Source organism: Uloborus diversus, chromosome 5 (assembly GCF_026930045.1).
Source record: "Uloborus diversus isolate 005 chromosome 5, Udiv.v.3.1, whole genome shotgun sequence".
NCBI lineage: Eukaryota > Metazoa > Arthropoda > Arachnida > Araneae > Uloboridae > Uloborus > Uloborus diversus.
This window is the reverse complement of record NC_072735.1, coordinates 60,728,490-61,305,205: the sequence shown is the minus strand read 5'-3', so window position 1 is coordinate 61,305,205 and position 576,716 is coordinate 60,728,490. Positions and strand designations below refer to the sequence as shown.

Here is a 576,716-nt window from a genome sequence, read left to right as displayed (position 1 = left end):
AAAAATTCTGAAAAAAATGCAGCAGAACTTCATTTTGATGATAACTCCTTTGCTGTATTTTCTTCAGAATTAGTGCTTTATTTACGTTGGGTTTTTACTTTATTCGTATGCATTCTGTTTTTAAATTGCAATATAGACATTATAACTTTTTAAATAAACGCTTTTTCTGACAATAGGGGAATGCGATATTAAATGGAACATGCGGTTGATTGGGGTACTACTATTTACTATAAATGGACTTTCAAATAGGTAATTCGTAAATGGTACAGCTATAGGCGACAGCCCAAGTAAAGCGTTATAAGAAATGCGAGACAAAAATCGAATGCTTTTCTGGGCATAGCTTCATGATAATGTATACTTTCCGCCATTATTTTTGAAACTAATGTCTTCCCATTACATTACCAAATGTTGGTAGGCAATTTTTTTTCCCTCTTAAATGTAATTTCTTGTTTTATCTACTTTGTTGAGTTACGCGTAATTGAGAAAGAAAGGGTGTTTCCAGTTTATTGGTTTGAGTTTGACAAAGTAAAAATGAACAAAAAAAAAAAAAAAAAACAGCAGGGTAATGGCACTAGTAACAGACATGCTTAAGACATCGCTCTCAGGTTAACTCAATTTTCTGAACCTTTAAATGTACTCAGGAACATTGAAAATAGCACCCAAAAAAGAAGAAAGGTGCAATCGCGATATTTTGCATATAAGAAGAGTGACGTCTGATATGCAAATGATTCAAGTTTGGTGTCAATGCGCATGACCGTTTACGCAATCGGAAAAAAGTGCTATATAAACCAATTTATACAGCACTCGACGATTCATAAATGTTACGATTACGTCTCGATTGTTGGAGAGCCTTAATGAGTGAAGGATGCCAGGTCGGTAAGTTACGAAGCGTTTCTTACAGTTAAGCGAGTTTGAGAGAGGTTTGATTATCGGCATGAAAATTGCCACGTGCAAAAAACCGGGTCTGGAGCGATCAGGAAGTCGACGAGGAGAGATAATAATCGAAGGATTGTGCGGCAAGCACTCGTGGATCCCGCAGTGACTCGTTCCACCATACAAGTAGACGTAGAGGTAGCAATTGTTCGTCGAACCATTTCTAAACGTCTTACGGCACTGAATCTGCAGTCCAAGAGCCTTTTTTACGTACTCTTTTTTCCACCAAAGCATAGGCAACTCCGTCTACAATGCTACGGAGCCAGAGCGATGTAGGGATATCACTGACTGGCAAAAGGTGGTGTTCAGTGATGGATCCCGGTTCGTTTTGGGGTCTGATGATAACCGCGAATGGATGTGGAGGTGCCCTGGAGAAAGGTGCCATTCAACCAACTCTATCGCACTACACACTGTCGAACAGCGAACATAATGGTTTGGAGGGTCATAGCCTATGATAGCCGATCCACACCAGCTGTGGTACGTAGAACCTTAACGGGCCAGCGTTATTTTAATGACATTCTGCAGCCACATGTAGGACCGTTCCTAAATGGTCTCCCAGGGGCAATTTTCCAGCATAATAATGCTCGCCCGCATACAACTCGAGTTGCTCAAGACTTCTTACGTCCTTTTGAGACTCTTCCATGGCCAGCTGCTCCCCCGACTTGTTCCGTGTAGAGCATGTATGGGGTTAGCTGAAACGCCAGACGACCCCGTGCATTTTTCTGTGCAAGATTTAGAAGTGACAGTTCAAAACTTGTGGGTCCATCTGCCTCAGGACAACATCAACCGTTTAATTAGATCAATGCCCGTTCGGAAGAGGAGAATTCTCAATTCACAGTATGAAATTCCAATTTTACCGAATGATGAAATTCGAGCATGCACACATATACATACATTACATCTACTGCGAAGGAACATTCGGCATCATTGAAAACTATTTAAAAAAATAATGATATTTAACCCGGGAGAACTCGTGGTACTTTTCGTCACACGAAAGCTCGCGGGGAGCTCCGTAGGCCTGGAGTGGTTATTTCGGTAATTTGAGTTTGCAAAATAGAAAAAAATTGTGTTTTCAACACTGAATTATAAATAGATAAACAGCCTCTAAAATAAGTTTTAAAAAGTAAGGTTTAAGAAAGTTTTATGATACATGAATCTTAATCTTCTTCTAAGCATGACTGTTGATAGCTATACTGTTCTGTGTCAACTTCTTCTTCATCATCTTCATTAAGGGAGTCTTCATCAGTTGAAACCTCAACTAACAAGGTCTGCAACCTCTTCATTTCATCTTTGTAGCTTAAATAGCGATGCATTTCACAACCTCTTCCTTTACATTCACAATCTGAAATGAAAAGCGTGAGCGCTCGCTCCGGGCCTCTGAGGCCCGAATCGGAATTTTCTGGTGAAAAGGAGAAATGTACATTCCTGAAAAGCATGTGGTCAATATGTAGGTCATCTTGAACGCAGCTACTGTGGACCTCATTCATTTCCGTTGAAGGGTGATTTTTGGCAGCGTAGTTTTTTAATGACCGGGCTTGAGAGACCCGATGCGAGTTCTCCCGGGATGGGTTGCAATCCTGTCTCCTAATTTGTCGAGTTAATTAGTCCTTGCCCCCCCCCCAAAAAAAAAATTAATTTGGGGTGTGGGAGGTAATGGTGAGCTCCGGGGACTTCCCATCGAGGCGACCCTGCGGAGGGGGGGGGGGCGCAATTTCTTAAGTTCGGCAGGGGCGCCAGACCCCGTAGTTACGCTACTGGTGGTGATGGCTTAAGAAATTTTCATTCGAAATTTAAATTACTTATATTGGAAATGAAAATGTAGGGACCATGGAATTTCTAAGAATATTCCTGATTTACCTGCTGCTGGCCCAGTAAGAATAGTACTCTAAATCATATTAATCCAAATTGATTGGAGATCCAGTTCCATTGCATACTTAAAGTTTCGCAAAGAAATTATTGGAATACCGCTTTTAATTTTAATATAGTTAATATGCGCTCTTATAACTGTTCTTAAGATACATAGATTTTACAGTAGGGCGGGCCGAAATCAGCCGATTTTTTTTTTTCGAAATCCATTTTTGGATAGCGTGTAAAAGTTGCGTAGTGACCTAGTTAACACTCACAAAAAATTTCTTGGGTATTGAAAAATATATAACCGGCCCTATTTGACACTGAAAAAACGAAAAAAAAAGGAGAAAAATAATTTTTTGTCAAAAACATATTTTTCAAAATAAATTCCAAATATTTTGCTGAACTGCAACGAAAATGTTATATACTGAGCCAGTTCGAACTTATAAAATGTGTTATTGATTTTATAAGGATTTAACCGCACCTTTCTGACATCAAAAATTGTAGAAAAACGAAAAAATATTGGATTTGTTTAAAAGCCAATATGAAAATTATTTTTCAAAATTCATTCATAGACAGATTAATTAAATAGCACTATTTATAGAGAGAATAAAATTTTGAAAAAAAAAAAATCTCCAAATTTGATTTATAATCCTTCATGCATAGTTATCAAATCCCTTGTTATCAAATGTTGTTATCAAATATCCTTGTTATTAAGTTCTTTCCTAGCTTGAAGTTCGACATGAATATATCCATCTCGTGAAATTTTCACCTCAAACTTTTATTGCAGCTTCAGTTATTAGTTTCACACGACGTTACACAGCATGCATGTGACAAGAAAAATTCTTGTACGCTCTGTTACAACACAATTTTCCCAATGAACTAAATCAACAGCTTCTAAATTGAGTTCAAGACGGTAAAAAAACCGTACACCATCCGAGTTCTTCGTCTTCTTATTTCTAGAGTTGAGAGTGCGCCTAATTGGCAATTCCCGAATGTATTTTCTAGTGTCAAACAGCAGTGTCAACAGTAGCTGTTCCAGATGAGCGAAATATGCATTATTTCAGAAAACTTTGAAGATTATGCGCTGAACGTTGTCTGTGGAAACTGCCTTGCAAGAAAAACTTTAAAAAACTGTTGCTCACCATTCTGGCAGTTTGGTTTAATTTTTATTTCTAACCCCATTGGAACATAAACTAGCATTACATACTTTACAAGCAGTGTAAAATTTTCTGATGGACTTGTAGTGCCAATACACAAGCGTAAAAACGGTTTGCAGTTGTCAGCTATCATGCATGACTGAGTTTTCCTGGGCTGTCACCACACTGTCAGCCACGTTAGAAGATCAACTACGTACATCTTTTACGGTAAGACGGATTCGATACAAATACTGTTGTTCAGTACTTAAATTTTTTATATCTTCCATATCCAAAACCAGGAGATTGCAGTCAATTTTATCACATTTGACCACTGGAAATTTTCACAATCTCTAAGAAGTTGTCTGGTAGCTTTAGTATAGGAATGTGGTCCCTTTGTGCAACTGTTCATTTCCAGAATAAGATGCCTCAGTGGAAACTCATTAGTATGCAGCAGACATAATGTTACAAATCCTGTAAATAGTAATTATTGTAGTAACGTAACCTGTAAATAGTTTCCCGTAATGAATATACAACCCCTTTTCATTCGGCTAAAGTATACGACCCCTATTTTCTTTTCTTTTCATTGATAAAATTTGATAACGGTCTACGCATTTCGAGAAGCAGTAAGAATGTTGTAGAAACTTCTTCGATGTTTATGAAAGCGTCCTGCGTGATAAAAAGTGGAGTTTCGATTGAGAATTTGTTCTGAGAGTGTATTAGCTCTGTTTATTGCGAGGCATTTCACTGTGTTGTTTTCGTATTTGGAAGTAAATACGTGTGTAAACGTTGAGTTTACGGTGTTGCGTGATAATTGCTTAATTGCTGATGAATAATTTAGCAGTTGTTAACGATTTCTCGTGTACATAGTGTAAATAAATCTCCTGTGTTTTTATCAAGAACTGTGTCTTCATTTCAAGAAAGTGGAAGTCGCGACGGATCCGTTACAATTGGCGCCCAACGTGGGGCTTCTTCTGGACTTTCTTGGAGTAAGTGTGACTTTGGATATTTTTTCATAAAGACTGTTTGAATTTATAGACTTTGTTTTTATGGTGATTACTCGCGCAATGGATGACCAATTAAAACAACTTCTGGAAGCAATTAATGCTGCGAAAAGTGACTTGGCTGAAAGTTTGGCGGCTAATCAAGAACAATTAAAAAATGATATGGCGGCTAATCATGAACAATTAAAAAGTGATTTGACTGCAAGTTTTACTGCAAATCAAGAACAATTAAAAAATGATATTGCGGCTAATCAAGAACAATTTAAAAGTGATTTAATGGTACTGAAAAATGATTTAGCTTCTAACCAAGAGGAAATTAAAAACGACCTTACTTCGGTAAAGACTGTGATGGAAAATAAATTTAAGGAGATAGAGCATCGAGTTGATGCTTTTGATGAAAAATTTGAAACAGTAGAAAACCGTATCGCAACAGTTGAAAATCATGTGGATGAGAAAATTAAAAACATGGAAAGGAGATTGGCGATCGCGGAAAGCAGCTCTGTACAGTTTGGCGCTCCCACATCGGTTGCTCGACCGTCCATTAAACTTGCCACATTTGATGGGAAAACTTCGTGGCAGGTTTACAAAACTCAATTCATGATAGTGGCGGAAGCGAACGGATGGGACTCTGCTACCAAGGCCTGCCATCTTGCAGCATCCCTGAGAGGTGACGCAGCGGACATTCTTCAGACCCTTCCGGACAGCCAGCGCCTGGATTTCGCCGCCCTCACAGCTGCGTTGGAGCTTCGCTTCGGTGAGAAGTGCCAGAAAGATTTCAGCCGACTCCAGTTGAAGTCCCGTTTCCAGAAAACCGGGGAAACCCTGCAAGAGCTAGCGGCGGACATCGAGAGACTGTCTCATCTTGCTTTTTGCGACTGTCCTGCGGATGTTCGAGACAACCTGGCACTCAACTATTACATCGACGGGGTTCGAGATCCGGAAATCCAGAAAGCTCTACGGATGGCGGATGTCAAAGACCTGAATTCTGCTGTTGTGTATGCGATGAAGTTGGAGGCCGCCCAGCAAGCAACCCGCAAGGATCGCCATTCAATCCGCGGCGTGAAAACTGATGAGCCTGATTCGATTTCGTCACGCTTTGCTGAACTGGAAAAGCAAATAAAAGAAATTGCAGGAACCCTCAAAAGGATTTCGGCTCCCAAGGACCAAAATGGACAATCACTTAAGTGCTGGAAATGCGGCGGCGAGGGTCACTTCCGAAAAAACTGTGAAGCTCGCCAAGAAACCAGAGGGAAGAGCACCTCTCCCTCTCAGGTCCAGGAAAACTAAGCCATGGCAATCTCGCTGGGCGGAGGTCGCCAAATTGGAATGAGCCCCATCTTAAAGTTTTCCAAATTTCATCGACGAGTGGCGGCAGTAATGGACTGTTTGTTTACGCATATGTAAACGGGTTTCCCTGCGAACTGATTATTGACACTGTAACCAATGTTACAATCATTAGAACAGATGTGGCTCGTCAATTTGGACTCAACATTCTATGGACGCCGCCCTGCGTTACCCTCCAAACTGTGACAGGTGACAAGATCGAGATTGAAGGTAAAGTAAACTTAGAAATTGTATTTGGAAATGCCACTTACCATCATACGGCATTAGTTGCTGCTATCACAGACCCCTTCATTCTCGGATTGGACTTTTTAACGAAGTATGACTTCAACCTCGACTTCAAGACTAATGAGCTGCACTCGATAAGAGAAGACATAGCCGTTTTCCCCGCAGAAAGTGATGTAAAATCCGCTCATCAAATAATAGCCCAAACAGATTTATCGATTCCCTCAAGGTCAGAATCATTAATACCTGGCTCCATTGAAGAAAGCAATAGTTTTTGATTTGGACTCATTGAATACCCCAACCTAAACAATAACCTAAAAGGAGTGCTGGTAGCATCTACGCTTGTGGACCTTTCTATGGATGTATTTCCTGTGAGAGTCGCCAACGTGAGTGAAAGGCCAAGGAATATCCGAAAAGGTGAAGTGTTGGCAACTTGTACTCCAGTAAACTGCATCATTAGAAGAATCAATTCCCCTGCGACTGTGTCTCCTGAGTCCTTGACATCGAAGTTAATTGGGAGTGCGCCGTTATCGAATAATCAAAGAACTGCTGCGGAACAATTGGTGGACGACTTCAAGCATCTGTTTTCCTCTACATCGGAGGATGTTGGCCGTACGAATTTAACGCAGCATAGGATTTACACTGGAGAACACCCCCCTATTAAACAGCATCCAAGACGACTACCGTTCGCCAAGAAGGAAGAGGTTGAGACCCTCCTGAAAGAGATGAAGGAGAATGATGTAATCGAACCGTCATCCAGTCCTTGAGCCTCTCCCATCGTCTTGGTCCGAAAGAAAGATGGCTCCACCAAATTTTGTGTCGATTACCGACGACTGAATGAAATCACCAAGAAAGACAGTTACCCTCTTCCACGGATAGACGACACCTTAAACACTCTTTCCGGACACAAGTGGTTTTCGACCCTGGACTTGAAGAGCGGCTACTGGCAGGTTGAGATACACCCTGATGACCGAGAGAAGACAGCGTTTACAACTGGACAAGGCTTATGGCAGTTTAAAGTGATGCCCTTCGGCCTCTGCAATGCACCAGCTACGTTCGAGCGTCTTATGGAGACAGTGTTAAGAGGACTTTCCTACGAATCCTGTCTAGTCTACTTAGACGATATCATCATCGTGGGACGCAGTTTCGAAGAACATCTGGCAAATCTTAGGAAGGTGCTGCGAAAGCTTAAGGAAGCCAATCTGAAGTTAAGCCCGTCCAAATGTAATTTGTTCCGCTGGGAAGTGAACTACCTTGGTCACATCATCTCTTCTGAAGGTGTAAAAACCGATCCAGAAAAGGTATCTGCGGTCAAGAGTTGGAGTCGTCCCGAAAACATCCATCAGCTGCGAAGTTTCCTGGGGCGCTGCACGTACTACAGGAAGTTTGTAAAGGGTTTTTCCAACATTGCACGACCTTTGCATAAGCTGACGGAGAGCAAGCAAAAGTTTGAATGGTCCAAAGAATGCGAAGATGCTTTTCTACGACTGAAGGAGGCTTTAACATCAACGCCTATCCTCGCCTATCCTCAGCCTGAAAAAATCCTTCATCCTGGACACTGATTCGAGCAACGAGGGCATCGGAGCTGTTTTATCCCAAGAAATTGACGGAAATGAACATGTCATCGCTTACTGGAGCAAATGCTTATCAAAGTCGAGGAAAAAAGGAGGGAAATTACTGCGTCACCAGAAAGGAGTTACTGGCCCTAATGAAAGCTATAGAACACTTCCATCATTACCTCTACGGCCGAAAAATTCTGCTTCGGACAGATCATGCCTCATTAACTTGGCTTTTGAACTTCAAAAATCCGGAAGGCCAGATAGCCAGATGGATACAGCGGCTCCAGGAACATGACATGGAGATCAAGCATCGAAAAGGGTTATCTCACGGTAATGCTGACGCTTTATCAAGGAGACCCTGTCCTGAGAACTTCCACTATTGCCCCCGAATCGAGAAACAGTATTTAACGACTAGCCCTACCGCCTATCAGGTGACAGTGACTCCAATATCATCAGAACCTGATCCATGGAGTGACGACCAAGTTCGAAAAGATCAACTTGAAGACCCCGACATAAAACCAATTTTGGAGTTCATGGAAAGTGACAGTCGGCGACCTAGCTGGCAGGACGTTTCCATCTTCAGTCCTGCAACAAAAAGATACTGGGCTTTATGGAACTCGCTCCATTTACGGAACGGCGTGCTACGCCGAAAATGGGAATCTGACGACGGCAAAACATCTAGGTGGCAGTTACTTCTTCCCCGATCAAGGATTTCAGATGTTCTGAAAGAAATACATAGTAGTGCGACTGGAGGACATTTTGGTGTCTTGAAAACCCTCAATAAAGTTCGGGAGCGCTTCTTCTGGAGCAAGGCGAAGGATGACGTGGAGAAGTGGTGCCATTCCTGTGACGCCTGTGCTGCTCGTAAAAGACCGAAGAAGAGAAGCAGAGGGAAGCTACATCTGTACAACGTTGGAGCTCCTTTCGAATGAATTGGGATCGACATCCTGGGTCATCTACCAAGAACTGCTGATGGGAACAAATACATTCTTGTTCCCATCGACTATTTCACCAAATGGCCCGAAGCGTATCCCATTCCAGATCAGGAAGCTACCACCGTAGCAGAGACTCTAATTCAACATTGGATCTCGAGATATGGAACACCTTTGCAGATTCATTCCGATCAAGGGAGGAATTTCATCTCTGCTGTGTTTAAGGGCCTATGTCAAATTTTCGGAATTGAGAAAACTAGGACAACACCACTACACCCACAATCGGACGGCGTGGTGGAGAGATTTAACCGCACAATCCTGAATAATCTCTCGCTTATGGTATCCAGAAATCAACAGGATTGGGACAAGAAGCTACCTTTGTTCCTGCTGGCCTACCGCAGTGCTGTCCACGAGACTACCGGATATGCCCCATCTTAGATGCTGTTCGGACAAGAGCTTCGGCTACCTTGTGATCTCGTCTTCGGTCGTCCTCCGGATGCGCCTGCATCGCCTGACGAATACATCCAGGATCTCCAGGCCCGGTTGGAAGACGTTCATAACTTCGCACGAGAGCGAATCAACATCGCGGCGGAGAAGATGAAGACCCGATACGACACAAGGTCTACTGGACATGAATTCAACGAAGGCGACATGGTTTGGTTATGGAATCCCATCCGACGGAAAGGTCTGTCACCCAAATTGCAGTCGCATTGGGATGGACTTTACAAAGTCCTTAACCGACTAAATGACGTCGTAGTGAGGATCCAAAAATCACCTAATGCAAAACCTAGGGTTGTACATTATGATCGGTTAGCCCCATACTATGGCCATAGTTCATGAGTATTACGTAAACAACCATGGTTGATAACATAAAAGTTGTAGATAATTTTTGCTTTTAATGTTTAGTAATATTTCCTGTTATTATTGGGTTTTCTGTATCTGTTAGTTATTAATTAATGTGTATATTTGTAAACTTGTGATACAAGTTTGGCACCCTTTCTGGGGATTGTACTGCCCGGGACGTGCAGTCCTTAGGAAGGGGGCAATGTTACAAATCCTGTAAATAGTAATTATTGTAGTAACGTAACCTGTAAATAGTTTCCCGTAATGAATATACAACCCCTTTTCATTCGGTTAAAGTATACGACCCCCTATTTTATTTTCTTTTCATTGATAAAATTTGATAACGGTCTACGCATTTCGAGAAGCAGTAAGAATGTTGTAGAAACTTCTTCGATGTTTATGAAAGCGTCCTGCGTGATAAAAAGTGGAGTTTCGATTGAGAATTTGTTCTGAGAGTGTATTAGCTCTGTTTATTGCGAGGCATTTCACTGTGTTGTTTTCGTATTTGGAAGTAAATACGTGTGTAAACGTTGAGTTTACGGTGTTGCGTGATAATTGCTTAATTGCTGATGAATAATTTAGCAGTTGTTAACGATTTCTCGTGTACATAGTGTAAATAAATCTCCTGTGTTTTTATCAAGAACTGTGTCTTCATTTCAAGAAAGTGGAAGTCGCGTCGGATCCGTTACAATATGTTCCTCTGTAAAGGTCTTTTGACACATGTCTCAAGTAAAAGAATTACTCCACCTTTCCATTCCGTATTAACATTTCTTCCGTCGCATCCAATAACCGATAATTAGAGCAAGAACATACTATACTTTTCTGCAAAGCCTATAATACCTTGCGAAATTTCTTTTGCACTTTCACCAGCTGTTAGCGATATATGACCGATGTATTTGCTACCTGGTATTTGCTACCAGGAAAATTTCTTTTCCCTTAAGATGGACACTGGACACAATAGACCATTTAATTGCTTACTCCCAGCTGTGGTGTAGAATTGCAGTATTTCCTGTCGGTCTCTATTAAGGAGGTGGCGAAGAGGGGTCGTAAAGTTGAAAAAGAAATGGCTTGAGAAGAAGAAGAATATTTGCGTTCATTTTGGTCAGTTAAAAGGACCTCAGAGGATTTACATTGTTTAATACTTAAGGGCTCTATTTGTCAAACATATCTAAGATAGTAGTAAACTAATGTTAGGAATAATAGTAACAGTTGAGCGTCGTTTACAAACCAGAAGAAACAATTGGAGCCTCAGATTAAAAAATTAGCATTTTGTATCACTATTTTTATTTGAGTGTGCGCATTTTTAAAAATTGGCGAACAAATGTCGCATAAAATTGATCGAATTTTCAATATATATTCTAAGTACCGCATCACGTAACATTTCAATATTATTGTTGTTAGTTTTTTTTTTTTTTCACTTTCTTCGTGTTTCAGTTTTAAGGAGGGCAGCTAAATATTCTGTATATAAGTCTTTAGGGATCACAACTGATTCATTAACTGATACTTCCACTGTTTGCTGGAACTAGTTTCAAATTTATTTATTTATTGGAACCCCTCCCCCCCCCTTTTTTTTGAGAAAAAAAAACATTTTTGCCTTTTTTTCCAATTTTTCAAGGCCAAATAGGGCCGGCTAAAAATTAAACAAATTTTGCGAAATTTTTTGAGGGTGATAACAGACCCATATAGCAACTTTTCCACACCATCCAAAAACAGACCTTTAAAAAACGTTCTTTCGGCCCACCCTTTGTACAGAGTCCCTAAAAAGAGGCGACTTTAAACAGGCTTGAAGTATATCTGCACGCGTTCATCAAAGAAACCACAGCAATAGTTTGAAAAGAGTCACCGGCAAATTCGAAGATGACACGTCTCACAATTTTGTCTTAATATTTTAGTTCTTTTAGAGTTTTATCCAAAACTTCTATATTCAAACAGTAACTCATCGAACATCCGTCCTACATTATGGGGCAGATCTTTTGATGACACTTTCCAAATGTGGCCCATTTTTTTTCTTATTAAACGTACGCATTATTTCTGATGGGAGACATTCAAAGTTGTTTAAATCTGGACTGTTAAACCAGATTTAACCACCACTAAGTAAAATTGTTACAGTTCAGTAAAAAAAAAGCGCACACACGTCCTCAGTCTGTCTCTAGATTTTGGTTAAATTTATTAAACTTTTTTTAGTTCCACTGGGTATGCCGATAAACATTAATTTGCGTTCTGGTATCATAGGCGAGTCGCTAATCGATTACTAATTTGGTTGCGTGGTTGGAAACTTACTCATTCAGTAGGTTGCAATCAAGTATCAATCTTGTCCGAAATATATAAACATACAAAAACTGCTATCTCTCTCTCTCTTTATAATGTTAGTATGGATGTCACTGTGCAAGTCTGTGGCTTTCATACAAAGAAGAAATAGTGGTTCCGAACATCACCCGGAATGTATAAACATACAAAATAAACCCTCTCTCTTTATAATATTAGTATAGATAAAAAACCTCAAAGGGTAGCCCGAAATGCATGCAAAATTACAACTTTTAGAAACACGGATTAATATCGTCTATCTGCACTATTTGAAATCAAAAAGTAATTTGCTCAAGTTTATATTCTTTATCATTCAATTCAACGGAAATGTTAAACTCCTTATTCATTGCAGTTGCAGGGCAATCAGCGCTTGTGTTTACGTATATAAGAACAGATCAGTACGAAGCATAAACTGGTAGCGAAGACAAACAATTGATTTAAAGAGTTAGTATTAATACATACATGCATAATTTATAGCCTATGTCACTCAGTAAAAATGCAAATTTCCTATAGTGAAAGAATTTTTCAAATAGCTGCAATGGTTCCGGAGATTACATCGAACATATAAACATACAAAAACCCGCTCTTTGACTTTATAATATAAATATATATTGAGGCTAGAACTCCAAGAAATGCTCACAAAATTTTAAAACATTAGAACTATTTAAACTTTTATTAACAACTTCTTAAACTGTTTAATCCAATTCAGTTCAGAATGGAAGCGGAGGCCAAAATACGTAATGTATTCAGCTCGTCCTGTTTCGGATTTATTGACTTTATTTTCGGTCCAATTTTGCAAAGCTTGGATATTTTGTTAAGAAGTATTTTGTGCCACAACACTGTAACCTGTGTAACCCTGTTCAAACAATTTGTTTGCTTGCTTACAGAGAATTCAGGTGTAACCTTGCGCTAAATTAGCGATACGTTACGTCATAGTAACATTACTACGGTGTAACCATCCCAAAGCGATGTGTTACTTTGCACTTTTGATTTGAATTAGTCAGGAAGTTATTGAAGCTAGTGATTGGTGGCCCCATCATAAATAAATTTACTCTTATTTATAAAATAATTGCGGAAGAATGTCAAAGTCTTTGAAAAAGTACATTTTTCATGATTTTTACTAAAATTAATAATAAAAGATTATTAGAAATAATTTTGAATTATCTTATATTATTATCCAAAAAGGCTATTGTAAATTAAAACATTTGTCCTATTAATTTTTGGAAATCACAAAAAGTTCTCCGTTACACATTGACTTCATTAACCAAGAACATTCTGGAAGAGATTACTAATTCTTAAGACATTTCAAATAGTAATTTACTTTTTGTTAATTACGTTTATATGATATTTAAAGCTAATGTATTCTTAAAAGACTTACTTAATTGTTAAAATGAGCATAAACTGAGCTTTAGGTAAAATATTATATTACTTGGAAACGTAGAAAATGCTAATTTTGTTCATCTCCAACTTGATATTCTCCCGTCATTTAAATAAAATTAGCTTCGTAATTTCTATTTCCTTGCAGCATTATTTTCTCATCTCTGGAAATTGCTTCACATTAGCAAATGTCCTTACACATCTCTTATTTAACCATTATAAAATAAAAGAATACTGTTATTTTAATGAATTTTCAAAATATTTTTGCGTTTATTAAATTATCAAAGAAGCTTTGAATGTTATATAAAAGTAGACTTCAGAAAGTTTTTTTTTCATACCAAAAAAGGAGGTTATTTTAGAGAGGTGAAAGGATGAGTTTGGATCCAAACATATAAAATCGGTGCCAAATCTTATAAATGCAGAAGTTTTATATTCCAACGAAAGGACATCGGTTTCTGAACGTGTGAATGCAGAAATTAAATTCCAAATAAATGCTACCGGTATAAAACTTTATAAATACAGAAATTAAGTTTTGTATTCCAATTAAATGACATCGGAGTCAAATCTCATCAATGTAGAAATTAAGTTTCATCTTCTAAATAAATTACATCGGTACCAAATCTTATAAAGGCAGAAATTAAGTTATATCTTCTAAAAAACTACATCGATGTTAAATCTTATAAATGCAAAAATTAAGTTTTAAGTTCCAAATAAATGACATCGGTACCAAATCTTATAAATTTTGAAATTAAGTTTTATCTTCCAAATAAATAACATCCTTATCAAAACTTATAAATGCAGAAATTAGCATTTTTTTCGGCACATGTAATCATTTACTTTTTTTATAGTGATTTAAGACATTTACTGTGAAATAAAATAATACCGGATTAGATAAAGTCATTCAAGGTAACTTTGTGCCACAATTTCTACATTTTAAGCTGCACCGCTCATATTTAAAAAAAAATCTTGTGTTTTTATTACAAACTGGAAGAAAAACTAAATTGATTCCAATTGAGAATTGTATCCTAAGCCTTGAGCCTAAATTTCTACATTTTAAGATGAACTACTAATATTTTAATAGTAGTGTTGTATTTTTTGATTTAAAATGGAAGAAAATTTCCTAAATTAATGTAGGGTAGACCGGGGCACGTTTACGCAGTGCCCTTTTTTCAAAACGAATTATAACTGGAGAGTCAACAGTCATAACAGATTGATGCTGCTCCCTAGCAAATATTATCCCAAGTTTTTGAGCATCAGCCGAGTTTCGGTCTAGCATGCAGAAAGAATAATCTGTTTTCTACCGAGTCAAATAAATTTTAAGTTGAACGTTTTGAAGTTTAGTGTGAATAAAAAATACTTAGTGAAGAAAGAACAAATATATAAAAATTAGAAGAATTTTATGCTTTTTTGAGTTGTATTTGTATGAAGAGAAATGTTATTAAATTATTTTATGCGTTAAAAATAAATCGAAACTTGGCGACGGGGCAAGTTTACGCGTTGTTGTCTGAGCACCATTACACACGTTATTATTGTGTGTATCGTAACTACATGTGCTATTTTCTGATATTAGCAGATTCAGTCCACAACTCAAAAAAATTCATAAAAACATCTTTTATTGTACTTAAAATTTAAATGCAACTATAAATAAAACTTTTGCAAATAATACTAACGAAATTACAGTTCATTATATTACCGTAAAAGGGTCCAGCTATGCTATTGCTTTGAAATCCTGAAATTTTAAGTTTTTTGAAATAATAAGAATGGTATGCATCCGGGGGTTTGACGTTTAAGCTTTGATGTAACTTTAATTTTAACTGTAGGTGGCGCTGATACATATATTGCTTGTCTGTTTAATTTGTTTTCTTGTTATTTGAAAATTCTGAGTTCTAATTCTTAGTTCAGTTAGTCTTGTTTTGAACTTTATCTCTTGAATTTTGAAACCTTGAATTACCGTAAAACGGTACAACTTTGTGCCAAGGAGGCAACAATGAGCCGCAGTCGCCATGGCGATGATTTTGCTCTCTAGTGACCTGTTTTTCGAACTTACGAGTTCCAAAAAGTATCATCAGGTAGTGTAACCATTGAGGTAGCTAAAAACGCTTTATCAGAGTTCGCCATTATTTTTGCATAACTTAGATAACTTAGTCGTTCTTAGTGCGTGATTCGACTCACTCGCGGAAGAGCCAAAAGCCTCCTTTGGGCAGACCACTTATACTGTTTTCCAAGATCTGGTAAGTTGAGATTTGCTTTACTAATTTGTCAGTTATGAATTAAGCCGCTTGTTGAGTTAAAATGTTTCATAGTTTCCAGAAGCTCTAAATATTTATCGAAAATGGGAATGTTGGGGTACAACAATGTGCCACCTATTTTTCACGCTTTAGTGGCTTTGAGCCTCATTTTATTCTCTGTAGGGATGTTTTCGTCATATTTTGTGTTATTTATTCTAAATAATGGCAAGAAAAGACAGAAGAAAGCTTGGGGGTCACACTATCGCCCGTACTCATAGGAGGTTTCGAAGAAGGCGCTGACTGAAATCCGGACCAAATACAAACTGAGGTAATTTTTAAAAGTTACTTATTTTGATGAGATTTGGAATAAGAAATATGATTTCATATTTCAGCTTTCAATTTTTTTAAACCTCGTTTAAAATCGACAAGTAATGATTAAATCTTAAAAAATTTAAAAAAAAATAAATAAATAAAAATAAAGGTAAATGTAATGGATTAAAAAAATTCTTTTGTACAGTTTCAAGCAGAGGACAAGTTGTAGTCTGAGGCAACAATGGGCCAGGTCAAGTTTTCAATGTGTTTTCTAGGTTAAAATGAGGTAGCCCATAGTTGTACCCTGTAGGGGTACAACTGTGGGCCCACGGGGAAAAAAATTCCCTTCCTCTTCTTTCCAACTTTGATTTTTTCCAAACATTTCATTCGAAAGACGAGATGTATAGCTACCATTGCTCAAGTCCTCAAATTTCTAAATCAATGGTATACACGGAGTTTTCATTGAAAACATCGAAAAGTGGCCCATAGTTGGATCCTTTTACAGTACCTACTCTTTGTAGTCACTGAAATTGGTAAAATACGCAAAATAAAAATAAATAAATAAATAACAAAATAAATTAAAAATAAATAAATAAATAAACAAATAAAAATAAATAAATAAATAACATGAAGCCATAAAATACGTTTCTTTTCCCAAGTTTTAACTTTTCATTATATCTTTTTCAAATGTCAGATTTCTAAAACAAAATTTTTAATCGCGTAACGTCACAAGTGAAGACAGCAATCTTGAATCGGAGCGTGTGGTTGTAAGTTGCGGCAAAATATTGCCCTTTGGTGATTTTTCAGTGCAAGCAATTATTAGCGGATTAAAAAAATATTCATTTCGCGAAGTTTGGCAATGTCCTGAAACTAAGAAAAAAGAAGTAACTAACCCATGTTTTCGAACATGCTGTTTCAGAAAAAAATATGTTTGAAAAATTATAAACAACAATATTGCATGGAAATGGCGAAGCAAAGAATTACATTATAACACAGCGAAACATCGAAAATTACCTTACTACACTTGGCTACATTTTTTTTTTCTCAAAGTGGCTGGCTACTTAATGAACATGCATCAGTTAAAGCCATTAAACTTAAAGCGAGTTTTAGTAAAGAATGTGGTTAAAGAGAAAGAAAAAAAAATCTCTCAGAAAACGCCTTGCAACTCAAAGTTCTAAGAATCTAAGCACATGTAAATTGAAACGTATTCTTACCGGGAAATTAGTACTGTTCCTCCTCAAAATTAAAATCACCGCATACAACGTTGACCGATGAAGATTATCTGTTTCGATGAAGGTTTCGCTGTTTCGGAATAAGAAAGGAAATAACTCTGCTTTTATGGGGTGGTCCCCCTAAGGAACACTGACCATATTTGGCTCACCTATCTCATTTTCATAAAATTAATGCAACATAAAAGCAGGAAATAAATTTTCTAAGTGTTTAAAAATTTCCCGTTGGTACTTGACATTACAAGATTTTCATCATTTAAACTACTGGCTAGAGTATGAGGAGAGAGCAATTGCTTCCGAACGATAAATAACGAAAATAACTTCCGAACGATAACTTCAGAATGACTGAAGGACGCAATTGTCTGTTCACAATATTGCCTTTTTTGTGTAATAAAGAGTCGATAACTTAATTCATTACCCTGATAGGCGAGTGAAAATTTTGGTTTACTTTGACTTTTTGTTTTAAAGCCAAATAAACAGAAAAAGTTTAAAGCTGCACAAAGTAAACTGACTTATAGTTTGAATAGCCACATGCGCGTACTCGTTATGGTAGATCGCTCTTACACGGTGAAAAAAAAAAAAAGGTTCGACAATCCAAATCAATCCATGTGGGGAAAAAATGTTCTTAGGCACAGAAGGAAAAATTAATTTAAAAAAATATGTTATTAAGATTTATACTATTACAAAGGGGTGGAATTTCAAAAAATGAAATAAAATAAAATAAAATAAAATAAAATAAATAAATGAATAAATAAATAATAAAAATTGTTTAATTTTGATTTGATATTTTAAAATTCATAGCAATTATTTTTCTGCATCTAAAATGCTCCAAAGGAAGAAGCAGTGTCATAAAGTACTAATAGTGATAGTAGTAAATATGGTTAAAAAAATAGTTTTATCTAGAATCTAAAATTGCTATAAAATAACTAAACGAAAAATGCAAAAACGAATTAAAACACTATATAAAAGTGACTTGCCGCGAGATCTACGAAAGGAACATTGAAGTCAAACATTTGTTTCCACGTGTAGTCCTACAATTAATTGATTTAAAAAATTTTCTTCGGGTACAAACGATGAAATACGACTAATCTAATATTTCCAGAAAATCTTTGATTTCGTTGATAGATCGTTGCAACAATTGAAATGATGACAAGCGCACAATTTTACAAGTATTTAGATGTTATCGCAAAATTACAGAAACGTCTGCTTAAATTTTCTCTCAATACGATAAACTCGCGAAAACTATTGGCAGTTCGAACAAACCTTCGAGCCGGCAGATGACTGAGCGAATTTGATGATGTGAAACGTCCTGAGAGACTTGGAATTTTAATTGAGTTTTAGCTAGATCAAAATTCCCAGGTTTCTATGTATTAAGAACAGAACTGATAAATTTTAAATTAATAACGCACTTTCTCTGAAATGTTGGAAATGTCAAATTGAATAAGAATTCGATAAACGGGAAACTTGGCGGTTTTTTGAGTGTTACCAAATATTTTGGTGTCATAGTCCCACATTTAATGTGTTTCGGTCTTCCCGATACTGCCAGCATCATGGATGCAAGTTTGGTGATGGGTTCATGACGGAAAATATTTTCAGCCCCCCCCCCCCTATGCGTACTTAAAGATAAAATTATGTGTATAAATGTTGTAGAGTTTAGCAATGCCAATTTAGAAATCTATGTTTGATTTGAATTTCAAGTTTTTAAATTTCTTTCTTTAGGTGTTTTGTTAAGTAATTTTAAAAAGTGGCTATAACGGGGGGTCTGGTGGTTCTCCCCCAGAACTTTTTTAAAATTTAAGTCCAAAAAACGCAATGGCAGACCATTTTGGTAAAGTTCAGGGAATGAGGGGTTCAGGGACTCTTACATCAATTATTTCAAATTGATAGTCTTAAAATCCCAATATTGGGCGATCTTCAAAAATATTAGAGAAAGGGGGGGGGCGCTTTGGGCTCTCCCCGAAATTAAAGCTTTAAAAAACGAAAATGTACTCTATCTTTCATAACGTTTATACGCTTTTTTAATGCATTATCGAAAGGATGAAGTTCGGGAACCCTGCTTCAGCAATATTTCGAAATTGAAGTTCCAAAAACCCCAATTTTAGACGATGTTATATAATGTTAGGGTTAAAAACGTTCGCAGTTCCCCACCATTAGTTTTTTGCCGATCGTAAACATTTTGTTGCAGCAATAAAATCACTTTTGACATAAGATTCTCACTTTTACAACATAAATCAGTTCTGATCGGAAAGTCTACCCAAGATAGCGCCAACAAACCAGAAAAGAAGGAAAGATGAGGGAAGGGTATGGGGTGACAAATGATAATGAACTAGGACCATTCCTCTATACACATAGGCGCCCATATGCAAAATGTTAAGGGGGGGGGGGCTCAGATATTTTTCCCATGGTTTAGCAGGATATGTTCCCCATGTAAACCGATTTCAGTACAGATTAGTGTTATTAAAATTAACTTATTCAGTATAGGCTGGAGAAAAAATGTTTTTTTTTTCATTTTTGTAAAGAAAAAAGGTACTAAAAGCAGGGAAGATCTAATTTTAAAGGAGGAGGGGTTTAGCCCCCACTTTCCTCCCCTATATGGGGCCCTTGACCACACAGACTTCATTTGGAAAATAATTCTTTTATAAGATAGCAGGTGGTGAACTTAGCAATAAAAAAACCGCTTCCGAGTGAAGTAGATATATTTTTTAAGAAAGGTACACTTTCCGATATTCATAAATTAAAAAAAAGAAATAGGGTAACTGAATCCTTACCCCAGGCATGGCCCCCGAATAACATCCTTCTTAAGGCACTCAAATATAGCCTAAAGTGGCATTTTAAATATTTCAGCATGAAAAAAATTTCAGAAGAGAATTCCCGAACCCCTTGCGCTGAGATGTCCTAATGTCCTAATGTCCACAAATGTCCTAAATTTGAATTTTTAAGGCTTCAGTTTTTAAGTTTTTTCCTTGGAATAGTACCCCCCTTACCTATAAACATAACTTATGACCACCTAAACATTTTTCAATACTTTAATTTCGGAAACTTTTTGAAGGAAACTTCTTACACTCTTCCCCCTTCAATCATCCAAAGATAGCCCAAAACAGAGCTCTTAAAATTTCAGAAACGGAAATATTTCGGGCAGGGCGGCAGAATACTCCCCCACACCCCCTGTCATTGTGTTTACTAAATGCAGTGTAAGTTTGTGTTTCAGATTTATTTTTCTATTGAAAGGGCAACTCCCCTCCCCACATCGCCAAAGACAACCCAAAGTTTTAAGACTTCAATTTTGAAAATGTTCTCCTTAACTCTTAACTCACTCAAAAATAGCCAAAATAGCATTTTAATACTTCAGCATGGAGAAATTTTCGTGGGAGAAAGCCCCCCCCCCCCCCGAACTCTTTCAAAATAATTGACTTAAATGAACAAAATGGACAACGCAAATTTAACAGAAACGGCTAAAATCTGAAAAAAAAAAAAAAATCTATATACAGTAACCTTCCAAATATCCACGGAGTATTGTGGCACGGTAATGACGGATAAGCGAAAACCGCGGGTAATCCGAATAATAATTAAAAAACGATATTTAGTGCATAAAATAGGTGAGAAATATTAATAACATTCCCGAATACATTAAAACTAGAACTAAAAACATTCCTGCAAAGTATCTACTAACATTGAATATCTTTTCTAATAATAAAACTCAAAGTCTCTCTATCAGGATGTATGGATTTCTAGATATCTGGATCTCTGTGACGCGCATAGCGCCTAGATCATTCGGCCGATTTTCATGAAATTTGGCACAAAGTTAGTTTGTAGCATGGGGGTGTGCACCTCGAAGCGATTTTTTGAAAATTCGATTTTGTTCTTTTTCTATTCCAATTAAAAAAAAACATTTTCCGGAGCAAAATTATCATAAGATGGACGAGTAAATTACGAAATTATCCTGATGTGGAATGGGAAAGCGAATGAACACAGGCAATTGGCGAGAAATTCATCATCCATTATTTGTAAATATACAGGCGTACCAAATGACCTTTTAATTTTCTACTACGGGCAAAGCCGTGCGGGTACCACTAGTAAAAAATATGGGTAAAATCTAAAAACAAACAATGACGCAATCATAAGTTAACAAAACAAAACGGAAAAAAAAAATGTGAAAAGACCCACGGATAATCCGAGCGCCGATATTTGGAAGTTTCCTGTATTTCCTTAATAGCAAGCAGGTTTGATTATTTAACTTCCTATAGCAATATCATATTAAAACATCTTTTATTTCTAGTTAATAAACATCGCTAAATAAAGTTAATTATATCGTACAAAACAAATAATTCCCAAACGTAGTTAGAGATAAATGTAAGTTTCAGTGAATAAGTTTTTTTACCCGCTAACAGAAGAAAGTATCCATAATAATAATCTCTCTGAAAAGTAGACACGTGAAACATCTTTGTTAAGCAATGAAGAAATAAATGTACTTGTGTTCTCGCACGCAAATAATAGAGTCACGAACAGTTTCTTTCAATCAGAAAATTCAAAAATATAAGAAATGAAAAAAAAAGACATCACGCAGAGTAATCGTTGAAGTTGTTGAAAGAAAAATATCACCCAATTTCTCAATTTAAAAAGGCTGATGTTTTCTTTTTTTTCGATTTGTATGAAATTATGACTCCAAAAATTTTCAGCTGCATGCCATATAATCTTAACATTTAATTATACAAAATTTTACCTAAATTGTGCTTTGAATATCTTGGTAATAATTTGAAGTAAATTGTGCTAAATATCTTTGTTGTATACGTTGGGATGAAATAATTTGCATTCAAAATAATAGCAGAGAAAATTGTTCTCTAAGACTATGGTTTGACATAAGTATACTGTTTGTGACGTAGAATAGATTAGTATAACTAGTTTGAAATATATGAAGGATTATTAAGAACAATTATTTATAAGCTTTTTCAACAGTAAATTATAATATGAAGAAAACAGTTTAAACGAACCGTTTTATTTAAATCAGATAGCATATTCATGGTTTTAGGACCCTATTTCCGAAAAAATAGGTTGCATTCCGTTTCGGATTGACGTTATAATTTCTCCCTCTTACCATCACCGTTTGCGGAATGTCTATTCATTTATGGTTAGAGGAAGGGGTTAATGCTCCAATCCAAAGCAGATCGATTCGGGTCTAAGGGACCTCATATGAAAAGCATATGAAAACATCAACTGCAACTCTTCTGTCTCAACTCTGCAAGCAGTAGGCCCCCTTTTTTTGGATTTCCATATAGCACGCTATTAGTTTTTCAATAGTTACTGAAATATAAAAACTATTAGTTAAATTTAAGGTTTCTCTACTAGTTAATGACATTAATATTTTTTGATAACACAGGAACGGGGGGGGGGATGGTGACTACACGATGGAATGATACTAATCTTTTAGTTGCCACTGTATATTAGTCGCTGCTTGTCTAGTGGCAACCGCTGATCTTGATATTTAATATAGAATTCGATTTAAGGAAAAATACCTCCATTTGAATTTATGAAGACAGGTTCGATGTTCTTTGTTCATTGAGACAGATGGTACACCACATATTTCCATAAAACTGTCGTAACCAGAAAATGCAATAGTAATGAAGAAACACTTTATTTAGGCCTAAGTTAGTCCAGTTTAAGCAGAGAGCTGATGCACTTCCTAATATGACTAATAGTTGAATTTACTGATGTTAACTTTATTGACATTAAAATTTTTACAAGATACAGTTATAGTTTCATTCGACCAAAATGTGTGATGTTACACTTCTTGATGTTACCCACTCCTTCCCCTGCCGCCAATTGTCACATGTTCTTTACCTCAAAGCATAGCGTGACGTCATTTGTAAACAGAAGAAATTTAGTTCAAAAAAAAAAAAAATAAATAAATAAATAAAATAAATAAATAAAACAGAAAGTTTCATAAAAAGGAGGTCATACAACACAATCTGAATTCTAAAGTTTGATACGAATTTTATTTCTTCGTTAGAAAAGTTAAAGTCTTATTTCATGCTGTTGTATGATTTCAATTATCTCAGCAAAGCAAATGAACTCATTTACAGAAGCGTGAAAATTATTAGAATAATTTTTATTTTTTCAGTTTTTCTTGAATTTTTTTGTATATACTTGCAATAATTCATGAAGGATGCTTTGTTTTGTTAGTCCAATCATTTTTTTCACCTCTTTAGAGTAGTTTTGGGGACATTACTTTGTTAAATGTTACGTTCATTGGATGGACATTTCATCTAAAATAATGAAATTGCATAAAGAATGTGTTTGATTAGCAATCGAATTTTTAAATAAAATTGAAAAACTGTCAGCTTGCTGTGCTAGTATTTTATATTCTTTCCTTGGGTGCATCTGTATTATTTTATTCTCAAAGCATTTTTTTCGTTGCTGTAAGTAATTAGTTTATAATCGGCAGATTTTTTTTTCTTTCGTAAAAAAACTATTGTATGATCATGAGTGAAGCAAGTGATAATTTTCCTAGAAAACTAGCTAAAATAAAGTGTCTCATCTAAGAAAATCACTATACTTAACGAGAAATTGATAAAAAAACTAAAAATTTTGCAAGTATCGTGCGTTGAATAAAAAATGCTTTTAATTTCAAATGTAAATAAATAAATTTCAGAGTAGGGATACGCAGAAGGAGAGCAAATTTACTGCAAAAAAAAAAAAAAAAAAAAAAAAAAAAAAAAAAAAACAGAAAAGAAATTAATTCATATTGCCAAAACTAACAGAAAAACAATTGAACATGAACTAAAAATCTCTCTATAAGCCTATGGAGTAAATGTACGTGATTCTTGTATTTGAAGAAAGCTCATCTCAGTTGAACTCGGTCCTCGTTATTCACAAAAAGAGGGCTAAAATTCAATTTGCTATTGCAAAAAGACTTGTTTAAGCAAAAATTGAGCATAAACTATTTATAAGTAATTTTAACAAGGTGATAAATATTAAATTTCTTTTAATTATTTAGTTAAATTCAAGTTGTTCAGTCTTTTTTCTAAAATTAAATTTATTGCATACTGACTAAAAATACGGAGCTGTTTATAAATACAGCTAAAACTTTCTTTATGAGAGTATTTCCCAACAAATTACATGCACTAAGGTGCTTTTTAGCATCTAGGTATAGTTTTCTGATAAACCAATGCTTAAAATATCAAAAGAAAGCACTCAGTATGTCTGAAGAAGCACTAGTAAAGTATTTTTCCGAGTCGCATTGCACAAACGGTTAAACACCCCACCAAAATGGATTGGAGCGTAATTTCTGCTCAGGGTACTGGGTGTTTAAGCATTGTAGAAGGCATGAAGTCTCAATATCAGCATGAAAAAGTGCTTGAACAAAGGTTTCCAAACGAAGACTTCATATTCATGCATGATGGAGTTCTGTGTCTCGAAGCTTTATCTGTAACCAAAATTTTGAATGAGAAAAAAATGCAATATATAAGCACTTCCATTGCATGGAAACAGTCCAGATGTGAGTCCAGTAGAGAATATTTGAACTATTGTAGAGAAAAAGTTAAAGAAATAGAACTTTAGAAACAAGAATTGTTTCACAAAAGGACTCATTCAAATTTGACACCATGACGAAGAAATACAAATTAATTGCCAAAAACATAAAAAATAATGACAAGACGGATCGAATCTTTAATAAAAAGTAAGCCTCAATATTAAATCTATCATCATTTTAAAAATAAAGTATCATTTCTTTGATATAACAAGATTTAACTATAAATTTCACAATTATTCTAATAATTTTCACACCTCTGCATGTAGATATTGAGCGTCATACAAATCAATGATTACTGATTATATGAAGGAATATGCGAGCAAAACCACAAAAGAACTTTCAGATGCAAGTATGCCATCAAGAGAAATGTTAATTTCCCAGGAGGTAAATGAAATGAATGCGAGTTCTTCGTAATAAGGCTCAAATTTATTCCGGAATAAAAGAATGATGTCTCAATTTTTTTAGAACTTGAAGGTATTTATTCTTGAATACAAAAGTTTTCCCATAAGTTAATTTTCCCAAAATAGCTCACTGTTCAAACTGAGCTAATGTAATTTCGTTTTTAGTATTTATAATGCTCTAGTCACATAAAACTTAGTAAAAATTAGTTGTATTAAGAAAATTAAAGTTAAAATTTAACAAACGTGTCAACATTTTTTTTTTAGTTACAATCTTGGAATTTTATATCTCAGAGTACAAATTTAAGGAATGAATACAATGGATAAAATTTCAAATAAAATATCGCTCTTCATGATGAGCGATATATCGGTTTGTCTTTAAAGGTGTTGCAGAAATATCAATGCTTAAGAGCATATCATGGCATTTCTGCGACCGATAGCACTCCCTTCAACCCAACTTTTTACATGGTAGTATGCATATTTAGCACGAAAGATTCACCATGAGGTTTAAGTATTAAGAACATTCCATGATATTTCAGGGAGCCGTAGTAGGGGAATGTGGGGCAAAGTGAAATAGCGGGGCAAAGTTTCCTTTTTTGTTTTTAGCGCTACCTATCCAGTAATATTTTAACTATGTAGTAACACATGTAGTATTGCGGTCAGGAAAAAATTACATCCGAAAATCAAAGAATATGATAATACAAGCAATTTTTAAAACTTGATGCTCACATTGGTAATACTTTGTTGTAAGTCAAAAATTGTTTTTGTTATTATTAAAAGATAAAGTTCTTGTTATTAGCTTTTTAAATAATAATTGAAACCTACTAATATTCAGTGTAGTATATATTTGTTTAATATTAAGCTTATTTGTGTTATTAATACTTTGTACAGTCAGTCAAGTGCATGCGGGGCAAAATGGATTTGGCAAAGTGAAATAGTTCATTTAATTTACTTATTCAAACTTTTAGCAAACCACTTACGTGTTCATTTATTATATTATTTCACTTACATTACTTAATTTAACAATTCCCTTATTTATTCATTTGTGTACTATTTTATTAACTCCATTTATTAACTTGTTTATGCATTGGTTTCTTCGTTCGTGTTTAGTTTTCTTTCATTTATTCACTCAATTTTTTATTTACTCATTTATTTGATTAAATATACCTTTGATAATCGAACAGAAAACATTTCATTAGAAAAATACTGCATTTTTCACATTGCCCCATAAAAAAAACAATTGAAAAATTTTCTTTCAACTTTTTTGCAGGTAAAAATTTACTGCCAAAAATAAAAAAAGATATGTTTCAAAGCAAGTTTTATTATAAAATAAATTTTTATTTCTTTATGCACCGTAATTTTCAGAACAAATTTCCAATTTGTTTATTTTGAAAAAGTAAGTTATCTTATCTATTTCACTTTGCCCTACATTCCCCTACTTTCGTGACTCCTGCTTTTTACATTTCGATATACATGCTTAGCCCGAAAGATTTAGTATAAGTCTTAGGTATTAAAGTCATGCCATGACACTTTCGTGGCCCATAGCATTCCCGTCAACCCTACCTTTTATAAAGTGATATGCTTGCTGGTGATGCATGGTATAGCATAAAAGATCTTCATAAGTTTTTTACCTGTAGTTTTGTCAAAAATTGTAGTCTCGTAGTTTTTACTTGATATTTACAGGAAAAAAAATACAGTGCAGCCTCAGAAATCGAAAAAAAAAGAAGCTAAATTCCAATTCTGGAAAGTTTGAATTCATCGGTCAGCCTACTGAAACGCGTGGTATTGAAAATCTTAGCTTTAAGTTGATATAATAAAGCAGTTTTGCCCCTGATAAAGCATGAGTGCTATATACGTCATCCTACACCATAGGTGCATCATCACGCGTTCAGTTCGTTACGTCAATAAAAGAGTACTGTACTATTTCAGTTCTTAGTAACTGGAGGTCAGAAGAGCATTTCAGAGTCACATAAAAATATAAAGTATCCGCGTACGCAACTCAAAAGTATCTGCAAGCTAATAATTGTCTCTCAAGTAAAAATGGGGAGGGACGGGTATATACTATCCATTTATAACTTTTACAAATTAATTAAATAATATCAGTTTAAAACAAATTAGAAGTAAGTATTTGAACGATTATCGCGAGATGCGCGTACCCGCAGCGAATACATCCTCCGAACACTCTGGTGTATGTACTATCTGGTAATAATTTTTGCAATCTAAATAAATAATCAATTTAAAACGAATTAGAAATGACTAGCTGCTTTGCCCGGCTTTGCCCGGTCTAACTTGAAAATAAAAATTGTGTCAAGTGACGTATATTCAACAATCAGGCGTAAAAAATAATTTTAAAAAACATCATGATTTCCCTCAAAAACAAAGACGACAGATATTAAAATACTTTTAAGAAATTAAATCCAAAAAGATGGATTTAAAATGCGTAACCATGGAAACACAAAAGAAAATAAATTTAAGGAATTAAAATGCGAAAGAAAATGGTTCACAATTTGAATAATCGAGCTTTCTTAAACTTGATTCAAAAAGGCTTGTAACTTTTTTTCCTTTCGAGATAAAAGCTTATTTTTTCTACCATAGGTCGAGTTAGTTCTGGAGTAAAAAAGGTCGCTGTTTCCAATGGCGACAAAAAGAAAGCTGTGGGAAAATTTCTTCATTTTTTATTGGTTTATTTAATGAAGAAAGTAGTGCCTAAATTTCAGCTAAGCCTAAAAATATTCGACCTAAAAACGCAAATAACTCCCGCCGTAATAAAGTTAGAGCATTGAAACAAATTGCGTAGAACGCGGAAAATTCTACCCTTTCTAACGATACGTAATATTACTATTTGCGAGTAATTTTCACCCCCATATTTGAGAATTTATGTGAAAATTGGGCCTAAATTGGAATAAAAAAAGAACTATTCATCGAATTGTTTTCGAACTGATCTGCAAAACTTCTCAGGACTTAAAGGAACAAACTGAAAATTTCAGCAAAATCGGCCTTGTAGTTCTCGAGTTTTGCGAGTTCAAACACACAGACGTTTTTGGAGACTTCATTTTATACTATGTAGAGAAAAGGATTTAGTTTCACGATTATCGGTACTCCGCGTAAAAGTACGCGGACGTAACTCCGCGGCTTCCGCGCACGTCGGCGGATGTATCCACGCACGGATTGCGCGGGTGCGTCTACATTATCTAGTTCTGCTGTATTCATATATTAGCCAAAAGTAACTGTCCTTTAAAAATTAACTTAGCTTTTGAATCGCTTTTATTGAATTTTTTGTTTTGTTTTTCTTTTTTTTTCACATTATTTTCAGCTGTTATTCCTAAAGCTGTTCGTATTAACCGGAATTTTGGATCTCTGGCGTTCGAATTTCTAAGGGTCCACTGCAGTAGTAATGCAGACAACTTAATACTTACTCAGCGGTGTAGTCTTATAAGTAAAATTGTGCGGATTTTTTCTTTTTTTCTTTTTTGACCTTGTTGCCATTCATGTATCTAAGCCCGATCGGCGATGCTACTCGGTTTTAGGTTGAGAGGTACGTTTCCGTTTAAACAGTACCATTAAGGTGGGACTCCATTTTTAGTTCAGACAGCACAAGATAGGTGGAAGCACAATCTATAATCTTTCGATAGCTTAGAACCCAACCAGAAGCCGAACAATTCCTGGTTCAACACCCTCAGAGGTATTGATTCACTTGGTAGACTTGTTGACTCTGACATGTTTAATGTGTCCCGGTCTTCATCAGCGAACACGGATGCTCGTCAACCGGCTAGTATCGAACCCGGAACCATCCAGTTACGAGCTCGACGCCGTACCGACCAGTCCATCACAGATCATATGTTTTAACTTAGAGGAAATTATTGTAATACTTATAGGAAAATAGCCTAGCTTTGTCATTTGCTGGACTAATCTAATCTGTCGCGGCAGTTGTTCATCTACTCACCCTAACACATGAAATACACCGCCAACTCAGTCAATTCCAGCCGAGGACTGCAGTTTCGTCCCTATTTCCACTCATCAGCCCGGCATAGGAAGTGAATGAGCTGGAAGTGGGAAACCCCTTAAGGGGGCCAAGAGTGGCAAACAAACTGGTAGCTAATATAGAATCAGCAAAGACCAGACGAGTGACCGAAGCAATGGTTCAGTTCAACTCAAAGATTGAAGGCAAACCATGGTAAGTTCAGTAAGTTACCGCCCTATAGCCAGGGCTAAGGCAGAAATGCATGAAATACACAGCCAGCTTAATCAATTGCAGCCGAGAACTGCAGTTTCGTGCTTATTAGCTGCTCTGCTTGGCTTCGAGTTGAACTGAACCATTGCTTCGTTCACTCGTCTGGTTTGTGCTGATTCTATATTAGCTACCAGTTTCTTTGGCACTCTTGGCTCCCGTTAGTGGTTTTCTACCTCCAGCTCATTCACTTCCTACGTCGGGCTGATGAGTGCTAATAAGCACGAAATTGCAGTCCTCGGCTAGAATTGACTGAGATGGCGGTGTATTCCATGTATTTCTGCCTTAGCCCTGGCTATAGGGCGGTAACTTACTGAACTCACCCTAACACAGTTCAGGAAGACTATGGTTGTTGCATTTTTTTAAATATAAAATGATATAATAAAAACTATTTCTGCTTAAGAACATTTTTATCTTCATTGTTTTTCTATATTTTTACCATCAGTGTTTGTGTTTAACCCGGGAGGACGCGCGGAAGTCATTTTAAGACCCAAAGCCTTCTGCAAATAGTAATTACCAAAAAAACTAGCCACCAGTTCATTACTCGCTTATCAGTAGCTGAGCTTTGTTCCCCCATGTATATTTTGGTTGCAGTTTGGACAGATTTCAGGGATTTGTGCTCCACTAAAATACGTTTAGTCAGTTACTGTGGTCATAAAATGACCCCGCGCGTCCTGCCGTTTGTTTCGCAGACCAACTATTTTAAATGGCCAATGTGGTTATTTTGTTTATATCTCTTAATAATGAAGTTTTTTCATGTAAATAGTAATGCCAATACCATACGAGAAATAATTAGTTAGTTTTCTAAAACCTTTTTGCTGAAATTAATTCAAATAATTTTTTTATTAATGAAGCATATGGAACTAAAGATTTTTTAGAACAGAAATACTTATATCATGAAAATTTCAGCGAACATGATACAAAGTTGAACAAGGATGGAAATTCTTTAAATAAAGTGAATTACTTTGATTTTTTAATTGCAGAATAGTATGTAAATTGGAGTAATTGAGACGAAATTGCCTTGAATGTAGCGATTTTTTTTCCTTAGTTTTAATAAAAAATGTAATACTTTTAGCATTAATTCTACAAGTTTCTGCATCAAAAACACCAGTAATTGCATTATAGTTTTTATAAAGTTTGCAAAACTCACATAAAGCGTGACCATCCGCTATGTGTCTGAACTTGTTTTGAAAAACAAATGTAGATGTGCTTTCATTGTAAGTGCTATGTAAAGCTCATTTAATAAATCACACTTATATCTGAAATTCAATTTTAATGTCAAAAATTATAAAACGTTAGGGTTTTGACAGTAAACAAGTCGAAAAATGATGTTTTTATCAGCCAAGGACTGGGTTTTGATCTGGGGTCATTCAATGACCCCCGCGCGTTTTAATATTCGCCCAGGAAGCGCGCCGGGTTGAAGCAATGTGATGTATTTTTTTTTCAAAATGTATTGTTTCTACTAACAGATTTAATTCAGCTCTCAAGAAACTGTTTTCGTTAATTTTATTCCTTCTTGCTGTTTATTTTTTTTTTTCATATGCCGAAATAACTAGTACAGATAATAGGGTACCCTCTCCTCTGCTTTGGAGCAAGAGATGGTATAAGTAGCCTAGGTTTTCTATTGCTATACAGCATGATTTAGAAGGAAAAAAAACGATAAAAGCCTACCTAGGATCTGAACTAGAAACGCGTTTTACTCGAAACTTTATAAAGTCCACTTACATCCCTTTGCTTGTCACTGCCTCATTTAGTTACGCATTTGAGAGGAAAGATCAAATGTGTCTGATCTATCTTTTTTGAAACATTCTAATGTAGGGTCTGTCGGGGTAATTTGGGCATAAAAATGGCCTACTTTGAACTTTACAGCCCCGTAATAAATTTATGTATAGATATTTTTTCTTTTTCTTGTTTCAGATTAACATTATGACTTTCGACTTTCCAGAATAGTTTTCTACAAATTACATGATAATAGACCTATTTGCATATAAATGGAAAACATAAGTTTCACTATACCCAAATTACCCCGTGGATGGGTAAATTTGGGTATAGTGATGGTTAAAGAGCAAAGCATGGTTTTAATAACAATCTTACTCAATGTTTTCAAACTTAGATTGAATGTAGGTACAATAGAAATAATGGGATAGTATGAATACTAATTTTTTAAAAGTATTAAGTTGGATTTTAGGCTGAAAATAGCACAATATGACAAACCGTTAATGTACGGGAAGTAGTTTTTTGTTACAAAACATTTAAGCAAATTTAAACAACCTTCCAATTTATTTTTAGCATATATTACCTTGGGCAGTGAGGATGTACATACATGATTATGTTTGAAGCCCGATAAAATTATTATTTGTCCTTTTGATTGGTAAAATGTAATGTATATCCAAATTACCCCATTTTTTAAAAATTATTAGTTACATGAAAACGAATTATGTTAAATGTTTTAATTCAATGCCAAATTAAAGTAAACATATGTAATGTCTACATATCAAACTTCAAAAGCGAGAGTTTTAGAGTGGCAGGTTAATTAGAAGCACTAGTTGGAAGTAGTTGGTTTGCATTGCAGTGACATCACCAAAGAGTTTAATTTATATTTTATCAATTTCAAAAAGAGTGTTGGCAAATTTTTTTCAGCATATATTCATAGGTAAGGATGATGTTAATAACTGAATTTTTGTAGGTGTATCAAATGAACAGTTTTCATTTTATTCAATATAATGTAACTTATACTCAAATTACCCCGACAGACCCTACTTTGTTACACTCATGGGAGAATTTTTAAAAAAGAGCCTGAATATAATCATTAAAAAACATTTAACGTTATTGAAACCTGCAATCAATATAATGTAACTTATACCCAAATTACCCCGACAGACTCTACTTTGTTAAACTCATGGGAGAATTTTTAAAAAAGAGCCTGAATATAATCATTAAAAAACATTGAACTTTATTGAAACCTGCAATCAATATAATGTAACTTATACCCAAATTACCCCGACAGACCCTACTTTGTTGCACTCATGGGAGAATTTTTAAAAAAGAGCCTGAATATAATCATTAAAAAAATGAACGTTATTGAAACCTGCAATCTTAAAAAAGTAACATTACAGTTTCAGTATTTAATTAATTGATTATCATTTATTTTATTTTTTTTCAATAATATTTTTCTACTATACCCCATTTAAGCTTTGCAGTACTATTATGATAACCAAGTATATTTAATACTGCTACAAATTTAATTAAAGAATGTTGCATCCTCTGGAATGCTTTTTGCTTTCTTTTCCTAAAGAAAAATAATGTGACACTTAGTTTTTGACACGTCTTTAAATATTTTAAATGTTTAATGTAATACATTTCGCAAAATATAGAAGAAATATTTCAATGTTTTGAAAAAAAAATCAGTTATTGTAAATAATTATTCTTTTTAATAAATACCGCTCTTAATTTTTTCACTGAATTAAAAAATGTGTTACTTATTTGAGAAAATCTGTAAGTACCTTTAAACGATTCTCTTTAAAAAAAATCGACATTAAAATGCTATTAGAAGTTTGCAACTATGCAGATGTTTGAAGGTCAAAAACAGAAAAAAAAATTGAAATAGATTATTTCGAACACAAATAAGTTTTGCTTTTTCTTCTTTACACCGTCAGAAAAATGAAGAAATAATTTTTTGAAAAAGAACTTATTAGTTTGATTTCTTTTCTAAACACAACTTAAAAGAAAAATTATTCCGAAAGGAAAAACATGCTTGAATAAACTTCAAAAGGTAGAATTTTTGAATTTTGATCATCTGCTTCAATACGTACCAAACAAAGAGAAATAGGAAATAGAAAGTTTTTCTTTAGAATGAAGAAAATAACAGAAATAAAAATATGCTACCATAAAATAAAATAAATATTACAATTCCCTTTGTTACTTGTTTTAAAACAGACTGAGAAATTAAAAAAAAAACCTTTACAATACATTGGCAACTTTTACTGTTTCAAAGAGCTTTTTTAACCCCCGACATGCAAAGGAAGGGAGTTATAAGACTCATCTGTGTATCTATCTGTGGCACTCTAGCACCTAAACGGATGAACCGATTTTGAAAGAAAAAAAAATTTCGAAAGGAGATTGGAGAAAGAGTGATTTTTAGCTAGGTTGCATCTTTGGATGACATTAATTAACGAAGATATTAATTAAACACCTCTAAAAGTTTTTTGCGATATTTACAGAGAAAACATGGTTAAAAAATTTTAAATTTCATTTTAAATTTCATAAAAAATAAAGAGATTTTTTTTCCCGCGTCAGATAGAATGTGTTTGGAACTTCCATGTTTCATAGAATTCGAATTATAACGTTTTTTAAAGCAGATTGTAAGAACGGCTAAGCCTTTTTTCACGCGTTTGATTACCGAATTCATTGTTGGCCGACAAGGAAATTAAAAACAATGATTTAAATTTTTATCTCTTGCCAGTTTATATTTAATAGCAAATAAAATACTTGACATTGATTTTTAACAATAATATAAGGCTTTTAAAAGGATTTTCAATTTTCTCTCTTGATTCTACAGTTGCGACTCAGTCGAGGGTTTTTAACATTTATAATTTTACTGTTGCTTTGTTAAAGTGACAAATAAATAGCAATATTTTGCTAAAATGTAACTAAGTATTTTTTGCAGGAGAAATACACACACACACACACACACACACACACACACACACACACATATATATATATATATATATATATATATATATATATATATATATATATATCCTTATATATTATTTCTGTAGCCTGTTTTTGGTTTCTACGCCAGATTTTCCTCAATTCTTAATCGATTTCTTTGATTTACGCCTAATTTTAAAGCTTATGGTGCTGGCTACTGACGAAAAATAGACCCACGGTCTAAAAATTGTTTTTTTTCAGCCGAAAAATCTGTTTTAAAGAACCAGAATGAGGTTTTCGGTTAAACTTATAACTTTAACTAGCGCTGTGACCGACAGAGATGAATAGCTTGATCGGCAGAGCATTCTCTTCGTAACCAGGAGAATGCGTGTTCGGGCCCACGTCCGGACAATCTGCAACAAAAAATTAGAGAAATATCGCGCATTACATGAGCACTTGATTAAGTGAATAACAACTATGAAGGAGTAGAATAAATTAGAAGGAAACGCTCCTTGCTGATATGAAAACTTGAAGTGACTTTGAACTAAAATACTTCGGAATTGTACGTTTTTTTCTTTTTTCTTTTTAAGCTTTGGCTCTGGTAAGAAAATTAAAGCATAATGTAAGCGAAAATATAAGTAACAGGTTTAAAATTTCAGACTACAATAGAATTGTTTTTTGTTCAGAAAAAAATAATAAATCGTATATTGAAATATATATATTCCTCTAGAGAGTTTTTGACTCTTTGTACAAATAAAAAAATTACTACCTCAATTTGAAGGGTAAAATATATATTTTTTCTTCTTTTTGCAAAAAAACAAATAGCTTATCACATTTTTACTACTTTCGAAAAGCTACGTTTAAAAAAGAGCATAGTTCAATTTATTTTGTATTTTAACCGTGCTGTTAAATGATGAACACGTGCTGCCATCTAAGTTATAACGGTTCAAGCAGCCTGCGGTAACGAATTGTAAAAATTTTCAAAAATAAAAACATTTCTCTTCAATATCTTATCTTATATATTATTACCTTCTCATTTTAAAACTCATCAGGCTGGTTAATGACGAAAAATAGACTTACGGTCGAAAAATCAAGTTTCCGAAAACGCACCTTGCTGTTTGAAAACCTTGATGCAGCCTGTAGTTCTTATGCATTTTTTTTTTTTTTTTTGCAAAGTTCTAATGTAGTTTTCCAATTTTTTACGTCGCTTTCGGCAAAAAAAAAAAAAAAAAAAGCCTGTGTGTGTGTGTGTTCTTATTTTAATAAAGCTTAAAAGCACTGGAATTGGTTGTTTGGTTAAACTGATAAGTTTTTTTTCGGTAGAGCGTTCGGCTATAAACTATCTGAACTTCGGGCAAGCTTGGACTGATCGACATAATATCAAGTGTATATTAGTATTAAGCATTACATGTACTCATAACATACACACGTAATAAAATAAATGCAGTGGGAATGCTACTTGGTGTTTCTACTCCTTTATGCAAGCTACAGTTATCATTCAGATAAGTTGACTGTTAATCGAAGAGTGTTCTTCCTTTTTTTTAAGCTCTGACCACATCCAGATCACTCAGCATAATATAATCATAGAAAAGTATTAGATTTACGTATAGGAAATCCTTTTTGTGCAGAAAAATATTTTCATTGTATGCTGAAATGTAGATGTTTCTAATAGCAGTGTTCAACCTTTTGTACAAATGAAAAAATACTACGCCAAATTAAAACTACGAGTTTCACCCAGTAAACCTTTAATTTTTTATTCGCGCAAATACGATATAAAGCATTAAAATTATTATCAACTTCATTAGCAAGAAATCATTTTCTACTCCTCTGCTTTCTGCTGAAAAAAAAAATACATTTTGTCTACGTTCGAAAAATTACACTTAAAAAACGGACTCAGTTCAACTGGTTTTGGTTTCGAATTTTAAGTGTTCGATTAAAAGAGAAACATGTGCGGGCATTTAAGCCCTAACGGTTAAAGCAATCTTCTATGTGAAATAGTTCAATATTCAAAGATAAAAACACTTATTTTCAATCTAAATTATTACTTCTCTAGAGTGCTTATTTCAATCGCTACGTGAGATCTTCGTCGTTCTTTAATCAAATTCCATGCTTTACGAATAATTTTAAATCGTATCATGCTGGTTAATGACAAAATATAGAAGCATGATCTTATTATTATTATTATTTTTTTTTGGCAAAAAGCTTTTTTGCTGTATTTTACCATGCATTCCTTTCAAGAAATAGTTTTCGAAAAGGAAGGCGCAATTGCTAGGTTTGTTGGGGTGTCGGGCTGTTAATTAGAATGGCACCAATTCGAATCCGTGCCAATAAATATCTCTTTACTGTTTCTTTTTTTTCCTGTCAGATGCTCACATGGGCAAGACTGTATTTGCCACAACGTTTTTTTTCACATGCACAAATATTACTTTTTCACGAGTCACTACTCAGCCACTTTTAATGATATTTATGTTTGCATTGAAAATACGTACGGACAAAAGGTGAGCGATGATCAAATTATCACAGCGTTGTATTTAACGAGGTTTTGTTACTGATGTCTTTAAATTACATGCCTTCTCTTCTGCGCTTACTTTTTTTCGGTTCTTCTTCATAATGTTCTTCCTTTGAAATTTTTAAAAAGCGAAATGCCTTATGAAACTATTCGAAGCATAGTGCGGAGTTCCGCACGGGTCGACTAGTATATATATATATATATATACTTTAACATTCGTTATTTGAAGTTGTTTGTTACCTTGCATGAGAGTTAAAATCGTTTTATGTATAGATTGGAAGAAATATCTAGGAAAGTAATTTATTTTTCGGCAAAATTTTATTAGCATATGCAATGACGTTTAAACTTAATAAGAACGGAAATTTTTTTCTGAAGTCGAGCACATACATCCCAGTTTTTCTCGAACAAGGAAATAAAAACATTTATCAAAGCTATCGAGAATGCTCCAAACTGTTGCTTTAGACTTATATATAAATAAAATAATAATATTTTTCTGAAGAAGAAAATAAAATGTCATACACACTGACTTTTCAATTTGTAAAAACTTAAATAAACCATTGCAAATACAATGTCTCAAAGCTTTGTAACTTTGTATTGGTTGAACATCCTCCCGCCTACATACTTACGAGGGATTTTCAAAAAGTAAGGTAGCAAGTCCATAGAACATTTAAGTATATCAGGAATTATAAATCGTAAGGAGACAGATTAGTTTATGTAGATTATGTCGATTAGTTTTCTACATTGTCACTATACTCACCAAGGAATTTGTTCCAGCGGTAAACCAAACCATCGAAACCAGAATGGAAGACATTATTGTCAAGAATGTAAAACCACATCAAAACGGTTGAATGAACAGCATCATCGGTTCTGAAATACTAACATCTGTTTCTTTAAAGGTCTAAAGAGATAGAAATCACTGGATGCGAGGTCGAGATTGTAAGGTGAAGTGGTCCAATACTTCCCTACGTAAAAACCTTTTCAAACTTCTTGTTTCAATGGCGGTCCATGCTTTCATCAAAGCAACCATTTTCGAACTGACAATTTGCCCTGCCAATGAACACACAGCTAAGCACCGGTACCGTTTGAAAGCTCTGATCTTCAGCGTGATTTTTATTCATACATAGAATCTGCATACCCGTCAGAGCTTTTGTTACCTTACTTTTTGAAACACTTACGTATAATCTGTAATTATTTTCTTTAACTTTTGCTACAGATTGAATGTGAATTTAGACAATTAGGGAAAATTTAAGCAATGCATAAATTGTTTTTAAATAATAATAATAATAAAAAAAGCCTTAGATTTTTCACTTACACATGTTATGCTTTTAACGGGAATGATTAATTACCTTGAAGTATTTAAATCAAAGTGCAATCTATAATAATAATATAAAGCTGTAGAGTTTGTTTGTTTGAATGCGCAAATCTCAAGAACTACTGGTTCGAATTGAAAAGTTATTTTTGTGCTGAATAGTCCATTTATTAAGGAAGGCTATAGGCTATATAACATCATGCTGTGGCTAATAGGAAAGGAGCAGCAATAAAAAATGTTATAAAAACGAGAAAGTTTATATTATAATATGAAATGCTTGGAACGCAGTGGCTCGACCTGAAAGTGCGGGTTTCTCGATCCAGTGGGGGTTGGTTCGGGTCAGCCATGAGGCAGATCTCGAGGGTACTTTTCAGAGAAAATTCTAAACGATACTAAAAATGATTTTTAGAAAAAAATATGTGTACGTATCGCTGTCTCTTTTTTCTTATTAATTAACTAATAATATAAACCTGAAACGTTTATTTGAACGCGCTAATATCATGAACTACTGGTTTGAATTAAAAATTTCTTTTTGTGCTGAATAGACCATTCATTGAGGAACGCTATAGGCTATATAACATTAAGCTGTCACTAATAAGAGTGCTGCAGCAATAAAAAATGTTAATGAAAACGGGAAAATTTATATCTATACTAGTTTTATACAGCTGAAGAGTTTGTCTGTTTGAACGCGCAAATCTCGAGAACGACTGATACAAATTGAAAAATTCGTTTTGTGTTGATTAGTCCATTTATTGAGGAAGGCTATAGACTATTTTTTGTGCCGAAATATTTGTTATTGCAAATTAAACGTTTAATTAGTTGTTTAGTTCTATGAATTTCTAATAGATGGTGGGGAAAGTTAACTCTTCGAAAGGGTACTGGCCGACAGTGTCTATAACTGCGAAGAACTGTGCCCATGCCACGCTATTATGATCAGCGAACATATTTTTGAATGAGTTTTTTTTCGATGTTAGGTACATAATTTGTTTTTGTAGGATTTTTCTATTGGGTTTTGCTTTCCTTATTTCTTCAACGTTTGTTTTTGTTCTTATAGTTGAAGATAGTTACTTATCTAAGTAAATAATTTGATTTGTTGTATTATTCAATTGTGATTGTTCTTTATAACGTTTTTATTATAGCATAGCTTTTTGGAGAAACACTTTAAATTGCAGGGGAAAACACCCTTGCAGGAGTTTTAACTTGTAGACGTTATGTTTGTGAAAATTGCAGGGTTACGGTAGCGTAGTTTCTTGACGCGTTAAGCGATGAACATTTGAAGGATTGTTTTGAGTTTTAAAGCTGCTGTTTATCTTTTATGCATTTTGGCGAATAGTTTAAATTCCAGAGAGACTTTAATAGGCCTTTTGAAATGGTGCGTACGCATTTTAGTTGAGGAAAAATAATCGTTTCACTTCAGAAGGGGGCGGGGGGCGTGGATTTTTTTTTTTTTTTTTTTTTTTTGTTCAACAGACTTCCTTTAACTTCTTTGCACGGGCATCGCGGTGCGGGTACTGCTAGTTTATTATAATTATATTAGCTTCCAATAAAATTGATGCAACGACTAGACATTTAAAATTCCGCCGAAATTAATCTGCATCTAGCGTTTTATACAGAAAAAGTAGCGTTTTGTAACAAAACCAGTTCAATCCCCAAGTATTTATTAAAAAAAATAATTTAATACTTTTTGGTCGATAATATTACGATAAAAAGGATTACGATTTGGAACGAACCCATTTTAATTACATTGAAAAAACTGCCAAGAAATGGTTTTATTTCAAAAACAGCTTAATTTATGATTCTTCTGAACGGACACAAAAAACGGACGCATAAAACCTGTAAAACTATTATTGTGAAATGCTTCAGGAAGTCACATTTTGAAATTTTACGGGCTATTATATAGGATAAAATTCATATACCAAACGAATTTAAGTGGAAAAAGAACGAAAAATATAAAAAAGGGGAGATTCATTTCAAACTTAGCTCAATCCAAATTAGTTTTATAGAAGAAGTACTACTAATTCAAAAAAGAAAACAAAAATAAATTCGTTCACCGAAGGTCAATCAAATGATAATTAATTCCCTCGGAAAAGTTAGGTGGGCGAAGCGTAAAATATGTACAGTAAAACCTCGATTTAACGATTGCCAAAGAACTGGGAAAAGTTATCGTAAATCAAGGACATCGTTAAATCGAGTAGCATAAACATTCAATGCAATCAAATTTGGACCACTGAAATATAAATCTAACTTGAGGAAATCGCTGAATCGGGCATCGTTTAATACAAGTTAAACATGTACTTTTTTACCTTCCGGGTAAAATATAAAACAAAAAAACAAAAAAAGAATTTAACCGATTTTGGTACTGAATGCCTGATTTAAAACATTCATATGGTAACAGTATTTCAAAACAAAACAGGAATTGAATGTGTAATGTATTATCTTCATTTCCATACTGGCTGCGTTGGCAAGTGGTAAAGTTAACCGTAATCGCAAAGACGAATGCTGGTATTTACCATACAATTCGATCTTCGATCAGGTAATTGCGCGGGTCGAAGCCTTCTTAGACTAACACGACGACTTTCTTATGCAATTCAGGTGCCAGACGGAGATTCAATATTCTGGTGAATACTGGAACTAGTAAACTCCATCGAGATAAATATGAACGTAAATTAGACATGATATTAGCTACATGAAAGATAATGTTTGCAAATGTTGCGGAGTCGGAGAGAGAATGCTGGCTCCAATTCCGGATATTTTCAAGTCTTCGACTCCGACTCTGACTTCTATACCCCAAAATCAGTCCGACCACAACTTTGACTTAACGACCACCGGCAGAATTGAGGAAATTGACAGACTTCGACTCTCGGAATTCCAAACTATCGACACCCGACTCCGACTCCTTTTATCAAAAGCAGTCGAATCCCGCTTCCACGACTACGTTGCCCTAGTTTAGCTACACTAGTGAATTACGGAGCATAATAGCAATTTTTAAAACAAAGTAGCAAATGCTTTCCAAATAAATTCTTGCTCAACGGGCCTTCAAGCATTCTACATACTAACTAACATACTAACATGACATGAATATTTCAAATCATGTTCGTTAATTGAGTTATTTCGCATTGTAAAACAGAAAGATCCAATCAAAATGTATTTCAAATAAAGCTAGCAACATCTGTAGAGAATGTGGATAGTTTTGAGTGTCAAAGAATAATTTCTCCATTTCTACGAATAATATGCATCACAAGCACTGTATTTACGCTCGATGCAAAATTTTCGTTCATTCCAACAGCTATTGTCGGCGAATGAAACAATACATAATTAAGTACAAGGCATTAATTGCGCTACTATTCAATTGTTTCTTAGTTTACGAGGATGAACGTATCAATATTCCAAAATATTCATCCACTGTCTCATGCGGTTTTCCTAATTAGTTGTAGCCTTAAATAAGCAAATATGCGAGTAAAATTGCAAAGTTAACCGCGAAGTACAGAGTGATTATCAAGAGAGATATTAATTTCCCTAGAGATAAACGAATATAAACTGAATTCTTTGCAATGAACTCGAGTTTATGTATAGAGAATAAGATATTACCTTGCATTTCTAACTTTGCAATAAATTTTGGTGATAAGCGCAAATCATTTATGAACATTTTGCCTAACATGATCTTGTAATGTAAGGAATTTAAAAGGAATTACAGATTACAAAGCTTCAATTTAAATTTTAGGAAAATATATCTACTGCAATGCTTCCTTTGTACGTAATTTGAAATTTCAAGGAATATATTCATCATGTAAAGGAATGTAACTTTACGCAGCAGTAACTATCTTTTTGAACCACTTTTGTGGAAATTAAGTTTACTGGTACAAAACCTGAAATTTTCATGCATGAAGCACTTAGGGATAACACTATTTTATCCGGTGATAATATTTATAGGCTTGTGTTTCTCAATCTAGCAATTTAGCACTTTATTATTAGTAGCTCGGTTTGCTTGCAAATTCGACGTTCAACGGAAAATACCTTCGGGATGTCCACATGATTTTGTTTTTATCATAAAATAGTATTTTAATGAAAATAATATGCATCATTGGAGTAACTCTTAACAACGAAGCATGTTCAATGAAGTATTTTCTCTTTTATTAGCAGATGTGAAAATAATCGAAGGAAGTAATATTCTACAAGGGCTGTATCTAATTTTAGAAAATGATGTGCAAAAACTTGTGATTTAATGTGCGTGCCTAAGAGTGTTTGAAAAGTAGAGCAATTCAACTTGCTTTTTGTAAAACTAACTAGAATTCTTTTTTTCCGCCTTTTTCAAATAAGTTTTCTTCTTTCGACTCTTTTGTATATTTATATAGTATTTAAAGTAAAACGCTTTTCAAAAAGCAGTTGCTCAAACTACGTTCATCAATGCACTCGATTAACAAAATTATTGCATTAAGACAAACTATATAAATAAATTTGAATCTAAAGAAACGTAAATATTTTATATATATATATATATATATATATATATATATATATATATATATATATAATCTGACCTTTTCTAGCGATGTAAATGTAGTTTCATGTAATGAAAAAGGTTTCTTAATGGACAAGTAAAATCAGTCAAGTAAATGGGAAGCGAATAGTGGTGATAAAAAAAAAGCTAGGAATGTTACCGCAAATCGAAAGCTTTTCCGGCCAATAGCTATGCGGTTGAGAATTTTCTCTACCCTTACAACTCAGCTTCGAGGAGTTTATTTTTCCTATTTTTCCTTGCTCATTTTTGTAGATCCCTTCCTCCTTTTTTGTCTATCTTTTTTGAATTCCATCAGTCTTTCTCTATGTTAGATGAACTGACCACAATTTATGAAACTTTTGTAATAACTTTTAAACCGTACTACATTTTTATTTGAGCAACACTGGAGTTTCCTCACCAGAAACGGTTCTCCTACCACAGTGTGATGGCACACAATGTATGTGTACATTTAGATGTTTGCATGGAAGTGAGATATTAAACATAAAAACAAAATGCTTTTCTCTTTTTAGCCGAGATTGTTTTACTATTGAAACTTACAAGGGAAATTATAAATAACAATAAAGAACAAACTTATGTACCTTGCATCTGAAGTGCTAGAACACAACTCAAAATCTCCTCTGTTCCCACGAAAGGAATTTACAATTTTAAAACAAATTTTTATATGCTGTATTCAATTTAATTTATTTATCTGAATTTAAATAGCATTTTGGATTGTTGTATCCTTGCGTGGGTATTACTGTTGAAACGTGTTCAAATTTGTGCCACATGTTTGGAAATATCTAATAGTTTAATTCCTGTTAATATTTGTATTATTTCGAGTAATATATAAACCAGAGTATATACAAACTCAATAAAACTCACCTAATTTTGAATTTATTATCATTTTTACTTTTTAAGTTATGTCCGCTGATAAAGTGGAGGTGCGATGAGTGCATTTAATAAAAAAGTCGATAGAAGTCGAATGTTTTGAATCATTTTTTCCCTTCATAAAAGTATATGTTCCAGTATATGCTCTGTGATCTACATTTTGGTTTATTGGAATATACTGTTCATAAAACTTTGCTTTCCACTAATGGTATCCGCAGGCCATGTGCATAAAGTGAAAAATATTTTGTACTGAGCAAAAGAAATGCACATGAAATATTTATCATTTTGAAGCAAAAGTTTGTTTTGAAATTCAATACAACATGATTAATGTTGTGAGATCAAAGGAATAATTTAACATTTTTAAGATTCTTGTTTTCTCTATGATTCGGGGAACTGTACTGAGAGATAAATTTCAATGTTTACGAATGATTTTAGTTCAAAAAATCTTCTTAAAACGCTCTTTTTTTGAAAAATCTGAAAGCAAAACAAGAGTTATGTAACTAAGACACCCTGAAAGATCTGAAATTATCAAATACTTTAAATCGGGAACTTTTGAAAGTACATACTGATTACGTACACTTTTAGGTACTTTTTTGTACAGCTTCTCTTAGCTAAGACAAATATTATTAATTTCTAAACAAATGTTTACAAGATATTTAAACTCTTGCATTAAATTCTATTAGTTGTAAAGGTAAAACATGTCTTCCAAGTGATAAGTTTTCCTTTTAATATCTAAATTTTAATTGAGAAACAAAATTTAAAAAACCTGCATGTTGTAATTTGAATAAAACACCGGATAATTAAAAATTACCTCAGCTTTAAAAATAGTTATCCAACGTATTTGTTATCATGTACCATTCTTAGATGTTTAATCTTTAAAATGCAAATATAATAGAACGTAATGCTGCATAGTATAAAATCCTGAAGTCATTTTAAAAACAATTATAACAACACTAACACGTGGTTTTAAAATATAAGCATAAATAAACTAAGTTACAGAAATTTATACTACACTTAACAGTTTTTATGTCATACTTTTGTCACTCTTGGTGTTTATTGAATGGTGCGAATGCATTAAACTTATAAAAAAGCAATGCTATTACGCAGTTACAACAAGCTGACAAATTACCGAACTAATTGACAAATAAACAAAAATTCAATGGGTTAGTTTGTTTTATAGTTAAGACAAACCATTTGAATAATATACAAATACAACAAATGTGACGACCAGCAACAGGCTCTTAGCCCAGTTAGACTGGTCCTAGTCAATTTATTAGTCCCCAATGAAGATCAATGGTCCTCTTAAAGCTATCCACCTCCTTGCTCATTACCACCTCTTCCGGTAAGCTGTTCCAAGTGTCCACATCCCTATTGAAGTAGTAGTTTTTCCTTATTTTCAGGTTAGCCAGAGAATATTTGACCGCTCAATATAATACTGCATGCAATATTTATTTGTTGAGTTCAACTCAAAATATATTTGACATGTAAGGCATTTCTTTGGCAAAAAAGGTAGATCAAAAATGGTTTTATTCATTTTCTGTTCCCCAAGAAACATTGAAGCTGTTTCACGGGCACAAGTTTACGCTCTTTTTCAGAATTATGCTGTCCAGGAACATATACGAAGATCTAAAATGCCTCTTTATTTCGAAAGTATAAAATATTTGACTTAAAGAAAAGAAGTACTAAAACCGTGTTGTTTCTAAAAATTATACATTAAATAAATTTGAGTGAATGTTTTTTGAAAACTTTAGTAAATAATGTTCATAATTTTGTTTTTAATTTTTATGTTTTTGATCAATTCAATACTCCTTAAACAACGTTTTAAAAACTACTGAAGTTTATTTATAAGCGAAAAAGAATTATTTGTTTGAATTGAGCTTTGCTGCTCTGACAAGAGCAAATCTAAAAAAGCTTGATAAAAAACCTAATAAATAAACAAACGAGCATTTATTTGCTTTTAATGAAAACGCAAACAACATATATTAACTCATTTTCACCTTTAAAAATCCTTTAAAGGGTGACTGGGAAAGCAAAATTGCAAATTTAAAATTTAGAAAAAAAAAAAAAAAAAAACCCTAAAAATATCTTACTATGATTTTTTTTTATTTAAGAACGTGAAGCAAAAAAAAAAAAAAAAAAAAAACCTAAACAGCTTTGTAGTTGTTGAAACTGAGCGTAAAAATTGCAGTTAATGGCTCTCTTTTCAACAAGAAACAAGAAACAAAAATGAAATAGCTGTGTTTCGAAACAAAATAATAATACTAATATCAATAGTAAAGAACTATTCCGGAAACTAGCATTTAATCTCAATACTCTTATATTAATATGTACATTACTTAAATTTAAGAATAATTCTTTTTTTTGTCACCTTTTCTAACATAACATTATTTTGAAAATGTTTGCATACATTCTTTTAAGATTATTTAGATACAGTGTACTATTTAATGATCAGTAATTCATTACGTACATCATTATTATCCGTATATTTATAAAGTCATATTTTGTTCATTATTTAGGAGAAGCTGCTGTACCCACGGACAAAATTTACTTTTCAGTTTTTTCTGGCCTCTGTGAATGGATAATCGATCATTAAAATTATCTGACAGAATCTACAACTTTTTATCTAATTTGGCAATTTTTGTCAGGTGAAAATTTCAAAGCTTTTAGCTACAAAATCTTCTTTTTTTTAATAATCTTTTTTGTCCGTAGGTACAACACCCCGTTTACCCCACGGACAGGGGTTTTTGTACCCAAGGAGAGATAAAAAAAATAATAAATAAATATGTCTGAGGAATTTTACTACACTCAATACATTTTCATAAAACATTTTATATTGAAATATTTCAAACATCCATTGGAAATAACATTAAACAAAAAATTCAACAGAAATACAATTTTAAAAATTAACGTGGACTTGAATACTTAACGTTTTTCCTATTTTTTAAAATTATCCTTAATTTTTAACATCAGTGAACTCATATTTTTTTTGTACTCTTAAGAGCGCCTCGTATGTTTTTTTTTTTTTTATAAAAAATAACTAAATACATGAATAATAAGGCTCTCTTTCTACCTTTATAATGACTTCAATTTTTATCAAAATCGAAACCTTTAATAAAATTAACCCGTCGCAAAAAAGTCAGTTTAGTTTAACCCAACAAAAACCCAGAAAAGTCAACTTCAAATGAAAACAGCTGGGATTGACGATCTGTATATCCTACAAAAGGTGGGGGTAACTTCAACACTATATCTTCAAGCCCTATTTCAATATTAATCATCATTTTTGAGAGTGAATTTCGGACGTTGATGACAAGGCACTATTTTGAGGTTCTTCACATTGTAAGAAGATTCAGGTGACCCAAAGACACTAAAAACTGCCGTCCGTGGGTACACACGGTTATGTGTCCTTGTGTACAACTGCAAGCCAGTCTTATTGACAAGACCACAGTTTCACGATATTAAAAATAAGTAACACCTTGAAGCTATAGGGCAACATGATACAACTACAATGAATTATACAATCTACGGCGTAAAAAAAAGAAAAAACAAAGAAGTTGCACACGTTGTTTTTTTACTTAAATCCTATTAAAAGCGGAAAATTGTGTTAGAATCTAGCTGTTCGTTTGATGGCATTGAAACCTCCTGAGATATTGGACAAGACTGAGACACTAGTGTTGAATTCCCCTCCGATTTCTCTCAGTAACATCCGGAATTTCCCGACTAACGTCCGTACAACAGTCTGTGGGTACAGTAGCTTCCTCTATAATATAATATTTTTTATAAGAAGAAAATTCTTTGCCAAATTATAGATTAGAGAAATGATTCTCCAATTTCCCGATATCAAAATTTTCCGTTCCGTATATCTCAAGGTTGCAGTCAGCTGCTTTAAGAAAAGAAGGTATAAGGTTTGATTGTTGCGCTCTTTCTAAAGGATAGCTTTTGTTGAACCTTGGAGCCGATATCAACGCCACACGGAGCTATAACGTGACAAGCACACGATTTTTCATCGTTGTGACGTCCAGTGCAAGAGCACTAGAAAAGGTCTGACGTCACACAACGAGGCGAAAACGCCAAAGAGCATGCAAAAAAGTTTTTTTTCCCTTTATTCAACCAGTCGAGGGTTAATACATTTGCATAGGCATTCAGAACTGGAATTTTAGAGCTCTTCGTAAAGTACTAAACTTAAGGGAGCCTTTCGACGGTGAAGAAACATGAGTGCGGGGAAAAAAATGCTTTCAAGCAATTTTTCATTTTTTTTCTTATTAAAGGCGGATATATTTAATTTCTCTCGTGTCCAAAATAGGACTAAAAAAAAAAGGAATAATCGAATATTTAAACTGAAAATCGGTTTTGAGCAGCCTCGAAAACTAAGGAATTCAAAGCTATTATTTTCAAAACACTACACGAAAAAATGTAATTTTATGTACTCTTTGAAATAAATATTAATTAGACATCAATGGTCTGTATAAAGACCCTGAAAAGCAATTAGCTGCGTAAACCTGCGAAATTTGGACCTTGAACTTGTGTAAAAAAAAACAAACGAGAGGGGTATAAAAAGCATTTTCAAGCGCTTTTTGGCATTTTCGACCTCCCCCCTCCCCCGTGCATCAGATCGGTCTGTGACGGTAAGAGGGTATGTGACTTTCTTTTAATGATCTAGGATTAATATTCAACGAACAGCCTTAAATGTTTTAACTTGGTTATCTCTTATGTTATTAGCAAACTAAGGGAAATTTAACATTTCTGAAATGTCAAATTTTCCTTAGTGCTCGGGAAAATAAAATAAAAATATAGGTGAATTCGTTTCCGACAAACTAAAATTTTCAAAAGCTAAACTTTTGCAGGAATTTCAAACTCTCTTTCTAGGATTTTTTCTTAATATTTAATGTTTAACGGAATGAACTCTAATCAATTATAATATTCTATAGGTTATACCATTATACATAAAGCAAAAATAAAAAAAAACTATATGTGCAGTGTGAAATGAATGCAACATTATGAAACATAATGGTAAAAAAGTTTGCAACTTAAATTTAAAACAATATAAGGAAAGTTAAAAATATTTAAATATTGTTTCTCTTTTTTTTTTTAACGGAGACAAAATTAAGAAGGAAAACATATTTTAAAGGAATTCATTCAAACGTTTTCAGCTTAAGAAATTCTTAAGCAAAAGTGCAATCAAGAGTATTCACCGTTTGCAAGTATTTAAAATTAAATAATAATTTAAAAAAAAATCAAGAAATATAAAATCTGAAAAAAAAAGACAAAGAAAAATAAAAGAGTTAAATTTAACACATTTGAATAAAAGTACCTTGCATCGTTTAATATATTCATTAGTCTCAAGGGCCTATCGCTAAGTTAATGCTACTTAATATCAAACTGATAGCAAACACACATAACTTTTACTAACAATTACTTCCATTATATTGCTTTTATAGCTAACTTAATAATACAATGCAACATATAGCGATTTCAATTTAATCAAACATTTCATTCCGTTAATGTCTTTTAATTTGTACTATGGCACTACGAGTATCTAGTCACATTAGCACTCGCATAACCACTTTTGTGGTAAACATCAGAGACGCAAATGAGAGTTGTTGCAAAAGGAGGCGATATGTGTGTATCATAATAAGGGAGTGCTGCACAAGATCAATGGTTTTCTGAAATTGATTGCATGGTAAAGTGGTAGAGATTTCGGGTGCAGTGATTAGTTCTGCTGGGGAAGATTCAAATATGATACATGAATATTGAGAATGAGAGCTGGTACCGGTTTTTCTCTCTCTCTCTATCCCTCTCTCTGTTAATTGGATATAATTTTTTTTAACAATAAAACTGCAAAGCGAAAAGTATTGCTACAAGAGCTTTAAAAATAGTTATTTTAGTTGAACTAAGTACATAATTCACGAATTTGTGTTTCACAAATGTAGGTTCAATTAGGATAAAAGGAAGACGAATTTTAATGTTTTAACTTCAGATCCGTCCATTGCTATTGGGTGAGATGAAAAATAAAAGTTTGTGCATTGTATTTAAGAATACCCTCTCTGGGAGTAATTGGGTACGAAAATTTTGAATTTATGACACTTTTCTAGCGAAAGAAATCGTTTCCTCTTACACCAGCGTGTTTTATTCTACCCAAGTGACTAAGGGGGTCAATGGTAACACTCCATTCCCATGAGACTGATATATGGATGCCTCAGTTGCCAAATCGATAAACTACACTTCCTAAAAAAAACCTCATTTCTGCTTCAATAGTACTTAATCAATGATTAGAATGTGAATTTCTAATAAACTTTTGGTTCAGTACTTTTCTGATCCCGCGATGGCAGAAAATGTAACACGAGCGCCCATTCACTCCTATGGATAATGCTATCTTCTTCATCACTTTTCCTGACTTTTCGTTTTATGGAGTTAATCGATTTAGCAAGTGAAGCATCCATATGTAGATATTGAACACCACTCAAACCTCTTTTTCTGCTGGGATTTTTTTTGTGATTTTTTTCTGCGTTATATGAAAATTTCAGTCAGATTGGGACTCAGTTGACGAAATTATTTGTAAAGTAAGTGGCCGGGGGGGGGGAGGTAGTATCTTCAAGTGACGACAGGGGTACCCAGATGGGTGGTCACTTTGATCTCCTAAAAATTTTCCTATTTGGGAAATTTTGCTTGACTATTCAGCAAAATTATTTGGTTAATTGCCCTTTTTAATGCAGTCCCTTTCCACCGCATAAAAAAAAGTGTTGAAGTGTTGCGGAAACAATTGTTTAAAAAGCTACTAGTGATATTTCGAACAATTTTTTATGCGATTTTTTTATGCCGTCCTTATCAACCGTATAGAAACAGGTTTGGGTGTATACACAATCGGGTTTAAAGCTTAAGAGGTTCCTTACCAACGACACTCAACATGTTATACGATGAACCCTTCAATTGTACTCTGAAATCATTTTAAAAGAAAAAACAGGCACAAAATTAAATGATGCGCTGATTTGTTTTTCAAGTACACGCAAAAGTATTCGTAAGCAGTTAAATCTGACCAAATGGAAGCATAAAAATCTTAACTGTTTTCATTTGCCTCACATTACAGACTGTTATTGAAAAGTTTTCGGGAGCACGTGCAATGATGTCATTAAAATCTATTTTTTATGTGTTTCATTTGCAAAATAAATAACAGACCGCATGGGGAAAATGTCTATACCTAAATTCACATCAAATACTACAAGGAAGATGAAATACCCGACAGAAATGTTTAGTAACTTTCAACATGATATCGTAAAATTAGTTGTAATCACTTTGGAGTTACAGATGTGTTGGAGGGGAAAAAATTTTAGAACACCAAACGTAAAAAAATAAATAAATAAATAAATAAAAATAAAAATCACTGTGTTATCTTCAAAAAATGATAGTACCTACACGGTTGTGTGAACATACACGGAACTCTCAGAACTTCTATATCTTACTCAGTCTTCACTAACGTGTAGTAATAGAGCTTGTTTCCAGTAACCCCATGTGTGCTTTTACCTGAACTGACCATAATTAGAAAACATAATTAAACAAAGTATGAAAATCATGGAGTTTCGAAACAAACTTATAGACACGTGAGTCACAAGGAGCCTCTCTTTCAATGCCAAAGAGGTGAACTTATGGCCGGAAAGACATTTGACAAACGCTCGTTTCTTTTGTATTGAAAATGTGGTTCCTTGTAACTTCGAAAAAATGTATCTGCAATGTTTCTCAAAATAAGGCATTTCATACATTGGCTAATTCTTTTTTATGTTTCAGTACAAGGGTGTTTATCTTTGTATTTTTTTTACACATGGTTATGAGTTTGTGGTTATAAATGAATAGATAAATAAAATTAAAATTATAAAAAAATGATTTTTAGATGCGCAGAACTGAAAAAAAAAGAGAAAATTTAGTTTCACCAAATGCAATATAAAATGCCAGCTTGACCTCCGCTCAAAATCTCTTAAATAATGTTATGTATAAATTAATTGCTTTAGATCAAAACTTGACTAAAAAGGAAACTATTAATTGTTAATTATTTGCTAAAATAAGTACATGCAACGTTCCTTTCATGCGATAAAGTAAACTATAGTGTGCTTGCCTTTTATATTTCTATAAATAATAGGCATGTACTTTTTATCGGAAATTTTTCACCATTTTACTCCAGAAATTTTGAGTTCCCTTTTCTTTCACTTCAAAACTCAAATTTAAGAAATTCCAAAAACTGCAATGCTTTATTTATTTTATTTATTGTTTTTTTCATGTCCGACTATATTATGCTTTGAATATAATAATTCCTGATAGGGGAGAAGAAAAAAAAAAACAAAAACAAATAATAAAAAAATATAATAAAATCTAATTTACAGTCTCCCGTTTTTGATTCCTTTCATACATAGAAATTTGCAAATAAGGATTTTGTGAAAACTGAGGACGTGATGGGAAACGTTAAAGATTTTTCATGGAAGCAACACTAAAGAAAACGTGAGAGCTAGTTAGCAGAAACTGAAATTTATGACACAACCTGAATTTTGCAGTTTGGAGCTATCGGTTTTAACAATTCATCAAGTTAATAAAATGTTTTCTGCTCAACTTGAAATCGTTAGGTTGAAAAAAAAAAGCATCGAATCAAAAATATTATTGTTTTATGCAATTAGGGTAGCCATTGCAAATGTAATTAACTTTTTTTACAGTGCCATTGGTGTAAAATGTATAGTTAACCAGTAATATAACACCAATTTCAATCATAATTCTTAATTTCTGTTTTCTAAAAAACAGTTAACTCTGATTATAACATTCTGTTGGATCCAGAATTTCGTCGTTTAAAGTTATCTGTTTTAACATTTCAAAAGGTTACTGAACATTTTTCTGCTCAACTCGAACTCATTAGGTAGTGTTCGCTTAGGATAATACGCTAAGCATCAAAAGAGTTATATTTTTATGCATTTAATATCATATAAAAATGCAATTAATATTTTTGCAACGTCACTAGTGTAAAATGCACAAGTAACTAGTAGAGGAAAAGGTGTAAAAATGGGCACAGGTGTAACTATATGCACCCATCCCTAGCGTCTGTGGGGGCTACTGAAGACTGTAGATGGTGCCATTTACTAATACAAGAGAGCAATAGAAGAAATTCTTTCAAGTATTGTAAATGTAGCGTGAGTTATTGTGCAAAATGGTAATTTTCTGGACTACAAACTTTTAAGAGGCATATGAAATCTCTTTTTTTTTTCATGTTCTTTTGTTTTTTAAATAAAATCATTGATATTAATCAATGTTTTACTTTCTTTTATTTAGGATACTTGTTATAGTTATTAATAAAAGAAAACAACATCTATAATTTTCGAATTGAAAGTAACAAATCAAATACAAAAGAGGGTGCCTATGTTTACATCTTTTCCTCTAACATAACACCAGCTTTAATTATAATTCTTATTTTCTGTTTTGTAAGGAGTGATTAAAACTGAATGTAACATCCTATAGAACCTGCTGTGGAAAATACCAGCGTTATGTTTATTAATTTAAAACTGTCATTTGCTGATTTGTTCAAAGCATTGCGTTAACAAAGTGCAGCAGCTGTACATTAATGAATTAGGAAATCAACCTTTCCTTTTAAAAACATTTGTATTCTGAGTGATGATGATTTATTTAGAAAGCAAAGACATTAAATATTTCTTGTCAAGTTTCTTAAAAAAATATATTATTCTTCACTCACTGAAAGATATCATCTGAAGGTTATTTCCCACAAGCATAATAAATAAAATGCAGCACAATTGCTCTCGAAACATATAATGATCGCATCCTTCTATTATTTAGCTGATAAATATGACTTTATCCCAATCTGTTATAACACTCGTACTATCCAAAAATTCCGATTTTAACGCTGAGAAACAAGCTTCTAGCTTTATCAGGTCACGTTCCCTCTGAGCTGTAAAAATAAATGGAATCAGTTTTCGCGTTCTATTTTTATACTTTATTTTTCGATGTTGATGCGTCTTTGTTTTCATAAGAATGGCACAGCAATCAGAATTCTGGATATTGCATTACAGTAATGATTTCCTGCAACAAATGCGCGTTTGCTTTATGTCTGAAGTAAATAATTTTCTTAGCATTGATGTTTATTTTGTTTATGTGAAGATCAAAGACTAATACACACGCAGTGGCTTGCAATCAGATCTTTAATGAATCCATTCATACAAAACGAAAGACTCTATGATTTCTGCTAGATAAGTAAGTGCGTACAATTTTTCCTGATATTTAAATCAATTCACATTGGTAGAATTTCTTAGCTAAACTCTGACTCAAAGATTTTTTTTTTTTTTTTTTGAATTTGTCTTTCTTGACAAACCATTTAACACTTAATGACATTTTAAAAGGTTTATGCTTAGAATTTGAATTAAAAGGCAAATCAATAAACGATTAACGTTTTAAGTTAACACAGAGAATGGGATATATAGGCTGGCTAATCTAAGTGGATAGGCAAACTGGGCTCGTAATCGAAGGGCTCCGGGTTCTGTCAAACACGCATCGCGTGTATGTGGAGAAAATATTCATGGGGGTGCGAAAAATCTGTGGTTAGTTGTTAACTGTTAGTATGGATGCAGTTTCTGGAGATCTTCAGAGCTACGCTCAAATTGTCGAGGTGGTGATGCCATTTATTTAGGTTAAGATGAACTCCTCCTCTTCGAATAACTCATCTTCTTGTCCAAGTGACCTAATGACAACAACAACTAACACTAATACTACGAGACGTTAGAACTTCATTTATGTGTGCATCTATGAAACTATATTTTTTCTCACATTTCTTCGAATGTAAAAAAGACTCGTTGAGAAGCATATTGAACGTCACTGTAGAACTTTTTGTGTAACCTTAGTCCATAAAATTGGTGGCAGCTGAGTTACCTCCACTACTTTGGCGTAACTTAACTGATATAACTGGTGTAAAGTTACACATCGCTTGTGAAAATTTAGACCATGGTTATGTAACTATAGCGTAACGTCTTACTCATTTTTGTGTTATTTTACACATAACTTTCTGTATGCTTAAAGAGAAAGTGATAAAAAGGTTATACATTACCAAGAATTAAGCATTCATCTGACTTTCTTGAACGGTTTATCAAATTCATGCTTTTTAAAAACCAATATCCACCAATTATTTTAAAATGCAATATTTATTTTTTAGTACACAAACAAGACATGTTTATTGCACTAATGACCTGGGTCAGATCCGAACCCAGAGCGCGAATCTGACAGACTCGCACAGCAAGAGATTTTACCGCTCGGCTACCAAGGTCGGTTAAGTTCTGCTCATAAGAATTTACTTGCTCAGCGCAGATTCTGGTCTTTACGCGTGCGATTTGAATTCTTCTGAAACCAGGGTGCAAGGTTCCTTTAATAATCTGAGTTTTTAAAACAATGATGCTACGCACTTCAGAATTCGTGTAATGTTACGACCATTAATACTGGTGACTTTACACATTTTTTTACAGTGTGTGCTAATAGTTTACCAGTCTTGGAAGAAGTTACAGAAACGTTCCTTGTCACTATTCACTGATGAATCGAAATAAAATGCTCCGTTTCTCGGGGAAAGACCTCTAAAGAAAATTCACAAAATTGTGAGGAAAGATACTTGTAAATTTAAATGATTTAAATACCCTCTTGTTACTTAAAATAAAAACGAGATGGAAAGAAATATTAATATTGTAAATACTGATAGCAGAAACTGATGATAAATTTAAGCGTGTAACCATAGTGCTATATGGGTGCCTTCTGACACATAGATGTATACTACTTTGTGTGGTACATCCCAGTATTTTTCTATTTATATTTTGACGACATTAACTTGTGGAAAAATGTGTCGCCACATTTAGAGAAAGATTGCAAACAAGAGTTTATTCGCTAGAAAAACTGAAGATAGAAAGAGTGCTAACACCGTCAACTTCCAGATCGCTTTTGTAGTACCCAAGATACTCAACGAAAAACTACAGGTTTTTTTTTATCAGTACGTGGACATGATGTCTAGATGATATCTCGTTTGGTAAAATTTTACTGTATAGTTGATTTTCTTGATGTCGTAATTGTGTTTTTTTTTAAATTTTATTTAGTTCTTCATTTTTTTAAAAATAATTTTTCAAAAAATTGATTTGACGTTAAAGTTTTCATTGGTTTATAAATGTACCTAAAAGTATGTAACGCAAAAAACATAAACTAATATTTGAGTTAAAGTTCATTTTTTTAAAAAATCGCTATATGACAAACAGGCTGTAAACAAAGTTAATTTTTATCAAGAGATCAAGATGTGGAAAAGCTTTACAAATTTGTTGTTGATATTTGAAATAGAAAAATAAGGTCACTTGTAGAAAGCAGATTTTATCTGTTCAAATGTTTACCCCTCTAATTAACTTTGAAAATGCGAATTAGAACTTCTGAAAAAATAAAGAAGGGACCCAAACATAATTTTACACACTAAAATCCCTCAAGAAACTCAAAACTTTGAAATTATCTAATGAATTAAATTGGGAAAGTCATTTCTTGGCATTCAAAGTAACAAGTGGTCATGACATTATTTTCTAACTTCAAGTTAAAAACTAATCCTCATGTACTAATAATCACATGGTATGCCTCAACATAATTACAATTTTAAAAAGTTAGTTCAATCCCACTAGTTATCTGTGCACAAATTCAATGTTTAAGTAATAGTAAATAGTTATTTGTGTTAGTCTTCCATGCTGGTTTTCTTCGATATTATATAAAAAGTTTCTTAGCTTTACATAATTCAACCAGGGAAAACAAACAGAAATATTTATGCGGGTCCCAGAATGCATTATGTCCACAAAAGACTCGAAGCAAGTAAGAAATCGAGAAACTTTGGGTGAGCTCCCTTGCTTCACTAAGTCTTCCGTCGTAGTAATTTGGAAGGAAAATATTTAGCTTAAGAGGTTTTGTGATCCCTTTTCAAGTTTGGAAAACAATTCCACACATCTGGGTAGTTGGAAGAGATGAAAAAGTAAGAAAGAAAGCTTAGCAATGCATTTTGAAAATTGATTTCAGTGCTGTAGCGCATCTCAAAAGGGAAATTGGATCTGAAGAAAAAAGCCTATCTCGGAAACCAGTTGAAAATTGAGTTTTGAAATGCTTTGGTTTTCTGCGGTTTTAAGTAGCGAAATATCATGCATAGTGTTGCAATTTAAAATCTTTCTTGGTGTATAATGTATAAATAAGTTTGGCAGTATTAACAGGGAATTTACGTGCGAAACATTTTTGATATTTTAAAATTGTTTCAAACACGGTACACAAAACTACAGATATTAATAAAACTAATAATTCTGTAAGAATTGTTTCTTCATAGTATCATAGTAATCTTTACTAAAAAATTAATTCAGTTATTATTTGTATCCGGAAAACTTTCAAGCAAAATAGAAAATTATCATTTTAACTTTTAATTTATGTAATTCAATGTTCTTTTATAGAATATAATTTTTAAAGGTATTTAATTGGATAGTCGAAATACCTCTAATTTCTGGGCATACATTGTTTGTATGCAATACTTGTATTTTCAAAGCTTCTGTCTGTCTATTGCTAAATAAAAGCTCTTACAATATTTTAAAGTAAAAAAATTGATAGGGTTGGTTGCGGTAAGTGGGACTCCTTTTGAAAATAGTTCGTTTTTGAAACTTCATACAAAATTATTTAAACGAAAACAATTAAACTTACTGTCTTATTTTATATTGGACATTATTAATAAATAAAAGTTCATCATTATTTTCTAGAAAAATGCTTTAAATATTCTTAACGATTACATTTTTTAAAAAACCGGATTAGTGCCCCACTTAACCCATAGTAAGAGGTAAGTGGGTCACCCCCCTTTATTTAAATTTAAATGAAGCATATCTGAAAAAGGGGTAAGGGGGTCTTACATGATAAAGTATGTAAATTTTTAGAGCGAATTGTTATTATTATTACTTTTTTTTTTTTTGTAAATACATCCATTTATGAGATACTTACTGTCTTTTAAATATGTATCACGGAAAATTTTAAAACGAAAAACAAAAAAGTTTCATTTGTGAAATTTTTTAAAAGCCTATAGGTACATATTTATTTTTTTTACATATAAAGGTGTGTTTTATAAACGTAATACAGTTGATTCAGTTTAATTTGAAAAAATTAGCCAAAATTGTACGTTGAAAACGAAATTGAAATCACTAAATGACTGCGTCCATGTAAAGTTGGCTAAAGAAAAACCATTTTCGCTTCATCCTCAGTAATTATTCCAACATCATCTGTACTATGCCAATAAAAAGTCTCACTATTTCTACTCGTTCTTGTAAATTCAACAGCATTTTTCAATTTGTATCATCAAATTCTAACATTAGACCTACTTAAATCTTAATGATTTTCTTTCATGTATGTTTTACAAATACATAATCACTACCTTTCACATTTTTTTGTAGCTGAACTATCAATTCCTAAAGTCATCATAGTTGTCTTGTATTTCACTAATACAAATATTTAATCAGAGTTGCTTTTGATTTCAAAACCATCATTGTTATAGGGGGGACACTTGCTTTTTGTAGCAAAAATTTGGGGATAAATGGGTCTCTTCCTCTAAAACAATTATTAATAATATTTTACACAAAAATTCTTGTTGCTGTATGAACTTTAAGTTAAACTATACGTAAAAAATTAATGTTCATAAAAAAATGATAAAATCTAAACTGGAAACACTTCTTTGAAAAATGTTGCTTGAACTCGCAAAAAAAATGTTTTCCAGATTTTTTTTTCACTAATAACTATGATGCATAGGAAAAAATTCCACAAACCCAAATATGTGCAAAACCAATCACTGTGATGAAATTTAACATGATCAGTGCAAAAAGGTCTTGAGACCCCCATTAGGGGGAGAGGGGTTGAAGTTTCAAGAAAGTGATTTTTTCAAAAATATATTCCCAAAATTTCAAGTCGTTTCGTGCAAAATTCTCAAAGTTATCAAGTATTCAGTCTCCGCTTCTTCAAACTGTAGCTCTGACAGCTGCTAAAGAATGAAGCTGTTTTGACAGCTGCGGACGCTTAGAATGTCAGTGCTGATTGCTTGGGGTTTGTTAAACATAATATAAATAAATAATGAAAAAAAGAAAAGGCTGAGGAAATTGACGCTGCTACAAAGACTGCCTTCCATGGAGTTGACATTGATGCCGTTTAGTTCTAAAAAATTAAACGCGTTTTTCTCAAAACCACCTTTTCAAAGTCAGTGTTCACTCCCATTTTAAGACCAATTGGCAGATCCATTTCAAATTTTGAACACATATTCTGCATATAAAAATCTTCTCCTTACGTTGAGTTTGAGGTTTTTTTTAATTTTTTTAAATGCATTTTTTACTAACAAAGTAGCGGAATTTTTCGTGAAAAATAGCACTCTTAGCTTCAAATGGCGGCCAGAAATTTTAAAGTCAAACCAAAAAAGATTTGATAACGTAGGGGTGGAGGATTAATTATATTTTGATTAAATTCAAATAAAATTTGATTTCAGATAAATGTCAGCTGAGATACAATGGACACAGCAAATCATCTTTCTCCAAAGGTGCTGTGGGAGAAGGTCTGTCACCGGCTTGTCTGTGGATGTTTTTTTAACAAAAATTTATATAATATTCTTAAAACCATAATAATGCACAAAAGGTTTTAATAAATTTGAAATATGAAAGTAAAAAAATGAATTTTTGATGCTGAAAACCCTCTCCCCCCCCTCCTTAAGAAATACATACACATGCGATCGGGTTGAAAAAAACCACTCAACATTCATTCAGGGATGAGTAAAATAGAAATTTAGGCCGAAATTTGAGGATTTTTTTTTTTTTGAATACAATATTTCCTTTACCATATAAAATGAAGTAAAAATCAAAACTCTCAAACTGGCCTGATAATTCGAAACGTTTTGAATTTGTAAGTTTTGAAAATTGGTTTTAAAAGAGATCTTTTTTAGCATTTCTGAGATCAAGTAAAGCTCAAATCAAAGCCGTTTGGAGATTGTTTACAAAATTTTCTGTTCTTGAGCAAAATGAATATTATTAGTGTGTTTAATGAAGTGAATAATTTTATTTTTTCAAAATAAAAAGCTATGAGTTCATCAAAACTCAAATAGCAGCTTTAAGGGTCAAAATTTTAAGAGGGAAATCTTTTTGATTTCAAAACTCGAATTACATTTTTTATCGAAACAGAATTACAATACACTTCAACAAAATTCATTTAAGCTCGTTAAAATGTTTTATGGATGTTCTTGTTTTTCTATAACGAAAGATACTACACATAAATAAAAGTCAAAATATAACTATAATCTACCCATGACAAATAGTTTTGAAATTTCAAGGTGGCAGTTTGGTGATTTTCAAAATACTTTCAGATATGTTTAATGTTTTTACTCTGGATTGCAGTGCAGTAGCCCTTTTGTAGCAACGTGCTAACTTAAGATTGAAGATGAACTGAACATACACTCCCCCCATGATTGAACAATTTATTTCTGAGATGCCATATTAAATGGCAAACTCAAGAGAAGTTGTTAAATAAAATATTCTAAAATAAAGATAGAAAGGATAGAAAGTAACTACGCAAAGTTCTGCTCATTGAAAAGAACGCATCTAAAAGATTGGACACACTATCACAAACACGCAAACACACACACACACGCACAAAATGCGTCACAAGTTGGTATTTTTGAATACTTCAGGGAGGGAAATCTTTACATGTTTTTTAAAAATATTGATAGCATTCCTCTCGAAAAATTAAGGATTGCTGCAACAATGGACGCTTTGCTATGAATAATAGAGGATTTTGTCTTTAAAAACATCAAAAAATGGTAATTTCAGCAGCAGTTGTGAATTTCTATGTGTCGTTATTGTCTGTATGGTAGGACGATCCTTCCATTCTTTATAAAAAATGCTTTCACTTATTCAAACGTTTGCGTCCGAAGTTGTTGGAGCCTGCAAGAATGGGTTTGCCAGTTCTCCCCTATTCATCTTGACAAAGTTTTCTCTTTTAATGCGTTGTTAAAAATAATTCACTGCATTTCAGGTAAGAACCGAGAGTTTAAGTGTTAACATATTTCAACACAAATGACACGCTACTTCATTTTAACCATCTATGCTTTTACAATAGCGATAAATAAATTGAAATATATCATTAATTAATTATAAAATGAAATTATCCTTAATATCGGAAGCTATAGGAGCTCGAAAATAAAAGCAATTACATTGAATCAATTAAAAAACAGAATTGACAGTTCTGACCCAAGCAAAAGGTGTCTTAACCGGACTACACCTATTTATCTGTGCCAGTTTACATAAAACTAGTAGAAAAATAAAAACAATTGTAACCCAAAACACGTGTCTGAAGTAATTTGCAATTTTTGTGCTTTAAAACGTTGATAATTCGTTCATTTAATCACCAAACTTGTTATAACAAGCAAAAGGTATTTAAAAGTAACTAAATTAATGTATACCAATACAAACCGTAATCTGACAATATCAATAAAATGAAAAAAAAAAACAAAATCAATTTTATTCTAACAAAATGAAAATGCATAAAAATGAAGATACGTATAAAAGTTTTTAAACTGCGGAGCTGTTTAAAATGAGCTGTTTAAATTTAACTGAGAGCTTATCTTACCTTTCACTATATTATTTGCTTTCAAACAATAAGCACAGTTCCATGCACACACAGTGCACGGTGTATCAGATCAAGCGCACACACATTCCTATGCACTTGAGCACGGATATTATTAAAGAATTTTCTAGTCATTTGTTTAAGGAAAAATTTTGTGAAACGACTTCTAAAAAGTTTGCCATAAAAAAATTAAGACTCAATCACTTTAAATGCACTTTACACCTTAAGAATATCATTCAACATTCCTTCGTTTTTCATTGAGTGCTGCAGTTTCCGTTGTTTCCTTTTTCTTTTATACGTGACTTCTTCCTGCGCAAAGTTTTTCATATTTGTTTCGAAGCTTGCGAAGAGTATCATTAGAAGTTTTTTTTCTTTTTCAATTGCTTACTGCAAACGCATTAAGCTTTAGGAATTGTTTTATTTCGTTAAGCACTTTTTAAACTTCATGTTCTTGGAAGTTTAAAAAAAAACGTATTTCATCCATGTTTTATGATTTTGCAGGTAAGCTAAAAGAAACGTTCCTGATAGAATTCGGCTGAAAAATTTCTTTCCTCTTAATGAAAGAGGAGCAAAAAAATGTTCTTAGAAAGAGTAAGTCACGCTTTGCCAACAAACATGTCTCTGCTGGTAATACTTTTGTCATTAATGATGTTGATGCTTAATTTTTGTTGTCTAAAAATTTTCTTTCGCTGAATAATTGGTTTCTATTCGTGATGCACTCAACGAAATGAGAACGATTTTCTCCTTTTCTTTTGACCTTAATAAAACCAGATGAAATTATAAAACTTCTTGAGGGTTCTAGGATTAGTGTATATATATAATATATATATATATATATATATATATATATATATATATATATATATATATATATATATATAGGGGCGGACTGGCTGACTTTGGCCCACCTCTGTAAATCAAAAATGTTAAATTAAACAGTACCGAATCTCGATTCTTTTGAGTCGAGCAAAGACATTATACTACAACTATAGTTCGATACAACTATTTTGATGTTCTAAAAAAAGAAAACCGCAATTTTGCTATTTTCGGTAACGGTTAGAGAAGTGGGAAAAAGAAGGGGTTCCCCACGATTTTGTTTTCTTAACTTTTTTTTTTTTTCAAAATTGAAGTCTATTTTAGTCCATCTAATTTTACAATAGAATGTCGGGGGCTTTTCTCAAAAATTCTCCGAAATGGGAATTTTAAAAATGCAATTTTAGGCTACCCATGGTAAAATTAATCGAACAGGAAAGCATCGGAAGCTCTCAAAAAAAAAAAAAAAAAAAAGTTTCGAATTTGAACTATTAAAAAACGCAAAACTATCTTTGGTCACGTTTGAGATAGTAGGTGCTCAGTGATCTCATTTCGAAGCATTTAAAAACTGAAGTATACTCGACCCAATTTTAAACTATACATTTCGTTACTACAGGGAATAAAGCGACTACCCTTCGGAATTTTTCGATACTGAAATTTTAAAAACATAATAGAAACATTGAAAGGAAAGGGGGAAGTTTTCCCGAGTATTTCCCCCAAGATTTTTTAGGAGGGCGCTGTGCCCTTCCGCTTTTAAGCTAACCTTTGACCCAACACTTAAAACAACCCTCCTTGCTCCTTAAAAGTTTAAACAAAACTTCACAAAAGCGAATTTTTTTTTTTAAAGGTCACGATTCACACAAGCCAGTCCTTGAAACGTCACACCCTCGTTTCAATCACACAAGAATCTTATTAGAATATATCTGAATGTGTTTTGCATTACATTTAAAACTAAACATCAAAAAACTTTTCAAATTTTAAAAAAGATTACTCTCGGAAACACTTGAACTTTGTATGTATCAAAAAGTAAAAGAAGCATCTTTTTTATTTGACAAAACTTCTCTTAAAACTTACTCTTTTATGTGAAAGAGCACTGCCCCTTTTTTGGTCTGAGGCTCTGAGGGAAACACCAGTTCCCTCTGGGCATTTTTTCCTGAAACTGAAATCAATTTTAGACAATAGTGCAGATAAAAGATCTACGGAGCACTCCCACGGAAATTTCTATAAGTGAAATTTCAAGCTTATCTTTAGTGACTTTAAGGGAATGGCGAAGGTTCAAAGACTTTGGCAATTTTTCGGTATTTAAATATGAAAAACACAAATGAGGGCCTTGATGCAAAAACCAGGTACTCATTCATTTTTTGTAAGACCAACAAATATTCATCACTGTCCGATAGGAAGGCTAATATCTTTCCCACATAATTGACTACAGAGCAGAGGTCTAATCTTACATTTGTGTCTCGATGTTGCACCAGTCGGAACATCTATATTCTCCACACGTAAAAATGAATTTTAAAAAAGGAAAAAGTTTGGGCGTAAACTGTTTCTTGCATCAAAGTCCTCTCAATTGTAGACTGAAGACTATCGCTGGTGACTTTAGGACTACAAAGAGACCTCATACCTGAAATAACTTAGGAGCCCAGTTAAGTCTAAATCTGGCCCTGATTACAACTAATGTTGCTCAAAAAAAAAAAAAAAAAAAAAAAAAAAAAAAAAAAAAAAAAAAAAAAAAACCTTGCCTCCCGAACTCAGTCCTAATTCCGCCAATGTTCAGGAGCTCTCCCTTCTAAGTAGAAATTTTGTCCTGTTTCAGATTCAGTTTATCGTAGTCAGTAGCGGATTTCATAGGGGGGATGCAGGGGGTCCGGGCACCCCCAAAAGAAAAAAAAATAATTTAACTAATCATTTGTTTTTAAAATTGATTTCTCTCTATAACATGAAGAAATGTTTTAGTTATTTAAAAAGAACACAATAGACACAAATCTTATTTGAATAAATGCATTTTTGTTTGCTAAAGAAGTAATACTACAGTCAGGGACCACATCGGCAATTTAAATAACTTCGAACTAAAAGGAACGTAATACGACGCGATTCATCTATAAATTTTCTTTTAATGGAATCAGTAATTGAATTTTTAAAAAACAAATTGTGTGAAGATGTACCTAGAAAAGTCGTTTTAATCAAGGAAGCTATTTGCTATAGACTTGCGAGATAAAAGATTTTTTTTCAGCTTATAAAAATTGCAAAATAAAATAAATCATACATGATAATTTCTTGGCAAAACCATGATATTAATTAAAACGGCATGTAGTGTTTAAATTTTTTAAGACAAATCAGCAACTCTTTGAAATTCTCAAAGAAGTAGCTTCTGAATTCTACAATAAAACCTATTTATAAAGTTATAATTTTCTTATTTACATAATATTTTAAAATATCAATTCATTTAAAAAACTCAAATGATGTATGGGTTTGTTTAATAACCTTGTCCATGTGTCATAATCATGATGAAAATGTTCCTAATTAAAACCACTCATTTTACAGCATCTCGGTGAAATTATGTAGCGTTTAGTGTTTAATTGGCTTGAAATGTTAAAGATAATTTACTTCCACATTCAAAACAGAAAAGTGCATAATGTTTATGTACTAAAAAGTACTTTAAATGGTCTTAAAAGATTCTGAAGAAAAAAAAAATATGAAAATAAAGTCATGAAAACATCACTATGAGAAATTGAATGGGGGGGGGGGTGAGCTTTTCGATTTCTTTAGACCCCTTAAAAAAAGTATTTGTGCATCCATCCCTTAGGGGTGTGCAAAGGGGGCGGGGGAGAAAGGAAACCTGTTAGCCCGGGCCCGAGTCTGAAGGGGGTCCAGTATTTTTTAAACTAGGCGTGAAATACATGGGTCAACAATACGGAGCGGGCTGGGAAAAGTCATTTGTGAGGGGCCCCAAAATTTCTGTGCACACTCCTGATCGTAGTCCAGACTTGCTCTCCCGCACGCGATTCTGAGATGATAATACTCGTACAGCGAAAATTTACTATAGAACAATGAAATATCTTGTCAACTGGCAGCATTTAAATGAATATGTCACAATCAGTAAATACCAGCTGCGTGCACAGACATTTTGGGGCCCGTCACAAATGACATTTACGGGACCCCCCCTCCATCTTGTTCACCCCTACGTCTCTACATTTATGTCACTTCTCATTTAGAAAATCTCAAGCCCCCTTCAGGCTCGGAACCGGGCCAACAGGCGTCCCTCCCCCTCCCCTTGTGCATGCCTCTGCTCATTGTATCAACACCCCAAAGCATGACCCACGCATTGGAAGGGCCGGGCTGCTTTGTTTAATGGTGCAGGCCCATTTAATTTTTGTTAATAGATGTACAAATATAAGTTTTTAACGCTTTTCTTTCATCCCGAACCCTTTTTCATGCCATGTCGGACCCTATTTTCTCTGGCCTCCTTTCGTTTCCTTAATGTGGGAGTCTCCAAAGCTCTAAAAACTTGAGAGAAAGTTGATAAGAGGAAAGCTTCTTCTGAACTTCTTCTATTTACTTCGGTCCCTGCTTAGGATGAAAAAAAAATCTGTTTCCAAACACTATTTTCACATAGAGTAAACAAATTATATGCTTTTTTTTATATTATAACATTTTAAAGAATGCTAGGTGTGAATTTAGTTGTATTAAATTCATTAAAAAAATTGTTGGAAGTGGCCCACTCGGCGGTTGGCCCAGTCGGGGATCCCCGACTAGCTGACCTGGCCCATCCGCCCCTGGATATATATATATATATATATATATATATATATATATATATGAATAAACAATCTAAATTAAATTGAAGATGCAAAACGAAAGAACATAAAAATGAGAAAAGGTGAACCAGGGACCGACACTTTCTGAAGGGGAGGACCGGTCCCTCAGTTTACAAGGCCCTTTCTGTTTAGCAAGAGGGAAGGTCCCAGTAACTTGCTACCCTCCCCGAGAGCCTTGGAGGAAAATTGAACGAGAAAACATACCTGGAAAATAATGAACGAAAGCGTATTCAGATGAACCATCAAAAGGAAGAAACAATCAGAAAGTAGACCTTGAAAAAGAAATGATCTGCACGTACCAGGCAAACATGCAGTTAAGACACAGCAGCAGCAGAACCTGGAACTGTAAAACATAGAGTTGAAAAAACCTGGAGTTGAAAAAAAGAAACGGAGTTGAAAAAAAATGATAATAAAATTAATACAAATAAAACGTAGATCGAAAATTACATCAGAAATTTTCAGGATAGATTCCAACAGACCTTCATAGCTTAGGTGGCTTTACTGCAATAACGGCCTGCAATTATTGCAGTAAGGCCATCGACTGTTGCCTTACTGCAGATGCAGGTTTCCAATAAAAGGTATGTCCCCATTGTTTTTCTCGGATCAGTAACAAATCGAAGAAAATAGGCATGTTTTTTGATCATCATTCATCATAAATAGCTGAGAATAAATTGTATACATTTAAAAAATTTGTTAGCTTGCTATTTATAGTTAATATACATGCTTTCGAGAAAGCATTACATATATTCACGAAGATATAGGAATTTCTTTCAAAACTGCGAATTTTATTTGAAGGTTTTTGACTCATCACACGCAGTGGCGTAGCTACAGTGTTTGCCACCCGGGGCGGTTCCTCAATTTGCCGCCCTATCGTTAAGAAATAGCTAATACACAAAACCGTCAAACGTGTTCAAATTAAAACTAGAAATTAAATTACAGAAAAAATAAGATCTTATTATTCTCTATGTAATTTAAAAGAAAAAAGGGGGAGGGGAATAAGGCCCACACTTGGAGAAAATTGCTAAATTTAAGTCAAAAACCGCAATTTTAGTAAAGTTATTGAAAAGAGCGCGTTGGTTTGCTCCCGATTTTTTTTTTAAATTAGTCTTTTTTATTGTTTTTTTGTTGACGTTAAGGGATCGGTGGGCAACGAAAGGAAATTTTACGAAATTTTAAAATACAGCTAAGGCTACTTAGAAGAAGTCAAGGAAATCGGGAATGATCGGATACTCAATACGAAAATAAGCTCTGAAATATGTAATTTCAGAGCTTATCTTTGGTAACGCAATAGCTTGCGTATTCGAACGCAGTTGTAGGCGTTATGGGAGAGAGGGGTGTTGAGGTTTCTTACATTTTTAAATTGAAATCAATTTTAAGGGCATCTTTGGTGGTTTGGTTGAAAGGGGAAGGTTTGGGTTCTTTCTTTGGAAATTTTTCGGCACCGAAGTCTCAAAAACGCAATTCTAGGCTATCTTCGGTGACGTTGAGAGGATCCTTAATAGCTCAAAAAATGTTGTGAAACCAAGCGGTTCTCTCCTGAAAAATTTCCGTAATTGACGTCCGACTTTGGGCTTTGTTTTATAATGTTAGGAAGAAGAGGGGACAGAGAGAGCTTTCTCTCTAAAAATCATTCTTAAAGCTGAAGTTCATTTTAGACTATCTATCAGAAGGAAGGGTTTGCTAGCTCTACTACTCACGCAAATTTCTAAGAAAGAAAATTTTGGGCTATCTTTGGGGACGTAGGGAAAAGGGGTGAAGAGTTCTTCCCTCGGAAAGTTTTCAAAATTGAAGTTTTAAAAACGCAGTTTTAATATTTGGAGACGTTAGGGGAGAGAGGGAGGGCAACTAAGATATCTGTCTCGGAAAAATTCCAAAATTAAAGTCCTGAAAACGTATTTTAGGTCTGCCCAGAAATTTTCCAACATTGAGGTCCAAAAACGTATTTCTAAACTACCTTTGGTGATATCAGGAAAAAGGATAAGATATTAAAGTGGGGGTGAGAGAATTTCCCAACCGGAATTATTTGAAACTGAATACTTTAAAACGCATTTTAGACTATGTTTGAATAAGTTGAGGATCCAACCCATATGTTGAAAAATGAAATTCGCTTACCTTCCCTAAGGATCAGATTAACATGTGATCTAAAATTGTCGGATAGATTATCTACTCTCAAAAGCGAGAAAATGGTAATTCCTCATACTTCGTTTGAAGAAGAGAACTCTTGTAAATAGTGGGAAATCAAAGCAAACTCTGAAGCATATAAAGTGTGATGAGCAATAAATTGTTTCGTGCAACATTTTACACCTCCTCCTCTTTTTCTTACTCTTATGACCATTTTCCTGAGGTAAAAAAAGGGAAATTTTTGCTTCACGAGCAGTATTTCAAGAAACACTAAACTTAAAATCCTGTATTAGCTTTTTCTTATAACAAAAATTGGAAAAGTTCATTGCTTTCGTCTTCCTGAAATTAACCTCTAAAGTCTAAATAACAGATTTTTTAAAAAATACCATACACTTTTCATAATGCATTCAAAAAGACAAAATAACTTTTCTGGGTCAGAATGGAAAATTTTAGTACTCCTGTAGTTTTCAATTATTTCAGGTCCAATAAAATGACACCGCAAACGAAGAAAAGAGCGGCTCAAATCATGTAGAGAATTTCTTATTATTATCGAGCTTTCAGTCATAAATTTGAGTGTTGAAACACGCATATTTTTCTGGGAAAGTTTGGTTTGAAAGGACTTGAGCCGCACTTTTCTTCGTTTGTAGTGTCTCTTTCTTGGAGTAATTGAAAACTACTGGAATACTTAAATTGTCTATTATGTCCCAGAAAAGTTATTTTGTCCTTTCTAGTGCTTTAAGAAGATATTTTCTTAGCAGTAACAGATTAAAAAAATAATTTCCTTATTTGTAAAATACATTTAATTTTTCCACATCAAAAGGGCAAACTTGCCGCCCCCTAGAAAAGTGCCGTCCGGGGCGGACCGCCCCCTCCGCCCCCCCCCCCTTAGCTACGCCACTGATAACACGTGAAGTTTTCCATCAAAGCTTTCCAAACTTTTAGAAAACTTGACAACATACAAGAGAAATATAATACTAAAACTTGAAATAAAAATGTTGAAAATTTGATAAATTGTGGACATTTGAAGCAATTTGGTTTTCACTGCGCATGCGCGATAGACATAAGATTATAAATTTCATAATCTAAAACCCAACTAGATTCCTCAATTCAAAGTAAAATTCTAATTCAATGTCTTAAAAATTCAGAAAGTTATCAGTGATTTAATGAGCCGAACTCTAATAATACTTTGATGAGCGGTAAACAGTGAGGGAGCGTTCTCAAGTTTACAGCATTTGTATACAATCATTCAGAGTGGTTCCTGATAAAAACAGATTATTTGCGAGCGACCCCTCAAGACACGTCGCCTATCCAAGAATAGTGTAAATTCGACTCATTAGATCGCTGATAACTTTTTGAATTTTTAAGATATTGAACTGGAATTTTATTATGAGTTGAAGAATCTAGCTGGATTTCAGATTGTAAAAGTTGTAAGTTGCTATCTTTCCCGCAAGCGCTGTGAGAAATTAATTGCTTTAAATTTCCATATTTTATCAGATTTTCAGAATTTTAACTTCAGATTTTATATGTATGCTCTTTTTGTATGCTGTCATATTTTCTGAAAGTCTGGTAAGCTTTGATAAAAACCTTTGCGTGTGTTCAGCCAACAAGTTTCAAGAAAAAAAATCGCAGTTTTGAAAGAAATGGCCATATTATCATGATTTTTTGTGATACTTTCTCGAAAGTATGTAAAATAATTGTATATAATAAGCTAACTTATTTCTGAAATTTAAAGCTTATTCTCAGCTATTTACGACGAAGGATGATCAAAAAACCTTTTCTTTTTCCTCAATTTGTTACTGATAACCAGAAACGCAAGGATGATACAACTTTTATTGGAAATTGACATGGAGAGCATACCTTTTATGTGACAAAAGTTACAAAGTAATTAGGCTCTTATTTCTTGAGAAATCCTTAGAAACGTGAATTTGATAGTGACCCAATACTTTTGGTCATAATAGAACAGTAGAAACAGTAATATACCTTACTGTTGCTTGGAGGTGATGATACTTTGTTTTTGCCTCTTATATCTGACATGACTAAGAATCATGAGTGGCGTCATGACTAAGAATCTTGATTGGGAGTTGTGAAATTTATAGTACTCGAATTAGGATTATTTGCGTTAAAATATTTAAAGCAATGATATTGGATATAGGGCTCCAGTACTGGAGGAAAGGGCATTTTCTGCGGCATTCCGTCTCTTCCTCACGACTTCATCAGCCAGAGTCTTCCGGATGAAATATGTTGAAAGTGACTTAAGTTTTTCAAGCTGATTTTCCAGATCCCTGGGGATCAAAGCAACAAAATGATTTCATGAGATACTTGTGATGAAGTCAACGCAGCGATTTTTTTGGATGCCGGATATGGAAACAACATGACTAGTGACAAAGGGGAAGGGAGGTCAAATTGTTCAAGAAAAGTGTGTCATTACTTATGGACTGCCCGTAAACGCAAAACAATATTGCATTCCCGAATATTCTTCTCTTCTAATTTGTTTTTTTTTCTTTTGCTTCTTAGCTACTAAATAATAGATAAAGGATACCCACCATAAGTCAAACTGAGATTATTACCAAGTAATATAAAACGTATTCAATAAAAATCTGAAAATAAAATCAGAATTGGAAAAAAAAAAAAACAATCACTAAGAATTATACCAATTCTTGCGTATGGAAACGAAACAAATATTAAAAGTATGATAATTATCTATGACAATAAAAATAGCTGGAATGTAGTGCAGATATTAGATAGGCCAACTTTAATTTAAAATTTGCATAAAAGTGAATCTTAAACCGTTAAAGAACGTTTTGTTTAAAGAAGTACGATGATTTGATTTGAAAATTCAAAATCAAAAACTACATTAGATATTTAGCTTTTTCCGTCTTACAAGTTAAAGGTAAACAATCTGTCAGTGCAAACAGTAATTTAAGCAATATTGTTGTTTTCTCAAGACACGACTTCTCAACTTGCGAAAAAGAAAAAAACAATGAAGTAGTTTCTCAGCTTTCTTGATTACCTTTATTGTTTTAACATGTTTGTTTAGGTAGTCTTCCAGGAGTGTTACTTGGAAAGTGCATATTTATTATTTTGTTCTTGGTATTATAAGACTGAAGGAAAATACGTATTTTGTTTTCATATCCAATATTTAGTTATGTTTTCGAACAACTACCTAATAAATATTTAAATAATGTAAATTATTATAGGTGTATAAACATATCTTTAAAAAAAGCGATTTTAGTGAGGATTGTTGATGTAAAGATCGCCTAATTCAGCGTTTATCAGCCTTTTATGACCCTCGGACCGACAGACGCTTTTGACAAACACGCGCGGAACGGTAATATTTTTCTTCCTTTCTTTCTTTCTTTTCTTTTTTTCGTTTTTCTTTTTTTTTTTTTTTGAAAGAGAAAATTAAAAACTTCTATTTTCGGATCGTTAAAAACATGAGACTTTTTCCACTGGCCGGAGAATTTTTTCTCCTTTTTTCTTTAAAAAAAAAAGAAAAGACGACTCTAGGACCATCAAATACTTGTGAAAAGAAATTTTCCACCGTCTGAAGTTTTTTCTCCTTTTTTATACCCTATAATTATAATAATAAGTGAATTAATTGACTAAGGAGTTAAAACTTTTCTTGGTGTTTAAGAACTGTTACGAAAACTATTTAAATGTTAATAACAAGGTAAGAAATTATTGTAATAAATATACAGAAGTAATAAACATTGCTTTGAAGCCATAGAAAAGTACAAACATTAATCACAAAGTTCACATAAAAGATGTCATACAGGCTATCAATTTTTTTTTGTGATCTATGTTTATGAATAAGTTTGTTTTTTTTTTTAATTGAAAGAGCAAAAATCCCCTAGGAACGGTTAAATTTTCATCCGGGCCAATAAACGATCAAAAAAGTCTGAAAATCTTTGTGACTCAAATATGGTGCACTAAACAGAATTATTTTACAAGAAGAGCTTATACTACATAATTATGTCTAAATATCCATTTGTAAAAAAATAATGTTCCAAGTACTGGCCTAAATGCAATTTTTGAAATAAAATACGTTACGTAAAATTAAAGAAGTGTTTTTCAAATCCACTCACTGTCTTTGATGTTCCATAAAACGATCAAAATTCTCTGCAACAGAAAATAGCAAAAATTTATGAGAAAACCCTTTTCTAAGATGCCAGAAAAATATCTCTTGAGAAATACATCTTGTCAACTTAGGTCTATATGGTATATAAATGTTCCAACTGCAAAAGGAAAGAAACCCTTATCACATACGTGACAGAATAAATAAATGGGTCTAATGCCTCAGGGAGTATTTAGAGCCGTAAAAAGTAATGTTAAAGAAAATATTTAGGAGCACGCGGACACACATTTCCATGGTTTAATTTTTATAGCCCAACACATTAAAGTTTTTGAGATAGCAGTTTCTGCTGCGCCATTTTTCTTTAGCAACAATGTTCTCCTAATGCGATAACAGAAGACAAAGTACTGTTGCGCTTTTTCGAAAGTAGAAGAATTGTTTTAAGACGTGATTTTCAAAGAACATTCTTTTGTGAGATTAATTAGGAAAACATTTTACTTTGTTTTACAAAAGTGCTTTAATCTGTTTTTCGTTTCGATCGTGATTTAGAGAATTGTAAATTCTTTCAAAAACAAAGTGTTTTTTTTTTCTAAAATAAAGATTTAAATTACACTTAATCTCATTTCAGACACTGGAACTAATTCAGGTGAAATATGACGCTCACTATGTCTTTACAAATTTTAGAATAAAAGTTCTTTTCTTTTCAAAATTATTTTCAGCTCCTTTCCGCTTTCAGTAAGAGTATTATCTTAATTTAATGTCTTCATTTTTTTCTGTATTCCGCACGTATTTATAAACATGAAAAGTGAAACTTTAGTGTTGTTTTTTCAAATGGAATAAGAAAATATTGTTGAAATCATTCACAAAAACAAAGTTCGATGCATCATTGCATAATTCATTATTCTGTCTCCCACGCACTGCCTTTTATGTAGAATATATATTCCCTTTTTAGCTGAATCGTGTTTTTCACAAAACTATGTTTAAGAGTCTGAAACAAAAACAATTTATCCAACAATTTTAATTAAGTAACTTTGACGAAGTCTGGAATCTTTAACTTAATCACTAAAACGTCAAAATTAATTTGACTTTTGCTAAAAAAATAATTTGAATGCAAAAAAAGCTTGAATTTTGAAATCTGCTATTCAAATTATGTTTTTTTTTTTTTTTTCAATCACGGATTGCCGTAGGGGACCACTCGGTGGGTTTCTTGTTTCTACTAATGGTTTTTGTCTTAACCATGATTTGAACTCAAGACGTCAAACTTAAATGAATGTCTTAGGCTGGGTTCTGGAAACTGTATGTTGTGTGCTGGATACTGTTTTCACTTAAAAAGGATTGTGTAAAGTAGAGAAGGTTGTTTATAAATCATTAGATTCTGAGGCAATGACGTTTGCATTATAGACATAGAAAAATAAATAAAATCAAAGGACGGACGTCATTTAATGGTCAAGCAAGAAACAATCCTGATTGCTCAATAAACAAATAAATAAAAATAATGAGAGAGAGAGAGAGAGAGAGAGAGAGAAACTAAAAAAATGAGTTTTTGTTATTATACTAGTGAAAATAGCCTTTTAGTTACATCAGCAGTACATTTGTTTCCAAGTACGTGAGATTAAAAATGTATGATAGCAAGATGTGACAAAATCAATCGTTTTTGCAAATTGATTCGAATAGTTGAGAGGGTGCTCGGTAGTGTTTGAGGTCGCTTCGAGCAACAAGCTTTATATGCTCACATGGCCATTTGCCTTTAGATCAGTCAATTATCTGTTAAAACTTCTAGTTTACTTTAAACGTAAGTTATCAACTTCCAATCTGATCATCAACGCACTGAGAAATAGGATCCCAAAATTACACCTTCCGTATCATTAGATAAAGAATTAGTAATTTTTCACCAGCGCTGTGGGTAAGCCATGCAACTAATGAGCCAATCACATAAACAATAAACAGTATTACTCTAGTTACACGCTAAAGGTATGGGGTCAATCCATTTGAAATCTCCCAAAAAGAATAAAATTTGTTGATCGACATTTTTGATCTTCCTAATTTTTTACCAGTTATTTTCCACTGCTAAGTGAGTTCACAAGTGTTGAAAAAAATTTTTTTTTAGGTTCATACTTTTTTTACGCGCCATTTTAAGTTTTCCTAGTAGCTGTTTTTGAACCAAAAACAAGTTTTACATAAACGCTTCTAACTCGGTTAATTTTACAGCTATCAATACAAATTAAAATCCTACATCCTCAGAATGAATCTCTAGATATGACTTGCTTGCAAAATATTATTTGAATGGTGAGAAATATGAAGAAAAAAATTCACAACTACAAACTGAAAATTAGCATAAAATACGAGTTTTAGTGCTGCAAAATTAGTGAAAGGAGGAGAGTCTAAGCTCTATTTTTTTCTTGTGTAGATATAATATAGCACTACTTGTTGTAGAAATTTTAAGCTTGAGAATTTCGTCCTTTATTTTATACAATTTTTGAAAAATGGCAAAAAAGTGCATTTTGACAAAGTTGAAAGTCAAATATTTCAAAAAAGACTGAGTAAAATTTTATGAAATTGATACAGGTAACACATTTTCATGACATGAAAATATGATAGCAATTTGATGACTGAGACGCTACTGTATCACAGTTATAGTACATTAAAGTTGGCCAAATATTGCATCTTTGCGAAGTTTAAAGTGAAATATTTCAAAAGGGATTGAGTGAAAAATAATGAATATAATACATGTTGCATTTTTTGGGATATGAACCTGTGATAACAATTTTGTAACTGAGATTCAACTGGTATCAGAGTTACAGTGCAGCAAAGTTGGTAAAATATTGCATTTCACATACACTAAGTTAAACATTAATTCATAAAAACTCTCCACTTTCCAAACTTTTAACAGCAACAACAGTTCCTCTGATTTGACAAATTAAATTCATTCAATAGAAATATGCACCAAAAATAAAGATATGAACAAATGGAATAAGATGGACAAGCAGTGTAAACATTATATCGTCGCCTCAGAGCAAAAGTAGGATATCTTAGTGTTACTTCTGGGATTAGTTGTCTCAATGTTGTTCTGAGGCGACGATATATTATAATACAATGGGAAGCATTATATTAAAAAATATCATGCTGTTTATATTTCTGCGGTTCAATAAATTTAATTCAGGCAACAGAAATTTGTGTTAAATAAAAAATAATTATAATAATTGTTCAGTCTCGAATATATGAGAGATTATTGTGCGAATTATATAGGGTGACTTACACAAATAGTTTATTATCGTCTGCACTATATTTTAATTTATAACCTGCGACAAGAACTTATCTATATTTACTACAGTAATGAAATTTTTGTATTATTGAGTTTAACCATTTTGTTTTTTTGGGGTTGTGAGTTGATTTAAGTTTTCTGTATTTCAAATTAAAATTGGTATTAGTAGCTGCTAGTTCCTTTTTGAGTATACAAATGACAGTGTTGTGTATAAAGTTTTATATTCAGTATTTTTCTCAACTTTTTATTTCAAAACGTAATTTCATATTTTTATTGAAAAATGTCACCCAATCAATATAAGTAAAATTATAAGTAAGATAACTTCTTAATGATTAAGAATGCTTTCGTGATAGAAAGCACAAAATAAAAGAAAACCTGAGCACCAAAGTTTCAACATTTTTAATACTTTGAGAAAATTATAAATTTAACATATTGACTGACAAAAATGAAAACGTACTATATTTTTGTAACACACTGAGATCCAGTGATAGTAATTTAAAATGTGCATTAATACAATTAATGCCACTGAAGGTTATGTAAGTACAATGCAATATTTGGCCAACTTTAATGCACTATAACTGTAGTACAGTAGAGTCTCTGTCATCAAATTGCTATCATATTTTCAAGTCATGAAAAGGTGTTACCTGTATCGATTTCATAAAATTTTACTCAGTCCTTTTTGAAATAGTATTTGACTTTCAACTTTGTCAAAATGCAATTTTTCGCCGTTTTTCAAAAATTGTATAAAATAATTACAAAGTTCTCAAGCTTAAATTTTCTACAACAGATAGTCTTATATTATATCTACACGGGTAAAAAAAAAGAGCTTAGACTCTCCTCCTTTTTACTAATTTTGCAGTACTAAAACTCGTATTTTATGCTAATTTTCAGTTTGTAGTGTGAAGTTTTTTCTCCACATTTCTTATCATTTAGATAATATTTTTGCAAGAAAATCATATCTAGGGAATCATTCTGAGGATGTAGGATTTTAATTTGTCTTGATAGCTGTAAAATTAACCGAGTTAGAAGCATTTACGTAAAACTTGTTTTTGGTCCTGAAACGGCTACCAGGCAAGCTTAAAATGGCGCGTAAAAAAAGTATGAGCCTAAAAAATTTCTTTAAACACTTTTGAACTCACTTAGTAGTGGAAATTAACTGGTAAAAAATTAGGAAAATCAAAAATGTCGAGCAACATGGCCTAGGTGATTTCTATTGGACTGACCTTTTGGTGGACCATTGCCAGTGGGCGGATGGGTCCGGCGGAATAAAGTCCCATTAACGCGTATGCATGTTTGATAGCGCGTTTGATAAATAAATGAAATACATGAATAAATAAATAAATAAATAAATAAATAAATAAATAAATAAATAAATAAATAAAAATAAAAAAACTATTTGACTAACTAAGTTGAAAAAATAACGTTTTGTTTCCTTCAGTACAGGGAAGGCATATAGAGGCTGTTCATTTAATATAGCCATCCGATATTATTTTTTCTTTAATTCCAAAATAAAACGAAATTTCATCGAAAGTTCCTAAATATATATACGAGAAAAAAAAGTGCACATTTAACAATATGTACGATGAAAATCCCAATATTTTTTAAAAGCTATGAAATTTGTTCAAACCCTCTAAGTTCATTAAAACGACAGGGCAAGTTAGATCAATTTGTGAAGGATTTAATCATTTATATGCTTAAATAAGTACTTTTTTCGAATCACTAATAACAACTGAAGAACTTATTCAACAGTTTTCAATTTTGTAAAATTCAAAACAGCTAACTTAAAAAATTTCGACCAAAAAGTTAACCAATAACTTGTGGACTTAGAAGCAAAAACATTCAATTCTGAACCAAAGCTTCAAGCTCCCATTGTTGATTTATTTTAGTAAGTTATTAAAAACCTGAAGCTAAGCTGAAAACCAGGCAACTTGATACCAAATTACTTGAGGTAATGGTCTGCCGGGAGGAAATTAAACATCAATCATATTTAATAAATAAAACAATGTATTAGGTAAATGCATTCATCTTAGCAAGCATTAAAAAGTCTTAAGCTCAAAAAAGGTTGATAATCATCGTGTAGTGAGATGCAAAAAGTTTTACTATACTGAAACAGAGTTAAGTCCGATTGCTACTAGAATAGATTTCAATTGGAAAGGAGTTAATATTCGATATGTCCAAGCTATATACTCATTCGTTCACTTTAAAAACGATTCAGAAACGTTCCTGGAAAATAATGGGCAGCTGATGTGCCCAATTTCTGCCAGTAACATATCTTGCAAAGTCCAGGAACGTTTTCCGCTAAAATTCAGTAACCTTCCTGATAGCATGCTGGAATATTTCTGAAAAATTCAGAAATCCTCCCGTTAGTAGCCAGTCGTGTGTCTGGAAAATTAGGCTAAACTTGAGAAGGTATAATATAACGGCTTGGCATCTTCCCGATTTATCAAGGAAGTTCCAAGAGCAATACTGCAAACACGGCCAAAGCTAAGCCAGAATTGCAAAATAAGTAACGGTAATTTTACTCACCTGCAATTCTTGCAAAACTACGTAGTCCATACTTATTTGCTCCCTTTGAGAACTAATTTAGCATGGACGAACCGTAATGTACCTGAAGACTACTCACTTTATAAATACGCTCAGTTAGTATTTAAACTGGGAGCGAAAACTATTTTTCACAACAGTGAAATGTCTGCAAACGTGCAACTTGTAGCAATTCAGGAAACTTTTTGACAATGATACTTGATTTTTCCAGGAAGTTGATAAAAAACCATTAAATTCCCGAAACGTAACACGTAAATACCCAGTAACGTTTCGGAATTTTTTCAGTGTTCGTTGACTCAATCTCATACTGGATAGCGAGAGGAACTCCACCGAAATTCACTTGGATGCTGGTCATTATTCCGGGTATGTCGTCAGTAGGAACACCTCATATCGCAAAACATGTAGCAACTAGACATCATCCACGGTTTGGTTGATATGTAGACTCTCATCTCAATTATTTCCTACCCGATGTATTAGACGACTAGGTAAAAACACCACAATACATTTCTAAACTTCGGTATGCCAGCTTCATATATAGCAGCTATATACAAAACTTCCAAAATTTCCGGGAAGATCAAGTGGCCCGTTGCATGCCAGTTGCCAGTAAACTAGCGGCCACAACACGCTACCTTAGCGTGGCAAAACAACGAAAAGACTGACAAGCGACAAGAGAGAATGAAAGTCACGCACAGTGTTTCGATTAGTACAAGCTACGTGGACAAGAGTCATGTTCAAAATTCTAAACATTGGTGTTGGGATAATGCAAATAATAAACCAAAACATGATACTTAGTTATTTGTTTGTGTATGAATCCCTTCCGTCACTTGAGTAATAAGGTTCAAAGGTACGTATCCGTTTGTAATTGAATAAATCAGTTGAGTTCCGGACATCATTTCATCGCACAAAAATAAAGTGTTCCTTATTTCAAATAATTTTACTGTTCCAGATGGATATTTCTTATACTAGTAAGTGCTTTTTTCCATAATTTAATTAATCTGATAATTAAACAACATTCTCTTAAAAATTTAAAAGTGAACGACGGATTTTTTGCTGTTTCAAAACTTTCAGCTGATGCCAATGACTTGTACCCATTTGTACCCGGGCTAAATTTTCTGTATATAGTATCTATAGCTTTCCTATTAATAATAAGACGTATTATAGTCAGCACACTCGAGTACAACCTATTTTTTATTTACCTAAAGCCTTGGGTGCTTCAATAACTCTTCAAAAAAAATCCCTACTCGTAGAGAAAAAGTATGTGGTGTACTAGAGTGTGCTGATTATAATACGCCTTATTAATAATAAGAAAAGTGCAGCTATTATATACAGAAAATTTGGCCCGGATACAAACGGGTAACATCATTACCATCACTTGAAAGGTTTCTCAAACGAGCAAAAACAGCTTCGTTTACCTTGAAAAAAAAATTAATATTGTTTAATTATCAGATAGAGTAATTAAATTAGAGAAAAACAAAGCACTTACCGGTATAAATAATATCAATCTTGAAAAATTAAATTATGTGAATTTAGGAAAACTTTAATTTTAGGTGATGAAATGATGAATTCTGAACTTGACATTTGCCCAGCTAGCATGTATTAATCACTAGACGCTAAATCCCGGTTATCACAAATTTGACATTTCAACTGCGCTTGCGCGGACTTTGCTTTTTGGGCTTTCTGTTTTAAAATTTCGTGTTGCTTGTTTATATTTAAGCTGAGCTAGAGTCTCAACTAATTAATGAAGGCAATTAGAATATTTTCACAGCGATTTCGTGACATATTATATGAAACTACGGATATGGATAACTGATAATCTTTATAATGTAAAGAGAAAATGACACTTCAATATTTATTGGTTTGGAAATATTTATTTAACATAAACGTAAAACACGTTGTGTATTTCAAAAATGATTGGAATATGAGTACAGATATCCGGTTTTTGCGGATGTTTTACTTTAGGCGTAAACAGCTTAGTGTTGTAGGGGAAACCCGGCTAAAGTGAATACCCCGGGCAAAGCGAATTTAGCCTATAACTTCCAAATAATTAGTTGGCCGGCTGCCGCGTTGTCATAGCAACAGTCGCCTGTTGCCGCTCCGAGTGTGGCAAATACGTAGGGACAAGTTCACCTAATACAACGCCAGTGAGCGAACAAAGTATGTTTTGGAGAAAAATAATATTAGTTAACAGAGGTTAGTGTTTCATTTATAACTTTAATACTATTTGCGATATGTTCTTTGTTATGAGTAGGATTTGATGTACGATTATGTAGCTTTCAACTATCCGTAGACGACTAGTTTAGATGCTCTGGTTTGTTAGCAATTTTTAGTAACCTCAAAAATGTACCTGAAGGCAAAGCGGATTGGGCAAAGTGAATACCATATTCACTTTGCCCGGTCATAACAAGTCACTTCATCCGAGCTTGGAAGTTCCTTAATATTAAGATCCCAAGATAATACTACCATTGAAGACCGTCCTTATACTTCCATGGGATCTGAAACAACAGAATAAATCCAAGGTAATGATGTTCCCGCCGCTTCACCCAAACCTGGATGTTCTACGAACTGCTACAGTCATTCAGTTTTACTACCTATTCCTCAGCCTGTTAAACCAATAACAACACGTAAACAAAAACTACATATATCTACACTTCAGACAAGAATAAAGTAAAAGACAGTCAGAGACAAAAATTTAAAAAATCCAAAAAAACTGTCATGAAGTAACTAGATGAAGTTTTGACTAAAGCTTCTCAGAAGACTATTTAAAAGACCAAGTACCAAAAAGAATAATCAAAAATCTCTGCTACAAAACACAGGACTGCATAAGAGAATGATAAGAATAAGGAAGTATAGAAATTTGATGATGTAAGGTGCATTTTCTGCGATAAAATGTTCATTGTAGAAGATGATCAGCCAATGGAAAACAGGATACAATGTGTTTGTACTCAGAGGTGTCATAAAGAGTGTTCGGAATTCGAATATGGTAATGATTTTGTTTGTGATAACTGCAATGATTAGTATTGTAGAAGAAAAATGTTTTTTTCTTTTTTCTTTTTTATATGTTCCTAAATTTTAGATATTGACTTTTTTTAAAAATTTCTTTGCTTGTTACAATAATTACTGCAACAATTAGTATTGTAGAAAAATGCTTTTTAATATGAGCCTTTAACTTTCAATGCTTATTTTATTCTTAAGTTTAGTTTCTTTGTTTGTAATAACAACAATAATCAGCACTGCAGCAAAAATTTTTTTTAAAATATGTTCCTTTTATTTTCGGCGTTTATTTTATTTTTAAATTTTATTTCTTTGTTTGCAATAACTACAATAACTACCATTGTAGCAAAAAATGGTTTTCTGATATGCTGCTTTAATTTTCGATGGTTATTTTGTTTTTAATGTTTATTTTTATGACAAATAATGTTGCTGTTCGCTTTGCCCTAGTAACGAATCCACTTTACCCGGGGTGTTGGGCAAAGTGGATATTTATGCCATCGTTGAAAACTGGCCTTATATCTAATAGTATAAGAAATATTAAGGACAACTGTTATTGCATTACGTAAGTTCATTAAATGAAGACTGATTATAAACATTTGTTTCAATTTTTAAAATTATAACTAAACGACAATAATCAAGAAAAGCTTAAGGTATTCACGTTGCCCGGGTTCCCCTACATTTTATTTAGGTTGAGGGTTCGGCTTTGTATTAGAAGTGATGCTGCAATTCAAGTACGCTCTTTTGAGGGCAAAAATTTGGCCCTGAAAAGGGCCTTTGTTTGATAGAAAAATCAGACACCGAATCCATTAATATTTAAGACGCAAAACTCAATCTGTACCATAGAGTACATAAATTACATAGAGAGGCCCCGTTATACTAAGAAATTGAAGCCGAAAGTTGCACCGCTGTATCCCAAGATCCTTAGCTTCTTGCTAAATATCTTGAGATACATTTTGATTCAAAACATTCTATTACTGAATCTAAATTGGTAGTCAATTAAAACTTAGATATTGTTGCAAGTTTATGAAGCACGCTTTTGAAAGCGCATTACAACATAATTAAAAATGTAAATCAATCCACCAGCTACTTTATTTTGTTGCTTTCATAACCCGCCCATAATTGCACCGCTGTATCCCATAGTCCCCCCATAATTCCGGCTTCAATTTCCTCTCCCTTTTACCATAGACAGTGCCTCTCTATGTATATTTCTTTACTCTATAATCTGCACCAAGGCCTAAAAACTAAATCAGAGAAAGCTTTGTGACTTCAAATTTTCATCTGTTGCCATCGCATATTTATTAACAAATTTAAAATGTCTGTAATTAATTTTAGCAAGATTTTTGAAATCAACGAAGTCCGTTCGTAAGCGCAGTTGAAATGGCAAATTTGTGATAACCGGGATTTAACGTCGAGTGTTTTAATCGAAACACTGTTCCACGAGCGGAAATTGCTCGGCATATTTATTGCCAGATCGTTACTGTCGCAACAGACGTTTCGTAACAACGTGTTCGGTAAAATCGCAACAACGTGTGTTGCGACGGCATCGGCCAGATCCGATCGGGCACGTGGTAATGTGACGAAAGCATAATTTGCATTGACTAAAAACAACTCAAAACTAGGAAAACACAGCAACGTTGTTTTTACCTCTCAGTCAGTAGATTTTCATCTCAACTGCTATCTTATGTCACAAACGGCGTGATCGATCGGGAACATTCCGAAGATTGCCGATTCAAGGCATCCAATCACAACACTTGCAAAATACAATTTGCAAAAACTTCCGATTCGGATTTAACAGATTTAAAAATGAAAACTTGTGGAATAGATTTGTTCGTGCAAGGTTTTTTTCCCCGGAATGACAAAAGGTAAGTTACGATTTATATTTTAATTATGATTAAATCCTAAAAGAATTAATAAATAAAGTGGTAGAATTATGGTAACCGGGTCGTGTTGGCAAATTTTTTCAGAAACAACTAAATTTGGCGCCTACGATTCAATGTAAACAAAGTACTTCAATGTTAATAAAGGAAATCCACCAATAAGAATAGACCCAAAGAAAATGAGGTGAGCTTTGGATGACTCGAACTATTACCGTGGTAACGAAGCGTCTGTTAACTTTTTGAACAATCACATTGCTTATTGTTCCCATTTGACTGTTTTGAATTCCTATGATTTTATTTTTCCCTCGCCACCCTCTGCAGCACCACCATCGACCGACCTCACGATGCTGCTCCTCTAGCGAAAACCGTCTACATATCCTACATACACAAGCATACATACACACATACACCTACACACACACCTACACACACACACCTACACACGCATGCACCTACACACACTTACACACACATACACACCCACACCTACACAAACACACACACACTCATGGCTGCACACAGACACAAACACACACGCCTGCATACACACATTCGAGATTGCGAAAAACATAATTTGAATTCCAGATGTCAAAATTCAAATTAACTTTTAATTTTTTTTCTTTCTCTGATCGTTACCGTAAAAAGAGAAAAAAATATTAAAATTCTTTTCCCTCTTTTAAATGATGATAATGTAGCAAAATATACAAAGAAATGTATTATTAAACCTAATTTAAGAAATCAAAGAGCATAGCTAGCTTCTTTTAAATAGAGAAAACAATTAAATACTCGACAAAAAGTGGGAAGTGAATATTAGGAACAGATAATTGACGGTTTTCAAAAAACATTTAATGCAAAAAACTAGCTTAAGCTTTTATGGCTAGCGTGCACATGTTATTTGAACAAAATACACAACTTGCAATTAGCGAAATAATCAAAAAAGAAACAAAATATTGGGTAACATTAAAATTTTATCAAAATTTCAAAATATATGGTAAATAAATTGAAAATACTACAAAATAACGTTAAAGTTGTTAACATGTATCATAACATTCAAAACAAAAGATTCAACGACTCCATTAACATTTAAATTACTCTACCAAACCCCATTAAAACAAATTCTAAGGAACATTAAATTGCAACATAAATTTCCAACAAAGTTTAACAACATTAAAAGTTGTTTCGTAAACAACATTGACAATTTTGAAATATAATTCGTCAAGTAAAGAGAAAACGCCATTAAGTACAGTTAAAGTGTAACAGTAAAACGTCAAATAATTTTTTGGATAAATTACGCCTCATCAAAAGATGCAGTCAGAGAACGTTATTATAACTGCAAATTTTAATTCAATCTTACTGAATTACTTATTACGACACTTAAACAAATTTAAATTAAAGATGGAACAATTAAACATGAAGAAAAGTACTTATGGCGCGCAAAATCTAAAAAAAAGTATCCGAAAGAAATGCAGGACTACTTTTTAAAAGAACAACTTAAAATATTTAAGAGGGAAAAACATTCCACGATTTAACATTTTATAAAATATTTCGACGACCTAAAAATGGAAAAGATATAGTTTACGTTGCACATTTTCAGAAATTTAAACATATAATTCTATGGAATTAAAAAATATATATATTTATGTGACAAATCAATTACAATTTTGTGAACCGCCGATTGGACAAACGAATAGCGAATCAGCTTTGTTGTAGGGTTGCCAAAATTGCTCCATTGCCAGCTAAGGTTACCGTAATTCTACCAATAAAGGCTTTAGCCTAGTGGTTCCTAACCTTTTTTTCACGTCGCGACCCCTTTTTCACTAACTAAAAAACCGCGACTCCGTAAGTGTTCCCTATATATATATATATATATATATATATATATATATATATATATATATATATATATATATATATATATATATATATATATATATATATATATATATATATATATATAATATACGAGGGTCATCCGGAAAGTAGCACTCGTTTCCGCCGCATAAATCGCTGACGACGCGAGTAGCCGCCGGTCAAGGTCACCACTTCAGTGACTTGTCTGCCTTCTCTGTTGCAAGTTCTGTGACGCTAGCATTGCCTGTGCTGTTTCTGTGGCCGTTCATAATGTTTAAAAAAAAATTGAGAACGCCGCCAGTTGTGAAGTAAGGGCTGTGATAAAATTTCTCAACGCAAGAAACGTTCGGCTTTGTCGATTGTCTGATGGCGTCATTCTCCATGACAATGCCAGGCCTCATACAGCCGGTATAACACAACAACTTCTGCAGCAATTCAATTGGGATATATTCGACCATCCACCGTATAGCCCGGACTTGACCTCTTCAGATTTTCATTTCTTCACAAAACTTAGAGTTTTGGCGGGAAAAAGATTTGTCAGCGATGAAGAACTTAAAGAAGGCGTGACTACGTGTTTCAATCGGCTGGCGGCGGACGAATATGACGCTGGAATACAAAAACTCGTCACACGTTATGACAAATGCTTAAATTTGCTTGGAGATTATGTGGAGAAGTAGTTTAAGGTATGCTCTTTTCAATAAAAATGTTCACAATTGTTAATATTTACTTTTGTGTCTTTATTTCACATACGGGTACTACTTTCCGGATGGCCCTCGTATATATTGCGGGATTGTAAGGAGCCAATCCCCTGGGATCCCGCAGGATTTACTTCATTCTTCTAAAAATTTACTTTTCAAGTCAAATAGAAAAAGTTCTGCTGTTTAGGAAAGACTGCTTTCATTACTTGAATCAGTATTTTTGAATTTCGTACGCCAATTGCAGAGCATTAAAGTCAGAACCTAATTAGCAATTACCGTTTGGTAAGCAGGAGTTTGCCGCTCAAATAGGATGGGAAAGCATTTTTGCTATAAAAATAATGCGCTTGATAAAACACGTGCTGTGGCTCCACTGCAGTTGATTTTACTCAAATTAAATCATTATAAACATTTAGAAAAAAAATCCCGTTAGTTTCAAGACCTTCTGAACTATATTTTTCTTTTCTTATGCTTAATTTCCCCCCAAGAACTACAACTTTTGGACAAAAACGATGTCCATTGATTATGTTTTTTGCTGTGACCAATTTAATTTGTATTGATAATACCCTTTTGCCTTTATTACTTTTGGTAATTGCATCAGTGCATTTGATTCATTACAGCAAGGAATGAATACTGCTTGATTTCACCGTTTCACGATGTCGCAGTCGCAGTAAAAGTTTTTGGACAACTTCGCTAATTTTTCCTCTCTCTTTAAAGTTACATTCGAAAACATGATCAGCTTAACCTACTGCACTGCCGTGCCGAATATCGTGCTGAATATATGTAAGGTGTTTCACTTCTTTATTCTTTGGAGCGTTTGGAGTGCACTTTTTGTAACTTAAAGGTTTTGAGTACATTTCATAAGCTTACAGAAGTGCTCCAAAGTTGCATTCAGGCTACTCCAGCGGGTTTTGGAATCTGTATTGCACTTTCTCTACTTTTTCCAAAACGTAATTTATTGGATTTTAAATTTTAGTGATGGTTTTTGAAAATGCTTATAACTTTTAAGCGTTTTCTCAATTACTCAACGTATGAAAACTGAAACCTCGAAGGAGAATACCATTTTCAATTCATTCTCAGGAAAATGTACTCGATTTTTGTTGTGTTGATAAATGGTAAATCCACCGTTGATAATATGAGACAAAGTTTTTTGTGATCTTCTTGAAGATATACGAGGAAGGTGAAACAAACTTCAGATGTTGCTTGTGAAAATATTAGTTTATGAGCGGCAAATGCTGGAAAACACTTGCATGGAAAAAATTTGCGGGATTGGAAATCCCGTAGGATTGAGATCAAAATTCCGCGGGATCGATCCCGCTAAATATCCTGCGTAATCCTTCTGGATCGGGATTTCGGGATTGGAAACCCTAGTTTGCACATCAATACGGAAAAATTATGAAATCAGGATTCTAATTGAATTTATTGAAAAATGCATGCTGTTTTGTACGGAAGGGAAACACGATTTTTTCTGCATTTTTAACTATAATATTCATTATAACTTTTAAAAATATATCGTACTAAAATTTAATTAATACTGTTCCTGTTTTTAAAACTAAACTAAAATTTGAATGACGTATTACTTTTGCTTTTAAGATGAACACTTATTAATCAAATACGAATTTTAATCAAAAGGCAATCGGTACGCCTGAATAACTAATTTTTCAGAAATGGTTTCTACCTCAAAATACTTCCTGCTTTAGGTAGATTTCAAAAGCACATAAACTAAGAAATTAGTATTTTCTTCGTCTCTTACATTTAAATTATCAAATTCCTCAACGAAATTAATCTACTCTGCTTTCCCGTCTCTTTCATACTAAACTGCGGCGGGATCTGTGAATGACTAAAAGGCATTTGAGGCTTGCAAAAGATAATTTTAACTTCTCTGTCTACTAAATTATTTAGTTTACATTTGCCGTGGTTGGAAATTGTGTGCATGAGTGCAATTTATTTTAGTAACATCAAACTGCATTTGTGTGTGTGAACTGAAATATCTAGAATTTATAACTTTTTACAAGCTAACACATTATAAGATAAAAGGTTATGAATTTTCATTCAGACTTAAACGAGCCTACTTTGTCCGTTTTTCTAATCTGCGTTAATTTTCTCCCTGAACTGGATTAGGTAGCAAATCAATGTATGCATAATTTTTACTTAATAAGGAACAGTTTTCCAAAAGCTAAGTACATCTTTTATGTGAAACGAAAGCTATTAGTTGAAGTATATCTGATATGAAATTTATTCTTTCTTCTTTCAAACTACTGGAATGTGTACTAAAATATTATTTAATTACAACTAAGTTCACTAAATTCCAAGTTTATACTTTAGCAAGGTAAGAATGTATGAGCTCCATGCGTGAAAATAGTAAAAACTCGCACGCAGAACGTTCTCCACGATCAATAGCTATCCACGATAGTTTTTTTTTTTTAATTTATATTTTTTTAAATATAACTGAGGAAAAACTGATAGCTATCAAAAGTCAAAATTATTCAAAAACTATGCAGGATTTTGTTTGACGAAACTTCTAGAACGTTCTCCACTTTTCAGTAATCAACAACAGAAGCAAAATTACAAATATCTGCTCACATTTAAAGTAAAAAGAGCTGCTCATTAGCTGCAAAGTGTTATATACAAAGCAAAAATACCTTTAAAAGCTATCACAAGATAATTGCGCAAAAATGATTCTAAATCTCAAGAAATGTGTCGCAAACTGTATCTTTAATAATGCTGTAAGATTGCGGGCTGTTGTGCCTTGGTCTGAGTGTTGTTAACCTAACGTTACGACCGCATCTGCGGCGGTCATCTTCAGTGTTAACGTGGTCGCAGCTTCCAGGGAAGCAACTTCCTAGCTCCTGATGTAGATATTGAACTGTTGTCAATATTAATGTGAGAAAAGCTAGCTCTCCCTTTGTTTTTTTCACATCTAAAAGTGTTCAGAACGTAACGTTATGCGAATAACATTAAGAACCGAGTAGAAATAGGAGGTTCGGATATACACCATTTTTGATTTTGCTCAAATTTTTATGCTGGATTTTTTTAAAAATTTCAGATGACACGAATTTTTTCTTTTCCTCCAAAAAAGTTTTTGGGAACCAGTAAAAAGTCGTAAAGTGGAAACCAACGTTGAGATGTTTCCAAATCAGTTTTTTTAAATTCATTTATTTTTGCGCATTGAGCAAAAATCATTCAATCATCATCAGCAAAAAATCATTCTTGTGTTGACAATTCTACATTTAATGCTTAAATTGAAATATTTCGTAAGTTCTGTATCCGACCTTCAGTACAGCTGTTTAGGGGTGGTCAAACTTTGTCGAAAAAAATGAAAGAGCGTCATGTTTGAGGTCCTCTGGTTCCCTGTATTGAGGTTCAACCATGGCTTTTGTAAGTAATTAGTGTAATAATATATATAAATTATTCAATACCCTCATTAGTTGAATGACCCACCTTTTGCGCTGCTAAAAAACGGTAGTTTTTGTACCGAAAAATGCTAAAAAGTGCGGTTTTCATAGACTTTATCTCAGTGCCCTGAGAGTCAGTGTAGAACAGGAATCTTGCATTTAAAATTAGAGTATGTGTAGTTTCACAAACAATAGATATAACTATGGGCAAATTCTTTTCAAGAGCACAATAGGTATTACAAAGCAGTGAAATGAACTATTTAGTTTTCAATTCAACTAACATATCCGGGTTTAAACTTTCCTCCGGGGAGTTTCAGATACTATTTAAAAAACTAGTATGATCAAAAACTTACCATAAAAGAGTTATAGACTTGCAAATATACTGATTATGCTTACTCGCATACTTTATAATGTGATAACTGGAAGCAAAGTGAAAAAAAAAAAACATCAAAATATGGTAAAAAGTGTACTTTTAGGGGTTTGTATCTCAGTGCACTGAGGGTCAGTATAGAACTTGATACCTGGATTTCAAACCAGAGTGTATGTGTTTTCCCAAACAAGTGACAGAATTAGGGAGAATGGTTTTGTAGGCTCATATAGTATGCAAAACACCTTTAAAATAGTGTTACAAATAACTGACGTTTTTATCGCAATAATATTCGTTTTTTTTTTCACTTTTCTTCCAGTTATCGTATTATAAAATATGCGAGTAAGCATAATCTGTTTATTTGCAAGTCTATAATTCTTTCAAAGCAAGTTTTTGATCATACTAGTTTTTTAAATAGTATCTGGAAATCCCTGGAGGAAAGTTTAAACCCAAATATGTTGATTGAATTAAAACTTGAATAGTTCATTTTAATGTTTTGAAATACGTATTCTGTTTTTGAAAAGAACTTGCCCATAGTTCTGTCACTTGTTTGTGAAAATACACATACTCTTGTTTGAAATGCAGGCATGCAGTTCTATACTGACCCTCAGTGTACTGAGATATATGCTCCTAAAAAGTACATTTTTAATCATATTTTGATGACAAAACTGCTATTTTTCGCAGATTTAACATTAACCATGTATATAATGAGCTTATTTAATAATTTATGTATATTACTACTCAAATTCCTCGCAATAATTATGGTTGAACCTCAGTGCATGGAACCAGGAGGCCTCAAACATAACACATTTTCACTTTGGTCGGCACAGTTTGGCCATCCCTTCCAGAATCCACTGAAGGTAACCATAAAATTTACGATATATTTCACTTGAGGCATTAAATATCATGTTGTAAGCACCAAGATTACTTTTGCTGATGCTCAATGCGGAGATAATTGATCATTAAAAAATGTCGATTTGAGAAAAACCCTAAGTCGGGACCAACTTTCGGAGTTTTTGTGGGTCACGAAATTTTTTTTTTGGAAGAACAGAAATATGTATCTTCTCAAATCATTCGAAGAAACCACTGAATAATTTTTAACGAAATCAAAAATGACATGTGTCTGACCTGCCTGATTCTAAAAAAAAATGGCTCTTAACGTTTTCCAAGAAAAAACGTTTATACATACACTGGAAAAAAAATCCGTAAAATTTACGATTTTTTACCGGCAGCTGGGTTGGTTGTGCAAAACCATAAAAATTGCGGAGAATACCCGTCAACATAACGGTTTTTTACCATACAAGGACAAATTTACGGTTTTAAACCGTTCATAGCTGAAGCGTAGAACGGAGAAAAGCCGTTTTGTCAACGAAACGGGTTTAAACCGTGAAATCGACGAGAAAAACCAGTTGAAATTACGGGTATTTTTTACAGTGTATAGATATGTTTCGGAATTACTTTTATTTCATAAATAGAGGAAAAAGTTATAAGCAAATTATACGTTCTGTAATCAAAAATTGCTCTTTGTAAAATTAAAAAAAAAAAAAATTTTGCGTAGAATTGAAATCTAAATACCCTTTCCAGTTTTTCGTCAACAGCTAGGGACGCTCGTAACACACACTTTTTTGTTTAACAGAAAATCTGCAATTGTTTTTATAGGAATTGGCGTTAAAATCAAATAGCGTTAAAATCAAATAGATTCACATATATCCCCGAGGTTGGGGCAAAATGCGTATCGAAATATGTTCAATTTCATTCAGAAGTTTTTACACAACTGCGGCCCCGAAAAATCGGTAATAGACATACATAGACAGGCACACAGATGGCTATATTTTTCAAAAATGGTCAAAATGGAATCAGCACACATCTAAACGTGCAAGTTAATTGAAATTCGAATATTTACGCGAGTCCAATACTTTCTTTTGCACCTGATGTATAGAAAAAAATAGAAGTTGGATTCGTGAAAATTTTTGAATTTGGATTTCGACGAATTTGCACGTTTTGAGATGTGCTAAACCCGTTTTGACATTTTTCGGAGACCTTCTGTCTATTCGTTTCTGTGTGTTTTTTTCTGTCGGTCTGTATGTGTGTGACCGACTTTTGTGGCCGCTTTAGAGCAAAAAAAAAAAACTGCATGAAATCGCACGAAATGTGTTAAACCTTCATGAGAATTGCTGCATTTTAACGTTTAACTCGTTTATGCGTGACTGCTATATCTCAAGAAGTAACAGGCAGAACGGAACAAAAATTTGTCCGCAGGTTAGAAGGGTAGAAATGGCGATGGAGTAACCGAACGATTTTGTCGTTACTTGTGACGGCTATATCTCAAAAAGGAGGGGAGAGTTGGACATAGTGGGACAAAGCTATTTTTTCAATTTTTTAATCACAATCGGTAAATAATGCTTCTTGGAGTGATTCTGAAATGGGTGGATTCTGGGATTATGAAGTTGTTGCTTGTGTTTGCAGTCAAATGATCGTCGATTTTCCAATTTCAGGCAAGCAATGTTTTTTTTTTTTTTTTGAACCCTCGCAAGCAGAGTTACTGTTTTTTTTTTGGAAGGAGGAGGGGGGATGGGTAGTGCCAGAACTTTCCCTGCCGCAGTTTCCCAGTTTATATTTCTTCTCTTCTATTTAACTCATATAAAAGACTCCCGTTTCGACGATTACAGAACATTCATTTTGTAGCTCATAAGAGAATTTTTATTCAAGTTTCCTACTTCGAAAAAGAAAAAAAGCCTTTGAACGCATACTGTAACGATCCCTATTTTATAGTTTAACCAAAATAAAGAAAGTAAACTTGAATCTTTGATTCATTTCACCTCAACAAATTATTATTTATTATGGTGCACCTTACCATGTCAGGTCATCAGAATGGTCAATAACCAGAAATCAAGTGGGGCAAAATATATCCTTTTTGTAAAGGTTATTTGCCCCACCCTTTTGTATTCAAACAGCAAGCCGCATTATCTTAATTTAAGAGAAAAAATATTTACTCCTCAAGTTTTATGAGCATCTGTATAAGCTTGTTTCTTCAACAGCAGAATAATGTTTTGTGGAAAAAACAACACATATCTAGAAGAGGTTTACTATCGTTTTCATTTACTGTGCCACAGACTGAGCAGAAATTGAAATCTACTAAATGGTATGAATTTTACAAACTAAACATTTAGTATATATATATATATATATATATATATATATATATATATATATATATATATATATATATATATATATATATATATATACTAGCTGACCCAGCCACGCGTTGCTGTGGCAAAGAAGTTGGATTAAAATAAACTTTTACACATTATTTTGATAGAATCAAATAAATATTTTTAATAGAGCTTAAAATAGTATAGCCGATTTTAAAACATATGAGATCGATAATGGGCGTGATTCAATGTAAAATCGATTCCTAAATGTTCCTGGAAAACTATGGGCAGCTGATGTGGCCAATTTCTGCCAGTAACATGTCATGCCAAAACCCGGAAAGTTTTCCGATAAAAGTTAATAACATTCCTGAAATCATCTCGGAAGAATCTTGAAAAATTCGAAGATCTTCCCGTTTGAAGTTAGTCGTGTTTCTGGAACTTTAGTGTGAACTTAGGAAGGGATACAAAAAAAAAAAGCTTAGCACCTTTCTGATTTATTAAGGAACTTCTATAAGCAGTAATGCAAACATAGCCAAAGCTTAGCCAGAACTGCAAGCAAGTATCGAAAATTTTTACTCAGTAACGTTTCGGATTTTTTTTTTTTTTTTTTACAGTGCAGGCTGAAGAAAGTACTTATTGAATTCAGTAAGTACTAACTAAATTTTCTATGGAAAAAGCACTATACTTACGCTTAGTAAATTTTGTAAGTATGACTTCCGCAAAAAAAAAAAAAAATAACTTGAAAGTGATAGTAAATATCGAAACTGATTGTAAAATAACCGAATGTAGAAACTAAGCGTAAACCACCATACACTTTTAGATTCTACACTACATTTTATTCACCTCAGCTTTCTCTATAGTTTGTAATCAATAACTTCTTTACAAAATACACTAACTAAATTAAAAACATATAAAAATTAAATTTTTTCAATGAAGTAGATAACATTGACTTCGAACTATTGTTTCTATTATTTGAAAACTGAAAACTGTCTAAGCACTAAGTTGTGCACAATGTTCTTGCTTAACCAGTCTTTTGCTAATACGAAAAGTATGATAACTTTCCACTGTGAGTAGGTGATATATGGTTGCCCATAAGAGAAATATTTATGTTTCAAGTCCAAACCGAAAGAAGACATTGTTTGTTCTTGAAATCTATTTATGGTCTTTGCAAAAGCTAAACGAATAAAATTGAAGTCTTTCAAATGTGTTTGAAAATTATGACACTACTAATGGATAACGTGGCAACACAAACATTTCTCCTTTAAACTTTCCCGACAAAATTGTTGACTTTTGATGAAGAATCGTGTACCGTTGCGTAATTTAGGTGGGTTTAAATCGCGAAAAAGAATAAATTGTTGAGCCAATTTTCAATCGAAAATCGTGTAGTCGCATTCCTGGTGTATCTAGGGAATTTAAAAATTCAGTTGGAATGTTTACTGCTTTGTTTTCATAGACAACTGTATAGGCTTGTTCAACATCAATTGGGAGCTTTTTTTCCAGCCGTCAGTAATGGCTCATCATTCGCAATAATTGACAGCGTCATTGCTCTGTTGTTATACGTTGCAAATCAGTGTTAACTAAGTCGGTGGCCCAACTATCAAGTGACGGCATATCATAATAACTAAGTGGCAAATTAGAAATTGAAACGCAAAAACCTTCAGTTAAAACTAAAGCTTCATATTCATCGCTGGTGTAAAATCTGGATTTGGACATTTGTGTTTGTTAAACTTTATGAAATACGTCTTCAAACGTGAAAGTTATATAGTTTCTCCTTAAAAAATAATGATTGTGTTGGATAGTATGTCGTCAAAATTGTTTTAAACAGTTGACGAATACTGTTTCTCCTTATGTCAAACATGCATTAGAAAGTGTCAACTCCCAACGACTTTGTGCGACCAATAAATACAATTTGCAGCATGCATCAGGATATTTATTTGACAGTCGACAATTGACGATCCACAAATATTCCTGTCTGTTCGGGAATGTTTACCGAAAACAAAATTGCTACAAAACCAGCGCGATTACAGAGGCAATTATGATTTAAAAAAAATTAAATTTATCTGGGAATAGACTCTCAATTAGTTCACTTTTCGTTTCAACGGCAGACGAAATCGGCAGACTGTCTGGCTATTTGTTGTACTGTATATTTTGATACAGTTCAATTTCACCGTTTCCAATACTCAGCAATTGCTTAGAAAATACTTGTGCGAATAGATAATTTTGCGTTTATACTCGCATGTTCATGGCAAATCGCATTATCTTGACATTACGCTATAGAAACGATTGTTTTAAACATGCGTTGATTTCATCGGAATAACTGGTAATGTCTGCCGGAAGTCCCCAGACAGTATTCAGATGATTTCGCCTAAAAGTTTATCGTTGCCGTTCAAATATTGTTCAATCCTAGGGTGTGCTTCGAATGAATGCTTTTACTCATGAGCCATAGTACACTTATCCCAAATTATAATTTCACTCTCTTGCAACACTACAGCCATACCACGTTTTTTTTTTCTTTAATGTTACACATTGCGTTTTGTTTTTCATGAATATCTAATAGGCAACTTTAAAGCTGAATGTGCTGTTCGTCTACCATCTAAAAAAGTAGCAGCAATGCCTGACGATGCAATTGTCACTGCAATTTTCTGTTGCGAACGTATCTTAGCAAGAACTATTGATATTAAAATCTCTCGGGGAACAAAATAAAGAAAATAATTGTTTTCCGTTTAATTTCATTAACCTTCCTGAAATTAACCTGGAATATTTTTGAAGAATTCAGTAGTCTTCTTGGTTAAAGGCAGTTATGATTCTGTCACCTTCAGAGAAGCCTAACGCAGGTTTAATGTAATAGCCAGGAACCTTCCTGCTTTTCTAAGAAAGCTCTCAAAGCATTAATACGCGCATTGCCAACGCGACGACAAACTCTCAATCAATTAGCTCGAATTCAACTCCCCTGCAACTCTTGCAAAGCTTCGTGATCCAGATATCTCTTCGCATTCATTGGATGTTGAGTCAATCTGGGCAAACCGTAATCGCTCCGAAACCGATACACCTATTAAATACGTTTAGTTAATCTTGATACTTGTGGAGAAAAATACTTTTCACAACGGTGTGAAATCTGCAATTTGTAGCAATTCAAGGAAACGTTTTGAAAAATATAGTTGATTTTCTCAGGAAGTAAATATTAACCTGTAATATCCCGAAACGTTATATGGAATTCTAAGCAGCATTTCTAAATTTTTTTATCATGGTGTTTTTAGTAGTAAGTCATACGATGTTAGAGTTATATCGATTAATTAACTTACACCGCCATCTATTAAGAATTTTTAGAACTAAACAATTAATTCACACTATTATGGCATAATTAATATGAAATTTGCAATTAAAAAATTATAAAAACCATCCTATCTTTTAAGTTGGACCAAATGACACATAGATATGAAATTTTAGAAAAATCGGTTGAGTAGTTTCGGAGTTTACCCCGAACAAACATCGTGACACGAGATTTTTATATATATATATATATATATATATATATATATATATATATATCAAGTCTAGTTTTCGTAATTACTACTGAAATTTAATATTTCATATTTGTAAAAGGAAATAGCCGGAGTCACTTTTTTGTCTTATTCCAACACGTTATAAGCATTCGCTACTTACTGTTACTTAAAACTACTTACTTAACAAAATAGTTACTAGGTGATACGAAAAGAACATCTTCCCTTAAAAGAGATTTTTTTTTTTAAGGAAGAAAAATAATCTAATTCTTGTAATTCAGAAAAAAATAAGAGAATCTAATTTCAAATAATTATTTTCTTGTTGGTGGGGGAAGAGGACGAAATTCATGTATCTTCTCATCTTTTTCTACTTGTTATTTTTTTAGCATTCAAACATATTTCTTTATGCAAAAGACATCCTAGGAAATACGTAATCACCATCTTCCACTGGAAGAAATTATTTTATTCAAAAAGGGAAAAAAAACTAATTATTGCTATAGAGGAAAATAAACAAAATTACCAAGTAAAAAAAGCTTTAATGCCAAGCGGCAAAACACTTGAACAGCGAAAGAGAAATTACGCAAGATTTGAACTTTCCTTCAGCGGCAGAAATTGCTTATAAAAAACAAGAAAAATCCTTGCCAAGTTTTTTTCATCCCTCACTTTTTTGCAAAACATTTTCCCAGAACTCTTAATTCTTATTCAAAATACTAGTTCGTATCTTTTTTTTCTGTCATCCCCATCCTCAGTCCCTTCCCTCTTTCCCCACTATCTACCACCAGTCATAAAATTTTAATGCTGCGAAAACGGTTCTGGTGAAGGTTTTTATACCGCGTTATAAAACAAGCCGCCCGTGGCCGCAAGCCCTCCTGGGATAAATGCCCTGCGACACAAGCGCCCCCGCAAGCCTTTCCCAATTCTCCGGTACACTTTTCCCATCATATCCAGTCTGTATTCAGGAGCGAACGGACGTTTGTGGGTGGTTATCCAGAAACGAGGCGAGTTATATCGCGAAAAGCGTTGTAAAACCCACGTGGAATATTTTCAGCTCAATGTGTTTATGATGTCTGCCGACTTCAGGGCTTCGGTTTTTGTGTGAACAAATATCAGTCTTGCTAAAGAATATTTACTAAATATTTACTTTGTGGAAATTTGACACATCATGCCATGAAGGAAAAAAAATAATCATGTGGTTTTAGATTCAACTTTGATTAAAATACCACAGTTTTTTCGTCACTGTGATTATTTTCCTTTGGAATGCACTAATTGTGACGAATATTTATAAAGAAAACGTTTAACCATAAATGTTTGGAAAACATCTCATGATTACACTTGTTTTATAAAAAGGAGATTATCCCAAATACAACAACAGTTTGATAGATTAAAATTATTTTGTTTATACAATTGATTAGTTAAAATATTTTGACAGAAAAATTATAAAGCAGTTTTATGCAAGCATTTACTAACATACCTTGTGGATTTCATTATGCTGCATTTCATTGATTGAACCTTTTTACAATGCTGATGTACAGTACAAAAATCAATGCAATGTTATAGAAAACATCTCTTACTAAAAATAACAATGCAAATGTTAAAATACTGTTAGACCGTATATAGCCCTTACGCTTCGAGGACATGATGATTGGTGTAGTTTTTAGCCTGTTTTTATTCAACTTTAATTCTAACAGTTGTACTAAATGATACTTTTCTTCTGTTTAATGATAGATAAAAGCACCTACTGGACTTTTTCAGAACGTCATCACTGATGTGGGAAAACATTAAATGGAGAGTGAATATCTGATGTGTTTGCATCAAGAATTTTGTATCAAGAAGTACACTTAAAATACACAGCGTTTTGCATCCTATTATCATAAATGTACTGCTGATCATGACGATGTACCAATACTTACCGAGTAGGTTGCATGTTTATGCAATAACATCACTCCTTATTGGATTTTTTGTGGGTAAGTACCAATCTTTCATTTCTTTGTTGACATAATTCTAGGCACTTTACCCAACTCAGAGATTAATTTTGGTGGCATTTGCTTGTTGCTACGTATGTAATTTGATCTACCATCGCCAAACTGGGATATAATATTTATATAATAATTATAAATTAGAGTAAATATAAATTCTTGAAATAGTTATATTTTGCTATGATAGCGTACCCTTTACCAGAACCGTCGTGTAAAAGCTTCCGTTACAAAGCCACAATTACAGCGGATATTTTTGTATCCTTGTTTGATTAATTTTGCATCACTACAATATGCAATACAAACGGCTTTATATGAAGAAAAACCTTCTTCATAATGTAAATATTACTTTGGTAAAGTGTTTGAAGCAATGGCTAAATTTCATACGAAAATACTGGGAAACTATCAAAAGTTAAGCTTTTTAAGTAAACATTATGAAATGAGATTGCTTCGCGCTTTAACAAACAAAAAAAGTGATGGAAACTTTTAGTATCCAAATATGAATACCAGTCAGTGAAAAATAATATATGTTACTAATCGCCTCAGTTGAGTCATTAAAACTTTTTTAAAATAGAAAATTCGCGTAAAACGAACTAAATAATGCTTAACAAATTGTTTTCCCTTTTTTTGTCATATGGGTGGAGTTGGGAGGAATGGAATGACGGAGCAGCATGCATTTATAAAGAAATAAAAAGTGAAGTTTTTATCTAGCTTGCTCGAAAGATGCAACAGTTTAGAATCAATCAATAGTCTAAAACTGCTACATCTACTGGACGACTTACAAAAGAAGTTTTTCACACATTTCTTTCGGCATAAATGCAACTATCTTAATTTTCCTGCACACCCATTCCCCCCCCCCCCCCCAACTATCTCTGAGTATTAACTAATAGCAAGTAGACGATACAATTTTGAACTTGTATATTATTTCGTTACAGATATGGAAAAATTTGATTATTAATGCTTAATACTTGATAATACTTCATTATGCAATCTTGATATATTTATCATAATTCATACTTTTTTACTTTGCAAACAATATCTGTCTTTTTACGAAGACATGTGAACGAGACATGAAAGGGTGAAGCTATTTATGTTTTAGAAAGGTAATGTTATAAACTCGTAGCACATTAGGTAACGTTATACACTCGTGCATTGGGTTGTTTGATTTCGCATCCTTCCTGCTATTGTTACTTTAGCTCATTACAGGGCAACCAAAAAAAAAAGGAAAAGGAGACAATGGAGAAAAAAATGGTATATCGACTTTGATTCTAGCGTGAAGTTTAATGAATGGTTTCACCGAAAATTTAATAGCTTTGTTACGATTCCAGACGAAATACAGCGAAGAGGATTACTAAAATAATTTTGTACGTTGTGTTTACCATAAAGCATTTGATCCGTGTTTTTTTCCGCGAGCATATTTTAAAGTAGTTTTGCGAAGCTTAAATTGCTAAAAGGTAATGGAATTCCGTTAGAAAACATACTTTATGTGTCAACGAATTTTGGGCATATTTATAAAATTTATGTGTACAAAACTAAAAAATATTTAATAAATAAAATTTTTATTAATTTTATAAAATATTTATCACTGGATAATCAATCAGCTTTCTGGATTTTATCAGTTGTTCATGTCAATTATTTGCTGAAATTAAGTGTTATATTTTCAACAAACAGAAGAAACACTTAGTGCTTTAAAGGTAAAAGAATCCGTTGTCACGTATCTTTAAAATAATATATATATATGTTTAAAGTTTCATAAATACAACATTACATTACGATTTCTACAATTTTCTGTTCTTTTATTTCTCGAGAATATTGATTGTAAACAATTTCTTTAGGCCAGCTGCTTTATTAAATTGCTAGCAGCTTTGTTTGAATGAGTTTTTATTTTGTGTTTCTGAAATATGTTAGTAAAACTTTAAAACATCGTTAGAAACGAAGAGTTTGCGCATTATTCAAAATGATGCTAGCATAGCGAAACGCATTATGCTATCTTCAACTGTTGTTAATGCGTACATATATCAAATAATAATAATAATAATAATAATAATAATAATAATAACAATAATTTTAAGTTGTAATGTACGGGCACTTTGGTTATTGTATATTTTTATATTGTAGACATTTTTAAAACCTTGATTTTTTGATTTTTTTTTTAAATTAACGCATAACTATGCTGAGTCTCACGCCGTTGTTAGAATTAAGAAATAAAACGCTCATCTTCGTGCACACGAAACAAATCATAAGTTTTAAGTTAAAAAAAAAAAACAATATTCAGTGCACGTGTCTTGAGGGTGCAAAAGATTTCTTTGCTGCCGCTGAGCGTTGGATGCTTAAAACTTTTCTTCTCTGAAAAAAGAATTTCACCAGGTGTGTCATTAAATTTCAAAACTTTTCCTTTTCTTTACTTTTATTTTTTTATTTATATTATATGCATATAACCGTACAGAATGTATAAAACAATTTATATGATTGCAGACGTTTAACTTTCAGTTTAGTCAATGGAGAACCCTTGCACTGCTTGAGCATGTAGAAATTAATCCACGGCGATTAAAAAATGTCTTGGGTACGTACAATGTGTTTACTTTAAGGTATTATAAAAATGAGGAAACCATTTTCAAGAGACATAGCATAACCGAGTTATGGAATGCTAAAGAACCTTTTTTTTGGCACCAATAAAAAGGCACAGTGCACGAGACAATTTCTCTTTAGTTTTATGTCAATGAAGAAAGACTTTTATCTTATGCAATACGTGTAAGCAAAAGAATATGCAACAACGTTAAATCGCAGTTTTCAAGGGAAATTTCTTTTTTAAATACAGAAAAGTGTGATTTTGGATGCAAAGTCCTTCTACAAAAGTCAATGCATTGTAGGATTGAAAATTTGTACGGTTTTGTTTATATTTCTTTGTTTTTTCTCGTAAGCAGTTTCTAATGAACATTCTTTTTAAATTTATTTAAATGTGCATTATGAATTTCTTTAGAAGGATATTTGTAACTATTATTTAGTAGAAGGTATTATACTGCAAAAAGACAACTACTTATGTAAATATTACGATACAATAATATATGTCAATAACCAGTAACAGTTATGTCAATTATTACTAATAATGAAAAGAAATTTTAGGACTAGCTACAGTATTCAATGTCTGAAAAATAATTCTATGAACTTTTATTAGTAACTCGTTCAGATTAACCAAAAAACCAGCTCAGCAGATGTAATTTCAAAATGCGATATAGACGTTTCCTAAATTAGGGGAAATAAGAGGATCATTGCAGAACTAGTTTTCGGCCTTCACAATTCAAAGTGCAAATTGTGATATTTTAAAGGATTTATTAGTCGACTGCAAGATCTGCTGAGCTGTCGAAAATACCTACTCCTTGTGATAGGTTGGATTATTGCATTGCTTTTGTAAAAATGCCTCATAAGTACTCAATTTCATATTCGCTAAATTATAATGATATCCTTCAATGTGTTGTTAATAAAGTAACGCCGTTCAACATATAATATCTAACAAAATGAGAGCTAAACTAAACAGGTGGTTCCGTTTAACCCTGCAAGACCTTTATTTAATCGTTAATCCTAGATGTATACTTCCAATTGCAAAAATGTTCAAAATCAGATGCAGAGTTAAGATATTGAAAGTTTGAAGCAAAAATAAAAATGAGTCAAAAAACACAAAATTTAACTTTTTATACAGTCTCTAGATCTCCTTACCAATATTTAGAAAAATAATCTTCATTAAAAAACATTACTGACACAAAAAAAGTTGACATTTGTGCGACCAAAACTCAATTAGATATTACAGTTCAAAGTTTTAAGGGACCATACAAAAGATGAGATTGGAACTTATCGCCCTTTCAGAAGAATGACAGGTCGTCAAGGTAATGTATCATATTTTTCATTGCTAGTTAAAATAAAATGCAAATGTGTGATACGTAAAATCACATTACAAAACCTCGAACAATTTAAAAACCACACTCTATGCACAAATATCGTTTTAAACACTTGTTAACAGTTATATTTTCCCCTAAAAGGTGTTACTGACGGTGAGTAAAAACTGGTCTAAGTCACAAAACGCTGCGTTTCATATCTCGGTGAATAGTGATCGTACTAATTTCAAGTTTTTTGTGTTGGAATTTTTTTTTCCGATTTAGATTATTTCTCTAAATAAAGTTAGAAAACCTGGGGCCAGTATAAAAAGTTAAATTTTGTAATTTTTGACTCTTTTTTATTTTTGCTTCAAACTTTCAGTATCTTAACTTTTCATCTGATTTGGAACATTTTTGTGATTGGAAATATACATTTGGGACTAACGGTTGCGAAAATAAAGGTCTTGCAGGTTAATTCGGAACACCCTGTATAATAGCCAATGATCGAGTAACGCTCCTGAAATCATCAACAATGAAACTCGCGCCACGGCATGATAATTTGATAATGTGTTTTGGTATTGTTTAAAATGCAGAGAAAAGGCTTTATTGTAACAAGACTGAACTGGATCCGGTAACTAAACTGTTTTATAGGTAAGACTGTCATTTCAGAGGAATTAATTGTGAGTATGACATTGTGTTTCTTACAGACGTGCATTTTCAAACTCCTCAAACTCTAAAATAAAAGAATTCAAGGTATAACAAAGTAGCACCTAAAAATACACAACACGGAATAGAGGAGGGTGGCCCAAAGCGGGTAGGTTTTCGAAGAACGCACGAAAATTGTAGTTTTTGGATTTTTATCGCAACAGTTTCGGTTTAATTTCTTAGCAGGGTTCTTGAACTTCAAAATAAAAAGTAATTTTTGTATTATTTCAAACCCAATATTTATTTATTATCAAACTTCACAAACATTTGAAAAACTTGCTTTGCCCTACCAGTGAATCAAAAGCAAGCAAGCTTCATTAATTGTGATTTGGTACATTTGCCAATTAAATATGAAGTTGTAAATAATTAAAATAATTAACTAGCTAACTGCCATTATAAAAAACATATAAAAAAAACTGTACTTATCCAATTTTAAATCAGCACATTTGTTAATAAATCATAAAGAAATAACTGATTAAATTAATAGACAAATTAATTGCCATCCTCAAACATATTTTTTAAATTATACTTATCCTATCGAAATAGAAAATCCGAGTCAGCACAGGAGTCAAGAAATTAAAAATAAATATATGATTAAACCCAATACCCGCTTTACCCAAAGGTACGTTTCTTATTTCAATAATTATAACCTTAAACTTAAAAAAGAAACAAACGAAATGAGTATCGTAGTTTGTAGGTGGATGGTGTCAGAATAACATAATATTATTGTCAATCAAAAAAAAAAAAGCTGGTCTTCGGCAAATCACAAGCTACAAAAACTTAATTTTTTAAAAGAAATGTACATTTTTTTAAATTTTAAGCCTGGTTGCGCCATGCCACTTCACTGCTGCTTCACTGTGACTGATTAAAACTCGGGGAAGATCATGTAAACACGACATACGTATGCATCACCGCTTACACACCATGGGGGAGGGGGCGTACGAAGGCCTACCCACTTTGGGCCACCCTCACATGCAGTGAACTATTAGCTGCCTATAGCTCAGTTGCCTCCCCATAACGGTCGCATAGGCTCGTCCAGAAAACTGCTTACAAGTATGCAGGTGGCGAATATCCATCTCTTAATTTGAATTACAACGAGGACAATTGCCACTGTACCACTTTTAGCCTTACTCCGTCTACTCCCCGTCGACGACATAGAATGCCTGGCAAAGCTGTAGATCATCACCGTTACCCAGAGTGCACCACGTTGAGGTAGGTCTACAATGCTTAATGTAGATGTTTGAGAATTTATACATTTATACTGTAATTATATCAGATTTAGATTGCAATTACTTTTTGCAAAAGTATTAAAACGATTCATAAAATAAATAATAAAAAAACATGCATTTAACTTATTAAAAAATAGACTAAAATTTAAATTAAAATAATAAATATTTTTTAGCAGCATCTGTGTGACTCGAGAACTGAAAATATCCGAAAAGATGCATTCTAGTATCAGGGATACTTAATTAATTCAGAAGTAAGATGAGAATAAATGATTTTTCTTAAGTTAAATGTTTCGTCAAAAGCAGAAATACGAATAAACAATTCATTATCTTTATTAACTTATTAAAATCACTCTTTAGTTTCATTAGGCGCTGAAGTAGTTGATTTTCGAATTGTTTTCCTCATATTAAATAAGCAATATATCTTTCCGTTCTTTCATTTTTTTTTTTTGTTAGAGATAATTTATTTCCCTGAAATATCTGAAATGTTTGCATTGGTAATGAAGCCATAGTGACAAAAGATGCAATCAATTCACAAAGTTGTTCGTAATTTCCTTTGAAGACGCATCAATTCACAAAATTAGCAATGTGTGAGTTCTTTAATTATTTTTCGATTCCCCGATACCACTCTGGCTTATTTGCAAGAAGAGAAAATTCTTTGTTTTTTGATAGAAATATTCAAGCATTACATTTCGGTAAACATATATTTATTCATTCAGCAAGAATGCTTTGTGCATTATTTACACTTCAAGCGTCTTTTTCTGCCTTTGTTTTTGAAGAAATGTCTGTTTTATAATTAATTCTAATGAACAAAGCGGGCTGAACCTTTGTATTGAGCATTAAGAAGCAATAAGGCAATAATTACAATCTTTTGCAAATGCAAATGCAAATGCAAAAAAAAAAAGTATTGAGCTGTCGCGTAAAAAAGCGCTTTGAAAACACTTTAAAATTGATTACGTAAATCCAAGAAAGCTTCCAATACCTGTATTATTTGAAGAGTTAAAGACTAATAAAATAATAGTTAAAAAAAACTAAAAAAACACTCTTTCGAAGCAAAATGAACTAAAAAGTGAAAAATAATATTTGGATAATAGTAGTTGACCAATCACTTAATTTTAATGTAATACAAAAAGCATGGGGTGCTGTCTACTAACATTTTTGCTTGGACAACAACTGGTGGAAATTCAAGACAACTGATAAAAAGCCCCCCCACGCTTTTTTGTATTACATTAAAATTAAGTGATTGGTCAACTACTATCATCCAAATATTATTTTTCACTTTTTAGTTCATTTTGCTACGAAAGGGTGTTTTTTTAGTTTTTTAAACTATTATTTTATTTTTCTGTTTTTTAGTCTTATGTTGGAGAATTATCAGGCGACGAAATTATTCCTAAAACGAGTGCGAGGTAATATCTTAAAGTTAAAACAAGGGTACCCCGATGGGAAGCTACTGATACATCGATGTAGTTTGCGGAAATCATATTTATAATACTTTGAAAATTTGAGATGCATTTGAATAAAAGTTTTGTTCAACAATGGTCTGATCAGTAATGAATTTCCTAATTGAAGGCTCACGTAAATTTTGGCATGAAATTAGTTAAAAACAATTATATTTCATGTTCTAATTACCTTGGAACATTGGAACAAATTTTGTCTGATGTTGGTAAATATTACGTCTAATTTTCTTCCAAAGATATGTACGGCGTAGTAAATAGTTTGATATCTTAGTATTTGAAATATTGTGTGTACTTAATCATAAAAGTAAATAAATAAATGAATAGTTTAATGAATAAGTAAAGACTTATCGTAATACAAATATTAAAAAAAAAAGTGATGCATTCAATGAAATCTTCAGAAATTTTTACGTATATATTTTAACTCTTCACATTTTTCATATTTTTCATTTTCGAAGAAAAAACACACCGAATTAGTAAAGCTCATAAAAGATTAAAACAAATAAGTTGTGTGTTTTAAACACAGAGAGAACCCTCTTTAAAATCAGTTCATAAAGTTTATAAAAAGAAAAAAAAAGCAAAGTTTTTTTTGGATTTTAATTTCTCATTTAAATTAAAATTTGCATCATAGCATTTGCATATGTTATTCGAAAACGTTTCATAAACAATCCTATATAATTACCACACACACATACACACATAAATACATAACTTTATATATACTCGAATTTTTTTTAATCTTGAAGTTTTTATTCGGTCCCTAAATAATTTAGTGTTTTCAATACATGCTCTATATCTTGAATGTACTCCCTTTAAGCCACATTTTTTCTGAAATTTTTTATTTTAAACATACAAATGCAGCCAAAAGGGGGGGGGGGGCGGGATCTTTCAAGATATTGCTTTGATTTTTAGTTTGTATGAGGGGGATGATTTCAAGCAATACAAGATCGCTTGAAATGTAGCCGACCGAGCTAGTTTTTGCTGTGTGCACCGTCATCTAATTTTCAAAAATAAAGAATTCTTAATTTAATTGAAAAAAATTAAACATTGTCACAAATTTACTTGAATGTATGTATAATGTTTTGCAATAATTAAGCTTTACGTATTCGTTAGTTTAAAATATACATAAGCATCTGCTAAAACGATGAAGCTGTCACCACAGAAACATAAATCGGTTCTTTGCTCTAAAAGTTTGGCCAAGAAATGGAACTGGTACTGCCAGTACTGGAGAATATTTTCATGACTTTTTGCTTGACGTTGGCCTAGTAAACGTACCATGTTCACATGCGCCCTGTTCTTACATGTGCCCCCTTTCCCCTAAGCAGTCAAAAATAATTTCTTTTTCAACAAAATTTATTTTCTAAAGTCATTTTTATGTAATTGTAATAATTAAGTTTATCCAAACTAAAAGTATCACTAAGATAAATAAATACCTTTGTCCTGAACAGTAAAGTAAGACAAAACAACGTTAGAAGAAGCACAAATTTGCAAATTACAGCAGACACGTGTTTCGGCGTTACAGGGAACGCCTTTTCACACAATATTCCTGGGAAAAAAATAAATAAAAGTTATTCTTACTGGAAATCTAACTTCCGATAACTTAAACTAATGTTTTGATACGAATTCGGTACATTTCCCTTTGCATTGCCTTCGGGAGTGAGCATTAAAAAAAAAGGAAGAAAAATGGAATTCGCGTAACTTGAATGAAAAAAATTCCACGGCACAAAAGTTGTAACGTTAGCCATATATATCAACATCATTTTCCCTTTTATAAAAAAGAGAAACCTGGTAGTGTACAAATGACTCGATTAATTTCATCTAAGTATTGATTTTTACCGTAATAAATCATATATTTTCTGAACTTTATTTCGTTTGGGTGGAATGAAATGCACAAATAAAGATAAATGCATTTGAGTTTAAAAGAATGATTTTTAAAATCGTAGAAAGCTTTAAATGATTGGATTGACGCCTCGAGTCGAGCGAATTGGCTTAGATATTTATGAGACTTTGAATTAACCGCCATTTGGTAAAACGTATTTCGTTTTTTTGAAAAAAATCAGTTTATATATTTGCAGAGACATAATATTTTAAATAATTTAACTGTTCCATATAACCAGTCTGAAATGAGAGGATTCCCTGATTTCAAAAATTATAGCTATTCAGATTTTAATCCGTTTCATTAAATAAAGGTATCGTTAGAATGGGGAAAATCTTGAGATTCACGGAGTTGCCGATAAATAGCGCTAACTCTCTTTCTTCGCCCGCCATTTCAGTGTTTGTGAAAATGGCGACTGCATGAGAAAAATCTAATTGTGTTTCACACTTCGCGAAGTGCGAGTCCGTAACAACTGTTCAGCGTGATTTTCGTCGAGAATACCCCGGTGTTGAACCTCCTGCCCCTAAGAGCGTTAAAAGATGGTATAAACAATACAAAAACACGGGTTGTTTGTGTAAATGCAAACATGCTTGCAAATGCTTGAGCCGAAGTTGACTATCGTGTAGACATATGCCGTGCGTCCAAAAGTGGCTCCTTTTAGCACCTATAATTATGTATGTAAAAAAACTATTATCCATGTTATATAAAATTAACATGAAATGTATTTAAAATAATATTCATAACATACAAATTTCAAATTGGGTTATTTTTTTAGAAACACCCTGTATTATCTTTACATGCAAAAGGAAGCCTGTATGAAATGGAGTACATTAAATGAAACACTGTACATCAAACTCTTCGTAATACGTTACTACAAATGTTATTTGCAGCTACAAATATAATGATTTCAAATTATCAAGAAAACACAACATTTATCTATTTCAAGGCTACAATGGAGCCCCTCTTTCATTGGGAAAAAATCTCAGCACCCAACCACAAAGTTGAGAGAGAACTCAACTCGTGTCAGTTTTTTCTGGTTGTGTGCTGAGTTTTTTGCACTCATGAAGAGGCTCTATTGTAGCCGTAAAATAGCTATTTACTGTATTTTCTTGAGAATTTGCGCTTTATTTCCGTTTTTTTTTTTTTTTTTGATTTAATCATATTGTAGGTGTTTAGATTATTTTTCATTTACAATGTTGATGTTTCATCAATCTTTTTTTCTGGCAGAAATTGAAAATGTGACATATATTAGAACACGTTTAGATTAAGATGATAATTGTGTTCTGATCATCGTGTAGGAATAGAACTACAGCTCACACTAGAATGATTGTTTTCCTGTACGCATGAAAGCGGTTTTGATCACTTAATTTTTGTGATAAAATAGGTCTAACTTTCCGTCAATTACATACATTATGTTAAAAACGTAATTTAAATTGAAGGTGATTTGGTGAGAAAGACACCAAATACAGCACTGCCTAATAACCTACTAATTAACTTACAACTCGTTGCTGAACACAAAACTGTAGCTCGGAATGATGTCGAAACGTCATTTTTCAAGGTATCATCGTTATCATTTATACGTGGTTCTTATTTATTAGTATTTAGTATCTTATTTCAATCATAAAATTTTATGAAAAAACGAATTATTAAATTTTTTACGCTGCTTAAATATCCATGTACATTTAGCATTGCTTTAACAGTGTAGTTTTTTTACAGAAAAAACCGGGGCCAAATAAATTTTGAACAAAATGTAAGTAGCAAAAAAAAAAAAAAAAAGTTATTGCAGTAAAAAAAAAAAAATCAAATAATAATAATAATAATTAATATTTTTTATTTTCTTTTTTAAGCAATGGCAGAAGAAACAAAAAAAAATCAAGAATAATAGCTACATTCATTAACGAACGATAAAATTTAAAAATAAAAGTCAAATAACTTTTTGAACTTTTGAAACCCCAGGAGCATACATAAGAAATTCAAACATAATTTTCAATATTTTTAATTAAGGAAGAGAAATAATTTCGTGCATTATGCTTTCAAGAAAAATCCCCTTTTTAGGTTCCAATCAGTGAAAGATAAAACCAGGTAAAGTGGAATGAAATCGCGGAGAAAATTGAGAATAAAAGAGAGCTTCGTAGACGTAACTATTACTAGTTCTGATACTACACTTTCCTTAAATGCTAAAATTCCTTCCTAAAATACTCTGTTTCTGGGGTCTTTTAGTGTTTCCATAGGGAAATCATAGAAAGAAAATGTGGTAGATACAATGGGAAAAGGAACAGAGTACTTCAGATAAAGTTTCTGGAATTTCGGTATTCTCCTTATTTCTCTACTTTCCTATTCTTTCGATTTTATACTCCAATGCTCGGTTGAAAATTTATCTCACTTTCATCTTAATGGAACACCGAAAGGTTGAGCCTTTTCTTTTGAGTACCCTCCATAGTCGTCCCTGGGGTTTAAAATACAGTTGAAACTGCATCCTCTGAGACTGTGATACAAATAAGATTTAAAGTATCGTGATGCGTAATTTTATTGTTTACTTTTAATTTTATTCGTGATATATATTTTTCTAGTTAAACTATCCTACCAGTAAACTTAAAATTTGGGTTGTTTCCCGTTTTCCAAAAATATTTTTTTTCTGAAAGAGCATAATCGAAAAAATGGTATGTGCTGCGTTTTTTCTAAATTTGAAATTATTTTCCCTCTTAAAAAATAATCTTAAACAACGTTCAGTTGTTGTTTTCGTTTTCGCTGCTAACGTCACAAGTGAACTTGCTAAACTTCTCCAAATGTATATTTTACTTAACTAACAATACCAGTTCCGCAAATAATTGCTCGCAGAGAAAAATAACCAAAGCACAATATTTTGCCAAAATAGACAACCACGTACTTCGATTCAAGATGGATGTCTTCACTTGTGACGTCGCACGATGAAACAGTTACTAGCTTTAAAAATCTGAAGTCTTGAAAAATAAGTTAAAAACTAAAGTATTGGGAAAATAAATGTATTTTATGGCTTCATTTTTTTTGCTCATGCTATCAATTTCACTCACTAAGAATAGTAACTTTGACTGAAGGAAACCACCTCATCTGCCTATTTTGGAAAAATAGTACTTTTATGTGACACTGATTTGCTGGAAATGCTTTTCTAAAATTGATATCTTGTTGCCGCTTTCTCATATGTTTTTTTAAAATGATTTACAATAACAAACCTTTAAAATAAGAATGACATAAGTTGGGTAGCTTGGGGTAAAACAGGGTTCTAAGTTGAAAAAAATGAGCCGATGTGTGCATCACATGACTTCCTTTTACTCCATGTTAATGTCATTTTCCCATTATTGGCAATTTTAATGTGATTCAATAGTTTACTCTCTAAATATCACGACCAGTGGCCAAATTGAAACCAGATTTAAAAAATAAATAAATAAATAAATAAAATCGCCAAATTTGTCGCCAAGTTGGCAACAAAACTTGATGACCAAAAGACTGGCGATATATTGCCAAGTGTCCGCCAAATTATACCACCACTTGAGTATCCATCGAAATTAACAATGATTTCTACTCAAAAATTGGCAAAAGACCCCTTTAGAAACACCCGAATGCAACCAAAAGGGGGGGGGGGTGCACAACTAGAGCCCACTAAGAGTCTACGTACCAAATTTCGTCTTTCTAGGACATACCGTTCTTGAGTTATGCGACATACATCCGCACATACGCACATACATACATACGTACATAATGACGTCGGGGAATGTCAAAATGGATATTTCGGGTGTTCATATGTTCTTAGGCACTTATCCACGTGTGGTCGGGTTGAAAAAAAAACTCAACATTAATTCGGGGGTGAGCAAAATGGAAATTAAGGCCGAATTTTGAGTGAAAATTGTTTCGAGAATACAATACTTCCTTTTTTTTTGTAAAAGGAAGTAAAAAGGTTTGAAAACACACAGGATATAATTAGGAAAGCGGATATAATTAGGAAATATTTCTTGGAATACATTATAATTTTGCATTAATAAGATGTGGAAAATACTATCGGAAAAGGAAGATGATTTGTATTTCTGATAAAATTTTGAAAATTACGGTATTCTCAATTTTGCTCTACTTTCCTTTTCTTGTGTTTTTATACACCTAATGCTCGGATGAAAATGTATCTTACTTTCATCTTTTCACCTGTATGACTAACTTTGAAAACACAATTTTATGCAATACATGTTTACTCGTGATTCTTTGCTAGAACTGAAATTATGTTCCCATTTCTCAAATCATTTATTAAGTTCCAATTCCTGATTGAGAACTAAGTAAGATTGGTAGGAGCATGAACTTCCAATAGAATAACCATGAATTAATTGGTACCAAATCTGAACTGTTGCTATTTTAAATGCAGAATCCTATTTAAATCTTTCTGTTTATTTTGAGAAAGAAAGGAAATTTCTCGTACAATGAGCATCTTTACCAGTATTCCTTTGGCACAAAGCTGTTTTTAAATATTTAAATAACATTTTTTGAGCTAAATCTAGTTTGCGTATTGAAAATACTTCTTTTTATTCAATATATTTGTGTAATATGTAGTATAGTTATAATTGTAAGATTTAAACACACACAAAAACATAAGGTAAATAGCTTGAATTTTATTTAGGCATCACGTATGTTGCTATAGCTGTAGTTTAAACTTGTTTCATTACGTGTTTCACATCAATCTTTTCCTCAGCGTAAAATGCAACTGTACTTTCAGTAAAATTTTTGGCATACTTTAGGACTGATGCATTTTGCTTATTGAAATTCTTCCCAACCTCCTTCTTTCTGCTATTTAAATGACATGCTATCATTTAAACTGGAAAACATACAAGAAAAAAAAAAAAAACGCCATTCATCATTTACTATTACTTTTTGCGTAGACGTTTACTTTATTGGTTGAAAGCTTTAGAGAAAACGCTAAAGTTTTATAAAAAATAAAAAAAATGTCAAAAAATAAAAACTTGACATTTTGGCATAGCTAAAGTGGAGCAATTTGTTTTCATAACTCTCCTGATGTTGCGTTTCCTCTTAAATTTGAGCATGTATTTTTTAGACATAAAAACGTTCTATTACTTTAACTTTTATATATTGGAAAGCGTTATTTTTGACTAACAACATTTTACAGCAAATGATAAAAATTTGTGACGGATGAGCGAAATATTAGTTTTATGCATTATTGGAGGAAATTATAAATTTTCGAAGATGGCTAAAAATATCTATTCATGGATAATTTGATCTAGAATATATGTTATTTTTATTGTGCAAGTAAGCATGCTATGTAGAAAAAGGCATTGATATAGAAAAATGGTATTTTTAACTACATTTTTGGAAGAAAATAAGCAGAAAGTAATTAATAGCAGCACTTTGTTAATTACTTTGTTTTGGTGAAATCTGCGGATGATGTAATTCAATAAAAACAACATAATTATAAATGAACAAATTTGAAAAAAAAAAAAAAGAAAAAGAGACGTTTCACCTAGTGGGTAAATGTATGTCAGTACCCGGTATTCTCATGGCTTCCCTCTCCCTTCCTTTGATCTACTCGATCAATAGAGTAATAGTTATAATAATAATATTTACTAATAATAAAGCTGAAAGTCTCTCTGTCTGTCAGGATCTCTGTGACGCGCATAGCGCATAGACCTTTCGGCCGATTTTCATGAAATTTGGTACAAAGGTAGTTTGTAGCATGGAGGTGTGCACCTCGAAATTTTTTTAAAAAAAATAAAATCTTTTTCTATTGAATTAAATTACGAAATTATCATAACGTGGAACCGTAATGAGTACAAGCAAAGCGAGAAAATTCACCTTACATTATTTGTAAATATACAGGTGAGCCAAATGACCTTTTCATTTTTCTAATACGGGCAAAGCCGTGCGGGTAATAATAATAAAAGAAAAAATAAAAATAATAATAATAATAATAATAATAATAATAATAATAATAATAATAATAATAATAATAATAATAATAATATAATTATGCATATAACTTATAAGCCAAATATCAGTTATCTTCAAAAAACAATTATAACAACCCGCAAATATTTTGATCCATTATTTATCATGATGAATATTACTGATAATTTGTGCATAACTACTAGTACTGTGTTACATGACAAGTAAAGATTGCAACACATTTCTCGCAAACTAATATATTCTGACATTACCATGTAACTCCCCGTTTTCAATATGCTAGGTGTATTGTCAAATGTTGTTAGAACAGTTTAGTACAAAGCAGCAGTTGCATTAGACTGTTATTTATAGTAATTTAATTTACAAAGGGAACACATATAAATAAGCCTACAATATGAATCGCATCAAAAAACATTTCAAAACATGCGTAAAAATATAATATAAACAGCATTTGTTAAATTGTAATGTTGTTTCTATGTTATAAATTTTGGTCTTCGAGTCTTTGAACATAAGGTTACTGAAAATTCGTTGGAAAAAACTTTACTAAAGCGTAGGGTATATATTTAGCTGTGTTTCTTCCTCCGAGGTCTAACATAGTAAAAAGAAGAACAAAATGCACCATGAGTTCAGTTTTACTTTTTTAGAATTCTTCAACACTTTGGAATTCCACCACGTACCTTACATTACCGAGAAAAAAAATCTTGAATGGCGAATGAAAGCCTCGTTGATACAATAAAGGGATAGCGAAAAGACGCTTGCAAAATAACCTTAAAAGTTTTATACGTTTTTAAGCGAAGTCTTTGGAGCAGGCCGAAATGTTTTCCTTTTTTTGCACGCTTTCTGTTTTACTCTGGGGTTTAGAAAGCTCACATTAAGTTTTTCTTTCTTTCTTTCTTTTCTTGTCGTCATCCAACGCAAGTAATCTAGTTTGATTTGCATATAAACCTGCCGTCATTATACAATAAATAAATAAATAAAAAATATAAATAAATAAATCAAAAAAATATATGAATAAATAAATTAAAAATTAATAAATAAAACTAGTAAATAAAAATGAATAAATAAGTAAATGAGGAAATTCAAATCTTTATCTTGCGCGCGACCTTTTTAAACCTCTTAGAGATTTTACAAGACAAACCAGATAATAGTTGCATTAAAATAAGTATTGTAAAAGTAAATGAATTTAAACTTATTTTTTCCGGTATATAACGCTTTTAAAATACTTGAACGTTACAACAACAAATTTAGTGAATGAAACAATTTTTTCTTGTTTACAAAGAATGAAGGGAGGATTATTTTTCTGATTTTAAAACTGTCATTCGATCATTTACACATTGGAATTCAATCATTTGGCACATAAATATATCAATATTAATTCTTACCGTACTTCAACTATCCTAATGTGTAAGAGATTTTTTGAATATTTTCAAAATGTGTAAATGACCTCAAAAAATCATTTACAGGAAGTACACGAATGGTCGCTTTTGCCAGGCATGAGAAAAACGGTATAAATACGGGAAATAATGCAATATATTTGAAGAAAATGTTAATTTTATAGAAAAAAGTTAAGAAAATATTAAACAGCTGTTGTTATTAATAATATGAAACTCTTTTAAAAGGACAAATAAGAAAAAAATACGGACACAAGTTTTGGAATTTTTCAATGCTGAAATGTGTCAATGAATGGGCATAGTGTAAAGTCATTCGACAAATGAAAAGAAGCAGAACTGTAGAAAGTTTCAATAGCAAATTAGTGTACAAACAAAACAACCAAAGTACTAATAAAACAAGAAATGACTAATTAATTTGAAAACCTAAAACACGTGCGTCTGTTATGTCTTGAAACTTTAGCCTCTTGAATTTTAACCAAAAAGGTATTTATTTATTTCTTAACCATCCCCATACCTTTTTCTCTTTTTTAACAAGATTTTTTTCTTTTTTAACGAGTTAGTAGTGATGCCGAAACCAGCGTGTGTGGTATAAAACATTTAATTTAATTATTTTTTCCTCAGTTTATTTCTAAAGTTCTGCGCTCGATAAAACTTATTTTTAACTTCCTAGTTCACTATAGCAATGTATCCTCATTGCAACAATACCAATAACTTCCAATGTATTTTCCCTCACACTAACTAGATTTTTCTTTCTTTCTTTTTTTTTGTTGATTCTTATAGGGGATAGGTATTAAAATAATTAGCAAGGATTGAAAAGTCTTTTAGCGTTGAATATTGAAAATTTGACTCAATATTTACAAGCTTGGAAGTACCCAAGTCTATTCTGTAGTGCAGAATTTGCCCCTTAGTAACAAGGGGCCACAATGTTAGTTTGGATTGGTCATAACGATACATATTTATATAACAATACTGGGATAGACGAGTATTAAAAATCAAGCTTTCTGGGCATTTAACATTCCTCTTTGTACCCCCCGATTCTATTTTATCTTTGAAAACTATATACTTAAATAAGTGCAATATTTAGTTTCATTATTTATATTTATTATCTTATATAATTAAAAACTGAGCTTATGTATGTAACTGTATGCAACCATGTATGTATGTCCAAGTAACTTCCCCCGTACGACTGTGAACTGACCATCCTACCAGATATCGACGGATTCGTAATCTTCCCGTCTTTATATTTGGTTATTTAACATAATCCTCCGATAAACATTAGTAGTGATATGAATTAAAAACTATTAATTATGACACTTAGATTTCGACATAAAATCCCTATTTTTCGAAGGCTTTCCTCCATACAAATTATTATTCAGTGCATCATCTCAACTTTCCGTAACAATGCTTTTATTAAAATTTGTATCGTGAAGAAAATCTTTAAATGAAAGATATGTTACCATTTTTTTCCTTGAATATGAAGGAATGAAATTTGCCTTTTGTTTTATAGGCTTCTCCTGCATCTGGGAATTTAAAATGTTTACTTTTTGGTTATTTTTCCGCACTCTGCCGCAAAATTTTACTGTTTTTTTTTTGTTGTTCAAACCTGTCACTTGACATAAGTTTTATTTTCGAGGTAGACCGTGCAAAGCCGAGCGACGCAGCTAGTATTTAGATAACGCATGAGTACGAGACGTCGATCAAAACGCTTAAAGGCAATAAACGTGTAAAAAGTACAAGAGCGAATAAAAATATTCATTCCAAGTTGAAAAATATACTTGTTGTATAATTTTGGAGCCGTGTCTTAACCATTCAAATGCCACTTTCAACAGTTGTTACTAGCAGGACTGCGGAGTCGGAGTCGGGAGGAAGAATTAAAATTCCAAGAATCAGAGTCAAAGTAGGAGTCGATCATTTTCCCTTAAAGTCTGCAACACTGCCAGTGCTTGAGAAGCAGGAGTCGAACTGCATTTGGGGTAAAGAAGTCGGAGTCGAAGAAGTCGAAGAGTAAAATACCCGGAGTCAGAGTCGGGAGGAAGATTTAAAATTCCAAGAATTAAAGCCGAAATCGGAGTCGATAATATTCCCTTAAAGTCTGCAACACTGCTAGTGCTTGCGAAGCCGGAGTCGAACTGCTTTTTGGGTAAAGGAGCCGGAGTCGTAGACTAAAATTCCCAAAGTCAGAGTCCGTCCTTTTTCCTTCTGACTCCACATGCTTGGTTGCTAGGTACTGAAGAAGAACGCGATTGACCTTGAAAGCAAGATGCCTATTTAGGTATTTTATTCACTCGCATTTAACGCTAAATACCCAGTTTTTATTTCAATAATATGTTGAACTTTACTATGACTTTCACTAGTAAAAGCATAAACGGCACTAATTTCAAACGATAAAAAACGCACTTTGAAGGTGCAAGTGTAGGGGAGAATGTTGTATCTTAGAACGTTTGTACTTTGGGACACAGCAAATTTCTAAGAATCTATTTTTAGCAGGCATGTTTTTGTAATCTCTAATAGTAACCTTCACCACTAAATAGTGCCATAGTAAAAATCAGCATCGAATGAGTAAAATTGACGTTTTTGTGAAGGAAAGGAAATTTCATGACTCCAAAAAAATATATCTTCTTCATTTTTAATTCATTTTATGTCTTTCTATTTGTAAAACTAATCAACTGAATTTTATTTTGCTTTAAAAAAGAAGTACTTTAAATATTTTGGTTATAAGAAAATCATGATATAGTGCATCTAGATTGACCATCATTTTGGTTTTTCTTAAACCACGTGGTGGTTGTACTCGGGAGTATCTTCAGACACGAACCAAGGTACAACATATGCATGGTTCTTAATAACTAAGATACGTTTAGGAGCATTAAACATTGTTCTAATCTTATGTAGTCTTTTAAACATATAATTATTGATTTTTAATCATAATTCATCATTCTTAATTCATTATTCATTGTTCATGATTTAATTAATTACCCTGAAAAAAAAACTTTTTTTTGTTTTTTCAAATACATGTCTGTATCCTTAATCATAAAGATTTTCCCATAGTACAACAGGAAGTGTGCTATGGTACAATAGGGTGTTGCAGCTTGGGACAGCTTGGAACTCTTACTTTAAATGGTTGTTAATAATTTATTTTCAAACTGTATGAATAAAAAAAAAATAAATTGCACATATTGGGGCATTTTAATGTTGCTTTTAGATTTTAAATTTAATTCAAATAACTGACGTTAGAAATCAGTGTCCTAAGGTACAATACTCTCCGCTACACCTATGCTGTTAGAGGTAACTACTTTGTAACAGTTTGGCATAAATGGTCCTTTTATTGTGATATCATCAAGCAAATGCAGCACGTCCTATAAATGCTTTGATTTCCGCCTTGAAACACCTCGTTTCCTGATCTTTTAGAGAATCCATTGGGAAATCAAAGAATGAAGAAATAGCACAAATAAGAAATACAATATAAAAAAAGAAAAAACTACGCAGTACCTCAAATAAAGTTTCAAGACTTTTTTTTCTTTATTTTCGCCATTTTGCCTGAGTTCACTCTTCGATTCTTTCGCTGAAAATTTATCTCGCTGTGATCTTAATGGAACACGGAAAGATTCAACACTTTTATCTCGCTGAATTTTTTTTATCGAATTTTAACGTTCTCTTGGGTTTTTAGAGTGTAACTCAAAGTGCAGTTGCAGATCCAATTTTACAGTTATTTTGTGACGCGCTAACAAATAAATGTTTTAACATAATTGTAGAGTTTTTTTAATGGTGCGTTTATTTATTAAATAAAAGTAGTCGATGGTAATATTGTTCTAAGATTTAAGGGAATGTGATGCTATAAATATATTTTGTGACTCATTTTTCAAAAAACAGAATTCCGAATTGAATAACTGAGTAAAAAATGGAGATATTCAAAATATGTTTCTTATCCCCCAAAAATGAGTAAATAAATTAATAAAATTAAATGAACAATAACAATTAAAGTAAAATTATATAGTACAGTAAAAAATGAGACGTTGACCACCCTTGTAAGTTGAGCACCTGTCTAAGTTGACCCCTTTTTTCAGGCACGAAATTAACCCTTATCATTTAAATCAACCTCTGTAAAATGACCACCTGTTTAAGTTTACCACTAAAGTAGTGCACAGCAAGTGTTCAACTTACACAGGTTTCATAGCATCAAAGTACAAAACATTATAATGTAAATCTTTGAATATGCTTATGCATTCCAAAGTACGACCAAAGTTCGGATATCCTATTAAAGATTCTCGTCTTCTGTCTTTTAACTAAGGGATATACATGGTTTTTGTTGCTCTGCATTGACGAAAAGAGAAAGTATTTCTGTAAAAAGTTCCATTTAGTAACCACGAAAAGAAAAACTTCATAGTCACGTGACCGATCTTTGCTTATCCTTCGGCGCGAAAATGCCTCAGTAATCATTGCTCATTATGTTTTACTTTTTATTGTGTTGATTTGAACTGATGAAAAACAAAGGAAGAAAGAAAAAGAAAACTCTGTCTCAAAGCCAATGGATAGCTTTCTTCATTATTTTTATTAATTTAGTACTTTAATCTATGTAAATAAAACAAAGAATATATGTGTATGTATGTATGTATGTTTGAGAATCAATCTGCATAGATCATTACATAGTTTTATATATTTGAAAAAAATTTAAATGCAACATATTTAAAACAAATGCAATTTATTTAAAGGATGCAGAGATTTTAAGGGCATAAAATGAGTCATTTAAAAAAAAAAAACCCTTAAAACATCAGCGTTGTTTCGGTTGTATTTCAGAAAGTCACTGCTAATTTTCCCCTTACGTACATTATGAATGCTTCAAGTTCTTGCAGTAATATGTTCCGAGAATTATTTTTGATTTTATGCTGCCCTTTAGCATCAATAAATGTATTTGCATTTATTATTTTCTGAAAAGGATCACATGATAGCTGCCAACACTTCTAGGTTTAGCCCTTCAGTTTGGGATTAAAAAAAATGTTTTTTGAGATTTTTTTTTGATTACACTGCTCAATGATTTAGGAAAAGTCAAGGAAGCATTAAACTATTATGAAAATACAGCGGAGAAGTTTGCCAAAAACGTTTGCCCCTCCCGTACTTCTAGTGTTAAAAAGATAAGGCAGGGTAATGGTATGCAAAACTCATATCGAAATGTTCTAAAGACCTTGTTAATCCTCCTTTACAGATAATTTGATAATATCTTTTGCTAATGTTTGACATGCAGGAAAGTGCTTTATTTTGACAAGGCTGAACTAGATCCGATAACTTTAGCAATCTTATAACTTAACACACGCTGAGAAAATACCCTTATTTAATGCTTAGTAGTGTTTCTCATATTTGCGAGAAAAGAAAATGTACACTTCTAAACATTATCATAAGTAAAATATTATACGAATATCTTTTGGACAAATCTAAAGCTGAGAAAAACCTGTCTCTAGAAATGCATTTTGACTGAGAAAAAAATGTAAAGCACATCTCCGTCGAATTGCAGAAGAGGTTATCATAAAATGTCACTTATGACATGCTCTTATCAAAAATAAGCCAATGAAGAAGAAAAAAAAAAACACGATAAAAGTGGAGAACGTTGAAGTGATAAACGAAATAAAATTTGAAAGTGTCAAGAAACATTATGCTTCCTTTTCCGAGAGCATTATTTATTTTAGGAAAATGTCTAAAACTATAAATACGTAAACCTGTCTCATTTGGTAGTCAATCCGGAGCCTGATCTTTACACATAAATATTTGTCGAATCGAACCATTATGAAAATTTTGAGCATTATTCAATCTCACACGTATATAAAAACATACAAAAGTTAACATTTACATATCGATAATATTTCTCTTCCTACATTCTGTTGCATTCTTTTAAAGGCCCCCTTAGTTTGAATATCAGAAAAATACAAATCTGACACGCTTGACTGTCTATCAGCATAAAGTTTAGTGAATAAGCAAGGGAGTAAATCGTAAGATGAATTTAAATTGAAGATATAGTTCAAATGCTCAAATGTACATAGTAGAGAAATGTGGGGCAAAGTGAAACAGCGGGCAAAGTAAAATGTTAAAAGATAATATACTTTGCATTTATTGTCACCTACCAAGTAATATTTTAAGTATGTAGTCTATTCCAGTCAAGAAAAAGTTATCTCTGAAAATCAAAGAATGAGACAATACAAGCAATTTTCCAAAAATAATTCTCATAGTGTGATATTTTGTTGTCAGTCAAAAATTGTTTTTGCTAAATGACAAAGTAAAAGGGAACGTAAGCACTAGAATTACGAGTACCGAGCTTCATGGCTTGAAGCTAAAAGGCTAACATGAAATCGAACAAAAATACTTTTTGTCGCGTCAGTTACATGTTATAAGTTAAACTTAATTGCTTATAAAATCGTCTCTTTATTTCTTACTTAAAAAACTTTTACCAAAACCTACTATGAAAGTCATTTTAAGAAAGTTAGCTTTTATTAATTACTAATGGTACCCGCACAGCTTTGCCCGTAGTTGAAAATTAAAAGGTCATTCGGTTCGCCTGTATATTTACAAATAATGGATGACGATTTTCTCGCCAATTGGTTATGTTCTTTCGCTCTCCCATTCCACGTCATGATAATTTCGTAATTTACTCGTCCATCTTACGATAATTTTGCTCCGGAAAATGTTCTTAAAATTGAAATACTAAAAGGAAAAAATCAAACTTTCGAAAAATCGCTTAGAGGTGCACACCCTCATGCTGCACCAGACATTCAGTATCTAGACATCCATACATCCTGACAGAGAGACTTTTAGCTTTATTATTAGTAAAGATTTTAAGAGTGGAAAATCGCCCGGCAAGGTATGACGGGTAAAAATTGTTTCTATATTTGGATGAAGCTATTGCCTGTTTGGTGATATTTTGATGATTAAAATTATAACCCTAACTCCAGTGGATTAATCCTAAACTCCAGCAGATGGCATTCAATATTGACCACTTTTGATTTCTTCAATCTCCTTGAACTCAGTCTTACCAGTAAAACACTTAAGTTATCGGATCCAGTTCAGCCTTGTCAAAATAAAGCACTTCCCTGCGTGTCAAACATTAGCAAAAGATATTATCAAATTATCATGCTGTGGCACAAAATACATTGCTGATGACGTCAGGAGCGTTACTCGATCATTCGTTGATGAACATTTTAAATATTAATTAAGACCTGTTAACATTCGGTGACGTATTTATTTGTTGAAATCTAAACCTATTTGTATTTTAAATGCTTTGTACAGTTAGTCAATAGAATGCGCGACAAAGGGGATGTTGGAAAGGGAAATAGCTCATTTCGTTTACTTATTCAATCCTTTCTCAAATCACTTGCGTATTCATTTATTCCTTTTTTAATTCACGTTCTTTCATTGGATAACTCCATTATTTATTCAATTATTTACTTATTTTCACAATCATTCGTTTTTCTTACACATTAACTTATTTATTTATTCGTTTATTGTTTCATTTTCTTTTTACTTATTCATTCATTTTTTTTGGTTTATCTTTCATTTTATCAACAATATTTTTAACAATCAAATAGAAAATATGTCAAAAAAAAAAAAAAAAAAGAAATTGAAAGGAAATGCAGTAGTTCAGTTCCTGTAATCTCCCACCCAAATTTAAGTGTAACTGCTGCTACAGGCACCCAATATTAGTACCTGCGTTCCAAAAGTATAATTTTAAAAGTTAAGAGCAAACAAACTTGGTGCATAACAGGGACTATCCAACGTTGTTTAGCACAAATAAACAGATTTCAGAATACACGTGTTTCGGGGTTTCAAGGAACCCCTTTTTCAGTTCAAAAGTGTGAGCTTCTAGATGTAAAGACACCCAGTAAAAGCTGACTAGTTATAACTTTTACTGGGCTTTACATCTAGAAGCTCACCCCTTTGAATTAAAAAAGGGGTTCCTTGAAACGCCGAAACACGTGTATTCTGAAATCTGTTTATGTGTGTGTTGTGCTAAACAACGTTGGATATTTCCTGTTATTCCTCGAAACAAAGGTATTTATTTATTGCTTGAACTTGGTGCAGTTTAAATGGGATTCTTTCCGTCACTCAAAAGTACCATTTTAGTTACTGAAGTTGATAGAATGAGCAAAAAAGAAAGAAAGAAAGAAAAAAAAACATGGAGCGAGAAATATATTTTATTTTTAAAACTTTAAAACTTTTAATTTTTAATTATTTTTTTTAAATGTCTGATTTTTCAAACAACGCGTTGTCTTTATGACGTCACAAGTGATGTACTTTGGTGTAAGGTCCCTATATATACGAGTCGACGCATCAGCTTAAGATTAGCCATTTTGGATCGGAGCGCGTATTTGAGTGATTGTCTTTTCTGGCGAGTTATCGCGTTTGGTGATTGTTCACTGTGAGCAATTATTAGCGGCATGTGAATTGCTTATTAAATAAAATATTGTTTTCGGCAAATTTGGCGAAATCCAAAACTTTGCTGTGGTAAACCCTAGCAGTGCAACAATGGAAAATCCGATCCAAAATGTCTAAACTTAAGCTGTTGCATCGGCCTATCTATATAGCGGCTCTACTTTGGTGCGTTCTCCCCTGGCAACGTTCGCTATCAACCACATCGTTGCCACTACATATGAGTAAAGCAGCGAATTAAAAATTGCGCTCTGCGCTAATGGCATCAGTGAATGGCATTTCATCATTTGTGATGTCACATACAGAAGGGTAAAAATGAAGTTGAATCTGTGCACCAAATAGAATGTTTTTTAAGAAGTATTAAACATTGTCAAATTATTTTAAAAATCTTTTTAAGCATGTTCCTTCAGATAAAAAAAAATAATTTTAAAATTTTGGAAACGACCCCATTGTTCGTAAGAATGGTTTAACTTATCTTAAAATTTGGGAGGCAAAGCATGTTAGCGCGCTACAATTGTTTCTGCAAAAAAGGCACTGGTAGTAGTAATGATATTTTTACAAAAAAAAAAAAAAAAAAAATGAATAAACTTTTCACTCCAAACTTCCATCACTCCAAACTTCGAAAAAATTTTTGTATATTTTGTATCAATAATTATCTTGTCTCCGGTTATAAACATCATTTTTTCGCGAAAATGATTCATTATTTCTGTTTATCTTATTATTAATATGAACAATGATAGTGAAAATTAGTGGGTAAATGCAAACGAAGAATGAGGATAGATAACAAGAATAAACAGAAATTTATTCCAGTTGCACAGATATATCTACAGAGTTGTATTTTGTTGACAAAAAACTTACGCATTCAGTATAATCATCAATTTCATTAACTAATACTGTAACTTATAGTTAATTTATTTTCTTTTAAACCAACTATTTAAACATAGTTAGTTATCTTAAAAATTCTTTGCTCATCGGTAGTAACCCATCTCAATTACTTTCTGAGCTATTTCAATAATACTCAACGCGTAATTAGCATTCAGAAGAGGTAAAATTGTTTTTTTACCTTTAAAAGCAAAAATAAATTAGACATCGCTTGCTAAGGAATTGCGCTGTTTCAACTATAGAAATGTAATTACCCGAAATGAAAGCATTGTAAAAAACAATACTTTTAGAGACGCCGCTCTTGTTGTTTCGAAGGCAAATCAATTAGTTTTAATCCCATTCTTTTCAAACTTATCAAACTTGCATAAACATTTACGCGTGTACTTAACAAATTTAACTATTTAATAAATTGATCTGTTAATTACTTGGAGAGAAAAAAAAAAGAAGTAATTTCTTTCCCCTCAATCAGCTGATAATGTTCAAAAAAATCCGAAAAATTTATTGCAAATTTACCAAACAATGCAATTGAAAACTCGAATGATGTACATTGAGAATGATACATCTTTATGTAATCATACCTGACGTTTAATATTTTGCACTTTACTTAACAAAGTTTTTAAGTTCATTTTAAAGACTTAAAAGAAATATGATTGATTATTAATTTTGAAATATATATTTTAGTAGGAATATAAGAGAACATTTGCCACTCATTTGCTTTTTAAATTAAGTTTAAAACTCTTCTTCTATTCGAGTGGTATGTAAATGTTTTTCCAATTTCCAAAATTTTGGGCAGTTATCCAAATTTGCATTACTTGTTCATACTTTCAGAATGTTGTAGAATAGCAGACCCCCCCCCCCCCCTAACGCTGTTGAAATAAACAAGATATCCATTGCACATGATTCCAATACGTTCATGTTTGACGTAAGGATACCATGCTCTGTATCTTGGATGATGCTCAATTGTGTTCAATTGTTTAAATTTCAAAGAAAAACAGATTAAAAAAAAACACATCCGAGCCAAGAACAAGAAGACCCGAATATATTTTGCTATGAAGCACAAACGTGGATAACTAAATATTTACTGATTGCAACAATGAGTCCAGTTGAATTTTTTGGAAGGGATGGCCGACGCTATATTCCTAGCGCAGAAGGCACTAGAACGTATCCGCGTTACCGACAAGCCTACTGTAAATCATGTTATTAGACTAGTAAACTGGCTAAGACGTTTATAATCATGGTATCGTCGTCTATATTGTGCACACTGAAGATTTATTGAAATATTTCACCAGCTTCGTTATTCTCGCTAATAGATATGCTATGTGAATGGTGATTTCTGCACGATAATGATCTCGAGCGAATTTTCAAAATAATAGCAAATTTCTTTACGTAAAAAAAGAATGAAATTCCTGGATTTGCTGAGAGGGGCACGTAACCTCCGTCCATTTGAACACCTTGGATAACACCCGCAAGAAAAGTTAAGAATGGAATTATTATCCAAAGATAGAGTTCTTTCAAAATCTTCAATTGGACGAAACAAAAAAATCCTTAATTCCATCTTAAAGACCCTAATGAGTTCAATGCCCAAATGAGTCACAATGGTTAAATAATGTTGCGAGTTTTTACATGTGTATGTATTTGCTTTTATTACTATGATGCTGCATTTTGTTGAACTTTAAAATAATTATAAAACAATAAAATACTTCCCAAAATTTTTTAGGAAACAGTTATGGCAAAAAAACACATCGTCTGAAGTTTTGTGAGCTAGTTTATATGTCGTAGTTTGTCCTTTGAGGGACACCTATGAATAAGGGACACCTATATTTATGGAACACTTTTTCTGGTCCCAGTCGGTTTTAATAACAGTCACAGAGAAAAACTGCAGTACTTGACCAATAAATGCATAAGAAATAAATGCATAGAATTTGAATTTATTGGAAAAAAAGGTTATTTTTTTCTTTTTCTAAAACTGATGAAAGTTTGTCTTGACCTGACCATGCTAAGTCGCAACCATCTGTTTTAAAGTTCTTGTTGAAATTTACATTTATGCTTTTCTCTCTCATTAATTTTTTCATGTAGTACCCAATGGAAAACTTTTCATAGAATATTTGAAATGTGGTTACACTGTTATTTATATTGTAATATGTTCTAAAATGACAAGAAACAAATCTGTGAAACAAATTTCTTTCAAAGTTATTTCTATAAATTTTAAAAAAATTTGATTCTTTTGAATTTTAATTTTTTGGATAATATTTTTTTTTTTCGAATTGAATGACCGAATTTTTTAACATATATAAAACATTTTCAATATTGTACTTTTAATGTTAATATTTATTAAGATATTATATTAAGAAAACGACATGCATCAATTTTTGTACCTCCAAACGAGGGACACTTCTATTTAAGTGACAAAAAGTAAAGCTCCCTTAGTATCTCTTATTGAGAGGTTCTACTGTATTTTAAATGTGGATCCAGGATAATCAAATGTATTCTACACCGTTTTTGCGTGCTCCTGTCCGCTTACATGTATAACCACAAGCAGCTTATGATTACACATTCTGCATCAACATTAAAACTCATTTACGCTCACCTGTTACTCCCCAAGATCCATTAATAGTAATAAATGTAATTCCAAAGATTATGTGATGTCCATTATGTAATTTCCGTGTGTTACAGAATAAATGCAGTGCATGTTTAATAATAGGAATCTCCAAGTCATAATCTTTATTTAAATGGTAGGAAAGTTATATCCATCTTGGCAAATAGAATGGCGATATTGAAATAAGTGGGTGAATTAGATATTTGCTGTCGTAATAATCTGAAAATATATTATTTGCCGAATATGTACCTAGAGGATGTTGCAAAATTGTAAAATCGTGTATTTAATTCCAAATTGCATCAAATCTGAATTGTTAACCGTTTGTAAGAATTCGGTAAAGCAGCTTACATTTCGTCTTTTATTTTAGGTATTAAAAAAAATCCAAATTGGAATGAATTTAATCCTATTCGCTAATCTTACAAATAAGAATAGCGTGATATGAGAAATAATTTGTTCTTTCAGTATGTCAAATCGTTATAAGTCGTTTGTCCAGGATGTAGCAAGCTTACATTTTCGAATAACAATGGATTTTGATTATTACGGTTACAAAACATTGTGCTTCAACTTTATTTCAATTAGTTCTTGTGCATAAGTAAAACAATATTTCAAAACAAAAAGGAAGCTTTCGAAAGTGACGGTATTTGTCTCTGAAAGGTAAACGAACAAAACTGTCTCCTAAGCATTTTAGGCGAATGTTTCTACATGTATGCTATTGAAACTTCAATAATGTTGTTTAAAATGGGAAAAAAAAGTAACAGAATTAATTTGAAAATTTTGTAACACAGCAAACAGTTTTCTTCTTACTTTGAATTCAGGAAATTGAAGCGCTCGGGGCAAGAATGTGATAAGCCACATGATGTGAATTTTCAGTAAGCCAATTTTCAACTTAAAAAAAAAAAAAATATTTGTATAATTTTTCAAGTCATTATACATTCTACAGATAGTTTTCAAAATAATGGAAACACCTGTGAATAAAAGTGATTTTTGAATGTGCTTCGTGAGTAATAAAGAATAAAACTAGATTTCTGATTTTTTATATATAAATGGCAATGTACATATTCTGGCAGTATATGGTGGCTTAATTGCAGTTCTGGAAGCTTTGGATTTTTTTCAAGCGCGTAAAATGTCGGACATCTCAAATTTTAAAAGAGGCCAAATTGTTGAAGCGCTTCTAGCTGAAGCAAGTGTAACTGAAACATCTCAACTTTTTGGTGTTTTTTAGAGGTACAGTATTTAAAGTCACGGCAGCATACACACAGCGTTGTAAGACAAGCTCGGCAAAGTAAAACAGTGGACGGAAAGAAAAGCTCAGTGAAAGAGACCGACGAGTATTGAGCGGATTGTAATGTCTAAAAAGAGAACAGTAGAAGCAAAAGTGACAACAGAACTCAATCACCATCTGGATTCACCAGTGTGCGTGATTATAGTCAAAAGGCACTTTTATTAACAGAACATTTACGGCAGAGTAGCGATTCCCAACATAGTTGTCAAAATGTTTCCATTATTTTGATAACTACCTGTATATTCTGCAATACTAAACTAAGATATGTTTTTTTTCCAAATGTTATAATCCATTATCATGTTTTTTTTTTTCAGTTTTAGTTGTGAGAATAAAAAACATTTGATCGAAAGGTCACTCCTTGGGGCTTGTCTTAGTTCTGCCCCGAGCCCTTCAATTTTTTTTATTCATTAAAGAAGTATATTTGAAATAATTTAAGCTGAAATATATCGAAAAAGAAGGAACGTGAAGGAAAGAGGTTTATGTTAGAATATAATGTTCACACGGGAAAAAAAGGGGTTCTTTCGTTTGGGGGAACTAACAGTTTTTATCTTTCTTAATCATTTATTTTATGAGTGTAGATATCATTTTATTAAACTTTATTACAACTTAAGTTTAGAGAAACATAACATTTTGCAATTTTTAAAGCTAATATTTTTCAAAAATAAGGTGACACCTTGTAACAAAACATAATTTCGTATTCGCAAGAAGGTAAAAATGAGCTTTTCTGAGGGAAAAAAAATTAGAAATTGGTTGTTATTTTGTTTTAGTAATTAATACTTAACGGAAGGAATATTGGTTTCAATGAGGAGAATAATGCTCAATGTGAAAGAAAATGGTAAAAGAGGGTATATTAATTTTCTCATTAGTTAAAGCATTTGCAAATGGATAAATACAATATATTGGATTTTTATTGCACAGAGGATAGTTTCTGCTCACTTAATGTTAAGAAAATATAGATTTTGCTTTCAACGATGATGTAACGGTGAGATAAGAATTTTAGGAGCACAGATTTCTCATACAGTTCTTTCTATTATCTGTAGCAATAAATCGTTCAGAATAAAGCGGATCGTTTTAAGTTCAACTTTAAAAAATATTTTATAAGTCTAAAATGAATAAAAGGAAATGAATAATAGGAAAAAATAAATCAAGTGATAGTACGAACTATTGATGTCAAAATAAATTATTTAATTAAAAAGAAAATCTTCATGAATACTAATAAATTATTTTCAAATAAAAAAAGAACCGACTTCAAAAAGCAAAGAGGAACTAAAAAGTAAAAAAAAATAAAGGGTCATACTTACATACGATTTCTTACCCAAACGTACAAATCAAATTTATTTTACAATTCCTGTACAAAAATCGATTAAACTAAACATCCAATTATAAAATAAACACTGATTTTAATTACTACGCGATAAATTATTTTAACACCTAACTTATTATATGCGATCTCTTAATTTTTAATAACCTTTTGAAGTCGGGGTCTCCTATAATTACTACCTAAGGTAACTGACAACCCACCGAATCCTGAATTAAACAATAATTTATTTAAACACGGAATAAGTCTTTAAATCTAAATCTACTCAGATACTCACTGACTTGATGACCATGGGATCACCTGGGAAGTATATACCTTTCCGAACGAGAAAAAAAATTCCAAATTTGTATATGAGTGTTTGAGTTTACAGGGGGCCACACATAAAAAGATTCTGACGAATTGAGAATGTTTTTTTGAAGTCAGTTTAAAAAGGAAAAAATCTTAATGCGCATAACATTTTATATGAGTGGCACTAAAAACTTATATTTGTTCCTCTCAAGGATTTATTTGTGCACTAATTTAGTTGGAACCATTTAAATGTCAATGGTTTTCCTAACTATTTTATATTTTACAATAATACGTGTCACATAACTCGTGAAAAAAGTCACATTTCTCTTTACTTGGCCCCGTTATAGATCAACAACACACTAGAAACAGAGTATCTACTGTAATGTTGTATTATATGAAGACAAAATACTACTAGAGCTATGATACTAAATGAATTTCCTGTTTGCTTCAGAGGAGTCTTTATTCAAAATTTGCGATATGAGTGATTTTTATTCATGCAGGGAAATATTTAGGGGAGGAGGTAGTCCCCCAAAGCAAGAGCCCCCTAAAAAGGAAAACTATCCCTCAAAACACCCCCCCCCGTACTTAAGGGGGAACACCCCTGATTAATATTAATGTTTTACGGTACTTTCTTTAACACTGAATAAAGATAGTACTTTTATTTTATGGAGCTTTCTTTAACAATGGGTTTTATTTTTAATTGCTTGACATTGAAATTAAATGAAGTTTTTGTTTTTTGCCCATAACTTTTTTCTAAAGAACAAATATGGTGAAGCAAAGGTTTGGGACCCAAGTTAGATCACTCCTATACATTAAACAGAAAAAAAAACCCCCATAAAAATCGTTTCTTTAAGTGAGACGCTATGAATTTACAAGCAACAAAGCGCGAGTATGAAACTTGAAGGTTCCCTCGATTTCTCCAGAATTCTTTATACCCGGACTTGAAGACCATTAGTCGACCGGGAGAAGTATAACTTTTCAAACAGAAAAAGAATTTTCCTAATCGGTCCATACGTCTTCTAGTAATCAGGGAACATAGTGCATAAAAAATTCCAACGAAGTCTGTTAATTAGTATTGCCATAACTGTAAATTAAACTGACGGCGTCATGAAATATTAAATCTAGAATACATGTCAAACTTCAGAAATCGGACAGCAGTTACGATGTGTTTAATAAGGAAGATAAATTCAATCGTCAGAGGGAGGGATTTTTGTCTTTAATTTCCCTTGAATTGAACACAAAGTATATTTCAAAACTGAAATACTAAAAAAAAAAAAACTTTAATGACCAAAGGAAGTTATTTATTAGCAAAAAGAATTTTATACTTAATAAATTAATTCAACTATTTTCGTAGCAAAATACATTTAATTTACTGATTTGCTACATGAGTAATAAATGCATTAGAAAGACAATAATTCAAATAACCAGGCGGCGCCGTGAAAATCAAGCATCCCGGTGCGTAAGAATTAAATATTATTCAAGACAAGATTACTCCGTCGAAAAAGTGCATTGTTCAGGTCAAAACCGCGTGACTTCCTGTGACGTATCGCGCAGCTGACGAAGGCTGGTCTACGTAGCCAACACGTATGAAATTTAAAGTTTCTTAGATTTCTTCGGGACCCATCATCAGATCCAGGCAAAATTAACATTGGATCATCTGGAATGCATACCCTTCCAAACAAAAACAAAAAAAAAAAAAGAATTTTTCAAATCGGTCCAGTATTTTTTCAGTAATAGGAAAACATACATAAAAAGCCGCAAAACGAGATCATAACCTCCTCTTTTGAAGTCTCATCAGATCCAGACAAAATTAACATGGGACCATCTGAAAAGCATACATTTCCAAACAAAAAAAAAAGATTTTTTGAAATCGGTTCAATACTCTTGCAGTAATACGAAAACATACATAAAAAGCAAGACGAAATCATAACCTCCTTATTTGAAGTCGTTAAAAAGGAATCTTGCCTATCAGTTAACGCTTAAATGTTAGTAATTTTATCTTCAATTATCCGTTTTTAATTTTTATAGAAGAACTAAAATTTAATGTAATATGATTAACGTATTAGTTTTAAGAAAATATTTAAGTTATTCGCATCATTATAAAGTACTACGCCATTAATAATTATCATTTAAGACATCCCCACTTCTGCTTATTCCCACTGTGACTATGATATTATTTCACTACAGAAAAACTTTCGTATTTCATTGTAAGAAACACGCAATTTATTTTTATTAAAACTTTTCCTCTTCTTGAATTCCATTCATTTAACTATATGTAGCTTATGGGTCATTCTCCAGAAAACGTAACTTTTGAACACAAATATTTTTCAACTTCGAAACCTTTTGTTTTACTTTTTTTTCATTCTTACATGAAAGTGTTACCTACTAGAAGTAAATATAAACAATGGCTCATCTAAGCTCCAATTATTTTACTCATAAATAAAAAAATATAAAAAATGCTTTGTTCACGGAAATAAAAAAAAGAAAAAACTTTTAATATTTAAAAATTGAGACCAATCTAATATCAAAGTAGTAATTTTGTTAATTGCGCAAACAATTAGCTATTTTAATGATTTGTAGGAACATAATATTACGCTCTCTTAATTAAAGTACGGCTTATTTTGTAGTTTTAAATGTATGTTAAGAAATTGTATTTAGTAAATTTGAGGATATACTGGTAATTTATAATTTTGGTAGAATGTCTATTATTGATGTAGTTTCCTTCCATCATTTATTTTCACCTCAGAAATAATGACATTGATAAGGTCTGTCACGGAGGTGAGGAATTTTCCATTAGTATAGACCTAATAGATACATTTTTCAGGGAAAAAATATTTTTCTTCGTTGCTACAATCTGCACATGTTTGGCATATGAAAATATGTTCACTTCTTTTTTTTACATTAATTTACATCCCTGAAATTCAAGTTCACGTAGGTGAGAAGTCAGAATAACCACACTAAGTTTTTAAAGCAAAACCTATCTTCTTGTTTTTCGAAAAAAATCTCACAACTTCAACTATGGTTGAAAATAAACAAGGGGGCTCCCTTTTATCATGTAAAGTAAAATTTGATGTCATCACTGCCTCGTGTTAATGAAGAAGGGTATTTTGTGTTTAGGTAATGGAGGTGAGAATTTATTGTGTGACTCCTTGTACTACTAAAACGAACTAAAACACAATATTAAAAAAATAAATATACTTAAACAATTGGTATTCGAGACACTTGTGAAAGAAATGATAAATAAATAAGTAAATAAGTATATACTTATAATTAAACAAGACATGACGCAACATAAACAGTCACACAAAGTGTGTGACATGCAACGGAGGTGAGAATCTACATGTTGTGAGCGAAAAATATATAAAAAAAAAATTAAACATTTTTTGGTAGGTTTAAACAGATATATTTTTGATGAAATGAAAAATCATTGTTAAACGGATTGTTCCTTAACGTTTTTACTGTGAAAGGCGTGTGACAGAAAAGTTACACTTTTTGAAGAATGAGCCTTATTTGTTGACAAAATGCTTATTAGACCCAATTTTAGAATTTTTCTATTTATAGAATACTTGTTAACAAAGCAAAAACTATTAATAGTATAAACCATACTAAAAGAAAGATTGCTATCTTACGTCTTTGATATATTTTATCCTACGCATACTAATAAAAAGGCAAACAACAATAACGTTAGACCCAATTTTAGAATTTTTATATTTGTAGAATACTCATTTACAAAGCAAAAACTAATTATAATATAAACCATACTCAAAGAAAGAGTGCTTTCTTACGTTTTCGATATATTTCTTTCTACGCATACTAATAAAAGGGCAAGCAACAATAACTTGAAATACTTTACACAAAGTGTAGTGTCCCTTAGTATCCTTTTAAGAACAATCCTATTAGCTACAATAAAAAGGAAAACCCTCCTTTTACAAAATTAGATTATGGTATAGAATGTATTTTTTTAAATTTAATTATCTGAATGTGTTAATTACTGATTCAGTGATTACGAAAAATAATTATTTGAATGAAAACATAGAAAAGGGAACTTAATGAATAAATATATTTTATATCTTCGTTCTCTCATCGTTATTTAACTTAATAATTGGCAACGATGTCAAATCTTTTATTACATAATAAAGCTATGTGATGCAAAAGCATTATCGAGTACACAACACATTTAGAAAGCTTTACGCTGTAGGCACACGTTTTGAAATATATTACAATTATTTGATGCATAGTTGGAAGCAAAAAAAAAAAAAAAAAAAATCGATGCGTATATACATATATATTTTTTTAATTTATGTAACTTTTTTCATGTTTCTCTATCTCTTTTGACCATGCAGTAACAATGCACAAAAAAGTCTCAGATGAAGGGCTTACCTTTTTCTTCAGCCCTTTTTAATTTATTTTATAACAAAGACGGAATTATACAAAATATTAAATAACTGTTACGTAAACGTCATTTTCGAAATAAGAGACATTAAAAATAAAAGCTAAAAATAGTATTGAAAATACAGTTTTTGACAAATATTGTATTTGTTAATAAAGTGCTCTATATAATTTACCTATCAACAGCGGAGCCAGATATTAAAATTTGCGTTGTAAGAAAAATTACTTTTTCAAAACACATTTTTTATCGACATGGACAACTAATTTCATGTAAAAATACTGATATTTCTCCATGTTAATTATTACAATTTGAACAAAAATAATATTAATCCTTATCATAATTGCAACGTATTATTTCTTTATGTATTATTTAAACATACCAAAGCTTACGCAAATACAAAAAATAATAAATTTATTATACTGTAAAATAAAATTTATTATTAAATTATTTCCCATTCTAATGACATAGAATTGGTATTCTCATTTAACATTTACATTTTCGCGCTGAAAAATCAAATACTTTTATTTGGACGCTAATCTAAAACATCTACATGCTGTTTTGTAGAAACTTGATTTTGTTAAACTGTTTGTTGTTCGTAAAAATAAATTATGGGTTAATAACCAGCGGTTAAAATTGATATAAATACTTGAAAATGCCATTGCACAATCATAGTTTCTGTGGATACTTATGCTCATAATGCTTTAAATATTTATTATGTTGTTTTCAAATGTTTTTAGTTGAAAAGTGAGTAAGTTTATGATTATAATAAAGAGTGGTAGCAATTTAAACATATGTATCTGAGGTTAAAAAAAATCTAGAAAGCTTCACAAATTCTTTGAACATTCAAGGACAAAAATTCTCCCTTCCTCAAGAATCACTCATAAGGAAATTTTATTATTTTTATAATTTCCTTGCGGTTGTAATAATAACAAAAAAATATTATAATTATAATAAAAAAACCCTTGAGATAAATCACTAATCTATGAAAAGTAGTCGTAAATTAACATAAAACACGTTGCATTGTATTAAGCACTATACTGTATACATTCCAACAAATTTCACAAAACTAAATGAAAATTTAAAAATAAATGAAAATTAATTAACAATTGAACTAAAATGCACAATTGAAAAAGCAAAAGTTACACCTAAATCGGTATTAATTCTGATTTGTGAGTCCCAAGACAACTGAAGTAACAAAAGGTTATTAATAACAAATAAATTAATTATAGATCACTTATATTTTATTCTTGATTATAGTTATTTAGTATTTAAGAATAAGTTTACCTATATTACTTACTTCAATCCCAATGTTATATGATTCACTGTTTTTCCTACTCTGTAGCTTAAGAACATTAAGAGTCAAAAATATTCAAAAGCTCTAAAAACCAATTCTTAGTTACCTACTACTAAATAAATTACGTTTAAATTAAAAAAAACGCCTTCAAAAAACACCAAGGAACTAAAAAACAAAAAAAATTACCGATTACACTTACATACTATTTCTTACCCAAAACTAGAAATGAAATTTATTTATTCCAGTACAAAAACCAACTAAACTAAACACCCAATCATAAAATAAACACTGATTTTATTTACTATACGATGAATTATTTTAAATACCAAACTAAATATATACGATCTCTTAATTTTTAATAACCTTTTGAAGTCGGGGCCTCTCATAAACTACTACCTAACGTAACTGACAACCCACCGAATCCTGAATTCCTATTGGTTCCTTATCCGTTTATAATTTTCTCATTGATGTTTGGCTAATCCGCTAGTTTTGCCTTTTAAGCTGTATGCTTATCTGCTCTGGGTTTTTGTCGGATGTCTTTTCATACATAAGCTCATTACTTTTTGCACTGAAAAGGGCGTTACCTGTAAGGCCGAAACACGTGTCTGCAGTAATCTGCGAATTTGTGCTTTTCTGACGTTATTTTTTCTTACTTTAAGTTATTTTAGTTAAAAATAATATTAAGGTAATTGATTCAGCTATTAAATTAGCAAAATATATTTAATTTACTGCTTTGCTACGTAGTAAAACATCGGTAACACCTATAAGTAAAAATTGACAGGCGGCGAAAATTAATCACCCATATGCGGCGAGAATTCTCGTTCAAAACGAAGGCAAAACCTTGCTGTGAAAATACACAGGTAGCGGGAAAATCACGTGACCTGTGACGTTTTCCGCTCACTGACGTAAGCTGGATTACGTATCCGCAACGTGTGAAATTCAAAGATTCTTGGATTTCTCCGGGGACCCTTATCAGATCTAATCCAAATTACCATGAGATCATCTGGGAAGATGATCCCATGTCCCTGCCCCCTATCCCTTCCGAACAAAAAAATATTTTTTCAAATCGGTACAGTAGTCTTGAATACCCGAAAACATACATAAAAAATCGCATGAAGAAATCATAACCTTCTTTTTTGAAGACGATTAAAAAGTGTTTTGATTTTAATGTATAAAACCACATAAAAAGATAATGATTAGACGGGCATTGAAATTATTCTTACGATTTATGAAATCAGAATGTACTATATATGAAAAACATAAAGCTTGACTGCATCATTTGACTGGGCATTTATACGCATTTATACCAATGTTGTTGTTTCCTATATAAAGAAGAAATGGATAACAAGATGAGATGGCTTGTTTTTGTTCTTCCATCATAGTTTTGTTCCTTTAGTGCAAACAGAAAATCTAAATACAGTGGACAATTTTAATTCGAGTCACAATTGAGAACTTAAAAAACATTTTTGAGACAACGATTCTTGATGATTACTTAAGTATATTTTCTCTTCTACAGCTAACGCAAGGATACCCAAGACCATTTAAGGTAGGTGAATACCCTAATTTTCAAAAAAAAGAAAAAGGTGTTGAGATTTTGAGTAATTTAGAGAACCATAGTGTTATTCTTTCTAAATCCTCATTTTTTTTAAACCGATGAATTATTGAGAAAACTAGAAGAAATTTATTCAAATGCACTGCTTTTAACTGAAATTTACTTTTCCTTTCTTGTTTTTCCCATAACCACGTTTTCAAAGTTTCTATTTACTCTAACAGTTGTAGCAAAAAAAGTGTTAACTCGAAAGATTTCAAACTTTGCAAAATTGCTAATTGGTTACATCACTGTGACATAAATTATGAAAAATTAATGGACAAGCAATATGTGGTTTTGAAAAAATTAGCAATTAAACTTGGGGCAAAAAGCAAGTTTGCGGCAGAATTTTTCAAACAAACCCTTCTAAACTGTTTCTAGTTGATTATTTCCTTCCAAAATAGACGGTCATATCACTCTCTGGTATCTAACGAAGAGATAGAAGGATTTTAAAATTATGAAAATGTGAAGGCACTGGAAGAATACACTGCTAAAAATATAGCTTTTTATTTAAAAAAAAACATACAAATTTTTTTTTTATGTATTATTTATGTCATATTTAATAATCGTACAAAGTTTTGCAAAGGGGTAATGAATATTGAAGTAAAAAATATTTAGGGCGTTCGCCTACCTTAAAGCAGGCAACACTTATGCAAATGTGCATCCCGGAATGCATTTGCACTCTTAATTGTCGCATGTACATACACTTTAAATCTTGGGTTATACTGGGGGGATGCCATACGGTGCTAAAAAGTGCAGAACCTTTTGCTATACTTTTAGCAAAGTTGTAGTTTTTTTGAATTAAATTATAAAAATTATTATTTTAATTTGCATCTAAATAACATTTTGAAAACGAAGCTGATAAAATTTCGCCTTTAAATACTGTTTTATGCAAAACAATAATATAAAATAATAGGAAAGTAAATGTTTCTTTGACTGTGTTTATCCGAGGCTAAATACACTTTTCAAAAGTAATTTATACCTAGCTATTTTTTCAAATAATTTGTTTTCGTGTGTGCATACACTTTACACCTTGGGTTATAGTACGGTGCTAAAAGTTGTAGCTCTTGAATGAAATTACAACTATTATTATTTTATTTTGCATATAAAAAACCTTTTGAATACAAAGCTGATAAAAGTAAGTCGTCAAATACAATTTTACACAAAACGATAATAAAGTAAAGAAAATAAATGCTTCCTTGACTTATCAATTGTGTTTATCCGAGCCAAATACACTCTTTAAATGTAATTTATGCTTAGCTATTTTTTTAAAATCCTTTCTTCTAGGTATAAATATTCACGTAAAAGTAAAACTCTACTTTATCTGATATTCCATCTCACGGAATTTAATTAACTTCAGAATTTATTCACGATTTTATCTTCTGAATGTCATTAACGTATTCTGGAGTAACGTGTATCATTAAGATGAGAAAGGAAGAAGAAAAAACTCCTGTTTCGTTGGGTTATCGCTCCATGACTTCATCATCATCGGTGTCAAAAGCATCATTATGTTGAACCTTCCGAATGACTGTTGCAAACGTGCTATCTTTTCTCCATTGTAAACGAATTAATTAAAAAACAAGTCATTAAATAAATTATGTACTTAGAAGCCATCCGCAAAGCAACTTCTCTTCTAGTACTATCATATATCTTCATAAGTGTAACTTTTTCTAACTTTCTCACCTTTAGTTGGTAACTAAAATTTAGGGACCATCACCATTTCAAATTATTGAGATTTTTTTATGGAGCAAAAGTTTTATTTTATATAGGCTTGAAATATTGATTTTTGTTAACGCTGCGTTTCCTGAAGAGTTTTCCTTAATTATAATAAACTCTTAAGGAGCACTAATCTTATATAATTAAAAACTGAGCGTATGTAGTATATAAGTATGTAAATATGCATGTATGTCCAAGTTACTTCTCTCGAAAGACAATGAACAGATCATCGAACCAGGTATTGATGGATTCGTAATCTTTCAGTCTTTATGTTTGGCTGTTGAACATAATCATCCGATAATAATAGCGTAGATATGAATTAAAAACTATTATTCATGACACTTAGATTTCGATATGAAATCCCTATTTTTCGAAGACTTTCCTCCATTCAATTTATTATTCGGTGCTTCATTGAAGCAATGCTTTTATTGAAATTTGTAGCATGAAGAAAATCATTGAGAAGAAAGAGCGGTTGCCCTTTTTTCTCTAATATGAACAAATAAAATTCTAACTTTTGTTTTGAAGACTTTTCCAGTACTTGGGGTATTTAAAATGTTTCCTTTTTGAATTTTTTATTTTTTTTGCAATCTGCGGCAAAATTGTGCTGATTTTTTTTTTCGTTCAAGCCTGATTGTTAAACACGCGTCACTTGATATAACTTTTATTTTCGAGGTAGACCGTGCAAAGCCGGGTGACGTAGATAGTACATTTTTAATGGATGAAAAAATATGTCAGTCCCGCAAAACGAGTTAACTAAAAAGCAAATCATTACTTAGTCGTTTTTATGAGTCATCTATGGAACAACGTTTTTTAGTACAATCATATGTGTTCGTAAAGGTAACTATTTCTAACTTTGTCATATTTAGTAGGTAGCGAAAATTTCAAGGATCATCACCATTTCAAACTTATGAGATTTTTAATGGATCAAAAATTTTATTTTATATAGGCTTTAAATTAAAAAAAAAATGTATTTAGCACAGTAAATCCTGAAGAACTTTTCTTAATTACTAAAAGCTTTAATGAAGCACTAATATGTTTTTAAAAAATAAATAAACAGCTCAGGCCAGCGAAACGAGTTGATTAAAACTCAAATCATTCTTTAGTCGTTTTAATCTACTTAGGTGTTATTTGCAAAACAACGTCTTTTGTCTCTAATTTATCATCAAAAGCTAAACTATCTCTCATTTTATCATGTTTAACAAGTAACCAAAGCATTAAGGACTATTATTATTCGATCATTATGATATTTTTTAAAGATCATTTATTTTTTAAGTTATCTTTTCTAAGAGTAAGAGAAAAAACTTAATTTTTTCTTGGAGAGTTATTTTTGCCCGCCAAAAGCTATGAAATACTATTGATGTACTTTAGAAATAAGTTTACGCTCAGGGCTTGTAGAATTAGTTAATTAAAATAGATAACAATTCCTTATATGACAGCATATATAACAATTCCTTATATAACAATTCCTGTATTTAGTTGTTATTTTTAAAACAAATTCTGCCAGTACTGTAATTTGTCCTCAGAAGAATAATTATATCCATTTTTGTCATGTTTAGTAGGTAAACAAAGCTCTAAGTGCCATTTCCATGAAAAAAAATAATGGGCCATTCTCCAGAAAACGTAATTTTTGAATGCGAATATTTTTCAATTTCGAAACTTTTTTCTTTCATTCTTACATGAAAGTATTACCTACTAGAAATAACCATAAACAATGGCCCAGCTAAGTTCCAATTATTTTACTCACAAATTTAAAAAAAATAATGCCTTGTTCACGGGGAAAAAAAACTTTTAATATTTAAAAATTGAGACCAATTTAATATCAAAGTAGTAATTTTGTTATTTGTAGCTATTTTGATCAATTAGCTATTTTGATGATTAGTGGGAACACAATATTAAGCTCTCTTGTTTAAAGTACGGCTTAATTAATACTTTCAAATGCATTTTGAAAATAGTATTTAGTGAATTTGAGGATATACGAGCAATTTATAATTTTGGTAGAACGCATATTATTGATGTATTTCCCCTCCATCATTTATTTTCACCTTAGAAATAATGACATTGATAAGGTCAGTCACGGAGGTGAGGAATTTTTCATTAATATAGGCCTAATAGATACATTTTTCCGGGAAATAATGTGACTTTTTAGAGACAAAATGTTTTTCTGTATTATTTTTGTTTATTTTAAGTAATATAATAAGTTATCAGTTTTTCTTGGAGAACGATTCTTAAGTACTAAAAGCTTTGAAATATTATTAATAATCTACAAAAAAAAACATGTTTTCCTTTAAGTGCCGCTTTATTTCATTTAGTAACTTGACCAATTTCTTTTTCTAAAGTACCGTAAGATGTACAATTTAACCGTGTTGTTGTGAAAAAGAGATTCAGTACATACTGAAGATGCTTTTAAATCTATTATAATTTGTAGATAGTGGTTTTTGTACTATTTGAATGTAAGAATATATTTTTTTTTAGCATTTGCTGCAACTACATTTTGTTTAGTTTAATGCGCCTGAGATTGCTTACTTTTTGTTCCTCTCTGAAGAAGAATAATTTACTACTTGAGCTTAAATGAATCTTTCCAGTTATTAATGTTATATCTCGCCGTTAAATCTTGCCAAACACTTTATAATCTGATTTTCAAATACACAAGCGAACATTTTTTAACATTTTAATTACATATGTTCTTCTTATTATTTATTTTTTCAAAACTTTTTTATAATTATCCTTTGTAGTCTTCTAACACGCAAACTTTTTTGAAGTAAACTGGTTCAAAATCAATTTCGTCGCCTGAATATACTACTTTGCACTCGTTTTATAGATAACTTCATCAATAATGTCCCAATTTGATCAAAGTGTTCATATACCACAAAAAAAAAAAGACATACAAAAAAAAAAAAAGATTGGCACAAAAACAGATTTGAAAGTAACAACAAAATAATGTACAGTTTCCAAAAACTCCAAATTGCGTATATCAGCATTACGATTTTTCTCTAAACTAAGTCTAAGCATTCTCGAAACTAAGTCTAGGCATTCACAAAACGAGAAGAGAAATACGTTGCGTTTAAAATTAGAATCGCATTAAAAACGTCAAGAAGTAGTTTTTCAATTTCTATATCGAAAAGCATCGCTGGAAACCATTACATTTGATTAACATCATCTTAAATGACTTCAAAACATCATTAGGGGTTCAGCCTTCAAGTAATTTATGAAGAAATATGTTACGTAGCTTGGCTTAATGGTCGTGAAAAGTAAGAAATTTCATTGGAATCAACATTTCAGAACAAAACCACTCTTACGTCACTTAAGGTTTTTCGCAATAATGAAAAGCTCCTGCCAAGAATTGATTAAGAAATGCTTCATTTTCTCAAGATTTTTACGGCACAATTGAAATATAATGGATGTAGTAATTTAATGGGGCTCTTTTTCTAAATTTGCTACGAATAATTTAATGTTATTTCAGAGGTATATTATAATGCTCGCCGTATAGATCAGACGCATTAGTGTTAATGATTTTGTATTTTACAAACAAAAATAAATAGCATTAAAGTAGTAATTACTTAGGGTAGCTTTTTATTTCCCAGTCCGTCTATTTAATCTTTTTAATTTTATAAATATGATTTAAATGCTAATTTTTTAAATTCAGGTATATTTTAATAATGATAAGTTATTTGTTTAATGATTCGGTCTTTCAAAACAAGTTTACTTAAACGACATCAGCTATAATACTTTTTTTAACCTTTATGCTTTTAAGTCCCGCTAATGTTCAAATTACTTAGAAATTCTAGCTTGAAAATTCCTTGTGTAGGGTAGTTGCGTTACACTACGTCTATGGATTGATTGTGGCGGTGGAATTTAAAATTAGCTAACTACTTTAAATGAAGCTTATTATATAACCAACCGCTTCTCTCTCTCTTTTTTTTAAGTCACTTTTACAGCAGTTTCAATTTTAAGTGCACTTTCTTTAAAAAGTAAAACTGCTTTTTGACTCATTATCTGACAGACCAGTTGACATCAGTTAACACGTTTATACCAGTTGAGGATCAGACAAAGAAAAAATATCTAACAGTAGATAACAATACAGGGATCATGTTTCATAAAATTGTATACTCATTTCAACCTTCATTTAAAGGAGAGTATTTAATAAACTTAACGATAACTTAAAGTTACGTTACCTTTACAAGGCAGGACAAAACTAATTTTAGTTAAAAAATTTATTGTTTTAGTCTTATAAACATTTGAAGTGACTACCCTAAATAAATAAGTCAGATAAAAAAGAAAAATAAATAAAATTTAAAAAAAAAAGAAAGAGCAATTAAAATATTTCTAAGCCAACAAGGAAGTGTTCCTGTGCTGTGTCTGTATGTGTGCTTACGCGCTTCTTATAGGGCAATACTAGACATAAATTCTTACCAACCTTACACTTAACTAGTCTTAGTATTAAAAATTACGAAAAACAAAACAAAAAATAAAAAAAAGGAGAAAATCCTCGAGCAAATCGTATTACCTTAATTTAAATGTAAATTAGATTGAATGTTCTATTTCTGAGCCAGTGTTTTAAGAACAAATTCTGCAGGCGTCTTCTTATGGGAGTTCTTTGATGTAAAACATTCTTCTGCAAACATTTCTTTTTTTCACGTAGCAGTAAAAACATTGCTATTGTTGCTTTTCCCACTAGAATATTGTTCTAGGTTTTTTTCCCCTTCTTTTTAAAGGCGCAATTACTTTTAGTTTCCTTTAAATAATCGTTGGGCAAAACAGTTGAGAAGTTTGTATTGTAATTAATTTTATAATCTTCACTGTCATTTTTAATTACGTTCCTTTTCAGTTTATTGCTTTCATATTCTTAATCCAAATCCAGTGTTTTTGGTTATCTTACTTCAAAAACATAAAAACGTTATAAATGCTTACAAAATTCCTACATTGGATTAAATAAGCTATGCAATATATGCATAGTTAAAACATGGTATTCTCTATAAAACTACCAGAGAAAAAAAGTAAATTTGTAATTGAAAATATATATATATATATATATATATATATATATATATATATATATATATATATATATATATATATATATATATATATATATATATATATATATATATATATATATATATATATATATATATATATATATATATATATATATATATATATATATTAGGGTGGTCCTTATTTATATGGGAATTTTTTTTTTCGGAATTCAACAAGTGACGCCCCCTAGTTTTGTGACACTATAATAAAAAGTAATCGGTGCAAAATTTGAACTCGATCGGTCAATAATAACACGTGCCCCTAGGACGTTGAACTTTAACACTTTTGATAATTTTCTCACAAATCTTCGAGTTTTTACTTCAGACCCCGTACATCGTTTCTCCTATGTTTGCAAAATATTTTTACAGCGAGGTAGCACTAAAATTAATCTTTTTAATTACTTCATATCGTCTAAAGATTTTACATTGAATAAGAATGAAATATTGCTTTAGAAACTTTACCTTAATCGTACGCTTTTCTCAATGTATCTCAATCGTGTGCATTTTTTTCCGATAGTCTTGGAGTGTCTGTAAAATACTAAATTGCTTTTGTGACTCATATTTGGTAAATTGATTGTGAAATTCTTCGATTAATTGTGCTCCTCTTTCAGTTGTATCATTCACAACTTTCAGCATTTTAACGATATCTCTTCCCTTTAAATAGCTTCCTTCATTTTGCCATGAATCAGGATCAAATAGGAAAACATCTTTTGGTGTTTATAACTTATCAAACAGTTTTATTGACTTGTAATTGATTCTATAAAGAGGAAGATCTTTACTAAGAAAGTATTCCAAATCATCTACTGTTATTTGAAATTTTTTATACAGTCATCAGACACGTCTTCCTATTCAGCAAGCATTTTTTTGAAGTAGTCTTTTCCTATCTTCAAAGTTAATTCCTTCATCCAATACGGACAAAGCTACTAGTTCATCCCCTAAGTACCATAAGTGATTTATGAATTTTTCAATCACTGCTTCTGCTGCATGTTTGTCATCATTTTGTACGCTGCAGGTTTTTTTAGACACTAGACTTTATATTAATTTAAAAGGCCTAGAATAGGTTGCTGCGAAAAACTATAAATTCATACAACATTTAACTGTAAAACACCATTTACGGGCAATCTCTTCATGAAGTGTCAATTTAAATTGCTTCCTAAATATATAAATTTTCAAACAAGAAATTCCTTTTGCCACCCCTCTGGGTCAGGGATAAGCTCCAGGTTGCCGAAAACATATCCCTGTAGGAGAGAGGACTTCACCAAGAAATATTATTACACGTTATGAGAATTCTCTGTAATATATCTTAATTCCGCTTTCTATGAACAATAATATGTCATCAAATTCTTCTTTTAGAATTTAAGTGGTATGTGTAATTTTTGAATTTTGAAGCGCTTAAATAATGGAATATCGAGTCTAGAACTAAGAAAGGCAAGAACTTCTTTAAAGACACTCTGCAGTACGATTTCAAGTGCATGATGATAGCAATACAAATGCAATATATCACCGTTCAGCTTTTGCTCTAAAAAATTACATGCACAATTTATACGGCCGGTATTGTAAGCCGCTGTATAAAACACTACAGCTTGAACAGTTAGCAATAAAGAGCAATCATCTAAGATATCATATACAACTGAAGAAATATCTCAAAAATTCTGAGTAGCTGTTCAACATTGGGACCTGAAGCTATCATGGTAAGCCTATCGGCATTTTTTTTCCCCCAGTTACTTCTGGATGTAGTTTTGTATCCCAGTGAATAACTAAAAAATATAAATTTAAATTCATGAAATCTGATTTTACCTCTAGAAGACTTTTTCTTGCTCTCTTAAGGAATGCACGATTGATCATAAAGTCATTTGGATTTAAATTTACTGCATCTACATAGGCTGGTAATACATTAACAGCATCTTTGTCCCTAATATGGCACTTGTCCTAACATTGATGAAATGCTAGCAGATATCAATAGTTGTCAAGCTTTTTTGCGCTGTGATAGACCAGATATAGAAAAAAGTTTCACAGGTTAGGATCGATACCCATTTCGGTTTCTAAATCTTGTAAATTGCAAGAAGAATTTGATGATAATAAAGGACTATGTACTGAAAAAGAAGACAATTTAAAGTATAGATTTTTACATTATTCCAATCTGGAATTCTTTTAAATTTATATTTTAGACATGGAAAATATAGTATATTTTTATGGTAGAGAAATCGAGGATTTTTCAAAATTTATATTTTAAGAATGCATAAACATTTAACTATATTTATAACTAAAGAACAGCGAATTAAATTATATTTGCCATTACTTATATTTATAGCATTGAAACATAGCGATCCTATTTGCCACACCTATTACATACATAGAAAAATTTCTAAATCAACACCCCCAAAGCTTGGAGGAGGCAAATTGTTGTTGTCAAAAATCACTCATTAATGGCCTAGGCCATTCATTAATGGCCTTTAGAATCCCTTGTGTCCATCTTGATGGCAAGAAATGTTCCCCTGCCGCTTGGACTGAAACTAGCGCGAATAGCGGTATGCCTGTCCCAAGGCCGTTGGTGCACATGTACCAGCTGTAATATGTAAAATTTTACAGAATGAAAGTGAGATAATGGTTTGTCTGGAAGTAGCAACATATATTGAGGTTCAAAATTACTTTAAATATGAAACGTAAGAATATTTTTACATAAAATGAGAAAATCCGCAATTTTTTCTTCGAAACTCAAAAAAGGGGGCCCTAGGGGCACGGGTTAATATTCATGGATTGACTTAAAATTTTGCATGGATCATTTATTTGTATAATGGAACAAATTGAGGGGGCGTCGCGTAAAATACTTAAAAATAAGGACCACCCTAATATATATATTTATTTCAGCTGAGCGAATGCGGTCTTTTAATATTCTGAAGTCAACAAAAAGTTATTGGTTAGTTTTCAATCCTATTAACAAGTGATGACAGTTTCTTTTTAAAGTATGTGTAGTATTGAGCGGCGATGGGGAGGTCCTGGGTTCGACCCCGTTTGGGCATTGTGCTTTCTTTTTCCTGTCCTTGTTACTTCCTTTTACAAAAAAAGGAAGTATTGTATTCGCAAAAAAAATTTCACTCAAAAATCAGCCTTAATTTAAATTTTACTCACCTCCGAATGAATGTTGAGTTTTATTTTCAACCCGACCACACTTGGATATATGCCTAAGAACTTATAGACAAACGAAATATCCATTTTGACGATCCCCGAGTCAATTACAACGAGTTTTTTCGTGACGTTCGTATGTATGTATGTATGTATGTGCGTATGTGCGTATTTTTGTATGTGTGTATTTGGGTATGTGCGTATGATCTCGCATAACTCAAAAACGGTATGTCCTGGAAAGTTGAAATTTGATACGTAGACTCGTAGTGGGGTCTAGTTGTGCACCTCTCTTTTTGGTTGCATTCGGATGTTCCAAAATAGATCTTTTACACCGTTTTTTTGGATAAAATCATTGTTAATTTTAATGGTTAATTCAAGTGGTATTGTAATTCGGCAAACACTTGGTAATATATCGCCAAGCTTTTTGATGCCAACTTTTGTCGCCAACTTGGCGACGAATTTGGCGTGTTTTTTTCTTTAAATCTGGTTTCAATTTGGTTACTATTGGCGATATTTAGAGAGTAAACTATTGAATGACATTATGATTGCCAATATTGGGAGAAGTAACGTGCATAAAACTTTTTTTTTTTTTTTTGTTTCGACAAACAAACAGGAACGAAAATATTTAAAGTGTTTCTTCACTTACTCTGAGGCATTATTATCATTAAATTGAAGTAATCGGAAATCATGTGATGCACACATAAACTCGCCTTTTTTTTGTGAATTTGTTTTTGTGCTGTGAATGGTAGTCAACCCTATAAAACCGATCCTTGTGGCATGTGTGTACTATGGAAGTCTTACTTCTCCCCAAATTATGGTACAGTTGGAAAAATGAAGCAGCGCACCCGAAATTGCCGGCCTAGCTGGTACAAGACTATAAGAGAGAAGCAATTGAAAAATCATTTGTCAATTGAGGTACCAACTAACGAAAATATTGAACTTGATAGTCAAACTTCAGCATAGAGAAAAAGTAGCCCCCTCCCCAACATGCTCAATATGTTTTAAGTGCGATGAAAGACCTCAATCTGTCTTCAATTCTTGTCTAATTCTGGTAAACAAAAAACGATGTTTTTTTGTGTAATGAGCCTTACCCGAGAAGCAGTTTCACAATAAAAGACAATAAGGCAGTTCTAAGTAATTTCAGCCCCTTCTTTGGCATTTTTCAGGAAAAAGCTTATATATGAAATAAGTATGATAGAAGTTTCATGGTTTTTTTCCCGCGAACCCATTTTTTAGAACTCGATAAAAACAAGCGAACATCACGATTTCTTTGCGATCCTTACATGTGAGCTCGGAACAGCTTCAGTATAATCCTCGAACAGGCAATTTCGGCTTGGTGACGTTTCTTGACGACAAAAAAAGAAAAAAAAAATTAACTTGAATTCTGAAATTTTGAATTCAAATTATGTTTTTCGCAATCACGAGTTGCTACAGGACCCTGCTCATTGGGGGGCTATTGTTTCTAGAAACGGCTCCTGTCCCCCCAAGCCTGCCCCTCCTCCTGGGTGGTTACGTATGTATAGTTCTGTGTGTGTAGGCGTGCGTGCATTTGTAGACTTGTGTGTGTGCGTAGACCTGTGTGTATGCACGTAGGCGTGAGTGTATGCGTGTAAAGACTTAGGTATGAGCGTGTGTGTGTATGAGCGTGCTTGTGTGTAGGACATGGACGCAACCGACGAGGAGAAACTGAATCCAGGAGGCAGTGCTCGGAGCCGCCCCTGCAGAGGACAGTGGGCGGTGCTGCTGCAGGCGCTCCTGGTCCATGCTGAAAAAGGCACGGACATCAAAAACGGTCAAATAAGAACAATAAGCAATCGTGATTGCTCAAAAAAAAAAAAAAATCAATAAATAAATGCAGAATTGCAACACAAACGTAAAGGACAATCAAAACGCAAGACAACAAACACAATTGGCGAGTTATCACTGAAAAAAATAGCAAAAAAGGAACGAGGTCAATCCGGGGATTATGATAAAGTTATACCAAAGATACCGTGAGTTTGACTGTATATAAATAGTAACATTGTTGAACCGTATCGTTAACCATCAGTTGGATAAATATATATTTGGAGCTGAGTTTAAAAAGTCTTAATATCACTGATGAATAGTTCCTAATTCCATCCGTACTTTTCAGCACTCTTGTTGCAGTGTAGCGTAACGTGAGAAACATTTAATTTCTTTTAATATGGGCGCGGGGAAACCTAATGATTAGGAATCCGAATTGAATGCGAAATCCTTTTTTTTTTTTTTTTTTGTGGCAAACTCAAACTCAGCAGAAATGTTCTTTTGACGCGATTGAACTCGGTGATGTTGATTCAGCTCTGAAGAACACCATTTCCATTCCCTGGTGGAATTCGATTAATGTTGTTGAGAAATGTAACATTTGCTTCCAGAGTTTTGTTTGAAGTTCTTTTGATTCATTGAGAAAGATAAAAATGTTTTAAATACTTGCTTTTGAACTTCTTTGAACATTGTGAAAGAAGTATAATGATTAGTTTTTACTAAAAAATAGATAAATATAAGTCAAATTATTTATTTTCAATAAAATAATTATTACAAAGGGACAGTCTATTACTTAATGTAATTTATATTTTAAAATTTTGAGCAATTTCTTTGCATAACACTAAGTAACGACTTTTCTCCTAGAAAATCGTCAGCTAGACTAAGTGGTGCGCACCACCCCTTGCAGCCTTCTTGATTAAGTGGAGAACTTCTCCATTCTTGAATTTACTGGATCCAATGCGATACAGACTTTTATTTTGACTCTAAACTTGTTTCACATTTTGTTGATTTCAGCACTATTTTCAACTGATGTTCTCTTTCTGCCTGTTTCAAAGACTAGTAAGCCTACTAGTGATTAAATTACTTATAAATTACCTTTCCTGTTTTTACACCATTCCGAGTAAATTTATTACACAACTCTCTTTTACAAATGATACAAGGTAAAGGGAACCGAAATTCCAAAATCTTGGGTCCCAATCGAAGAATATACATCTAATAGAAAAAAAAGTGTTGTTTTATAGTTGTTAAAACGTCTTTCGGTTTCATAGACCCACAAGACTTAAAACTTTAGTTGAACAATAGTTTTCAAAAATTCTTTAAAGCTAGAGAGTTGTCCGTCAAGGTATGACGGGTGAAAATTGCTTCTACATTTGAACGAAGCTATTGCCTGTTTGGTGATATTTTGATAGTTGAAATGTTAACGTTCATTTGTTGACCCCTTCTTCGTTTCTTCATTCTACTCAAAAAGACTGTCTTACCAGTAAAATAGTTAAGTTACTGTACCCAGTTCAGCCTTGGCAAAATAAAGCATTTTCCTGCATGTCAAACATTACCAAAAAACATCAAATTATCATGGCGCGGCGAAAGTTTCATTGTTGATGACGTCAGCAGAGTTACTCGATCAGTGAATTCGCTATTATATATATGAGGTTAAGCAAGAAGAAGAAATATACGAAAGCACTAACATATCAGAAAGCACAGAGTAAATTATCCGAATTGTGCGTAGGTTATTCATCTATTTGCATATAACGTGTAACGTATTGTAGGAAACCGACAACATAATTAGCATAAAACTGCTGCATTTGCAATTTAGCCGAGTTTCAATTAATTAAGCAAGCGAATATTTCCTTTCTAAACCATATTTCCTCACACAAAACACTAAAAGCTTTCTCTGAAGGCAGTACTAATTCATCATTAATCTTGTTAAAGCGAGACATTTTAAATTGCACTGACAGCCGTCTTTCTGTATAATTACATTAGCAAAGGCGTCAGCAGCCATTCGTCTTTCTGATAATGGAGCTATGTTTAAAAAAACGTAATACTTGTTCTACGCTTAAAAAAAGTACAATACGTTAATTAAGGGAACAATTACAAGCTTCTTTCGTATTTATTCACTGCATTGAAATTTGTTGTGTTTAACTTCATTGATAAAATTTGAAACACATATGGAAGAAGTAATGCATCATTATATTTTAAAGAAATGCTAGTAGTAGCTTTTGATCGTTTGTCCGTCCATTCTTAAAGACTTTTACATTAATTTAGTTGATTCTGGACGCTACTTACAGTTCTATTACCAAACATTAAAACTAACGTCAAATTCGGTAATTTTGAGTTATTTTTTATTTTATTAATAAAATAAAAAAAATACACATGAAGAAGTTAATGCGCCATTGTTTTAAAAGAAATGCCAGTAAAAGATTTTAAAAGACAAGTGGTTCGGTGGCAGTGCTTTGCGCTTCCACGCTACAGGCCGGGATCAGTTCCCGGGTTGGGCATGGTGGACTCAGCTGTTCTTCCCTTCAGTGGGTCGATAAAATGAGCACAAAGCGTACTTAGGAACCGAACACTGGGAGTTCCGCGTCAGGCTGATCACCTTTTTTTTTTAACAGCATATTTTGATCGTCTATCCTTCCATTCTTAATGACATTTACATAAGTCAATTTAATTATGGACGGTACTTAGAATTCTATTATTAAACACCAATCGAACTCAATGTTCAGCCATGTTTTAGTGTTTTTTAATTGACTTTCTGACCAAGTCAACGGTTTTTTTCTTGACGAAAGACATATTTCTCCACACGATGTAAAAAATTATGTAACGTTATTACTGTTGATTGGTGTAACGTTATACACTTTCTGGAATAAGTTGTGCCGATTTCGAGAAAGCTCTAAATATGAGAGGAAACTTTCACGATGGCTTGCGCAAAATTCCGTCTAGCGTTAAATTTACTTTAAAAACTGAGGTAGAAATCAATGCGCTTGCGTAAAGATCGGCATCGATGCAGAGCTTTTTAAACTCTTATAAACGAAACCAACAAAGGCATTTGCATTCAAGCGGTGAAAAGCTCTTGTTACCAGCAAGATCGACGTTAAGTGATCGACGCAGCGCATTTCAAATTGCCAGCCTTGCTGGCACAAGACAACAACAACAAGGCTCTCATCCCGATGAGTTAAATACACATTTTAGTTGATTCAACTCTTCGGGACATTGCCAAGCGTTCGCTCTACACACAAGTAAGTTTGTTGAGTCATCTCGGTTCAGTTTTAACAGCGTTGCGGGATAGTTTTAGAAGAAAAATTGAATCTACGAAGTTTCCACGTGTGAAGCCAATGGAATACTCCAGTCAACGAGTTAAAAAGCAAATGTTTTGAAAAGTTGATTCAACTAAACGCCTCGTGTTTATAAACTCCTGATAGAAGGCTAAAAGTAATTTAGTGATTTTAGAAGTTTCTTTACCTAAACATGTGATTGCGTTGCAGTTTTAGTTTGTTGCAAGCAAAAGCGACCCAAACTTTTAATTTTTAGGAGGTCAGAAATTCTTAATATGCTGAATGGAAATTTCATTTCGCTGAATGATCATAATTTTGCCAAAAAGAACTTTAAGTTTTGCCTAATGATGATAATTTTGCTGAATCATCAGACACAATGCGTTGAATAAGGTCATTTTTGGGAATTCATATTGGCCTCTTGTGACCTTCCATCGGGGCGCACCTGGCTGTAATCCTTTTCATCTGCCATAACATTGTGTGCGTGAAAACTTAGGACCAGTTTTTTACTTAAGTGCAGAAACTGCAAGGAGGTATAAAATTGCAGAAGCAGAAAGCAACCTAGCAAAGCATTGTCAAGAAGAAGTATATAACTGTTAAGTCAACTTTGATTGCATGGATAACTTGTATAATTATTTTATGTAATGTACTCATTGTACATCACACTGAATGAATTTTTGATTTTTCTAATGGTTGTATTATCAGCATGAGTATGACACATTTGCGTTCACATATTTGACTTTCAATTAATTGCAATTGATTTTTGGCCACTCGAAGTAATATTAATTTTAAATTATGCATGATCCCAGTGTTCTCCCAACATGAAACTTGGCACAAATAAAGAAAATAAAAATATATTTTTTTTAGGTTTTTAAAATTATAACTTTTGGAAATACTCTATGTCAAAGATCAATTCAAATGACCTTCAAAATTAAAAATTGTATTTTTGTATCATGTAATACATCATTTTAAAGCTCTTAATGTAAACTTTCAAAATATATAAAGTTCAAGTCTCTAACTTTATTTGTTCCACAGTTATGGTCAGTCAAGTATGAGCCGGTGGAGCAAAACATTAAAATTTCGACCCCTTATATTTAAAAAACTACAATAGCTAGAGGGTAAAAATTTGGGTTTTTTACACCGCTTAGTAAATGGGTATGAACCTTCAAAATATTGTTATAATCTGTGAACACTCACTTTTTAGGTGTGTGAGTGTACATGGAATGACCCAACTCTGGTATAATCCAATTCGTTTCACTAAAGCTTTACATTTTTTCTTTTGAAGATTTTTGTGTTTTTGCATAGATTAATAATTTAAGTGATTTATTGAACAATTTTAGAATCTAAAATTACCTATTGTAAAAATGTTTTTTTTTTTTTTTTTTTTTTTTTCCATTTTGCACGTGTCAACAAATACGTCATCAATCGCTGCTTGAAGAGTGGAAAACTTTAATTTCAAGTTTTATATTACCACCATCATCCGAACGACTTAGAGGGAAAATTATGCGGCTAAAAATTCATCTTCAGGATGGTGGAAGTTTTCGCTGCTCAGCGAAATTCCTGAGCACTGAAAGATTGGAAAGAGTGGTCCACCCATTAACTTGCAAATCACCGAGTTTCTCGCTGAATTGACGTCGTTTGGCCTTTTCCACGTCATCAGAGTCACGTGATGTCGTTTAGAGTAATCGTGTGGCAAGCTTCGTAGCGGTGGGCCATCAAGTAAGTGAGAAGCCACTCGACACTTTCACGTGAATGAGTCTTCTTTTGATACAGAAATCCGGGGTTTTATAGGGAAGGGCTGTGGAGGGATCAAACTATTTCAGAGAAATGAGTCTAGGCTATTGAAATGTTTCAGAAGGAATTTCTGTTTAGATTTTACTTAGCAGTGCCTTGTGTAAGTTCATTTTCAAAAAGAGGATTTTACAGCTATCTGTGAAATATAATGTAACTGTAGAAAGCAAAACCAAAAAATAAAAAAATAAAAGTGAAAATATTTCCTAATATTGTTTGTGTGGTTTCGCGACTAAAATAATGATGAAATTACTATTGAAACCATTTTCAAAGTATTTTTAGTATGAAAGAAATGGTGCGATATAATAAGTGATGAAATGGTGCTACGTATATAAATATTTTCAAGAAAATATTTTTTCAAAATTTACGAAACCATTTTTTTTTTTGGAAATTTTTCCTTTGGAGTTTTATTACCTGTTTGACATTTTATTTCACTCGACACTTTCTCATAAATGAGTCTTCTTTTGATACCGAAATCCAAGGTTTTATACAGGACAACAGTGGAAAGATGAAACTATTTCAGAGAAATGAGTCTATGCTATTGAAATGTTTTAGGAGGAATTTCTGTATAGAAGTTACTTAGCAGTACCTTGTGTAAGTTCATTTTCAAAAAGAGGATTTAAGAGCTATGTGTAAAATGTATCGCTAACTGCAGAAAATAAAACTAGAAAATGAAAAAAAGTGAAAATGTTCCCAATACTTTTTTTTTTGATTTCGTTAATAAAATAATGATAAAATTACAATTAAAAGCTTTTTTCAATGTATCTTTAGTGTAAAATAAATAATGCTACAATTATTAACTGAATATTTTCTTGAAAATATTTAGTTTTATAATACTACAAAAAATTTACATTTTCAGTTGAAATTTCATTTCATTTGGGACACATTATTTCACTCGACACTTTCCTGTAAATGAATTTTCTTTTGGTACAAAAGTCTAAGCTTTTATACAGGAGAGATGTGGGGAGATAAAACTATTTCAGAGAAATGAGTCTGGGCTTTGGAAATGTTTCGGAAGAATTTCTATTTAGAATTTAGTGTAAGTACATTTTGAAAAAGAGGATCTCAGAACTATCTGTGAAATGTATCACTATTACATAAAGCATAATAAAAAAAATGTACTGAAATTTTTATTCGTTTTAGTGAATAAACTAATGGATAAAAACATTATAGACTTTCAAAGAGTAAGTTAAAACCACCAGTAGTTGACACTTTAAAGATTTATTTTTTCTGTTTGTCATACCTTGGAGAAAACTTAATCCAGCGGAAACTTTTAATAAGTGATATCTTCACCAATTAGTCCCTATTATAATGCAATAAGAAATATACTAATAAAATGAATGTGAAAATTTTGTTTTTAAATGAAAAAAAACTTGAGGTCAGTAGTTGACACTTTAGTTTCAGTAGTTGGTCAACTTGCAACTGTACTCCAATATTTGATATTTAGATTAATAAGTTACGCATTTTTCATACGTATATACCTTTATTTAAATTAGTTTTTAAACTTCATATAATGTTTTTTAATAATTAACATAAATTGGTCAAATTTCAGAAAACTAAAGGCAGTTTCATTCATAAATATTTTATGAATGCACAATGTATTTTATTTTTATTATTTTTTATTTTATATTATCTTTTATTCTTTTTCTTTCTTTCTTTTTTTTTTTTTTTTTTTTTTGAACTATCGGCACAAAACTTCTCTTTATGCAGCTGACACTCAGGTTTTCTGAAAAGTTGACCAAGTGTAAATTTAAAAAGTGAAACTTCAAGTTCGAGAGCAACCTAAGTTTGGAGTAAGGCAGCATGTTTTTCAGAATTTATGAGGGAAGAAGAAAACACGGAAGCCATGAAACTCAAAATTAAATTAGAAATATTTTACATACTTCGTCCTCAAGACGGAGTAAAAAAAAAGAGAGTGATTTTTTAAAGTATGAGATAACTGATGAAGAATAATTAAACGATTTATTCAAAAAATGTATTAAATAGAAACTTTAGGCTAATTTGGAAATATTTTCTGTTAGATCTTCTCGGGGGTAAATAAGCTCTCTGCTCTTTTAGCAAATCTGTCATCTCTTTAGTCTCCAGATTATAGAATATGTTAATAATCAGTGTGTGAAGAAAATAATTGAACTCCTATTTTTTATAGATTTATTTATTAGTTTTCAGTAAGTTAACCTCCCTATACCCCCCCCCCCGGGGATAAGGCAGAAATACAAAGAATTACACCATCAGCTCAGTCATTTCAGCCGAGGAGTGCGGTTTCTCGGCTGGAATGACGCAGCTGGCGGTGTATTTCTTTGTATTTATTCGTTGTTTTGTAAATTTCAAAAATTGCTATTTCTTTCCAATCCTAGTGTGATAATGCCACACTAGCCATTTCGGATTTTGAGCTAAAAATTTGCATTAATTTTACGAAACCTTAACACAAAACACTGCTTTACCTTAACACAAAACCAAAACACTGCAAAACCTTAACACAAAACCAAAACACTTAGCAGGTATGGCTAAAAAATCAAATGTATCATTTCTGTTCTGCTTATTTTTCCTGCGTAACAAGCTTTTTCCATTAAAAAAGGTTTTTGAAGCAAGTTCCAGGACATCTGGTATTTATAAGGAATTACAATTTTTCCGCAATTTTTTCTTCTTCTTATGAGCTGTTTAAAGTTGAACATAAATTATTCGCATTAAAAAGTGAAACGCGAGAAAAAGATGGACTGGCTATCATCTAAAAATATTTTGATCATATTAAATTTGTATGTTTTCAAATAGTTTCTTTTCGAATTATTTTACATTGTTTTTAACTCACATGTGATTACGTGATGAGATTTATATTTTTATACTTCTGCCAGAAAGATCTAATCTAATTACATTGTATATACTGCCAATTTATATACATCTCAACAATAAGTTTTTTTTTTTTTATTTTAGTGAGTAAATGGATCAGTGAAGTTTGTTCTAAAAACATCAAATATTTGACAGTTAAGACCAAGTAGCATCAAACATCCTTGAAGAATCATCGTATGAATACAAATCCGTAGTGATAGATGAACAATAATGACATTTAATTATGAAACGCAGTTCGATAAGGTGCCATTAATCATTTGAAGATTCATTTCACCGTTTCAGCAGCATTATTGTATCATTTAAAATGACTAAAATAAAGATTTTTCTAAATTGCTAGAATTTTTGCTAAGCTCTTACATTTTTACTCTTAATGAAATTTCAAATAGCTTTAGGGAAGAAAATACGCAATTAGACGAATTAGCAAATAATGTTATGTTATTTTAATATGTTATAAAAAAAAATAGATTAGTCAATTGAAGCAATACAGGCCGATAGAGCTTTTTTGATAATTATTACTTTTTGTTTTATAAAAGTAATAACTACTTACATGTATACTACTACTATGTGCTTTAAAAACAATAGTATGAATTGAAAGAGTGCGACATGGGGGTGAATTAGGGTTAAAGCCCCAATTGAATAAAAACTCTAAACAAAACTCAGCGATGCAACAGCCCATGAGTGCTGAGGCCTACTGTGCCCATCTCTGTTTACAAGACCGAGAGCTCTGCGGTGCGAGAGCTGATGTTCTGGTGAGGTAATCAGCTAAACGTGGAACCCCCAGCATTTAGTTCCCAAGACCGCCATGTACTCATTTTATAGAGTCACTAGAGGGATGAAACGCTGAGTCGACCGTACCCAACCAAGGAATCAAACCTGGGTTGGCGGTATGGAAGCATTACTATCGAGCTACTTTGGTTCTCAACTTGACAAAACCTCCATGCATAAAATGCCGATTCTACTAAGGCAGTATTTGTGCATTTTAGGACAGTTGTTATATTTCTCTCGCAGAAAAATTTCAGCTTGTTACAACCGTATCAATTACCCGGGAGAAATTCCTTGCTGCGTTAATGATGAGATGAATTACAGTTGATGTTTTAAAGTAACTTTTATTCCTTTTATTTATGTTTGAACTCCGAAAGTAATTACTGGCTTTTGTGTACACATAACAAAGTGAAATTAAATGCTCAAAAAATATTTATTCAAAATCCATTGGATGGCCGAAAGTCTGAAACAGATACGTTTTATATAAGAAAACAAATGAATTTTACGAAGTATCAATCAAACAGGGTCAGTTCCATATGCCCTAACTAGACATGTGCATAGAGATAATGAAAATGTTTTTACTTTCCAAATATTGTATCTGTCCATAGTTTTGCCATTTAAGAGTCTGATTTATCTACTTTTTTATCGAAAAAAAAAAGAAAATATTCTAAAACTGCGGAAGCGTGCTTCTAGATTTACAGAAAGTATTTCTTTTACAACAAATTCTACGATAAAATAAAATTTAAAAAAAAACGGTAATAAAAGATTGTTCGTCCCGAAAAATCGCTGAAATAATGGTTGCGTTTCCTGAACTTAACGACGCTTCCGAAAATACCGGAAGGCATTACCGGATTTAGGTGAAGAATAATCGGAAAGGTTTTAGGAAAGAGCAGAGGGTGGAATCGTTTGATATCGAGCCTCATACAGGTTTCTCTTAAGGGGGGGGGGGGAGGGGCTGGAAATTGATCTTTGCCGGAAATATTTTGCAATGATCCCATTGGGAATTCATTCGTTAAAAGTCAACCTCTTTTTTTAGCTTCATGGGAAAAAATGAAACTAAACGAAAGAAATACACTTTTTTTTTGTTCTATTAATAGGAGACATTAGAGCAGACGATATTAATCAATATAATTTATAGCATTGCTTATCGTATAAGCCTGTAGAGCTTATACCTCTATTTTATTTGACATCTACGTTGTTAGCTTTAAAACTTTTTTCCCCCCTTTGAAATATTAAGCTTAGTGTTCTTAGTAGTTAAATAACTTTATTTTAATGTAAACAATTTTGCTAATGTACGTGAAAAGTACTTCAACTTCCAGGAATGGAAATAAAATATTTCAAAAACCATTCACACAAACATTATTGTTCCACTGCTTTGTAGGCTCAATAAATTTGTAACAATAGTAAAAATGAGTAGTATACTAACGTAAATAAGCTCGCTACCATTCTACTTACTAGCATATCTACATCCGAATTCATTTATTATATATATGTATCGCATTTTAAATCTCAGATATTAGTTTCGGTGTTACTCACACTCCTGAAAACATTTCTTTATGAGAACAGTAGTTTAAACTCACAGTGAAAGTTGTTTTCACTAAGCATTTTCTGCATAAATATTTTATTTTATTTGCATTAGATAATATATATATATATATATATATATATATATATATATATATATATATATATATATATATATATATATATATATATATATATATATATATATATTGTATTTTTTAACGAATATTGTACTTTTGTATTATTTATTAGCATTTTTAGTGTAGAAATATATTCCTGCAGCATGCAAAGTTGTTTTCGACAGCACCTTCACTTATACAATAACATTGCAATATTTTAGAAAATTCTTCTAAAATATTTAACATACAGCAATTATTCGTAGAACTAAGTTTGGCCCATTAAATCGTAGTTAACATGACATTCAATGGTACAAATACCTAATCTAACGGGTTGTAATTACTTTGCGAGTAGGCTTTAAAACATTCTAAAAGTCTGATAAAAAACACAATCGTCGTAATTCTACACTTGCATTTCACTCACACCTTAATGTTTTGAAAGTAATCAAATGGCGATTATATATGACACATATCCAGTGAAAATCCCCTAAAACATGGAATATAAATATATTTTCTAAGAGAATATGCAAAAATGTAATGTCAATTTTTCTTTCCTGGGCAACTTTTTTTAGAAGTAAGTTCCACGTTACTTGTTAGAATCTTTCTCTTGTCTTAGAATAAAAAGGTCCATGCGAAACTAACATTAATTTGAATACATTCGAAGTACTTGATAAATTGATAAATGTTTGCATGAAATCGTTTTGATCAGTATACGTTACATTAAAAAAATAATTTTCGTTGTGAATAATTGGAAGAGTTGAAGCATATTTCTGCTACCATAAGCCGTTTATTGATTTTTTTTTTTTTGAAAATGAAATTAAGCTACAAATATTTACACTTTGCTAAAATAAATAATGTTAAATTAAAAAAAAAACTCTTTTGCAATCTTTCTTTTGTAATTTTCGTCTTTGTTGTTCTTAATATGTATGTTTAGGAAATACGGATATCATTTATAATATGTTCGTCGGATGTAAATATTGCTATTTTCCTGTTGGCCCAATGTTATTACAGTGAAACCTGTGTATAACGATACTGTCTATAACGATAACCTGTCTATAATAATATTTTTTTTTTGGCCCCAGCAAAATGTCAGCATGAATAATCAAACTGTCAAAAGCGATAACTTGTCTAATACGATATTTTTTTTAGGTCCCAACGGTATCGTTATAGACAGTTTTTACTGTATTAGATGCAATTTATTCTAAAAATAATTCTTCAGTGTGTGTAAATAGTCGAACTCACTTTAAACGAGAGCAAAATAACCACGATATTTGTTCGTTATAAACGAGTGCTTGTAAAAAACGGGTTCGTAAAAAATATCCTTTAATTTCTTACATATGTGCTTTCCTTGTTTCCAATTTCTCCACAGTGCCAAAGGTGTTGGCTAATTCCTTTGAACTGCCTTATTTTCTCTTTTTTGTGGTAATAATGTTTTTTGAGGGTTATTTATTGTCCAAAACATCGTCATTTTTATCCCTGACTTCGAAAAAATGTTTCTGCATTTCAAAAGACATCGAATCGGCAGTGCAGTTTTAAATTCTTCACAAATTTTGCTATAATCGTCGCTTTCGTTGATTTTTTTCGTTTGAATTAGCTTGAATATGAGCTACCGTATAGAGTCAACTCTCGGTAACTTGAAGTCCCAAGGGACGGGCTAAGACGTTTGTGTTATTTAGTTCGAGTTTTGGGAAGTTTCAGCAACAGTCTCACGAGTTTGGAACCCAATAAAAACTTCAACATAAAGAAGTATTCGAGTCATGAGCTTCGAGTTATCGAGATCCGACTATAATCGGAAATAAAAGTCTCGGAAGTGATATAGTATTGTTGTCCACAAATATGCGATTTTTCAATGCTTCTCTGACATCATTAAAAAAAAAAAATGCTGTTTTCATTTTTTTATGGATTTAAGACTAATAAACTTGATTGAAAGTCAATAGAAAATTTATGAATCACGAAATATTGCTCACTTTATGCGATCGTTGTTTGTTAAATTCAAGTTTTGCTCCTATAGACTTAGCATTGTACTAGACACATACAATAAATACCTATATATCCGGCTTTTCTTATTAAAACCAAGTACTCGTTTAATCAGGACTCGTTATAATCGAGAGTTCAACTATACTATTAACTAAACGAAAATCTTGTTTTTTAATTGTTTGAAAGTGCACGCATCCTTAAAATATATCACTTGAACAATCATTATATTAGAGAGTTTTTCTGTTGGATTTATTATTGATATAGTTTAGCAATACTCTATGCATAAAAAACTGTATTTACTTTACCCAAGTTTTCAGTTCAAAATGAGAAGAAAAAACCCGTTCTTTCAATCATAATAAAGACCTAAAATGGCTCTTTTAGAAACAAAAATATATTTCAAAATCTTTCTGATCCAGGAGCTTATTTATAGCTTAATTCAAACTTCCAAAATCATTCATCAATTCCATGTTAGCACCCGGACGAATACGAACCACAATGAGTAATGATTAAATGTGAATGGAATCAAGGTTCCGTACACTTTAATCTCGGTTATCAAAAATTCCAAAGATTAATGATTTCCTTCTGAGATCATGCACCGGAAAATTGGATATTTTTTCTTACTTGAATGACACAGGCAATTACTGGAGAATATTAAATTTTATTTAGAAGTATAGGGTCTTGCTCTCTGGATTAAATTGAATATTCACTTCTGCGGTTTCAGTTCTTTCTGAAAGTACTTAATTTTCTGAGTTCAAGCTATTACGCAAACATAAATTTTTAAATTGTATTTATACTGTTCTATAAAATTAAAAGAAGAAAAAGTAAAACTGTGTTGTATATTGCCCAATCCGAGTAAGGTATTTTTTCCAAGTTTAGCGTAGCCCAAGTGGGAAATGTTTAGCATCATATTTGTTTTTTGTTCCGAGAATTTTAAACGTTTGCTTTTAATTTCAATATAATTATGAATATGAAACAATTATGTATCATACTTTAAAGTATTACGTTTCTAAAAACATGTTACGGTTGAGTACGTTCGTAGCACCAGAAAATAAATATTTTGTAGGTACAAGAAATGTTTTAGAAAATTGATTTCTTATACTATGACGCTTAAGAGTTCCTTCCTGTCAAATATCTAAAAAAGAAATGAAAGCATAACTTTAAAATTTCTGGAATGAAGTTCAAATGTCACACCAGGGAAAATGAATTGAGCAATCAATATATAATCTATGCAAGGACAAAACTGCTGTCAAATTTAAGACAAAACTGCAGTCTCTGGATGTGATAACTGGGCTGTCAGTGTGTTGCATGCCTATATGGATTGTGTCACTTTGAGGTATTTACGTAAATCTCAGATTGAACGAGAATCTTTGTTTTCAAGTACAGGGTCTTTTAATTAACCTACAACTTCAAAATGAAATAACTTCGCTAATACTCACTACATGGCGCTACTGATTAATGTAGTGGCAGATGGTATTAAAGGAAACTGTTTCACGTTGGTTTTATGCCATTATGAAAATCTCCCCCAAAGTGCGATATTTAACCAAAGACCGTATATTCATTGTTAAAATTGGTCATTGGTATCTATGTGGAGAAGAGTGTTTGACATCATTACAGTGTGTTTGGAATAGAGATGAAAACAGACGGAAAAAAAACGGAAAATTTCCGAAAAAAAAACGAAAAAAAATGTTTTTTTTCCGAAGGAGTAAATTTCCACTTTGGAAAAATTGAAAAAAAAAAAAAAATTTCAACTTTTCAGGGTTTAAATTGAATTTTCAGCAAAAAGTGATTAGAAATTTCTCACGCTTAAATTCTGAAGCAATTCCCCCCCCCCCGTTTTATGTTAAAATACTGTCTAACATTAATGCAAGTTGTTGTATGGCAATGTAATTTGCATATAGATCATAAAAGGTTTAATAATACTTTTTGCAAAAAAGCTTAAATCAAAAACTTTAATGAAGAATTAATTTTCATTCTTCATAAAACAAACAAGTATAACTTTAATTACAAAACTATATTTCTGCTGACTGTGCGAACCAAATGTACAGGGTGCAGCAAAAGAAAAAAAAAAAAAAAACGGGCTAGCAATTTTCCAAGAAACTCTATTAAAAACAAATAAATTAACAAAACACAAAAAATAATATGAGAAGTCCTTTAGCAATCAATAAATTTAATTGGTTTCAAACTAGCAGCCTTTTGCAGTAATACATAGTTGCAACTGCTTATTGAAATTTTCATTCAAGGGCAGCAAGTCCTATTCCCTATAAAGCAATTGGTTTAGAGAGTTCAATTATATGTGTGTTTCGGGTAGACCTTTGACTCCAAAATAGGCCATACAGTGTAATAAATGGGATTGAGGTCAAGCGAGTGGAGCGTCCACTCTAAAGATGATATCATGTCAAAAACAATGCGCCTTGCAACACTCGTGTCTTTTTGGTCATATGAATCGGTCTGGAGTTAAAGGAAAATGTCCAGTCTACAATGCTGAAGTGCTCTTAGGCCCACAGAAGTACAATAACCTCTAAAATGTCCCTCTGGTTCACTTTTTGATTCATTTTACGGCCCTCATCCAGAAAAAACTACAGATTTTTGTCGCTTGTGCTGATTCCATCTCAGACCAAGCCTGACTTCGGATTTTGGCGATATCTAACCCTTTCTAAGGTGCTTGGACTGTCTACAGACCAAATCCTATGGTTCTGGGGGACGTGAGCCGGTTGAACGGTAAATCGGTGTAAAGTATCCCTTCCAGCGTGGACTTGCGGCCCGTCTAGAACGTCTCTGGCGTGTTTGGAGTCATACGAATGCCTGAACTTTTTGGAACTCGTAAATCTTCTGTTTGAGCTGCCTTTTCCCTTAGTCCCACTTATCGGTCACAAATTTAAATCTTACAAACGACTTCTCTCGTGGAAACCCAAGGATTTCATTGAACTCACTTTTGGATGACCTGACGATTAACTGAAATGTTCACTGTTCGTTTTTGTACACATTCCCAACTATCATTTCTAAGTCACTTGAAACGGCATGCCGTTTCAAATATTGTTTGTCGAGGGACAGCAAGCAAACGAACTGTCGTTCTACTTGGTTAAACAACTTAAAATAGCAGGTATTTTGCTTAAAATTGTAAGAAAACCGAAAAACAATACATAAACTAGGTAATATATTGTAAATTATTTTCTAATAAAGTGAGAAACAAAAATTTATTGGCACTCATTGAAATGAAATTACCTTTCTTCCATTCGATGGTACAATTTTTGTCCGAAATTTTTTTTGCCGCACTCTGTACACTGCCGTGCTAAGCAAAAAAGGGGAATTTGCAGTTGGGCTCAAGCTGAGATACTGTATTTTAAAATGTGGCTCCTCCATATATTTGATTTTTAAAATTTTTAATTTGTCTTTTTTTCTAAAGAATATTTCAAAACAATAGTTCTTGATCAAATGACCATAAAACATTTTGTTTATTAAGTACAAAATGAAACAGAGAACAACTTGGTTATAATAACTCAAATTTGTTTATAAGTGCTGGTATGACTTTTACTACTGTGCTTAGCACGGCCGTATGAATAAATTGAAACTGTAGTTTAAGTTTTGGTTCAGCTTAAGAAACACCAATCTAGTTTTGCTTTGGTCTGAGACTGGATTGGAAAAAAATCAAAACTCAATAGCTTTCATTTTCAGACAATAAAGTTACATTGAATTATTTTTCTTTCAAAAAAAAAAATCATGTTTGAAAGTCGAAAATTTCAATTAATACTTAAAGTTTCAAAGGCAATCTAAAATAGAAAATGTAATTGTTACGATTAGACACACATTACCCAATATTATTGGTTGAATGACGACTTGACTTATTTCTGGTGTTTGATCATGAAAGCTCTCAGTTATAGAACAAAAAGTTTTTTTTTTCTAATTAATCTTACCTTTATGTGTATTTCTGTCAAGCAGATGTGTGAACAACATATATTTCTTAATGCCTAACCCTTTATATGTTCCAAGAAATACTAAGCTATTAAGAAACCCTAATTTTATTCATAAAAAATCAAGATTTCCAATTTTTCCCGAAAAAAACCGGTAAAAAACCGGTTTTTTTCCACCATTTCAAAATTTCCGGAAATTTTACATCTCTAGTTTGGAACCAGGGTTAGTCCTTACCAATACCTAAACAACCATCCTAAGACGTTGCATTGGCCCCAGTATTCACCGGATATGATATCGGGCGACTTTTAAATTTGGCGTCTCATAAAAAACTTAGTGTAAAAGAAGAAGGCGAAAGACTTCAATGGCTTCAAAAAGTCCATAACTGACTGACTTGCAAGTGTTAAAAAGGAAACACTTGAACGAGTTACTAATGACTTCGTGACTATATTGCCCCACTGTATCGCCTTTAAAGGTCTTCATTTTGAAAGCGTTCTGATTTCATGTCCTTTTCGATGTTCATTTCAATAAAAAAAGTTTTCAAGTGCTATCTCCTACGATTCTTGTGTTATTTCAGTTTAAAGTTGTAGGTTAATTAAAACTGTAATTTAGTATGTAACAAAGAAAACACCCATCGTGCTGCTCGAGGTTTCAAGTTTTGTATTTACAACCATTTATTCAAGTAGACCTCTAGAAATATCACATACTGGCGACAATAGTGGAACGCCTCAAAAACGTGAAACAAAAAACGTATTACTTATATGAATTTTAAATTTTATGCTCCATTTTTTCTTAGAACTAGCAAAGTTAGTGTACATAGCTGATGCCTAATGGCGTATAAATGGTATGTTACATCATTAAACTATGAAATTGGGGATAGATTAGTTTAGACCCTAGAAGAGAGGTACTCTTTGGAGGTTTTTTTTTTATAATAATTTTGCTTTACGTATTTTTATCCTGTTATTTTTGTCTTCGGGTTGAAGTGGGATTTTAATATATATATATATTTTAATTCAATGAGATTTTTAGCAAAACTCTTTTTTTTTTATGGAAAGGTGATTGTGATTTTACTTTTTTTTTCTATCCTAACCTGTATTTTAATCAGAGGCTCGTTAAAACTTTTCGAAACAAATAATATTGCGAAGCAATCCTCAGGAGTTCACGAGAGACAACAAGCAGGGGAAGAAATTCCTAGCATTGTCAACAAATGGCTCATTCGGAAGATATAGCATAACTTCTATAAAAACCCTGGTACAGGGAGAGGTATAATAATATTTATGAAATTTTGCCATCCATGGAAGAAAGTTATGCAACAAAATACGATGTATATTCATTGAAAATTGATGTGCACGTTGGAAAGTGTAGTAAATAAAAATTATCTAATTTCTAAGGCGTTAGAAAGTATCTAAAAGTTTACGAAAACAAACTAAAGATTCATTTTGAAAGTGTACACAATTAACATAAACTGAGCACCTGAATATACGCTCCCATTTCATTTTCAAAAAAAAAAAAAAAAAAATCATTATTTAACGGACTCATCATAGAAAATCATGTAGTGTCACATCATCTTTTCTTTTTTCATTTCGTTAACGCCGAAACGTTTTTTTAAAGGATTTTACAACAAGGATAAGGAATAATTTTATACACGAAGCCATAAAAGAAAAGAGAAATCGTGAAATACTTTAAATGCATGGTATTTTTTAAAGTTATTCCTTAAATATGACTCTTTCTGTTCCAGCGGTCTAAGACAGGAGTTTTTCAAATAAATCAGTTTCTTTCACATGTGTATAAATTTGCGATATAACGCAAACATTGTTCGTAATTTCTCATGGGAAGCAAAACTTTTAGTTCGAAAAAAATCTCGTCGAAAAGAAGCGCATTACATTTGCTGTTGGTTTCGAGTTTACGTCTTTATACAATTTTAACGAACTATAGAAACGTTAACTTCTTTTATCCCTGAAAAGTATACTTTTAATGAAAACACAAAACGCAAAAAATAAATAAAAAAATAACATATATATATATATATATATAAATCCACAAGGGAAATTTAATTCCACTCCGGTGTGAAGAATTTTTTCCCTCCGAATTTCGCTTGCGTACTATTGGAGTATATCGATATAAGTTTACAAATCAATAAAAAATAAATAAATGATGTAGCACTCATTTTCTTTTGTCATTTTAAACTAACATCTCAAACACTATAAATGCCGTCATAACACTTCAAATGTCTGTAAACGCGAGGTAGGATTACCATTGTATTAGGTCTTGATTTTGCTAAAGCAATATACATTGAACTTCGTGGGAAAATGAATACGTAGTACGAAAAAAATAATTAGTTTATAACGTTTTATAACGTCATTTTTCAGAACTAAAATAAAAAAATCATATCTTTATTGATATACGTTGAGCAACACATCGCGCAGAAGCAACCAACCCTTTAAATCAGATATACTATATTGATCTAATTTCTTTAAACATTTTATACTCAAGTAAATAAGACAATGGCTTTGTATTTTTCAAAATTAAAAATGCAATTCAGAAATACGATCGCAACAGTATCTAATTGAGATTTCTTAATTTATTTACTTTCTAAATCAAAGAATCTTCACTTTTTTTCTGGAAATTTCACGCAAATACAAAACGTTAGATTAAATAATATCGATCCGTTCCTAATTTTCTTTGTCTATTACTTGTACCTTACAAATTAAATTACAAACTAACAAAGCATTATTATCTTGTCAAAATTGGAAAACGGAATTCGATGAAGCACATTATCTGAGGTTAAAAGGGAAAAAAATAAATTCAAACACCTTCTTTCAAAATGTTTCTCAAACTCTCGAGCTTTTCAAATTAATTTCAAAGGAAAACTGAATAAATATTCGGGTGCTGGAAAATAAAATAATGAAACGGTTTTGAAGCGATAATCAAGAAGAGAAAATCTTTTATGTTGTAAAAAGCCCTGTTTGCATCACAATGCAGCTTTCAATTTCTTTAATTGTACGTATTTACAAACTTCGAAAATCTTTTAAATGTTAACTGTTTTTGTTTTTATAAGGGGAATATATTTGAAAAAATGTGTTTGAAATAGAATTTCAGCTATTTTGTTGCAACATAGAGAAAATGTCTCTCCAGATTCTTTCTTTTCTTATACTTTTATTATGTTTAAATTATCTTTTTAAAACTTGTGACATCTCAACTCGCTTGCTGACTGTAAAAAGAAATTCCGCTTAGGGTGTATTTATGCTCTACTCTAGATGTTTGACATGAGACGATGTCAGTTGTATGTTTACTCATATGTTTGCGTACATAATGTACACAATCTCTATTTGCTTTACTCTGTGTATGTATTATGTATGAACTAGTTTTGTGGGGAAAAATATCTTTATCTCTACTTATAATAAAGCTTAAAGTTTGTCTGGATCTCTGTCGGGATATCAGTCTGGATCTATGTCGCAATATCTGTCCGGATCTCAGTCTAGATCTTTGTGACGAGCATAGCGCCTAAACCGGTCGGCCGATTTCCATGAAATTTGGTACAAAGTTAGTTTGTAGCACAAGGGATGTGCACCTCAAAGCGATTTTCCAAAAATTGGAATTTGTTTGTTTTCTATACCAATTTTAGGAACATTTTACCGAGCAAATTATCATAACATGGACGAGCAAACTACCATAACGTTGAAGAGAAAAATTACCATTACGTGAACGAGCAAACTGCCATAACAGGGGCAAGCAGATTATTATGGCAAATTGACGAGAAAGTCATCATCCATTATTTGTAAATATACAGGCGAACCAAATGACCTTTTAATTTTCTACTACGGGCAAAGCCATGCGAGCACCAGTAGTATATAAAAAAATATTTTAATAGTACTAAAACAAACCTACTGAGCTAAGTTGTTTAGTGACAATCTTACGTCCTGTCTTAAGAATAAATCGAGTTGTTAGTTAACATTTTGCATTGCCTGTTCTCATTTTCTCACATTGCCTTCAAAATGTCTTTGTGAAATAAAGTCAGATAGAATTCAGATTTATGTAACAAATACGCGTATTATCTTGAACTTTAGAAAATGATCTTCATTCGAACGTTTCTATTTGCGCAATGGTTAAGATTATAAAAGAGCTTATTTTGTATTTCAAGATTCTAAGGGCATACTTTAAGCAGCAATTAAGTTTACAGAGCACTGCATGAAATCTGAATTTCGTTAGATGTTTAAACTAATGCAATTTCAAAGGAGTTTCGAAGTAGTTGCAGTTTGTATTTGGATTAAATATTTACTCAAATGATTCCCTGATTAGCAGAAGATACATGAGTATATACTAAAACGAGCGTTTTGAATTGAAATTCAATAAATTTTTAGATATCAAAATGGATCTTTTTTCATTGAATTAAATTTCCAAATCATTAATTTAAAAACGTCCAGTGCCAATCCCCATTCTCTACTTTTCTTCTTTAAAATTATAAGGAAAATTACAAAACGAGTAACCATTGATTTTTATAGCATTATCTTCTATTCAGTGATACAAATCCAGTACGTTTTGCTCACAAAAATATATTTTACCATAAAAATGTTTGGATAAGATTTGACTCACGTTTGCTGTTTCAGATGTGCTCATTATTCTTTTAAATGTTACTTTAATAAGCTTCAGTTATTTTCCCAATATATCTGAAAATGATTGATTTAATCCTTGCAAATATGTTTTTGTTTTTTTATTGCGATGTTAAATGCGTTTTGCTTTTGGTTCACCACCAGTTTCGCCAACATTTAAAATTTCTTCCTCCCTTAAATCTTTCAAATGTTATGATTGAAACTGAAAACAGGTTGGACGGAATTTCGTGTCGGAGAAACTGGGGTTGCACCTTGTTTTTAAATTAATCTATTCAATGTTCACTCTTGAAATTTAATATAATTTTTTTAAATTGTATATACAGTTGATTTAAAAATGCAAACATTTGTTTTCTAATGCTATTTTTGTAGCACCATATAATACTAGTTATTCCGTGTTCGGATACTTACTGAAATCTAAAAAATCTGATGTGGACACCAAATTTCTTCCTTTGACGTCTATTAAATAGTAGATGCTTTTAACAACTCAAAAGAAGGTTGTATTCATGTACAAGCGTTAGAAGCAATGCTTTTTAAATGATGCGTTTTAGGCGTTTTTCTACACATATAAAATTTTCATGAATATAGAGAATTGAGTAATTTCCCATGATACTTCGCTTGGGTCATTTTTAATATTGGAGAACATTTTTCATTTTGTTCATTCCCTTCATGTTGGTCAACGTTGTGTAGAGACCAGTTGTTAGACGATATCATACGTTGTTGAGCCGTTTCAATGGATTTTTAAACGAAACGGTATTAAAAGTTCCATTAAAATCAGAAAAAAAGTCCCCGAGTGACTAAAGTAGCTCATTAAAATGTAAAATAAACATACAAGTAACAAAAAATACATTTAATAAGTTAAAAATTTCGATTCAAATAATCTGATAGAAAATTTAAAAAAAAAAAAAATTAACTGTTAAAGTAACTGAATATATACTTGTAGTCTCATCAAAATTTTTAATCAGTAAAAGAGAAGCAAACCTGGCAATGACACAGACGCTATTATTCTATTTTTGGTTGCGTACGAAAAGACAAACTGTTCCCAAGTCAAGTGACGCACCTGAAACGGAAAAATACTAAAAGTTGTAATTTCGAATAAAAATAAAGGTTATGATTTTATTAACGTTTGCGATCTAAATCTAAAGTTGCATAAAAACTGTATGAAACGTTTATAAAGAACAAAAGTGCACTATAGTAGTGCCTTAGAGTGAGCAAAATACACTTTAACTAATTTTTCCCGTAGTTTGTTACAATCAGATGCAAACAAAGTCTTTTACAGAGATACATTTTCTATATGTCGACAGTTTCAACATGCTTTTAATGTATTATGCACTAAATATCGCCACTAGCTCACAATTGAAACCAGATCCGAAAAAAAAATGTTGTCGCCATTTTGACGATATATCTCCAAGTTGGTGACAAAAACTTGCCGACCATAACCTTGGCAATATATCGCCAAGTGGTCACCAAGTTATAGCATCACGTTGTAAGTTTGCATTACATTTAACATTTAGTTATCCCAAAAACATGTGAAAAATCCGTTTTAGAACATTCGAATTCAACCAAAAGGTAAGGTGCACAGCAAGACCCTACCCAAAGTCTACTTAAGCAATTTCAAACGTCTATTCCCTACCGCTTTTAATTTATACGATATACCTACATACGCTCATGCATACATACGTACGTACAGATGGAGCGAGAAAACTAATCGTAACTAACTCTGGGATCGTCAAAATGTATGTTTCAGGCAGCTATACATTCGTAGATACATATGCACGTGCGGTCGGGCTGAGAAAAACCCCTCAACATTCATTCGAGGGTGAGCAAAATTAAAATTAAGATTAATAATTGAGTGGTTTCCCCCCCCCCCCGATTACAGTAATTCCTTTACTGTGAAAAAAGAAGTAATTATTTATTTACATTTTATTTTGAACTTTTTAACCGATACAATCCTAATCCTAGAATCCTGAATTTTATCATTCGCGTAAGTATAACTATTTTGTTCTTAATCATGTGTGTCGGTGTTTTTACCAAAAAGAAACTTCAATCCTTGTATAGTCATGTAGAAATTACGAAATAGCTTTACACTTAACAAATTTATGCTAAAAATTAGTAAATAAAACCTGTGACACATTATGTAAGAATATGAAATTTTACATAACAAATTAATATCTTTTCTTTCCGTTCAATTCTGTCAGGTGAATATGTCTGTAAATAAAATGTGTGTAAAATACTTTTGATAACGTTTATTTTTTCCTGCATTCACTATACTATCGTGCTAAGCACAAAACTCGTCTCTGTAGCTGAGCCCAAAATGTAAAACTTTTTCTCAAAGTATTCCCTCTATATCTATGATTTAGTTTTAACTTTTAAGATTAAAAAAGAAAAGAAAAAAAGGCAGTTGCAAACAAACATCTAGTAACAATACTCAATCTATATAAATAAAACAGATAATATATACATACATACACACACACACACACACATATATATATATATATATATATATATATATATATATATATATATATATATATATATATGTGTGTGTGTGTGTGTGTGTGTATGTTCCTTATACAAATCCACAGTTTACGTTGGATCTCAACCAAATTTCGCAGGGATGTACTTGGGCACCCGAGAAGGAACGTAGGAGGCCAAAAAAGAACCGAACCGATCGAATTTTAATTTTAAAGACCGAAAATGGCATTAACTGACTCTTTCTGCTCGAAATAATTATCCGATTTCTTTGATTCAGGTCCCATTCGAAAGCTAGCGGAAAACACCCATAGAGCTCTTTCATTTCCTTCGAATTTCAAAAAAAAAAAAGTCTGTAAAATCACCGGAAAAATTAAAAATCACTGATAAGCCTAATGGAACAGAAATTTCAAATCGGCAAACTATCGTTTGCGATAGCTCATTTTAAATTCGCAAGAATAAAGTTTCAGAAGGTTGCCACTTTGTTTCCTCGACTGCAACGAAATAAAATTTTGTTTTTGTTTTGAGGTAAAAAATTTTCCTTTTGATTATTATTTGGGAATTTATCTTCTTTCTTTCTTTCTTTTTTTTTTTTTGTACCGCCAGCAGAAGATAATCAGGAAAGTTGCGTTTCATTTGTTCGGGAATTTTTGATTTGACGTTTTCTTTTTTTAAGAATAATTGTTTGGACGGGAAATTTTACAGTTTTTCCCCCCTCTTATTGAAGCCTGATTGTTGAATATGCGTCACTTATCATAACTTTTATTTTCGAGGTAGACCGTGCAAATCCGGGAAATGCAGCTCGTTTTGATATAATGCACAGGTGCGACTTTTTTGTTTGGCATTGCAGTATAACTGTTACAGCAGTTTTATTAAAAATGCATAATGTAATGTGCGTAATGTAAATTGCATAATGCAATCTAGAGGCTTTTATTTTATTATTATATGACATCAAGCAAAAATAACAATTCAGAACATTCATAGAATACGAAACAGGTGATTTTGTCCATCCATTCTTTACGTACTCGGAGAAAAATTCGTAATGAGAGTTGGCTGGAAGAAAAGCAAAAAAAGAAAGCGTCCTCTAATCGTCTCTCATTGGTCGATTCCATCCACGTCGATTGATAAAGTTCGAGATGGAGGTCGTGCAGGTGAAGAAAGAGACGTCTTGTAACTAGGTATCTTCCTTTTGTGTGCCAAACGAACCATGCAACTGGAATACGGATTTATTGCTGCTCGTCTAAAAGATTTCGAACAAAGAAAAAAATTTAATTTCAGTGAAATAAGCTTCTTTTTTAATAGAAAAAGTTACTCAAATATCAAGTCTAAAATGTTGGTATTTTCTAAAATATGTGACGAATTTTTATGAATGCGTTTTGTGCTTAAGAACGAAATCTAGCAACGGACAGCGTTTAACCGTTTTGTTTTTGTCGTAGGCATCTTTAAAATAAAGTACAGTCGAGTCCCGACTTACGCGAGGGATACGTTCCAAGACCCCTCGCGTAAGTCGAAATTTCGCGTTGTGAAAAAAGGTATACGTAAAAACTTTTATAAACATATCCAATAATTTAACACACTTTAAACACCACCTGAAACTGTTTTAAACGATTCCTTAACTATACATTACCATTTATTACATCAAGAACGGAATTTTTATTTCAACTTTAAAAAAAAAACATTTTTATTTGACATAAAATACTGTTACGATGCAAAATCAGTGATCAATGGGAAAGAAGGACATAAAATAAACTAGTGCAGCACGCAGTATTCTAATAAAATAATGCACTATATTGTACTGTACAATTGATCCAGTAATGATATTTGTAACTTTAAAAAAATGAAGATGATGATGATTTAGGCTGCGTGATCAAACCGTGTTTTGAATAGAAATTTTAAATTGTTACATCGCTTTTTCTTTTACAACGTTTCCATCTATGGCAACACCTCTGTTCCAGGTTTACCCTAAGTACAATATGAGGGCAGCTTCAATTTTCATCATTTTTGCGATTTGCTTAGACAGTACTCGGTGATTTTTTACGGATTTCCTTTTCTTGACTTTTAATTGCGCGTATGGAAGAGTCACTCATACCCTGTCGTGTTACCTTACTTTAGATAAAACAGCTGTGTTATGGATGTCATTACATTTCATCAACTTTCGCATTTAGAATGAAAAAGAAATATGGAAAATGAGGATTAGTTATTTGTATTCACTAACAAAACAATGTTTAGCCTAGTTAGTGATACTAAAGGAAGGAAGGTTCATTTGCGAAAAAATATTTTATGTAGCCAATAACAAAGTCGATACTTACGCACCATGATTCCATTCCGAAAATTTTCGTGTTGCTGGCGATTAATTTGCGTTAGGTCAAAAATTCTTTACTGGGGAAAAAATCGCGTTATAGCCATTCCGCGTAAGTCGAATCGCAATGTAGCGGGAGTCGACTGTAAATGGTTTTTGTAAGAGGAAATAATTTGTCGTTTAGCTTTTGTAGAAGAGTTATTTTACGATATTTCAATACTAATTGCATTTTAAACCCAAATTGCATGGTCTCATATGTTTTTATTCGTGTTGTACATTTTGAAGTTCACCAAATTGAGTTCTTAAGCTTTTGAGAACACTTAGACTCGTATTCACATTGAGTCGACTTTTGTTTTGCATCTCAACAAAACAACTGGCAAAACTAAATTTACTTTTTCTGAAAAGCGTTTTAAGTATTCAATAACTTTTAATGCAGTGAAAGTTTATTCCCTCTTCCAAAAAATGACTGTAGAAAGACATTGCATCAGGTATCTTAGCAAAAAATGGAGCGGTTTTGTGAACGAAAATATAAAATGCCACTTGCATTATCAGAAATTTTATCTTCAGTGGGTTTTTAATGTTTTTTTTCAACTGAAAATTGAATTCAATTGTAATCGCTATAAGTTAAATGAATACTTATACATTGACCTTATTATTAACCTTATAGATTTCATAGGTCACTTCTAGATCACTTAAATGAGTCGTTGTTTCGAAAGCGTCATTTCAGTTGCAATTCCGTCAACACTAAAAGTTCTTTCTACAAATAACGCTTTAACTATTAATTTACTGAAAAATTATTATTTTTCGCAGAATAAAGACTTGGGAAGAACATATGGCGAATAAATGTGAGAAAGCTTAAAGTGTAAAATAAAAGAAATATTAAGAATGATATTTTATGATAAAAGTTTAACATTAGCCTATTGAGCAGTAAGTTACCGCCCTTACCACGGCTAAAGCGGAACTACATGCAATAGCACCGACAGCCCAGTTGTCACATCCAGAGACTGCAGTTTCGACCTTGTTATGGACTCTTCCGTATGAAGTAGTGAAAAACCGAGTTGGCGGCAGATGTCATCCTATGAAGCTGAGAATGCTAACAAAATTGCAATTTTATCTCATATGCCGTAATACCAACAACCCAGTTATCACATCCCGAGATTGTAGCTTCGTTAGTAAAAGGGTTCACAATACCAGGGCTGTCGGTATATTGTAAAATACAATAGTCTAGTTTGTGAAAAATATTGAGTGCAACGGTTTGGTTCAATACTTAAAAAAAGGTTTGATAAAGATTAATTAGTCATAGTCATAGTTCTATCTAATTAGTCATAAAAGGATTAACTACATTTTTTTTCTTTGGAACGTAAACGCAGTGTTTTAATGTACTATCAGGGGATTTTGTGTAACTATAAATAAATATCAACAGGATTGGTGTTAATAATCCGTGTGATAATGTTTTAAGTGCAGGGTATCCTGAAATAGACTGACTGATTTCAAAAATTTATAACAGGAAAACGATTAATGATAAAAAACAAATTCTTGCAAAACTAATTCTTGTGGGCCGTAATCTCCCCCCTCCCCCACAGCTCAAAATTTTTCCATAGATGGCGCTGTAGACAGTAAGCCTTTAAATCAAAAAACTTCGCAACTGGAGGGAAAATCAGTGATTGAAATTCACTGATTTTCCCTCCAGTTGCGACATGTAGTTGCATCTGGCGGCAAATATTTTGAAAATATTGTTGAGTAGTTTCGATTGCTAAAGACATTTTTCGTAAAATCATGATGCAATCTTCTATCTTCCTTTAATAAGCGGCCTTGAAATCTGCAGCGGCATGTATTGCAAAATTCTTGAAATTAAATTTTGAGCTCTAAGGGACAAAACATTCGACACAGCTCATGAATCAAGAATTATATTTTTTATCATTAAACGTTTTACTGTTATAATTTTTTAAAGACAGTCCATCTATTTCAGGACACCCTGTATGTATTACAAGTGACAGTGGTCTTGTACTAACAGCGATATTGTACCATGTGTCATTAAATTAATTAATTTATAAACTATTTAAATAGAAGTACCATATATGTTTAAAGCGTGTCAAAATGAGTTTAACGTTCAATATGTGTACCTTACGGCAATGCTTTGTTCTCAAATTTGAATTTAACTGCAGGATTTGTCACTTTGAAACTTTTCTACTGCTTCAGCGAAAACTGAATTTCCTCATGTCAGTGTTATGAATTTCGCCTAGTGGACACAACACGGACCTCGCGATTTTCATATTGCGAAAATGTTTGAGAATTCCGCAGCTTCATTCTCTAAGAGAAAAGTTGAAGCTAACCTTTTTGTAAATGTTTGTCTATTTTAAAGAAGAGTTTTTATGTTTATGCCTAAGTTATCAGAAGTAAGAAAAAGTGTCTTTTAAGTATTGAAATATATGCGTAAGCTTTACTATGACTATGATCAAACTCCATTCAGCTAGGATTTCACCGCAATTGACAGAATTTAAGTCATATGTATTTGTACACTCTGAAGTGATACAGTGACTTTGAAATCCAACTGTCAACAATAGTGTTGCAGCCATTATCAATGATAATGAAAAAGAATTTTCTTGCACGCTATAGAAAAAGTCATTTGCAAAGATTGTAAAAAAATATTGAACATTATATGTATGAAAAAAAAAACAAACATACAAACGCACATCATTTAAAAAATAGTTGATATGTATAGCCTGACAAGTAAAACTATCAAAGCATTATTTTAAACTAATAGCAAACATATTAAACACATTAACTTCCATTTCAATATCTTTTGAAATTAATAAATCTTATACATATTATTTTTTAAAGATAATTAAGTTTAGTAAAAATATTCTTAAACAGAAGGTCATTTCCATGAGTTTTATTCGGCACAAAAACCTAATAAATTTGATTTTACCACTGCAATAAATCATTCTAAAAAGTACGTTCTGATATAGAAAAACTGAAGAGTTCGCTAGAAAAAATCAACTTAAGAGGCTATAAAGCTAGTAGAAATAACAGTAAAACTCAAAACATCGTAATTGTCAGTTTTGTAAAAAAATAAAAATTTATTCGGGCTAAAGCTGTTCAAGACTTGTAATTTTGTTGTGATACTAACGCACCATAAATTATGCTGCACTAATTAGGATTTCAGTAAAGATTGCTGAAATTTGAAATTTCAATAATTTGTTTATTCGAATTATTGCATTCTTGTTAATTCGAACAAGAATTTAATGAGTAAGCAAGCATGAATCAAACGACTACAGTATGTATTATACCAAATGGGACGATTTAGAAGTGACCAATGTGGATGCAGCTCACAGAAGAACATAATTACTCAGAAAACAAAAGAACACAAAGTACACGGATAAAACGTCAACCAGAGATAATCCAGAGCAAGAAAATGAGAAGCAATTAGACGCTAAAAAATAAATAAAAGAACAAGTGACAGGAGGTACTTACAGTAAAATTGTTTCCAAATTTAAAAATAAAGATAAACAATAGAACTAAAGTAAGAAATAACCAGAAAAGGAGAATTTTTCAAATTTTAGCAACTTTTTCATTAACAAAATATAATTGAAAAAGCATGCCAAAACTAATCTTTTAGTCATTTTGAATACAGTTGGAAGAATGTTATGAGTCGCAATACCTAAGTATTAGAGTGGTTAGAAAAACATCTTTTTTTTCAGAATCGCGTTACCTCTCAAAAGTTGTAGTTTTGTATCCTCAACTGAGGAAAATTAAAAAAAAAAAAAAAAAATCCAAGCACATAAAATAATTCGCACATAAGGCTGAAAGTTGGAAAAAATACGCTAAAAATTGAGTTTTTCAAACAATAAAAAAATAGTTTTTTTTAAAGATTTTTTTAGACAACAATCATAAATTGTCAGTATAAAGCGTAGTTTGAGCCTAAAAAAAATATTTTATAGCTTTTACATATGATCTTTCGATTGCGTATACGCCTTAAATTCCGCGAAAATCCTAATGAAATTTGAAGCATAATTTAAGACGCATGCGCTACCTGAAGATCTGAAAATGTCAACTTAGAATTTTTAAAAATTGTTCCCAATTGAAGATACCAAGCTACAGTTTTTTAAGTGGTTATTGAGTATCGTAAAACCATACAACTTTAGACCACTTTATGTGCATTTTTCTTCATATTTTCATTATTCTTTGGCAAAAAAAGTTCGATAATTAAAACATACACTACCATAAAATTCAGCTGTAGAGTGACGCTTCGAAGAAAATTCTAAATTACACACAAAAAGGAGGGGGAATTTTTTTCGTATAGTGCTATAAAGTTTGAACATGGTGGTGACAACTTTAGAATACCTCATATTTTCCTCGATATGCACTGCTAAACCACTCCGATCTAAAGTTACAATGCATAGATCGTTTTGTTCAATTTTTCCAATTTTGTAAAAATTTGGAAAAAAAATGTACTTACTTTTTCCGATTTATAAATTTTTTATACTTTTTAAGTCAATTTCAGGTATTCTTAAATAAAATCAATTGTGAAAAAAACAATATTTTGTTCAGATATATAAATATGAACGTTAGATAGTATGAACAGCAAAGTAGGTACCTACTCCTGGATTTTTTTTTTACAAGGGTATTTTTTTTAAATAATTTTTTTACAGGGGTTGATACAAATTTTGTCCCAACTGGGTAGGCTTCTTCGTTGTCGCAATAATTAATTATTTATTTATTTTTTGTACTAAATGACATCGGGGGAATGGGGCCAAAACACAAAGTTTCCCTTTTATTCCTTCTTTGTTGAATTTTGGATGCACCTGATTTCATGAATCATCTTTTTCATCAGTTTTGGCAAATACTTGAGGTAAGGACGGCCGCCTATTTTCTTTCTTTTCCCTGGATTCATTTTTAAAACCCAAAAAATAAATAAATAAATAAATAAATAAAAACCCTAAAACTAAAAAAACTGCTCAAGAAAATACAAAATTCTTCACAAGATATTGACAAATGATAGTAAAAATAGGTGATCTAAAGTTGCAACACGAATTCCCGTATTTTGTTTACATCAAAACTACAAGTAAAAAAAGCAACATCAGGATTCCCCGATATGGCTACATCATCTTAGATGCCTGAGTAATTAAGTAACATATTTATCTTGAGAGAATTCAATCAGCAAATATAGCTTTTGAAGGAGACTTAGAGAGCTTAAACAAAAATTTCAGAAAACGTCCCAACACAAATGAATGTTGACACGAGAATGATAACACTGCTTGGGAATGTACAACATGAGCTTCGCTGCCCGTCTTATCTAGTGGTCAGAGGAGTCTGACTGCGATGAAGTGGTCCCGGGTTCGAATCCCGGCTCGGGCGATATACTTTTTCTCTCTTGTGTTTGTCCTTCCTTAGCGCGAATGTGTTGTTGTGCTGTGAATGGTTGCCTACCCTATATACGGGTCCCTATGGCATGTGTACTATGGAACTCGTACTCAACACCAAATTACGGTACAGGTACAGTTGTAAACGTAAAGCAGCGTACCCCAAATTGCCAGCCTAGCTGGCACTAGACGACAAAAACAATATTAACTGCGTTGGACAACACTTGCGAACCTACTGACATTTTTTAAAGACTTTAGCTGTGCTCCAACGACCACTACATGGCACATACTACCACATTCCTTCAATGGTCTAAAGTTGCAACACTGGTCTAAAGTTGTACGGTTTTACGGTAAATAAAAAATCTATTTTTTCAAACCACCCTAATAAGTATTAATGCAAGTTTAATTTATTAAGATTTTAGCAGAAGCAACCAACTCTGTACCTCAGAGCCAGACTAACATAAGTCAAAAATTGGAATTTTCCGTTCCTTAGTGCGTTGTATGTAGAATCCTATTCCGCATCAAGCCGTGTGAACGTTATTATTTAAAAAAAAAGCGTCTCATCCTTTACGTTTGCCAAACAAACGTTTTCTCTCTTTCGTGTAAAGTAGCAGTTGTTTGAATTAAGTTAGTCTGGATCTGAGGTACAAAACTTATGCTTCCTCAAAAAAGAAAAAAAAAATTATATATATTGTGATGTGTATAACTCAAAATTTCTTTTACAGTTTACCAAAAAACGTCAAAAATTTCATTAAATGTAAATATCTTAAGTAATTTTATATGTTCTGAATTTTTTGCCTAGCCAAAGTATGGAAATACCAGAAACGGTTCAAAAAGAAATCTTGAACAAACATACTGCTAATAAATGGAAATAACTTTCCGCTAGTTTCTATTCATTCTTAAAAAACAATTATTGCTAAGTTAAAAAAAAAAAGGCAACAATAAAGATTTCATTTTCATTTTAAAGTAGTATGGTTACACAAAACCACCGAAGCACATGATTAAATTTATTTTACTTCTTTACATTTTGCTTCAAAATCAACCCCCATGAAATTCCAGAATTGTCTTCGTATGAAGATTACTTTGTTTGATTTCTTAAGAAAAAAATCGCACGGTGTTTAATTTCTAATTTAGTTCTTTTTTGAAACAGAATCTTCATCTTGTTCGAAAAAGCTAAGTTTAATTCTAGAACAAAAGAAGCTCTATGATAGAGATTAAATTGGATGAAAAGACTCGTGGTTGCTGAATCAGAAAGTTATACTCAGCAGTTGATGCATGCTGCGAGGGGGTTTAATTTCTAGTTCATTTCTTTCAAAGTAAAATCTTCATCTTGTTTTAAAAAGCGCTAAATTAATCGGAATAAATGAGCAAAATAGCATATCGCTGTGCTTCTGTATTTGATTATTTGACTAATTATAATGGCAAGTAAAATATCAAGGGAAATTAAAAAATATATTTCATGCATGTTTTTCGAAAATAACTTAGTAGTTAAACCACCAGCGTGCATTTAAAATTTCACGCAACAAAGCAGAAAAAGTATTACTGAACTATTTCTGCTTTATACGTTTGATGATTTGATGTATTGTTTCTAATGTTTTGCAATGTGAAAACGTGTTCTTTAATATTGTACTGATTTTTTGAAATTGTATACTGAGTTGTAATCAAATTTGTGGACTGTTTTGGAAATATGTCAAATTTATTTGCTAATAGAAAATGTTACATTTCACGAAATGACGACTCTTTTGCACATAATTATAGAGATAATTCATTACATATTCGAATCGATAAAGACTCAAATACACAGTGTATTCTAAAAACTGATACCCTCTTCGAATGACTTTAACCCTAGCAATTATTGCGATAGAGAAAACCTGAAAATATAATATAAATAATAATAATCTTATCCAATGTAGAAACGAGTCCTGTTACGACCAATTTCAAATTGTTGACCATTGTGATCCAGGCACAGCTGATAACACCGACGAATTAAATCCAAAACGTTTGCAATTGTTTTCGTTTTGTATTTAGGCACATTTCTTATCAATGGCTCATCTCAACGCATTTCCTGTAGCTAGCGTCTATGACTTGACACTGCAGAAAAATACCATCGGGATTAAGTCCAGGGACAGTAAAAGTGAGGAGTTTATGTAAATTGAACATCCTGTGCTAATTTTGATTGGTACCTCTAACACTTTTTTTGAATCTCTAGTCATAATCGTCTTCATTAAGAGAGTTCATGAATCTGGAACTAAAAAAAACTTTTACATTTAGCAAGCTTCAAAATGCGATCGACGTCTACTGTTTTACTAGTCGCTTGCCGCACAGGTTTTTTTTAGGAGATTAAACTATAATTTCAGTCAGTTTTCGTCATGTTGTGATCGTAGTCATCCGAAATCGTTCTGATTGGCATATTTAACAATTAATTCTACCTTAAACTTTTTTAGTAAACGAATAATTGTGAGTTCCATTTTAGTAAAACTCTTTTCTAGACTACGTTTATTTTTTTCCTTTTGCTCTCAGCTATCTAGTGGTATTTAAGAGTGATTTTTCGGTTTAGCCACATTTTAGTCGTTATTATGACACACTTAAAAAAGAAAAAACAAGTAGGACAGATATTTATATTCAAAAAACCTAATTATTTTTTTGGACACTGTATTTAAAATACAAGGAAAGGTGAGCACAATATAGTGACTCGTTTCAAAGGTAAACAGGATGAAGGCTATTTGCATTCGATCGGTTCCCGGAACAAATTTTAATAACCGTTTGTTAAATACCTTCATTTTTAAGCTTTTTATGAAATAAACCTTCGGAAACTTAATATTATGCTGCTTAGTTACCGTCTTACTGGAAAAATGTATCGCTGCCAACATTATTTGGTATAAGGTATATATATATATATATATATTTGTATGCATATACCAATAAAATGTATGTTTCAAGTAAATTCATCTTATATTAAATTTCACATAGATATAAGAAATGAAATGGCTCAGGTTTTATGTCGTCTGATCTGACTCTTTTTGCCTCACATAATATGATCCAGTTGTACTTCCTTAGAAAGAAAAGAAAAAAAATATTTCCAATATCCAATTTTGAAAATTTCAGTAGTTTTCTAAATCTCCCCGCATGGAATAGAACTTTATAGGAAATATAGCAGTTAGAGCATACATCAGGATTAGGTGTCCGAGGAAATTTGACGTTCGCCACTGAATTTGGAGCCCTTTAAATTTATGGAGCGTTTCTGCACTAGAAAACCATATCATGTATGGGTCGTTACTCTAAAATGGAGTGTACGGTTGCCTCGAACCTCTGATCTTAGAAAAATGATGCAGTTTTAGAGTGAAATCCTTAGCTATAGTATCAAATGTATAAGCATGGTTCATTGAGTAAACTGTAATGTTAGTACTTTTTCATTTTGGATAGACAATATCATGCGAAACTGCTTCGGAAATGTGAGATTTTTATTCTTAAGGATAGGAAGCCAATAATCATTAACTGACGAGGAGTAAGATTTTTAGATTGAAGAATCGAGGGTCGCATTCATTTTACATGAATATAAAATAGTTAATTCTTAAAGTTTATGTTACTAAATGCATGTATCCGTTAGCATTACGGTGAAAATAATATGGTTTTTTTATGTTATTATTCTGGAGAAAAAAATGTAGTCAGATTTTCTTGAGAGGCATTTTTTAAAACCTCTCAATTCAATTATTTTTATTGCGTTTTGTACGTATATAGTTAAACAATAATATGTGCGCACTAATATTATTGTTAACCAAGTCATCAAACATTTGCACTCTGAATGCATTTACAGAGATATATTACAAAACAAAATGCATTTATACACGCGAAAATTACAATTTAGGGTAAGGTTTATCTACATGAATCATCGTAAACACATTTAATTTAAATCTTTTTGAGCAATCTTCAGGATAGCTTATTGTTGAAACTTAACCCTAAAGGTTTGTTTCTCAATTTGATTCTTGTCTCTTTATGATTGTTGCTTAGCAAGTCATATGATTTAATGACTGCTTTGTAATTTGTAGGTAGCCCAAGAGGGGTGCAGAAGAGGGGTTTTTGAACTGTTGAATGAATTTGTCCTAAGATAAGATAGATGTTGTATGTATAAATTAATTTATATGCATTTAAAAGAAGTAATACAAGTGCTTTAATTTTTACTTCGTCTGCGGTCATATAAATGGTTTTTCTCTCTTTTAATTATTATAGTTTTTCAGTTGCATGTTGTTTTTTTTCAATATCACACTTACATGCATTTCTTTTTGCTTAAATAACTTTTCTTGTGATCGTGTTATGTATTATGGTCGAACCTAAAAAATATAACGATTTTTGCGAGTTCTTCTACACATTATTTGTTACAAGTAAAAAATTCGAAAATATGCAAAATTGAAACTTTTAAATTCTTTAGATCTCTTACAGCATACATAATGAAATAGTAAAAAGAAATAACGTATCAAAAATCAAAAGCGATTTCTCAGAACCGAGCAAAAATAAGTAATTGGTGAATTTCAGTGGTAACGGAAGGGCAGTTTTACAAAAAAAAAAATCGATGCATTTCTGCCCATGAGCATATCAAAATACATATTTTTTTCAAAAACTGATGCTTAGACTTTTATACGCATCGTAGTAAGTTGCTAAAAATGCCAAAGCCGATAATTTTTTTGTTTGTAACTTTTTTTAAAAATCAAATTTAAAAAACGGCAACGGAAGGACATTTTTGAGACATGATTTTAACGCTATCATGTTCTTTCCTAAAGTTCAGCTAAACTATAAAAGGGAAAATTCTATAAAAATTTGAGTTCATACAGGAGTGTTCAGTCATTACAATTCCACCACTAGTTTGAAAAAAATAATTATTTTAAGCATAAAAAATATGTATTTGTTAAGGGTAACGGAAGGACAATAAGTCCAAAACAATTAAACTTGGAAAATTTCATCTTACAAACATTTATTCAGCTAATACAGCAGTCTAAAACAGTAATATCTAATGTCTGAGTCATCTGTTACAATTCTGAATTCTTTAAATACTCAATAATTTTATTATAATCCATTGAACAGTTATCTTCTTTCTTAGCAAGCACAAGGATCATTCCCACATTATTATGCATTCTCAAACACATTATTTTTATTCCTTCAGCTTCTATATGAAATACCTGTCCAAAATTGCTCTTTGTTAATTTATTTACCTTCGATCCAACTAACAAAACGTGTCCAAACGTTAATGAAACCTTTGGCATATTCTTATGATTTGGTGTTTTGATTCAGCAGTATCTTTAATTTTAACATTATTTATAACTGAGACTCTGTTGACTTTGAAGTGAAATCTCGTTCGATTTGCAAAGTACTTACTATTTTCAATAAAATAGCTTGTTAGAGGATTCAAATAGTGCATAATTTGTGTGTGAGGATAAGAATGGATCTTTTTGTATCCTTTTTTCTCCATCTTTTTGAAAGTTGAGCTTTGAATTTGCTGATCTCTTCGCAGTACGTTTAACGGTTAAACCAATGCTCTGAACAGTCCTTTCTTGTTACTTGTGGCAACAAATCTGAAAGCAATTTCATTATTGTATTCTCCCAATATAAATATCAAGTTTGTGAGCAACTGTTTTTGCTTAAATTGGCTTGTCATATAACAAACATGTCATACAAAATTGATTTTCACATTCTCAGGAACTTTTAAGTGTAGTTTTCATGATTTTTAGCATATACAATAGAAAAAATAAAATCATAAAGCATTTTTTTTAAATTTTAAATAAAAAATTTTTTTTAAATAAATACATTCATTATTTTTGTACAAATATTGCTTATATATGTTTTAAATGAGACTACTAACTTTAAACAATTGTTTGTTTTATACTAGCATTCTAAAATTTTACCCCGTATTAGCTTATACTTAAATGTCCTTCCGTTACCGTATTTTTTGTCTTTCGTTAACATTAAAAGTCATATAAATTAAAAATCCACTAAAATTATAACTATGCCGCCTTGACGATGAGCATGATGCTGCTTTGCATAAAAAAACACTAGTTTCTATACCCAGTAGGTTCTTGGTGAACTGAATGAGATGTAGTATTTTGGTAACGGAACGGCATCAAACTGTCACCATAGTAAAGGACCTATTTCATGATTGAAAAAAAAGAAATTTGAAATTACTTACCAAAAAGTTTAACTAGACATTTAAAAGATAAAAATTAACCTAAATAATATGTGCTGATAACAAGTTTATTGAAATTACAGTAAGTAACAAAAAAGAGATTTTTTCTATGTAAAAAAACAAAGAGAAAACTTGATTTTGCCCTTGATTTTCTGGAAGTCATCAAACTATTTGGGAAAAACAGGTTAAGATTCAAGAAGTTCATTTATTGCTGAAGAGAATAGTATATGGCAAGTGACAGAATATTAAGTTTTAAAAATCAAGTGTCATGTCGCATTTTCCTGGAATTCACCAATTGCGAAAAGTTTGGTTTGTCAGAAAGAAATTCCACTTGTTTTACATTATTATTTTGATAACGAGTTATTCCATCTCGTCTCAGAATATAGCTAATTAATTGCTCATTTTTTCCAATCCAACTAATAGAATACAGATCTCCACTGCCTACGGAGTAATGAATTATATAATTGGTAAGCGCAACTTTAAAAAGTACTGAAATTAACTTTTTTTTTTCTTTGGCAACTAGACAATAAAAAGGTTTTAATTTCTGAAAGTAGAATCATACGTTTATATACGTAAAGCAAAAGAGGGCACATGTGAGCACATGACGTGTGTGAACATGTTATGCTTTACTAGAATAGTCAAGCAAAAAATCTTTAAAAATTCTCAAGTAATATGTGACAGTACCAATCCTACTTCCTGGCCAAACTTTTAGAGCAATGAACTAGTTTATGTTTCAGTGGTGACAAATTCTTTGTTTTAGTAGGTGTTGTATACAATTTTATTGCTGTCTTCTTCACATGAAAACATATTTTAAACTAAATAATAATCTAAACTTAATTATTGACTATCATTATTAGGACGTTCAAGTAAATTTATCTCCGTGTGAATTTTTTAAATTAAATTAAGAATTATTTATTTTTTGATTAGTTCTAAGTCAAACGACGGGGCACTTCTGAACACAACATGTAGCGGCACATGTAAAGAGTTCCCATATCATCTAGGTAATATGGATATTAGTATAAGGTTATTATAAGGATTAAAAAAGATGTAAAGATTTAAAACTATTATTTTGCTTCAAGCAGTTTGTAAATTTATTGTTGATTGATCATTACATTATAAAAAAATTGTTTATTCATTTATTTTATTATTTTTTACTTTCAAATGCTTTTGTTGCTAAATAGTTAGCTAAAAATTATGCAATAATTTATAAGGAAAAAAAAGATGAAATATTGTCTTTTAAATAAAAACTAAAGTTCAAAATAATTTTGAAATTGATCATCATATTATGTAGGAAGTTTTAATGCACTATATAATAGCAAGAATAAGCTTTACATAATAAAATATTCTTTGTATCGTTTAGTCATATGAGTTTTTTTCTTGTCGATGTACTGATCAGAACATGCTATGAAACTTTAAAATTTGACAGTAGACATAGTCATATAGTTCGAAAAAAATACTTTATAACTGACAGATACTGTGCAATTGAAATTGACACATATTATGTTAGAAAAACCTTCATTGTAATTGGTATCTACGTATATGTTTCATATTAAATAGATTTTCATTGAAATATGATTCTTGTCCTTCATTTTTTTTAATTCGTGTTCTTTTGTGCCTCAGGCTTGTTCACATGTGCCCCCCTATAGGGGCATGTGTGAGCAATTGAAGACAGTTAAAAAAAATTCATAAAGTAAAGAAATATTTATTTTAAAAAGCTAAAAAAAAATCCAGAGCTCAAAGAAAAGGCTACTGAATCATAAAAACAATTTTACTCTGAGAAATAGTTTTTTTTTTTTTTTTTTTTTTTTTTTTTTTTACTGCGGCCGTACCAAGTAACTGTTCGCTACGCATATTCTTCCTTAGATGCTAAAAAATATTCCTTTATTTTTGTTTCTTTTATACGTCATCACGATGCTCATTATAAACCGTATATAACTCGAAAACAATGAAAGAGTAGCAGCTTTCATATTTAAAATAGGTTAGTTATTGGGTTTTCAGACTTGCTTGTAGCTCATATTTACAAAAATGTAGCTCAGAAATTGCAACATTTTATAAGTCTTTTAAGATTAAGCACATTTATGGCCAAAGTAAGTATCATAAAACATTAATAGCTGACATCAAATGCATTAAAGAGAATACTTGGCCACAGAAGACCTTCTGAAAGCGGATGGGAGTAATATATTTGCAATCACTCTCGGAGGTAATATAAAAAGGAGAAATATATATTGCTTGTTGGCTAACCCGATCTGTTGACAGTCGAAGGAAAAATAGACAGATAGATATGGTAAGAAATGGAACAAATGCGTATAATATTGCGAATTTTAGTTTTTCTCTCGATGGATTTCAAATGCAATTTAAGTTTCTGATTTTTTTTTCTTTTAATATGTTTCTTCTGTTGCCATCGGAAAAAGGAATTTTAGCAATATTTCTCCACAGTGCGTTTTCTTTTAAAGCTAAAATTTTGTTGTTGTAAGGTCAAATATATTCTATTGAGATTTTATATCTTCAAAAGCCATTTTTGTTGTTGGTTTTCAAAAAACCTTGAGCATGAATGTAATCATATTGTTTTTTTTTTTTTTTTGACGTTCTTTAGAGTCATTTTTTAAAAAAGCTGGACACTTTTGATAGTTGATGTCTTCAAGTTTTGTAAAACTTTCAGGATGTGTTAATGGTACTATGATAAGAAAAGAGATTTTTTTTAACTGATTTGTTTGTCCTTGAGTAGGAGTCAAAGTTTAATTTCATGAAAAAAAAGAGCTAAATATACAAATGTTTTGCTTCAAAAGCAATGAGTGAACCAAGCCAAGTCTTTTAAATAGGGATACTACTTGATACTAGGTACATTCTAGTATAAATATTTTGTTGACTCACTCATGGCTTTGAGAAAAAAGGTTAATTAAAAATGCAATTTTTTAAAAATTGTTTGCCTTGTTTGGGCCCGGAAATCTACAGATGCGTCCAAAAGTTGTTGCCCCGTCGCGATCAAAGTTATTAACCTTTAAACTTGGCCATTTAAGAAAAAAAATCATCGACTTTGAGACCGTTTAACTACTAAAGCCAAGGGAAACGAAAGCTATTTTATATTTTTCTTAGTAATATACTGTGGTGAGTAGTTAATCATATACTTATTTCCGAGGGTTACTCACGGCTTGAGCAGATATCCGGGACCAAACAAGGCAAAAAAAAAAGTTTTAACAAATTGCATTTTCTATTGACTTTTGTTCTAAGAGCCTGGGAGGTGCTACTTTGCAGCATGATTTAGAAAAAAAAAAATGAAAGTTTACCTAGGATCTGAACTTTAAACGTGTTTATACAAAGTTTTTAGCTGTCCCCTCCCATACCTTTGCTACTCTAATGCTTCAAGAATATTTTCTTTTATTTTTAACGTCAGTTACTAACACATGAATAAAAAAAAGAGTAAAAAAAAAGATAAAATGGTTTGCGAAGTCAGCAAGCCATAATAATTTTCTTTAATTTTAGGAAAAACTCATTTCAGCTCAATATGTTCATCTCTGTCGAAAAACATTAACAACAAACAGAAATAAACAAGAAACAAGAATTTGATCGAAAAACGTATTCATATTAATATTTCAATTCAGTTTTTCAAAACAAAAATTTTAAGAATTTTACCACATCTTTCGTAAGTTGTTTCGTTCATTTTTCCTATTTCATATTCATATTTATACCTTCAAGGGAATGAGCAGAAAATCATGAACACCATAGCAACGCTCCTTTCTTTGATGATATCCCTTTTGTTCATGCTTGAATTATTTCAAGCATAATTGCCAGGAAGAATAAAATTTAAATTCTCATTCCGTAGCGAAATTCTAATCCTAGTTCCAGCAAAGAGGGTCTTATCACTTCCCCCTTCGCAGCGTCGTCATGACAACTGCGGATTTTAATCTCCGGCCGAAACCAAGGCTCATTAAACACTTTCATTTTCTCTAGTAATCAAACAATTTTCGTTGAACTGTATCCTATTTGAAAGATTTGGGTTGATGAGAGGAGCTAAGAGAATGCCAAATATACATTTTGCAGATTAGATGAATTTATGAGAAGATTATTGCGACAATAATCTCCAAGTTGGAACATGGATGAAATTCTCCGGGAGAGAATGCAATTAAATCAGTGCAACGTTTTTAACATAAAAAGAAAACTCATAAATACACTTTTTTTTTGGCAATTGAAAAATAAGAAGAATTTATTGGTTTAAAATGTTTTTTTCTGATAAGTTAAAAAAAGAGAAACTTTAAATAGATGCATAAAAAACAATGAACATTTCATGGAGTTAGTGACTCGGGTTCATTATAAACCTGAGAGAGATAAAAATTCTTTTTTATGTCTATTTCTTTGCATTTACATTAATTTTTAATTTCTTCTGCTTGATGTTATTTTCTTTTTTACTTAGTCTAACAAGATTTCCATTCAGATATATTTCAGCTGTTATTTGTAGCAATATACAATTGTTTCAACGACGAACAGCTAGCAAACGCTCTAAATAATATTTTACAGCTCAGTGAGCGAAAAATAAATTGCTTTTTATCAATTTTGTTTGTTTTGAGATAATTGTTTCTCTTAAAATGCGTTAGAAGGTAGCATGCCCACTTTCAGACCATTGTATGGTTTCCAATCATTATTTAAACTAAACTGATTTAAATCAAACAATCCAGATTTAAACGTTTGCATTATAACACAAATAATCATTTATTTATTCTCAAATGCTTTCGGGTGTTCGTAACAATAACTAAATATTAGTAGAAGATAAATGGAAACGTTTGAAATCAAAATTTCACATACTGGTTTCTAAGCAAAAAAGTTGTCCTGCATCAGTTAATGAAAACTAGCTGCGTTGCCTGGCTTTGCACGGTTCACCTTAAAAATAAAAAAAAAATATGTCAAGTGACGCGAGTTCAACACTCAGGCTTGAACCAAAAGAAAAAATCAGTAACATTTTGCGGCAGATTGCGGAGAAATAACCAAAAAGTAAACATTTTAAATCCCCCGATTATAGGAAAAGCCTTTAAAACAAAACAAGAATTTTACTTGTTCATATTCGAGAAAAAAATGGCAACAAATCTAAAACATTACAATGACGAACATTTATTGTGCTTAGAAATCCAGAAGGTGTTGAAAAGTGTTCAAAAGACAAACCGGTCATTTTGGGCTAAATATGTGAAACTGAATAAATGTAAAACCGCCCCCACGCGCTTCGACGTAAGATGTCAATATGGTATATGGCTACCATGGAGCGATGCAAGCTTCCACATGTCATGTGATGTTTTACACAACATTATCCAGCAGCTGTTGGGGTAATTTATCCCATTTTTCTGTCACTCACGGATAAGGATGTGCTTGCTTATTGGAGGCCGTTGTCGACCAGCAAGACTGCTCCCCAAAGCATCCCAAACATTTCCAATATGATTCAGATCTATAGAACGTGCTGGCTATCCGATGGGTTGAATATTTTGCGTGAACTAGACACTCCTGGATGGGGATTGTTAACGACATGTTACGTTGTCATTCATGACAACGAATTTATCGCCCACAGCACCACAGAACACGTGGACATGAGGCAGTAGAACAACATTAATGTATCACTAGCCGTCATAGTCTTCTTTGGAAGCACACAAGTGACGTACGGGCAGTGATCAGAATCTTTCCCATACCATGATGCAACTCGTAGGATACCAGTCCTTTTCTCTTATGTTTGGCGGCTTGTATGCTGTACCATTCTCATGCAGGTTAGTTGTCATCCAGAATTAGACGACAGTCTGAATTTGCATTCATCTGAGAATAGCACACAAGCCCAGTCGACTTCTCTCCAAATGCGATGCTGAAGACATCATTAAAAACGAGCAAAAGACTGACTTGTTGACAATAGGATGTACAAAACAAGCTGACGGGCGTATAGACTTACTGCATTAACACATCTGGCTACAGTTTTTCGGGATATTTGCCCGCTATTAGCAGCAGGAAACTGCTTTGCTACCTTAGTAGCTGTGTTGCGCTGGTTCCTTTTCGTACTAGCACTAAGTACCAATTTTCTGCTGACCATGTATTGAACACTCGACCTCCCTAGTGACATTCGTTACACATTCCATTTGTTTGAAATAATTTCCAAACTCTAGAAACAACCCTGTGGCTGACGTCGAACTTCTTGGCAACATCTAAATATTTCTGCACTTCTTCGATGTTGCCAACCACGCGGCCGCCCATAAAATCATCTAAGAGATGTCGGGAAGACATACTGAAAAATGTAAGTTCGTCAGTTGGTTCTTTCCCGTCAAACTTAACTTTTGAACAACAATGGTCATCACGCGCCCAATCCTTTATATCGCTTATCAGCGCTATCACGTGACCAGCAGACCAGCAACGTCCTGAGTCTACAATTTGCATACTCACAACACATCTCACTGTATCCCGAACTTATATTACTTTCCATATTTCCTTTCCTTCCATTTTGTGGTTGCTAACGCTGCTATTGCCATCCGTCCTCAGCAATTATCCACATGTGTAATTTGATGGGAGGAAAGCGTTCGAAAAATAAGGATTTTGTGTCGAAATCTAAGTGTTATAATTAATAGATTTTAATTGAAGTCTCCGCTAATTATTATCGGAAGATTATGTTAAATAGCTAAACATAAAGACGGGAAGATTAAGAATCCATCGATACCTGGTTTGATGGTCAGTTCACTGTCGTTCAGGAGAAGAAACTTGGACATAGATACATACATGATTACATATATACATAGGTACATACATAATACATACGCTCAATTTTTAATTATATAAGATAATATATGTGTCAAAAAACGCTCTAAACATGAGAATTGCTATCACGAATTTATTTTTCTTTGGAATTAGAAATCATATTTCAACCCCCATTCTTCCGTATCGGAGAGCAATTTCGTGTGAGATACAGAGTAAGTTAACATCCAGAAAATCTGTTATGAGTCTGTCAATACTTTGCTTGTTTGTCTGGGTGCTTCTCTTAGTTACCCGAAACCTTTCTTAGTTGTCTAGTAGGAAAGAAATCTGAACTATTCCCCCTTTGTTTGCTAAGACAAGAAGAGAGGAACAGAAGAAGTTTTCCCGGGAAATAATCTACAGCAGATTTATGCCAGAAAGTATTTTCTTGGGTTGCACAATTAAACTCATGTTTAAAAGTAAGTTTACAAACTTAAAATCTGTGAAAACTGAAAACTATTCACTGTTGTTACGAAATGTGGCATAGATGTATATTGCCACGGAAGAAGAAATATGAAAACATAACAACATAGAAAAGATTTTTATTGGGAATTGAATTTCTAAAACGCAAGTGTAGGCTATCTTTGACGACAGTAATTAAAGGAATGGAATTTGAATCTTCCTCCTGGAAATTTTTTTGATTTTAAATTTCGAAACGGCTATTTCAGATTATCTTTAGCGATGATAGGAGGACAAGTTTGGAGCCTTCTCCCAGGTATTTTTCGAACTGCAAGTATTAATGACGCGATTGTGAACATTTCATGTAATGTCTGAAAAAGAAATAGGTTCAGTGACTTTCCTCCGGTAATTTTCGAAGCTAAAATTCCCAAACGTGTCAGTTTAGATGACCTTCAATCATGTAAAGGGGAGTGGGTACGAAACATTTCCTCCGAATTTCTACGAAATTAAATCCGTTTTTAAACGGAATTTTAGAATAACACTTTTAACGGAAAAGGAAAGGATTAGGTTGGGGGGACCTGCTTGGATAAATCTCTACACTTTAGTTGTATCAGACAAAAATAATGTGACGCACCACCCCTCCCCAACCATGTGTAAATAAGATACATAGTAGAAAAAAATCAAACGCCCCTCCTTGAGCAGTTTCTGACCCATGACTCTTGGACGCAGCCCATGACTCTTGGAGGGTATTACGAGGCGGTTACGCTATGCAATGGTTTACGTTTAGTAACAAAAATTGGTACACTTGTACAAAAAGGTCACCTAACGGACATACTAAAAGTCCCTGGTGGTAGAGGGGTTTTGAGGGGAGCTCGAGTCGCTATCTACGAATTCCTTTTTTTTCTCTTTATCTTGGATTCCGTTTATCAGCTTTCGTATTATATCCCACAATATTTTTTCTTGAGAGCAAAATCATCATGTGCTTAATTAAAGAGCACAAAATTACCTTTAAAAATGTGCTTTTGTTTTTGTTATAATTAAAATGGGTGCAGAGACAATGTGTTTCCAAATTCGTGAGATTTTAAAAACTATTAACTTTTTCCTTGTTTTTATTTTCGGGATTCTGCGAATGACATATTAATTACAGGTTTTTAAATAAATGGACTCTGTTATATCATTTACGTCAACTACGACCCAAAAAGAACTCTACGCATGTAAGAAATAAGCGTGTAACCTTGTGCGGTAAGGATAAATGATCAAAAAGTCAAACATGCAAAAAGGGCATCTTCTTCTTTAGATTGTTGAGGCGGTGTTATTTTGTGATAAACCGCTAAGGTTAGTTTTTATTTAATCCCGACAGTTTTTGTAAGCAATGCTACAGTTTACACTTAATTTTCTGCACCACATCTTGTGCTACATCCTTTCGTTATGAACGAAATATCCGGAGAGGTTGGAGTAAGGAGCAGAACGACTTGAAGTGGATTTCCACGAAGTGCCGGCTTTTTTCATCCCAAAGATCAGCTGGTAGTGGTCTTCCCAAACACTTTTATTTTACGTGTCGGTATACTCATAACGTATGAAATTTTGTAACATCGTCGCCTGGAGGCAAGGATACAAAAATGTGGTTTTTCCGTCCTTGCTTCCGACTGGAAAGATATAAACCTGTGTTCATCCAAGGAAATTGCATTTAAAACATCCCCATGTACGGCAAAGAAAAATGTTTGGCCTTACTTGTCAGATAGCGGAGGCAATTCCGCTACCTTATCTGGAGTAGAAAGGGGGCGAGAGAACGCTTCCGGAATGTAGATCAACGATTTATTTTTCTGCAACGATTTTATGATTTTGTTTTGCCTTTGTTATATGTAGTTGATGCCATGTGGAAAACGGAGAAAGCATGGAAAAAATGATTTGATCCTTGATCTTTGAAGTGTTTTGCAATTCTTGTGTGCAAAACATGGTTTCCACTTTACCTTTCCCTGGTCTTCACGAAAGGAATATTATCATCACTTGGAGTCAAAGCTATTAATAGCATAACAAGATCCACATCTTCACCTACGACAACTTCGCAAAATAATAATGCTCTCCAGATATTTCGATCATTACGAAAAGATGTAGCACACAATGTGGCAGCAGAAAATGTAAACTGTAGCATTGCTTGCATAAACTGCCGGGATTAAATAAAAACTAACTTTAACGGTTTATCACCAAATAACACCGCATTAATTGCTCTCAATAAAAAAGATTGTGAGATATAAGACGAAAGCTGAGAAAACGGAATCCGAGATAATTCGAGAAAAAAAAAAGGAATTCCAAGATAGCGGCACAAGCTCCCCTCAAAACCCCTCTACCACCAGGGACTTTTAGTATATCCGTTAGGAGACCTTTTTGTACAAGTGTACCAATTTTTGTAACTAAACATTTATTTTTTACCCTCATTTTGGGTCTTCGTTTGCTGGACTGTGGTGGAAGGGAAAAAAAAAGAATAAAAAGAACACCTGCACATATTTTTGTCTTTCTGCATTACTCGCCTCCTTCCTCCCCCACCTGCTCTCTAATTTCAAGAAATAAAATCCTCCAAATAACCTGCACTACTTCAGACCGAAAAGAGGAAAGAATCACATCAAACAAATCCTCGAAGGGCTACAAAAAGAGAAAAAAACGAAAAATGGTCAGTTTTCCGAAAATTCACTAATTTTGAAATTAAATTTCTCGTCAACTGTTATAGATAAAATAAAAGTAAAGAACGAGTTTTGAAGATAATTTTACGTTTTTTAATTCATCATGTACCGATTTTGTTGGAAAGTAGATAGTTTTTGCGATGTAGAACAAGAACTGAAAACACGCACTTGAATTTCAAGATGGTCGTGCGAGCTCCTTCCCTACCACCGGGGACTTGAAGTACCCTCACCTGCTATCTAGTCTCAATAAATCAAATCACCATAATGACCTTCACTACTTCAGACTGAAAAGAGAAAGGAATCACATCAAATCAATCACTGAGAAGGCTCCAAAAATAGAAAAAAGCGAAAAAACGCAAACTTTGAAATTTAATATCTCGGAAACTATTATAGCTACAATAAAAAATAAAGTATGTTTTTTAAAGATAATTTTACGGTTTGTAATTCATCAAACAACACTTTTGCTCGAAAGTAAATAGTTTTTGAGATATTAGAGGAAAACTGAAAAAACACACCTAATATAAAACCCTAGGTGGCGTTGCGAGCTCTCCCCCTACCACCGGGGACTTTTAGTGTATTCATCAGGAGCTCTTCCTGTACATGTGTGACAATGTTCAAAACTACATTTTTTTTTTTTTTCAAACCGTTCCCCCATTGACTAGATTAATAGTTCTTCTGACAAATCATTACTGTTGCTATCGAAAATAAAATTTCTAGCTAGTATTATGTGTACACATAAAACAAAATCTTGTGAAAAAACTGCTCAAAATGTCCTTTTCCGTCACATGAAATGGTTCAGCTACGGATATCATAGATAAATATCTAATCATTGTTGGGGTTTCAGACCAAGTCAGTCCTAACAAGCATTCGAACTGAAACATTAGAATCGATATCGTACTTATCTCTTTTGAATCATAAATTAGTCTCATTAGGACTACTATTTGTTAGGAATGCATCTTTGACTTTGAAATCTTGCTGGTAAATGGTAGGTCATTTGAACGAGCGATACTAATGTATGATTAATCAGATGAAAATAACATACTTTCGGTCAGTTTCGCCTATTCTACGCTGATCGTTTTCGTAATCTCTTCCCATTACGAAAATGCTGATTCCTTAGCAGCTGATCTGAAAGATTTTGTAATGCACAAATGAGGTCTGAGCTACATGCAAAAATTTAATGGCTTTGCATTTTGCTCAAATATAACGCGGGCTATTTGGCTCAAAATGCACATATTTTTAAAACCTAATACAGCTCTCGAAATCATAAGCGCATATCAATTTACTTCTTTTAAGATAACATAGATTGTGCAGCAGATAAAAATTGAACCAAAATTTCCTATCAACAAAATAAATAAAAAAAAAAGAAAAAAACACAAGTAAAAATGAAAAAAAAGAACCATCGAAGGAACAAGTGTAACTGCAGTTTCAGAATGTGATAACCGGGCTTTCTAGTATATTGCATGTATTTCTGCTTTAACCCTGGCTTAGGGGCGGTAACTTACTGCTAAAATTGTTATTAATGTTCTACTTCTTCGTCTGCATCTCATTATTATTATTATTATTATTATTAGTATTATTATTATTATTATGATTATTATTATTATTGTTATTGTTATTATTATTATTGTTATTATTATTATTTATTATTATTATTATTATTGGTAGTAGTAGTAGCTTGTAGTAGTAGTATCATTATTATCGTTGTAATTATAATTATTATCATCATTATTATTGCTATTATTATTACTAATATAATTGTTTTATTATTATAGCTTTTATTACTTTTTTTTTGTTATTTACGTCACTAACAGTTACATTCATTATTCTTCACATTCAAAAGTTATTGTCACATGTACGTAATCTTTTAATTTCTAAAAGTCTAAAAATTATATTCAAAGCACTCCAAGTAATTTACGAAAAAAAAAGATCTTAAAAAGATTTTTTAAAAGAAAATAAATATCAAGAATACATTACTTCAACCCGTAATTTCTTTATATCATGTATCACTATAACACTCGTGGGATAAATTAATAGAAATAAAAGTGATTATAATCATGATGAAAAGTGCTTTTATGCCCTAATTCGTGCTTTTTACAAAATGGAAGTTTTTAAAAAAGAAACAAATATTCTTTTCTTAAAAAAAGTAAATAAATAAAAAAAATAAATAAAAAAATCATTTGAATTCAGAAAAAAGTTCAGTTTCCTGCAATTGGAAGTGCGCAACCTCAAGAATACTTCAAAATTTTAACTGAAATGAGCGACATTTTTATGCATCAATGTCATTTATTACCGCATTATTTTTCATTGGAGCAATTTATTAAATCTGAGTGCCATTTGTACTTTTTGCCTGAACTGAAAACAGAACCGTTGCAGAAATAATTTTCTATAATTATAATCTATAAATACCTTCTTCCTTTTTGATATAATTATCCATTCTCTTATCCATGCGTGGATGGAAATTAACTTCAACCGCTATTTAAAAGACAAAAATGGAAGCGAACTGATTGAACAACGTGAGATAAATGTCGTGTAATTAAATATTAAGCGAATGACAAATGGCGCTGTGTTTCTTCCAACTAGTTCTTGATGAAAACCGGGTGTTGTGTTTAAAAATTCATGCTTCGTGCTTCCCGTGCATGTTAATTTAAGGTTTTATTAAGCTGTTTTTTTAAACCTTTGTTATACTAATGCAGTTTCTAACATTCGCATTCGTGGAAAAGCACGTAATCATAGTTCGGTAGTCTATCTTTTAGTTTTAACATGAGAAATGACAAGTTCAAATGACGTGACATCTTCTTTAAAATGAAGGGCAGATTTGTCCTTTTTAGAAGCAAAGCGACATTACTCTTCAGATAAAGGGGATGTTCATTATGTAAAGTATCGTGTATGAAAAGCTCATCATTTGAATAAAGAATGGGATACTTCGAAAATTGTAATGCATTACAAATTTCTGATGTTTGAATGAAAAAGGAAAACTTAAGATGGAAAAACAATCACGGGAATAATACTACAGCTTTGTAACTACAATTCACTTTTACGCTTCGGGGAGAACTAAAGAAATATTATGTCTCTTTAACGGTTTTTTAGTTACTGAAAACATGATTTTAATGTTTTTTAAACCATCATTTCGAAATTTTAATTTATTGGAATGTTTGTGTCTTAAAAGTTTTCAGCAAAAGTGAAATAATCCATTTAGAAAAATTTGTAGTTACTTAGCTGTACACAGCCTACGAAATTTAGCGTCATTAGAAATGTATTATAATACGAAAAGTTTTAAACAGTACAAGCTAGCACTAATGACTGTGAGAATTGCACACGTATATTTTGAGTATTTTTGTCAATTCTTTAGAACATGCATCTGTTTGTATGTATTCCATTCCAATACTTCATTCGTAAATCGTAGTTTTATATGTTAGTATATTTTCTCCCCCCGCCCCAATTTAGGAGATTTTAGTGAACATGTTGTTTTAAGCAGCGTAGAAAAAAAGCATTTAACGAAATTTTCTTGAACAGGTTTCCAATTTTTTTCAGCAGTAACAGAAGCAAATTGAAAAACCTTTTAGCAAAATGTTTTAAATAGTTGTCAAATTTGCGTCAAACACACATATTTGAAGATTGTCTTTTAATCTTCTCAGATGAAGAATTAAAATACCAGTGTATGTTACAGCACCAATGTTTTAAACACCATAACATATACTATTGAGCTATTAATTTACATTATAAGTTTTGTTTCATAAACATGTTGCCACTTTCATAGTACCTTGCAGTTTTAGTTCAGACAATTTTGTGCATTATAGCTAAAGATTTTTAAAGCAGAAGCATAGCGTATAATTTTTAGTACAGTGAAACCTGTGTAAGACGACCACTTGCGGTGCTGTACTTTAGGGGTCAACTTATACAGGTGGTCAACTTATAGAGGTTGAATTATATGATATCATCTCATTCTGTGCTTGAAAATGACGGTCAACTTAGACAGGTGATCAACTTACAATGGTGGTTAACTTTACAGGTTTTACTGTACATATTTAATAAGAGAATAATTAAAAAAAGTTTTTTTTTTTTTTTTTTTGAAATTTGACAAGTAATTTAAATATAATAAATATATTGTTTTTTTTGTGTGTGTTTACTAAAGTGAAGTAATGAAGATTATGTTTCGGACTTCCACATTTCCAATTACCCAAAAAAATTACTTGAAAGCATCTCCAATCTGCTCTTAGCAAGACTTTGTGAAACAACTCGCTTGTCTTGTTTTAAAGTTTCTCTTAATTAGACACTTTTTGTGATCATAAAATCCCTCAATGCAGTCATCATGTCTACTTTTAGCTGCTGAATGTGCTGAATTCTTGCTCGTAAATTGCTTTTACGAGCTCCCTGTTAATGAAAAGTGCACCCGAGTGCTAAATGCAGTATACTCATTGGCAACATTGGCGTCATAAAAAGGATTTTAGTGACATCATTTCCTGTCGTATGATGTTTATCTGAGACTTTGCTTCAGTACATTTAATAATCTTAAGCTTGTGTTGAATACGTAAATCTGTGTTTTATACTGGAAAAAATACTTTGTAATTAGTTGTTATTTAATTCTTAACGAATTAGAGACTAATAAGGTCTGCAGTTGTAATAAAAACCCATTATGGCACGAACATATCACATCCTTAATTTTGTAAGAGTCAACAGACATTTAAAAAAAAGTTCGTTTCAGTGAAAAAATCAAACTTTTAACTTGCTTAATTTACTTTTTGATTGCAACAATATTTTTTCGAGAAGTAAAGGACTAAGTTTTCTGTCATAACTGATTTTTTTCATTGAAAAGGGACTTTTTTAAAAGAATAATTTTTTATAGAAGTATTTGAATAATATTTTTTTCAAATTAGGATGGAAAAAAAGAAAGTTTTTGACGCAGCAAGCTTCACCCGAAAAACCAAATATATTCTTAGTTCAAATCAGTTTTGAAAAATAATGTGATAGTGGAATTTAAGAACAGAAACTATATCAAATATTGTTGGAAAAACTGAGATTGAAATTTTGAAAACTAACGTGAAAAATAGCTCATTTTTAAAGTCTAAGCACCTAATACGAGAGGATGAAAAATTCATGACTTCCCTTTTTACGGCTGCGTCTTCCCTACACGAGAAATCGAGTGAGACGACAACACCAGCACAGCCCCCCAAAGACATTTTATTTAGCATAAATGGTCAATAACTTTGGAATAAAGTCTAACATTAACTTCAACACTGATTTCAGTAATAAAACTCATGGTTTTATAAATCTATTATAATTCGAAAACTTGAATTCAGAAGAATTGAATTCAAAAATGTTGAATTCAAAACGATCAAAATGTAGTACAGTAAACTCCCGATTATCGGCGGTCGGATTAACCGCTGCTCGGATTATCCGCGGCTCTTTTCACATTCCCCCCCAAAATTATGATCGTGTGATTGTTCGCTTTTAGATTTTACATTTTTTTATAATCAATGTCAATGGATGCAATGTAGCAATGTTTTCAGTTATAATTTAAATGCATGCGCGAGTGTTATTAATATATGTACTAATAATATTGAGAATACTTATTATTCGGATTATCCGCGGTTTCGCTTATCCGCGGTTACCGTGCCACCCTATTCCGCGGATAATCGGGAGTTTACTGTATTTTAAATGACCGACTTAAGCATACGTAAATTCGCCAAAGACTAATAATAGAGAATTAACACTAAAATTGTTATGTAAATATCAACACATCAGGAAACATACACACACAGAAGAAAACGAAATATATTCTTACCTCATATCAGTTTTATCGAATGATGTGGAAATAGAATAGATCAAGAGTTGAAAGCTAGATCAAATATTGTTGAAATAACCGAGATACAAATTTAAAAATTGATGTGAAAAATAGTTAATTTCAAAATCCAATTACTTAATACGATGGAGCGAAAACACCATTAAAAGTCCAGGCAACGCTTATTGTGCAGAAATGGTCAATAACTTTGGTAGAAAGCTTAACATTATATTCAATTCACTGATTTCTGTTAAAGAAATCATGGCTTTAGAAATATATTAACATTCGAAATCTTGAACTCATAAGAAATGAGGTCTGGAATATTGAATTTAGAGCGATGAAAGCATTTTAAAAATATAGTGTTAGTCATAACCAACTTAAGCAGACATAAGTTCGCCAAAGAGGAATGAGCAGAATTAATGCTAAAATTTTGATGTAAATATATTAAAGGTTTATTGTTTCTGCACACACATATCTTCTTATACTATTAAAAACTGAGAGTACCCTTCTATGCATGCATCTATCTATCTACATCACTCTAACTTCTTCCGATCGGAGAGTTGACGATTGAACCAGGTATCGCTAGGTTCGTAATTTTGCCAAAAGCATGTTTAAGAAGGTTTTGTTTTTCTATGACTTTAATCAGCGGAGATATTAATTAATACTCAAGTTATCAAGGACGTTTCTGCCGCCGTGCTTTAAAAAGATATATTTGTAATAAAAGTTGTTTAATATATTTCAAATCATCTTGTAATTAAAAATTCTTGTGTGATTTAAACAAAGACGCTTGTTCAGAAATATTCACATCAAAAGCTGCTTTGTTATGATTAAAAAAAATAGCACATAACATTGTATTTACTGGGAATAATATTTCCATATGCCGAAAACAAATTCAATTCTTTGTTTTAAAAATGGAAAAGGTAAATATACAACTAGGAATTATGTCAAGAATGTTTTTTGAACGTGATAAAATATCATAAATTATTTTCTCTAACATTTTCATTTGCGTTTAAATTTTCCCTAAGATCATTTATATATCCAGTTACACTGACATTTGTATCTTATATATTGCTAGTGTCAAGATTGGGAGCACTCGTGCTCAAATAGCACCAGAAAAGAGACAACATCAAGGGGTCTGTCAACAATCATCTCTTTCTCTCTCCCTTTATTTGCTAAAAGTGACAAAGAATCTCCTGGATTTTTTAAGAAAAAAAAGCGCACATAAAACAAAAGGATTGTGATCAGCGTAAACGAGAAAGTAAAATACGTCGTCTCCAGAGAGTGAAATGTTAACTTTTCAGCAAGTCGATTTTTTTTTTTAATACTGGAAAAGTAAAAAAATCTCATTTAAGCGTAAAGACAAAGTAAAATTAAGAAGTTTGAGAGGTTTAAGCCCATTATAGCTAGCAATGGAAAAAGTTGTGCTGCTCAAAAAAATATATAATTGGTGCTTCAATCTTACTTTATTATTTGTAAGTTTCCTAATGACTTAAAATCATTCCGAAAAGCGTATAAATGAATAGTTTTCTAATAAAAGTTGCAGGCAACTCTTCTTAATCAGCGCAAAAATTGAACTATGAAAAATTAGATTTGTTTTTCTTTTTGCGCTGTTTAAGTTTATTTTTATCTCAAAAATTGGACTTTACAGATAGCTGCCTAGAATTGTAGGGTAGACCGCGGCACGATTAAGCATTGGGTATGTTTACGCAGAGATCTTTTTCAAAAAAAAAAGAGTTATAACTGGAGAACCAACAGTCATAGCAGATTGATGCTGCTCCGTAGCAAATATTCTCACAGTTTTTTGAGCATCAGTCGAGCTTCGGTTTAGCATGCGGATAGGAAAATCTGTTTTCTACCAAGCCGAGTAATTTTTGTGTTGAACGTTTTGAAACTTATTATGAATGAATAATACTTTGCTAAAAATAAGTAAACGCCCACAAAATAGCAGAATTTCACCTTTTTCTGAGAATTGTATTTGTATAGACAGAAAAGTTTTTAAACTTTTTTGCACGGTAAAAATAAATTCAAACTTCCCGATGGGGGCACGTTTACGCATTTTCATCGGGGCACATTTACGCACGTTCTTACTGTGTCTTACTGCTCTGTCTTACTTCTAAACGAGCCTCCGACGCTTTTTTCGCTCTGTACTGTTTAAAACCTATAGTATTTTCAGGTTATTTAATTTTAAAAATACTTATTCACTTTGAATTAAGTAAAATATTCGTATAGCTTGCAATCATAGAGTGATGTCTTCATAATTGTTTAGCTTCAACTTTATACACTATTCTATATCTGACACATTTTCGTTAATTTAAAGATGGTAAGACATTACGTTCAAACAGAACCACGTTGGATGTCAAAATAATGAAAAGGCTTATGAATAATCCAAGTAGTTTTCCAGTAAGCCTTTCACATCATCACATATGGACATCATCACCCCAACTGAGACCATTTGAAAAAGTAGGACCAAAGCTTAGGAACCAGAAAATGAAAAAAAGAGGATGCTCACAATCTTAACTGATACTCCGATTCGAGAAGCCCTCAGACAAGAGCAGGTAGAAGATACAAAGGACAAAAACAAAATGGGCAGAACAAAACAGAAAGGAGAACTAATGAACGACTTTGTTTACGAAGTAGAGAATTGCGCTTGCATCTATTGTTTGAAAGCACAAAACCAATCAGAAAAAGGACAAGACGGGGTTCAACATCTTAGATGTCGAAGCGCAGTCCCATGACAAGTATGCGAAAGGAATACATTTTTTAAAGTTAAACCTAACAGTGATGAAGAAGATAACTAAATATTTCATGTTTTTAATTAGCAATAAGTCCTATGATTTTAGTTTAGCCTATAAAATGATCTCTTATTAATTATTTGTGATTTTCTTACTTTTAAATTGTTTTAAGATAAATAAAATATTTAAATTTTGTTAAATATTTATTTCACTTACTATTTGGTATCATTTTCTATATGCGTGAGCGTGCCTCACTCGATGCAAATTTACGCATCCGACTTGGACTCAAAAAACTTTTTTTACGGTTTAAAACACAAGCTCAGTAGCAACTGAAGGTACTAATTTTGACTTCATTAACTGTTTCATAAAAATACGATGTCTAAAATTTCCTAGGTTCAAACATAAAAATTAGAAAACTCAATGAAAAAAATCCTTGTAAATGTGCCCCGGTCTACCCTACTGTTTAAAGGAACCAAAAATTAAATCTTTCTTATTTGTACGGGTTTTTTTCTTCAAGATTAATTTGAAACGTTATGGCTGTAACAGTTTTTTGATGTGCACATGGTTTTTGCAAACATGCATGTTTCTCACCATCTATAGTTCAAATGTGTGAGTGGACGTCTATTAGTAATTCCTTAAACCTCTCACTCTTTGGTTAAATATATAATAAAAGTCAAATGCGTACAATTTTTGAAGTATAACTTTGATATTTTTTTGCCTTTCTTAGTAATAGTGTATTTTCAGTGATTTTTCGAGGAATTTATTTTTCTAGTACACCTAAATAATTAAACAACGTATTTGTTTTGCAAGAATCGTTTTTAAATATTTTCCTCAATATCCATTAGATGTGTCCAGGGAAAAAAATGCGCATGTAAAGCATATTTAAATTATTAGTTAGATATTTAAAAATACACATTTTACTTAATATGTTAGTTTAACTATGCTTTGAGCAATGAGCAATACGATCAATGCTATAACTTAAATTTATTTAACGAAAATTAGATAACACTCTCAATGTGCTTTGTAAAGAATGATAGACTTCTAAGGCTTTTGTCACACGCAATCATTTTCATATATATAATTGCGAATGATCGCGTAACGCTCTTGACGTCATCAACAATGAAACTCGCTCCACGGCATGATAATTTGACAGAATTTATTGGTAATCTTTAAAATGCAGGAAAATTCTTTTTTTTTGACGAGGCTGAACTGGATCCGGTATCTTAACTGTTTTACTGGTAAGACTCATTTTAGGAGAATGAAGAAACAAAAAAGTATTCAACAATGAACACTATCTACTGACTTTAGCGTTAATCAGCTGGAGTTGGGGTTAAAATTTCAACTATCCAAATTCACCAAACAGGCAATTGCTTCATTCAAATGTAGAGGCAATTTTCATCCGCCATACCTTGCCGGGCGATTATCTAGCTATAAAATAATTAACACAATTTAACTTTGTTAAAATAACTTTCATGGTAGGTTTTGGTAAAACTTTCTTAACGAAGAAATAAAGAGACGATTTTACAAGCAATTAGCTTTAACTCATAAACTGTAACTGACGTGACAAAAAGTATTTTTGTTCGATTTCATGTTATCTCTTTAGCTTCAGGCAATGAAGCTTGAAGCTCGTAATCCTACTGTTTACGTTCTCCTTTAGTATTTCTTAATGAAATGAGTATTTGGCTGCCAAACATTTTATCGCCAGTGGCATTATTATACTCGTGAAGATGTCAAAGTGAAAATCGCTATTGAGCTCGTATTTCCATTTCAATCCTGTAAGCCTATTTTTAAGCATTTTCGAACTTTCTATGAAGTAGCTCGAATTTTCTTTGCTTTTAGTTTTAAAAAATTTCGATGCAATATTCATTGATTTATTTGTCATATTAAATTTGTATGTTTTGATACCTTAAAACCGAATAATCAAATCAGAAAATATTTCATTTTAGTGAAACCTATACTATTGATTTAAGGCTGAATCATTATTATTGCCATTATTATCAACTTTTTAATAACATTCGTTCGTTAACATTATTGCCGATTGCAACTACTACGATCTGCGATTTTTTTGTGTTTCATACCTATTTTCACTTCTCGTCTGTCGTTTCTAAGTTCTTCATCGTAAACAGTATTCTTAGAACCATTGGATGTGCTTGAGTGTGGTTGTGTTCAAATGCTAACTGTATGGCAGCGGGTAACATGAATACTTGATTTTATGATATTGTTTAACAGAGGGACGAGCGCCTTTTAAAAACTGAGTGCGTTTTTATAAAACAGTTTATAAGTCAACATTAAAGAGCTGGATTATCTTTTGTCTTGCAGAACACTCAGTTAACACTCAGTTCAGTATACAAGTACCGCCACTGTAGTCAAGAATTTATATCGAAGATTACTTTTCGAAGAATGCAGGCTTAATGAGTATGAACCTATGACCTTTATTTCAGCAACGAGAGGCAATAATTGAGAAGAGATCTAATGGAGGGAGTGAAGACTTTCATTCGTGAAGCAAATACTCCAAGTCACGTGATTGGATTTAAAGCAAAGCATTGGAAGAAATCAGGTGTCTTTCGCCAGTTTCACGCAACACGTGTTAATTATTCGTCGTTGTTGAGTCATGTGACTTGGTGTCTTTTCCCCAGCTTTTGCAAGTCCATGAATGAACTTGCTAACTCCATTTACTAATTCCTGCTCTAAGATGGCAATACAAGATAAACTCAACTTACGATGATTTATGTATCTTTTCTGCTCCTTAATATAACTTTTCTTAAATTTTTTAATTTTATTTTTATTTTTTTTACTGCCGTGCTAAAAGGGAACAAGGCTGTGTAAAATAACACAGCTCAATTACGCACGAATAGGGGTTCGGGGTCTTCAGATGGACGGAAACTGAACTTTTTTATGCCATAACAGAATTTCGAAAGAGAACAATTAAAAACATTTTGCAATAGGTTACATAGGATGAGGGTAAAAGGTAAATTAGTCGTATACAGATTGACCACAGATTGTAAGATAATTTGCTTGTTACTCAGTGAAATTTTATTTTCCTTTCCTAATACAAGACAATGTTCTAAATGAACAACTATGTTTGTGGTATACGTTTAATTACATTACCGCAGTTAATTTCCATCTAAATATTATCCTTTGTAAAGTTTAAGTCAATTACATTACCATACTGAGAGGTTCAACTCTTCGTTAACTTTCTGTTAAGAATATTTTATATTTTCAGGTTCTTTGCTGCCATACTAATCTTCTCTGACTACAAGTAACTTTATTTTACTCAGTGTCTCCGCTGTCAACGTTTGTGACTGTCATACTCAAACAAGAAGTTGAGAAGAGACAACACCCGATGGTGTGTCAACATTCTTCTTGTGTCCGTCTGTTTGCTCTGAACAATAAACGTCCCTCTGCACTTTTTCTAGAAGAACAAATCTAAAGAAAATACTTTTGGAAATCTTATTTTTTTTCCTTCACTCATCAAGGAGTGCTGAACTGAAGTGAAAGGATCAGAAAGAAAACTCCTCAAAATTGTTAAATCAAGTTTTTTTAAACTTACTTTTTAAGGTTTTTTTAATTCTAACACATATATCTTCGATCCACTGTAACTTTTGAAAAAGTTTTATGACAAGCAGAAATAAGGAAATAGACAATACTCTAGCGTGCTATAATATTTTAATTAAATACTAAATTAATAGTGTGTAAACATTTTCGCATGAAAGCTCAAAAAAGCTCTTGGAATGTTATGTGTTGTCAAACGTGCTTACAAAATAATTTGTGGAAAAGTAAGTAATCCGCTTATATTAAAAAAAGTAATATTTTTGTGACAAGAAATGTGATCTGAATCGTGCATAAAACATGTTTCCTGCTGCAATTGTGATTAACGGCTCGACATTAGTTGGAGAGATAGTCCTAATGATAATTTATTTTGTTTTGCTACTGTTTAACGCATAGTTGAAAAGATAGGTTCATCAGTATGTGACTCAAAGTTTAATTTTTTTTTTCGAAACACTTCTCACATAAAGCACCCTAGTTTCTGGCTTAATTTTATTGTTAATTTTTCAACACTATGTCTGTAATCACTTTATAAATTTATGAGTACAACCTTTTCCTTAAAAAAAAATCAGCTGCGAAAATCATCGAGAAAGTTAAAATTTACCTATTTCTAAAGTAAAAAATAAAGTTTTACGTTTTAACCAGAAACATTACCGTACTTTTTTGCAGCAATAAGAACCAAGCAAGCGCGTAGTGGTTCTCGGTCTAGTCTCTGGTGGATAAACTAGAAGTAATTTGTAAATTTTACAGAGACATAAATGCAGGTGTCAAATTTTTCCCTACTCTTTCAATATTCTATTTTTTTCAAAGCTTTTACATTCTGTGAATAAAATTAATTAAACTAGAAATAATATAATCATAATATCTAATTGGACGTTTTATTTATGATAATCATAGAAATGTTTACATTAAGTTAAAATTAATGAAATATTTTTAAATGCATTATAAAATCATTTTTTCTGCTATTTGAGACAGTTAATATATTAATTACCGAATTGTATGGTGCGTTATAGCATAAATAGCAATATGTGGCTGAATGCCTAAGTATACGTATTTCCGTTCTTCGCACATTTTGATTTATCTCTTTGTCGTGATCAAATCAATAGCATCTCCCAATGCAGCTGTCTCTGAGAGTGATGTAGGAAATTCTAAAACTGGGAAACACGAAGATGGATAGATATGCAAAGCAGTAAGTGGCTAGTATGCATGTATGCTTTTCGTTCCTTGTTTTAAACGTGCTAGAATTTTCATCTGTTTGTAGAGCTAAATTCCGTGAAAAAAAAATTACTTCTTAGAACTGTAGCTCTTAGCTTATTTGAAGAGCAAATGATGATTTTTTTGTTTATCATTCTTCAGAGCAAAAATAATAATACTAAATCTAAATCAAGAAGTTAAATGAAACATATGAGATTTACATTATCAAGAATAATTATAACTTTCTCTTCAAAACTGAGATTTGCATGTTTCTGTACCTGTGAAATAAAGGGCATTATGTCCTTTTTCTTATTGATTTTGTGCTTTGAATAGAGATTTTTAATTTTAACGCGATTTTTTTTTATTGGAATTAATCGGTGCTTTATACATATTACTCTATTGTCTCTATTGAGAGGTATTAAGTGCAAATATTTTAGGAAACAAATATATTTTATCTGCCTATAAATAACAATCCGGTAATACCAATCATGAAATAAGAGAAACTTGAACGTTAGCTCCTGGTAAAAATTCATTTTTGTGAATTACTGATGCTTGTCTCCCAAGAACAGGTTTTTAGTTAAAAAAGTTGCTTCGAAAGTATTCATTTAGTTATCTTTACAATGTTTTTATATAGTATTTTGATTCGAAATGGAACAACCAGTTTATACTTTATCAATACAAACTGAATGTTAATCCGGTACATAGACACAAATAACTGGCCGTCATCAGAGAGATGTAGTTGTTATTTTTTTAGGTTACAATAAAAATCTGAATACATTTAAAATGAGATCAAACTTTTCTAATTATTTTTAATAAAATAGCTTTATCATTGTTAAAACAAAAAAACAAAATTTAGATGAAAATAATTCCCGTAGAAATACACATATATATATATCATATCTATCTATCTACATCTATCATCTATATATATATATATATATATATATATATATATATATATATATATATATATATATATATATATATATATATATATATATATATATATATATATATATATATATATATATATATATATATATATATATATATTGAAATAATGTTTGAAAATTTTGAGAATTTTCAGCATTTCTCAAAACGTTTGTACACGAGTTAGAAATAAGCTAAAAACATCCTATCTTCGAAAGAAGTAACATTTCTATAACAACTTTAGAAACGTGACAAATCATGAAATTTCGATGTCACCAATTTCGAACATTTTTACTTTTTCGATCATTTTCCGCATCTATGCCTCCAGATGTTTCTGATCTGTTATGGCTCCGCATCAAAAAGCGTCATTGATGTCAACATACGAGGCCGTGAGGTTCAAACGGAGCGTTAAGGATAAGCAGCATATCCAGTGGTCTGTCAACAATCCCTCCTATCTATTTTTGTTTCTTCGTAAGTGAGGAGACATATCTATGTTTACTTTCTCTTTTCAAACAAGTGCTGTAATAAGGTTCATTACAAGTTTCGTGTTGTCTTTATTTGAGAAGAAACCTGAAATTTTAAACAATAAATCGTTTTTTTAAATCTTTTACAATTGTGACATAAAAGTTGTACCATTCATACAAAATGAATGAAATTGCTGATTCAAAGTAAATCTTTATAATATAAATTAAAATTTTAGCCTGAGATTTTATGTTTTTTAAAAATAATATTATTCGTGCACAAAACACTAAGTAAATGTTTTCAAACGATTTGTTTCACGCACTAACAATGAAAATTTACATGAGTTTGATTCTTTCAAATAATTCTGAATTCTTCCTTGCAATATTATAAATAAAGCAACCTGGAATAATAATTTTTTAAAAACTTTTTATTACAAGTATCAATATAATTAGACATTCCAAAACTTGTTATGATTTTTATTACTTTACTGGGAAATTTATTTTTAGTAGTGTCCGTTACATTGAGTGTGTAAATTTACTTATTGATTATTATATAAGAAACGTGTTATATGTTTCTATCAGAAATCTTTAAAGAAGGTGCTATCGATTAATTTTAAGGCAAGTTAAAAATGTCATTGTAAAAAGGATTGTTTTTCACAGGTTGCATCAGATATAAATTGAGGCAATTTTCCTTTTTCTCTTCGAATCATATTTTCTCAATTTTTCTTTTTCTTTTTTAAAAAATAATATTGCAGCACATGCCCGTAATTTTTCAAGATCACTGTAAATTTTAGAGACTGTTTTCAAATGAAAGTTTTTTGTAGCAATACAATTACTTCAATTCTAACTTTCTTTAAATGTTATGCATGTTAAGACTTTTAACTTCTAAGAGAAGTAGGCTGTTAATTTTTTTGAATAAATCTACAGTGTGATTTCCTTTCGTAGTTTTTATAAACATTTGTTTTACAAAAAAACTCGATGGATTCTCTTATCGGAATATATATATATATATATATATATATATATATATATATATATATATATATATATATATATATATACATATATATATATATATATTAATTTATCCCTAACAAGCAATTTTAATCTTAAATAATTATTTTCATTGCACACAAAATATTGGCCTACAAATAAAAATTGAACTGCACATTAACAGAAAATAGTCATAAAATGGTTAGTCTTAATAAGAAATTAGTATATTTTTGCTTCTAGAACGTTCGTAAATGCTCTATGCACGAAAATTTTGTCTTACATGCAGTCAAGCAAACGTACGTAGAGATGTAACGAGAAAATTGTATCAAAAACATTGAATTAATGGTCAAAATGGTTACTTACTCATGCATGCGTACGTACGGACGTCACGATGAAATTATTCAATATTTATTTATCAGAAAATAAAATGAACATTTTGACTGAAATTCGAGTATATCAGTTTATTTTCGATTTTTGTCAATTCTTAATTGTTTCAAAATATTTTTCTTTCTATTATTTATAACTGAAACTAATCAAATTGTAAAATCAGTTTCTCTTATATAAGTTGCAACCATTAACTCTACGAAATCCTTTTTTAAGAATCCAAATCACCCATGAAATTATTACAATGTTTAATAATGAAGACATGAACTTATAATTAGGATTTGTTCAAGTGTAACAGAAACAACTTTTTTATTTCGATATTTATAATTTTCCCGTGTAATGAATGATGTTTTCTTATCTTATCCTCATTTTAAAAGAAAAAACCTCAATTAGCGACAATGCGATATTTTTCAAGTGACGTACTTTCGATTTTAAAAGTTGCTATCGCTTTCAACTAAAGCCAATTAAAATATAGTGTATCTTTGTAGAAATATGAGTTGTAACATATTTTACATAAATTATGTTTGGCTTTTGATCATAAAGTCACGATCGAAATCAAAGCAATATTGTTCTGCAAAAATGAATAAATACCATACATACATACATAATTGTTTACTTTATTAATCTCTGGTTTAGCTGTTAGACAATGACTCGCGTTAAATAAAGTTCACAAGTCAAAAAAAAAATTACTATTTGAAACAAAAAAAAGATAAGAAGTTAGGAACTAGTTTGGGATGTATTTCCTGTTCAAATATCATATGTTCTGGATGCATTTTATGCAACATAAGCATAGAATACAGGAGTTTTCGGGGGAGGTTACAAGGTGTAACCATGAAAACTGAAGAATATTCATTTTCCACCATTCGTTAATCGTAGAACGAAAGTTTACTGAAAATTGCAGTCAGATTACATGCCAGCTGTTGATTCATTAATGATAATTTCGTAGAGTTTATTCTACGATCAAATTGCCTTTTAAACAAAATGTTTAATAGTTTCTGAAAAATATATTAGAAAAATATGCTACATATACTTGATGTGGGTTATACATTAGTTTCATTAATTTTATTACATCTATCATCCTTTTTAAAGGAAATTTTAAACTAAAATGTCTTTGGACAGAAATTGGACAATAAAGTTAAATTAAATTATTACAAATTATATTCTGAAGTTTTGTAATTGATAATAAAAAACATCCGTTTTAATATTAAAGTTAAAGATTTACTTTCTGTCAGAAAAATAAGCGCCGTAAGTGAATCCTTGAATGTAAATACGGAGATTAAGATATTGAGCGAAAAAAAAGTCTGTATTTGAAAGTTAATTCATTAAAATATTCCTGCCCAAAAACGCGTTGAAATTATGAGAAAAATATTTTTTTTCTTTTTGAACACATTCATTTAAACCCAATATTCAAGCCACTTCTAAATACAGCGTATACCTGCTGCAACAAACTTCAAATAGAATAAAATTTTGTTCGTTGTAATGGAATTCAATCAATGTATTGGAAATTAAGTCGGGACTTAACATTTGCTTCTTTAAAAAGGATATTTAGTTGTATTGTTATTCGTTGTAAAATGGTTTCATTGTGTATGAATATACTGTATAAGGTTTCCTGATTTTAGTTATGAAAATCGTTATTTCTCCATTGGAAAACAGTTTGGCTGATACGTAATGTTCACACATTATGACTACTACAAGAATCTTAATAGCAAAGTTATTTTTATTACGCAAATATAACACCAGCGTAAAAAAATAAATTGAAGAATAAATGTAAAATTATGCTATTAAGACAGGTAATGAGCAAGAAAATAGTTTTTTTCTTTTAGTTTCAATCTTGTTTACTTGGGTACTCAAGAAAGAAAAAAATATAAGACGCTGCGCTATCACGATAATTACTTCGTTTGGGAACACAGGTCAGGACTAATGATCTCCCAATTTCTTCGATAACCTATTGTGAACGCTTAAACTTTCTTTTCCAATTTTTTTCTGGAAAAAGGAGATACAGTTGTACGAAGGCCATCAAAAATCACTTTATGTTTGAGATAAGTTTTTTTTTTTCTTTCGTCCTTCACATACTTCATTTTTTAAGTTTCGGAAAAAGTTCATATTTTAGTCTTCTTGATATTCTGAGCAGCTTAAAAATAAGTTCATGGGTTAAAAAATAAATTGCGTATTTATTGCTTACAAACAATTAGCTGCGTTTGGCTAATGGTTTTTTACGAATCAAAGTAAATCTGGTGTAATGTTTTATTATTGTGGATCAGAGATTTCTCATTAATGTTTCGTTCTACTTCATACAGCTATCTGTTGTTTTTATCTGGAGGGTAATGATATGAATACAAAGCAATACTATTTGAACGCGGATTGTTGTCGTGCACACTTGTTTCAAAATAAACTGTCTTATGATTTTAAAAGATTTCTACATTATCTGTTTTCAATTATTCAAATCTACTTTTATACATGTAACTTGATCGTTTGCGCAAGTACAGGGTTTTGTTAGATCCCTCAAAATGCTTACACATACTCATTTATTAAAAACTGTTAAAATCAAAATGGAATAAAAACAACTAAATATATTTTTTAAAAAAATGGTTTGATCCGATAATACGCCGCAAGCACAGAAAGACTACAGTTGCTTCTTTATTTGTAAAGGGTGTCAAAAAAAGTCTAACATTCAGGTGGTTTGCTTTATTTTAAAGATAACTTTATGCCATCAATGTTTGAGTATGATTTCGGTAATGTGGCCACCGCAGCTGGAGCGTAAGAGACGTAACCTGGAAGTCTTGTTTTTACACAATTTTCGCAGTAGATCAGGCTGATTGTCGGCATAATTAATGTTATAAAATTACCTTTTAAATAATGCAGATGACGTGTGGTTATGTTAGATTGTTTTTTTCCCCCCTATTTTACTATTTCTGCCTCTAAAAACATAAATAAACACTCTTTATTTTATATATCTTCTTTTCTTACAGTGCACTCTCTCACTGCACATGACTTCCGTATGTTCCTATATTTGCATTTTTCTGTGTATATCTATAATAAGCACACACACATACACTAAAGTATTTGATTTTTTTATTTCACTATGAGGGTTTTTTTTGCTTATCTTTGTCTTTTAGGTTAAAGATTTTTTTTCCAAGATGGTACTTAAAGTACTATAGAATATCACTTTTTTCTTAGTATTCGACGTAACCCCTGTTTTACCAATAGTTCTGGTGTTGTTGTCTCCGATTTGTGTTAATTTATAAGCTGTATCTATAATTAAAGAAAATGATTACCAAAAAAAAAAGATACTGGTAGCTACAAAACAACAAAAGGAGCTAATCATTCAAAGTTTCCTATGATTAAAACCACCTATCCCGACTATTTCATACTAACCTCTGCTAGTTTCTAAAACTAGGTTCTTAATGAATGTAAAATAAGGAGCAATGTTTTGCAATTAACAGTTCATTTTAATCAATAATAGTATGTACTCAACATGGTTTTGGGATTTACTAAGTTAATTAAAAAAGCTAGTCCAGTTATTTTTGTAAAAGTATTTGGTATTCCATTTCACCCTCCCATCATACAATATATGATAAATAAATATAAATGAGCATTAAAATAGTGTTCAATTCAAGATTTGTAAGCCTATAACAGAAAAATATAATAAATTCAATTACATTAAAAACCTTTATGCTTACAAAATGATTTCGCTTAATGTACGCCACTTTTTTTTTTTTTTTTTTTGCTAGAGCACTTTAGAAATTGATTCCTATGTGCATATATTAAAAAATATAACAAGATATATTAATAGGTTTTTAAAATATCTAGGTATCTTTTTTTATTTTTTTTATTTTTAGTGTAAAACAATCAAAAAATCAGCTGCTATTCTTCATCAAATTTGAAGCGTTTGCTATTTGCAACGTAAAAATGCTCAAGTAATTATTTTAAATTTGTTTCCCTACTCGAATTTTACCCAGCAGTTGATATATTTTTAAATAAATTCGTTAGTAAAGTAAGAAAAACAACGTTAAAAAAGCACAAATTTGCCAATTACTTTGTGCTTTTTTTAACATAGTTTTTCTTACTTATCTTAATTTTTTAGGTATTTATTGATCTTAAACTGGTTAGTGTTAGATATATATAATTATATTTTAACTTTTAATTACTTACTTTTAACAGCGATGCAACAGCGTTATTTTATTGTGAAGTATTGTTGTTCTCTCGAGTGAGTATTTGATAATAAACCCAGTCTGCGTTACCGGAACTTCACTTGATATCAACTACTAGCATGCTCGTTGCAAGGCAGCACTAAAATTGGGCAATAATAAATTTTCTTATTTTGCCCAAGTAACATTGGGGGATAGTGTAATAGTGTTTACACTTTCATAACTTATATTTTCAATCCTAGAGATTACCTTTAGTAAGTCTAATTCAATTGCACGATTGAATACATCATTCGTAACTTTTTAAATAAAATTGTACTTTATATGATTAAAATATTTACCCATGTATTTGGTAAGAAAATAACAGCAGTAGTTATAATTTAAATGAAAATTCATAAAGACGTAGAAACTTAGAAAATAAGGAAAATAAAGTTCGAAAGAAAATTTTATCAAGTCAAGAAAATATAAATGCTTTTGAAATAAGAAAAAAAGCGGCATTGTTCATAGTATGGTTTCAAGTAAGTATAGCTCAAAAAGCAGTTTAATCTCTGACAGAAAAAAAAAATCAGAGAAAATATGATAAAAGTGCTCTTTTAGGTTAGGTTAAACGTTAACCATAAAAGTGGTTTTTATGGTTAAGGGTCAAATCATGGGACGTGCGAACTTTTAACATTGGTAAATGTAATTAAAAAGTATTTGTTTGTTTTTTTTAGAATTACGTTGACATGACTCGATGCGGCATAGGATTCTATATGCAATGCACTACTAAACGTAAAAACTTATTTTTTGGACTTTTGTCAGTTTGGTTTTGAAATTCCAAAATCTTCTGATTATTTTATTTAATACTCTTGCTTATGTATATTAGACTAGCGGTACCCGCACGGCTTTGCCCGTAGTAGAAAAATTAAAAGATCCTTTGATTCGCCTGTATTTACAAACAATGGATGATGAATTTCTCACCAATTTGCTATGTTCATTTGCTCGCCCATGTTACGGTTTCACGTTATGACTATTCGGTAATTTATTCGTCCACGTTATGATAATGTGCTCGGTAAAATGTTCTTAAAATTGAAATAGAAAAAGAACTGAATCGAGTTTTTGAAAAATCGCTTCGAGGTGCAATCTCTCTGGCTACAAACTAATTTTGTACTAAATTTCATGAAAATCATTCGAATGGTTTAGGCACTAAGCGCGTCACAGAAATCCCGACAGAGATTTAGATACCCAGACACAATTTGAACTTTATTATTAGTAAAGATAAAGATTATAAATACTTAAAGGCAAATATAATAAAGAAGCTCTTTTTCTGCTGCTTAGTGTCAGACGTTGAAAACCTTTTTAACGTTGGAAACGCAGTGCATTGTAATCACAATACCCCAACACCTAATATTTTTTTCTATGTTCTGCTTCGAAAGCAATGTTTTTATTGTCAATACCAAAATGCACCTCCAACTCTGGCGAATGAGTTAAAGCAGAAACACTAGTTATTTAGCAGCGAGACATATCTTATTAGTTAGACAGATTTTCAAAAAAAAAGAAAAACATTTTTGAGCGTCATCGAGAAAGAAAACATGCAAAGAACTGTATTTATTGTCATCGAAACACTTCTCGCAGTTCTTTTTCCCTGCAGTGAGTTAATGTCTTCCCAAAACGATAATAGCAAAGGCTCGAAATTGCTTCCAACAACCAAATTTTGGTGCACTATTAAAGATAAGACTCGCTAATGAGATTTAAATTATGCGGAGCTTTCCCCTATCTTTCAGACCAGGTAGAACGCTGATGAGATGTTTAAAATTTCGGTATTAAAAATGAGGTTTTCTCTGAAGTTCTCATATTTTGACGATTTATGACATAAAAGTTTGAATGCATCTTTTTAAAGAAACATTATATCTATCTGTGGAGTTGATGGAAATATATATTATATAATAGCTGTTAGATAATGCATTCAATCACACTGGTTAACGAATTGTACTCAATTTTTCTTTTTTTTTTTTTTTTTTTTTTTTTTTGAGGGAAATGTTTAATGTCCCACTTAAATTTACAAAATATTTTTTCATTTAAAATGTGTATTATTGGTAATATGGAAGGATTAACTGCTAACTGACAAAACATGCGCTATTTTATTTACAATATTTGATTTCTACGTACAAATGAGGTTTAATATGACCAACATCAAAATTTTCCAGGTACTGCATACAATGCACAATATTTTCGACAAATCCGGGGGGGGGGGATTTATTTAATCTACCTATAATGTTATTCGAGTTTCCAAAGTTGAGGTATCGGGACATGTCGTAGTTGATACACCACAATCCCCTGAAGAAATCCCCATGGCCAAACCTCACAAGGAGAAAGTTTGGACGACCACGGTGGCCATACCGTAGGAAATGTATGACTAGTAAAACTGCTATCAAAGAAATGTTGCCGCTATACACTCAGTACCTAAAGCCTAACGTGGGGAGGTGCACATCCTACATGAATATTATCCAAGAAAGAAATCCGTGCTGCTGCGCCGAAATGTCTTCGTGACAACTTTTGGTATTATTTTTCTCTTGTTACAAATTGAAATCCCGTGTTGATTTTATTGAACCTCATTTGTAAGCAACAAGCATTTGAAGAAAAAACTTGATGTGTGCTGCATTTTTCGACAGTAAATTCTTCCGTATTTGCAAGTAATACACTTTTGCAGTGTCAAAACTTTTAGTTTTTTTTTCTTTGTAGAAATCAAAATCCCATGGTCTGCTATGCATGTCCATGAAATTTGGGAAAGTTTCGTCCAATACTTCACTTGGTAGAGGGCTTCGAACACCACACGTAATTTTGTAACCACCCTGCATAATATATATCGTTTAAAATTACAAATGTGATGTTTTACAAAATTCTAATAATGATAACTTGGCACTTTTTTTTTTTTTTTGCCTACAACTTCTGAGAATATGACACAGACATGCGGCAAATATTGCACCACATATTGCGAGCGCGCACATATAGCTTTTAGTTTTCCAATGAAATATTTCCCCATTAAAAAAAAGTAACTAAATTTAATTAAAACGCTTAGAAATACATACAGAGTCATATATTTTACCCTTAATCATTGAAAAGTGGTACCATTTTATGAAATATTTTGAATGTATTTTTTAACAAGTATACTTTTAAATGCATATTTTTATTAGTTTTTAATTTAGTGCGAGGAGTTCTGAAGAGAAAAAAAAACATTTAAAGCACATATTTTTTTTGTTTCGTTTCAATAAGTCATGTTACCTGTTTATTTCTCCATTGATTTTTTGACACGGAAGAAAAAGAAAATATAACTTACTTTTTCTGTCTCTCTCTTTTTTTTTTTCGTTTTTCAATTTCTGCTCCTTTAATTCGAGGTTAATTAATTCCTACATGTTAAAATTTTATTTTTTTTATATTTTAACAGAAAAAAATAAATTAATAAAAATCAAAAACATGGTAATGATAATGCTGTTTATTATTCTGCAAAAAAAAAAAAAAAAAAAAAAAAAAAAAGATGATAACTCATTTTTTAAAGAACTATTTTCATTAGTAATGTTTTTTTTTTTATCTTTTAAATTTTTTGCACAGCGTTTGTAGTGGGTCTTCTGTAATATAATAGCATTTATCAGCTTTTTTTTTTTGCTATGCAAAATTACTCAAAAAAAAAGTTACACGTGATAGTTATGAAAGTTTGTTAATTTTCTTGAGAAATATAGTTTAATCATGAAAACGTATTTCTTCATAGTGGTAAATGGGAAGATAATATATAGCTTTAAAAAAACAGTCAATAGATAAAAATTGTTATAACTAAAATAAATGTAACACGTAATTAATACTATAACAACAATAAGAAATTCTTCCGGTACTCAAAGGACCCGTTTTCCTGTGTGCCAACCTTTATTTCCTAACAACAGCTGTATTTCTTTCAGTCTCTCTCTCTCTCTCTTTTTTACATCAAATTAATTTTTTTAAATGGCAAATCAAATCTTAAATACAAAGTGATTATATATGTATTTACTGAAACTAATAAACATAAATTTTGAAAAATTCCAATTATCAAATTATTTAATATGGATATTTTAAGCTCTTACGCTGTTTATCAAATATGTAACCAAGCAATGTAAGAAATAATAATTAAAATTAATTTCAACAAAAACATTTTTCAAAACAAAATCTTCATTTTAAATAATCGGAAATAAAGTAAAATAATGACATAAAGTAATAACATTTTGATAGAATAGTTTACAAACAAATCTATCTTACCAAGCAGTATTTATTTTTTTATCTGATGATCTGTTTTATTTTCTCACTACTAAACAAAAGGAACAACTTTTTGTTTGGAGCGGAGAGAGAGATTAAAAAGTTGTGCCCACCCATCAGCGACAAGAAAAGTGTAACAAAAGGTAGAGTAGGTCTAGCAATACCAAAACTGAAAAAAAAAATCCAAATTTTTTTAAATTTAAATTGTAATCGATTTTTAAAGCGAAAAGGAATAATTATGATTCAAATTTTTAAGAAAATAAACATTACAGAGTGAAGTTTTATCTATTAAATTTATTTATTTTTGCTCTTTTAATTCACTTTATTTTTAAAGTTAATTAATCTTTTTCAGAAGATCTCTTTGATTCAGCGCGTCTTTGTTATCTGCAGTTTCCTTTAGTATTAAGGTGACAGTTTTTGGCTTTTCCACCTTAGATCTTACCGTTCCTTTTCGATTTGTAAATTCTGAAAACTAATCATGGCACTTCTCATTACTCGTTGTAGTGATCAAATGTTCAGATTTTACAATTATACATGCTTTAGAAAAAAACCATTGCGTCCCTCTAAGAAATTGAATTGAACCTTCCTCGTTAATACTAATTTTAATTTGAAATAGCTTGCAAATCTCTCGCAAAGTATTTATTTGCAAAAGTAAACACTTCGGAAAAATATCATTTCAAAAAAAAAAAAAAGGTTTTGCATTTCTTTCTTTTTACTACATTCTTATAAATCATCTGAAAATACAACTAAATTTGCACTCTTTCTCTATTCAAATAAATATTTCTTTTTCAACAGGAATAAAAAAAAACTTATTGCTATAAACAAACCTAGAAAAAAGTACGCTCAAAAACAAATAGAAATATTGAAGAAAGAAACTGAAGGCTTTAAACTGCTTGGCGTTTAACACTATTTTCCCTGGGGCCTCATTAGAACGTTTATTAGAGATATTACGCTGCAAACTTTCCTTCTTATTCAACGGCTACTCTGCGATCTAAATTATGTTGCGGGGTGGATAGTCAACATTCTAACGCAGCCTTCCCCATTTTGCGCGTTTGTGTAAATAGAGAGAGAATAAACTCATAAGAATGTTTGTTTTTCCGGCTAATTTACTGCTCATAAAAATTACGTAAGCAGTTATGGTAAGGGGAAAAAAGACATTGCGAACAGTTCTGTAAGGTTCCAAGATTTGAGTTTCAGTTCTTTTTAAGGTTTCAGAAGAAACGAAACTCAAATACTTTGTTTTAATTGCCTTCAAAGTGAAAGTTAATATGTGTTGAGTGTGCTTATTCATCACATATTGCAGTTACTCATGAAATAAAAAAATAAAAACATCAAAGTTTGTTTTGGATGTAATCGGATTTTTAATGACCAATAACGTATTTCACTCGTTTTCAAAGAAATGTCCGCTGGAATTTGAATTCTTTTCACTACCTTGTACTTGTTTAGAAAAGTGAAGCATTTTTTAAATATTATTATTACTTGGAACGAGCACTTAAAAATAATACGTAGAAATGTTTTGCTGTTTAACAAAGGAGAAACATATAGCGTGTTTATTAATGAAAACGACACAATTACATTATTTCCTTTAGGTAAATAGTAATATGATATTTTACGTCCATCTTCACTTTTCTGCTCAGTAAAAGGTTTTATAACAGACGGAATGCATTTCTGAAAAATATTTTGCTTTCTCTTTCTAAACCAATATTTTTTTCCTCAAGTTAGGAATAAAGTGGTCCATCATTAAGTCTGGGTTTAATTTTCAAGTAGTTCAGTAATTTACTATGTATCTAATTATCTTTTATTGCTGTACTGTGGTTAACTTCAGAATGTATGTCAAGTAGAACATATTGTCAAGCATTTGTCGTGGCCACGGCTATGTTGCATTTCCCAATCCTTTCAATAAAAATTTTGCATTGTCTCAAAATTAATAAAATATTTTTTTAAGCAGGAACGAGTTGGATTTTGATTTTCAATACATTCGCGTCTTGTAGTTTGTAGACAATATTTTGAACGTGAAGAAATGTCAAGCAAAATTTTTATGACATCAAGTCGTAATATATAGGAGGCCAATTCACAAACACATTCTTCGTCTTCATTTAACAGGAAAATGTTGTCTAAACTACTAGTTTCTATATCTATACGATTTTGCACTATTGAAAACACCTTTTTTTATCGGGTTTCATCGTCTAGGTAACAAATATTGTCAACTTAAACTCTAATAAAATGTTAAGAAATTTAAAACCTCATTTGAGTTTTAATGCGTTCGTCATAAAATTTGAACTTAAAATGCATACCTACAGTATAAGTATATACATGGTATTAATATTACCTTACTGTTATGCTGATAATAACAACAATATTAGTTTTTTTTTTTAATCATATCATTAATGTTTTTACTTTATGCATATGTACCTCAAATTACACAAAATCCAATAATCCCACGAATCTGACTTGATGTTACAGGTTGACGATAATAGCTGATATAGTAAGTTTCAATGCCGCTGATTGCACCATCAATCTGACTTTTATGCTATTTTTTAATTTTTTAACAATCCTCATAAATGCTTAAGTTTATTTCTGCAAACCCATTGTACAGGTAGTTATCAAAATAATGGAAACACTCTGTGACAACTATGTTGGGAATCGCTACTCTGCCATAATGTTCTGTTAGTAAAGGTCGTTTCTGACTGTTATCACTCACACTGGTGAATCCAGATGGTGATTGAGTTCTGTGGTCGCCTTTGCTTCTATTGTTCGCTTTTTCGATATTACAATCCGCTTCATTACCCGTCGATCTCTTTCACTGAGCTTTTCTTTCCGTCCACTATTTTGCCTTGCTGAGCTTGTCTTACCGCGCTGTGTGTATGCTGTCATGACTTTAGATATTGTACCTATAGAAACGCCAAAAAATGAGATGTTTCTGTTACACTTGCTCCAACTAGACGCGCTCCAACAATTTGGCCTCTTTTAAAATTTGAGAGGTCCGACATTTTACGCGCTTGAAAAAAATCGAAACCATACAAAACTTCAATTAAGCCATCATATACTACCAGAATATGTACATTTCTATTTGTATAAAAAAATCAGAAATCTAGTTTTATTCTTCATTACTTACGAAGCACATTCAAAAATCCGTTTATTCGCAGGTTTTTCCATTATTTTGATAACTACTTGTATATTTAGAATGGTATTTAAATTTTCTATCCTGTTCTTAAAGATAAAATCTGCGCAGTTTTTTTTTTTTTTTTTGGCAGATATTTTAACAAAACTTGAAATATTGCATGATACGATGTTAGAATGACTTTCTCTCATTCTAAACAAGAAAATACTCGCTTTCTAAAAATACTACAATTACATTTCTACTATAAAATCATTAAAAATAGAATACACTTGTAGAGTTGGCACACAGAACTGAGAAATGCTATTTCCATATTCGATATAAGTAGGAAAATACAGTGTCTTTGGTTTGAGGATCACTAACATGCTCTATCAATCTATCCATTAAACTAATCAATCATAAACATTGATAAATCAAATGTTATTATGTTTTGTTTTAAATTTTGATACTAATATAGTAGGGGAATGTGAGGCAAAGTGAAATAGAGGGGTAAAGTGAAATATTTACTCCGCTTTTACTGCCACTTACCTAGTAATATTTTAACTATGTAGTAACATGTGTAATCTATTCCAGACAAGAAAAAATTACCTCTTAAAAAACCAAAAATATGATAATGCAGAAAACTTTCAAAAATTGATATTCAAGTTGTAATATATTGTTGTAAGTTAAAAATTATTTTGATACTATCAACTGATAAAGTTCACATTCTTAACGTTTCAGATATTGATTGGGAACTTCTTATATCCGATGCAGTATTAATTTAGTTAATATTTAGCTTATTTGTAATTTTAATATTTTTCACGATTAGTCAAGTGGATGAAGCAAAGTGAAATCAGTTCATTTTGAGTATCATTCCATCATTTGTAATTATCTTATTAATTTATTCATTCACATTTTTTCATATTCACTCTCTATTTAGTTCACTTATTTATTTTTCCTCACGTATTAATTAATTAATTGATGTATTTATTAGTTTATTGTTTCATTATCTTTTAATTTATTTTGTTATTTTTTTATTTGCTCATTTATTTGTTCAAACATATTTTTCACAACCAAATAGAACATATTTCATTCGAAAAATATTTCATTTTTGGCAATGCCCTATGAAAAGAAGTGATAATTTTCAACTTTTTTTTGAAGGAAATATTTTAGTGCCAAAAATGAAAAATAATGTTTCAAAGCAAGTTTTATTATAAAATAAAATGTTCTTTTTTTATGTACTGCAATTTTCAAATAAAATTTCCAATTTGTTCATTTTGAAAAAGCTCAGTCATCTTATCTATTTCACTTTGAACCACATTTCCTAATAAATGTTAAAATTTACGAGCATGACCCAATGATATAAACGACCTTAAGAACTCAATATCTACAAATTTCCTTTTAATAACTATTAAAGTTGTAATAAATAGTCGCGATAAACATATTAATTACAGCTTTATTTCGCATCCATTAAAACAAGAAAAAAAAAAGGAATTCATCGCAGAACTGAAATATTATCTGCCCAAATTGGTTATTAGCTTGAAAAATAGAAAGCAATTGGTAGGAAAATCACGAAAGTGCTTTATCATTCCATCCATTAAGCTAATCAATCATGAACCTAACCATCTACAGAATGGAATATGGACTGTCCGCACGAATGATAACAAAAACAAGCACAAGTCTTGTCTGTACATCCTGCAAAAGAAATCACAGCCCAGCTTCATCAATCATTGCTATTTAAATTGGGTTTTTCTTCACTTCGAATCAATACTTGCTGATGGAACGTAAAATCATTTCTGAAAACTTTGGAAATGCATAATTATCTCCGTAACTCCGATAGAACTTGGAACGATGTAATCACGCTCGTCGCTGAAACGCCGTACAAGCTCTAGTTGAAAGCAATGTTAATCTGTAGTATAAATTTCCTTCTTTGACGAACTACTTGGGCGAAAGCCAACTGGGAAACTTTTGAGCTGTTTAAAAGGAGTTTCTGGTACTTTTGGGACTAGGTCCCACATGGGTGTGCCTATGAAATGCAAGATTTTTTGATGTAATATGGTATTATTTTCAAAGCACCTAATTTGAAATGAATGAAAAGATGGCCGTGAAGTTTTTTATGACTTGAAAAGAAGACATGTATCGTTGCGATATATCTTCATTAATGTTTAATCATTTTTATTGTGGTTTTTACATACTCTTTATTGATTTTTATGGCATAATAACGTAATTGCTTTTACAATATTTAACATGCAATTTACTCCTTCGAATGAAAAGTTTTGAATTCCGTTGTCTAATGCATTTGTACTTGACCTAAACTTTTATTTTGGGATGAGACTTTTAAATGTGCAGAAATGCCATTTTTACGCACAAATACAGACCCTTACAAAAATGTATCTCTTGCTTGAATTTCTAATAAAAAAAACTTCTAAATATATATATTTTTTGCAAACTCCTAATAAATCAAAATATCGTTCGACAAAAAAAAAAAAAAAAAAAAGGGTGTGTTGATTTAAGTCCTCGTTAACGTTGCATGAAAACTGCTGACAAGGAAACTTTGTAGTATAACTCACGACACTAAATATTTAGTTCTTGCTTTGACTGAATTCTTGAAGAAAAGTTTATTGTTACATATTAGTTTTTTGATTTAAATTCCTTTATTTATACATATATTTTTTGAACCCTCTATAAAATGGTAAAACATTTTCATTGATAAAATATGTGAGAAATATAAGTACTTTGGTAAGAGAGCTAACAAAGTACAATTTATTTCAAATCAACATAGTTTTAAATTGTTTCTCCAGCTTGGAGCTCTCGGTTGATTAATGGTATCTTTTGAGTCATACATTCGCACAGCTTGAAAGAATTACTTGCAGATTATAAAACTTCGTCTGAGCTTTGAAATATTTACTATAAAAAAAAACAATTTATGTTGAAAAATACATTATATTAAAATACATGTTGAACTTCACATGAAATAGGTCTGTACGTTTTTTTTTTTATAAATCGCATCAAAGAAACTGAAAATTGATGAAAGGAAATAATTCAGAGTTCATACATTATTCATAATTTTGTTTGAAGAACATCTCGTTTCATTGCCTTTATTTTATACATATACAAGTAGAAGTAAGTATATTTTATTCATGCTTTTGAAGGTAGTTACGCAAGCTCGCAGAAAAGCAACGAATATTAGCATTTCCAACAACATGGAACAACGTTGATTTTCCTGAGCTTGCGGAACGTTAAGATGTGTCTGTGCAGAAAGGTAATTTAAGCTTTTGAACAAACGAAGGGAAATTGCAGAAAGTAAATGAATAATGGAAAAGACTCTTTAAACATGATCAAAAGATCAAAAAACACTCATTTTAATCATGCATGCCAAGTTATTTTGAGTACGAAGAACTACCAATGATATTTTGATTTTTTAAAGGATGCGTTGTATGAAGATGTGTGTCATAATAATATTGAAAAACGTAACAGAAAGCTTGAATACGTTTCAACGTATCGTATCGTAAAATTCGTTGTAATTAACTCGGGAATAATCATTATGGATATTTCGCGTGTCTATACGTTTTTAGGCACTTATCCACGTGTAGTCGAGTCGAAAAAAAAACTCAATATTCATTCGGGAGTGAGTAAAATGGAAATTAAAGTCGACTTTTGAGTGAAATTTTTTCTCGAATACAATACTTCCTTTTTTGTAAAAGGAAGTAAAAATAATGCCAACTTCTTAGAAAAAAAGTAATACACTTTAAATAATACACTTTTATAGCACACATAGCTACAAAGGAAAATAAAAATGATATTTTTTTCATCTGCTGTAAAATTTTTTAAACTGTGTACAGAAAAACACCAACGCATACCGACCCTAATCACATAAACTCGGAGTTACGAGGTCTCTAATTTTTATCACATGGCAAAGACAGAATGCATTACACGAATGCTTTAGCGGCTTCATTGTGCTTTAATATACAGATAATACCAATTTTAATGTGTTGTCGATTAGCTACGAGTAATATTTATTAATGAGATATGAAATGTTTACATATTATTCGTTTGAACTCAAGCATTGATAGCTACCAAACTTTCATTAGCTTCTCTTATATTTTTATCTTAATTGCTTAAGAGCTATGAATATCTTTACATAGTATAAAATGAAGTCTCCAAAAAGCGGCTGTGTGTTTAAACTTGCAAAACTCGAGAACTACCCGGCCGATTTCGTTGAAATTTTCAGTTTGTTCCTTTATGAAAATGTTTGCAGACCAGTTCAAAAAAATTCGATCAATAGTTCTTTTTTTATTCCAATTCAGACCCAAGTTTCACATAAATTCCTGAATATGGGGGTGAAAAATTACTTGCACATATTGTTGGAAAGAGTAGAATTTTCCTCGTTCGTCAATGCTCTATCCTACTTACGGCGGGAGTTATTTGCTTTTTTAGCTCGAATTTGTTTAGGCTTAGCCGAAATTTAGGCACTATTTTCCTCATTAAACCTATCAATGAAAAGTAAAAGAATTATCCCACAGTTTTCTTTTCGATACCATTGGAAAAAGTTACACATTTTACTTAAGATCTATCTCGACCTTCGGTCGAAAAACTAAGCTTGTATCTCCAAAAGAAAAAAAATTATAAGCCTTTTTAAATTATGATTAAAAAATCGCATTTCCATTCAAATTGTAAACCATTTCCTTTCGCATTTCAATTCCTTAAACTTATTTCATTTTGTGTTTCCATGATAACGCTTTTTAAATCCATCTTCTCGATTTACATTCTTAAAATTATTTTAATATCTGTCGTTATTGTTTGGAAAAGAAGTTTTGCATGACGGTTTTTTTTATTTATCTAAGCTTGATTGTTGAATATACGTCTCTACGACACAAATGTGTCATACGACACAAATTGTATTTTCAAGGTGGACCGGCAAAGCCGGGCAACGTAGCTAGTTATATATAAACAGATGATGCACCATTTAATCTGACCTCGTGATGTGTATTAACGGGCAAAACTTAAATTTACGTAACTAACATTTGTTCATTATAACAAAGATAAATGAATTCAAAATACTGTGTCCGACTTACGTTAATTCAAATTATACGCTGCTCTCTCGGTCTCGTCTATACTGTAACTTTGATCCATTACTGTTTTATGCATTTGAAAAGAAGAAATAATGTTGCAAATCAATGGTTTCCCACAAACCATCCTGCAGTTAAGGTGCAAAAAATTTCCGAAATAAAATGGTGTCAATAAAAAACATTAAATCGGCCAGAAATAAGTTAGTTGACGGAGAAAAAACGAAAGTATTTAATTTTATCAAGAATGAAAAGAAGTTGTATTTTAATATTCAGAACGGAAAATATTGTCAACGTCATGGGGGGGGGGAGGAATTATGTCACCATGACCCTCTCCTTGTATCCGATTCTGACAGGGGTTGCGACTCACAGGTTGGGGAGCATCGATGATTTGAAGCAACATTTTTAGCAAATCAATAAGCCGAATGTTGTGTTTCATAGAACAGAAAAAAATGTAAACCTCAGAAAAGAATTTTGCAATCCAGAAAAAAATTTCGTCTTAGCTTTCAGTTTTTTAAATATTTTGTAAGCTTTTTTTTTTTTTTGCTTTTTTTTTTTCACATTTAAAAATAAACCTTCCTAATGTAAACACGATTGCGATCTTAAAGTTTTCTGGTAAAAGAAAAACAATAAAGTTAATTCTCGAATTTATATCAACACAAGTAAATAATACTCAATGTGGGGCACATTATCCTGTTGATTTACCATTAGGGCAAAAAATCTGTAATCAGGTGGGGCATATTACCTTTTTGTCAAGGTTAATCGCCCCACCATCTCTTGTTCAAACATCCATCCAATTTTGCTGCAATAAACGGTAAGAGCCTTCTTAATGATGTTCTCTTACACAGATAATTTAACATAATATTGGAACGATAGTTAATTTAACAAAAGTTCTTAAAAGTACTAACTTAGATCAAGCGTTAAAAAGTGTCGCTCTTATCTTTCACTTTGCTACTACGCTGTAATTACCCCTAAAAATTCACTAAAAATGGATGTAGTGTATGCATAACACTTCTTTATACACAAATACTTTTAAAAAATTCGACACGGAATCGTGAAATACAGTTACTGGCGCAACTTATCGGACGGGGCATGATACTCCGACTTACTCTATAATGCTTTAAAATTATTTTAACAAACTAAAGTCACCGATTAAAACGCTTTTGTTGCTTCAAAAGTAATGCATCATATTAAAGATTTTTTCACCACAATCAGCAAAATATAAACAAATTGGTCTCATTTTTGTTGTTATTTAAAAAAATACTTTAAAAGCCGAGTTTTTGAATTCCTACTCTCGAATGCAAATATTTCACTCGAATCAGCTAATATATTATATTTTGAATAAACACATAATATATTCTGGACCGAACTGTACATGTTCTGGACACTGAAACTGTACGTATTATGGACATTAAAACTACGTATTCTGGACATTGAAACTCGCAACTGTGCATAAAGACCTACGCAACATTTGTATAACTGATATGTTTAAAAATTTTTAAAAATCTGAAAAAAAAGCATGAAATATCTTTAAAGTATTAAATAAAATCCCAGTTATCAATGCAAATTATATGTTTACGAAGTAGGTGATCTGGAACTTGAAATTTAACGGATTTAATTCATTCACATTGCTTACAATTCAGAAGCAATGTCGTGAACAACACTACGCACCATATCTGGAAGCATTCTTAAAAGTATTCATCGCATGCACTTTTTGCCATACATGTTAAGTAATTCTATTTGTTTCCTTATTTAGCTGTATAATTTTTTAAAAACATTACTAAACTTTTATTTCAAATACTGCTTCAAAAGTATTTTTTGGGTTTTTCGTTTAAATCTCGTTTTTATTTGTGCAGTGGAAGCTCAATAAAACTCCATTTGTGTTTATGAAATAAACTATTTCACACTATTTATGTTTTTGTATAATATGGAAAGTTTCGCTTTGTTTACGGCCATATTCACTATTGTGCGTTAGATTTAACATTAGTAATTTAAACGTGAATTGACATCCAATCAGCATGGGAAATGGAATTCAATGTTCAGATAAAAAAGCTGGATGTTTTTATTTACTGGAACCAATGTAACAATAATATAATCAAAGCAAAAATATACGTAAATAATTACATATTTTGCAAATATTACTATTTTTGTTAATACTTGTACGTCTCCAAGCACATGCCTCTTTCTAAACAAAGCACAAATTTTAAAATGCAAAACATTTTCAACCTTTTTCCTCGAAACTCTATTTCTGGAAAGGTATACTACAAAAGAAAATCCTGAAAATATATGTAAATCTTGTCATACGCTTCGGTCCTTTCCTTTGAAAAATGACGGGTCAGAAATTCTCCGCCTAAATCCAGGAACCAATAAAGAAAGAAAAATGTGAAAAAGTTTTTAAAATTTTACAGGATTAAGGGGATAAAATAGGGTAAAAATGTATCTCCAGTTTCAGCAGGATCACGTTTTATCAGGATATCAGGATCACGTTTCACCGTAGGCGATCAACGACAAGTCCCTGTGGTAACAAGATGGGCTCGTACTTGTAAACGTGTCTGGAATATTTTCAGTTTCAATTCCAAATATGAGAATTGACTTTTCTTGCATTCAAACGAAAATTTCGTTTTTCAATCAGCGCGTTTCAATATTTTGTCGCACTCGCTTACGATAACGTGTAAAGAATTCCATGCAAATTTCATTGTATCCGTACTATTCTTTGTTGAGCACTACATAGGTGAAACCCGATTATATGTATGTATAATTTGAAAATTAAAACTGTTACAATTGTTTATTTTTTGTATAAATGAAAATCTGCACTTTTTTTTAAAATCTTTAATTTTGAAATTTTGAAACCTTAGCCCGTGTTCGTATCTCTTCCATGGCGTTGATGTTATTAATTCACATAGCACTTCTAATGACATTAAACTAGCAACTCGAGGTCTACTTGTTCATGAACGGCTTCCAATGATTTTATTGAACACTACGTGCACACTGTCTGTTATGAAACCTAACTGAACCAGATGTTTAGTCTTTGGGTTAAAACAAAAGTATAGTCCGAGCGCGAACAAATGACAGTTGTCAACCATTTGAAAGAACGAGTCCATTCCTAAAATAGGTAGAGGAGAAAGAAAGGATGCATGCTATATTTTCAAATATAGCAACATTTTGGTGATATGATGAAAATATTTACTCCCAATATATTTTTGTTATGTAACTTTTTAAACTTGAAATGTTTTAAGTTGCAGCAGTAACTCATTTAATTGGAGAAAAATTAAAATTGATATCTTTGCATTCTTCATTGCAACCCTACTCTTGCCAATTTTCAATTAAAATTAATTGTAGGAGACCCTGTTGACTCTGACCAATGACTACTAAAAGAAGTAAAAACAGGACTCATCTATATGATCTGTATAATATGACCTGTCCAATGAAACATCTGTCTTGATCGTACAAAATTGTAATTTTTCACCTCTTTGGCTGGTTTCTTAAATTAAAAGGAGACGTTTCAAGTTCTAGAAATGATACTGTACTGCGAACTCCGTTCGTTAGTTTTCCTACGCGTACCTACCCTCTATAATGATGCACGCTTTTGAAATAAGGTGGAGTCAAGGGCCAACTTTTAACAGTTGGAATGTACCAACTTTAAGATGCTGCAAATAATAATTGAACCCTATTGATCATCATCCTCCTTAATATGAAAGTGACATCACCGTCGCTTGGATGCATTGAAATGCCACTGTAAAGTCACTGGCTGGCTGAAATAACTAATGAATGTCAGTACGTGATAATGTCCAAAAAGGAAAGTCCAGTGACATTTTGAAAAAAGTAGAAAGTGAACATTCAGAAATTAACTGTTGTACTAACGTCACTGTAGAGCTGCATAGAACATTTTTAAAAACATGTCACAGAGTGACGTCTGTGAGACGTCATAATTTGTAGCATTCTGCCTGCAGCTTTGACAAACGTGACCTGGCATCGTCGTTATGCTGTAATCAGGATCAGCTTAACCTTCGCAATGCTCCAAGGTTAGGTTCGTCCCAACCATAGTAATGATGTCTGAGTAACATTGAAGGTCATTAAAGTAACGTAAAGTAACAGCGTCAAAAAAGGCACGAATTCGCAGATTACTACAGACAAATGTTCCGGCGTTTCAGGGAACACCCTTTTCCCTGACCGTCGTTCCCTGAAACGCCGAAACATATGTCTGCAGTGATCTGCGAATTTGTGCTTTTTTTTTTTTTTTCGACATTGTTACTTTACGTTACTTTACTGTTCAGCACAAATGTATTTATTTATCTTATTGAAGGACACGTTGTGCTATCAGGGTAATTGTTACTTTTTTAAAAGTAAACTTCTAAGATCACTTTGTACAGTGATTTGTATTGCCAATTTCATGTTTGGAGGGGGGGAACTGTTTTCACAACGATGCACGCTTAAAACTGCAAATGCCGATCTGTCGCAGAATAGTTTAAAAGTTCCTGGAATAACCTGCTTCAGATTCTGTAATTTAATGGGTCTCTTCGTGATAGTATGCATGCATTTTAGGGCTTTCAAAGGCTGAAACGTTGCAATCAGTTTAGATTTTGTGTAATGGCAAGGTGGATAAACACATGTAATATTTTTTTCAGGATGCTTTCGTCTTTATTCTGTATTTCAGAAAACATTCAAGGTAAAACGGAAACTTTCTTTTAAAAGTTGTACTTTATTATAAATTATTAAAATAACTTGATCTAAATACAATTTTGAACACCTTTAAAATAGATTTATTTTAGTTATTTTCCTTGGATTAAATATTTAAGTTTGAAAATCCCATCACAGTATTTACAACAGTGAGGGACTGATACTTTGGCTACTTGCATTTCTTCTTACCTGCAAATGCTTATTGAGGACTAAGAGCGTACAATTATTATTTTACGAATCAAACCTTAGTATAGAGGCTTTAAAATTTCACAATTTCTTTGATGTTACTTTTATTTTATATATAGAAATAAGTATATGTAAAGTTTTGACGAATCTACGGCATTTCAGTAGCAACAGATTTCCACTTCGCTATGAGTACTATAATGGGATAGAATAAGATTTTTCTAAAAAAGTAATGGATATTATAACTACATCTTTAAAAGATTAAATTATTTTAAAATACGTATATGTATTTGTTAAAGAGATTTCATTTAGACGGTGCAGGTAAGAAAGATATTATGATATTAAAACAGAAAAGGCAAATTATGTTATAAAGCATAATAATCGGCAAATTGTCTTTATTCTGCAGATAAAAATTCCCTAGATATATTAAAAACACTAGAAAACTCGTGTAGTCAACTGAGTAGATGGTTGCGAGGAAACGAACCTGATATTATGGAAAACGTGATCTTGCTCCAACTACAGCAAGAGTTTTTTACCCCATTCTATATCCGTAATCCTATCAAAATTTTTGACTTCTCGTCCAGTTTGTTACTAGACTTAAGTGCATCATATTTTCTTCCTAACATTCTTAAAGATCAAGGACTGAAGCATATTACCGGATTATTTGTATTTTTTGAGTTTCTGCATAAAGCTAAAAATGAGGAAAGCAAGTTGGTGGTACAGAGAGAAACTATTTTACACAGGTCAGAGAAAAAGTATTCAGATTTATCTTTGTTGAGTTATTTTTAGTATTCATTTCTATACTTTTATGAAGCACATGAATAAATAGCATTCCCAAATAAAAGGCAGCTGAAATGCATAAACCACAATACATTTAAGGATTCACGTGTTAAGTTACTAACTAAAAACATATTATCTACAACTTTTTTATTGGGTCGCTTAGAACTATATTTCATTGAGTACTACCACCATAACAAACTTCGTACATGTTGTTATTAACAAATATATCTAAAGTATGCTAATAATACAAGGAACCATTTTTCGGAATCCATTTCGAGCTGCGTATAAAAATGCGTCAAAATAAATTTTCAAAATTTGATTCCACTGTCTGATAAACCGTGTTTAGTACAAGTTATTGCAATTGAAATATCCAGAAAAATATGGAATATAATTTGCTATTTCATTTGATTAAAAATATTTTTCAAAATAAAATTTCAAAGCACTTCCTAATATTTCGAAAAAATAAAAGTAAAAAGAAATTATTATTATTATTATTTTTTTTTTTTTTTTGAAAAATAGACGTTAAAAATATTGCAAAGAGTTAACTGAGGATTACTAAAATTGAAAGAAATACTCTTGAACTCGAGTCGGGATTCGGTAAGATTAGGCCTAACTTTACAAGTGCTTTTTTTCCCTCGTAAGGAGTTTCTCTCCCAAAGAATACTCTTTCAAGGTCAGATATTAAGAGAAAGCCTTACATTCCCGACCGTTTGGAACCGAGGTAGCTCTGTTTAACGAAAAATAAGGAATGTTAGAAAAATGTAAAACATGATTAATGCAATTTTAACATAGCACGTGACAAACGACATGTTTAGAAGTTGTTTTCATCTAAATTTTAAGACATAAGCTACTGCATGTTACAGATAGCCTATACTGTGTAGACCATACGTAAAAAAATAAAAAAGCAAGGAGAAAATGAATGATCGTTTACCGATCCCTTACATGTTTATCAGATTGTTAGGCGTTCAAAAAATAGGTTTACTTCATTTATTTTTTAATCATGGCGGGTTAAAAAAGTACTTGATAAATTAATTTAGGTAAAATGCTCAGTTAATTAATTTGTAGCATTTTCTAAAAAAATAAATATATTGTTTTCAAAAAAAGTAGGTTGCTGAATATCAGGGAAGATGCTACTTTCACAAAGAAGCTTGAGTTCATTGGTATTCACTAAGAAATATGTTTCATTAATATAAAGTGAAGAAACTATGCTAAAATGACATTCAGAAAGCGTAAAGTCATTTATGATATAATATGTCAGAGGTAAGGAACCTTTTTACTACTGGAAACCACATTTAAATCAAGTAGCAATAAAGAAGGTTGCTTAAGTTGATAATTTGTCATGCAATTAATATAGCTTTTGTGCAGTTTTATCATCTTATCGCACTATACACATATTAGACGTAACAGAAAAAAATATTATTTAGTTTATTTATTATTTCACAAAAAAAGTGGCAATAAAAAATATTTTCAACTTTACACAAATATAGCAACTTGTTACATTTTTTAAAAGCAAATAGTACATGTTTAAATATCACTTCAAATGAAAATAAGAGAAATTTTGAAAATTTTCTTTGTGCGTAATTTTTAGTTAAAATCTATAGAAATTCATTAGAAAACAATAATAAATAAGTTCTAGAAAGTAACATATAGCAATAATGCGTAAAAAAAAATGCATAATGTGATGAAAAATTGAGTGACATATTTATTTGCTTTTGTTTGTTACTTCAAAGTAATTGATTATTTCTATATAGTGTCTGGGCTGCTGAGTCGAAGTCGAATTGATTTTGAGGTAAAAGCGTCGGAGCCGAAGGTTCCGAAATCCCACAAATCGGAGTCGGTCATTTTCCCTTCGACTTGGCAGCCCTGATCAGTATCTGGACTTTTAAGCTGGCAACTTAAAAGTCCATATATTTCGATATATATATATACATGACGGTCGGTTTATCCCCGAGTTTTTCACTATTTTTTAACGGTCATTATATGTTTTTTAAACCTATGATTGTGTTAATGTTCGTTTTTAGCATTTACATATGAGTATTTTTTAACATTTAAAGTCAACAACTGGAATGTAGCAATGTTTTTAGCAATGATTTAAATGTATGTCTGAGAGTTGTTTATATTTTTTAGCTGTTATATACAGTAGTATAGTTTTCGCCTATTATTTTGGTCATTCGCAGTTTTAGCTTATCCACGGCTACCGTTCGATCCTATTACGCTGATAATCGGGGGGTTAATGCAGTCCGTGTTGGTTCGAAACTTACAGATGCCTTTTTTTTTTTGAAAATATGGATTGCATGCGACAACTTCAAAGTTGATTCTGAAAGTATCATAATTAACGCAAGAACTATCTTTTACAAGGACCGTACAAGAATCACGTGGAGGCCGCATACGGCATCGCGGTCTCAGATTCCTCACTTCTGTGTGATGCCATAATAATTCTGACTTCTTCAAGCGCAAAAATTAGTAAAAATCTACAAGTTATAAAAATAAATATAGTTAAACTCGCTTACTTTGTTAAAGTTTTATCCAATTACTTCATTTAATTAGGATTTAAAAAAAACCCCTTTTATTTATTTTTAAATATATCGAACAGTTTTTTTAAATAACTAAACTGAAAATGCAAAGGAGAAAATTAGTTTTAAACTTAAGATTTCAATAAATGTCAACTCCTAAGTCCGGACTTTGCTAACGAAAAGAACGCTTGACTGCTTAAAGTCTCTCATTTGCAGACAGCTTGATTTTTTTCTGGCAACTTTTAAGGTTAATGCAAATACATTCCCTCGCAACAAATCGCTCAGAGCGAGAATACATTCTTTCGTTAGATACATCTGACATGAATTCCAAAAAGAATTTTCCATTCCTGAATTTCAAAATGTCACCCCTTGAGAGAAATTTCTGAAAAATACCGTGCAAACAGACCTGAGAAAGCATGAAAAGGGTCGTTTTAAAATTGCTTTCCATTGTAACTTTTAAATACATGCCTACGTGAATTGTTGTGGTAATATTTTTATCGCATACTCCTATTGATTTTGTCCGTTCTAGGCAGAACACATTTTTCTTTGAGACTGATGTATAAACAAATTGAGTTTCTTGCAACTGTCATTATTCTTTTAGGAACAAATTTGTAATTTCTGAGGATAATTTATTTGATGGATGTGGTAGGAAAACAAATTGTTGTTCTGAGAATATATATATTTTTTTCTTTTTTCTGTTCGGAACAAGGTATTTGACATTGTTTGAAGTGACGTGTAGTTGCAAGATTCTGAATTAAAATTCAAATTACTCATTTTCAATTATCATTATTTACATAATAAAGCGAGCAAATCTAAAACATAGAAAAAAATGAACTTATGCGGGGTCTTCAATTGCATAATGATACTATTCTCTGCTTTTGAACCTAAATAACAAATGCTTCAATGGACCGTAAAATAATGTTTTTTATTCTATTAATGTTGACACAATGAACCTCTGTGAAAATATACAAAGAAACAGGAAGTTCTTAAAACATTTTAAAAATTCATAGAAAAACAACAAATTGTCGTATGAATATGCGAATTTGTGCCTTACTACTTTACAAGCTCAAGATTTATTTATGACATCGTTAAAAAAAAGTGTAATTATAGGTAATTTCTGCATCGTCAGATTAAGAAAAACAACATCATGTTAGGTGATTAATCATTTTAATCTACAAAGGCAATGCTTTTCATTACCAGACTTCAATTTGTGCACCCTATGATGCTCGAACCACACTTAAACGATACTCAATTTCATCCCATGTCCACATACGATACATACATTAAACCCTGATATAGAAAAGATAACACTTTCTGTTTAATAAAACGATTAAACGCTTCACATTACGTTTGTGGCGATCGGCTATAATTACATTTTCTTTCTTGCTTTTTTTTTTACGATGTCATAAATTTTTTTTGAACCTGTGAAGTATTATTTCACAAACTGCGTATTCAAGTGGCAATTTGTTGCTTTTCTCTGAATTTTTAAAATGTGCCAAAAACTTTTCATACACCCCATATTTAGCATGCCCCCGATAGGTCTTCGAATTCCACTACTCGTTTTTATTTTACTTGAGACTTCTTGATAAAGTTTAAAAATGTGTATGTTCTTATCACTATACAAAGCGATTGCCTATAACTTTACTTTTCTTTCTTTTTTCTCTTTTATTTCATTTTTCTTTTTGTTTTTTATTTTAACAATGCCATAAAAAATTCTTGATCCTGTGAAGTATTATGGCACAAACTGCATATTCATATGACAATTTGTTGCTTTTCAATGAATTTTTAATAAGTGTCAAAAACTTTTCATACGCTCTATATTTAGCATGTCCCGATAGGTCTTTGAATTCCACTACACACTTTTATTTTCTTTAAGACTTTTAAATAAAGTCAGAAATGTACATGTACTTATCACGTAAATTTCTCACATTCAGCAATTCATGAACAATCAGATGTTAAAAAATATATTTCAACTGATAATGATAAACCTACTGAACTATTTATTTGTGTACTAAAGTGTCCAGTTTATGTTGAAAAGTTTTACCAATTCATCTTCAGTAATCACTTTTTGGTTATCGCTTTAATAATTCATGTGTTGATTGCATGAAGATATTTCCAACAGAGCAACTGTAATCTATCTAGAAGACATTCTTTAGTAACTATTTAAGATCACGTGACCCGCAGAAAATGGCATGTAGTAAACTGCTTCCTGCTCTAAACGACTTCCTTGAAAGCCCATTATCTTAAAAGAGCCATTAAAAGAAGTTAACGTAAGTCCAGCAAAGTATCTGATATTGTTTTTTAAAAGCATCTACTTGAGACTGTCTTCAGTTCTTTTACTTCCTTTTACGAAGTAAAGGAAGTATTGTGTTCACGAAAAAATGTTGAACCAAAAATAGGCATTAATTTCCTTTCTGCTCACCCCTTACCCCCCCCCCCCCCCCAATGAATGTTGAGGTTTTTTTTTTCAACCTGACCACACGTGGATATATGTCTAAGAATGTATGGACACCCGACATATCCATGTAGGCGATCCACGAATTAATTACAACGAGTTTTCTCTTGACGTCTGTATACACATATGTATGTGCGTATGTATCTCGCATTACTCAAAAACGGTATGTCCTCAAAAGTTAAAATTTGGTACGTAGACTCCTAAGTGAGGTTTAGTTGTGCACCTTCCCTTTTAGTTGCATCCGGATGTTCCGAAGGGGGTCTTTTACACCTTTTTGGGGGGAACTCATTGTTAATATCAATGCAAACTTAAAAGGTGTTATAATATATTAACACTTGGCGACATATCGCCAAGCTTTCGGTCGCCAAGTTTTTTCGCCAACTTGGTGACAAATTTGGCGGTTTTTATTATTTTTATTTTTTAAATCTGGATTCAATTTTGTCATATTTAGAGAGTTAACCAATAAATCACATTGAAATGTCCAATATTGGGAAAATTAATTTGTTTAAAACGTTTTTACTTCCTTTTACAAAGAATGAAGTATTGTATTCGAGAAAAATATTTCTCTCTAAAATCGACCTTAATTTCCATTTTACTCACCTCCTGAATGAATGTTGAGTTTTTTTTTTTTTTTTTTTACTCGACCACTCGCGGATAAGTACCTACGAAAGTATAGACACGCGAAATATCCATTTTGACGATTCCCGAATTCATTACAACGAGTTTTCTCGTGACGTCTGTATGTACGTATGTATGTCGCATAACTCAAGAACGGTAAGCCCTAGAAAGTTGAAATTTGGTACGTAGACTCCTAGTGGGGTCTAGTTGTGCACCTCCCCTTTTGGTTGCATTCGGGTGTTTCTAATGGGGTCTTTTCCCCCTTTTTGTGGGGAAATCATTGTTAATTTCGATGTAAACTCAAGTGGTGTTATAATTCGGCGGACACTTGGCGATACATCGCCAGTCTTTAGGTCACCAAGTTTTGTCGCCAGCTTGGCGACAAATTTGGCTTTTTTTTAAAATCTGATATTAATTTAGCCACAGTTGGTGATATTTAGAGTAAACTATTGAATCACATTAAAATTGCCAGTAATGGGGAAATGACATTAAATTGGAGTAAAAGGAAGTCATGTGATGCACACATCAGTTCGTTTATTAACATGAAAATAAACTGTTTTTAATGTGGGAAAAATAGAAAATATATTTGCACGTTAAAAGTAAAAAACACTGTTGCTAAAACTGCCAAAAATGATTTATAAATGATCTCATATTTAAAACAAAGTTAATTAAAAATGAAATATTTAATTATATAATACTTATCACTTATAGTCATCACAAATGTATTTATGTATTTCTGAGATATTTTGTGATTGCCTAAAGTTAGTTTTTGCTTAGATGTGTTTGCTCTTCTAAAATACAATAGTAAGTAGATATAAGTAATAACAGCACTACAATGTAACATCATGCAACAACGTTAGTTGCAGCACATATTAAAACAAAAATTGCAGACTATATTGGCATTGCAGCGTTATAATAAGCTCCTATTGTAAAACTTGTAATCTTATGAATTAACTTTAATAATTAGAAAAGTAAACCTTGGACTTTTTAAAGGGCATTCATAGTTGTTTCCGTCGCTGTTATAGGCTATATTGAATATACGTTTTGTTTGTGCTTTTTCTTTTTTTTTCAGTGGAAACCAAATAAGCAAGCTTGTATGATAACGCTAACGTTCAATAGATGGCTAAAGTGCAATAAATAAGTGAATAAATAAACATTTGCATTTACTGCCCTTCTTTTTCCCACGGTATTACAATGAATATATAGTGCATCTTCGAGTCGACTATCTTGCATGGTTTCTAATAGCAATTAGAGTATAAAGTTATGATTTACAAGGATACTTAGACGTTATTAATGCACTTCACGTTCAAGCACGGGTTTTTGTCTGTTTGCACGTCTTTAGATTAATGTTAGGCACAGGCGCCCATATAGGGGGGCAAGGGAGCTCTAGCCCCCCCCCCCCTTAGAAATTACAACTTCCTTGCCTTTAGTAATTTTTTCTTTGCAAAAATGTAAAAACATTTGTTCTCTTGCCATTAATGAATAAGTCATTAAAAATGTCAAATTTTGACCCTACCCCCCTCCTACAATTTTGCATATGGGCGCCTATGATGTTATTTCTACCCATCCCGGCCACACGGTCGACATGTATTACATTTTTAGATTTTTACTTCGAACACTCCGGCATTTCACATCGCATGCAAGACATTTAGTTGCTTGACAAGACAGACGGTAAACGCTACCAGAATCGACAACTGCTTAAGTTGTGTAATAGTAACTGTTAACACTCTGACTATCCATATCAAACGTGGGATATGAAGTTACTCGACAGTAGACGCTGATAAAAATACAACTGATTTCAATAACGATCAAATTCGAATGACTGATGAAAATCAGTAGGTTTGAGAAAGATCATTCACATTACTGCTGCCACCGTAGACTGTTCCCCAACTTCCTCAAGCGATATTGTAGCAATTCCTTCAGTAGATTCCTAAATAAAATGCATTTGTGTATCTTTAATTTAATATATATTCCTCTGGAGTGTGGAAATCGGCATGAATTTATTATTGTACTATCACACGGGTTTTCGTAACCATGGAACGTGATTATTACTGCTATTAGCAGTTTTTAGTAAATATGAGTATCGTATCACTGATGAAAATCACGTCATATTTGTAAAAACAAAGGACACTATGACCATTATGATATTTATTACAAGTAAAAACTTGAACAGAGATATTTTTAAATTATACTACTTTTTCATATACGTTCAAAAGAATATTAACAATAACATTATTATAACGTATAATGCCCTGTTAAAACAAAATCTTTTCGAAAGCTTTCAGCATCGCGAGAAAAGCCCCAGAGTTTCGTTAATGTTCATAAAGGTGCTTCTGAGATTTGCTCTAACTACCTGTTAAAGTCTCAAGTGCCGCATTATACTCTAGATAACCCTTTTCTTTATTTTCGAAACAGAACTTAACTCTTAAGCAATAATCTTCTCGGTAATAGGACTTTTACTGTCTATTTACAGAAACAACATGCTAAGGCTAATTAAAGGGCAGAGTTGTGTTTCTGCAGCGTTTTCAATTATATGTAACACAAACTCCTTTTATGCTATAATTTGCCTTAAATAGCCCATTTGAAAAGAAAGCAAATAAAAACCATGCACATTTTTTACGTTTTTAATGTCGAGGCGCTAAGAAGTTTAATGAATAACTTAATAATTTATTTGGTTTCTAAAATTCCAACTGAAAATGTTATATTTGAATGACGATTGGCAACCACTTCTGATTATTTTTTTCATTACATCCCAATTTTTCGTATTTTTGTAAAAGCTGCTCTTTTTTATTACGTTGCTTTTCCAAAACAGAGATTATTTATATGTTGTGCAATAATAGTTTCAGTATGGTCAAGGTTTTTTGTTATAGTATCACCCGGAATACGCGCAAATCATTACTATTTAAATACAAAGATTCTTTTTAAAGATGAAACTTTATATTACACATAATGGTCCCTTTTATTCAAGTGTAGTACATAAACTTAAAAGTCAAACTTTAAAACTCAGGAATAAAATGCAAATTTATAGTACGTACACTCATGAGCATTGTGAATAGCGCCACAAAAAGGAAGCATTGATTTGAAGTGAAATTTAATATACAGAAAAATACAGGTGAGATATACACTTGATCCGAAAATCCAGGCAATTAAACAAATACAGGCTAAGAAATGAGATAAATACAGTGCTATTCCAATAGTGCGTCGGACTCCCTTTTGCTGCAATACATAACGCTCCACGAACCAGCATTAAGCTAATTAAACGTCTGATGTTGTCCTGAGGCAGATGGACCCCCAAGTTGTGAACAGCAACTTCTAAATCTTGCACAGAAAAACACGGCGGCATTTGGGGTGTCAGCTGATCCCATACATGCTCTGTACGGGACAAGTCGGGGGAGCAGCTGGCCATGGAAGAGTCTCAAAAGGACGTAAGAAGTCTTGAGCAACTCCAGCTGTATGCGGACGAGCATTAGCTTTTATTGAAAATAGCCCCTGGGAGACCATTTAAAAGCGATCCTGCATGTTGTTGCAGAATGTCATTAACATAAAGCTGGCCTTTTAATGTCCCACGTACCACAGCTAGAGTAGACCGGCTATCATAGGCTATGACCCCCAAAACCATTAGCTCGTTGTTCGGATAGTGTATCGTGCTATATAATGGGTTGAATGGATCCTTTCTCCAGGGCACCTCTACAGTTGTGCGCGGTTATTATCTAACCCCAAAACGAACTGGAATTCATCACTGAACACCACCTTTGCCAATCCGTGACATCCCACGTCTATCTGTCTTTGCACTATTGTAGATGGAGTTGCCTATGTTTTGGTGTTAAAGGGAGTACACGAAAAGGGCGCTTGGACTGCAGATTCACTGCCTCAAGATGTCTGAGAATTGTTCGGGGAACAACTGTTACTCCTACGTTTGTTTGTATGGTGGAACGAACCCCTGTGGGATCCACACGCGCTTGCCGCACGATCCTTTCATTCTCTCTCTTCCTCGTCTTCCTGGTCGCTACAGACCCGTTTTTTTGCCCGTGGGTACCATCTCGTGTCCACGGCCTACAACAATTTCTAACGGAACCCTCCGAATGATCCACCTGGGCATCAACACGGCTTGTCGACCAGCCTGCAATTTTCATGCCGATGATCAAACCTCTCCCAAACTCACTTAACTATGAGAAACTTTTTCTAACTCATCTACCTGGCAACCTTCACTTATTAAGGCTCTCCAACAATCGGGATGTAATCGTAACATTTATAAATCCATAAGTATCATTCGTTTATATAGCATCTTTTTCGCGATTGCACCGATATTGTAGGGTAAACGGTCAGGCGCATTGACACACCTAACTTGGATCATTTGCATATCAGATGTCATTCTTATATACAAAATTTCGCGATTGTACCTTTCTTCTTTCTTGGGGCGCTATTTTCAATGTTCCGTAGTGTATAAGGGCCACACCCGTGCAAATGGATTGAGTTATTTATACACATTTTGTTGTTTCTTGTATTTAAAGCACACTAACATACAAGTACTAAAAAAATCAAATGCGATCTGTTAGGGGTCTCTTCTTGCCTGTTTGTTTATTGCATTTTTTTAAAGCTGGCCCAGACTCTTAGCTTCCTGGTGGCGAACCGAAGTATAATCCAACAGATCTATGTAGTTCAAGATTTAATGGGTGTGGTTTTACATCTAACAGGAACTATGAAAGGATGGCAAATCTTGTAACACAATCGAAAATTATAATAAATTTTTGACAGCTAATTATACTGTGAAAAAAGAGAAAAGAAGCAATTTTTTGTTACACTTCATTTGTAAACAAACTTGGGATAAATTAACATGTTACGAACGAAACAAAAGGATGATGAAAAAAGCGATTTTCCCAAATCTCTTCGGAATAATCGGGAACATTTTCCTTTGTTTGAATTGTTACTATTTTTTTCTACAAAAGATTCAATTAAAAGAAAATGATACTCAAGTATGTTTTTTTAGCATAAAAAAAGTTAAAAATAAGAATTATGAAAGCATCGTTATTTAATAAGAGTTTTCAACCCTGAATATCCGAGTGAGACAATATTAGTATAACATGCCAAATTAGTAATTTACTGCTAGTTAACAGTGTTTTAATTGCCTGTATTTGTGAGTTAACTCGTTTCATGGAATAAATAAAAAATAATAAATTTTTTGAAATAACTCCTGTTTGTAGATTGCTTTATGAACTGAAAAAAAAAACAAGTAGCATTTAAAAAAAAAAAATAAGGTCAAGCACTTTTTCAAAAGGAAACTTTATTTTCCCTCGAAAATCAAAAAGAAGCCGCAGGAAACTTCAAAAAAACTCTTTCTTGAACGACTTTGGTTTAAAAACGGTTCTATTTACTTTTCTCTGACTTATTATAATTAAATTTAGCAATTTCATTACGATGCCATTTTATTAAAAACGCAACTTTTTCGAAAAGTACTTTTAAATAAATAAAAGCAAACATTTATTTTTCCCCAAGACAACGAAATTTTCGTTTTCTCAAATAATAGAATCAAGGTACCTTTTATGTGTTAAAACAACTTTTCAGAATTTTGTTTCTCCCTGGGCTCAGAACACAATGACATTTTTTTATCTTGGATTTTTTTCCTCACTAATGGTGAGGCTAAAACTCAATCCATAATGTATGGCGCAAAGGGAAATTTTCTTAGGAGTGGATGCATTTTACACCTGTTTTCTTGGCTACGTAACGTAGTTTGCAATTTCACTGGTTCAAATAATGCTTTTTCTTTTATGTACTTCAAACCTTATTTTAGGTTTTCCGGTAAAGAAATCTTCTTTTTTGCAAAAATAAAGTTTGATAAACCTCGGGGAAAACATATAATAAATATTTTTATGCGTATATTTCTGAAACAGCAACTATAAACAATTATTATAATATTTCTACAAATCATAAACATTTCTAGGAACAAAATGATATTTTTTAACAAAAAAATAAGCTAGACGAAAATATAGCAGTCCTATGGGTGTAAGTTTAGATTTACGATTGCACATAATAAAATCAAAACGCTTTAAAATGTTTTTTGGTAAGCAGATTCGAGAATAGGGCAGATTGGATAACATTTGTTAGAAAATAATTGCTGCATATTGACTTTTTTCCACTGATATAAGATGGTAACGAAACACGGCATTTTATGTAAATAACCATCGGTACTTTTTGTAAATAACTCGAAAAGTTTTTTGTGAAAAACATTGTTCATCTTTTATCTGCGAAATGAAGGTGAAGAAGGGAGAAAAGTTTTGTTAAATTTTAATGAATCCTTCATTAAAATTGACAAAACATTACAACATGAGAAAAGTTTAAATACTGATAAAATGTGCTATGATACTGACTTTTTCTATTGATCCTACATTATGTATAGCTTAAATGTTGTGAATGAAATGTTTGCGGCATATATCTGTTGAAAATATTAACGAATATGGAATTAATTTTGAAAGAAAAGCTATTAATATATATATATATATATATATATATATATATATATATATATATATATATATATATATATATATATATATATATATATATATATATGTGTGTGTGTGTGTGTGTGTGTGTGTGTGTGTGTCTATCTAATTTGAATTCTGACACTTTGAATTCGAATTATGTTTTTCGCAATCACGAGTTGGGACAGGACCCTTCCCATTGGAGGTTATTGTTTCTAGAAGCGGCTCCTCTCCTCCCAAGCCTGCCCCTCCTCCTGGGCGGTTACGTGTATGTGTGTAAGGACTTGTTTTTGTGTAGACGTGTGTGTATGCAGTACATGGACGCCACCGCCTAGGAGGAGGGGATTCCGGTGCACAGTGCTGCTAGTAGAGGCTAGGACCAGAGGAGCAGCTCCGTCCTCCGGTGGACGGCGGTGCTGCAGAGGCCCCTGGTCCATTATTAAAAAGGAACCGGACATCAAGAATGGTCAAATGAAAGCAATAAGCAATCGTGATTGTTTAAAAAAAATATGAACATAAAATCAGTAATCAGTTAACTAAGCAAGATAAACTTATTTTAGAATAGATCCTTAATGAGAAAATAGTAGCTTAGTGTGGGTTATACAAATAATACCGCTTTGAACATGAAGAAAAAATGTTTTGTTAAAAAGGAACTACATTAACTTGTTATTTTAATACTACCAACGTATACCAATTAGCTTAAAAGTGTATTTGCAACAAACATGAAATGCGAAAATAATTTCGAAACAGTTTCCTCTCCGCAATTTTTGTTTGAAATCCATATCGGTTATTTCAAACGCACATTTCTCTACACAATTATGTTTCGTGATGAAAATATTTAAATAGTCCCACTTCCCTTAGTTTTAAGGATCGCAATCATCATTCTATAAATTATGTTTGAGAATTCCAGGAGAATTCGTAGCCTAATCAGGCTCTGTATAAGCAATTTACATTAATTTAGGAAATGTTTAATTCAGTTCTATTTGCATTCTATTTTTAGTATCTTCATTTTCTTTCGTTCTCTTCATTCGCGAACCCTTCTATCCACGAATGATACAAGAAATCCTGATTTCAGGATTGCGTGTCTGCTTTTAGTATCTTTATTCTTTTGGGAAAAGAATGTTAACGATCTGCATTCCACCCTCTTTCTCAAAATGGTAGCAGCCAATGGCATTGAATGACTGGTTTTATTACGTGATCTAGTGCTGGGTACTAACAATGATTGCCCCAAATTTTTTTGTCAGGCTCTCGGACAAATTAACTAAAGCATCATTGAATCCCCATTAGCTTTTTCTTGTAGAAACCAAGTGCTAGTACATATGTGTTCTCCGCTAAATCATAAACATTTTTTCTAAAAGGAACACGCAACTTTTTTTCTGTCTTATGATTTTTTTGAATAAAAAAAAGAAGTAAATAAAAAAAAAGAAGAACCGGATTTTATATGAACATGTTCAAAACGAGATTATAAAATGACTAAAAGTAGGGAAATGTGGGGCAAAGTGAAATAGTTAAGATGACTTAGCCTTTTCAAAATGAACAAAGTGGAAATTTGATTTTAAACTACAATACATCAATAATCAATTTCATAATAATAAACATTGCATTTAAATTTTATTTTTTATTTTTGGCTGTAAATTTGCCCCATTCAAAGGAAAATGTTCACCTTTTTTATAGATTTTTTTAAAATTTCATTTTTTTTTTTTTTTTGAAGTATTCTCTATTTCACTTTAAATATAGTTTTGATAAAATGACGGAGTAAATAAAAGGATGAAAGAAGAAATGAAAATGTAATGAAACAAATAAACTGAAAAATAAATAAACTAATTAATTAATGTATGAGGAGAAATAAATGATTGAAGAAATAAGTAAATAAATAAGAAAAAGAGTGAATGTATGAATAAATAAGCGAATTTTCAAATAAAGGAATTAAATCGAATAAATTAATAAATGAATACGTAAGGGATTTAGTAAATGACTGAATGAGTAAACAAAATGAACTACATCCGCCCCTTTGCCCCTTATACTTTACCCCGCATGCCCTTGACTAGTAGTGCAAATCATTTAAAATACAAATAAACTTAATATTAAATAAATAAATACTGCACCAAATATTTGTAGGTTCCAATTTTTAAAATATAAATAACAAAAACTTTCATTTAGAACAATAATTTCATAAAAACAAAAATTTTTCTTTTTTTAAATTTAGAACAAATTTTTACAACTTGAGGATCAAAATTGCTTGTATTATTACATGCTTTGATCTTCAGTAAGACTGTTTTCCTGATTAGAATAGATTACCTGTATTACTGCACAGTAAAAATGCTACCAGTTTTTACACACCTATAACGCAAGGTATTAACAATGTTCTTAAAAATACATGCACTAATTATTAAAATTATAAATCACAAAAGCTTATGAAATGGTGAAAATGTTATCTGTAATATTGACACAGAAATTGATATCGTAAAATATGTCAATGTTTTCAATTTGATAGAAACAAAGTGAAAATATCAAAGGTTTTTTTTATGAATAGTTTTGCAATGTGTGCATTTATTTCTTACATCGTATTTCAAATGTACCATTTTCTGTACTCTAATTGAAAAAAATAAGTACGAGTCCGTTAAATAAATTTAAAAGAGTAAAATTTGTTCTACAAATTAACGTTTCGCATGCATTTTCCTTTAAAATTACATTACATTAATAAACGCAACGAAAAAACCAACATTAGTTCAGCCTCCAGATGAAAATTTGCATCTTTAAGAATAAAATAAATAAAATAATGTTTTCTCATAAAATTGAGTTCATGTTCTGAATAATCTTATTTCTTCGAGCATAAAATTATTAATCAAAAAAACTCATGTTCATAGAAATAATATTTGAAAATAACGCGTTTGATTTTATGACCAATAAAAGTCAAATTAACGAAGAAAGTGCTTTGCCAAATCTAAATAATAATTTCTCTTTCGTCATTTATTACTTTTTCTAAGTAATAATGTAGTTGAAAATGAAATTTCCTCTGAGTTTTATGGTCACAAAACTTGAATTAGGAATGAATGTTTCGATATGAAATAATTATTCTTCACGAGAAAGTTCTCTAACAGGTATAGTAGTTTATTAGATTTAGCAGTTAGTATGCTTAAAACGCCATTTTGATTTTTTAATGATTTTATAAAGTTTTTGATGGACATATTCCTTAATGCAGCTTTTTTTAGTTTAGGATATTTTTAAAATCGGTTGTTTTGTAGCTTCACAAAATTTGATTAATCTTGCAGTACACTCAGCAACTCCATGTATGAGACTCTAGCAATGAGAGTGGTTCAGATATATCCCCATAAATTATCAAGAAATAGTTTAAAGTTCTATTCGAGGTTAAAACGTATAATTTATAGAGTTTTTCTCAAAATTCAAAAAAAGGGAAAGTTCTTTATTGTAAATGTCTACAAGTGCGAAATATTTGAAAAATTATTGCAAAAAAAATCGTTACAGTTCATTGTTCAAACATTTTATGTTTATTTCTAAAAACGTATTTTTCGGCCTTGTCTTAAAGTTATTTAGGTGGGTTACCAAGGTGGCCACGAAGAGAATTTTCAATTTGTTCCTGGAGCGTTCAACTAAATGTTCCAATGAGCTAGAAATTGTGATTTGCAAACGTTTATCTCCAATAAAAGTTTTCTCGCCAGTCAGCATAACTCGCGCTTAAGTGAGATTAAACTTTAGAAAAAGAGAAACATCTTTAGTTTTAAAAAAACGCAGTTTTTCCTTTTTAAAATTGAAAACATTCGCCCTGAAAATCTGAGTCTCGTCTCAATTCATAGACAATTTACTTCTCTTGAAAACGCATCCCATCTATGTTTCTGCTGAAGTTGGTGACAATTTTAATAATCTGACCCGGTTATTATTTGTCAATTTTCAAGTCAGATCGTATTGGATACCATCAAAAATGAGTTTTCATACAAATTCTCAGAATCATTTAAATACACAGTTTTATTTATTTGCTTTTTGTATTTTCCTTTTGTACATTAAAAAGACTTTATCTAAAAACTTTTGCAGTTAAAATAATTCTCATATTTTTAAGCAAACATTTTGTAGCATTTTTGTAAGTTTACATTCTGAGGCGGTAGATTTTTTGCGTCTATGATGTAACAAATTAGTTTTTAGACATTTTCTCTCATGAAATTCAGATGCTTTTCAAAATACATAATTTTTATAATGTTGGTTGAATAGAATTTTAATATCTGTAAGTACTGCAAATCTGTAAGTAGCATTTCCAAAACCTGACGCGTTTATTGGGAGTATTTTACACAGTAAGTAATTCGCAATCTGGAGTTGGTTGACGAAATGTAACCTTCTGTTACTTTTGTTTTTTCACATTAAAAAAAATAATAATAAAAAAGAATGAATCCCAAGGTTTTAAAGTTATTAGATATACGTTAACGTGGTCGTGGGACATTTCCAAGAATATCGGAGTCTCTTCCATTTTTAAAGCTCTATTAAAGACACTATCAATGCAAAATGCAATTATTGCATAGATGAAATCTATGCAAAATTCTGCCCGAAAATTGGTCACAAAAGCCACGTAAAGTTACATTAAAATGAAGAAAAAAAGCAATAATATTTCTTTAAATGTGGAATAATTCAAGAAATCTATTATGCATAGCCAATCGCGTCTGTAGACCGTTTACCGTAGGCCAACCGCATTCACAATTTCCGTGCCCAAACGTTTAAAGTTAAATGAAAGAGCAAGATTGAAAGTTTATCAAATAGCAGCAAAAAGAATTGAGATGTTTTCATGGAGTTTGAAAGGGTTTATGCATCAAAGTTTTGACATTGTTTTGATGTAAAGTCAGACCAAACAACGTAAGTAGAAGCACAAATTTGTAAATTACAGCAGACACGTGTTTCGGCGTTACAGGGAACGCCTTTTTCAATGCAAAAAATAATGAGCTTATGGATGAAAAGACATCCGACAAAAGCTTTTGTCGGATGTCTTTTCATCCATAAGCTCATTATTTTTTGCATTGAAAAAGGCGTTCCCTGTAACGCCGAAACACGTGTCTGCTGTAATTTACAAATTTGTGCTTCTACTTACGTTGTTTGGTCTGACTTTACTATTCAGCACAAAGGTATTTATTTATCTTATTGTTTTGATGTACCTATATTTTTGGGAGGTCATAAGATGAACATATACTACAGGAAAAAAAATACGTTTGTTATAAGGGTTTGTGTGCATGAGGTATTATATAATGTCAAAATTTGAAGGTAATTAATTTTTCGAAATCCATGAAGTAGTTTTAAATTGCTATGTCAAAAAATAGGACTAAATTTAAAGTGTATTTCAGCAGATCAATCAAAGTTTCGTGATTATTGTTTAATGAAATTTAAATGTACCATGTAACTTGTGTGAAGTAGCAGTATTGTTCTCAAGAACGATTGATTCGAGCGATTTGAAATAAAAATTTAGCTTTTAGAGAAGGAATTTTGGTTGTTCTAACATTATGCACTGTTTGTAATTATGATCTACTTTTTAAGCGAAACTGTTCCATTTGTTAAATTTGTGTGCTATGTAAACTTTTTATCTTCTTTCAGGAGCCATGTCCTTCACCGAACACAGAGCCCCAACCTTTACCATAGAGCCACCAAATAAAGTGGTGTTCCTCAACAGCTCAGGTGAATCCGTCCACTGTGCAGCAATGGGAAACCCGAGGCCTTCTATCTCTTGGGTCCTGTCCGATGGGACATCCGTCTCGGACTTGCCGGGTTTGAGACTTTCACTTGCGAATGGAACGTTGATGTTCCTTCCTTTCATGGCAGAAAGTTACCGACAGGATGTCCATTCGTCTACCTATAGGTGCATTGCTTCGAACTTGGTTGGGAAAATCGCCAGTAGAGACATCAGAATAAGAGCAGGTCAGTTTCGACTTTTGTACATTTCAAATTTTTTCAAAGGATCAGGGATCATTTTTAAGGATCAAGCTGATGTAAAGCTGATATAAAATTGGTGAAATACTAGTTTCCCCTTTTGTACGTTTCGAATTTTCTCAAAGGGTCTGGGGAACTTTGTGAGGGCTAAGCTGATGTACAAGTGATAAAAAATTGGTGGAATACTAGTTTCCACATTTTTACATTTTGAATTTTCTCAAAGGGGCAGTTGAATTTTGTGAGGGGTAAACCGTTGTGCAAGTGATATAAAATTGGTGGAATACTATTTTCCACTTTGGTAAATTTCGAATTTTCTCAAATGGGCATGGGAATTTCGCGAGGGTTAAACTGATTTACAAGTGATATAAAATTTGTAGAATACTAAAATTATCGCTTGTTTACAAACAAAATGCGCTGGTCTACCAGTTGGGGGTGTTTATTCGGTTACTGTACTGTTTAACTTTCATCCCCTCTCCCTTCTCCTCCCCAACCCAAAAAAAAGAAAGAAAACTGACCCAGGGCAGTCAAAGTTCTCACAATTTGTAAAAAAAGAATTACATAAGTCAAGTAAAATGTTTTCATTTTCATGTTCCAAATGCTAAAATTTTTAATTACGTTATCAGTTTTGTAAATGAAATTGTGCTTAACCTAAATTTACTAATACGTCTATCCTGTACTTTAGGAAAACTCTGAAAGATATTAAAATTATTTGGGAATATTTATATTTTTATTTTGATAAAACATGTATTTTTTTATGTTTAATAATAATAATTAAAAAAGCAATAATCGTAAACGTGCTCGGAGCTATATAATCATTTTGTTCTTCTGACATTACACAACTTATTTCCTTCAAAGGAAAATCAATCAATTTTTAAACAAATGTAAGGAAAACATCCTTTAGATACTTAAATTGGGTCTCTTTTGCATCAAAGAGGGATGTAATGTTTAATTCAAACGTGTAGAAAAATACATTAAGCATTCCTTCATTAATAATTAATAGTTTGAGCTTTAATGACCGCAAAAATGTGAACGTGTATAGTAAATAACTGAAGGCGAGTAGAATCGTTCAATTTCTTACTTTTAATGGTAAAACATTCATAAGTGCGATAATTAGACCATTAGGTATAATTTCCATGATAATATTTGCATATAATACATGTTTGAAATGCTTCACAAATCAAATCATGAATGCTTTTCCGCAATTGTAGAGCATTATAAACTCAAACATCACGAAAGTCCGAAAAGAAAAATGTGTGGTGCGCATTATGAAAGTCACGCTTCGAGGAGCGTAAGGCGCTAGAGCTTTCTGCCTGACAGTTCTGTGACATTAATTTACTTCGCACTTTTCTGTTTCTCAGCGTTGAGAAAACAGTTGCCGAGGAGCGTTTTGAATGATGGCGCTTTTGGTTGCTTTGGGGCGTGTCTGGTGTATAAAGTTACATGAACCAAGTGTGCGAAAAAAGGTGTTTCCTCCACCCCATGGCACGCGTATGCCACTCAATATTTAATGATATGAAGCAAAAGATGTCGTAATTGTATAAACTACTCACATGAAATAGTTGATTCACGTCGAATATTTTCTGTTTCTCAGCGTTAGGAAACAGTTGCTGAAGAGCACTATGAATGATAACTTTTTTTTTTCTTTTTGGGGAGTTTCTGGTATATAAAGTTATAAGAAAACCAAGTACATTGAAAAGTATATCTTTTTTCTCCCTGACACCATTATGCAACACGATATTTAATCAAATGAAGCAAAAAAAAAATTTTTAATGCGGTATTTGTTGAAGTTACCCATCTAAAATATTTCATCAACATAAAATCTGATAAGTCCTTTGATTGAAAACGCTTTTCTATGGCATTGTATTATTTTGCGCTTTTTTTGTTTCTCAACATTCGAGAAACAGTTGCCGAGGAGCACTTTGAATGACGACGATTTTGTTCGTTTGGGTTGTGTCTCGTATTTAAAAACCTAGTAGGGTAACTTGGCACTTTAAGAGTTTGTCCTTAAACTTACCTCTGTTTTCATTACTTAGAAAAAAATATTCATTTGCGAATATTTTTGTATTAAAGAATGCACATCTGTGCATGTATTTAGTTCACTAAAATCAAAAATATTTGAATTGATATTTTTATAAAAATATATATGTATGAAGTTACCAAAATCACCAGTAATTGGCACCTGATACCCAGTTACCTTGTGATCCAGTAATTGGCACATGTTAATAAAACTGGAAAATGACTTTATTTTTCACTTTAAATTACATACAAATTTTTCATCATAAGAAACATAATTAATGTTAATTTAAAATAGGTAATTTTACATAAATTAATGCTAAATCACACATCTTGACGTTGAAAAAGTATTTTAGAGAAATAAAAATCAATTTGGAGTGTTGCATGGAAAAAATATGGAGATTATTGCTGTTTCATTAGTCGGTATGCAGTTTCGATTTTATGATTTAAAGCTGTTTCCACAGAAAAAGGGACATTGAGCCGATGATTCTAAGGGACCATAAAAATAAACCAATTCTCTACATAAGCATTTCTGACTGACGGCGAAACATGTTTGTTTTTTATTGTTTCTCTTAAAAATTTAACAGTATATGCCGTGGGATTTAAATCAATAGTAGAGCCCATGTAATATAGTTGCTGCAAAAGTATCAGAAATGAAACTAGTGACGTATTGCACAACACATTATTGCTTATAGGCACATGTGCCAATTAACGGAGACTAGCAAAACTGAAGCACCACTAAATGGCATTCATCTTTAGTTCAAAAACCCAAAAAGGGACAAAAATATATTTCTACCCACTCAAAGTAACACCTTTCAACTAAACAAAACTTTTGACAACGAAAATTTAAAATATATTTAAAGTTAGATTTTAATGGATTGATGCGCATGCTTCTCTTAAGCCAGAGAAGAAGCTTTTGTAACAGAAAAGGCTGATTCAACACAAGCCACAATCATTTCTCTTTCCTATGCACTGCTACCACTTAGTAACATGAATTAAAGTTATAATTTTTAAAATAAATGTACATTCAGTTGATATATACCTTCTACTTTAAAAAGATTGGATACGAATCTTATTTTAGTACATTTTTGTTGGAAGTGCCAATCACTGGTAACTTGCCAATTACTGGGGGTGTTACCCTATGTTAAAAAAGCGTTTTTTTTTCTTCTCTCTCTAATACGCTTAAAGGCTCGATATTTGTGCGGGGTGTCCGAGACACAATAATCATCAATTTTTTGCAGTTTTTTAAAATCATTTAAATAACATTTCCGTTTTTTTTCTGCTTAAAAAGACATTTGAATCTTGTTTCTATCTTAATTAGAACGATAGTTATAATTATTTTTGTTCAATGCATTTGACTAATATTATATTTTACTTTAAAACTTTAAACATGTTTTTCATCATGATGCAATTATTCCTGATTTGTTGTATTCAAAATCTTATAAGTCAAGAACTGATAAAGATAAAGCAATGAAATTTGGAGCATATCTTTTTCAAACAGTTTACTGAGGCGAGAAATTTTTTAGACTCAAGGAGCGAAAAACAGGGAAATCGATTATTCCGGTTAAAAAATAACCTCTGGATCCTTTTTAAAAGCCTAAATATGTTTTGTGAGAATGATCGAAGTACTATATACGTTATTACGCCTCAAAATTACCCATTTTCCTTAAGTTTCCGCTCCCTGGCAGCATTGAGTCTTGTCTGTTAACACCCACCATTATGTTTGTTTCCAAAACATTTTCTGCAGCTCTGAGGGTTGTGAAGTATTTTTTCATGTATTTTTTTTCCAGGACCACCAAAATAACAAGTTTATGAGTGATTTTGTTTTGCACACTCAATTCAGGGAACAGTTTTAGTGTTCGTTTTCATGTTTTTCCCTTCGAACATCGATTTTGGTGAATTTTGTGAAATTGGTAAGCTGCCTGACCTCTCACCAGGCAAGAAAGCGTTGGTTATGGGTATGTTAGACCAAAATACCTTTTCACAAAGAGAAATTGCGAAAAAACTTACTATTTCTTCCAAAACTGCCAGCAGAATCAATGTTTCTGTCAAAGAAAACATAAAAGTTGTCCCAAAGAGGCTGGGAAAATGCAAAATGTCTCCAAGGATGCAAAGAAAACTTATGCGGATGGTCAAGGCCAACAGAAGAGCAACTAGTAAAGACCTTGGTGTGGAGGAGGACCCGCCACTGTTCTAGCGAAGATTCATCGCCAGTGGGAATCCTGCTCGAAATCCACTCAGGAAGGTCAAACGCGCCTCAGATATGGCACAAAAAAAAAAAAAAAAAAGAATTTAGTGGTCTCTAGAACATCTCTTGAAATTATTTGGCCCAGTCAATTATTTTCTTTGCCTTATCTGGGGTGATTTTGGCCCTCCTGCCTGGCTTTCGAGCAGGCATCCCATTGGCGATGAGTCTTCGCCGGACCAATGGTGGGTCCTCATCCACACCATATGCTTCAGACTGTTAGCAAGGTCTTTAATAGTTGCTCTTCTGTTGGCCTCGATTATCGGAATAAGCTTTATTTCCATCCTTGGAGACTTTTTGCATTTTCTGCCACATTTTCCCAGACACTTTGGGACAACTAATATGTTTTCTGTGACAGAAACATCGATTCTGCTGAGGGTTTTTTGGGGAATAGTAAGTTTTTTCGCATTTTCTCGTTGTGAAAAGGTATTTTGGTCTAACATACACATAACCAATGCTTTCTTACGTGGTGAGAGATCAGGCAGCTTACCTATTTCACCAAATTCTTCAAAATAGATGTTCGAAGGAAAAAACATGAAAACGAACACTAAAACTGTTCCTGGAATTCAGTGTGCGAAGCAAAATTACTCATTAATTTGTTATTTTGGTGGTCCTATCGCAAAAATGCACGAAAAAACACTTTACACCACTTACAGCTGCAGAAAAAGTGTTGGAAGCAACAGCAGACCATAATGACGGAGGTTATCAGATAAGACTCAATGCTGACAGGGAGAACAAATTCACAGCAAACGGGAAGTTTAGCGCCGATGTAATGTATATTGTACTTCGACTATTTTTGAGAAACATAATTAGGTTTTTAAAAAGGATCTAGAGGCTATTTGTAAGCCAGAATATTCGATTTCCCTGTTTTTCGCTCCTTGAGTCTAATAAATTTCATTAATTCTTATTCAGCAAATTTGAAGGAAAAAAAAACGTTTACTTCAAAAAAATATGATTTAAAAAAAAATCGAATTCGAATTTTTCTTCAAATATTTTCACTTTTTTATTGCATTAATGTTTTTATATCGTCGAATAAAAATTAAAAATTAAATATTGTGCATAATTTTTGGAAAAAAATTTGAAAATTGACGAAAAATATTTTGAGTTTTAGCTATTTGAAGCAACTCCATTAAAAAATAAATTAATTAATTAATTAATAAATTAAAACAATTTTTTAAATGTATTTATGTTATGATTTTGCTTATTAAATAGATAGTGAATCAGGGCAAGAAATTTCAAAACTCTAAACTGATTAATAAAATTTTTTTCAAAACGTGTCCGGACCCCCTTAAGTAACTACAATGCTAATTACAAGAAACGTTTCATAAATATTGATGGAACATAAATAAATTTAATTACATTTAACTTCAAATCCTTCTCTTAAAGTAAAAATTCTAACGATTCTAAGTTTTTCACCGAATCTTTTATAAAACCTTTAACCACTCGAATCTAAGTTAGGGTGAGTAACGCCACTTTTACTAGAACCACGAAATTTAATGATACTATTAAAAAAAAAAAAAAAAAGAAAGAAGAATCGTTTTGCTACATTGAATAGTTTATTAATCCAAAACCTAGTGACAAAGATATTTAATTGAAAATGCTTTTACAAATTATAGTTAAATGGGAAAAAACTTCACTATCCATTTTTTTAATATTTTTTACTCGGCAGTTTGGTTTAAAAGTAATGTTTGCGTGTGTGAACGCGCTACAACTCTCAACGCATTCCATACCACTGTATTATTCAGAACTGGCTATATTCAAGTGGTGATTTCTGATATTTACTGTTTAGATCTCGCTGGGTTTAGAATCAAATACAATCACGCAACTAATTTACGAAAGAGATCCTCGTCAAAACCATCCGCTCCCCATCAACAAGTTCAGCATCTCTCAATCTGCAAAGGAATATGGTTCCTCCTCCCATATTAATGAACGCGCGTATCGCCAACCGCCATCAGAAGAGACTTATAACCCGGCATTAGAGGCGAGATCGGTTCGGTGGTGATTGAAACTGACAGCCAACTAGGTTAGGAATGACAAATGTTACGGACCTGGCGTCCATCGCTATTCGGGGCTTCATTAATAAAAGCTTATTGAGGCTTTCGTGCGAATATACGTTATCTGCGTGATGCTCTCAGTCCGGTTGTGGTGAGATATGCACTTGCGTGTTTTCTAAATAGCCGAGGAGGAATAATCAATAAGATTTTTTACTAAAAATACTTGGTTAGATCATTTTATATTTTAGAACTTTAAATTGCATAAGCGTACACAACAATGAAGTATATTAAACTGAAAGAAACAGCCGTAGTGATTGCTTTTGTGTTTAATATATTTTGTTTTGTATCGTTCAAGAAAAGTATGTGGTAAGACATTTTTAATCGGTATAAGTATCAGTTGTTTTTACAAATTGAAATTTCATTAAGTTTTAAATGTTCAGTTTTACGTCTAACATGCTGAAACAATGAAAGTTGAAGTTCATTTCAAAATAATCGTATCGTATATTTAGAGGGACTTTTAAATTACATTCTAAAGTGATTAAACGGATATTCATACCACTTTTATTGTAGATTTTTAAAAAATGATGTGTTTGTGTGTGTGTATGTGTGAAATTCAGTACATGAAAAATCGAAAGTTGAAAATACTGTGCACGGATCTTTTTTTGTTTACTTAAATGGGAAAATATGTGTATACTCTGCTTAGATTATTTAAACGAGATCTAAAAGACAATTGCTAATCAGCACGTGTCAAATACAAAACATCCGTTGATGCAGTTATTGAAAAATTAAATATTACAATTTATCTGCACATGTTCAACGCGTGCGGATAGTAATATATTTTCTTAAATAAATTTATCAAAAATACAGATGAAATCTTTCAAAGTTGCAATGAGCAATACTGATTTCATTCTGGTTTTCTAAGACTTTTTTTTCTTTTTACTGGGCCTCGTGAGAAGCTGAGACTAACTCATTTTAGTCATAATTTTGAAGTGGTTCAAGCCACATCAGACTTTGAGTCGAGTCCTCAATTTCTAGTTCTGATGCCCTCTTTATTAACTAGGACAATGATTCTTAACCTGTGGTCCGAGAGCAATTTCCATGTGTTTTGCGACCAGTTAAAAAAATTCATCTATATTATTTTTATAGTTTGAAGATAAATTTATTGAAGAAAACTCTCAGTTTTATCTCATTTCAAATATAATTGTTGCGAAAGTAATCTTTTTATCGAATGTGGTCCGTTTGAGTTTGAAAAAGCACCAAGTGGTATTCATTAAAGTGGAAAAGGTTGAGAACCATTGCTAGGCTACCCACGGCTTTTCGAAGACTTTTTTTATTGTAAGCAAATTGACTTTTTGAAATTGAACTATTATTTTTCGTCGTGTGATTCTTCAGGCTAAATGCCAAACAAGATGCAAAAATAGGGGTTTTTTTTTAAAAAATTTTAAAAGAAAATAAGGATTTGAATTATTTACTTGTATTTAATTCTTCGTCGTTAAGGAATATGTCCTAGCTGATTATTATGATTTAATTCCGAGCTACTTGTGCATCTCAATACGTAATAAGTATTTAGATGAAGTTTTCATGATTAAAAAAAAAAGCTGAATTTTTAACAGATGAACTAGTTTTTATAAAGTATAGTTTAAAGTGAAATAATACTATATTCTGTTTGTTCCATACAACTATGTTAAAATCGCTTTGATTCATGAATAAAACCTTGATTAATTATAAAAATATAAATTTACACGATTAAAAAAGAATCTGTAAGACGTAATAAATGAGAATGTCATATTAATTTCCCGCAAGACATTAGACTGATGTCTGGATGAAAGCACAAGTTATGATCCGGAAACAATAGTGTTCTTAATTCGACTCATTCATCGCATCATAATGAAATTTAATCCTTGTCATACATTTTATTTAGATTGTTGCATTCGTAATATATATATATATATATATATATATATATATATATATACGAGGGTTGTTTTTTTTTCAACTTCCGATCGTGCCGCTAGACGGCAGAGCGAGCGGCATCGGCCAGCAATGCGCGGCAGTCGACTGCGCACCTCTCCCACTACAACCTCACTCGTTTTCGGGCGTCCGACCCCATTACCAGTTTATCTAGCGACACACCAAGTGTGAGTTGCGAAGTATCATTCACTTCTTGCAAGCTGAAGGGTTATCCGCAGCAGAAATTCACCGTAGAATAAAACAAGTATAAGGTGAAAGCTTTATGAGTGACAGTGCAGGATTGGTGTAGGAAATTTATAGATGGACGAGGGGACATTCATGATGAAGGGGGCCAAGGACGAAAGTCAGTCGCAAACGAAGACCTCGTTGATCGACTTGACCAAACTGTAAGAATCAATCGGAGGTTTACGATTACGGACCTATCCGATCAGTTTCCTGAGATTTCAAGGTCAGCCCTATACACTATCGTAAGGTTACAAGTGAGGTGACAAGTTAGGCTACAAAAAACGCCGTGAAAACCCATCTCAAATCATTGGTGGCAAACTTCTATGAAGAAAATATTAAGAAGCTTGTACCCAGGTATGAAAAATGCCTCAATTTAAATGGCGATTATGCTGAAAAGTAACTAATAATGTACCTATCTTTTGATAATAAATTTATTTAATTACTCTCACAAGTTTTATTTTTATATCACATCGGAAGTTGATAAAAAAACAGCCCTCGTATACATATATATATATATATATATATATATATATATATATATATATATATATATATATATATATATATATATATATATATATATATATATATATATATATTACTGAATGAGCAGGAAATCAAAAAGACTTGCCGGAAAGTTAAATATTTCAGCTAGCTAATTTGTCAAATCGTTAGGGTCAGAAACATATTCGTGTCAACTAATTAAAAAAATCTGTATTACCACCTTCACTATCATGTAGCACATAACTTCAGAGCTACAATTTCATTGGAGTCACAGAGCAAAGAATAAACAAGCGTCAACTTCATATATATAATTACCAATGCACTGATTTAGTAATGCTTCTGGCGTCACCAACAATGAAATGATAATTGGCATGATAGTTTCATAACACGTTTTGACAATGTTTGACATGCAGGGAAATGCATAATTTTAACAATGCCGAATTGGATCCGGTAACTTAACCGTTTTACTAGTAAGACTGTCCTTTTAGGCGAATGAAGAAACAAAAAGTGGTCAACAGTGAATGCTATCTACTGGATTTCAGAGTTAATCCACTTTAGTTAAGTTTAAATTTTCAACTCTCAAAATATAACCAAAATGGCAATTATTTCGTTCAAATATAAAAGCAATTTACACGCGTTACCTTGACGAGCAATTTTTTAGTCTTCAAATGATTTGGAACTTTTAAAGAGAGAAACACCGTTTGTACTAGTTTAGCTAGCATATCGCATTGTGGTTTAAAACTATAGGTAACAAGTGGTAATTCTTATCTTAAATATGATGCAGAACTTATACCAGTCCAGTTCTGAGCAAAGAACATTTCAAAAATTGCAATGTAATTTAGATAGTACTGATCTTTGTAAAACTGTCCCCATTCGCGATAAAAATATTAGCAATTAAATCCACTGTCGTATTTATTCATGGAAAATAATTGGATTTTATCGGGACATTCCGTAAAAGGATAGCATAAAATACTTTTTTCGAGAACGAATAATAATTCTGCTGAGAAACATTTTTGTCTCGTAGAAAACTAATCTCCTGATTCTATGTCTGAGATTCCTGCCAAATACTTCCGACATTATGCTAAAACGTTGCATTAAAATGGCTGCTTTAAGTCCGTGTTTCCATGTCATCAGTTGTGGTCTTTACGGGGTCGATTTTAGATAGGATAAAAATTAAGGACCTGATGTTCGTCCAATTAGACTGAAACGACGCCAGTTGAAGTCAATGATGTGGGTGTGTTGAGTTATGCTCAAATAAAGGAGCAAGATAGCGAGAATTTACTTTCTGTTACTTTGAAATATATTCCTCATGTTAAATCACCCTTTGTCTAGTGAAAGCAGTCGTTCTGTTTTTTTTAAGAAATAAAACAAGGCATGAAATTAAAAATAGCTACGTCTTATTGCACAAAACTTGCAATTTACTGCATACACGTATTTTGGTGTTACAAGGAAGACCTTCTTCAATGCAAAAGATGTGAGATTTCGAGTGAAAATTGATCTGTCAAAAGCTACGAGGCAGAAAAGCAAGCAGCTTACAGAAGTAAATATAGTGGATTAACCATACACCAATGAAAACGTTATAAACCAATAATGAACAAATTTTTGCATTCTGTTGGTTCGTTATAAATTTTAAATTTTTTAATTGGTATTTTGTAAATCCGCTATTTTTAGTTTTTAAGCTGCTTGCTTTTCTGCTTCGTTGCTTACGTCGAAAAAAAAAACGAAATAAAGGTAGGGTATTTTAAAACGTTCAAACTTTAGTGGTTTGTGTTGAATTTTTAATTTTGAGCCCATGAATGAGCATTAACTTAAATTCATCACATATTCACCTATTCCCTATTTCATCACATTGCTCAAATAAATGTATCCCAAAGAAAAACACTTTTTTTTTTCATTACGCCGATAATATCTATGATATATACAGGGTGTCCGAAAAATCCTTGACATATTTTAAAAATTCATAGAAAACCAACAAATTGACATATGAACTTGCGGTTTCCACCATAATACTTCACAGTTTCAATAATTTTTATGACATCGTAAAAAAAATGAAAAGGGGAAAAAAAGAAGAAAAAAGGTATTCCGCAGCCAGAGTGTCAGTATATGCTATGCTTGTAATTCATCGTTTAGTAATTTTCATTCTTTTTTGCGTTTTCCCATGTCAAATTACTAAACGAAGAATTACAAGCATAGCATACTGACACCCTGGCTGCGGAATGCCTTTTTTCCGCTTCTTTTTCTCCCCTTTTCACTTTTTTTTCGATGTCATAAAAACTCTTGAAGCTGTGAAATATTTTGGTGCAAACCGCAAATTCATACAACAATTTGTTGGTTTGCTATGAATTGTTTAAATGCGTCAAAGACTTTTCGGACACCCTGTATATATACAGTAGGCGCCGCTTAATGTGATCACGGTTAATGTTATCATTCGCTTAATGTTATCAGAATCACGAAGTCCCGGAACACTTGTATGTTAACACATGTTAAAAAAGTTGGGTATTGTAATCAGCGTCTTCGTTTATTGTTATCACTTTTTCATAAACTTTCAATTTCGTCCCCGTTTTTGTTCCTCAATTACCAGAAATACATAGGCAAACCCTGACGAGACTAACTTTCTGTGTAGTATTTTGTAGTTTTCAATAGCAGTTCAAAATTTTTCTAGGAATGAAGCCACAGAAAGTTCGTCCCCAGTGACCACAGACTCCTCTTAAGAAAACTTTCTTTTGCACCTAAAAAATTCAGTCGCTGGACGTGTTGCATGCATTGTTGTAGGACCTCCATTGTTGCCATTACTTTGTAAACTATTAAAGAATTGTGTCGAGATTGAAAACAAAACGAAGTTAAATTAAAATTTAAACAACAAGCAAAACCATGCTGAAAAGATAGAAAAGCTGAATGTGCTTTGAAACTGGTTTACGAATGTCAGGGAAAACGGTCATATTTTACTTCATCTATTGCTATGTGATTAAAAGTTTCATAATTTAGCTTTAACTTTTTATAATTCAGATTTTTCCACTCTGTTAATTTAATAATTTATAATTTAAAACTGCGTTCAGTTGAGTCATTGTGATTTTAATTTGAGGTTGCCAAAATAAATGCACCTTAATTGGAAAAAAAATCATTATTTTGTCTCCTGGATTCTTTTCGGTTATTGTTATCAGTCGGTTATTGTCATCAAATTATATTTGTCCCAAAGTGATCACATTAAGCGACGCTTACTGTATATTTTTTCCTGTTTTAAAGCAATCCTGAGACAACATATAGGGGAGGGTGGCCCATAGCGGGTAGGTTAACGAAGGACACTCAAAAGTTGTAGCTTTCAGATTTATTTTTTTTTAGCAACGATTTCGGTTTTATTTCCTAACAGGGTTCTTGAGCTTCAAAATAAAAAATGATTTTTGTATTATTTCAAACCCAACATTTATTTATTATCGAACTTTACAAACACTTGAAAATCCCGTTTTGCCCTACCAGGGAGCCCAAAGCGGGTAAGCTTAACTAATTGGGATTTGGAACATATGCCAATCAAATATAATGTTATAAATGATTAAAATAATTGACTAGCTACCTGCCATCATTAAAAAATGTATAAAACAGTTGTACTTATTCAATTTAAAATCAACACATTTGTTTAGAAAACATAAGAAAATAACTAATTAAATTAATAGCCTAATTAATTGCCATCCTAAAAATAACCTTTTTGAAGTTATACGTATGCTGTTTAAAGAGAAAATCTAAGTCAGCACATGTGTCAAGAAATTACAAATAAATAAATGATTAAATCCTATACCGCTTTGCCAGAAAGCACGTTTTTCTTTTAATAATGATAACCTTACATTTAAAAAAGAAACAAACGAAATGGCCATCATGGTTTGTCGGTGGATGGTGTCAGAATAACGTAATATTATTGACAATTAAAAAAAAAAAAGCTGGTCTTCGACTAATCACAAGTTACAAAACATCAATTTTTTTTTTAGAAATGTATCATTTTGTTTTATTTTAGGCCTGGTTGCGCCATTCCACTTCACTTTTGCTTCGATGGGACTGATTAAAACTCGGAGGTGTTCGGATAAATACGACATTCGTATGCATCACAGCTTACACACTATGGGAGGGGAGGCATAAGAAGACCTACCCGCTTTGAGCCACTCTTCCCTAGTTAACAATACACCTAATTTTTATTATCTGCCCAGCTCAAAAAATTTTACTTGAATTATAAATTTGTGCTGATACGTTTTAAGAAGTAAAAATGCATTTTAGTTTTATGATATCATAAGACTGCTGGCTGTTTTAGCTTATGAATAATTGTTTTAAAAAATATGACCCTAACAAACGTATCTGCTTCGCACTATAATAACTATATACTGCATGGCGAATCGGCCACATCTAATGGTATACGCAATATTTTTTTTTATTAATACAAGTTACTGTATTTTTATCAGGGAGGTAACAACGTTTTAAATTATTAATAGCATTGCCGACCTTTTTTTAACTTCTTGAAACTCCACGAGTTCAGAATCAGTTTTAGTCTGTAGATGTGTTTTTGTTTTTATAACAAAGGAAGGACAAAATAAACAACTTTACAGACATAAAGATTGCTAAAACGCTATAATTTTGAAAATCTCGATCCGCGTAAAAGAACATGTGCATATAATGTGCAATTTTATACAATACTGAACTGTTAAGGTAAACAGCAGTATTTGCAAATATTTCGTTATTTACATTTTTGCATTTTTTCCATCTATTTTCTTTTAGCTTTCTTGAAAGAGTTTGCTCATTTCGATTCTGCTGAAAGCAAAGACAGAAACACATGTAAAATTCCATTATTTTAATAGTAAAAAACGTGTTTCTTCAAGTGACTCATAACTCATTTTTGTTTATACCGTGATTTACCTGCTCACGACCTAGTTTCATTTGAAATGTGCAAATTCAAAAGCGTCGGTTATAAATTCAAGACATTTTGCTGTCATGCATTACATCAGCATTGAATAAACTCCTTAACAATTCTTAAAATATAATAATAATAAATATATTAAAAATATATTTAAAAAAAACTTTCATATCCGATCGACGAGAAGCAATTTAAAGTTGATAATCCGAATCATTTATTACAAGGTACACAATAGTTTTTTTTCTCTTTTTCGGAATTTTGATTTGATTGCACAACTTTAACTAACCTATTCAAAAATTGATTGACCTGCCCAATACAATAACATCCCACATGCGCATTACGAGGTACTAGTTTAAACGTCAACATAAAAGTATGCATATTTTTTGAATTTTTACTAATTTTAAGTTCAAAATATATTTACTTATTTTCCCCCGAATTTATCAAGATGAAGTTTATTCTGAACGAAATTCATAGACTTTTAAAACATGTAAACAAAGAAGACCTATTGCAAGGTAAATGACCCAGGGTGTCCAAAATCCCAAAATGTAGGTCCGAAAACTCCTTAATGTATCTAAAAAATCTCATAGAAAAGAAACAAATTTTCGTATGAATAATCAGAATATTTACAGGTTCATGATTTTTTATGACGTCGTATAAAAAGGAAAAAATAGAAAAGGTAAAAATTTCCAAGTTGAGTTTAAATGTGGCATTGTACCAGCACAGCAAGATAAACAAACGTAATGTGAGGTGTTTAATCATTTTATTAAACTGAAAGCAATACATTTCACCACACGATTTAGATGTGTGAACCGTCTGTTGTTCAGAACACATCTACTGTCTGACCATCGATAGTATAGAAAGGCGAATATCCGGATTATTGTCGGAAATGGACGCATCTATTAGTTTACAGAGGTGATAGTTTGATGCGTGCTTTTCCCCTTAATTATATAGACGCAGTTTAGTAAAAATGACAGTTTGTTTATAGCAATATTTTTTTTAATCCAAATTATATTTAATCTATTTTCTCATTACACAAATTGATTGATGCATAATTTTGCAACAAATTTTCATCTTACTATTTTACTTTTTTATTTCTTGACGAAATGAAATCATTTTATTTTCTTTCTGTTATTTCCGTAGAAACTCTTTTTGTTTCCCCTCATTTTATTTTAAGCATTTTTTATTTTATGCAATAAATTAATAAGGCGCTAGCAACATTATAAAACGCGTTCATCAAAATATCATCCTCATTTTAATTTTACCCCTGCTAGACTTAATCAGATGGAATCGTCTTCACTTAGCCAAATGCCAAAATTACCCATAATTTGTGGTCAAACTGCAAACCTTCTCAAGTTCCTCCCATGTTCTAGCTAGCATAGACTTCGCAAACTGTTATGTATTGTTTAATTCTTTCTTGTCTTTAGTTAAGCCTTGTTTATTTATTTCATGCACTTTAATTTCTTTCATCTGTTTCGGTGATGAAGATGGCATCTAGATAGTGTTCGGAAGATTTTGAGTAGTACTGTGTGTACGAGTTAAATTTGTTGTTGTTCAGTTCTTACTTTATTATTTAAATAAATACAACTTTATTAATTAATCTGTGTGATTAATGAACAGGTTATGGGCCCAGGAACGCATCCATGTCGCTATCTGCGTTAAGAGCTGAACGTTTCCTAGCATTAGTTGCTGTTTTAAGTTTTGCCGGTTCGTTAAGCCTATTTGTATAATCGTATTGAATGAAACCGATTATGGCTGGACTAGACATTTCTTCAATGAACAAATTTGACGGAAATAACTACTCCCAATGGTGATTTCATATAAGTTGTGCACTAAAAGCCAAAGGTGTGTACAATGTGGCAAGTGGAGAAAAATTGAAACCCGAAGCTGCCCGTGATATCGAAAAGTGGGAGAAAGAGGACGCCATTGCAATGTTCACAATTACTGCCGCAATGGAAATTAAGCAAATCACGTTCATCGAAAGCTGTACGTCATCTCTCGCTATGCTGAGAAAACTTGATGCAATTTATCAGCAGGCATCTGACTTTAACAAAATGCATTTGTTAGACAAGTTTCATCAACTTAAGATGGACACAAATGAAACTGTTGTTGAATATATCGCCCGAGTGGAAAATTTAGCGCATCAAATTAAGAACTCCGGTGAAAACATCACTGATGTTACCTTGATAACCAAAGTCCTTGGCACCTTGCCAGCAAAGTATCGAAATTTCCGCCAAGCTTGGCTGTCGATGGATGAAACTAAACAAACGTTATCAAACTTAACAACGAGACTAATTGATGAGGAATCAAACTTAACTGAAAGCGAGCGAAAAGAATCAACATTTATAGTAGCGAAACATAAAAATTCAGGAGCTTCAGCTAACAAGTCAAAAGGAAATAATGCAAAAGTAAAATTTGTTAATTTGAAAATTATTTGCTATTCCTGTCGAAAGAAAGGACATTTTGCCAAAGAATGTCGTTTCAAGCAACCAAGAAAAAGTGGTGGAGATTCTTTTGAACATGGAGACTCTGTAAGTTACGGTGCCTTCAGTGCCGAAACAAAGAAATTCGCTGTTTGTCACAGTGAATGGATCCTCGACAGTGGATCGTCTGCCCATATGACAAATGACTTGCAATCTTTATGTGAATTTAGGAAATTAAATGGAAGTGATAAAATTTGTCTAGGTGACAGCACAGAGCTTCCAGTAGAAGGCAAAGGAAATGTTAGAATTTTGAAATTAGTAAACAACTCATGGATTGAGTTTGTTATTACAAATGTAATGTATGTACCAGGTTTGAAGAGAAACTTATTTTCCGAAGGAACTGTAAACAGTAAGGGTATGAAAATCGTTAAAACTAACGATAATGCCAAAATATTCAATCGGGATAACGACGTCATCGCCTTAGCAGTTCGCACATCCAACAATCTGTATAAAATGCTGTTTAAAACATCAAAAGTTGTTGAAGCGAATGTGGCTTCTGCTACAGATATCGTAAAGATTTCGCATGAAAGATTGGGTCACATTAACATTAAAGCTCTTAAAGAATTAAGTGAAAGAGGACTGATAGATAATATTGACTTTTCAGCTGCTGACAAGTTTCTGTGTGAAGGCTGTCAGTACGGGAAACAACATCGACTCTCTTTCAGTAACAGGAAGAACAAATCTACAAGATGTGGTGAATTTATATACAGTGACTTGTGTGGTCCAATGTCAACTACATCATTGGGTGGAGATAAGTATTTTGTAATTTTCAAAGATGACTTTAGTGGTTATGTTTGCGTTTCATTTTTGAAACATAAGTGTGATACCTTAGAAGAGTTCAAAAATTTTGTCTCGCTTTGTGAGAACAAGTTTTCCACTAGTGTAAAATCCCTCAGAGTGGATAACGGTACGGAATACATAAATGGTGATTTCAAGAATTTTCTGCAGAAAAAGGGGATAGAGCTTGAACCTACAGCCCCTTATACTCCCGAGCAAAATGGGAGGGCCGAAAGGAACATGAGAACAATCATGGAAAGTGCTCGATCAATGTTGTACAACAAGAGTTTACCACTGTTTTTGTGGGCCGAAGCAGTAAACACAGCTGTATACATTCAGAACCATGCACCAAGTAGTCGGTCACCAGAGTCTACTCCATATGAACTATGGACAGGGAAGCAGTTGTCCTTTAAGCACTTAAGAACTTTTGGTTCAGAAGCTTTTATTCACGTTCCTGATCAATTACGTAAGAAACTGTCACCTAAAAGCATTAAAACAATTTTTATTGGGTATGCTGGGAACTCATCAAACTATAGACGTTTTGAGCCTACGTCTAAAACCATAAAAATTTCAAGAAACGTCACATTTAATGAAAACTGTAGTAAGTCAGCAAATGATGCTCAGAAGATTGTTCACGTTAGTGGACCCATGAACGAAGACACTACAAGTGACTTAGAAATAGACCACCAAACAAACGAAAATGATGCATCGGAAACACCAAGTAATACAGATGAAGTTATCTCTTACAATCTCAGACCGAGGCAAAACTTGAAAGCTCCTAAGCATTATGATTTAAATGTTGCTGAAATCCCAACCACATATGAAGAAGCTATTAACTCACCTCAGTCAAAAGAGTGGAGTGAAGCAATAAAAGAAGAACTTGATTCTCTGCAGAAGAATAATACCTGGCAATTGGTGGAACATCCTAAATATAAAAATGTGATTGGATCAAAATGGGTGTTCAACATCAATGTTTTCCAAATGGAAAGATGCAGCGTTTCAAGGCTCGGCTGTGTGCAAAAGGGTTCCTGCAAAAGGAGGGAGTTGATTTTGGAGAAACGTTCTCGCCTACATCAAGATATGACACCATACGAACCATTATAGCAGTAGCTGCTCAGAAGAAATTAAAAATATTAGTGTGATATAAAGACGGCATTCTTACATGGTGATATTGAGGAGGAGATATACATGCAGCCTCTCCCAGGATTACCCATTGAGCCATGCTTAGTATGTAAATTAAAAAAATCGTTATATGGCCTCAAACAGTCATCAAGATGTTGGAACCAGAAATTTACAGATTTCCTGCTGAATTTAGGATTTAAGCAGAGTTTAGCTGATACTTGTTTATTCCATGGCATGTTCAAAAACAAAAAAGTTTTCCTTGTTCTCTACGTGGATGATGTCCTTCTTCTTTGTGAAGATGAAAGTATACTAAATGAAATCATTGAAAACATGAACTTGAACTTTGAAGTTACAATTTGTAAAACCGGTTATTTTGTTGGAATTGAAATTGACCAAAACAAAGATCGTTCATTTTTTATCCATTCTCAGGCCTACATAAAGAAAATCTTAAAACGGTTCAACCTTGAGGACTCCAACCCAGTAAATGTTCCGGCTGATCCTAACGTTGTTCTGTCATCTGAACCTGATATGCTATTAGAGGAAGCGTGTGTACCATATCGTGAAGCCGTTGGATCATTAATGTTTCTTTCCGCCACTACACGTCCTGATATTACGTATGCAACAAACCTTGTTAGTAGGTTTCAAAACAAACACAGCCAAATACATTGGAATGCTGTAAAAAGAATATTGAAGTATTTAAAAGGAACTCAGCAGTATGGCATCCTATACAAGTCAGAAACGGAAAGTCCCAACCTTGTTGCTTACTCTGATGCAGATTTTGCTGGTGACTTAGATACCAGAAAAACAACCACAGGATATGTTTTCATTTTGTCAGCTGGTGCAATTACATGGTGCACTAGTAGGCAATCTTCTGTGTCCACCTCAACAACAGAATCAGAATACATTGCAGCATCTACAGCTGTCAAAGAAGTGATATGGCTTCGTCAGCTACTAAGTGACATAGATGAGCAGGCATTCTATGGAAGAAGTGTTAGCTTACACATTGATAACCAGAGTGCGATCAAGTTGATCAAAAATCCAGTGTACCATCGACGCACCAAACATATCGATGTGAAGTACCACTTTATCCGTGAGAAGTACGAGAATAAAACCGTGGACATTGAATATGTCAATAGTAATGAACAATTGGCGGACATTTTTACAAAAGCACTGCCAAGGGATAAGTTTGAAAAACTTAGAACTTTGATAAACTGTGTTGCTAAGTTTTAAAGTGCTATATTTTTGTTTGATCATTTTAATTAGTTTTCAGCTTTCTTTATTATTATTATTTTTCATTTTGACAAGTAAGAATTGGAGGGAGTGTTATGTATTGTTTAATTCTTTCTTGTCCTTAGTTAAGCCTTGTTTATTTATTTCATGCGCTTTAATTTCTTTCATCTGTTTCGGTGATAAAGATGGCAGCTAGATAGTGTTCGGAAGATTTTGAGTAGTACTGTGTGTACGAGTTAAATTTGTTGTTGTTCAGTTCTTACTTTATTATTTAAATAAATACAACTTTATTAATTAATCTGTGTGATTAATGAACACAAACCACTAAGCCTACTTGAGTAATTCACATTTTCAGATGTTCAATGCTATGAAATTTGACACAAATGAATACAAAAAAAAAAAAAATCCAGAATCTTTGGAGTAATAAAGCAAAAAACCGCATATTCATACGACAATTTTCTGCGTTTCTAAGAATAAAGAATTTTCCAACACCCAGTATTACTTACTGTAATTGGTGACTCAAAAGAGTACAATCTTCAGTCAAAATTTCTTGACAACATATCTCGATTACATTTTTACGAAGCTTTTAAGTACAGTAAATTTCTCTTTGCATTAAAGTTCATTAAAATCTTGTACTGTGATCATCATTAGAAACTGAAAATTCTTGTCGTTAAAAGAAAATGTAGTTTCTGAGTACATTAAGTTGACAGGTGGTTTTTCCTTTGGTTCATTAATATCAAAACCACGCCCGAATCAACCTTTAACATCATCGTTCTAAAAGCTTCAAAAGCAAATGCTTTCACAAGCAGGAAGCCGGATAAGCGCGAAGTAAATTACCGTCACTCTAGTGTCAAGATCTATGATATGCACGCCTTAAAATGCTTTATTTCATCGTGCATATATATGGATTAGTTTGGTTTTTTAGCGTTTTATTTTACACAATGTTCAAAAAAAAAAAAAAAATAACAATAAATTTTTCTTTATGCACTTTTTATTTTAAACTAATTGACACCATTCCCATTTATAGCGTTTATAAAATGCGTATTAATTTAGGAGAAACTGGGGAGATTTGACACACTTTTTATAAAGGTATCTTTAAAAAAAATGTTTCCATAAGAAAAATTCCTAGTTGACTTTTTTCGAAAGGAAAAAATCTGAGCAACTGTTTACACTGTTGTTTTTTATTTAAATTTAAATTTATTTTTTTTTACTGGCGATTTTTCAAGAGTGTCCAAACTCGGTAAAACCTCTCTACTTGAGGGAGGTTTGGCCCTCCATAAGGGAAGTTTTTCTGACCAACAGAGGTTGAAATTTATAAAAACTATACTGAAATGTTAATATGTCTGATTTACTACTGTAATATCATACAAACAACAATTATATCAAAAGAAAACCCATAAATTTATTTATAGGCAAGAGAATATTTCACATTTCTACTCACTGCTTGAACACAAGTGTAATCTTCGTTTTACTGCTTGCTTTAAAAAAAAAAAAAAAAAAAAAAAAAAAAAAATTAGACCTTTTCTTATTATTTTTATCGTTATGAATTTTTTCTATCTCAGCTTTGACATGGGTGTCTGTCAAACTTCTAGATATGATCCGCTTTTTACCTTCTTTGACTTTTCTAGGCACTGCTTCGGCAAATGGGCGTAGCTGTTCAGGTGTTACGAGTTGTAAATTGGAGTAATTAGGGACTATATGGGTTGAATGTCTTGATAAGTATATTAAGCAAAGCGGAAAAGCAAATGTCAGTTGTCTTTAGTTTGATCAGAATTATTCACAAACAAGAAATATTTCGAATAACTAAAATCGATACTATGTAAAGTGACTTTTATTACAAGTTAAGAACAATATTTATTTAATTTGAGCTAAACGCAATCTTACCTAAAACAAAGAAAATAAAGTACATTGTTTTAAAAATGTTGCACCATCAAAAAAAAAAAAAAAACTAAATGGGAAGGTTTGACCCGGGTCAAACCTCCCTTAACTGACGTGGGTCAAACCTCACTTAGTAGCCATTTTAGAAAATACAATAAAACTTATTAAAATAAATTTTGGATTTTGAAAGTAAGTATACAGGCTTTTAGCACTTAAATCAAAGTATATAAATAATGCAACTTACTTCTGTTAAAGTGAATGGCAAATCGCAGAGAGGAGATGAACTTGCAACGAACAATTTTATTTATTTATTTATTTATTTATTTTTGCATGAAAAAGCTATCACACGCGATTTTTTCTTAACTGTAGTTCAAATTGGCTAAAAAATAGAAGCAGCTTTTGATTTGACTTAAGACCACGCTGCCCTCCGGTGCTCATCAGTCAAAAATGTGTTTAAATATGAAAATGGTGGAGTGGGTCAAACCACCCGTGTGGTCAAACCTCTCTAGTCTCCCCTATACTCTAAGAAAATGCTCGTTATTTAAATAATGTCGGAAAGGCATAAAGATTCAAAAACTTGCTGCAATTTTTTAGCAATATATTTATGCATTTCCTACCTTGTTGTATTACTTTTTGCAATTCAACACTAAGGAATTTATTTATTTATTGCTAACTATTTTGTTTTGAAACAAAGTTTGCAGTTATGTATGGAGAAATAGACTAGTCGGTTTGCAACTGCCTTAACATGAATTTCGTTTTTTGCTCATAATTTACTTCCAAGTATTTTGGGTAAAAAACAATTTCCCGGTGTTACGGGATACATTGAGTGGATATTTTTTTTCGTTTAAAACACGGCATTAAGTTATATGTTAAATAAAATAAACTAGTAATATATATATTTTTTTCTTGAAATTGCAGTGGGAAAATGTTTAACTTTATTTTCTCTGACTCTTTAACTTAAAAGCAAATATCGTGGTTAATAGTCATACTATAATTCCTTTTTTTCTTTGTAAAATTTCTACCAATTTTAGATTTTATTTCTAGCTTTTTTCGATAAAAGGTAAAAACTTCAACGTAAAATGCTTGAAAACTACAGTTCAAAAAATGGTTCTTTGTTTTCATGGACCCGAGTTAAAAATAGTGAGTGATACTGGCAAATGAGTCCGTATTCCGATGGTTTTTTTTTTGTCTAAGTGACTTTTAAAAACTTCTATAAAAGTTTTCCTTTTTTGTTTGAAAATATTGATGATGTTTTAATAAAAAAAAGGAACTTAATGTTTAAGTGAGTCATATTGTGCAGCGTTAAAGTATTGAAACGCAATAATATTGTTAAATATGCAGGTGTTGCCAACGAATTTAAAATTATTTTCCAATCCTATTTTTATTCAAAAAATTACTCTGAAAGGGAATATAAATATGTAAAAAAAATAAAGAAAAAAAAGTTTAAAACTACCATAAAACTTAGAAATTATATAACTGAGAAATAGAATACTAAATCAAATAGAAATGGAGAAAAATCTGAAAGTGAGAATATATTTTTTATTTAATACTATTATTAGATTTCTTTTCTTGATATAAGTTTATTCCAACTACTGCTGGAAAATAAAAGTCTAAGAATTAGCCTTTAAATTGAAACTCCGCAGTGGGTCGATGACGGCTCTTTCCCGGGAGAAAAAATGTTCCTTCGAATAAAATCAAAACTTCCGGGTCCGCCCAATTAAACTCCGGGGAAATTGCTTGGAATGGGGCTATGTTGGTAGTGTAAAATATATCTTAATAAAGAATGGCAGTCTGGTTGAAAATGGTGATGACGATGTTACATTTCTCCAAGTTCGTTTTATTATCGTTCATGACTGCCCTTCCATAACTGGCCTTAATGAGCCGTGAAAATGTATTTCTTCTGCAGTTAAGTCCATTTTTGGTCATGAAATCTTATTCTAACAAGTAAACTGAAAAATGAGAGGAGTTCTTTTATATTTTTCCCCTACTGCTTTCGAATACTATTTAATTTTATGTGGTTTATTTTTTACAAAAACCCATTTGCTAAGTTCTTTTAAATACTTGGCGTTTATAGCTGAAAATCTGCGTAACTAATTGACAATACGTGTAACGCATTTATAGTATGTTTAAAGCTATGTTTTGAAAAGTGACTTATTGTCTTAACTAGTGTGTTTGTCCGATTTAAAAATAGAAACAAATAGCATATACAACCCACCAATACTGATCTTTTCCTAAATGGGGTTTTTTCCATCAGTAAAAAGTACTACTTTTTTTTAGTCACTAAAGTTGATAGAGCGAGGGGGAAAAAAACACGTGCCGAGGAAAGCTTTTATTTTCGAAACATTTAATTTTTAATTATTTTTTTTTTAATGTCTACTTTTTCAAATAGGGCGTCGCCATTATGATGTCACATGTGATTAATATTGAAGAACTACTCTACTTGCACTCTGAATGCTTACGCTTGCTATCTGCCGCGATTCCACGGTATGATAGTCAAGAAGCGAATTAAATATTGCGCTCTACGCTTGCTGCCATCCATATCGTTGCCAGTACACGTGAGTAAAGATGCGATTTAAATATCGCGCTCTGCGCTAGTGGCATCAGTAAATGGCATTTCATCACTTGTGATTAACATGCGCAGAAGCAGAATTATATCATTGAATCTGCAAACCTATTAAGAAATATTTTTAAAAAGTATTAAACTTCGTCAAATTATTTAAAAAATGGTCAAAACCTATGTTTTTAAGCATGCTGTTTCAAAAGAAAAATACTTTTAAAATTTCTGAAACAACCCCATTAGGAAATATATCAGTAAAATGTTAATAGCTTTTTTTTTGCTGCGCTCTCATTGAATTTTGCTAAAGAATAATCAATCAATGGTTTAAATGGTTTGGGTGACGCTTTTGGAATATTGGTTACGAATAAACCATATTTCATCCACTTCTCTTTTTTTGTTTCGATCTTTGTCTTTTTTTTTGGGGGGGGGGAGAGACTTCTTCGATAATGGGGATGGTGAGGATTTAGGGGTAGGGCTTTCTCTGTTTTTTTTTTTCTTTACAGTGTGGTTTGTTTCATTAGCTGAGGGATGTTTCCAAATAAGATTTTTTTGGCTCTATATTCTCTTCTAGAATGGAGCTAGTAGGGGAAAAAAGGTGTTCCTCATGCGTTTTCTGCAAAAAAAAAAAAGAAAAGAAAAAAAAAGAAAAATGTACACTATAGTGAAAAATTTTAATTAATAACACGTTTGCTTGGATTCATGTACCGAAAACTACGTTAAAATCTCTTTCCCTAAATGTAAAAGCTATAGGAGGTTTACAGTACTGGTATCCTTTTTATATTGCGCCTTTAATCCGCTTATTATAGGACTTTTCATCCGGTTGTTTAGTAAATTTTTAACAAGTGTACTACAATACATTCGTTTAAAAATATCATGTAAAAAAATACAGTTTTAACGTTTTCTTACGAAAATGATATGTTTCTTCCCCCCCCCCCCGCGCGCAAGAAATATTTATTTTGCACTTAACACTTGACCAGAAGGTTGCTAGTTTTTTAGTATCAAAGTTGAAATGTACAGTATGTGTATAGGAGTACTGTACCGTTTTCCATTTTTTTTTTTTTTTTTTTTTTGCTTTGTGAGACCAGTTACAAGCCACCAGTATGCTTCATATACTCGTTTATTAAAAAAATATATATTATATTAACTGATTTATTACTTAAAGGATATATTTTATACTTAATATACGTTAATTTCAGTGCAGCGATAGTCTTTTCTTTTCGGTATAGATACATCATCAGGGCATCAACTATTAAATTATAATTTTTATTGCGCATTTTCTGAGGAAAAGCTATGAGAAAAAAGTGAGGGGAAAAATTTACAAGATATATTTTCTAAAAAGCATAAAAGGAAAAGGTTCTTTCCGAAAATTTGCACATATTTTGCATTTGAAAGATCCAAAATTCTTCAAGAGCGAATATCAAAGAGGTTTATTTTTAGACTGCTTTCAAATGGTTACCGTTGTAATAAATCAAGCTTCATGATAGTCGATTTTGATCGCCGAGACGCATTTGACAGACGGTGTTTTCTTCATCTTTTTTTTATTTTATGAATAATAGCTTGTAGCTGATCCAAGAGTTTGGGGAATTGACCCAATGCATTTTCTTTACACTGAACTATTTCCAATGTTATTCTTACATACGCAACATACTAAAGGGGAAATATATATTTGCTAAAATAGGCTGTATATAATACTTAAATTTTGCATATAAAGATGTTTAACGAAATAATGGTATTTTTAACCTTTCAAACGGAATATGTTTTCCTGTTTATTTGCATTTTCCGCATATAATCGTTCAAAAAGCTACAGGTAGTTATCAAAATAATGGAAACACTCTGTGTTGGGAATCGCTACTCTGCCGCAAATGTTCTGTTAATAAAGGTGCCTTTTGACTATAATCACTCACACGGGTGAATCCAGATGGTGATTGAGTTCTGTGGTCACTTTTGCTTCTATTGTTCGCTTTTTAGACATTACACCCGCTTCAATACCCGTTGGTCTCTTACACTAAGCTTTTCTTCCCGTCCACTATTTTGCTTTGCTGACCTTGTCTTACCGCGCTGTGTGTATGCTGTCATGACTTTAGATACTGTACCTCTAGAAACGCCAAAAAGTTGAGACGTTTCTATTACACTTGCTTCAACTAGACGCGCTCCAACAATTTGGGCTCTTTTCAAATTTGAAAGGTCCGACATTTTACGCGCTTGAAAAAAATCCAAAACTTCCAGAACTTCAATTAAACCACCATATACTACAAGAATCTGCACATTGCTATTTATAGTTAAAAAATCAGAAATCTAATTTTATTCTTTATTACTTACGAATCACATTCAAAAATCACTTTTATTCACAAGTGTTTCCATTATTTTGATAACTACCTGTATTTTGATTCACAATTATTCTATTTTTAAGCTTCTCTGCTCATATTTTAACAGCTTTGTTGCATTTGTTGATAAAGTAAACTCTCGATTAACCGCGGAATAGAGTGGCACGGTATCCGCAGATAATCGAATTCTCGGATAATCCACAATTTTTGGTCAAAAGTTGTTTAATAGATGAATAACATTCGCATGCACTTAAACTAGCTAAAATGATAATAGTGTACATAAAATGTAGAAAAAACGCACTCTTTATTACAAACCGATTGCACACATAAACAAGCAAATTGTGAAAGCCAATTAACTGCAACATGTCAATCTAGGATACAACAATCACGCACAGGGGGAAGAGAGGAATTTCTTCAAGAGGGGTCAGGTCACTCGTTTACGTGCGTACGTAATGTGGATCTAAAAATGAGTAAGTAGTGAAGATGTATAGCAGTAGGTAGTGTCGATTTAAAAATAAGGTTTCAGCAAGCCAGGTTTCGGTGGTCTTAAAAGGTTTAATGTCATTGGTAGAGGGATGAAAGAAAACAATATGATGATCTAAAAATAAATTTTACACTTGTTAAATTTAAATAAGTGTATTTATCTGCATTCAGTTAATTCTCATCGATTATTTTAAGGGTGAAAGGCTGCGAATAAGCCGTCCATGGATAATCGGAAATTTACCGAATAAAGGGGAAGAAGAAACTCCTAAAGTGGAGTATAGTTGTCTAAATTTAAGAAATAAGAATTATTAAATCCATTTAAAATAGAGATTAGTGTTTTTTTAAGTTACGATGGACATTTAGGGTCATTTGAGTCACATTAAAAATGAGATGCAAAATAAATTAATGTAACAAAAGTAGTGCACATTTAAAGCAGTAAAATATAATTTCAAACCGTTAAAACTACCCGTTCTGTATTACATAACATCATATGATATCTATTATTTAAATGATTTCGCAGAATGCGAGAAAAGTATTTTCAGCAATTTTAAATATATATTCCAAATAGTAACGTCAAAATTGATTTTTTTTTATGCGGTCAATATTGCCGAATTGCATTTTGCAAGATAAATAAGTAAACCTATTTTATAATTTTACGAGGGGGGTAACATGGTTTTCTTTCTTTTTTGTAAACCTTGCTTAACAAAATATGAAGTGACTCAAAGTTAGCCGGCAGGGCACAAAATTTCCCAAAATGGCTCTATTGGTTTGCTGTTAGGTTAGCTGAAAATAATTGAATGCAATAGAGAAAAAACTTTCATTTTGGTTTTGTCATTCTGCTCGAACTGTTCAAATCGAATAAGCCTTTACATGTATCACTACCTGTAACTGCTAACCTTTACCTATGAATATCCACCAAATGGACGGATGTTCCGTCTGAGAGGTTAACTAAATATTTATTGAAATCCTTACAAGCCTACCAAGCGATTGCGAAAACAACATTTCGGATACGCACGAATTGATTGCACCACCCAATCATCTTTTTCTCTTCCTATTTGCAATAACTTAGCAATAATTACCTGAAATGGATCTATTAGTCTGCTGTTAAGTTAGCTCAAAATGATTGAATACTATAAAGAAAACATTTTCATTCTGGATTTGTCATTATGCATTCTCTGCAGTCCTTATAATCTGAGTCAGCGACTGAGAAAACAACATTCCTGATACGCAAGAATTGATTGCACCACATAAACATCTTTTCTTCATATCCAATTTGCAATAATTTAGTTCTTGAGAAACAGTATCAAAAATTTTTTAGCAATATAGCGTCGTGTGATATGATCATATGACATAATTATAAATTTCTTGTTTATCATTTTCAGCTCCCCCCCCCCCCGAATTTTACGTTTATTTCTTCGAAGAATTTTAAAGATTTACCTCTTTTTTTTCTTGGGTTGTGATGGTTTATGTTTTTTTTTAAATTTTAAATGTTTTAAAGAAAATGCGGTGTTTGAGTTTAGAATATTTTCCTAAAAAAATAACTGCCAATGCACATTCCTTTAACTAGTGCGAGTTTTATTTATATTTCTTCTTGTAATTCTTAGTAAAGGAATTCCTGTTTTCACGAGAGTTTCGCAACTATAAAACTGTCTGTAACTAGGTTTGACAATTTGTTCGTAATATGAATTTTAATCAATAAATGTGCAAACCTGACCGGCATTCTTAGCAAATGGTTGTAACAATTTTAAGTTTCAGTGTCTTTAATAAACTGAAGTAACGTAAATTGATGTGTTTCAATCCCTAAAATTAGGAAAAATTACATAACCGTTAAATCTTGATAGAAGTTGTTTTTTTTTTTTTTTTTTTTGCCAATCTGAATTCATTTAATAAAGTTTGAACCTTGAAGATACCGCTTTTAGAAAACTTCATTTTTATTTTGTATGTTGCATTGCATAACACCAATTACTCAATGATTTAATATTTGGAATCATAAGAAAGTTTTCGTTTCTGTTAAAAACTTCGAATGTTCGTAATTAGTATATATTTGAAGAAACACTAGTTATAAGTATGATACATAAAGATAAATATATCTTTATATGGAAAAAAAATAATATGGAGAGTATTTACTTACTGCATTTTCTCGAGAAGAATCTTTTGAAATACAGTAACTGTACAATTTGCCTTAATTGTTTATATGATTTTTTTATGAAATACAAAGGGTAAGAAAATATTGTAAAATGTTTTTCCCTATTAAGGTTTTATTTTAATTGTATATTAAGGGAAAAGAGGTTTACATTAAAAATGCGTTTTAGACTACAATATACATGGTTACTGACTCAAAGTATACTGACTTAAGTCTCAAGGTATACTGACGAATGCGCACCCTGCAGCTCGCGCCGCTTGACAGCGACGGTGGCGGGGGTTGTTGGCTTTACAGCGCAACGCAGGCCAGTTGCGTCCCAGCTTTCGCAGCGGCACCATTGGTCTCAACAGTAACTCTTATACAGTGATTCGTTACACGTGCGATGTGGAAAGTTCGTCAGAGCAACACAAAGCGATCAAATTTTGCCTCCAGTTTGCTTCCCAAACGTTCGCAATGCTTCAGCAAGTTTTGGAACTGGGTGTATATCCTTTTCACAATTAGAAAAGTGGCATGAGGCCTTTCATAAGGCCGGGAAGTGGTGACTGACGAATCCCATTCCGGACGCCCTTCGTCAGCCCGTACTGCCGTGAATGTGCAACGATTGTGAATTGTTGAACACGGACTGACGTTTGAGTCTCTACCAAGTAGCAAAAGCCCTGGACTTATCATTGATAACGGTGTAATGCATTGTTATGGAGGAGTTTCACATGCAGAAAGACTGCACGAAGCTTGCGCGGGGATTTCTGACTGAAAAAAGTCCGAGTTAACATTCCCGTGGTTCAGTCCGGTCTTGTTGCCTCCTGACTTCTTTTTCGACTGTTAAAATCAGCGCTGAAAAGAAGACAACATCGATGACATCCAAGCACGTGTCAACCCTTACAGTCATCCCGAAACATGACTTAAAGGATCCCTTTGAGTCCTGGAAGAGCCGCCTACAGAAGTGCAGTGATTCAGGAGGTGCCTATTTTTAAAACTATTAGTCAGTTGTACCGATCAGCTCAATAAATCTGTCTTTTTAAACGAAGGCTCATTATTTTTGAATCCTACCATGTATAACACTAAAATTTTTTCTTAAACACAAACCCATAACGTTTTTTACAATAAATACTCAATTTCAAAATAATGCCAACAAAATTTAGCTTAGTTTCGATTTTTCTCCGTGTGTACAAAATAAGAAAAAGTAAAGTGCAAATTCTAATCCCGTGTATCTTTTTTAGACATTGTTTGTCTCCTGAATAAAATATTTCTCTTCCAAATATTGAGCCGACTTAAGCGTAGAATGCGCTCTGTGGAAAGACGACTGTGCGGATGAATTCAAGAACTGGTTTCTAGACATTAGGATTCCAAACGGAGTGATGCATTCGAATGAAATCTGAATTGTAAATGAATATATTTGCAGCTCAGCATCATGTATTTTCATGCATATCTGCTGTAGTTGATCCTAAAACCGGAGGTTTTAAACAAAAGCTATGTGACCGTTTTTGCACAAGATTGTCTTCAGACTGCTCCATGTTTGACCACTTGAGAAACTATTACGAACACCACAATCCTTAAAATAATAGATAACAATGGAACTGCAATGTGCGTTATCAATTCATTCGATAAGGTATTGTTTATTCCAAAAGAATTTATTTGAATACACTTTTTGGTTTAATTACAATAATCATGTACAGTCGACTCCAGCTACAACGCGATTCAACTTAAGCGAAATGGCTATAACGCGAATTTTTCACGAGTAAAAAATTTTAGAGCTAACGCGAATTTTTCGCCCTCAACATGATTTGTTTGGAAGCAAGTATGTGCTTCGTTATTGGAGAGTAAATACTGATTTCGTGAATGTTGTTGCATCCCTTCAGCATCACTGACAGCCAAAGTTCCCACACCAAACTAGTGTAATGCATCAAATAACCACTCAGCATCTTTCATTTATTTATTTTTTTCATTCTAAATGTAAAAGTTGTTGAAATATAATGGCACCTTAGTGTCACCTTCATTTTAAGTTTGTGAAGATCGGAAGAAAAAGAAACTTTCTAATAAAAAATATAAAAAACGCTAAAATTCTCGATTTGCTTGAACAACTACAAATTTTCGATGGCAGCACAACAGTAAGTATGAGTGAATCTTCCATTCGTACAGTTAAAAGTAAAAACTAAAAGATATCCGTAAAAGTTCAGAGCTTAGTTCCAATATTGAAGCTTGCAGAGCAGTCTAGCAAAGTAAATATTATGAAAATGGAATGGCTGCTCTTGAATTGTGGATAATTAAGAGATCAGGAAGAGGAGCTATTGCAAAAAAAAAATGAAACGTTATAAAGACGAAGCAAAAGTATTTAAAAATGTAGAATTAGATAAGAATAACGATCTGATCATGGAGTATAAATCACTATCTTCATTTTTAACTCTTAAATATTGTTACTGTATCTACTGTACTATTACAGTTTTTCATTTTAATTTTACACCTTTCATTCCTATTGGTCATTCATTTTGTTCATCTTAAAAGTATTTCATGTTGAATAACAATTTTTTATTTTTTAAAGACAGTAAAGATTCAGTTCTTTATGCAAGAAACTGTAGTTAAGGAATGCTTTAGAGCAGTTTGAGGGGTGTTTATAAGTATTTATTATGCTTTTGAAAATTTGTATGCATATATTTTTCCACAACGCAAAATTTCGACTTACGCGAGGAGTCTAGGAACGCTTCCCTCGCGTAAGTCGGGACTCGACTGTATTCCCATTCATACAAGCTGCTAATATTTTTGTTGCAGTTGACATTTTTTGAAGAAACTGCCATTATTCTGACGGGAGTACCTTCCGTAACAAATTTTACAGTTGGCTAGTTGAATTGGGAAATTTTTTTTTTTTTTTGAGATCCGTATCCTTAAACGTATCCGCGGATCTACTTTTTTAATGATCCGGAACATCACTAATACATACATACACACAGAAGTAGCCATTTAAGTATAAAGATGATAAAAGTTATAGTAATTTTAAACACGGTTGTTTTGTTTTTTATAAAATTTCAATGCAAAGAAAAAAAAACGTGAAAGTAACGTAAATATCGATTAGTTGTCAAAAGCAAAAATGATGCACATCATTTTGCTTTGATCTTGCTGTTTAACAACTTTTGCTAAACAGCAAGATCCATCATGTAAAAAAAAACAAATAATATTAAATAGATTAGTTAGTTAATTAGTAATATTATAAAATAGTATTAGAATAATGAAATTGTTAAAGGAACGGAATGGTGATTGGAATAACGTAAAAAAAACCACCATAAGAACTATAATGTAGTGGGTAGCTAAAATACAGTTAACTGCAAATTTTTCATTTTCCCTTTTTTTTTTTGGTCTCTCTCCTTTTTTTTTTTTTTTTTTTTGCCATATATTGAACTTGTGCTTTGTTGTACAAACTTGGTTATTGGGATTCTTCCAAAAAAAAAAAAAAAAGGAAAAAACAATCTTTAATGCCAACATTTCCCGATTATCTTAAACACTTAACGTATTAAAAAAAAAAAGAAAAAAAGAAAACTCTTCTGCAGATACTGTCATTTACCAACCCATGGCAATATAAATGTAAAACATATACAGTAGTAAAATAATATTACTTTCCAATACTTCATTTTAATTTTCTGCTACAAAGTCGAAATATATGCTTCTGAACATTATTTGTTAGCTTGTGTTATATCACAATTTTTAACGCTGGTTTTCTACCTCTTTTAAGTAAACTTTCTTCTTAAAAGCAAAATGATATGCATCATTTTTACTTTTGACAACTAATCGATATTTACGTTACTTTCACGTTATTTTTCCCTTTGCATTGAATTTTTATAAACACAAATAATGCGGTAGCTGTTGTACAACAGAACAACGTGATTAAAAGTTTAAGCACTCAATTTTTTTTATGTTTAAGAATCAGTTAAAAAAACTGCGAACCTGTCAAAAGTTATGGGTTAAAAAAATCAGTAGGAAGAAAAAAGACTTTTAACATTTTTTATTCATGACAAAAACGCTCTTTTCTGTAGTCTTCAATCAAAGCTAAAAGTAGAACAACTTCCGAAAGTTTGTTTTACGATTATACTTTTACATACATGTCACCAAAAGGCTCCGAAATAAAATACAAATGTTGGCCAATTTACGGGATGAATTCTATCGTAGAATCATAAAGAAACATAGCATGTAAAACGAAAAAAAAAAAATCGAACGTTTACGACTTTCTTTTATAAACAGCACAAAATATTACTAGAAACACTTAGTTTTATGAGAATTTATGCGTTTACATTGAAAAATATCTTTATCCTTTTGAACTGTAATAAGAATTGTTAAAGATTTATTTATATGTACTTTCTGATCGGAATTTATTTTTGTCCTAATAAAATGATATAGAGATTTCAAATAATAAATTGTGCGTTTTATTCTACGAAATATTTTTTCTCTTCCGAAATATCGTCTCTGGAAGTAACGACAGCAAGTGAAAGATGCTGAGAGTGAGCAAAAGGGGGAATGGAACTAATAAATCAAGAAACAAGTCAAGCTCTGGCTACCACTATCCAACTTTCTGTTGGTGCTTTCAGCTCAGAAACACTTTATTGGACTATGTACTGGATAAAAAATTAAAGAATAAAAAGTCCCAGCAATTCGTTTTTTTTTCTTGAAGTCTTTGGAATATATCTTATAAATTCGCATAATGGATAAAATGACCTATTTTTAGAACTGACTTTTTTCTACTTGTAAAGAAGCTTCTTTTTTCCCTATATCTCATTTTCAATTGTCCGTTACCCTGGTTATGAAGAAAACACTTCCAGAAGTGTGACGTTTGCCAAGTTTTTTTTCGGGGGGGGGGGAGTGAAATGACTTATGATAGATACTTTTGATTATGATGCTAACAATACTGTCCATTTTTAATGTCCCTGCACTAAAGTAGGCGACACACACAAGGCCAACTGCACTTACAGATCACAAGTTGGGCGATTTTCGAAAATGTTTTTGGCAGTAGTCCACAGATTGATTTTTCTTCTTCGAATCTGTATCAAAAGATGTGCCATTAATTTTCTTTAGAATACAGAAAATTCCCAAGAATCGTTTCACGCTCTATTGTGAAAAAAAAATTCCCTTTTTTTCTGTGTATGAAAGTGTTTATGGTACATTTAAGATGCATCTATAAAATTGTTAATTGAAGTGTAATGGAAAAATTGACGCGTCATGTAACAAAAGTTAGGAAAAAAAAAACATTTCATTAAAATATATAATAGAGTAAGCTTAAAAACACGGCACTCGTAATTTATTTCTCATTAGAGATTTGCATTTTTAAGTCTTATCATTGCGACAAATTTTTTTTAATCGTTATTTTGAAAAAAAAAAAAATATTGATAAGATAAAACGATATCTTTGGCAGACGGTTCACTTCAGTGTAATTTCAAACAGTTCTTGAAAAAAGAATGGATTTTTTTCCTTCACTCTCTCTATAGCTAATAATAGCTAGTATATCTAGTATAGCTAGCAATCTGATAAAATGTTGACTTAGGTTGCAAAATTAAAAATGTCTTTGCAATCTCTGAGAAATAATTTCTGATGTGTGGCGCCAAAATGTCTTCCTGACTACTCATATTTTACAATTTCGTACAAACTATTCACATCATCATGCTGAGTAAAATTTATCAAAACTGAAGATAATGAATTTAGGCATAAAAATTCACACAGTAGCATATGCGCGTACCTGACAGTTCCTACTTTTAAAATAACTAATAGTTCAATAACTCAAAAGTAACAGAAAGTAGTAGGGGAGGGTTGCCATCAATCGATACTTTTCCGTTTCAGGTACGTCACTTGTCACTTTTTTCTTTCAATCTTTACGCAATCAAAAACAGAAAAATAGCGTTTACATCATCGCATTGTTTGCTTCTCTTTTTCTGATTTAACATTTTATTGACACTACATGCTTGGGAAGGTTTCCGTCAATGAACCTCAAAACAGTTTTTAATTTTTTTCGAAAGGAAATCCAATATATTTACGCTAATTATAGGAACAATTTCTCAGTATATTTCTCTTTTAATAATAATATTCACGTTCACGATAAATATACACAGTAAAGAATGAAAATTAAAAATAAATATGTTAGCATGTGCTATGGCATAGTTATAGATGGACCATCGAGTTTCCATTGATGGACCACATTCTCAAATTAAAAAATCAATGCGTAACTTGCAAATATTGATAACAGGTGATCAATAAACACTACAAATAAAAAAAGTAATAGAAAAAGAGATTTATTTTCTAAAATGTTTTGTTTTCGGATAAGAGAAACATAAAAAAAAAAGAAAAAGAAAAAAACCCAGCACTCACACAACAGACAGCTGTTGTAATCACACCTCGTTCACCACTTGATATTTTCCGAACTTTTACAACACTGTTCTTAGCTAATATTTTTTCAACCGCTTTTTAACTGTTGAGAATTTTGTTAAATCGATTTTGAAAATTATTGTACGACTTAAGATTGTACTTGCTCTCTAAAATGTCACAGAACATTTTTGACCATTTTATTGCTAAAACCAGAGCTTAAGTCTCAAACTACCAGAGAATATAGTACTAACAGACATTTTGTCTTAATTAAATCTGTGAGGCATGTTATTTTTCTCAGCCTCTTGAAAAGCCAAAACCCCAATTTTTCGGATGTAATCATATTCATAATTATATCCCAATTTCGGAGGGCTTATCTCCTAGATTTCGAATAAGTGACTGCGATAACCAACAAACCGGTTTTTTTCCTCTATCCGACTGTTTAAAGTTGCTTTCAGGACTCTAAATTGTCGGCAGACTTTGTTACGGTTCATGCCACCATTTCTGTAAGCTACTGTAGCACGTTATATGCTCTCATTTGTGCATTGGCCATATTTTACTAATTTTCGCATTTTTTTGGACCAGCAAAAGTATTTGAATCTGTATTATTATGTTTTAAAAATTTAATCAATTTAAAAAAAAAAAAATGTAACTTGAAATGATAATAAAGTATAAGAGTTTTCATGTATTACTGAGATTATGTTTTTCATTTTCATATTTATTTTAAAACAATTGAGCAATTTTCAAAGATAATTGAGCTTAAGTTACAACAATATTTGAGATTTTCCTTATATGAACCTCTTTGTCAAGCTGTCCATTCGTGAAAACAACTAGCGGTCCAATGATAGCAACTGCGTCATTTTGAATATTCTAATAGGTGCTACTGCTTCGACGAATCATGGTGAAACATAAAGTATGAGGAATTGTACTTGAAAAGACACTCTTTTAAGTCAATATTTACGTTTAATTGATCAGTATAATTCAAAGCATGTTGTAACGAAATGAAAATCTCAAGAATTAGTAAGTGGTGGAAATCTTTTCTGACCGATTAACAATATGATTAAATAATTTAAACTATTTGACGAATCTGCAGTAAACTGTTTTCAGACAAAGAAAGGTACTAAAACCGGTTACGCGTCTGCACAAACTCTGGTACGGTGTAGTCATGGAACCGGTTCGCTGACGGCAGGCAACCTTCCCCTATATACGTCATAAAATACCCACAGTGCTTGGAAACGTTTGTGCTACTGAAAAAATGATAGTCAAGTTCATGTATACTAGGGATGTGTCGTTCATGAACGAACGGGTCAAAAAGAACGAATCCTTAAAATGAACGGACCCGTTTATCACCTAAAAAATGAACGATCGTTCTTTTGAACGGTGAGCAGTTTGGAACCTTTGCAGTTCCTTTGCAATTTTCCAATGTATCCATTAGTAATGTTTTGTGTAACTTGTTTGGGCTACTAACAAAATTTTCGGACTTTCTCTTTCCTATCCTACGCACCTGCTAAAGTACTTCTCAACTTTTCTCGTGCCAAAATTTTGTCGAAAATACCTTTTATCACTTTTCTGGCGATTCTATGATCTTTCATAACATCCATCCTATCAAGTGAGAAATAATTTCTTAAAAGTGAACCTATCCACTTAAAAAAAAATCATTTTTTAGCATTTTGTATATTTTTCAGAACACTATCAAACGCCATAACCGGGACAAATCCATAGTTTATTAAAGGGTAAAGTTTGGCTTTTCTATCTAAAGGTAACAAATCTGTCCCCTGCAATTTCTGTTAAATGGTGTCGGTTGTTTCAAACAAAATGTGAACATATCCTTACTAAATCTGTTGAACGAAATATGTATTGTTTTCAAAAGAGTATATATCTATCCAATAGCTCCGAATCTCTGCTTGGTATTTCTTCAGTTTTGAATTCAAAAAGTGACAAAATGTCCGATAGGTGACAGGTGAATTTTTGTATGATTCATGGAAAAGACAAATTCTGCTACCATTAGAGTTTATTTCAAGCCTTCTTCGGCAAACGTGTCTTCAAATAAGCTCTGAGGACCACGAAGTAAATGAAGAATGTCAATGTCTTGATGAAGAAAACATTGATCTACATGAATAAAATATGACAACGTATATAAAGTACAAATCCAGAATGAAAAAAGGTTAAAAAACCAGCAAACAGCTGTTTCGGCACTCTAAAATACAAATGCCATCATCAGTGCAATTAAAAACGAAGACAGGTTCAACCCGACTAAAACACAGTAGAGGCGAGCAATGGAATGAGAGACGAGTTGTAAAAGATATGAGAGCAGTACCGGAAACGATGACGTCAAGGTTACGTCAGAACTACAGAGGACAGTTGCACTCAGGAGAAAACATCACGGACAAAAAATAAATCAAATAAGACTTCCAAACATTAGGAAAAGGGGGAGTGCTAGACAAATCATTGACGATTAAATTAGCATTTTCCCATATGTAATATGACTCCCAAAAATCTAAATCATGAATGAAAGAACACACGTGAATAACTTTGGCGGAAGAAAAAATAAAATTATGACCGTAAGACCAACAATGTTGAGCAATAGAGGAGCGTTTGAGATCCTGTTTTTTGACGTAATGTTCGTTTTCTTTTATCCGGAATTTGAGGGATCGTCGAGTCTGCCCAATGTAGGCCAATTTGCACTGGCAGGAAACACTATAAATTATTATATAATTTATAGTGAATATTATTTTTTCTTCCGCCAAAGTTATTCACGAGTGTTCGTCCATTCATGATTTAGATTTTTGGGAGTCATATTACATATGGAAAAATGCTAATTTAATCGTCAATGATTTGTCTAGCACTCCCTCTTTTCCTAATGTTTGGAAGTCTGTTATTTGATTTATTTTTTGTCCGTGACGTTTTCTCCTGAGTGCAACTGTCCTCTGTAGTTCTGACGTAACCTTGACGTCATCGTTTCCGGTACTGCTCTCATATCTTTTACAACTCGTCTCTCATTCCATTGTTCGCCTCGACTGTGTTTTAGTCGGGTTGAACCTGTCTTCGTTTTTAATTGCACTGATGATGGCACTTGTATATTAGAGTGCCGAAACAGCTGTTTGCTGGTTTTTAACCTTTTTTCATTCTGAATTTGTACTTTATATACGTTGTCATATTTTATTCACTATTCAGTACAAAGTTTGCGACCACTTTTTATGTATTGATATACATATCAAGTTAAGGGGTCTAAGGTCTCTTAACCTTCAAAATTTTCAATTTTTTGGAAAAAATATATGCTATGCATAATTTAATTCTGAACAATTTGATACCTTATTTATTACCATACGCAAAAAACTTTTCAAGTTATCGTGAAAATGCGTAAACTTTCCCCATAAAGATTTATGTTTACAGCAGTTGTTTAAGCCTCTTTTTCTCAAGTGCCGGTTTCTCGTTTTGCGCGCATGATATCTACAAAAGTTTTTTATGTATTTCCGTAAAACCTTTCATGCGTGTTTGTCTAGCTTATTTTTATGATCTGAACCTAAATTTTATCTAAAAATAAAAGTTAATATAAAAAAAAAATATTTTCCCCCAAAATTTTGGAAAATTTTGACATTAACTTATAAAATTTCAAAAAAGAATTAAATCATTTTTAAAAAAACAAATAAATTTAAGTTCAGATCATATAAATAAACCGGAAAAGCATGCACAAAAAGTTTTACGGAAATATATAAGAAACTTTTAGAGATATTATACGCACAAAATGAGAAACCCGAGAAAACCCGAACCTGAGAAAAAAAGGCTTAAAAAATGCTGTTAACATAAATCTCTATGGGGAAAGTATACGCATTTTCACGATAACTTTAAAAGTTTTTTGCGTATGGTAATAAATAAGGTATCAAATTGTTCAAAATTAAATTATGCATAGCATATATTTTTTCCAGAAAATTGAAAATTTTGAAGGTTAAGAGACCTTAGACCCCTTAAACCAACAACCAGTTTGCAAGAAATTGGACTATATTTTCCTCTTAAAAATACAGTCCACCTTCATTACTTTAAAGCGTTTTAAAAATGAAATTTTTATTCAGCATTGAGAATTTTACCAAAAACAAGTTAATTTATAGTCACTTGTTGAATTTTCCGAATAAAAGTTTCTAATCGGTGTTTGAGGTAGATTTCTTGCTTTTATTATCTTTTACTTTGTTCTATTTTACTACACCCTACATTTTAAGAAATAGTATTATCATGAACACTACTGAAGTAAAAAGCTAAGAAGAATTCTCACTTTCCAATTCCAGGAATGAAGTTCATAATTTTATGATGATCAAAACATCAGTTGTTCTATCGGGCTCATAAACACTTGATCCATTAATTTTAGGTTTAAGTACGTCGATATAAGGACATGAGGTGGTGATGTATTTGAGTTTTCGTGAAGTTGGACCTATTAACACCCTGAGGTTTTTTTCGAAAGGGCACATAATTACGTTTTTTCAAACAAAGAGGCATATGTCCCACATTTAAAAGGGTGATAGCTTCTTGATTTTTTTTGTATAAAAATTTCTTAATTTGAGACGTATAATCTGCTATGTTTTTGTGTTTAATTATATGCGCAGAAAATATAATAAAAATATTTTGCTGTTAGTATAATTCGTTGTTTTCACCTCCTGAACATTTTTGATTAACCAGTTCTCAACTACCATCTATATTGATTTGGTTTTATTTTTAACTTGCTTGGCGACTTCCAAATCACTTATTTTACATTCAATATCCCGAGATTTTTAATGCGGATTCTAAGTATCTAATTTTTTCCCGATTTAAAAGTTTCTGTTCTCATTGGTACTCTCGATTGTCGAATAATTTTGAAGCTCCCTAATATTTAGGAGAGTCATTTTTTTTTAAATTAAGCTATCCGGTAATCCGGCTGAGCAACCAACTTATCTGTTGCTAATTTTTTCGTTATACATGGTCCTTTTGTTAATACTAAGTTTATGTATACAGATCTCTAGCTGGAAAAAAATATTTGAAGGAACGCAGCTCTTTCTTTTGGGTAGATGTCATGGTTGACAGTTTTGGGGTCAGAAAAGATCAGTTTCGACAACGTACGCAAGTTTATATTTAAAAAACAGACGTTTTATGATTGTAATATTTTTGTTAAATTTATGGATATTTAACGTACATAGCTTTAATAAACATTTCTTTATTCTCGTGTTTTATATTATAGCCTGTTTTTTTTTCTGCCGTTCTCCTTCATTTATTATTTATTTCGTGGTTTACATTTTTTTTGAATGTAACCTAAAGTATATATTCAAAATCATTTTTTTTTTTGTTTTGTTTTGTTTTATTTTCACCCGTGACCATACTACACTTGGAGATGTGACATTTCAATTTAGAATAAGTACACTATTTTGTGCAAGAGTTAATTTTGCAAATTTTGCACGTCACAAACAGTTTATTTTTTTATATGGTAAAAATTAATAACTTACTTTTGTGACATGCTGAAATGAAACCTGCGATTTTTGGAATGGAAAAAGTATCTTACCATTCGACAACCAAGAAATATGTTACAAAATGAACTATGAATGCTTTATATATCTAAACCTGAACAAAATTCTTATGATTCATTTTTCATTGGTATATTTTCTTTTAGATGTTTTTAGTTATTTTTCCTTCAAAGAATCTTACTAAACAAATGAAACATTTCGAATGTACGTGAGTATGCCGTGCAGAGGGCAACTTTTTAAAATGAACGAAGTCGTTCAAGTGAACGAGTTGAATAAACGGATCATAAAAATGAACAATTCTTTTTTGAACGGATCATTAAATAGAACGATAACTGCCCACTTCTAATGTATACATATACTTCCGTCGTAGTATTATGCCGTGGGCAGGTAATGGACAGTAAATGCAATTTTTTTCATTTTTTACATTTAGTCATTATTGTACGTTAGTTTTATTGTACAAGTTTGCTTCTTTGGTGTCCACTGAAAAAAAAAGAGCAAATAAAGCGTGTAATTCCAACATGTCGATTAATTTACTGTTGAATCTAAAACGCATTTCTTCAAATACCTTGAAAACTCTTTTGTGCAGATACTGCCGTTTACCTACTCACGACAGTACATGGACCCTTCCACGAAAAACGGTCATTTTGTCCCACACGTGAAGCCCTAAATATTCAATTAAAAATAGTAATTAAAAACATTAATGGAAAAAAAAACTCTGCTTAAAAAACTATTAACTGATACAGTAAAACCTGTTGACTAACCTTGTAAGTAGACCACCTGCCTATGTTTACCACTTTTGTCGGGAATGAAATTAGTCCTATCTTATATAATAATGGAAAACCTCTCGATCTTGACCACCTCTAGGGGAAACCCGGGCAACGTGAATACCTTAAGCTTTTCTTGATTATTGTCGTTTAGCTATAACTTTAGACATTGAAACAAATGTTTATAATCAGTCTTCATTTAATGAACTTGCGTAATGAATAACAGTTGTCCTTAATATTAATTACACTATTAGATGTAAGGTCAGTTTTCAACAATGGCATGAATATCCACTTTGCCCAGCACCCCGGGTAAATGGGATTGGTTACTAGGGCAAAGCGAACAGCAACATTATTCGTCATGAAACTAAACATTAAAAATAAAATAACAATCGGAAATTAAAGGAACATATCCAAAAAACACTTTTTTGTACAATGCTAATTATTGTAGTTATTGAAACGAAGAAATTAAACTTAAAAATAAAATAAACGTCGAAAATAAAAGGAACACATTTAAAAACATTTTTTTTTTTTTTTGCTGCAGTGCTAATTATTGTTGTTCTTACAAAGAAACTGAACTTAAGAATAAAATAAGCATCGAAAATTATAAGCTCATAGTAAAAAGCATTTTTCTACAATACTAATTATAGCAGTAGTTATAGTAACAAGCAAAGAAATTTTTTTTAAAAAAAGTAACATCCAAAATTTTGGAGCATATTAAAAAAAAAAAAAAAAAAAACATTTTTCTACTACAATACTAATCATTGCAGTTATCGTAACAAAATTATTAAAATTTTTGGATGCTAAACACTTTTTATGGCATCACTGAGTACAAATACGACATTGTATCCTGTTTTCCATTAGCTGTTCATCTTCTTCAATGAACATTTCATCACAGAAAATGCATCTTACATCATCAAATTTCTTTACTTTTTTCTTCTTATCATTCTCTTATGCAGTCCTATGTTTTTTTAGCAGAAGATTTTGATTAGTCTTTTTGGTACTTGGTCTTTTTAATAGTCTTCTGAGAAGCTGTAGTCGAAGTATCATCTAGTTACTTCATGACAGTCTTTTTTGATTTTTTAAATTTTTGTCTGTGATCGCCCTTTACTGGAGTACTTGTCTGGAGTGTAAATCTCTGTAGTTTTTATTTACGTGTTGTTATTGGTTTAACAGGCTGAGGAATTGATAGTGAAATTGAAGGACTGTAGTAGTTCGTAGAACAACCAGGTTTGGCTGAAGCGGCAGGAACATCATCGCCTTGAACTTATTCTGTTGTTTCAGATCCCATGGAAGTATAAGGACGGTCTTCAATGGTAGTATTGTCTTGAGATCTGAATATTGAAGAACTTCCAGGCTCGGCTGAAGTGACTTATCATGGCCGGGCAAAGTGAATATTTTGCCCAATCCGCTTTGCCCTTTAGGTACATTTTTGAGATTACTAAAAGTTACTAAAAAACCAGAGCATCTAAGCTCGTCGTCTACGGATAGTTGAAAGCTACATAATCGTACATCAAATCCTACTCATAACAAAGAACATGTCACAAATAGTATTAAAGTTATACATGAAACACTAACCTCTGTAAACTAATATTGTTTTCCCCGAAACATACTTTGTTTTCTCACTGGCGTCGCGTGAGACGAACTTGTCCCGACATGTTTGCCGCACACGGAGCGCCAACAGGCGACCGTTGCTATGACAACACGGCTGCCGGCCAAATAATTATTTGGGAGTTATAAGCAAAATTCGTTTTGCCCAGGGTATCCACTTTAGCCGGGTTTTCCCTATATCTTGACCACTAATGTACACCAAATGTGGTTTGGAGTATTGTAAAAAAACCTCTGTGAGTTAACCACTTGGTTAATTTTTTAAAACTTATTTAAGCGAATTATTATTTTTATTTTTTATAGCTTTCCAAGGATTATTTTAATGCTTTGATGCCAGACCAGAGTTTTACCAACTCAATAAAACAGCAACATATGCTGCTCTTTGTTCTCCAATCTTGGTTTTCTTTTGTTGTTCTATTTGAGATAGCCTTTTTTACTCGCTGCTCAATGAAAACAGGTGTCAGTAGAAAAGTGCCAAGTCTTTTCTTCCATTTGGAATGTTTTGTAGCAGCACTGGAATTGCGCTAAAGAGTAAATTTACTTATTTCTGGTGCAAGGCATTAAGAGATACGACATTTTCATTTTCAGCTGCCTTTATGAACTAAGAGAGTCCAGCTTGTTATTTGTGTTATAAGTTTTATATGAAATGGCTGCAAAAAGAAAGTTAGTTGATCTTGAGATTGATAAGAAAAGGGAGAAAGCCAGAGAAAATTAGCTGACACACATGTAATTCTTAAATTAGTGTCTAATATAGTAAATACAAGGAGAAAAAATATAAATATTTGAATAACATTTTTAATTACTGTTTCAAAGTAATGTTAAACAATAAGAGTGAGTTAAACAGAAAGAGTAAGTGTCAATTAGTCAAAAAATGAAAACATGATGCAAGAAATGAAAAAAAAAAAAAAAACACTTCCACCCTTTATAAGTTGACAACCTGTGTAAGTTGACCACCACAGTACTACACCACAAGTGGTCAACTTACACAGGTTTCACTATATATGATTTCTTAAGCAAAAAATTTCGTCATTACCTTTTTAAATTACTACTTTTTAATGAAATATCTGAACCGTCACGTGCGAGACAAAGTGTTTATTTTTTCGTGGAATGACACATATATGTATACATGTTACAGAATTCAGAGACTGTAAAAGTAAATAAATATTCCCTTATATGATAAAATCATTTTACATGCACCTTGATACAAACCTGCCTAAATATGTCTCTTGTTTCAAAAGCAACAGGCATGGCTAAGAACTGAAATATTTCATGATTTATTGCATAGTTCGTGAGAAGGGAAGAATGCCGGTTAATCCTCTGTGTATCATTTTTCCTGACACATTTCCCTTGAACCGCGCATGTGACAGCTGAAAGAGTGAGCAAGAATGGGAAAGGGAGAGAGAGAGATACTGGAACGGAAACTTCTGCTAAAACGATCGCTTGTATGTGGGAGTAAGGGGGAGGGGGTGAGAAACTTTCATGCAAATCACTCTAACGTTTACTGTGGCGTGTGGGCTAATAACTACTCATAGGTGCATTCTTTGGCTCATTCGTTTCTTTTAGAAGTCACAGGTGAAATTGTATGTGTCGGAAGTATTTACTTTTGGATGAAACATGTTTCTAGGCGATTGAAGTAGACTCACACGCCTCTGCACAGTTATATTTGTTTTGAGATTATTTATCCGCCTATTTATTCTTCTTTTATTCTTGTTTCATATCGTCATATAAATTTTCTAACCGTATGCCATGACACGGATAAAACGCAGTAAGCAGAACTTAAAAATACTGCTTATTTTATGAATTCCAATTCCTTTACAGAGTAAAAAAAGAAAATTCGTTAACTGTTCGTAATTCCATTTACTTGCTTTGCTCCTTTCAAAATTAACCATTCTTTGCTTCTTTGTAATGTCATCACATTTTCACTTTTATGAAAGAATTTCAACAGTTAAATAACAGGAACATCCTCATATATATAATAACGAATTCACTCATCGAGTAACGCTCCTGACCTTACCAGCAATGAAACTCGTGCCATTCTAAGAAAATTTGATAATTCACAACTCTAGAGCTCGAATACCCTACCTTGCGGTGATTAACAATACTAAAGAAAAGGGTAAAACATTCCATTCCATGTGTCTACTAATATATATATATATATATATATATATATATATATATATATATATATATATATATATATATATATATATATATATATATATATATATATATATATATATATATATATATATATATATATATATATATATATATATATGTATATATATATATATATATATTAGTGGCAAAGTTCAACATGCTAAGTTAAAAAAACTACAGATGGATATTTTGATGCATCGTAGATTTCCAATATTTCTACTTCTGAAATATCCGTTGTCTTTTTATCCTTCGTCCATGAATCAAGTGGCCATAAATCAGAGTTTCTGGTTGATATCTGAAACTTGACTGCTAAAAAATCCATGACAGCTAAAGATATTTTTTCCTGAATACATGATATATAGTTAACGCAGAAGAGAGCGCTCAAAGAAATAGAGGAGTGTAACTGGTTTACATCTTTTGATTTTTTCCTTTTTTTTTTTTTTTTTTGATGCATAATATAATTCAAAACTTGTCAATAAATATAGATTATAATACGGTATTAATAAATAAAAGATAACTTAAGGACATTGGTTTTGGTTTCTGTTGCTACATCTTATTTTGAAGAGTAAATAAAACTGAATCCGTTAGATATTCAAGGAACGTTAAGAGAAGATTTACATACCTTTACTTACACGAAGCAATAATTTTTTATGAGAAACGTCATTTCGTAGAAAATGTTGCTTAAAAATATCAAACTTAATGATTCAACAGTTGTTAGCGATCTTTAAATTATCACCTATGTAATTTGAGGCTCTTTTTTGGGTGAGGGAAGCGTAGACTCACCAACAAAAAAAAAAAAAGAAAAAATCTTTTTTTTTTAATTTCATTGTTTACTGACCTTTTTCTTAATAATTTGAGGGTTTTCCTTTACCTTTTCCGTAGTGCGAATCTTTTTGATCTTAGCTTTGACAGGGATATCTGATAAAACCGTTGATTGGGTACGTTTTCCACGAGCTTTCAGTCATCTAGGTTCGTATTTTATTGATTTTCAGTTATAAAATATTTGATATTTTAAATATAATTTTAAAAAAATTCCTTTTTTCCTGAAAAATACATCACATGTATTTTTCCTTCAATCCACTTGAAAATAGTCAAACGACTTTTGATTCTACTTGATAACATGGTGTCACCTTGGGCTCATTAGCTTAATAAGTTCCAATGTGAAAAAGATAGTGTTGGTCAAAGTTATCCTATCGTCAATTCTCCTTAGTTTTTCCTATACCTCATTAATTAAAAAAAAGAATAATTACGCGAATAATGATTTATTCGATCATAAGTTCTTTAGTTGAAATGAAATTTTTTTAAGGTTTCAGTTCTATAAAAGTGAGTTTATATTTTCGAAATGTGTTACGCTCACTCTTTTTACGATAAAGCTTGAAAAAAAATGCCGTGAAACTTACAATACATTCTATTCAACTTACATGACATATAAATTAGTAAAATTCATTGGAAAATCTAAAAAAATAAAGTAAGTACACTGACACATTTCTTGGAAAAAAAAACTATATAGATTTTCAAGTCTTTATTTTCCATTCATGAGTTTTCTACTTAATTTCACATAACATCTCCTAAAACGTATTTTACATTTGCATTTCATTTCATTTTGTATCGCATTATTTATGAAGTTAAAACAGAAACTGAGACAAAATTTTTATTTCATTTTATAATTGCAGCATTAATTTTTTGAGTGAATAGAATGATTTCCTGTATTTAGCCAATAGTTTACAAATGTTTTGATTTTTTTGTTTTTATTACGTTTTACACTTGTAGCAGCAGTAATAGTATATTCTTGATTCGCGGCCTCGTAAAATATTTTTTAAAAGAAAAAATCTCATATAATGATGAATTTCTAAAAACTCTTTAAAATGATATATATACATTTTACTTTCTGAAACAACAGTCCGCATCCATTCGTAAGTGAAAAAATATAGCTTATGATTTTGAACAAATCATTTTAGACATAAAACCTATATTTCTGCCAACGAAACATTAAAATTGAACATTTTATTTGCGGTAGTATAAAAAATTCTTTATTTGATAAATATTTACTAAAATAGGAACACATTTTTTGTAAGTATCTAATATACTCATATATAACCAAAAATCAGAAAAATAATCCTTTGGTAATCTCAAGCAAAAATATTTAGCCAAGAAATATGAGATATTAAAGCAACTGCGCATTTAATTTCAAACTCGCAAGACTTAGTTCAGTTGATTACAAGAGCACAAACTTTAAAAGCCAACCTGTTTAGAGCACCAAAACTTGACCAAAATCTAAATATTTTCAAAATATATTAGCATAGCAAACAGACTTCGCTTCCTCGAAAAGTTTAGAATAGATTGTTGGCAAAAGGAAATAGAAAAATACCACCTTTTCTATGTTACGCCTGTCATATATACTCCATTTTGAGCGCTGGGAAGTGAAATTAAATATCCACTCTGACTATTGTTCAAGGAAATTACCGAGAGAGGTAGGCAAGGGAATAAAACTTGATATGCAAATAAATCCTTTCGCGGATTTGCATTCTCATTTTACTGTGTTATCTCAAAGATTCAGAGGTGGAATCCAGCATATTAAATACAAGTACCATGTACGTATATAAATGCTGAACTACGGTATGTCTCCATGTTTGGACGACGATTTTATTAACTCAAATTTATAATCCAAGTAACTTCCAACTACACATTAGTACTCAAAATGATTCCCGTACATTCCCTATAAAATGGGGTCGTTTCCAAAATTTTAAAAGTATTTTTTTCTGAAAGAGCATGCTTAAAAACACAGGATCTAACCACTTTTTGATAAATTTGTTTGCGTTTAATATTTTTAAAAAATTACTTAAATCGGAATGCTTTCATTGTTTACGGCTTCTGTCGATGACATCACAAATGATGAAATGCCATTCAGAGTTGCTATCCACACAGCAAAATATTTAATTCACACCTTTACTCACGTGTATTTGCAACGATATGGTTGATAGTAAGCGTAGACCGCAATTTTAATTCGCTGCTTGATTATCATAATGTGGAAACGTAGTAGAAAGATGCGGCAAGGTGCATCATTTGTGACGTCATCAAGACCACACCTTATTTGAAAAATCGGACATTTTAAAAAAATAATTAACAAAAAAAAAAAAGAAAATGTTGCGAAAATAAAAGTATTTTCTGGGTCCATGTTATTTATTTATTTATTTATTTTGCTCATCCATTTCAATGTTTAAAAGTAGCACTTTTGGCTAAAGGAAACCATCCCATTCACAAATAATGCCGCTTGCCGACGGCATGCTATTTTTTAAAACGAAGTTATAATTAATAATTTAAAGTGGTCCGAGACACAAAAATCGCCGCATTTTACAATTTTATTTCATCATTTTAAACAAAATCGTTTTTTTTTCCGCTTAAAATGACCATTGATCGATCTTATTTAGAACAACAGATATATATATTTTTTGTTGTATGCATTTAATTAACATTATTATTAACTTTAAAATTTTAAACGCGTTTTTCTCATTTATGCAAGTTTTCCCGATTTTTTGCATTCAAGTCAAGAACTGATAAGAATAAAGTAATAACATTTCGAAAGTATCTTTTTCAAATTTGTATTCGGTAAATTTAAAAATAACATTTACTGCAAAAAATGTGATTTTTTTTTTTTAAGTACTTATTTTAGAATTTTTTCGAAAATTTTCTTCAAATATTTTATACTTTTTATTGAATTAACATTTTTTAAACTGCTGAATAACAATTAATACTTAGAAATTTGTGCATAACTATTTGAAAAAAAAATCACCAGGAATATTTTAAGTTTTAGTGGTTTGAAGCAACACCAATTTTTTTTAATTAATTAAATTTAAACATTTTTAATAAATATTTATGTAATGATTTTCTTTATTAAATAGATGGTGAATCAGTGCAAAAAAATCAAAACTCTGAATTGTTTAATAAATTTTCTTTCCAAAACGTGTCTTGGACCCTTTTAAAATATGAATGTAATGCTCTATCTAGAACCATTACTTCAACAAAGGTAGTTTACATAAGTGGTCTTTCATGACGTATGATCAAAAATGACGCATCTTTAAATTTTCCCATTCTAGGAAAAAAATGAAGGTTTTAAACGTATAAATCATTTATTTAAACTACGAAAGTTAGACAGTAAGCAAAATCTATAATGAATTGTTTGAGTACATTGTAGTGTTTGAGTACTAATTAGTTAAGATTAAAAAAAACTTAAAAACCTGAAATTTCTAGCATACCATTTTCTTTCTTTTTAAAAGCACTGGTACTGTCACCGGTGGACGTTATATTTATTAGTGTTTACAAATATTAATTTAAAAAAATTTACTAAACGAGGATTTTTAATTGGTTCATTGCTTTTTGACAATAACACTTCTAACATGAAATGTTATTGCTTTTTAAATTGTTTTATAAGTTTATGTTAAGGTTACAAAAAAAAAAAAAAAAAACACTCATACAATTTACTACAAATATTAGTATCAAACCGTATTGTGGCGTAAATCCGCATACGAATCTTATTTTACAAAATTCGTAAATAAAAACAGCAGAAGGGCAGAAAGAAAAATACATCATCCCTCATTACGTATTGTGACATTTTGTGAAGGAATTAATGAACGATAAATCAAATAGTGAACCAACAAGCAAAACACGATTGCTTCCAAAATTAGATTCTTTTTTCACCAGCAGAATGCACCTGCTGCCAAAAGATTAAGTCATTCGACAAATATGCAAGTATTATATGTTTTGCGAAAGTTAGCTCAATTTTCTTATTTCAAAGATATTGCAAAAAGAACTTTCCCCAGTGACAGCGTAATGGAAATCCTTCAAGCATAGCTAATGGTTTTTGGAATACAATATGATCTCACTTTCCTTTCATTTTAGACATTCAGTGCTCGCATCGAAATAGAAAAGGCATTGTGATACTCTCCACGGCGAAATCAAAACTGAAAAAGATTGCAGTTTGGCGACTGTTTCTTTATGGTTGAAAAGATGATTTGTTTTATTGTCCTGTGAAGCATGTATGAAAGTTGAAACGCATTTTTTTCATTGTATTTTGACGCATGGTAACGGTTTTGATTTTTGAAACCGGATTTTATACATTACAAAATGTGTTTTTGAAGCAAAAAAAAAAAAAAGTAATGACCTATGTACTGAAACTTTTTTCCAAAATTATAAATTTGTAATTAAGCTGGTGGTAACTATTTCTGCAGTTTTAAAATTTTTTATTATTTTTTAGTTTTTTTTTTCTTTTTTCTAAGGCTTTCATATGCTACCAGAAAATGTTTGAGTTTTTATAAAAATACCCTGAATCAATCGACTCGTATTTACAACGGGCAATCTAATTAAAAATCAATTTTTCACGTGATATTGTCGAATGAAATAATTACTTTTAAAGCATTAGCAACAAGACAAAAAGTTGAGGAAACATCAATGTGAATTTTAAAGAACAACAAGAACGCTCTATAATTAAAACTGCTATCATTTTAGCTCTGTGATAAATTTCAAACAGGAGGCTATTTTTTGAAACTAAGAAATAAAATAATTTCTCTGTGGCATAGAAGAAGTAGCATAGAATAAAAGTAGAAACATTTTTATTTGTATTCAAGAACATAACCTTCAGTGTCGTTTATCACTGTCATAACACATTGTATGTCCATTAAATTTATGGACATTTCAATGATTGACCGTTACTTTATGCAGTGAGTGTATTGTTGCGGAGTAGTGGTTATAACCTACAGATAGTCGCACACAGTCAGATGCACATTCGCAACGGGGTTGGATCACGTCAAAATTATGGACATTTGGGGTTGCCAAATGGTAGGGTAAAAAATAGTAGGGGTTGATGGTAGGGGTTGCAAGATGGGGGTACGATTATGGGTCTACTAATCCTCTTCTAACTAGGGGGACTAACGTTTAAGATCCCTCCTCCTCAAAAAAGGGGGGAGGGGAGGATGAGAGCCTTGGTCAACAAGGAGTTATAGGAGCACTTCTTGCTTATTCAAACGACATTGAAAAGCGTTAAGAAGTCGATTGTTAAAGCAAAAATTATCTGAAAAAGGACTAAGGGAAGAAAGATGCACGTAAGAAGAAATTTTAATTCACGTGTGATTAAATGTTCAGAAGTTTGATCTCTGATGCAATTTCTGAAAGCGTATTCGTTTTTGTTTAACTACATTAACTTCTTTTATAATAATACATTTGTCTGATTAAAAGCTTTACTTTGTGCATGCAACAAAAAAAATGCGTGTTCCGTAGGTAGATGGAAAAAAAATCGTTTTCACATTTATGATCAAATAATACCTAAGTTTGTTTAATTAAAATTTGAAATATTTTCAAGAAGAATGTCTGGGACTAGCTAAAAAGGCAACGTACATTTTTTTTATCTTTTGCGTCTACCTAGAATCCAATTAAAAAGCGATACTTTAAAAAAGTTTACTGTAGTTGCTTAGTTGTTACCTTTATTCGATACTTACTTTTAATTGATTGTTGTAATGCCCTTTTAAATGTAAAAACTACGATTCTGAGTTTTATGTTTTTTAATAGTAATAATACGTTTGTCTCGCTGCAGCCTTGAGGCTGAGTTTTTTTTTTTTGTAATTAATTTTTAACACTAAAAGACAAGATGAAATTCAGCGTTTAATCAAGGGACTGGGGGGGGGGGGGACTGGGGCTTCTTCTACAATCTACAGCAGCAAAAAAGTCAGATATTTTGCTCATATAATTTCAATACATGCTTAGACTTCAACACAATGAACAAAAAAAATCATCATGCAAAGAAATTTAAATAGCATTACAAAAAAAATGCTTTTTTTTGTAACCAAGAGAAATATACATGTGATATGTAACTGAGAAAAATGCATTTTTTTTCAAAGTGCAGTTCAGACAAACAAGCTTAAGCAAAAAGTTGTGCAAACTAAACTGTCTTCATAATTAAACTATTGTCATTTTTGATCAATTTACGTTATGCATCTAAACGCACACTTACTTATGAATAAGTGTGCAAAAAAAGTAAAAAATTTCCAAAATGAGCCTGCAACTTGTAGCGTTTAATTTTTAATAACATTTTTCCAATTATATAATTTTGCGAAACGTATTTTTGCCATTGTTTTGAGCTTACATTGCGTCAAAACTTTAATGCAGTGTAACTTACAACGCTATGCAGTACGCTCAATGCTTTCAAATACCATCCTGGGATTTAAAAAACAGAAATGTTTTTTTACCTTCCGAAAATTTCACTTGAAATAAATTTCATAAAAATAAGTCCATGCTCAATCGTAATATTTCGTTCCCTTTTCTGAAACCCATCACAAGAATCAAAAATCACTATTCGGAGCTGAAGCGTTGTATATCATTTCACCTGAAGCAGTTGATATCCCTGGATCTCCTGGGACAGAAGAAGTGAATAAAGTATCGCTTACCATCAAAAACCATGAAAGGAAAACCAAGAAAGTAGGAGCTTTAACGATGAGCAGCATCTCATAGGGAAACACCTGCTGGCTAGAGATTAAGTCGTTGAGCAAACAGAGAAGTATCACTTTAACAAACGTTGACATACTTACTTACCCAAGAAAGGCTTACTTGATAAAACTTCTTCACAACTCCAATGGAGTAAAGGAGTTCCTTAAGGCGTAACGTAATAGTGCGTCGTTGATAAAAGCTACGGCACAGTTTCTCTTTGTTTATTGGAATAGATAATGGCCTAAGAGTATGCGGAGTTGGATATGAAATTAGACAGGTTGTGATAAAAGCGCTGATTTTTTAATATTGACATTTGAGAACATGAAGTTCTACTTTGCATTTAAACACGAATTTCTTTGTTTATATATCTTTAATTGGAGGTGGGGAGTAGATACAGGGCACTGGGTCTCACTTTTTAAAATTGAAATGTAAGCAGCAATTTTACTCAACTTTTTATAATCCATTCAGATACATAAATCCCGGAAATTTTGATTAGTAGACCCTCACTTTAGAAGCACATAATTTGATAACCAGATAAGCAAAACATCACAAAAGTTGACTTTAACTCAAGAAGCATAACTTTATATTCGTGTTCAGGCTAATTTAGTTTTTGTTGCTTAGTGTCCTCACAGGGAGAGGTATGCATTATTACGATCAATATTTTTAATTTATGAGTATTTATTTTAATATTTATTTCGAATAAAGAACTGTATTAGAACTAGCATTGATTTTTCTTTTTCTTTTTTGAAAGAATGAAATATTTTATCTTTAAAATAGTATCTATAGTAATGAGTAAAAATTTAAATGATTTTTTTAAATTTAATACGTTTCTTCCTCTATTTCGCACAAGAAAGAAAAACTAAATACTTATTAATTTGTAATTCCATCTTTGCAGTGAAGTTTCACAGAACTTATTAGTTATTAAAGAATTTCATTGCATTTTAATGTTTTAAAAGAACACTACTTACTTTAATGGTCATTTATATATATATATATATATATATATATATATATATATATATATATATATATATATATATATATATATATATATATATATATATATATATATATATATATATATATATATATATATATATATATATATATATATATATATATATATATATATTAGGGGTGTCCCAAGATATAATGGCGAAAAATAAAATTGTGAAATCGAATACGCATACCCTCCAAATTTTTTCCATTTAACCTCAGAAACATGAGAAAAAAGTTTCATTGCAATAAAATAACGGGAACCCGTGCCGACTTGAGGTCAAAGTTGGACCTGAAATCCTGTACGGCGACTACAGTGGAAAGATTGCTAACTGCATAATTCCTTACTACTCGCGACATCAATTTATTTAAAGCAGATACTTACAACAATATTAGACTAAAAGAAACATTACTGCACATATTTTTAATTCAGTGTTTGCTTTTTGCAGTCAGGATAGAGCTTCCGCTGCTCTTGGAACGCAACGTAACACAGATTGTTTTTGTTCCTCATCAGCTGTTAGCAAACCATGAATGTCCTGCATCATTTTTACAGCTCTTTCAGATGGATCGTTTACTGCTCTAAGCATTGAGACAGTCTTTTTCACACAAAGAAATGAAATATTATTGACCATACTATAAAAGCTGAATGAATTTTTGTAGAGCAGCTTTTGAGATAATTGGGTCCAAATTTTCGTACACTTTTATCAAAAAGCACAAATCTTTGTTGGGTGCTTTGACTGCCAAAATGCATTGAAGCCATGGTTTCACGTATATTGTCACTACAAACAAGCAGACGTCAAACAATGCTTCATTTTTCTTCGTATCTAATTTTAGTTGTGAACTAAATAAAATAGTAATAGTTTTAGGGAGTAAATCGTTCGAGCGATCCATCGAGCTTTGTGCATGGCTCCCGGTAGTCTTATTTTAAATTCATTTTCTGTATATCCACCTAAAAATATGATAGGCAATTTTATCAACTCTTGATAGTCATATTACTAAGTTTAGCACGGTAAGAGTCAAGTAAATTTTCCAAGTTAGGGTACAGTTCGGAACAACTCCGCAGTTCCTCCATAGCACTGTATTTTACTGGGATAGATCAGTTCATATATATGACGGCGGCAAGCAAAGGAAAGCATTTCTCTATCAAATTGTTGCACAAGAATAGCGCAAGAACCAAAAGGACCTGTTCTGGAAGCTGTAGTATCACAACAGAGAATTTTAACTTTGTCTTCGAGATTCCAATCTAAAACTGCCTTTCAAACAGCCTTTGTTTGTTCTTTTCCTGTGGAATTATCCAGTTTAGACTCTGCAATGAGTTGTTCCGTCACATCCATATAAAATAACTATAGATAAGCGATCTTCTTTTGATTTTTGAGCGCTCAAAGCAGGCAACAGTTTCATATCCCAAGGTAAATTCACAACAGATGGTACCTCCGTACTGAAAACCAATTTTTCTTCTTTCCTCGTGTTTTTCCGCTTTTCGGTTCGAATTCTTTGAATTGAAGATTTACCTATGGAACATTCATCAATGTTACACCCAAGTGCGTCAATAGTAGCTTCAAGAATAAGCACATAATCTCGTATACTTGGACACCTGTCCAATGCAGCAACTGACTTTGGAGTAATAACATCGCTCCTCATTACATATTTACTTGTTCCAGGTTCTGATAATATTTGTTCCAGGTTCTGGAATACTTGTTCCAGGTTCTGGAATACTAGTTCCAGATTCTGATATACTTGTTCCAGGTTCTGATAAACTTGTTCCAGTTCCAGGTACTGATTTATATGTTTCAGGGAAATTTTCTGAATTAATATTTTCACTAGAGTTCGAAGAGGAATCTTGTACATGCTCATACAATTCCGAGAATGTTGAAGTGGTATCGCATTTAATGCGCCTATTTTCTTCTTTGACAGCTCAAAGTCGAGTCCTTTCCTCTTTGTCGGCAAGTTTTTTTTATCCACTCCACCTAAAGTGACCAAGTTGGATGGGCTCTCCTTGGAGTTGCAAGAAAATCCCATCTTCCTCTATTTTGATTAACTGAAGTGCATCAGCATGTGCAATATTGAATAACTTGTTTTAATTACTCTAAAATTCTTGTTGGCGCTGCCTGAATACTACTTGCAGTTTCTTTGCATTTTTTTTTTTTTTTAAGTCTCTCCAAATTTGATTTAGGTTTTTAAGTTTATTCACGCAATTTGGCAACGATTTGGTGGGAATGCATGCCTTTTCCCAAAAGATGATGCATTCCCGAATAGCGAGATTTGCACTTTCACTGATGGTTAAATTTTACTTCTCGAACGTTATAAAACAAAACAGACATAACTTGTCCGTTAGAGGGAAGTTTGCAAGCCCGTACTTTGGTGTTTTACGACTGCTATTAAAAATATCTCTTTTTTCAAACTTTGCAATTCTACTGCCATGTTTCGTTCTCTATGGAAGGACTAGACTGCGCTCGCTGACCGGAATGTATTCGTACTGACATGTTTGCCGGTTTGCAAATTGCTACGGATAAGTCCCCCCCCCTCACCCAACATATGTTTTTCTGTTTTCATTTGTTTTCTGTGCACTATTTACAGTTGCTTTGAGCTTCGCAAAGTATCGCGTCGCCAGCGTTCGCTTGCTTATGAATACACGTGCTATTTACACGTTTAGGCCTTTAGGCGCAAGTTAGCACGGGTTACCCTGCTTTAAATTGCATGAAACTTTTTTTACAACGGTTTTGATATAAAATGAAGAAAATAAGAGGGTATGCGTTTTGTTTTTGATAGATTTTTGTTCACTTTTTTTCATTATTCGTAAGCTTTGAAAACGTAATTATATAAATTTATATTTCAAATTTAGATGTCATTTCTGTAGTAAAAATGATTTTGTACTACAATTTCCTGTTACTTTTTTGCTTGTTTGTCATTTTACTGTAAACTATTCAATTGATTTTGAGATGCCATTAGATTTTGAATTTTCATAGTAATAATGCAGATTAATGATCAGATTCAGTCAAAGCCTAAACCCGTCATCAAGCCTGCAGTCTCAACAAAAGTGAATTTAGTGCGTATTTTTTCTTTTTATAAGCTTCTTTTATACTTATGTAGCACGCATTCCGGGAGGACACTAGTGATTCGTAATTGTTCCGAAACATATCCTAAAAACCGCACCGAAACGTGTGCCACAAAATGTTTAGTACAAGTGTTCAAAAACCATTCTTTTACACAATCCATGAAGTGTCTAAAAAATGCGCTAAAAATGAAATACATGTTCCCAACAGTGTTTCTAGAAGTGTTTTCAAAACTGACCGAGAAAATTATCTTAAAAAAAAAAAAGGAGACACGTGTCCGTGTTCAAAAAGTATTATGACATGTGTTCTCAAAAGGGATCAAAAACTATTACAAAAATAGTGCTCTCAAAAAAGAAACAAGTGCACGTGTGCTAAAAGTTTTTGATTATTTGCAGTGTATATGTACAATACCGTGACAATAGCTATCTCTACTAATAATGAAGATGAAAGTCTGTCTGGATTTCTGTGTGGATCTCTATGACGCGCATAGTGCCTAGATCGTTAGGCCGATTTTCATGAAATTTGGCACAAAGTCAGTTTGTAGCATGTGTACACTCACATGCTACACATCGAAGAGATTTTTCGAAAATTCGATTTTGTTCTTTTTCTATTCCAATTTTAAGAAAATTTTACCGAGCAAATTATCACAACATGGTATACGGTTCCACGTTATGATAAATTACGAAATTATCATAACGTGGAACCATAACATGGGCAACCGAATGAATATGATAAATTGGCGAGAAAATCATCATCCAATATTTGTAAATATAGAGGCGAACCAAATGACCTTTTCATTTTCTACTACGGGCGAAGCCGTGCGGGTACCACTTGTGATATAATAAAATGTTAGACGAGGCTAGTTTTGCATGATAAGTCTGTTGAATAGTTGTGGTTTTTATTTGTGACACAGTGATTTATATGAACCGTTTATTACCACATTAATTCTCAAAAGTCAATAATTATCTAACATTCAATCCATGATGTAAACTGGCGCACAACACATATGGCATCGAGTCTTAGTAATAGTTACGGTATTCAACATTGCTCGATTCACAGCTTCAAAGTTTCAGGCATAACTTCTCAATGATTGTAACACATTGGCTAATCTTCTGTGCTTAATGACCGAGACGATTTTGTAGAACTGCGAGTATTAATAGACATGCTATACTGCATGAATTAACTCAAATAATCAATATGGGTAATCGCCTGCAGTGTGCTACAAGGTCTAGTGAACATATTAGTTGTATTGTATATGTCCACAAACAAATCAATCGGTCACATGGTTGGGGTTTCACGGGAGGGCTTACGTTTTGAAAGTATTGTAGATATTTGGGAGGAGGGGCGCCAATTAGAAATAAAAATATCCTACAACGTATTTCACAAGCTCACTTTTCATTTAATACTTCTAACAAAACATTCTTGTGTCTACCCCTTGTTATTTTTCTTTGACCGCACTTAGCATGCTTTTGACGTGACCTTTTCAAGCTTAGTATTTTATGATTAATATTTCAAGAGCTAAAGTTTTTTTCTTACAATCGTATTAGAATCACATAAAATCTAAAATTAAAAAACAATAATAATTTAGAGCTGAAATAAAGAATATCCGAACATAAAGATGACATTACATGTTTCTTAGGACAAAGTGATAAACTTTCATAACGTTCATTTTGAAAAACAAACAGATATTGCTGCAGTGATATTTCCAAGAAAGTACTGCGTTAAACCAATTATTTTGTATTCACTATTTTTTTGTACACGTATTATTTTAATAATTTGTTTTTGAATTTACTTTCAAATTTTATCTGATTTTCGTGCATTGTAAATGAAATGCATAATTTCATTTTAAATGGCGCAAAGTATCATTTAGTTGTGACTTATTTTTATTTTTTCAATTCATTGTGATATCAAATCTTTACTGAAATGTACTTTCTATGACATTTTAAGGTATTGATTCTATTTATTTCTATAGTGATAGCTTTGCTGCTTTCTACTCTTTAATTTAATCGAAAATCAAACGATTAAGATAATGAATAATTATTTCCTAAGAATACACGAAGACGAACTGTCATTTTGCAAGCAAAATGCCTCGCGAAAGTGTTTCTTTCTATAGAAATTCGTACATGCATATCAATGATGTCGTAAGTAAACTGAAAACTAAACCTGATTAAGTCTACCATCTATGCTTAATTATTAACTTTAACTGTATTTCATTTCAAAGGCTAATGTGTCATGTCATCACTACAATACCGCACAAAATCAAAAACTGAAGATTTGCCCTTACGACAGAATTAAACTTGATAAAAGAAATATTTTTTCAAAAGTTCTTGAAAATGAGCGTACACACTCTCAGACACAAATATGTTGAAAGACATGCTTGCCACCATCTCATTTCCTTTGTTTCAAATTTTTACTTGCAGATATTTGTACAAATAATATTTTTTTTTGTCAAATATTTAGTTTACATCAAGGTTGATTCGATGCCGGAACACACTGAAACACCATTCCAGTACTGCTTTTCTTGAAAAATAGATTTCCTTTTAACATAAAGTTGGTCACTGATTGAGATTCAATTACTTGTCGTTGTCGTTCCTGTACAGGACAATTTATGATTTCATCGCTGGATGTTTGTGAAATATGTTTTTTCGGGATATCAAACCTCTTCTAATACTCCCTTTTCCATTTCTAAATTTTTTTATGCGTAGAAAATTCCTAGTGGACGTTGGAAACACGTTTAGATTACTAACAGTGGGACATGTTCCAGTTGCGTGAATGTGCCATGAAATGTTCTTTCTGCGCTAAAAGAAAAGATAGAGTATCTCCGTGCACTGCAATGATTTTCGAATCTGTTCCAGATAAGTCCCTGTTAGGATATTTACTAAATTTAGGCTTAAGAACACATATTTATGAGCAAACTAGAGGCACATTTTATAATAGATTGGTTAAAAATGTGCACACACCAGCGAAATGATTGCTCTCTTTCCTACGAATTTCAGGATCCCCTTAGCTATTAGTTTACAGAATCTCTCAATGTAATACTACTTGAAATGTTAATACAATTAGTAGTTGTTGACCTTCCCTGATTACACCCCCACCTACGTCATCTATTGTCCGACGATTCTTGACAGCTACCACGAGAAGTTACTGTAATATTCACAGCAACACTGCTTGTATAATAGAAGGAATACTTCATAAAGCTCTAAAAACTGCACCGAAAAGTGTGTGGCAAAGTTTTCTGAAAATAGGGACACGTATCAGTGTTCAAACAATGTTCCTAAACTAGTTTTAAAAGTTAGATGAACGAAATAGGTGTTCTGAAAAATGTTTTTAGAAGTGTTTTGAAATATGTTCTAAAATCTACTTCAAAGTATTTTTAGAAATGGAATACGTGTTCAAAAAGTGTTAAAAACGTGTTCAAAATGTGTCTAAAGTTTTGAAATGTATTACATATTCACTTCAGTTGGAAAGTAAAATGGATAGGGATTCAAGTATGATATCTCATTGATAAATTTCATTTACGATCGTTGGAAGCAATAATTGACTATTAACATTTGCGTCAATTCCTGTACTTTATACGTTTGATATTTAGTGCCCTATATTATTTGATATGCAATAGAAATGCAAGCTTTGACGACAATTATTGTTGTAAGCCATTAGCCCTAAATTTGCTTTTAAATTGCCATAAAAGTATTGAAATAATAGCAATCAATCTATCATGAAATTAATGATTGATTAGAGAAATTAATATGACAGCTTTGGAAGGTACAAAACACACCGGACTAATCCTGTCACATCATCTGGAACTTCGGCTTAATCCCACTCGTATCATTTTACCTCTTTGCTGAAAAGACTGATTAATTGATATTATAAACCCCCTTTTCTCATACTAATCCTATTTTCTGTTAGAGAAAACTATTAGGCAAATTATCCAGAAAAGCTCGTTTATTTAGTGGATATAATCTTCAGCTTTAGCAAGAATTTCAAACTAAATTACTCAGCATAGAAAAATGATCCTTAAGTTTAATCCCAACTACCTAGATACCTGAAAATTGATGAATGCATGATTGTAAAACAGCTGATTTAAAAACTATTTCAAGGAAAAAAATATTCATAGGTTACAGATATAATTTAAAGGGTGAATTTTTTCTAGGGGATTTCGATAAGTTACGTCATTTTAGTACTTAATATTATAGCCATACCATTGGCACATTTTTTTTATCCCTGTAAATTATGAAATACGACCCTACACGCTCAAGATGATAGGGATATAAAAGATGACTTAAAAAAAGAAATTGAATAAAATTTAACAGCCAAATTATTTCAAAAAAAAAAAAATAAATTCTCAAAAGTATGTATGAATAAACAAAATAAGTAGTATAAAATCTTGAAAGTAGAAACGTTAACTTTCCGATGCTCACTGCGTAAGGCTAAGTGTGTGCTAAAAACACTTAGCTGCCTTTTCTTTTCACCCAGTATAAAACAAAAAAACTCATTTCCAACACTGCAATTTTGGTATTTCTTTAGCACTTTCCTATTCATTTCATTTTTACAGATAATATAAAAAACGCACAGTTTATTATTACATCATTTATACAGTGGCTCCCAAAAGTGTTCGTACACCTACGACTTTCAGCGAAATTGGCCCCTATTCATTGGTTAGAACTAATATTTCGGAATAGGTATTTAATTATAAGATCTATGATCATTTTTAAACAAAACTATATGAAAAGTTTTTAAAAAATTTTTAAACTTATTTTTTTGAAAATATAAACCAAAAAGTGCCGGAAATTTTATTTCACAAAAGTCTTCGTACACTTTAAGAAATGTCAATATGTTATTGAATAATCTAACTTTTTATTGGTTTATTATTTAGTAGAATATCATCCAGTATCAACAACACCTTTTAAAAGCCTGGGAATAAATTTCATTCTTTTTTCTTTCTTTTTTTTTTTGCGTAATTTCTGAGTAAGTATTCAACCACACTTTGAGTCTTACTGTTTCTAGCTCTATTTTCGTATCAAAGCCGTATTTTCGTAATCTAGCAACCAGATGTCCCTAAATATGTTACATTAAGTTCAAATTTGGAGATTGAGGGGTTATTTTCTAAACTTTATTACAATTTTCGAGGCACTAGACGCAAACGTTGAAAACCGTGTGCTTCTTATTTTTATCTTGATAAAAAAAAAAACAAAGTTGTTTCCAATAACCAAATTTTTCGCTAAGAGTTCAAAATTGGGTTTTAAAATATTTAAAGGAACAGAATGATTCATTATTTCATCAAAAAATTCCAAACTACCAAGTCCTGATGCTAATATGCACCCTCACACTATAACACCTCCACCGTCCTGATTAACTGATCCAATTAGGTTCTTAAGATTAAGTTCCAAATTTTTTCTTTTACTTGCAGTTACACAACAATTTAATCAAAAATGTTGAATTCATTTTTATCTGTATGTAAGACGTATTTGTAAAACGTTTTGAGCTTATTTATCATTGATTTTGCGACGAAAAGCGTAAGCTTTCTGTTTTTCGCACGACCAAGAAAATTTCTGCGGGAAGAGGTCCCATTTAATCTAGATAATCAGACAACTTGGTGAACAATTTTAGGTGAAAATTAAATGTAAAATTTTTCATTTAACTCTGCAGAAACATTTACAGCACTCAAATGTGTATTGTTCGTAATTTTTTTTCACTTTAAATCTCTGATCACGCTTTGTTAACTTTGCCAGTTGACCTTTTCTTACCTTGTTTTCGGTCCGCGTCTTTTCTTTATAGCATTTTATCTAGCACTTTACTATGGATGGTTTAAATTATCTAATTTTGAGACATTTTAAACCAATTTACTACTACCGTGAGGAAAAAAACCGAATTTCGAATGGTGTTTGTTGTTTTTTACGAATACCAGCCATTTTAAAGTAATAAGCCCAATATTAAGGAATAAATAAACAAAACATTAAAGCCAGATGCCTTTTAAGGGTCAACACAATGCAAAAATATTAAATAAACGGCATATGATAATTTTTATCATGAATTTATTCGAAAATATTTGAGTGCACGATGACTTTTGTGGCATGTTATTTTCTCTGATTCTTCGTTTTTTGACCCATTTCGAAAAGAAGATCCGTCAGTATTTTGAAACAACTACTGAGTTGTATTGAGAATGACATAGGAATGATGTGCAAACATATTGGACTTCATATTCGAATTCAGTTTTGCGTTATTTTGGTTTTACCAAAAAATTTCAAAGTGTACGAACACTTTTGGGAGCCACTGTAAGTATTGATTTTAACAGTTTTGGCTCAGTTCATTTATGTTTTTTTTTTTAATTTATGGAAATTAGTTTCATATAAACTTCGATTTAACGATACCCGATTTAACGACTTCCTCAACTTAATGATACATTTCATTAGTCCGGATTTTACTGCGATGAATGTCTCGATTAAACGATATCCTTGATTTACAATATCTCTTTCCAGTCTCTCGACATTCGTTAAATCGGAGTTAAAGGGTTTCTTTTATCAATATATTTTGAAACGTAAAATACATTGACACATAGTAAATTCGAAAAAAAAAAAATAACTGACTTTCACGAATTATATATTTTAGAAAAGCGAATTTCCGCGTGGGATTCGTAAAACGAGTATATAAATTTTTGATCATTTACGTACCGATAGTTGGTCTACAATTCACGTTCATTGTAGAGTCCTTAATATTAATTTTCTTTATATCTCTTTCCCGCTTAGGGCAAAATCTCTAGGAACTATTTGCTGTGAAAATCATCAGTACGTATCACGAAAACTACTTTTCTAGCGATTTTAGAAGTGAATTGAAATTCACGGTACCACTTCTTGTCTATATTTTCGTCACGGTGTCCAGAGTTTCTAAAGTGAGAAAAATGAAAGAAATCGGAGAAATAAAAATATATTTCAGTCACTATCGAAAGCTGATACGAAACTTACACTTTCACTGAAATGTAAGTAGGTTTCTTTATAGTCGCCAGGGAGTTGCACAGACTTTCGAAATGTTAGTAGTTTAATCATTTTCTGTAATACTTAGCGAAAGCTCGAATTTTTTATCCTTCTAAAGTAAATAAGTGAAATCGCATGGGAGCTACAGACATGCGGTTACTCGAAACGGAATTTATGGGTTAGATTTAACTTAGGAGATACAAGTTTGAAATATTTTCTGATAAAACAAAGATGTCGTACTTTCATTTATAATCAGCTCAAAGAATAATCTCTTTAATGCTTGAAAGAGCTTCAAAGGATTTTGATTAAGTTGCATATGCAATGTTTAGCTCTTTCAGTGAAAATGTGTTTAGTTGTATTTGTTATATCGTTGTATAAGGACATATCGTTATCTTAACGAAATATCGTTGCCATAAGGACATATCGTTATATAAGGAAATATCGTTGTCATAAGGACATATCGGTGTATAAGGATATATCGCTGTATTAGGACATATTGTTGTCATAAGGATATATCGCTGTATAAGGACATATTGTTGTCATAAGGACATATCGTTGCCATAAGGATATATCGTTGTCATAAGGACATATCCTTGCATAAGGACATATCGTTGTCACATGGACATATCGTTGTACAAAGACATATCATCGTCATAATGACCTATCGTTTTATAAGGATAGATCGTTGTCTTAAGGACATATCGTTGTCATAAGGACGTATCATTGCATGAGGACATGTCGTTGTATAGGGATATGCCATATCTTTGCATAAGGACATGTTTTTGAAAACATGCCCTTATGAGCATCTGAAATATACCAACATCTAGAGATTGCAACTTCTTCATTATTAGGGACTTATCATTGTTGAATTGACAATAATTGAGCTGGAGGCAAATGTTTTCTCATTGAATCAGAGAGTGCCAACAAACTGGTAGCTAAAGTAATTTTAGCGCACCTGCGAGAGTCCATAGCAATGATGCGGTTCAATTCGTCAACTAAAGGCAAAGCTTCGGTACTAAGCAGTAAGTTACCACCCTTTCGCTAAGGCAAAGGAAGCCATATGGAATATACCAAAAGCCCTATTATGCCATTCAGAGACTACAGTTTCCTCCTTATTATGGCTCATCAATCTAAAATTGACAAAAGGTGAACTGGAGGTAGATGTCGTGTCTTATTGAACACATTGAACTATAATTTTCATTTCTATCATTAGCGACAAATAGAACACGTTTTTTAAGTTAAGTTAAAGGTTACTGAAATTGAACCTTTATCGCATTGCTAAATAATATCGTATTTTTTGACAAAATAATTGTACAATATATTCGAAAACATTTCATACCATTCTTCATCGTCTACTCGCACGAAGGTTCAAGTTTTCTATTTGTTATATGTTTTACGGTTTTAAAAGAAAAGTGTTTTTCTACATGTATAATTTTGTTCATAAACTATAATCAACTTCTAAGTCTCTGTGCATTTGTTTTCTGTAATTTTCAGTAAATTATGCTTACGAATGTTGTGTACTATTTAAATAACTGAATCTTTTACGTTATTTGAACATTTATTTAACTCTTATAATATTTATGTACATATTAACTTTTGGAATTTGCTTTTTTTTAATTATAATTATTATATAAGCATGTGATAAGTACTTAAAATAATTTGCCATTTTTCGAAAATTGAAGTTAAAGAAAATAAGAAAATTAAAAATAAATTAATTTAAATTCTGAAATTTTGAATTCAAAATACGCTTTTTGCAATCACGAGTTGCGACACGACCCTATTCATTGGAACAGAGATTACTAGAAACGGCTCCTGTCCCCCCAAACCTGCCCCTCCTCCTGGGCGGTTACGTGTGTATAGTGGTGTGCGTAGGCGCACGTACGTTCATGTGTATGCTTGTGTGTGTGCGTAGACCTGTGTGCATGCACGTAGGCGTGTGTGTGAGTTTGTGCATGAGTGTGCATGTGTATGAGAGTGCGTGTGTGTAGGACATGGACACCACCGACCAGGAGCAGCGAATTCCGAGGGACAGTGCTCAGGACCAGAGGCCCCTGGTCAAAGTTGAAAAAAGAACCAAACGCCAAGGACGGTCAAGTGAGAACAATAAGCAATCGTGATTGATCAACAAACGTTAATTTTTACGTCAACACATTCTGCAGGACCAAGTTAACTTAAAGGTTGTTGCTATCTGAAATAATATCATTTTAATTCTAAATACTATTTATTCATCTTTCAATCTACAGTAAAAGTTGCTTGATAATTTTAGCTATTGTTTGTTTTGTTTTTTGTGATTTATGCACAACGTTTTGTAATATCAACAGACTTTTGTGAAATAAAAATTTATATGCAACCAATAACGAAATGTGGAAGTCATTAGAATTAAAATATTTATTTAAAACGCACAGAAAGTTAATAAAGTAACTAAGATCCTAATTAGTATCTGGTTTGAAACAATTAATAAGGCATGATTGAGTGTTTACATTAAACATTTTCGTTTGACGCAGGTGTTTCAAACGTGGGTTACGTTTTAAAATGTTTTAGATAAAAACCGAATCATGACTCAAAAACTTTTTTAACCAATAGTTTTTTCTTTTCACTATTAAAACTCTATATTATGCATTTATCTTAACACATTTTTTCTACACTTTAATTGTATATTTATTTACTTATACATTTAAAACTAATATTCTAAAATTGACTGAGCCTACATGCCCGCCTAAAGTTATGACACCCTAAACACAACTTTCAATATCATTATCATCTATACTCAATCTTTCTTGAAAGTTCCAACTATTTCAAACAATTCATCTGCACATATCTTCGCAACAATCCAATATTGCATCGCATATTCTTTAACGAAAGCGTCCATACCATTCAAAGAACCCTAATTCTTGGTAGCATATGCAATTAGATAAAATTATACAGAAACTTCCTTTCACCCAGCTCCTCCTTAGCGTCAACTCCATACCAAAGTGTTTTAAATGGGAGCACGACAGAAGACAAAGCCACGTTCTTCAGGCAAGTGTTGTGCAACTATTGATGAATTGCCCTGAAAATCTAGAGGCTTTGTTGGGAGTATAGGTTTGAGAAGCACGCCTCTCGAAGATGAATGAAACTCTTTGTTTCGCTTGCCTTTGAATGGTCGATTTGTTTGGGATTTTATCGCATTACGACCTCTTGCGGAGATTTAGTGAGGACGCTGAAGTTTGTGCTCCAGAAGCGCTGTGGAAGAGATGCTACCTAAAATATTCAAGAAAGCTCATCTTATATGAATAAACATAGAAAGCAAGTGGGATTCGGCTACTTTATTGCAATCAAAGGATTTCCCTGAATTAATAACTCTATCAAAGCGGAAATAAGTTAAAATATCAAGTTTTAATATTAAAATATTTTGCATTTAAGTACTTTGAACTAGTAGTACTTGACTGCTTTTAGAATGAAAAGTAGTTTTGATTATATGTTTGCAATTCTTATTTTAATTTTAATGTTCTGAATTGTTAATTAATTAATTGCCAACATAAGTCATAAATTCATTTAGCGCTGACAATTATATTGCTAATACTATGTAGCAAGTTATAGAATAACTGAGACAGTTATTTAAAGAAAATATAGTTATTTCAAAGTTTTTTTAAAATATAATTATGACCTCTTGCCGACACTTAGTGAGGACACTCAACTTTGTGCTCCAGAAGGGCTTTGTAAGAGATGCTATAAAAAATATTTAAGAAATCTTATCGATTACGAATACACATTAAATGCATGTGAATTGTTTCAAAGCAATCACAAGATTTATCTAGTATTCATGATATAATATCTCTTTCCAAGCGGAAAAAGGTGAACATTATTATTCAAATCAAAACATTTTGCATTGCTTCATTTCGTGTGAGCATGAGCACAAATGTTCTTTAAAAAAGACATTTAGAACACTTAGTGCTGGCCAAATTAATAGATTAACGAGGTTTTTTTTTTTTTTTTTTTGTACACTATTTGAACTAAAATAATATTTATTTTACTGTTAAAGTACAGTACATACTGTACACTGATTATTACGTTATTTTAGCATAATGTAATGTTTGCAGGTGGCAGCACTGTCTGCTTTGTTGTTTTTTGTCTATCTACCTACCAGGAACATACCCTCGATCAGCTCAAACAGTTCACTAAATCTTTTTTATTAGTGTGTTCTGTTATATTTAAAGTTAGTTTTAGGTAATTAGTAAGTATGTGTATGTGAGTATATATAATAGTGAGCATAAACAATTTTTCACTTCCTTTGTTTAAATAGTTAAGAAATGGTGTAAACCTTGTAAAATGCCAAAAAGACGCTAAAATGCTCATCAAGAACAAGGGAATGCACACTAAATATTTGATAATTATTTCACTGTTCGTTAATGTGTCTATAGTTATATAATCAATAAAGAATTTGCTTTTAAAATAGTCTTAGTCTAATAATTTGGCCAGCACTGTACACTAATAGTATGGTGACAAAACGTGAGCTTTACGTGTTAGGAAAGTAACAGTCACATTCGGGTCTCGACGCGTGACAGTCAAAAATCGTCACTGTCCTCAACACTAATCATCAGCAGAGTGCAGCCACTTGCGTATGTACTAGTTCCGGGCTACGTCACAAAGGAATACTGCAGTGACGCTTTTGAAATTCTACAAGTGACTGCTCCTAAATGAAGTGTTGCAGCGATGTTCATGCGGAGCAAAAGGAAACATTCCACAAATGAGTCCTGTGAGATGTCCCAATATGATTAGTGACTTGTGACCATCGTGACTCGCATTAGCATCGTCTTAATTTTACTGAGATTGGTATGAGCGTATTTACTAGTTATTGGTTAAATGATATGGTTTATTGAAATATGAAGATATACTAGTTATTTTAGCGATGAAACGAAAAAATATATAAATTTGTGTTTTAAACCAGTAGTTCACCGGCGAAACACGACACATTAAGGAAACGATTCCGATTTCTATAATTTTTCATTTTTACCAACAGTACTAGCCAGATATTTGCCGCTAGAAGAGCTTTTTCAATATTCAAATGCTCTTTCAGAACTCCGTCAATGTTTGTGAACTTTATAGTGAACGACAAAATAATAAAAATATTTCCGAAATAACTTAAAAATTATTTTACTAAGCATCGTCAAAATGTCGTGTCAAAAATCAAGCAAAGAAAATTAGACTTGTGTTAAGTAACTAAAAGAATATGCCGTACAGTTTTTGTATAAAAACTAAAAATTCCCACCAAGTGGGTATTTAATGTTTTCCCCACTGTTTTCGTAAAACACAAATTTTTGTTTTTAGTTGATAATATCATGCCTCTAGCACCTAATGCTTATCACATATAGTTATGTATTGTGTAGATAATTTAATATTGCATTTATGTGCATTTATGTTTCAAGGGTATAATTATATAGTTAAATGACCAACCCCCACAACTATTCTTAAACATAAGATTATTTAAATATAAAGGCAATGTTTATAAATACATTTTACATACCATAACATGGTGTTTAAATTCCGAGTTATGATTTCGTTTTAAAAATTAGATCATTACGCAATAAGATTTTTATTTTTGTCACAAAACCCAAAACATGTACTGCTAGAAAAAATAAGAAAAACTGAAAAGAAATATTCCTCCAAATATCTTTACATAAACATTACACCTTGCGAGTCAAAAGCGCAACAAGATTTATTAAAATCCTGAGCCTCAAACTATGGAATAGCATTCTGTAAGTTTTGACCATAAATTTCCAAGCAAACAGGTACTTTGCTTCAAGCAAAGAGCGAAAGGAAGCGAGATAGCTTTAGTGGAAGAAATCCATCACGACTGTCATAACCTTTATCATGATCAAATCCATGAATATTTTCTATAGTCCCGCATAGTTAATTAAAAGCAGTCATTATTAAAACAAATAAATTAGTTGATAAAATTAAAAGAAGAAACAACATTTTTCATGATGTTAATTTTGAGTTCTGACTGCAGATTAATTTTCAAAAAATATATATTTAAGTAGAATATATGCCTTAAGTGCTCCAAATGCATCTAAAAAGTCATCGAAAATGCCAAGTGCGCGAGGTTAAAAAATAAGACGTAAGGCTTACAAAAACAGATTTGTTATGCTTGTTGTAAGGTAAGAGTTTTAATGATGATTTAAGACACCATTTCTCTTTTCGCGATAGTCTATGTTGCTACTGAATAGAATATAAACAATAAATTTAAAAGAAGTTGTATTGTGTATAACTACTTTAAAAATATATATAAAATTGAGTTTATTAAATGTAAATTCAGCTTGATTTCTTTTAAATTTTAATATCAAACTCATATCTAAAGTTAAATATTATTCTGCGCAGCTAATAGATCTATTATAGATGCAGACACGACACACCAAGAAAAAAAAAGGTGCCCGAAATATACCAATTTGAATATTTTTTAGCTTAAAGTACGTAATTTTTACGAATTTTTCCTCAGTTTGAATATTATTAAAAATGTTTTCTTCAAAAATAAAATTTAATCCAACAAAAAGAAAAAAAATAATATCAGAAAGAAAAAAAAAAAGATAAAAAGTAAATGAAAAACGAAACAATTATTTTTTAAAAATGCATTCCAGAAAATATAATTAGTTATTACATAAAAGATAATACTAATGTTTCCGATAATAATGCTTAAAATGCAAATGTGAATCTCCTGAATTATTAAACATTTTGTCTTTTAAAATTAATATTGGTAAGAAAGTATAAATGTTTCTTTCCTTCGGAACTAAAAAGCAAAAAACGTTACTGGTCAAGGCATACCAACGGAGGCTTTTGGAAAAGATAGGGCAACGTCACCAGTAAAAGGCAATCATAAGTTTGGATCTAAATAACAACATTTTTGCGTTACTTCTTTTATCAGAAACTAAAATTGATTGGAAAAACCTACATTAAAATAAGAGAAGCAGCCTGTAAAAGGATTGTTTTTAATTAAAGGTTTAAAAATTCAAATGAAAGTTATGATTTTAACACTGTAGAAAAGGAATTACTAATAGACGTTTATATGCGATTCCTAAAAACTGTAATTTTCAAAACAACTAATGTTTTAAATATATTATCTGTCCCTTTTTATACCTTAGTTTTACGTATCGAAAACAAAAAGTTTAACAAAGATAAAAGCAAATTAATATTTTTGAAATCACATAAGCAAGTGCTATTTGAATGCTTTTTGCATTAAGTTTTACAAAAACAGTGATTTAATTCTCCGAATTTCAGGACCAGATATTAGCTAAATAAGATTTCAGATTTTATTTTGCAAAACAACATAATATATCACAATGAAAATTTCTACAAACCAAAATTTATTTTTATAATATGTTTCTCATTCGAATTATAGACAAGCAATTGCACCATTTCATTATTATTTAGAAACTCAATTTGGCGTTTCTTCCTTTGAACCTGAATAATATAAATAGGCAAGGTACACAGTCCAACCTATAAATGAAGGAAGTTATATTACCTTTGCTGTTAATGAATCACATGTAAATCAATAGATCATATACTTTCCCCATTGATGCTTATCTCTTAGACGGAAACTCTATAGATCACATTTCATTAATCCTTCTTAGAGAGAGATCTACAGAAACTTTTACCTAATTCTAGATAAACCCCTTTAATGCTTTCGAAAAGACTTATTCATTAATACTGTTTAATCCGTAGCTCAGATAATAGTAATTTCTCTTTGGGCAAACAATCAGATTATTAATTCTAAAATGTTCATTCATTTTGTGCCTTCATGAACCTAACCAAATTCTAAGATCAAAAATCTTTTGAATTAAAGGACAAACAGATGCTGCTTCATCGATGCAAGGGCTTTCAGGAATCAAATAATGTTCAGAAATGGATGAATGATCGTTGAAATTTTAGAGCTCTCATATGAATAAACGCTTCTCTTAAACAAATAGATCTTTTCCTACTTTACCAAAGACTTGAGGTTTTCAATTTTCTTCCAAACTTCGTTATGTATTGATATGTGGTACGTAAGATCCGATTCAAAGAAATAAATGAATGCTTTTTATTGGATTCCAAAATCAATTACTAAGAATGTGTATCTTTATTGTATTCAAGTGCTTTTTGCGAAAAGAAGGTGCATTCAGATATTCAACATTTATTATGACACTAAAAAAATGTTTTTTCTTCAAATCTTAATGTAGGTGAAGCATATATTTTTTTCTACTTTAAAAAAGGAAAAAAAACCGTTAAATTGTCAAAGAAAAATATTTTTTCTAATACACACGTAATTTAATTAAATGAACCAATTTTCCAACGTTTTTATGCACAAAGCTTGCAAGTTACTGCATACACGTGTTTCGAGATTATAAGGAACATCTTTTTCAATGCAAAGAAGTGTGAGCTTATGGATTAAAAGTCATGTGAGGCAAGAAATTGTGAGCTTTTCATCCAAAGCTCACACTTACTTGCGTTGAAAAAAGTGTTCTTTGTAATATCGAAACACGTGTCTGCAATAATTTGCAATTTTTGTGCATCGAAACAATGGATAATTGATTTATTTAATTTTCATGCCCAAAAGTATATGTTCGTTACGTAATTTAATATTTTTCAAAATTAATGCTCCTTTCCACTCCGGCGGTCCAATTTTTTTTCCATATTTATAACGTTAGGTTTGACCCGTAATTTTTTAATTTTTCTGAAAAATTACATACCTAAATGCAACAAAGTAGTCAAAATTCAGTAAAATGTAGGAACAGTATTTTCCGTACAACATATATGAAAAAAATACAGAGGAAAATGGAATGCGGAAAACACTGTTCCTAAAGATCACTAAATTAAGACGACTTTGCTGTGTTTAGATGTACGTAAAAACTCTTTACTGGTCGAGTACTTAAATTTGCATTTTTAAAAAATTTTATTCAGTTTTGTAACGCCGTATTTTCAAGAAATTTCGATACGTTATGATTTTAACATCAATGCCAAAAATCTGTGTTGATCAAAAAGAATTAACTTGACATCATAATATGAAAATCACCAAATAAAAGTGAAACCATATTTAAATTCACATTACGGCGAGTTTCTATGTTTGAGAATAAAACTGGAAAAAAAAACGGTAAAATAACTACTTTATACGACGCATTTCGGTAAATTTCACATGCCAAGTTATAGCTAAGTGCAAGTGCAAACAGCTAACAAATTGTTCTCTAACAAATGTAGCAAGTGTATTGATTAATGGAGTTGGGAAAATCTAGATACTTTGCCGCGATACTTGTGAGACCCAATTCTTACACGGATGAAAAGATTTGTTTGCCTCTCTGTGGCATAATTTCCGGTTTGTTTGAGACTTTATCGCATTAAGTTGTTCTTGAAGTTTGGAGACACCCGGTGATTCAATTGATTATTTAGAAAAGCTGTAATAAGGGTTCCAAGCAGAGCATCCAACCAAAGTAATAAATAAATTAAATCACGCAAAAGACGTTCTGGATATTGATTGGCATAATTTGGAGGAAATATAAATAAATAAACTCAATTTTTAGGTACTTTCAAAACATATTATGAATATTTGGTTTTGTGGTTAAGAATCTTATGCATAAGAGTACAGTCGAGTCCCGACTTACGCGAGGGATGCGTTCCAAGACCCCTCGTGGAAGTCGAAATTTCGCGTCGTGGAAAAGGGTATGTGTAAAAAATTTATAAACATACCCAACAGTTTTAAACACCACCCCAAACTGTTAAAAATCATTTCTTATCTTTACAGTAATGTTTCCTACTTAAGAAACTATTTTTTTTCTAAAAAAAAACGGTTTTGTTCAACAAAAAACTCTGCTACGATGCACAAAATCAATGATTAATGGGAAAAAAAGAGAAGAAATAAACCAGTATGGTACGTACACTGTTAAACATTTTCCGGAAAATTTACGGCATTTGTTACTGGCATCCATGTTGCCAGTAACTATTACTGTAAAAATCAAATGTTACTGAAAAATTTTACGGCTTCCTCGGTAGACCACAGCAACCAATTGAAGCTGGGATCGCTTATTTCTCCGGTATAAATTACCGTAAAAATCAGCGATGCTGCAAGTCCGCCATTTTATAGAAAGAATAACCAGAAAATCTTCCTGAATTTTTAACTGTGTACAATATGTAGTAAGAAAAACAAATGCACTGTAGTTTTACTGTACAGTGAATCCAGTAATGATATTTGTAACTTAAAAAAGTGAAGATGATTATGATTTATGCTGCGTGATCAAAACGTTATTCTTATATATTTTTACATGCACAATATAATTGCTTCACTAGTTATTTTATAAAGTTTCCATCTATGGCAATGCAACACCCCTCTTCCTGGTTTCTTAAAGTCACAATACAAGGGCAGCTTCCATTTTCATAATTTTTACATTTTGCTCAGATGCTATACTGAGTGAACTTTAACGGGCTTCCTTTTCTAGACTTTTAATTGTACATCTGGAAGATTCACCCATACGTAATTGTCGTGCTACCTTCGACAAATTTGTTCAAGCACATAATCTTTAGCTTGTTTTTAATTGTCAGAAACTTTATCTTTTCCTTTCTGTCTTCACAAGATGAAACAGCGCTCTAAGGTGTCATTATATTTCAACAACTTTCACATTTAGAATGAAAAAAAAAGGAAAACGAGGCGTAGTTATTTGTATAAGTGATGTATGTACGGTGTGGGAACTTCAGTGATGCTAAAGGGATGTAAGCCAATTCCCAAAATTTGTTTTAGTAGCCAATAACAAAGCCGATGCTTTCTCCCAGCGATTCCCTTTCGAAAATTTCCGTGTTTCGGGCGAGGAATTCGCGTTACGTCTAAAATTCTTCACTGGTGAAAAAAATCGCGTTACGGCCATTTCGCGTAAGTCGGATCGCGTTGTAGCGGGAGTCGACTATTTTTGTTGCCTTGAAATAAATAAAATCTTTGCCAGTTAAAGTCCTTTCAACCCCCCAAAAAAAACAAAAAAAAAAAAAATCTCCAGAGAATCATAAGAAAAAACAGATTCCTTCAGAAAAAATAATTTTATTAGTTTTAAGTTATCACTTTTAAACCTTTGCTAAAAGTCAAAATTACAAATATATACCTAAAGCATGCTTATGACCTGACAGTCTGAGACTGCAGTTTCTTCCTTGTTATGGACTATTCATTTTGGAATTTCAATTACAACGCTAGAGGGAAATACCTGCTCATTGAAGATGATATTACCTTTAAACTGGTAGCTAAAATTAGTTTAGCACACCGGCAAGTGTCTACATGCAATTATGCGGTTGTTAACCATCTAGGTATTTGATGTCTTACTTAGTTATTGATCTTAGTTATAGAGTTTCTTTATTGATAGAATCCATAAAAAAAACTGCAGTTTCTGAATGTTACACCCCCCCCCCCCCTGCCGGTACATGCTTGTAAAAAGGAGCTGGTTCAGAGAAATTAGTCAGAAGAAAAATAGTCGGAAAAAATAGAAAACAGTAGAAAAATAAGGGATATAAGTAACATGAAATTTTGGAGACATATAGGACGATATGTTGGAAGAACATTACTATGTCGCGTCTTGAGAAATTTAAGTGTTAGCCTTGAGGAATGCTAATAGTCAGCGTGGTCTAGAAAACACTTGAATATTGAGTGCAATTGGAACTGTTCTTCGTTTTACCCTGTACGATTTTTTTTATCTTTTCATCTTCTATTTTGGCTTCAACACGTAAAGAGTCTTATAATACAAACGCAAAATATTATCTAGAGAGAAAAACAGAGCTTATTCCTCAAAGTAACAGACCCGTATCGTTTTGAGTTTTCTGAGGGATGAAAAAAAGGGTACATACTCAGTTTAAATTGCTCCGAAAACAACAAAAACCACGCCCACTTACATGGAAATTCATTAATTTCTCAAACCCGGGAATAATTGATACCCCTTAATGACGGGCCTGCCTATGTATATACTGTAAAAATTCAAGAAACTTTTATGGTAAATAATACTGTAAAATGGAGTGATTACAGTACAGATAAGGAGCTGATGTGTGCATCACATGACTTCCTTTTATTTCAATTTCATGTCATTTCCCCATTATTGGCAATTTTAATGTAATTCAATTGTTTACTCCCTAAATATGACCAACAGTGGCCAAATTGAAACCAAATTGAAAAACAAAATTTCAAATTTTGTCGCCAAGTTGGCGACAAAACAAACGCCAAACCAAGTTGGCGACCGAAAGACTGGTGATATATCGCCAAGTGTCCGACAAATTATAACACAACTTGAGTTTACATCGAAATTAACAATGATTTCCTCTCAAAAAGGGACAGAAGACACCCTTAGAAGCATCCGAATGCAACCAAAAGGGAAGATGCACAACTAGACCCCATTAAGAGTCTACGTACCAAATTTCAACTTACTAGGACATACTGTTTTCGCGTATGCGAGACACATACGCACATACACACATACACACATACGCACATACACACATACACACATACGCACATACGCGCATACATGTGTACATACGGACGTCACGAGAAAATTCGTTGTAATTAACTCGAGGATCATCAAAATCGATATTTCGGGTGTCTGTACGATCCTAGGCATATAGCCACGTGCGGTCGGGTGGAAAAAAACTCAACATTCATTCGGGGTGAGAAAAATGGAAATTAAGCCCGATTTTTGAGTGAAAATTTTTTCGCGAATACAATACTTTCTTTTTTGTAAAAGGAAGTGAAAATTACAGGAAAATGCATCGAAAAAAATAAACGATTGCAGAGTCAATTGATACAACACGTGACTCACAGTGCGAAGCAGATAAGACCGTATTTCCTCTTACTCGATGTATCCCAACCTGTATGATGTGCCGCAAAGCCGTTTGCCAATCCGAAGGGCCCGAGATCTATCCTGCTGCTCGCATTTTACTTTTTTTAACTCTCGTTTATTCTGCTGTAAAATTTTACAGCAAAATAGGATTTTACGGTAAAAGGTCCTGTGAACATGGGTGCCAGTAACTTTTACCGAAAATTTCTGGATTTTTTTAAAAGTGTACATAAATTGTATATTGAAGAGAAATATAGGGGAAGTTTGCCGTCAAGGAATCAGTTCCATGACTGGACTTCGAATATATATTCCCCACCAGAGTTTCCTCCAGCACGAAATCAGTTTTAATGTTTTCTCATGCCTCGAAACAGTCCAATGCAGAATCATCAAGGAGTTAGAATCAATACATCATATTGTTAAACGTCTAAATAAGATTTATACTGTTTACTTTCTAATTATTGACGTTTTCATTTTGTTTTTATTTGCTTTGAATATTACTGAACAACTAAATGGGAGCATTGACTTTAAAGAGTACATTTTCAAGCACAATTTTCCATATTTAAAGTTTCATATTGAATCGTCACAGCAGTGACAACTATGAGAACATTCAGAATGACGCAGTTGCTATCCTTGAACCACTAAGTGTTTCTATTATTGAACCAGCGAACAAAGTGGTTCATTAGTGGAATCTTACAAATATTATTAGTTTCGTCTCAATTATCTTTAATAATTGATCAATCTTTTAAAATAAGTGTGGTAACGATGAAAGCATAATTTTAAAATCAGTTTTGGAAACTCCCTCTAAGTTATCATATTTTCAACTTAAAAACTTGTGTATTCAATTCAGCATTTGTTAAAAAAAAATCAATATTGTTTCAAGTACGTTTGTTCATCGAGAAAAATACCAAAATAAATGAAATAAAGCCAGTGGATAACTAACTAAGGGCGTGCAACGTGCTATAACAAAATCCTGGTCGTCAAGTAAAATCTTTGTGGATCAAAATGTTTGAACTTGATGAAACACGACTCCCATTTGTTCAAAAGATGACCCATGAAATTTTAGCCAAGACGAGTAAATCATATGTTAGAAAATATCAAGTGGTGAGCTAGGTGTGGTGAAAACAGTTGTGTTCTGTGAATACTGAGAGGCTTTTATGTTTCTCCTGAGATAAAATTCAAAAAAAAAAAAAAACAATTTTCTCTTTTTGAACAATTCACTATTATTTGTAGTGTTTACTTATCTCCTGTAACAACTATTTATGTTTTACGATGTTAATTTATTATTTGAGAGTGTGGTTTATTCGATGAAAACTTAATGGTCCATCTTAGCAACTTGTTTCCATGAATAGACCACAAGCTAAAATATTTCTTTTTAATTTTTATTCTTTATTGAATACAGTTAACATAAAAGCGAAAATTTTTATTAAAGGAAAAATATACTGTGTAATTATTCTTATGGTTAATATAAAATTTGAGTCTGAAATAATTCCTATAAAAGGTCAAAAGTGTTATGTGGTTCATCAACGGCAACCTGCCCCAATATATGTGTGCAACAAAAATATCTTTAATTTTTTTTTCAAAACTCTTGCAGGAAATAATAGCACACTGAACTTGGAAACATCATTTTATTAACATATCAACCTCATAAACGGAATATGAAAACAATTAGTTTCATTCCCAATAACATGAACGATCATTTAAAAAACCGAACCCGATACTTATAGAGAATTAAAGAACCTTAGCAACACTGCTGTGACTGCAGCTTTTGATCCGGCCTTCATTCGCACCTCCTTCTGAAAGTGTTTCCTCAGCAAGGGGATGGCTTTCGCATAAGCGGTTATTTTCCCAGCTTGTCAATAACATTTTAGCTGACGGCATGGGTTTTTGCCGAAAGCTGCTCTCAGCCTTCAAAATGCCATTACGAATGATTTATAGAACAGGCTTAGCATTTTGTTCGGAAAGATTCATCGCCCGCCATCAACTCCCCTTCCGAAAATGTTTCCGTTCGTAGAGCATGCGAAATAAGCCAAGAAGGTGCATGTCCCGCTGAAATGTTCTTGATGTTTCTTTAGTGAAAATCGATATCTGTGTTCCTCCAAAGAAAAAACAACATCATTTATTTCGTACAATGCAATTGCTTTTTTGCTCTTTCTCTAATCGTTTTGTGTGTTAGTTAAAAACTAAACTGTTTCAATTTAAGAGTGGTTTTTCATTAACCTCACTGCAGTTGACATTTGATGCATTGAAATTATTTTATTACGATGAACATATTTTGATGAACCTTATAAAATGTAACAACTTGTGAACGATATTAATTACAAGAATGACGTTAACTGAAACAAATGTAGCTAACTGAGGAAGTTTTTCCAACTAAAAAATAATAAGTGGTTTTTCCTTTGGCCTCACAGCAATTAACATTTATGAAAGCATTGTATAATAATGACGTTTAATTATGTTAAAAAATAGAAAACATCAAAAACATATTTTTAATAAATTATAAAGAATTTAGATAAGAAATGGAGGAACATTTAAAAAACAACGGAATATTTTCTTTTTGCTATTTTTTGATCGTTTAGTCTGTTAGTTATAAAATAAGATACCCTGAATTATTTCAATATAAAAATATATTAAGGGTCTTTTAATTTTCCACACTTCAATTGGTTTTCTTTGCAATAACAGTATGGCATTGTTACGCGCATATATTTACTTTTAAAATATCTATCAACCTGTGAAAGAGATTGATAGCAAAACTAATGTTCAGTAAAGTAAAGAAATTTGATAAAAATTAGAAACGTAGTTTAAAGAAAAACCGGAATGTTAGATTTATCATTTTACTTCTTGAAAATGGCGTTTAGTGTGATAAAGGTATTCTATTAGAATACTTTTTGAATATGCTTCTATTTATCATGTGTCAAGATATAAAAGATACTCTTAATAACAGATGTAAATAATTGTAATGCAGCCAAAAAATACATTGCTTAAAAAAATCACAAAGATTAAAGCTAAGAAATAGCTTTAAGTTGTAAGATAATTATGCGTATATTCTAAGAAAATAATACAACTTGATCGACTCCATTTAGCCCTGAACCGTAGTTCTAGTTTTAAAAAACTTTTTATTTGTCAAAAAAATTTATTTGGCTTCTTTGATTTCTACTGCAAAAACTAAAAAGAAAGTAGGCAAAATAATAATTTGCATCAAATATTATGATTTTAAAAAATGTAGAGGAAAAGGGGGCACATGTGAACACGGGGCCTATGTGAACATGGTATGTTTTACTAAGATCACTTCAAGCAAAAAATCTGGAAACATTCTCAAATAAGGACAGTACCAATTGTACCTCATGAACAAACATTTAGAGCAATGAGCCATTTTATGTTTCTGCTATGGCAACTCCTTTGTTGTAGCAGGTGTTGAAAAAATTTTATCATTGTCTTCTTCACGTGATAACATTAAAAAAAAAAAAAAAAAAAAAAAAACTGCTAATCTAAATCTAAGTACTACGATCCATTGTATAAACATTCAAGTAAATATATGAAAATGTTTAATTTCTTTATTAAATTAAAAATGATTTATTTTTGCGAGTTAGCTCTTAAGTAGACGATGTAGCACTTAAGAACACAACGTCTAGGAGCGCAAGTGAACAGTTCCCATAGCCGCTTTCCGCAATATTATTGTTAGTGTAGGACATTGTAAGTGTTAAAATTGTGTAAATATTTACAATTATTATTTTCCTAGAATCGGTTTGTAAATTTATTGTTACTTGTTATTAATATTATTAAATATGCATTTATTTATGTTTATTATTTTATTTTTCAAATTTTTTGTTACTAAATAGTTGATTAATAATTTCGTGTTATATAACACTTACAGGAAATAAAAATACACAAAATATTTTCAAGTAATTAAATACCGAAGTTCAAAATTATTTTAAACTACATTTTCAAACAGTGAATGAAGATTAAAAGCAGAGTATAGGTGGAATAACCTTTAAATAATAAAAAATTATTTGTATTATGCAGTCATTAAAGTTTTTTTTTCTAGTCTATTCAGTGATCAGAATATGTTACGAGAAGTAAGAATTTGACAGCGAGCAGTAAAATATTTGGGAAAAAATATTTTCTTAGTGGAACAATTACTGTACAATTGAAACTGACATAGTATAGGTTACAAAACCTTCAACGTATTTGTTAATGAGGTATATGTTTCATATTGAAGAATTTTCCTTTAACATATGATGCTTCTCCTGCATTTTTTACTTATCTTTTTTCACATGTGAACAGACCCCAGGCCTGTTCACATGTGCCCCTGTCAAGGGGCACATGTGAACTACAACTGCAGATGTTTTTTTTTTTTTTAATACCATAAAGTTTAGAAATTCTTTTTTTTTTTTTTAAATCCCCAAAAAACCGTGACGCAAAACAAAGTTTAATAATTTATGGGGACACTTTTGCGTTGAGAAATTGATAATGCAGTCGAACCCTCTTGTTAAAATAGCCATTTTGCCACGAAAAAATATTCTAATAAAAGGGTTATTCCATTAACCGGGATCACTATAACATATTACATTGGTTTGGTACATCGAAAATGTATTATAATAAGCGGGATATTCTTTTAACTGATATTCTAATAAGCAGGCTCGACTGTATTTTTTGAAATATTAAGAAATGAAAGAAATTGTTCACATGTGCCTCCTTTTCCCCTATACTTTTCAGCAACATCAGTGAAATTTATTAATCGTCATGAGCAAGTTAAAAAAAGCGTACTGTGATTCGTAATAAATTTAGTATATTTTAAAATCAACAAATTAAAAATAGGGTCAAAATAAACAATTATAAAAGTTGAAAAAAAATTTCAATCGGATTTAGTTTTTATTTGAATTTATGAACAATTAAAAACTATAGCCTTTCCAACGTTTTTTATTTCTCTCCTTAATTTTGATTGCAATACACATGTGTTGTTTTTTTTTTTTTTTTCTAATCTTTTTTTTTTTTTTTTTTTTTTGCACTTTTGGTTAAAGAGAATAAACTAGTGCCACATCTTAGAAATATCAACCAGTTGACAGTGACTATAGACTTTTTACAAAGAAAGCAATCCTTGCAAAAATATCATGAAATCTGCTCTTAAATATTTTCATCTTAATATTAGATTTTATGTCAACTATATTTAGCCATTTTGAAAAAAATAATGAGAGTGCTAAAAAAAGACATGTTTCATAAACCTACGTTTTTCAAAATATATTTATATTTAAAACTGACAAAAATATAGGGTTCGCCGCAAAGGATGTCTTTTTGGATTAAAAGGGATACGTACCTAGCAAATAATCCTGTGTATCTTTGTTTTCAAATAACCAAAATTACTGCTAAAGCAAACTGCCAAAGACTTTTTTTGAAAAGCATTGTCGAAGGAAATATCACTTTACAACTAATAACATAGCATTCTTACCTGATGCTTTTGTAATTTAAAGAAATGAGGTCCCATTTTACTTTAACGGCTTCATCAGCTAGCTTTTTTTCTTCTTCTTCTTTCTTGACTCTTAAGTCCATTTTTATAGATCGAAAGTTTGCTTTACCTCTTTTGATATTACGATATTCTTTTCTTTTTCGTTTCTAGTGCTCATATCAATTTATTTTAAATATGTAAAGTGAGGAACATGTATGTCCTTATTTTTTCCCCTTTAAATCACATTGGAAAAATATACCGCACTGAAAATTCCATAATCAATGTTGAAATAGGTATCATTCATTTAATCGTTTATTTTTGCACGATTGTAGTTTTTTTTTTGCTTTCAATTGCTATTTTACCATTAGGTATAAACAAAATACTGTGAGTACGCCAATTTAACAACCGTATACTTATATAATCGCAATTTGTTGTTAACAAAAACACACTTAAGTATGTGAAAAATGTCACTCTAACTAGCAGTGTACAATTCGTATCAATTTTCGACATGAATTAAATGTACTGTCTGACCACGTATTGTATGAAAAAGCAAACTTCCGGTTTATATGCGCAAATGGACGCATCTATTAGTTTTTTGAGATGTCAACTTTTGTAGATGTATGTTTGTCTCTAAATCAAGAAGAGTCTCATTCAAATGAGCGACACACGCGCATCAATGTTTACTTTTTCCTCCCATTCCGTATAGAGACGCGTTGGTTGAACAGTACTTATTCTTTTTTTTTAGAAATGTGCAGTGCACTAAGTTGAATGCAGACAGTTGTGGGGAAAAATTAAAAAAAAAAAATAAAAACGGGAAGGGGGGGGGGAGTATTTTTGAACATTTAGCCGTAGCTTGAAATGAGTTACCGCTAAGCACATTCTGGTTACAGTCTGCCCACGGGTGCTGTGGAACTGATAACATTTAGCTAGGACGAGTATATCGGAATGAGGAAGAAAAGCAAAAATTTGATTGCCCGTGGTTAGCTCATTTTAATGTGACTCTGACTAATTTAGAGGTTATATACATCTGCAAAAGCTGACATCCCTAAAAATTAATAGATGCGTCCATTTGTGCTTATGAACCGAATGTTATCCTTTCCTTCTCATCGGCTGTCAGACACTACTCGAGAAAGCACATTTAAAATGAAACAGTTTAAGTTTCTATAAAAACAAAGGTTGATACCAGTAAATAAAAGTTGATCTCATATGGCGAATTAAACTCAAATCAAAAGTTACTAATAATGATTCTTATTGCATTGTACTATTCATTGTAAGTTCTTTTTCAAACAACGAACTATATCTAAGTAAGAAAAACTATTATTTAAATAATCTCATTCTGCACTGTCAGGTATTTAACTAATGATGCTTGTAGTTAAATAAAACATTTTCAAAAAAACATCTTCCGCTCTTTGTTTGTTTTTTTTTTTCTACTGAAGTTTAGAAAACTGAGAACTTTCCAGCATTCTTTTTTCTCTCTAAGTTCACGTATGCATAACAAAACACACACACACGTACACAAAACTATTAGTCTACCAGCTAGCACCCAAAATTTCGACAAATGCCGTCATTTCTGCGATAAAGCTGGGAGTGGTGTCATTTTCCCCAGTTTTTTGCGTAGATTACGAATATGCTAGGGCGGGAATCAAAATCGGTAGCTTTCGTACAGTAATTGCCAAAAATCCATCAAAATCATCAATTTTTGAAGTTTTGGCTTTTTGACAATTAGAGTGACTTTTACCACAAAAAAAAATCCATATGAAAGTTAGTCCGCATTTAATTATATACTGGGGGATGTTCCTTCTGCTCGCTTCGCCACATGCAGCGGGGGGCAATTCCTAGCGAAAAAAAAAACTGACTTGTTGCATTTAATAGATGCAACAAGTTAGTCAGCAATTAATTACATACTGGGGGCTCCGCCCTTTGCTCGATTCGTTCGCTAATCCCCGTTCACCACCTATGGTGGCTCAACGACGCCTGCAGCGAGTGGTTAATTTCCAGAGAAAAAAAAACTGACTTGTTGCATTTATTAAATAAAAAAGAAGAGATTTTTTAAAAAGTTATTCAAAAAAGTATGCTATTTGAGTTTTTAATCATACACTGGTGTCCAAAAATTAAGCATAATTCATAAAATGCGAGAAAAATCTGTAATTTTTCGTAAAATTATATAAAGTTACTTATGGAGATTCATTGGTTGAAGAAGAAACAATATGTTTATGCAAAATAAAATAGTCGATGGTGTCATGCGCGAATTAGGTACGCGTTTTGGAACGTGGATAAAACAGCTCGCACGCTTTAGGGAGTTCAGGCGTGTTTCATGCAATTGCTGTACCAAGAAACATTGGATCTGGTGAAACAGAACTAATAATGGCACAAAGACTCCAACTGACTACAACTGTATTTATGTCGAGGACTGCATACTAAGTGCCTTGCCTCCATTATTTTATATACCGATAGATGACAGCACCATCACCGGATCGAACAGTTAATGAGAATTTAGAACTAGTCCAGGAGCTAATAGCTACCTGGTGCTAGCACCCCCAGAGGTATCGTTTCACTTGGAGGACATTGAGACCACGAGCATATTTAACGTCGCCCAGTCCCCTTTAATGACGACGGTGGGTCTTCGACCATCGAGGTTCGACCATTCAAAATAATGGTCACCGCATCATTTTACATTAAAACCTTTAAACAGCTTGGTGAAGAATGGACCGTAAGTGAACTCTTGAATGCAACCCGTTGAGCGTTTTGTAGGTGAAATGTACGAGAGTTAAAAAACTGGAGATATGAACAAACTGAGGTATGATTGGTACTGCTCTAAAGGAGGCCATTGTCGGTCTGAGAGCTTGCCTCCTTGTAAATCTACATCGAGTCTCTATGCCAAGAGAACCAACTACCAGGCTGCAATATAAAGAAAATCTCTTGTTCAATTTCAATTTGTTCCAACGCCACACGAAATGGTTGGAATGCTGAAAACGATAAAATTTGTTATAACTTGGCTTGGGAGTCGACCCTCAGCCGAGGGAGTCATTCAAACGATATCGTGCAACAAATGCAAAGTTTGCCAACAACGAATATGTCCATGCTCAGATGTCAATCTGCCATGAACTGACATCTGCTACTGCTTATGTGACAAACAAGAACTTGATGCAGATGGTCACGACTTTATAAATACTGGATATTGTGTGGAGATTGGGAGTGACGACGATAACGATTTGTAAGCCAATTTAAATAAGAAAATCTTAAATACTTTTCTTCTTTAACAGTGGAAACTCAACATAGTATAGTTCGAGCAAACCTAACCTGGCAGTGTTATAATGTTGAGATTAGGATCAGCGTAGGCTTCACAATGCTACCCGGTAAGGTTGCCCCAAGTATAATTAAAAAACCAAATAGCATACATTTTGAATAACTTTTTTTAAAAAAATCTCGTCTTCTTTTTTTATTTAATAAATGCAACAAGTCTGTTTTTTTCCCTCTAGAAATTAACCACCCACAGCAGGCGTTGTTCAGCCACCGTAGGTGGTGAACGGGGGTTAGCGAGCGAATCGAGCAGAGAGCGGAGCCCCCAGTGTATAATTAAATGCTGACTAACTTTCATTTGGATTTTTTCTGGTAAAAGTAACTCTAATTGACAAAAGCCAAAATTTCAAACTCTGATGATTTCGATTTTTTTTTTTTGGCAATTACTGTACAAAAGCTACCGATTTCGATTTCCGCCTTAGCATATTCGTAATCTACGCCAAAAACCAAAGAAAATTACACCTCACCCAGCTTTATCGCATTAATGACGGCATTTTTCGGTCTAGTTGATAGACTATATATGAAACGAACCATTTATAAGATTTTGACATATCTTAATCATTTTGTTAAAAATGAATCTCGTATTCGTGTAATTATTAATTACGAAACATGTATATTATACTAAAAACATACGCTTCATTTTTAAAGTTTTTAACATGAATATTATTTTTTAAATTTATTATTTTAGTCTAAAATATAATATCAATAATGATAACATGACCAAAAGACTGTATATGGAAAAAAAAATTATTTTATGTATTTATTATGTGTATTATTGAGACAACAATTGGCAGTACAAGAAGAAATAGTAAACTGTAATAATGTATGCATGTTACATGTTACAGATTTATATATATATTTTTTTTGAGCAATTACATTGCTTATTGTTCTCAGTTGACCGTCTTTGATGTCCGTGCCTTTTCCAACCCCCACCGTCACCTGCAGGCGCGACTCCGTCCCCCGGTAGCCGCTCCCTGGTCGATGACGTCCATGTCCTACACACGCGCACGCTCTTACACATACGCACTCACACACATACACACACTCCAGCGTGCATACACACACGAATACGCACACGCAAAAGCCTAAATATACACAACTAATACACACGTCTGCTTTCAAGAGGAGAGGTAGGCTTGGAGGGACAAGAGCCGTGTCTAGAAACAAGTGAGTACGGTAATAACCAATGAGTAGGGTTCTGTAGCAGCTCGTGATTGCGAAAAACATATTTTGAATTATATTTGATATTATTTTGAATTTCAAATTTCAGAATTCAAATTAATTTTTATTTTTTTAAATTTTTGTTAAACATTAAATTTGATTTTCTTCCCCTTAGTTTCCACATCCATAGCTTTTACGGCTGTGAAACATTGTTCAGCTGCTCTGTAAAAATCATTGCAACTGGATCAATTTGCAGTTATCACCTAAACAGACTTTTCATTTTAAAACACTTCCATGATTTATAGCTCACAATGACATCCTCTCACTACCGCAATTTTTCAGGCAAAAGTCACATTACGCAAATGACTGAAAAGATGGACTGAAAAAATGAGAAAAACTCCCCTTCATTGTTTATAATGAAACGTTACGTCCTGACAAAAAACAGAGGTAGAAGTTAAGGGGAGGAGACCAACTATTACTTTAATGGCTTCTATTTCTTACGCTTCATTTTTCTTTTTTATTTATTATCTTTGATGTTTTCCTTTCTTTTCTTAAGCTTGACTTATTTTTTCGCTTTGTATAGCCATTCATGTTGGTTTTCTTGCCGTGGAAGCTTTGTTTTTTCACTTTTACAGAATCTAATGAAAAAAGAACTTCATGCTTTGTTCGGGATTTCGTGTTTAACGGACGTTTTAGAAAGTTCGACCGATTTAGAACGCTGCTTTTGTTCTTATATTAAGCAGGTGTTTCAACCTTTTGGAGTTGCGTTGTTTTATGATGCTAAATTCTAGATGCCTTTCTACGCGTTAAAGGTTTTCTTGAGGTTCTTCAGTTAAGAAAAAGATATTTGCTAAACATAACATGCAGTAAATTTACGAGCTATCTTATGAGAGTACATTATACGTTAAACTATATTCATTATCCAATGAACTACGTGTTGAAACTTAGTAATAACAGAAAATTTGAGCATCTAAATACAAAGGGATGTAAGAGACGGTACTGAAAGTTTGGAAACATCTAGAATTTCTTATCTGCTTTAAGCACAATGTTGGTACTAGTAGTCCTATTATGTCCTGTTATGCAGAATAACTCAGAGATAGTTTTTCAGTCAAGTACAGTAGAGTCTCGAAAATCCGAGTCTCAAAAGTCCGAGGTTCCGCTTAATCCGAGGTGCTTTATTGATATTTTTAATGTATACGTTTTATAGATAAATAATGTTTTAATCTGAAAACTGAAATAGTTTGCCATGTTCAAATTCCCTAACAATGTGCAATAAGGTAATAAAAAGAAATTGAAAACTTTAGAAATGCCTTGGAGGAAGTAGGAAGTAGGTTGATACAAAAATAACTTGAAATTAAAACATTGTTTTGTCTCAAAGGACGAACAAACAGCTCTTTTGGAATATCCGATTGCAGTTTAAAATTTTATCCTTCTATGACTAATGTTTTTGTATTATGTGAGGTACACACATAATACACATAGAACACACATAGAAACCAATGTCGCGACAAAACGTATTCGAGGATGATCAAAGGGCAGTTTTTGGGTGCCTGCAAGTTTACACACATGTACATGCAGATATCAAGGAAAAAAACTAATCAAAACTCGTTTATTTATAATTAAAACATAAATTTATGTTGATATTAGAGTGATAAATTTTTAGAGGAGACAATGTTTATTTTTCATTGCGTAAAGAAGTAAACAGCGCATGTCTTTATGTAGTCCATAGAATTTTTCGGATAATCCGAGGTGGAGCGAGCCCCAGTTACCTCGGATTACTCTACTGTAATACCTAGAGCTTTTACTTACCGCGCGTGTGACTCAAACCTTCACAAATTTCACTTAAACTCCTTCACTTCTCAGTGACAAGCGTCAAATTTTGCACCGCCAAAACATTTATGTATTGGGAAAAAAAAACTAATGTGCGGTGATTATCAATTGACCAAAACTATTAATATATTTATTTTTTTAGTATAGGCTAGTTTCTATCAAATCTTCAGATATTGACATTTATTTATCGCTACAGGAAAACATTTTGCATTTATGGTTTTTTTTTTTTTTTTTCGTTACTTGCGATGACTTTTTAGGAACTGAAATTATCTAAAAAACGAAAAAAAAAAATATTGCCTTAACATTGATTTTAATTTATGAATTTTAGAATAACTGTGGTGATAGTTAACTAAGTTCATATGCTGTTTTGATAAGCAAATGATTTTAAAGAAAAACGTATTGAACGAGTGTATTTAAACGTCTTTTAAGTCTATGGACAGTTAAATTGTGTGAAACATGTTTTTCCCCCTTTTTTACTCACATTTTAGCATAAAACCTTTTAATCTGTTTAATTAAACTTCACAAATTATATTTTAAAGGTTTTATGGCTGTGCATATTTTTCGGAATTTAGATTTTGAACATATTATTTAAGGATTATGTCTTACACAACTTTATCTAATGAACTGTGTTGTATGAAGTTGGGTCTTTTTTCACGGCTATCAAAAGAAGAAAAATAACAATAAGGAAATGAAACATCTTTTGCACAACAGGAAGCAGCTTATAGAAAAATGTAGTGGTTAAAATATTTTTTGAAATTGATACTAAATGCTCTTTCCTTTTTGATTCCTTTTTGTCTTGTTGGTAACTTAATAAACTCCTTTCTAAATTTCAGTCAAACCAATCATGGTTTAAGTACATATTTTTGACAGTTGATACTTTGTTTGATTATATGCAGTGCTAATTAGAGCCAAGCTTCGAGTTTCTAGACAATAATTAATCAGAAAGTATTTTAGATCCTACAAGTAAAAAAAGTCTAAATGCTTGAAGCAACGTTATAAAACCTTAGGTGCTTTGGTAATGAGTTGTGTGTCTAAAACAACCTATTGATATTAAAAATTTGAATATCCGGAGAGAAAAGTAGTAGCTTAAAATATCATCTAGGGCAAATTTCAATGTCCTTATGCAAGAAGTAAAATGAAGACATAACATGGTACAATCTGTAACAAATCAATGCTGGTTCCAGAACATTCAATCTAATGATGTCTTTTCCTATGTCATAATCTCTCAACCATGAAAAGATCAATTCAAAAAGACGCTATCTTTTACAATGTAGTCGGTTTCAGCTAACCGTAACAATAAAGTAAGAGGGCGGTCCATGTACTGCATCCGGTAAAAATATTCGATTAGCTAATATCGTTCTATTCAACTTCCGCTAGAACATACTCTTCTAAATTAGAACACGAGTTCCCTGTTTGAATTTCAATTAGAATACCAAAAGGGAAATTGATTTTGGTACTAGGGCTTGGGATGAATAATTACTTTAAAAACATCATTATTTCTTATTTTTGGAGTGAAACGTCTCAACTAAAAAAAAAAAAATCTATGTACCTTTAAAATTACTTTGGAACATGAAAGATTTAGGTCGACTTAGGATCATCAGCTATAAGGACGCTAAAATGTATTTCAAATATGTAAGGAGCATCAAAAAGAAAAAAACATAGCTATATTTTCCAAAACTAAACTTGAAACCACGAAGGGCAAATCAATACTTTAATTCAAGACAACGTTATGTGCTGAAGTAACTATACTAATGTTGGCGTCAAATTATCTGCAAGTTTAACGCAGAAAACCTAAGAACTAATAAATCTTACAATGCAGATCTTTTTATATTTTATTATAGATATTCTTCTACACACCGTTAAAAAATTATGCAAACATTCATCATCAGAAATACATTTTTTCAATTGATTTTATGAAGTTCTTATTATTATACCAGAGGCACCCAGATTGGAGGTTTCTGTGACCTTCTAAAAAATATCCTTATTCGTCGAATTTTGCTGATGATTCGGCGAATTTGAATTGGGACATTTTTTCTTTTTTTTTTTTTTTCCAGCTGTCCAATGTTTCTTCTCATTAGAGCTTATGAACGTGTAACATGGATGTATGCTCGTATTTTATCATTCGGAGAAATTAGAACTTAATTCGGCAAATTTCGATCCCACCTCCCCCCCCCCCTCTCAAGAACTTTCGCTCTGGCGCCACCGACTAAAACTGCTTTAAAATATTAAGTTTTGAAATAGTAAATATATAATTTAAACAGGATAATTTTCGGATGTAAATAACTTTTCTAAATTCACGTTTTCTGGAAACATTATGATAAATCCGTGTTTGGAAAAAAAAAAGCTGTTATTTTTTTTGCTTACCTATATTGTGCCCCAAATATGTTTGTTGATTGCATTATCTAACTTAAGCAAGATTTGAATTAGTGATTGATGTTAGAAAATGTTTGGACTGAAATGTCGGTTTTTATTTGCAGAGAAAAAGATCATTTCAAAAAAAAAAAAAACTGTGTTTAACTCTTAGCGCTGACACTAATTAAAGATTGCTGACAGAGAGGTGTCAAAACCAATCGATAGAGCTTTATGTTTTTACTAAGTATCATAATGTCACCCCTTATTCCGTCAAAAATAAGCAACATATACATAGCTAAGCGTTTCTTTTGAAAATTCTAGGGAGCATTGTTTGCACAAATGTATCAAGAAATATTTTTTTACATTCACTTGCGAATATTTTCTGCTCTACAAAAATAACTTTTGAATTAAATAGAGTTTTTCTTAAATGGAAATAAAGGAAAAATAATAAAAAAGTAAATAAATAACTCGATACGGAAGATTTTTTTCACTTATTTCTAGTCTTTTTAAAAATGTTTATTAGCTTTCATTATACTTGCTCTGTCTTTGTTGTGTAGAAAACATTTTAATCGATGACAAAAACAAAAATTAATGATGTTATTCATAAAGTTAGTAATAAAGGGTAAAAAATATTTGATTGCTAAACTTAAGAAAGCATAGAACTATGCTTTTGAAATTTATGAAAAAATGGCGTCCTTCTACTTTTTTGCCGACACGAAACTTCCTTCCTTCCCCTTGTTTTTCAGTTTCAACCTTATATTTTGATATATGAGGCAGTGAGAAGCAAAGGAATGTAAGTGGATATTTTCAAGTTTTCATTGAAACGCGTATAAAAAATTTTCTTAGGTAGACATTCATTGATTTTTTTAAAAAATCATATGCTCTACAGCAGCACCTACCAGTGCTACTAGTACTATCTCTTGCCCCAAAACATAGGAGAGGTTCACCTACGATTTGTACTGGTTATCTCCATTTTTTTTAATTTTGCCTCTTACATCCTTTGCTTCTCATTGCCTCATTTGTAAGAAAGGAGAAATTTTTTAATGTCGGCAAAAATGAGGGTATATACCGAAAAAAAAAGCATGTTTTCGAGGCATATTTCGATTTAAGTCATCAGTTGAAAAGCTTTTTTCAAAATATACTAGTTATAAAACATATTATGTTATCTTTCTTTCACTGCAATCTGGTATTTCTTTTCAGTTGTTCGACAAGGATACCAAGTCCAAGTTTACGACGAGTTTGTGATACGTGGAAATACTGCTGTCCTCAGATGTCAAGTGCCCAGTGTTGTCCGAGACTACGTCATTGTAACCACATGGGAGAGAGAAGATGGGGTCACTATCGTATCCAACGTCGCTAATGGTAATTACTCTATAGTTTGCAATCCATTTACAACGACAATAATTATAAATTTAATGAGTAAGATTTGGTAGTTTAATAACAGTAATTGAAATTATTTTTCAGTGAGAATTAGCTGCTGGGAAACATTCAAATATTTGACGATTCAAGCATCGGGAAATAAACATTATCTTTGTGTTAAAAATAAAATGAAACATCAGATATTTCGGGGCGATACATAACTCATTTCTAATTAAAAAAAAACTTACTTTGGATCAATGCTTTCGGATGAAAGATCACTCGACAAAAGCTGTATGAAATAATTTGAATTTTTTGCAATTCCTGTACTTTTTTCCTCAAACTGCTTTTACCATTCCAAGGAAAATACTCAAAATATTTTATGCTATTTCTCCACATCTCCATTCATACCTACCTTTTTCAGTAAGAAAGAGATGAGACTAGGTAAGAAGGGTCTAGGCTTTGTAATAAATGAAATATGATATAAATTAAGGCTTCGTGCAACCAAAATCTTCTGATAAATGTATAAAATACATTGTGGTAAAGATAAAAAAAAAAAAAAAAAAAAACTCCAAAGTTTCAGGAGAAAACTTGACTTTTTGAAAGCTTTTAATAGTTTACAGATTACGCATATATGATAACGTAGGTATCGTAGAATGTTGCGACACGACAGTGACAAATAAATTCATGGATAGTTTAATTCAGTTCATTAACTGAAGAAGAAAGAACAAACCAAAATGTTCACGCAGAAACATCTAAAAGCGAATGTATTTTCTATCCAAAAGTATGAGAATAAATTTATTAGTTTCCATTACCTATTCATTTATGATTACATTTTTGACAATAATTAAAACTAAAACAATATTCTTCAGGTTGGACAAGATGTTTGTGGTACCTTTTGTTTGAGAGAAAGTATCTATAAGTATACAATTAAATTTACATACCTTGCGTTCGACGAACCTCACCGGTCGACCGTTAAGTAACCGGTTACTAACCGCAGCGTTCTATGATCAACCGGTTACCGCATCGGTTACCATTCTAAGCAGTTGATTGGTTGATTGGAGCACGTGATCATAAGCTGTCACGTGATTAACTAACCAGTCGCTACCGGTCGTGCTCGTCGAACGTAAGCTATATGTAGGGGAATGTGGAGCAAAGTGAAATGGTGTAATATTTACTCTGCTTTTTCCGCACCTATCTGGTAGTATATTAACTTTGTAGAAGTACATGTAGTCTATTCCATTCAGGAACAAAATGCCGCTGAACGTTAAAGCATTTGATAGTACAGACAGGTTTTAAAAATGATACTTGCATTGTAATATTTTCATGTAAGTTAAACATTATTTTTGTTTCGATAAAATGATAAAGTTCTTGTAAGTAACATTTTAAATATTAATTGAGACCTCAATTAAACAATTTATATTAAAAAAAACAAGGTCAAAGAAAATTTTGAAAGGAAGTCTGTGGTGGGCCTGCGTCCAGGAGACCCCATTGGACCTACAGCCTTAAAATGTTGTACAAAACTACTTCACCTCCCGGTGGTTTGCACCTGGGGTTTTGTTTTTTAAAATTCGAATTAATTGTTTTTGGAATTAATTTTTTAAGCTCAAATTTCGCTTGAATGGCATATTATTGCTTATTAAAAGGAATAAAATTACTTGCACACATTAATATTATGTATCGTTAAAAAGTAGAATTTTCCACGTTTTACGCAATTTGTTTCAATGTACTAATTAAAGTACGGCGGGAAATATTTGCGTTATTAGCTCGAACGTTTTTAGGCTTAGCTAAAATTTAGGCACCACTTTCTTCATTAATCTATCAGTAAAAAGTGAAGGAATTGTCCCACACTTTTCTTTCCGACACCACTGGAAAGAGCGTTTTTTGTATTTCAGATCCAACTCGACCTAAGGTCGAAAAACTAAGCTTCTATCTCCAAAGAAAAAAAAAATGATACAAGAAATTTTAATCAAGTTCGAAAAATCTCATTTACATTCAAATTGTTGATGTTTTATTTGGCGTTGCCATAGTGAACATAGTTGCTATCTTTTCGATTCGTATGTTTCTTCTTTCTTATTCTAAAATTTTAAGGTTTTCGATTTTAACGGAAAATCTCAGGCTCAGCTCAATTTAAGCCCCAAGCTAAAGAGCAAAATATATTACGAGAGACCACGAATATGAAAGTGGCTTTTGAAACGCACATAACTGCAATTTTGCAACGCTCAGGAGCCTCTTAGCTCTTATCGCTCTGCAAGTTGGCACAAATTATTTTGAAACCCGGGGAAGGGGTGCTTTTTTTTCCAAAGGGAGCTAGCTCATAATGCGTTTTTAATTTGTTTTTGTTTTTCCTAAGTGATAATTAAAATCTTTGCGAATTAAATAAGATTGCGAAACAATCTTCGGGGGTTGGCGAGCGTTAGCGAGCAGGGGGCAGTGCCCTCTATTATTTAAAATGTTAATAATTATTTTCTATATTAGTTTAGTTAAAATTCAGCTTATTGGTATATTGAAATATTTTTTGTATAGTTATTCAAGCACAAGCGGGGCAAAGGTGATGGGGCAAAGTGAAATAACTTATTTTGTTTACTCACTCGGTCATTTATTAAACCTCTTACGTTTTCATTTCGTAATTCATTCATTTATATTCATTAATTTGCTAATTTACTTATTTATTTTTTAATTCACCTATTCTCTTATTTATTCCCATTTTCACTCCCTCATTTATTTTTATGCATATTTAATTAAATTTATTTATTAATTACTAGTTTACAGTTTTATTATCTGTTCATTTATTCATTCAAGCTTTTATTTGCTTATTTATTTCATCAAAAATAATATTTATAATCGAATGTAAAATATTTCATTAGAAAAAAAAATAGTTTTCACTTTACTCTATAAAAAAACAGGTGAAAGTTTATCCACTTTTTCTTGGAAGAGCAAATTTACAGCCAAAAATATAAAATACTGTTCCAATATAACTTTTATTAAAAAGTACAATGCTCTTTTGTTACTTATTGTACTTTTGAAAACAAATTTCCAATTTGTTAATATTGATAAAGCTCAGTCATCTTTATTATGTACCTTTGCCCCATATTCCCTTACTTTTTTTACCCATACTGTTTTGAAATTCCATACATTAGATTTCTTATCAAATAATTCTGCTTTTTTCTGGAGAAACTAATCACTGGCCAATTTTGTGCCCTAGGAACCGGTTAAATGAGCTAGAAGCTTAGAGAGCTATTCTATGATTTTAGAAACGGCAAGAGAAAAGTTTTTTCGCATAATTGACATGACCAGTGAATATAATACGCTTTCACAGGAGAAAGATCTTCTATCCCCGAATTGACAAAGTCCCGCTCAGACAAGAAGGTTGCAACCAAGATTTTGAATGAAAATCCTATTTTCCGAATCTGGGAGGTCATTTTTACTTTCAGTACCAAAATACTGAATCCCAGCAATAGTGGGAAACTCTTTTTTTTTTTTTTGCTGAAATTATAAGATTTTTTGATCTTATTTCAATTCACATTGCGATGTCGTCGTATTCATACATATTACAAAGGAATAAGATGAATTAATCTAATGGCATAAATTAATCCAATCGTACTATTCATTTACCGACCATATGAGATTTTATAAATTAAATAATTAAGAAATGCTTTGCAAAACTGCAAAACATTTCCGGCGCAAGCCTTAAATTAGTCATCAAACATCCATTTTTGCTACTTCAGCAGAAGACGTTTTTGGAAATAAAACGAATTTGATTAATTTTAACTTTGTTCGGAAGTTAAATGATTTAGTATTTAGAAATACCTTCTAGAAACTAAATCTTGTTTCCTTTAAAGAGACCATGGGTAAAAAAAAATGATCCTTTTAAAATCTCCAAAGGGAATGAAATCTGCATTACTTAACTTTTCCTTTTATCCACTTACCATTTGTAAATATTTGTTGGTCCCATGCAACTTCAGTGCATTTGCAAGGAAACATCCTCTAAAGTTTCTCGATACTTTGGTAAGAGATAGCGTTTTCGGAACAAAATAAATGTGTTTATATATTTATTTAGTTCTGGAGCATAAAATACATTTATGGGTTAGATTTTCTAAAATTTGATAGAAAAAGAATTTTAACAATTATGTTAAAGATTACTCAAAAGACAATGTGATGAATTCCCAGTTTTAATTTTGCAGCAATCTAGAAAATATTTTATGCTTTTCATCCATTTTTCTGGAGATTTTTTTATCAGATCCTCTATTTCCCGAAATTTAAACTTCCTCGCTATATATCGTCAGAAGGCGGGGGGGGGGGGGGGGTCCTGATTACCCACTGTCCTGAAAATTGCTACGTCCTTTTTTGAGGAAAACCAGATTTTAAATCTAAAATCCTTTCCCCTGAGATTTCTTTTCTCGGTTGCTCTTTGATCTTTTAAAGAGTGGTCCCAGAGTTTTTTTTTCTTTTTTTTAAGTTTTATTTCTATGGCATCGTTCAAAAGAAAATAAAATGCCCTTTGTATGAAAGGTAGTTGAAACAATTTTTGATTTTCCTAGATCTTTTAACGAAAAATGTCGTCTCTGCTAAAACTAGTTGTATCGTAACAAGCATTGTTATGACAATAAACGAGAACTGATCTCAATCGCATACAGTCAACAATAATGTTAAAAAGTTAAGAAATTTCACTTTAACTGACTTAGTACCTGTATGAGCGATTGACTTTATAGTTCATATGTGCAAACAAGTATCTCAAAAGTCTCACTTAAAGACAACGAAAAAAATTAAAATTGTTTCTAAAAATGCAAAAAGGAAATGGTCAGAAAGGCTTAGTGCCAATAAAACTAAAAGAAATTGTTGATTAAAGAAAAACTACGAATCATCAATCGTAATTTATTAAATTATCTTTATTGAAAGTATTATAACTTTGTTCAGTAAACTTAAAATGCATGCATTGCGTGAACTCTCTATTCCTACATATATCTGGTACGTGAAAATTCTATGTTATTTCCGGTGTTATTAAAACGAAAATGATATTTTTATTAAAAGTTTTTAAATAAAACTTGTTTGTGTAAAAAACACCAAATCCATTTAGAATCGTTTGTGGCAATGGTCACATCTAATGTCTCAACACTTTCTACTATTAGGAAATAATGAAGATCATGTTGTTCAAAATATCTGAACTTACTAAATATTTGCAATTAAGTCAATATTTAAATATTACCAGTTACTGAAAATTTAACATATTTGCTGGTGTATAGTTTATAATCTTCCATCATGACTGCCCGCAACAATATTTAACAGGCAAATAAGGTGCAATCTAAGCATTTGGAATTTCTTCCACAAGTTTATACATTATTCAACAAAATTAAGTTATTCTCTGCGGTATTGACATAGGAAATTATTTAATTTAAACATTTATGTTTAAATTAAACATATCTGTTTAATTTACACATCACCAGTTCTGGTGGAATAACATATAACTGGAACTGCGTGTATTCTGTTGGGAATTTTATGCCCACAACTTATCGATAGAATATTTATGTCAATAGGATTTCATTTGAGAAATATTAACACTTTGATGCTCTGCGAGTGAGTTAGTTTAACTATACAAATACGTTTCTATAAAATTTGATGCTCACTATAAATTTGTTTCATATTTTATAGAATTTGCATTTTAACACAACTGCATTATTAATAATAAAATTAATGAAAAAAAAGATACCAAAAAAAAAGAAGCAAAAGAAAATATCAAATTTTTAAAATATCCTCATCATCCAGGTGTTAAATATCATAATGACGACTGGTAAGTTTTTCTCGCTAAACTCAAGAGTTGCTGTTCAAGTGGGAGATAAGGAGGCACCCCCAAAATATATTTCAGATTCGGCATTGTGGGACTACATTGCAAATTCTCAGTACACACTGGAAATGCACTTGGAATATTTTAATTTAGAAAAAATATTCTAGTTGCCTAAATATGCACTGAAATAAGTTCCGAATGAAGACTGCGACAAAAAGAGAGCGTAGCGAAATGTGCTCCGAATCTGTTAGGAATGTGTCCTGTTAAGTATATTTGTTAAATTTAAACTTGGGAACACATTTGAGAACAAACTGGGAATAAACTTAGGCACACCAGTAAAATCATCGTTTGTTTCGTACAAAAATAGTTTGTTTACAACTTGTTTTAAGAACCAGTCCATAGAATCTCTCAATATGATACTTCAAGAAATTTTGTGCCAATGATCCACTGTCGGCTGTTGTAGCAAAGGCAGTCAAAAATGATGACTTTTCCTGGACGGAGATCGTCCATTTCCACCGCGGAGGTTGCGTTGAAGTTTACAGCAAAAGCTACTGCTATAACCCCTTCTATTCCATTAGTGCTGCAAAAAGTGTCTCGAAACTGTGAAATAAAGTGCTCTAAAAGATGAAAAACATATATCAGTGATAAAAAGTGTTCTAAATTGCGTTCATAAAAGAATTTAAAAATGTGCTGAATAAAATAAGTGTTCTAAATGGTTTAAAAGACTTTTAAAAAATGTGCTTCATTGTGGTCTAAGAAGAGGACAAGTGTCAGTGTTCTTAAATTTTAATTGAAGTGAAGCCTAATAAACCGGAGAGAAGTCATCTGTAGCCAAGGAAATCGAGCACCCTCCTATCTACAAAGACTCAGATACGAACAGCGACCCATGAAAATCTTACAACCAGCGGTTGAGAAAACTGGCGTCTAGTACAAATTGGGAGTAGCACTTCATTGCCCAGAGATTCATTACTCTACTCAAGCCTTCTGAGTAGTAAATGTTGCAGCGTCTAGACTGAAAACTGAACAAGATTAAAAATCTTATCGTCTTAATACCACCACCGAAGAGATAGCTGTGTGGCCAGGAGACAAAGGATGCTGAACATTTGCCATTCTGCTCTACCCTGCTCCACGAATTTGGATTCAGCAACGACGTTTTTGGAGATGCTCATCTTTACTGGTTAGCGCGTCGCTTAATGGTTTAAATGCCAAGGGTGAGCGTTAACTAGTATAAAAAGATCGTGTTCTACTTTTAAAAGAAAACATTAATACATTAATAATTAAATGGAAAAAAAACGCTTAATATGTATGATAACTAGCAAAATGACCAAGCATTGTCAATGACAATAAGGATATGGAGGAGAAAGAACAGTAAAAACAGTAAAAACAAAGCGAAGATTTCCCAAAAATACGTATAACAAAAACTAATGGAAAATATTTTTTAAGAGAAAAAATAGTTTTACCACCTTTTGCTGAAAAATCTTTGTACCGAATTTAGTTTTTGTTCATCACTCGGTGTGGATTAGTTTCATGGCGCTTCATAATGCAAGAAATTGCAACAGTACTAGATTTGCAGATAGAGTGCATAAGCATACATACAAGTGGTTTTTTTTTAAGTGAACAAGCTTAGAATCTTCAAATTTTATCTTAAACAGGCTTAAATGTGCTTTGATGCAAAGCCGTACACTTTCAAAACTGCAGGCCGCGTATGGCACCTTTTATGGTAAAATGTTGAAGCACCAATGCAACCACCATAAAAGTGACAACTGACTCCTTATGGCATCCGTATGTGACCCCTACAGGTGCCATTCGGTTCCGTATAGCACCTTTCGGATACCTCTAAGGGTGCCATTTCGTTACCTATAGTAATCCTTAAGGCTGCTACAAAGAGACAAATAGCACCCTTTAAAAGGTGCCGCTGGTGCTACAGCCGTTGGGTGCTACCCTTATAGTTGCCATATGCACCCCGAAAATTTAACAGTTACGATTGAAGACGGCTATTTTATAATTATGACTAAAATTAAGACATTTGAGCTCATTTTTTCCAAAAATTTGACAAAGTAAAAAATCTTATATCAATTGATTGTTGCCTGATTTCTCTTTTTACTCACCACATCCATCTCTAAAATGTTAAATAATCTAAGCAATTGAGTTCGTGTTCTTTCGAATGTTCGAAACTGCTTTATCGGTAAAAAAAACCAATGCATAATCCTAATGCCCTTTCATGCTTCCAACATTAATTTGTGAGTAAAATCCTTTTTTTTTTAATTCCTAACGAATAAAAACACATATTTACTCCTCAGAGATATCTCAAAAAACCTTCGGAGACAGACTAATTTATTGAATGTTTGCACCAAAGAAGCAAAGGAAGGATAATCCTGATAGACGGAGAATGATATTTTACGAAAATGAGTTACTCTCTCTTAGGGTTAAAAGGATTACACTAGAAGAAGCAACAAATTTGAAATCAATTTAAATTTTCATCACAATCAAATGATAAGGAAATTTATATAGTAGACTACTTAAACAAGAAATGTTTAAGCTTAACGATGTTTTGATTAATTAATTTGTAAGACATAGCTATTTATGTAGCTTTTAACGATAGTTGAAGAAAACATTACGTGAAATAACACAATTGAATAATTTAGGATTATTGAAGACATACTTCAATGGAAAACGATGTTTTTGATTATTCGTGATGTGTTTGAAGTATAATTTTCATTAGATTAAACTGGAATTAATCTGTCTGAAATCCTTTGCGTATTTTGAGTGATTTAATTAAACTTATATGTGAAATACGAGGGATGTCCTTTTATTATTTATTTTAATACGATACAAGAAAATTTCAAAAATAAGCAATGATATAATAGTTTTAATTTCAAAAATGTGTTTTGCACTTATAAATCATTTCTTAAAATAGAATTTGTAACTTGTTATTTATCAAAACCTTATTAATTATCCTGTAAAATGTTCGTTCATTTTTCTTACTGAATATGCAGAGACAAGCAGCCATTTTAGGAAAACCCTTCTGGGTAAACAATTTTTCCTGGAACTGTTTTATTGAAAAAAGAAACACACAAAAAATGATCAAAGTTGAGCCGATTGAGTTGATCTTAAATTTAGTGTTTTAAGACAGAGTTTCCCAAATTTGTGTTTAATTAAATTTTGTACCTAAAAGAATGAGTCATAAATATCACATTGTTCTTACTGTAACGCATCAAAATTTCAGTTTCAGTTAAGTTGACGATAACTGAAGAAAAGTAAAAAGTGTATGTATTTAGTATAACAGACAAACTTTTCGAATTAGAATGAACTTTGAAAGACTTCGAATGAAAAATATGAAGCATTTTTGAAACAAAATCAATGCAACCATTTCTCTCCACCTAGATTTAAAAAAAATATTTTTTGTCATTCATTTACCACTTAGGTTAAGAGCTCCAAATAAGGCAAACTCATCCTTTTCACTATAGGACAGCAAAAATTCGCTAAATCACGACTTTATCGTCATCAGAAAATCTATAGCCGATGATAAACCGTTATTACGTCAAGGAGCATTTTTTTATCAACAGGTAAAAGTGTAACAACGGTTTTTACAAAAAGTCTCTATACAACCAACTGATCATATTTTACATCAGTCCTTGTTTCTTAATGGTTCTCTGCAGTTTACTAGTATAAAAAAATGCTAGTTGTTTTAGAAAGTCTCATTTATGCAGTTGACGAATTTTGAAAAGAAAAATGTTGCTGTGTAACGCCATTTTTTCATTGTGATTAGATAACCTTAGAAAAGTGTAGTAAGAAAATGAGTTAGCATTACTAGGATTACAGCGTCCTTATTGAGACACTGAAGGGTTGGATGATAAACCAGGGTTGCTCGAATGTGTGCAAGAACCGTACGCAGGAGAGACCAAGAACCAGAAAAGACAACTTACGAGTACCCCAAATATCACGAATAGTTTTCTCATTTCCATTGAAGTAGTTGTGGTACTTTTGATAATATTTTTGAGTTTATCAATATGGTTTAATATGTTGTTGTTGGTTTTGCTCATAATCTTTAAAGATCCGAAATAAGTCAGATCAACTCCAGTAGGCTGTTGACTGCCTAAAAATTCAATGACTATGGTTTAGTATGTTTTTATATTGACAGCAAAGATTTTTGATTTTTCTTTTTTTAAGTTTGAGAGTCTTTTTTTCAGTTTTTCTTTTCAAGAGTTTCCCTGTTTTTAATATGACCAATTTGTCCTTTTTTTAAAAAAAGCAGTCAAGCATCATGTAAACTTAAATTTTCACGTGAAATGACGTTTTCGAGTTTTAATGAGTCATTTCTTGAATTTACAAAGATTGTGGCCAATTAAACCATAAATGAGGGAGATATTGTGCATTGTACCCTGAACTTTAGATTCGAGCTATTTGGAACACTCATCTTACAAAATAAATAAATAAATAAATAAACGAATCGCTTGTATTTGCCATTAATAAGTTACCAACTTTTTTCATATATGTAACCGAAAATAATGTTTTCCCTTTATTAGACCATGCAACTTAAAAAAATATATCACTTTATAAAATATATGCTTACATAGAAAAGAACTTGCGTCTTAAATGTCTTTTATTCTGAAACTAGAAGTTTCCCAAGATTTGCTTCTGTTAACTTTCAACGGTGTAAACACGTCACAATGGATCCCAACTTTGAAAGAAATCTCAAAGGAACGAATAAAAGCTTTCACATCAATCCCACTGACATCGTGTGGACACAGATACACAGTTTTTTTTTTCTTTTTGAACGCAGAGTTGAAGAGAGAAATGCTTTTGTCCAGATCTATTGTAAGCCAAGGAATTCAATTACAGCAACAAACTTTTTTGTGTAGGCCTATCTACACTGGAAAATTGCAAAAAAATAAATAAATATTGTTCTTACTCGAAACAATATAACTAAGAAAACATTTGATACATTCTCCGAAACAAGGAGTAGAATTAGAGTAGGTCGTATTTTTATAGCCACAAAACTCCTGGCAAGTCTCAAAGTAAAAAAAAAAAAAAATGGACATTTCAGAATTGACCCATGCCGGGTAAGGTGAAAATATTTTTTCAAAATCTGTAAACTTGTCATAATTACCTATAATGTAGTGTGTCTTACACATCATGTAAGGCATTGAATTTTTGTACTTTGCATCTCTGGTTTCAATTTCGGCCATTTTGCATGGTTCAAAAAAAAAAAAAAAAAAAAAATGCAGTCTGCGTACGAAACACACACACCTAACAATAATAGTATGTTTATTTATGTGTATACGTGAATGACAGTGCCGAAGTAATAACTTTCAACTATGAATAATGAAGCCGATAGTTAACAGCATTAAGGTTTAATTATTTCAAATATATGATGGAATGAAAGCTTATTCGCATTGTCAAGGTCAACAAAAAAGTAATTATAAAGACCTTACTATCGGTTTGAAGCATTATAATGTGGAGGTGGACCCATCATTGGTCCGGTGACGACTCATCACCAATGGGATGCCTGCTCGAAGGCCACGCAAAAAAGCTAAAATTACCCCAGCCATGCCAAAGAAAAGGATTCAGTGGGCCCTTGAGCATCTGTTGAACATCTTTGAGCCACCGAATCCGTTTCTTTGCCATAGCGGGGGTGATTCTGGGCTTCCTGCGTGGCCTGCGAGCAGGCATCCTATTAGCGATGAATCGTGGCCGGACTAATGAGGGATCCACTTCCACACAATAATGCTTCAGACTATTAGAAAGGTCTTTACTAGTTGCTTTTCTGTTGGTCTTGACTATAGGAATAAGTCTTCTTTCCAACCTCAGGGACACTTTGTTTTCTGTCACATTTTCCTATTCGTTTTGGGACGATTGCTATGTTTTCTTTGACAGAAAATGCGATTCCGCTGAGAGTTGTTTTAGGAAATATTATGTTTTTTCAGCATTTCTCGTTGTGAAAAGATATTTTGGCCTAACATATACATAACCAGTGTTTTCTTGTGTTGTGAGAGATCAGGCAGCTTACCCTTTTCTAAAATTCACTAAAATCGACGTTCGAAGGGGAAAAACTAAAAACGAACAATAAAACTGTTCCCTGAAACCTATCTGCGACACAAAATCACTTATAAACTTGTTACTTTAGTGATCCTAATGTAAAAACACTCGAAAAAATACTCTACTCCCCTCACAGTTTCAGAAAAAAGTTTTGAAAACAGCAACATAACATAATGGCGGGTGTTATCAGATAAGACTACGTGTTGCCAGGGAAGGAAACTCAAGTAAAACGGGAAACTTTGCGGGGAAATAATGCAAAGTACTCTTTTACTATTCTAGTAAAACAGAATTAGGCACTTAGAAAGGATATAGAGGTTATTTTTATATTGGAATCTTTGATTTTCCTGTTTTTTGTTCCTTGTGTCTAATAAATTTCACACCTCTGTACGTATAGTTTGTATAAAATTATCCATTAGTATGTACTACATAAAAATACATTTACAATTAATAAATTTTATTAACCCATTTTCGGCCAAAAGTGCGTATACGCACCATTTCAGTAAAGAATTTTTAATTAACGCCTTTTCGTATATTTTTTACAAATTTCATTTTTATGCTATTTTAAAAGGTTTTGAAGGCATCTATAAAATAATAGTAATTCATTTGGAGCAAGCACTTTCTTTAGAGAAAATTTCAAAATATGCTTGTTTTTTATCTTGAAACGTCGACTGTCAAATTCGACTTTTTGAAATTGTATAATTAATCCACTTGAGATTAATCACACGTTCTTATAATGGGTTAAAGTTGTAAATTCTATAGATAAAATAAAATAAAAATGTCATAAAAAATCTTATAAATCGTTATTTAAATTTAATGGTGCGTTAACGCACTATTGGCCGAATGCATAAACAATAAGCAAAAATTGAAAACCTAGTTTTTATGCAAGGAATCGTACGTTTTTTTTTTTTTTTTTTTTTTTTGCAAATTGCTGTTATTTCATTTAAATTTGTCTAACAGATGTCCTAATAGATTCTCTATTTTTTTATGCTAATGACAATAATAGTCACGATTTCCAATTTTCCGCAAACGACTTTGAAAATATTTTTAAGCATACTAATTCTATTTGGATACCATTATCTTCCCCAACTAGATATTTACTGGTCTTTAGATGAGGAAGATGAGAATAAAGGACTGCCAATAATTCGGAAAAGCACGAGTCGAATCAGATTTAAAAACATAACACAAAATATCCATTTATCCGATAACTCTTGCCATGATAAAACAGACTAGTTTACTAAATTACGTCCATTTTTCCTGCATATAATATTTCCTGCAAAAAAATATCTACAATTTGGAATCTTTTCTCAAAATTTGTCGATTGACGACGAGATGGTGCCTTATTTTGGGAGGCATTCATCAAAAATGTTCATAAAGGGAAAGCCAGTAAGGTTTGGATTCAAACTTTGGTGTTTGTGCTCATCAGACGGATCATTTGGTGAAAATACGGTACAAATAACACATCCAAACAAGGGTCGTCCACCATCCGCAGCTCTACCGAAAGAAATACGGACTGATAGAATCGCATATTCCATAAATGAACACGAAAAAAAAAAGCCTACAGACGATGTAAAGTACTTAAAAACCACACGATTTATTTGTGCCTCAAATGCACAGTCCATTTACATCCAAAATGCTTCGAAAATTTTCATTTAAAAGTGCAAAAATTCGATTAAGAATAATATTGTTCCACTGAAATATTTGTTCATTTATTTGGCCAATGGTGCGTTCGCGCACCATTTTATTTTTTTAATTAAATATAATTTTTTATTGCAAGAAACTTTTTTTTGTGTCTTAATGGATGCATTTTAAACTCAATTTTAAGAAAATATTACCACATTTTATAAAATTTCCATGCTCGGCCTGAAATGGATTAAATATTTCAAAAAGAAAGTATTTTTAAATGTTTTTTTTTTTGAAAAATTATTATATTTTTTAAAAATTACATCTTAAAACGTCGTTAAGTTTGTAAACATAATTCGACTTGGAACTTTCCTGGTACTGCAGTAAAATATTTTTAAAAATTTCCCCTCAGAAAAAGATTTGAAAATGATCCCATTGGTCAGTCACTTTCCCTTTGTTATCATTGTTGTCTACGAAACCACACCTTTTAAAGCAGTTTTAACAGCGGAACCTTTCATACGCAGTTTCTGTCGTCAAAGCACGACTTATTGAGCCACCCAGAAAGTAAAGGCATTTTTTTTTAAATCTTTTGACCGAATTTTGAGCCTTTCAAAGATTAGCCGGCAATGAAATTTTAGGTCGTTAGTCAAGCAAAAAATAGCCATATTCGCTACTTTTCATTTTTGAATCAGTATGAATACTATTGTAATTAAATTATATGCAACGCGTTAAAGCGTTTTTTTTTTCCTTTCTTGCTTTTGCTGCATTTGTATGCATAAAATGAAATCGAAATTTTAATGAATACTTTGACTTTAAAGGAGTACATTCGAGATATAAAGACAAGTTTGTATTGAAAACACAAAATTATTTTGGGACCGAATGAAAACGTCGAGATAAAAAAGTATTCGAGTTATAAGATCTCGAGTTATCGAGAATTGTCTGTACGCGTGAGTTTCTCTCCTTCTGACCTACACCTCATCTGTAAAACTTTTATCTTCTGCAATTACTTGCAAATTTAAATGTAATGCATTTCCACTGAAGTGCGAAGAAAAAGAAATGAAACAGATAGATAGTTTCCATTTAAATTTTCGATTTCCTGGAACTAGTGCACTGGTTTTCCATTGGTCCCTCGAGAGACATGTGCATTGAAATACGAAGAAATTCGATCCCAACTTCAAACCTCCGTGTTTGATAGAAAGAGGCTAAGGTAAGGTACAGCCAGATTCGGATAAGATATACGGAAAGTTTAAGATAAAAATGAAAATCCAAGAATTCTGGAGGATTTGGCAAACTTGTACGTTTTGATTTTGAAATATGTTTTATCTCAGTGTAAGAATGCACTTAGATTTTGATGCAAAATGTTCCCTCATGTCAATTTGGCAATCAAATTAAGTTAATTACAAAATTAAAGGAACATAAATAGGTCCAGATAAATAGGGAAATAGGAGATAATAATAATGAATGCAATACTTTTATTTTCTTTCTTTTTTTCTTCGTATTTTCTACTAGTGAGTAGATATTTTTAAGCAACAAGAGAAAAATATTTAGGGAATAATCTCTTTTAGTTATATGATGCTGCAGCCGTATTGTACACTCATTATCATGTGTATATATATATATATATATATATATATATATATATATATATATATATATATATATATATATATATATATATATATATATATATATATATATATATATATATATATATATACCAATGAATGATCGAGTAACGCTTCTGAGTTCATTAACAATGAAACTCGCTCCACGGCATGATAATTTGATAATATTTTTTATAATGTTTGACAAGCAGGAAAATGCTTATTTTGACGAAGCTGAACTGGATCCGATATCTTCACTGTTTTATTAGTAAGGCTGTCATTTCTGGGCGATAAAGAAACGAAAAAGTGGTCAACAATGAACGCTATCAACTGTAGTTTAGGGTTGATACTCTGGAATTAGGGTTAAAATTTCAACCATCAAAATATCACCAAACAGGTAATTGTTTCGTTCAAATGCTGAAGCAATATTAACCCGTCATACCTTTACAGGCGATTTTCTAGTTTTTAATAAAACTTAATGGGGGGGGGGGGGCGTTTTAGAAGTTTTTTCGTGTCATTTTCAATAACTTTTGAACTAATTTACTGTGCTTGGTTAACCATAATTAAAATTTTTTACGGTTTAATATTAACTATTATTACCACTAATTAATGCATGTACGTTCTGAATTAATCAGCCTCTATTTGAATATTGTGAATCAATGAACTCTAACAATGGTGGTTTTGGAAACGCAATTTCAGTTCCACCGACATACTTATAATTTTCAGAATGCTCGTTGTTTCACTGAAACAAATACTACAAAACTCAGCATACAACGCTGCTTTATCATTAGAACAAACAAGGCATAATGAGAAGTTCTTAATGAAGCGAAGTAGCAAATTCCTATTAAAAGGATCCTGATAGGAGTTACCGCTACGCATCTATCCCGTTGAAGTCCTTTCAAATTTAATTTCCCTCTTTGTTTAAAAGTCGATACGTGCATGTTATCAATGAAGAGTAATCATCAAACTAGGCCTTCAAAATACAGCAGCTACATTTGCGCTTCTGAAGGAAGATAACTACTTTGAGATTCATTTGTAGAAGTCTTTAGGCATACGTACAAGTTGGTAATATTGATTTATATGATGGGAGCAGTTGCCATGCACTAGTGCTTTAATCTTTCAGTTGTTTTGCCAATCTTCTTCTGCATTTGATTAGACTATTTTTTTCCGTAAAAGAAAAAAGTAAAACATGAAAGGAGACGTCCAAATATTTTTTAAAAACTTTCAAAAAACGAAAACTTTATCCAAAAATTACACTGTAAATCTTGAGACATTTTTTTAACACGTCTTGAACACGGGCATTTTTCCCCTTTCTTCAAATACTTTGGACACGCTTTATGGAACAGTTTTCAAAACAATGAAAACACTTTTCGGAAAACCAATTTCACTCAATACTTTTTTAACACTTTTGAAAACGCATTTGAGATAATTTTTTGAACAATTGCAGTTGTTCCTTCATTTTGTAGCATACTTTTGCAGCATTTAGGGATCCGTCCTTTGATGATACCTGTAGTTCTTGCTGTTAATTTCAGACCAATATCGTAGGTCTGCAGTAAACCTGGGAAGGTCAGCCCTTTCAACTGCTTACGCGACACAAACCGGAATGGATTTATTGCAACGAAATTTATAGTAGTCTCATATTGAGAGATTCTACTGACTGGTGGTTAAAGAAAGTGGCTAAAATAATTATTTGTACGAAAGAAAACGATGAATTCACAAATGCTAAAATGACAAAACCAATCCGTTCTTAAATTCCCCCCCCCCCTTCCCCCAATATTTTCTCAAATGTATTTCGAAGTTTAAGCTAAGCAAATATTCTGAGTGGGAAACATTCGGCACATTTCAGTACATTTTCTTTTTAACGTAGCACAGGCACCCAAACTTTTTTACTACGTGGATCCTAATCCGATTTTTTTTTTTTTTTTTTGGACTCCCAACCTAACAGATGCGGATCTAGAGGTGGTCATGGGATCTTGACTACCTTTGAGTGACCAAAGACCGGAGGGTTCCGGGTTCGATCCTAGCCGGTCGAAGATTCATCTTCTTCATTGAAGGTGACTGAGGGACGTTGAATATGCTTGTAGTCACAAAGACATCTAAGTAAAACGATACCTCTGTGGGTGCTGCACAGCTCCTGGTCTAATTCAAAAAAAAATGAAGTGTCTTCGGAGTCCCATACAACTGGTTAAACCACGTGCAGTGGTAGGTTCGCGGACCCTGGAGTGAAAAAAAAAAAGTCAGTTGAGTTTGTCATTGTTGCATTAAATAATGAGTACGAGAAGCACAGAAAATGGTGACGCGGTAAAATGTGGCTATTGCACTATTTTTTAGCCGTCGAAATAGACGGTTTTGAAAAGTATGAAGATATTTTCGATTATCTTAGTCTTTCTACAGGAGGATTTCGATAATAGTGATTCTTCGAAATTTTCCTCTTTACAGCCAGTGCTCTTGACGCCCGAGAGATCAAGTGCTATTGTATTTCGGCCTATGTTTTATCAACAGAATCATAATAAAATATTAGGTAACGCCTTGTTTTCATTATTTAGCGTATGCGTTAATGCTTTTGTTTTAATTTTATTTATTGTAGCAGAGTTTCACATTTAACTTCATTATCTATTGTGTGCACACATGGAGGTATATGCTGGGCCGAATTTATTACATGCGAATAGAACAATAGAATTATTTTCTTGAGTTAGACATTTTTGCATTGTTACTGTGTATTGCCGTACAGATAATCGCGGTGGCTCGGTCGGAAACGTGATGGTCTTCGGATCCAATCAAACCCAGGCCAAGATGCCACACTGCTAAGTTTGAAATTTTGATGTGCAAAAAATTTATAAAAATGACAAGTCTCGCTTCCGCCGTAAACAGCAGTGAAATATCAAAAAAAAACCTAGTCAGTTGTTTTAGTAAGTATTTTAGGAAACACCAATTTAGCAAATTCGTCACAAATTGTTTTCTAACCATACCTTAACCATTTATAGTATTAATATTGAATAATGAGTACATTTTGTTAAATTTCATCCCTTCTTCCTTACTCTTAAAAGTTTTAGAATGTTTGAAGATCTCGATGGCTTTTCTGTTTAATCTGGCATAATAACGGGTAGTCCTTGAAAGTAGTTTGTTCCCTTGAATTTAATGTCATGAATCGATTCACTAAAAGTGTATTCCACGACGGCTGATTTCTTAGTGTAGCCCAGACAGATTTCTTTGATGGTCTTTGATTCTTGTATTGACGTTTCTTTTTGTCGTTTCAATGTAGGTCGATCCACAGAAACTGGGAATTTTGTAAACTCTCGCTGTGGCCAAGGATCTCTGGTATCTTTCACTGATCGTAGTAGGTCGCTGATTGGATAGATGGACTTAAAAACAGCCTTCATCGTAACTTATGAACTCATAACTTTAAAAGAACCGTGTATAGATGCTTGAAATTTGTAACGTAAATTGTTTTATGTAGTATGATTTTATAAGACTTTAGAAAATATATACACAGCTTTAAAAGGCAGGTCGTGTCATAAATCTTGTTCAGCTAATCCTTCCAGTCTAGGCAACTTAGTATTATACACAAGCGTCAACATTGTGGCTCACTTTCAACAATATCGCTGCAATTTTTTTTAGTTGTGCCAAACATTTATCAATAACAATATTTATGGAAAATAAACGGTATTAATGAAAGCACTGTGGTTTTAGCTTGAAATACACTTTCAAATCATTGAGAAATTTTGTATAAAAATTTTGGAACTCGACAGCTAAAAGTAATTGTCAAATACGAAGACTATAAGACATTACAAATAAAACTATAAAACAGTAAGCAAAATTTTTAGAGAAATCATATCAGGCTTTGATGAAAAAACAAAAATCGTGAATAGAATGAATTCTGAAAGCATTTATTTCTTCGGCCAAAAAACCGCAGAATATTTTATTTTATTTCTCCAGTTGCACCTTGATTCTTTCTTTTTTTCCTTCAGCACATAAATGGTCAGTTCTGAGAAAAAGACAGAACAAGAGGAAGTAAAAGAAAAACTGACAAAAAGAAGAAGTGGAGGATACAAAGAAACGTTCTAGGATCAATTCTCGAAATAACATCTGCTACAACGTGGTATTAAGAAAATAAAAAGTACATCCTATTGCAGTTGGGAACAAAACTAGAAACTGACAACATTTCCAAAGCTCTATCGCATAGTTCCATAGCGAAAATCTAGTTTATTTCGAGTTACGAGAAGGGGAGAAATTCCCTATAAATCAGCTTCGTACAAAAAATTGACAAGACTACTTCAGACAGTTTTGGGGGTTAACATTTCTTTGACACCTTTTTTGACAATGAGGATTTCTTCATAGTCTTAAGTATTCTTTTGGTAATTGGTTTTCATTTGTAGTAGCATAAAATACGCCTATTGTATTGGTACGTTTTAGTGAATCAGCGATATTACAAAATAAATCATTAATTCTGCCGTGGGCAGGTAAGCGGCGGTATCAGCAGAAATGAGTTTTCGAGATATTTGAAGAAATGTGAGTTGGATTCTATACTTAAAGTAGGTAAATGTTAGAATTAGACATTTTTTCAGTGGTCAAACAAGCTTGTGCAATAAAGCTAACGTACAATAGATGACAAAAAAAAATTAATTTGAATTTTGTCATCTTTAATTCAAATTATGTTTTTCGCAATCAAGAGTGACTGTGTGTGTATGTAGGCGTGTGTGTTTGTGTTTGTGTGTAGGGGATGTGTATGTGTGTGTAGACATTTGTGTTTGCGTTTGTGTGCAGGCATGAATGTGTGGATAGTTCTGTGTATGTGTTTGTGTTTGTATGTGTAGGTGTCTGTATTTATGCGTATGTGTATGTGTTTGTGCATGTGTGTGTAGACATATGTGTGTATGTGTTTGTGTGTATATGTGTGTGTGCTTGTGTGTGTAGTTGTGTATGTATACGTTTGTGTGTGTAGGATATGGACGCAACCTGGAGACGGTTTTCGCTGGAGGAGCAGCATCGTGAGGATCCGGTCAACGGTGATGCTGCAGAGGGTGCTGGCGGGAAAATAAAATGATAGCATATCAAAACAGTCAAATAAAGGCAATAAGCAATCGTGATTGCTCAAAAAAAAAAAAAAATGAAAAACGAAAAATTTTCATTTACTGCCCTTTACATACTTGCCCACGGCATAATTATCTTTTAACGTCAGATAAGTTATACTTATCTTGTCGTTCTTTGCACGACGCATTACATATTTCTTTATGCATTCAGGTATGACGTTAAAAAATAATTTCATATGCATGCAAAATAAAATATTTTATGCACGCTTACTACACGCCTATTGTGAAAGTACAGAAAAATAACAATGCTTCGCCGATAAACTGCAGCAGAATGAGCATCAACTCGCCTTTTAATGACGGGATTCTAAAAATAGGAATGGACTCTGAGTTTGGCGTACGTGAGTTTCATAGTGTTTTGATAGTCTAAACTATGTCTAGATGTCAAAAAAAAAGGATTGTATATTGTATTAAAAATTCACTTCTAACGTACAAGAAAATATTTCCCTCTTAGGTTCAAACTCAAAACGCTTCTAATCTTGTCTAATTTGTACACTCATTGTCAGTAACTGTTTTGATTTATTTATTTTGAACTGAACCACTGGTAACCCAAAATGATGATTCCCAAAAGAACTTTGCGTCTTTATGCGAATTTCCACATCTTAATGTTTTTGTCTTCAAAATACATTTGCAATAAAAATATTATAAAAAACTTTTAAACTACCTTCTAAGAAAGAAAATACTGAACCGACTTCACAGCACTGTTACGGGAAAATCTTTGCATTTAAACAGTAAAATGTTTACAGCTGTGCTAAAACAGTACATAAAAATTAATTTTATCTGCGCAAAGGGCAATGAAACTGCATTATGTGTTTTGGCGAGTTTTTGAAATGTAAAAGATGTTACCTTTGAATAAACATTTCTGAAAATCACATGTTCCGTATTGAAACAAAAAGGTTTCTCATAACGCTCGTTAATCGTTGATATGAAAATGCAAACATCCAGTTGACAGGCTGAAACCAAGTGCTGAATTAATTTGTAGGAATGTCAGTTTTCCAAATTTTAAATAAAGACTCTTCGAAATGAACGGGACACGGTTATCAAGTTTTTATTTCCTCCCTACCGAACTCATTTAGATTTAATTTGCAGCTTTCCACTTTCGACGGCAACCTTGGTGGGACCGTAAGGGCATGAATGCAATTTTTATTGCTCCTTGCACATCTAATGCTGATTTGCGGTTACTGTTCATTTCATTGTTTTACCTTAAAGTAAAATTAATAATTGTAAAAAAATATATTGAAAACAAATTATTTATTGAGTAATACCATGATGTCCAAGACACACAATCAAACGAGTTTGTAGTTGAGGAAACACAATGCTGTTAATTTAAAATATAATGTTTTAAATTAATCTTATTCTTCCGCTATTTCTCTAAGTACACCAATTCTATTTCCCTACTAAAACAGCAAATACGCAATTCGACGAAGTTATTTACTTAAATCATTGTTACATTTAAATCATAGTTTTAGGGCTCTGTAAAGAGCAGACGCATTTTTACAACATAATTTCAAATACAAGTTAAATTTAAATTTACATTTTCTATTAGATTTAAAATAACCATAATATTACCCCTGCACTCTTTTGTTTATTTTCCAGTGCTTACATTTATAAAAGCCTACCTTTTTAATCTTTTAAATAGCATGTATTCAGCCTTTGCTGGAAAGTCCTCTTTCAGAATGTATTGCTACGTGAAAAATTCCCTTTGACATTGTTCAGTGCTCGTTTATCTGAAATTCCTCTGCAACAGCCTCAATTTAGCCTCTAGTCCCCGAAAGCTTTCGCCCATTTTCTTCTTTTGTTCCGCCTAAAAGTTATTTCCTGTTTCATCAAACTATGAAGCAATTATCATTAGCTCGAAATTGAATTGTACACGATCAATATCTATTGTAGGGGTTTAAGCATTTTCTGGTTACTAATGAAATTCATTTCCGAGAGGGTTCGTTTTCTTTAAATAAAGCACAATTTCACACTTTGGCTTTTGCTAATTTCTTCTCAAGTAATTCAAGAACAGGCGTTAATCCTTAAGATCATAAGCTTTGTCGTAGAGTATGTACTTTTTAAATATGAAACAATTAAATGGTGACGGAAATATAGTCAAATTTTATGAAATCTGTTTCTGCATAATTTATGTAAATTGACAGTTCACATGGTTTATTAGAGATGCAAAGTTGTAATAATTTACCAAAATTCGTTTTCCTTACTTTGAAAAAATATTTTAATGCTTAATGTAAGAGTAATCTTAAAAACAAAAAAAAGAAGTAAAATAGAATGAATGCAGATAGATTTGACTTGCAATGCTGTCAAATTTTGCCAAAATAAAATTACAGTGTATTTCTGTTAATAATAACACAATAGCACTCTCAAAGTGAAGGAAAAAAAAAGATTTTTATCAAAAGTAGACGCTGACATATCTTGTCATCAATTGGATACCTCCGGTAACACTAGACAATTTTTTATGTTAATTTGTACGTGTTTTAAATGTGATTAAAAATCTATAAGTACTAATCACTAAAAAATAAGCATATATTCTATTATTTTATTTAAAGTTGGGAAGAAAAAGAGATAAAATTGCAATCTCAAACTTTTAAAAAAGCTCGATTTTAGAAGTGCTTTACCTTGAATCGATATGTGTTTAAACAAATTTTTGTTAAAATGTTACATAGTTTTGAACTTACCTGAGTTACATACACATACTTCCATAGATAGATTTATTTCAGACATTAATAATAGTAACGACACCTTAACCGCTGCATGTTTTGTTTATAAATGTTTTAATACATGAATAATTGCTCCTTAAGTAAAACTTTTTCTTTCAGTGCTGTTTCATGTGTATGAAAGACATTTAACCAAATTAGCAGCGCTCTCTTGAGAACCCCATTAAAATTTTATTTTATTAAATCAATCCCTAATTGGATTGAAAGTGCATTAGTAGTATTTTCTTCTGTTAAAATACAATTTTGTTTTTCTTTAAATCTAAATTAAACCATTTAAATAATTCACTTAAATGCAAATTTCACTTAACGTAAATAAAAATAGAGTGTTCTGCAAAATAAAAAAACGGGAAAAATAGTACCTTCTTTTTCTCAAATGTACTTTTTACTGCAGTACTCTAAATCGAGATTTGTTATTTAAATATAAGAAAAAAAATGGCTATAGAAATCCATACCTTTTTTGGAAAAAACGTGTGAATGCACTCAACTCTCTTCTCAGAAGTGAAATATTCAAATATTCACTTCTTTTAAAATTTAAAACTGAAGTATAAAAAGCGAAAGAGATTCTGCGTAAATGTTTGCTTTGTCGTGGAAGCATTTGATTGCATTCTGAATCAGAATTCACAACTGAACCAGAACTCCTTGAATACATTTATTATTTATGTGCGCATTCTATGCTTTTTCTCATTAATGCTTTATTGCCTCTTTTTTAGTGCATCTGGAAATAATTCCCATGAATAGAATATCAGGATATTTGAAATCTCTTATATCAACACTTGTTATTTTTTTGAAAACTACTTTTACCATCATCAGTTATTTGTTTAGAAAATAGAAAATAATCTCAAATATTGTGGCATTGTTTGCATATTTCTATAACTGCTTCGTGTCCCGATGAATGTCTTAAACAGCATTAAAAGGTGCTCTAATCTTAAAGAAAACTGACTTGTTATTCGCTTTAATACAATGATAAAAACAAAATTGTCTATTTCTGAATTTAATTAACCTGATTCTAATAAAAAGTTATGTCAAGGCATCAGTACTGTGAACTTTTTGAGATAAATGTGATCTACCTGAGACTGATGAACATATGCATACACTGTGTGAAAAAATCCTGAAATTTTGCGGTAAAAGTTACTGGCATCCATGTCGCCAGTAACTTTTTCCGTGAAATCCAATTTTACTGTAAAATTATACGGTATAGTAAACGAGAGTTAACAAACGAAAACTGCAAGCACCAGGTTCGATCTTGGTGCCTTCGGATTGACAGGCGGCTTTGCTGCCCACCATACGAGTTGGGACACATCAAAATAGCGGATATACGGTCTTATCTACTTCGCACTGTAAGTCACGTGGTGTATCAATGGGTGCTGCAATTATTTATTTTTTTCTGTACAATTTGATATATTTTTTTCTGTATTGTAAACACTCCATTTTACAGTAATATTTATCGTAAAAAGTTTCTTGAATTTTTAACAGTGTAATACTAAAGAGGAAACGAATTATATTTATTCTACTTTCTCAGGGGATTAACGATACTAGAATTTGAAGTTGGTATTTGCGACAAGTGAAAGTTGTTCAATTGTGTATTTGCTCAAGTCCAATTAGCATCAGTCTGTTTGTTCGATATCAATCTCCAGGATGTGTCATAGGAAAAACCCACCAACCTTCTTTTACGTTGCGGCTGTCCCTTACGTTGCGGGTCTGCGGGGGTTATTGATGGAAAAGTGTTACTGAACTGATGTTGGTATTGGCACCAGATTGGCGAAATGTAAGCAAATGATAGAAAATTTAGTTTCGTATATTTATAATACCGATACTCATATCACTAACTATGGGTTAGACAAATGAAAACATGTTATTACAAATTTAAATACCAGTGCTAAACAGCTCTTAAGATTCAGTGAATTTTATGCGGTTTTAAGCAAAATTGAAAAGACTTTGATTTTAAAGTTTTAACCTCAGTTTTAAGGGTTAATTAAATATACTTTCATAAATGCACAAAGTTTTAGACTATATTACAGAACGTTAATATAAAAAAGGGTACTTAAACGTTTTTTAAATAACACAATTTCGTAAAAGAAAACAAAAGTCCTATTTCCGATAAAACCGTCTGCTTTCCCAAAAGTACTGCATAAGTATATTCGATTAGTGTGAAAAATTCATTCCTTTCATTTCATGAATACTATCGAGCAATATTGATAAGAAAAAAAAGAGACTTTTATTTTTTAACAATATTTGTTCTGTCTGCGAAAAATGCATTTTATGTGTAAAACACTAGATGGTAGAGTCAAATAAAAATGTCGAGAAAATGTGGAAAAATAGAACTCTGAATGAAACGCATTTCTGTTTCAGTTTAGTTGTGGTAACTAAAGATGTAATAATTTATCCACATTTGCAAAAACTACCAACACAATAGGAAATAATTCTCAATATTCGCAAACACATGCAATACATATTGATACATCAACAATTCTACATCCCCCGTAATAAAACGGTGAGACTGCTTTCTCTGGATCAGAAGAAGCACTTTCAAAACGATTCTGACTTCACTCTTTCAAACAAGAAATTTCAAAATACTACTTTTTCTCAAACCAACTAAATCCAACTAAATATGTGACGTTTCTTAGTATTTATTTCCTAACTTATGTTAGGTGTTTTTATGCCCGACAATTCTAAACTAATGTTCTATATCCATGCTATACGAATTTAGTTGAAATCGTACTGAATTAAAAGGTTAAAAAATATATATATTCTTCCCTTGTTACCCAAACGCGATTATAAAATTTCAGATATATCGATGCACGAAACGCAAAATTCAACTGACTTTGAAATAAACTGTCAAGTCACTGAAGATATTGTACGGGGTCTGTTTCAATAACAGACCAATATTGTCTTTAGTGAGCTTCAAACAATGGTTGCTATTAATATAGGATATAAGTAAAAAAATTCAAAAAAACATAGTGCCTCAATAAATGTAAATATACAGTCGGACCCCAATTTAACGAATTCACCGGAACTGAAACTTTTATACGTTAAATTGGGGTTATTCGTAACCTCGGGGTACGAAAAAAAATTTAAAAATTGCACTTTCTTTATCTTCTAGCTCAAATAAGCAACTGCACAAAAATACCTATAATTGTAAATTGTACACTTTTTATTCAGCTTTCCACGACTTTTTACACACTAGTTAGTTTGAAATTTTGTTGTACTGAGTAATAGATTTCGACAACTATTTTGATACTTTACTCGAAATAGTTCTCTTTCGGCTTTATGGAGAAAAGAAAATATTGTATCATTTACAGCCTGCTACATAAGATATGTTTTTACAGTTTTCATTCCATGTAAAGCATTAGAAAAATCGCTTTCAGCAACATAATGGCTATTTATTGGTTGTCCTCCGCCCGTCAAAGAATGCTGATTCCAAGAAAAGTATTTTTCAACTTCGCACAAGGTGGATATATCATTTGGAAAACAATCCATTATTTCCTAACTCAAATTAACAAAAAAGAATGTTTTTTTCGGCTGTTAAAACAATTCGTTAATTCGGGGTTTCTTATTCGGTAAATAGGGAGTTTTTCCTTCATTTTAATCGAAGAAAGAGAAAAATTCGTTACAACGCGAAATTCGTTAAATAGAGGTTTGTTAAATTGGGGTTGAACTGTATATACAATTTCTATCATACACACAAAAACAGGTTTGACTATAATTTAGCAAGTTTATAAGTTTCGATTTCCTTTTGTAAACTACACTATATTTTTCGATAGGAACAAATCTTTAAAAAATCTGAAGCAAAGATTTGCGGGTATTGTAAAAAATAAAGGAGTTTCATTTTTCATGGAAAGTTTACTTGAAAGCATTAATGTCCTCCGGACAGAAGCAACAAAGAGGATTCTTAGATGTACTCTCTTTTCATAAGAATCCTTTTCTTGCGAGAGCTTACTTTATGCAACGTGATAACTTTTCCTTTTTTTTCCTTCTGCAGAAGAGCATCTTTAATATAGATGTTACATTCAAAAAAGTAAAAATTGCCTAAAAGAAAAAGCACTCGATGGAAGTTTTTTGCAATATGTTTTCCTAAAATACCCCCTTTTTTTTTTGAACATAAAATGTAGGTGGATTTTTTTTTATTAATGATTATATAAATACAACTTTTGAAATTTTCTGCTGAGGTAACTGATGCTGAAGACTAACTGAAATACCCAGCATTGCCATTGTTAAAGTTTAAGAAAATGTTTTGATAGTAATGGTAATTAATAGCTTGTGAATTTTCATTTTTAACAACAACATACAATGCAAGTTCATTTAAATAATAATCATACATCACCAAATTCATTTAGCCATATTAATTAACTTTTACAGCGTAAAGAATTATGAGTTCATTTGTTTAGCAGTCTCCCTGACTTCAATTATTATTTTTGGTGAAAAGTTGTTAGAGTCTTTTCAGGGATACCCACCCCTCTTAGAGTCAAGGCGCGCTCTCCTAACATCGCGAGGATCCCCCAAAGGCAAGATCCTCCCCCAAAATGTGAAAAATGCCGCTCAAAACACTCCAACTCCTCTAAAAATTTCAATGGCGCAGTCTGTGACGTGACCCCCTGTAGGTGGGCACCTCCGTTTTTTTTTTTTTTTTTCATATACAAACAAATATTTATTAATCAAAAATAAGAACTGAAAACGGATGTTAAAAATAAAGAAATTAAAGCATTATACTCATTCAAGTTTTAAAACTAATTATGTAACACTTGAAACAACTTTGTTCTAACTGAAGAACATAACTTTTTATTTAATCGAAAGCGTTGTGGAAACATTTCAAACATTTGAGCCAATGGGTTTCTTAAAGAGAAAAGTTACATTTTCAGCGTTATTCTTTCAAAATTCCTCCTCCAAGAATGTTGAATGTATAACTACATTTTTTTTAGCAAACCCTCTTTTTAAATAGCAGGAAAGAGAGATTTAACACGTTAACCGTTGTCACAAATTGCCAATTTATTTAAAACGCCGTAAAGTTTCAAAGTTTACTCACTCATAAAGTAATCGCAAATTTCAATTTAAACTTATGAACTTCAAAACAGCTATTTAAAAACTTCTGGGAAAAGTAGTGAACTTTGATAACAACGTCTTATTAAAAATTGGCAAAGGAGGGGAAAAAATAATGTTTCCGAAGATTAAAAACTTAGTTTGGATTTTAAGTTTTGTAAAGTTTATGGTTGGAGTTGATACCCAACGATTATCAGTTCTTGGGAATGAAATCGTAGTTTGTATTTTTAAGGGATTGATGTCTAAGATCAGAGTTGCATTGTATTAATCTATTAATACAGAACTTCATTTTCTGTGCTATTATTTTTATTACATACGAATCAAATAATGAATATTTTTGCATTCTGAAATAATAAAACTACAAAACACTTTATTTTAATGCTGGGACATTCCACCATGCATTTCGACGTGTGATTTGTCTTTAATTGTAACATTTTCAAAAGAAATTTCACAAAAAATTGTATGTACCGAAAAGTTAGCACTGGAGAGCGGGGCTACAAGTTTTGCGGGTAAGTTGATCTCTTTGATATAGCTCAATGAAGAAAAAAAAAATGTATTTTTTAAATACCCGGTAAAATGAAATGTGTTGCAGCGCACCGATGGCAGCCATGTGAGCCATCGGTGCGCTGATGGTGTCATGATGTTAGCCAGGCCAGTGGCGTCAGGTACATTAAAAGCTGAACACGTGCATCAGAGATTAACTTTAGTAATTATCTTCGTTTTTGAACTTTTTGGTCTTTTTCACGAACTTTAAATGATATAGTTTAGTTCTTTGGTGTTTTTATGCAAATATCTATTGTGCATTCTAAAATACTGCGCTGAAACGATTTATGTTTCTTTATCTAACCTGTAATTTAATTTTTCAAGGACTCGTACTTGTGGGGCAAGTTGTTCCAAAGAATAACTAACCTCAAGGAACTCATTGCCCTTATTTATCTATATCAACAGTGCAGTTAGCAAAAACACAATATTATATGCATATATTCGTTACTGTAAAATACAGAAATCGGAGAATGTCGACTCCCACCGGTGATTCACCAAAAATATTTGGTCGTTCTCTAATAGACCGAAAAATATGACATTTTTGAAGATCAAATTATGAATCAAAATAACTTTCATACTCCAATATGAAAATATAAAAATTGAGAAATTTGTTGTTCTAGAGCTTGATTACGTCGCCTTGCGGTGATTTCAGGAAGTCGGAAAAGAGGTAAAACAGTTCAATGGTGCTCAGACAAGGCAGAGGTATCATTTAACAGATGATATCCTATACGCAAGTGAATCTGTCTAGGCTTTACCTGTTTAGCCGTCATTAACCAGAGACTGTTGCTTCTCCTTTGTGAGTTTAGCCTGGTCAAATTTGTGTAGGACTTTCATTATCAGATGTGTGAATCAAAAACTCAAGTATCCTTCCTTTTCGTAATCTAGAGACAGGTATAACAGGAAATATCTAACGTTGTTTAGCACAAATACACAGATTTCAGAATACACGTGTTTCGGGGTTTCAAGGAACCCCTTTTTCAATTCAAAGGTGTGAGCTTCTAGATGTAAAGACACCCAGTATAAGCAATGAAAATGGACAGCAGACAGTTTAAATATCAAAATAAGCAATAACAAAAGCAAATCAAGACAAAACGGAACTCAAAGTCAAGATTTATTGCATGATTCCCTCCCAGAGAAAACCGTTAAGCAATTAATTTCAGTAAAAAGACCCATAAAATACATGTTGCTGTCAAAATGAAACCGCTTATTAATAAATTAAATTAACGGTTTTCTCTGGGACGGAATCATGCAATAAATCTTGACTTTGATTTCCGTTTTGTCTTGTTTTGTTTTTGTTATTGCTTATTTTGATATTTAAACTGTCTGCTGTCCATTTTCATTGCTTTTACTGGGTGTCTTTACATCTAGAAGCTCCCACCTTTGAATTGAAAAAGGGGTTCCTTGAAACCCCGAAACACGTGTATTCTGAAATCTGTGTATTTGTGCTAAACAACGTTGGATATTTCCTGTTATTCCTCGGCACAAAGGTATTTATTTATTGCTTAGAGACAGGTAGTTTCAAATTCGCTGAAAATGACGTACATTCAAACTCTTATGTAGCGATGCTAGAGGTAAACAGTTAAACTAGTAACTTTAAAAGTGACAACTGTACTATGTAGAAAATGTAAGTAAATGCAAAAAAAAAAAAAATCGCTCATTACTGCAAACGGTCACAAAAATTCATGCAACCAGATCAACCAAATCAAATCAACTAAGGTTACACCGAAAACGTTTAAAACAGGAATTTTTTTTTTCTAGCAAACCTGGCTCGGTCACTCGTTTACAAGCACATGGAGTGTAGATGTAAAAATCGGGTTTCAACTAGTCAGGTTTCCGTGATCGAGCAGATTTGGATGTCTTTTGAAAAAAATTGGGAAGAAAGAATAAATAAATATTCAAATCCACACAATAACACTATTTGCCCACGAGTTATCAGGAGTTCATTGTTATCATCTACACAAACCTCTTTTATGGATCGTCTGCGAAGTAGTCTGCATTTATAGTAAAAGATGGTTTTCTGTTATGATTGCACACTGAACTAGTTATCATGGCTTATTAGCTACAGAAGCTGTTAAATATTTTATTTAATTTTACTACATTATTCTAATTTTACCATATTTTACTATGCTAATATATTATAATGTTACTGAACTTATTAACTGTGCCTTAATATACGTATTTGTACTTAAAAGGTCATCAATGAACCTTTAAATACAAAATATCAATGCTAAAATGTAAAATAAATTTAGTTTGTTTTACATTTAAAGAAAAAACATCCGATTATTCCAACAATATTGCTTATTAATCTTTAAATAGACACTTGTTTTGAATCAACATTTATTTTTACTTCCTTTTACAAAAAAGGAAGTATTGTATTCGCGAAAAAATTTTCACTCAAAAATCGCCCTTAATTTCCATTTTGCTCACCCCCAAATGAATGTTGAGTTTTTTTTTCGATTCGACCACATGCGGAAAAGTGCCTAAGAATGTATAGACACGCGAAATATCCATTTTGACCATCACCGAGGTAATTACAACGACTTTTCTCGTGACGTCTGTATGTATGTGCGTATGTGCGTATGTGCGTATGTATCTCGCATAACTCAAAAATGGTATGTCCTAGAAAGTTGAAATTTGGTACATAGACTCGTAGTGGGGTCTAGTTGTGCACCTCCCCTTTTGGTTGCTTTCGGATGTTCCTAAGGGGGTCTTTTGCACCTTTTTGGGGGGAAATCATTGTTAATATCAATGCAAACTTAAGTGGTGTTACAATTTGGCGGACACTTGGCGATATATCGCCAGTCTTTTGGTCGCCAAGTTTTGTCGCCAACTTGGCGGAAAATTTGGCGATTTTTTTTTATCTGGTTTTAATTTGGCCATCGTTTTTAATATTTAGAGATTGAACTATTGAATCACATTAAAATTGCCAATAATGGGAAAATGACATTAAAATGGAGTAAAAGGAAGTCATGTGAGGCACACATCAGCTCGTTTTATACAAATTATAGCTCTAACAAATTACTCGTCTTGGAATAATGCTTATCTCGAAATCATTATCGTTAAACATCGTCGTGTTAATATCGGAACAACTTGCCCTACCTGCGGAACAACTGGCCCCAAGAAGGGGCAAGTTGTTTCTTCTCGAGTTTCGGTACTATAAAATTAATTATTAAAAAACTTACAAAATATTACACGAAAAACGGTTCTTACATCATAGGGGCACATATGACACTATTTTAATCTCTAGATAATAGTTCTAGAACTACGTTTTCATAACAAATTTTGAACTTGTTTGAAAAACGGAACTTCTAGCCCCGCTCTCCCCTACTTGAATACTTTAAATTAAAAAACTGGCTACTTCGTTATTTTTGTAAACAGTTTTTTCCCAAAGGTATGACAACACGATATGATAAAAACAACAACATAGATCATTGAAAAAAAAAGTCATTGCTCCACCAGTAGTGCTCAGCACACCAATCTTGCTCACCAGTAGTGCTCAATACACTAGTCTTTCTCACCAGTAGTGCTCAGCACACCTGTCTCAGTCACCAGTAGTGCTTAGTACACCAGGCTCACTCTTTGGTAGTGCTCAGTACACCGGTATTTCTCACCAGTAGTGCTCAGCACACCAGTCTCGCTCATCAGTAGTGCTATGTTTCAGATACTCCTCTTACTCCTTGTATATCTGTTGAGATGATTTGATACATTATACAGTCACCACAGGGCAGGGAGGCGGAGCTTGAAAATACACGAAGTAAGTGAGTTGCCAAACAATCACTATTGGTTGCATAATGCAATGTTGTCACTGATGCTAGTCAATGTTGTTTTCTATGCCTCAAATGCTTTGAAAGTTTTTATTAAATATTTAAAAAATAATAATAACTTATGTTACTGAAATAAACATTTTTTAAAGTGATGTAAATAAAGCATCAGTAAAATGTCATTTAATTAGATTGTTTTCTTTATTTAAATTTTATCATTAGCGTTAATTCTGGTGTTATGTATAAAATATAGCTAGCACATTTCAAACATTTTCAAAGTGCAAAACTTTTCCATCAAATAAAAAGGACGAAACGTTTATTGCATAAAAACAAAACTAAAACGTTTGTCGAATCTAAATAGCTTCAAGCAAATATCATCACACATATTTGATATAAAAACAAATAAATATAGCCTCTGAAGAAAGAGAAAAAAATGCATTTTAATAATAAACGCAATTCCGTTTTCTTTTCTCTTTGGGGAAAGTGACAAAGACAAATGTTTTATTTAATAAAATATGATCACGAAGGAAATTGATTTTGAATTGCTCAGTTGCACTGGGATTTCGAGCTTGTCTTCTCATACTAGTAGAATGGCGGAAATTCAAACTACGTTTCTGAACTTTTCTTTTGATAATACAAAAAAACATTAGCTTTTCAATTATGTTTGATAGCAAAGAGCAATTAAATGTCAAACAACCATTAAGGAAAAACCCGGATAGATTTATTAGTTCGTAATGAATGACTGTTAGTGTATAATGAAAGAGCAAAGATAGTTTCAGTGATATTCCATTTTTTCTGGCAGAGAACAGAAAGATTGAAACAGCAAAAAAAAAAACTGCGATAAAATAATATTTATTTTTTTATTAATATGGAATATAATATTGATGAAAATGAGAAATTTTTCCAGATCGCATACTATTTAAAAAGTTGAGAAAACCTATATACTTCTTGCCAATGCTTAAAAGCATGATCTTATACATGCATACACTTTTCCATTTTCAAAATATTTACAACCGAAATGTGTCAAACTATACTGTTGTTACGTCATTCCTAACCAACATAACAGATATTTGATTAACAATAAAATCACATTCAAAAATTGATAGCTTGATACTACCCTTTAACGCAATATCAGCTTTAATTTACAAGGCACGAAATGCTTGATGTATGAAAAGTACATTATACCGTTGATAAAATGTATTTCAAATGAAGTAATTTGCTATTATTACGCTAACTGCTAGCAGAATTGCAACCTCTCTTACATCCTACCAGTCCCCCCTCACTCACAGGCCTATATTTAAAGTTCTATTGTCAATTCAATGTGTTAACATATATATATATAAGGACTGTGATTAACTACTTTTGTTGACATGTGGTTAGATAAAACGTTTTAATAAAATTTCCTTTTTTTTAAATTTTGTATTGAAACAGATTTATTTATTACGAAAATACGGTTGGTTTAGATAAAAACAAGTAAGTAAATATAATTCTGTAAACATTAGAAAGCAAAAGACGTAAATCAAGCAAATATTGCATTATTGATAATTAATTTTGGATATGATCACAAAAAGCAAGTCTACACAGGAAACTAAATACATTTAACAGCATGGTAACTCACAGCTCGTCAAACAGAGCAGTAAAAGCTCAATTTTACTATGCTAAAATTCTATTTCGTAAACATAAAATTTAGGTGAAGAAAAAACAACTACAAACCTATTTGCTATTTAGGAATTAATCTTAAACTTTGCACGTACATATCATAAACCTAATCTAAATAAAGTTTTAAATTTACATGATTATCATTAGTGCCTGTAGAATACATACGCAGCACGCAGCTAATTTGCTGCCGAATGTAAATTGAACCCACTCACGGTTTCGACAAAATGGTGTTATGGTTATGCGTTCGCTTTTACGCTCATAAGAGCATGTTAAACAATAGCATTCATTTCGTATGATTATGTGGCATGGAAAAGATCGTTCGAATGCTTGTTTGGCTTTGCTTACTTTTGGCAAAATCAAATTCCTAGTGCAGTGTTGCATTCCTTGTGCGTCCACCTGGTGGAGAAATTGGTTACCAAAATTCTCAGGGCGATGAATTTTGCTGATAGTGGTGCAAAATTTAAAAAAAAAATGTATGCCGTTGCGTGAAATCACGCCTGGTTTTCAAAATGTAAAGCCTCTCACGCACAGTTCACTTCAGGGACATATGTTTTTTGTTAGATATATATTCTTTAATTTACAACTAAAAATCGTCAACACCACAAAATAAAAGTTTCTCGGATATAGATATATGTGTAGTAATAACCTACTATATCGACCCGAATAAATTCTCTACCTATACTTAAAAACATGTTCACTATTTATTTTTTATAAAATATTTAAAATTTTCCTTTTTACTGGGAGATCTGTTTTTGGTAGCCTTAGCGTGCTGATGACACTTTACACCAGTTAAATACCAAGATGTTTATTAGCTTCCGGTACTTAGTAAAATCATCAAAAAATATGAAAGAACCAAGTGTAAAAACCACCAACTCTGGAAACAACTGAAAGTGTTTAAATCCATCTGCAAAAGAAATATTGACTTTCAGACATGCAAGAGAGCATAACTTAAGTTTAAATCAACTTAGTTTGTGTGCTCGAAAATAAGAATTCTCATCTAAGTGAAAAATCACCTTCGACATTTCCGGCGAACTCGTTTATTCGAAATTCCTCTGAAACAACGTCAATTTAGATCGTAATTCCAGAATAGTTTTAGCCCATTTCACTCTTTCGCTCTGCCTGTAGGTTATTTCCTATTTCATCAAACTATGAAGCAATTATCATTAACTGAAAATTGAATTTTTAGCTCACGATCGATGTAAATCATAAATGTACAGGTACTTTCTTAGCATGAGGAATTCTTTTTACGATCATCATGGTTTGAACATTCTGATGCACCGGGTGCATAAAATTAAAAAGTGGTTGTAATACTTTGGCAATTATGTTTTCCGAAAAATGTAGCAGCATTGACTTTTGTTGGTTATAAAGACTGTACGTCTGCTACCAGTGTATGTGTAAGATTAACTGTTTGATATATGCAATTTAGTGCGACGTTATTACAGAACTAATCGAGACTACTTTTTGTGTACCTGCATCGAATTTCCAGAGCGTTCGGCTTTAATCGAATAGTTTCGGGATCAAATGGCCGTCTTTTTATCATATTAAAGAGAGTATTTTGCGTATAACATTTTAGACATTAAAATTAATGCAGCGGGTATTCTCATTGCTTTTTTTTTTTTTTTTTTGACTAATTGATGCAGTTTACATTTCTTACACAGCTTAATTCACTAAACATACTGAACCCTAAGTAAAATACTTACTATAATAAGATATAAAGACAGGCCACGTGATCCCGGGACCAGCCGGTTGAAAGCCAAACGCTCTACCGACTAAGCTATCCTGCTCTCCTTTTTGTCAATCAAAGCTCCGATTTGTTATCTATCGAAAAACCGACGTATCTATAAAAAGACCCCTTCTTTAATGATTTAAACTATCAAATTTAAGAGACGGTAGATTTTTTGACAGTAGGTCTAATTTTCGTTATTAGCCAACATGATTAGCTTTAAAATGAGAAATGAATTATGGATTTTGATAAGAACTAAAGAAGATCTGTCGAACTGACGGAAAATACAGGCTAGAGAAACAATGCTTAAGGTTTTAAGGTTGCACACACATTTACACGCAAGACAAACAAAAAAACGTAGCCAAGAGCCGGCAGCACTGTAACAGATTTTTTGTTACACAAGGTGCAGCGCGAGGAAGGCTGCCACATTACACCCCAATACTACTGTTTAAATGTAAATTAATGAACAGTTGGGTGCCTCCGTGGCTTTATGGTAGAAGCTTCACTTTAAATGCCAGAGGTTGTGGGTTCGATTCCCGCCGGTGCTCTGGGTGTTATTTCCTTTCTATGTGCTGCAAATCTTTCTTGTGTTGTCTTATCCATATAAATAAAACAAAGAATATAAATGTGTGTGTATACATCCACCCTTCCCCATACAAATCCACATCCATGTTCCCAATACAAATCCACAGTTTTTGTCGGATCTAGACCAAATTCGGCAGGGAAGTACATGGGCATCCGAGAAGGAACGTAGGGGGTTTTCAAACGCTTAAAAAGTAACGAACAGTTCGAATTTTAACTTTAAAGCACGAAAACGGCATTAAATGGCTCTTTCTACCCGAAGTAATTATTCGATCAGTTCGATTTTGGCACCATTCGAAAGCGCGCGAAAGACACACATAGAGTTCATTCATTTCCTTCGAATTAAAAAAAAGGCTATAAATTCACCGGGAAAAAATTAAAAAGCACTGCTAAGCCTAATGGAACACAAATTTTAAATCAAAAAATTGTCGTTTGCTCGATCTCATTTTGAATTAGCGTTCAGAAAGTTGCCAGTTTTTTCCTCCCCCTCGGCTGTGATATATAAAACTTTGTTTTCGTTTGGAAGTAAAAATTTCCCCGTTTGGTTATTATTTGACGATTTATCTTCTTTCTTTTTTTTGTTTTTAGGATTTTATTTGTATTTATGGAGGGTTGCTTTCAATTTTTTCGGGAACTTTTGATTTGCCGTTTATTTCTTTGAGAATGATTATTTTGACGGGACATTTTATAGTATTTTTTTTTCTCCAATTGAAGCATGATTGGTCAACATGCGTCACTTGAAATGACTTTCATTTTCGAGGTAGACCGTGCGAAGCCGGGCGATGCAGTTACTCTTTTAATAAAGAAGTCCAACCTTTCGAGGCAATAGCACCAATCTTTCCGTAGTAGTTTATTACGGAAACGCCAACAACAACAACAATGAACAGTTTACGTGCGGACGCGTGCAGATCTTAATTGCATTGTCGAAAATATTGGGAAGCCAGTAGACGAATAACTTAATTGTTAAGACCTAACATTTGTATTAATAAATGAAAAAGTAAACATTCACACGCACAATGCACCATTTTTAATAGTACTGCGAGAGTATGTATCCTCACACAAAAAAAAAAAAAAAAAAATCATGAAATGCGTTATTTTTCTCTAATGTTAGATCGATCTTTTCCTATTTATCGACTGTTTATTTCTGCATTCCTCTGGGTCCCATCTAGACACTCAGTAAGTGTTTCGGAGGTTAGAAACGGATCATTAGAGACACAGAATCGCTCAGCTCTAAGCTTTCCTCTTCCATATCTGCCCCTTTTTCCCATCGCAAAAGGCCCTATCTTTGAAAAGTGCTCCGTTTGTCAGTCTCCAGAGACCTGTTAAAAAGAACAGTGTCTTAATCGAAGAAATGGGGAAAAAGAACTCTGAGAAAAATAGAAGGTAGTACATCAAACTGCATTTGCGCACACAACATCAAAAAATCAGACCTATGGCAACTTCACGAAAAACTTCTCTTGGGATTTTCTGAAATAAATGAAAACCCGTGAAATAAGGAAGGATGTGAGGTTCTGTAAAGGTCATAATATAGATGTGGTGCTGCTTTATTCTCTATCTTACTCCTTTTTGATATTTTTATGGGTGATTACAGCAGTCACTTCAAACTCAAAGAGCAGATATAGTAAGTTTTAAGAAGAAAGAACTTCTTATCAAAGCTGAAATGTATTTCTTAATAGTACTGCTTTGAAGTGTCATGAAAGTGATAAAGGACAAATAGACAGATATTTTATTTCTGAACATTGAGCCGTCGGTTTTATCAGAAATGAAACAAAACATTATTCTCTCGTATCATGGTTAATCTTTTTTTTTTTTTTTTCGTATTTTTAGCAGTTTACTAAAAAGGTTTTGTGAGGGTTTTGTGTACAAAAGTGTAATAATGTAAAATAATGCACGATCAGACGTATAAAAAACAAGGTGAATTATACAAAAGTTGTAAAAAAGACCGACTGCATGAGTTAAAATTTCGTGAAAATTTGATTTTTTTTTTTTTTTTTTTGACTTAAATACGGATACAAATATTTAACATGGTAATGCGATAAAGTCAATCAAAATTTGCTAACAAATAGTTGCTTCTATGTTTGCCTAAGCTCCGGCTTAGGAGCACTAACTTAGAGCTATAAATAAATAACTTTGTACCAAGGAATAACGGGAAACATTCAACATTGTTTAGCACAAATAACCAGATTGGAGAATACATGTGTATCGGGGTTTCGAGGAACCCCTTTTTCAATTCAAAGGTGTGAGCTTCTAGATGTAAAGACACCCTGTTATACTAACGTATAGCTTCAACAAAAATTAACTTTCAATGTGGGATTCGTGTTTTGAGACAAATTAATTATTTTCGACAAATGTGCTTAAGGCTACATAATAAAGCTCATTAAATTGCAGGATCTAACGTATGAACGTCGTATATGTATGAACGTCGTATATGTATTAACGTCGTACTGTTAATAACCATTTTATTGAGCTTACTAAAGCCCCTAGTTAGAAATTTAGACTTCATTTACATAAAATTCCAATGAAATAATCCTAATACATTCAATAATAGTTACATGTATTAAAAATGAAAAGTTCATTGTCACAATCATGTAAACCAGAATTTAAACTTACTGGTCATTGTATTTAATGTTTACCAAAAAAAAAAAAAAAAATAGCTATATATTTTCAGCCTTACTTGCCTAATATTTAAAGAATCCTTTCGTACAAATTATGTTTTTCCCAAATATTAAAATGATTTTTACAGTAAAAACTTTCATGTAAGATATAGACACATAATCTGGTTCTATTTAACTGGAGAAGACTTTTTTTATTTTCGTTGCCTTGCTGATTTAATATTCTCCTCGTTAAAAACAATATTTTGGTCAACTGACTGCGTTCGTCCTGCTGATAACCAATGTCGATATTTAAATGCTAATGAACTATGATCAAAACTTAGCAATTTTATCAGTTTTGCTATTCTACTGTCAATATGCAAATAATATCTATATGCAAATAATATCTATATGCAATAATATCTAAGTAAAAAAACACCGTAAAAGCACCAAAAACTTAATCCGCGTATGACTAAAAATTTAAAAGTATGCAACTAATGCAAAGACCCTGTGTATAGACATTGCATTGAAACAGCAATTGGACTTTTTTATGTATTTATTTTTGTTTATTTATTTATTTATTTTTGCATAAAGTGATTTTTGGTTCTACTGATTTACTTTTTGTAATTTTGTCAGTTGTTTTAACTATATCGTTCCTCTTAGGTATTCTTTACTCCCTTAGATTTCGTTTCGTTTTGTTTTGCATTTGGGCACAACTGAGAGACTTTTTTTTTTTTTTTTGATAATAAATCTTAATGTCTGGTAGATTCAAGAAATTTACTTAAGGCAACTAATTCACGCACAGCAGAAGAACTTTCATTTTACTAGACTTTACGTTAACAACAGTATTTTTATTCGCGTGATATTTCTAAAAACATCAAGAATCTTCGATGTAAGAGATATTATTTTTGCATTGCTAAAGACGGAATACCAAGAATTTATCAGGAAAAAAACATTTTACAAGACATAAACAAAGATTAGCGCAGTATTTATGCTATGTCTGCAAAAAAAAAAGGTATTTTTAATGATACGTTTTCCTTCATCAATTCATAAAATATATATTGAAGATTAGCAATCAAAGAAAGAAAAAAAGAAAAAAAAATATTTTGCAGCCTCTAACACCACAAGGATTTCAATACCTGGAACCCGAAAAGCATTGTGTATTTTAAAAAACATACTAAAACAAACAATATATGTCGTGGTTAGAATGATACTGTAGCACTTTCGAATAGTTGAAAGTTTTGTAAAAAGAACTGCACACAAAACATGATTATAATGCGTCAACTTTTATCAAAAGTAACTTTTAAATCGTGTTCCAGTAGCTATGAACTCCGTACACCACTGTTATTTAAAAATTGACGATAGGTTCACTGAAAAAAGGCTAAATACATGCAAAAACTGATAAGCGAGTGATGCTATTTCTAGTTGATCATTCTGAGCGCAAATCCAATAGCGGCATAAAAAGTGACTTATGCCACTGTAATTCTCACTTAAACAGCAGTTTGTTAGTGAAAAGAATTTAAAAGGAATAAATAGTGGAGGGAATGAAACTTTCAACTCTTAAAGCAAAGATCTCAAGTCACATGATATATTTGAAAATAAAGTATTGGTAGAAATGAATCACGTTTAACTTAAAACATGTCTCTCATTCGTCGAAGATAAACCATGTGACTTGAGATTTTTGCCTCAGCGTTTCCTAAGCCAATGATTTGACTTGCTACCTCCAGTTACTAATACTTGCTCCAAGATGGAAAGTTGTCGTGCGCTCCTAGTAAGCAGTATATTGTAAAATATTTTGCTCAATAGGTACACGTAAAGGAGGGGCAAAGAAATACTCATATCCATGATTCTGCCGTGCTAAGCACAAAAGTGGTATCTACACTTTTTGTCAAAATTGAGTTATTGTCACGAGGTGGTTCTTTATAACATGTTTTACCCCTATGCAGTGTTTTATTGCCATTTGTGAATTGGAACTATTTTTTAAAAAAATCTAAAAAAGTGAAATCTGGATCAAATACATGGAGGCGTAAAACTTTAAATAGCAGTTTTTCGGTTTGACCTCAGCTGCAGATACGACTTTTGCGCTTAGCACGGCAGGATTATCTCAATATGCAAAGCATTTCACTTATACCACTCAATTTTTTTCATATGCGTTATAATAAACTTCACAGTGAAAAGTGCTCTTTTTTTAAGGTTTGTATCATTTAATAACAGGAAACCCATAGAAAAGGCAAAACAGCTTTCAGTAAATATTTTAAAATGCAGATCATTCAAAATTATTATTTAATCGAACTTTGAAACATAATTTTTACAAAATCAAAACTATTATCAATGATATCAGTTTAAATACACTATAATAGGACTCGATGACTTGAATAAAATATTTACCAATTGCATCCATACCTCTTTAGAGTCAACACAACAAATCTTCCCGAGGAAAATTAACGGCTCCTCGAGTTTTTCTTTAAAATAATAAGGGTAAATATTCCTACAAAAAAAGTTACTTCTTTTGAATCAATAGATCCAGGGGCTATTTTATGAATGAGTAACTATTAGCATCCTCTTGTGAGGAAGACGTTCTTCATCTCTTTTCATCCGTAACATATGAGCTCTGTATTGCTTTGTGTTTGATCCCTGAACCAAACATTTCCATAAAATCTTTAATAGATTCCGGAATTCAATTGAAAGTTTTGATGGGAAGTCAAAGCATCAGATTTTATTTCTTATCTCCTCATCATTTCTGTACTTGTGCCGTAAAAGGATTTAAAGAGAAAAGATCCAATAAGGAGGGTTCTGAACGAGCTGAATAATTGGAGAAAAGTTTAACATATTTTTGTCATATATAATGGAATTTGAAGTCGGGCAGCAAATAATTATGCTGGCTTTTATAATCCAATAGCTCAATTCCATGGAATCGACGTTTTAAAAAAATATGCGGTAAATTAGAATTTTGTTCTTTTTTTTTATTTTCCTATTTTGTTTTCTATTTTTTTTTCTGCTCTTTCTCTCTCTTTATAACAAACTCAGTTATGTTAGGCATTGACATATTTTCGGAACATTATAAAGCAATATTGTAATTTGATATTGTCTTGAAGGGTGCTCTTAAATACGTGTAACTACAAAGAAGTACAACTTTATGTTACGCATAGAGAAACCAAAGAGTTGTGGTTTGAGATAGTTATAAAGAATTAGCCACAAATACTTGTCTAAACTATGCAATTTCATAGAGTATGCTACTGCATAGAGAGTGTACCCGTTTAAACTGCAAGACCCCTATTTTAGACCTCTATCCGTTAGTCCTAGATGTATACTTCTAATTGGAAAAATAGTCAAAATAAGGTGCAAAGTTAAGACATAAAAAGCTAAAAAGAAAACCAGTGAAAAATACGAAATCTAACCATTTATACGCCCGCCCCCTAAAGTATTTAGGGAAATAATCCCATTTCCCTAAATAGTAGTCAAAAGAAGATGCAAAGTTAAGATATTGAAAGTTTGAATCTAAAAAGAATATCAGTAAAAAAAAATGAATTCTGACTTTTTATACGGCCTCTATGTCCCCTAAAATACTTAGGGAAATAATCTCCACTGAAAAATAATTCCAACAAAATAATGTGAAACTACCAAAACTAAAGGAGATATGGGAGTTGGAAATTATATAAGACTGGGTAGAAGCTGAGAGATTGAAACTTATCGCCCTTTCAGAAGTATGACAAGCTGTCGAAGTAAAAAAGCAAAATATTTATAATATTTATTGCTATTGAAAAAAAATGCAAATGTTAAGCTATGGAAAGTAAAAATCGTAAAAATATCCTACAATTTGGAAAAAAATGCAATCTAGGTTATTTTAAAGCCTCTTTAACCCCTATACTTCGTCCACACAAGCTGTTCTTGACTGCGAGTGTAAAAGGGTGTAAGTCATAAAACGCTGTGTTTCATATCTCAAAGAATATGTTTCATTGTAATGTCAAACTTTTTCTGTTTGAATTATTGTTTAAAGTACTTGATTTATGTTTCAGTTTAGGGTGATTATGTGTTATTTCCCAATAAAAATAGCTCCCTAAATATTAGTTACGGGGCCTAAGGTCTGTACAAAAAGTTTTTTTTCCACTAATTTTCTTTTTGTTTCAAACTTTCTATATTTTAACCCTACATCTTATTTTCACCTTTTTTGCAATTTTAATTATGTAGTTAAGACTAACTATTGCTAAAATAGAGGCAAATAACTATTGATACAAACCCTTTGACAGTCCAGTATTAATTGTTCTGAAAAGTTTTTGGCCTTTTTTAAGCTTAAAAAGGATTTAAAGCAATAGAAAACTTGATTTTTTCCGCAAAAGAAAGCTTGATTTTTTTTTTTTTTTTTTTGTTTCAAAACAACAAAACACACCCTTCTTCTTTTTTCTACATAGCAAGAGAATGCTTTCAATATGCTACAGAAAAAAAAAATGATGCAGATAGTAGTAGGTATTCCCGAGATATGACTTACTTAATATCCCAATTGAAAAAACATAAAAACTGACTTTAGATAAAGAGTGGCAACACCCAACTATGAACAGAATACTTTTTGTCATTCACACTGAAAGAGAAAAGTATTACCTTGAAATTGATACCAAATTCAGCTTAATCGGTTGAAAAATAAAGAAATGAGAGATTTTCTAAATTCATGCCAAACAGGTGATTCTGAAAGATGATCAAAAATCGAATTTTTGAAAAAAATCTCCGAAGCGTAATTTTTATTCAAAAAATCTAAAAAAAAATAATAATTTGGGCTTTCCTCATAGATATCTATCTGTAAAAAAATAATGGACAAAATCTGAGATATTACGGAACGTGGCATTTGGAGATTTGACGTGAAATGTAAATTTGAACTATTGGAGAACATAACAAAAAATTTCAAAAAAAAAAAAAAAAAACCGTCGCTCATTATTATTATTATTATTATTTTCAATTCTACATTACTTTGCAATAAAACGTTTGATACATTTTTGAATAACATTTGTCATACCCCCTCCTCCATGAAATTACCAGCAAGAAATAAACCAATTATAAACTCTTCACTTTTGTCCGCAATTTGATTAGATTTTGACAGCTAACCCATACCTTTCGAAGGTGAAAAACCCTTTCTAATCCTTTTATCCACTTCTAAATTTGTGTATCCCTTTTCAATCTAATGAGGAGCCCCTTATCTCTTTCTCTCTCGTGGGAGAAGTTTGTTGTGACCACCTACAGTTTAACGTAGTCTTCTCTTGCTGTTTCCGTCGTCCAGTATTACAATCCACCTGCTTTGAATTCCTTTCTATTGTCCTTCTTGTCAGTCTGAAACATGTACCTTTCAGAACGTATCTACTCGCCACCCACCATTCTCGAGGTGCCATTCCTGGTCAAATCTCTTGTCAGAGTCCGAAGTTCCTACAACAAACATTTACAGATGTCTTCATTATTTTACTGAAAATTTTTCAATTGCAAAGAAATATTTGATCCAGTCTGTGCAGTTCGAAGCGTCGACGTAACCGGAGTTGCACGAAAAAAAACTTTCGCAAAATCCGGAGCCACTTAACATTAAAATTATATGGCATAGGTTCGGAACTTTGAAAAAGTGACGTGATATCCGGAGTGTCGTAAAATCCGGGTGTCGCGATGACGAGGTTTGACTGATGCTTTATTACTCAACAGTATCATAAACTATCTGCATCAATTGATGCATTTATTTTACAGAGAACTACTATGCATTTATTTTACAGAAAATTACTACTCACTTTTGAAGCAAAAAATACATTTTCAATGTGCTATGAACCTTATTTTTCTCTTTATTTCTTTTTCTGTGATAGGTGGAAGGTACAGTGTTCTTCCGAATGGTGAACTGTTGATACGGAATGCCATGATATCAGACGGGTTCAAAAGCTACCGCTGCCTGACGAAACATATTCTTAGTGGTGATATTCAGTTAAGTTCTACGTCTGGAAGACTTATAATCACAGGTGAGAAATGACAGAAATCACTAAAATGTTTTCACGTTGTCTTTACGAATAGAGTAAAAAAATGTGCAACCATGTATAAAATGAGTAAAAGTTTGACAACGTCTATACATGTACAAATAAAAGCAATTAAAACGAGTTAAGAAAAGACACCACTTTTTACTTCCTTTTACAAAAAAGGAAGTATTGTATTCGTGAAAAAAATTTCACTCAAAAATCGACCTTAATTTCCATTTCACTCACCCCCGAATGAATACTGAGTTTTTACTTCCTTTTACAAAAAAGAAAGTATTGTATTCGCGAAAAAAATTTCACTCAAAAATCGACCTTAATTTCCATTTTACTCACCCCTCAATGAATGTTGAGTTTTTTTTTTTTTTTTTTTTTTGTCTCGACCACACGTGGATAAGTGCCTAATAACGTATAGACACGCGAAATATCCATTTTAACGATTCCCGAATTAGTTACAACGAGTTTTCTCGTGACGTCTGTATGTACGTATGTATGTATGTACGTACGTGTGTATGTGCGTATGTATGTTACATAACTCAAGAATGGTATGTCCTAGAAAGTTGAAATTTGGTACGTAGATTCCAAGTGGGGTCTAGTTGTGCACCCGTTTGGTTGCATTCGGGTGTTTCTAAGGGGGTCTTTTGCCCCTTTTTGCGGGGAAATAAATCATTGTTAACTTCGATGTAAACTCAAGTGGTGTTACAATTTGGCGGACACTTGGCGATATATAGCCTGTCTTTTGGTCGCCAAGCTTTGTCGCCAACTTGTCGACAAATTTAGCGATTTTTTATATATTTTTTAAAAATCTGGTTTCAATTTGGCCATTGTTGGTGATATTTAGAGAGTAAACTATTGAATCGCATTTAAATTACCAATAATGGGAAAATGACATTAAATTGGAGTAAAAGGAAGCCATGTGAGGCACACATCACCTCGTTTTTTTTCGACTCGACCACACGTGGATAAGTGCCTAAGAATGTATAGACACGCAAAATATCCATAATGACGATTCCCGAGTTAATTACAAGGAATTTTCTCGTGACGTCTGCATGTACGTATGTGCGTATGTATGTCGCATAACTCAAGAACGGAATGTCCTGGAAAAATGAAATGTGGTACGTAGATTCCTAGTGGGGTCTAGTTGTGCACTTTCTTTTTTGGTTGCATTCGGATGTTTTTAAAGGGGTCTTTTGCCCCTTTTTGTGCTGAAATAATTGTTAATTTCAATGTAAACTCAAGTAGTGTTATAATTTGGCGGACACTTAACGATATATTGTCAGTCTTTTAGTGGCCAACTTAGCGACATATTTGGCGATTTTTTTTCATCTGATTTCAATTTGGCCACTGTTGGTGATGTTTGGAGAGTAAATTATTGAATCACATTAAAAAGGCAAATAATGGGGAAATGACATTAAATTGGAGTATAAGGAAGTCATGTGATGCACACATCAGCTCGTTTTTTTAAAACTCTTTTTAATTGCTTTTATTTTTTAATATATACACGTTATCATACTTTTACTCATTTCACTGTACCAAGTTTTTGATTTCTTCTTTTACATGAATAAAACGACAAATATAAAATATACAGGGACCGACAAATCTCAGGTGCTAGATCATCCGAGTGATTAAAAAACTAAGTTGTTGGCTGGATCTCTCAGAATGACTGAAAAAAAAAATACCATCACGAGTAAAATTTGAGTTTGTTAATTAAAATATGATTATCACGTTAAAACATTTCGACTCCAAAAGTGTAATTAAAATTAAATAATATTTAACCACAAAATAAGAGTTTTAAAGAGCTTTAGCAGTCCAAAGTTATGTACCAGAAAATTAAAATTAGTTGGAGTTTGGTGTATTTTTTCAGAGCTAAATAATGAAGCTGTTATCTGCAACAATATTTTACGCTCTTAGTACGATTGTCAGGAAAATTTTAACTTCTTTGAGCTTGCAATTTCTTGGCATATCGCCTGTGAATTTTTTTTATGCTGAAGAAAATCATCAGAAATCCATTACGCATTGCCATAAATTCCATTTCTCGCTCCTTTAATCATTTTCTCGGGCCATCGAGTGAATGCATAATTAGGCTACTTGTCTCAACTCCTAATAACGTTAGGATAACAAACAAATTGATAAAAACAAAGCCTGGAAAATGATAGAAAAAATAAATTCTGTGTCAGAAGCGTGGCCCCGAACTGCTCAAAAAGAAATGGCAAGTTGCCTAATCTACGATCCAGTTTCCGGACTTTCCCTCAGCCTGATGTTCCGGGTAATAGTGACGTATGACGTTGAATTTTAGGTCACGCAAATCTAGGAACGCTCTTAGAGCAACTGCTTAATTCACTTAGAATGTTCGTGCTGTTCTGTTGCTGTGACCGAGTTTTGGCTAGAGACATCTCAGAAGTTGCAATGTATTCTGGATGCTTTGAATGCGTTTAGGATAAGATTTACGTCTGACATAATAAAAATGGCATTGCGCTTTGTTGTGACAGCTTAGACCCCATTTAACAATTTACGCATTTGTCAGACGTTAAAGATTCTGTCTCATAAATTGCTTATATGCTTAAGGTCAAGAAAATGCAGATCACGGTAAAGAATTAATTGTATGCTAATTTTATGTGTTGTCTTGAAAAAGGAATTGTATTTTTTATTGTAAATAAAAATAGTAATAAATAAATATTTACATTTTTCTTTGTTGGCGAAAAGATACTTAAAGCCCCTTACTCTAGAACTTCTGACAGTTTTGATCGTTTATAAATATTGTGTTTAGAAACGTTTCACGTATTTTTAAATATGTTTGAAAACAAAAATTATATGATGTAAGGTAGTTGCGGGCATTAAGGCTTGTCGGACAATAAGGCCTAAACAACAAAAATGCAATTTAAAATGTTTGTATCTACTCAAGGACGCACTCGTAGGTAGCTAACACTCATAGATAGCACTTCATACTGGTCATGACACGTTGCTCAATTGTTGCGACCAGTGCGACGCGATTCGTTTGCGCAGAGTTGTTGTGCAATACCAATAATAAAAAATCATCCGACTGAATGTTAAATAATTTTTGTAATATTGCACTTTTAGAAATAGTTTTGCGCTGCAGTTTTCTGTTGCCAATGCTTTTATCGATATTTGATGTCTGAATTATATGTATATAAACCAATTATTGTACTTTTGTGTACTTCTTTGTACACAATTTCAGCGGCTAATAAGGCCTACCAAATTTGATCGTAGGCCTTATTATGCTCCTTTGTTTTTGCAACAATATCTGTCACTTTTACATCTTATTTTAAATCTTTCTCAATATATTATAGATGTTTACAAGTAATTACGCCTATTTACCAATTGGCTCAGTGTTTAGTAGTACCTTTAGCAGACCTTCTGAAAAGTTTTACCACATGGTTTGGAGTCCTAGTTCGGACGATGAAAAAGACAATGCGCGGCTCGCTCCATTAAAACGTACAGCATTTTTGGGATTCATTATCATAGAACCCCAGTCATCAAAGACTTATTTGACAGAAACAAAAAAGAGAAGAAAAAAAACATAAACCCTCATTGAAGAGAATGATACTAAAGAAAACGATGCTATTTGGTACCGTCATACAGTTATAGAAGGATAAGATGAATGACATAAGACTATCTAAAATGCGGCAATTGGTATCATAAGGAATGCGTCGGTGTGAGTCTATGACAAAGATAATTTTGAGTGCCCTGACGGTTGTTAAACAGATTTTTTTGTCATTCTGAAGGCTTTAAGCAAGATTAATGCATATATAATGCATTAAGCAAGATTAATGCATATATATATATATTACAATTGATCTAAATTATCAACATTAGACGCTTGTTTTGATTATTTAAGAGTGTTAAAGTTCTTAGGCCTTATTATCCTACCATTGTATAATAAGGCGTAATGACAAGGTTAAAAATAATGTTGTATTTCATGCTTGTTTTTCGCAAAATACTATCTTTTATTTACATGATTTTTAGTATTGTAATTTAGCTCTGTTGATTTTCCACAAATACATTCGGTGCGTATAATCTCTTTCAGTCGAACGTGATTGATCAATTTCTGATAGTTCCACCACTTTCATTTGTTTTATTGAATTCTTCTTTCCTTCCTAAAATAATTTTAGATGTCCTCTAATACATATTATTACCTTCACGCGATCAATTTTACTTCTGCAACTGCCACTTTTCACTCTTCCATATTTAGCAGACAAGTTTTTTTTTTCCCCCTGTTGAGTCAGTAGTTCATTAAATGAAGTTACATGTCTGGTAGTAGTAATTGTTCGTGAACGCTCTGTATAGTTTCCTTTCCGTCCAAAATATTAATGTATCATCTTAGCGCACATTGCAGAAAAAAAAACACGCAACGAAACGTTCTTTGAAAGTAATGGGCAGCTTGAATGTATGCCAGTAACATGTCTGCCAAGTTTGCCACTAAAAGTCAGCAACCTTTCTGAAATTAAACTGGAATCTTTCTGAAAAAAAAAAGTTATCCATAAAAACCAGTCATGTTTTGAGAACATACCTTCATTTGAACTTTTTGACAAATGCTGTTGATATTCATCTAAATAGATCAATTGGGTTTTGATACACCGGCGGTAGCGGTTCTTCCACTGTTCAAAACATTTTTAAACGCGTCTTCCGGGATGGAATTTAGACTGTTGGTTACACTTTTTTGAATGTCCGCTATCGACTGGAAACGCCTTCCCTTCAGTTTCCTTTTGATGAGCAGGAACAAAAAGAAGTCCAGGGGAGACATGTTTGGGCTTTAGGGGGGAGAAAATAGTTTTCCTCTTCGACACAATCCAGCAATACACTTTACGACTCATTTGCGCACGCACGTGTGTCCTTTTGCTCGGCGGTCAAAACCTTGTAATCCAGTTTCGCACACACCTTTCGTACGCATACTCAATTCTTCCACCACATTTTTTTCTTGCCCGACTGTCGATGTTCAACAAATCACGAGTCCTGTCGACTTTATCGTCAGTTTTCACGTCGAAGGCCTCCCTGCACGTTGTTCGTCTTCAGCGTCCTCCCGGCCTTGAACGTTACACCATTCCTAAGTTAGTGACCGGGACAGAACATCATTTCCGAAGGCTTCCTTAAGCAAGTCCTGGCTCTGTGTAAATGTATTTTTTAGTTTAAAGCAAAACTTTATTGCGTAACACTGATCAATCGTTCGTTGCATTTTCACCACTCACGCACATTTCCCATCAACAATCATTCTTTTTTGACACCTGGAAACTACGCGGTGGCAGAAAATCCGTTATTTTTCTATCGCAGCCTGTAGTTATAGCTTGATATCTTCATGATTTACCAGGAAACCTTCTGAAACATAAGTAGAATGCAAACAATTTCAAAAACTTTTGTACCAACAATTCTTGAAAAGATACAATATCCACAGCCTGCGGGGTCATTACTTTGGTGAAGGCGAAACAGTTAATGAAAAGGCTGAATATATTTTCATCCTGATAGCTAAAGATGTTTCGAAAAACAGTGAAAAGTCTGCATTCATGAAACTTGTAGCAATTTAGTAAACCTTTTCCCAAATATATTTGTTTCTCACCGGAGGGGAAAAGTCGTGAACTTCGGCGCGGTAGCCGGAATTTATTTGTGATTTTTCGGAATTTTCTTTGTATACGGAACACCAACAAGAAAGAAAAACTCTTTCTAATGTTGAATGACAGTTTAGATTTTTTAGTCTAAGTATTTTTTAGCGAATATATGAAATACTTGAAATGCATTTACGAGTAAAACATCAGATTTATGGTTACACGTTGCTTTAGGAATTGAATTTAAGGCTTGTAGTTACCTATAACTGATTTTTTTTTCCCTTAACAGCAAACGGCTCACCTCCAAAGCAAGGAAAAATGCACTACAAAATTCATGCACGTTTATCGCCAGCTTTACGATTATTGCTGATTCATCAACGGAGTTAAAATTTCTAGTTTTTGCATTAATGTAATGTGTGCCTGATAAACTATTTATTTTTTATTATTAGTATTACGGTAATTTATAGGTGACGCTAAACACAAGCACGCGCAAACTCTTTAGAAATCTCATGCCTAATATTTTATTCAAACGACATTATATATTTGTAACAACTTACTTTTTCCTCGTAGATCCTCAAGGAACACAGCCTCCCAGAATGTCCGACACTAGAAGTATTATTCAAGTGCGGCAGGGTTCGTCAGCTGAGTTGACTTGTGTTGCGCAAGCTTACCCGTTGCCCAGTTACAGGTAACATTTTCTTTTCTTCGTATTTATGAAAAACAAAGATAAAGTATTTATCTAGGGTTATGTCTCTTCGCATTTAAGTAAAAAAAAAATCACACATAACTGACTTTCGTCATACACTCACCCCGGTTCTTTACGCAGACATCTTGTTGCTATAAATCTGAGGTGCAGAATTGATCAGTGACAGGGAGTCAAAATGCACGCATAAATGATCTCTCAGGTGCTCAAGACATGGAATAGACATGATCAGAAAATAGGTTTAGACTTCGTGATGTATTACTCAACTTTCTGAGGAGTGGAAATGTATTCAGAGAAACCATTTTGATGTAACTTTCTATTAGCAGAAAGCAAATTAACAATACAGTCCCTTACATGTTTCAATAAAACAAGCATATCCATCAAGAAGTCCTAAGACATTCCCCATCATTATTGTGGTTTAAACAAGATTGAGAGATAAAGCCGGTGATTCTCAACCTGTGGGGTGCGCTCCCTGGGGTGACGCGAGCACATTCGAGGGGGGGGGGGAGGGGGAGACAAAAACAACTTTTACATGTTCTTCTTCAGCTTTATAAATTCTAGTACTGTTAGAAGTTGATAATGAACCTCATCTAGATCTTATATTGCTTCCAATTTATTTGCATTTAGTTCTTTAATTTCATATGGTCCAATAAGACTATGCTCAAAACAAAGTTATTTTTTTACGAAATTATGATTAGTTTTACTTAATATCCTGCTTCAGCTATTCCAACTAGCTTCAGTTAAAATTTTTAACTGTGTCCTCGTTTTGCAAGAGGTGGGGGGGGGGGGGCCTCAACTTCCATCGGTATTCGAAGGAGGGTGCAGAGAATAAAAGGTTGAGAACCCTGGATTAATCCGCCTAACCGTGTGTAAAACCTTTCCCGCTGCATATTTATACTACAATTGAACCTTCATTTCACTCCTAAAACATCTGTCTAAGAATATGTCCTCTTCAAAATAAAAAAAATATATATTGCAATAAAAAGCAACATGTACAATGTCAAAAGCTTACTGAAGAGACAAACCTTATTATAATGATAATACTTTTTTCCTTTTTACTTCCTTTTACAAAAAAGGAAGTATCATATTCGCGAAAAAGTTTTCACTCAAAAATCGACCTTAATTTGATTTACGAATTACCCGATCACACGTGGATATATGCCTAGGAATGTACAGACACCCGAAATATCCATTTTGACGACCGAGTTAATTACAACGAATTTTCACATGACGTCCGTATGTACGTATGTATGTGCGTATGTGCGTATGTGTGTATGTGTGTATGTATCTCGCAGAACACAAAAACAGTATGTCCTTAAAAGTTGAAATTTGGTACGTAGACTCCTAGTGGGGTCTAGTTGTGCACCTTCTCTTTTGGTTGCATTCGGATGTTTCTAAGGGGGTCTTTTGCCCCTTTTAGGGAGAAATCATTGTTAATTTCGATGTAAACTCAAGTTGTGTTATAATTTGTCGGGCACTTGGGCGATATATCGCCAGTCTTTTGGTCGCTAAGTTTTGTCGCCAACTTGGCGACAAATTTGGAGATTTTTTTCTTTTTTTTTTAAAAATTTGGTTTCAATTTGTCTATTGTTGATGATATTTAGAGAGTAAACAATTAAATCACATTAAAATTGCCAATAATGGGGAAATGACATTAAACTGGAGTAAAAGGAAATAATGTGATGCACACATCAGCTCGTTTATTTCAGTTCAATATATGTAGAAAATTAAACGGTTAGCCAAACTTGTATGCACCTATTATTTTGCCAAAAAATGTATTGAATTACTTTAATTTTAGTATTAACTTACATGATTTTACCGTCAATGATTTTAACTACGAGAGCTATTCAGGAAATAAGGAATGTTTTAATAGTTTTTTAAAAAAAGCGCACGAAAAAAAATACATTATGTACAGATAAAAGAGTGACAAAAATTCTACTTTTCTACATAGTCACCTTTAAAATTATATGCACTTATCATAACATTATATAAGCTTTGAAATTCCATCGTCATAGAAGTCTGTCACCTGCGATCTCAGCCATTCAGTGACGCGCACTTGAAGTTAGTCGTCCTCGTGAACAATGCGCTATGTCCCTAACTAGTTCTTTATTCTTGGATACATTTGAAAACGATTAGCTTCAAGATCAGGGCAATAGAGTGGATGAGGAAAAACCTCCCATCATCAACCTCCCTTAATTGTGAACGTTAGTTCGGTCATTTTTAAACTGAATGCACCATTTCCGGATGTAACATTCATTCATTACGTTGTTTTCTTACAGTCCACACACTTACCAAACCATTTCAATTGGTTTTAGGTTTTTTGCCAACAAAAACCGTCTCACAGACAGCACCTCCCAACTGGCGGAATTTTGCATTTCGCAGAGCACATTTTAAATCTGAATATCGAAAAAACGGGCTGCGCAGAGATGTTTCCGTTGAGATTACTGGTTGCCAACTGAGCTAACGTGAACATTTTGCATCTGCAAAGCAAATCTGATTTTTAACTGGAATGAATCACTTAATTTTATTGCTCTTTGTAAATTTCACATTGGCAAATATTGTAATTGCTACGTCGTAATCGAAGCTGCTAGAAAAATCTCGCCTTCAAATCATACTCACCGACAAATCAGCCAAACAGTTACACCTAACACAGTACAACGTATTTTGGTGGATAAACCAATAGTGGGCACTCGGTAAGATACAAATTAATCGTTTTTTTTTTACACCACGTACCTGAATGTCTTGCGTAATAGATAACCCATGACCACAGTTGAGTCGTTTTTATTGGTAAGCGTTGCAGTATTCTCAATGATACTTCTTTATTTGTCAAAAGCAAATTAAATAAATGCAAAACTTGCAAATACAAACCAAAGTGTTCAATATCTTCAACTTAATATTATATCTATATATTTATAAATATTATCAAAAGATATTAATACAAATAAAATGCTAGACATACATTTAAATTTCTTTAAAAAGTACGGTAATTGTTTTAATAAAGAATAATAATTTTTAAAAAAATGAGCACGAAGTAAAACTAGGAAATAAAGCTGTACAAAGCTGTCGTTGTACTTGACAATCTGTAGTATCATTGAAAAAGGCTTTCTAGGAAGTTCTTTTGTGCTCTTATTTATCGCAACTGTTTCTTTAGGTAATCCACAGAAACTTGTTTCTTTTTTCGCTTAACTTCGGCCTTTTAACTAAGCTTTCTTGTTGAAAGTTTCTTAATGGAAAATGGACCCAAAAACCGATAATAGCACGACAAAAAAAAAGTTCCCGAACTTTGAGGTTTTTTAAAGTTGTTTTTCAAATTTCTAAGTAGCGAGACACAAGAAGGTGGTGAAAAGAGTAATAGCTTCTTCTTTATCTCTTTTGTTTTTCGTACATGATTTATTCTTATGTATGAGCATGTTTAAAATCTGCAGTTTACTTTTTTTTAAAAATAAGTCCCTCTCTTTAAAACATTTAAATTAGAGTTCTCTTTCAAATTGTTTCATAAATCTTCAAATTGATCTTTAAAACATACTTCAAAGTTAGGGGAAAATATTTTTTTTTTTTATAACCATAAGTTCTTGTTATTTATTTTTGAACGCAATGTCGAATAAACAACCTATTTTTAAGTAAAGATTACGTTTCTCGCAGAAAGTACTTCATTACGTATTAGCACATAATCTTGTGTTGATTTTATAATACTTGTTAACATTGAAATTACGCGTTTTTTTTTTTTTTTTGTTAAATTAAGCAAAGAAACTTGTTGTTTCTTTGCTTGTTTCTTTCTTTGCATGTTTAATAAGGTGGCACCTTATATTATTTTTTAAATAAAGCTAGACTAGTTACTCAATCAAACAAACCTGTATCCATGTAAGACAATCAATTATACGAAAATTTGTGACAATTTTTATAAAAAATATCACAACCAGCATCAGTCTCATAAAAATCAGTAATTAATTGAACGTAAATTAATTTCAAAACTTAATGTTCATTCATCTTTCATATTTCAAGTAAAGTTGCAATCATACGGACAACATTTAGCACACATAAATTTATGTACTTTTCAGAAAGCTAGCATGGAGAGTGTTTTTGGAGAAACCTGTTTCTGGTATTTAAATTTTTTTCTGCATCCCTACTACATTTCTCGACACGAATTTATGATTTAGTTAACATATAAAATAATCTCTACTATCTTATTAATTAAAATTAAGCTTATAAAACAAAACTTAACACACATGTTTGTTTGTTTTTTCATTTTACTTGTTTAATGCAGCGCTAAAGGTATTTAGTCATGTTTGTTTAGTCTGACTTGATAATCTTTTCCCAAATGTAAGTAAAAAAGAACTGTACGTTTTTCATGTGCAGATTCATATAAAATCTTTCAGAAAAACTGCATTTTCTAACTATAACGCACGTAACGGAGAATTTTTTTTTAAATTTACATAACTTTTTCAAACTAAAGATGCCGCAAGTGTTACTTTTCGCAGCAAATTTTAACTTAAAAAAAATTAAAGAATTTTTGTTTAAATGAAATAGTTACACTGGTGTCCAAAAGTTAAGCATAATTGTTATTTATGTGAGTAATGTGAGAAATATACATCAAAATAGGGGGAAACGTGATATGCGAGTGCAACTCGGCTACAAAATAAGGAAACTACTCAAAAAAACGGTAATATTTACTTTTATCATCCCAAAAAATAGTTTAAATGAAAATTAGGCACATGAGGAGTTTACTCTTTGCACAAAAATTTTTCTTTAAAAGATGATGCTGAAGTTCAGTAGTGTGTATGGCTACCTCTGACTGCCAGGCACACTACGCAACGATTACTCATACTTTGTATGAGGTGGTGGATGAGTTGTGGGCTTAAACAGTTCCAAGCATGCTGAAGAGCTCTTTTTAGCTCCGGAGCGGAGCTTGGCGAAGGCGAACGAGCTGCAAGTTGTCTCCCGAGCATATCCCAGACATGCTCGATAGGGTTCAGATCAGAGGAGTTCGCAGGCCACGTCATTCGCTGGATATTTTCTGATTCGAGGAAGTCATCGACCACAGCTGTTCGGTGACATGGCGCGTTATCGTCCATGAATATGAACTCAGGACCAACAGCACCTCGAAACAAGCGAACATAAGGCTGAAGAACCTCGTCTCTGTATCTTTGACCAGTGACTGAGCCTGTCTCAAAACAATGGAGATCGGTGCGGCCATCCAACATAATGCCCGCCCACACCATTACTCCTGCTGACGCAAAGTGATGTCTTTTATGTTTTGCGGTTGAAAACGAGTCCCCTTTTCTCTCCAGATTGTTACCTGACGAGAATCACTCTGTAGAGTAAAGCGAGACTCATCACTGAACATCACATTAGCCCAAAGTCCCAGACTCCAATGCCGATGTTGCAAGCTCCAGTTAAAAGAGCGCGTTTATGCGCTGATGTGAGAGGAATGCAAACTGCTGGTCTTCTGGCATACAGATCGACCATGATTGAGTCTCCTGTAAACAGTTTGCCTCAAAATTGTTATTCCTGTGACGACACTGAGCGCCGAACCCAGTTCTCTGGCACAGTTGTCCCTATGACGTCGTGCAGAAATTGCCAGAAAACGATCTTGACTGGCGGTTGTGACTCTTGGTCGACATGGTACTGGTCGGCGGGTAACATCTCCCGTATTTGAAAATCTCTGCCACAGTCTTGAGATTACACATTGAGGCACATTAAGAATACAAGACACTTCAGTTTGTGATCTTCCAGATTTTAGCATTCCAACGATTCTTCCTTTCACAAACATGTCCAATTGGCATCTTTGTGCTATTATTAGTTCTGTTTCACCAGATCCAATGTTTCTTGGTACAGCAATTGCATGAAACGCGCCTGAACTCTCTAAAGCGTGCGAGCTGTTTTATCCACACTCCGAAACAAGCACCTAATTCGTGCATGACACCATCGACTATACTATTTTTCATAAACATATTGTTTCTTCTCCAACCAATGAATCTCCATAAGTAACTTTATATAATTTTACGAAATTTTACAGATTTTTCTCGCATTTTATGAATTATGTTTAACTTTTGGACACCAGTGTATGTCTTAATACTTACCTTAATGTACTGTATTATTCAGATTTATTTTTAAATAATTTAATTGTTATAAGTGATTAAGTCTTACTGACTCAGTTTGATTACGAATCCTTTTCTTAGCTATTGAAAATGTCCGTAATTAATAGTTACCACTTCTCTTAACTTTTTAAAATTTTTATGTATTCCTTTTCTTTGCTAATTTGTTTAGACATAATTCCCAGTGATATTATTTCCTACAGTAAATACCTCCTTCCAATTTCTCATATATACAAGGCCCCAAAAACATCAACACTCAATGCCTTCTTTTTTTATTAAACCAAACTAAGGTTAGAGAAAAAGTATCAAAATGCAATCGTGATTTATATCCATTTTTTCGGGGGGGGGGGGGGTTCAACTAAGATTTCTAAAAAAAAATAAACATTTCAAAAATAATTCTTTTACTGTTAAATCATTACTTGCTTCAAAATTAAGCTCAAACTGTTATTAGTGTATGTAGTAATTTTATTTATGAGACTAAAAATAATTTTAAGATTGCATGCAAATTATGTAATCATATTATTTAATTATCACTTGAACTATAAAGCAACTTTATAATGATTTTTTTTTATGCTACAAAACAATTACGTGTGTGCTTACAATTTTCAAAATAAATTGCTCGTTAAAGAGAATAATTAGATCGTATAAAATGGCTTTTTTAACTCATTGTTTAACTTTTGTGATTATATATTCACGTATTCTGAAGTGCAGGTATTAATACCACTTTAGCACTCTTTTATCGATTTCTGTTTTGCATTTATTTTTACAAGAAAAGAGAGTCTGTTACACTTACCTATGTACGAGCTGGAATTAATTACGCAAAGAAGAAAAAGTAACCCCCCAGTTAAAAACTTTTCCCAATTTATCGTGTAATCAAATCCATATTCTTTTGGCGATAAAGATTTTTGTGAAAGGCTTACTTTGCACTAGCCGATATATTTCACTAAAACAAGCTAATTAAATTGATACATGGCTTTAGAAGCTAAATAAGTTTTCAAAGTGAAAATGTAGATTTTATGTTAAAATAAGGTAAATAATAAATTTTATGACACTTTTGTAACGCAACTTGCTAGTTCTTTATGTTCTGGTCCAGACATGTTAATAGATTTGTGCATGATACTTGTTTGTTTTGTTCATTTTTTAAAGTGGCTGCATTTATCTTTAAATAGGTTTGCTTTCGTTACTGATAAAATTTATAAGACAAAAATTGCTTCTAAATAGTAATAACAACAATGCAACGTTTGGTTTTAGTCCATGGTACTTGTTTGTTTTTTTTCATTTTTTGAAGTGGCTGCATTTTACCTTAAATATGTTTGGTTTAGTTATTGATAGAATTGATAAGACAAAAAATTGTTTTAAAACAGTAATAACGATATTGTCACAATTTGTTACTAAATGGTACTTATTTGTTTGGTTCATTTTTTAATGTGGCTGTATTTTATCTTTGAATACGTTTGCTTTCGTTATTGATAGAACTGATAAGACAAAAATGGTTTCAAATACAAATAACAACATTCCCACAATTGGTTTGTTAAAAGTATGATTCAGTTGTTTAAAAATAAAATAACTTAAATGTCTACAACTCAACAAAATTTATATAATAAAGTGGATTACACAGGCCATGCATTCAAAACATTGTTATAGGATCTGAAATAGAGCATGCATTTTTTTATTCATATGAACTACCAGTAGGAAATAGTGAAGACCTATTTTTATAAATACTATATTAGATATTTTATTCAGAGGTTTTACGGAGACGTTTTTTCATAAAGTTTCTAAAGCCTTAGTTTGTACCTGATAATATACGTTGGGTACAATAAAAAAAAGATATGCATTTATTGTTGTGCGTATGAACTATCAGTAGGCAACCTTGACGACATATTGTTATAAATACCATATTATTTTCTTTTTAATTCAACGCTTTTACGGAAACGTTTTTCCATAAAGTCCTTAAGGTCTTGGTAGTACTTGATAATACAGGGTACCTTAGTAGTATCTGAAGAAATATAATAGTGTCAGGTGGGGTGGAATGGGTGTAAAAACAGGTATTTTTGAAATAATTATTAAACTTTTCAAATTTGATCTCCGACAATTGAAAAACCTTAACTGAGTTTTTTTCATTTCAATAATACACTTCACGTATCGATAGTTATTGTTACTGAAATAATTTTATTATTTAATGAAAAAGCTGTTATTTCAAAGTATGTTTTTATACCCATTCCACCCCATGACGGAGAATGAAATGAGTAGAATTTTGTTTGAAAATAAATTTCAAAGTGAGAAAACGTGAATTTATTTATAATTTTTTCACAATATTATATTAACGTAAGGGTAAAAATCTATTAGTCTGTAATTTCACTGCAGTTAAAGGTATAATGTCCACAATTATTGAGAATTGGCTGACTTAGGTTTTGATTATCTGTTCTTCTTCCAACTCCATTTTCACTTTATTGGGGAAGGTAAAAAGAAATTCCTATCTAAGACTTCTTAAGAATTTTTACAACATAAGCACAAGTATATAAAGGTTTTAGACCTTGAGCAATAAAATACTTTTTAAATTTCTTAACACTGTATTCAACTGTCACCTAGTTTCCTGTAGATATTGTACTTCAACGTAAGCTTAGTGGAATGAGAGTTTGATCAGACTGGTTTTCAGTTTATTCTATTCTATTCTATTCAAGAGTCACAACTGACTACAACTGTATTTATGTCGAGGTCTGCATACTAGTGCCTTGCCTCCATTATTTTATATACCGATAGATGGCAGCACCATCACCGGATCGAACAGTTAATGAGAATTTAGAACTAGTCCAAGAGCTAATAGCTACCTGGTACTAGCACCCCCAGAGGTATCGTTTCACTTGGAGGACATTGAGACCACGAGCATATTTAACGTCGCCCAGTCCCCTTTAATGACGACGGTGGGTCTTCGACCAGCGGGGATCGAACCCGAGCCCCTCCGGCCCCGAGTCCAATGCCCTACCGATCAGGCTACCACGGCCCGTTTTTCAGTTTATTCATTATCGATAACATGCTTTACAGTTTAATAGGTCAGCTGGCTTGCATGTGTTTTCAGATGCCTTGGGAAAAGTTTGAGCCCTTCTTTAAAGATTGTGTCTTCCATCCAACCAGATTTAGTGCAACTATAAGCAACTCTATAACATAAAGAATTCAGAATATAGACCTTTTGATAAAATGAACAACTTACTTCGGAGAGTAACTTTTAATGAGAAAAAATGTTAATTCTATAGCCTATGTCATTAAGTCTAATATTATACCCATTCGACCTCACTTTAAAAATAAATAAATAAACTTATTTCTTAAACTCTATGGAGTCTTTTTCTGTTCTGTTTTTTTTTTTTTTTTTCAGTTGACGAAGGAGACTTCCTTTAATGAAAATAACAGCAATAGAATGCTATCTAAATACAAACAAAATCCTGAAAACAAAGTTTCAACGATATCAGTTAGTTTTGATTCTTACGGTATACCTTACAAGAAGGCTGCCACTAAACTGACTGTTTCCAATCAGTTTTTTTCTTGAACCAAAATAAAGTTCAACTATCGTAAATAACATGAGTGTTTTTTTTTTATAATTATTTTTCTTTCCTGTAATTCGAAAGATTAATAAACTACCCATTCTACTCCACATACCCATTCCACCCCACCTGATCCTATGTATTTATTTTTATGCACATAACCTACCGGTAGGAAACCATAAAGACCTGTTGTTATAAATTCTATATCAATTTTTTATCCAGCTGTTTTATAGAGACGGTTTTTTTAATAAAGTTCCTAAAGTCATGGTTGTACCTGATAGTATAATTCGTTATATCGTTGTCTCAGAGCAACAATAAGATATCGTAGTGTTATTTCCCGGATTAGATATCATACTGTTGCCCTGAGGCGACGATATACAACACGCGTAGATAATTTTGAAAATATTTTAAAGAACGTTGCATCAATATAAAGTAATGTTTAGAAAACATAAACTTTGGGAACCCCTATAATTAACTAATTAATTAAATGATTTATTTATTTAGTATTTGAGGGGAATTTTTTTTTAAAACATATTTGTGATATTTTAGATACAAATGTTTGGATATCATATGCTATCTCATTTATTAACGTTCAGTGATCATTTAAAAACTCCTTTAAATAAATAAAATCCAAAATCCTTTACGTAGTTCATGTTCTTTGTCGTAAGCTCTTTCTGATGAAATTCATTTTTAGATAAACCGGCTTACAGATCAGGATTATATGGAATTCTTATTTTCACTCTGATTTTGTTTGATGCTGCTATATTTATTAACTATAATATTTAGGGGAAAAATCATTCTTACAACTTGATATACACATTATACCTTCATTCCGGTTTCCTGTTGCTCCTATTTTTAAAGGAAAATCGAAACTAGAAATAGCCAGAATGTTAAATGAATTTCTCTTCATTTAACATTTTACATTTTCAAAATACAATGCTTCAATTTCAAAAGATTGATAAAAAAAATATTAAAAAATGATATAAAATTGGCTTTTTTCAAAGCAGAACATTGACCAATATTTTAAAAAAAAGTAAAAATCAATTGAATGAACTCACTTTCAATTTTTAAAACAAAAGAATCTTTAAAAGAGGATGTACAAGACTCCATGAACAACTCATGAATTTCAGAGAAAAGAGGATGAAATCTCATTCAGACGACAATGACAACTCTGACAAGAATGACAACAAAACAGTCCCTGGATGCTGCTTTAGATGCGCATATGTAAGCATTTCACTTTCAGATTCAGAAAGAAATGTATTTTACAAAAAAGAAACAGATAAAAAATTCTGGAAACAAACATTTTTTGTTGATATGAGAACACAAAAAAGTAATGTGTCTCCCAAAAGTACGTTCCTAATTCATGTTTTCGTACTGTATATAAATATTCTTCGAAATCCCATGCTTTTAACTTTTTCCAACGGGGTGTTACAAAAAAAAAAAAAAAAAAGAAAGAAAAAAGCGAGTACAAATAAAATGTATGTTTTTTACTTTATTTTTTAAATGCCGAAGTATGTATATGATACTTTGAGTCAATACCATTTTTTGTTTATATTCATCGAATAACTGAATAATTGCAAATATTTATTCAGCGCTCTGAATTTTTAGCTCAAAGCTCCTATTCACGAAAGGAAACTATATAATACTCAATATTATAATGCCGTAAAAAGAAACAAAACTTTTTTAGGTTTCAAAGGAAATGCATGCTTTGATGTACGTTTTACGGCCTCATACACATCATAGATAAAAGAGAAAATGATGAATATAAATATTTTTGCACTTTTTTTTTCTTTACTTCTCAGAAATAGAGCCAGGTCTTAGTTTGATTTCCGTCGACAAAAACTTAACTCATGTACGTGTATTTTTTTATAACGTTGTTTAATGTATTAGAGATTTAGATGCGTATCTATAAATGAGCATTAGAGGTTTAGATGCCTACAAATAGGTAGATAGAGCAATATATTAGGAAGTGGGTTGAGGCAAATTTTCCTTGTTTGGCAGTTTTTCGTAACAGTTACCCGCAGGGGTGAATTTTTTGCTAAATTTTACTCAAGTTGCCTAGTTACGTGATTTAAGCCTGCTTTGTTGAAGAGGCTGTTTGTTTCAGGAATAGACCACGCTCTCTCTACCTTGCTTTATCCATTTGCTTGAGCATGACATAGATATTTGCACTTACTCCGAGACTTCTAAACCTTGGTTTTAATTTTTACATATTTAAATCTAAAGATCGAAAATGGTATCGGATTCACTTACAATTATCAACTTTATTTTAAAAAAAAATATGTAAAAATATTTGTACGTGTTACGGGCGTGATCGTACAATCACATCCACAAAACGTACTAATAACTTTTTAAATACAAAATGCTTTTTTTAGAAAGTTTATCAATATAATGATACATTATATTTCTTCAGATTCAAATACATATAAATTAAAGTTTAAGTTTTAAGTTCCGGAATAAAGAGCAAATATAGGAGTAAAACTTCCACAACTGTGCAAATGGATTAAGCAACTAGCTACACATAAATATAAGTTCTGAAGAATGTAGGGCTTTTGCCTTCCCTATGCTACTTTAAATTTAAGCACTTGTTAGAAATTATTTAGTTACTAGTGGTACCCACACGGCTTTGCTCGCAGTTGAAAATTAAAAGGTCATTCAGTTCGTCTTTATATTTGAAAATAATCGATGACGAATTTCTCGCCAATTGGTTATGTTCATTCACTCTCCCATTCCACGTCATGATAATTTCGTAATTTACTTGTCCATCTTATGATAATTTTGCTCCGGAAAGTGTTCTTAAAATTGAAATAGAAGAAGAACAAAATCAAATTTTCGAGAAATCGCTTCGAGGTGCACACCCCCATGCTGAAAACTAATTTTGTGCCAAATTTCATGAAAATCGGCCGAACGGTCTTGGCGCTATGCGCGTCACAGACATCTTACAGACATCCTATAGACATCCAGACAGAGAGACTTTGTTATTAAAGATAAACAGCTTGATTTTATTCACCCAAGATTTATATCTTTATAACTGATTTAGAACAAAGAAGTTGTCGTCATAGTTCTGATTCACAGAACGTTACCTTTTTATTAAGATCGAACAGAAAATGTACGTACAGGTCTGCTAAATCACAAATAAAAATTACTCACACATTAACTCTCAACTGAGACTGCATTCTGTAACAAGCTCTTGTCGTTACCTGAGCCAACACACTGTATGGTACAGAGGCGTATGTTAAAAAATAGGTCTCGTTACTCTTCTTAAATATTTTTAAATGGACGACTACGCATCTTTATCTTTACTACTAATAAAGCAGAAAGTCTCTCTGTCTGGACGTCTGCAGGATGTCTGTGACGCGCATAGCGCCTAGACCGCTCGACCGATTTTCATGAAATTTGGCACAAAGTTAGTTTGTAGAATGGGGGGTGTGCACCTTGAAGCGATTTTTCAAAAACTCGATTTTGTTCTTTTTCTATTTCAATTTTAAGCTCTTTTTCACATAATCTTCACTAGTGTATAATATAATAGCTTGGCATCTTCCTGATTTATCAAGGAAGTTCCAAGAGCATTAATTTTCCGGAGAAAAATTATCATAAGATGGACGAGTAATTTACGAAATTATCATGACGTGGAATGGGAGAGCGAATGAACATAACCAATTGGCGAGAAATTCATCATCCATTATTTGTAAATATACAGGAAAACCAAATGACCTTTTAATTTTCCACAACGGGCAAAGCCGTGCGGGTACCACTAGTCTTAAATATTTTTAAAAGGACTACGCATTAAAAATAAGTTAACTAGTGCAGCATGTAAAATATCAAGTGATATAACATACAAAAATCCATTATCGTTACTTTTCAATATAGACGAGAATTTATTTAAAATAATAATAATAATAATAATAACATAATGTATAAGTTACGCGTGTTTTGTTAACATCCTAGTGCTTTCCAAAATATTTAACGGCATATACATAAAACTCGGCGACAAAATAAATAAAATCACTTCCACTTCGAAACAAGCAATTGTCAGAAAAACTTGGTAAATGAAGTAAAAAAAAATAGTTATTACACAATCGTTAACCAATTTTTATTAGTTCTGCAATTAAAATGAATTTTTTTTCATGAAACTTTCTCACTCATATCGCATTAACATTGTTACATAAAAATATCAAGGCTATCAACAAGGAACTTTTATCTATTTTATTTCCACGTAAAAATTTTCAATTGTTTTTTACAAAACAACTGTAATCGATATAGTTTTATAGCATTTTTAACTACTTTGTCGAATTGAATGCGATCGATATTTTCTTCTTAAAAATGTTAGATGTTTTATTTCGGTTTTAATCTATTTTGTTTAATTCTTAACTGTTCTTTATCGTTGTGGTTGTGTAATGAAGAAAGTAAAGTTTCATTTATCACTCGAAAAATAGTTTTTTTTTTTTTTCCTTTTCAACAAATAAAAAAGATTGTTATTCAAAGTTTCGAGGATGTTTTGCACTGGCATCAAGAAATATATTATCTAAATTATTGAAGAATAATTAAGACATTTTGCTAGGTTCTCAATAAAACTCATTACAGTTTTTCCCCAGAGAAGACGAAGAGAAATTTGAAGAAAGACTGATGTTTGCATTTAGAGTTATTGAGGATTTAATATTTAAGAAATAATGGATGGTAGAAAGAGGTTTAAATTATTATTGTTAAAATTAATATGTTCATTTTTTAAACTATATTGTACCTTAGCTTTAGGTATTATTTGCAATGGGTTGCTTCTTTTGATAAACGCAACATTTTTTAAAAATTATTGTATCTAAATATTTGCTATAAAACCTGTCAAATAATCGATTATTACCTAACACACGGAAACTCAATGGTCAATTGATATTTAATTCTAAAATATGAACATAGACTATGTGAAAAACTCACAGTGCCAAAGTTTTTTTTTTCTTTTAACCGAACTGCAAAAAAAAAAAAAAAAAAACTATTTTTACTTATTTAAAGCTAACTTTTTAAATCTAAGAGAAGATGCGTAGTTTTTTTTTTTTTTTTTTTTTCAAATGAAGACTTTGGTAACTTCTGGGAATATGTCCAATTCTCTATTAAGTTCGAAAAGTCGCCACTCTTATTGACAAGTACCTTTTTATCTTACCACCCGTCTTCCTTTGACCAAAAAAAAAAAAAAAAAAATCTTTTTTTTTTTTACATTTTTTTAAATAAAAAGCATCACTGATTTTAGTAAAACTGTTTTATCGTCATATACGGAATATTGCAGTTTTCTACAGAATTTTGAATTTCTGAAAATGAAATTGTGCTTAAATGTTTATTTACTGAACAGACTATTCTATATCTTTGATTGTTCTACAACAATGGTTATTATACTTGACGGAAGTACTGCCAAATGCAAAGCTCTTTTAAAGTACCTATCTCAAAAACAAATGTGCAGCATTTATGTAATATTATGAGCACCAATTAATCTCCTGGAACACTTGAACGATATTAATCAAACTGGCCATTCAAATATAGTACTTAGGAAAAGCTTATAGGACAGTTTTAGGAAGTTCTCATAAATCAGTCCCTATCTGCATTCCAGCAAGGGCGAGGGTCACAGTTAAGACGGATAATCTAGAAGGTTTAAATCGGCTTAACCTCATTGCTTGTAGTAAGGATTAAATAACTGATTATTAGGAAAAGTCCGTTAGATTGCTGAATCATTCAAATAGTACCCGTATAAAAGTTTATTCCCAAGTGATTTTTGATAGATATAGTTAAAAATGACGTTAAATTTAATTACCTTAGTAACAATTCTTAAGTATGAATAATGGAAAACTTATTTCTCACATTAATTTAGGTTATATAGACACGTAATTTCGGTAGAGGATTAAATTTTTAAAATATTAAATTTTAAGTTTTTGTTTCAAATTTAAGCTAATGAAGAGCCAATTCTTATAAAAGTCAGGCAGGTCAGATACATGCCGTTTTTTTTTTTTTTTTTTTTTTTTTTTTTTTTTTTTTTTTTTTGATTTCGCTAAAAAAAATTTTAGTGGTTTCTTCGAATGATTTTAGAAGACACATATTTTTTCTTTTGTTCCAAAAAAAATTTTTTTCTGACCCACAAAAATTCCAAAAAAGTTAAGGGTTTTTCCTTAAATCAACATTTTTATTATTCAATTATCTCTGCGCATTGATCATCAGCAAAATTAATCTTTGTGATTACAACATGATATTTAGTGCCTCAAATGAAATATATCGTAAATTTTATGGCTGACCTTCAGTGGACCCTGGCAGGGGTGGTACCGAAAAAAGGGAAAATGTGTCCTGTTTGAGGCCTCCTGGTTCCATGCACTGAGATTCAACCCTAGTTTTTGCGACCAATTTGTGTAGTGGTATACATAAATTATTAAATAGGCTCATTAAATGCATGGTTAATGTTTACTGCTCCGAAAAAAAGCAGTTGTGTCATCAAAATATGATAAAAAGTCTACTTTTTAGAGGAATATATCTCAGTGCACTGAGGGTCAGTATAAAACTTACTGCCTGCATTTCAAAGTAGAGTGTGTGTATTTTCAATCAACTGACAGAGCTATGCGCAAATACTTTTCAAGAACACAATATGTATTTTAAAACAGTAAAATGAACTATTTAGCTTTCAATTCAATTAACATATCTGGGTTTAAACTTTCCTCCAGGAACTTCCAGATACTATTTAAAAAAATAGTATGATCAAAAACCTATCATTAGAGAGTTAAAGACTTGCAAATAGATTTATTAAGCTTACTCGCATATATGATAACTGGAAGCAAAGTGAAAAAAAAAAACGGCTATTATTTCGGCAGAAACGTAAGTTATTTGTAACATTTTTTAAACGTTGTTTTAGGTATTTTCAAATATTTTAATTGAGATACCGTAAAACCGTACAACTTTAGACCACTTTATGTGTATTTTTCTTCATATTTTCATTATTCTTTGCCAAAAAAGGTTGAGAATTTAACCATACACTTCCATACGTCTCAGCTGTAGAGTGACACTTCGAAAAAATTCTAAATTACACACAAAGGGAGGGGAAATTTTGTTTTTAGTGGTATAAAGTTTGCACATGGTGGTGACAATTTTAGACTATCTAATATTTTCCTTGATATTTACCGCTAAACCGCTCCGGTCTAAAGTTACAATGCATAGATCGTTGTGTTCCAATCCCGCACACTGCAAAAATTAAAAAAAAAATGTACTTACTTTTTCTGATTTATAATTTTTTTTATACTTTTTGAATCAATTTTAGGCTTTCTTAAATAAAATCAATTGTGAAAAATACAATATTTTATTCAGATATATAAATATGAACGTTAGATAGTATGAAAAACAATTAGTAGGTACCTGCCCCTGGATTTTATTATTATTTTTTTTTCTTTGCAAAGGCATTTTTGTTTATCATTTTTTACAGGGGCTTGGTACAAATGGGTATTGGGTAGGTTTCATCGTTGTCGCAATTTTTTATACCAAATGACATCTGGGGAATAAGGCCCGCACCAAAATTCACCATTTTTTGCCTTCTTTGTTGAAATTTGGTTGCACCTGATTTCTTGGATCACCTTTTCCATCAGTTCAGGCGAATAGTTGAGGTGAGGAGGGTCGCCTATCTTCTTTCTTTTCCTTGGATTCATGTCTAAAACCAAAGAAAACCAGAAAACTAAAAAAATGCTCAAGACAATACAAAATTGCTAACAAAATATTGATATACGGTAGTAAATATGGGTGGTATAAAGTTGCAACTCGAATTCTCGCATTTTGTTTATTTAGAAACGACAAGTAAACAAAGCAACAGCAGGATTCGCCCATAAGGCTAAATCATTTTAAATATCTAAGTAATAAAGTAATAAACTAACCTTCAGAGAACTCAATCGCAAATATAGGTTTCGAAGGAGACTTTGAAGCTGAAGCAAAAATTTCAAAAAACCTTCCAACACAAATGAATGTTGAAACGAGAGTGATAACACTGGAGCTTGGGGTAAACAACATGAAATTCTCTATACGACACTTGCGAACCTACTGAATTTTTATAAAGACTTTAGCTTTGCTCCAACGACCACTACATGGCACATACTGCCAGATTCCTTCAATGGTCAAAAGTTGTACGGTTTTACGGTAGGTTTTTTTCGTTTGTAATGTACGTTCGTTGCCATTCGTTTAGGCATTCGTTGCCATTCGTTCATTATAGTGACAAAAATTATTTTCTCTGCACTAAACTACCATTATAGCAAACAATTATTAAGCCATATTTGTTTATTTATGATAAAAGCATTATTATGACATTATAAAACAAATGTATGGTTGCCTAACTGAATAGTGGGACTATAAAAAAATGCAAGACAAGGTATATAACTTGACCGCAACTAACTGGATGCATCGTTAAGTCGTATGCAATTTCCTCATCTTAAAGTGCATTTTATGAGCCTGCAGAACCATTGCATATAGTTAAGTCACTTGTTTGTGAAAAGACATACACTCTAATTTGAAATGTAAGCATCAAGTTCTGTACCGGCGCTCAGTGCACTGAGATACAAGCCTCTAAAAAGTACACTTTTTATCATATTTTGATGGGGTTTTTTTTTCATTTTGCTTCTAGTAATCATATTATAAAGTATGCAAGTAAGCATGCATAATCAATCTATTTGAAAGTTTATAACTCTTTTATGGAAATTTGTTAATCATAATAGTTTTTTAAATCGTAACTGGAAATTCCTGGAGGAAAGTTTAAACCCGGATATGTTGACTGAATTGAAAATTGAAAAGTTCATTTTTTCTGTTTTGAAATACGTATTGTGTTCATGAAAAGAATTTGCACAAAGTTCTGTCACTTGTTTTTGAAAATAAACATACTCTAGTTTGAAATGCAGATATTTAGTTCTATACTGACCCTTGGTGCACTGAGATAAAGGCTTATGAAAACTGCACTTTTTAGCATTTTTCGATACAAAAACTGCCATTTTTTGGCAGCGCAGATGTTGAACCATGCAACTAGTGAGGGTATTGAATAATTTATAAATATTATGACACAAATTACGTACAAAAACCATGGTTGAGCCTGAATGTAGGGAACCAGAGGGCCACAAAGTTACGCTATATTTCAATTTAGGTACAGTCATAGAAAAAAAAAAAAAAAACGAAACACTCGATCGTATTCAAAGACTATTGACACTAGAGACACGTGTAAGGTGTTATTGTTTTAGGAATAAAAAGTTCTACCTAATTGTGTTAAAAAATTGTTGTTAAGGGGTCGTCTTCATATTAAAACAAGCATCAACTTCAAATTTTTCAATGAGAAGCCCCCTTTTTTATCACATATTTGTGATTAGCATCTTTTTTAAACTTTGTAAACAAAGTTTTGTTTAATTCGATCCAGCTGTTACTTCAGAATCGAGTTTTGAAAAATTCCTCTCGTAATGTTAAAACGTATTTTGATATTTTTACTCATAACACAAAAACTAGATTAGGCACGGCAAAGATGGTTTTTTTATATCAAAATATTAATCGACCCAACAATAAAAACATGATTTACAACACCTAAAATGTAATTTTAGTTTTTTTATGAATTATTTTAATATTTTTTGAAAAAAATATGATCTGAAACCATATTAAATTTTAACAGATAAACAATCTAGAGGAGCTTTTATGTGGGAATCCAAAATTTGAGCTCAAAATATTCAGTAGTTTTTGCGCTATGCTTAAAAATTCATTTTTTCTCACTTTAGGGGCTCGTATACTTTTTTAAAACAGAAATTATGAAAGTTGGTTTCTTCGTAAAAAAAGAAAAAAAAATTGTTCAACAAAATAAGCAAACCAATTATAACGTGGTTTCTCTACATTAGAGTTACATCTATGAATTTTTTAAATGCATAAATTTATTCGCTGTCTCTGCAGAAGAACAACACAATATTGCAACCGTCAGTTTTTTGTGGAGATCGTTCAAACGTCAACATGTAAATAATGCGAAGCACTACTTCGTTGTCTAACAAAAGAATATTTTATAGCACTTTTTAAATTATAAGCTACACTTAAAATACTTCTGTTTTTTATTTTTTTTTCCCCTGCGTTTAGCCATTGCCTTTTGTGAAACAATAACTCAGAAAAAAATTTAACATGCACAACTTTTTCACAGACACATACAATAAAGCCTCATTGTCTTGCTAGTTATGTTGCAATAGACAGTGTAGAATTAACGGCTCTTCCCTGTGATGATTTGCTGAAAGGAAAAATTATTGCATTGTCTAAATCGGGAAAAAGCACTCGAAAATAGCCGACAGTGTGAAGTTTCGCCTTTAACAGTATCCAGATGGGTCAATAGGTAATATTTGCTCTTAGATAAAGTTACTGGTTTTTAGAAACTAATTTTTTTTTTTTTTTTTTTTTTGTAGAGTGTTTGAATAATTTTCAATGTGTTAAGATCTAGGAGAGGAAATGTCAGTCGCAGTAGTGTACCGCGTGCTTTGAGCCGTATTCCGCACAAAAGTAGTAGTTGTGACTAATTGCGAACTTTTTTTTTTTTTTTTGACTTCGTCAAAGATTTAACAAAACATCAACTTGAGTATTAGATAAAGTTGAATTTTTGTCTATTCTTAATTATAATTTAAATACAGTAAAACCTGTAAAGTTGACCACCCTTGTAAGTTGACCACCTGTCTATGTTGACCGCTTTTGTCGGGAACGGAATAAGTCCTATCTCATATAATGAAGGAAAACCTCTGTAAGTTGACCACCTCTCTATCTTGACCACCTGTCTATCTTGACCACTAATGTTCTCCAAATTTGGTTTGGAGTATTGTAAAAAACCCTTTGTAAGTTGACCACTAGGTTTATTTTTTTTAACTTTCTTCAGCAAATTATTTTATTTCATTAGTTATTTTTTAAAATTATTATTATATTTTTTTCATAGCTTTCCAAGAATGTTTTTAATGCTTTGATGACAGAACAGCATTTTACTAACTAAACAGCAGCATAAAGCTTAATGCTGCTCTTTATTCTCCAAACTTGTTTTTCATTTGTTGTTCTATTTGAGATATAGCTTTTTGTACTCTGTTCAATGAAAATAGATGTCAGTAGAAAAGGTCAAAGTCTTTCCTTTCCGTTGCAATATGTTGTGACACAGGAATTGTGCTAAAAAGAGCAGGCCTGATTTATACATTTTGATTCTTCTGCAACAAAATATGTAGGGCCCCTCCCTAGTGGCCAGCAGTGTCTATTAGTAAAGTGAATAAGCCTTAATGCTAGATTTTTTTTCTATTTTTTCTTCAATTTCTAGGACCGTTAGCCCCTTTTAGGACGCGGGTCTCTCGCACTGCGGGTCCGCAGATCTGGGCTTGCTAATGAGTAAAGTTTCATGTTTCTGGTGCAAGGGATTAAGAGATAGGACATTTTGATTTTGCCTTTATGAACTGGGAGAGTCGAGCTTGTTGCTCTTTGTGCTATAAGTTATACATAAAAAGGTTTCAAAAAGAAAGTTAGCTGAACTTGAGATTAATAAAAAGTATGAAATATTAAAATTAACTGAAAACGGAAAAAGCCAGAGAATATTAGCTGGCATATATGGAATTTCTAAAACTAAAGTGTCTAATATAGTTAAAAACAAGGAAAAACTAACAAAATTATTTGAATAGTATTTTTAATTATTGTTTCACTTTCAGTAATGTTAAACAATGAAAGTGAGTTGAACAGCAAGAGTAAGGGTGAATTCCTCAAAAAATGAATACATGGTGCAAGAAATGACAAAAAAAAAAAAATATTACCGCCCTTTATAAGTTGACCACCTGTCTAAGTTGACTGCCAAAGTACTGCACCGCGAGTGGTCAACTTACACAGGTTTCACTGTACCTATTTTTCTATTTACTTTCTCGGTAATTGTTCGTGTATTTCACATAAAAATCATTCTCGCAAGACAAAGATAAAACTTCAAATTATTTTCTTTTTTTGAATAACATGGAAAAATATCGATAAAAAAAAGAGTTATAATAAATTATTGCTATCAACTACTAGATGTCTATCTTATATATATATATATATATATATATATATATATATATATATATATATATATATATATATATATATATATATATATATATATATATATATATATATATATATATATATATATATATATATATATATATATATATATATATATATATATATATATATCAAAATCCAATATAAGAATATTTGGCTCCACCTTTATGACACCGGCACTCTATTTCTACTTTCTGATCTTATTCTTTAAGCAAACAATTGACCACATGGCCAGCTTAGAGGGCTGAATGCGACCCGCGTTTACACTGCGACACAACAGTGGGTTGGTTTTCCCATTCAATGGATGCAATGGGTCCTAATAATGAGCACAATAGCCCTGAACTAGGTTTAACCGACCATTGAAGCAGGTGTCATGTCATTGCAGCTGAGAGTGCCTACAGGTGACTTCTGCATACCGCTCGATTTGTTCCGGTTCCAGTCTGCAAAATCCGCAGTAAGGACGGAATTGTAGCCTCTGGATAGATTAACCCATCTGACGGGTATGCTGCGTGTAGTATTGCTAATAGTGCACCAGCCTGATACTATAGACAATGTTCGTTTGCAGGTATATAGTTCGCGAAACAAAATTTAATAATGTTAAAATTTGTTTGTGGAAAGTTACCAAATCAGAGAAAGGGCAAGAAGTTTGATTTCGGTTCACCTTGGTTTAAGCTAAAATAACTTTTGTCTTTTTAAAGTACGGGTTGGACAATCTCGGAGCTAGAAACAGTATTGAAAAATTACGTTCCTAAATTGCTTTTATGAGCCATTACATGTTTAACTAAAACCGCCGATTGTGTTATGCTTTTTTAATAATACCACGCATTTTGATCTTTCGCATCAACAACAAATTCTCTTTTTTTGATTACAAAAAAGCCGCTAGAACAATTACTGTGTTTGTCCACTGTGTTAATTCAAATAACCAAATTTTTCCCAAATAAAGTTCGAATATGAACGGTTTGTTCATTAACGGGTATTTATATTCTCCTGTTTCTGTTTTATTTTTTAGATTGATACTTCGTTCATTTTATGTATTTAGAGCAAATTTTCACGGAATAAATGGACCTTGCTTCGCTCGTGTCTCCAATCTATTTAATGCTGCGTCTTCCGACTTTGTGCGGTATATTTTATATAATTTTGTGTGCGATGGCCCAAACTTCTGCCGATGTTCTGAGAAATTAAAAACGCGCAATTCCATTTTACATCAAAAGACTTTCTATTCATTCCAAAATAAACCTGTAACATAGGTGCAATACATTTATCAAACATATTCACATCATGATTCTTGGTATAAGGTTGGATATTTACATTTCTTTGAGGATAATTTGTTGAATGATTATGTAAGCAATACAATAGGTTCATATTAGAAAACCCAAAAAGTTCCATTACTTTTAATTTGTCATTATTCGATTTACTAAATTACGATCTATACGATGGACCAGCCAAACACCATCCATCTTTCTTAGGTTAATCCAGAGAGACAAAAATCAGTAAATATTGTATCTTTATTTTTCAAAAAAAAAAAAAAGTTTTCGACCGTAAATCGCTTTTTGGCGCAACATTATCAGCCAAAAGGTATCAAATTACGAAAAAAAAGAACTTCAAAAAATCATGAATTGAGCTGGATAATCTCGATTTTTACTTGATAAACTGTGACCTTGAAAGAAGCGTTTTCAATGTGGTGACGGTCCCTTAAACGCTTTTCGTTAATAACTCCTGTTCTACTGCACGGAATGGAGTAAAATTGTGTACCCTGGCTGTATTTTGTGGGTCTAAACATAATTATGTAGTAAAAAATAGGGGTTCCCATCTGAAAATCAAGAGTTGGTGCTCATTTTTCTTTGTATATGGTCCTTTATCAAAATTTTACCTACGTAGTTTGAAAGAAGACTTTAAACCAAGTCGTATAACACCTTTGTTTCCTTTCTAGCATGTATAATGGCCGAATAATTAAAAGTATTTCGTTTTTTTTTTTTCTATGACTGTACTAAATGTCATATTGCCAACACAAGATTTTTTTTGGGTGCTGCTTAATACACAGAAATAATCGTATTTTAAAAAACACTGATTTGAAAAATAACCTCTACGTTGGGTTCCACTTTACGAATTTTTACAGGTCACCAAAAATGTTTTTGGAGGAAAAGAAATTTGAACACCCCGTTTCTGCCCGGTTCTTATAAAAACTGGCTCTTAAGTGCAAAGCGAGTTTTTTTTTTTTATATATATATATATATACCAGTACTGAAATTGCGTGATAATATTGATTTAGCACTTAAAAAAACGCGGGCAAAAAAGTTTTGAAAAATTCCAAAATGTTGACATACTCTGTCGGGTACGTTAGTCCAAAAAAAAAAGCATACTCCACTTTTACGAGCTTAAACTTTTTATTAATTTAAGTATTAATGAAACTTATCAAAATATGATTAATTATCGCATTTAAGCACATTGTACCTGCAGAAACAGTGTTTCAACAAATGAGAAGCCGTTGTAAACACACGACAATGTTTAAACTCATTGCAATATTGGTGTTCAAATTTAAAGTAAAATGCATATAAAAAGTTTATGAATTAATTACTGCGTATTAAATTGGCCCAAACGATTCATATATTGTTTAGTGACAGTGCTTAAATGCTGTTTTTACTTAGCTAATTTAAGTTTTTTCAGTTTTGCCCTGATTAAAATACTTGTATTAGGTATCAGTTCACCACCAGTAAATATCACCACCAGTGGCCAAATTGAAACCAGATTTAAAAAAAAGAAGAAAAATCGCCAAATTTGTCGCCAAGTTGGTGACAAAACTTGGCGACCAAATGACTGGTGATATATCGCCAAGTGTCCGCCAAATTATAACACCACTTGAGTTTACATCGAAATTAACAATGATTTCCGCCCAAAAAGGGGCAAAAGATCCCTTTAGAAACAACCCAATGAAACCAAAAGGAGAGGTGCACAACTAGAACCCACTAGGGGTCTACGTACCATGTTTCAACTTTCTAGGACATATCGTTCTTGAGTTATGCGACATACATACGCACACCCGCACATACGCACATACGAACATACATACATACGTACATACAGACGTCACGAGAAAATTCGTTGTAATTAACTCGGGAATCGTCTTTATGAATATGTCGCTTGTCTTTACGTTCCTAGGCACTTATCCACGTGAGTAAAATGAAAATTAAAGTTGATTTTTGTGTGATTTTTTTTTTTTTTTTTTTTTTTTGTACGAATACAATACTTTCTTTTTTGTAAAGGGAAGTAAAAAATAAATATAGATATATATTCAGGTAGCAATACTTCGAAAGTTAAACTCAAGCTCCACTAATAATCACACTATAAGTATTTTTTATATTTCCTTCCAATTCTGGTACATAGTATACTCGAAGCAACGAAAACCAAACGTCGAAAACCGCTGGAGAGTTTCCATAAAAGTTTTACTACATTCACGGAAATGCTGAGGTCGTCAGGTTGTCGGGACTATGGCCAAAACTTAAAACTCTGCATTTCGCCTTCTTGGCTTAAAACAACATATTTTGCTAAACAGAAATACTTATAATCAGGGAAATAAACGCCGTTTTTTATAAAATCAAGAGTTTGGTGTACTGGTTACTTCATATTTGGTCGAAATAGGTTGAAATTACATACATATGGACATTGTAATTTGTACTTCTTTTTGGATGCATTCCTGTGCTCCAAAAGTGTTCTTCACATGGTTTTTCAGGTAAATCAACGTTAGCTCTAATTCTGACAGAAGTAATGACATAAATTGTCTACTATCTCTAAGCTTTCGATATTTAATCCATTTACGCCCGCATGGAGATACATCACTGAATTGGTGGCAAAACTGCAATGGTAAATTAAATGTTATTTTTAGCAATATTTAACTAGATTCCTTTAGATTCAACAAAGAAATTCTACTTGCAATATGATTTTCTGTAAAATAATATTTTAAGTCATTGGTTGGCAACAAATTAAACGTGCGTGTGCTTTTCCTGCTCACTTTAAGGCACAATTATGATGCATTGTTGTTCTTCTTATTCGTCTTATGTAGTTTTCTGCTACATTTATAGGTCCCCCGGTGCTAACAAAAACTTTGCTTTTTTTAAAATTGAGATAACAATTCTCTATAATTATCACATTTCCATTGGTGTTGAAAATAGTTGAATCGTTTATTTTAAAAACCAGTCAATCGACGAAATTGCTAATTTTAGGAAAACATATATTATTGACACATTAATTGCATTCAATGGTGATTACAGCATTGTTTATTTAAAGGAATTATACCAAAATATGTATCCCTTTTAGTTTAACAAACTGTAATTTTTACAGAAAATTTTATTACAAAGGTAAAAATGCCTTTTCAAAATTTAGTGTTTTTCGCTTGACTGGTTTTTGAAACAAGTAGTTCAATTGAAGAATATGCTTTTAATAAGAATAACTTATAACAAGCTCACATGAATACATGCACCCATTCTTTTACGTTGTTAAAAATTTATGACCATCTATAAAATAAATATGCTTGGGGTCCACAGCATATTACCTTTCCCAATCAATCCGAATTAAATAACTTATAAAATTATTAAAACGAAACTAAGGTGAAATGAATGCAGATTAGAAAGAGTCATTAAAATGATTAATCAGTTATAAAAACTATTGACACCGCAAATTTTTCTTGTCACAAATGGTTACCAAAGTAGTTGATTGCTTACATTACTACATTTCGCAATCTTTTACATTTTCTGTTCTAATTAAGAGTGAGACATTAACATTGTAATTGTATTCAACTGTTTTAAACTAAACAGACACTGCACAGTTTCGTGTCCACTCCGAACGGGGTTGTTTATGTGAATTTATCCCTTTAATCAGACATTTATGCCATTTCTGCCGTGGTTGTCTATCCCCAATGAATAGGCCGTTTCATATTAATTTGAATATTCAATTTTCCATTTAATCATGTGCGTAAACACAGACTGCAAATAGTGGTTTGCTGCTGAATCATTAAATTAGCCACGCATATGATAAAGTATATCTTTATTTGAGAGAACTGAATTAACGAATGTACTTTGGACTTGAAGCTACAATATGAACCCAGAGTAATTGCTAATAATTAAGCATTAAAGCAGAATTGTTTTGCTTTGCTCGACTAATCCCTTTAGCTTGAAACGAGTTGAAGCTCGTTTTGCTTTTATAAACTATACTTAATTACTTTGTAATTTTCAGTTCACTGTTTTCAGTCTGATTTACTTCGTCATAAAAAGTCATGTTTAACTGTTCCCCGTAGACAAAAGTACCTTTATTGACGAACGTTGACATTTCAAAAAAGGTTTAACTTGCGAAACTGGCACTACTGCTGCATTTATTTTTAATATTTCATTTTAAAACTTTGTCAGACACATTGCAGTAATAATTCTTAACCGAAGGTACTCTCACCCTCAACATACGAAAAAATCTGCAAAGGCGTCCAACACAATATCAAAATTAAAACCCTTAAGAAAACTATTCTGGAAAATATTTGAGTAACATTCTGCTGTAGGAAGGTCAAGAACCGAAATAAGGTTTTGAGATATTTGAAGAAGTGCATTTTGGATTCTATACTAACAATAGCAAAATGTTGGAATTAGACGTTCATTTTCAGCGGAAACGATTTTAAAAACTTCTACAAAAAGCTAAAGTACAATAGATGACAAAAAAAAAAAAAAAAAAAAAAAAAAAAAGATGATGATTGGAAAAAAAAGACGAAAAAGAAACATGAAAATTTTAAAGATACTGTCCTTTACCTTCCCACGGCAGTATTATACTGTCCTGCACTGAAACAAAAGTATTTTAATACTTTGCTAATCATCTTCTGAGCTGGTACTGAAGAATAACACAAAGAACTAGCGGACATTTACGTTACATATGTTCTGGAATTTACGATAGCTTATTTATGCAAAAAAATGATTTTCAAGTTCAAAACTCTATGTTGAGGAACTAATACAGAAACAAAGTTAATGTAGAAAATGATTTTTGGCTGTATTTGACCAACTGGCGATTGGGACGAAACATAAATTTACTTTGCAAACAAAAAGAAGCCAAACGTTTTCACTAATTATTTTTGGGACTTTTTTAAATTTATGTCTGATTTAAAAATGCAAAAAAAAAAAAAAAAAAAAAAAATTGTTCATTTTTACCTAATTTAACTTACTGAATAAAGCCTAAGCGTTTTTTCTTGGGGGGGGGAGGGATACACGTAGTTAATACCTCAAAAAGAGTGCGTATGTTGTGAAAATGGGGGTTGCGAAATGGTTATAGGGTCTATTATAGGGTTTATCATTAGTCTAAATGCGCTTTTCGTTGCTGTTTAATTTAGAAACAATGTAAAAGAACATGTTGGTTCATAATTGGACAGTAGTATTGACATTAAACAGTACGTTAACTCATCATACACTTCAAGGAACGCATTTAATTAGATATAAATCAAATAACAATGTGTCAGGGATTGAAAATACATGGTTTTTGTGAAAAAATATAACATACATTGAAACATTAAGATTATTGTTATATTGTAGTATGTCATAATAACATATTTCCTTAATATTAATTTTGTTACATATTTTGTAATTTATTGATTTACTATAAGAGTGTACTTATGTTGAAAATAAAAAAACTTTGCTCTTGTGCTTTGTAGTAAGTTACCGCCCAAAGCCAGGGCTAAGGCAAAAGTACTTAAAATACACCGCCAGCTCAGTTATTCCATCCGATGACTGCAATTTCGTGCTTATTAGCACTCATCACCCGGCATAGGAATTACCTGAGCTGGAGGCGAAAAATCTCTTAAGGGAGCCAAGAGGGCCAAACAAACTGGTAGCTAATATAGAATTAGCTCAGACCAGATGAGAGACCGCAGCAATGGTGCGGATCATTCAACTCAAAGATTGATGGCAAAGCGTGGTATTTTGTAGTAAGTTACCGCCAAAAGCCAGGGCTAAGGCAAAAGTACTTAAAATACACCGCCAGCTCAGTTATTCCATCCAAGGACTGCAGTTTCGTGCTTATTAGCACTCATCAATGCCGGGCTGATGACTGAGCTGGGGGTGTATTTTAAGTACTTTGCTCTTGTAGCTTTGAAAATATGTATTTTACTTTTTCTAAACGCTTTTATTGAAGCATTTTAAACTATAGGTTATTTTTACTTTTTCTATTGGTGCTCAAGTGTTATTTCACCCATCAATGCCTTTTAGAAAATACATGATCAGAAAAATAAATGATTTTTTAACTTTTTTTGGCACACTATCAGCCAGCCATCTTTTAGTTGAAATGTCTTTTGAAATGTCTCACAAAAGCGCACAGTTTTGTAGTATTTTGGTCTTTTGCCCAGACTGTTGTGAATGCAGTTTTACATAAAACAAGACTGATTGCTTCTCATAAAAGATATGTGTCGCAAATAATAAATCCGTCCCGTTATGCTCTCTCTTCTCGCGGTTTCAAATAGAAAAATATGCTATGTAATACTTTACCGACTTTCACATCCTTATAGGAAGCCTGTGTGATGTGCTTTTTACATATTTTAACTTGTTTTCTTCTTATAACGAACCTGATTATGGTGCAGAACCAAACTATTTTTTTCCATATATTTTCGAATGTATCCTTCATGTTTAGGCTTAAGTCCCAAAATTATAGGTTTTAATATTGATATTTTGTCTGTTCAAGCTTTGGAATTGTTCGGAGCACTGCTTTAAAGGTCTAAACTCTTACGAAAAGTTTATTAATGAATGGAGTTACGTAATCGATAACAGAAAATCTCTAATTTTAAATATTAACTGATTTCAGTTATCCGTTAAATTGTTTTTTCGCAATAAGTGACTTCTGCGTGAACGCTGACCTGCACAATCTAATATTGCTGATATCAGTTTACATTAGAAAAAATTTAGAAAAAAATATACTACAAAAGCTTAAAAATCTTTCAGTGAATTTTAATCTTAACAGACCATTAAGCTCATATCTATATGTATAAAAGTACTTCATTAAGTATCTTTTCCATCTGTTGAATGAAAATTTGTTATAAAAAATTAGTTAGTTATTCATTTGATGATATACCTCTTGGTTATTGAAATACATTGTAAAAAAATCAGCTAGTCTTAGACATAAACAAGATAAGTCAACACTATGTTCATCATGCGATCATAGAAAAGGTTAAAATTGTGTGTGGGTGTGTATGAGTGTGTTTTTCTTTTTAAGTCAAAGTACACTTTTGATGATTTTATAAATTAATACTAAGGTATGAAGGTTCGAACTGTGGAAGTTGAATGATTTGAATACGTAATTATTGAAATTTTTCATTCTGATTTAAAGCACTTAAAATACCCATTATTGGTACATTTAGTTTAATACCAAAGAATAAATGTTTGCAGCATAATATTTAGTTTTTTAGCCTATGCACAGAAAAATATTGTCAAAAAAATATTGCAGTATTTTCTTTCTCTGTTCTATAGTCTGGATAATGTTTTGGAAAATTTGTAACGATTTGAATTTTAAATCCTAAAATATCTGTTTTGCAAACCATGCAAGCTGACAACCATAACCTTGTGTGACTCTAATGTGTCTTAATAAAAACACCGAAATGCTAATAACGCAAATTATGGCCTTATTGGCCTATCATTTAATTTTCTAGGGTTATAAAATCACACCAGAAAAGGACGGTAGACAGCGATTCTCTATTCCATTTGAATCCTTTTACTGTATAAGTAAGGCTTTCTAGAACAATTAACAACTTTTTTATACTAGTAAACTACAGTGCACCTTGAACAAACAATATTTACTGTACGCAATTTTGGCAAGAATATTTTGTAATAACTGGTGCTGCACTATTGCTTGTTGATAACAAACTGCTTTATCATAGCGCTTTATCATGAGTTAGGTTTTTTGAGGACGATAAAACCACGATCTAGCAAATGTTTTCTATCCTAAATACAAAAATGGGAAGTTTGGACTTATTGGTCTGCATTGTCTTATTTGACAAATCCACTTTATATATTTATGCACAAAAAATCTTTCCTCTTTTTAAAAGTTCCCAAAGGTTGGGAGCATTGCTGGAAATAGGTTTAAGGTTTTTTTTTCTTTTTTAGCTTAAGAACGCGATAATAATCTTAATTGAAAAGACTTACTAGAGTTTATCAAAAAGTCGGTTTGCGTCTGAAGCGTTTGAATTAAACGGCCCATTCACAAGTTTTACTAAGGGGTTGTTCGCAAATAATGCCATAATGTTTTTAAACTCATTTACCCCCCCCCCCTCCTCCTCTGCTTTGCACCAAGGTGTCATGTTTCAACTTACCCACACACACCCTCATCTCTGTAAAAATGGTGTCTATTTTTAATAAATATATTGTTTAAAAATAATGTGTGATATCACACCTCTTGTTACCCTCTCTCTTCCCCTTATCAAAATTTCATGTAACTCCCCACAGTTTGTTAAAACTATTTAAGTACTGTTAACGCGTTAAAAAACAAAATGACAGTAGCAAGCTCGAACACGATTTGCAGTATAGTTCAGAATCTGAAGGGGGGTTTTGAGCATGCTAGGAGACCTGACGCAAAATTATTTCTGATTAATGTCACAGGCATTATAGTGATTATGAAACCTTATGTCGTCGCCCCCCTGGGTGGTCGACAACCCCGGCGGAGAGGGGAAAGCAGTGGGGGGGGAGCCGTTTGCTAAAACACTCATAACTCGCGAACTATTTGAAATAAAACACTGAAAATAGTGCAGGGTGGCGACAGATCAGGGAAATCAGGGAGATCAGGGAAAAGTCAGGGAACTTTATTAATCAGGGAAAAGTCAGGGAAATATCAGGGAATTTTGAAAAAATAACAAAAAATCAGGAAAAATTTATTTTATGAAGAAAATTTTTTTTTTTTTTTTGCTTTACAAAATTAAGTACTCTAATTTCCTACGCATTTTCCGCCAATTATCTGTTCAAAAAAAAAGTAAAATTAATGACGTGTGATTATACACTGCCGCATTATTTGTGCATCTTTTTTCCTCAACGTCAAAGTATTAAATCTTACTTATTAACCACAGGATGGACTTCCTAAGATTGGTTCTGTGTCTGTTAGGTTTATTTTCCCTAGCTTGAAATTTCCTTTTACGCTTTCAATGCTACGTAAAATAAACAACCATACATGCAAAGAGGAAGCCTTCATTAATGCATTAGCTTCTTTGCTTTATTCCATTGTCTTGAAGTAATTAGCGTACTGTAATCACGATCTCAAGAAGAAATCTTTGGTTTTTCAATTAATACTATAAAAACTTAAAAGTTATCACTTCTTTGCATTTTCAATTTAATTGCTAAAATTGAACTTTGAATTAAAAAAACTTTGTTTTTTGCCGTCATACTATTTGTTGTCACCGCAGAATATAACGGTTTTCTTTTCTTCAGATTTAAGTGATTCTTTAATTTTATAACCAAGTTGTATTCTTTTATATGTTTTGAAATTAACTAATTGCTTTTTTTTTCTTGCATTTCAAAGTTGTTTGTTACAAAAGCAATCTAAGATTTTTTTTCGTTACATACTGAAATAATTTTAAATAGAGTTAACTTGTGTACTTAAGTAAATATTTTTTTTCTTTTTTTTGTTAAAATGCTGTATTCATTTATTAAAACTTATGTTCTTGATTAGAGAAAAGCTCCCTATGAATGGATGTCAAATGGTTTCATCTGTTTTGCATAAATATGTCAATTACTTAAGAATAACTACATTACTTCTATTGTTTCACTATTACTTGTGATTCTTACAACAATTATTATACTGTTTGAAAACTTAGTTCAAAATAATTTTAATTACTTTTTAGTTCTTAAATACACATATGTTTTTAAGAGTAATTTTAATAGTTTCTTAAAATTCTTATGCTAAGTGGTTTCTAGAAGTGAAGTAATTTTTTTTTTAAATTTTCTATAATCTTTCCATTTTAGAAAAATTTAATATACTGTTTTGTAGGTCCCAACCCCCCCCCCCAAAAAAAAAAAATTGACTTGATACATTTTTTTAACCATTTTATTAAAAAAGTAACATCTTTTGAAAATATATCTTTAGTTCAACAACTTTACACAACTTAAAACGTTAAAAATACTGCATTTTATACAAATATACAATGAATTTCAAGTAGAGCAAAGAAAGAAAACCATTATCATTGGTAACGTAAATCAGGGAAATTTGGTGAACTTAATCAGGGAAATCAGGGAAAAGTCAGGGAACTTTTTTTCACAGTTCCTGTCGCCACCCTGTAGTGGCAATCGATGCACCAAAACAAGGACTTCATAAAAGCTAAATATGACTATGATCATATCTTTGTTAGTTTCTGAGTAAAATTCAATTTTCCACAAACAAGCAAAAATTTTGAATAAAATACGCATTTTTTTTTTCAAATTATCAAAGTTATTTAACTGTTTAGGGAACCAATAAAATCTGAGATATCATTATCCACTTTGTTTAAAATTATTTAATTATTATCAAAGCGTTGAAAAGTGAAATAAAAGCAAGCTCAAAAAGCATTTAAGGTAATTCACAAAAAAAAAAAAAAATATGGAATACACCTCGGAAGACTCGACATAAACCAAAGAAAATTTTGTGGCCCTCCTGTTTTGGCAGTTTTATTTCGTAATATTATCAAAACAATGTCCCAGTTAAGTAATTACTTAATTATTTAACCTTGAACGCATTATAGCTGCTTAGTATGAGTCACAATTGCACTTTAAAAAAAATTAAAACATGCAAGTTTGCAAGTACGAAGTAATTACGGAAAGGATAAACTATCAGGATAACCCTTTTGCGGATTTTACACCTGAGTTATGAAACATAGTGAGCGAGGTTATTGCCACATAAGCAGCATCAAAATTTCAGTGGAACGTTAAAGGAAATGTGAATAGTCTCTTATCCAGAGAAGTCCTGCAATGGCAATGTTTTCAATAGCGACTGCAAAACAGCAAAAGAAAAACAAAAAAAACATTTAACCTGGGAAACGTTAGCTCAAAAATGATGTTAGTACATCTAAAAATCATTTCCATACAATAAGCCCAATGCTAGGTTAGGTTCATCAGAATGGTTCACTGAAGCAAAGCGAGAGGTCCGATTTCGTGAATGTAATTGAAAATGATACTTCTTGCAACAAAACTCTAGAAGAAGTACCCTATTTTAAGAACAAAGTTCAAGTTATCGATGGAATGACTGGTCCATAATGTCCCAAACACTACTTTCAAATGCAGCAAAGATTTTGCAGGTCTCCAAATAAAAAATAATTAAATTTTCTCTCCAATAGTCAAACTACACGAGTGGACCTTAAACACGATCGGTACATCTCATTGTCGTTTTCATAACTTGAAAACCAGAAGTTCAGGAAAGTGGATTAGGTGAACTAATTAAATTTAAAACCTTAAAGATTACTAAAAAAGTTTAAGCGTATAGTAAACTATCATCCCTACTCAAAGTTGTTTTCTTAATCGAAATAATATTCCAATAATGCCAATAAATGCACATACTTAATAAAAATTTGCTTCTAATTTAATGCTAGTTGCTACGTAATTAAGAATAATCGCTCTTGTTAAAAAAGAAATACAATGACCAATATACCGATTATGAATTCGTAATAAATACATATTAATAATATCTAGATCATATTTTCAACACTCTCATAAGTCAAGACTTTCAATTCATTATTCCTTTGAAAATGCGAAAATAGAGCTTTTGACATCTCTCCCTTTTTTCTCCCTATTTCTGCTCTATCGAAGAATGAAAGATAAATCGGTGGCAATTCCTACGAGCTCTCATGTTTGTGGCCTCCTCTTTTGGCCAAGTTCCAAGATTTTTTTTCTTTCATTATAAAGAAAGAAGGATTATCAGTCCAGAATTGAACTGTAATGTTTTTTATATTTTTGTTATTTATAATGCTCTTTCCTTTTTTTTTTTTTTTTTTTCACGTAAACTAACAAGCCAATGCTGATTTTATGAAATATGAGAAATGAAAACAGTGCTTAGATCACATTTTAATCATATTTTCCAAAAGCATACATTCCGATTGGGAGAATTATTTTCCTTCGATTTTTAATAATAATAAACTTTTAGGAGGTTTTAAATTTAAAATTACGTTTCATTACCTTTACGCATCTTCTATATTTTATTACAGTAAATTATCTTGAATGCGTAGGGTACGGTAACCGTAACAGACAAGGGTCCAGTAACAGACAGTCATAAGTTGGGATTTAAATAACAAGCTTTTTAAGCGGGTAAAACTGATGTTGCTATGGCTCATGAATACGATTCAGATATCTAGTGTTATCAAAATGAATTTTATGAGCCAGTTGGTAATTTCAAGGCAGTGGTGGAAGAATATGAACAGCCATCACGAGGTCAGCTGGTGTTTCATGTTCATTTGAATTTAATAAGGCTTAAGTTCTTTAAAAAAAGACCTTTTGCTCGTTTTGAAGATATAAGGGGAATTTTGTCTTTTTCTCATGCTTTCCTCAACCTTTCCTCATCCTGTCTAACTCATTCTTTTAGCCTGTTTGTTAATCATCGTATTTTTCCGGTGTCTGTTACTAGGGGTCTAACCTTTTTTTTTTTTTTTTTTTTTGAAATTATGCAAATAAAAATAGAGTGAAATAATTCAAAGGATCCAGAAGCAGCCAAACGTTCGATGAGATGTAGTTGCATGAAAGAAAAATAGTTTAAACAGTCTGAATACATTAAAATGATCAGATGATTAAGCTAACCTAAGAGCGATGACTCAAGCATGTCTGTAACTGATGCCGTTACCCATAAATAAATTTAAAACAAAATCATCAGAACGATTTTGAACGTTTTTTCTTTTTTTTTTTTTTTTTTTTCAAACTTTCAGAACGTAACGACGATGGTTTTTGTGTAAAGGTAATGAATAAACGGTGATGTTTTTATGAGTAACGAAAACAGTGTTTAAGTCAGATTTTAGTTACGTTTCTCAAAAAATATACATTCCATTTATTAGCATTATTTTCGTTCCATTATCGATAATTATAATTTCTTAGGAATTTTAACATTAAAATCTCATTTAGAATTACACACTGTGCTATATTTTATTATTGCAAATTTGCTTGTAGAAGACGGATACAAATTTAAAACCAAGTCATTTTGTAAGAATTTGTAAAATTTCTGAATTTTGCAGCAATATATTTTTTATTTATTCTTTCTTATATTTTCGTTTTAATAGAAAACTAACAAACAAACATTGATATTTTATGAGTAATGAAAAATGGTTTGTTCCGATTTTAGTCACGTTTTCCAAAAATACACATTTAATTTGTTAACATTATTTTCCCTCTATGATTGATAACAATATCTCCTTTTTGTTTTTATCTTTCATACAGTAACATGTTGTCTTCAATATATATGTAACAGTTTTGCATTAGTTTTTCGTTTAACTGTTTTAAACACATGTTTTATTTAGTTCGAATGAGTCCAAAATCCCTCAAACATTTCCTTCCTGCACTTGTTTCTTTAAGTAAAAGTAATATTCCATCATTGGATAGTTGGTTAAAATTTAAAAGAAAACATATAGTACAACGAAAGTGAGCTACTTTGAAGCAATTCCATTTAGTTCAACTACTTTGCAGTAAACCATTTTTAAAATGTCAATAAAAACTTCACCTTGATTTTAAGCCATTAAGAACTGAAATAGAATCCAAAACTTGTTGGGAAATAAAAGAATTTCCAATATCCAAAAACTCTTTAGAAATTTTCAATGACGTTAAATATATAAAATCCATTAAAGGATCAGGCGGTGTAACTAGATAAATATGAAACTTTTACTGGATATTTTCAAAGGAGATTTTTCAGAGTAAACTATCGTCGCCAATTGAGTATCTACAAATCTTATCTTCTTTTCCCGCTTACCGGAATGGCATTCATTCTTTATTTTATTTAGAAAATCTATATTGTAATATTAATAAAAAACTGAAAACAATACGATCACAACATAAAAACTTCTTAGAATATTTTTAGTTGCTAAATGAACTCATGGTACTGTATATATTGCCATTTGAAAAAGAAACCAAGAAACAAATTTAAAAAAAAGTAGAAGAATGACAGAGTAATGCCAAAAAGACCATTTGAAAGAAAACAGTACCTAAAAGGATTAGGAATAAGGATTAATTCTGCATTACAATATGCATTGAATTACACAAATATCCGTACAACATTAGACGATAATTAAAGTCATCTTTTTGCTAAAATTCATCATCAGAATGTTATCAGAACCTAAAAGTCTTTTAAACCTGCTGAATATCTACCCCCTTTCCTAATTTCAATGGTGCTATCTATACTACAACGCTGCATCCTTCGTTCTCTCGTGGTCACTCTTGGTACTTTTTTGATCAGTCCGATAAGTCGGATTAATTCACCATGATTCACAGATAATCTGCATCTTTTAAAACATTTGCAAACATCATGTTCGATTAATACCAGTTAAATAATTAGGTAAAATACTAAAATGTTCTTTTCCTAATTTTGTATTTTTATAGTACTTTATACAATCTATTTCTTCGTACTTTAAAACCGAAACCAAAATAACAAAAGAAAGTTTTTTAGAAACGAATATAATTGTTTGTAAGTGGTTATTCAGTTTGATAAATTTATTTTAAAAACCACGATATGAGACTTTTATTACATTATTCTTTCAAATTCGTGTATACTTTTTCTTCAGTAATAAAACTATCAAGTATGTTTACGTACTTGCATGTAGTTTATGGATAATACAGCAAAAATATTAAATCATTAATTTACTAATGATGCAAAATATATTTATTCCGAAACTATGTACTTAAGTTTCTCCATGCATAAACCACGACTTTTCTCTGAAAGGCAAGCTTTTTTATTGCATTTATATAGAAATGCCTCATAATATGAGTTCACATAAAAGACTATTTTATGCATATGCATTGCTTTGACTCTTAGATCTGAAAAGAGCTGAAAAACATCACCATGAATATAGATCAGCTATAAAACTACACTCCAAAAGCGAGGTACCGTGTGCAATCGCTTGCAAATGCAAATTGTCACAATCAACGTAAAACGGGACGAGTAAATATATAAAAAGTATTTGGAGGATGGGGCTGGAAAGGAACATTAAATTGCCGATCACTTCGCTCCGAAAAACATTAGGACTAATGTGGTCTATCAATTGCGTCTGTTGCATTTCCGCTGTTTTCTGTGTTTTACTAATGCCCCCTCGAGGCTGCCGTTTGTTTCTCGATTGCGGATTCTTTTGGAGTTCGAATTTAGATTGATGGCGAAGATGTTTGCATTTCCCAGAGCTCTAAAGTCCGGGATACATTCAGAGAGTTTCTTGTGGAACCAACAAAAAAGGTGGAAGTTACTGTATTTTATTACTCTGCAATAGAATGAGTAAAAATAGATTTTGCTTTTGTTTTTTATTATTCTTCTTCGCTTCCGCAAATCAATGTGAAATGAAAAAGTATTTTTACTTCACAAAGTATCAATTATCATGTATTAGATGTTGTTTGAGATATCACTACGCAAGAGATATTTTCAATTTGTAACAATGCGAAATGAAAAAGTATTTTTACTTCACAAAGTATTAATTATCATGTATTAAGTAGATGTTGTTTGAGATATCACTACACAAGACATAATTTCAGTTTGTAACAATGTGAAATGAAAAATTATTTTTACTTCACAAAGTAATAATTATCATGTATTAAGTAGTTGTTGTTTGAGATATCACTACACAAGACATATTTTCAGTTTGTAACAACGTGAAATGAAAAAGTATTTTTATTAATTATCATGTATTAAGTAGATGTTGTTTGAGATATACAAGAAATATTTTCAATTTGTAATCCCTAATTTTAGAATGATGATTCAGTTTAACTTAAACGCATTTATTCTTCTAAACTTCATGTTATTCACAGGCATAGGTTAAAAAAAAAAGGAAAACAAGCAAAGGGTAAAAAACAGGACTGTGAAGTCGAAGTCGAACAGTCAGAGTCGGACTGATTTTTAGTTCAAGGAGTCGGAGTTGGGAGTCGGGAGTTGAAGATTCAAAATTTCAAGAGTTTGAGTCGGAGTCGTTCATTTTCCCCGAAAATCCCACACTCTGCCATTATTTGCAAAGTCAGATTCGGAGTCGGACTGATTGTGGGGTAAATTAGTCGGGGTCGATGACTCTAAAATTCCTAGAGTCAAAGTCAAAGCCGGAGTCAGTCATTCTTCTTTTGACTCTGCACCCCAGGTAACAACCCATCTATTGTAAAATTGTGTTTCTGAACAAAAATTGTCCCTTGTTTCTTGTAAATACAAACAATGTCAAATGATAAATATGTATGAAAAAGAAAAAAAATAATAAATAGCATCATTATTTTCATTAATTTTTACCGTTTAAATTTAGTATAACTTCGTTTCATTAGCAAACAAACAGGACTTCGTTTGATTGATGAATTCGGAGACACATATTCGCCGGACTAATTTCAGCGAGGAGAAGATTTTTTTCTCCTAATTCATTTCATTCAGTATGCAGTATTAGTACATCAAGAACTGTTCGCGATAAAGTTTGGGATCCTAAACAGCATATAAGAGGAATTCTCTTTTCGTGGTAGCTTTGATTTAATGCCAAATTTGAAATGCAGTTAAGCAAATGTAAAAAAAAAGGTCTCAAAATAATTAATACTAGCTACATTGCCCTTTTTTGCCTGGTCCAAATTGAAAATAAAAATTGTGTCAAGTTACGTATATTTAACAATCTGGCTTAAATTAATAAATAAAAAAAAACATCATACAAAATTTCTCTCCCAAGCAATGACAACAGATATTAAAATACTTTCAAGAAACTAAATCGAGAAAGATGGATTTAAAAAGCGTAACCATGGAAACACGAAATAAAATAAGTTTAAGGAATTAAAATGCGAAAGAAAATTGTTAACAATTTGAATGGAAACCAGATTTTTTGAACTTGATTTAAAAAGGCTTGTAACTTTTTTTCCTTTCGAGATAGAAGCTTAGAGTTTCGACCATAGGTCGAGGTGGATGTGGAGTAAAAAATATCGCTTTTTCCAATGGTGTCAAAAATGAAAAGTATGGGACAATTCTTTCCCTTTTTATTGATAGATTTAATGAAGAAAGTAGTGCCTAAATTTCAGCTAAGCCTAAAAAATTCGAGCTAAAAGCGCAAATAAACTCCCGCCGTAATTATGTTAGAGCATTGAAAAATTGTGTAAAACGCGAAGAACTTTACCCTTTCGAACGGTAAGTAATATTAATAAGTGCAAGTACTATTTCACCCCCATATTTGGAAATTTAAGTGAAAATTGGATCTAAATTGGAATGAAAAAAGAACTACTCATCAAATTATTTTCGAACCGGTCTGCAAGCCTTTCCAGTTCTAAAAAGAACAAACTGAAAATTTCAGTGAAATCGGCCGGGTAGTTCTCGAGTTTTGCGCGTTTAAACAAACAGACGCTTTTTGGAGATTTCATTTTTACTATGTAGAGATTTTATCTTATATAATTAATATTAAAAGTATGTATCTATGTATGTACCTAGTATGAACCTATGCATCTATGTCCAAGTTTCGTCTCCCGAACGACAGTGAACTGACCGTCGAACCAGGTATCGATGGGTTCGTAATCTTTCCGTCTTTATGTCTGGCTATTTAACATAATCCTCCAATAATAATTAGCGGATATATCAATTAAAAACTGTAAAACAGTTAATTATGACACTTAGATTTCTACATGAAATCCTTATTTTTCGAAGGCTTTCCTTTATTCAAATTATTATTCAGTGCTTCATCTCAACTTTCCAACACAATGCTTTTATTAAAATTTATAGCATGAAAAAAATCATTGAGACGAAAGATCTGTTGCCATTTTTTGTCTCGAATATAAGCAAATAAAATTCTGGGTTTTGTTTTAAAGGCTTCAACTGCAATCGGGGGATTTAAAATGTTTACTTTTTGGTTATTTTTCCGAAATCTGCAGCAAAATTGTACTGATTTTTTTCTTTTTTTTTTCTTCAAGCCTGATTGTTGAGTAAGCGTAACTTGACATAATTTTATTTTCGAGGTGGATCGTGCAAAGCCGGGTGACATAGCTAGTTTAAGTAATTACGTTATGCAGTGTGTTACGAGCTACTTGCTACCACAAAGCGTTGAATATCAAAATAAAGTTTCCTAGTTTAACATATTAAGCTAGGCACACTCATTACTAGCTTGTTATTACCAACAAATTAGAACGTATTTGCTCTAATTTGACTAATTAAGCACATCCAGTCACACTCACTATCAGAAAATGTCAGACTGGCACATAGTTTCAGAGACTTTCATTAGAATAACAGTTCATTAAAAAAACTTAATAAATTTTTTACTAATTTCCTATAATTTACATTGCTTTATAAAGAAAAATAGTAAACTAGTGACAGACACAAAAATCACTAAACTGACATCCTCTTTGTTTTTTTAAACTTTGAACAAAGAAACCGATAAGTCATATATTTCCGAAGTTAGAGTGTACTAACATATAATTTAATAACTATATATCTATTGTATAAGGTAATAGCAAAGCACAATGGAATCCAGGTTGCTTACAAAAAGTTACATAAGCTTATGTGCTATTAAAATATCAGATAATAAACAGCCTCATTTCTTTCTTCTGTTTTTTTTTTCTTCTTCTTTTCTGTTATTTTATTTTATTTTCTTGATTTATATATTGATTATAAGTCGCATTTTTGTCGGAGTAAAAGAGCACTAACAGTTCATCGAATTACTTCATACATGTTGTATTAAGTAATAGTACATAACATAATTTGCGTCACATTTCTTTGAAAAAGTATTTATAAATATATGTATTATTATAATACGAAGCATTAAATAGATTCCATCATTTGTTTATTTATTTCCTTGTGACTTTTAGCAAAGACTAGCTGAGTTGCCCGGCTTTGTCCGGTCTACTTTAAAAACAAAAATTTTGTCAAGTGACGTATATTCAACAATCAGGCATAAATAAAAGAAAAAAAAAACCATCATGCAAAATTTCCTTTCCAAACAATGACGACAGAGATTAAAATACTTTTACAAAATGAAAACAAAATGAGATAGATGGATTTAAAAAGCGTAACCACGGAAACACAAAATAAAATAAGTTTAAGAATTGAAATGAGAAAGATGGAAATAAACATTGGATTCAAAAAGTGTTACCATGGAAACACAAAATAAAATAGTTAAAAACTTGAATAGAGAACAGATTTTTGAACCTTATTTAATTGGCTTGTAACTTTTTTCTAATGGAGATAGAGGGTTAAACCTTCGACCACAGGTCGAGTTAGATCTGGAGTAAAAAAAGCAGCTCTTTTGAAAATGGTGTCAAAAAAAAAAAAAAAACTGTGGGACAATTCCTTCGCTTTTTATTAATAGATTTATTGAAGAAAGTAGTGCTTATATTTCAGCTAAGCCTAAACAAATTCGAGCTAAAAATGCAAATAACTCCCGTCGTAAGTTAGAGCATTGAAACAAATTGCGTAGAAAGCGAGAAATTCTATTCTTTCCAACAATATGTAATATTAATATATGCAAGTAATTTTTTACTCCTATATTCGGGAAATTACGTAAAGAGTCGGCCTAAATTGGAATAAAAAAAGAACTATTCATCGAATTATTTTCGAACTGGCCTGCAAACCTTCTCAGAGCTTAAAGGAACAAATTGTGAAAATTTCAGCAAAATCGGCCGGGTAGTTCTCTAGTTTTGCGAGTTCAAACACACAGACGCTTTTTAGAGATTTCATTTTGTACTATGTAGAGAAGAGATAGTGATTAGTCACATATGGGTAGGCCCGTTTAGTTCAAGATTCTCGCGTTCACTGGGGGCCAGTGACTTACTACGGAGTTGTGTATCTAGTTATACTATAATCGGCTGCGGCTGCAAACTTTTTTGACATTAGAGAAGTGTGCTGACACCAAGTGGAGGAAGTAGTTCTCAGCGTGGGGTCCGAAATTTTGGTGAAATTTTGCACGTTGCTTTGAAAATTCGGATGAGTTTTTTAAACCTACGCACATGCAACCGTTTTTCTTTATCATATGTAATCGTTAAATACTTCATTTTAACGAGTGAAGTAGCGCGGAGTATTATATCAAACTGAATCGAACGCGCCAGCCAGGAGCAGCTCACAAACAGTTAGCAATCTCCTCTAACTTGCCAAGCAGGTAGCTAGGAAGTGCGGCGGTTTATTTTCTTCCACGCTTCGTGTCGTCGTTGCCAAGAAACTTTGCAAAGAAGAATAGATCTATGCACTAAACAGACATCTTCATTTCAAGCTTTTGTTTAGTGACCAAGCAAAGAAACTCTTCGTATTATTACAGATTCGAGAAATCTATGAAGGTTGAAATCAAAATGATATTACCATTAGTATTGATTTTGTACCTTGAATAACTAGCTTTTTATTTATTTATTTATTATTTTTTAAGAGAAAAAATCGCCTTTGCAAAATGTATCAAGCATTATTAGAACACGATTTTGTGTCTTAAATAGTTAAGAATTTAGTATCCTGAATAGTTTAACGTTTTAATTCAAACAGTGCTTAAAATGTCCCTTCTTAAATATATTACATAATATCATAAAACAATTAGTGATACGTTGTTTAAAGAATAGTAAATTTAAACCCATGTACTATGAAAATACGAGGCAATAAACAGCGATCCTTATTTTAGAATTTTGTTTAGTGAGTAAACAGATACAGTGAAACCTGTGTTTAACGATATTGTCTATAACGATAACCTTTCTATAACAATTTTTTTGGCCCTAGCAAAATGTCGCCATGAATAATCAAACTGTCTAAAACGATAACCTGTCTATTACGATATTTTTTTAGGTTCCAACAGTATCGTTGTAGACAGGTTTTACTGTATACTTCCTGCTCTTCTAACAGTTCCGTGAAAATAATCAAGGGTAAAATCATTTTTGCATCTTGAATAATTTAGCATTTTAATTTAAAAAGAACGCTAACTGCTCCTTCTGAAATGTATTAAGTAATATTATAACACAATGAATGCCACGTTGCTTAGAGAATGGTAAATTTAAACCTATGTAATGAGACACTAAACAGACATCCTTATTTCGAACTTTTATGCAGTGACTAAAAACAAAGAGCTTTTTTGCACTGTAACACTTCCGTGAAGATTAAAAATGGTAGAATTATTTTTGCTTCTGGAGTAACTTATCATTTTAATTTAAAAAAAGTGCACAAACTGTCCCATCTCAAGTGTATTTAGTATTATCATACCACAATTAGTGTCACGTTGCTTCAAGAGTAGGAAATTTAAACCTATGCACGATCAAAATACGTGGCACTAAACATACATCCTAATAATAGACTTATTTAGTGACTAAACAAAGACACTTCTTGTACTGTAACACTTCCATGAAAATAATCAAGGGTAAAATAATTTTTGCATCCTGAATAATTTAGCATTTTAATTTCAAAAGTACACAAAATGTCCCTTGGTGAATGTGTTAAGCAATATCATACACCAATTAGTGTCGCGTTGATTCAAGAAAAATATCCATAAACCTATGTACTAAAATAAGAGAGACACTAAACAGACATCCTTATTTCTGAATTATTTAGTAACTAAACAAAGACACTTCTTGTACTTCCGTGAAAATAATCAAGGGCAAAATCATTTTTGCATCTTGAATAATTTAGCATTTTAATTTAAAAAGTGCACAAACTGCCCCTTTTTAAACTAGAATGCTTATTTTGTGACACCCAATTTATTATTCTCTTCAAAAAGCGAAAATTGGGTCTTTCGTGCCGGCATTTTTTCTTTCACTTTTCTTGAAGTATGTGAGATAAATTATAGACAGTTTCTTGGGAGGTTTCATGTTTTGACCTCTTTTGGCTTTCTTCCAAATGGAGACGCTCTTTGTATGTAAAGTGAATAAGAACATGACTCAATGTTAAAATTATGGAAAGTTTTAATGTTTTGGATGCTTTTGTTTATAAATGTGTTGTTATTTTCGGCAAATAATTTTTTTAGTTATTTAGTACATATTGAACGTTGCTGATGGTTTTAAAAACATGCAGGGTTATAAAATGATCCAATTTTCTTTCTGTAACGGTGGGTCAAAATTAACTGTCATTTTATTCAGGGGAAAATTTCACTAGCCATACGCGGCAACATTTGTATAAAGTATTATTTGTTTTTTTAATATTTTAGATTTGTAAAATCGTTTCATGAATACATAACATTTAGGACCTTAAAGATTACCATTGACAGTAAATATTATTACAGAATTGAAGAATTTTCAGTTTATTTAAACATTTTTGATTATATAAACAGGAACACGACATGTTTATTTTATCTACCTTATTCATTCTTCATTATATAAAGAGAAATACATGTTTGTTTTATCTATCTAATCCATTCTTGATTATATAAATGTAAAACGACATGTTTATTAGGGTGGTTTAAAAATACATGTAAAAAAAAAGTTTCTCCTAGATACCGGGACACCCCTCAATATTTTTAGACTTGTGGGTAGCAATATACTAGAAAAATTTTAGCTTCCTATTTCAACTGAAAGAGGGTGCTCAACCCCCCAATCAAACTTCAATAGTATGGGGAGGGGGGTTAAAAATACATCGAACTGAAAAAAACAATGCTACATATTATAGCATACACTAGAAATATGCACATACATTGCAATAAAACAATTATTTACAAAAAAAAAAAAACAGCTAGGAAATTAAATATTTTCCAATTTGTAGCATTTTCCATGATACGGCTAATGTTAAATGAAGGGGTCATTGAGCACCCTCTTAAAATTTGAGTAAAAAGCTAACACTTTTACAGCATAATACTATTAGTAAGTGTAAAAAAAAAATAGGGGTGTCCTGGACTCTAGCTGAAAAAAAGTCTTTTTGAACCACCCTAATGTTTATGTTATTTACCTTATGCATTCTTTATATTAATTGAAATAAAAAATTGATTTTGAAAGTTGATGGTTTGCTTAAATTTAAGTTTAAATTTATTACAAGTCTATATTCCTTTTTTTTTTTTTTCAAATCTTTTTTTTGCTATGGTGATATATTTTTCATGAATTATTAGATTTCAGCCGTTTATTTTTGTACAAAATATACTTTTTATACTGTCATGCAGAAATTAGTTTATGATAAAAATAAATAAATTATTCTTTTGTGAATAAAAAATAACCTAAAAGGGTGGGTAAAGAACATATCATATGGGTCAATAGTGTGCTTTTTTTGCGTTATTTATTCTTTTTATTCATATTTTGCACATTTCTTAAGAAAATAATTGTTCATATGATGCAATTCCACGGGTGATTAACTAACATTTTTGAAGCAAAACTGATGGAGATAAGCCTTGAAATCAAGTAATGATCATCCTTTCCACTTCGAGGCAACAAAAAATTTACTTTTGACTTGTGGCAACAGCGTAAAAGTAGAATAGGTTTTTGTTTATTACGATGAAGGTGACATGAAAAGAATTTGGCCATTTTTATTGAAAGAAGTTTAATTAGATAGATGTAAATAAAGTGTAAATTATCTCAAATAAATGTGTTTTTTAATATAAGCTTTTTCTTTCAAGAACGTCATGAACTTTTTTATTACTGCGTAGACAATTTGGCTCACAAAGTTAAGAACGTGTTACGAGACGGTAACAAAAACCATAAGCATCTTGTCACTTTCTACACAAAATTTACATTTTTTTTTTAAATTATTTTTCCCTCGTTTGTTGTTCTTTTTAAGCTAATTTTAAAGATGCAGTCAAATTCTCAAAATTGTGCTTGCGTGATTTTTAAAAAAAATAATAAAATATGGTAGCTGACTGAACTGTTGAATTAATGTCAGTCAGTTACCGTGGTTTTAACTATTTTATACTATTATACTATTTAAAAAAAACACCCAATAATATTTTCCGAAACCGATTACATCATAAAAATGTCAGTCAGTTACTAGTGAAGTTGCCCTATACTGTTCCTGCTAATCTTTATACAACACATACATTTCTAATACTTATGTCTTTTTTCGAGTGCTTCGAAGAGATTTATTTCTAAATGAAAGGCTTTGAGATTAAAATCGATGTCTTCTTGTCAAACTCGCTGAACGATTCGAATCTATCTTCAATATCGGTTTCATTCGCAGGTGGTACAAGAAGGATGGTGTTCGACTAGCTCCTGTCAGTGCCCGACCGGGTGTCATTCTTCTCAGTGGATCTCTCTACTTTCAACAAGTCAGTGTCAGAGACTCGGGAACATATGTGTGTGTTGTGAATAACAGTGCTGGAGAAAAAAGAATGGAAAGTTCTCTAACAGTTACGGGTAATTTTTTTTTTTCACTAAAATTGAGATACGTTGTTACATTGTATCGTTATGATTTTTGTTTCAAAAACTTGGATTGCTTTAAGCTTTAGAAAAAAAAAACTCGGTTTTTAAAAGTTTGCCAAGTGTTTGAATTCTAAGTTTTTTCTTTTTTTTTTCAATCAGCTAGTTAAAATGTTTAATTTCTATAACCGTAAGTGATACGTTTAGAAAAAAAATGCCGCTTTTTAATAATTGATATATGTGATACGTGGATATTTCATTTTTTACTAGAAATGTTAAAGTCAAATCGGTGGATTATGCGAGCTATTTCTCGCTGCAGGGCTGATATTTACAGCAACAGACAACATTTGGCGTTCTATTTACACTATGTTTAGATGGGTAGCAAAGTATAAAAACAATGATGTGAAACAATATCGTTTGTGCAAACACCAAATTTATAGTATAGTTCTGGCAAACCTAACCTGGCTGCGTCTTAATTCTGTGATTAGGATCAGCGTAGCTTTCGCAATGCTTTCAGATAAGGTTTTAACTACAGAGAAAAAAAGTTAACTGCTGTAAAAATATTTTCACATCCAACTAAGCTGTTGTTACAAGTGAATATACGAAAAAACAAAAGTTATTAATTTTCACTCAAGACAAGTTTACATACTGACGCACGTTGAATTTAAACGCAGTTTCAATGCGTTAATAATGCGTTAGATCCATTAATGCTGACCATTGATGGCACACATTGATGGACCATTGATGGCTAAGTAATCGAAGAATATCGCATATTATTAAAATACCAAGCGATGTATTTAATGCGCGCTAAGTCTGATTGCGCTGCGCTAGAAAACAACATTTCTAATTATTGCGGGAAAGTTGAGTTGAAACTGTGCTGAAATTAACACACATTGCACGTGAGTATTCTTATAGATCGATCGCTTTGTATGTCGCTTATGTTGGTTACGTTTAACCATTGCTAATGTGGTTGTTTCCATCAGTCAAAAGTACTACTTTTAGTCACAGAAATTGATAGAAGGAGAAAAGAAAAAAAAGCATGGAGCGAGGAAAATCTTTTATTTCCAAAACGTCTATTTTTTTTAAAACGTCCAATTTTTCAAATAACGTGTGGTCTTTATGACGTCACAAGTGATGAACTTTGGCGCGCAGACCACTGGCGCGCTATGTGTTTACGCTTGCTGTCTACCGCATTTCCAGATTACGATAATTCAGAAAGAAATTAAATGTTTTGTTCTACGATTGATATCAACCATATTGTTACCAGTACATGTGAGTAAAGAAGCGAGTTAAATATTGCACTCTGCGCTAATGGCATCAGTGTATGGCATTTCATCAATTGTAATGTCATGTGCAGAAACGTAAAAAAAGAAATTGAATCTCCGCACCGGTTAAAACATTTTTTTTTAATATTTAACTTTGTCAAATTATTTAAATATGGTCAAACTTTATGTTTTTAAGCATGCTCTTTTTGAAACAAAATAATTTTAAAATTTCGCAAACGACCCCATTCTAACTCTGTACATCTGGTGAGCAGACCCTTTAAATCTTACCTACCAATCAACATCGGTGTGCTAACGAAAAATATTTACTTAAATGAGGTATTTTAATTCAAGAATTTCTTACTACGAACCAAATGAATAAAGATAAAAGAAAAATTTGAACAAAAAGGGTTCTTTTTTTTAATTTTATTTAATTCCTCAATGTTCATTTGACATGAAATATGTATCTACATACTTTATTTGCAGCACCATTATCTGCCCACTTACATCCGAAGCGAATCCTTGTGGACGCTGAGAAGCCAGTTACTCTCAAATGCAACATCTCGGGATTCCCCGTCGATTCAGTCACGTGGATGAAAGACACTCGTATGCTGGCCGACAATTCCGGTCGTGTGAGAATGCTGACCAGGGACATCATCCACATCAACTCTGTAGGAAGAGAAGACAGAGGAGTGTACCAGTGTTTCGTGAGGAACGCTGATGATTCAGCCCAGGCGTCAGCGGAGCTTGTTTTGGGAGGTGAATATATGGTGTTTCTTTAAATTGCTGTATTGATAACGCATAATTAACAAACATTTCAGATTAATAAATAGGTATAAATAATTTTTATTATTATCTCATTGAATGTTTATCCGTCTTAATACACATCTGGGAGTGAACTTTTAGTATCGTTCGTTTTTCAGGAGAAGGCACTTCGCCGCACCCCTTCGAACGCAGAGTTCCATTTTACATGGGGGTGATCGCTAAGCAATCCACGCTCTTCTAAAGGAGACAACCAGACAGCCTTCTCTTGGGTGTGCATTTTAATGTGCAAAAAAGTCTTAGTGTCTTTTACATCATTTGCCTCACTTGTCTGTTGTCATTTTAATTATGTTTACATTTTAAAAACTGCTGCTTTTACAACAAAATGCTATGATCCGAATATACCTCCTGCTGAAAACTGCGAAATAGAATAATCGAATACCACGTGACGAGGGAGGAGTCAAGTGCCTCCTTGTGAAAAATAGACAATAGTTCTGGAAAGATCTAAACGATGTTTGTACTCACACCAGGCGCTATCTTATTTTTATTCTTTCATAGACGCAATTTGAACATCTCAATTTTAGTGCTACCGTTATCAATTTGGTTACTACTGTTCCTTGGAGAATGCACTTTTTGAGATATGTACCAAAACAAAAGTGTAATTATGTAAAAATCTGAAACTTTTAATTTCTTATCATTATTTATGAATTACTATTCACCTGAAACTCAAGAAAGAAGTCCTTGTTTTCGTAGGTACTTTTTTATTTGTATATAAAAAATGCGTATTATGAAGAATAATGCATGCTTTTTCTCTTTAAACTTCTTTTATTTTTTTTTTCTTCGTTACATGAGCCTCCCCCTGTGAACTAGAAATTTAAAGGCAATATAGTATCTTTAAATATTTTCAGTTCTACGTGAGGATTTTCGTGGTCAAGCTAATTTGGCCCCTCTGAGCACATTTTTATTGTTAAACTTACGTCAGTGAAATCAGTTTTTTTATGTTATCGTGCAAGATCCCATGTGTGCCAGACCTACTTCATAGTATGAAGGTCCAAATATTTTCTGCGTACGCACACTGTAGCAGGTAAGACATCATAGATTCGTCCTATTTCGCGTGACCTGGTGAACCCCATACAACCATTTCCGAATTGGAGGTCGTTTTAGAACGGTACATACATGCCTTTAAAACTAACCCAATGCAATTTTTCAGCTTCCAAGACACAAATAATGAGAATCTGGGACACTTCAAAAAGAAAAAAAAAAGTAGCTTCAAAATGGCCTCCTAGGGATGATTAGCATAATTATGTCAGAGCTTTTCACAAAGCTGATCAACCACTTTGAAGCATTTTTTTTATTGATCCTAGATTCTTAGGATTTGGGTCTTGGAAACTGCAAATTTTGAAATGGTTTGTATCAAGGGCAAGTCTGCACCTCTATAAAATTTCGTTAAAATCGGAGCTGCTCAGGTAGAGACGACGAGGTCACTTGACATGGAATGACTGAATGGTGTTTTGTTTTTGACGCAACCTTTTACTACCTGTTTCCTGCCAAAGCCAGTGCGACTCAGCTTTGATAATAGAGAAGCTTTCTTACATGCAATGCAAGCTCACGAAGAATAATTTTAGGTCTTTATACTATGACGTAAGTCAGGCTCTGATTTGGTGATGCTCAGTTAGTCTTCACTTTAGTGAAAGTGCAGGGCATTTTAAAATTTCGTATCAATTAAAAAAAAACTTTCTTCGTTGTATATTGACACCTTACTTATTTCCAAATTGATGGCTGAATAACTAAGCATGATTAATACATATTTTTCTCCAGAACTGCTCAGTCGGCTTTTACTGTATGCGCTTTAATGCCGGAACCAAAAGCTATATTTGACATTGAAATGCATTTTTTGTTTCATTTATTCTGTGCGCTATGATTTCGAAGTACTTGTCTAAAAAGGTGTTAATTAATTTGTTTTCTTACATTTACAACCTAGTCTTTGATTTAAAAAAAAAACAGATAATACGTACGAATACTTTTTAATAAATAAACCGTTTTAATGTCTCTTTTCCGGGGTAAATCGTCTCCACGCTTTTTATTTCTCCCGTGTCCGTAGAAACAAAATGTAGAGCAGTTAATAGCGACTTTGAAATATACCCTTCATTATCAGTTTTAACGGTGCAAAATCTTTCATGAGCTATACTATGTAAATCCTTGTGGTTTAACATAAAAATTAACAGCTTCGTAAACAGGATAAACGTATAATAAGACTTGTTTCTGCTCCACTTGAAAAGCGTGAAAAAATAGAGGTCATTCGCAAAAAAATAATATTGATATTTTTCGTAAACAAAGGAATTATTTTATTTCGTCCATTTAAAAGTTAAGCCTTGCCAGCAAGATCTAAGTTTTTGAAGAATTTTATTTTGCCAGTATTACATTTTGTCATATTGGTGTACTTCTTTTTCGATTAAATTCTTTTCTTTCTATAATTCTGTTTCATTTTTGAGCCTTAGTTTTTTTATTGCTTTTTTCAATGAAAATAATAACCCATAGGGGGAAAAAAGCATTAGTTCAGAAATATGTTAGTAGTATAATAGAATGCTATAATTTATCTCGATCAATCTTTTTTACAGAAACGGCACCTTCGTTTCATGAAACTTTTACTGAAAGAACCTTACGCCCGGGCCCCCCAGTATCCTTCCAGTGTGCAGCGTCCGGTACTCCTCTACCGCAAGTCACGTGGTCTCTAGACGGCTATCCGGTACCGGACAACGACAGGGTCCGAGTGGGAGACTATGTAAGCAGAAACGGGGATGTAATCAGTCATGTCAACATATCCAGCGTTCGAATTGAAGACGGAGGACTGTACAGCTGTGCTGCTCGCAACGATGTGGGTGAAATTAAACACTCGGGAAGATTAAATGTTTATGGACCGCCAATGATCCGGCCAATGCCGGACTTATCTGTGGTCTCAGGAGAAACAATAACGTTACAATGTCGGGTCGCTGGATATCCTATTGATGAAATCATGTGGGAGAAAGGTAAAGTTGAAATTATTTTTGTGTGTGTGTTTTTTCTTTGTTAATTCTTACGTTTCTTTTGTTCCGTCGAGTTGACTCATATCGATACCTCATTTTTGTTTTTATAAAAGGTATTCGCCTCAGAGCAAGAGTAAGACATCTAATCTCAGAAATAATACTAAGATGTCCTACTGTTGCGCTGAGGTCCAAGATATATACATAATTTTATCTTCATATATATGAAGAATACTACAGAATAAAATTTTTGAAGATATTGCCGTTTACTTTCCCACGGCAGAATAGTAATCCACATCTCTTAGAGACTTTTTAAGTATAAAATAGAAGATGGCCGAAAAATAATTGACATGTACTTATGATTTTTAGGAATTAGAATGTTTGACACTTCTAGTTTAAAAAAAAAGAAACACTCAACTGTAATATATTTTTTTTTAATTCCATTTGTGTTTTTTGCCCGTTTTTCATGATGCTATTTTGTTTAACCTAAACTAAAAAGTGTAAAAATAAAGCTTGAGTAAACTTTGAAGATGTATCGAAGATCTTCAATGAGCGAAATATGCTTTTAGTTATGTTAAAATTTCATTGATTGCCTCCAAAAACTCTTGTAAACAAATAGCATCTTAAAAAATTACGAATCACCAATGCCCTGAATTGTGTTCTAGTTAAAATTAGGAATTGTTTTTTACATAAAAAGCATGTTTAAAAGAATATACCAGACGTGATGAAATAAATACATTGAGTGCTACACAAAATAAATAAAGAAATAAATAAATAGAAGATTGCGACTCTATGCATTTTAAAATCCCTTTAAAGTCAGGTGTGTCAAAAATAGCAGAGCGATAAATACTCTAGAGTGTTATCCAACAAAATATAATAAATAATATTCATTTTTTTAAATATTTGAATCAATGAGGGCAGATATTATCGAAAACATAAATGGTTCACAAATATTGACTCCGTTAACCCGTAATATTTTTTTAAAGTAAGGAATAGATGTTATTCATTGTCTACATTAAACTGAAAATAAAAAGTTATTGCATTAGATTTTCTAGTTCGTTATTTATTTTATCAGCATCAATATAACATTTATTCTGCAGAGAATATTTTTCTCATTAAGGGAAAAAACAAAATAATTAATTTTGCCTCTAAATTTCTAAACTATTTCAAACATTCAGTGATATTTACTTTAATATATTTACTTACATCTTATAAAACAGAGTATTAAATTAAATCTTTTGAACTCATATTTTACTTTTAAATTTGCGTAAGAGCTTGTTTGAATCTTGAGTTTAATTTGATAGCTCCCAAAAGAGATTATTGTTTTTTTAAAAGCAAGAGATTTCATCGTTTTAGTTTTTTCGAAACCTAACTATACCTATATTATTGCACAAAAATGCATGACATACCATTCATTAAGAATACATACGTTTTTTACGAGTATTAAGAGCACATACATATTTTAAAATATATAGAGAGAGTTTTAAAAAATACAATGTTTTTTTTTTTTAAATAAACCTGTATTTTCTTAAAAATAAAATTAAAAACACGCAGAAAGAACATTTGATTTCTTGAAAAGTTATTTTTGATATTTCGCTCAAAAAGAAACGTTAATCAGGTGAACTGGTCTAGGAAAGTACAATCTAAAAGTTTCAGAAAACCAAACTTTTACTAAAAATTTTCTAAGCGACTTTTAACTATCCTTTGTGGATTCTTTAGATTTTAAAGAAACCGGGGAAAAAATAATCTCCGAAATTCTCTTTTAAACTGGCTTTCACAGTTAAATTAAGCTAATAAACTAGTTCCAAGGACCAAAAAAGGATTTATTTTCTTGCAAGCTTTCGGTAAAAGAAATAAAATTCCAAGCTTTTTTGTTCCAACTAAAAGAAAATCGGAACTACGCAATTACCTGACTTATTTTGTATCCCAGGTAAATAATTACCAGACTTTAGAAAGCGTTAAGCGTGTCCTAATTGGCTTTCTTTGAGCGCTTCATCTAAAGTAAAAGTTATTTTACATAAAATTAAAAGAAATTTTAACTTGCTTTTTTTTCGTTCAAGCTGTGTTCTCTTCTAAACTAATTATTTCGAATGAATGGAGCGTGTCCAAAATGTGAACGGATGACGCTTGCACAATTTTTTTACAAAAGAATTCAAAACTTAGTTTAAATGTGCGTATCAGTTTTATAAAATCAGTACAGTCTAAGTCTCATATAACGAGTCCTGAATTAACTAGAACTCGGATTTAACAATGAAATCAGAAATATTTGGTTCTTACAAAGTTACAGCTATGGGAGCAGAACTCGCTTTTATCGATCAAACTCCGTTTAAACCGAACAATATTTTTATAATTCATTATTTTCAATTGACTTTCAGTTCAGCTTATCATTTTTTTGAAAAATTCCTTCGTAACTCCGAAGTTAACCGTAAGATAAGGGATGGGTCAGAGATTCTGAAACAAGTGATGAAGGCCTCTTTTTCAAAATTTGTGATGCAGAGAAGCAATGGAGAACTATTTATGAGCACTTTATACAATTCTTACTTCCGAGGTACTTACTTCCAAGGATACTAAAACTCAAATTTAAGCCAATGCAGGCGAAAAATGAGATGAAGAAGGGGGGGGGTGAGAGGTCGATGATAACGAGAGAATGTGAAGAGTTTGAAGCTCAACTACTTTCTACAAACCTGATGACTTTAGATGTGCAGAAAAACTATTTTCTAAAACAGGAGTGTAAATGACAGTGTTTCTTTTGCTATGAATGTTCCTCAAAAAAAAAAAAAAAAACAATAAAAAAAGAATGACGTACTAAGACAGTTGAAAGCAAATTAATCAGCTTCTTTGGTACTGTCCTGAAAAAAAAAAAAAAAAAAAAAAACACACACACACACACACACACACACACAAGATGTGAATAAATGAAAACCCGATTTCTACGAGCACTCGGTTACAACGAGTGAATATTGTGGTCTCTTCATGTTCGTTTTAAGCAAGTTCAACTGCATTATATTTTCTAAAATACATTTAACCAAAAAACACTGCATTTTTGATACCATACTTTTTATTTGTTTAAACATTTATAAAATAAGACATAACAACGTCAAATAGAATAAAGTGCAGATTGCTGCAGACACTTGTTTCGGCACTCCAAGGAACGCCTTTTTCTATGTTTCAATGCCAAAGAAATGAGCTTAGGGATGAAAAGACATCCGACAAAAAAGCTTTGTCTAATTCTAAATCTAAATTTCTAAAAGTGAGGGAAATAAATAATAAGTAAATACTATATTTTCGCTTGCGAAAAAAACAGACGGAAATACATTTATTATCATGAACACTACTTTTCCCTCAATTATTTAAATTCTTTATTTTATTCGGTACGGTAAGCGCCCTTCTACGCAAATTTCCACATAAAAACGAAATTTTAAGATATCTTTCGTGCAGTTGAGGGAATAAAAAAAGGTTAATAGGCTTTCTTAAAAAATATCTTGTAAAAAAACTAATAATTCTCCTACTCGGAGTTGCCCCAGCTGCCTAGGGTCAGGCTCTTCGTTCTCAAACAGGTTAACACGGCCTTTCGTCGGTCCTACATTAATGTCTTTAAATCGTAATTTTAAGTTTTCTTTATTGGCTTTAACCCCTTTAGACCATAAACTTTAAATAGGTGCTAATCATTTAATAATTGGTTATACTCCTCGAGTTTTTTGTACTTGACTCTGCATAAAGATTTTCTGCCTATTATGATGTGTATAATGCATGAATTTTTCGTTTTGGGTTTGACAACGATAACATAAAGCGATTGGTAGATAGGGGATGGCTCATTTTTCCAACAACGGATTCTCGTCGCAAAGGCAAGGTTTTTTTTTAAACTATATAGTTTTATTCATCAATTCAAATGTTTATATTATGTTTTAATCTAGCTTGGAGAACATTTTACAATAAAGTTTGTTTGATGTTTCATCTTTTTCGTAATTGAATGATGTTTTTTCATTCAATTACGATCCGTCTTATCGTTTTTGAAATAAATATTTCTCTGAAATATTTATTTCAAAAATAGATGTCCGGAATATTGGACACATCATAACTCTTTTGATTTTCCGCTTACAAACTTGAAATTTTGTCGATAAGATAATCTTTACTATAGTACATTTTCTACCAACTAAAAACATTTTTGGTTAAGTATTTCATTACTCTGATTGAAAGAAAATAGCGAAGGTTCTCGGCTACTTCTCTCGCTGGAAATATTTCAACGTTGATTCCTGAAAAATACAATTGTAGGCTACTTTTGGTGAAATTAGGGTAATGAGTAACCGTCACCAAATATGAAGTCTAGCCTCTCTCCTCCAAAAAGTTTCGAAATTGATATTCTTAAAATGGGACTTTAGGCTTTTGTCAAATCTCGTTATCGCGACACCTGGATTTCATGACACTCCGGATGCCACGTCACTTTTCAAATTCCCGAACTTTTACTACACAATAGTAGTGTTAAGTTGTTCCGGATTTTACAAGAGTGTTTAATGATGAACCTCCGGTTGCGACGACACTTTTATCTGATCCCACAGGATCGAATTATTCTTTACAATAGAAATATTTTCGGTAAAATACTGAAAACATCTGACAAAGTTTAGTGTAGGAATTCCTGTCTCAGACAAGAGATAAGAGACACGTGTTTTTGTAGACGTGCCAGGCATGCCTCCTCAAGAATGGCGGGGCGAGTAAGATAAGTTCTGAAAGCGACAACTTTTAGATTTTGACAAGAAGGACAACCGAAAGGCATGCAAAGCAGGTGGATTTTAATACTGTACTAGGAAAGCAGCAGGAGAAGAGAAATGCCATAGCTGTATAGGTGACCACTGCAAGCTTCTCCCATGAGTGAGAGAGAAAAAAAAAACACAATAGATTGAAAACGAATACACAACTTTAAACTGGAGAAAATAATTAGATAGTGTTTTTCTCCTTTCAAAAGTTGAGGTTTAGCCCCCAAATCTAATCAAATTGTGGACAAAAGTGAATCAAATTCTGGACAAAAGTGAAGATTCCTTCTTGATTTCATTCTTGCTGTCAATTACACGAAACTATTTTGTTTTTAATAATCAACTTCGTGGAAGGAGGGAGTGTTAATGTCATTCAAGCACGACGTAAACCCCTATCGGAAAGTAATTTAAACAAAAAAAGTGAAGTATTTTCTTTCCTTATAATTTTAAAAATTGGAAAACCCAGGCAAAAAGTAGGACGTCTTGGAAGATTCTCCAAAGGAAGGCCTTGGCCCACCCTGGGCTGTCGAGCCAACTATGATGATGATGATAATTTTAACCACCAATAATTCACAATTACAAAAGTTAAATCAAATTAAAAACATGAAAATATTGATTTCTTTAATAAATCTAATTTTACTATAAAGTAATGTTTAATTACGAATTTCTAAACTATTCCGTTTATGACGTCGCTCCGGCTATGACGACACATTGTTGACAGTTCCAAAGGTGACGTCATAACGAGGTTTGACTAATTGGAGCGTGGGGGGGGGGAGGGATGTCGTAGTTTTCTTTCGAAATAGCTTTTAAATTCGAAGTTAATTTTAGAAAATCATTGGAAAAGAAGGAACTTTCTCTCGAAAATTTGTTTTAAGTTAATTGTAGTCACATTCTGGAAATATTTATTTATTTATTTATTTTAAATGTGCAATTTCGGTATAAGTTAATTCGTAGAAACCAGTTTTATTCTGGTAAGGAAAGGCCCGTCTTCTACACCCGACATAATTCTGGGTGGTTGAGTGATTGGAGTAACAGGTACACAAGTCCTTGAATTATAAAAATAAATCTTTTAGATCAAAAAACAAAATACATGAATATATAGACAAAAATTTAAATAAATGCACTTTTATTTTTCCTAATTTTTGAAGTTTAAAAAATGTTCTGTTGAGGCATAAATATTTATTTATGAAATAAACAACGTAAGACAAAATGCCAGCATAAAAAATAAATAGACATTAGTTATTTTTTTTTAATTTCTTAAATTATATTTCTTATAGAAATGTGATTAAACAAGCAAACCTAACTAATTTCTCAATTTAAGCTTTAAATATATTTTGGAAAATGATCTAAAGGAATGATGAAAGCTTTCTTAAATAAACTTGCGGCAATATAAAACCAGCAATGATTAATTACTCCAAAAATTACCGTAATTAAAAGTATTTTGAAACATAAAATAACAAGTAAATAAATAAAAGCTAAGTAACATAGCTATCTGTTACTGCATTAATGGGAGAAAATGTAAAAATAATCAGTAAAAATCCAGACACATGTTCATTAACATAAACCATTATAGCTTCTTTTTGGATCTAAAAAAACTGATCAGCATCGAAGCATACGGGTTTCACTGATGAAGCAGCAGTTAATTAACGAGTTCAATTAAGAACACGGGCTTTTTCTTTTACATTTTTCATTTCCTAATTTGTTTTTTACAAATGTTTTGCATGACAGTTTCAAAGTTCTGAAATGTTCTTTAAAAATACTTGATTTCCTTTTCATGCTTTATTTAAGATTACGGGAGAGAGAGAATTTTGCCTCATTATTTATGCATTCCCTTTATTTAATCATAAAATTCTTGTTCGTGAAAGGAATTGTTGAAGTTTTGTTTAAAATCTGTTTTGGAAAACTGCATAAAAATAAAAAGAGTTAAATTATTTTGAATTAATATTTTTAAAACATGTTATAAGAACATGAAAAATGTACTGCATGTACTTTCAAATTTAAAAGGGTTTCTCTTTATTTTGATCCGTTACTCCAATTTATAATAAAGATGTTTAGTGTTAGTAATGCTATTTTATTTTCAATATTTTCCAGCAACTAGAAAACTAGTGTTGCTTAAATAAACTAATACAGACGTCAAAGCAACGAATCTGAATGAAAAAATTGCTTAAGGGAAACTAATGTTAGTCCAATGTATCTGGATGTGAAGTATCGGAAATAGTTGCGTCGCACAGGATACATATCCCACTTTGTTTGAAATTTTTTAACATGAAAATTATAAACGCGTTAAAGTTCTTGGATCAAAAGTAAAGTTCAAATTGAAAGATAGATTAACATTTTCTATACGAGAACAGAAATAACGCATGTTTCCAGTAATATGTATAAATTCACATTTTAAAGCTAATTAAGATTTAAAACTCGAAGCAAATTGCTTGCATATTTATAAGAGTGCTAAAACTCAATAAAATATTCACATAAAACTTGTGCGTCACTAAGCATAAATGTACTAAACATAGCGCCACAAATCACGTGGGTTTTGTGTAACATTGGGGGATTTGTGTAACTACGTTACATCTATTGAAAGAGCGGTTTTTTTTTTTTTTTTTTTTTTTTTTTTTCTTGTCTAGCGCAATGCAGTGGCTCGCTTAAAACTTTTTTACGTGCAAAATAAGAAATATTGATTTTGGAATCACATTTTCTACATACATTAAAAACACCCTATTGAACATTCTATATAGTATCTATATCGATTTCAGTTTCTTTCTGTGTTTTATTTTATGGTGTTTCCTGCATTTTTCTAAAATACCCTGAAACATTTATGCCCTTTAGGACTTCTTGTCAGTATTTTCTTGTTGTAATTATCTTCTTCTTCTTTTTTTTCTTGAATTTTTTTGTATAAAAACCTGCTCTATAGCACACTAACAATCGTTTGTAAAGCAGCAGTAAAGATCCTACTCCTTTAACAATGTAAAATAACCAATAAAAATGCCTCAAACCAATTATTGGCAAACGGCAAAGAAAAGCATAAATACCTCAACTAGAAATATGATGCTCGATAAATACGAACTGGTCTTTCGTAGCAAAAGAAATACAATTGTCAGCAACTTTGTAAGTCAAACTCATCGTATTGTTCACTACGTTGCAAAATTCTATTCCTTCAAACAATTTGTAAGTAAAGCATAGAGTTAAAAGAATATCGATTTCTGAAAACCGCTGATAAATTTGTTTGGAAAAATGTAAAGATAAGTACTTCGCTTCCATTTCACTTCTCAAAAGTTTCTCAAAATAGAGAATGAGAATCGAAGACAATTTTGGATAGAGGGGAACTTTCAAATAGAAATATTCCAATATATCTAGAAATACAACGAATGTCTGATCACCAGCTAAAATAAAGAAAAATTTATCTTTTTATTAAAATTACTTAAATTATAGTATTTTAGTGTTCCGCGTTCACAAATCATTCATTATTTTATTTTTATTTTTGTAATTTGTTTCACCTACTTTTAATTTGAGAGTTTAATTGCGTTATAAAGATCCTATGTATCAATATATTGTTTACTATCCTTTAGTTACTCTAAAAATATTGCTTAACATTACTTTTTTTTAAATAATCAAAATACTATGATTCTTTATGAGTAATATAACGGGAAAAAACCCAACACGATGACGTACTTGCTCCTAATGTATCAAATACCACAAGTCAGAACTTCTCTACTGCTTAGAAGAATTATTGTTTGTTTAGACCTACCCCCTACCCCCCCCCCCCAAAAAAAAATGGAAATAAAAACTTTCAAGGCGAGGAACAAACGCTCTACGCCACACAACAGGAAATAAACTGTACACGGAACAAGAAATTAATATTTTACCCTTATTATTATTTTTTTAAATAAGGAGTTATTTTTTTCAACAAAGTAAATGTTAATTATGAAATACTTAATAGAATTTAGTGTTAAGAGTCATCTGAAACTTGAGCTGTCTATAATCTTCGTTTGAAGTCACTAAAAAGTATTTGTTAATCACCTCGTTTCAAAGCATATAATATATTTAATAATTCCTGTATAAATGATTTAATTGACTAAATCCTAACCCCACTAAATAAAAATATGGCAATGCTAAAGGTTAAGGCTTCTTTGAGAACAGTCTTGATCATTTGGATACAAGATCTACCGGCTACGGGATATTTGATCATGTATGAATTACTAATGAATTTCGCTCATTTAAATCTATGTGCTAAACCTTAACATTTTTTCATTTGCTTAGACGGCAGAAAACTTCCTACTAATCGGAGACAAAAACTGACTCTAAATGGCACGCTGTCCATAGAGCAGGTACAAAGACATGAGGATGAAGGTACATACGTTTGTTTTGCTAGGGCAGCTGATTCACCTGCCGTAGATGGAAGCCTGAAGATAACAGTCAAAGGTGAGAATAGTAAAAGTTGAGACATTTAATTTGTTTATGTTCTTATTATCCATAAACTAGATTGCTCTCTAAAGATTTAAAAATCCAAATAAATAATTTATCAGCACTTGTTAAACATAAAACAAGAAGCACATAATACTTCACTTTCAAGTTAGAAGTTTATGCTCTTGCACTCTATTTCAACAGAAATTCAGACTAAAATGTTTAGTATTCTTAAAAGCATTTAAAAATTTATATTGCAGTAAACTGCCGATTTTTGACAGTAGGATTATCCACGGGTCTTTTCGCATTTTTTAAAGGTCATTTTTTTTAAACTTATGATAGTGCTAGTGTTCGTTTATAGCTTTTACGTAGGGGGACCCGGGGTAAAATGGGTATAGTTGCCTGTTTCTTGTTTTTATTCTACAAGACAAAATTTTTAGAAAATAAAAAATTGTGGTGAAAATGTTTACATATCTGACAACATTTTGATGTGAGAAAAAAAATCTAGCAACTCATTTATACCAGGCTTAACAGACATTTTACTTTTCAGAACACAAAACATGTGTTTATAATGAGTAATAAACATCTTTCTGAAAAAATTTACAGAAAGAGTTCTGGAAATTTTTTATTTGGATTTGATAGAAGAAGAATTTATCTAACAGAAAACTCAAAAAATAAGTAAATTTTAATAATAACAAAAAATTTATAGTACTTTTAGTGGCGTGGGGTAAAATGGGTATAGCCAATGTTTTCAAGTTTGAGACATTAAATGCATGAAGATTAACAAGCTTAAATTATCTTTGCAAGACAGCTGTTAGATATTGTTCATGTTTTAAACTAAAATTATGTTTTGTAAAAGTTTTATAAATAAGCACCCTGTATTAATTTGTTCTATTTATTATTTTAACTACTATAACTTATTCAAATTAGTACTTAAAGGTATTATATTTTTTGATTATTATCGATAGTTTATGATTACTGTAGGTTGGTAATTTATTGTAGCTTTACTATTATATACATTTACATTATAAGACATATTAAGTATTGATAGCACATATGTTGTCTTTTTAATTTCTTTTTAAAACCAACCATGCCCAGAACATAATCTGCGTACAACCTCACACACAATCACAAAAGAATCCTTATGCCTCATTGCAAAGTTGTACTGAAAAAACTAAATTCTCCTACTATACCTCTAGCATAAATGTGTACCTCTTTGTCCGCAGCCATTTTCAAGCACTGAAAAGGCTATGAAAAATTTACAAAAGAAATGCAAGAGAGGGAAACACAGGTGGGAGAAGTTTTTACTACAGAGCAGCTGGCTGCAAGATTGTAAACAAAACAGGCAAGAAACACAAAAAAAGCAAAAAATAATAAGACAAATAAATGTACAATTAATAAAAAAGGATATTAACAATAATTAATAAAACAGTCAATGAAGTTGAGGTGAAAACAAGAGGTTCTCCCAGTAGTTAAACCCAGCCATAGGCGAATGGATTGTTGTTGAATTTGTGGAAGAAGTCGATTCACTACGAGTAATTCATAGGTTTAATCATTGAAATCTTAGCTAAAGGTGAATAATATACTGAGAAGTTTGCTACAAAATCATCTGCCGGATTATCCTCTATGCTCCGCAAGAAAGATGACATCAATTATATGCAGGCATTACAAGTTGTAAAAATACTACCTCCACCAAATCACAAGTCTTTGCTAATACACCTTTTGTTCATAAATTCAGTTCAATAAATATTTTTTGTGGTTGTTTTGGATTAAAATTTTATCCTCCAATGCATTTAAACTCAATTTTCTTTTATTTTCTCCACTAGTATCAATGTAGTTCAACTTTAAACAGTATATACCCATTTTACCCCGGTGTATACCCATTTTACCTTGAAGTACGGGGTAAAATAGGTATACATCGGGGTAAAATGGGTATACCCCTTTACACTAAATTTAAAGCAAAAAGTAAACACAAACTATGTTCAAATTAGACCTAAGATACACAATGTATAGAATATTGAACAAAAGCATGATTATATTTCATGGTATTTCTGCTATGGGTCATTGAAATTAAAAAAGCTGTTCTTTATACCCATTTTACCCCGGGTGACCCTATTTTTTTTACATTCAATGTTAGTAAATATAGTATCGCAATGTTTTAAGCCATAAATTAAATGTATTTATGAGTGTTACTCATATTTTTTAGCTGTTGTATATGTTACCGTTAAAGTATATAATGCAGTTTTTTATTGAATACCTAGTTATTCCATGAAATAACTGATCGTGTCCGATAAAGTGTGTAATATGTTATTAATTTGACACTAACTAGTTATTCTACGAAATAACTAGGTATTCTCTGAATTAACTAATGAGAGACAGTTAAAGTGTAAAATAAACAATTTATCTAAAATGAAAAAACTAGGTCTTCTATAAATAAACTAATGATAGACAATTAAAATGAAAAATAAGCAATTTATCTAATTTATGCAACGTATAAATGGTATTTATACACTGCAATGTATACACGTGGAAACTGTATTTGACGAACAGCAGCCGGAAATGTACGTGCCAGCAATCAATTAACCGAAATGAAGTGGCTCCAACACGCTAAACAAGTTCTCTCCCTATGGCCTAGAATAGCTCATAAATGCAGTAGGGGTGGAAGGTAAATGTATTTGTCATGCAAGATATGTGATATATATCTCATCAAAAACAACCCTGTTGTAAAAATTTAACCGCCAAGAAAACCTTTAACTTTTCGGCACAAAAAAGAAAACCTGCATCCTAAACTCAAAAACCCTCAGCCATAAAAAGTTATGATATCTAGTTTGCCCGCCAAGTATCTGCCAAACTAGCATCCTCCCTCTTCTCCTTTTTCATCACAGCTACTTCCATTAGAACCTCCTCCCACCTTCAACTCCTCAGAAATATGGATAGATCTTTTAAATTGTTTATCTTGCTTGGCGGGAAGCTTTTTGCTCACTAACCAACCACTTCACTTTGAAAAGCTTCCCGCCAAATAAGATAAACAATTTAAAAGATCTATCCATATTTCTGAGGAGTTGAAGGTGGGAGGAGGTTCTAATGGAAGTAGCTGCGACGAAAAATGAGAAGAGGGAGGATGATAGTTTGGCAGATACTTGGCGGGCAAACTAGGTATCATAACTTTTTATGGCTGAGGGTTTTTGGGTTCAGGATGCAGGTTTTCTTTTTTGTGCGGAAAAGTTAAAGGTTTTCTTGGCGGGGAAATTTTTACAACAGGGTTGTTTTTGATGAGATATCACATCTTTTTGCATTGATATTATTACTTTGTCTGTATTTTTAGAATTGAGAACATCAAGTTAAAAAATTTTCAATTGGAACAACGCTGTTTTGTGTTTTTAAGGAACAATAATGGCTAGCCTAATTTTACGTCAAGTTATTTTCTGACTATTAAGATTCTATGTTCATTTTGCGAGAATTGGGCGGTTTAAATTTTATTACAATTCTAATATCCTCTCTCTGTTGCAAAGAAAACTTCTTGTATAATAAAATACTATATTTTAAATTATATTGCTTTCGAGTATTTTGCAAATTTGCAGTAAATTCTATTACAGTTTCTTTATTTGACAGATTATTCAACATTTTCATGAAGGTTTCTTTAAATGTTTTACAGCTTGAGGGCTATTTTAATCTAACTTTTCACTTTTTGTTTAGTTACAATTTTTCTTAAATCGTGGATTATTTTACGTTTTATGGGATAATTTTAATTGTTTGGTGATTTATCTTTTTCTTGATAGAAGTCTTTGTCTTGTTTAATACCTAGTTTTGTTTAAAAGTTCATTTAAAAAACGAAATAACGCATGTTATCAACAAGAAAAAAAAACTGAGCCATTAAATATTTTAAATTTGAATGTGTCAGAAGATCTATACAACTTTACTCGATGTCAAATCGCGGATATCCCAAATTTGCCATAGCGAATGCGCATGTTGCGCGCGGACTAAGCTCATTAAAAGTCTTGCTTAAATTAATTGCAAAAAAATTTTCAACTAACAAATTACTGCAAAGCACGGATATCCACATACGTATTTCATATATTTTCAATTCATTATGTGTTGTTTGTGAAAAATCCATTAATTTAGAAAATAAGCAAACCAATAAAAAAATGCTATTTTTCGCTTTCAATTAAAAAGTTATATGTGCCGTATTCATATGCGTACAGTTTCATAAAATTTGTCACGTAAAATATTGTAATGGTTTAACCCCAGTTTCGCGCCGACATTTAAAATTTCTTCCCTCCATAAATATATCAAAACTGAAAAACAGGAAGAAAAGAAATTTTGTATCGGCGAAACTGGCGGGGGGGGGGGGGAGGACAGCATTCTAATCTCATTCATTAATTTGTTTCTCTGATTAAGTATAAAGAAACAACATAAAATCTGAAAACAGAAAGCCCAATGAGCTAAGTCTGCGTGCATGCGCAGTCGCTGTGGCAAATTTGTGATATCCGCGATTTAACGTCTAGTTGCAACTGTTGGATATGTTTTAGTCTTGATTGAATTTCATTTCCAAAGACAACTTTGGAATAACTGTTAGATCTGCTCTAACCTTGCAATTGCAGTCCGAGGTAAACAAACCCTATGAGCTGAGAGTAAGTACATAAGAATTTAGGGAAAATTAGTGATTTTTAAACTTTAATTTCTCCGGCCCATGATGTCCCTGCTGGTTGAATTTTTGTATATGTACTCAATGGCCCCCCAAGAATATGTATACAAAAAATCATTACCGTAGCCCCCCGGGAGGCTGTGATAGAACCCCGGGAAGGTACAATTCGGTGGGTAAAAACGAGGGGGGAAGGGGAGGGGGGTCAAATGGCACAAAAGGCACATCAGTAGGGCACAAGGAATGTGTGTGCGAAATTTCAGCTTGATTCCTTTTTTCGTCTGGGCTGTAGCCCTATCAAAGAAAGCGAAAACTTTTTGGAACAGCGATTTTATAACTTTAATACCTCCTCCCCCTGATGGTCTAGGAGATTATATTTTGGTTTACGGCGTCAGGGGCCACTAGAGATTGACTATCCCAAAAACTCCGGGGGTCTTCATGGAGCTGAGATACAGAGGGGTGAAAAACCCAAAAAACCCCAATTCGTTCTGTCGCGTAATCTTGTTCTTGGTCGCTTTATTTTCTTTCGTCTTTGGCGGTGGATTTGCTTCTGTTGGCTGCTGACGTTTGGTTTCCTTGGCGGGGCGGGACGCTCCCGCGTCCCGTGATTATTTTACACTTTAACGGGCAGCAGATAGTTATTCTATGAAATAACTAGTTAAACCATGAAATACAAGATAGTTGCACACTTTAACGGACGCGATCAGTTATTCCATGAAATAACTAGGTATTCTATAAAATAATGGATTTCATACTTTAACGGTAACATATACACTAGTAATATTTTCCACCTATTATTCGGATTATTCGCTCTTTTCGCTTTTCCGCGGTTTCAGTGCACCCCTATTCCGCTGATAATCGGGAGTTTACAGTACTTACTTAGTTTTCGTAACGTATAATTGATTTTATATAACAAAACTGGAGAAAAAAAAATCATTGTCAGTCTTTGATAAAAGTTCCTCAACAATTCAAAATATTAACGAAATATGTGCTAATTCAAATTGCTGTCGTTTATGCATAACATTTCAACATGACTGATAGAACGTTTGCCACTGAAAGTGGAAAACCTGATTATAGCTTTATTGTTGTATTTATTTTTGTTGTAAATTCTTTTAAACAGTATGCATTTTAGTTTTTTTACATGAAATGTGCAATAAAATGATGATAATAATTCAAGAAATGACAACTTAGTTAAAAGAGAAAAGCCTCTGAAAATATGCAGCTATAATATTTCAAGTAAACAAAATCAAACGCAACTTTGTTTTTACCATTTAAAAAGCTTAATCGGAAAATATTTTCATTTTTTAGTATTTGTATTCAGCACATTTGTTGTTGCCGTTTGAAGTATTTTTGCATTGTAAATTTCTCAAATTATTGTAACTGCTATTTTATTTTTAAATATTCCACGAATGTTTACAGAAAGGTTATTGATATTTATTATTTCAGAAAAACCAGTCATTATGCCCTTTTCTTTTCCATCGGAAAACCTGAAAGAAGGGATGAAAATTTATGGCATGTGTGCTGTATCGGCCGGAGATCCTCCTTTTCACATATCCTGGTTAAAAGACGGTCGCTCCCTGTCGTCTTCCGATAGCGACATCACAATACAGATGATTGGACAGGACTTTAGTTCCATGACCATAGATAGTGCTACAACACGACACAGTGGCCATTATACCTGTGTGGTTAAAAATGATGTAGCAAGTGTGAACTATACTGCTGTTCTTACTATACATGGTAAGACTCCTCTCCATTTCCATAAATGTTAGTTTTTCCATATCAATCCCTTACAGGATGCTGTAGATAATGTAGTACCTCGACCAGTCTGAATTTTCTTCTGACGTCAGATGCAGATATTTTGTTTTGAAACAATGCACAAAAGTTTTTTTTTTTTTTTCGTTAATAATATTGACATCGACAAGTACATTTTTTGTAACACAGCCGCAACTATAAACAAACCATATGATTTAAAAAAAATCACCATAAAATTATTTTTGCAATGTAATAATTATAAATATAAGTAATTAAAAAAAAATCTCACTATATATAGTACGTTTGATTTTTACATTGTATTTTTTTGGATTTATAGTCAATTTTGTTAATTAAGTTTAGTAAATAATTCATCCATATATATAAAGTTGACGGTGTTTTTTTTATTTGTTTGTACTCGATGGCCAGAAGATCCGATAGCACCTGCAGCCCTGAAACTTGGCATAAAATTCGAACGTAACCCGGGGGTCTGCACCTTGGACCCCAAATTCTAAATTTCTAATTAGTTTTTTCATAATTAAATAATTAATATGAAATTTCATGTTTTTTGCCTAATTAGCGGTAAAAATCCCCCTACCCCCTTTCATTATATGTCGTCGGAAAAAGCTTCCCTTTCTGAACTAGATGATTGTTCCATTTCTCTCAATTAAGTAGAACAGGAGATATAAGCAATTCTAATTGCGATCCTAATTGAGCCAGTTTTCAAGGCTAAGCTTGATTTTTGTTTCTGCAGTGACGTCATCTTCGGTATATGGGTGCGTTCGAATAATAAAACCGGTGGTTGCGCTGTTGTCATTTTTGTTAAATTCATTGTGCGAATGTTAATTGATTTTCTTTTTAATTTGAAAGTCTCTTGGAGAAATTGGCGATAAACAGTGATTTAGGTTTTTAAAGGGTGTTCACGCATTTTAGTTAAAAAATATGATAACTGATTATTTGACATCAGAAGAGGGGGAGGCATTTATTTTTTAATTCTAGAGGGGTTTTTTTTTTTCCTTTTCTCAAACGTTAGCTTTTCTATAGCTAAATTTTTCATACGGGGTGCGGGATTTCTTTTTTGTCCTAGATGTACCGTGCTCTTTGATTGCAATTGCTTATCGGCAAGAGTTCGTTTCGCTCGCTAATTGGGTGGGTTATTGCAGCGCGGTCGCTTCCGCCGGACGTTTCGATGTATCTATTTTATGTTATATTTGAGTGCGGTAATTTTGGCGTAAAAAGGTGAATGACACAAAACGCAACTGGAAATAGGTATAGAAAATTCGAAAAAGGTAGATATTGACTAATAATACCGTTGCCAACTTTATTTAAACAGCCGTCGTATGCGGCGAACTTGGCGTAAAAACAGGGGGGGAGGGGCGTGGATTTTTTTTATTCAACGGACTTCCTTTAAATTCTCCGCCCGAGCATCGCCGCGCGGGTACAGCTAGTAAAATTGTTTAAAAATATTTTTCCGATAACAAATTCTCACTAAATGTTAGTTTTGTCAAAAACTTAAACTGTTAAATTGTTTCATTTAAAGTAATATTAATCATATTTTGAATTTCATTTGTAGAATCTTCTTAAAAATTTATAATGTAGTAAGACATCAGCTGACCGAAACTCTTTTAACCTCGTTTAACCGACGTCGGTTTTGTTTTTTTCTTTTTACTAAGTAAATTTGTGTTTCAAGGTTACAAGAGACAACCATTCCTACTGAAAGTACTCAATGATTCTTGCATTAATATTACTTCTGTGTTTGTTTTATTTTAATTTCTTCAAACGCAACAGTTTTTTTTTTTTTTTTTTTTTTTTTTTGCAACAAATAATTCCAGGTTTTAAGTGTTGTTGAGTTAAAAAGCCGTCGAATTTGAACGAAAAGTATTGTTTTATTGTGTTTTTAGTTCTTACATTTCAATTACTAATTTAATCTTAAAATGACAGAGCAAAAAATATAAGGAACACAAATAAAGTGCAGTATTGTGAAATTATGTAGTAGAATAAAGTAGACTGTAGTTTCGTACTAAATTTGCAATGCAATTTCTGCAACAGCAATACCTTTATTAAACAACTATTTTAGTAATTGTAGAAATATAATTAAACACATTAAGGTAAGACAAAACAACTTCTTCTAACGTTGTTTTGTCTTACCTTACTGTTCAGCACAAAAGGTATTTATTTATCTAATTAAACACATTGTTTGGAATTATTTTGTTAACTGTTTCGGAAAAGTGTGCATACTTAAACCCGGAGCTAAATTCTCTCTAATTTCTTGACAGGCGTTTTTTAAGCACTCTTTTATGTTTGCTGATTTCTGTCAACTTCCGATCACTTCGGTTAAACGGAATTCTACAGCAGTAGATAATATTAATGAAAATGCGGTTTTAAATGAAACTGGAAGAATAGTCATGAAAATCATTATGCGTCAAGGATTTAAAAAAAAAAACATGATATCAAGCATATTTAATAGGTTCATAAAAGGACATAAGAAAGCTTGTTTGCGTAAAATCCAAGAAGCATTCGGTACTCGCATTAAAAAATCTACAGTTATCTTCGTGGTAACTACTAAGGTATTGTGTAAAAAAAAGTCAGTTAACGATATCGAAGAAGAGCTCTTAAGTACCTTAATTACTCTTTCCTTAATTACCTAAATGATATATGCTTTTTTATGTGTGTTTCTAAGTTTCGTTTCCTTCAAGTTTAAGTAAAAGTAAGACAAATAATCGAGATCTTTTATCACGTTAGTTTTGTAAAAATTAACAGTTCTCAGTAAAGAGTTTTAAACATAAAAATAATACTGCTAATGCGTTCGGCGAAAGTCTGAAAAATCGTTCGATTTGCTTTTTTTCCCCTTCTTTTTGTCCAACAGTCTCCTTGCACTAAGCGTAGAGGAGTCAGTTTCGTGCTATTTTGGGTAAATAATACGAGTTTGTAGGTTACTTGACGTGTACGTTTTCTACTCAAGGTGTCTGTTTAAATTTGAAGGTTATTTTTTATATATTTTTAAAACATTCTTTAAAACAAAATACATTTATATTATTTTTATGTATATATATTTATTAACGAGAAGACGTAATTGAGGAAAGCAAGTTTTTAGCAATCACGAATTACTAATTGTCCTACATGATTAAAATTTTAGTTACATATCAATTTTGTCACAGTTAGGCTAACGCGCTAGTGCTCCTCCTGGGTAGTAGGGTTCATATCCCCGTTATTAGCTTTATTAATACACTAGTGGTACCCGCACGGCTTTGCCCGTAATTTTAAATTAAAAGGTCATTTGGTTCGCCTTTACATTCACAAATAATGGATGACGAAACTCTCACCAATTTGCTATGTTAATTTGCTTGCCCATGTTATGGTTCCACGTTATGATAATTTGGTAATTTACTCATTCACGTTGTGATAATTTGCTAGGTAAAAGTTTCTTAAAATTGGAATAGAAAAAGAATAAAATCGAATTTTCAAAAAATCGTTTTAAGGTGCACACCCTCATGCTATAAACTATTTCTCTGCCAAATTTCTTGAAAATCGACCGAACGGTCTAGGCGCTATGCGCATCACACGGATGCTGATAGACAGACAGAGATCCAGACAAAGATACTTTCAGCTTTATTATTAGTAAAGATGATGATCTCTATTTCAAACAATTTTCTTTCGACAAAAATGACCGCCAGCACGCAGCATCTGGCACACAACATTCGGCATTTAGCAAGCAACAACCAGCACGCAACATCTAGCACGCAACATCCAGCATCCAGCACGCAACATCCAGCATCCAGCACGCAACATCCAGCATCCAGCACGCAACATCCAGCATCCAGCACGCAACATCCAGCATCCAGCACGCAACATCCAGCATCCAGAACGCAACATCCAGCATCCAGCACGCAACATCCAGCATCCAGCACGCAACATCCAGCATCCAGCACGCAACATCCAGCATCCAGCACGCAACATCCAGCATCCAGCACGCAACATCCAGGATCCAGCACGCAACATCCAGCATCCAGCTCGCAACAACCAGCATCCAGCACGCAACATCCAGCATCCAGCACGCAACATCCAGCATCCAGCACGCAACATCCAGCATCTAGCACGCAACATCCAGCATCCAGCACGCAACATCCAGCATCTAGCACGCAACATCCAGCACACAACATCTAGCATCCAGCTCCTGACTTAAATTGCAATATTGACGTCTAAAATTCAAGGCGTAAAAATTCAAACTAATGCCAGAGACTGGATGCTAGATGATGTGTGCTGGATGTTAGTGATGTGTGATAGGTGCTATAAGTCGGGAGCTGAATGCTGTTTTTTTCCTTAAAACAAAAAAAAAGGAAAGAAAAAAGAAAGAAAGGAGAAACAAATCAAAAGTTTCTAAAATTAAAGCAACAAAAGTATTTTCCAAGGCAGAACAACAATTAAACATTTTCCGGAACATTACACCTAAATACTCTTCCAGGACAGTGTTTAAATCAAAACTTGCCTCGAACAACAAATAAAGTCACAAAATTAATAAAACATTCACTTTTAAAGTGTACACAATTTTTCTTTCAAATTCTTCGCTTACAGTAAGTGTAATTCTTTTAATTATTTGAAATAATTTGTAATGTTATTTCTTTTGATATTATACTCTGCATTTGCCCACATAGTAAAAGATTACAGATTGAGGAAAAAGTAAACAATGAAAATACATAGGGGTTTTTTTTTTTATAATAAATATTCTATTTATTTAGAGTGCACCTTTTTTAGAAGAAAATATTTTTCTTCATTTTCCAAAAACTGCACTATTTTTATAAGTGATTTTTTGTTTGAAAATTTACTTTTGATGCGTAAAACACATAACAATCAAAACATTAATCGTTCTACTATTTTCCAGTGCCTCCAAGATGGCGATTAGAGCCTTCGGATACCAGTGTTCTTGTTGGGAGAAGTGTTTCATTACACTGTCAAGCAGATGGCTTTCCACAACCCCAAATTCGTTGGGAAAAGGCATCAGGTAATTATTAATTTCTACTTATTTATTCATTCATATTCTAAGTTTCAGTAGAGCGAACGAAACTGAATTTTTCAAACGCACATACACCTAAAGTTTATATATTCCTATACTTCAAAGTAGAGTGCATTCACATAATAAATTGTAAGATAAGGCATTTTCTGTACATTAGTGTTGAGATATGGGATTCAATTGCATTTTTACTTCTCTCTCTCTCTCTCTCTCACACCCACGCACAAATGTATTCAATCTAAGTCAACTATTTAATCCCATAACGTAAAGGTTATAATATGATTTGGCACTACCATTAAAAAAACAGCTATAGTGTGAAATCCACATTTATTAATAAGAAGAACAAAAAAAAATTGAATAATTATTATTACACAATAAATAACATCATATTTTATTTCTTTTGGAACTGTGACTATACTCCGAACTGTAAATTAATATTGCAGTTGCTACCCTTAAAAGTATTGCACTTAGTTTGAATTTTAGATTTCTGTTTCAAGTATATGGAACAGGAAATTACTAAATGCAACTAAAAAACTCGAAAAAAAAATGGTTCGCTCACACTCAAAGCAGTGTTTTGTGAAACATTTATCACTGTTATTCTTGATACCAATCAACAGAATGCATTTTTACTTAAACTATCACAAATAAGCAAGAAGATTGAAGATTTAATAATTAATGCTACGATAAAAATAATTTTATTTTCACTTTATCCTGTAAAATAAACGAACTCAATATAATCACAATTTAAATAAAAGCAAAACTGTTTTTATAAAGTCACATTCTGGATCGCAATATATAACTTAAATTTTTTATTTTGATCTACATTGCATTTCGAAAGAATCATCATTTATATAATGAAGTATTTTGCCACAAGTCACGCTCAAAAGAAAAAAAAACGTGTATGGGAGACCGGGGTAAAACGACTATGTTAACAGTTTTTGTTGTATATAAATTTATTTTTAAGGATAAAAAAACTTACTTTACATGAGCTGTTAGAGTAGTCCTTTGTGGCGTTAAATATATTACTATTTAAATTTTTAAAAGAAAAAAAAATTATACTTTTATTTTTTCATAACCTTAACAAATCGTCATCTTGCCCCAGTACTGGGGCAAGATGACTTTGGCCTTGGGGCAAGATGACTCACTCTGAAAAAGTTGAACATATTTTATCTTTTGAAAATGTTAAGAAGCTTAACAAATGATAACTGTGTTTTCACATCTTACAAAGTATCAAAATTAATCGTGATGTAAAAATTTAAGCGTAAAGTTGAAGTCTGCAGCTAAAGTAATTCAAAAATAAAAATTCATTTTCGTAATTGGAATATTCCTCCTCATTCTTCTGTTTGAGGGGCACAATATCCCTCTTTACAAGCAGGGAAGCTTATAACACCGTACTTTGAAGTTGATGCAACTGGATTGTTTGGCCTGAATTTTATAAACTTTGGCCTAGAGCAAGATGACGAGTTCGTCATCGTGCCCCGGGCTGCTTGTTTGAAATGATTCATCTTCATTGCCATTAAGGAAAGCGATTAATTGACATTTATTTATGGTAAAAGGTAGTATTTAAACTATTTATAAGTTTCTCTTAAATACTAAAGGGACACGATATATCTTATCTGTATCTGTAGCAGAGCTTATTTACACATGCATAAAACGTATAACGTGGCAGCCATAAACAATCAGAGTTTCAGAACTAATGCAAATATTGCGATTTCAGTGTCTATATACTATTGCTGAACGCGCGGCCGATGGGAGAGCCTGTAGTATCCAGTTGATGCGGTTACCTAGTAGAAAACGGAAAAAATAAGACATTCGTCATCTTTCCCCCGCCTCCCCTACATATATCACAAAATCGTGAATATGTTTATCATATTTTTCGTCGCCTCAGAGCAACAGCGGGAGATTTAATTCCAGGAAAAATAGTAAGATATAATGTTACTTTGAGGTGACGGTAGGTTCTGAAGAAACTGAGGGCGTTAGATAAATGTGGAACTAATACTGAAGGCATTGGACTATGTAGAAGTTAAGAGGGTTTACGATAGAAAGTATTTTGGGGGAAACAAAAAGTTGCCATGTTATTTTTCCCTCGAGTCCCGAAAATAGTTTCAATGCTGCCCGCATGATCACAAAGCTTAAACCATATTACGTAGAATGTAAACCCACTGTACAATGTACATATCACTTTGCACCTAAATAGGACCTAGCAAACTTGGAATGGGATTTAGCTAGATTAGTTTTTACATTGGTTTTAGATTTTTATCATTTTAAATTTCTATTACTTAACTTTTAACAAATCATTACCGTAAGTTAGAGTTAGTGAAAACAGATAATTACTCGGTAGGGCTGATTTACCGATATTTTGGCTTTCAAACATTTTTCTGTATCAAATAAACAATAAAAAAATACAGCAACAAAAACTAGGATCTAAATTTTTGTGTTGAAAAAAATTGCAACTGATGCTCTCTCTCTCTCTCTCTCTCTCTCTCTCTATATATATATATATATATATATATATATATATATATATATATATATATATATAATATATATATATATATATATATATATATATATATATATATATATATATATATATATATATATATATGTATATATATATATATATATATATATATATATATATATATATATATATATATATATATATATATATATATAATATATGTATATAGAAATAAATAGTCTAGGGCTGAAGAGCACGCCAAGATTTTTGATGAACTTAAAAAAAAAAATCATTTTAATACCGGGCTTAAATTCTTTTAAATGGCGTAAACAGACTTAGAGTGAAGCAAAAGAGATCAAAAGACTTTTTTCCTCAAATTTTTTCCATCCTTAAAAAGGTGTTTTGTTTTGTTTTGCATAAAAATACTGCAATTATTTTTCGCCAATGATTAAAAAAACGGCAGTTGGTTACATGTGTAATAATAATCATGTAGCTTTCGAATGCATTAAGCTGTTTTTTTTGCCTACCTTATCTTTTTAAACAACTTTTAAATACATATATAAATACACACACACACACACACACACATATATATATATATATATATATATATATATATATATATATATATATATATATATGGATATATATATATATATATACATATATATATATATATATATATATATATATATATATATATATATATATATATATATATATATATATATATATATATATATATATATATATCCATATATATATATATATCCATATATATATATATATCCATATATATATATCCATTTTTAATCCATATTTTAATCATTGGCGAAAAATAATTGCAGTATTTTTATGCAAAACAAAACAAAACACCTTTTTAAGGATGGAAAAAATTCGAGGAAAAAAGTCTTTTGATCTCTTTTGCTTCACTCTAAGTCTGTTTACGCCATTCAAAAGAATTTAAGCCCGGTATTAAAATGATTTTTTTTTTTTTAAGTTCATCAAAAATCTTGGCGTGCTCTTCAGCCCTAGACTATTTATTTCACTGTCGAATCTAATGCAGCAAACTTCCGACGCATCTGAAGACGACATAAGCCTCAGATCTTTTGCAATCTGAATGAGGTCACGTGCGACATCCCATTACTCCTCTATCTGCATTTTCTAAGCATAGAGATTTTAAACTGTCGCGCATTTTATTCATTGATGGAAAAAATAAAGGAGCTTACTGCTTGAAAGTTAGGTAAAATTATATTTTCTTATTATTCATCTTTTAAATAAGGTTTCTTTATTTTTTTCACGTTGATTTGAAATGCTTCAGCTTATACTCAAACTCAAATAATACTTTTCAAGAACGTTTTAAAAATATATATGTAAAATTTAGTATAAAAAAGCCATTAAAAAAGTGTAGTTTACTAGTACAATTTGAAAATTAGTACACAGAATGATGCATGAACTTGTGCCGCAGAAATATTGTACTGTAATTACGAACGCTATGTATTACTGTAAGTTACAGGTAATAATAATTTATAGCCTTACGAATTGTCTATATGATACTTACGCTCAGGGTTGGTATAAAAACAGGTATAAAAAAACCCGTTCTTTTGGTTTAAGCCGGGTTTTTTTTATTTAAATCGGGTTTATTTGGTTTTTATAACTATTTGTAAGAAAAACAATTTTATTTTAGAAAAATCATGAAGATTTCATGAATTAATTGTTAAGGAATGTTTAATGTTCATATTTGTACTTCATTTCTTTGTAATTAATTAAATAATTAACAGTAAAATCTTGTATTTTCATTTTCTTTTACCTGAAGATTTCTACAGGAGAATATTTGGAATATTTGTTGAAAATCTTGAACTATTATTTAAAAAAAAATGGGTCTTGGTATAAATAATCAAAAAAATAATTTACTGTGATAGTTCAGATGTTATTAATTACAAATAACCAAAAATAAGATCTTGTAAATTAATTTCCTCATAATCATAGCTATCTACTATAAATTAAAAAAAAGTATAATTAAAATCATGCATGCTTAAACATGGAAAGTATTTTTCAGCATCTACAAATGAATCATAAGTCTGATGTACAATATACAACTTTAAAGATCAACGAATATTTTGTTTAAATATTTTTAAAAAAGTTACAAGTCATGTATTTTTTTTACCTAATGTATCAGTGAATCAACTATAGAAACAGGACAAGTAGATTTTAAGAAAATCATTATGCTTTCCATTGTAGACGTTATTTCTTCTAGTTTAATGCATTTAGGAATACAATTTTTTGATCAAAAGGAAGAAAATCATTTTAATTAAAAGTCTCAGTATAAATTTAAATGAAAGTACTCTTTTAACATATTTTAGTAATGAATACTGTCATAAAAATTAATGTTTATTGATTTTTCCACCATTCATACATGAGACTTCTTTATTTTATTGGGATCTAAAAAGTTCTTTGAAAGATGAAAAGTTGGCATTAAATCTTTTTCTATAAGAGCACAGAATTTCCTGAATATTTTCTGTTTTCATAATTGTATATATATTTTCTTTTCTTGCTCTGACTACGTTGTCTATCAGGGAAGCAAAAAGTGTGCAGGTATAAGCGCAATTTTATACCTACTCTAAGTGTTCTTGAACTTCTTTAGTTATTTTTTTCTCTTTTCATTTAAATATTCTAGTGTTAAGACACATATGCACTATGCATCGCTTCAATGGTACATGATCTATGTCAATAAATCTTAAGTAATCAAGCAAATTAGGTAGTACATGTTTTGGTTGATTTTTTTTTTCTTTGGACTATATTGAAATGCAAAAAACTGAAAAAATAATGCTAATTGAAAAATTTAAAAAGAGCTACTTGGATTTTTTTCGTGTAATTTTAGAAAAGTTAGTTGGGCTGCCTTGTACGTTTACCTAATAGAAAAGCTGCATAGATTTAAAAAAGAAAAGAACAAAATAAAAACTACTCAGCAAACTTGCATTAACCTTAAAAAATAAAAGCTTCTAAATTTATTAAATATGTAATTCGTCTATAAAGCTTTGCTAGTTACTTTGCATTAATTAGGTTTTACTCTTTGCAATAACATGTAACATTTGTAAAAAACATTTGGGAGAAAACAATGAAATTTTTCAAAAAAAAAAAAATTAAAAAAAAAAGAACTACTTGGTTTAAATCACGGTTTAAAGCATGGTTTAAACCAACGTGAATTAAATCAAACAACCCTGCTTACGCTGCCTTGATAAAAACAAATAGTGTGTCTGCACTTATTATTAAATTCTGAGTTTTTGACACGAGGTGGTTCTTTATAACATATTTTACCTATATACAATGTTTTTAGGGTCTTTTGTGAATGGGAAATATTTTAAAAAGTTCCTGAAAAGTGATATCTGAGTCAAATATATGAAGGCGCGAAATTTTGAAGAGCAGTTTGTTTTGAGCTCAACTGCAGATACTTTTATGCTCAACACTGCGGTACTGAGCTAAAATACGCTGGATAACTTCATAAATTAATTATTTTACTCATGTCGGTGGTAAATAAAAACACTTTTCTTTAAATTTCTGAAAAACACGTTTTTTATTGATATTGTCATTGATCTACTCATGACAGAATGCATGCAATATACCTACTTCCCGGATGTGCCATTCAGAGACTTCAGTTTCGTTTTTGCTACGGTCTCATCAGTCTAGAATGGACTATAACCGAGCTAGGGGCAAATGTCATCTCATAAAATTTGAGCGCTCCAACAAACTGGTAGCTAAAATAAATTTAGTAGATCAGCAAAAATATGCAACGGTGGTACGCATAAATTAATCAATTGAAGAAAAAGCTTTTGAATTAAAAAATAAGATTATCGTATTTAAGTTAGGGCTAAGGCAGAACTACATACAATACACCGACAGTCAGGTGTTGCCATCCAGAGACTGCCCAATGAACTATCAAAAAATACTTTAAAAAAGGAAAATAAAATGCGTATTAAATGTTGCATATAGTATAAAAAAAGTATTAAATGTGCAAGAATTTCATTACAGGTAGTTTTAGCAGCTTATTTATAGCAAGTAAGCTATGAAATCTAGTAAACTTATAATGGTTTTTTTTCCTTCAGTCAAAAGTACTACTTTTAGTCACTGAAATCGATAGAATGAGTAAAAAAAAATAACATGGACCCAGAGGATTCTTTCATTTTCCCAACAGTTATTTTTTAATTATTTTTTTTAAATGTCCGATTTCGAAAACAAGGCGTGGTCTTTATGACGTCACAAATGATGCAATTTGGCGCATCTTTCTACAGCGTTTACACGTTATGATAATCAAGAAGCGAATTAAATATTGCGATCTGCGCTTGCTATCAACCATATCGTTACCAATACACATGAGTAAAGATGCGAATTAATTATTTTGCTCTGTGAATGGCAACATTGAAAGGCATTTCATCTTTTGGGATGTCACGACAGAAGCGTAAACATTAAAAGCGCGCCGATTTAAGTAATTTTTTAAAAATATTAAATTTAAATAAATTATTTAAAAAATGGCCAGATCCTATGTTTTTAAGCATGCTCTTTCAGAAAAAAATACTTTTAAAATTTTGGAAACGACCCCATAATCTCTTATTGTATTGACTTTCTTTTACAGATCACTCTGTCAGAGATTATCGCCCGATAAGTACAAGTTACCATCATCAAATATTTGAAAATGGCTCGTTAACAATTCAAGATGTTACTCAGGAAGACGCTGGTTACTACCTCTGCCAAGCCACAAATGGTATCGGTCCTGGATTGAGCTCTGTTGTTTCCCTTAGCGTGCATGGTATGATTGATTTTGATTGAACGTATTATATTAATTTCACAAAAACAAATTAATTTGAAAATTTAATATGAAAATTATTAAGCATTAAAAATAAATAAATGGTGTATTAATGTTTCCAATAATTTGTGGCCTCAAAACTTTTTCGTTAAAAATTAATTTTGGTCATTAGATAGCTCGATAAGTTTTGAATTTCATTTGCCTCAAAATTTACTTTGGAACATTACAAGTTTTCAAACCAACCTCAATTAAAATTAAAATGAAAGAATGGTTGCACGTATTTTTAAATAATACTTTTTAAAAAGTGTTGAGCTTATCGGTTTATTGTCTTTTATTACTTTCGCAAACTTTTATACAGTATAACTTCGATTCAACAATGCCCGATTTAACTATTTCCTCAATTTAATGATACATTTTACTGGTTCGGATTTAACTGCATTGAATATCCATTCACCTCGATTCACCGATATCCTTGATTTAACAATAACTATGTCCAGTCCGTTGACAATCGCTAAATCGAAGTTAAACTGTACAGAAAGTGAGCCTCAAATTTTTAATTTATTTTTTTAATAATGAACAACAAAATAGTTTATGTAAAAAGATAAGTAGCTAAATTAGTCAAAAGAACCGAGAAATATTCGCTACAAAATTCAGCTTTATTTTCATTAATTGCATTTTAGTTTAATATATGTTCTAGGGAATGAAACCAAGTCGCACGAGCAGTTAAATTTCCTTTACCACTTTTGAAACAGAGAACTCAGAATTTCCAACTTTTACGGATTCAAAGCAATAAATATGGCGTTATATCCAAAATAATATTCGTCAAAGTTGTCGCCTCTAATCAACAGAAAACTTTTGTTGGTAGTTTCATTACAACTGGGCGCTATTCCAAATATGTCTTCGAAATATTGTCGGTCTTTTATGGAAGACACGCGATAGCCTTCGATCTGCCCTTTCTTCCACGCCATAAAACATAACTTACCAGAATATAAAAGCACAGGGGTAATAGGCAGGGAGGCATGATATCAGAGAGATGAGGATAAGAACCGAAGACGTTTATTTTCCGGTGCTCAAGAATTCTCAATAAAAGCTAGAAAAGGTTAAGAACTCTCGTTATCGTTAACGTTAACCGGAAACCGTCAAGGTGTCTTAAATTGGTATACGCTTTTATTGCCGAGAGCAGGGTTCCGGAGGTAGATTTTCATGGGCTCACCCGGGGTACTTTCTGCGCTTTGAATAATTTTATGTTTGTGTGAGAAACTATTGCATATACAACTACATCAGCTGCACGCTTTCAGAGATAAAATGGTTCTTTCCTTAAGTATCAATTAAACTCGAAACAATTCGTTTCCTCTAAACATTTTATTCTTAGTCAGAGGAACGGAATAATTGGATGATGCAATTTTATTACACAATAGGGGTGCTACGTGATATCTTAATGTGGAGTACACGTATGGAGTCTTAATTGATACGAAAGGAATTATATAGAAGTGAAAACGGGGTGTATAAAGTTTGGAAAACATTTTTTAAAACATTTAGTTAAAAAAAGTTTATAAAGCGTGTATGTTATTTATTTACTTTTTGAATCGCACTACCCATAACGATAATAAAGATTTTATATTGTATCTAATATAATTTATTTTTAATAACAGCACAGTTTTAAACAAATTCGAACGTCCTTTACGATTATTTATATACTATTTCTAAACAAATTTTCCAACTCATATTTAATTGCTGCTACTTGTCATTACGTACTTTAAATATCTTGAAATTTAACACTTTTTATCTGTGCCGTTTTTTTGTTTTTTTTTATCATCCATATAAACTGCTCGTAGTAAACCTACTTTAAGTCAAATTTGCTTTATCCTACTATAAGGAGCGACTCATGTTTTATTGCTGCTGCATTTAAAATAAATATGAATGTATATGTATACGCTAGGGCAATAACTGTAAGCTTTTTAACTTTAAGTATTTTATTGTAAGAAATTTAAGTATTTACAAATATTTACATCGTTCTGGTAAAAACCATCTTCTCCACATACAATCATCATGCTAGAAACGTACGACGTCTTACACTAAAATCGTTCTCTGCGATATAATGCCACATCATTCGGACAAAAACTCAAAATAAGAAGTTGTAGTTGCTGCTGAAGTTGCTTTATAGTAAAGTCTTAATTAGAACGGTTGCAATAAATAACGCCCGTGCGGCATTCAGCAAAAATTACGAAAGTAGTGAAAATCAATAGAAAATCTGTTTCATTTAAATTTGAAATTTTTTTGTAGAATCTCCAAGGTTTGAAACAAAATTCAGAACTCAGATGGTAAAGAAAGGAGACGATGTAACTTTGTCTTGTTCTGTTTCCGGAGATCCACCTCTTTCCATAACTTGGACAAGAGATAAGCAGCCATTGAATTTGGAAACGGAGCCCAGGTATCTTTGCATTCGTTATTGCTCGCTTCATCATGAAAGTGTACTTATACATTTCATTATAAACTATGTTTGTTTTTCATCTTGAATTGCAAATTCTTTTATAGCACATTATTATATTTTCAAAGTCTCCCTCCCTCAAACTTCTCAGAAACATCCGGATCAATTAGCAAGTTTTGGAAATAGTTTTAAGATTTTCATTCCTAAAATGATCCACTCAAGCATAAAACTCTGTAATAGTGAGAAAGATAGAGTTGGTCTTATACCCCTTGGGAATTTCAAAAAAAAAAAAAAAAATGTAATTTAATTTAGACACGTATCTAAATGCAATAAAATTCCTACAAACCGACACAATGAAAAATTCTCCCTAAATGACTCTCAACTACTGCTGCGGGTCTTACTTTTGGAGTAAGCTGCTTTGATGGAGCCCTGATTGTGAACTTTAATTCAGAATCAAGACATGGAAAGTCGAAACTAAATGTCGAATTTTTTTGCAAAAAGTACATTGTCTTAAAAATGTTGCACCATCAAAAGATGCTAAATGGGAAGGTTTGATCCCGGTCAAACCTCCCATAACTGACGTGGATCAAACCTCCCTTAGTAGCTATTTTAGAAAAGATAATAAAAAACATATTTAAATATTTTTTTTAATTTTTTAAAGTAAGTCAAGAGGCTTTTAGCACATTAATCACAGGATATAAATAATGCAACTTACTTCTTGTAAAGTGAATGGCAAATCGCACAGACGAGATGAACTTGCAACGAAAAATTTTACTTTTTTGCATGAAAAAGCAATCACACGTGATTTCTTCTTAATTATACTTCAAATTAGCTAAAAAACTAGAAACAGCTTTTGATTCGACTTAAAGTCACGCTGCCCACCGGTGCTCATCAGAAAAAAATGTGTTTAAATATGAAAATATGATGGGGTGGGTCATACCTCCCACGTGGTCAAATCTCCTCAGTCTCCCCTACTGTCAACCCTAAAGTTATGTCACCTTTTATCACTTTTATAAATGTGAAAACACTTGTATATATTTATATACACCCACGTTTTAGTGGTGAATTTAAAACGTTCTAACTTCAAAATTATTGGTTAAGAGAGTTGATATTCCGCCAGAATAATCGTGAGGCGTCAGAATGTTGTTTGGGGAGGAAAGGAAAACTTTTCAAAATATGTCCATTGGTGTCTTTGTCTAGCCTATGTCATGGGAAAGGCCTAAAAGACTTGTTGAAAACGGGATTGTTGTTAGTTGAATGGTAGCAACAGATTTCAAGGGTTTACAAAACATTGAGTATAAATTAGGCAAGATTGTTGTGACCAAAAGTTTGTAATAGAGGCAAGAGAAATTCAGAAGCTTCAAACTAGTACCTTGTGGAAGATTAAAACATAAAGTGGTCTATGTGCTTGTTTCCGCTACTATATAGTTGGAAACAAAAAACGGCACGTTCTAAATCGTGCTGAGGTAATACTGTGAATGAAGTGCACGCGTACGTTTACAACAGCAACATAAACCTTAAGAGAGCCATCTTTCTGCACATTTTGAAACTATTTTTCTTTTGCGCCATATTTCCATCGACTCACAATTACTCTGGTGAAATATTAAGTCATTTCGACTAGCAGTTTTAAATTCATGGCGTTTTGAAATAACCATTTTTAATTACAATCACCTGGTACATACGAACTAAACTGGTTGTTGGGGATTTTTAATAAATTACAACAGTATTTCTAGAAAATATGGTTACGGGGAGGAGCTGAGAAAGGCGTTGTCTATTAATCCATTGCACTTCAAAAACCAAAAACCATTTATTAAAGGAACATTTTACAATCAACTTTCCCTCCGTTTACCTAAGATCCTCTTTTTGAAAAGAGCAAAATATTAAATACAGTTAATCTTATTAAAATCTACTTCACTCATACTTTAAATACTCCTTTGCTTTTGCGTAAACATCAAATGCGTAGAGAATATTTAATTATGTCTAAGCGAAAGTGACGGAAATATTTTCGAACTTACTTAATATTTAAGCAGAATTATCCTTTTGAAGTGTGAAGAGTATATTAAACATTTCCATAGGAACTTCCTTCTCATAATTAATTTAAAATTTATCGAGCACGGATCTTTGGAAGTTCATAGCTTTGCGATTTTAAAAATATGTGATGACGAATTCCTTTGAATTGCCTCATTTGCCTTGAAATTAACTCTATGGTGATTAATTCAGCTCGCTCATTTCAGGAGGAAATTAAATTTTATAAAGATATTGATGCAAAGTTTCCTACTTTTAGCCTAAGATAAAAGGCTGTTTTACCATGCAACTTCTGCCGTAATGAATGATTAACAGCTATGGACACGATATATCTTAAAGGCAAAAAAAAATACAGCTTCTTGTTTTTAAACTTCATTCTAAATACGCATTCTGCTTTGAAAAGGCACTCAACATCCACAATTAAGCTAAGCATTGATTGTAAAATTCATTAAAATATTCCGTTGCATTAAACAAAAATCAATAAATGAAATTTCGATACGTTGTTACGATTGATAATGTTAGATCTATTGGTAAAATTTAACGCATTGCTCAATAGAAACAATGATTTTTCTTTATTCAGTTGAAAGCTAAAAACTTTGAAATGTTGTTCTTTATTTTTATTTTAAAAAAATCAGCTGTATCGCAACTTGTTGAAAAAAAATATGAAACTGTTTTTTTTTTTTTTACTTCAGTAGTGAATCTTTTCATAGTTAGTGAAAACATGCAAAAAGAACAAATATTCAAAACTAATTCACCTTGTTCGGTTAGGAAAAAAAAAAAAAAACTTTAACTAAAAAATCAGAGAAAACAAAGTGTAAAAAGTTTTTTTTTCACTTTTTGCTTCTTTTGAAAGTAGTAATCTTTAAAGTTATTATGATTTGTTAATTTTAATAGGACGTGTTCAAAATATTTGACAGTATTCAGTACCGAATTGCAGATGAAAATCTGAAAACAAGCCCCCCCCCCCCCCCCCCGTGATCTATTTACTTCTGAAATCCTTAAATTGAGCTACCCTCCATAGATACTTTTCTATCTTTCAAAAGTTGACAGTGCACCCAATCTTACACGTATCGCCTTTAATAAGTGGTAAGAACTTTTAAATAACCTACTATCCAAATCTCTAAACATAGTCTGAAATCTGATTTAAATTACAAGTAAACGTGTATGGAATTTTTTTTTCTAACAAGTTTGCTTGAAAATGTTACGACTGAAGGCACGGCTCACCGCTAATAAAATATGAACGTATTAGAATTGTTTATAAAGAAGGGCTTTAAGTCTTAACCACGAATAAAACAATGAATAAGATCAGGTATTAACTGTTTGTGAAACAATTAGAAAACGTTAGTAAGACAGAAACATTGGGACATCGGACATTATCAAGACAAATTAGCTTACATTATGTTTAACCATTGCGTCCAACTAATAAAGATTCAGTTGTTTTAACTTAAAGAAAAAGGCTATCGAAAAAAATTGAAATTCAACTTTTTTTCAATTTGATTATTATTTGCAGAAATAAATATTTTTAGCAGTAAACAATGTTCTGGATGAACGTATCTTAACACAAGGAAGAATAATATTAAAAAAAACTTATCAACGGCATAGAAATAATACTACAAATCTAATTCATATGCTTATATTTAATTTTAGGTTTCAGGTTTCTCAGACTGCGAGCGGAGATTCTAAAATGAAATCTATTCTTCGAGTGACATCAGTTGGCAGGGTAGATTCTGCCCTTTACACTTGTTTGGCTTCAAATATATATGGACAAGACGACACTAATATTCAGCTCATTGTTCAAGGTAAGTGATTTCATGTTCGAGAAAATATAATAGGAAGTAAGCATTGAATTAGGGACATAAACCTAAACGTAACTTACGATCACGTTTGATGAGGAACTTTGAAAATGTCCGCTCATACATTGCAACGTTCAACAGTCATCCTAACAGGTAGTAGAATAAGACATTTGTATCAAGTTCTGAGTTAACGAGAAAGCGTGTTAAGTTTTTTCTTATTGTTCAAAAACATTTTTTTTTTCCGGAAAGAGCGTGGTTGTAAGCATGTGGCAAATTACTTTTTTCATCATGTTGACTTATTTTCAACCTTATAAAAATAATCTTAAAAGACGTTCAGTCGTTGTTTTCATTTCAGTGCTGACGTCACAAATGAATAAACCCCATAGGGTTACTAAAATACATTTTCAGGACATTGACAAAATTCGCCAGTATTTTATTTAACTAACAATTCTCGTTCCGCTGATAATAGTTCGCAGTGGAAAAATTACTAAAAGACGATATCTTGCCGGAAAAGAAAACCACACGCTTCGATTCAAGGTGGCTTTCTTTACTTATAACGCCACACGATGAAACATTTTGTTTTAGAAATCTGACATGAAGAAAAAAAAAATGTTAGGAAAATAAAAATAGTTTCTCTGGCTCCATGTTATTTGTTTATTTTTTTAAAAATTATTCTGTCAGTTACAATGACTAAATGAAGTACTTTTGACTGAAACCGACAATCCTATTGTAAGAGTATAATCACTGTGTGTGTGAGCCAGGGTACCGTTGTTGCTGAGCGATAACCTTTAGTGGAAACGTGAATGAATATATAAGCTGTCGCTGTTCAGTCGCTGGTGGTTTTACGCGGCAGCTGTAGAGTGATGGGAAGACTCTCCAACCTACAAATACGGCAAGATTTCAGGAACCGAGTCAAGGATCTTAGACCAAGAGAACAAGAAGCACTTGCAGAAAACCGATTTAATTTCCCAAAGAACTGAAAGTAAGAACATGCTTCCTCTTTTTCTTACTTTACGCTCAAAAAGTAGTTAATTGCAAAACAAATTTGCACCTACCTGCATCTTTTTTTTCTTCATTTTTGTAGTTGGTTGAAAAATAATAGGAAGAACGCTAGAAAAAATTTCGAGAAATAATTTTCTTCTCTAAAACTATTTTCAAAATAAATCCGAAATGATTTGACAAGTTTTTCTGCTTCCCCTGGAAGTAAAAATATAAATTGTAAAAGCAATGAAATAAACCTAAATTACGTTGAACAGTGCTTTTTTAAATTATTTTTACTGATTCATGAATTTAACACAATGCTATTGCAATTTTGAAATAAGCATCCATCCGTACATACTCACGAAAGATTCTTCAGAGAATTGCGCAAGAAATGTAAAAGCAAAAATAATAACAATTCTTGATAGGTTTTTTCATCCAACAGAACAACCGGATGCTCCAAGGGAAGTTCAGATTTCAGAAACAGGAAGTCGACTCGTAAGACTGTCTTGGGAACCCCCTTTCAGCGGAAACAGCCTCATCACACAGTACATCTTACACATACGAGAAAATGGTAAGTGAAGTAGTTCGATATCGAAGTTTTTTTTTTTTTTTTCGTTTCCTTTTCACTCTGTTTTCTGTACGCTTATCAGTTTTTTTTTTTTTTTTAATTTATTTATAAAGTAGCATGGTGATTGAAAAGTTCACAAAGGATGTTTTGTGTTTTATTTCGTCAGATGATTTTAAAAATGTAGTTGAAAAAAAATTTTTGCATTTAGATAAAAAAAAAATTACAATATAATCAAAATGTGGAAAAAAAAAGTTATTCTTCGCAGTTGAAAAATACCAGATGTTTCACTTAAAGAGATTTATAAGTATTTTTTCGTAGCTATTACTGTGCAAAAAATGTTAAAGATTACGAGCATCTTTGAAACGAATTGTGAAAAGTGTTCAGAATTTTTGTAACGCGTGTTTCAGAATCTCTCTAACGTTTGCACTCATGATGGTGAAATGTAATACATAGGTGGAATATTATTCAAAATTATTTGTGTTTTATGTAGGTAGTATGTCTGTGTGTGTGCTCGCGCTGTGGAGATCAATCTACTGACCTTATACTGTGTGTTAACTCATGTTGTTTTGAATTTGTAAGAAACAAATGCAATTCAATCATTATTATTTTTATTTTTTTATTTGTCTTTTTTCCAAAGTAAATTGATTATTTATTTTTAAATCAGCTGTATAAATTATTTCTAGTGTTTTACAGTTAAGATATTATATCAAAACTTATGATAAGAAACTTTTGAACTTTATATAGGTTCCGTAGCTTCTGCGCCTTCAAGAAACATGTCCGTGGCAGGCACCGAAACGTCGGCTGATATAACGGGATTGAGGCCGGCCACCGGCTATGACGTTTACTTGGTCGCGGAAAACGCTATCGGTGCAAGCGGACCTGGAAGGACGTTTCATTTTAAAACTGAGGAGGAAGGTATGTGTAAAAAAGAAAAAACGTAAAAATTAGCTTAGATTCAATCACAACTTCCTTCACATTAAAAAGGTCAGTTTGTACCCTAAGTAGAGATCAAGAAATATATGAGTGTAGGTCTTTTGCTGTGCCTATCAGTTCATGGGACCATGTTTTTGTATATGCGTCACGTCTTCTTCGGTTTCATACAAAAAGAGATGCCAGCAAAGATTTTTTTTTTTTTTAAAGATAAATATGATTATTAGTTTTGATAAAGTGGCGGATTATTTTTGAGTAGTTCATTTCCGCTTGGGGAAAAAAAAGGAAAATATAGTTCTTATGTTGAATACTTATACTCTTTATACCAATAATAGTCGCAGTATGTTATTTGCGAAACAAACCGGCTGTCTCCTTCTCTGTTTTTAGGAATTGGATCGTTTAAATCTTAGTCCATAGAAATTAAAATTATCAGAATAAAACTAGAGCTGCGTTATTTATATTTTATTTTGCAATTTTTTCTGCTAAAGGTATACCATTGTCAAAACTAACAAATAAACTAAAGCCAAAATTTAGATCAGCTTCTCCTCAATTTGCGGATACAATGCGTCCGCGTCTATAACAAGGCGCGGTTTCATAAATGGACATCATGCATGAAAAATGTTAAAATAAGGTAAAATTTTCAGCATAATGAATAAATGGGGTTAAAACATTCATACGGACAAAATTAGCAAAGAAATAATTTTAGAGAAACAAAAGGACGCATTCTAGTCCCATATGCAAATAAGGCATTTTGTGCTTAATATGCACAAATAGTTGGAGAAATCATTAAGTAATTCCACCAGTAAAGCAAAGTTTTAAAGTAATAAGAATACAGAAGTTGTTTAAAATCTAATATGTATTTTAAAAAGGTTAAATTATTCATTGATTCAAATAATATGCACTTAAGAAAACTTCGTATTTCTTACGAAAAAAATAAGACTTAGTTTGATTAAAATCCAACTCTAACAACAAATAAAACCGAATGAAAAAAAAATTGTCGATGTTTCCGAACAAAAAGTACAGGATGTATTAATACAATAGACTAATTGTCCTTGCAATCCATTCTTCGCGAGCAAAAAAGATTATGATTTTTTTACTGAAATCCAATTGCAGATAAGTGGGTTTAGGACAGATAAATTGGTAAACATATTAGTTACTGGGTTAGTAAACAGATTAAGTGGATTTTAAGAACGTACTTAGAAATCGATATTAAACCTAAAGATGCAAGTATAAAAATTTGCAAGCAATTTTTGTGCAAGATTTGTTATTTTCTTATTACGTTTTAAAATATTAATATACACATATTCTGTACTTCTATTTATTTACTAAATGCTTTTGATTTGTTTGAAACGGAGAGAATGTGCTTGTTTAAAAGGGGAAAGAGTTTTAAGGCGTGATAAACAAATATAACTTGCAATTTAATAACATAAAAGGGTGAGGGGCAACTGCGCAATCTCATATAGTAAGGATTTTGTTCATTATTGTAAGGACCTTGAAAAAGAGTCGCAATTTATTTTAACTGTTTCGCATCATCTCTTTCAGAAGTAAGAAATAATCTTGAACTCACAAAATCTTGATGAAGAATAACATTTTGAGTTTTTAGGCAGTTAAATTCAATAAAGGAAAAACAAAGATGAAACATCCTCACTAATGAAGTCTTGAAACAAACCGAATTAGAACAGCCTTCATATCAACTGTGTGGCAAACAGGCTAAGCAGTGTGTGCGTAATTAGTGCATACTTTGTTTAATATGATCCTTGCCTACTTCATTAATTTCAAATTTCAAAAAGTTTAGACCATGTACTTAAAATTTTACAAACGAAATGAGATACAATGAAATCCCATTACAACGAATACCAATAATAAGAAACATCCGTTTCAACGAAATAAATTTTCAGTCCCGATTTACTTGCCATTACGTTATTTGAATTTCATTACAATGGAAAAAAAATGCGGTAAATTGAAGTTCGTTGAAACGGGATTACACTCAGTGACCTTCAGAAAACTAACTGAAATGCCAATGAAATACACTTCAAGAAAGATTTTTTTAATCTAAAATCAGTTTTGAATAAATCAAATTTTATCCGAGGTACTTGATTTTTTAAATTATAATAACTTGGCTTCTTATTAGAAACTAATTACATTTCTTTCATTTAAAAAAAAAAAAAGAGCTGTGGTTTCCCAGATTCACCTCAAAATATTCTTTGAGTTGTTGAGGTGTTGAAAAAAAATGAAAAGAAAGGGAAAAAAATGCCTTGCAATCTTCTTTCACTGAAAAACCTCCAAAGTTTGTTTAGTCATCTTTTTACGAAAACCTAAATATTTGCTCGAGGCGCTTTGTGTAAACATTAATGTAATTTCTTCTCCACACAGTTCCAGAAGGGCCACCGACTGCAGTAGATGCAGAAGCTCTTAGTTCAGACACTCTTAGAATAACATGGGAGGTAAGAAATAAATTTGCCTTGTTTTCTATATTTCTTATTTTGGCCTTTCAGTTCATTTTTAGGGTATAAACATATTTTATTGAAGTAAAGAGATGCTTTCGAACATGATATTGATTTTAAGAAAAAATGAAATATCTGAGTAAATGTCTGAATGTTATAAATTTTCATTTTTAAACACATTAACTATTTATAATTGTTTGATTTTAAATTTAAAAGAAATAGTTAAATTTTATTGCAAAATTTGTTGAAAACTGCAGAATTATTTCGATTTTATATTTTATGTATATTGCGCCTGTCCTTTTTGGTTATTTGTATAATGCTGTTTACTAAATTTTATAATGATATTTGTGCGAAATTATATGCACCATGTTTACTAAAATATTTATCTTGCTTATTCAACTGCAGGAAAATAGTTAGAAAACTAAATTTACTTTTAATGCTTTTTACATTTTAATATTTTAATGTGTATAGCACTATTTTACTAAAGGCACGTTTTTAAAATATTCAAATAAAGTCCCTTGCACATAAATCAATAATAATTTGAGTTATTTATTTAATTGCATTCAAAATAAACATTAATGAAATATACATTGCAGAATGTTTAAAAGACACCAATGGATACTGGTCTAAGTTTTAATAAATCATTTTATCATTTCATTTTAAAGATATCGACAGTTATTATTCAGTTAATTTTAATGTCATTTTTTTACTGTCCTTAACTCCAATATAATGTATTTTCATGATCATGATTCAATGATGCTTGATGTATAACTAGTCATATAGCCCAAAAGTAATTTTCCCGACACTCAACTAGTTACTCTAGAAATACCTGTAATTTCAGTTTTTAAACATTTACCTCCTGTTATTTTTGGAATTACGCCTGCCTATACATATTTTTGCGTAAATGTTTGAACAAAAAGAATAACCCAAAACCGTTTCGAAAAGATATTCTATCTCCAGAAATCGCAAAATAAGTAACGATGCAGTCATTCTTCGAACTGAAAACACAGAACAGGTATTAAAAAACGCTACTTGCAGCTTAGAAATCAGGCTCGTAACATTGTTTTTTCGCATGTTACTTGTTGAGCATTTTCCACTGGTCGGGGATCGAAGATCAGGTGCGTAGAATAGTGGTTCAAGGACTGCTAAGGATCTTTATGCGAACTTTTACATAAACAAAACTGTCCACTTATTCAATATCTGAGAGACAATATTTTTATGTTATTTTTTGATTAAAAACCATGTTTCTTAATCAAAATTAATGGTGAAAAACGCACAAATAGGCTATTCATATCATAATAACTAAAAAGTATATGTCCTAGCAAACTTTTACAAAAAACAAAACTACACTTATTTAAGATCTGGCGTGCAAGATTTTTGTAATATTCTTTTTTTATAAACCATGTTTTTAAATAGAAACCAATGCTGAAAAATATTAAAAATGGACTATTCACATCAAAATAACTAAAAGGTACGTGTCCTACACAAACATTTGATAACGGATATGGATTACTCATGAAAACGTACTTCAGGATAAGAAAAAGACATACGTGGGGCAAATCATTTATTAACCAATGTTATTAATATTCACACTTACAGTTACATATAGCGTTAGTACATAAGCAGATTTACTAAGGATTTTCAATGATTGCATAAGAAATGTCATGGATAGCTGCTTTAATGTTCCTTAATGTTGGCACAACGCAACTTTTTTTCTCTTATAGTCACCTGAGAAGCGTCTCAGAAATGGTAACATAAAGGGATACTATGTTGGTTACAAAGATGCAAATTCCTCAGAGCCTTATCAGTATAAAACAGTTGATATGACTTCATCGAAAGATGGGCGAATTTCGACAGATCTTCGTGGATTAAGTCCTTACTCATATTACAGCATTGTAGTTCAAGCTATTAACTTGAAAGGAGCTGGACCCCGATCTGATCCTATAATTGTGATGACTATGGAAGATGGTGAGCATTTCTTAACCTTTAACACTTTCGTTGATTATCACATCCTTTAAAAGTAAATTTATTTATTCAAAAATTTCTGTTCTAACTATATTTTTTTCTTTTCTTTCGTTTTATTTATTTATTTATTTCGCAACGATTGATCTGTAAATGTTCGCGATCAGCAATCAAAATATTGTCACGTAGATTAAGTACACACTACACTGCACAGATGAAAGCAAGTTTTTTCTAACCAAGCGAGCTATCGGGCTACAAAGTCGCAACTGCCCACTCTCAGCTCGAGAGAGGGTTTTTATACAGAACTGAGGAACATTCTAGAACAACTAAGACTATTTACATAATTCTAATTTATAAATTTCTTCAACTTATAGAAAGGAAAGAAAGTAACAGAGGAATGGAACCAAAGACACACCTGAGGCTCAAACTCATAAGCTTTGGGTTATCAGTTCAACGCGCTAACCATTCTGCCATCCGGGCGCTCTCCTTGCAGTGCGAATTACGACAATATCAAAAGAAGAAACTTAACATCGGAATAGCAAAACATGATAACACGGAGGATGTTACAGAAATACAATCGATAAAAAATCATTTTACTTTTATGACCATTTTAGATGATATACAAATTTTTTAGCTTTAATAACAATTAAAGCAAAGTGTGGTAAATTTCAGAAAATGAAGCAAAAGAACACAAAGTAATATTAATACCATCAAAAAACATTCCAAGCAAAATTTTTTTTTCTTTCATAGTTCCCAGCATTCCTCCACAGCAAGTTGATTGCATGGCTTTGACATCGCAGACGATAAAAGTGACTTGGCAGTCCCCACCACCTTCAGCCATTCATGGAATCTTAAAAGGATATAAAGTACTTTACAGAGCAGCAGAAGATTGGCAAGGTATCTTCTTAAATAAATTTTAATTAAAATCATTTGGATCATCATGTTTCCACATCACGCAAAAATGTTGTATTACATAGAAGTATAGAAGCATCAGAACTTGCCTTCTCTCAAGTGATTATTTAAAACTGTTTGTTTGTTTTTTGTTTTTTAATTTTAGGTTAAATCTGATAATGTTTTAACTTAACCTAAAACTGGAAATTTAGATTCTGAAATTTTATCGATTAATGTATCTATTTAAAATGTGAGCAGCAAAGTTTGTCAAAATATATTATAGTATCATAATTAATATATTTTTTTCCTTTTTTGACTTATGAAATTTATTTTTCTTAATTACCAGATATTGAAGATCATGAGGTAACTGTGCCCATTCCAGATAAAGAGACGTTGTTGAAAAGTCTTGAAAAATTTACGAATTACAGCATAAGCATATTAGCTTTTACTGGAAGAGGTGATGGAATTTTGAGTGAATCCATTTTTTGCAGAACAATGGAAGATGGTAAGTATATATATATTTTGCCTGAGTTAAAAACCAAGTTTATTTTTTATATTTAATTTAGCTTAGTAGTCATTTTTTTTAAAAGTGTATTCTTTAAAATTTTACATTTTACACCGTGCCAATAGTCTTTAATTTATGAAAAAAAAGGTATTATGTAACAATTGTTTTGCTACATAGAAGTATGAAGTTAGTTTTGCACCTAAAGTTGTTGCTCAAAATCTCTTCCCATCAGTGACGCTATTATGATTTGAATAAAAATAACGAACTGCTTCTTGAAGATTATAAAAAGCAAAATTTGCTTGAAATGAAACAAAAAGCATACTATTTTGGACTTACGGTTGGTATCAGTTTGATGCGAAATCAAATACATGATATGGATGAAATTTTTAAGTAGCACTAACATTTATGTGCACAGAAAGAAAATTATCAGAAAGTATACTATGGTTGATGCACTCAAGGTTCAATAACTACTATTTTGTTATAGTTTCCAGTCCACCAGCAGACATCAAGGCTCTACCAATGCTTCCAGATGCAATTCTTCTGAGTTGGCAGCCCCCTGTGCAACCAAACGGCATTCTTCAGCAGTACACGTTGTATCAAAGAACCACAGTAAACAGCATACAGGTAAATTAATTTAAATTTAAGCAGCATATTTGGAGTAATTTTTCAAAGAATTAACAATTTGTTTTGTTCGAAAGATGACAAAAAAGCACACTCTGTCTCCTTCACAACATTATTACGAAGCTCTTCGTTTGGAGAAAACCAAAAGATACGAGTTTTGGGTCACGTGCTCTACATCAGCTGGTGAAAGCGAAGGGACAAGAGTTCTATCCCAAACAACATCAGAAACAAGTAAGTAATTTGCATTTCTGCTGAAAAGATAGCCTTGTAATCTATACAACATAAGAATAACTGCGTTGAAATCAATTTGGCTTTTTACAATGTGTCCTTACATCTTTCATTAGGTTTACCTAAAAGTTGCTAGCCATAAAATATATGCAATCAGTACTTACATGATTCTAAGAGTATTAACATAGTTGTCATATTCAAGCTAATGTTTTTTTTTATTATTATTATTATTTAGCTTTTTACTCAAATACCGCTTTTAACATATTTACATTAGGGGATTTCAAATTTTTCCAAGTGTTGAATTTTCTCATGCAACCCAGTCACTTAACTATGCTAGATGGATAGATAGACGAATAAATATGTACCAACGGTTCGATAGTTAGTGATGGCTTTCTTTGTTTGAGTTCAAGTTCAGGGTTTTTTCAAGTACACGAAATTATTTGAATGTTTGACAAAAAATATCAGTTTTATTGGTTTTATCGTTTTTAAACTGTTTGACAAAACCATAGCTTATGAATTTTCAAACAAAAAACGCTGCTGTTAAAAACACACAAATGCAATACTTGAGCTATTGTAAACTTTTAACTTGCTTTCTTGTTTAATAAACTTCTATTAAAATAAACTCAAAAATTTCTATCCTCATTCTAAATTATTCATTTAAATATTAAATTTATCTATATATGTAAAAATGGATGTATGTTTGTGGGTATGTGTGTATGTTCCTTATACAAATCCAGTTTCCGTCAGATTTCTTCCAAATTTGGCACAAAGGTAAATTGTTGCTCAAGAATTCATATAGGCGGGTTTTTGGAATTTTAAAATGACCCAAAGAGGTCTAATTTCATATTTTGAGTCATAAAACTGCTCTTTGCTGCACGAACAAATTTTTGTATAGTTATGAATTTAGTCTTCATGAAAAGCCCGTAAAAAACTACCCTAGATGAAGTTTCTTCAAAGATTGACTTTAATGATTAAATTTGAGAACCTTGGTTCAAAGCAAATGAAAACGGTTATCAACATATAACCACCAGGAGCTATTTTAAATGCAATTAACACAAAACGTATCCTGAACGATGGCTGTCAATGCCATTTAGCGATGAGCATTAAAGTATGTTTGGCGAGAAAGCCGTAGATATAAGAAATGATGCTGTACATCGTTTCATGAACTGCGACCTGCGAAGCCAAGGTATCAATTGATGCTACTCATGGTGCTACTTAATTTGAATGCTACCGTTAAATTAAATTTTTTAAACATTGTTTAATTTTTGATCAGTGTTTTTCCCGTTAATGGCAGAGAAAATGCAAACATAAGTAAAGTAATAATATTGCATTCAATATTTACGTACAATCTTCGACTGTTTCAGTATTAGACTACTTTTATTAAAACCACACCTATTTCATCCTTGCAACAGAAATTTAATTTAGTGTTCTGTGATCCTTATGAAACCAATTTGCAATATATAAATTTTCTTTATACTATTCCTTGATTTACGCCGAATCTTTAAGTAATTCGGTTCAACTTTTACCTATAACCTAATTCAGTTTAATAGAAGTCGCTCCAAGCTCTCAAAGAACATGGGTAAAAGTCCTAATAAAGCAAATAAATTGCAAAATAATCATAGTAATGCACAATAGCGCATTCGGAATTTATCTTTCAAAGGGGTGGGATGTGGTCAAGGCTTTCTTACATGTATCTATATACACATAAATGGATGTATGTTTGTTGATGTGTGTGTATGCTCCTTATACAAATCCAATTTTAGTCGGATTTCTTCCAAATTTGGCACAGAGGTAAATTATTGCTTAAGAATTCGTCTAGGCTGGTTTTTGGAATTTAAAAAAGATCCAAAAAGGTTAAAGTTTATATTTTTAATCATAAAAAGGCTGTTTTGAACGTAACGAATTTTCATATTGTTATAAATTTGGTCTGAATGAAAACCATGTAGCAAATGCCCTAAATGAAATCTCTTCAAAGATTAACTGTAATCGTTAAGTTTGTGAACCTTGGTTCAAAGCAAATGAAAATGCTCAGCAACATGTAACCACCAGGAGATATTTTAAATTGCAATCAACACAAAAAGTATACTTAAAAGTGGCTGTGAAGTCGATTAGCGACAAGTGTAAAGCATGTTTGGCAAGAAAGTCGAATGGAGAAGAAATGCTGCTGTTAAGCGTTATATTTTTTGAATAGCATCCTGCAAAGCAGGAATGCATTGCGATCTCCGACGGTTCTACTTTCTTTGGTAATTTCATAGCAGTAATAGTAAAACGAAATTATAGATCAGTATTTGCCACATGAACAGCCCAGACAATGCCAAAATTAGTTCGGTATCAATAATTCATTCATTATCCATGTACAAGCTTCAACAATTTAATGTTGGATAGACCTTAAAACCAATATGCATATGTTCTTTATACTATTCCATGATTTATGTCGGATCTTTACATAATTCGGTTCAACTAAGTTTAATCGCTGAAGACTAACATAGAACAGGGGTAAAAAATACTAATTTCTCAAATAAATTGCAAAATAATCATATTTGTGCGTAATAGCGTATCTGAAATTTATTTTTCAAGAGGGAGGGGGGATGATCATGACGTTTGTTACATGCACATAAACTACCATACTAGGATTGCCAATGTTTGCTAAAATGAAAGGTTGTGCACCTTTTTTATCAGCAAAATCACACGGAAATATAATTCAGCGGAATTCATACAGTTTGGGAGGGTTGGAGTTTTAAGTTTGGAAAAATTGCAAATAAATATTAATTTAAATTTAAACTATTTTAAACTGCAAAAAACTGTTACGCGTTTTAAATAAACAAATTTCTTCATTTGAAATTTTATATTACTTTAACGCTCGAGTAATAATCCACCTGATGAAGTATCTTCGCCGACTAGCAAAAATTTTAAATCTGTTAGCTGGTATGATGCAACTTTTGACAGAGATTACTATTGCAAAAGGCATGATGAAATATTGCGCCACAATATGAAGTTTTTTCTTCATCGTGAAATAAGCTGAACAAAGCTACATTCCTAATTACAATGCTCAGTTCGATAACTGCTATTGTAAACAATCAAAAAATATTGGAAGTTTGTAGCTACTTTTTAGCATTTCAACCGTCATTGAAGAAGTGCTGTGAGACATGAATGGAAAATTATCACTGTAATAGCTTAAATTCTCTTTAACAGTATAGGAATAAGGTGAAACACTTTGTATCTCACGTGTAAACATACAAAATAACCTATCACTTGATAACTTCATTCGAAAAATACCGCCAAAAAATCCGTAAAACGGAGTGTTATCGTCTATTAAAAACACTGACTGAATTCTTAATTTTCTCTACGGGTGGACTATCTGTTTAGCTTTTGGACATTGAGGATGATTTTAAATTAATCTGAAAATATTATGACTGTGTCCAAGAAGACTATTTTGTATATATTTGTGCCTGATAATAGGGACTGACTTTTTTTTTTGTTGGTAAGCTCACGATTCTTTCTAAGGACAACGTACCAGTGGGCACTACAGAGCCCAATCAATATTCCTCATACTTTTTTACTTAAGGTTGATGTTACTTTTCCGGCAAATGATTGATTTTCTGTGTTATTTAAAGTATTTTGAAGATTTGAGCCAAGAAAGCGGTGTGAATGTAATTTTTTACGCTCATTTAGATAAAATTCATTCATTTGATAATCCAAAAGATATGTTGCATTGAAAAGCACCCGGGCAACGCCGGGTAGTAAGCTACTTAAATATAAAAATGTGTTTCGAAACATCTAAACAAAAGTTTTTAACAAGGATTCTCCTAAAGACAATCTGACGTCTTTTTAATCATGAAAATTAGCGTTCTAAATTTAAGGAAATTCCTCGTTCCCTTTTTTCTTTTAGTTTTAAGCTAATTAATTATCTTCAACTAAATTACTTTTTACGAAATTGTGATTGAATGGAAATACTGTGCTCTAGATAACTTAAATAATGAGGCGGACGAAATTTACTACAGCAACAGAATCTTCGTCATTTAAGATTAATCAAATATATGTTTACCCAGTATTCGTGATCAGACAAATAAATCAAGACAAGTAGGTCGTGTTGCTGCAAAAGTGCTACATTTCAAATTGAAAATTGAACTATTAGATATATGTTTTCATCATCATGTCAAGATATTGACGTGCCTAAATAAACTGAACATGCCTGATTTGATTTTTTTACGAATAAACTTTGTACCTATGCAATTTATAATACCAAAAAACCTTATTTTAACATACAGGTAAATAAATATCTTTAAGAATAGAAAGTAAAATAAAAAGTAACAAAGTCAAATAACACAAATTGCAGATTACTGCAGACACGTGTTTTTGCGTTACTAGGAGCGCCTGTTTCAATGCAAAAAAATAGTTTAATGCAAAGAACAGGTTATGTTTAATATAAATGCAGCGTTACCGTTTGATGGAGTCATGCATCCTAATAGTTTTTAAAATATTAAACTCTTGAGACATTTTCCAAACTTGTAGTAAAGTTTAATATTTAATAAATGCACTAAGGATAATCTATGTTAAATTCAACGATATTGTGCTTTAAAAATACATGAATACCGTCTGTCGGCGTGACTTTGGAATACACGGTGTACATTTGAGCACTCTTCAAATTAAAGGCTTCCTGTACATCTCAATGACACCCCAGTGAATGGTATGATCCGTTTTCGACGAGAATGCACTTGATTTCTCCTTCGTCACGTGGTATTCGATGATTCTATTTCGCTGTTTTTTCGGTAGAAGGTATATTCGGCTCATATTTTTTTTCTTTTTTTTGCTGTAAAAGCAGCAGTTTTTAAAATGTAATCTATACTAATATTATAAAGAGAGAGGGCGGATTTTGTGTCTTTATATGTTCGAGGTAATCTCCGGAACCACTGCACCTATTTGAAAAATTCCTTCACTATATGAAAGATACTTTCTTACTGAGTAACATAGGCTATAATTCGAAAAAAAACCCCGATAGATAGCTCTTTTTTTATTCCAATTTAGGCCTAAATTTCACAAAAATTCCCGAATATGGGAGTGAAAAATTACTCGCACATATTAATATTATATATCGTTGAAAAGGGTAAAACTTTCCACGTTCTAAACAATTTGTTTCAATGCTCTAACTAAATAACGGCGGGAATAATTTGCGTTTTTGGTTCGAAATTTTTTAAGCTAAGCTGAAATTTAGGCACTACTTTCTTCATTAAATCTCTCAATAAAAAGAGAAAGAATTGCTCCACAGTTTTCTTTTTGACACCATTGGAAAAAGCGACATTTTTTACTCCAGATCTTTCTCGACCTGTAGTCGAAAAACTTGGCTTCTATCTTCAAAGGAAAAAAGTTATAAGCGCTTTTAAATCAAATTCGAAAAATGTCATTTTGATTCAGGTTGTCAATCATTTTATTTTCGCGTTTCCACGGTTACGCTTTTTGAATCCATTGTTTCTTTCCTTATTTTGCATTTAATTTCTCAAACGTATTTTATTTCGTGTTTCCATGGTTACGCTTTTAAAATCCATCTTTCGCATTTTATTTCTTAAAAGTATTTTGATATCTGTCGTCATTGTTTGAAAGGGTAATTTTGCATGGTGTTTTTTTCCCTTTATATAAACCTGATTGTTGAATATGAGTCACTTGACACAATTTTTATTCTCAAGGTAGACCGGGCAAAGCCGGGCAATGCACTTCTTAATATATCAAGATTTGAAAGCTACTGTTAATGTGATTTTATATATATATATATATATATATATATATAGATATATATATATATTTTGCGAAGCATTTAGTATTGCCAAAGAAAAAACATCCGCTTCACTCGCGAGAGGGTTGGGTTCCGGTGGCGAGGGGCGAGGTTGCTTGTCGCGTTAGACTCTGAGTAATTTTCGTCTAGGATTATTGTTTTAAAGCAAGCGTAAATGTAATTCATTGTTATGGCGACTTTTTTGAAAGAAAAGAAGCTTTTGATTTGTTTTTATCCGGGTGAAATGTACGACACTTTCTTCTTTTTTTCTGACGATGATTTTTGAATGTTCCACTGTATGTTTTTTTTTTCGTTAGACGGATGGAATACGATAGCGTGGTTGCTGGGCGAGTTTGGCGATAAATAATAGAGTTGTGGATCTATTTTTATATTTAAAAGATATTATTTGATGTCTTTTTTTTTTTTTTTTGTTTATTTGGCGAAATATTTTGAATTGCAGTAAAAACCGCTTCACTCGCTAAATAGAATTTTAAAGCAATTGTAAATCTAATTTAATGACTTGACGAAAAGTTTTAAATTACAAAGAAGCTTTAATAGGTTTTTTTTTTTTTTTTTTTGAAAAGGTGTGTACGTATTTTATACAAAGAAAAATGATTATTTCACATCAGAGGGGCAGGGGCCGTCATTTTTTTTTTTTTTTTCCATTCAACAGACTTCCTCTAATTTTTTAGCACGGGCATAGCTGTGCGGACACTGCTAGTAATAACTAAAATGATAGCAGACAAATGAAGCAAGTGGTGTAAAGGACACTAAGAGTATTTTGCACAATAAAATGCACGCCCAAGTTCAAGCTGTCTGGGTGTCTCATTTAGAAGCGCGTAGATTGCTTACCGATCACTCCCGTGTAAAATGGAGCATTGCGTTCGAGGAAGCAATTCGAAGTGCCTTCTCGTGAAACACGGCATCTACCAGGATCGTTAATCTTCGAGTGCAACAAAAAAACGGCCTAATTTGTTGGTCAAATATACTAATTTACTATTAGTGTCGTACACAGTTCATCTAATGCATTTTTTATTTATTTTTAAATTTTGCATTTATTTATTGATTGCAGTTCCCGCTAGAATAGCGTCTTTCTCAAGTCAAACTATAACGCGCAGGAAATCATCCGTCCAGTTGCCATGTAAAGCTGTTGGAATTCCTGCTCCAGAGCGCACGTGGTCATTCAAGTAAGAAATATTTTTATTTGATTAAAAAAAACTAGATGGGTTGAATTTTTAATGAAAAATAAAATGGACAAAATCTTAAAAATGCCTCTTTCTAATATATTACTTTAGTTAAACGGTAATGGTGATTTGCTTTCAAAACCCCTTTGCAATATTAAATTATTGCTCATACGTTATTAGTAAACACATTCGTAGTTCTACCTCCTAATGTGCACCCTTGAAACAAGCAATTTGACTAAGTGAACTATATATTTGGTATGTGTTGGGATATGCTGCGTGCATTGCTCTGCGAAAGATATTGGAGAGCTAGACATAAAATATATTTATAGACTGCAGACTGTTTTAGTGTTTTTTCTTTTTCTACTATTACTGTTTATTTGTTTGTTTCGATGTTATCGTCTTTTTGCGCAATACTGATTTGTATGCAGTTGTCTTCGTGATCGATAATCGGAGTAAAAATCATTAGAATTGAAAAAAAAGTTACTTGCTAGAAAAGCTATAATGATCATTTGAATACAAGCATGCTTTTTAGGAATTGAAATTGCTTTTTTTTTAAAATAACTACGCATCAAAACAAATATTTGTATTGAAAAATTTAGTCACCAATAACTAATATTAAAAAATTATTCTTCAAGTTACGTTCATGGTTTCTAATAATTAAACAAGTTGTTCTTAGTTTTTTAGTCGGTGCAAAGGAATAACATTATAAACAAACTAAATACATTTTCGTTTTCGAACTTCCGATGCAATAAAAGTTTATCGCATATTAGGTGCATTGGCACTTTTTATGATAGTCATGATTTTGCTCAATAAATATCCCAAAGAATCATTGCATGCTCAACTGCCAATTACCTTTCCCCCCTCAAAATATACTAACGTTGTAAGACACGTAGCGAAATACAAGTTGCACTCATGTCTTACTGTAAAAAATATGAAAGATCGATTGCCATTTACGAATACTATGTCAGCAATCATAGAGCAATAGGCAAGGAAAATGAAACACCAAATATTTTACTGCTTTAAATAATCACAAAAAATCATTTTACATAAAAATATAATGCAGTATATTTTAAATGTAGATCAGTTTTGAAGCGAATGAGAATTAGAGACTTATTTTTTTTTTTTTTTCGAAAGGTAGAGAAAGGTGCGATTATGAATTCATTTATACTTGAACATTTGTGAGCATTTACATTTTTGCCTTGCCAAGGAAACGTTGATATCCATTAGACAGACTTAATGCTCGTAAAACAAAATAAGAAATGCAAAACAGTGTATATTTTTTGTTTTCTGGAAATTCATAAACTATTGCTAAAATAATTTAATTTTTACAAACGGTTTTTGGAGATATTTTTCAATTATATATTGTACATTTAACATGTGTAGCGAATAAAGCAAACAATTAAATATTGCAAAAAAAAAAAAAAAAAAACACTTTCAAAATTAAAAGCTCTAAAAGTTTTTTTTTCCTTACAAACTTTAAAATCCAATTACAAAATCTTCAATACTCTTAAAAGCAAGACATAATTGACCACATATATCAAGAAACTCACCAATCTCAGAAGGAAAAAATATATTTACATATTTTAAAATACCGATCGTTTTCTTTCTAAAAGGAACTTTAACAGAAAGTTCTGCTAAGAAACTTACTTTGCAATGCATATTTCCGCTGATTTTTCATCGATTAGACGTCTATATCATGCATTACAACCAAGTTCCAATGGATTATTCCATCTTTCTCCACATGCCAGGCAAGGTAGGAGTGCATGCCACTTAGAAACTTGCGAGACATTCCTAGAGTCGGCCGAAATTGAATATGGGAAATCAATAGTGCTTTAAATCCGTTGCCAAATACAGCTGTATGCGTTTCAGAAATCCAATGTCCTGTCTCCAGATTCCCTTTACTGTGCAGAAATATTTGCCTTCCTTTCCGTGTTTGCATAAAATTTTCAGATCTTATGATTGCTTGCATGCTACTGAAATGATAAAATGATACTGCATATGTTCTGATAGTATTTTACTGATAACGTTAAACTTTTAATTGCGTTATGTGTAGTAAAATTCAAAAGTTTTTATAGTGGCTATTAAGCCCTAAAATTTTGATATCGGAAAACAGTATATTTCACTCTTGCGTTGAATTAGTTTTAGCTTAATTAAAAAACTGAATACAACGTAAAAATATTTTTTCATTATATATATCTCATTCTATGTGACTATACATAGAATACATATACATACACACACAAACAAACCCATACACACATACACACTCATACATAGTTACAGGGTGTTTTTGACTCATTGGACAAAACATTAAGGGGTGAATAAAGATCAAGAAAAACAAAATAATGGCCAAAATAATGGTCCCAAAAGTCTTTTCCAAACTACATTCCATCTGAGTTTGTTAGTTGCAGCTCAGTTTATTCTTGATACAAACCTTTTTTGTGACAAAGTCTATTTCAGCCCTTGAATTTAGTTTAGTTTTCGATATTTAATCACTCCTAGTGATTGCAATACCGGTATTTGGAGCTATTTTGCAATTTCGTAATACTGGTATTTAATGGGGTAGAATATCGGTATTTCTGGTATTAGCTAAAAATAATAAAGTTATAAATTAAAAAAATTTCAATTTGACTAATTTGATTTATAGGGGAAAAAGGGGCACATGTGAGCACGAGGCACATGTAAACATGGTATGTTTTTACTAGGATAACGTCATGCAAACAATCTTAAAAAATTCTCAACTAATGGCGGTATCAGCCTACTTTTTAACCAAATTTTCAGAACAAGAAGTCATTTTTTGCTCCTGTGGTGACAGTTTCTTTGTTTTAGCAGATGCTGAAATCTCTTTATCACTGTCTTCTTTGTGTAAAAACATATTTTAAACTAATTTATAAACTAAATATTAGTATTGCGAACTATCGTATTAACACACATGTAACTTTATGACAATGTTTGTCTTAATTATTTCAGAGGGCAATCAATACGCGACAGAAGACGAACAAAATTTATGAATAATGGAAGCCTACTGATTGAAGATGTTGACGATGACGACGCTGGCAATTACACTTGCAAGGTTCAAAATGTTTATGGAGCTGATGAAATAGCATTTTCGCTGATAGTAAGAGGTAAGTGTAGCCAAAATATGCGTCATGAATTTTAAACATGCTTTTCAGGTATGGACAAAAATATGATTTCATACTTACGCTAGTGGTAGAATGGTGATTGATTTTATCGCTTGCGTTTCGTTTTTAATGTACTTTCAGGACAATTCAGGACCTTTTTAGGAAAAGAAAAATTTAGAATTGGAATGGAAATTCAAATAGCATGAAATGTTGAAATAAGGTGCCGTCATTCATATAGTCAGACATAATTAGCAAAACCTAAAATAAATTTAGAAATATATTCAGTTAATTTCCGCCGATTAGCCAGGGCTAAAGTAGAAATACAACACAAATGTATTTCTGCTTTAGCCCTGGCTAATGGGCGGTAATTAACTGAATATACCATGCCTTACCATCAATTTTCGAGTTGAACCGAACCATTGCTTCGGTCACTCGTCTGGTCTATGCTAATCCTACATTGGCTACCAGTTTGTTTGGCGCTCTTGGCTTCCATTAGAGATTTTCCATCTCCAACTTAGTCACTTTCCTATGCCGGGCTGATGAGTGCTAATAAGCACGAAACTGCAGTCCTCGGCTGAAAATGACTGAGCTTGTGGTGTATTTCATGTGAAATTTAGAAATGTTTATTCCAATCGCATATTGGAACGAAGACCATATTGTCGGATCCCGTAAAAGATATTTTAAAAGAAATAAACTGATAATAAGCGCTTTATTGAAAACGTTGTGCCTCTTTGAATCAGCTAAAGATCAAAATTTACGCAGCGATGCCCGAGCTAAAAATTTAATGGAAGTCCGTTGAATGAAAAAAATATTGACGCCCCGTTCCCCTCTGATGAGAAAGGATCATTTTTCTTTGAATAAAATGCGTACACACCTTTTCAAAAAAAAAAAAAAAACTATTAAAGTTTCTTTGGAATTAAAACTTTTCGGCAAATCTTTACATTAGATTTACAGTTGCTTTAAAACTCTATTTAGCGAGTGAAGCGGTTTTTACTAAAATTCGAAATATTTCGCCAAATAAACAAAATAAGACATCAAATAATATCTTTCAAATGTAAAAATAATTCCGCAACTCTATTGTTCATCGCCAAACTCGCCCAGCGAACCACGCTATCATAATCAATCTGCCTAACAAAAAAAGAAAAAAAAAATCTCGTGGAATATTCAAATATCATCGTCAGAAGAAAAGAAGAACATGGCATACATTTCACTCGGATAAAAACAAATTAACAAAGTTTATTTTCTTTCAAAACAAATCTCTGAAGCAATAAATTACATTTACGGTTGCTTTAAAACAATAATCCTAGACTGAACTGCTCAGCGCCTAACGCGACAAGCGACCACGCTACCGTACCCCAGCCCTTTTGCGAGTGAAGCGGATGCTTTTTCTTTGGCAATAATAAATGTTTCGCCAAACAAACAAAAAAGTATAAAATCACATTAACAGTATCTTACAAATCTTTATATATTAAGAGCTGCGTTGCCCGGCTTTTTCCGGTCTACCATGAGAATATAAATTTTGTCAAGTGACATATATTCAACAATCAGGCTTAAATTAAAAAAAAAAAAAAAAACATGCAAAATTACCCTTCCAAACAATGACGACAGATATTAAAATACTTTTAAGAAATTAAATCCAGAAAGATTAATTTAAAATGCGTAACCATGGAAACACAAAATAAAATAAGTTTAAGGAATTAAAATGCGAAAGAAAATGGTTCACAATTTGAATGGAATCGAGATTTCTTAAACTTGATTTAAAAAGGCTTGTAATTTTTTTTTCCTTTCGAGATAAAAGCTTATTTTTTTGACCATAGGTCGAGTTAGAACTAGAGTAAAAAAGGCCGCTTTTACCAATGGCGTCAAAAAGAAAGCTATGGGACAATTCTTTCACTTTTTATTGATTTATTTAATGAAGAAAGCAGTGCTTAAATTTCAGCTAAACCTAAAAAATGCTCTTGCTAAAAACGCAAATTACTCCCGCTGAAATTAAGTTAGAGCATTGAAACAAATTGTTTAGAACGAGGAAAGTTCTACCCTTTCGAACGATATGAAATATTATTATGTACAAGTAATATTTCACCTCCATATTTGGGATTTTCCGTAATAATGTTTCTCGGCTTTCTTTTCACCATGTAACCAAAATATCAGAATTAAAATAATCTTTAAAACTTTTGTTAAAATGCAAAATAGTCTACTAACTAAATTAGGCAAATCTATAAAAGCACAAAAACTTCCATTAGTTTGTCTTCGTTCACAATTTCAAACACTGGCCAAGTTTTGCTACTTATTTCGGAAGAAAATACTTAGCATCATTTTATGATCACCAAAAATATTTCAGTATTTGGCTACAATATCTCTTTGACGAAAATTAGTAACAGAAGCACGTATAGTGGGATTACGGACGCCTACATTTTTTAAAACCGTTTGTGTTTCAATACCCATATAGAAAAAGGTTTAGACTATGTTCAAAAAAAAAAAAAAAAAACTGATAAATTGTTATAAAAAAGGGAAATTTTATGTTTTGGATTAAAATTTTTTTTTTTTTTTCATAAATGTCGTGCTTTCGTTTCTAACTGGCCACTATTTCGGTCCTTATACTTATTGCTAATTTGTTTTTATGGGGGAATCACATCAAAGCGGAATGTTTTGAGTTTTTTCAGTTAAAACAGATAACGAATGAAAGTAGCGATTGTTTCTCGCAATTATTACTGACCCAGGCAACGTCGGGCATTTTTGCTAGTACTTAAATATATGTTCCGATTCAAAAACATTATATTTAATATGGCATTTCACCCACAAATAAGAGTAATATTTTGCGACATGCAATTATTTCAAATGTAACTCTAACACTAGAGTATAGAACCTATAATTAAATGAAACAATTAACCAATGTTTTGATGCACACAATTTGCAGACACGTGTTTCGGTGTTACAAGGAACAATGGCTTTCCTCGGATAACTTTTCATCCAAAACCTCATACCTGTTTGAATTGAAAAGGTGTTCCTTGCGACACCGAAACACGTGTCTGCAGTAATTTGCAATTTTTGTGCATCAACACTTTGGTTAATTGATTCATTTAATTTTTATGCACAAAGGTATTTATTCGTTATATAGAGCCTATATTTTTTCCAGAGTTGTAAGTTACAGAGTTTGAAAAATAGCATTATAGATCTCCACTGAACAAAAAATCACTTTCTTTTTTTTAAAGTTACTGTCAAAATGTGGCATTATATGTGCTACTAATAAGTTTACCACATTCTCGCAGTTTTGGCTGTTAATATAAATGTTTCGAACAGCATTCTAAAGAATTTTCAAGATTGGGGGGGGGGGGGGTGCAGAATTTACATGTTTGAGTTAAAGTTATTTTCTATCAAACGCGCTGATTTATGTTAAAAATGAAAGACACGGGTGGGTAATTAAAAAAACGTCGCTCTAACGCATTTACAATACGATTATCGACCAAAAAGGGTGCGGTGCGGAAGAGTTTCAGTAACTGATGTTAGATTTCGGTATATTTACGCGCTTATCATTAAGTGTGGAGATTTTGAATAATGTAATTTTTTTAAGAGTAGCGCTGTAAAATTTGTTATTGTTTGGGATTGTATGCACATTTTTCTATGTGTTTTTTCAATGTAAATGTTATATATTCTAAAATTTTAAAAAATATAGTTAACAGATTGATTAATTTCAGAATTGTATTTTCTTTTCAGCGAAACATCTGAATGGAAGAGGTATGTAGTATAAATACGTAAAATATTTTTTTTTTTATAGATAAAGTTTTTTTTAGCTAAACAATCAAAACTATTTGTACCTTTTCTTATAAGTAGTAGATTCAAAGCATCAAATATGGAGTAGCTTTTATTTTTGTCATTTAAAAGTAACATAATTTGGAGGGAAAATAATAATAATAAGCAGAAAATTAAACTTCAGGATTCCTAGATAAATATCAGTTTAGTTCGAAAGTTTCAATCATTAAGTCCATCATCTAATTTTGTCAGTATTATTTTCCTAATCGGAAGAAAGGGTACTTAAACTAACAGACTCCTATTGCGAGACGCTACAAAAATAACAATAGAAATCAACTCCTTGCATTTCGTGAGTCAATTATTCACAGTTCAAAAAGTGACATTGTGTTTTGAGTCACCAAAGCATTTTATATTTGCCTATTGAATCATTTTTGACGCGGAGCACTATTCATCTTCCACCATTTCCCTGATCATTTAAAAATCGAAACACACAGTGCCAGTTTGATTTTCACTTTAGTTTTTCTTTTTCTTCCTTTTCTTAGGAGAAAAAAAAATGATCCACGAAGCGCGCTTTTCCTACCTAATTTTCATTCTTAATCATATTCAATAAGCATGCTAAAAACCGAATAAATGCTGAAAAAGCACATTAATACAAAATAAAGTATAACTTATAAAGTTATAATATTTAACGTAGCAACAGAGCAACTGCATTAATGTAGCACTGTAAGAAATTTTTAGAACTGAAACAAGTAGACACTTATAACTTCCACAAGCATAGTTCTGACCGCTTTGTCCGATTACTGCATGACGAATGGATGAACTTTCATATTGATGTTACTACTTGAAAAAAATATATATAAATTCGTAAGGCTTAAACTTTGATTTATTTATTTAATACGGGGTAAAGGGATAAAAATTTGTTTATTTTCAATTTAGCTCTACCTGCTCCAACAGCTCTTACAATCATTGGTGAAACACCAGCAAGTCTTGAAATAAAGTGGTCCATGGATTCACGTGGCAGACTAAAGACAAAAGGTATGGTTTCTTTTCTTGACGTATAGTACAATCTTGTATTTACAAAGTTATTTCATTGTACTCAGAATTACCTACTGACATTATAAGTTGGTATTTATTGAAAAAAAAACGAAGAAAAAAAAACATTTTTCCTTAGTATGGCTAAAAATCATGCCTTAGTCAAGTCAATCATTTTTATTTCATAAGAAGCATCATGCTTTTAAGATATCGGCCTATGAATAACTTTTTTTTCTTTTTACCCAAACCTTCAATATGTCTATTAGAGAAACAAAATGCATGAAATTGAAAAAATGAAGTTGAAATTAACACAATTTGCCTTCTCTCTATCTTCTTTTTGACAGGATTTGTTATTCGACACAAGCGAGAATACGGTCAATGGGAGGAATCAAAAACATCATCAAAAATGACAACCCATACCTTGCTTAACCTCCAGTGTGGTACGAAGTATTACATATACGTAGCTGCTTTAGGGAAAAACGGAGAAGGTGAACCAAGTGAAACGATAACAGCAAAGACAGAAGGCAGTGGTAAGCATTTTTATTTTTTAACTAGCTGTACCCGACGCGCGTTGCTACGCCAACAAAAAAATACATCATTATACTGATTTTCATGACAATCGGTTGAACGGGGCAGAAGTTGCTACTCTGCAGTGCCACCTGGTGGCGAGTGGCAAAGATAGCAATTTTCATAATAATCGGCCCAGGTGTCAAGTGAAGCCGTGACTATACTCAAATTTTGTACTCACGCAGTTTGCAAGATCAATCAATCGCTAAAAATATCAAATAGAAAGAGTTTTAAATCCCCCCGTTGCATGAAAAGCCGTAAAACAATAAAGAAAGAATTTATTTGTTCAAACTCAAGAAAAATGGCAACAGCTAACTTCTTATCAATGAGATCTTTCACGCGAATTAATTTCTGCAGCCGATAATTTTATTCGTATTTATCCAATGGATTGTGACTTAAATTGGAATAAAAAAGGAACTATCGATCGGATTTTTTTCGAACTGGTCTATAAACATTCCCAGTACCAAAATTAACAAACGGTGAAAGTTTCAGCCAAATCTGCCGGGTAGTTTTTGAGTTCATGGATGACATACAGACAAACATTCATTTATATATATAGATTAATAATTCTCGGTAGCCTATTTTACGTCATTTACTCTGTAATCGTAATAATTTTCAGAAATATTTATGCAGCCTTATTCCTTATAGCACAACATTGCACAGCAAAGTGTCACGGACTTTAATGTGAGTCACAATGGTCACAGTCACAAAGTGGCAGAACTGTTATGTCTCACGGAAGTCACGATGTGACAAATTTGTGAAATGCTTCCTCTTATTTTGCGGCGATGCTACTGCAAATAATAAATTAGTGATCTGAACGTTGGACCATTATGAAGTCGTCATTCCAACGTCAATTTGTGACGTCAAAACGGGACTTTTATGTGATCGCCACGCGACTTGCAAATAAATATCCCATTTTAGTTATTGAGAAATTGCTTTAATGTTTCTCAAATGTATCTTTTAATTTTAACTTTTTTTAAATAGGCTTTATGCTATGGTTTGCCTTTTGAAAATCCTTAAATTTTCGATCTTTTAACTCAAAAATAACTCTTTCAATTCATTGATACGACTAAAATATCCTTATTACGAAACTAAGGGAAAAATTAAAAAGCAACTAATTGGTGAATGAAACAATTAGACACAACGCTGCCGAAGTAATTTTGTTTATAGCTCTGTATTGAAGCAGCTGGTACTGGCAAAATAGTATATTTCACTTCATGTTTTCTTTTAATTAGAAATTTAATTAAAAATCTAACAGAACCAATATACGAAGATACTTCCAAGCTGCTGGATAATTTCCCTAGAAGATCTTTTTTTTAAAAGTTATCATCTTCGTGTAATTAAATTAGTTAGTATTCTAAAGACACCACAGCACTTCTTTCGAATTTGAATACGTAAGATGATCATGTTTGAAACAAAAATCCAATTTTAGCTATCCTAATTCTATATTTCAGTTTATTTCTTTCAAAAAAGAGTAGCATCAAATAACGCTTTATTTTCTGGTTTAAAAGTCTGGTTCTGATCTGAATTATTTAATGCATAAAATCCTTTCAGTTAAAATGTCAACCAATAAAAAATTAATAATTTAATTTGACTGTCATTGATGAAAACATTTTTTTAGATAGTATTCATTGCGATAATATAAGTAACTCATTTTACTATTTTATCTAGTATTTTTTCATCGCCTATGCAGTTTTTAAAACTTAAACTAATTAACAAAACATGCGTTATAGGCAGGGCTGCAGAGTCGGGAGAAAAATGGTCGACTCCGATTCCGACGCCAACTCCAGGATTTTGAGACGTTCGACTCCGACTCCGGCTTATTTATTTATTTATTTATTTATTTTTCAAATCCTCCCTCATGGGAAGCGGGGAAACTCCCTAAACAGAGATTTAAACATTAATTCCTTTTTATGAAATTTTCGTGTGGTATTTTATTGCAAACCTAAGATGCATACAAGATAGAAATTCAATTTGAAAATTAAATTATCTAGTAGTGATTATAAAAGTGAGATCACTTAAAAATCCCATTTTTTTTAAGCAAAAGGTTTAATTTTCTCTCCTTTAATGTTTAATAAATAGATGTTGATCTAATCCTGTGTTTTCAATTTTTTGAAGCTGTAACTTTAGAAAAAAACTTTTTTGCTAACTCAAAAAACTTTTCTTGAGAGGGGTTAACCCCCCTCTTGGGTGACACCTCAACTTAACTTTAGAGTCTATAAAAATTGAAATACTTTAATTCTAAAAAAATTTCCCAATAAAAAATCTTAAATTTCATCAAAAAAAATTTAGTCGAAAATATTTTACTATATATCAGGGAGAGGTTGGGTACATGTACGTCTAGAGCAAATTTTACACAAAATGCAGCGGTATTCAGCTTTATACAAATAGCTTTTACTATACCTACATTTCTTGACTAAATACTAATTTTAATTTTATTGGTAGCTTTAGAATTAACTTTAATATGAAGATTTTAGGATTGACTACAATTATTGAATGGTGTAACCAATAAATCATGCACTGATCTTATTTTGTACTTTTTAGGATAATCAAACTTTCTTAGATAACATATTTAGCTTTAAAAAACATTTATATTTTATCGGATTTTTTGGATTTGTTCCTTAGTGCCAACACTTATTTGAATTTACCAAGCACCGTCAGAAGTTTCCCCAACTTGCTAAAGTGATGCATTCCTTTTACTATTTTATAATTGAGATTGAGGTAAAAAATATGTCGCTTTTTATGAAAGTGATTATTTAGAAATTATTATTCTTCTACAAATATTTAATATTATACTTCTTCAGCGATTAATGAGATTCACAATAATTCTTATCCAGGTTTTTAAAACTGAATTTTTTTACTGAAAATTAATACTTTTTTGGTGGTATTAGTAGTTTCAGTGATCAGTAGGTATTTTCTAACTCATATTTTCACTTACAACTTTGTTATATAGTTGCGATCTTCCTTAATATTCATTAAACTCACGTTATGCGATAGATTTATGATTCAGCTGTACTTTCACTTAATATTTAATATCATCTTGCAAGTCAAATTAGAATTGTTACGTGAAGATTGAATGGCTTATAACTTATACCTATAATACAATACATTTTTTGAAACACATCAGCCACTGAAAGACGTGGTAATTTATTTATTATTTTATTACCTAGCTCCAGTTGCTCCAGACAAGGACTCATTCGTTGCAGCCAATTCAACTTCTCTAACAGTTAATCTAAGAACATGGGAAGACGGTGGTTGTGGAATTAAGTCATTTGTTATTCGATACAAAAGACTTCATACAACGGATTGGAAGATGGCGGCAAGTTCGGTCAGCCAGCAGCAAGATAAAATCGTCATTCGGGATTTAAGCCCAGGAACTTGGTACAGTATCAGAGTGACGGCGCACAATGTGGCAGGATCTACTGTTGCAGAATATGAGATAGCGACATTAACGTTAGAAGGAGGTAATTTTTAATTGTACTTACTAGTAAATTATTTTTTAGAAAAATAATCAAGCGAAATTTCAAATTATATTGTGAATGGTATATTACTTTTTTCTGCTCCAACTGCACTAGTGCTGAAAAAGAATTGATTTTTTTTCATTCAAAAGTCTGAAACTCAACATCCGTTTTATTATTTAGGGTCTCACGATATCATGCTTTTCAAGTTAAAAGCTAAACATGTTGTTATAATATATGCCTGATAACATTTGTCAGTCTGGTAACGTCCCCATGATATAGCACTTGAAGTGAAGAGCCTACCAGAGTTACCGGTACTATCACAAGCACTATCACATAGGAGAGTTTCATCAACCACTTGTGCTAGTTATTTACAAAAAAAATTAGTTTTGTCACTTTCATCCTTTTTTTCTCACTGCCTCAAATGATCTTGTGAAAGTGATCTGTAGAGATCAGACTGTTGTTTTAGTGCCTATTGAACTGCTCCGACAAGAAACATTCTAAAAAGTGCTGTTCAGAAGAATGTGGTAAAATAATCCGAAGTTACGAAACTAGTCCAAGTCTGGTGACCATTTTTCTGGCTGATTCAAACGACTATATAGGTACCCTATAGATATTACGTGCCTTCTATATTATATTATTGTTTCCTTACTTGAAAAAAATAAAAGGGCAGAGTTTTGAGATAAAGTCAAAGCGTACTGCATCAAGGCTGCGAAGGGTATTTCGGAAAAGATCAACCGTGATGCCTTAAATGCTCAGAAATCTCGCTGAAAGGATTATCGCAACAGAAGAAGAGTTTTATAAAACCAGGTAATGTATTATAAGGGGTCGGATCAAGAAATTATTTGCAATCGACTCACTTTACAACTTAATACACATTTTTTAACAGAAAAACAAGCATTTTTTAAAGTACATTTCAAGATAGGCATCCCCAAACTTAAAAAGAAAGTGCACAAAGTGTCATGAAACTTGATCGAACGCAGCGGTAGGCAACACGTCGATCGCGATCGATCGGTCGATCTAAAGCCCATTTTGAGTTGATCGCGACAACATTCTGGACATTTTTGGGAGGAGGGAGGAGTGTATCATTAATAAAAATTATTTACTGAAGAAAAATATGATTCAATTTCTTAATAAAATGTTACTTGAATATTTTTCAAAATTTTTTATAGTCGATTGAAGTGCCAATTTCTTTAGTTTTCAATAAAATTCTTTTTATGCTACTGTTCTTGAAAAATGTTCACAAAAGGTTACTGTGGATCAGAGATGGGCAGATTCGTATTCGAAAATCGGAATCCGAATTTGATTCGCAGCACCTTAACGTGTCAAGCCGAATACGAATACATTCGTATTCACAAGTGTGAATTCGAATAGATTTATACTTGCAAATGTGAATCCGAATACGAAATTCGAATTCATACCTATGAATTCGGATCCGAATCTATTCGGATTCAGATCTATGAATCCAAATCATATCTGATTCACATCTATGAATACGAATCCATTTGGATTCACACTTGGATTCACTGAAAAATTCAATTTAAAAGGCCATTATAAATAAATAAATGTTTGTTTGTACCTCGCTACAGTTCGAATTTTGGGTGTTAGCGAGTTTTTGGATGTATATTTATTGGCTTCAAACTAAGTAATTGGCCCGAAAATGAACTTCCTACTATTTGGAACCCCAAGTCAAATACGACTAGATCCAGGTTTTAAAAGTCCATAAAAAGTTTAAAATCATGATTTTATGGTCATAAACGCAAAAAATTTCCGCTAATTTTCTTACAGTCAAGGGCCCAAACTTGTTACAGTTTTGAAATTTACTTCTACCAGCATATTAATCATACGTTTTCCATTCGAACAAAGTATTCTATTTTCAGGATGTGCCTTGCTACGTCCCTTCAATACCACGTATAAGTGTGTAGCTTTGTCCCTTTAAAAATAAAACAAAAAAATGTTCATTGTCTCAAGTTAGGGACCTCCCTCCCTAACTTGGGATACTTTTTATTTTGATCTTTGTTTCATGTATTCAGCAAAAGATAATAGTTTGGGACACCGACTGTCATTTTAAAGAAAATTATTTTACAACCCAATAAAGCTTTTAAAAAAAATATCATAGACACAACAAATGTATTTTCTTTTCTTTTTTTTTTTTTTTTTTTTTTTGACGAAACGTTTTTTGTTCATGAATAGTTTCAATTTTTTTTCCCAATGCCAACTGTTCTGTCCTGTTATGGTATGACATATTTATTGTCATCAAAATATCACTGAATTTATAAAATTTTGTATCCATACGCTTTTATTTTAATACAATTATGCAGTTTTTTTCCTCAATATTCTTTATACACACTATTTATGGTTTAATTCCTTAACTTGGAACATTGTCCCAAGTGTGGAACATATTTGCAATTTCTCAAATTTATGAATAAATAAATTCAACTGAATTAGTTGGGTGCAAATGAATTTGCCCAAAAGAGACACAGGTACAAAATCGAGATGAATTGTGAAACGAATTCAAACTAATGCTGCTCAGTTAGCGTAGATTACCAAAGTTATTTCCATACTAAAAAATTGCATTTTTTTTTTTTTTTGAAACGAATTGTGAAACGAATTCAAACTAATGCTGCTTAGTTAGCGTAGATTACCAAAGTTATTTCCATACCAAAAAAATTGCATATTTTTTCGAAACGAATTGTGAAACGAATTCAAACTAATGCTGCTCAGTTTGCGTAGGTAACCAAAATTATTTCCATACTTAAAAATTGCATATTTTTTTGAAATTTTCAAACTCATAAAAATAGCCCATAAAACTGATACATCAAAGTTCAACTCACATAGCCTGCCAAGTATGGGCACTTGACTAACAAATTAGTATTATGATCAAGTTTATCAACCTTTCAATCAAGTTAGCGTTTACATTATATTTACTTGTGAGTTTACTAACCAAATGTTTCACGAAAAACAGAAAATGCGAGAAAAAAAGGTGGATATCACAACATTTTGCGTTGTCAAGGGGACGGGAAGATACTGTTATACAGTGTGTGTTCATTATATCAAGGGTTTATGAATTCAAAATTGTGACTTCATAAGATTCTCACATACACAATAGTGTTAACATCACACAGCAACATCAGATTGAAACATCACATGAATAATCTGTGGTAAAATTATGTAAACAAATCAAAGTTTCAATTTACATTACTTTGGTAGAATTCCACTTTTAAAATTTTTGGACACATAACAATATCGTCATTTTTCTTCAGAAATTCACTAACACACCCAAAACTCGACCTGTAGCGAGGTATAGACAGACATTTATTTATTTATATTGAGCTTTTGAATTGAATTTTTCAGTGAATCCAAGTGTGAATCCAAATGGATTCGTGTTCACAGATGTGAATCAGAAATGATTTGGATTCATAGGTCTGAATCTGAATAGATTCAGATTCGGATTCATAGGTATGAATCCGAATTTCGTATTCGGATTCACACTTGCAAATATGAATCTATTCGAATTCACACTTGTGAATACGAATGTATTCGTATTCGGATTGACACATTAAGGTACTGTGAATCGAATTCGGATTCGGATTTACGAATACGAATCTGACCATCTCTGCTGTGGATTTACAAATGAAACGTGTAACTGAGTTTTTATTACTTTTTCAAGTAGAAACACATTTTTTGAACGTGATTTTATCAGTGGCAAAGCGAGGAAAAGATAATTCCTTCCATCCCCTGCGCTAAGGTCGAGCTTAGTGTTGGCTCAAACGTGGAAAGTAGATTGGCAGTCAAGTTAGATTGCCTATCTTCACTCTATTTGTCTCAACTTAAAACGAAATACAGACAGACTGATCGACATCCATATTTTATTATTAGAATAGGTAAGATAAAGACGATGCAAAATATTTATCACGTTCAATTGAAAGAAAGAAATTTCGTTGTGTCTTTAATTTCCTTAAAACGAGAAGCAGCAAAAAACTATATATTTTCGGATACAGTAGTTGTACCAATATTTCGTGAAAAAATGATTGCTATAAATTTTTAGACATATCGATATTTTCCACTAATTACGACCCAAAGAGCACATATAATTTTAAGAAACTTCATTTTTTTTAACTGAAAAAGTTTTTTTATAGTCGTTTCAAGTTGACTAGAGCACCTATCTCTTTAGCAATAAACATTCAGAGCTTCTAAAAGCTAAAAGCACTGCGCATTTTCACTCTTTCTCTTTTCCTTTTGATTACATATCGATGAACTTCTTTCATCAGCCTTGAAAAAATGTTTTAACCAATCGTCTTGAATGCATTCCCTTTTCAAAACGTGATGCTATTTCAGTGTCTTGGAGTCCATTATCAGTTAAGTAAAGTTTTATTTGAAATCGAATGTCTTTTGATGTGTTTAATTTGATTAGCAGGATGCACGTTTTTAAGTACATGCCCGTTAGGGGAAAAAAGCTTTAAATTTATTGTTTTATTTTTTTAACCTTTTTTTCCTCTTTCAATTTTTAATTATTTCACTCTGGCAGAAACACTTTTACTTAAAGTGATTACCCCTGTTGGGGGGGGGGGGAAGCAGCTATATTTAGGCTAAATATCTCAAAACCAAGAAAGCGTGGTTCTGACAGTAGCGGTTTTAAGCTCCTAAACAGTAAAGCAAAACGCGTGGATTTATGTGAGAATAATCCAATAAAGAAGTATTTTTTCATCAAGATAAGATATAAAACTGTTTTATGTTTCTTATAAATAAGCTGTTTTAACGTATGTTATGTTTAAACATATTTTCCAATCATTCTCAGTTTTAAAATACATATTAATACATTTATCTAAAAAAAAAAAAGAAAATTAAAAGATTTTTTTTTTTTGTCTAAAAGGGAGTTCTCTTTTTCCTCCAAAGCAAGTTTGAATCATTTCTGTGGAAAAGGAATAAAATATATGTGTTGTGTACAATTATTGAACTTAATGCGAAACAAGGCAATTACTAATACTATTCTCTCAAATATTATTCGGCTCAAAGGATGCACCGGGAAGAACAAACGCCTAAATAATTAAGAAGTACACTGTAAAAGATTTTGTGTAACCTTACTCCATAAAATGGAGTTAAGTTACTCCACTACTATGGAGTAACTTAACTGATATAACTGGTGTAAGATTACACATCGCTTGTGAACTGTTCCACCATGGTAATGTAACTGTAGCGTAACGTCTCACTCATTTCTGCGTAAGGTTACACCAGAATTTTCTGTTCGCTTACAGAGAATTTGCTTGAAAGGTTACACATTAGCAAAAATTATGCTTTCATCTGACTTAAACGATTTAACAAGTTCATGCTTTTAAACAACCAATATCCACCAAATATATTAATATACCATATTTTTTTTACTTTAATAGACAAACAAGATATTTTTATTGCACTAAGAGAGGAAATGAGCTAATTGGTGTCAGAACCCAGAATTGCAAATTTCACTGACTCGAAAAGTAACAGCTTCTACCGCTCGGCTACCGAGGTCGGGTTACGATCCGCTAATAAGTTTACCTGCTCTATTCCGATTCTGATCTTGACGCATGCGCTTTGAATTCTACTGAAACCATTGGTTCCTCCAACAATATTAGGTTTTAAACAATGATGCGACACATTTCAGAATTTGCGTAACGTTACATCCATCAATACTGGTAACCTTACACATTTTTTTACTGTGTATAAGAGAAATTTTCTCAAATACCGGATTAACCTTAAATAACTAGCATTATAGAATACATGAGGCAGTGAGAAGCAAAGGGATGTGAGTGGACATTTTCAAGTTTTGAGTAAAACGCGTTTAAAGATAACATCCTAGGTAAGCTTTCATTGATTTTTTTTCTAAGTCATGCTGTATAGCAGCAAATACCAGGGCTACAAGTGCCATATCTTGCCCCAAGACAGAGGAGAGGTTCACCTACCATGTGTACTGGTTTTCTCCAAATTTTTAATTGTGTCACTTACATCCCTTTGCTTCTCACTGCCTCGTATAATAAATACTAACGATTATTTAATATAAAATAAAAAGGCTTATTTTAGTTTAAAGTAATTGTATTTTTATGTAAAATGATAAAAATTATTTTAGCTAAATGTGTTAATTTAGATTCAAATAAATTTTAATGCTAATGAAAGTAAGAAATGTGTAGATAGAAAAGAAGTTATTTGTGAATAGCGTTTTCTTCTGTTAAAACTTTTTTATATATTTTTTCGTTCAACTTATAATAGTTTCGTCCCTTTAATCATGTTTGTAAGCGATATTTTGTCAGTTAATTTTGTTTTTTCAAAGAAAGTAAATAAACGCTTAAAAAACGTAGCTTGCCACGTATGGAACTACTACAGTCGTACTGTAGAAAAAATCTGAAACATTCCTGGATAATAATGAACAGGGAGTGTGACTAATTTCTGTCTGTGACATTTACGGTGAAAAAGAAGAAAAAAAACGATAAGGGAGTCAATTAACTTCCTGAATTTAACCTGGACTCTTTGTGAATAATTTCAAAACTTTTCTAACAAAAGGCAGACACGTTTCTAGAGTTAATTAGAAAAGGTTTTCAGAAAACGTTGATGCACGTATTGCACGCCTTTTAGAAAATATGGGCAAGCTTTTGCAAAATTGCCGGCAAAAACCAAATAACTTATTTACCTACCATTCTGTAGTAGCATCCAAAGATTGCAGTTTGACCTCATTAGGGGATGTCAATCTGAAAAGTCCGTATCAGAACTGTAGACGATACATCCAATAAAATATCTTCCCGCTTGTTGAAAAAAAAATAACTTCAGAACAATAAAACTCTTAAGCAATACAGAAAAGTTTTCGCAAAAATATTTGTTTTTCACTTGAAACCTTGAATTAATATCTGGAAATAACCTGCGACGTTTTGGAGTTTTCTTACAGTGTGCTGCACTATGGCTGTAGCTCTGTTTTATGGCCGTATTCAGCAGCCGATTCAAACATAATGTCAGACATCTCAAACCACAGCTTGAAGTCATCCTGTAGCAGCAAGAGTGGTTCAATCAGCGGTTCGGGTGTTTGAAAGTGCGGGTGCTTAGTATATTGGAATCGGCTGTTGAGTGCGTTCGTTAATATTCTAAGAAACAGAGGCCAAGAATGCAAGTGACTTAAGAATGCAGCGCGCTGTTCACAAAACTCACTCCCTGCTTTATAGAAAGTGTATAGTAATAAGTTTTGAACAAAACATGTTTTGCTTGTTCTGTCTGTTAGATAAGATTTCAAAATTTTCCGTTAAGCCCAATGTTTTTTTTTTCTATATCCCCCCCCCCCCCCCCCGAACTTCTTAAAACAACTTCTACTTCTTTGATTCAGAAAATGAAACATAAGAATGAGGTGCGTGCTGCCTGCTACCTTTCCAGCTGAAAACTGCCTCTCTCAAATCAATAATACGCTTGAAATTAATTAGTAAGAACTAAAAAACCGACAAACGGACCAATTCTTCTAAACATCTAATTTCCCGAATTTCCAATTTATGTTTCACAATATTTATTGGGCTAAATTTTATTAGTTTTGAATTTGTTTTATTAATTATTTTTAAAAAATATTATGCCCTCTTTATTGTTTTTTTCATAACTTGTTTTTTATTTTTTTTTATTTTTGCATAAACGTAAACTAGACGTTTTTCTTTTAATGCAATATTTTCATTTTATTTTTTAAAAATTGCAATAGCAGTTGAGAAGGGAATTTAATGTCGATTAGTTTTCCAAATGGAGCTTGCACCATTTTGAAAACTAATCCAACACGCAGCTTTACATCTGACTAGCTAAAAAGAAAACCGTAAGGATAACAAAATGCAATTTTCAAAAGGCAATGGTACAAAAACTCTCTGATGCTGTCGCATAGACATTCTTAGGAGGTGTTAGGGTCCTAAGGACCACATTGGCGCCAACGTATAAATGATACAGTTGTACATAATCAGCGTGTCCTGTATAAAGAAAAATCAAATATTTTTACAGGTACAGTGGCACCTATTTTGATACTGGAAAGTCGAGAGTCTATAAACATTTGGGAAGATGTTAATATTATTGTTCCAGTCGTAGCGGCGATTGTTGCATTGACAGTTGTAATCGGCGTTGCTGTTTGTGTCTGCGTGAAGAAAAGACATGTCGGAGGTAGAGTATAATTTTATATAATGCTTGTTGCTCACTTCCTAGGAGATAGCAAAAATACATAGTCTTCTTTTCCTGTTTTTAAATAATTTACTTGCAAAACTTAAACTGTTTTTGCAACTCCCGAATCTTAAAGATAATTTATTACCAACTTACGATTTAAAAAAAGTCTTAAAATATTAATTCGAAAAAAAGGTAAATATTTTCCCTTAAATTTTAAGGTGAAGGTCAAATTTAAAGCTTCATTTTTTTTAAGCATTTCATCATTTACTTTATTTTTAGAGTTTTAGTAACGTTAGATTTTTGCTTGAATATGTATTTTTATCTATAAATACCCATATTCGTAAAATATAAAGTACATCACAGCAAATATAGTGCAGTAAAAACATTAAAATTTGCCCCCGAGGCTCTAAGTATAATAATATAGCAAAAATTTGCTACATTAGGGCGATTCTCGAAAAAATGTTCGGTGCGTAACGCTAAGTTTTTTTAATTTTTTCCAGCTAACCAAAGCTTTCAAAAAATAATGCTGTGTGGGAATAATACATGCTTTAAAGTACTATCAGAGCATGACAGTCAATCCCATGTTTAATTAATAGTTTACTTGAATAAAATAAAAAAATAGCGTCACGCACGGGACATTTTTTCGAGAATCGCCCATTAGCAAAATAAATAATTTAACACTGAAAATGTATCGTATAGAAACATTTTTTATGCCCTAGAGAAACTACAAGTGAATTTACAATACTAAACACATGCGTAAGAAATTATCTTGCCGCTGCAATGTGAAATGGTCTTTAAAATATATCAGCGCGTTTCTTTTCCTATTTAGAAGATTATTACGAACGGAGAGGTGGTAATCCAAACGCTGCGCCACTGATGCCAAATCAAGCAGCAAAGAAAAATGCAGAAGGCAACAACGCTCCCATTCGTGAGACATCTATGTACCAAACTTGCAGTCCAAAAAGCACCAATACCTCAAGGAAACCAGGGCCAGAATGCCACTGGGGAACAAGGACATTGTGAGGCATAGTAACTTTTAATGTTTTCTTGGTAGTTAACAAATGTTGAATCTCTTTTTGAAAGGAACCTGCTTTTTAACTATTTCTTGAATTTGCCTGAAACTAAATTCAAGAAATAGTTTATTTTCTATTGGATGGAAATATAATAAATTATGTTATTTTATTTCAAGCAAAGAGTATGAAATCGTAATATTATAGATATGAAATCGGTTAAAAAGATATGTTTTTCATTTTGCATTAGATTAGCAAGAAATATAATACACTAGTACGATTTAAGTGTATGAAATCGTAATATTATAGATATGAAATCGAAAGAAAAAAAATATGTTTTTCATTTTGCATTGGATTAGCAATAAACAGCTTTGAAGCTACTGATAATGAATTTGAGAGTTTCAAAGCTTAATAACTTCAAAAAAATCTATTTTTTAGATGAAATTCTGAAAAACGTGCTCACATATTAAATTGTAACTAAGAAATATTATTTCACTGTTCATTACTATACGTGCTTAATAATAATAGAAATTATGAAACGTACATGTAACGTTCTTTGAACGTTTGACCTTTAAAACAAATATTTAAAACCACTCTGTCGGAAAGATAAACATCTCCGCTTCAACCTTTTATGGCTTACCTTCTCAGGACCATTTATTTATAAGCAAAGTGATTTATGTGTTGCTGAATTACGTGAATATGAGAAACTAGTAGTTATATTTTTAATTATAATTCAAGTTTCCTCCTGTTCTTCAATGCTGCGATTATATTAAGCTAACATATTTAAATTCGAAACTGAGTTTAAAATTTTCTTTTAAATTGTTCTGTTCATGTTAGGGTTACACTTGAACAGCTTTCTACTTTGTATTTACTATCAGTTCGCTTTCAGTAACTATAATGCAGTTCGTGCAACCGAATCAAATTAAATTTGAGTCTATAGTTATTACATGATAAATATTTACTTCTGCATGAACTGTGCATTTGATTTAAACTAGAGTAAATGTGTAACAAGCTTAGAGTCGCATTGCTCCACACCTACAGTGCATGCAAATTGAGATGAACGCAATAGTTTAAGTTGATATTGTTTCAAATTTTGTTATTTCAACTTAATATACAATGCGTTTATGTATATTTTTTATTGAAGATCCTATTGTAGCCGGTTGAACATTTTATCCCGTTGAGTTCTTGAATTTATTTTTAACGCGATCAAGGTTAAGCTATAATTATTTCACATTCTTTATTTATTTTTTTCGTTTGGTACACATTTCAAGGTTAAAGCTGCTGTTTCGTAGACCCTTTTCAATCTATTTTTTCCATCCTGTTCTGTTAACTATTTTAGTTAAAAGTATCTTTTGCTTCTAACCAATTAACTGAGCTTTTGTTCCTTGACTTTTCTAAACTAATAAAATTCTGCCTGTCTAAGAACTGCGAGTTTAAATATTGTCTTTCCATAAAGATCATTAAAAACTCCCGACATAGTACTCTAACAACTGACAGAAGGGAATAGGATTTGTTTTATAGAAAATCATGTAGTTTTTCCATTTCTTCCTACTTAACTAATTTCTAAAATTCTTAATCACTTTAATTTTAAGATTACATATCTTTTTACTTTTTTATGGCTCATATACAGAAAAAGTATTGAGTTCGTAAAAATTTCCGTATTTCGAATTTTGACAAAATTGCATTTTCAGATGCGATGAGTCCATTTTGACCATTTTTGGAAAATCAAAGTAGATTGCCAATCCAATGGATGACAAGATCCAATGTATGGCAAATGGAAAATGTCATTTTGGAATAAGTGTGTGTGTGTGGTGGTGGTAGTGTGTTTTTGTGTGTCTGTAAGTGTGATATTTATTAAACTGGATTTTCACAAATATTTCAATTAACGCAGATTCTTCTTAAGTAACATTAACGATGCTACTTCTCAAATAATCGTAGTTAAGAAGGAGCTGTATCCTTAGTAAAAAAAAATATGGAATACTAGTTTCTTAGAGTTTTTCTAATGAACGGTCAACGGTGTTTTTTAAAGTGTAGATTATTCTCTATTTTATGCCTAATAGGATAGTAACTTTTACAATTTTTAAATATTTTTTTTTTTTATATATATATGAGAAAAAGCTAAGAAATTCTCCTTCAGTACAATAAGTAAATTCGCCTTTCAAAACCTGAGTGAAATGACTTTTAATGATTTTGCCTTCATTTTAAAAAACTACAAAACTTCTTAAAACTATTAAGTTCAATTTTGAATGCATGTGACTGAAATATGTTCTTAACGTAAAATTTCTTAGCCTTTTTTTGTATTCTTTTCTATACTTTATCGTGATTTGTATGTCTTCTTGTACATTTAAATGTAGCAATTTATTGTTTGTTTCTGCGCAAAAATAATATCATAAAAACATTAAATGGATGATTGATTTTTAACTAATTCCTTACTTATATTATGCTATCCTTAAAGGAGCTGTTAAAAAGTATAAAAGAATGTTATGTACACTAAACCAACTAATCATTTATTTTTCTTCTTTCTATTTCCTTCTTTTGCAGACTACGAGGACGATATCGCCCCGTACGCGACATTCCGGCTACCCGGATGCGAGTCGGACACCGAGAGCTCCCAGGGCACAGTCCGGGAGCTTCAGACGTTCGGCCATCTGCACTACAGCCGAAGATCCTACCCAGACAACGCAGCGGCTCAGTATGAGGTTCTTTTCCGAATATCCTCCTCCACCTCTTCCTCCTCTCTCCCCCTCATTGCGAGCGCGAACTAACAAGTAAATGGATTATTGTGCCTATAAAACTGAAAGGCCTATGACGTTGTCATATGCTGTTAGCGACATGGTATAACTTAGTTGAATGGGTGATAGCGCTTAGAGGAAAATCTCCCTTTTTATTAGTTTGAAAAAAATGGCACATAAACAAACAAGATCAGGGCTTTCTACTAGGAGAATGCATTAAAAAATAGAGCTTAGGTCGTATGTTAGCCCAACGTCAGCAATTAAGTTTGAAAAACAAGTTAAAAGTTACGTAAGAATTCAGTAAAGTAACTAAAAGTATACTATAACTTGACCAGAAACAGAATTTGATCCATTTGAAGTCCAGTTGTTGAGACAAAAAATCAATTTGGTGAGTTCAAAACGGGAAAGAAGCTCACCTATTAGTTAGGACATAGTAAGAAGAAAGCGTTGCTTAGACCACCTGGTGGCTTTTGTCTTATCGTAATTGGTTTCATAATTGAATCGATTATTTCTGAAAGAGTGTAAGTCCTTCGGAAATCCATTGGACTCACACTCTTTCTGAAATAATCGATTCAATTTCAACTTAATTAATTATTATGAGGGATTAAATTTGAAAAAAGAAATTCACCGCATGATTCTTAACTTGAGAAATAGTTTGAAACGCAAACTTCAGTTTAAAAGTGGAGTTCTCCTGGCATATCTTACTATACTGCTGCTATTCAATGTCGTATTTGAAACCATTTCGATTTTTCTGGCGGGGGGGGGGGGACTTTTTTCGGACACTGCCAGCTTTTGTTTTTAGAAAGCAATTTCGGGCGAGTTGTTTGCAGATCGATAACATTCTTGCTAATTAGATTCAAATCTGGTTGAGCTCAAAGGAAATAATGCATATGTTTATTTCCGATAGTAGAAACAATGTGTGACAAGGCATCTCCGTCAGCCCAGTGAGTCCTGTTTTTTAAAACGGATAGGTACAGTTTTTCCTTCTTTCCTTTTTTTTTAATGTATCTGCTTGCTTTCAGAATTCACTGACTTCACTCGATGGCATTCTACTCTTGTTATACAAATCAAAGTCTTATCAACAGCGATTTAAGAAAGTCGTTGCGAACATTAGGTACTGGAGGAACAACGTTTTAAATCACGAAATTGAACTGAATTTCATAAACGCGATTTGGAATGGAAAATGTCCTCTTTATCAAAATGAATATGTGAACTTCAGGGATGAGTCATGAGTCATACAAAGGAAAACACTAATCGATTCACTGTGACTTACTTCTCACGTTTGAGCACTATTCCATTCTTGAAATAAAAAGTGAATTTGACTCTTTTCCTGCCTAATGGTTTTGTTTGTTTGGTGTATTCATACATGTTATTTGAGTTAAAGTTAGTAATAATAACAATATTATTAATAATAATAATAAATAATAATAATAATTAATTAAAAAGCTTAAAGCAATTTTTTTGGAACATGTGTTTGACTTGTTCCAATCCTGAACAGAATGTATTTTAATCTAAACATGACCAGACATCATCAAAAAAGAAAAAAAAAAGTGGCAACGTTAACTTAATACATTTGACTTCCTTGAAAGATCTTTATTTTAGGCATTATATCTGTATTTTAAAGAAACCATTAAGACTCTTAAAAGCTTTAATGTTAATGTTGCATTAGTTGTAGAAAATGCCCCACAGTTTTTTTCCTCACCTGTTTTATGAGGTTAGTGACTTACTTTTAAAAGAAGTAAAGGGAGATTAGTAGGTATAGGAAATGGATTTCTTAAGGCGATCAGATTTAAAATATTAGCACATTCTTTTGCATACCAGTAACAATGGATTCGATCAGTAATTTCAAACTGTCATATTCCTTGCATTATTTAATAATGCGTGTTTTTTTTTAATTTTCTTACAAAATTATCTTAAAAATTCCACTTTATCATACTCAAAATAGAACATTTTTATTTTATAACGTTTTTCATTTAAGAAAGCTGTGCTTATATATTTATAAGTAATTCTAATAATCGGGATTCATTAAAATTTGTTTCAAGACGAAAAAAAAAAATAATAATAATAATGATAAAATTTTAAATCCAGAAAATTTTAAAAGTTACAAAATTTAAATACTTTTGAGTGCGTTAGCTTATAAATTTTGCATTTTATTTCTTTATATTTGTACCTCAAAGCTAAAATAGTGTAAATCACACTATCACTATTTTTCAGGAGAACGTCTGGTTTACATTTGTCTGGTGAATACTATGGTTAGAATTAGCTCTCTTATAGCACTGGTAAATAATTATGAAGGAAGTTTTATTTAATGCAATTACGTCGTTATGGCTCGATGCTAAATAAAATTCTACATACATTGTAGTAATAACATGAAAATCAGCGTTTTTGGACTTACGTTAGTCTAGCTATAAGGCAAAATTATCTTTTAGTCTCTTTTTTATTACACGACACTGCTAAAATTTAACTTGCATTATATGAAATATTCAAAGTATTGTGTTATATTTAATATGAAGGAAGGATAACCTACCAAAAATCAAAGCAAACGTGCTTTTCGATGAACCGAACCACACGTTACACGAATATAGTAAACATAATGGACAGCAATTTGAATGGCAAAAAGTCAATTCAAAGAGTAACCAAGCAAATACCTATTTCAAAAATAATTTTACTTTTATGTTTTACCGTGGGCTAGTAAAGGGCAGTACAAGCTTGCTCATTAGGCCTCCGCTGAAAACAAAGTGCGAAAAAAACGTCTAATTCCAAAATTTCAGTAAATTGTTAGTATTGAATACAAAACGAATTTCTTCAAATGTGTCGAAAACTCATTTCTACAGATACTGCTGTTTACTTGCCCACGGCAGCATTGGCTGATAAGTTCTATTGAATGATACATGATTTCATTTGAAAAGAAAAAAAACACAAATATATTTTTAAAATCTCATTGCAGTCTTCAAGAGCAGCTTATACTAAGCCGGGAAATAGATCCATATCAAAAAATTGGTAAGTATAGAAATATTATTTTAATTTCCTTGTTTTTGTCCTGGATCAGTTTAATTTTACTGCAAATGTAAAATTCCACCAGCGGAACATTCTGAAATTTTAGAGACTCTAATAAAATCCATATAATTGAAATTATTACGCCCTTTTATTCGTTGAACAAAAATAATTTAGTTAACATTTCATTGTTGTACGCATTAAAGTAAATTTTCAGAAATAAAAATAGTACATATTCGCATCATTCATGACCACCTTATACAACGTTTTCTGATATAATTTCATATAGTATAAAATGAGTTTCAAATAAAAATGGGATTATTTATGCTCCATAAAAGAACAGTTCGCTTATTACGTATACCTTATTCGATCAATATTTTAATAAGTAGATTATACAGTAGATTTTTCTATTATAAATTATTTATTGTGTGTTCAGCACAATTCTGATGTTTTGAAATTGCAAAATGTACAAATTCATTTTAGATGCTAAATGTAAAATGAGTATTTAATAAGAAATACATCTAATGCTAGTAAGTCTTAATTTTTCTTTCCGTATTTTTAACTACTTTTAATTGTGACGTAAAGAGCAGTTTGATAGCATTGCAGGAGCACGTAGAAAGTTTTACTTGATACTCAAAAATAAGTTTTAGCAAGCACTGCAGACGTTTGTTTGTGCTAGTAAAATTTAAGAAAAAACAATTATAACCAGCTAAAGATTAGCAAACAAAAAATATAAAAATATGAGCATAGAGTTGGTAGTTTTTTTTTTTTTTAATATGAAATAAGCTACGTCATTTTAGTTAATGTGTACAAAATTGTTGAATATATTCAAAAGTAGTAGTTAAGGTTTGTTTTCAAATCTTTAATTGGATTTTCAAGAGTGTGTGTGTGTGTGTGTTTTAATCAATAATTAATAAGTGTAGCTATTATGTTGTACAAAACAAAATATTTGCGTTTTCGGTAGCATTTTTATCATACATGCATAGTAAGCTTTTCAGAAAATAAATAACGTGAACTCTTAATGTCAGAAATAAATTTAAAATTGAAATAAATATTACTCCCAAAACATTTTGAGCACATAATATTTTAAAATGTTCATTTATTTAGTAGCTCTCTGGATTTTGTCTTTTTATCTCATTTAAATTGGCATTTTGTCTTTTTTTCTCATAGAAATGTATTTTAGAACAAAGTGCTTCTTACAAGAACATCAGTTAACACAAGATAAAAAATTCACTATTCACAATCTTTTGACCGGAGTCAAGGAATTTAAATTTTATTTCTTTTTTGCAAAACTTTAGAATGTAATTGCCGTAACCTAGGTATGCCCGGTCTGTATTTTCCAGCATTATATTTCCTATATTTCTGAAAAATGAAATTATAGTTCAAATATTTTTTACGTTCTGGTAAATTATAGAAATATAAATTTCAATGAAAACGACCCTTTTCCTCTACAGTACGAATTTTATATTAGATAAATAAAAATAGACAGATTCGATGAATCTTTGCCCTGAAGCTCTTGATGAATATTTTGGATATTTAGTTTTGCATTTTTCAAAATCAGTTATTTATATGTCACGCCCCTAATTTTTTTCAAAATTAATGCTTTGATCTTGAAGTAGCAACGGCGAGTGTCCGACCTATGACGAGATTTTCCGTCCCCCCATCCGCCCACCGGTCTGTCTAGTGAATCAAAGATTTAAGTCTTTCTGTAACTTGCCAAAGATAAACGTTCTGAGAAAAAATTACTAATATAAGAAAAATTATTTGATGCATTTCTGTATATCAGAAAACTCTAAAAAATAATTCACAGAAGATAAGTATACTTCGTTTTTACTTCTCTGCATTCAAGTTGAAACATTCCTAATTTTCTAAATTGTGAAATAATTTTTTTTTCCTCTTCACGTTTATTTAAATTTCGTGCAGATAAATACGGTAGAGGAAGACGAATTACTTTATAGAGTAACTCTTGTAATAAATAAAACCACAAAAATCCTTAAAAAAGATGATACTCCTTAATGAACATTTGATTTGATGCTAATAATGAGTTATAGATTCAAAAAAAAAAAATATTCAGTTTTCTAACACCAAACAACAGTTATGTATGTGTAACATTCCTAAATTATTCAAAATCAATAATTTGATTAGCGACGACGAAGCAACTAGTCCACCTAATAGGAACACTAGTGCTTCCTCGTCGAGTGCACTGTGTTATTGTAACGTCTGCCTGTAACTCCCCCAGTCGAGTGTCCGACCTATGACGAGAACTTTCCGTCCTCCCATCCGTCCATTGGTGTATATAGTGAACCAAAGTTTCAAGAGGTTCTGGTTCCGAGGGAGGAATTCGAAGAGGATCAGAGCTGCCGGGAGAAAAGGAGGCCCGAGGAGATCTACAAGCGATGGATATGTCTCATTGAGCCGTACTGGGCAGGGTACTCTTGTTTGTATCTCTATTAGAAATAGCTCCCACCTGCACCCTTTTAATATTGCATTTAGTTAGCAGTGATCAGCAATATATAAAGCGTTAATGGCACCTTATTGGAACTTTACTAGAAGCGGTTAGAACTGTAGTGAAAACTTCTTTCTCTAATTGGTTTGAAAATTACACCGAGTGATACTTCATATGGTTTAGGGGGCTTGTTTGCACATCGCTAGTGTTTTATTTTGATGTAATGCGTTTATTGGATAAACATTTATTTATATTAATTTCTTTAAGAAAAAATTATGTTTGTTTACAATAAAATGCAAATAGATTCTACAAAAAAATGTATTAATCGTAGCGAAATTCCGAATAATTTATTTTTGCATACTCAATACCAAACCCGTGCTATTCATGATAGACAAATTAATCTTAAAACGTTTCTCCCTAAAAAATGTTATGCTTGTACTATAATATAAGTAATGATATTTCGTCAGAAGTTACATCTAAAAGACTAAAATAATTCTTAAAAATTGTTAAATCGATTTTGGTAAACGCAAGAAAGAAACAAAAAACGTCTGTAAAGTCTCATTGATGTAAAAGAAGAGAGAACTGAATAAAATCGATATACTCTACTAAACATAATAGGTACATAGCTCAATATTTTTTAACTAGAAAATTGCTCGTAAAGATATGACAGGAGAAAATTGCTTAACTTCATTTAAACAAAACAATCGCCTGTTTAGTGATATTTTGATAGTTGAAATTTTCACTCTGACTCCTCTGAATTGACCCTGAACTCCAGTAGATAGCGTTCATTGTTGACCCCTTTTTCGTTTCTTCATTCCCCTTCCTTGACACGGTCTTACCAGTAAAACAGTTAAGTTACCGGATCCAGTTCAACCTTGTCGCAATAAAGTCTTTCCCTGCATTTCAAACATTAGCAAAACATATTATCAAATATCATGCAGTGAAGCGAGTTTCATTGTTAATGACGTCAGAAGTGTTACTCGATCACTGGCTATTATATACATGAGGATTTTAAATATCTTTCTTATTCTAACGCTTAGAACAAAAAGAAAAACGAGAGGTTGGAAAATTCCGGGCAGGTAGGTGTAGTTTCCACACATTCCCCACAGAATGAATGTTATAAAGGTTTAAAAAATTTATTTCACTATAAAATGTAGTAAAAATAAATCAAACTGCAACTGTTATAAGTTTGGAACAAGTTGATTGAACCGAAGTACATTATCAAACGCGACATTTTAGAATGTGAAAAAAGATAAAAGTTTAAAACCGCTGGAATAATTTTCGTACTTTATCTCGTTACCAAACATGTCGGAACCCCACCTTATTTAAAACTTCGAAGGGAATTTCTCCCGTCATTTAAATTTCTTTAATTTAGCCCCTCTGCTTGAAGCATGGTTGTTTATTGTAAGTCGTAGAGAAGCAATCACAAAATTATTAAGCATAATTTAGTATAATTCAATATTGCAAAAGGAATTGCGACCTTACGCAGCACAAATCAATCACTATTAGAAGCAAGCTCACTTTAAGTTTTTATTACTCAACAATGTTGTTCACAAATTTACTATTAGAATCAAGCTCTCTTTAAGTTTTTATTACTTAACAATATTGCTCACAAATTTATTATTTGAAGCAAGCGTTCTTTAAGTTTTTATTGCTCAACAATATTGTTCACAAATTTACTATTAGAAGCAAGCTTTCTTTAAGTTTTTTTTTACTCAACAATAATGTTCACAAATTTACTTTTGCAAGCACTCTTTCTTTAAGTTTTTATTGCTCAACAATATTGTCCACAAATTTTCTATTAGAAGCAAGATTTCTTTAAGTTGTTATTACTGAGAAATATTGTTCACAAATTTACTATTGATACTTTTCATGCTACGTATTAGATTTTTCGTGAATGTATGTACTAAGCGTAGCGTTTTAGTGTAAACGAGGATCGAGGTCAGACAGATGGCAATATAGAACTCATAGAAAACTTAATTATGATAAAAACAACGTTTCAAAAAATATGAAAATAACGCGCTTGTAAACGTTTTCAAGTGCTGTGAATTTCAAAAGACGTTATTTTTAGACCGCATACCAAGTACCGACTACAGAACTAACTATGTATTTCCCGAATTATAGTTGTCCGGAAGCATCCTACTGAAATGTTCTGTTATTCATGTTACTCTACGTTTACAAATGCATGCCCATTTATTAAAGGGAAATTACTGTGTTTACTGATGATTTCTGCTTTACGGTACAGTTAAAACTTGCACGCTATACAAGGAGCAAGTATTTGTGTTCAAGCGCTTTGTGTTTTCAAGATTTATTTCGAGCAGTGCTAAATGATAAGAAATAGGCCACAGTGTTTAGTTTTAAATTCCCTGTTTTACTACTTGGATTTTCAGTGCATTCAAGCTAAGATATTTTAAAGGGTTTTCAAATGTAGTTTTAACCCACCTGCACGCATGTTTGATTTTTCTAAACTTGAAATTAGTACTGTGACATATGTTACAAGTATATGTACTTATTAATATATTTTGTATCAATGTATTTACAAGTTATTTAACTATCTCTACTAATATAAAATACTACCGTAACAGGCTTTGAATTGGAACTTTAAACGCACTTATATACTTAGTATGTAATAATATTTATTTTTTCTTTCTGTTTTTCCTTTTTTTAGAAGTAAAACTGTATAAACAAACTAAAAATATATAAACAAGAGGCTCAGAAATCATTAATCGCCTAAAAATGTTATATTAACTTCTTCCAACTCTTTGCTGCTTGTCTCAACCCTCAATTAAAAAAACCTTTTTTTTAGTTTGACAATTTTCGTGTTAGGCAGCTTTCACGCACAACTTATTTCTTATTTCCAGATACCTTCATTACCTAGCGGAATTCTTTTCTTTATTAAATACGGAAGGCATGCAAGCACTTTTGGAACTTCAAGATTAAGGTTGCATTAAATATATATATATATATATATATATATATATATATTCGTCACCTTATACTAATCCACTAGACTAAAATATACTTCTTTCAACTAAAACAGAATTTTATTATGCATAAATACAGAACCTTTACTTTACTATACTTATTTTACACAATTTTTCTCTATATCTTCCCATTGACAGTGTTTCTTTAAGGGTTTTTCTTCTTCTTCTTCTTTTTTTTTTGGCTTCATCTCACATAACTTATACACGTGATAAGATATTTGTCACGTGACATTTGACAAATATAAGTCAATTATACTTGAGTTTTTCGCACATATATTTATTTTTAGTACATAAGGCTTGCTTTCAAAACTTTGAAAACAGACTACAAACAATTATTAAGTAATTTTAGTAAAAGGTTTTTCGTTGTTTCGACCTTGTGTTTTATAATTCAGGCGTTTAGTATCTCAACCAGCTCAATCCAAGAGTTTAAAAAAATGCAGTTTGATATTTTTTGCTTAATATTACGACGCTAGAGCAGTTTGGAACGAAAAACTAACAATTAGATTGAAAGCTGAAGCCAAAAATCAGTGAATTATGAACCTAGTTCAACCCAAAGCTCGAGTGAACTGAGACTAAAACGCATGGGTAAAATCAACAACAATATTATAATAAATTATTTACACAACAGTTTTTATTTTAAGGGCTCACACATTGCATGAAATTGAGGTAACCCTTAAATTTAATTAGAATTTTAAAGAAAAATAAACAAAATAAACATTTTATTTCAGCATCAGTTCAATGCAAATTATGTTTATCTGTAACTCTTTTTAATGTTAAGTTAAAACAATGAAGTTATCCACCAAATATTATTTAATCGAGTAGTATTTCCTGCATAAAATGAAGTGGGTAGAGCGCTTTTTCTTTCTCTTTACTGGACAATCATGGAGCTGGTTATTTTATTAAACGCCTCCTATATATCTTTTGTTATGGTTTTTAACTAAAATGACACATAATATTTATTTAGTCTTACTTATGTAAAAATGAACATTTTGTTTTACTTGTACTCTAGGGACACAATTGAGAGTGACGTAGATGTAGAATATGAACGAACGGAGCAGGTAGAAGATCTGCTTTTGAAGCAAGAGATGTCGGAAGCAGAATGCGACTGGGATCGAAATGAGTGCTACTAAGCTTAATTTTAAAACTTCCAAACGAGTCATTTCCGCACCTGTGCAACGGTTTACGGACATAGCAGGAAATGCGTTGCAAAGGTGGTGCTGGAACAATTGCTCTTAACAACGAGTCACGTATTTATGCAATGCTGAGCGTATGTCAAAAGCAAGATAAATGAAAAAAAAAAGAACAGGATTAAAACCAAATTTTTGTAATTCAAAGCATCAATTATCTCACTATTTCATAGTGTCTCAAACTTTTATTGTATGAAAGAGTATAAATGAAAGTACTGGTTAAATTTTAGTAATGTATCTAGATTTTTGATTTAATAATTGCTGGTTTGTATTTAATGATAAAAAAGCAAAACTTTGTAATTTCTCTTTTATTTCGTTTTTCCATGAAAAAAAATGTTTGCATGAAATAAGATTATAAAAGCATCAGCTCAATTTTTAAAATAAAATGAAATTGTCTACGTAATTAAGGTTGGGCTAAATTTAAAAGCTAACATGTTGGTACATTAAATCACGAATATGAAAATGACACTAGGATAGTTTAATAAATTTGAATTAAGGGTATTACTTAAATGATATTTTAGATGTATCATTTACTCAAATGATACATTTAAAAAGAATCATAGGTTAAGTTTTAAGACATGGTTAATAAGTTTTCTGCAGATAGTCTTTAAAAATAGAAAGATTTATTATAGTTGATATGTCATAATAACACTTACAGTGGAACAAGTAAATTAACTAAAAATAAGTATAAAAATGTGATTCGAAATGGATATTGAACATTCTAAATTACATATTTTCATTATTTTAGAATATTTGAGTACTTTACACTCCCGGGTCCTCGTACTTACTAATACACGTGGTTTAATCGGTTGGATTGGGCCTAGAGGACAAGTCTGCTTTATGATCCAGATTCAAATTTCAAGCAAAACCTGGTCCAACATCCCCAAGGGTATTGATTTGGAATGGGAACTTAAGAGACTTTGTGACCAAGACATATTTAACGTGCCTCAGTTACCATAAATAAACACGTATGATCTTCGATCGGCTGACATTGAACCTAAGACCTCCGGTTACGAGCCCAATGCCAATTGTATTGTGTAAAATGTCTTAATATGGTCATGAACAGCTATTTCTTACTTTTCGTTTAGTTTGAAATCTACTATTTATCTTATTTCGAACGACAGGATGTGCCAAAATGTAATTTAGGACGTTTTAAAAAATTTGAGTTTTAATCCTGAAATAATTAACTGGCATTTTGTTTTTCGAAAGTCTGAACACTTCGAATTGTGAAAAAGAAACTTTCAAGGTGTTGGACGCTTTGCGAAAGGGGAAAAAAACTCTTATCATTCGAATCTCTTTTGGATGAAAGGGTTCGGCATTTCTGTGATTTTAAGCATCATCAAAATGTACTCATATATCAAAATAGCAACTATGTGATGTACATAAACTTGGATTATTGTTGAAAGTTTATTAAAAAATATTATGTAAAAGTTGCAGTCTCAGTGTGAGATGAATAATAAACCCTCCAATGGTATAACTGCGTCTTGTGTAACTCATTTGACAAAAAATCAGAATCTTCCGTGTCAGAAAATCTTTTTTTTTTTTTTTTTTTTGCTGATTTTGACCGCTTAACTTTTTTTCTTTTTTTAAATTTATTTGTTTTTTTTCTTGGTCGCTTTCGTGCGACAATTTTTTAAAACAATTTTTGAGTTAAAATAAATTACAATAACTAAAATCTGCAATCAAATATGTTTCAAGATTTGTATTTATTAGCGTATGTTATTTTTTTAGTTTCATCGTTTTTAATCAACTAACTTTCGATTAATTTACCTCGAAACCAGTTTGCAGTAGTTATGGGCCGCAGCGTGGTTATGGGCCACTTAAGCTACCACGACTGTATGACTATGTTTCAGTTAAAACAAGAGAAAACTAATTTGATATAAACAAGAAGTTCTGTCTAGAACTATACGAGCCTACTTTCCCGTATACCCATACTACTTTCTAGTACCTGATCAATATTCTCAAAAACAGCTAAAGTCGCAAATTGTTTCAAACATATTTTTTAAATATTTTAAGCTAATTTCTAGGAATAAAATATTTCTCACTTATCTAAAAAAAATTAGATGCGTAAAAAAAAAAAAAAAAAAAAAAAAATTAAATTTAAAAAAAAAACGAACAAATAAAATAGCAGCACCTTTTAAACAAAGCAGCTAATACACTTTTTTCCATTAAAAAAAATCTTTAACAGCTTTCAAAACGAAAAAATAATAATTAAAATTAATAAGCTCATTAAAATAAACACATCATGTCAAAAACAAAAAAAATCGTTTCTTTTTCTCCTGTTGCCAAAAATAATTTTTTAAATCAATTAATGCACTTACCAAAATAAATAAAAACAATAAAATGTCAACTTAAAGAAATAATTTTCCTTGTCAAAAAAAAATAAATAAATAATAATAATAATAATAATAATCGTATGCGCATATCTTTATGTAGAAACATAAATGACTTCGAGTTTATTCCCCGAAAACTAAATACCTAAATTTAAACTTTAGCGTGAAAATATAAAAAAGTCATATCAACAATACTTATTTCGCAGTTAAAACCATAGTTGCGGAGTCGGAGTCTGAGTCAATCTCATTTTGAGATAAAGGAGTCGGAGTCGAATATCCGAGAATCGGACTCAGTCATTTGTCCCCCGCGTATAAATTTTTGCCAAAGCTACGAAGTCAGGGTCGAAGTCGTGGAGCCGGAGTCCGATTAATTGTCGGGCACAGGAGTCGGAGTCGGAGTCAGGTGCACCTAAATTCTCGGAGTCGGAGTCTGGAGTTTGGCGTCAAGAGCTATTTCCAACAAAATTTCTTTGAAGTAAATCCGCCTTCAAGTACGGAATCTACATTGACTTTCAGTTTCCCCGTAGGCGCTAATGTTAAGGGATTTGAACGGTTCAAAATTGAACCGAAAATTGTTCAAATCAAAAATATATTTTATATGCAAGTTTTTTATCAAAAGCTTTTTCCTACAAAGTTTGTTTAAAGCAAATTCGCCTCATAGTTCAGAATTGCCTTCAATTTTCCCGTAGGCGCTAATGTTAACCTTTTTGAAATGTTCAAAATTGAACAAAAAATAGTTCAAATCAAAAAGTGAAACATGGGAATGAGGTGTCCTCGCAGACATCTTTCGAACAAAAAAAAGTTTGTTCGAATCGGACTATTCATTCAAAAGTTATTAGGGGGGGGGGCAGACAGACCGACGGACCGACATTTTTCCCCATCTCAATACCCTACTTTCCAATTTTTAATTTTTCGATATTTATTTAATTATTTTATTTATTTTTGACTTTTTTTTTTTTTTTCGCGATAGTTTTAAGATGCATTAAGCCTTCTTTCATGCTTTTTTCTTCTTTTTCTGACTTTTACTGGGAAAGTAGGCTAAAAATTATGTTTTACGATACCATATGAATATATTTAGAAATTCATATTGCATTTAAACATGTTTTGTTTTCTGAACAAACCTAACGCAAAATACATTTATCAAACGCAAATGTGAGGCAACCTTATTACAGTTATTGGCCTTGAGATTATGCAATTATTAACTGTATTCTCAAATACCACACACCGTTTTGTAAACGTTTCGAAATGACTGCCAACGTTGTAAAAACTACTTTAAAACATGTATGAAATATTTAAACGTAAAGTGTGCTACCTGATTTAACAAATATATAAAGTAAAATAAACTTGAAGAATATAACTAGAATGCTATCCTGCCCAAAAACCGAGTATAGTTAGTTTTTGTTACATCTTCACGTGCACAGGTAACTTCGAACTTTTTGACAGCCGAAATTTCAAGTTTGACAATGAGCAAGTTAATTATGACGAGTTTTCTTGTGATGTCAGTAGTAAGTTTGTATGTATTTCGGCTAATTCTAGAACGGTATGCTATAGAAGGTTAAAATTTTTGGTATGCTGGGTATCTATGGGATCAAGTTGTGCAACTCGCATTTTGGTTGTACTCCGATTTTCTCAAAAGGGTTTTGGCAAGCTCTTTTGAAAACTTTGACATCCCAGAGAACCTAGCATCAACTAATCAAATTGGTTTAGCGGGTTTAAATGCCACGGAAACCTTTACAAGTGACTCGGTTACTTAGATCTCCACTATTTTGGCTTAGTGCTGAAGGGGAGGTGACTCTTTAGAACCCTACCAAAAGGTAATTACAATCGACCGACCCCACAACTTTCGAACCCGCGGATTTTACGAGGATGTAGTACTCTGAGATTAATTGGTTGGAATTTGCGAGTCAGGCTCCGAACCCTGAGTCCTCCGATTACGAGCCCCTATGCATTTGAGTTACCCCACTCTTAGAATTTTAAAACTTTCGAATCCCGACTCGGACTCCACGACTTCGACTCCACATACATGTTGACCACTTGATAATATACACAGGCCTCAAAAAGTTAAGGTACAACATATTTTTAGAAGCTCACCATAAAAAATGGCAGTAACAATAAAATGCATAGTTTGCATGAATGATAATAAAACTTTAAGACCATTTATGAAAAAAGGTTGTTACCATTTTTATTTTATAGATAAGAACACATTTTTACGTGTGAGAAAAAACATGCAACTATCAAGCTTTCGTACTTTTGTGTGTAAGTTGTCTTGATTTTTAACTGTTGTTGAAAAGCTATGCGTGTAAAAAAAACTATCATACTAGTTTTTGTTAGCAATTGTTATGGATTTAATATATTTTTTTAAATATTTTCAGAAAAAATGTTGAGAATTAAAACATTTTCAATCTTTTATTACAAAAAATTCAAAAACATTCAACGGACAAATGTTCATTTAATTTATTGATTACTCTTCTGGGTGTCATGGGGTTTCTTAGTAAATATTCAACTCTAAAACTTTTGCCTTTTTAAACTTCTGCCTTATTAAAGTTTGACTTGTTAAAGTGAATGCTTTTTTTCTTCGCGTTATTTACTTTTTTATCTAATGGGTAGAAAATAAAACATCAATTGAGTGGATAGTTTCGATTTCCGATGAGGGAAGCACAGTCGAATCTGTTCACGTCTAGCTCAAGTGCTATGCCGTAATTCACACTTTGGTATGCGAGGAGACTTCAATGGAAAGAGGTGCTGATTCACTCGTTTAGTACCTACCAATCTTTTTTTTTTCACCATCAAACTTTTTTTTTCGTTAAGCTTGGCGCTTGGCTGGTATATTTTCATAAGTAGTACAGGGGTTTAAAGCAAACGGTTACACAAATTGACTTCAACAGAAACAGCCGCTAATTGGGTTTTTGGCAATGATCGCTCTTAGGTGTGAGTTAACCAAAAGGTTTCTTCTTCGCTAAGAGTGACTGATATTCATTTTTAATGGAATAAGCAGCCTCATTTGCTTTTTTTGGTGTCACTAAAACAACAAATCAATATAATTGTGTCAGCCTGATAGTCATAATATGTAAATTAGAAATGTTGCCAAGACAACAACTCTTGGCAGTTTGGTAATATAAGTATCGAACATTCATCGCAAACACATCTGACTGGAGTTGCAATCTTTGCAGATAAAAAAATTATTCCATTTTTGTTTATGCAATTTGTTTTAGACACGTAACGACTTTTAAAATTACTGTATTGTCATACTGTTTTATAATTGTTTTACTTTTTGAATTTCTGAAAAAAAAAATCCAGAATATTCACGATAACTGTATGTGAAAACTGTCGTAAGCATGAGCAAATAAAACAAAGCAAGATGAAAACGTGACTATGTTCTTGAAGAGAATTTACAATTTATAATAAAAAAAAAGCCTCACTTGCACAGACTATTTGTATAAAAGTTATCTGTAAACATCAACTGATAAAATGAAGTAAAAATGCCATTCATTGCATCATGGTTGAATCGAATAAAAATCACAATAAAACAGAAAATTTAAACTGTCTTTGGCGTGCATTGCCCAATTTTAACCTTACTTGTCTTACGATCCCCTACACTTACGATCTATCAAGTTCAGAAGGAGCATAATTTCCCCCTGTTGTTGTTTCGTGCCAGTTAGACTCCCAATATTGGGTGCACTGCTTTTACTTTTCCAACTGAAACCGTAATTTGGTGTGAGGTCCTAAATTCACAGTACCCACATGCCATAAAGATCCGTTAATAAGTCCATTCACAGTACAACAACAAATTTACACATAGAAAGAACAAGGACAGTGAAAGTACAGCAACGCCCGATCCGGGACCTCTCTATCGCGGTCAGACTTCTTTGTCCACTAGTTAAGGCGGACGGCATCATTTTCCTCTAAAATGCATAAAAAGAGCAGAAAATTGTGCATAGAAACTTGTACAAAACATGTGCAAAACCTGTGTGAAACGTGTACAAAACAAGTGTATGAGAAGAAACTTGTGTAAAAGAACAGAATAGCAAAAGGAATAAGAGAGCTGCTTTTATGCAGAAATGAAATATTAAAAAAATGTGTCTAGCTTATCCAGTAGTAGTAGTTCGATTCAAACAAGATACTTTTGCTACATCTACAGGACAAGCAAGAATTGTTTTTATGCTTTTTTTCGGCATAAATGAAACTGTCCTATTTTTTCTGGTTTTATCTTCGTAATTTTTCCGCGGTTTTTTAAAGAAATGTGCAGAATTTCGATTTGCATTAAAAACTTTTCAACGAATCTGGATGAAGTAACAGATACGTCCATGAAAGCATATAAGTATAAGAATTATATAAACAATGTGGAGAGCTATATTGAATCTGTGGACAATCGGCTCTTAATATAATCAAAACAACTTGGCCATGGCCAATGCGTTTAGTATCTATGTCGAAGTGGATGACATTGTTGAGGTAATGAGATGTGCCGATGGCAAGCTACGAAATAGGAATATGAGGGAACTGTAGCAGGATTTGGAAGAGGAGGGTGTGCAAAAGTAGCCTATGGTACGTACGTTAGCTTTTGTGTACGTACGTTAGCTTACAATTAATGTGAACTTAAGACTTAATTTAAATACGTTTTCATACAATTCAGTTAACATTTAATGTGTCATAGAGATGTTTATGAAGAAAATATAATTTTAAAATAAGCCTCATTTCGATGATCTATCTTCGTCGAAATTAGGATAATATTTTTTTCATCTATTTCGCGTACAAAACGATTTTGAAACATTTTAGCCCTCGATGTATTTTTTTTTTTTTTTTTTTAATTCTTACAATGTCAGCAAGTTATCCCAAAGTCACCCGTCCCGTTTTATGCACGTATTTCATCAGATAAGGTAGGCATATTTTGTTTCCAGAAATCAGCTTTAAATAATAAAAAAAAGTATGTTTGACATCATTTGCAGTCCTAGCTAATTGAAGGGAATTAATCGGATGCTGGCAAATCGATATTTATAATCAGGAAAGCAAGCTCGTACAGTTCTGGATTTAACTTCTAGTTTTATTCTCGACTGCAAGCTTACTTGACAATGGAGAAATAAACTGAGATCACGCGAAGGAGGTTCCTAGCGCCTTATCCGACATTTGAGTAAAATTACGCTCTGCACTTTAGAAATCAGATTAGTTAGTTAAACCCACGAAAAGGAAACCTTTTTTTTTTGTCAACATTTCCGTCAATCATTATTATTATTATTATTATTATTATTATTATTATTATTATTATTATTATTATTATTTTCAAATTTACCATCGAAGCAGGGCGGAGCATTTTATCCATTTGAATCAAGCGCGCCAGCCAACAGCCACTCATAGACAGGTGGCGATCTCCTCTTATTGGCGAAGTAGGTAGGGTTAAGGCCCCTATAGTGATTGTAGTGGTTCTAGGTAGGGTAGGAATTGCGTTTTACCTGTTAGCTCGATTTTTCTTCCGCGTTTCGTGACGTTGTTGTCAACTTAAGTTGCAAGCAAGTATAGTAGTAGATATTTATTATTTATTAGAATATTTTAATTTGATCGCTGCCATATCATATAACCTGACGCTTTCCAGATTCGGATGGGAAAAAAATATAATTGTTATGCATTAGGGTAAATCGAAAAAAGGAAAATTTTAATGAGAAAATTCTGCAAAAAAAGTTGTCTGATGCCATCTTAAATATGTAAAAAATAATAGCTATGTCCTCAAATAGCACATTGCCTGCAAAGTTTGCATTGTCAAACATAAATATAAAACCTCACTCCACAGCAAAAATGACAAACACTATACAATGCATAGAATTAGATAGCAGTAACATAAATAAAGGCCAATAAAGCAAAATGGTGTTTTGTCACAAAACTAAATGAAGCAGTTTAAAAAGTTTTTTTGTATTGTTCGGCCAACGATCAAAAGTTGAGCTATAGTGGCCGAAAATAAAAAATGGATAGAAAAAATGGTATTATTTTTCTTTTGAATGTAATTGGATGCTTTAAAATAATTACATCGAACGACTTAAACTTGCCATAACATAATCAAACATCAAAAAAGCTAATTGCACTAATTTTTTTTGTGTAATGTAACAACACAAAAGATGATTTCGGTAATTAGAAAACAGACCATTATTTAAAGAAAAGTAATAGATGCTGCAGTTTACTAAAAATATTTTGAAAATACATTTTTTTCTAAACGCAGGCTGATGAGATTATTTAATTTGGTTTGTTACCAGAAATAATTGGATGTGATATTTTTATGAGAATGTTTTTTAAATGTTAGATACTTGTAATATACTGACTACTGTTTTGTTATATCGGTTTTTACAGGCTATAGTTATAAAAAAAAAAAAAAAAAAAAAAAAAAAAACACGACCTTTTTGTAATTAACTATACTTACTTTGAGGAAAAAAAGTTAAACAACAGCTACAATTTTCTGTACAGACTGCGAAATGTCACTACTTAAATACATTTATGAGACGGATATCTCTCGATCAGTTAGTTTATACTTTTGTTAAGCATTTTAAGTTGTTGATGCTTGAAAAAAATAAATTGCAAAATTAGTTAAAAGTAATAAACCAAAGAAAAAAATGAAAATGATTGAGAGAAAAACATCGTTTCATGTTTAAATAGACCAGTTTTTTTATTCTAGGTCATTTTTTATGACATTTTCTTTCAATCTTTAACTTTTATGCCTTTCTTGACAGTGAATGTTTAATTCAATAGATGCCTGAATACTTTCTAATGCTTAATTTTGCGAAAAGGCAAGAGCTCTTTAATTTTCTCTACGATGCTACGTATATTAACAGCAAATGTTACTGAACAATAGAATGCTTCTCTCCACGCATTTTCTAAATTTTGTTCAGGAGTGTATATGTACGGTAAAAATATAAAGATTTTGTTAACAAAACACACATACATAACAAACAGTAAAAAAAAATGAAGTTACACGTACAACGTAAATTATAAAAGACAATCACACACATTTAGAAATTCTAAATTACAGTTCAACATGAGTTAATAGTAAGAAGTCAGCACTGAAGAGTGCCGAAGTCACTGTCCGCATTGTTGTTAAATCGGTATAATTTATAGCAAAAATACATAAATATAAATTAAACTACACTGGTGTGCAAAAATTAAGGACGAGACGGTTTTTTTCAATATGACTTTGTACAAAAGCTTTCCAAATCAACACATTTAATACCGTAAGATCCCCAATACGCAAGGACATGTGTAATGTAAGCAAAACTTACTAAAAGAGAAATCAGAGGGATAAAAAGAAGGTTTATTGAAAAAGTAGCATGGAGCGCAATGCGACTGAAGGCCGAAACATCCCTATGATGGGTGTCCAGCAAGAAACATCCGGTCTTTAGTAGGGGATATGATTTCCCCCGACTGCTAGGCAGGCTTCACAGCGTCTGTCCATGCTGAGATTGAGGGTGTCAATGAGTTGTTGAGGCATTACTGCCCATTCGTCTTGCAGCGCCAATCGAAGCTCCCGAATCGTTACTGGTGGTAAGGTACGAGCTGCCAAGCGTCTGCCTAGAAAATCCCATACATGCTCGATGGGATTGAGATCCGGAGATCGTGCCGCCCAATCCATACCTCACTCTCTAAAAGCTGTTCGGCAGCTACTGTGAGATGACATGGCGCATTGTCGTCCATGAAAAGGAACTGCGAACCCATAGCGCCTCTAAAATGACGCACATATGGAAGAAGAATCTCGTTACAATAACGGGTCCCGTTGACTGAACCTGCGTCGAAGATGTGAAGGTCTGTACGACTACCAAGCATGATGCCTCCCCCAAACAAGAAACACCGCGACCCTCCATGTCCATTGTCCCTTTCAATGATGTTCGAGGGATGATTGCGGCTTCCCCGCTCTCTCCAGATGAGTATGCGATGAGAATCGCTACTCGGACTGAATCTGCTCTCATCTGTAAAGAGTACTCGTCCCCATTCATCGTCTCTCCAATTCCGGTGTTCCCGGCACCACAGAGAACGCCTTCTCCGATGGGCAGGCGTTAGAGGTACACACCGTATAGGGGTTCGTGCAAACAGACCACCACCGTGCAGTCTTCTGGCCACGGTAAAACGCGATATCGGTCGTCCAGTCTCCTGTGTCGTGTGTCTAGCGATTTCTCCCGCTGTCTGCCGCCTGTTCCTTCTGGCCTGTAAGACAATATACCGGTCATCTGCGGGTGTGGTTCCTCGTGGACGACCACTACTGAACCCCCGGATAGCTGTTCCTGTAGTTTGAAATTGTCTCCAAAGTCGTGAAACGATGCTATAAGCAATTCCGAACTCTGTAGCCACACTTGTCACACTGAGGCCTTCCTCCATCTTCCCAGTGATTCGACCTCTGGTAAAAGCATCGAGATGTCGTCTAACAGATTGATTATTCGCCATTTCTCGCTGAGGCAGCAACTCGGTGTGATTTTAACGGCTGTACGGCGTGCAATCTCTTTGCCAGAAATACTAATCTTACACCGACAACATGCTTTATACTACTCAGACACTCCCCCATTACGTCTGTCTGCATATCTGCGCATGTGCTACCGTACATCACCTTACTTAATCTCCTGATTGGTCTTTCTGTCCACTCTGCCTCTTCTTTCAGCTGATATGCTAATTTTTCGACTTCGTCCTTATTTTTTGCACACCAGTGTATATAATATTTATAAAAATAAAACAGCATAATACACACAAGTAGTAAATATAGCACTTAAAACAATAATTTGCATGTTTGACTCCGAAAAAAAATCACATTACACCTCGCAAATATGTAGGGGAATGTGGAGCAAAGTGAAATGGTTGAGAAGACTGTGTTTTTTGAAGATGAACGAATCGGAAATTTACTTTGAAAGTTACAGTACATAAATAAAGAACATTGTATTTTATGATAAAACTTGCGTTGAAACAGTATTTTTTACTTTTGGCAGTAAATTTGAGTCTTCAAAAAAAGTGGAAATTTTTCTTTTTTTTTTTTCATGGAGCAAAGTGAAAAATGAAATATTTTTCTAATGAAATATTTTCTATTCGATTCCAAAACGTATTTTTGATCAAAAGAATGAGTAAATACAAGGTTGAATCAATAAATGAAACAATAAACGAATAATTAAATGAATAAATCAATTAATATATGAAGAAAACTAAATGAGCGAGTAAAAGAATAAAAGAATAAGAAAATAAGTGAATGAATTACTAAATATAAGGCAATTTTTTAAATGAAGGAATGTAAATGAAATAATTTCTAATGAAATTGTAAGTGATTTATATTAAACGGTTGTGTGAGTAAATGAAACAAATTATTTCACTTTGCCCCATCCACTTTGCCCCGTATGTACTCGAGTAAATATACAATTTATTTAAAATACAAATAAGCTTAATATTAACTAAATAAATATTTCACAGAGTATTAGAAGGTCTTAATTCATATTTAAAATGTTAATTACAAGAACTTATCATTTTATAGTAACAAAAATAATTTTTGGCTTACAACGAAATCTTACAATATGAGTATCATTTTTTAAAAATTGCCTGTATTACCAAATACTTTAATCTTCGGTGGTATTTTTTCCTGACTGGAAGATATGGACCAACATGGTTTAAATAATGCCCGATAGGTGGAGATAAAAGCCAAGTAAATATTTCACCTTTTCACTTTGCCCCGCTAGTTAACTTTGCCCCATGTTCCCCTATAATTGAAATAAAGGATATGTATACGTTATGACGAAAGTGGGAAAAAAGTCTAATCTATCATTTAAAATAAAACATTTTTTAATTTTTTTGATACAAATAGAAAGAACATTTTTGGAAATATTTATACATTATTACACTTACATAGAGAAGACAATAACAAAAACAACAAATGAAAAGAACAGCATACATCATTGGTGAAAGAAAATGTTTTATTAGAGTAGATGAAAATAATTGCCTAAAATTAGCAAAAACTTCACGGGAAAGCAAAACATGCTGTTAAGTGGATGAATTAATTAATTATCAATAAAAATAATATTTTTGTTAATAAATAGCATTTATAAAATATTTATTGAAAATCAAATGCTTTTCATCCTTTTCAGGATCCACCAAACATTGTCTTCAGCTCGCTAACAATAAAATTTTTCAAATTGACCCGATGACAGATTGGCGAAGGATTTTTACCAATAGGTTTCAAGAAATTAGTTGCGTTTGAACCTTTGTTGTTTGTTTGATTGGTTCTTTTGGCACAAGAGCCTTAGTAGGCTATACTGCGTCAGTTTGAACCTTCTTTCTTTACAAATCCACGCAAAAAATCTCAATGGTTTTTGCAACAAAAGTTTCTTGCACTGTAGGCTTTAAACGCGCGTAGTTTAACATGCAAAAAAAAGTAATGCCTAAACACGTCATCTACTAAAAAAATGTGTAAGGTTGCCAGTATTAATTGGTGTAACGTTACACAAATTCTGAAGTGTGTAGATCATTGCTTTTAAAACTGAAATTGTTGCAGAAACCTTGCACTATGGTTTCCGTAGAATTCAGAGCGCATGCGTCAAGATCAAAATCGGCCCAGAGCGTGTAAACTTTTATTAGAGGAACATAAACTCACCTCGGTAGCCGAGCGGTAAAAGCTCTATCTTGGCGAATCTGCGAGATTCGCGTTTTGGTTTTGAACCGACTCAGGTCATTTGCTCTCATAGTGCAATAAAAGTGTCTTTCTTCATTAAAATCAATGAATTGTGTACACATAAATAGTTAGTGAATGTCGGTTGTTAAAAAGCATGGAATTGATAAATCTTTCAAGAAAATCAGAAATGAAAGCTTAGTTTTGGTAATGTGTAGCCTTTCAAGAAATTTCTCTCTAAGCATACACGCAGGAATGAGTGAGGCAGGCGTTGCGAAACAGTTACATTACCATGGTGTAAACTTCTACAAGAGATGTGTAACTTTACACCAGTATTATCAGTTAAGTTACTAGGCAGCTAAGCTGCCGCCGATTTTATGGAGTAAGGTTGCACAATTTTTTTTTTTATTACAGTGCAGTTCTTCGATATTTTAAGAATTTATATGAGCATCAATTTGATCATAAGCATTCCAACAAAACATAAATCTCCCAATCAGCAAGTAATAAAGCCTATTGATATGGCAATGGCAGAATAAGATTTTGGGTTTGTATTCAAAAAACAGGTTTTATTTCTTTGAACTCTACGGTATAACTCATAAAATTGAAAATCATCGCTAAGTAAAAGAGGATGATGGCATAACAGAACCAAACTACTTAGACAAAAACCAATTGCACAAAAAGTACTTAATGAACACTTTCACAAAATCGGTTTTATTTTGCTGAATAAGAGTTTATTTACAGAAAATACCATGTGGGAATTAAGATCAGGTGAAATTCTTACCATCATCGTAACAATACTCTTGAGACTTGTTAAATTGATCAACTAAAGTAAATTGAGTGGGAAAATATTGACATACATGCATTTAGAAAGATTGCGTACATTCAATTTAAAAACTAAAATTATTAACATTCTAATCGATAACAGGTTAAAATTCTTCGTCAAAATAAAATAGTAATAAACCACAAAAAAATGCTTTTTTTTTAATTCTAAAGACTATTTCTAAGAGCTTGGATCGCATAAAAAATATGAAGTGAACTAAGTATATGATTTCCTGATTGCAACACCCAAAAGTTAAAGTTGATCATAATGTATGTATGTTTTGAAAGTTAAAACATATGTTCTCGTTTTCTATCCTTATTAAGAAAAAAAAAACAGTATGGACTTTCATTTTAATATAAATGTATTGCGCATAAAGAAAGAATACCTTTTTTTTATCATTCATCTCTTCTCAGAACTGCTGGTTTGTATGCTCGAATTTAAAAGCGATTTTTTCAAGTATAGTGAAAAAGAGAAAGCTTTGTCCGGCTTTGCCCGGTCTACTTTGAAAAAAAAAATTGTGTCAAGTGACGTATATTCAACAATCAGGCATAAATAAAAGAAAAGAACCATCGTGCAAAATTTCCCCTCCAAACAATGACGAAAGATATAAAAATAATTTTAAGAAATTTAAGTAAATGAGAAAGATGAATTTAAAAAGCGTAACCATGGAAACACAAAGTAAAATAAGTTTAAGAATTGAATATGAGAAAGATGGAAATAATGGTTTCAAAAAGCGTTACCGTGCAAACGGAAAATAGAATGGTTAAAAACTTGTATAGAAAACAGATTTTTGAACTTCATTTAATTCGTTTGTAACTTTTTTTCTAATGGAGATAGAGGGGTAAACTTTCGACCATCGGTCGAGTTAGATCTGGAGTAAAAAAAGTCGCTCTTTTTAGTTTTGTTCAATTCCTTCGCTTTTTATTGATAGATTTAATGAAAAAAGTAGTGCCTAAATTTTAGCTAAGCCTAAACAAATTCGAGCTAAAAATGCAAATAATTCCCGTCGTAATTAAGTTAGATCATTGAAACAAATTGCGTAAAACACGGAAAGTTCTACTCTTTCCAACGATATATAATATTAATATGTGCAAGTAATTTTTCACCCCCATAATCGGGAATTTATGAGAAAATTGGGTCTAAATTGGAATAAAAAGGGAACTATTCATCGTTTTTTTTTTTCGAACTGGTCTGCAAACCTTTTCAGTACTTAAAGGAACAAACCATCAAAAATTCATCGAAATCGCCCGGGTAGTTCTCGAGTTTTGCAAGTTCAAACACACAGACGCTTTTAGGGGACTTCATTTCATACTATGTAGAGATAATGTTAGCTAACAAGAAATAGTCTTTAGAAATTTGTATTTAATGAAGAAAAGTGCTGGTTACACACTAAAACAACTTTAAAGTGTTGTAGGAAAATACACTTCTATTTGTGAAGGCATATTGTGTGCAACTGAAATGATGCTTTAGATGATGATCTTTAATTTTAAATTTCCCAAATTCTAAACCTACCACCAATTTGTTAAATTATACAAATAAATGATCCTTGCAAAATTTTAAGTCAATCCATGAATATTAACAGGTTTCCCTGGGGTATATGTAAAAACACTCCTATGTTTTATATTTAACGTAATTTTGAACCTCAATAGATGCTACTACTTCCGGACCGACCATTCTCTCACTTTCATTCTATAAAATTTTACATGCCACAGAGGGTACATATATATCAATGTCCTTGGGTCAGGCACATCACTCTACTGCGCCCGATCCAAACCAAGCGGCAGAGGAGCATTTTTTTTCCACCAAGATGGACACAAGGCAGTCTAGAGACCATTAATGAATGATCTTTGAGAACACTAAATTGACTTTCTAAAGGCTTTGGGGGCGTAGTTTTACAAAATTTCTGTGCCTGTAACAGGTGTTGCAAATAAGGGGGTCGATAGGTTTCAATGATATGGATGTAAGAAATGACTTTTTTTTTTTAATTTCTGTTATTTAGTTATAAATATACTTAAATGTTTATGCTTTTTTTAATTTTTAAAGTATAAATTTCGAAAAAAATCCTCGATTATTCTAACAAAAAATATATTATATTTTCAATATCTTAAACATAAATCGAAAAAAAAAATCCAGATTGGAATAATGTAAAAATCTACACTTTAAATATTTTTTTTCTATTTCAGTACATAGTCCTTTATTATCATCAAATTCTTCTTGCTAATTTCAAGATTTAGAAATTGAAGTGGGTATCTATCCTATCCTGTTGATTTTTTTTTCTACTTCTGGTCTACCATAATGCAAAAAAGCTTGACTACTATTGATATCTGCTCGGCTTTCAGCACCATGAGACAAATGCCATATTAGAGATAAAGATGCCGTTCAGCCTATGAAGATACAGTAAATTTAAATTCAAATGACCTTGTGATCAATCGTACATTCCTTAAGAGTAAAAGAGAAAATCTTCGAGAGGTAAAATGAAATTTCCTGAATTTAAATCTAGATTTTGTTGTTATTCACCTGGGATAAAAGCTACATCCAGATGTGACTAGAAAAAGAACGCCAATAGGCTTACCGTGATAGCTCCTTGTCCCAATGTTGAACTGCTATTTGGAATTCCTGAGATACATTCAGTTACTGGACTTAAAATTTCTTCAGTTGTGTATGATATCTTAGATAATTGTTCTTTATTGCTAACTGTTCGAGCTGTAGTGTTTGATAGAACGACTTGCAAAACCGGCCCTATAAATTGCACGTACAATTTTTTAGAGCACAAACTGAACGGTAATATTACATTTGGATTGCCATCATCATGAACTTGAAATCGTACTGTAGATTGTGTCTTTCTTGCATTTCTTAGTTCTGGACCAGATATTCCATTATTTAAGCGCTTCAAAATTTTGTGGAATCAAGTGCATATATAGCTTAAATTCTAAAACACGAAGTTGACGACAGATTATTGTTCGTAAAAAGCGGAATTGCGAAAGATTTTTTCCTTTAAGATTACAGAGAATTCTCATAACTTGTACTCATTACAAGTTACAATAATACTTCCTGGTGAATTCCCTCATAGAGAGGTATGTCTTCGGAAACCTGGGGCTTATTCCTGAGACAGATGGGTGGCAGTGGGAATTTGAAAATTTATGTATATAGGAAGCAATTTAAATTGTCCTCACATGAAGAGAAAGCCCTTAAACGCTGTTTTACCGTTAAACGCTGTATGAAGATATGGTTTTTCGCTACTAGTAACCCAATCGAGGCTGCTTTTAAATAATACAATGTGTCTAAAAAAAACTACCAGCGTATAAAAGAATGACAAACTGCAGCAGAAGCAGCAATTGGAAAATTCATAAATCTTTTATGCTATTTAGAGGATGAACTAGAAGCACTGTCCGTATTTTATGAAGGAATTAACTCCAATGATAGAAAAATACTACTCCAAAAAGTGCTTGCTGATAAGGAAGATGTGTCTGATCACTGTATAAAAAAGTTCAGATAACAGTAGAGTATTTGGAATATACTTTCTTAGTAAAGGTCTTCCTCTTTATAGAATCAATTACAAGTCAATAAAACTGTTTGATTAATTACAAATACCAAAACATTGTTTCCTACTTGATCCTCATTCATGGCAAAATGATGGAAGCTTTTGAAAGTGAAGAGTGATTGCTAAAATGCTGAAGGTTGTGAATGGTACAACAGAGAGAGGAACACAACTAATCGAACAATTTCACAACCAATTTACCAAATATAAGTCACAAAGCAATTTAATTTACATACAGTCCAAGACTATTGGGAAAAAAATATACACACGATCGAGATACAGTGAGAAAAGCGCACGATTAAAGGTAAAGTTCTTCATAAAACATTATTTCATTCTTATTCAAAGTAAAATCTTTAGGTGGTATAAAGTATTTAAAAAAAATAATTTTAGTGCTACCTTCCTGTAAAAGTATTTTGCAAACCTAGGAGAAACAAATACTGGGTCTGAAGAAAAAATTCGAAGCTTTGTGAGAAAATTATCAAAGGTGTTAATGTTAAACATCCTAGGGGCACGTGTTAATATTGACAGATCGAGTTCAAATTTTTCATACGTTACTTTTTATCATAGCGTCACAAAATTAGGGGGCGTCACTTGTTGAATTCCAAAAAAAAAAAAAAAAAGAAAAAACATATAAATAAGTATCACCCTAATTATATGTATAGATATATTATATATATACTTATATATATATATATATATATATATATATATATATATATATATATATATATATATATATATTATATATATATATATATATATATATATATAAGTATATATATATATATATATATATATATATATATATATATATATATATATATATATATATATATATATATATATATATATATATAAGTATATATATATATATATATATATATATATATATATATATATATATATATATATATATATATATATATATATATATATATATATATATATATATATATATATATATATATATAGATATATATATAGATATATATATATATGTAATTGAATAAAAATTAAACTCGTCAAAAATCGTAATAAAATCTGTTTGAATATAATGTTTCGAAATATTCTGGGTCACATTTTTCTACAGAAGTTTATATCTTAAAATACCATGTCCTTTAAAAAATCAATTACAATATTTTCACCGAATGTTTATAAATATTTATGTTATAATTTGCTTTAAGATCAAAACGAGCCTAAACATCACTATAAAAATAACTTGTTGAATTAAAAGAAATAAAAAAATAAACCAACTGCATAAAAATAAATCAACCGTCTCTTTATCTCGGTTTGTTTGGAAGTTTTAGCCTCAAAAGAAAAAGAAATATATGAAACTCTAGTCTTGAACGTGTGGGTATTTTATGTACCCCTTTATGTAAGCCATACGCTAAGCTCGACTTGTCACAATGTTAGCTTATATTCGGTCATAACCTTTTGTATCATTTGCCGGAGGTGTGAACATTTCTTCCTCATAACCCTGACGTTTACGACCTCATATACCGGGAAGAATAAACACAATGCTTTGTTATCTATGGATTTATTTTTATCGTAACGAAATTATATTACTTTTGGGTCATCTCGTTTCATTTTTTGTGTGGCATAACAGTTTAAGTTATTTCAAAAAAATAAAATTCAAAACGTTTTCCTTTTTTAAACTTTTAATTTACCTATATTTGAAATTATTATATATGGATTATACCAGTAACTATTCCGACTTCATGCACCAGAAAAAATAAGAAAAATGTTTTGATATCGAAGTACATTGTTTTTATTGAACTTAAATATTAAGTTTATTCATATCTTCCGTTGTCAACGTGATATAAGATTTTTAAATGATCAACGATTTAGTTTAAAAAATATACTGGAAAAAGTTTTTAAATCTATTTTTACCCGACTGCGCGTGCGCGACACAAAGGAGGGTAATGTGTTTATCAATCTATGTATGTATGTCCGTTCCTATGTGGCGTTCTAGGGGCTAAACGCCTTGGTCAATTTTGGTAATTCGTACGTCAATCAATTTCTCTTAACCTTGAGAGTGTCACTAAACATATGACAGTAATCAAAATTCACCATATAAACAACCAGTTGCCATATTTTGTCAGTTCGGGATCGGCACACGTTTAGTGTTGCAGTCTGTGTCGCACGCTACCTGCGTGCGACAAATGCAGGTAGTTTTCGCTTCCTGATTATTTTTGTTTACTAAGTCTACTAATTGGGATTTCAGTGGCCGAGTGGTCTAAGTGATTGCTTCTCCTACTTGAGGCGGTGGGTCAACACACCCTCGCTCCGGATGCACTTTCCCGTCTTTCTGATGCAAATTCTTTCATGTGTTTTTTATTTGTATTCTGTACTGTAATGAAAAGTATATTATGCGTAACGAAGGCAGGACACTCAGATTGTAGTCCTCATCAAAATTAATCCGTGCAATAAGCACCAAAAGGAAGAAAGTCTACTAATTCGATTTTCATCTCCTAACATGTTGCATCTGTTTTCGCCTTGATTCAAGGGACTGAGTTTCGCGACGTGTACTTTCTCGACAGGCTTTTTTAGTTTTGGGAGAAAGATTTGACTGACTGACGTTTCGCGTCATCATGAGTTATACAGGCTGTTGAAATAGCTGTGCTGCGGTTGACTTAAGTTCGAGCATTTTTGCCGAAGGTCAAGCACGTGTAGCTTTAAGCGGAGTTAGGTCCCTAGAGGGACTAACTATCAGTAGTTTAGACCACCGCAAGTTACTTAATAGACCTCACGATATAAACTCTCTCGATTAAATGACAAGATTGCGAAATGTACCGTATCATAATCATAATAACCAAGTCAATGAAAATTAACTAAAAGTGTCAAATAAAAAATTATTAAATAAAAACAAAAAACCCGACTGCGTAAAAAACCAAAAACCTAAAAAGAAAAATGTATAAGTCCAGTAGTTTAGAAGGTTATTAAGTACTACTGAATAACTATACCGTTGAAATAGTTTTATTACTGCACACAGATAAGACAAATCATAAATTCAAAAGCAGAATAGAAGGATCAACAGTCGAGGCCCATTCCTTTCTGATTCAAAGAAACCCGTAAAATTTGAATGGGACCCGACTGTTGATCCTTCTAATTCTGCTTTTGAATTTATGATTTGTCTTATCTGTGTACGGTTATAAAACTATTTTAACGGTGTAGTTATTCAGTAGTACTTAATAACATTCTAAACTACTGGGCTTATACATTTTTCTTTTTAGGTTTTTTGGTTTTTTATTCCTAAGGAGGTCAACTTGACGGCTTTGCACCAATGGCATAGATACCATTTGGGCATTGTATTGCATTTCGACGAAAAAACAAGGGTTGTGTAATATGAATGTTGTGTAAAGATGCTATATTAATCTAATTATATCATTTTCAAGATCAATGTTTTAGCATTACTGTAAATAAGTATCTGCACATTTCAGTATGACATAACTTACTTATTTTTTAATCATCACTTTAATATTAAGTCTCTATCGCAAGTTTTCAAATAGAAATGTGAAATAAACTTCTTAAATTAAATCAAAGCTGCAAATTGTTTTTAAATATAATTTGGAGCTTTAAATTAAAAAAATAAAATTGAGCTAATCTTTAAACAGTTATAAATTACAATAATAGAGTATAAGGCTTCCTATTGAAAAAAAAATTCAAAAGTATCATTTCAATACTTAATTTTCAATAATAAGTAAAACCTTTCCAATTTCGAACATTTTTTTTTCTTCTTTGAATTTAAGTCTTGAACAAAACATTTATCTTCGCATCAATACAATCCCGTACACGTATTAAAGTGTTTTTTTCGTTTGTCATTTCTTTAGCGTGTCCTCCTACGATCTTTCTTGTAACAATAAACCTTAAATACGACAGTAACTATTATGTGAATATTTGAATAGTATCAAATGGAAATTCTCCAAAATTATACCAATGTTCTTATATAGCTAAGAAATACAGGATCGTTCTCGGTGCAGAAGGTATGAAACTCAATCCGTCTGAGAATAAGTTAGCTGCACGCTGGCAAAAGCAGGTGATATTTTTTACTGATATAGCGTAAAGCACATAACTCAAAACACTAGCAGAAAACTATCATGTAAGTCAAATTACCTTTTAAATAAAATTCATAAATATCGTTTTTCAGTTATTCAAACAATGGTATTAAGTTAAAACTATTTTGCTATAAGAGCATGGATAAATTTCAATATTTAAAAATATCATGTCAATATTTCTCCTTTAATGATTTTCATAATTATTATATGTTCATTTTGGACAATTACATAATACTTTAGTCGCTTCATTTCAGTTTTATATCAATAGAAACACCAAGTCCATTAAAATATGAGTAGAACAATTTAAAAAAGGGAAATTTTAGATCAAACAGACCTGAATGACTTTCTCTTAAAGTGTCATTTTCTCATTTAGCAAACGGTTTTATTTCAATAAAAACAGAGAAATAAAAACAGTATCAAACTTTCTCAGCGCCATATTTAATGCTTTAAAAATTTAAATAGTAAATGCTTTTCAGTCTAAATGCTGCGCATACGTTTAGTGTCTACCGTCCACATCCGATGTTCTCTAATGCTTGAAGTACTAGTTTTACACTCTTATAAACAAAATAATAATTAAATGTTTTTCAAATCCGATTTATGAATAATTTTCGTATTTAACTGTTCCGCGTTTTGTGTCTGACAAAAAATAAGTAAAAAATAAACTTTAATTTTTTGTAAGTACCTGTTAATAATTCAGATATTACAGTTACGTTTGATCTCAGTTACGTTTGACCACAATTACGCACAGATCAAAATATGATCAAAATATCACATTTACGTTTTTGGTTCTAAAGTTGCTGCCTTTTAGCTGTTTGACCGTTTGCAGGCCTAGTGCATTATTTATTCCCTAGAGGTTGGTATTTACTCTTTTATGTTACCACTCTTGACAAAAAGTCATTATCTCTTGAAAATTTGAAAACATATTTTCTTACCTTACGGAAACATCTAGATTCTTGCGATGCAAAACTGCACTAGGGATTTAATTTAATCGAGAATATATACCCCAAACAAGTACTGAAAGGTTTTTTTTTTTCGACAAACTAGGACGCAAAATGCCAAGGCCTTCCACACGACATCAACCACAACGACATCCTTCGGGGAGTAAATACAATATTGCAATAATATTGATTGAAAAGCTTTAAAACATTTACTTTAATATAACAGGCGTTTTACTATTTAAAAAGAAACGTGCGTTTGAAGAAAATTATTAAAAGGAAACAGACATTGTTGTAACATAAGTTAAGCAACTCAGGTGCTGCCCGCAATTTTCTTTAGGTTAGCGAGGGACATTAAGCTAGGCTTTTCCCTAAATTAAATTAATGCCTAGGGGTGTATAGTGGAATACTATAATGCTGGCCAAATTATTAGATTAAGACTGTTTTAAAAGCAAATTCTTTATTGATTACATAACTATAGACACATTAACAAACAGTGAAATAATTATCTAATATTTAGTATGCGTTCCCTTGTTCTTGATGAGCATTTTAAATCTTTTTTGGAATTTTTTTCACAAGGTTTACACAATTTCTTAACGTTTTAAAAAAGGAGTTAAAAATTGTTTATACTCACTATCATACATACTCACATACACATACTCACTAATTACCTAAAACTAACTTTAAATATAACAAAACACACTAATAAAAAGTACTAGTGAACTGTTTAAGCTGATTGAGGTTATGTTCCTGGTAGGTAGATAAACAAAGAACATAAACAAAGCAGACAGTACTGCCACCTGAAAACATTAAATTATGATAAAATTTCTTAACTTTTTAAAAAATGAGGTAAAAAATTGTTCATACTCACTATTATACACTGCTTGACAATTGCTAAGGAACAAGTGATTTATGCAAATCTGTATCTCAACTACCTGGCAAATGGAAATAAATTCAAGTTCATATGGCGTGGTCGACCAAGACTCGTTATCTGTATAAAAGACAATGCATACACGCTCAAGATTTGTACGAAAATTCACGTTGTTTGGTTTTTAACAAAAATAGTGCTGGATGATAAAAAAGGTTTTTCTCTGAAATTCTGTTTGGTTCATGAAATACTTAAGAGTAAAATGTCAGCAATACATCATTTGAGTATCTACGATCGTGGACGAGGGGTTGGACGACTGGAAGCAGGTCAAAGTGTCACCACTGTGGCTGCTGCAATAGGTGTATAAAAAAGTGCCATCTCCCGATTAAAGACGGCCGCTGAAGGTGGAAATGTTTTGCAAAAGCATGCCGGGGGTCGAGGTAGGAACACCACACCTTCAGAGGATCGCTATGTAGCCCTCGTGGCAAAAAAGGAACAGACATTTCACTCTTGGACAGGTAGCTGCAAATCTAACAACCGCTACCGGTACCCCTGTTTCTGCAAGAACCATCTCACGGCGAGTAAATAATGTCGGTTTGTATGCAAGGAAGAACGTACGTTGCATCCAAGTTCAACCACGCCATCTTCGAGAGATATTACGCTGGTGTAAGGAACATGTTGGTGGGATCATCAAAATTGGTCTAGAGTGATTTTTTTCTGACGAATCTCGTTTTGGTGTGACAAGTGATTCTGATCACAAACTACTGTGGAGAGAGGGTGGAACACGTTATGCACAAAAATTTGTTTGCGAACGTGATCGGTACGGCACAGGCATCATGGTGTGGGCAGGCATCATGCACAATGGTAGAACACCGCTTCACATTTTTGAATAAGAAAGCGATACGTCGCAAATGTATTCTAGGTATGTTATGATGGACCATGTTCATCTTTTTAGGGGGGATGTAGTTTCAGACTTTCTCTTTACGGACGACGATACACGGCCACACTGGAGCATTGAAGTGTCATACACACTGCAAAGTGAAAACATTCTCCGTATGCAGTGGCCTGCTTACTTTCCCGACTTATATCCAATTGAACTTGCCTGGGAGGCTCTTGGCAGACGTGTTGCGCGAAGATCCGCCCCTCCCAGAACAGTACAAGAACTCAAATCCACATTGAGAGAGCAGTGGGAAAACATCCCCCAAGCACCTCTTAATAATTAGTGGGGAGTATGGAAAACAGATGTAAATTGTGCATCAGTGTCCCTGGTAGTTATACATCTTATTAAAGTACTCATGTCTCTATCATTCTGACCTAGATCATTTTTTGTGGTTGTATGAAAATCATTTAAGCAGGATTATTTTTTTATTTTTAAATTTTTACTTCATTGATGCAGTAATATCTGTATTATTTTGTACTTATAATAAAGGCACATCCTCCCTACTAACTGTATATTTCGTTCTGTTACTTTAATCACTATCTATTCTTAACTATTCCAAAAAATGTAACTGTTCCTTAGCAATTGTCAAGCAGTGTATCACTGCAAATAAACCTGCACAATTTGGAACACTTTGTTTCAGAAAAAGTGATCCTAATATGTGAATGTGCGCTGTGAAGTGTTCTGAATAAGCTCCGTCAGAAGGAAAGTATTCCGAATATGTTCTAGATACTGAACCTCGAGTGCCAACACACTAGTCCAGGCAGCAGATGGTTCGTGAACACATTTGAAAACATGTTTATTCACATTTGGGCACACTTGTAAAATCATTGCTTTCTTTGCTGCAATGAGAATGGCTAGATGAAGATTGGTTGTTTGTACTATATACTGTATGTATACACTATAAAATTAAAGAACGTTATTTTTACGGTAAATTTCGTTACATTTTTTCAATACCCTCAATCATAAACTTAATTGAAAGAACTTTGTGCTACGAAATTGTGACGTATTTCATCACGTGTGTCAAATTCTGCGAAGATACGCAAAAAGCATTAGTAAACATTGATGTCGATTTTAGAATTTTCATCTGTAGCTGTTTTGGTCTGCTTTGGAATAATTTAATGCAAGTTACGTATTTCCATTACTATTCATTAAATTATGCTTAAAATTTGAAAATTGACTTAGCACTCGCAGATTGTTGAGCTCCATATTTTGTGTACATTATGCGTTAGCATTTGTACTTTAAGGACTTGTACATCTCTGAGCATTCACATTTTGTTTTAAATAAACTTTTATTCACCATACTGTTTAAGTTGTAGAAGAATAACTAAATTTAAAAATTATACAATTGTAATCCAGATGTTTGACCATCCATTATGCTTGGAACAAAGATCAATAACCTTTATTGTTAATTGTTACACTTTATAAATTTATGAAATTTGAGTCTCACGATTTAAATTTAACACAAATGCTTAGTAAAGCAAAAAAGAGGATGTTTGAATTTCTACTCTGAGCTCGAAATATATACAAAAAGTTATATCAGCTATCTTAATCTGATTTCTGAAACTACTAAAGCTTATATAGACTTGTATAAATGTATGTGTGTCTCAGTACATATATCGGGCCTGGAATTGTTCAAAAATAGGACGGGGAAACAAAAGGTTTAAAACCACTGGTTTAGAAGATAATTCTGAGAAATTTACCTTTTTTTTTGCCTTATTTAAATCAATTTTTCAATTTGCTGTGCGACACTTTAATAAAAAATTTTATGTTTTGAAAAATGACCATGTCCTATTTAAGAAGAATAAACAACCTGATGAACTAAAATTAAATAACATATGATGCAAATTTTTATGAAAAACGTGTAATTATTGGATAAGTAAAAAGTTCATTCTGTTGCAGACATTAAAGAAATATTTCAATATTATACATATATTTCATGCAAACTATTTAACACTATAAAAGAGAGGCTCAGAGAGCCACAGACTGGAATACTTGGAATTTTCAGGGCTTTTAATTTAAAAAAATTCTAATTTTAGTTTTAATAACGCAATTTTTCGCCATATTTTTAATGTTCTGAAAAAAGGTGTAGGGATACCTTCCCGTGATATTTGTTGAAGCTGATGTTTTGAAAATAACGTTTAAACTGTCTTTGGGTGATGTAAAGGTGAGAAAACGAGGCGGGGGGGGGGGGGGTATAGAAAAATGAATTAAACTGGAGTTTTAAAATTGCAATTTTAGATTGGTCTTTAGTAAACTATAAGGGTAAGAGTTTCCATGAATGATCCCCTCCGAAAACGATTCAGAGGTGAAGAAATAAGAACATTTTTAGGGGACTTAAGGATATATCCAACCTCAATGTTTCAAAATTTAATTTTGAAAGTATAGTTTTAAGCTAAACTTGAAGACGTTAGAAGAAGGAGACTCGGAGAATTTCGCCGTAAATTAAAAAAATAATGTTATCTTAAAAACATTTCAGCTATATTTGATGATAAAAAGGAAAGGAGGATGGGGTGGGGGTCTAATCCTAGAAAAATATTATCCAATTATCCAAGAGAATTTAGTGTTAAAGGGGACATATATTATTTGTGTTCAACTGATAAAGTTTATAAATGTAAAAAATAGCTTTTATAAATTAAGTTTTATGCAATTTTACAATCGAATCGACTTGCATGCAAAAACGAGGATTCTGAAATACAACTCTCCAGCAATGTGATGTAAAATTCAAAATCTGTACATGTGTCAAATAAATTAATTTAAAAAATATTGAGTTAAATGAATGTTAAGTAGTAAAACTACAAACGATTTCTGCAAATGCGTTTCAAGATTTCCTTTCATTGAAAAGAAATAAACATACTTCTGTTCAAGCTCGAGTTATGAAAGACTTTTTCCTGACGTCATTTGTATTTTAGTTTCCAGACTTTTTGAAACTGAAATTCATTTTTTTTTCGTATTTTGAAAAGCTTTTAATCAATGAACCTACCACACTAAATTTACTTAAACGTTCGACTGAAACAAAATAAGTCAAAATTGATCAACACTTTCAATTAATTAAACTTTTGCTCAAAGACTATGAGGATTCCGCAAATACTACTTTCATCAATGTGATGTAAATTTTAAAATGTGTATTTATGTCAATTAGGTAAATTTAAAAAATATTTTGTTTTACGACAAGATGTGTTTAGTAAACTGCAAAATAGGAGTTCAGAGGTTCTAAGTGCATCAGTTTAAAATGTAAATTAAATACGTGTTTTAATTTTTAGCTGCATTAGGGAACTTATTTCTTCCTTGAGACAATTTAACTTTTTAAACAGCACTCTGTACTTCAAAGTATAATAAGGCGAGTTTGACCAGGAATTTCTGGGAACTCGTGTTTTTACTCGTGTTTTTTGTGTCAAAGAAAATCGAACTATTGAAAAAATTCAAGTACAACTGAAACTTTTTAAGTTGAAGTGGCCCATTCAACTCCAACGTAATTCGTTTCGAATAAGATTGTATCTACGAATAACACAGTCAAAAATTTGCATTGCCTTATCCGGTTGAAATTTCTCACTGCGCTACTGGTAGATAGCATCCCATCGCATTGAACACAATCGAGTTGAATGTGCCATTAATAAAAAGCAAGTTACGTTTAATAACTTTCGATCAACCTAATAATCGGATTTTCACAAAATTTTATTCCAGAAGTAATTTTTCCAAAAAATCATATTGAAATAACAATTTAGAAACAGTACCTAGTGAAATATTTGTCGCTCAATTTTTCAGCAAGTGGGCTTCCATTCATAACACCATTTCAGGGGCACATTCAATCTAACATAATTGATGATTCAATTCGAACGAATTCTATCAACCAAAAGTGAAACCAGAAATTTCCTTCACTCCACCCAGAAGAAAATGTCTCGCTACGTGACTGGTAGATAGAATTCAATCGAATCGAACATAATCAAGAAAATTATGCTTCTTAGTCGTCATTGAAAACTACACCGATTTGGCTCAAAAAAAGAAAAAGTGTAAACGCTACTTTTGGAACCTCTGTGCACACCAAAAACGGAGATGCACAACCAGACTCCATTCAGTCTACATACAAAATTTTAACTTATTACGGCATACAGTTTTTCAATTATGCGAGATACGTTAAAACCAGGGGTGAATTCGTGCTTGGTCTTACTGGAACGCCGTTACTTTCAAGAATAATAATTCCGCTTCCACACAAAACTGGCCAAAAATCGTTATTCAATCATTTATCATTAGGGTCTCTGACATTGGAACATTTACGAATTCACCTCTGATACATATGTACTTACTGACGTCACGAGAAAACTCGTGATAATGAATTCAGTAATTATAAAAAATGGGCATTTTCATTGCCGGTACATTCATGTGCTTTTGAAGACGGGTCGAAAACACTAAACATACATCTGGGAATGAGTTAAATGGAATTTTTTTGGCCTAATGCAAATGAAATTGGTTTGCACAAGGAAGAAAAACTAAATGCTAACTAATTAGTAATTCCATCTTTGCAGTGAAGTTTCACAGAAATGATTAGTTATTAAAGAATTTCATTGCATTTTAATGGTACAAAAGAACACTACCTTCTTTAATGGTCATTGATCATAAACCGAGCAGTAGACTAGAGTAGCTAAGTAGTAGGATCGTAAGCAAATTAGATTTATAGACAGTAATAAAAAAAAAGTTTTTGTTCTTGACGAATTATTTTTTTTAAATTAATTTATATAATCATTTGTTTTTGACACATTTTTGTTTACTTTTTCACTATTGATTGGCTTAAAAAACTTATTTACGAAAATTTTTATTTCAAATTTAGTTGTCATTTCTGTAGTAAATACGATTTTGTACTACAATTTCTTGCTACTTTTTTTGCTCGTTTGTCATTTTGCTGTAAACTATTCAATTGGTTTTGAGATGCTATTAGATTTTAAATTTTCATACTAATAATACAGATTAATAATCATATTCAAGCAAAGCCTAAAGACGTCATCAAGCCTGCAGTCTCAACAAAAATGAATTTAGTGAGTATTTTTTCTTTTTATAAGCATCATTTATACTTGGGTCGCACACATTCCGCGAGAGTATTAGTGATCGGTAATTGTTCCGAAACATATCCTAAAAACTGTACTAAAACGTGTGCCACAAAATGTTTAGCCCAAGTGTTCAAAAACTATTCTTTTACACTATTCATGAAATGTTTAAAATGTGCGCTAAAAAGGATATACATGTTCCGAACAGTGTTTCTAAAAGTGTTTTAAAAACTGACCGGAAAAAGTTTTCTAAAAAAGGGGACAAGTGTACGCGTTCAAAAAGTATTATGACATGTGTTCACAAAACGGTTCCAATAACTATTACAAAAATAGTGTTCTTAAAAAGGAGACCAGTGTACGTGTGCAAATAGTGTTCAAAAAGTGTTTGAGTATTTGCAGTGTATATACTCACATACACATACTCACTAATTACCTAAAACTAACTTTAAATATAACAGAACACACTAATTAAAAGAACTAGTGAGCTTTTTAAGCTGATAGAGGTTATGTTCCTGGTAGGTAGATAAACAAAGAACATAAACAAAGCAGACAGTGCTGGAACCTGCAAACATTAAATTAAGCTAAAATAACGAAATAGTCAGTGTACACTATGTACTGAACTTTAACAGTAAAATAAATAGAATTTTAGTACAAATAGTTTACAAAAAGCAAAAAAAAGCACTCTTTAGTCTAATAATTCGGCCAGCCCTGTATGTGCTTGCAGTGGTTCAGGAACAAACGGTGGTAGTTCAAAAAGTGGTTTTTTCCACTTATAAAAAATAATAAACAAGAAAAAACTTGCGTTTTAACTAATTAAATTATGATTTTCTTTTAAATCCCTGTACGGATCCTGAAGGCAAAAAGTCGTGGCCTTGAAGCTCTGTTACAAGGGGTTTTTTAACTATTTTTGTCCCTTATTTATTTATTTTAATACTAGCTTGAATCATGTATATATCCACAAAAAATCCTAATGCAGTAAAATTTCGTTTTCTGACTCTTACGCACATATCATGTCCTTAAGTATTATTACTATTTTCTTCTCCGAGGTCTCAGATTTTTAATTGAGCATCCCTACACTTGATGTTTCTGATAACGTCAAAAACTTTTAATGAAAAACGAATTCAACATGCATTTTCCCGTTTTACAGCATCCCTCTCCCACGTAAGTGGTTTAATGGGAGGTTTTTCTATTAACAGATAACTCGCATGATTGCACTTTTTTTTTGTTTCGATTGAAACAGAAAAACTAATATATGCAATTTCCATCATCATTAAGTTTATTAAAATATTTTGATTCATTATGTTTCGATACTACATTGAGTTTTGAAAAAAGGTCTTTTGACAAAATTTCTTTTATTCCCCAAGAGAATTCCTTCCTTAATACCTGTTTTGTCCCCTTAATTTTTGCAACATAAAGAGTTAAATAAATAAAATAAATACAGAAAAAAGTAAATGAAGAGCACTATGAAACTAATATGTGACAATGACTTTTTTTTTTTTGTAAAAAAACACATTAAGGACATTATCACATGATCTAATAATGATAATAACTTGGATTAAAAAAAGTGTTGAAGACGTGGCGTTACATCGTTAGCTAAGTTTCTTTTAAAAAAATTACAAAAGACTTATTGATCCTAGGATACCGCATTCATCTTTGGAGAAAAAAAATATTTTCCAAAAGAAAAACGCTAAACTCATTGTGATACCCTTTCAACTGAAAAGGGGGTGTAAAAACCGTCTTTTAATTTTTAGAAACCTATTAGGTTTGTGAGAAAAGATCCTTTTCACACAGGTGTGCAGAAAACAGATTACTTTGCATTTAAAAAATTGAATTTGTAGGGAAACTTGGATAAATTATTTTCGCAGTAGACTCGTTAATTATATGCTTTGGAGTACTTAAATAACACAATCAGAATATATTACATCAACATCTCCTTCTAATTTTATTCCGTTCTGAAGATATTTTTCACCTTTATTGATTCAGCGCAAGGAAAAAAAAATGTTGCTTCAAATGTAAGAATGTGTTAGATCTAAGCTAGAAAGTTGTTGATAACAGGTATTAAATTAGTTTCAGCTATATGCAATTATTTGAAAAATGTTCATTAGTTAGTTCAAAGGAAAATTTTCAGACAATCGATTGTTAATTAAGAATAAATCAATATCTTTCAACAGTTTAAAATGCAAGCCGTCGGAAACTTTATGCACGTATAATAAGCGTATCTGCGACCTTTTCCTTAGAACAACAAATACAATAAAACGAAAGTTTGAAGAATGAGATTGAAAGAAGACCGAGCGAGAGAGAAGTGAGACGCAACAAAATACGAAGACCCTTATAAAGAAAGGAAGCGTGGGATTTTTTTATTCAAAGTATTTATATTTATTTTTACTTTCGATCATTTTGTGATAATCAGTTCGTGGAAATACATTATAGAAAAGTGTTCGGGACTTTACAAATGATGACAGTGTCCATCTCATGTGATTATACAGCATATGGAAGATCGTATGGGTATTCGTTTGGGTTTGAATAAACCAAACCCTGTGGCCCGACAGCCCGTGAGGCCAAGGCATGCCGTTCCCAACTCCCTTAATGACCAGAGGCTCTGAGGTGCAAGGTAGGCATTCCAGTAGGTGGGCAGCCTAACGCGGTACCCCCAGTGTTTGGTTCCCAAGCACGCTTGGTACTCATATTATCGACCCACTGAAGGGATGAATGGCTGATTGAATACTCCAGGCAATAGAATTCCTATTGCAGCTCCATCTTCGTCTAGTAGGGAAAATGGGCTTCGAAAGTCTTGTGGAAATAACTGTCCGCTGATAGACGTGCTGCATGAAAGAATATATGCTACCTCTTTAGGAATGTATTACAGTGCTGGCCAAATTATTAGACTAAGACTATTTTAAAAGCAAATTCTTTATTGATTACATAACTATAGACACATTAACGAACAGTGAAATAATTATCTAATATTTAGTAAGCATTCCTTTGTTCTTGTTGAGCATTTTAAGTCTTTTGGCATACTTTTCACAAGGTTTACACAATTTCTTAACGTTTTAAAAAAGGAGTTAAAAATTGTTTATACTCACTATCATACATACTCACATACACATACTCACTAATTACCTAAAACTAACTTTAAATATAACAAAACACACTAATAAAAAGTACTAGTGAACTGTTTAAGCTGATTGAGGTTATGTTCCTGGTAGGTAGATAAACAAAGAACATAAACAAAGCAGACAGTACTGCCACCTGAAAACATTAAATTATGATAAAATAACGTAATAATCTGTACAGTATGTACTGTACTTTAACAGTAACATAATTAGCATGTTAGTACAAATAGTGTACAAAAAACAAAAAAAAAATCTTTAGTCTAATAATTTGGCCAGCACAGTATGTCTGGTCCATTTATAAACAGACATAGTGCAGCATTGTTTATTGGGGCTACGTATTTGTTGCAAATAGGCAACCAAATTGCAGCTCCACAATCAACAACAGCTGCGATTATTTCGTTACCAGTACTCAGTAGGATTGATAAAGACTGCAAATCCATCAGGTCGGATGCAAGATGCACTGTTCGTATAATTTTCCGATCATTGAAAAAAAAAATCCATCATTTTTCCTCAACGCATAAAACATTGCTAGTGAAGAATAACCATTGCTCCCGTATCCATATTTATGGAATGGATTTCTGTGAAAGAAATTATTTTTGTTTTATTTTCTTCAAATTCCAAACACAAACTCAGTGCATGTATCAATCTGTCTTTGGACCCTTTACAAATATTCTTCTGTACATTTTAAAACCCTATTTTAACACTTTTTGAACACTTGTCCCCTTTTTCAGATCCCTTTGAAACAGCTTTTGGAACACTCAGTTATGTCAACACACTTTTAAACTTTTTTGAGAAAGCATTTGAACAATTGCCTAAGTTCTCTCTCTTTTTTTGCACGCCAATTGTAAATATGCCAATTAAGTATATTTCCAAATTAGCCATAATTGCTTAATATTTATGTACCTAGCCTAGTTTAAATAGAACTTATGCAGGGTGTCCCCAAATGCTGTGTATAAAGTTGGAGAAGAGGTAGAAAACACGATAAACAGTAAGAGTTATACTTGAACATATAGTCGCAAATGCGATGCTGACCCGCTACGTGAGCACAAAGCCAAAAACTGGTGGATAAGAACGAGGTAACCATTTTATTTTTCACTAAGACATTTTTACAAATCATCTTAGTTTAAAAAAAAAGGTTTAAAGCTGTTATTAAAATTTGCAGAATATGGTGTTGCAGACGCGTTATAACAACAACGCTCTGAAATCGATAAAATCTTATGAAACTGGTTCATCATTGCGACCACTCGTGCGTTGTCATTGCGACGCATGTAATATAGCTGCAGATCTTAAATTTTAGCAACGGTTATAAGCCTTTCTAAAAAACTAAAATGTTGCGTGAAATTGTCTTTGTGTAATAAATTTTTTACCTGGTTTTCATCAATCTATTTCTCGCTTCGCGTGCATGTAGCACGTCAGCTTGCGTTTGCGGCGGTATGTCCCTATATAGTTCTTGCTATAGTTATCGTGTTCTCTACTTCTCCTCCAAGTTTCTACACAGCTTTCGGGCGCACTGTTTATATTTTTAAATATTTCAAAGTATGACTCTTGTAATAAATAATAAGCAAAAGCAAGTACAGTTTTTAGGAGTTTTAGCTCACTTAAAAAATATAACATACATTTAATATATATATATATATATATATATATATATATATATATATATATATATATATATATATATATATATATATATATATATATATATATATATATATATATATGTATATATATATATATATATATATATATATATATATATATATATATATATATATATATATATATATATATATATGTATATATATATATATATATATATATATATATATATATATATATATATATATATATATATATATATATATATATATATATATATATATATATATATATATATATATATATATATACTCCAACAATAATAATTTTCCAAATGAAAATGAAACTCTAAAGACATTTTAAAAAGCAAAGCAGTTACATAACCAACTAAATTTATTACAATACATTAAAAAAAACTTATGTAAGCAAAACAAGAATCAGTTTAGTAAATGATTTGAAAACATATCGTCCCGAAAATCGCATTGGAATTTTTTACACCAGCTCAATAAATACTTTTAAAGTACATTTTATTTTCATTGCTTGACACTGAAACACTTGAATACGTAAATATATATTTGTCTTAATATGTTTTAGAGATTTATTTACCAAAGAATCTATACTCTTTTAATTATAGTATATATAGTTTTATAAATTAGACTACAATGTTAATGCCTTGGTCATTCTCTGATAAAGTATCTTTCAACGTGCAAGTTACGGTTTCAGTTTTATAATGGAAATGAGTACTTTTTTTACTTCAATTTAATGACTTAAAACAATTTGTTACATACTTTGGAACCATTAATTTACGAAATTAATTTTAATTTACAGATTGATTACTATATAAATGGTTGTTTTTTCATTCATATCCATTTTTTAAGTTTGCATCAGAATTTTCAATTTCCAAAAAGCCGTAATTAAAATTTGTAAATTAAACTAATTTTAATTTACGAATTGATTACTACTACATAAATCGTTGTTTTTTCATTAATATCCATTTTTAACTTTGCAATAGAATTTGCAATTTCCAAAAAGCCGTTATTATTTAGTGAGCAGGTTTTTTTTTTCTTTAAGTGGATTTACCGTAGTACAAACACTGCGGATTTAGTAAATACAGAATTTAGAGCATTTTTTACAACAAAACAACTCATTAAAAAGAGCTGAGTAAAATATAATTAACGAATTTTCGTTTAGCAAAGCTTCTATCTTTTCAAAGTAAGAAAAAAACCTTTGAAAAATTAAATGTAAGTTTCATTTAAATATACTGAGCTTTGAGAAATACCGCTAACTTCAATGCTGCCTTGAATTTGTTTTAACTTTCCTCTATAAAAACTTTAAAGAAGTCAGTAAAGATAAATTTCCTCTTAGACAATCGTGGTGAGCTACATTTTAAATAACAAATAGGCAGAAAAAAACATACGGCACTAAAACAATCTTTTAATTAATTTAACGTTATTTGACGAACAACCAACACAAAAAAGAAAAAAAAAAGAGCTCTTTAGGAAATAAAGTTTGGAGTTTTCAAATGCGCCCAACAGGATAAATGTTGGTAAACATATTACATTTTCCATTTAAATAATACTAACATTATTATCTTAAATGAATTAATCTCATTATTTACTTTCATGATACTTGACATCTTTAACAGAATGTTTTCCGTTTTGAAAAACTTCTAAAACTGCATTTTTAAATTGCATTGCCTTATGGTTACTATAATTTGAATTGCACTTTTATTGTGCAAAAGCTTTTATGATTGCTTTATAGTAATTTTCACACTCCATTAAATAAACGCTATTTCTGAAATTGATTGCGTAAACAAAAAAAAAAAAAAAATAGTAATAGTTACAGCAGTATTTACTGACGTAATTAAATAACCGAAGATAAATGCACAGAAATATTATTCATTCTTATTAATTCTGTTGCTTATACCAACTTGATTAAAATCTCATTTACAATCCTTACTTATCTGTTTTAAACTGTTATTTTATAATCTACATTACTGAGAAGAAAATTTAAACTGAAAACATTCAAAACCTTTCAAAAGAGATGAATTTTTAAAATTATTTTTTTTAAAGAACATTTGTGTCTGATATAATTTTTTTTTCTCCTTGCATGGATTTGCTATGTACATTTGCGGATGTTGGTTAAAATTTACTTGTTACCGCCACAAAAGAAATGAAATAAACCTGCACAATTTGGAACACTTTGTTTCAGAAAAAGTGTTCCTAATACGTGAATGTGCGCAATGACGTGTTCTGAATTTGCTCCGTCAGGAAGAAAATGTTTCAAAAGTGTACCGAATGTGTTTTGGATACTGAACCTCGTGTGCCAACACACGAGTTCACACAACAGATGGTTCGTCAACACATTTGAAAACATGTTTGGTCATATTTGGGCACACTTGTGAAATATTTGCTTTCTTTGCTGCAACGAGGATTACTAGATAAAGATTGGTTGGTTGTACTATATACTGTATGCATGCACTATTTTTAAAAATGCTATTATTTTTACTGCAAATTTCGTTACCTTTTTTCAATCCCCTCACTCATAAACTTATCTGAAAAAGCTTTGTGCTACGAAATTGTAACGTATTTCATCACGTGTGCCGAATTCTGCGAAGCAAAGCAGAAAGTATTAGTAAACATTGATGTCGGTTTCAGAATTTTCATCTGTAACTGTTTTGGTCTGGTTTGGAATATTTTAAATGTAAGTTACTCTTTTCCATTACTATTTATTACGTTATGCTTAAGCATTTGAAAATTAACTTAGCACTTGCAGATCGTTGAGCTTTTGTGCACATTATGCGTTAGCATTTATACATTAAGCACTTGTACATCTCTGAGCATTCACATTTTGTTTTAAATAAACTTTTATTCATGATGCTGTTTAAGTTGTAGATGAATCTAAACAACTAAATCTAAAAACTCTACAATTGTAATCATAATGTTTGACCCTCGATTATGCTTGGAACAAGGACCCCTAACATTTATTATTATTTGTTACGTTGTCTAAATTTATGAAATTTGAGTCTCACAATTTAAATTTAACACAAATGCATAGTAAAGAAAAAAAAGATGTTTGAATTTCAAATCTGAGCTCGAAATATATGCTACGTGACTACTAGATAGAATTCGATCGAATTGAACATAATCAAGAAAATATACTTCTAAGTAGTCATTGAAAATTACACAGATTTGGCTCAAAAGAAGAAAAATCGGAAGTACGTTCATATGCAGAGGTCCAAAAGCAGTCCTCTTCTTTTGGAACCTCTGCGCAGAACCAAAAAAGAAGGCGCACAACTAGACTCCATTCAGTCTACATGCAAAATTTTAACTTATTACGGCGTACAGTTTTTTATTTCTTTGAAATACATTAAAACCAGGGGTTAATTGGTGCTTGAACTTACCGAAACTCCGTTACTTTTCAAGAAAATTAAGTTCCGCTTTCACACAAAAGTGTCCAGGAATCATAAATCAATTATTTCTATTTGGCGTTTCTGGTACTGGAACATTTACGATTTCACCTCTGACACATACGTATATACTGACATCATAAGAAAACTCGTAATAAATTATTCAGTAATTATCAAAAAGGAGCATTTTGATTGCTCGTACGTTCATATGCATTTGCAAACGGGTCGAAAACACTAAACATACATTTGGGAATGAGTAAATTGGAATTTTTAGCCCTAATTCAAATAAAATTGTTTTCTTTTAATTACTACATTTCTTTCTGTACTTCGCACAAGGAAGAAAAACTAAATACTAATTAATTGCTAATTCCATCTTTGCAGTGAAGTTTCCTAGAATTGATTAGTTACAAAGAATTTAATTGCATTTTAATTTTTTAAAAGAAAACTACTTACTTTAATGGTCATTGATCATAAAGATCATAAGATTTATAGACAATAATAAAACAGTTTTGTTCTTGAGGAATTATTATACTATATAAAACTAACTAGCTGCGTTGCCCGGCTTAGCTCGGTCTACCTTGAAAATAAATATTGCGTCAAGTGACGTATATTCAACAATCGAGGCGTAAAAAATAAATTAAAAAAACATCATAATTTCCCTTCCAAACAATGACGACAGATATTAACATACTTTTAAGAAATTAAATCCAGAAAGATGGATTTAAAATGCGTAACCATGGAAACACAAAATAAAATAAGTTTAAGGATTTAAAATGAGAAAAAAAAGGTTCACAATTTGAATAGAATCGAAATTTCTTAAACTTGATTTAAAAAGGCTTGTTACTTTTTTTCCTTTCGAGATAAAAGCTTATTTTTTCGACCATAGGTCGAGTTAGATCTGGAGTAAAAAAGGTAGCTTTTTCCAATGGCGTCAAAAAGAAAGCTGTGGGACAATGCCTTCACTTTTTATTGATTTATTTAATGAAGAAAGTAGTGCCTGAATTTCAGCTAAGCCTTAAAAAATCGAACTAAAAACGCAAATAACTCCCGCCGTAACAAAGTTAGAGGATTGAAACAAACAGCGTAAAACGCGGAAAATTCTACTCTTTCTAACGATACGTAATGTTAATATTTGCAAGTAATTTTTCACCCCCGTATTTGAGAATTTATGTGAAAATTGGACGTAAATTGGCCGGCGCAATCGGCCGGGTAGTTCTCGAGTTTTGAGAGTTCAAACACACAGACGCTTTTTGGGGATTTCATTTTATACTATGTAGAGATATGATTGTTGCTATAAACTCAACTTGTTTCTGCGAAATAAATTAACTGCAAATGTATACTAGACTATCCTTTATCCCATCAATATGAAACACCATATGTATTGCGAAATATATATTACAAATGTTTCGGATTTTCAAGGAACTAATTTTTTAATGCTAAAAAAGTGCCTGTCTGCTCAAATTTTTTTATTACTTTACTGGAAATTAAGCGTATGAATAAATAAAAACAGCGTTGATAAAGAAAAACAAATTGCAAATTTGCTGCTTTTATGTTTTATTGACGTTGTCGTTATGATTTTCTTTTTTTGGCACAAAAAAAATTTAAACCCGCAGAATTTGTTTAAACCTGCGCGTTAATAGTATAAAACTGCAATAACATTTTACAATTAAAAAAAAGGAATCCAAAAGAGCATTGTGTATCCCAAACAGTTCTATTTCAAGACACAAATAATAGACACATAAAATTGTATAAATTATTTTTATTTATTGTAGTTAAAAAAAAAGCACATACAATATTTTATTGGTATTATCATAGTCGCGGAATCGCTAGGGATAAGATTTTTTTTATTTTCTCCAGGCATTTATCTGAGGATGTTCTTCTTTGACGACGACATTTCTATCTCGATACAATCACCTTTCAATGCCAGCGTAATCCTTGTGTCAACATCTGAACCTGTCGGCATTGAATACAAAAGCGTCTAAAACTCTGTCAACATTAGTCTTCTACTGAGAGAAACGGGGTTTGTTTCGCACATGTTTTGGAGAGGAAAGCACATAAAGCTTCAATCAGTCTGATACTTTATTCAGTGTTACAATTGTCATGGTGAGGTGTAGTTTTTTCCATATAAGAATGCAATATAGGATCAGGTCATATTTTGTATGTGTCAATTAGCCACAGTAAGATCCTGTTTATTCAAAGTCCACTTATCCGACATTCTGCTTAATCTGAAATTATTTTAATTGAAGGAAAAATGCTAACAAGGAGAAAAAAAGGAAATTAATTTTCCCAGCATGCCTAACTTAGTACGAATTGAATAAATCAATGTAGTAATTCAAGGATTACATTTCCACTTACTAAACAGTCGCTAATAAAAACATTAAAAGGGCGTGCTTTTAAACCAGAGTTACAGAGATAGTGGTACTGACACTTAACTTACATTTGTTTAGCAGACTTTTTGTAAGAATTCTTTTATTTCCTATTTTTGTTGAAATTTTAGGTAATTCGCATGTTATGCATTCCGAACAGCAATCATTATGCACCGCTCCGAATAAATTCAAATAAGCGGAATTCTACTGCAATTTCATTTCTTTTCTTTATAAATTGCTAGCGTATTCAGTGTATTCAAATATAAGGTTGTTACATTTGTATGTGCACGGTGTACGTATTTCGAAGGAGATTGACTTAAAACCTTTTTATAAATGTAGGTTTTTGCATAATAAATTCAGTCTCGATACTTTCTGAACAGCCCTCGTATATATTAATCAATAGGGCCTGCAGGAATTTCCATAATAAAAATTTGACCCTTTAATGAAATAACATTGAAGACCACTGGTCTAATGTATTATTTACCTGCTTCTTCGACAAAAACATTGGCTGTATTTTTTTTTTCAGTATTTTTTCAAGAAACAAATACAGACGAGATCCCTAAATGAATGCTATACAGAAAGAACAATTTATCTTTATTACTATCTGTTCGCTTGCTTATCACCAAATCATATTTGTAGAATCTAAACACAAAACAACGTCTAACCACTAGTTACTTCATTATTATCTGATATGATTTGCATAGAAGTTTTCTGATATTTCTTTTTTTCATTTTTTTTTACCATGACAAAAATACTGGTTCATTCATGGAGCGTTACTGAAGTTGTGTCGCTTTTTTCTTCGTTTTATTTTCTAAGGTGAAATATAATTAGAGTAAGACATTGGTGACGGACATATTTTTTTTCTTTAGGCTCGCAGTTTATACTCAACGAATAGATATTTTGTGTGGTCCTAAATAATAATTAAACTGTAAAATCTACTTATCCCTTTTGTCTTTTTATACTTCATACATTCATTAATGCAAAAAAAATAAAATGCCCTTTTTTTTAAAATTTAACTACTGAATACGTTTTCTGTAATAAATATCGAAACTGAGAAACAACTCAGTAGATGGTTCTTTAAAAATCGAAGTTACTCCGCAAAGAAACACCGTCTCTTTAAAAGTATTGTTAAGGAAAGATGTTTTATTTTCACGCGGGTTACGTTTAAAATAATAGAAAAATTTGATGCATTTTTTGTTTAGATAAAGCTATGTAAATTGTTAATGGAAGCAATTTTAAAATTTCATGTAAGGTAATTGCACCAGTAGTGGCCACTGCTTCAGTAGTGGCCACTTTAAGGTTTATATTTGAAAAATAAGGATTCCAGGTCTCCCAGAGTATTCAAACTTGCAGGAGGTAGAGCTCAGACTATAGTGTAGTGGGCAGTTTAAGGAGGAGTAGGTAGAGCATCATGGAAAATTGTTATCAACTATTTAGTACGGTCGTCTGGATTGTCGATGTTTTTCAGCTGTCTTCTAACGCTTCTCCGTAACGAAGTATATAAACATTGAGTTGTATTATGAATAGAACAATGCTAAAAAATAATATTTTTTAGAGCTGTAACCATGTGATGAAATGTGAAAGATTATGTTTGCAACGTTTTCAACTCGAAATAGTTGCTTTCTTGGCTGACAATTTACCTGGCCACTACTGGTACCAAAAAAGTTGGGAAATTCAAAAGCGGCCACTAAGTGGCCACTACTGAATCAGAAACGGTTTTCATAAATCAACTTAATTTTCCTTTAAATAGGTTGTAATCTCTTTACATAAAAACCTGCATCATTTCTGACGTAATATTATTGTGTGATGTAGTAGTGGCCACCCGGTGGCCACTTCTGAACATCAAATTGCCACTACTGACTCATGTACAATGGCCACTGATGGATCACATTTGAGGTTTGGGAAAAACATGAACAAATTGATATTCTGGCCTTTTTAAAAAAGGGACGATTAAGGAAGAGTAGGGCTATAATATGCTCATTGAGTTTTTTTTTAAAATAAATATGGTAATTGTGATATTGTAGGCCCATACTTCAAAAAAGCCACAAAATATGCTTCATTGGTGCGACTGCTAGTGCATTTACCTCTTGTATGGACATGGCCGGATTACTCAACAGGCCATCCACTAGGCCGATAGGCTCTGGCCTAAGGGCGAATATCACGGGGGGGGGACGGAATTAATAAAACGCTAGTTGGTAAATAAAAAAAATAGGAATTTAGCACACTAGTACACATAGAGGAGAAAAATTCTACTAGAACCGATTGAAACCTGCCTGCTGAGCAGGTAAAAAATGAAGGGGGAAGGGCATAATGATTGATCGAAGTAATCCCTTTTCTAATTAAAGCAGATAATTGTTAATCTCTTAAGCAATCAGTTCTTGAAAATACAGATTTTCTTAAGGTAAAACACTTATTAGAAGTAAGTCACACGGTGTAAAATTAGTAAAAGCCATGATATATAAAATTTCCAACTATAAAACTTGTTTATGGAACAATTTTTGTCTTGAAAGTCTGTAAATATGTCACTAAGTATATGTTTTGCAATTAATAATCTATTGATTCATATTTATTTATGACTGCTAATAGTCAGGGACGCCCAAAATTGAAATTTTTGGAAAGGGGGAAATTATCAGTTTACTGAATAAAAAATATGAGCATTGTACTACTAGTAATTTTCTAAAATATCTGACTAGCAATAATTTAGTAGTTTCTAAAATTATATTTACAATAAATAACATAAATAATCAGTAAAAAAATAAAATATTAAATTTAAGTACTTAAAAATTAATTTACCAGACAATACCAGATATTTAACCGCCAAAGTTTTAGGGTAGGTTACAAATATTGTAATATTTCCGAATTCGGGAAATATGTAACATTTACGGACTTTTTAAAAATGTTACCTTAGAAAATTCCCTGATTTCTGTATTTTATCGATTTTCAAAACGTCTGTAATTAATTCTTCGGACCAATTTTGTTTTCTGAAATCTTCATTAACTTAAGACACAGCTGAGAATTAACGATAATTTTTATGAGTCTCTTGAATCAACACAGGTGACTTAAATTTTTTGCATTGAATGCGATCGGCAAAATTAGAAGTCTAAAAGTCCTCAATTACACAATAAGACATATAAGGAGGGTTAAAATAATGCTAAATATATAATTATAAATGTCCAAAAGGTAAAATCACATAGAAAAGAAAAACGAGCGAGTGTTAAAGAAGAGGATGCAATCGGATTTAGAAATGTGTGAAATATAGTGATTAACACGTAATAGCGTAAAAAATGGCCAACATGCGTAAGTTTAATCTAATGTGTAGAATTCGGTAAAAATGCATGTTTTTGAACTCAAAATCCATGACCAACTTTTATTTTCCATGATTTTTGAACATTTTTTGTCGAAAATCATGACTTTTCATAACCATTTTCGATCATAGCCGAAATCGATGACTTTCCAGGTGCGCGGACATCCTGCCTTTAGTGGTATTTAAAACTTATGCTACCAATTTCCTATATCCGTTGCTGTACCTTGGTAAGTTGTAGGATACAAATTCTCCTAGAATTACATTGAATAGTGTTTACTTTACTATTGTGTTATGAACTAGCGGTACCTGCACGGCTTTGCCCGTAGTAGAAAAATTAAAAGGTGTTTTGGTTCGCCTATGTATTTACAAATAATGTATGGTGAATTTCTCGCCCATTGGCTTGTCCATATTACGGTTTCTCGTTATGATAACTTAGAAATTTACTTGTCCATCTTATGATAACTTTGCTCGGGAAAATGTTCTTAAAATTGGAATAGAAAAAGAACAAAATCTAATTTTCGAAAAATCGCTTCGAGGTATACCTCCAAGCTACAAACTAACTTTGTGCCAAATTTCATGAAAATCGGCCGAACGGTCTAGGCGCTATGCGCATCACAGCGATCTAGGCAGACAGAGATCCAGATATCCAGACAGAGAGGCTTTCAGCTTTATTATTAGTAAAGATGATTTCGTAGTGATAATAATTATTCAGTTCATACTTACCAAAGTTCATATGTAGAATACTTATATAAGTACATTGATTTTCTTTTACTTTATTTTTTACATTAGCGTAGAAAAAATGCAAATACAGATTTTCCACTAAATTTTTTTTTATTTTATCCTAAGTAATTATGTACTTTGAAGAAAGAAAGGTACAATAAAAATGTGATTAGTATATTGGTACTTAATGTAACTATCATATTGAATTAATTTTATCCATCAGTTATTTGAATTTAAAGAGAGTTATGTAAATTCTAAGGAAAGGACGTCAGATGGCCACTACTGACTCATGCATGTGGCCACTACTGAAAATCTCAGACTTCGGAGTGGCCACTATTGGATCAGATCACAAGTTTGGGAAAAAAAGGATAAAAAACTGAAAAAACTGAAATTCTGGTATTTTTTAGAAAATGGGACACTTCAGGAATAGTTGGGCTATAATACGCTTATTGATTTTTTAAATTGAAATTAATATTGTACTCTCACAGTTTAAAAAAGACACAAAATATGCTTAACTGTGGCCACTACTAGTGCATTACCTTATTTATTACCAACAGCATCTTTGGAAGACATTATTTATTAAAAAGTGAGGTAATTAGAAGCAAATATAAACATGATTATTATCATGATTAATATTATTATTGTTATTTTTTTAAGTCAAATGGAAAGAAAGCAAATCAATCAGTATTCAAATCATACTATTTGCATGACATGATACAATTTTATGTTTTTTCTTCCCAGCAATTTTTTTTCTTTCGTCTGAACAAACGTTGACAAAACTAAATTTTACAAATCCTCTAAAATACACATGCAACTTATTAAATAACAAAATTTTTTTTCTTCTCAAATGGCAATTGTTATTGTTTTCCCTGTATACACTGTCTTCCCCTGTACGTAATGTCAGCTATGGATGATAAAAGTTATAAGATTTTAACTGATGTTAAAAGTACATTGAACTCTCGATTATCCGCGAGCGGATTATCCGGGAGTCAATCAACAATTAGGAACATGTATCTTCGCAGTAAAAAGCAAATACCAATGGCTGTTTTTTTTTTCAAAAAATTGCAAATTTAAACTCAATTGTTTTTTTTTTAATTAATTTATTTATTTTTGTGCTTTCTTCATCGTATATACACTTGTTTTCTATTTATGCTAAGTTCTGTTTTTCAAAAAAAACAAAACGTTTTTCTTTACAGTATGTGTTTCCACTTCTTAAAGAAAGTATTACACATCAATACAAGTTTTTGAGGACGGGCAATTTTTACCTATTTGTCCCTCATTTTAGCCGTTTTACGGTTTATCCTCAAAAAGGCTATTTTTATCATCCGCGACACTTGTGTTACCCAATTCAGTGAATATTCGGGAGTTACTGTACAATGAACCTCAAAATCAGCTCCAGTAATGTGCATGTTTTGGTAAAAATCGCTTGTTGAAATTTTTATCAAGTAGAAAAACGTCCGAGGAGCCAAAATCGCAGAATTTATGAGTTCAAAATACGAACTTTAAAAAGGCTTAAAGCTGTTTGAATAAAAACCGAAGGAAAAATGGGATTGATCTGGATAAACGGAAGCATGGGATGAAAGGAAACAAAAAACATTATTATGCTAACACGTTTGCGGTAAATTTTTAATTTCAACTCTTGGTGAGTGAAGATAATAGGTAACATATACAAAAGACAGTCTGGGAGATCCGTGCATTTCTATACAATTGTGTAGGCACCATTCAGTGTTTGAAGATGACACTGAGGAAACAAGTTATATTCTAAGTTTGGTGATTTTACTCTGTAAAAAAATTCCGGAACGTTACTGCTTATTTCCGTGGAACGTTTAGGGATATCACAGGTTTTTATCCTATTTTCTAAGAATATCTTTGCTAAACATTTTTCTGAACTGCTACAAGTTGCACGAATGCCGCCTTCTCACTGTTGTGAAAAGTATTTTTAGCTACCAGCATAAGGATTAACTGAGCGTATTTAATAACTGTTCCGGCTTTAGCTCGAATAAGTCTATGAACTCCATAACTTTGAAAGAATTGCAGGCGTGTTAGATACATTGTGCTTGCTGGCAATTCTATCTTGACTTTGGCCATGATTGCAATAATGCTTTTAGAGTTTTCTTACCAAAGCAGGAAGATGCCAAGCTATTACATTAGACTTACCTAAGTGTTTTCTGAAGGTTCCAGAGACACGACTGGCTTTAACCGGGGAGATTAATGACTTATTCAGAAAGATTCCAAGATACATAAAGGACACTTACTGAATCACAGCGGAACACATTTTCGTTTTTTCAAATTATATTGCTTACAGAATCAGCGACCCATTATTTTCCAGGAACGATACTGAATTATTTTTGCAGTGTACATTTTCCACTCCAACAGGTCTACGAATACGTTTCAACTGGTAGCTTCCATTGTGCTGCGGAAAAGTATTAATATCCCCCCTCCCCAAATGATAGTGAATTTAATTTTCCCAGATATTTTTGATAACAAATTAAGGTGTTTACATTTACCCCAAAAATCCTATTATATGTCTACAGCTTTGTTTTCAAGTTGAAACAATGTTTTTGAGATATGCGTTGGTGTGTAGGTGTAAAAATGCTAATGAAGGACCAAAATCAAGAACTTTTTAAAATTAAAGTAACCTTAAGTAAAAAACAAAAGAAAATTCCCACATTTACACCTTATTTTTAACTCATTCACGTGTAACACCTTATTTTTAACTCATTCACATGATTATCAAAAAATGTTTTTATTCAGCATTGAAATTGATGTTTCTTTTAACTAATATAAAAACAAGAAATTTAATTATTACAGCACATCGAGAATAACGAATTTTCTCAGTGTCAGTACTTCTACATGGAAAAATTAACAAAGAGCCCATCAGGCGCATTACCATATTATTTAATCTTAATTAGTTACAGTAAGTAAAAGTTTCTGACAAAAGGATCGTTATTTTGTTAACAGGCAGAAAGCAAAAAGTTTTGCCATTAGAGGTATTGATCCAAAGAAACGCATTCATCGTTAAGTTAAAAATATTGCCTGAGGGTGAAAAAGACCCTACCCTTTGTTTTTTCCACTCAAAAGAGTGATAAAAACTTGCTGTCGACATTGAGCCACCTCTTTAGAATTATGAGAAATGGCGCCTTTCATACAGGTGTACGAAAACTAATTACTTTCAAACGTACAATAGGCTTGGTAACAAAATCTGTTGAAAATGAACATAATGTACCAAAAAAATGACTTGCATTGTTACAAACTGCTGTCTTTTTTTTTTTTTTTTTTTTTTTATTATTTTATTTATTTTTTTTTTTTAAGCAGCGTAGCAACTTTTTCCCCCCAGTTTTACAACTTATTTTCGATTAAGATAAAAACAAAGTAAACAATACCAACTAGAAGCAAAGGTCCCTCCAAAAAATATGCTTTACTGTTATATTAATAATTAAAATAATTGAGTCATTTAAAAAGTTATGAAATGAAATTGTTAGAGAACAGGGTGATCAATAAAATTTTTTAGAAGAAGTAAAGTTCAGGTTCTCAATGTAAATTTTCTAAAATCTACGAAATATTTTTCTATTACTTGGCTAAAGCTAAAATTTGTTCTGAAAATATAATGTAACTCGATTTAAAAAAAAAAAAAACTACCAAGTTGGTTATTTAAAGGAAAAATTGAAACTGTTGGCATAAAAACCCTTTATGCTTTGTAAAGCGAGCTATCGGGCGTTATATTTTAGTAATTTCAAAAGTAAGCAATTTTCATTTATTAGAAATGTTTGAAACTAAGCCCATTTTTTGTCCATTTTTTTAACTATTTTTAAAAAATAGGAAAAGCAAATATTGGAAACAAATTGAAAAAAATTTCTCTCAACATGAAATTTTGAA

The 576,716-nt window shown here is 32.0% G+C and overlaps 1 protein-coding gene across 1 annotated transcript; it reads left to right on the top strand.

The window, feature by feature from the left end:
• Positions 1 to 250,321: 250,321 nt before the first annotated feature.
• LOC129223373 (cell adhesion molecule Dscam2-like) lies at positions 250,322 to 530,655 on the top strand. The gene is given in 35 exon segments (XM_054857953.1): positions 250,322 to 250,637; positions 342,402 to 342,563; positions 378,846 to 378,849; positions 387,138 to 387,274; positions 393,409 to 393,526; positions 440,415 to 440,590; positions 442,342 to 442,614; positions 445,236 to 445,643; positions 454,643 to 454,804; positions 460,875 to 461,165; positions 466,057 to 466,176; positions 473,280 to 473,453; positions 475,734 to 475,881; positions 479,551 to 479,702; positions 481,120 to 481,248; positions 481,999 to 482,160; positions 484,549 to 484,619; positions 486,344 to 486,587; positions 487,332 to 487,478; positions 487,819 to 487,977; positions 488,462 to 488,601; positions 488,676 to 488,829; positions 495,666 to 495,780; positions 498,748 to 498,902; positions 502,614 to 502,634; positions 503,586 to 503,684; positions 504,026 to 504,211; positions 507,419 to 507,712; positions 515,693 to 515,848; positions 516,678 to 516,843; positions 516,845 to 516,867; positions 519,400 to 519,550; positions 522,538 to 522,590; positions 524,824 to 525,013; positions 529,024 to 530,655. Coding segments are annotated over 35 exon segments (5,577 nt in total). The 3' UTR covers positions 529,145 to 530,655.
• The last annotated feature ends 46,061 nt before the right edge of the window (positions 530,656 to 576,716 follow it).